The following is a 410043-nucleotide window of genomic DNA, read 5'->3' on the forward strand; positions in this document are numbered from 1 at the left end:
TTCTTTCTTTTTTTCCTCTCTTTTTTAATTGAAATATAATTGACACAACATTACACTAGTTTCAGATGTACAACATAGTGATGCAATATTTGTATATATTGTGAAATGTTCACGGACAATAACAGTTATAATAATAGTTAACATCCACCATACATAGTTACAAAATTATTTTTCTTGTGATGAGAACTTTTAAGATCTACTGTCTTAGCAACTTCCAAATATGCAATACAGTATTATTAACTACAGTCATCATACTGCACATGTAATTTTCTCATTATAAAACTAATAATATAAATTAACTCACACTGCTGTTCTGAAGCTTAAATAAGATAATGTGGAGGCAACCTATAAATTTTCAAGGTCAAAACAAGTGTGAGGTCAGACTTTAATATTTTCACTTAAATTCTACAAATTCATACTCAAATTTGAATATAATACTTACCTGAGTCTGTATCAAAAAATAAAAATAATCCTTTATGCCCATAATATGCAATCAACAGTTTTTAAATTTTTTTTGAATTTTATTTATTTTTTTATACAGCAGGTTCTTATTAGTCATCCATTTTATACACATTAGTGTATACATGTCATTCCCAATCTCCCAATTCATCACACCACCACCACCACCTGCCACTGCTTTCCCCCCCTTGGTGTCCATAGGTTTGTTCTCTACATCTGTGTCTCAATTTCTGCCCTGCAAATGGGTTCATCTGTACCATTTTTCTAGGTTCCACATATATGCGTTAATATGCGATATTTGTTTTTCCCGTTCTGACTTACTTCGCTATGACAGTCTCTGTGACAGATTCATCCACATCTCTACAAATGACCCAATTTTGTTCCTTTTTATGGCTGAGTAATATTCCATTGTATATATGTACCACATCTTCTTTACCCATTCATCTGTCAATGGGCATTTAGGTTGCTTCCATGACCTGGCTATTGTAAATAGTGCATGCAATCAACAGTTTTTGAGCACATGATCAGATTTAGTTTTTCAAATGATCACTTAAACTCCATAACAAAGAACTGATTGGAAGTAACAAGGTGGAGAGAGAGAGAGCAACTGTTGTCCTAAGAGTCAAAACATGACTATGGCTTATTTTGAGAGGCACAGATTCAAGAATTCTCTAGGAAGCAGGATCTATAAGGCTCAGAGATCTATTAGATATGAGGGAAGGGGGACATGAGAAGTCTTTATTACTTGTGCTTTCAAATTTTAAAATTACCCATATTATTTCTTTTTCCTATTTCCTATTAAGTCTTTCAGTGATGTTGGATTTTAACTTTAAGCTTTCCTTTATTTTACTAATTATATTCTTGTTGGATAAATGAAATTATTATAATACTACATATATTGAGTAGAAATTTTCTATAATTTCTCTACACCTTGAATTTTGTATTCTATTGTGCCTAGAATTGCAAATTTCCAAATAATTTCCATATCCATTATTTCCATTTCCTTGTAATTTATTAATAATCACTGCTGAACTATGCATTTATAGTTACAGCTTACCATGTGCTTAAAAGATCTTCCTGCTTGCAATAATGTTTGACGTCCTTCTTAAATGTTTATGTATCATTCCCATAAGTACTTTGAAGAGGTTTTATTATCTCATTATGTGTGTTCATAATATCCTCCTGAATTTTTCCACTATTGAAAAAAAGAAATTTACATGTATCTCAAATAGGAAACGAAGTTTCTATTCGGATGCTGTGAGTGTGCTATCTGTCATTGTTTTTTATTTCTGGCTCTACAATGTATGGGTATCATGACATATTTTGACTAATTATATTTCTGTCCAAGTATTAATACACATAGGAATTTATATTTGCATTTTTAAATCACGTATATCTGGTTCTTCTTCTAGAATTTTGTTTTGTGTTTAATTTTGTAAATGTTATCATTAATAACTTTTTATTTAAATCTCCTTTGTGAGCTCTCTATTTTAGCCTCTTGGGTTTTTTTAAACAAACATTTTAGTTTTGTAAGATATTTCTTTAAACCTCTTACTATATACTTACGTTTGTAACTTCTAAAAAATTATTAAAACTCTTGTTAAAGGAGAAAGGGGAAAAAAGATAACTGATGAAGCATGGACATTCAGGAGACAGGGCTGAGGTAAAATTTCACAAGAGTTAATAGTCACATAAAGTATAAAAATTTTGATTTTCTTATCTACTTCTCTTTCTGCTCCCCACTTTGTTTTTCAAACCTAAAATTCTACTCCTTCCTCATTCTTCAGAGGAACTAACAAAATTTTCAAAGATAACAAGCTTCCCTTTCCTTCTCTTCTTTTTTAACCTACTTGTTAAACTTACAATTTTTTTAAATTTTCACTCATTTTTAAATGTTTACCTAACTATCCTACAAAGACCTGAAATCCAAGATTAAGTCTGTGTAACTGTAAATGTTTTGTTTTCATAAAAACTAAAAACTCCCCCCAGACACAGAAAGACAAATACTGTATGTTCCCACTTATATGTGGAATCATAGAAACAGAGAGTAGAATGGTCGTTGCCACAGGCTGGAGGTGATGGGGGAAATGGGAAGATGTTGGTCAAAAAGATACAAATTTTCAATTATAAGATGAATAAGTTCTGGGGATCCAATGCACAGCATGGTGAGTTTAGTTAATAATACTGTATTGTATACTAGAAATTTGTACATCTCATGTTCTCACCACATACACTCACACAAAAAGGTAACTATGTGAGGTGGCAGATATGTTACTTAACTTGATTGTGGTAATCATTTCACAATGTATACATATATTAAGTCATCACATTGTACACCTTTAAAAAAATCATGTTGTATAATCTAAATATATACAATTTTTGTCAATCGTACCTCAGGAAAGCTGGAAAAAGAATATTAAGAATTTCCCTTTAACTGTGAACACCATTTTAGTTGAGAGCCATATCTGAGGCTGTGCTCCCACTTGCTCATTTTTATTCATTTGCTTTTTAATTTTGGAAATCATGTCATTTTTAAAAAATATTGATATGACCATTACAAGATCTAGAAATATCATCACTTGTTTAAATCATATAATCAGAGGATTAAAATGAGGTTCTCTGAATTAAATTTTTAAAACCTTGACTTTATTCATTTAGGAGCTTTATTTAAATTAGTTTTCTCAGGCTTCTTGTTAGCATTTGCAATAATAATTCTATTTCTCACCTATTCAATTAAAAGAATTGCTCTAGTTATTTTTTCTTATTATTTTCCTATTCTTTTTTCTTTCTTATTGTATTCTCATAAATAGGGAAATAATTTTTTAATGTTGTAATTAAGTTTCATCATCACCTAACTTAAGAACCTTATTTCTTCTTTCATTGTTATAGATGTTTTCTGTTTCTTCCATTCACCTGGTCATGGATTATAATTTACCATTTATTCTTTCTAATGTTTTTGTACTTTCACTCTTCTGTAAAATTTGAGCTTTTGATTCTTCAAAACTTCTTTCCAGAAACAAGTCTGACTTTTCAGTGTCTACTGTGTTTCTCGGATCTGTTGACAGTTATTTGAGGCTTCTCTGACTGAACTACCTGTCTGATTCAATTTCCTTCCTGCCTGCCATAGCAATTATTAATAATCGTCTTTACAGATGTCTTCTTTTCTCTTTTTCTTTTTTGTCAGCTCGATTTTTTTTTGTTTTGGAGGCGGTTGTTTTTGTTTTGGTCTGGGTGGTTTTATTCCTTAAATCTTCCCCTGGTAATTTTCTGTTTGTTTAGTTATCTATTTGGAGAACTCTCACTGTACCCTACTACTGGTTATTTTGTATTCTCTTTCACATCTTGCTTTTGACTCAAAGTGCTGTTTTCTGATACCTTGAACTTCATTACTCAAATGTAAGAGTTACTAATGACATTGATAATACCATCACTGAAAGCTGGCTGGAAGGCTTTGTGGAGAAAGTAGAATTTTGAATAGACAGTAAAAAGTGGTGGAATTCTCTGGCAGTCCAGTGGTTAGGACTCAAGTGCTTTCACTGCTGGGGCCCCGGGTTCAGTCCCTGGTGGGGGAACTAAGATCCTACAAGCCAGACCGCATAGCCAAAAAAAAAAAAAAAAAAAAAAAAAAAATGTGACTTGAATAGAAAAAGAAGGGAAGAGAAAGTATTCCAAAAAGGCGAGGGAGGATATGAGAAGACTCAGGATATGAAGGAGGTATGAGTGGAAATGGGAAAGAACTGCTCAGGAAATAAAGATAATAGTCAACTGAAACCATGTGGTTATATGCAATGAAAAATAAAGTTGGAAAGCTAGGAAGCTAAGCTGCCTGAGGATTCAAATACCAGATGAATAAATGTGAGGGTAAAGAGATCAAAAATGAGAAAATGCAAGACCAGGTAAAAGGCAATTACAATCACGTTGGTGACAGTCAAGGCAGTATGGGGAAGAAACTGGTAAATTTGGTTTTTATCAGTTTAGTTGTAGCTGACAGTAGAAGATTTGAGTAGAAAAGTCCACTAGGCAATTAGATATGTAAATTAGAGTTCAAAAGAGGAGAAATGGCTGGAATTCTATATTTGACAGTCACTTGGTTGGAAGTAACCATTGAAGAGTAAAGGCAATAGAGAACTAAAGGCAATCTTAGGGAATACCCATATTTAGAGGATGAAAGAAAGAAGTGAAAACAGCCAAGGAGACCAAAAAAGATCAAAGTATTATTTGCTGAGATAAATATCTCTGTTAAAGACAAAAAGATTAAAAAAAAAGATATAGAGATTTATTGGGGGGATTTTTATCTCCTCTCTCCATTTCCTGACACACAGCTCAAGATGGTATCATTTATATCATCTCCCAGCAACCATTACCACTATTTAACACCAGTCTTCAATGTTATGGAAAAATACACTGCAGTTTATTTATTTTTATTTTATTTTTATTTATTTATTTTTGGCCGCTCTGTGCAGCATATGAGATCTTAGTTCCCTGACCAGGGATTGAACCCATGCCTCCTGCAGTGGAGGCACGGAGTCTTAACCAGTGGACAACCAGGGAAGTCCCTGCAATTTATTTTTTAATTAACAAAATTTCTCCTACAGAATAAAATTCAAGAATTATGATTACCTTCCAAACAAAGCTGAATGAAATTTCTGCAAGCTTTAGGAGCTTCTTTTGACCACAACTCTATGTCAATATCTCCAGCTGTAGTTTTCAATAAAACCTGTAGAAAGCATACAAAATCACTGTGTTAATTATCATTTTGCTTAATGATGAGTTGATTGGCTGCTTAACAAAGTATTCACTACTGAATTCTCAATTTTAAAATAAAAATTAGAAACTTTGCTTGGTTTTTGTTATACTCAAAAAATTTCAAATATTTAGTACAAGTCACTGTACATTTATACCTTTCAAATACCATTTTCAGAAATAATTTCGGCTTTAAGAAAAAATAACATATATGTTTTTGAATCACAGAAAAAAAACCTCATTCATTTAAAAATCAGTAATATAAACTTGTTTTAATTTAAAAAGTGTTCTACAGCATTTCTTCCAATAAAATTGGTGTAGCAAATTAAGAAATTAAAGAACAATCCCATGAAATGACAGCACTGTAGGACAATTTTAAAATTACCTTTCAACATATAAACACTCTACTTTTTCATTCAAAATCACGCCATTCCTAATTTACAAAGGAACATTCTTAATCTAATTCTGGGTTGTATATTACTAAAATGGTGTGTCTTAAAATTACCGTCTACAGTAAATGGAATCCTTTTTTTTTTTTTTTTTTCCTTTGCTGTACGCGGGCCTCTCACTGCTGTGGCCTCTCCCACCGCGAACCACAGGCTCCGGACGCACAGGCCCAGCGGCCATGGCTCACGGGCCCAGCCGCTCTGTGGCATGTGGGATCCTCCTGGACCGGGGCACGAACCCGCGTCCCCTGCATCGGCAGGCGGACTCCCAACCACTGCGCCACCAGGGAAGCCCTAAATGGAATCCTTTGATAGCCTTCTTTCCATAGCTCATGAAGGCAGTTACTCCTTGGTGCAACCAGCCATCTTGCAACAACCAAAATCCCTACTGAGCCCACAGGAGGAGACAGCTTATAACAGTCTTATTAATAACCACAAATAACCAAAAAGAACAGAAACTTCTAAATTTGAACACTGTGGCACAGGTGGAATCCAACTTCTCTAGTATCACTCCCCCCACACACCCACCCCACAGTGTGCCAAAGTAGATCAGTGTCAATCTGTAATCAATGGTCAATGATATATGACCATCATCATCACTTTTGTTATAATTGCCTTTCAGTTTCTGTTTCAGAAGCTCAAATTGCCATAATTTATGTAACACTGATGAATTTATTGTATCTTTTTGGGTTTTTACTGGCTACATAGTTCTCTTACAATTACGCTCCATGGGGGTGGAAGAGGTGAAAATATCTATACTGTGGTAGCTGTTAAAATGGTTCTTAACCCATAAAGAAATATAAAAGAACTAAAAATGGGCTTCCCTGGTGGCACAGTGGTTGAGAGCCCACCTGCCGATGCAGGGGACGTGGGTTCGTGCCCCGGTCCGGGAAGATCTCACATGCCGCGGAGCGGCTGGGCCTGTGAGCCATGGCCGCTGAGCCTGCGCGTCCAGAGCCTGTGCTCCACAACAGGAGAGGCCACAACAGTGAGAGGCCTGCGTACCGGAAAAAAAAAAAAAAAAAGAACTAAAAATGCAAATGTGCATGATTTTCTCAATCCATTACACTTCCTCTACAAAAAGAAGGGAACATTTGTTGAGTGCCTTCCAGGTGTTAGCTTCTATGCCACTTTACATATCCTATCTCATTTAATCCTCACCTACAAGATAGGTATCATTACTCCTATTATACTTATGAAGAAACAGAGACTCAGATAAAGTAAATTTATCCAGGGTCTCATGGTGAACAATTTAAGCCAAAGGCTGTCTGCTGCAAAGCCCATGCCTTTTCTATCTCACTGTACTGCCTCCACAAAGTTCACCATAAATTCCACACTATACTGGAAAAATAGTCCATCAAGCTCTAGGGCCCTGCCACATGTCGCAAAATAAATCCCCAAGTTACTCTGGTCAAAACTGATTTGAGTAGAGAAAAGTGCCTAAGTCAAAAGCATTCATATAGTGGTTGGACATGAGCAAGGCCTTCTAACTTGGCTTGGCATGAAACAATGCCCAAAAGAGATTCTCCATATTGAATGGTGACACACCAATCCAAGTGGATTCTTATTCTCCTGGAAAATATACATGTGGGATGCAAAATGAGCGGCTGAGTAACTCCCTCTACCTCAGATTGTATTATCTAAAACAACACTATGTAACATGTTTTGATTTTCCATGAGGCCTGATATACATACCAATCTTAGAAGTACAGTATACATAACAAATGTCCTTCCTACCTCATTGGATCCTTGTATACTCGAAATAAAGTTCTATTGTTAAAGAGAACCTAGACAAGTTTCCATATTTCCTATCCCCTGGCAACCACTAATCTACTCTCTGTCTCTATGGATTTGCCTATTGAACATTTCATATTCAGGCATACCTTTGAGATATTGCAGGTTTGGTTCCAGACCATTACAGTGAAATGGATATTGCAATAAAGTGAGTCACATAAAGTTTTTGGTTTCTCAGTGCATATAGAAGTTATGTTTACTCTATATTGTAGTCTATTAAGTATGCAATGGCATTATGTCTAAACAAACAATGTGCAAACCTTAATTTAAAAATACTTTATTACTAAAAACTGCCAATCCTCATGTGAGCCTTTAGCAAGTCATAATCTTTTCCCTGGTGGAGGTTTTAAAATATTGCAAGAATTACCAAAATGTGACACAGAGACACAAAGTGGACAAATGCTATTGGAAAAACGATGCCAAGAGACTTGCTCTTGTATGTATAAGTGAATCACTTTGCTGTATACCTGAAACTAACACAACGTTGTAAATCAACAATACTTCCATTTAAAAAAACAACTGAACAACCAATGGATCATTGAAGAAATCAAAGGAGAAATAAAAAAGTACCTAGGGACAGAAATACCACACACCAAACCTTATGGGATGCAACAAAAGTGGAAGCAACCTAAATATCCATCGACAGAGGAATGGATAAAGAAGATTTGGTACATATATACAATGGAATATTACTCAGCCATAAAAAGGAACGAAATAGTGCTATTTGCAGAGACATGGGTGGACCTAGAGATTGTCATACAGAGTGAAGAAAGTCAGAAAGAGAAAAACAAGTATCGTATAATATTGCTTACATGTAGAATATAGAAAAATGGTAGAGATGAATGTATTTGCAAAGCAGACATAGTGTCACAGATGTAAAGAACAAACTTATGGTCACCAAGGTGGGAAGGAGTGGGTGGGATGAATTGGGAGACTGGGATTGACATATATATGCTACTACATATAAAATAGATAACTAATGAGAACCTACTGTATAGCACAGGGAACTCTACTCCAATGCTCTGTGGTGACCTAAATGGGAAGGAAATCTAAAAAAGAGTGGATATATGTATATGTATATACATAGATATATGTATATATATGGATATATGTGGATATATGTATATGTAAGGAGATTGAATCAGTAATCAAAAACTCCCAACAAACAAAAGTACAGGACTAGATGGCTTCACTGATGAATTCTACCAAACATTCAAGAAAGATTTAATACCTATCCGTCTAAAACTCATTTTACAAAGCCAGCATTATGCTGATAACAAAACCAAAGACACCCCCAAAAATGAAAATTACAGGCCAATATCCCTGACAAACATATATGCAAAAATTCTCAATAAAATATTAGCAAATCAAATGCAACAATACATTAAAAGGATCACACAGGATGATCAAGTGGGATTTATCCCAGGGATGCAACAGTGGCTCAACATCCACAAATCAACCAATGTATTATACCACATTAACAAAATGAAAGATAAAAATCATATGATCATCTCAATAGATGCAGAAAAAGCTTTGGAAAAAATTCAACATCCATTTATGATAAAAATTCTCAACAAAATGGGTATAGAAGGAATGTACTTCAATGTGATTAATATGATATATGACAAACCCACAGCTAGTATCATACTCAATGGTGAAAAGCTAAAAGCTTTTCCTCTAAGATCAGGGACGAGACAAGGGTGACAACTCTACTCACTTTATTCAACACAGTACCAGTAGTCCTAGCCATAGCAATTAGGCAGGACAAAGAAATAAAAGGCATCAAAATTGGAAAGGAAGAAGTAAACTGTCACTATTTGCAGTTGACATGATACTATATAGAAAACCCTAAAGACTCCAGCAAAAAACCATTAGAACTAATAAATGAATGCAGTTAAACTGCAGGACACAAAATTAATATACAAAAATCTATTGCATTTCTATACAGTAATAATAAACTATCAGAACAAGAAATCAAGAAAAGAATCCCATTTACAACTGCACCAAAAAAAAACCCCAAAACAAAAAACCTAGGAATAAATTTAACCAAGGAGGCAAATTATCTTTAAAATATAAGACATAGATGAAAATATAAGACATAGATGAACAAACTGAAAAAGACACAAAATAAGTGGAAAGATATTTTGTGCTCATGGATTGAAAGAATATTGTTAAAATGTCCATACTATTCAAAACAATCGATAGATTCACTGCAATCCCCATCAAAATTCCAATGGCATTTTTCACAGAACCAGAACAAATAATCCTAAACTTTGTATGGAACCACAAAAGACCCCAAATGGTCAAAGTAATCTTGAGAAAGAATAACAAAGCCAGAGGTACCATGCTCCCTGATTTCAAACTATGTTACAAAGCTATAGTAATCAAAACACTATGGTATTGGTATAAAAAGACACATAGATCAATGGAACAGAATAGAAAGCTCAGAAATAAACCCACACATACACAGTTAATTAATTTACAACTAAGAAGGCAAGAATACACAATGGGGATAGGACAGTCTCTTCAATAAACTATGCTGGGAAAGCTGGGCAGATGCAAGTAAAAGAGTGAAACTGGACCACTATCTTACACCATATATAAAAAAAAACTCAAAATGGATTCAAGACTTGAATATAAAACCTGAAACCATAAATATTCTAGAAGAAAATATAGGCAGTAAGCTCCTTGACACTGGTCTTAGCAATATTTTTTTCTGTATCTGATCCAAGGCAAGGGCAACAAAAGAAAAAATAAACAAATGGGACTACATCAAACTAAAAAGCTTCTGCACAGCAAAGGAAACCATCAACGAAATGAAAATACAACCTACTGAATGGAACAAGATATTTGCAAATTATATATCTCATAAAGGGTTAATATCCAAAATATAAAAAGAACTTATACAACTAAGTAACATAAAAACAATTTGATTAAAAAACAGGTATAAGGATCTGAATAGACATTTTCCCAAAGACATACAGATGGGCAATAGGCACATGAAAAGATGCTCAACACCACTAATCATCAGATAAATGCAAATCAAAACCACAATGAGGTATCACCTCACACCCAATAGAATGGCTATTATTAAAAAGATAAGAAATAACAAGTGTTGTCAAAGATGTGGAAAAAAGGGACCCCCTGTGTACTGTTGGTGGGAATATAAATTGGTGCAGCTACTATGGAAAACAGTGTGGAGGTTCCTCAGAAAATTAAAAATGAAGTACTGTACTAACCAGCAATTCCACTTCTGGGTGTTTATCCGAAGAAAATGAAAACACTAACTAGAAAAGATACATGTGCCCCTCTGTTCACTGCAGCATTATTCACAATAGCCAACATATGGAAACAACTTAAGTGTCCATTGATGGATGAATATAAAAAAGATACACACTAGAATACCACTCAGCCATAACAAAGAAAGGAATATTGCCATGTGCCACAACATGGATGGAGCTTGAGAGTATTATGCTAAATAAATCAGACAGAGAAAGACAAATACCGCATGATTTCACTTACACATGGACTCTAAAACACAAAATAAACAAACAAAACAAAACCAAACCTAGACTCTTAGATACAGAGAATAGACTGGTGGTTGCCAGAGGCAGGAAGGAGTGGAGGTAGGTGGGAGGTGAGTGGGTAGAATGGGTGAAGGGGAGCAAGAGGTACAAACTTCCAGTTAAAAAATAAATAAGTCAGGCTTCCCTGGTGGCTCAGTGGTTGAGAGTCCGCCTGCCGATGCAGGGGACACGGGTTCGTGTCCCGGTCTGGGAAGATCCCACATGCCGTGGAGCGGCTAGGCCCATGAGCCATGGCCGCTGAGCCTGCGCGTCCGAAGCCTGTGCTCCACAACAGGAGAGGCCACAACAGTGAGAGGCCCACGTACCGCAAAAAATAAATAAAAATAATAATAAATAAAGAAGTCACGGGAGTAAAATATACAGCATGGAGAATACAGTCAGTAATGTAGTATTAACTTTATATGCTGACAAGTGGTAACTAGACTTATTGTGGTGACCATTTTGCAATGTATTCAAACGTCAAATCATTATATTGTAACACGAAACTAATATAATAGTGTATGTCACATATACTTCAATAAAAAAACAGGGATAATAATATCCTTATAGGTTTGTTGTGAGGACAAAATGAGTTATTATTATACAGACTGCTTAGAACAGTACCTGATAAATAGTAAATGCTCAAAATATGATAGCTATTATTGTTGTAAATATTATTCTTATAAAATTTTTTGACCACAGGAAACTTATTCCCAGTAAAAATAACGCATATACAGTTGGGCCACCTTGTTTACCAGGTTTTCTTAATCTTTTAAGAAGATTAACTACTGAATTAAAAAAGAAGGCACATGGCTCCTCCTTTGGCCATGCATTCCCATTATTAGCCATAACTACTATGTCAAGCATCAGTGGCTCTTTTTCTTAAAGCTTACAAGTAAGACAATACTTTGATAATAAAATGTCTCTTAAGAATAAATATATGGGTTAATATAAAATTTAGATTAAATCATCATAATATGTGGAGATTTCATTTTCAGTAGATAAGAAAAATTCTGTCAAGGGTTACATTTCGGTGCCTCATCCTCAAAGGCCAGAGTTATAACATAACACAGCATATTTACAGACTACTGCCAGGGGTTAACCACCGGTATAATGTGTCAATTACTTCACAAGTTGATAGTATACTCTTTGAAGAGAGAAATTTTGTCCCACATATTTGGAGTATTTCTGAATCCTTTCAGTACCTAATGTAGCATTAGACAGTACAGCCACTAAACAAATATTTCATTAAGGAAACTTTTTATTACACCTGCTTTAAATTCCTTCCAGGCCAAAATTCTTGCCATGCTCTCTATGGTACAAATTTTTGAAGCCTCAATGTCTTCAATCATAATAATGTCTTATTGTGCTGGAAAAAGTCCCAAACTGGTTTTGAAGGAAAACTTGGGCTATGCCTCATATTCTCCCTCAGCCCAATTCTGTTCAGAAGGACAATATTCACCACAGCTTGCATACACTTATTTGCATGATTATTTCACCACGGTATATTTCACTCAACTTACTCTCTGATAATAGGGACAATGCTGGTTTTTCTTTCCATTGTGTCCCTAAAACCTAGCATAGAGCCTGGCTATGCTAGGTGCTCAGTAAATATTTGTTGAATGAAAGATTTCTGTTTAGGCATATATCTTTGTTAAAGCTTCTCATCTTTATGACCATGTTGAATCTTCCTCCAGAGTAAAACAACTAAGTCTGCCCTTGACAGTAGAAGTATAACCTCAAACTCACTGATGCTTAATACTTCTCAGAAGTTAAGATAAACACAGTATTAATTCATCCACCCATTCACTCAGTACATATTTGAACTGCTGCTACCATGTGTCAAGCACCATTCTAGATGTCTGTCTCTGCCCTCATAATGCTCATTCCATGGGCGAGAGTAGTGGAGGAGGATACAACAATAAAAAATAAGTACTGAAAAAGAAAAAAAGTACTGGAGAAAAAACTAAAGAGGTTATGGAGGCCAGGGAATGCTGGAATGTAGGAATATGAATGAGGTCTGCTATATTATGGAGAGTTGATAGGAAAGCCCTCTCTGCTAAAATGCCATTTGAGCAGGCTAGAGTATACTACAGAAAGGAACAACAAGTGTGAACTCCCTGCCTAGCAGGATGGGCAATGTATTCCATCTCTACCAGTGTTTATCAACTGGGGGTGATATCACTCTCAAGAAACATTTGGAAGTAAGAAGAGAGAGATATTCTGGGTTTTCACAATGATGTAGGTTAGGAGTGAGGAGGGGGAAAAGTGCAAACAGCAGAACTGAAAGAACTGCTCTGCCCAAAATACCCACTAAGGGCTTCCCTGGTGGCGCAGTGGTTGGAGTCTGCCTGCCGATGCAGGGGACACGGGTTCGTGCCCCGGTCCGGGAAGATCCCACATGCCGCGGAGCGGCTGGGCCAGTGAGCCATGGCCGCTGAGCCTGCGCGTCAGGAGCCTGTGCTCCGCAACGGGAGAGGCCACAACAGTGAGAGGCTCGCGTACCTAAAAAAAAAAAAACAACCCACTAAAATGTTTGCTGGGGGTATCATTTACAGCATTTTTGCTTTTGTTTTCAAATTGCTCTCACTGTGTTACAAAATGTAAATAAACAAGATTGCAACATAATTGTATCCGATACAAATTCAGTTTATCCTAATTCACCTCTATGCTTTCATTCTCATTTTATTTTCTCCATTACGCTGGTTCATCATATTTTGTGTGTGATATAGACTAGGTCCCAGTTCAAGGATTCAAATGGGGCTTCCCTGGTGGCGCAGTGGTTGAGAGTCCGCCTGCCGATGCAGGGGACACGGGTTCGTGCCCCGGTCCGGGAAGATCCCACATGCCGCGGAGCGGCTGGGCCCGTGAGCCATGGCCGCTGAGCCTGCGCGTCCGGAGCCTGTGCCCCGCAACGGGAGAGGCCACAATAGTGAGAGGCCCGCGTACCGCAAAAAAAAAGAATTCAAGTGATACTTATTCCATTATTGACTCTGCCTCATACTGCATATAAACACTTTGAGTAGGAATTGACATACCTTTACCATCAAAATCAATCAGGAAATTATTCTCTCATTCTAATGTGGGAACATTTTCCATTCCCCACTTTCTCTGACAAAGACCAGCTCAAATGACACTTCATCCATGAGGCCTTTCCCTACTTTCCCAGTTGCTAACTTCTCAGTACTACCAAAGCAATATGCTCCTCTCTCCATTAGAATGCCTACCAAACATATAAGGTTTTTCTTTACCTGCTTGCCTCTCAAACTAAACCATTAGCTCTTCTAGGGCAACAACTAGGTTTTATCCATCCATCTTTATATCCCCAGCACCTGGTGCCTAGTAGGCATTCAATAAAGGATTGTAGAACAAAAGGAGAAAGAGCGATCTCCAAATTAAGCAAAAAAAAAGTCAATTTAAAAAATATACTTGGCTTTTTACCTACAACCCTAGAAAACGCCTGCAGAGCTAGGTTGAAGCCAAGTAGGGCCAGGAGGTTGGTAGATGGAGGAATCTCCACTTGAGGACTTTTTCAATTATGTGCTTTCGATGTATATGGCTTTTGATGCAATCCTGTTCAGAGGCAGGGGTAAAGACAAGACTTCTAATCTCTTCCAACCCTAGGACCCCAGAATTCCTTTAATCAGTGAGATATCGCTTTGGGGAGCCCAGGTACCCTAGATGACGCTCACCTTCCCGTTCGTGGGAGGCTCCTGGATGTAAATGTTGCTCATGCTGGTCAGCGCTCAGGACTCTGCTCCTAAGTGGGGATGAGAACGAACGGTCGATAACTAAAGCTGTCCACCTATCGGTACACGTTTCCTTAAATCGGGAGGTCGTGGAAAGCTCCAAACTGTCAAAATCCCGCAAGGCAGCGACACCAAACGCTCTCTTTCCCTGAAGCTAGCGCCTCACGGATGCTGCCATGTTGCTCCCGGACCCGAGCACCGCTAATCCCGAGAAGGGGGAATTCCAGTAGCCTCCAGGGAATCGAGAAAAAGATTATTAAGCCCCTATAGATTAATTTAATTTGTATTACAACTTTTAAGACAACAATTCGTAAGTCTTGGTGTTGTTTACTTCACTCCACGCGTGTGCAAATCCATTAACCCCTGGAAGCTGGCAGTAATGGTTCGGACCGAGTGATGTCTACAATACAATTCCCCTAGAAACTACAGCACCAGCTACTTGGTTCCGCTATCGCCGGAGACTTTTAGGGCCTTCCCCGACTGTCACCTGGGTGCCGCGGCGCCGGTGGGAGGAAGAAGCCGTCCTAGCTGTGGGTTGTCCTCGCGGCCAGCGGGAAGCGAGCGCCCTCTCGAAAGCCCAGGGGTCCCGCGACCCCTCTTACCAGAGCCATGGCAGTTCCAGGTAAAGACCCAGGGTCTGGGCGAGGGAGGGAGCGGGTAGGGTAGGGTGGAGTGCGCTGGGGTAAGGAGTAGAGCTCAAAGGCGAAGGCGTTAAAATTAGCAGTTTCGCTTGGTTTACGGGAAAAAGTTTACAGTCCAAAAATAAACTCTGAAGGAAAGAGAGAAGGAAAGAAACTATCCCCCCCCACTCCAGTCAAGCTCCCAGGGCACCGGCTGGACCACAGGGAAAGCATATAATGGGTGGAGGAGGGGGAGGGGTGTTGCAGACAGACTAGTAACTGTAGGCCTAGGAGGCGGTTGGCCGAGGAAAACTGACCTTTAGTATGGCTTGAAAATAAAATCTGAGGTGGCAACACCTGCGAACCCAAGTAGCCAGAGGCATTGTTTGTACTGGAAGGGCCGAAATGGGCGTCTGGGGTTCTACTTCTCTCTCTTCCTTGTTGTATGTAGTTGCTGTGTGGCCTTGGACCGGTCGCTTTGCCCTTCTGGGCCTCAGTTTCTGAATCTGTAAAAGAAGGAGATTTTTTGATTTATGCGTATGGTTCCTTCCAGCACTGGTTGCAGGAGATATTTTGAGAAATATACACCACTCCCCCCGGTCCCCCACTCACACAACTTGGAGATTCACAATGCCTATAGTATAAAAAAGATGCTGAGAATTGCTGTGGTTCGGAAGCAACTTTGTTTCCCAGTATTATTTGACCACGTTTGTTCTGTGGCAGCCTTTACTGAACTGTATTTTACAGATAGCTGTTATGGGAAGGTAGTGCTGTTCTACCAACTGCAGTTTTAGGAGGAGTACGGGGGGGCGGGCATTGGAGGAAAGATACACTCATTCATACACATAACTTTTTTTTTTTTTTTTTTTTTTTTTGCGGTTCGCGGGCCTCTCACTGTTGTGGCCTCTCCCATTGCGGAGCACAGGCTCCGGACGCGCAGGCTCAGCGGCCATGGCTCACGGGCCCAGCCGCTCCGCGGCATGTGGGATCCTCCCGGACCGGGGCACAAACCCGTGTCCCCTGCATCGGCAGGCGGACTCTCAACCACTGTGGCACCAGGGAAGCCCATACACATAACTTTTTTTTTTTTTTTTTTTTGCGGTACGCGGGCCTCTCACCGCTGTGGCCTCTCCCGTTGCGGAGCACAGGCTCCGGACGCGCAGGCTCAGCGGCCATGGCTCACGGGCCCAGCCACTCCGCGGCATGTGGGATCCCCCCGGACCGGGGCACGAACCCCTGTCCCCTGCATCGGCAGGCGGACTCTCAACCACTGCGCCACCAGGGAAGCCCATACACATAATTTTTTATTAAAGGAGTACTGCATGCTAGGCTCTGTGCTAGGCACTGGGAATACAGTTGCCTTTCACACAGAACTTACAATTTAGCAGTGAAAAGAAAGTACCAGAAAGTCTGACAAGTGTAAGGCAGGGAAAATACAAACACTTGAGGAGCACATAGTAAGGGCACCTAACAGGAGACTAGAGGGGCCAGAAGGACTTTCTAGAGGATGTGGCATTTAGGATGAGACCTGAAGAATTGTGGGAGGGGGAGTTGTAGCCAGAGGGACTGGATATGTAAAGGAAGAAGAAATGTGTGAGAAGACAAATGAAAGATGTGCACTATGGATGGAACTAAGAACACAAATGGAAGAGAAGTGAGAAATTAACTAGAGCGATAACAGTAACTAATATTTACTAAGCGTTTACTATGTGTCAGATGTGTCAGACACTGTGTCAAGCATTGTATTTTATCTCATTTAACATTCGCACCCACAGTCTGAGTTCGGTGTTACTATTTCCATTCTACAGATGAGGATACTGAGGGACAGAGAAATTAAGTAACTTGACCGAGATAGCTAGGAAGTGACGGGTCACTCTGGCTCCTCTAGACCCCACGTGCTTATCCATTTTGCTGTGTTTTAGTATAACTTACAAGGCAATTTCCAGTTCTTACAGGATGTTTTAAGCCATGACAAGGAGTTTGGATGTTTTCCTAAGGACCACAGTAAGATATTTAAGGATTTTTAAACATATTCACATTATGGAGAGAGCATTCTGGCTGCACAGTAGATTGAAGGAGAGCTAGTTTGGAGACAGAAGCACCAGTTAGGCGTAACTCTGGTAAGCTGTGATGATGCCTCAGGGATGGTCTCATTAGAAAAGGAGAGAAGCAGATAGATTGGAGATATATTTCTGGTGGTAGAATCACTGGGAATCAGCGATATATTCACTGTAGGTGAGTAAGATTGGAAATGAGGTATACCTGGGTTTCACTGTTAGTGGGGCTGGGTGGGGCTATTTACTAATATAGGCAACACCTGAGAAGGAACAGTATTTAGGGGGGATGATGATGATGACTTCAATTGGGGCTTGTGTTGATATGTACTCAAGGAATGGAAATATCTAATAGTAAGAGATAGGAATGGAAATATCTAATAGACACTAAGAGAGAAAATTTGTAGCTTAGGAAGGAAGCCAGAATCAAAGAACAATTTGGTGTCACCCACACATGTAATAGGCCATGGGAATGGAAGCCTTTGCTCAGGTGGAGTGCATAGAGTGTGAAGGGAAGGTCTGTGGCTGGAGTCCGGAGAATATCAACATGTAAGGGGCCAGCAGAGGAAGTCCAGTCTGCACCGTAGATTGCCTAGTCATCCTGATAGGCCAAGTCAGCCCTGATGACTTTGGCCACACACAAATGCATCCAGAGTTGACTTGCTGTCACTGTTGGTTTCATTATTTGAGCAAGCATTTTGAGCATCTACATGGTATAGGTATGTCACAATCTGTGTCCTCATAAAACTTAAGTCTAGTAATGAAAATGTAATGTGCTGCTTAGGAAAGAAGACAAAAGTGATTTTTTTTAAGTCCTTATTGAAATTCCCTTAAACTTAGACTAGTGTTATAGATATGTTAACCTTCTTTCAATTCAATATAATGCTTCAAAGTGTAATAATCTTAAATTGTGCCATTAAGCTAGATGGTAAGACATAGATAAACTATTTAAACCAAAAAAAAATCGAAATAATAGGCATGACAGCACTGTAAAAGTACAATGCAAGTGCCATTAGAAAATATGGAAAATGTTAAGGTAATTTCTTGGATGATTGATCCAGACAGTGTATTATAGGAAAATAGGGCTCCATCAGAAATCTTTGGAGATAATCATCAAGAAGGACAAGAATGCTCTTTTATTTTTAGGTATGATGCTCATATGGATCCAGCATGGCATTTTTTGGGTGGTCCTGCTAGTGATTATTACAAGGTATGACTATAAAGTACTGAAATTGCTTTCCACAAATGATAATCAGACTCATCTATTTTATGGTCACGTACTTTAGCTGTTTTTCCATAGCAGTGTGTGTAACTATTGTGTAGGTAACACAGTGAAATGTGTACTCTGTTACTTAGAGAAATCATAGACTTACAGTTGTTATTAAATGACATTTAAACACACTGAAACTCAGTGAAGTTTACTTTCTTTTAAAACTGCTTTTACCATTCACAGTTGTTGAAATTAGTTCTGACATTCATGTTAATAATTAACCATTCCCAATGAAGAGTTACCTGGCACAAGTGGCAATGTATGTTACTGATGTGGTTGGCAGGAAAATTTTCTGTCTCTCTGTCTGTCCCTCCCTCCCTCCCTCCTTCAGTGAAATCTATATAGCCAAGATAGTGAATTTCCTATAGCCAAATTAACATTACATTCGGCTATCAAAGTGTGTCAAATTCTTAACAGGTTACTATTGCAACTTAGTAATAGAAGGTTTCTAAATTATGCTACATCCAAATTCTTTTCACTCCTAAACTATACTATACACAGTTTCTTTTTTCTCTGGTCTATGCGGCATGTTTCTCCTGAAATACTTTTCCTAAATCATGTACCTGATCCTGTCATTCCTGGGAGACAGGAACTTAATTCTTGACCCATATCTGTGAATTTTTTATTTCTTTTCAAGCACCTTAACCTTTCAGAGGCTCAGTTTCCTTGTCTCTATGGTGAAGGAATTGATGACTAAGCTTTCTTTCGCTTCTAAACTGTTATAATGCCAAAGCTCCCCATCTCTGCAAGAATGAAGTACACACGTCCTAAGCACAGCCGAATCACTCTTGCTGCCCTTTCCTCCCACCACTGCTCTCATGCATTCTGTAGTCTTCTGACCTGGCCAGCTATTCTCAGAACCTCTGTGCTTTTCTACCTACACGCTTTTGTTATCACTGTCCCTGCTCTATTGTCCATGTCTACCTGCGGGAAGCTTTCCTGATCTCTCAGTGGAAAGTTATGCCAGCCTGTTCTTCCTGCTTACTAATGGAGCTATATGTCTTTAAACTGGCACAGTCTAGCATGCCTTACAGCTGTGGATGCGTTAGCCTAGATAACCTAGTATATTGTAAGTTTCCTCTAGTATAGGAACTTTATTCATGTTTATGGTTTCTCTCACATCTATTTCAGAGTTATGTCTGTTATAGGTAAATAATATTTAGAGGGATGATCACTAGAATTGCTGCTGAGCAGAATCAGTTACTAAAGTAAACAGACTAAACTAGACAGCAGTCTTGATTCTGTTTCATTAGATAGTGAATTAAAGTTCTCCATGTCTCTTCTTATCTTAAACTGGTAATATCTATAGCCTTTTTTCTTCACAGATTATTTGTATTTTGTGAGGCAAGCAAGTGAAAGCATTTAATACATTTACTTAAATGTTAGCTCTTTCATGCCAGTAATTTAAAATAAGCAATTCTTTGATTTAGTGTGTGTGGGTGGGGGGGTGGTGGTACGCGGGCCTCTCACCGCTGTGGCTTCTCCCGTTGCGGAGCACAGGCTCCTGACGCGCAGGCTCCGCAGCCATGGCTCACGGACCCAGCCGCTCCGCGGCATGTGGGATCCTCCCGGACCGGGGCACGAACCGGTGTCTCCTGAATCGGCAGACGGACTGTCAACCACTGCGCCACCAGGGAAGCCCTTTGATTTACTTTTATCTCTTCTTTTGAGGGTCAAATAATTATGAAGGCATTTTTAACTGAAGGTGGGGACATCTGCTCTTTTAAAACGTTTACATCAGGGAACTCATTTAACCTATTTTTTTAGTATGCAGATAATTTTTTATTTCTGCTGTTCTTTCTGTTTTGCCTTCAGTACAATCTTTGGGGATTCCAAAGAAAGGATGATATCTATAAATTCTTAATATAAAGCAGTGGAAAAGTTTAAATACATGGCATTTTACTCTGCATTCAACTTTAGCAGAGTACATGTGCTATATACATATTATATAGCACCTCTATGGTATAAAATCTGGCCACGGGCTTCCCTGGTGGCGCAGTGGTTGAGAGTCCGCCTGCCGATGCAGGGAACACGGGTTCGTGCCCCGGTCCGGGAAGATCCCGCATGCTGCGGAGTGGCTGGGCCCGTGAGCCATGACCGCTGAGCCTGCGCGTCCGGAGCCTGTGCTCCGCAATGGGAGAAGCCAGAGCGGTGAGAGGCCCGCGTACCGCAAAAAAAAAAAAAAAAAAAAAAAAAAAAAAATCTGGCCACGATTTGAATTTTAAAAGCAGAAGAAATTGAAGTTATCTTTAAGGGTCACCAAATTATGACTAAAATTATTATTGAGTAACCAAATGTAAAATTTTAAGTTTTACAAAACAAAAGGAATCTAATTTGAATCTAATCAAATTAAAAATGAAAAGAATGGACAGAGGTGATTACAATTGCTAATTACTTACTACAAAGAAAACTTAGTTACTTAAGCTGTTTACTTTTAAATTTAAATGATTACAGAAAATATTTTAATTATAAAGAAAGCTTTTACAGGCTTCCCTAAAATCTAAAATACACAGCACGAGAGAAATATAATATTAAGTTCCAAGCATCACTGTTAAAGTTCCCAGTGACAAAATTGTTGACTCTGGAAACAGGTGATGTGAAATTTCAAGAGAATAGATTGAGGTCAGTATGATGGCTTGCCATACCTTTGGGGGCCACTGAACAGCCTGAGGCTACTGTCAGGAACACTCCATCCCTTTGTCTCACGTTTTCTCATTCCTTTTATTTTGTCCCTGATTTTTCATCTTTTCTAGTGTTTCTCTTTTCGCTTCCTTCTTTGCCTTACTATTACATTTTTTTTCATTTTATGCTAACTACTAAAGTATAATTCATATATGTGAAAATAAAATGCACAGTCACAAATGTACAGCTTGAAGAATCTTATATATAATAAAGATTTTGAGTATTTCCATCATCCCAGAAAGTTCCCTGTGCTTCCATCATTTCCTCCTTCCCAGCAGTCATTATTTTCAGTTCTTTTGTCCTTTTATTCCTTTTCTTTTAGTGCCTATCATGCCTCAGGTGGACCAGTGACACTGCAGACACTAGTTTCATAGCTGGCAATTGGGAGCAATAGAAATTACTGATTCCCAACTGTTGAAGTATTTTCTTAAATTTATAACCTCAAAGCAACAAAGATTTGTTGAGGACCTCCTAGCAACTCTACACCATGCTAGGCACCAACTTGTACACAAAATGTAGCATGGTCCCAAATCTAGAGAAACTGACATTCTCTAGTCCTTTAAGTTACTGGGAGAGGAAGGACCCCTGCCACTCAAGTTCAACAGAATTCTAGATCTGAGTAAGGCTTTGTTAACATATAACAAATACAATAAATAAAGACCTCTACAATTTGTTCCTAAAACTATCAGTTAATAAAATTTTGTTGAAAATCTGCAATGTAGCTTCTCTGAAGAATTTACAAGTGCAATCATTGCCTTTTGTCAAAGAATGCTTGCATGACAGCACCTCTTCTTAGTGTTGGGGCTAAGGGAAGTTTCTGGGTTTGGTTTTTGAGAAGGCATTTCATTCACATTTCACATTTTAGAGATACAGAAGGTCTATAGTGATGTGTCTCTCACCCTTTCTCCCCCTGGACCCAGGACTCCTTTCTTCAGGTAACCAATGTATATATCCTTGCAGAGATTTTTTTCTTTACATATCTCTATCTATTAATATAATCTATGTATAATCTATATTATATGTAAGGGTGTAGGGATATGTATATTATATATATAATCTATATTATATATAATGTGTAGGGCTATATATATATATATATATATATAATTTCTTTTCTTTTATACAAATGGCAACATTCCATAAACACTGTTCTACAGTTTGCTTTTTTTCTCTTTTTATCTTAGAGATCATTGCATATCATTAAATAAAGAACATCCTTATTCTTTTATACCAAAATTGGTGACTAAATTATTTCTACTTTTTTTTACTATTACAAACAATGCTGCAGTGAATAACTTTGCACATAAGCCTGTATGCATTTGTGCAAGTAAATTGAGTGGATTAATTCCCGGATGTGGAAGTGCTGTATCGAAGAAGTATGTGCACTAGTAGTTCTGATAGATTTTGTCAGCTTACTTTCCATGGAGATGGTACTCCTATGAGCAATACGTGTGTGTATGTCCCCCCACAGCCTCTTCAACCTTTTCAATTTTTGCTGTTCTGATAAATGAAAATGGAATCCCAGTTTAGATTTTAATGTACATTTCATTTATTATGAATAAGGCTGAGCATCTTTCTGTATGTTTCAGAGTTGTTTCTATTTACTTTTCTGTGAACTTTCCGTTCAGTTCCTTTGCCCATTTTTTCCCTATTGGTCATTCATCTTTTTCTTAATGCTTTGGTGGGTTTTATAGAGTAGGGATAATTGCCCTTTGTTGGTGCTATGAGTTGCAAATGTTTTTTCCCAAGTTTTCATGTGTCTTTTGAGTTTGCTTTTGGTGGTCTTTGCCATTCAGATTTTGTTATGTAGCCAAATTTGTTTTTTAATGAGTATATGTGTTCTTTATTAGGATGCTTACAAGAATGAGACACATTAACACTGTCCTTCTGATGTGATAGAGAATACATACATCTGACCCACATCATGGCAGGAAATAGGCAGGGGTAAGGGCTCTCAGAGCTGGTACCAAGTGTCCACTGAAGAAATCTCCATTCACCAAAGCAAGGATGTTTCCTTGAATTCCATCATCTGTGCTGTAGCTTCTGGTTCTCCATGACTGTCCCAGAATCTTCCATTCCAGAACCTCTTGCCACACCTTCAAGACCTAGGTCACCTGTCCCATGTCTCACTCACCGAGGCGCCTCTGGAATTTTGCAGCATATCTCTTTGGTATGTTGCTGCCCTGCCACCCTCAGAGGCATAGGTGGGGGTTAGGGAGAAATATATTACCGATATGTAGCCAAATTTATAAGTTTTTATTTGGTGGCTTTTGAATTATAGGTCATGATTATTTAATGGCTTTCGGATTGTAGGAACATTTCAAGGGAGGCAGGGTCTATTATTCTAGCAAACTTTGAAGAGGAGTGGAACAAAGAACAGCATGGGAACCTAAGATGGGGAAATGGATAACTTGTCAGAGTCAGGGCCTCCCTTATGGTCTTGCTATTCAGTTTGACATGGATCTCAAGTATCATTGTATCAGCAGAGTTCTTGTTCCAGACAACAGAAACTGACTAGTTAACTTAAGCAGAAAAAGAAAGATACCAGGAAGCTCACAGACTCTAAGAAAAGGCTGGATAATAGAGGCTCAGAAAATAAACAAGAGCAAGGGAACCCGTAGCCAAGATCCTGCACAGGCCTAGACCTGGTTAGGACTGCTGCTGCCAGTGGCATTACTACCACTAGAAACTGGGTCCTGACAGCAGAATGAACTAACTGTCCCCATTTCATTGTGTCACTTGTCTCAGATTTACTGTGTCTGTTGCATCGGATTCAAAGTTCCAGGTAAAAGTATTTAGTTGGCCAGACGGTTGTGAAAATGATAGACAAATGAAGCTTGAAATCTTAATTTAGCCAAAGGCTGGTGAGGAAATAGCTGATATGAAATTATTTAGAGTTCTTGTTATACTTCCCTTTCATGTAAAAATTATAACCTTGTTAAAGAAGATGAACTGCTCTGAAAAAGTTTCATATTTTGTTCATTCTAAAAATAGGAGATACTTGAATGATAAGTTTTATCCATGGCTTTAGTCAAAGACGAGATAATTTCTAATACATGCTGAGATGAGATCATTTCAAATCTGTCCACTGCAACATATTGAGTTTGTGGTAGGAGAGGTAATGGTGCATTTAGCACAGTTTTGTTCATATTATTCAGTGTCTGTGGTTTCTGTGGGAGCAGACTTAACATTGACCCGGATTCTTTGAGCATCTTTTTTTTTTTTTCCTGCGGTACGCGGTCCTCTCACTGTTGTGACCTCTCCCGTTGTGGAGCACAGGCTCCGGACGCGCAGGCTCAGCGGCCATGGCTCACGGGCCCAGCCACTCTGCAGCATGTGGGATCTTCCCAGACCAGGGCACGAACCCGTGTCCCTTGCATTGGCAGGCGGACTCTCAACCACTGTGCCACCAGGAAAGCTCCTGAGCATCTTTTTCAACGTGCACTTATTTCATAACGAAAGAGCCTGATTTTATTATTAATCCAGTTTTATACCACAGTTCTGCTACAGTGCAGCTTATGTGTTTCTACACTCTGCAATAAAACCCACAAGGTTTATGGGGGAATAAATGAGGTTGGGGCACAACACTCAAAAACTTCATCAGCGATACATAAAAACATCATAGGAACCTATCTACATATGTTAATTGGTTAAAAGATACATAAATACTGTAATAAACAGGACATTATACCTTTTAAAAGACCTGAAGTTTGCTGTGGAAGAGGAGTTCAGAAGAATTGTAGCTTATGAGTTGTTCTGAAGTAGTGGTAGGAAGGTAATAATACAAAATCAGATGGGAAGTTATAACACCAGATGTGGGTGGGTGCTGCTTACAGCACACGTGGTGAACTGAAGTTGCTAGAAATGTTTGAGACGTGTCCATGTGTGTTTTGAGGCTCAGAGCAACTGGATGCAGGTTTCTCTATTCACCTAGTGTATTTCATGGACACTTTACCCTCAAATTGTTCCCTCTTATATCAGATGCATTGGAACAAATTTATGTTTTTTAAAAAAGCATCGTAGCAGAACGGACTGTATTTTTACTAGAACAACTCAACAATGTATATTTTAGGGGGAAATGACTAATATTTGACTTTATACCATTAAAGAAATAGTTTGAAAATGATCTTTCTTTTAAAATTAAATGTATTACATTTGCACTATATGTACTTTATTATTAAGCTGAGATATCTCCATTTGAAGGACTTAGGAGTTAGATGCCCTTAATTAAGAAATAGAGTAATACTGTACTGGCCCTCTGATTGGTTAATGGAAGCCCTTATTGGAGGTTAAAATTGGTTTCAACTACATATACATGCAATGGAATATTATTCTGTCATAAAAAGGAATGCCATTCTGGTGTGTGCTACAGTATGGATGAACCTTGAAAACTTTATGCTAGGTAAAATAAGCCAGGCACAAAAGGATAAATATTGTATGATTCCACTTATATGAGATACCTAGAACAGGCAAATGCATAGAAAGAGAAAACAGAATAGAGATTACCAGGAGCTAGAGGGAAAGGGGAATGGACAGTTATTGTTTAATGGGCACAGTGACTGTTTGGGATGATAGTGATGAAGTTTTGGAAATAATGGATAGTGGTGATGGTTGTATAACATTGTGAATGTACTTAATACCATTGAATTGTGCACTTTGAAATGGTTAAGATGGTAAATTTTTATGTTATATGTATGTTATCACAATAAAAAATCAGTTTTATTTCCTCTGTTATTTGTATCTTCAACGTTACCTGCATGTACCACTATTTATACAGAGATACTGTAAATACTTCTAAACATTGATCACACTGAATATGTGACTAGTTTTTTTTCTCTTGTCAAAATTTGAGTGCTGAGGGCTTCCCTGGTGGCGCAGTGGTTGAGAGTCCGCCTGCTGATGCAGGGGACGTGGGTTCGTGCTCCGGTCCGGGAAGATCCCGCATGCCACGGAGCGGCTGGGCCCGTGAGCCATGGCCGCTGAGCCTGCGCGTCCAGACCCTGTGCTCCGCAATGGGAGAGGCCACAACAGTGAGAGGCCCGCGTACAGAAAAAAAAAAAAAAAAATTTGAGTGCTGAATTGATGTTTCTTACAATACCTAGCAATTAAAGTATGTTTCTGGAATTTCACCAATTCCTTTAAGAAAGTTAGAATTTTTTTTCTTCTAAGAGTAAGCAGAAAAATATGTGTTAACCTGCATGTTTACGTATATATCTAGTCAGTTAATTATTTTACATTTGAGAGACAGGCCAGAGTACCCCAGAATTTCTTCTGCAGTGTTATAGAATTCCTGGAATGTTGAAGCTCTTGACTATAGTACAGCATTTCTGTTGAATTAGAGAAAAATATCTTCTTTAAGTATTTGTCATGGAAATAATTTGAGTAAATTAGCTTTTCCACTGATTCCTAATAATTATAATAATTGAGTAGTATTCTAAGCTAGGTCAGAGATGATTTTTTTTTAAGAAATTAATTCTATAACAAGTGGTTTTCTCAGCTTTTCCATGTGATGAGATGTTTGTTCTTATTACTTATCTATGTGTCTCCTAAAATGTTATCCAACTGTATTTCAGGTTGCAACAAGGACAGTGTCCGAGCAGGCTGTAAAAAATGTGGCTATCGTAAGTACATTAAAAAATTGCATTTTGTGCAGTGAATCATTGCCTCTTTGGGCAATATGATTTAGCATCCTGATTTCAGGACCCTGAGCATAGTCCTTTAGCCCTGTTATTTATCTCAGGTTTGCAGATAATTCAGAAATTCCTCTGTCAGCACCGAATACTCACTTTTCTTCCCTGCTTTGGACCCAGTGACAGGTGGCTATATATCTGGTGACTAGCAAAAATGTCGTGAAATACAAGTGGAGTAGTAGATTTAGGAGTCTGGCGAAAGTATATTCCCAAAAAAAGTACATAGATACTTTTTCTTTTATTCCTTATCCTTGTAGGTACTAGGCAAAGAGGTGAAAGCAGTGAAAACTATTTATGAAAGGTTTTCCTGTTTATTGAGTTAACTCTTTATAAGGGTGAAATTGGTCCCAGAATTTCTGCTCACTGGTGAAACCTTGATTTAAACAATCAACCTCCATTATGATTAGTGAAATGGAGTGGAAAAGTAAACTTCAGCATGAGCAATTATGTAGTTTAAATTTGTACTTATGTAGTATAAACAAGTGTCATTTCCCTAGGTAAGTGTAACAATTCCTAAAGCCTTAATAACAGCTCGAACAGTAGCATTACACTGTTTTCTAAGTTGTTTGGAGAGCATGCAAATGAGCCTGGATTGTTGTTAATACTCCCATTCATAGCAGAGTTATTTTGTAACGAAATAAAGATGTTCTTGTATGGAAAAAAATTATTTTTTCAAATCATGTAATAAGAGAGCACTTGGGGCATGAATCTCCAGTAGAAGGGCTAAGAATAAAAGCATGCTAGGAGAACCAAGTCACATGCCTTCAAGCAAAGGCTGAAAGCTGGCTCAGTTGAAGCTTGCTCAACTAGCAAAAGTGGACATATAAGTATACATATCCTTCATATAAATAAAAACTCCTGAAGAATGTGCTTGCATGCAAGAAATGAGTGCAATGATGTCCTTCCTGTTTTTTAAATTTGCTTATATTTATTTATGCTTTGTTTATGTTCTTTGAATCCTTGCTAACTTCATTTCTTTATTCAAGACTTAAGATTAGGAATACATACATAAGGAGTAAAACCACAAAGAAAGGCAAAGAAGATGTACATAAGTGAGGCTACTGGTTATCTGGGGGAAGTGAGGGACAGCAAATGGTTTGTGGGGGGAGGGCACACAGAAGATTAATTAGGGTTCTGGTAACAATCTGTTACCTAACCTACTTACTTTATTAATTCTCTTTCAACTGTACTTACTTTATTAATTCTCTTTCAACTGTAAATATTCATTGTATATACTCTTCTCTATGTATGATGCACTTAATAAAGATTCTTTGAATTTTTACATTATAAAAAAGACTTAAGAAAGTACTATATATATCGATGCTGTATTCACTTCAAAATCTAGAATGGATTTCCCAGTCTGTCTACTAATATCAGTTCATCTACTTGGACTCCTTTTAACTTAAGACTTGTAGGAAAGCAATTAAAATCACTTTTTTGGAAATAGAATTCTTGTTGATCTAGTTTCCTCATTGCTATTTTATATTAGACAATAATGGAAGCATCTGTAGTAATTATAATTTATTTAGAGAAACCAAGTAAACAAATAGTTTTGACTGTCTGTCCAAGTTTAGTGCCTTCTGCTATATTATTCAAATCTTTCTTTTGATTTTGGTGATTAAATTATAAACAATTTCTAATTTGTCTCCTGTGGAAAAATTTAGTAATATTTCCCTTCTGGGTTAAATTTACATCTTACAGCTCCTAGAGATGAAAGTCTTCTCAGTGTACACCTCTTTCTAATAAAAACTACATTTTAAAAATCATCTGTTATTTGGAGGCCAGAATCTTTGTGTTGCTTGTAGAGGTAAGACAAAGGTCAACAAAACCCTTCAAAATGTTTTTAATGCCTAAGAATTTGAATATTTGTCAGTGAGGTACGAAAGAGTATTTTCTCTCTATTGTTGTGAAAAGAGTGGTTTAGATTGTACACTTCACACGTTCCGGACATGCAGGCTCAGCAGCCATGGCTCATGGGCCTAGCCGCTCCGCGGCATGTGGGATCTTCCCGGACCGGGACACGAACCCATGTCCCTTGCATCGACAGGCGGACTCTCAATCACTGCGCCACCAGGGAAGCCCTAGATTGTACACTTTTTAAAACTTTAATACTTGATTGAAAAATATTTTATTGTCAGTATGTTTCAATAATGGTTATATTGTTTTTTTAAAAGTTTCAAATTAAACATGAATGTGTTGCTAGGTTAACATGGATCTCACTTTTTCATGGCAGAATTTCCTCAGCAAAGTTAGAAGAATGGTCATTTCTATAATGAGTTTTTATTTGAATTTTTTTGAAGTTGGCAACTTCTGAATATTTAAAAGCTACAAGGACGCTAAGCCTTTTTCCATGCAATAAATGTCTCAAATAATTATGACAGTTCTCAGAAAATATGCTAAAATGAGGTTCAATACAGTAGACTCAGTAGTTGATTTGATTACAGCAATAGGAAATAAAAACATTTTATTTATCTTAAAAATGCTAATCTATTGATATAATATACAGTCATGACCTTTTCTTTGCCATGGGTCTGCTAATTAGTGTTACACACAATCTTTTGAGTGCAAATCATATTTGAAATGTATTTTCTACTTTTTGTAGTTTCTTCAAAGATGAGCAAGCAGTTAAGATACTTGTAAAGAAATCTGAGTGCAAAATCCTTCTATCATTAGTTCTCAACAAGAGGTGATACAGGTTCCCTGGAAATCTGTGAAGGTTTTTTTGTTTAGTTGCCCATAACAACTGTCATACCAGAGAAGAGCAGTATGACATTTAGTATGTAGGGTCCAGGAACTATAAACATCCTGCAGTGTCTTGGACAATGAAGAATTGTCTGGCCCAAAATGCCAATGACACCCCCTTTGAGAAAAAAAGATACCTTTTCTCACTGTTTTAGGTTTTTTTCTCCTATCTTTACAGTCTTCTTACCAAGACCTAATTTGAAAACTGCTTTTTAAAAGCAGTTCATCTAAATCAAACCTTTCCAGAAGTACTGCTTTGTTTCATGAAAACAACTACTCTTTTTTTTTCCACATTCATCTTTTTTTACTTACATGATATATAAACAAACTTTGGAACAATGAATAACAGACTCTTGGTGGAGTAAAATATCAACAGATGGAGTAAAATAGATAGGCATGAGCTGAGGAAAAAGCGATCAAGAAGGTACAATGCCAGGAGAAGCAGGACTAGGCAGCATCATATAAGCCAAAGGAGTAAAGGTTTTCAAGGTTGAGGAGAAATGTCAGGTGTAACAGATAAGATTTGTGAGAAATAGATTGAAAAATGTTCACTGGATTTGCCAGGTAGAATGCTTTGCTAACCTTAACAAGATCAGTTTAAGTAGAGTTGTAGGTCATGAAACTAACTTTGTAGATTCAGGCCTGAATGGTGAGGGATAGGGCCTATGTTATTTCCATTTTTCAATAAATTTACATGAGAAAAGTAGGGTACTGTCTTTAGGTCCATATGGGCTGCTATAACAAAATAACACAGGCTGGGTAGCTTATAAACAACAGAAATGTATTGCTCACAGTTCTAGAAGCTGGAAGTCCGAGTTCTGGATGCCAGCATGGTTGGGTGAAAGCCCTTTTCCAAGTCACAGATTTTTGTTGTATCCCCAATTGGCGGAAGGGGCTAGGGATCTCTCTGGAGTCTCTTTTAGAAGGCACTAATCCCATTCATGAGGGTACCACCCTCAGAACCTAATCACCTTCCAAAGGCCCCACCTACTAATACCATCACCTATAGGGGTTAGAATTTCAACATATGAATTTTGGGGGACACAAACATTCATATCATATTGAATAATTCCTAGAAGGGGATATGGGATAAATGGAGGGTTTTATATTTGAAGTATAAGATGTGTGTATAGACCAAGGGTATATTAGAAGAGATGTTGTAGATATTGGAGACAGGAGAAGATTATGGAAGTTTCTCTTAAGAGGTATGACAAGGATACCTCTTAAGTCTGGAGGAAACTAGATGAGAAAAATATGGTTGTTTTCAGGTGCAGAGACAAAGTAGAAGGAGATGCTGCCTTTTTCTTTGTAAATTAAGAGGCAGGATCATCTGTTTTGGGAGGAGGCACTGAGTGGGCCAGGGAATGGTCGAAGAATGATTTAAGTCAGGCATTAGTTTGGAAAAGTCATTAAGGGGAATAGGAGAGGAAGTTGACCAAAGACAAACAAAAAATGAAAAAGTTTGTGTTTGTGCTCATGTCCATGAATGTGTGATTGTGTTCAAGCATTGTTTGGCTGCTCAGGGGTAGGCACGACTCAAAGAAAGGACAGCTTTGACCCAGATTAGTTGTTTTACAGTGATGTACAGTAGAACAGGAATATGAAAGAGTCAATGAGGCTTATAAAAGAGTGTTCAGATGGTCAGGAATGATAGACTAAGAGAAAAATGAAGGGATTAAGTGACTGAAGGTCTTAATGAGATTCAGAAACACATCTGTGCATGGGTGTAAGGGAATAAGGAAGCTAGAAGGATAAAAGATTATAGTCAAAGTACTATAATATTGGAGTTTAAGATTTCAGACATGATACAGTTCCAGGTGATGACAAGGAGCCTTATGTGGCCATGGCATCTAGAATGTCAAGGAGCTGAGAAAAGCCATCCAAAGCCATAGGCTGTCCATCGAGGCTATGGAAGGTCTTAAGGTAAAGAGCTAGAGTGTGAGTCAGGCTCCAACAATTTTGGTGGACGGGGCTGTTACACAGCAGCAGAGGGCTGCAGGGGAGCATAGGGGACTGCTATGTGGAAGCAGTGTTGAGGAGCCTGGAGGATGCTAATAATACAGAGGTAAGCTGCAAAGAAGCAACTGCAGGAAAGAGCCAAGTATCCCTTAAAAAAAGCAGTAGAGGAAGCATTCTGTGAACAGGTAGCACAGTTTGTTCACCAGGGATTGCAGGTTTCAGAAGCTGTCATAAAAAGATGGGGAGAGAAGGGGGTGATGATTAGTTAAGTCAGAGGAACAGAAAGAGCAATGTGTGGATGAGACTTCAGGGAAGTAATATGAATACAGACGCCTGCACTTTTGGGTGGGAACCAAAATGACAGGGATGTGAAGTTTGGGGAATTAACTGGGTTTAAGATTTCAGAAGTTTATAATGTAGCTTTCATCATCTCAAAACTCAGAACCTTAGGTAGAGACAAAGCCTGGTAAAAATTAGTACTTGTTAGCCTAGTCTGTACACTCTGTAGGCCAAAAAAGAAGTGCATGGGCACCCTAATTATAAAACAAGAGGTTTTTTTTAATGCATTGACACATTTTTATCTGCACAGTCTAAATGAAACTGTAGGTTTCATTGTTACTGGACACTTACGAGTTGCCCACATAGCCACTCCTTGAGTGAGAACAAGAGAGAATATGCCTTTGCTTTTATTGGTACAATAAGTGGTAAGAACCTGGTACTGTATATTGAATATCTGCTTGGTGCTAGGGTCTGTACTAAGCAATTGAAGGATATGATTCATTGCATTTCATTCCTAAAACAACCCTGTGAAGTAGGTTTCATAGTCTCCATTTTTATGAACATTCAGAACCATTGGTCTGGCATGTAGGTACAAATCTTAGCTCGCAATTACTAGCTGTGTGACTTTAGGCAAGTTACTTAACCACTCTGTGCTTCAGTTTTGTGTCTGTAAAATGAGATAATTATAGTACTTAGTTCCATAGACTTGTTGTAAAGATTAAATTAGTTAATTCAAGTTTTATATCGATGCTTTGCCAAAAATCATTATTATTGATTATTATTGTTACAAATAATTATTGTGACAAATCAGAAAACAGGCTCAAAAAGATTACTCTGTTATTAAATAGGAAAACAGAAAATTGAAATCTAGTTATTAGTAAGACTTCATACTGTGCCGTGGTGCTTTTTTCCCCATCTAAAAAAATTGTGGTAGGAGATTGCTTCAAGATGGCGGAGCAGAAGGACATGAGCTCTCTCCCTCTTGCAAGAGCACTGGAGTCACAGCTAACTGCTGAACAATCATCTACAGGAAGACACTGGAACTCACCAAACAAGATACCCCACATCCAAAGACAAAGGAGAAGCCACAGTGAGATGGTAGGAGGGGCACAATCACAATAAAATCAAATCCCATAACTGTTGGGTGGGTAACTCACAAACTGGAGAACACTTATACCACAGAAGTCCATGCACTGGACTGAAGGTTCTGAGCCCCATGTCAGGCTTCCCAACCTGGGGGTCTGGCAACGGGAGGAGGAATTCCTAGAGAATCACACTTTGAATGCTAGCGGGATTTGATTGCAGGACTTAGACAGGATTGGGGTAAACAGACTGCACTCTTGAAGGGCACATGCAAAGTAGTGTATGCATAGGGACCCAGGGGAAGGAGCTGTGACCCCATAGGAGACTGAACCAGACCTACCTGCTAGCGTTGGAAGGTCTCATGCAGAAGCGAGGAGTGGCTGTGTCTCATCGTGAGGACAAAGACACTGGCAGCAGAAGTTCTGGGAAGTACTCCTTGGCATTAGCCCTCCCAGAACCTGGCATTAGCCCCAACAAAGAGCCCAGTAGGCTCCAGTGTTCGGTTGCCTCAGGCCAAACGACCAACAGGGAGGGAACCCAGCCCCACCCATCAGCAGACAAGCAGATTACAGTTTTACTGAGCTCTGCCCACCAGAGCAACAGCCAGTTCTACCCACCACCAGTCCCTCCCATCAGGAAACTTGCACAAGCCTCGTAGATAGCCTCATCCACCAGAGGGCAGACAGCAGAAGTAAGAAGAACTACAATCCTGCAGCCTGTGGAACAAAAACCACAGTCACAGAAAGACAAGATGAAAAGGCAGAGGGCTATGTACCAGATGAAGGAACAAGATAAAACCCCAGAAAAACAACTAAATGAAGTGGAGATAGGCAACCTTCCAGAAAAAGAATTCAGAATAATGATAGTGAAGATGATCCAGGACCTCAGAAAAAGAGTGAAGGCAAAGATCGAGAAGAGGCAAGAAATGTATAACAAAGACCTAGAAAATTAAAGAACAAACACCTAGAAGAATTAAAGAACAAACAAACAGAGATGAACAATACAATAACAGAAATTAAAAATAGACTAGGAAATACACTAGAAGGAATCAATAGCAGAGTAACTGAGGCAGAAAAACAGATAAGTGACCTGAAAGACAAAATGGTGGAATTCACTGCCGTGGAACAGAATAAAGAAAAAAGAATGAAAAGAAATGAAGACAACCTAAGAGACCTCGGGAAAACTTTAAACGCAACAACATTTGCATTATAGGGGTCCCAGAAGGAGAAGAGAGAAAGAAAGGACCCGAGAAAATATTTGAAGTGATTATAGGTGAAAACTTCCCTAACATGGGAAAGGAAATAGCCACCCAAGTCCAGGAAGCGCAGAGAGTCCCAGGCTGGATAAACCCAAGGAGAAAGACACTGAGACACATAGTAATCAAATTGACAAAAATTAAAGACAAAGAAAAACTTCTATTTTTTTTCGGTACACGGGCCTCTCACTGTTGTGGCCTCTCCCGTTGCGGAGCACAGTCTCAGCGGCCAAGGCTCACAGGCCCAGCCGCTCAGCAGCCATGGCTCACAGGCCCAGCCGCTCCGCGGCATGTGGGATCTTCCCGGACCAGGCCATGAGCCCGTGTCCCCTGCATCAGCAGGCGGACTCTCAACCACTGGGCCACCAGGGAAGCGCCCAAAGAAAAACTCTTGAAAGCAACAAGGGAAAAACAACAAATAGCATACAAGGGAACTCCCATAAGGTTAACAGCTGATTTCTCAGCAGAAACTCTACAAACTAGAAGGGAGTGGCATGATATATTTAAAGTGATGAAAGGGAGGAAACTACAACCAAGATTACTCTACCCAGCAAGGATCTCATTCAGATTTGACAGAGAAATCAAAAGCTTTACATACAAGCAAAAGCTAAGAGAATTCACCACGACCAAACCAGCTCTACAACAAGTGCTAAAGGAACTTCTCTAAGTGGGAAACACAAGAGAAGAAAACGACCTACAAGAACAAACCCAAAACAATTAAGAAAATGGTAATAGGAGCATACATATTGATAATTACCTTAAATGTGAGTGGATTAAATGCTCCAACCAGAAGACACAGGCTCGCTGAATGGATACAAAAACAAGACCCATATATATGCTGTCTAAAAGAGACCCACTTCAGACCTAGGGACACATCCAGACTGAAAGTGAGGGGATGGAAAAAGATATTCCATGCAAATGGAACTCAAAAGAAAGCTGGAGTAGCAATACTCATATCAGATAAAACAGACTATAAAATAAAGAATGTTACAAGTGACAAGGAAGGACACTACATAATGATCAAAGGATCAATCCAAGAAGAAGATATAACAATTATAAATATATTTCCACCCAACATAGGAGCACCTCAGTACATAATGCAAATGCTAACAGCTATAAAAGAGGAAATCGACAGTAACACAATAATAGTGGGGGACTTTAACACCTTACTTACACCAATGGACAGATCATCCAAAGTGAAAATAAATAAGGAAACACAAGCTTTAAACAACAGAGTAGACCAGATAGATTTAATTGATATTTATAGGACATTCCACCCCAAAACAACAGATTACACTTTCTTCTCAATGCACACAGAACATTCGCCAGGATAGATCACATCTTGGTTCACAAATGAAGCCTCAGTAAATGTCAGAAAATTGAAATCATATCAAGCATCTTCTCTGACCACAACACTATGAAATTAGAAATCAATTAGAGGGGAAGAAACGTAAAAAACACGAACACATGAGGCTAAACAATATGTTACTAAATAACTAGGAGATCACTGAACAAATCAAAGAGGAAATCAAAAAATACATGAAGACAAATGACAATGAATACACAACAATCCAAAACCTATGGAATGCAGAAAAAGCAGTTCTAAGAGGGAAGTTTATAGCTATACAAGCCTACCTCAAGAAACAAGAAAAATCTCAAATAAACAATCGAACCTTACACCTAAAGGGACTAGAGAGAGAAGAACAAACAAAACCCAAAGTTAGGAGAAAGAAAGAAATCATAAAGATCAGAGCAGAAATAATTGAAATAGAAACAAAGAAAACAATAGCAAAGATCAATAAAACTAAAAGCTGGGTCTTTGAGAAGATAAACAAAATTGATAAAGAATTAGCCAGACTCATCAAGAAAAAGAGGGAGAGGACTCAAATCAATAAAATTAGAAATGAAAAAGAAGTTACAACAGACACCACAGAAACACAAAGCATCTAAGAGACTACCACAAGCAACTCTATGCCAATAAAATGGACAACCTGGAAGAAATGGACAAATTCTTAGAAAGGTATAACCTTCCAAGACTGAACCAGGACAAAATAGAAAATATGAACAGACCAATCACAGTAATGAAATTGAAACTGTGATTAAAAATCTTCCAACAAACAAAAGTCCGGGACCAGATGGCTCACAGGTGAATTCTATCAAACATTTAGAGAAGAGCTAACACCCATCCTTCTCAAACTCTTCCAAAAAATTGCAGAGGACGGAATACTCCCAAACTCATTCTATGAGACCACCATTACCCTGATACCAAAACCAGACAAAGATACTACAAAAAAAGAAAATTACAGACCAATATCACTGATGAATATAGATGCAAGAATCCTCAACAAAATACTAGCAAACACAATCCAACAACACATTAAAAGGATCATACACCATGATCAAGTGGGATTTATCCCAGGGATGCAAGGCTTCTTCAGTATACACAAATCAATCAATGTGATACACCATATTAACAAATTGAGGAAGCAAAACCATATGATCATCTCAATAGATGCAGGAAAAGCTTTTGACAAAATTCAACACCCATTTATGATAAAAACTCCCCAGAAAGTGACCATAGAGGGAACCTACCTCAACATAATAAGGGCCATATATGACAAACCCACAGGAAACATTCTTTTCACTGGTGAAAAGCTGAAAGCATTTCCTCTAAAATCAGCAACAAGACAAGGATTCCACTCTCACCACTATTATTCAACATAATTATGGAAGTCTTAGCCACGGCAATCAGAGAAGAAAAGGAAATAGAAGGAATACAAATTGGAAAAGAAGAAGTAAAACTTGTCACTGTTTGCAGATGACATGATACTATACATAGAGAATCCTAAAGATGCCACCAGGAAACTACTAGAGCTAATCGAAGTTGAAGGATACAAAATTAATGCACAGAAATCTGTTGCATTCCTATACACTAATGATGAAAAATCTGAAAGAGAAATTAAGGAAACACTCCCATTTACCACTGCAACAAAAAGAATAAAATACCTGGGAATAAACTGATATAAGGAGACAAAAGACCTGTATGCAGAATACTATAAGACACTGATGAAAGAAATTAAAGATGATAGAAACAGATGGAGAGATATACCATGTTCTTGGATTGGAAGAATCAATATTGTGAAAATGTCTATACTACCCAAAGCAATCTACAGATTCAGTGCAATCCCTATCAAATTACCAATGGCAATTTTTACAGAACTAGAACCAAAAAATCTGAAAATTTGTATGGAGACACAGAAGACCCTGAATAGCCAAAGCAATCTTGAAGAAAAAAAAATAAAATAAAAAGGAACTGGAGGAATCAGACTCCCTGACATCAGACTATACTACAAAGCTACAGTAATCAAGACAGTATGGTACTGGCACAAAACCAGAAATAGAGATCAATGGAACAATATAGAAAGCCCAGAGATAAACCTACACACCTATGGTCAACTAACATATGACAAAGGAGGCAAGGATATACAATGGAGAAAAGACAGTCTCTTCAATAAGTGGTGCTGGGAAAATTGGACAGCTACATGTAAAAGAATGAAATTACAACACTTCCTCACACCATACACAAAAATAAACTCAAAATGGATTAGAGGCCTAAATGTAAAACTGGACACTATAAAACTCTTAGAGAAAAACATAGGAAGAATACTCTTTGACATAAATCACAGCAAGATCTTTTTTGATCCACCTCCTAGAGTAATGGAAATAAAAACAAAAATAAACAAGTGGGACCTAATGAAACTTAAAAGCTTTTGCAAAGCAAAGGAAACTACAAACAAGACGAAAAGACAACCCTCAGAATGGAGAAAATATTTGCAAATGAATCAACGGACAAAGGATTAATCTTCAAAATATATAAACAACTCATGCAGCTCAGTCTTAAAAAAACAAACAACGCAATCCAAAAATGGGCAGAAAACCTAAATAGACATTTCTCCAAAGAAGACGTACAGATGGCCAAGAAGCACATGAAAAGCTGCTCAACATCACTAATTATTAGAGAAATGCAAATCAAAACTACAATGAGGTATCACCTCACACCAGTTAGAATGGGCATCATCAGAAAATCTACAAACAACAAATGCTGGAGAGGGTGTGGAGAAAAGGAAACCCTCCTGCATTGTTGGTGGGAATGTAAATTGATACAGCCACTATAGAGAACAGTATGGATGTGCCTTAAAAAACTAATAATAGAATTACCGCATGACCCAGCAATCCCACTACTGGGCATATACCCAGAGAAAACCATAATTCAAAAAAACGCATGCACCCCAATGGTCACTGCAGCACTATTTACAATAGCCAGGTCATGGCAGCAACCTAAATGCCCATCGACAGACAGATGGGTAAAGAAGATGTGGTACATATATACAATGGAGTACTACTCAGCCATAAAAAGGAACAAAATTGGGTCATTTGTAGAGACGTGGAGGGATCTAGAGACTGTCATACAGAGTGAAGTAAGTCAGAAAGAGAAAAACAAATATTGTATATTAACGCATATATGTGGAACCTAGAAAAATGGTACAGATGAACCAGTTTGCAGGGCAGAAATTGAGACACAGATGTAGAGAACAAACGTATGTACAACAAGGCGGGGAAAGAGGCTGGGGGGGAGGTGGTGGGATGAATTGGGAGGTTGAAATTGACATATATACGCTAATATGTATAAAATGGATAACAAATAAGAACGTGCTGTATAAAAAAATGAAAATTCAAAAAAAAATTGTGGTAAAATACATATAACATTATTTGCCATTTTAACCATTTTTAAGAATACAATTCAGTGACATTAATTACATTCACAATGTTGTACAACCATCGCCCCTATCTATTACAAAACTTTTTCATCACCCCAAATAGAAACTCTATAAACCTTAAGCAGTACCTCCCCACTCCTCCGTTCCGCCACACCCTGGTGACCTCTAATCTACTTTCTATCTCTATGAATTTGGCCATTCTAGATATTTCATGTAAGTCGAATCATATAGTATTTGTCCTTTTGTGTCTGGCTTATTTCCCTTAGCATAATGTTTTTAAAGTTCATTCATGTTGTAGCATGTATCACAACTTTATTCCTCTTTATGGCTGAATGATATTTCATTGTATGGATACACCACATTTTCTTTATCCATTCGTCTATTGATAGATACTTGGGTTATTTTTACCTTTTGGCTATTGTGATTAATGGGCAATGAATTTTGTTGTATAAGTGTCTGAGTCCCCGTTTTTGATTCTTTTGGGTATATACCTAGGAGTGGAATGCTGGTTCATCTGTGTGCAGCTTCTTGAGGAGTTGCCAGGCTGTTTTCCACAGCAGCTCCATCATTTTATATTCCCACCAGAAATGTACAAGAGTTCCAGTTTCTCCACATTCTTGCCAACACTTATTTTCCTTTCTCTTTTCTTTTTTAAAAATTGCAGCCATCTTAATAGATGTGAAGTGATATCTCATGGTTTTCATTTGCATTTCTCTAAAGACTAATGATGTTGGGTGTCTTTTCATGGTCTTACTGGCCATATGTATATCTTCTTTGGAGAAACGTCTATTCAGTTTCTTTGCCCATGTTTTAATTGAGTTGTCTTTTTGTTCTTGAGTTGCGGGAATTATATATATACTAAATAGTTAACCCTATCAGATATATAAATTACAAATATTTTCTTCCATTCTGTAGATTGTCTTTTCACTTCCATAATAATTTCTTTGCACAAATGTTTTAAATTTTGATGAAATCCAACTTATCAGTTTTATCTTTTGTTACTTGCGCTGTTGGTGTTTTATATGTAAGAATCCATTGCTAAATCCAAGTTAAAGAAGATTTACCCCATGCTTTCTTCTAAGAGTCTTATGGTTTTAGCTCTTATATTGTTGTGGTCTTTAATCCATTTTCAGTCAGTTTTTGCATATGATGTGAGGCGAGGAGTTCAACTTCATTTGTTTACATGTGGAAATCCTGTTGTCCCAGGATCTGTTGAAGAGACTGTTCTTTCTCCACTGAATAGACTTGACACTCTTGTCAAAAAGCAATTGGCTATATATGTATGGGTGTATTTCTGGACTCTAAATTCTATTCCATTGGTCTATATGACTATCCTTATGACACTATCACCCTGTTTTGATTACTATAGCTTTGTGGTAAGTTTTGAAATCAGGAAATGTGAGTCTTCCACCTTTATTCTTTTTCAAGATTGTTTTGGCTGTTCAAGGTCCCTTACATTTTTGTATGAATTTAAGGATTGGCTTTTCCATTTCTGAAAAAGCCACGTGACTCTTTACAGTCAGCTACTAAAATGTTATAACTTGAAATGTCTCTATATATCTGTGGTCAAAATTTAAGTTTCTGGTCATCTAAGAATTTTCTGCTGAGGACCTCCCTGGTGGTGCAATGGTTAAGAATCCACCTGCCAATGCAGGGGACATGGGTTTGATCCCTGGTCCAGGAAGATCCCACATGCTATAGAGCAACTAAGCCCATGTGCCACAACTGCTGAGCCTGTGTCCCACAACTACTGAAGCCTGTGCACCTAGAGCCCATGCTCTGCAACAAGAGAAGCCACTGCAATGAGAAGCCCGCATACCACCACAAAGAGTAGCCCCCAGCTCGCCTCAACTCGAGAAAGCCTGCGCACAGCAACAAAGAACCAATGCAGCCAAAAATAATAAATAAATAATCAATAAACGAACAAAGAAGCATGGAGAGGATGTTGGCCCCGGGGGGTGGGGGCGGGGGTGGGAGCTGCTGGCTGGAGAATGTGGCTGAGGCGGGACCTGCTGGAAGTCACTGTGTCCAGGCAGGTCCACAGCCTGTTTTTTTTTTTTTTTTCTTTTTTAAAGAATTTTCTGCTCATTGTCTCCTGAGAGTCTATGCAGAAAAGAGGTCACAAGAACTATATTTGGAATAATTTTCTAAGTTTGTTCACTTATTCCCCAATTTAAAAAGAAAAGGAAAATTTATTTGTAGCTTCACAAGCAACTTGTCTTATCAGTTTAGGGTCAGTTTCATTGAAGTAAGGCTAAAATGAGTGTGAGACAGACTGCTGCCAGTGTGGTTATTAAGTATTTTGTGTATATGAAATATTTATTACAATATAAGGTGTTTGGATGCAAAGCTAGATTAAGTAAAGGAAAAATTGTATCATCAGGAGTTCTGATCAGAAAGGCAAGCTGAAGCAACATAAAAAGTCCTCCTTTCTGCTCCAAAAACAGAGAGGTACTGGAGAAAAATAGAGTAACAACAAAAATAAAAATAACCCAGCTGAAAAAGGGAAATCCCCAGGTGTTGGAAAGGAAAAGGAGCTCAAAGCCAGAGCAGGGAATGATAGCTGAAAACTATGAGGTCCATGGGCCTACTGGGTAGACATTTATGGGATACGGAGTGAAGCTTTAGACCCCTGTGGAATGGCAGCATGGCCAGAGTGGAGGCTCTTGTTTAGAGCCAGATTGCTCAAAAAAACAGTGAAGCAAGAATTATAAAAATTCCATTTACTGTCTAGGGAAAGTGATGAGAAAGTTTACTGTGTTTAAGTTCCTATAAAATAATAATTATAAGAAAAGAAATAATCGAGAATTGGCAACCTGAGCTTATACCTTGTGTAGGTATGAGGAGTGAATTTATACTGCCCCCAGTGAGGCAGGAACTATTTGTCGAAGCTAAGAAATTAACATGAAAAATTGGTCTGGTATCAAATTAAATTAAAAAAGTAAGTCCAGCTACATGTCATTATTAGTGAAACTACTTAGAAAACTAAAAACTGCATAGAAAATTTTAAAATAAAGGGATGGGGAAAAAAGAGCAGATAGATATTAAGTTGAATATTGTTGATAATCAGCTGTTTTACTCATAAAAGTTGCAACTTCATGTGTTTCAACTAATAATAATGGAGAAATTGACAAATCTATAGTGATAAAGGTACTTAAAATTATACTATCAGAAATTATCACCCAAAAATAAGATGGAGATTTGAACAGCAAAATAGACATCAACAAATAGTGATGTATATTATTTTAAAATACATGTCAAGTTTTTCCCTAAATTTACTACATTATAGGCCATAAAAGAAATCTCAGCAAATACTAAAAAACTGATGTCATACAGACTGCACTCTGTGATAACAGTGTAATAAATTTAGAAATCAACAAAAGCATAGTCTGAAAGCTCCATATGTTTGGAAACTGAAAAGAACACTTGTGAATGATTCATTTGAAAGAAATCACAATAGAGAAAACTTGGTTCCAGCAGTATGGCAGACTGGACCCTTCTGTAAACAACTAAGAAACTTGTATAAAATATGCAATACATATTAGATAGATTAGTGTGCTAGAAGAAAATAAAGAATTAAAGAATACTTAGAGGCCAGCAACCAAAGGAAAGCAGAACCTCTAGGAGGTAAGTCTTGGGGGTATTTGCTGAATCCAAGGTTCTTGAACTTCTGTCGTCATGTATTTGGCAGGGTGCAGGGAATAAAGGCAAGGCTCAGGGCCCCACCGAAGATTGGTACCCTACCAGGAGATGCTCTTGTGTAAATCTAGGTCTTCCAAAAGGCTTCACCCTTAATTAAGAGAACTAGAAATAAATCCTAGTACAGAGTTGTAGTGAATCATTAGTGGGTTGTGAAATCAATTATGTGGTTTCTATCAGCATTGAATTTTTTTGAATATCACATGTCGTAATGCTTCATGTAATTTTGTTTTAATTTTTGTGGGTTAGTGTGTATATGTATATGAATGTATATATGAATATACTTGGTTGCATTGTTATTTTTTACTATCGGTCAGCCCTAGTCAAAAGAATTCAGAAGCTACTGCCTTAGAGAAGCTGTGCCATGTGTGCACAGGGAGACGTGTATAGCTACGCATTTCAGCATTATTTATAATAGCAAAATACTAGAAGCAACCTAAGATCCTGTCAGTAGTAGAAAGGATAAATATATTTTTATATAATGGGACATTATTCATCAGATAAAATGAGATAATTATATCTACTTATGTTAACATAGATAAATCACAAAACATAATACTGAATGACAGAAACAAGTTACAGAATGATAGGTAAGTATAATTCAGTTTATGTTAAAAAATAATAAAAATACAATATGCTGTTTTGAAAAGCTAAGACACCAACTTCAGTATACCAGCTTCTGAAGAGAGAATGGAATGGGATTGGGGCAGGGTTCCAAGGGATGGTGCAAGCTCTCCAACTTTGTGTATGTATATGTGCACACACACATGCAGTTTTTCACTTTAAAAAAAATTAAGTGAATAAAACAAAATGTTAGCAAGTGGGTGATAAGCACTTAGGTATTATTAGTGATTTTATCTCCTGTACTTTTCTGGTGTTTGTATTCAATAATATTTGATTTTTTAATTGCATCATGCAATAAGTAGATAACTGTTGTGGGTTTTTTTAAATTAATTTATTTTTGGCTGCATTGGGTCTTCGTTGCTGCCCGCGGGCTTTCTCTAGTTGCAGTGAGCGGGGGCTACTGTTCGTTGCGGTGCACGGGGATGTCATTGCAGTGGCTTCTCTTGTTGCAGAGCACAGGCTCTAAGCATGCAGGCTTCAGTAGTTGTGGCTCGTGGGCTCTATAGTGCAGGCTCAGTAGTTATGGTGCACGGGTTTAGTTGCTCTGTGGCATGTGGGATCTTCCTGGACCAGGGCTCGAACCTGTGTCCCGTGCATTGGCAGGCAGATTCTTAACCACTGTGCCACCAGGGAAGCCCTGTTGTAGTTTTCTTATAGGGAGAATCTTTAAGGACTGAATGGTGTCAGAATTAGAATCTTAGGTGTTCTTTTGAAGAACATGTTCAATTATGTTATTATGGCACCTTTAATTAGGTGAGGGCTGTGTAATTGCATGAGTATAGTAGTCAAGCTGAGAAGCAAAAAGGTATATGGGAAAGGAATAAAACATAAAATCCAACGTTGAGAATATTTTCTTTAGTACATAGTAAGTACATTAATTCAATATCCTGAAATCCATAAGAAGTAACCAAAAAGCATGCTTATTGAATTAGAAGCCCTGTTAAAGAAAAGAAAAAGTTTTCTGAATATTTCATTCAGGTAAAGCAAACTACCACCCACTGAATAAAAGTTAAAACTAAACTGTAACTTGTTGCTTAGTGAACAAACACAGCAAAAAATATAATGTATCTGTAGTTCTGTCATTCATACTTTTTTGTTTGTTTTACTTAGCTGGTCACCTGACTTTTGAATGCCGCAATTTTCTCCGAGTAGACCCCAAAAGGGACATAGTTTTGGATGTCAGCAGCACAAGTAGTGAGGAGAGTGATGAAGAGAATGAAGAACTGAATAAACTGCAAGCATTACAAGAAAAAAGTAAGCAATACTTTTTTCCCCCTCCATCCTTTAAAAATGTTTCTAAATGTTCTGCAGTATTATGTCATGTTTATCTATTGTTCTATTATATTTGTCATTAAGATATCTTTTGCCTCTTATGTAAGAAGTACTGCATAGGTAAGGAAATAGGCTCTGAACATTGTAAGTAATTTGCCCAAAGTCAAACAGTTGGTCAGTGATAGAACCAACAGGCACGTCTATTTCTGATTCCACAACACAGGTTTTATTGTGTTTTGTTTTGTTTTTTGTTTTTCCATCCCACTGGAATGTATCACATGGTACAAAGAGTCTAATTTAAGATTTGATTTCTGTTCCTATTTGGCTACTTTTTAGTATGTGACTTTTAGCAAATCACTTAACTGCTCTGAACTTCAGTTTCCTTGTGGGATAACACAAAGGATTGGATTGTCAAATCACACTCATTCATATCAGAGATCTTAGCAGTGTCAAGCTTTACTGATACCATTGACCCTTGAACAACATGGGTTTGAACTGCATGGGTCCACTTTTACACAGATGTTTTTCAGTAATACATACTGCAGAACTATATAAGCTGTGGTTGGTGGAATCCACAGATGTGGAACCATGGATATGGAGAAACCGCATATATGGAGGGCAACTATAAGTTACACTTGAACTTTGGACAGCACAGAGGGGCAACATCCCTAACCCCTGCGTTGTTCAAGGGTCAACTGTAATTTCAAGTATACAAGTGATTATGAGGCATAGGCAAAGCAGCAAGAGTTTCAGGACTACGGTACAATCTCCCAGGTACCCACTCTGGCCAAGGTTAACATAAACGGTTTCTATATTACTTACACGAAAGAAAGTCATTTTGGTCATGAAGCATCTCAATTTTATGCCCATAGTTACATTTTCCAGGGATTATGGATTTGTGCCCCATAAATCCCTAGATTCCAGGATTATTTGCCATAAACAATCTTAGACATCCTGCTATAAGCAGTTTATAAATAAGGATTCTCTTGCCAACAGCTTGATCATGGACTTCTAGCTGTCAGAACAGTGAGGAAATAAATTTCTGTTATTTAAGCCACACCCCTCCTCCCCCCACAAAAAAGGATTCTCTGGCTAGCAAATAATTTATTTCCAGAAGGTCTGTCATTAGCATGTTGATGAAGAGATTTGACCAAGTTACCTTCTTTCTTTCCTGGGACATTCTCCTTTCCCCTCAAGAAGAGAACAGATTTCAGACCACTGTTTAACCATTTGTTTCCCATCTTGTGTATAAAATAACCTAGCCTTGCAATGGGGTTTTTAGGGATAAAATGTGATGCTGTATGTGAAAATATTTTGTAAACTACAAAATGTTATATGGTAGTTGTCACACAGAAGCAAAATGGAACTTATTTGTATATGGGTTTAGGCATGGCATGAGAGAGATACAAAAAAGGTTAAACTTATTTTAGATCATCAGAGAACAATAAATGCTTAAAAAATTTTAACCTTTCCATATTATATCCAGTGAAGGTAAGTGAAAAAGTCAAATGCCAGGGTACTAGGACAAGCTGGGAAGACAGAAGAGGGATAGTGTTCCAAAGAAAGCGAAGAAGAGTAATAGTAAATATGAGTATATACAACTTAAGGGTAAAGATAGCTGCTTGAATATAAATATTTACTTTTGGGACTTCCCTGGCAGTCCAGTGGTTAAGAATCTGTGCTTCCACTACAGGGGGCACGGGTTCAATCCCTGGTTGGGGAACTAAGATCCCACATGCCGCAGGATCTTTATACATAAGTAAAGATATATATTTACTTCTGCTCCCTACTAAAACAACACTAAAATAGTAGTAGAAGAAATTTTTAAGGACATAAACTCACAAGGGAAAAGAAAATAAGAGTCAAAAAATTTTGCTGAAAAGAAGTTGGGATAGTGATAATGGACTGAACACTTTAAGAGAGCTCAACCCTTTAACAGTGTGGAAAACTGAGAAGTAACCTGATTATACACTGTAAAACCCCTTAAGTCTTGATAATGATTATCCTTTGGTATTTCTGGAAGTGAGAATATTTGTAAGACTAAAAACAGGGATTGGTTAAAAGCCTGAAGTAGTTAGATGTTCTGTTCCCTTTCCCTACTCTGTGAAGCCCTGTTGCCTCGGCAGACTGCCACAGGTCTATTCTCTGGACAGGTAAGACAAATGGTCTTTAAACTGGGACACACCAAACACAAATGAAAATAGTTAAATTAAAGGTTAGATACAGAATGGTGAGAGCCTTCTAGCCATCTTCACTTATTTGGTTCCCAGACATATATCACCCAGGCAGAAGATTTGAAGATACATCTCTGGGAAATCTGACCAGTCTAAGAAGAATGAAATAAGGATACTGACATTAGGGATTCTTCAAAGACAAGGCCTCACCAGATTATCAGTGAAGTCCAGATTTCCAAGCTTTGCTTGCTAAAAGCTTCCAGTCAGCTTTTTAGACAATGAGGAGCACTAAATTTCTGAGGAAAGAGTCTCACATGAAATATACATACCAAAACAGAAAAAATCAACTTGAAAAATATGAGTCTGTACAGGGAGAAAACAGAAATCATTAATATTTAGTTTCATAGAAAGATAAGATACACCACACATGAAACATAAATAAGATACTGCAAAGAAGAACAAAAACAACAAAAGAGCTTTTGAAAATTAAAAAAGAAGCAGACGTGGAAAACTTGATAGAGTTGGAAGATAAAGTTGAAGAAAAATAAGAAGAGAAAAAAGATAGAACAATTGAAGGGTCATTCTAGGAAATACTTCATTCAAATGAGTCCCAGAAAAAGAAAACAGAAAATTTTTTCAAGAACTGAAGAATTAGTTTCCAGATGAAAAGGTTCAACAAGTACCAGGCACAGTGGTACAAGCAGACCCACACAAAGGCACACCATTATGGAACATCGTATCATAGGAAACAAAAAGATATAATCCTGACTTCCAGAGTTGAGGATAAAACAGGACACAGGTGAAGGATCAGGAGTCAGAATAGTTTTGTACTTCTCTAAGGCAATACTGGAAGCTAGTAGAATATGGAAAATGCTTTCAAATTTTTGAAGAAAAATTATATCCAAATTAGAATGATATACCCAACCAAATTATCAACCAAGTGTGAAAGTAGAATAAAGACATTGTCAGACATTCAAAGTCTCAGAAAACAATTTGCCTCTCACTTACCCTTTCTTAGAAAAACCCTGGAATAAGTGTTCTACCGAAGTATGGGAATAGACTGAAAAAAGGAAGACAAGGAATGTAGGAAATAGAAAAGATAAGAAGGGGGCTTCCCTGGTGGTGCAGTGGTTGAGAGTCCGCCTGCCGATGCAGGGGACACGGGTTCGTGCCCCTGTCTGGGAGGATCCCACATGCCACGGAGCGGCTGGGCCCGTGGGCCATGGCCGCTGAGCCTGCGCATCCAGAGCCTGTGCTCCGTGGTGGGAGAAGCCACAGCAGTGAGAGGTCCGCATACCACAAAAAAAAAAAAAAAAAAAAAGAAACGATAAGAAGGGAAATTTGTAGCATGCTAGTAAAGAAAGAGGCCAGAATAGAGAGCAGCCCAGCCACATAGGAACACAACAAAAGATACTAGGACAGAAAACCTAAAACCCTTAATTCCACAAGGACGCTTTCTACCCCATTCATCTATACTGCTCTGTTTTTTTTAAAATAGATGCATAAAACTTTAGAATTAGGAAGAATCTTTAGAATAGTTTAAAAACCAGTTTTGTAGAAAAAGAAAATGAGAACAAGTGACTTTCCAAAGTCACTACCTGGTCACAGTAGAGCCAGCACCATGATCCAGGTTTCTTTCCTACTAGTCCTGTACCATTTTCATTACAATGTGCTGCTCTCCTACCTTAGAGATCATCCAGTCTATTGGTTCTTGACCTTTTTTTCCTTATTACATCAATCTTGAAGGATAAAGTACACTCCCACCATGAATAGTGGTTTATTCTAGAGTGATTTTCAATCAGAAGACCTGGGACAGATCCGCTCTGGGAGAAAGGGGAGGGAGTTAACATATAATAACGCCCAGGACAGGGAATAGTTGGTGAAGCTTCCTTATTAGCATCAGCTTTCCCCTAACCTCACATTGAGAATGGCTTCCTCAATCTAGCTTTTCTCCCTTTTTCTTCCTTAAAAGGTATGCTTGACCGTAGTCACTTAAAGGCTCAGAATTTGTGTTGCATCTCATGACTTCCACCCAGGAAGTGTTCATTCCAGTATGTCATAGAGATTCCAATAATAAAGTATTATAGAAGGGGTCTGTATTTATTTCATGGTCACCTGATGGAATCCCAGTGATCCCCACCAAAATAAACCATAGATTGGTTCCTAAGCACACAGAAGAAGGGGCCTAGAGGTTGTGGTTGTTAGTTCCACTGATAACTTGCTGATATTGCTCAGAATCTCTGAAAGGATGAGGATGAAATACTGACTGATTGAGTGTGAGTTCTTGACCTACATCCTTTAGGTAGTCCTGGAGGCTCCTTGAATCCTTCCTTGGTCCTTAGAGCTAGAGAGCTCTTGTACCAACACTCTTGAATATGGTAAGTTTTTTTTTTTAATGATAGAATAAAAATAGTGAGCCATGAGAAGGCAACTAATTTTTAGTTACTTATCTAATTAGTTGTCCTGCTGTTATGAAATACAGACATGAAAAGGGAAAAGAGAGAAATGTCACCAAAAAATGAATCTTGAAACTTCTTTTTGTAGAAGTTTTGCTTTCTATTTTGTTTCTGTATATATTTGCTTCTATTATATTTCATATTTTTAAATGTTGATTTAATATCATTCATTGAAAACAAAAGACTAAATGACAAATATATCGATTTTGATTAAATTATTAAATCATAATCAATTATTGATGCAAATTAGGAAATGTGAGAGCAGGCCTTGACATGGATGGGAACAAACATTATTGTCTTACTATACTGAGACCTGTGCAGTCTTAGAAAATTATATCACCAAGAAAAAGATCAAATGACGAAAGCAAGGATAATAAGCTCTTACTAACTCACTGTTATGTGTGTGTGTGTATAAACATGCTTACTGTCTAGTGGTACTACAATTTCAAAATTATTAAGGCTTTAGACTGTGCTTTGAACTTCCTGAAGTTTGCTTTTGGAATTGTAAGTGGTAGTAGCAAATATCTCAAGAATAGTTTATGTTACAGTGCAGTGAGTCCCCTACAGACGAACCTTCAAGTTGTGAACTTTCAAAGAGGCGAACGTGCATTTGCCTGTCCAGTCACATAAGTTAGTTCACGTGTCTGGCGTACATTATCACATGCATGCATCCTCTACAGGTGGTTGTGCTTTTGCATACTTTACTGTACAGTACTGTATAGAGTACAGTAGTGTAGTATCTTTATTTCAAGCCTAGGATGTCCGGGAGCAAGTGTAAAAGCAGTGGTGATGCAGCTGGTACTGCTGAAGAACAGAAGAGATTCACGACTCAGGAAATGGCAAAGGGAGTTTCTTTATTTGAGGAGGCACTGTTAGTTTTTGAGGCTCAGGACCCAAACGTAGAACGGTACATGAAGGTTGCAGCAGCCGTTCAGAATGCAATCCAGTGCTACTGTATCATCTATGATGAGGAAAAAAAGAACTACTACCCAGACATCACTGGATCATTTTTTCAAGAGGGTAGATAGAATTGAATCTAGCAAGGAACCAGAACCTGTGCCGTCAACGTCAGGAGTGAGTGAGATTGCAGCTTGCCCTCATCTCCTATTGCTGATGATCCTTCAGCTCTACCACCTCCCACCTCCTCTCCCTCTTCCAGTCAGTAACTCTTCTTGCCTCTTCACTTGATGCCAGCCCCTGTACGCCAGCTGTTGTACTGTACTACTGTACTTTTCAAGGTACTGTACTGTAAGGTTAAAAATGTTTTCTTTATTTTCTGTTTGTTTTTTATGTATTATTTGTGTGAAAAGTATTATAAACCTATTACAATACAGTACTATATAGCCGATTGTGTTAGTTGGGTACCTAGGCTAACTTTGTTGGACTTAACAAACAAATTGGACTTATGAATGTGCTCTCGGAATGGAACTCTTTCATATGTAGGGGACTCACTGTATTTACAAAGAACCAAAGAAATTCAAGAGTATAGATGTTTTTTCCCCTCATTCAATTTACCTAATGTTATTTAATATTAATCAGCAATTTGTCTGTAATTAGAAGGTAGTCCTTTCCTCATATCTCATCCCTTAATATTTAACAGTATTCTTTTAGTTCAGTACAGAAATGTATTTTGACAAACTTGAGGGCTTTTGTGGCTTAGTTTGGTTTTTTGTTTTGTTTGTTTAGGAGAGTTTATGTTAAATACATACATGATTTTATTTAAAGATGGTTTACACTGCAAACTGCATAGGGGAAAATGTCAAAATCAGGTATTTGCATCTTGTCATAAATCTCTCTCCACCCCTTTAGTAACTGCTGGAATCAGATTCAAATGAATGACTTACAAGGGTGGTTTCAAGCTTAATAAAGATAGGACTTAAATGAATCCACAGGATAATTGGAGTAAAGCCAATTTTTGGCTCAAATGTACTTTTTATTATAAGATAACTACAGAAGATATTTGCTAAGCGGTTGATTGGAAAACACAAGAGGGAATGGGAAATTTAGATTAATGGGTGTAGGTTTGGAACTGCCTAGTCAGGCATTTAAAAGCAGTGAGAGTAGCTACAACCTGGTGACAAATATGCAGACAAAGATCTAGCAGCTGAACCTGCTGATACTGCTAGGATGAGTCTGCCATAGTATCCTAAAGCTGTCTCTAAAGACTGGATGATAACCTCTTGACTCCTGTGTGTTACACAAGACACTACCACTCTTGCTTATCATTACAAAACTTAAGGGCTAAAGTACACAAGGACCTTCTTGCCTTCTATTTTGTACTCCAAAGGTTGGTTGTATCATTTTCCAAGAAGTTATTATTTTGCAAAAACTCAAACTCTTTTCCCTACTATGCTTGTGTGTATTTCAACATTCTGTCTCAGAGGAACCTCAGTAAATAGAGGTGAAATTGTTTTAATAATGGTAGTATAGAAACAGTGAACTATCAAAAATAAGCTTTTGTCTTCAGTGCTTGAATTCTCATATCCTCTTATTATCACTACTGCTAGTTCCTAGGGTAAATGACCAGGAAAAAAAATTCCTGAACTCTAGAGCTAATTTCTCTATATAATCTAGTCAGTGGATTCCTTATCCGTCACTCCTAAATGGAAGAGGAAATTATTCCCAGAGCTAGTTTTATTTGTTTAATTTCTCATAACTTTTTTTTTTAACATACTAACAGTAGTTCTTCTAAACTTATGGTACTTATAAAACAACAACAACAAAAATAGCTCTTCAAGAGAAAGTGAAAGTGACTATTTTAAGATCAAATCAAGTAGATTTCAAAACTAAGAATATTACAAGGGATAAAGCAGGGTTTTTTTTTCTTTCATAATGATGAAAGGGTCAGTCAAGAGAACATGGAATACCAACACTAGTATTCTATACCTAGTAACAAAATTTGAAATATATGAAGCAAACTCTGATAGAACTACCAGGGAAAATCCTTGTGGGTAAAAAAATCTACATTTATAGTCAGAGATTTCATTACAATTCAGTAATTGTTGGAACAAGTAGGCAGTAAATCAAAGTATAAAGTATACCTGAATGACACTGTCAACCAACTTGTCCTATTTAACATTTATAGAACACCTCACTCAGCAACAGCAGAATACAGTTTTTTCCCCCTCAGTGCACACAGAACATCTACCAAGATAGACCTTATTCTGTGCTATAAAACAAGTCTCAATAAATTTGAGAATTCAAGTCATGCAAAGTATCTTCTCTAGCCACAAGAAAATTAAATTAGAAATCGATAACAGGTAGCTTCTTGGAAAATTCCCAAGTAATTGTAGCCTAACACACTTCTAAATGTCCCATTGGGTCAAAGAAAAAAAAGAGCCAAAGGAAATTAGAAAGTACTTTTCAACTGTATGAAAATAAAAATACAACATAACATTTATGAGATGTCCCTAAAGCAGCACTTAGAGGCAAATTTATGGCATTCCATGCCTGTATTAGAAGAGAAGAAATATCTCAAATTTATGACTTCAACTTCTACCTTAAACTCGAAAAAGAAGAGCAAATGAAACCTGAAGTAAGCAGAAGAAAGGACATAATAAAGATCAGAGGTGAGGGCTTCCCTGGTGGCACAGTGGTTGAGAGTCTGCCTGCCGATGCAGGGGACATGGGTTCATGCCCTGTTCCGGGAAGATCCCGCATGCCGCAGAGCAGCTGGGCCCGTGAGCCATAGCCATGGCTAAGCCTGCGCATCTGGAGCCTGTGCTCCACAACGGGAGAGGCCACAGCAGTGAGAGGGCTGCATACCACAAAAAAAAAAAAAAAAAAAAAGAAAGAAAAAAGATCAGAGGTGAAATCAGTGAAATGGAAAATAGAGAAACAATAGAGAAAAATAAGTGAAACCAAGAGCTGGTTCTTTGAGAAGATCTATAAAAGTGAAAATTCACTATCCAAACTGATTGGGTTAAAAAATAGTCATAAATTACCAGTATCAGAAATGAATGAAGTAACAACACTACAGATTACACAGATGCTAAAATAGAATATTATGAATAATCTTATGCCAATAAATTGGACAACTTAGATAAACTGGACAAATTACTTGAAAGATACAAACTACCAAAACTCTTTCAAGAAGAAATAGGTAAACTGAGTGGTCTGCATCTATTACAGAAGTTAAATGTTTTAAAACTTTCAGCGAAGAAAATGCCATGGCTGAATGGCTTCTCATGAATTCTGCCAAACATTTAAAGGAGAAGTAATACCACTACTTCTACATAAAATCTTAAAGAGGGGATACTTTCCAACTCAACTTATAAGACCAGCATTACCCTAATAAAAAAAACCAGATAAAGAGGGGCTTCCCTGGTGGCACAGTAGTTAAGAATCCACCTGCCAATGCAGGGGACACGAGTTTGAGCCCTGCCTGGGGAAGATCCCACATGCCACGGAGCAGCTAAGCCCGTGCACCACAACTACTGAGCCCACGTGCCGCAACTACTGAAGCCCACGCACCTAGAGCCCATGCTCTGCAACAAGAGAAGCCACTGCAATGAGAAGCCTGTGCACCACAACGAAGAGTAGCCCCCACTCGCTGCAACCAGAGAAAGCCTACACACAGCAACAAAGAGCCAACTCAGTCAAAAATTTTTGAAAAAATTTTAAATTAAAAAAAAAACAGATAAAGACATTACAAGGAAAGCAGAGACTCTCAAAGAGAATTTTAAGCAATTCTAAGCAATTTAAAAAATGTTAGTAAGTCAAATCCAACAATACATAAAAAGGATAATATATTATGACCAAGTGGAGTTTATTGCAGGAATACAATATTTGTTTTACAATCAAAAGTCATTGTAATTTGCTATTTTTAACAGACCAAAGAAGAAAATCTGTAGTATTTTAAGAAAACCAATATTTTAAGAAAAATTATTTGAGGAAGTCCATCTTCCATTTTTTATAAAAATTTTCAGCACACTAGGAAAAGAAGGAAACTTCATCAGCCTGATAAGGGATGTCCATAAAAAACAGAAAGATTACATTATACTTAATGGTAAAAGACTGAATGTTTCCATAACATAAGGAACAAATCACAGATGTCCATTCCTACCACTTATTTTCAACATTGTAGTGGGGATTCTAGTCATGTAATAAGGCAAGAAAAAGAAATTAAGGTCATCCAGATTAGAAAAGGAAGGGTAAAAACTGTCTTTATTTGCAGATGACTTGGTCATCTATGTAGAAAGCCTAGAAGAAAAGTTCTAGAACTAATAACTACTTTTAGCCAAGTTGTAGGATGCAAGATCAATCAATGGGCAAAAAATCCATGTATTTCTGTATGCTGGCAGTGAACAATGAGAAATTGAAATTTTAAACATACCTATTATAATAGCATTAAAAGTATGAAATACTTAGGGATAAATCTGACAAAAGATGTGCAAGACTGAAACATACAAAACACTGATGAGGGATATTAAAGAAATGAATAAATCATAAGATATACCATATTCATGGACTAGAAGATTCAATCTTTTTAAAAGTTAGTTCTCACTCTTTGACATAAATTGTAGCAGTATCCTTCTGGATCTGCCTCCTAGAGTAATGAAAATGAAAACAAACATAAACAAGTGGGACCTAACTAAACTTAAAAGCTTTTGCACAGCAAAGGAAACCATAAATAAAATGACAATCAACCCACAGAATGGGAGAAAATATTTGCAAACGAAGCGGCTAACAAAGGATTACTCTCCAAAATATACTAACAGCTCATGTAGCTCAATATCAAAAAAAACAACCCAGTCAAAAAATGGTCAGAAGATCTAAATAGACATTTCTCCAAAGAAGTCATATAGGTGGCCAACAGGCACATGAAAATATGCTCAACATCACTAATTTTTAGAGAAATGCAAATCAAAACTACAATGAGGTATCACCTCACACTAGTCAGAATGGCCATCATCAAAAAGTCTACAAACAATAAATGCTGGAGAGGGTGTGGAGAAAAGGGAACGCTCCTACACTGTTGGTGGGAATGTAAATTGGTACAGCCACTATGGAGAATAGTATGGAGGTTCCTTAAAAAACTAAAACTAGAGCTGCCACATGATCCAGCAGTCCCACTCCTGAGCATATATCCAGAAAAAACCATAATTTGAAAAGATACATGCACCCCAGTGTTCACTGCAGCACTATTTACAATAGCCGAGACATGGAAACAGCCTAAATGTCCATTGACAGCAGAATGGATAAAGAAGATGTGGTACATATATACAATGGAGTGTTACTCTGCCATAAAAAAGAATGAAATAATGCCATTTGCAGCAACATGGATGGACCTAGAGATTATCATACTAAGTGAAATAAGTTAGACAAAGACAAATATATATCACTTATATGTGGAATCTAAAAAGATGATACAGGTGAACTTATTTACAAAACAGAAACAGACTCACAGACTTGGAAAGCATACTTATGGTTACCAAAGGGGAAAGGTGGGTGGGAGATAAATTAGGAGTTTGGGACTAACATATACACACGACTATATATTAAAATAAATAATCACAAGGACCTACTGTATAGCACAGGAAACTCTACTCAGTATTCTATAATAACCTATATGGGAAAAGAATCTGAAAAAGAATGGCTATATGTATATGTATAACTGAATCACTTTGCTGTACACCTGAAACTAACGCAACATTGTAAATCAATATAAAATAAAAATTAAATTTAAAAAATAAATTAATTAAAATGTCAGTTCTCTCCAACTTGATTTATAGATTCAAACTAATCACAATCAAATTCAAGCAGGCTGTTTTAGACACTGACAAGTCAATTCTAAAGTTCTTGTGGAAATGTAAAGAACCTAGAATAGCCAAAATACTTTGAAAAAGAACTAAAGTTGGTAAGATTAACACAGCCTACTTTCAAACTTTCTGTAAAGCTACAAGTAATCCCAACAATGTGGTATTGATGTAAAAGTTGATTAGTATAAGTGAATAGCAACATACATATATGGCCAATTCATTTTTTAACTGTTTATTTTGAGATAATTGTAGATTCATATGCAGCTGTAAGAAATAATACAGAGAATTCCTTGTACCCTTTACCCATTTCCCTCATCTTCCAAAATTGTATTACAGTATCACAGCCAGGACATTGACTTTGATACAATCAATGTACACAATATTTCTAACACTACAAGGATCACTCATATTGTCCTTCTATAGCCATACCTTTCCTCTTGTCCTTACTTAATCTCTGGCAACCAAAATTTTGCTATTTCTCTAATACTGTAATTTCAAAAATGTTTTATAAATGAAACCATACTTTTCCAGATTGGATTTTTTTCACTAGCTATAATTCTCTGGAGATTCACTCAGGTTGCTATATTTATAAATAATTTGTTCCTTTTTATTGTTGAATAGTAGTCTATTATATGGATACCACAGTTTAATCATTCACCCATTTAAGGACATCTGAGTTGTTTCCAGTTTGGGCTATTACAAATAAAGCTGCTATCAACAGGATTTGGGTAAACATAAATCTTTATTTCTATGAGATAATTATCCAAGAGTACAATTGCTGGGTTTTATGGTAGTTGCATGTTTAGTTGCTTAATAAACTGCCAAACTGTTTTCCAGAGTGGCTATACTATTTTACATTTCTACCAAAACATGTATGAGTGACCCCATTTCTCTGCATCCTCACCAGCATTTGATTTTGTCACTTTCTAAAAATCTTAGCTTTTTGATGATGTACAATTACATCTCAATGTAGTTTTAATTTATATTTCCCCAATGGCTAATAATGTTAAACATTATTTCATAGTGTTGAATGTTGAGTTCTTTACATATTCTAGATACTAGTCCTTTTTTAGATGCCTGGTTTGCAAATATTTATCCCAATATGTAGCTTTTCTTTTCATCCTCTTAATAGGTGTTTCACAGAACAATAGTTTTTAATTTTGATAAAGTCCAATTTATTAATTTTTCCTCTTATAGATTATGCTTTGGTTTCAAATGTAACTCTTTGCCTGTCTCTTGGTCTCCTTTACTTTTTTCTAAAGTTTTTATAGTTTTATATTTTACATTAGGTCCATCATCCATTTGATTTGATTATTGTATAAAATGTGAAACTTAGAGCACTTAGTATTTTGCTTAAGAATGACCAGTTGTTCCAGCACTGTTTATTGAAAGGCTATCTTTCTTCCATTGAATTGCTTTTGTGCTCTTGCCAAAAATAAGTTGGTCCTATTCGTGTGGGTTTGTTTCTTGGCTGTCTATAATGTTCCATTGATCTATGTATCTATCCCGCCACCCAGTCTTGATTAATGTAGCTATAAGTCTCAAAGTTGGAGGGACTGATTTTTTCTACTTTATTCTTCTTTTTCAAAATTGTTTCAACTATTCTAGTTTCTTTTCCCTTCCATATAAATTTTAGAATAATGTTTATATCTACAAAGAATCTTTCTGGGATTTTGATAGGCATTGCCTTAAACATGTTTATCAATTTGGGGAGAATTGACACCTTTACTGTGTTGAGTATTCCAACCCATGAATGCAATATGTCTCTCTGTTTATTTAAATCTTTGATTTCTTTTCTCAGCATTGTGTAGTTTTAGGATTATACCTATAAATTTTTTTTGAAAACTTATAAATTTTTTTTTATTTCATTGCCTGCATGTTCATTACAAGTATATAGAAATACAAATGACTTTATCTTTTATCTTTGCTAAACTCACTGATTAGTTCTAGGAGTTTTTGGTAGATTCTTTGGAATTTTCTATGTAAACCATCATGTCATCTGCAAACAGGAACAGTTTTATTTCTTCCATTTTGATCTGTAAGCGTTTTGTTTTCCTTTCTTGATTTATTGCTATGGCTAGAACTTATAGCACTATGTTGAAAAAGAGCAGTGAGAAGTGAATTCTTACCTGGATTCCAGTCCTAGGGGACAAAACCATACAGACCTTAATGGTTAGCTGTAAGATTTTTTGGTAGCTGCTCTTTATCAAGTTGAGGAAGTTTCCCTCTATTCCTATTTTTAAAGAGTTTTTATCATGAATGGGTGTCAGATTTTGCCAAATGCATTTTCTGCATCAGTTGATAATGATCCTACGATTTTTCTTGTTTAGCCTCTTAATACAGTGGATTACATTAATTGATTTTTGAATATTCAACCAGCCTTGCATCCCTTGAATAAATCACACTTGGTCACAATGTATAACTTTTTTTATTTTTATTTTTTTTAATTTTTTTATTTTTTGCGGTATGCGGACCTCTCACTGTTGTGGCCTCTCCCGTTGCGGAGCACAGGCTCCAGACGTGCAGGCTCAGCGGCCATGGCTCACGGGCCTAGCCTCTCCGCGGCATGTGGGATCTTCCCGAACCGGGGCACGAACCCACATCCCCTGCATCGGCTGGCGGACTCTCAGCCACTGAGCCACCATGGAAACCCTTTTTTAAAATATTAAATGCTGACTTCTATTTGCTAATATTCTGTTAATGATTATTTGCATCTATGTTCATGAGAGATGTTAGTCTGTGGTTTTCTAATTTTGTACTATTTTAGTCTGATTTTGGTATCAGAGTAACATTAGCATCATAGAATATTGAGAAGAGTTTCCTTCTCTTCTATTTATTGGATAAGATTATATAAAATTTGTCTTAATTCTTCTTTAAATGCTTAGTAGAAATTTTCAGTGTAATCATCTGGGCCTGGAGATTTGCTTTTCAGGAGCCTTTAAATTACAGATTCAATTGTCTTAATAGTTATAAGGTTATTGAAATTATTTACATCATATTAGATGAGTTGTGGCAATTTGTGTTTTTTGAGAAAGGGGTCCATATTGTCTAAGTTGTTAAATTTATGTTTGTAGGGTTGCTCATAGTATTCACTTACCCTTTTGATTTCTGCAGGGTCTGTAGTGATATCCCCATTTTATTGCTGATATTAGTAACTTGTGTCTTCTCTTTTTCCTTTCACAGTCTTATTAAAGATCTGTGGTGTTTTATTGATCCAGTTCTTGTTTAATTTTTTCTTCTGTTTTCAATTTCATTAATTCTTGTCCTTATCTTTTTCCTTATACTTGTTTGGGTTTATTTAGCTCCCCCCACCCAGGTTCTTGAGGTAGAAGTTTATATTACTAATTTAAGACTTTACCTCTTTTTTTTAATTTTTTTATTAGTTTCTGCTTTATAACAAAGTGAATCAGTTATACATTTACATATATCCCTATATCTCTTCCCTCTTTTGTCTCCCTCCCTCCCACCCTCCCTATCTCACCCCTCTAGGTGGTCACAAAACACCGAGCTAACCTCCCTGTGCTATGCGGCTGCTTCCCACTAGCTATCTATTTTACATTTGGTAGTGTATATATGTCCATGCCTCTCTCTCACTTTGTCCCAGCTTACCCTTCCCCCTCCCCATATCCTCAAGTCCATTCTCTAGTAGGTCTGCGTCTTTATTCCCGTCTTGCCCCTATGTTCTTCATGACCATTTTTCTTTTTTTTAGATTCCATATCTATATGTTAGCATACAGTATTTGTTTTTCTCTTTCTGACTTACTTCACTCTGTATGACAGACTCTAGGTCCATCCACCTCACTACAAATAACTCAATTTCGTTTCTTTTTATGGATGAGTAATATTCCATTGTATATATGTGCCACATCTTCTTTATCCATTCATTCGATGATGGACACTTAGGTTGCTTCCATGTCCTGGCTATTGTAAATAGTTCTGCAATGAACATTGTGGTACATGACTCTTTTTGAATTATGGTTTTCTCAGGGTATATGCCCAGTAGTGGGATTGCTGGCTTGTATGGTAGTTCTATTTTTTAGCTTTTTAAGGAACCTCCATACTGTTCTCCATAGTGGCTGTACCAATTCACATTCCTACCAACAGTGCAAGAGGGTTTCCTTTTCTCCACACCCTCTCCAGCATTTATTGTTTGTAGATTTTTTGATGATGGCCATTCTGACTGGTGTGAGATGATATCTCATTGTAGTTTTGATTTGCATTTCTCTAATGATTAATGATGTTGAGCCTTCTTTCATGTGTTTGTTGGCAATCTGTATATCTTCTTTGGAGAAATGTCTATTTAGGTCTTCTGCCCATTTTTGGATTGGGTTGTTTGGTTTTTTGATACTGAGCTGCATGAGCTGCTTGTAAATTTTGGAGATTAATCCTTTGTCAGTTGCTTCATTTGCAAATATTTTCTCCCATTCTGAGGGTTGTCTTTTCATCTTGTTTATGGTTTCCTTTGCTGTCCAAAAGATTTTAAGTTTCATTAGGTCCCATTTGTTTATTTTTGTTTTTATTTCCATTTCTCTAGGAGGTGTGTCAAAAAGGATCTTGCTGTGATTTATGTCATGGAGGATTCTGCCTATGTTTTCCTCTAAGAGTTTAATAGTGTCTGGCCTTACATTTAGGTCTTTAATCCATTTTAAGTTTATTTTTGTGTATGGTGTTAGGGAGTATTCTAACTGCATTCTTTTACATGTAACTCTCCAGTTTTCCCAGCACCACTTACTGAAGAGACTGTCTTTTCTCCACTGTATATTCTTGCCTCCTTTATCAAAGATAAGGTGACCATATGTGCGTGGGTTTAGCTCTGGGCTTTCTATCCTGTTCCATTGATCTATCTTTCTGTTTTTGTGCCAGTACCATACGGTCTTGATTACTGTAGCTTTGTAGTATAGTCTGAAGTCAGGGAGCCTGATTCCTCCAGCTCCGTTTTTCGTTCTCAAGATTGCTTTGGCTATTCAGAGTCTTTTGTGTTTGCATACAAATTGTGAGATTTTTTGTTCTAGTTCTGTGAAAAATGCCAGTGGTAGTTTGATAGGGATTGCATTGATTCTGTAGATTGCTTTGGGTAGTAGAGTCATTTTCACCATGTTGATTCTTCCAATCCAAGAACATGGTATATCTCTCCATCTATTTGTATCATCTTTAATTTCTTTCATCAGTGTCTTATAATTTTCTGTGTACAGGTCTTTTGTCTCTTTAGGTAGGTTTACTCCTAGATATTTTATTCTTTTTGTTGCAGTGGTAAATGGGAGTGTTTTCTTAATTTCACTTTCAGATTTTTCATCATTAGTGTATAGGAGTACAAGAGATTGCTGTGCATTAATTTTGTATCCTGCTACTTTACCAGATTCATTGATTAGCTCTAGTAGTTTTCTGGTAGCACCTTTAGGATTCTCTATGTATAGTATCGTGTCATGTGCAAACAGTGACAGCTTTACTTCTTCTTTTCCGATTTGGATTCCTTTTATTTCTTTGTCTTCCCTGATTGCTGTGGCTAAAACTTCCAAAACTATGTTGAATGATAGTGGTGAGAGTGGGCAACCTTGTCTTGTTCCTGAAATGGTTTCAGTTTTTCACCATTGAGGATGATGTTGGCTGTGGGTTTGTCATATATGGCCTTTATTATGTTGAGGTATGTTCCCTCTATGCCTACTTTCTGGAGAGTTTTTATCATAAATGGGTGTTGAATTTTGTCGAAAGCTTTCTCTGCATCTATTGAGATGATTATATGGTTTTTCTCCTTCAATTTGTTAATATGGTGTATCACATTATTTGCATGTATTGAAGAATCCTTGCACCCCTGGGGTAAACCCCACTTAATCATGGTGTATGATCCTTTTAATGTGCTGTTGGATTCTGTTTCCTAGTATTTTGTCTAGGAGTTTTGCATCTCTGTCCACCAGTGTTATTGGCCTGTAGTTTTCTTTCTTTGTGACATCTTTGGTTTTGTTATCAAGGTGATGGTGGCCTTGTAGCATGAGTTTGGGAGTATTCTTCCCTCTGCTATATTTTTTAAGAGTTTGAGAAGGATGGGTGTTAGCTGTTCTCTAAATGTTTGATAGAATTCGCCTGTGAAGCCATCTGTCTTTTCATTTTTGAAGAATATTTTCACTGGGTAGAGGATTCCAGGATTCCACTTCTTTCTAGCTTCCATCTTTTCTGATAAGAAATCTGCTTTCATTCTAATTGTTTTGCTTCTATAAGTAACATATCATTTTTCTCTGATTGCTTTCAATGTTTTTTCTTTGTCATTAGTTTTCATAAGCTTAATTATGATGTGTCTTGATATGAATTTCTTTGAGTTTATTTTGAATTTGTAGGTTTATGTCTCTTACCAAATTCAGGAAGTTTTCAGCAATTATTTCGTCAAGCACCTTTTTTTAAAGCCTTCTTTATCCTTGCTTTGCAGGATTCTAATGACATAAATATTAGCTCTTTTGCTGTTATCCCACAGGTTTCTGAAACTCTGTTCTTTTTAAGTCTTTCTTCTCTCCATCATTCAGATAGGTTGATTTATATTGTTTTGTCTTCCTGTTCAGTGATTATTTCCTCTGTGTTTCCATTCTGCTCTTGAGCCCTTCCACTGAGTTTTTTATTTTAGTTTATTGTATTTTTAGTTCTAAACTTTCTATTTGTTTCTTCTTGGATTTTTTAAAAATTAATTTATTTGTTTTTATTTTTGGCTGTGTTTGGTCTTTGTTGCTGTGTGCGGGCTCTCTCTAGTTGCGACGAGCAGGGGCTACTCTTTGTTGCAGTGCACAGGCTTCTCATTGTCGTGGCTTCTCTTGTTGTGGAGCATGGGCTCTAGGCGTGTGGGCTTCAGCAGTTGTGACACGTGGGCTCTAGAGCACAGGCTTAGTATTTGTGGCACACGGGATTAGTTGCTTCGCAGCATGTGGGATCTTCCTGGACCAGGGATCGAACCCATGTCCTCTGCATTGTCAGGCGGATTCTTAACCACTGAGCCACCAGGGAAGCCCTCTTTGGATAATTTATTTCTTTGGGTATTTCTATTTTTTCATTTGTTTCAAGCATGTTCATAGTTGACCATTGAAGCATTTTTATGATGGCTGCATTGAAATCTTTTTCAGATAATTCTAATATTTCTGTCATTGTGGTGTTGTCATTTATTGTTTAATTTTGTATTCAATTAGAGGTCTTTCTGGTTCTTGATTTGATGATTTCTTTTCAGTTGAAATTTGGACGTATATAAAACTCTGGCTTTTCTTTAAACCTTTTGTTTTATCTGATTTTCTCTGGTACCACTCCAGAAGGAAAATTGAGGATGCCAACTTGATCCTGCCAGATGAAAATAAAAGTTCAGTTTCACCACTCATCCTCCACCAAAACCTAAGGTGGACATGGCTTCTTGTTACTGCTGGGTGAAGGTCGGAATATCAGCTCCCTGTGTGGTGCCCCCTGACACCATGTTGAGGGTAGTCTTGTTACCACAGGGTGACAGTGAAAGCACTGACTTTCATTAGGTTTCTTCTGACAATACTTAAGCGTGGAGGGGAGGAGTGCCTCGTTATTGCTGGGTGGGGTTGGAAATCCAGGCTCCTTGGTTGGTCTCCACTGACACTGTTAATGGAGGTCTTATTACTGGTCAGTGGGGATGAAAGTTTGGCTCACCACTTAGACTTCTCAGGAAGGGGGATTGAGATATCTCTTCACAGACTCACGGGGGGAAGTCTATGTTCTTCACTCAACCTTTGGTAACATGGGTGGGGGTGGTGCCCCATTTTTTTCTGTGGTGTTTGGCTGGAAATGGCAGTTATTATCTAAAAGTTTCCTGTCACTAGGCTGTCCCTTTCTTGGTCCTTTGGCTAGAGAGAGCAGGCTATTGTTGGGGTATTTTTGTCTGCACCTGTTGATATTGCCAGGTTGCCGGCTTCTTCAGCTGTAAGTCTGGGCTGTATAAAGCAAAAAGAAATTTCAGGGAACTCAGCAGTGTGTCGTTTTCTGTATTTCAAGATCCCTAGCTAGTGTCTGTCTTTCCACCTTTTACAGTCTTCTTATGCTTGTTTTTGTAATGTCTGGGGTTTGTAGTTATATTAATGGGAGGAATAGGAAAAGTACATCTACTTCATCTTCCTAGAAGCAGAAGTTCAACTGGTTTTTGACAGAGGTGAAAAGACAGTTTTGTATAGAAAGAATAGTCTTTTCAGCTAATGGTGTTAGCATAAAAGAATGTCAAAAAAAGTGTTAAGTGAAAGAAATAAGTTGGAAAATATTATATATTATATGCCACAATCCATTTTTCAAATGAAATAAAAACTTGGGACTTACATGTAATTATGTTTGTATAAGTGAATGTTTGTGTGTATTTGGTTATGTATAGAGAAAGCCTAGAAGAATACACACCAAATTGTGTACTTAATAAACAAGATAGAGAATAGTATGTATTCTCTCCTTCCGAGATACCAACGACATAAATATTAAATGTGGTTATTGTCCCATGACCTTAGGATTTCATGATCCTAATTTTGCTTGAAAAAGAAGATTTTTTAAATTATACATGATTGTATTGTTTCATTTCTTAAGGCCTGGAATAGTACCCACCAAACTGTCGATACTGATTTGCTTTAGGAATTAGAAATGAAATATTTGAATTTTTTACTTAATGTACTTAGTAGATTTGAAATCTGTATTAAAAGCATATAGTACTTTTATAATGTTTTTAATGAGTAAAAATAATCAAGAAAGGGGACATTGTTACAAAAGAAGTGCAGTATCCTAACAGTGAAATTCACCAACCAGCAACCAAAATCAAAAAATGTATACATACCATATTAGTATATAAACTGATGGTGACCTGATTCTTTCCCCTCAACACACAGGAATAAATGAAGAAGAGGAGAAGAAAAAAGCAAAAAGCAAAGAGAAAATCAAGTTGAAAAAAAAAAGGAAAAGGTATTTTTTTAACTTTTTTTTTTAAAAAAAAGCAGGACTGTGGATCTAGATGGATTATAAAATTTTATTTTTCATGTTATAGTCCAGTTAATTTAATATTATCTTAATGAAAGTTAGGTGTTCAGTTGTTTCAGTAAAATAACAAAATCCTTCATGTCAGGAATCAAAAATAAAGTCAGCACTCAGCCACCTTAAATTTTCTTTTTTGGAGCAAATCAAGGTATAAATAAATAACAGCCCCACCCGCTTCTTTTATGTATTCTATTTGTATTCTAGAATTTTTAAGTTTTAGAACATCAGTTAAGTTTTTAATTGGATGTATGTCTAAATTCTTCACATATATATTTTGTCCTCATATGTATGAAGTTGGAGCTTAAGTATTTGTATTCTCAAAATATCATTGCCATGGCTAAGAAATTAATTTATTAATAGGATTTATGTACTCATTTGTCATGCTAAATACCTTCAGATCTTTCAGAATTCTCATCAGCCATCTATGAATTTTTACTATCAACTCTTTTAACAACAACTGGTTAAAGAAATTGATCAAAAGACTGAAGAGGCAACTTCTTCCTTGGTTCATGAGTGAGCTTTCATTTACACTAGAATAAACATGTACATATAGACACTTTTAAGGGCATTTAGCAGGTAGTAATATCTAGCTTGGACCTTAGTTCTCTGACAGTAGGTTCTGCACATCAGGTGTTGTCACTTTGTAGTTTTTATAGAGCATGTAATATATACATTCTAACACCCTCAGCTACTTTATAAATTGGAAAAGTTAACTCACTTTCAGGTGTTGGGAGTTAATAATGTTTAAGAACTAACACAGGAAGGTGGAACTCAGTGTATCGTGTAGTCTGATGAGTGTATTGTTTAATCATTTGCATTAGCACAGCATGTGGATCGCTTACAGCAGAAGTGAGATTTTCTGTTTTCTTCCAAATTTTCACGTACTGGTTTTAGAGTAACGTATTATTTACTCAAGCCTCTCTACCTTGGGCCTCACCCACCTCAGACAGGGCCTGAAATTAAAAGAACTTTCCTAAGTACACTTAGCAAAGGTAACGCCACCTGATGTGGTTGCTCTGCCAAAGTGTAACATTCTGCCTTAAAGAGAACCCAGATCCAGAAAGCCAAAGAAAAAAGTGCAGGCAGAGAAGCAGAGCTGGTTAGAATGTAGAGGTCAAGCAGGTCTTTAAACAGGAAAGTAGGCAAGAGTTGAGAAAAAGAGTTGAAGAGAGTGCAAGAGAATACATGAGAAAATAAGCTCAGGAGATGGCCAGAGTCTGAGAAGGTGGACAAGGAAGAGGAAGGAACACAATGTTACAGAAACGGGGGAGGCTGAGAGTCCCTGATCAAGGAAGGCAGTCAAGGAATTTGCACAGTGAGTCACTCTACAGACACAACCTTGTAGTCTCATGTGTTTACTTTGCCTTCTACTGTATGTCTTTTAGGTTTTCTTAGTTTGGGTTTTAACTTCTAATGTTTAGATCGCTCAGCTATCTCTGGGATGCCTTTCAGATTTTAAATTAACTCAGTTTCTGTTTTGTCAACACATATTTGGGGTCTGGATATTGTTGCACATCTTTTTATACATCTCTTAAGAGAGCTGGGGTTTTTTTGTTCGTTTTTTGTTATTTTTCATTAGAGGAAAGAATTCTACAGTTTATTTTCCCAATTTAGTATTCGAATAATATAAGAAAAATAAAGTATAATGATAAGTTATTCTCATTCATTTATACAGAGTATACATTTAAAAGCATTCTTTCTGTAACTAGTGAAAATTATTTCAGAATGCAAGTGTTCATCTGTATCACTCTGCATGTAAAAGAATCAAGTACTTTAACTTGAAAAATAAAATAAAACAAAAGTGCTTTTATTTTGCTAACTTTCAGCTTTCATTCATTTATACAGAGGTACAACTGTAGCCCTTTTTATATAATTGTATCCTTTGTGGCTCTTTTAAGAGAATATGCGAACAAGTTATTATATACACAAGTGAATTGTGTATATAATGAGGGTTGGTAAATGCCATTTTCTTTGCCTTATAAGAAAGATTTTGAAGGGTACACAGGATGAAAAACTGAAAATCACAGAAAAATTATTTCATCCTTACTGAATTTAAAGCTCGTAACTAGAACTGAGCAGAACAGAGACATTTGTTTTGTTAGTTTCTCTGGCTAAGTGGCAAAAACTCTGAATACAGTATTTTAAGAGAATACAAATATATAAAGCACATTTTGTTTGAATTCCTTTATATTTATACTCCCACCTTGTTCCAAGAAGGATTTAAGGCAGTTCAAATTCCATTTAAATGTACCCATCAACCATAAATACAATTATCAGTCAACATGCATTATTACTCATAGGTCTTATTCATCCAGTTCCACTGAAGAGGACACTTCAAAACAAAAGAAACAAAAATATCAGAAGAAAGAAAAGAAAAAAGAGAAAAAGAGTAAGTCAAAAAAGGGGAAGCATCACAAAAAGGACAAAAAGAAGAGAAAAAAGGAAAAGCATTCCTCTGCCCCTAATAGTTCTGAAATCTCCAAAAAGTAACTGAGTCTTTGGCCTGAACCATTAAATTAAAAAATTTGGTTTTGAAAATTATTGGACTTTCCTTGAAATTTGATATATAATTATGCTTTGCAATAAATCAGAGCCTTTTCCATATAGACATTTTTTCATATATGGGACCATTACTGTCTGGCAGTATTTTAATGTACTATGATTATAGAGTATTGAATCAGTCTTATTACTTGATAGCCATGCCCCAAGTATGGATATTTGTGCAACAAAACTCATCGTTTTTGGTATTCCTCTGTGTGTGTGTCTGGCTAGTGTTATTACTTCATAAGTTGATTGTAAATGGCTTTACTACAGTCAACACAGGCAATCTACCTAGCAGTTAATGAGTACTGCTGAATTAAGTGTCCACCTTCCAGTGTTAAAGTGAGGTAGGGGATAATGCTTTACGCTTGACACTGAAAAATTTCATAGCTTTATATCCTATGATAATGTATAAAGAGAGTGAAGTTCTTCACTGTTGTTTTTAAATCTTGGCTTTTTTTGGATGTCACAGGAGATGAAGCTGCTTTATTGGTCTTGACCAGAACGTTTTAAATGAATGGCATCAGCAGGAAGATGATAATGAAAGTATTTATAACAAAATGTCACTGTTTTCTGAGATGCAGAGTTTCTAGTACCTGCCTCTTTAGTTTTAAAACAAAATATTTCTTCCTTGCTTAAAAAGACAAGTCTAGTTCAGCCTACTTGTAGGTCTCATAGAGATGATGCTGTATTGGGCAGGATTTTTAAGATAGACTCCTGGGTTGTTTTACAAATATGCCATATTGGCATGTCTTAAAGAGATACCTCAAACACAGAACTTTTTATTTAGGAGGATAACAGCTAAATCTTCATTAGAACTGATTTTTATTGTATTCGGTATGTAAATTTTATGACGCTTGTTTCTATGAGTAATGTGGAAATTTTTTATAAATGTGAACATATATATATATATTTGTCTGAAATTGTAGTTTTGAAGCAGGTTTCCACTGAATTTATGGTTTCATAAATGACTAGTTTGGGGTGTTTCTCTCTTTGACTTCAATCATAAACCTCAGGAGCAGTGACAAAAATTTAGGATTAAGAATTTTATTCTGTACTTTTTAAAATTTAAGAGTCAGGGAGTTACAACATGAAAGCCTTTATATAACAATGGAAATTTTATATGAGTCAGCATTTTCAAACACATAGTTGTAGATATAAATGTTTCTACATTTTTTTAATTTCACAATGATCAATGTTATTTACTTTGCTGAATACTTGGATATCCCTTATGTCCAATAAGTTAAATATTTATTATTGTAGCAGCATTGAAAGTCAACTAGTTATCATGGTACAGCACCAAAGATTGTAAGTACCTTACTGTGGTGCAGTTATAAATTTTCAAATTGGTAGCCTACAGACATGGCTGCAGGTGAATTCATTATGATGAAATCAGGTAAGTACACATAACCTCACAGGCTGGAAGGGTGTACTGATTCTTCCTTCACCCAGCACTCCTATCTGGCATGACCTCAGTAAGACTGGGAGAGCCTCATAACTCCTCTTAGCATATGCTTACCTTGTGCAGATTCTAGGGAAGCTACATCCACATCCCTTTTCTAACATTACAGCCATGGAAGTGCTCACACTTGTAGCTTTTCCATAACCTAACTTAGTCCTATGGCCTCCTTAAAAAGAAATCCTCTTGTTTAAATAGCTTAGTCAGTTATTTGGAGAGAAACACAGAGCTACTAGGTTTTTAAGGGTTTGTTTTGCCTTTGCTATAGTTTATGTATTTTTGAAAACTATATTTTATGAAAATACAATCCCTTGGTTATCAGTATGAAAAAAATAAGTAAAAAAACTTTAAAAAATGATTAGAAAATGCTACATGCAAACGTATGGTCTCGTCCTATTGAGTGTGTAACGTGGTTAAAAATGATAATTGTAGTGACACAAGAGTTGATCCAGTTATTTGTAAGTTTTACTTCTGTTAATTGTAGAGATAATAAGTTGGCTCATCAGATTTGTTATCTGAATGGTGAGACAATCAGTGGCTCAGGAGAGTTATATAAATTTCAGGCCTCATTAACTAATAGAGTTCGCAAATTAAAAGATTTTAATGTTCAGTAATTTTTTTCCCCAGGAAAAACTCTTGGAATTATTCTTGAGTAAATTTCCCATAGTCTGAGAATAGTTTATGAAAGATCTCATCTGAATAAAATTCGTTTATTTTTACTAAAGTAATTTTCTTCTGAAGTGATCTTGTTATTATTATTGGGTTTGGATGCAAATCTCACTAATATATTGTAGGAGAAAATTAGTGACATTTCCTCTCAGGCAATATGTAGCATAAGGAAAACTGAACTTAGTAGTAAAAATCCAAAAGTCCTAGTTGTCTGCGCTTCCATTGAAGGTACAGGGGTTCAATCCGTGGTCGGGGAACTAAGATCCCGCATGCCACACGGTGGCCAAAAACACAAGTCCTAGTCGTTCTGGCTACCTGTGTGACCTTCAACAAAGTAATTTACCTTCTCTGGGCCTTGGTGTCTTTCATCTATAAAATATTGTACCAAATTATCTCTGAGATCCCTTCTAGTCCTTAATATATATGATTATCAATACTTCAAATAATATTATTTTAGAAATTATTTTCATTTAGAATATAAATTATTATACTCATTTATAAATTGTTACAGATAAGCAGGTAGCATTCTGTAAACTGTAAAAGTTGAATTTATTAATATAACTGTTAAACACATGTTACTTCTTTAAGCAGATAATTGGTATTTGGTTCATATCCTTACCACCCAGTGTATGTTGTTTTCACTAGATGCAGACAGAATTTATGTTTAGATTTGTATCTGTAACCTGATTATCTGAATACTTTGAGACTATTGCTTTTAGGCTGATGGACCCATGCCCCATACAGTTCCATATTTCTTTTCTCCATATCTTCTGTTGGCTAAAACCTCTCAGAGGGATCCCCTGTTCTTCATACTTAGTACATATCTGTTTACATCTTTGGTTCTTTGAGGCTAAAACATCAATGAATAAAACAACTGTGTGTGTCTGTATTTACGACTCATTCTGTCTAAAATTACATAGGTCTAGGTTACCTTCAATTAAACTGGATTGAAGAGTTATCAGTAACAGTCTTGTTAAATGCCATTGAGTTCTCTCTTCAATAAACATTTACTGAGTGCCTAGCATGGCAAACACTATGTTAAATACCAGGGATACGGAGATAAATAAGACACATTTCCTTCCCTGAAAGGAATTCACAATTTAGTTGGTAGGAGAAACAGCAGAACTCATCATTAGGTATTAAGTGCAGTAATTGGGTTTATAGAAACACACAGGAGTACCTAACATAGTCTGGAGAAGTTAGAAGAGGCTACCTAGAAAAAGTAATGCCTGCAGTGCATTTTGATTGAGGGTGAGAGTGGGAGTTGACAGAATGAGTACTGTGAACAAAGCCCACAATAGAAAAAGCTGGGGCGTGTGTGTCAAGAATTATAAGCCCTGTGTGGGGCAGGAGTGGTAAGAATTGAGACCACCATTCTAAGTTCTTAGGTACAAGAGAAGGAGGTTTTATGTTCCATGTTTGGGAGCTTGGACTTTATCTGTAAGCAAGAGACACCATTAGAGAGTTTTAAGGAAAGAAATGACTTTTATTGAGGTTTGGTTTCATCCATTTCATAATCCAATCCCACAGTTTTTAAAGGATGAAATTAGTCTCATTAAAAGCCCGCATAGAAAATAATTTGAATCTTTGATATTCTATTATCTGATCTCTTTGTCTAGGCCCACTTTTCTAAGTTCTGATTCCTAAAAACTACAGTCTTCTAAAAAGCTACTATATTCTTTATCAGACCCATCCCCAGAATTACATGCATATGTACATAATTTGAAATGTGTTTTGCTTTTAATTTTATTTTAGGTTATTTTTGACTGACAGAATATATTGTGTTGTTATGTTAGTATTTTCAGTCGATATAAATCATTTAAAATATATTTTTCAATTCAGACTGTCGTAAATTGGTAAGGCTTCTTTTAATATTTTTAATATTGATTTGACTATTTTAATATTTAAATCAATATTATGAAGTACAACTGCTTCAAAGTCACAGTGACACACACCAGCTGGTCTACTAGATAGACCTGTCGCTCTCCCACAGGTTTCCTGGCTTGGCAGGGAGTGCTCCACAGATTCCAACTGATACTAAGTGCTGAGACTCAATTTTCCTGGGCAGTTGGCATCCAAGAACAGTAGGGTTTCTTATGCCAGCTCAATGATAATTTCACTTGCAAAGCCCAGGATCTTCAGACCTCACTTGTCTCCTCCCAACTCCTCTAAAATTTTGCAGAGCGCCAGAGAATTGGGTTGCCTCTTGTAGAGCACAGCCCGTGATGCATGCAGCCATGCCCAGCCCCAGTTTGCCTGTTCCACAGGTTGGGAAGAGTCTGGGGAACCAGGAGCATTTTGCTGGCCTTGAGTCTCTAAGTTTCCTGCTTCTTGTCTGGCCTCTGCTCGTCCCCTTGAGCAACAAAAGTAGACTTACCAGTGCCTTAACTAACTTTCTCAACCTAGATTTTCACCTGAGGCAACATCTAATTAGTAATATAATTATTAATATCTGTGTATCAAGATAGCCAACTTTCTGGAATTTTTTTTAATCAAAGATGGATAAAAGATCAAGAAGTACCCACACTTTATGTGCTTTCACAAAAATAGATGAAAATTCTTTGCTTTTATGACCACATAAAATGTCATTTTTGTAATGGAAATGTTTCAACTTTCAGACTTCACACACACTGTGAGCCATTTTAATATTTAAACATTGGCAAAACTGTGCTCTTTTTGAATGTGAAAGCCAACACTGGCAGTAGGATGTTTCAATAATGATCTGGAACTATGCTGTCAGTGTAGCCACATGTGGCTATTAAAATTTAGATTAATTAAATGAAAATGTTTCTCTTCAGTTGCACTAGCCACATTTCAAGTGCTGAGTAGCCACATGTCGCTAGTGGCTACCATGCCAGACAGTGCAGATATAGAAAGAACATTTCCATCATCACAGAAACCTCTACTGGGCAGCGCTGGAATCCCCAGTTCTTAGTAGAAATTTTGACAGGCTAATGATCAAAAGTTTCTAACCCTGAGCTTTGCATGCCTGAGAGCCATAAGGCATTCCTTTCTTTTCCCCCAGCAGACCAGAGAAGCTGTATTTGGCACATTTTGAAAGGATAGTCTTCCAACTACAGAAACTTTGTACAACACGGTAGATGTGTTCAACAGAGCCAGCTTAAAATTAATTCATTTTTCCTACTGAATTCCATTATAGGACCAGGTCTGTGTTCTTATAATAGAGATCACGTTTATGAATGAAAATCTTTTAAAACAATTTTAGTTTGCAGAAACTGTAGTTTGTTTGTTAGCTTGTTTTTTTTGCATTACGCAGGCCTTTCACTGTTGTGGCCTCTCCCGTTGTGGAGCACAGGCTCCGGACGCGCAGGCTCAGCGGCCATGGCTCACGGGCCCAGGCGCTTCGCGGCATGTGGGATCTTCCCGGACCGGGGCACAAACCCGTGTTCCCTGTATCGGCAGGCGGACTCTCAACCACTGCGCCACCAGGGAAGCCCCAGAAACTGTAGTTTTATTTCTAGATGTCTAAGTGATACCACTGCAGTAGCCTTAGGTGGGGCCAGAGAGCTAACTTGTTTGTTTTATAACTTTCATTCTAGAAATTCCTTAGGAACTTTATCAGTGAAGGATTTTTATTATAGCTATCCCTTGCAGAAAATATTTATCATGCAGATTATACATAGTGATACATTTTGTTATTGAATGTTAGTTTTTATAAAGGCAATAATACATTGTGTGCTCAGCAAATCCCCTAAAAAAGGCATGGGTTGATTTCTAAGAGACTTAAGAACACGCCACTTCTCGTTCATAAGGCCACTCCCCGAGATTTACCTATCTAGTACCATCTCTTATAAAAATGACTGCCTCGAAGTGTGAGAAACTTGTGAAACGCTGGTAATGTGTCATAAACTTCTCATTGTTCTTCACTGACATAGGTGTGCTTATCTTGTTATTGATAAATTCTATAATTTCTCCTGAAGTATTAACATAATTTCATATAATGTAGAAACATCTTAATTAGCAAATAAAAGTAACCTTATGCACATGGAAATCTATCAGAAACCTTAGTGGGTGTTTAATAAATTAATTGAATGATCAAAACTGCAGCTGTGTCTTGCTTTGTGCGTGGTTTTTGAAAAGTATTATTACGAACTGTATTTGAAGTGAACTCTTTATTTTTGTTGCTCCATCTCTCCAGTGAGCTTTTACAACACAGGATATTTAACAGTAAGCAGTGTTGATTTATGTCATATCCATTGTTTTTTCTTGAATTATATCATCAGCTTCATAGAACGTTTCATTTGTTGAATTTGAACTGGGGGCTTTGGTTTTTCTATTTGAGCTGCCTGCAAATACACAAAACAAAATGAAATAATTATTTGAAATTATGACATCAAATCTTACTTTAAAATTTGTCCTTAAAAAAATTAACTTTTTAGGAATGTTGGAAATATGTCCTAAAGACATTATGGATGAGTGAGAATTGAATCATTTCAAAGTTGTTTTTGAGCATTTTCTCCTGAAAGTCAAATAAAGGAAATACTCGGTAACAGAAGTAAGGATTTCGTTTCCATGCTTACCTTTCTTTCTCCACACTTCCACGGAGGAAACTACGCATTTGATCAGAAGGTAACAATTTCTGGGTTGCTTAATAAAAGTGTGACTGTCGTTATGCATAAAGGGAACAAAACTAAAATCGATCATAATAATTACAACAATCTTAAGGCTTTGCCATTATAATCAGTTGAGATGTAACATTTAAAAAGAGCATGTTTATCCCACAATCCCATTCACTCGTTCTATATAAATGATTCCAAAATGCACAAGGGTAGAGAAATGTGGATATTTGTTCATTAGAAGTTAGACTAACAAGCTCATAGCAAAGAAATGGATTATTAATCAATGAATGATGTTAGAAAAATTAAGTGTGAAAATAATGTCATATATTTTACCAATATATACAAATTTAAATATATTTAAATAATTTTATAATTATGTAAAAGCAGTGCAAGAAATCACAGATGTTACTAATAACCCCCTGTTGCTAAACCCACAGTTCAGCTCACAAGCCACATCTTATTTGACCTATCAACAGCATTTTCTTTCTTGGCTTCCCAGATGCCACCCTTCCTTGACTCGCTCCTGTGTCACCATTGCTCCTTTTCCATCTTTCTTGTTGGTCCCTTTTCCTCTCCCAAGCATCTTAGGCTGAGGAGGGCCTGAGGACTCAGCCATTGGTTCCTGTCACTGTGTCACTGCCTAATTACTCTCATTAGTCCCACAATTTTTAAAACCATCTCTGCTGATGACTCCCAGATATGTATCTCTAACCCACACCTCTCCTGAACTCCAGACTCAACTTCCTAGTTACCATCTCCACTTGGATATCTAGCAGACATCTCCAACTTAGTCCAAAACTGATATTTGGATCATTCCCAGGAAAAAAAAAAAAAAGAGCCCAATCCACTTACAGTCTTCCTCTTCTCAATTGCCGGCAACTTCCATGTGTTCAGTTGCTCAGGACAAAAACCTCCGTCAGCCTTGGTTCCTCTTCTCTCAACCCCACCACCAAATCTGATATCCTGTTGACTACATTTTTTAAAACACATCCAAAATCAGACCACCTTCACTGCTACCACTGTTCTATTTTCAGCACAACACTCAGAGTGATCCTTTGAAACATAAGTCAAAGCGTGTCCTCTGCAAAGAACCCTCCAGCTCACCCAAGTCTTTATAATGGCCTACATGTACACACACACACACACACACACACACACCATTAATCTCCCTGACTTCATCTTTTTCTACTTCATCCTCTCATTCACTCCAACCTCTTTGATCAAACATTTCAGGCATGTTCCAGTCACAGGGCCTTTGCACTGTCTGTTCACTCTGTCTGGCATGCTCTTCCCCCAGATTGTCTGCAGGGTAACTCCCTAATTTCCAGTCCTTGCTCAGAAGTCACCTTTTCAATGGGACCTAAACACTGTATTTAAAATTGCAACCTACATTCCCCCCACCCCATCCCCAATCCCTTTGCTCTCCAGTTTTTCCCATAGCATTTATTTTCTAATATAATTTACCTTTTTATTATGTTTATTATCTATCTCCTCTCACTAAAATGTAAGTACCACATGCCAGAGATCTTTTACTATATTTTTCATTGATGATGCAGAATTGCATTGTACATAGCTAATGTTCAATAAATTTGTTGAGTGAAATGATACGATTGAAAGTGTGACATAGTAAAAACTTTAAAGTTGTAGATTGCAAAAGACAAGATTGAAAGCCAACTGGGAAGAAATGTTTAGAACACATGATTCATGTCTAACATATAACCAGAATTTACATATCAATATGTAAGACATTAACACCTCTTAATCAGTAAAGAGATGGGCAAAAGATCTACTGAATCTCCAATCTTGCTAGTCAGAAAGAAATGTAAATTCAAAAGGTAATTACCATTTTTCATGTCTCAATTAGGAACAGGTAAAATCTTTCTTGGCCAAGAGTAATTTAAGTAATTTATTTTACCGTCACAAAAATTCAGAAGAAAAGAAATAAAGCCATATATCGTACCACTCAAGGCTCCACATTTTAAACAAGATACTTTTAATATTAGCCCAGAGAATAATGCCATGCATGTTTCAGGCCTATGAGCAAGATCTAGGAGCTGTAGTGAGATGTCATCCTTCAAAACTTATCAATAATATTACCCCTTTGAGTGTTGGTCTATGAAATCAACCCATAGTGGGGGATGTCCTGCTTGGCCCTAGAAAGCAGGGCCAGTGGATGGCATAATGGGAGTGTAAACTGGTACATTTATTTTTAAGTCTGGAATGTTCCTACCTTGTGATTTTAGCATGAAGTTCCCAAGGAAACCATTAGAGATGAGCTCTAAAACTTATATATAAAGATATTCACTGATTCTTTTCAATACCAAAAAAATGTAAGTACCCTAAATTTATAATAGGGAAATTGCTAAATTATCATGCATAAGTATGATGCAGCCATTTAATCTGAAAAAGTGATTTCCAAGAAATTTTTAATTACATTGAAAATGCTCGGAATACAATGTTAAGTGAGAAAAGATGCAAAACTATCAGCAATACAATAATAGTTAATACTTTCATAATGTTTCCTCAGAGCATTTACTATCAGCTTCTCTCTGCTTAAAATTCTTTAGGATCAAATCTTAATTTCTTGGTTAGGCTGAGGATCAGCCCTACTTCCCTCTCCCGGCTCAGCTCGCCCAATTCCCTTCCTGGTACTTGGCATTTCAGACATACAGAAATACTGACTGGCAGGCTCCCCAGACTTGCCCTGCTCTCTTTCTCTCTCTCTGCCCCAAGCCTTTGCATACTTCCAGCTGCCTGATATCCCTAACTCTCTAATCTTTGCTTGAAAAACTCTTATCTGTCCTTTAGGTTTTGGAAAATCTGCTCCAAACCTAACTAAGGGGAAGGGGGACTCACTAGCCAAGAGGTTTCACTATTAGAAGTAGCTTTCCTCTACTTTTTTGCCATCTAGTCTCTTCTTATATGACTTTTTCACTTTTTTTCTTTAGATAAGTCTAAGCCTCACCTTTAATTGTGTTCATACTGCCTGGCTTTGCACATTTATAAGTAATTGTATAGACTGCTTTCTAGAGTCACTGAGGACATCCTTCACTATGGGTGGTTTTCATAGATCAACACTCAAAGGAGCAATATTATTGATAAGTTTTGAAGGATGATGTCTCACTACAGCTCCCAGATCTTGCCCATAGGCCTGAAACATGTGTGGTGTTATTCTCTGGGCTAATATTAAAAGTATCATAATTTTAAAATGTAGGGCCTAGAGTGGTACAATATATGGCTTTATTTCATTACTTCTGAACTCTTTTGGTGTTAAATTAATGTTCTACTTCTAAACATCCAATCATAATGTTTTAACTATATAATTTGATTTTTAAATGAAAACAACAAGGGGCTTCCCTGGTGGTGCAGTGGTTGAGAATCTGCCTGCCAATGCAGGGGACACGGGTTCGAGCCCTGGTCTGGGAAGATCCCACATGCCGCAGAGCAACTAGGCCCGTGAGCCACAACTACTGAGCCTGTGCATCTGGAGCCTGTGATCCGCAACAAGAGAGGCCGCAACAGTGAGAGGCCCACGCACCGCGATGAAGAGTGGCCCCCGCTCCCCGCAACTAGAGAAAGCCCACGCACAGAAACGAAGACCCAACGCACCCATAAATAAATAAATAAATAAATAAATAAAATTTTAAAAAAAAATGAAAACAACAAAAAGTTAATTTGCTGTAGGCACATTTTCTAGCCTGGCAAGTAGCTCTTTGCCCAGTCAGCAAGAAAAATTGTTTAAGATAAATGTAGTAGGGAAAGCTAGCATGAAAATTTGATGAACTGATAAATTCTTGACTGTTATTTGCAAAGTAGACTTTAAAAGATATATGGATTCAAATTTAACTACTAAATACTTAAGTAATGGGGTATATATATATATATATATATAGAGAGAGAGAGAGAGAGAGAGAGAGAGGGAGAGGGAGAGGGAGAGAGAGAGAGACACTTGAAACTATTTTCCTTATATAACATTTGTAATATTTGAAAAACAAAATGTTTGTAGGCTTATTTTTATTGGTTCAGTATCGTTTGTACTCTCCGGTATCACAGCAGATAAAGGTAAAAGACCAAGGATTTAAGATGTAAATTAGTTTCATATTATCTGGGCAGAATTTGTATCTTATATAAGCATTTCTTTTCTTTTTTATTGAAGTATGGTTGATTTATATCATATTAGTTTTAGGCATACAACATAGTGATTCAATATTTTTATAGATTATACTCCATTTAAAGTTATAAATATTAGCTATATTCCCTATGCTGTACAATATATCCTTGTAGCTTATTTATTTTATACATAATAGTTTGTGCCTCTTAATCCTCTTCCCCTATCTTGCCCCTCTAGCATTTTTTTAAACATCTAAAATTTTAACCTTTTATTAGAAGTCCTGGAAGTCTGAAGACTGTAACATTTGATTAATTCAAGTCCTTCATGTTTCCTAAGCTTTTTACTTACTTAAATTCATAATATTCTAGTGAGACTTTCAAGGTGGTTTTTCTACCTTGTCACATACAGGGTTTTTTTCTTTTTATGGAAGTTAAACTCAGGAAATTATTTCCTCACTTAGTTTGGGGTTCTCTCTAAGAACCCCTTAGTCTGGGGTTCTCTCTTAAGCCATCTCCATTCTGACAGCTCTGGTTTCCATTATGCATTTTTCTGGAAACAACTGAAAGAGTTTAACCTGTCTACTGCCCTCTGAGATTTAAAGGCTTGCAAAATACATTCCAGTATTCTATCAATAGATTTTCCTTCATCTAGGACTTGTAAAACCCCCCATTCCCCAGCCCTGATTCATTATTTCCTTGACTACTGGATCCTTCCAACCAGTGCAGGTACAAAGATCATTTCTTAGATTGGCTTCTTAATGCAGTTCCCCTAACCAAACTGATTTGCTTCAGGAACAAGAAAAGATTTGATATAAACACCATACTGACACCATTTGAAGCAGGAGCTTTGATTAGCAAGTCAACACCCTGGTGTTCCCTCTCTTCCTGCAGCTTATAAAAGTCCAAACGTGCTTTCGATGTATATCCCTCCGGTAAGTTAGAATAATTGGGCATATTATGGAAAAAACAACTGCTGTAAGTGGGCTGTGCTGTAGTGATATCAGAGTCCAGCTAACTGCATCCCTTTGGAATGATTTTAAAAGAGAGAAGAGGAAAAGTTTCAGCAACCTCATCTTTTCCTAGTTTTCCTTTAATAAATAGAAACTAATTTCTTAACCAACAGAGTAGAGATAAAACCAGCTGCCTCTTCTGTCATGAGGTTAGAACATGGATTAAATTTTAAACAAGAAATCTGTTATACCATTGAGCTCTTAAGGGATTTGTTACATTTAAAGGGTTTTTAAAATTTAATTGCTCCTTTTTACCTGAGTGCAGACTGGAAAGATCCAACATCACTGTGCTTTCCTGGGTTGACATTAGTTGTTCTTTCTGCTGCTAGTGTCCCATTTTTATTCTTTTCTTCAGTCTGGTCATCATATGTAAATCTCAACCTTCCTTTAATCCTATATCTCTCAGCTTGGCATTTAAATTAAAGCTCTGGCCTTTGCCAAAATTTAAATGCAATTCATCAAGCAAATCAAATTCACCATTTAAATCAAATTCATCAAACAAAATCCACCTATCCTCATCACAAACTAGGCCCATATATTTTTTCTATAATAGTTAAATTTTACATTCATTTTCAAAAGCATTCCTCAGGGATCCATTTATCCTATAAGTCTTCTATGAACTCTGCTCTTACCTGCCATTTCAAAATATCAAAAGAATGCTGGGCCCTCTGCAGGTCTCATCTCCTGGCTATGTGGCAGAGCGGTAATTAAGCTTTTCTGCCATTATCTGCCTGTGTCCTTCTAGCTTCTGCATTACCCATCTGCTACCCAACAGCAGCTTCAATGACTAATCAGCTGGCTCACTTTAGTATTTAGTAGAAATCTACACATCCCACTCATCCTGCATTTCTTTCTAGTGGAAACAAGCAATCTTAAATTTGCACCCTAAAAGTGTTCTTTATTTACTAGGGGACATTTTCCCTTTAAATTTAATACGATGCAAAGAACTGGATCTGAGGTAAATGGTGAAGTGAGCAAAACTTGCCTACTGACCTCCTGACCTATTGACTTCTCCCTTCTTCAATGCCCTGCCTTCCCCTTGAGGATACACAGGTATCTCGTGTAAATACAGTTAAAAATTCATTATGAAAGTTAGAATCTTAGACTTGCCCTTTTGCTTTGCCCATCCATCAAGGAATGAAGGCAGTTCTCTCCAGAAATGTTTTTCCTACCCTATTTTTTCCACAATTGGACATTTTTTTTCTTTTCTTCATTGTTAAATTCAACTATAGATGACTGACATAGCTCACAAAGGAATTTAGCTGATATTTTAAATCCTTTAAATGAATTTTCACAATGAGAGACTGGCTTCTATTTTGCTTTTTGGTTCCAGCATCAGCCAGCATTGCCTAACCCTGCTCCCTGAGGAGGACTCACAAATGCTAAAAGTAGCAGGAGCTCTGCTGACCAATTTGGTTTTCTACATTCTAGAAACAAAAAGAGTTGTAGGAAATTCCAGACTCATTATTTTCAGTAGAAAGGCCCCTTTAGGAGACACAAGTGACCTTTTCTGCCATTGAATTCAAATTACCCCATCTTCTACTAAGATCTCAGTGAGTTTTTAAAGCCTCTCTGAAACAAAGAATGGCATTTAAAAATAATATGGCAGCATAATTAATAAATGTTTTGAGTAGAATTTGGTTGAAGCAATGTTAAGGCTACTAAGAAAAATAGCTCCCACAGTTATCTATAAATTTAGTACAAAACCCATCAAAATGCCACTTGATTTTTAAAAATTTGACAATGTGATTCAGAAGTTTATTTAGAATACTGAAACAAGAGTAGCTAAGAAACTTTGAAAAAGCAGCATAATGGGAAGGAAGAGAAAGTCTTCCTTAATTAGATATTAAAATAAATTATATAGCTACAATAATTTTTAAAGTATATTATTGGCTTAAGAATAAACAGACTGATAAATTTAATAGAACAGAAAGTCTAAAAACAGATCCCAGTATATATAAGAATTTAGTTTATGACAAAGGTGACATTTTAAATTGGCAAGAAAAAAAGGATAGATTTCCTGATAAATATTTAGACAATTGGCTCATTATTTGTAAAATAAAAATAAAGACAGATCCCTACCTCACACGTTATACAAAAATTTTAATTCCAGGATTACTAAAGATTTAAATGTTAAAAAACAAATGAATGTATGTATTGTATTAGAAGTAAATATAGGTGAATATCTTTATATCTTAGAGTGAGGTAAGAACTTTCTAAGTATGAAATTAAAGGAAGAAATCACAAAAGGAGAAACTTCTACAGTTGAAAAATTGTCACATAAAATTAAAAAGGAAACAACTATGAAAAATACTTGCAATATATGTGAAAAAGAATTTAGTTACTGTATGGAAAGTTCCTATAAAGCAATGAAAAATGAACACCCCCATAGAAAAATGTGTAAAAGATATGAGCAACAATATACCACAAAGACAATGACAAATAAATATGAAAATGTCCACCCTTGCTCCTAATTAGATAAATTTAAAATAAAACACTGTATTGTTTCCCTCAGTGAAATTAGTAAGATACATATCTTTTGAAATAAAAATACTCATGAAATAGTACTTTTCTGGAGGACAGTTAGCAATTTGTATCCAAAGACTTTTATATGTACCAAATCTTTGGTCAGCAATTCCATTCCTAGGGATTTATGCTAGGAAAATACTTCAATGTTCAATGCTTGTGTGTAATAGAGAAAATGGAAGCTAGTTCAAAGTCAATAATTTAATAAAATATGATATACCCAGACTGGTTTCTAAACACCATTCCAACTAAAAGGGCAACTTCTTGGAGACTTCTTGGAAAAATGGCAGATTTCAGGGCTGGAACAGGAAAAGCACAGGCTGCTCGAGAACATTTTGTGACAGCAAAAAAAAATGCTCAAAAAATGATGGACATATTTCAAAAGGATATAGGACCCAATTTAAAGGGGCTCCCACAGGCCAAATCTGAGATAATTTAAGAATCAGAATAAATGATTATAGTAATAGACTATTTTAGAATAAAGAATCCGAGTCCATACTGATATTAATAAATTAATTAATAGGTAAATAGGGGGAAAGGGAAAGCTCTTCCTTGTAGTAGAATAACAACTAATAAACACAGAAGGAATGATGAGGTTAGAAAATCACCATTTCATAGCTATCATAATAATAATTCTAAAATTATCTTGAAATTTTGAATGAAAACATTCAGTCAAGGACCATCAACGGGGGGCTTCCCTGGTGGCACAGTGGTTGAGAGTCCGCCTGCCGATGCAGGGGACATGGGTTCGTGCCCCGGTCCGGGAGGATCCCACATGCTGCGGAGCGGCTGGACCCGTGAGCCATGGCCACTGAGCCTGCGCGTCCGGAGCCTGTGCTCTGCAACGGGAGAGGCCACAACAGTGAGAGGCCCATGTACCGCAAAAAAAAAAAAAAAAAAAGAACCATCAATGGGTGTGTGAAAGTTGGAGGAGGAACAGGATTTTTTCACACCTCCCAACAAATTACTTAGTAATGGCAAAAGGAAAAATAGTGACTTTGTACATTCAGATATATATATATATATCTGACTCACTTTGCTGTACAGCCAGAAACTAACACAACATTGTAAATCAACTATACTTCAATTGAAAAAAAGAAAGGTAAAAGGATGATTTAAAATAAAAATAAGTTTCAAAAAACAAAAACAAAAGACTAAAGAAATATGATAACTAATTACAAGATGTAACTGGACTAGATCATAGATAAGAAAAAAATAGCTATTTAAGGATACTGGAAAATTTTAATATGAACTGCAGATTAGATAATATTACTATATCACTGTTACATTTCCTGACTTTGAGAAATGTACTGTAATTATGTAGGGAAAAAAAATCCTTGTTCCTAAGAAACACATACTGAAATATTTATGGTTAAAAAGCATGATATCTGCAAATTATTTTCAAATGGTTCAGAATATATACATCAAAAGAAAGTCAATTTTGAAAAAAGTGAGGTAAAATATTAACAATTAGTAAATCTGGGAAAAGGTATACAACCTTTTCTATACTTTTCTTGCAACTTTTCTGGAAGTGTGAACTATGTCAAAATAAAAGAATAAAAATTCATAGCACTCCATCAAGTAATAAAATGTAATCATTAAAAGTGGTGTTTATTTATTGGCAAACGATGATGTCGTTGTTCAGTGAAAAAAGAAAAGCTGTTATAGGATTCATTTTTCCCCCATTTTGTTCTATATACATGTATCTATAGATACATAGAAAAAAATCCATGAAGGATATTCACCGTGGTGTTAATATCTGTTATCTCTGTGTGGTGGGATCATGGATGAAGTTATTTGTTTATTTGTTTTTCTATATTTTCTAATTTTCCTAAAATGAAAGTGAATTAAGGGAAAGGTTTTCTTTCCAGGGGTATAAGGGTGTCTTTTAAGAAGAAATATAGTAGACTATTCTGAACAGTCCAAGTCCCATTTTGCTCACAGGCAGAACAAACAATTGTATACACAATCGTCAAATTTGCTTGCTTTCTCAGTATTCTATATATAATTTATGCTTTTCTTCTAGACAACCTGTGCCTTACTGCTGATTTGCTTGCCCTTTTCCATTTATATTGCCTGCCTTTACAAAAGAGACTACCAAATAATAGATAATTGGAGTTGTCTATTATTGCCATACAACAATATTATTTTATTTGTGTCAAGCAGCTCTACTCTCTGCCCTTCTCATTTTCATCAAAAAACACTGCTTCTAAGAACCCTCTCGATTCTCCACCCCTCTCCACAACCCTAGGGTGTGAATGGATACTCAAAACCGCAGGATGAATATATTTTATCTTCTTGGAGCATCAGTTTTACTCAGAAATGGAAAGGATATAATGTTATTATTAGAGTAAAACAAGTTATTATATTAGCAATCAAATTAAAAATTCCCATAATTTAAAAAATATAATGGGCAACTTCACATGATTTAAAGCTCACAAGCCAGGGCTTTCCATTCTAACCCTTGGAATCCTGGAGGTACACATTCCTTTCTTATCTACCTTTAAGGATTCTCCAGTGGAAAAGTTTGGGAAGCAGGGATCTAAGACATTCATCCCTTTAATTGCTCCCCCATTAACCCTTAATTCTTCCACGTCTTATGAAATGAGCCCTCGCCCCAGGAGTGTCTACTCAGAAAGATGCCCTTCACACAGCCATCTTCTGCTCAGAACTGTTTGTCCAATACAGCACAATTTACAAACCACGGTATTCTTTTAAACATTGGCATTTGATACAGGTGTAACTCAAAACACAAAAGTTAAAAAGAAAGAAAATGATTATGGAACACAATGTAAAGACCAATCAATTGCTTAGCAATAGAACCTCTGTACAAAGTGAGCCCTGGACGTAGCCCAATTAAACTCTACAGGCACTACCAGAGACCTGCTATTTTTCAGGATCAATTCAAAATGTATAAAGTCTTAAATTGTATACATTAAAAATAATGAACCCCAATAGAATAAAGGTACATGAAAGAAAAATCTTGGCAAAATAGTCTAAGATTAGACTATTTTAGACTTAGACTATTGTTAAAAAAACAAAATTCAGCTGAGTGAATTTGAAGACCTAGTTGGCTTTATCCAAGGACTTGTGAATTGGACAGCTTCCCATCTAACAAGAAGAAAGCAGCTCTGAGAAGATGTAGGAAATGAAGAGTCTTATAGGCAGAAGGGGATAGGACAAGGAAGTCATAAACAAAAGAAGGGATTTTTTTCAGGCAGGTCACCTTCCTTTAGGGGAGGGGCAGGGGTCTATCCTGAAGATTACCTTACTAGTGTTGATCAGGAAATTCCAGACGAATAGGTTTAAAATTTCACTCCTGGGAGACGCTGAAACTGCAGTGAGGTAAGGTTTTGGTTTGCTGATGTGGGGCTTAGCACAAAGGGCTCCGTTTGGGGCCTGTTGTTTCTTCTTTAATGCTACTGTCATTTACAGAAACAAAAAAGTCCAGTGCCTTAAGTCAGTTTTAGTATGTGCACAAAAACACGTTTCCCTTTAGGCCATTCAAGTTGCCTATAATGAAAAAAGTCTCAATTCTAAAAACTAATCTAAAATAATGGGAGACTGACTCTTAAGAACAGATAGTTTTCAAAGAAAGGAGTGGTAACTGGTGAAACCAATTTTCCTCCAATGTAATTTTACTTGCTTAATTATTACACAAACATAATATTATGTTCCTAACCTTTAAGGCATTCCTTAAGTGGAATAAAGCCTTGTTTTCTCACTAGCTAGAACATTGACATTTATCCCTAGGTGGAAGAATCACTGAAATGAAGCATGCATATTTAACAATAGGCACAGCAATGGTTTTTAATTATCACTTTGAAGGGTCGCTTTCAAATATGAACCATTTTCTCTTCCTATTCCAGGTGACATTTGGATTACCTATTTTGTTTTCTGCTCTCCACTATGTCTTATTTGGTTAATGTCAACCAAAGGGCCCAAAATCATCTAATTTGAAAGCAGCAGAAGGCAATGATCATATAAAATTCTGCCTTACCAAGAGTAAGCACTCAGGAAAGGTGTATTGAATTAATTTGCTGACTTGATAAACATAGTGTTTTTCAGAGGGCCAGAGTGGGGATATTTCATTGTAAGAAAGTAGCCTCAACTAACTACACAGGAAGTGCATTAATGGATCTCCTTAGCTAAAGAGCCATAAGACTACAAAGACTTGAGTCAACAAGCCAACTAATTCTGTTGCTGGGCTCTCAGATCCAGCTTGAAATAAAATTCTGGAGCAGTCCCTGAGATAGATCAGGAAAAATATCAGGAAAAATAATCAATTTTTATTTAGCACACTGCATTGTATAGAAGAGGCATTCAGTGAATGTTTGATGACTGTAATGGTGACAATAAACATGCTCCTTTGATCACCTACGACAGAGGTGCAGTGCTACTTCATTCAATTCATTCAACAAACATTTGTTGTGTTCTAAGCACTAGAGAAACAGTAGTGAGCAAACAAGAAAAAAATTTCTACTTTCCTGGAACTTACTTTCTAGTTGGAGTAGAGAAAAATTGGACAACAGGTAAGTAAAATATATAGTTGATTAGTGGTAAGTGCTTAGGAGAAAAGTAAAGCAGGAAGAAGGCATGAAATGTTGAAGTTAAAGATGCAGTTTGAGTGACCAGGGAAGAACTCCCTGGGAAGGTGACTTTTAGTAAAGATTTAAAGAAAGTGAAAGTGAGGGAAAAGCATTCCAGACAATGGGCACAGCATGTGCAAAGGCCCTGAGGCAGGAATTTCAAGGAACAGCAAAGAGGCCAAGGTGGCTGGGCATAAGATGCTAGAAATAAAGGTGTAAAGGGCAGACCACAAAAGCCCCCATAGTTCACATTTAGGACTCCATATCTATTGAAAGATGGGAAGCAATTAGGGTTTTGACCAGAGTAGTGACCTGACCTGACTTAGGTTTTACCAGGCTCACTCTGGCTTCTCTGTGGAGAGTAGACAGCAGGGGAGCAAGGGCAGGGCAGGAAGAGGAGCTATTTGTTTTAAAATGCAGAGTCTGGAGTTCGTGGTTTTAACAAACTCCCTAAGTGATTCTTACACACAATAAAATTTAAGAACTGATACTTTAAATTATCTAAGCAATTGAGACAAAAATTGATTTTACTTTTTGATTATTTGATCATCACTAATCCACTGCTTCATTTTGCCTGTGGAGAAACAGAGTCTAAGCCATCAGACTAAATTCAGCTAACAACTGGTCAATTTGGCCATGTAATCTCCAAACAGTACTTCAGAAAAAGAACTCCAAAGGGATCTTGGCTTCTTGCTTTGTGATACAGGGCACCCTCTGAGATCTCTACAGAGAAGAAAACTAGAGCTAAAGTAATCATGCGGTGCTGGTATATTTGAGAAGATCGCAGAGCATGTACTCCATAAACATGTTTCTGGATTCAGCTAAAATGGAGTAAATGGGAAGGAAATTTTCTAAATTTTTTGGAAGAAAGTTTTTCACTTTCTTTTTAAATAGAAGTTAGTGAGCACCTGTGTCTTATTCTAAACATATATATCTGTAATATAGAGATTCTAAATTTTTATTGAAAAATATATTCAAAATATGTATATCTAAATAAAATTCATGATCACTACTTTTAAAATACACTAATAGAAATTTATATTCACAAAAAATTTAACAGTTCTTTCTGTTTCATAATGATAATGAGTAGTATGTGTAGCACATTATAATTAAGATAACAAAGAGACAGTTCTGAAAACCTTACATAAACATTTCTACTTTATAGCTGCACTACACACACAAACACACACATACACATACCTGTATAGCGTAACTAGTTTGTGATCTATTCAAGAACAAAGACTGACTTCTATTTATTTTTTAGTTTCTTTTATAGGACTCTGAATTACTTAATACACCTCCTCTGAATTCTGCACACCATAGGCACACAGGTAATGCCTAACTGACTACTGACTAACCAATCTAGAGCAATGCAACACTGACAATTAATTATTGGATATTTTGTTCCTCTGTCTATTTGACTTCTTTGGCTCCATCAAAAACAAAATTTAAAAATTCCAAGAGGAGGGGCTTCCCTGGTGGCGCAGTGGTTGGGGGTCTGCCTGCCGATGCAGGGGACGCGGGTTCGTGCCCCGGTCCGGGAGGATCCCGCATGCCGCGGAGCGGCTGGGCCCGTGAGCCATGGCCGCTGGGCCTGCGCGTCTGGAGCCTGTGCTCCACAGGGGGAGAGGCCACGGCAGTGGGAGGCCCGCGTACCACAAAAAAAAAAAAAAAAAAAAAAAAAAATTCCAAGAGGATACACCCTTTAAAACTGAGAGACACATAAATAAAGTGGATTGACTGGATCAGTGTACTATTTTTTCATGAGAATATTTACATCCTGCCACTATTTTTCCTTGGGCACAATCCCTCTAAGGTATTTCATCATTAAGACCTAAGTTAACGTGAATTTTTATAAAGACATATAATAAACTGAATTTTTAAAAAGCATTCATTGCTAACAGAATGATCTGTCACCCAGGCACAGGTTATTATTTTGAACAGAGTACAGGTAATTGGTTACAAATAACAGTTACTGATTACCTTCTTTAGTGGAAGTAGCCTCTAGGTGTTGAAGTTTAAGGCCAGTGTCTAATCTTTGAGGCTTTGTATACAGAAATAAGTAGCAAAGAACACAGATGCTGATGACAAAGGCAAGTAAAACAAGGGCAGCAATTCCCAGTCCAATCAGAGCGCCAATGCTGAGGACAACAGAAAAAACACTGTGACTGTCACACAAACTGGTTTGCAAATAAAGGTTTAAATATGGTTAATACTTGCTTCAGTCATTCATACCAAATTATGTTTTATTATAACCAGTATATGATTGAAATCTATGGCTCACCTTTTTCTACCATCAAATTCTTATGATATTTCTCTATACATTTATATGTTAATATTGGTATAGAATACCATGTGAATTCATATTACAGTAAAAGATCACATAATTCTCTAGGGATGGTTCAAAAACATTTCTATCAGATAAACATCTATTATTAATATATTTTAGGAGGAAAGATTAGGTTCACCAATAAAAGATGAATAGAAAGATATCTACCTCTGCAAAAACAGTGAAACAAATGTGTACCAGAAGTGTAGAACTTTTATTTTTGAGACATGTATGGGAGTTATCATGTATTAATATACAAAACCACAACCATTACAAGAGAGGAGAAGAAAGTTTAATTAAAGGAAAGCAATGTTTATGAAATTTATATAAAGTTCATGTTCAATCTGAATTTTTCCTTTCTAAAAGAGCATAACACCAATGGCTTCTAGCATTTAGGAAGAAACCTTTGTACTTTTCTCTAAAAATGCAGTGTAAATATGATATTTGCACTAAATTTGTAACAATTCCTTCTGATACAGTTATCTATAAGTCTAATCACTTGAGAAATAATATAATTTTCACAAACCTGTGAACTTATTTTTAAATGGGAAAAGAAGTTTGGAAAAAAGAAAATTATCTTGCAAGACTAATATGCAAACATATGTACTTTACCTTCATGAGCAATATGTTTGTGAGGGTACGTAAATACATATAATTAGATTTTAAGCTGCTCAAGAGCAGATACTTCTATTGACTTTCCCATAGTCATGTGCACACTTATTAAAAGTGTTTAATAGAGTATTTAGTTTGTAATTAATGTTTCATAAATGGAAATAAATGATAATTGACTGGTGATTGATCCATTAGTAGTCATTGAAAAGTAATCATCATTGAAAAGTAACTATCATTGAAATGATCAGTGAAAAGTAGTGATCTTTTTCTTCATTATTTTCCTGTCTTGCCTTTCAGCTTCTGCTATTTCCCAGAGATTAGGGCGCAAACAAATGTGACATGCCGAAAGTGAGGGAAGGGAGAATTTGACCAGGGGTGCTAGGTGTGTCACTGCTTTGGGATGAAGAACAAAATTAAAAGTGAGGGGCTAAGCTCATCCTACTTATACTTAATTTAAGGAGATAAAGCCCCCTTGCAATTTAGAGATTGCCTCCTGAGCCAGACATGGGGGTAGACTTCAAAAGATTCTTGTGCTTGTTAATTACTATCAGCCCAGTTCCCCTAGCCCTGCACAGAAGTGAAGACTGGGTAATTTTCTGGCTAGAGTCAGTATATAGTTGCATATTTAAATTGGAGTTTGCTCTCACTTGATGCCCTCTCTTCCAAGGGGTAGACTCCCTGGCTCTGGCAACTCCTCTTTCATGCTTGTTTGCACCAAAGCTGACTTTTGTAGATCATATGTGTAGGGAGGGTTAGGACTGCACAGACACATGGGAACATAATCCACTTAATTAATATTATCTGTTTCACAAAGCAGCTAGGAGGCCAGACATCTTGAAAGATTCCTGAAATGAGAGCCCAGTTATTAAAAACATCTTCAAAGTGAAAAAATAATTTAGTCAATTAAAAGTAAAATTGTCAACTTAATTAAATTCAATGTATGTATTACAGACTTTACATGTACAGTTTAAAAACCAGGCCACATGATTGGAAGGAAAAACAAAAACAAAGCATGTCACTTCTTCCTGTTATAAAAGGATGTTCTTCATAATCCTGACAAACTGTTTCAATGTCATAGTTCCACTTTATAGAAATGTTGCTTTATGCATGCAAAACTCTAGATAAAGGTGGAGCTCTGGGAATCTCCTAAAATATTCATTTCAACAAATAACTTATTGAACTCAAGCGTAGCCCTGTGCAACACACATTATTTTCCTAGGTCCTGAAGAAGGTTTCCAAAGGAAACCCTTAGAGGTTAGGGATTTATAAGAGGAGAAGAGATGGGAGTGGGCCAGACACAGAAAAGGGAGAATTATGCTTTCCTCACAGCACCATAGGGCAGTTTGCTTTGCAGTCCCTGAGAGATGGTCTGTAGCTGCTGTCACATTAATGAATTCTCCTACTTAGCAACTTCATTCACCTGGAAGTACCATACCTGTGCCTTTCTGCAGTGGCTGCAGAATCTCAGAACAAATGCTAATGACTTCTGGGATATTTTTCACAGTTGGACTATTTTAAATTAGGGGAGAGAGCAAAGAATATGAGGGAAATTAAGTTCTGAATTTTTACCTTCCTGTTGTGTTCTCAGAGCTCAATAACTAAGGAAGAGCCCCAGGTGGTTTTTTTTTTTTTAACATCTTTATTGGAGTATGATTGATTTACAATGGTGTGCTAGTGTCTGCTTTATAACAAAGTGAATCAGCTATACATATACATATAGAACCCCAGGTTTAACATTGCCAACTGATGCCATCAGTTGAAATGATTTTTATATTTCCCAGGAACTGAGCTGCATTGTCAGTGCTAAATGAAGACCCCAGCAAGCTGTTCATTCCTTTGTGCCCTCATAAACCTTAGGAAGGTTTTCTATCCTCTGCCGCTTGTCACTTTGGAACTATTCAGGGACCTGAGAATCCCAGGCACTTTTCCAATTGAGTTTGACTTAAGAGTTGCCAGTCTCTCATGGAGGTGCTGCCATCATTATTAACACCTCCAAAGACTCAGAGCTAGCTTACTATGTTATTTTCCAAAAGGCCGGATAATATGCCAGCACAATACAAATTGCTTCCCCAAGTAATAAGGATAAATTGTCATCATTTCCTGTTCTGGCATGATACAACTTTGTTAGTTGAACTTGTTGGTAAGTAGGCACTCCTTTTGAGATTTTTTTGAAGCTTGCAGTGTGCAAAAAAAATGACTTTACTGCTCTAAGAAATAACATTTAAAGTCATTTGCTGTAGACTTGGCATGTGTGCTAAAGTCTGGACCATGGTAGGAGATTGGGAGAACTAATACTCTTCTTACTTAGCAGAGTTAGCCTAGACATAAGCTCAATTGTCAGTAACAGTTTGAGGTGGGGTGGCAGTTCTTTCCTGTAACCCTGGCACCCCATTCATTCTCCAGGCAAAATGAAAGAATCAGGTTCTAAGTCTGCAATCCTTTGGAGTGGAGGGGGGTGGGGAAAGCATCTCGTAATGAAAATATCTGTGTAAATACTAATTGGAATACGTTAAATTACCATCATAGGAAAAAGAGGCAAGAAAGACACCACCTTTGAAAGTCTCTTCACTTTCCAGCAATGGCCAAAGAGCTCAGGTGTTGAGAAAGGGTGTGTCCTGCAAAGGTTCAACGGAGTGTGTAATCACAGCAACTGAAACTCTTCCTCTCTGTGGGTCTCCAGTTCTGTTTGGGGGTCAGTGTGAGATCAACTGAGAGGGCAAATTACAAAGCCCTGTTGCCTGTGCACGTCGAAACATGCACACACACACACACACACACCCTTTCTTGATACTTTAAAGGATACAGCCAATTCCTTCTCACCCGCAAAGAGACTTAAAATACTCTGATCTTTGGTTAACGCATTGAGTCTCAAAGGAGCTCCTTTTCCATTCAAACGCACCAAATGCCCAAACAAGTCAAAAAGAGAATTAAAACCTCCTCCTTAAGTTATGTGCTTGTCTTCCTCTGCCCGCAGAGCCGCAGGCCTCGGACTGGTGCCGGCGAGAGAGAGTGAAGAGTAGCCCGCTCCCGCCGGGCGGCCCTGCTTGCGCCCTGGGCGCAGAGCCCGCTCTCCTCCCGCGCGCGCCACGCCCGGGGTCCCCGGCGGATTCACACTTCTAGCGCCACTGCCCGACCCTCGCCGGACGGGGATGGCTGGGTTCTCTGCAGGGCCCTCATCAGCACTCGGAGGCTCCTGTCCCCCCGGAGGGATCCGAGCAGGTCGCGAGGACGCAGGCGACCTCCCTCCTCCCGTCGTGGCACGACTCGTCGCCTCCCCAGCCCCCTGGCCGCCAGCCCCCTGCCTACCTACCTGAGACTCCACATGTAGCTGTGCTTGTAGGGGAAGTAGCTGCCCGGCTCACTGCAGCAGTACTTGAGGTCGGCGAAGCCGCAGCAGTAGATGAGGGTGGCCCCCTCGCCGCGCCGGGGACACTGGAAGGGCTCCACGAAGCTACGGTTGAGGCTGTAGTAGCCGGAGCACAGCCGGCTGGCCTCGCTCATCTCGGGCGGCTGCGGGCAGGGGCACGCTAAGCCCCCGATCTGCCCTGGCTACACACGTCCCGCCCCGCCCGCGGACCCCTCCGGCCGGGCTCGCCTCTTGCGATGCCGGGCTGACTGCCTGGGCGGTCAGCCTGGGCGCGCCTCTTCTGCTCGCTCTCCTCCCCTCGTCCCCATGGTGTCTGGTCGCTTTACACGCGCTTCTCCCTCCCGCTACTGAGTGGTCCTATTACCTGCCGATCTCCGGCCCTGTACCTTTTTCTCCCTCTCCCTTCGTCTGCTTTCTCCACGTTCTCCTGACTTCTCTCCACTTTTCCTCAATTCACGGAGGCGTCTCCACTCCATGCCAGAAAGAGATTCCACCTGAAGGAGAACGGGAGGTGTGGTGTGGGACGCGTTTGCCATCTGAACAGATGCAGCCAAAGTTGAAATTCCCTTTGCCCAGGGACAGGGCAGATGGGTTCAGGCAAACGAGCAGGGCCGGGGAAACAGGGTAGAGGGCAGAGCAAAAGGCACTGAACCACCAGTGAGGGGCTGTTGAGAGGTACCCCTTCTTCTTTGAGAAGTATGTGTAAGACGTTAAAATCTGCCAATTTAAATATCAAAGACAAGAACAAAGTTTTCTCCAAAAACTAGCCATGCATTCTGTATTCAGTTAACCTGAGAAAGGAAGGACAGGTTAGAGATTGAGGTAAAGAAACTGAGGACTTTCTGCAAAGGTAGGTAGAAAGAGGAGGCAAAGGAAGTAGGGAGAGAGAGAACTTCATCCTTTCAAAGCACTGCAGAAATATCTCTCGTTCTCTTTTTGTTTGGTATTCTCACCTTAGTGATTCATTTTGTTGACCAAGTTTTTAAAAATAACAATAGTAATGGATGCTTTTGTAATAAGTCAAACGATACTATGATGTGTAAAGAAGAAAATATTAATAGCCGTAAGATAGGAGAGGAGGTGACTATAACATCCATAAAATTTCTGAGATAGAACTTTATTCCTTCCTCTTCCTTTTCTGCTTCTTTCCTTCAGCTGAGGGTTGATTGGATGCCAGAATCATGAATTTTACCCTACTGGGTGCTGTATATGTTTGTATTTGCATAAATATTCTTGAGCTTTGTTCTGGGATGCAGTTAAGTTACTTAGAGATATTACTGGAAGGGGGAACCCTTCCAGGGCCTGAGAGAGGGCTCTTGTCTAACACTTGGAAATGAATTGTCCGAGGAGACAAACGTACTGGCAAAGCAAAAGACTTTATTGGGAAGGGGCACCTGGGCAGAGAGCAGCGGGATAAGGGAGCTCAGGAGAACTGCTCTGCCACGTGGCTTACAGTCGCAGGGTTTATGGTGGTGGGGTCAGCTTTCTGGGTGTCTCTGGTCAATCATCTTGCTTGTCCCCATATTTGGTCCAATTCAAGACCCTTCCTGATGGTGCACACATCTCTTAGCCAAGATGGATCCCAGCGTGAGGGTTTCTGGGAGGTTGGCAGGACATATTATGGTCTGGCGTCTCCTCCCTCCTCTTGGCCCCTCCCAAATTCTCCCGGTTAGTTTTTGGTGGCAGCACCCTTTTCCTTACCGGGACCTCCTGTTGGGGACAACTCATGAAAGTGGTTATTATGCCTGGCCAAGGCAGGCTGTTTCAGTCAACGGTTCCCTAACAGAAACTGTTGGATTCTTTCAGGTTTGATTTTTTTAAATTTATTTAATTAATTTATTTATTTGGCTGCGTTGGGTCTTTGTTGCTGTGCACAGGCTTTCTCTAGTTGTGGCAAGCGGGGGCTACTCTTCGTTGCGGTGTGCGGGCTTCTCATTGCGGTGGCTTCTCTTGTTGCAGAGCACAGGCTCTAGGCACACGGGCTTCAGTAGTTGTGGCACGTGGGCTCAGTAGTTGTGGCTCGTGGGCTCTAGAGCGCAGGCTCAGTAGTAGTGGTGCACGGGCTTAGTTGCTCTGTGGCATGTGGGATCTTCCCAGACCAGGGCTCGAAACTGTGTCTCCTGCATTGGCAGGCGGATTCTTAACCACTGTGCCACCAGGGAAGTCCCTTCAGGTTTGATTTTAAACTTTGTTAGGCAGGACCAGAGCAGACTTGAAGGCTAAATTGATGATTCTCTTCTTGTTGTAGGAAGATGGGGCGCAAGAGGATGGTCATGTCTTAGGTCTTGGGTGAGTCCATGGGACAGACCGCCAAGTGAAGGTCCTTGGGTTAGCACGGGAAACAATTCAAGAGCGAGCCATAGCAAAGTGAAAGCAGTTTATTTGGAGAGATGTCTGTTTATTTAGACAGAATGTGGTCCCTCTCAAAAGGTGAGAGTGGCCCTGAAATATGGGGTGGTTAGTTTTTATGGGCTGGGTAATTTCATAGGCTAATGAGTGGGAGGATTATTCCAACTATTTTGGGAAAGGGGCAGGGATTTCCAGGAACTGGGCTACCGCCCAGCCCACTTTTTGGCCTTATATGGTCGGCCTTGGAACCATCATGGCCCCTGTGGGTATGTCATTTAGATGCTAATGTATTACAATGAGTGTATAATGAGGCTCAAGGTCTACTGGAAGCCAAATCTTCTGCCATCTTTGGCCTAGTAGGGTCTAACCAGTTTTTATTGTTACCTCAAGGCTATGTCATTCTTTTAAAGGTTGTGCCCTGCCCCCTTCCCTCCTATCTCATTCTGAATACTCTACTGGGTACCTTGTGAATTACAAGGCTTACCATTCTGACTGGTGGAAATAAACTATTCCAGGCCTTGTGAAGGCTCCAAGAAGTGTACCCTCCAATCCTTTTAGGTGGCTCTTTCCCTGGCTTCCAGTAGTTTCTGTACAGGCATGTACTGATCACGACTTAGCTGAAGGCTCAAGGAGGTCCTCCTGTGAGCCAGATCTTGAACTAACTCTCTCTCTCTCTCCCCCTCTTTCTCTCTCCCTCCCATCTCTCCTTCTCTCCCCCCCACCCTCTCTCCAGCTCTCTTCTCTCTAGTACTCTGTCCTGCTATCTCTATCCACCATGCCTTCCCTGGACTCCAGCTCTGTCTTCTCAACTCAGAGAGATCACTGGGCTCCACCTGGGTTCCCTCCTCCCCATGCTACCTTCTGGAAACTCTCTCCAGGCAACAAGCTGGGGCAACCATAAGGCTCACCTTGTCTGTTTGCCCTCTCTCAAGGTTCATTGTCCTGCGCTACCTGATATCCGTGTTCAAAACCCATTGCTTCTATATTTTGTGTGTTTATCTTTTTCAGGCAGGAGGGTAAATCTGGTCCCTGTTAAGCCATTTTAGCTGAACTTGGCCAGGGGATTAGGCCTGATCCAAGCTAGCCAGTTGGGTTCTCACTCCTGGAACTGAGATTCTGCCATGTGGACACTGTGGAATAAGAATGCCACCTGCCACATCACTAAACAAAGGATGCCCGGCCATCAAGCCATCAGCTGCTGCAGTCACGCCCAAGGGTGCACCCTGAGGAGACTCAAGATGGAAAAAAACAGGATACCGGCCCTAGTTAGCTGAGGTGCATATCAAAGAAATGATTTCAATGAGCACAGAACTTTGTATCTTCCCATATATAAAAAAGCACTAAATTCATTAACTTGAGATGTCTGGTTTTCTTTAATTAACAGTAATCTTTTGATGTTCCAATTCCCTGGTTTTTGTTACAAAACTCCTTTATATCCTGTCTCTTCCCTTCCCTCTTCAGAGTAGTGCCTCAGAGCCATCTGAGAGTCTTGTCTCCTACGCTTGACGTCCTCAGAAAATCAACTGAATAAAACATAACTCTCAACTTTTAGCTTGTACATTTTCTTCAGTCGACAACAGGAAGCCACAAGAAGCTAGCGTACAGGAAAGAGAAAAATGAAGCAAAGAGGAGCAGCAAAGAAGGGTGGAAGGAGTGCTGATGGCTTTGCAATACTCATTCAAGTCCTTTCCTGAGACCCATGGCATTCCTACCATTGGGTTTTTTTTTTTTAATTACTTAAAGTCCTATTTTCTGGCTAAAGTGCACTCAAGTTGGATTCTACTACCTGCAACCAAAGGGTTCTAACTCAAACAGCGTGTCTTCAGGCAAAGTTGAGGGAAGAGGAGGGCAGTTGAAAAGGAAAAACTGAAGCTCTTTAAATACTGGAACAGGTTCCCTTGGAAAGGGGAGCAATAGGCAGCACAAGTGGACTTTTCTTCTTGTTGTGCGAGAGGAAAGTAAATTTTGAGAGGAAGAATTTTGAGGAGATCATTGTTTTTCTGAACAATGATCTTGTCTCAATAAAACGTACAGAAATCTTATTGGAGCGTGAAACAACAAGGTGGAATTTGAGTGCTTGAGAGAAGGGGAAAAAAAAGATTGAGAGTAAACACTGGGAAACATCCTGGAGGACAGGCAGAGTGGGACAAAAGGATTGGGTGTGTCGTTGAGGGCCCAGTTAATGGTTAGAAATCATAGCTTGCTGGTAGAACTACCCTGTTGGTTCATGTGATTTTCTCCAACAATGAATGTTCAATAGCCCAGGAACAGGAGTAGAGAAATGGGCAGGAGGATTTGTCAGGATGGTTCTCTAACCCATTAGTGCCTCTGCAATCACAGCAGGGCCTTAGCCTTTTCCAAGCCCCTGAAACATACAGAAACACGCAGAGGAAGGCATGCCCACAGCTGCTAGTCTCTACCAAACTTAGAGCACTTGAGGCCTCTGAAATTCAAGCAAACAAAGGAGCATTTTAATGCCTGAGGCTCAAGAGTAGTGCTAAGACTGTGACTTTCAACAAGACCAGTTCAGAAATGCGTATCCCTTGCTTGACTTGCCTGCTGTGTGGTCCCATGTGAACCGGTCCCCAGCTCTCTGCCTCCAGGCAAGGGGAGCTCTGTCAGGGAGTGGGAATAGGACTGGCCAAAAGGTAGCCATACATTACATCTTTTATTTTCTTATATCTCACTGTTTTTCAACTAAGGTGGTACTCCCCTTTAGAGAATCTTTAGGACATATTCTGGAAATAAGGAGACATTTTTGGTTGTCATGATGACTGTGAACCCTTCTGGCAATGAGGGATGTGGGCCAGTGATGCTAGACATCCTGACAACCTGCAAATGTACAGAGAAATGAAGAACTGGCTGTGACTTTCAAATGTTCCACAGGACATTCATGGAGATGAAAAACCTATTTATAATTATCTGTGCCTAGCACCTGTTCCCGTGTGTCAAATAAATACCACGTATTCCTTGAATTTTCCAGGAATGTAACTACCATGTAAATTGAAGGAAGATTGTTGTTTGTTTCGTTTGGAACTTTACCAAGCGTTTTTCACTCTTTCAGAAAATCACGTACCAACGGTAATGTTGCTCGAAATTTTGTACTTGAGTTGCCAATAACGTGTGCTGTCTGTGTCAGCCCACATGCCCACATTTGTACTGTCACACTTAGAGCCACTGCATGCCCAGTATTGGTATAAACATTACGTCTTTTGGTATAGCTGTGCTTGAGCATTTACAAGTGCAAATATGTATTTTATTGTAAATTACATTCCATTTATTTCTTCTTTACATTATAATAAAGGCATTACATATAATGAGTAAGCCAGTTTGCTAGGGTCGCCATAATTAAGTATCACAGACTGGGAGGTTTAAACAACAGAGAAATAATTTGCTCACAGTTGTGGAGGCTAGAACTCTGAGATCAAGGTGTCTGCAGGGTTGTTTTCTTCTGAGGGCTGTGAGGGATGAACCTGTGACTGTGTCTTCACATTGTCTTCCCTCCGTATGTATCTGGCTCCCTTCCTGAAGAAGCTATGGAGGGTAGAAGCAGTAGTCAAACTTAGAATTCACAATCTGACGTAGAAGAAAGTGTCAGATTTCATCCAAAACCTGAACATACCTGGTGAACATTCTGACCCATGAATAAGCTAAAAGGGCTCGTGGCTGATGGTCCAGTGGACATGGCTGATTTACATCCTTCTCCTTTGGGATGAGCATCACCACGTCAAGATGTTCAAAGAGTTTGTGCCCCTAACATGAAGAATATGACTGAACTAGTGCAGAGTTGGGAGACCCAGCTAATCACTGTGAAGACAAATAGCACTTCATCAGGAAGTCAGGTTTGCTGTCACGATCAAATGATACAAATGTTCCATCAAGAGCATGTCACACCACATAACATGCAGGACCTGAGCTGAGAGAAGATTCTTTCCCAGCATTTAGGGGCCTCCATCTTCCTTTGGTCCCTGGGATGAGGCTGACATGAGACAAGCTTACTGTACCATAACAGAGCCCAGTGACTTGTTTCTGACCCTCCCCCTTCCCTGGAATTCGCAGGATGTGGAGAGAAGGAAAAGAGTCTCTGACTCACTTGAGGAGGTGGTTTGATTAGAGTTACATTTGTCAATATGTTATTTTCTAATTTTTAAGGATTTTCTCTTACTGCAATAACCTAAACTTAATCATGATTAACCTACTTAATAGTCACTGTTTAAACTGCCCTCCCCTGCTCCAAGAAAAAGAAAGAGGTTCTCATTCATTTACCATTTACTATGACTGAGGGACCGCTGCAAAAAGTTATTCCTCCTTCCCCCTTCTCCAGCATTAAAGTGGAACTTGTGATTTATAGTTTTGGGGTCTAAGGTAAGATGAGAGAGGCACTGTCAAGCCTGTTAAGGCTGGTGAGAATGAGTGGTTCAGGGGCAGGTAGGTTCCAGAGAGTGGCAGAAATAGGGTAGCCTCATGCATCTACATCGTTAGTTTTGGTTCATGGAACCTGTATGTAGTTCCCAAGGATAAAATTGATATTCAGTCTACCAAGGCTCTGTTTGATTTGTATGGCTGGAGGAACTAGTCTCAACCAGTATTCACTCAAAGATTCTGCCTCTCTCTCTCTGGTAGATTATGTAAATTTGAGCGTCAAGGACTGGGGATTGGCTCTGCTGGTCTGAAAATTTGGTACCTTGGGGAGGGATGCTCTTACCAGGAGAGATGATCATTTTTCTACACACTGGGACCTGAGACTGCCTCTCGGCCATCTCAGAGCCTTCATGGCTCCTGGGGAACATTCTTTCCTTGTTTTCCTCCTAGAATTAAGCGTTCATGTTCTTAAATTTGGTTGTAATTTCGAGGGCTGCTACCTGTATTCAAATGCCTGTGGGAATCTCACAGGTCAAGCTTAAGCCGTGTCACTGCACCAGTACTGGCTATGGCAACAGCAGTGACAACAACAGCTTTGTGGAGGTGCCATAGGTGTCCTCATTGGAAGCAGAGGGCGACTGTTGCAGCATAGGTGGCCTTAGACGGCTCCATGGCTTTCAGGGGCAGTAAAGATCTCTGAGTTGATAAAGGTTAAAGAGAGCTTATTGGTTTGCAAAAATTAGCTGCCCCTCTGAATGCACCTATAAATAAATGCAGGTAATTTGGAAGATGGAAAGTGACCTGAAGTACTGAAATAGTGGGTGGAGCTGAAGCAAAGAAATACTGTTAATTACTATTTATATGACATCATTTTACTCCCAGAATGGTTCAGTCTGGGGAAATTACAGGCTGAGTAATTTTCAAGCCTGGAACACTTTTAGTGACTACCAAGCTGGAGAGGGAAAAGATAACATTTTTACCATAGTTATACAAGATTTTCTGGTAGGAGAATTATCTAGAAAATTTATCCAGAATCATAAGTTCTATGATTGATTTACTTTATCAGATTTTGAAAATTTGACCACTTCCTCCCATATTTTACCAGAAAAAAAAAATCTAAGAATGCGTAGTTTTTTAATGTAGAAAAACCCAAATGTTTAAGCATGTAATATGTCACTCATGTTAGTTATGTTATGGAAATATTATGTTATATTATTATAACTGATAAGAATTTACAACATTCAGGTAAAGAATCATTTTTTTAAATCAAATGAAATTGGATGCAAACACCAGTCTAACAGGTAGAAAATTTAATCTCAGTTATATTTTGGGAGGCCTTTCCCTCTTCTCTTGGTGGTACAAATGTCCTGGAGAGATTATGCAATTCCAAACAATTTGTGGGCACCAAAAGTGGGCTGGTGGGAACAGTCTGCTCCAGGTGCAGGCCATAAGGGAGTGCATTTTTATGGGTAATTAAAAATAATAATGCTGATTAAAAGGTTTCTCTGCTTTTTATTATCACCATGCAGCAGCGATTTCAAACACTCAGGGATAGATACTCCGTCATGAGAAAAAAATCTTTGTGTGCATGAATTCTAAACAGTTGCTGTGAACATTGTTGAGTTCTAATAATATACATTAAGCTACACATTAGCACCTTTATTACTTATTCTTTAAAATATATTTCATCCTACATGGACTTCAATTAGAAGAAGTTTTAGTAATTCAGTTTTTCCCTGGCCCCTACCCCTATTTCTGCCATGGACCCAGCAGTCATACATGTTTGCTTAGTGAAAAATTCCTAAATGTTAGGAATCACTTGAGTGAATCCCTGTGGTGCTACATATTCCTGCATTTAAACAGTAGATTCAATTCAAAAAAAGCAAAGATAGCACACTGATTATACAGATGAAGTTATAAAACTTCAGATACTCCAATACTATATGGCAACTTGGAATTTTTGTGTTTAAATTTTAAAACAGTGAATCAGAGTGTGTATGGTCAGGCCACTCAAGGTGGCTGTTCTCTTGCTCTCTGTACACTGCCTGCTCGACCAATGCCTGCTTCACCTATACCCTACCCACAAGACTGACCTTCCTACATACTTGCGCAGTGTCTCAGGTGTTGATTATCGTTATCAAAGGGGCAGTGAGGGGCATACCCCTCTGCTGGTTTCCCTGGTAACTGATGAGCCCACCTGACATCAATTCCCCGTATTACTGGCAATCTCCCCTTCCCCCGCTGGGAGTGAAGGCTGCCGCCATGTCCTGCTAGTCATCTGCAGCCATCCGCCCGCACACGGTGGGGTGTCGCTCCAGGACCTTGCTTCAGACGTGGAAGCACCCTCATCCTTAAACCATTGATGTCTCTGTTGCTGACTCCGGGCTCTTTCTTTCGTCTTGAAGCTTGGCAAGTACAGGCCTTGTAGGCTTTCGGGGGACAGCCCAACAAAGCACAAACTGTGATGCGTAATACTTTTGCTTGGTTAGTGCCTTTTAGTTCCTACATGAAATATCCTACTGCCTTTGTATAATAACTCTTAAATTGAAATTTTATATTTTAAACCGTTAACTCTTTTTTTTTTTTTTTTTTTTTTTTTTGTGGTACGCGGGCCTCTCACTGTTGCGGCCTCTCCCGTTGCGGAGCACAGGCTCCGGATGCGCAGGCTCAGCAGCCACGGCTCACGGGCCCAGCCGCTCCGCGGCACATGGGATCCCCCCAGACCGGGGCACGAACCCGTATCCCCTGCATCGGCAGGCGGACTCCCAACCACTGCGCCACCAGGGAGGCCCGTTAACTCTTTTAAAACTAAGGAATTGAGGGCTTCCCTGGTGGCGCAGTGGTTGAGAGTCTGCCTGCCGATGCAGGGGACACGGGTTCGTGCCCCGGTCCGGGAAGATCCCACATGCTGCGGAGCGGCTAGGCCCATGAGCCATGGCCGCTGAGCCTGAGCGTCTGGAGCCTGTGCTCCACAACGGGAGAGGCCACAACAGTGAGAGGCCCGCGTACCGCAAAAACAAACAAACAAACAAAAAACTAAGGAATTGAGTCAAGAGAATAATTATTATGTGATTGATTCTTTAAAAAATTTGCCTAATGGAGGTAAAGATGTTAAAAAAAATGATCAGCTCCTAGTGTCAAGTGTGCTAGCTGTGCTACTGCTCTGGTGTTTCATCCACTATAGATGCCACTGCTCTTGGCAGTAGGGTCTGTTTAGAGGTGACGGGTCTGCCCCACACAGTCACTGGTACTTTCTGTGGCTCCTTGGCATTCATGCTCTGCTTATCAATAAAATAGCCACTTTCTGCCTTGCTGTGGGCAACGTGGGAATCATTGGTGACTGCCATCCCCTCCTTATTTCAGTGTTGGGTCAGGCCATTCCCCTTCCTCTTAAACCTTAGTACCACAACCTTCCTGGATAATTCTGCTTTTTGCTTAGGTTTTTTGAGGGAAAAAAATGATCATAGCACAGTCCTGGGGCAGAGAAAGCTCAACTTTCCTTTTGCTGATTGTGTATCATTAGAAGAAGATGAGTCAGGATAGAAACAGGGAATTTGGAGTAACATATCTCATTCTTTTGTCTTGAGACTGCAGAAACATGAAACACAGTTAATTTTTCTCTTGGGTTATCTTGACACATTGGTCAAGATTACTGTTGAATTGTATTCAAGCAGCAATTCTTGTGAGTACTATCAATATAGAGAATAAAAAAGATTGCATTTGTAGTACTCTTATATCACACAAGCTTAGAGATATTGCATTCCACTTGAGTCGCCGAGTTTGGTAATTACAATTTGGCTTTGTTCTGTGGACTATGGCAGTGTTCATCACTGATTATATCATTGTCCTGTGGTCTTGTCAGTATAGCATGTTTTGTGTTATAATCTGGGTGATGGTGTTTCTTTGAAGATGACAAAATAAGCACATTTTTGTAAGATAGAATTCATTGATTAAGCCATGCAGTATTAACTGAACATCCAATCGTGCATAATGTTATGCAAGGTGCTTAACTCACCATACAGAATGTTGGAGGTTCTGTTTCAGGATGCTGTCTTCTCCTCAACACTGCTGTCTGTTTGCCTTCGGAACACAGTGGCTATTCAAACTAGATGGTTACTTTTTCTCATGTGCGTGTAAAAAACAAGTTACTAATCCTCAGAAGGTATCCATGGAGATTCTCTTAGGTCTGCTGCACTCAGTAAGAGAAGAAAAACTTTCTTTAACGGTAGGACTAGGAGCCCTGGGTGGATGCCCCAAACAGGCCAGGCACATCCTTAGTCTCTGACTCCAGCTGGTGGCAAATTAATCATCACAACCAAATCCCTCTCCCTACTGTCTATAGCACCCATTCATGAGCCACTGTCTGGTTTTCTCTGCAGCCTCTGTGTGATCTCCTGTTCAACACATAATAAGCTCTCATGAAACATTAGTTCCCTTCCTCTGCCTTTCCTTTTCCCCCCTCGTTAAATGAATGGATGAACAATGAATTAATTCTTCTCTGCTGCCAGCCAGTTTTCTGTGGCCACATGGCAGAACATGCCTACACAGAGTCCCTGAATTTTTGTATTTTCTGTTCAGGTATACTGAGAGAACCTTAAAATCAAATTCCTGGGAAGGTACAAGTTCCATCCTTTGTCTAATCTATGTTGTTCAGATAGAGTCATTGAATTACCCTGGTGGCCCCAGGCTGCAGTGACGTGGCTGTGGATAGGGGTAAGGGGTAGGGAACAGTTTCTCCAAAGGAGGTTCTGGGCAGAAATCATGACAGTTTTTACCACTCCTTACATCTCTCTTGTTCATAACCTTGGTCCACTCCCAGGTTTCCCCTGTCCTAGATTTGATATAGCAAGTCCCCCTGTGACCATCCTGGGCCCAGTTAATTGGCCATCTCTCTACTCTACCAATGACACTTGCTGCTCAGGCAGGAGCGTTCCCAACAGTGACTTTTCCACCTCCTTTTCTCCACCAACTAGGCTCACCCACCACAGCTTCTGTAGCAATAACTGAGGTCAGTTTTCTTCTAACCCTTCCACTCCTACTGCAGCTCTGTTAACTCTTTGTATTCCACCAGTGCCCTTCTGATTCCACCTTCTCTTGTAAGAGACTAGTGAAGTTTCCTTTTCCACAGCTGGAGCTCAGAGGCTTGATCCTGGAACTGCTAGTTAAAACCCAAATTCCATTTCTTCACAGAGATAGTTTTTGTCAGAGTTGAAGTACCATACCTCTGGTGCATTTTGTATCGAATAGGCTTTTTACAGGCTGACATGAGAGCCCAACTACGATTTATGACGTCGACTCTGAAATGATTTTTCCTGTAGACTTGATTATTGTCTTAGAAGTAGACTTTTCTGGGGAACGAAACCCATTTGTAAATTAGAAACCCTCTGATACTTCATGTATAGTCTGGACCATGTGCTCTAGCCTATGCCAGAGCACCAGTGTGCATGGACCTCCATGTTCAGAACACAGGGTCAAGAAAAGGACATCAAAGCAAGGCATAAAAGGAGAGTAACATCATACTTTAGGATTTATCAAAGAGGCTTGGACACTGGAATTTGGAGTGCATGTGGAAAGGATTGCAGTTGGAAGGAGAAGTGAGGGCTGGGGTATTAGACCCTTCTAGTCAGGCATGGCAAAAAGTGGGGTGGGACTCAGGACGGGGCTGAGAAACGGTCACTGTCAGTCACAGACCAGGGAGAATCTAGGAAGGACACTCAGAATGGTGAAGCCAGGGCAGGGATGATAGCTGGAAAGTACAGTTGTTATTATCAAGGCATCTGTCCCAGGTTGGGGTTAAGATTGGGGACTCTAAGCAGGATCTCGAGAATGAAACAGGATCTCCAACTGGGGACAATGAGAAGCTTAGTCCTCAGAACTAAAATAAATCAGGAGGGGAAAGGAGAATATACTGGGGAGAAGAGATGCTTACTGAGGCACAAGAGCCCCCTTATCAGAACGTGGCATCAGGGCAGGGAATGGTGATGAGCTGCAAACATGGGCCCCAGAGAGAAGCCCAGATGCTAGTGCTGAATCTCCATATTTTGGGCCCACTCTGCCCCTGCACGTTAAACCGGTCCCCTGAGGAAAAGGAATGACTGGCAGGTCTTCTTTATTCCTAATGCACTGCTAAGACCCAAGTACAAGGCTTCCTGCTTTCCTTTCCATTGCCTAGCAACACGACCTCCTTGATTACCAGAGTTGTCATAGTTTTTCTGTATCTATCTACTCTGTATGTAGGTACATGGGGCCTACAAGGAAGAAGGCAAAGTCCTCGTTGTTCAACCAAGTACAAGTTCACTTGCAAGTATAAGAAAGTTCACTCTCAGTACAAGCTCAGAGTAGGGGGATCAACAAGACTGATTTCATGCTGAACCCAAAAATGGATCAGGAGAGAGAGGGAGATGGGAAGAAGGACATTCTAGGGATTCTGTATATCCCAGAATTATCAGAGACACAGAGACAGACAAAGAGAGTAAAAAATAAAGTGTCACATAAAGTTATTTTAAATATTAGAGAATATGTTTTATTTTTGTTTTTTTAAATGTAGTACTTTTTATTTTATTTTATTTACTTTTGGCTGCATTGGGCCTTTGCTGCTGCGCACGGGCTCTCTATAGTTGCGGCGAGCAGGGGCTTTTCTTTTTGCGGAGCGCGGGCTCTAGGGTGTGCTGGCTTCAGTAGTTGTGGCACATGGGCTCAGTAGTTGTAGCACATGGGCTTAGTTGCTCCGAGGCATGTGGGATCTTCCTGGACCAGGGATCGAACCCATGTCCCCTGCATTGGCAGGTGGATTCTTAACTTCTTAGGGAAGTCCTAGAGGATATGTTTTAAATATATATTAAAACAAAATTTCTTCATCAATCATTGTCTTTCTAGTATAGAAATTATTTAATTCTGTCAAACACAAAGAAAAGCATGTGGCTTGCCATTCAAAAAGCCTAAAACTCCCCAGATAAAAATGGTCATAGATGTTTCTCAATCATTGCGGTCATCAAAGGCCAACATTTAAAACTGTTGGGAAATTCTGTTCTCTGTAAAGGTAGAAGGAAGATGCATCAAGTCATCCATCATATGACATAATGCCTCAGACAGTTTCAGAAAGTCAAGGGTAGACATCTGCAGGTTCTATTCCCACCTGAAAGCATATCAGATGGATAGCCTCTACCTTCAGTGTTCAAGTGGGGGTCTGGAGGCACCGTGCTTAGGAGAAGGGTAGAGTGTTGAAAGAGTCCATGTGTCTGTGCAGTACATATTCATCCACCAAAGGCTGTTGGAAAATACACTTGTATATTTTTCTTCTTTTAAATCAGGGATGCTGAATCTTCTTTTATTATTAGGTATGGCTAACACTCCAACTGGAATCAACATTCTCATGCCAGTAAAAAACATACCTAGTTCTTTTGGTCTTTGTGACTGTTTGAAATATCATTATTTTGTTTGCACAGAGGAAGTTTTACCATTTCACTCGTCACTTATGTATTCAATGAGGTATATCTAAAAAGAGAAATCTTTCTGGTATGGCCAGTGCTGATAAAAGTTGGAGCAGCGAAGAGGGGACAGGAGAGGAGAAGGAGGTTAAGGAAAGCAAAAAAGGTGGAAGGGGTGAGGACCTAGGACTGAGAGACTCAGCAGGAACCTGACTCTCACGTCTCCCAGGCAATCAGGGTCGCAGATATATGTCTGAGAAAATTATTGTTATTACCACCCCTTGAAGCTTTTATTTCCTTCTTGCAGTAGAACTTATTGCCTGGCTTCTTTTTTAAACTTCAAGGCTTATTTTCTCAAATAATTACTAAGATTTTTCCTCCCTGAGGGATCATCTAAGGAAGTAACCAGTTTACTTTAAAATATTAGAAGAGTTGACCAATTTATGTAGCTGTCAGCTCAAAAGTCCTTGCTCTCTTTCTCAAAAACTGTAATTCAGAAAACAAACCAAGCAATGCCAACTAAAATACTGTGTCTGGGTTTTCTCTTTTAAATTATTTTTTATTCTTTACCAAAGTAATATCTATGGATGGTTCAAACCTCAAGTAGTACTAAAAGGCTTATAATGGACAACAGTAGTTCTTTATCTGGTTTTCCTTCTACCAGCCCTTACCTCCTATCCTCACTCAATCCCAATTCCTGGAGGCAGTCACTTACAATTGGCTTAGCTGGTAATTTTGATACTGTTTGATACTTTTCTCCATATTTTAAAATAATATATTAGCTATTTATCAATTTATCCATTTTAGACATTATCTATTGATTTACTTTATGGTGTAGATGATTTAGCATTTTTAAAATACGTTCCTCCCCTCCTCCTTCCCCTTCCAATATAGTTATATCACCGAGTTTAGTCTGCTTTTACACTGTAATAATAATATTATGTATAATTATAATTAATAATAATGACTATAATTATTCACTACTGAGGCAAATCATCTAATATGGTTATGCTTCTTGTACAATGCTTTGTTCTCCTTGAAGCTCCTTTGTCCCTCATTGTATGTGTCTCTTTCGTTTTTCTCCAAGAGTCAGGTGTTTGTGTGTGTATGTGTGTGTGTCTTTCATATTAGAATTACTCATTAAATGTTTGGTGGTCCCAATCCCACCCGTCTAGGTGGGATAGGGAGGATGGGAGGGAGACACAAGAGGGAGGAGATACGGGGATACATGTATATGTACAGCTGATTCACTTTCTTATACAGCAGAAACTAACACACCATTGTAAAGCAATTATACTCCAATAAAGATGTTAAAAAAATGGTGATCTTTGACTCTGTTCATACTGAAATGTGAAGTTACTAAAAATCTGAATTGAAATTCTGGGGGTTGTGTGGGTTTGCCAGATTTGTACTGGGAAAGCATTAAACATCTTTTGTGGAAGTCTTTTTCTTTTCATAGGGTATTCAGTTTTTCCAGAAAAGAATCCATGAATTTCTTGTGTGTGGGGTGGGGTGTGTGTTTGTGTGTGTGTGTGTGTGTGTGTGAGCGTGTGTTTGTGTGCATGCCCACGCGCTATCCTTGTTGCTGGTATTCAGGGCTGTGAACTGGGTGAAGGAGGCTACATATTCCACCATTTAGTGTGCAGATGGTCACTTGCCCTGTTTTTAAGACCCGTGCCCCTCCTCCACTGGGGGGGCTGGTACCTGAGTCCTGTGTCAGCCTATGTCAGCCTGCCCCATACCTCTTCCTTCAGTGAGTGCTGTGTGGTCTTAGATGAGAGTGTTTCCTACACTTCTGGTTGGTAGCCCCCCTGCAGACCCTGGATCATAACTTCCTCAGCTTCTTCTCCAGGCCTCCACGCAATTCCCATTGAAATGACCATGTTTCATGGGGAATCCTACGTAAATAATTCATCATGAATGAAAAACACAATCCAAGGCCATTACAGTATACACTTTAAATTGGTGAAGTGTATAGTATATGAACCATTCTATAGCACAATAAAGCTGTAAAACAATAAATAATCCTTACATCAAAAAATGGTGGAAAACAAGTGAGCATTACTTTTCTAATGAAATAAATTGGGAAGGTCTACATGTGTGTATAAAGTAATTTTAATTTTCATATGGGAGATGAAAAATAAAACAGTAAAAAGGCTACAGAGAACAATCAACTTGGTAGCAATAAATAATGTAAATCAGAAACTGTCAAATTTGAACTTACTTTATAATTGACACATAAACTGTAGGAAAATCTGAGAAATAATATGGACATATATAGAAATGAAAATTATTTTCTGTAAAAATTCTGTTCTCTACGGAAATTACTCTCATAGGAATAATTCCAAAAGAAATTAAGGATCAAAACAAGAACAGCAAAATCACCTCCCAAAATAGAGAAAACTTCTATAATGAATGGTGTTGGTGGCATACATAAACACAATGGAAATAAAAGACACTGCCACATTTAAATTCCTGATTTAATAAACTGTGACTTCAAATAACTATAGAAAATACATTGCAATAAGAAACCATGCTTACAAAAATGTAATATGAAATGCAATCTTGGATGTAGCATAATGAAAATTGCAAGCTAAGAACCATGGTTTGAAAAAAGTCCATCTCTCATGCATACATGATTAAAGTTTAGAAAAGTCTTCTATCTCATCCTACAAATAAAACAAGAAAATCAATAACAAGGTCTTTTTTTTTTCATCCTCAAAAACATAAATTAGGAGAAGAGAAGGATTAAAAAAGATAAATAGCAAAAGGATGCTAAAATGAGAGGAATATATATCTTAAAGGACAAAACCACAGGATTTCACATGTGAAATGATAACCTCCATGAATATATTATATAGTAAGGACTTATTTACTATTGAAGACTAATTGTAGGTAATACTAGAATGGAATAATAATAGAATGATAGAAGTAATACAAATATTAAAATAATAGAAATGGCTAATCTTATGATTTTCAGAATAGGCAGATAGAAACCTCTGACTTTTTTTTTTGGAGTGTAATTGCTTTACAATGGTGTGTTAGTTTCTGCTTTATAACAAAGTGAATCAGTTATACATATGTTCCCATATCTCTTCCCTCTTGCGTCTCCCTCCCTCGCACGCTCCCTATCCCACCCCTCCAGGTGGTCACAAAGCACCAACTTGATCTCCCTGTGCTATGCGGCTGCTTCCCACTAGCTATCTACCTTACATTTGGTAGTGTATGTATGTCCATGCCTCTCTCTCTCGCTTTGTCACAGCTTACCCTTCCCGCTCCCCATATCCTCAAGTCCATTCTCTAGCAGGTCTGTGTCTTTATTCCTGTCTTACTCCTAGGTTCTTCATGACATTTTTTTCCCTTAAATTCCATATATATGTGTTAGCATACGGTATTTGTCTTTCTCTTTCTGACTTACTTCACTCTGTATGACAGACTCTAGGTCTATCCACCTCATTACAAATAGCTCAATTTTGTTTCTTTTTATGGCTCAGTAATATTCCATTGTATATATGTGCCACATCTTCTTTATCCATTCATCCAATGATGGACACTTAGGTTGTTTCCATCTCTGGACTATTGTAAATAGAGCTGCAATGAACATTTTGGTACATGACTCTTTTTTTTTTTTTTTGCTTTATAACAAATTTAATCAGTTATACATATACATATGTTCCCATCTCCCCTCCCTTTTGCGTCTCCCTCCCACCCTCCCTATCCCACCTCTCCAGGCGGTCACAAAGTACCGAGCTGATCTCCCTGTGCTATGCGGCTGCTTCCCACTAGCTATCTACCTTACGTTTGGTAGTGTATATATGTCCATGCCGCTCTTTCACTTTGTCACAGCTTACCCTTCCCCCGCCCCATATCCTCAAGTCCATTCTCTAGTAGGTCTGTGTCTTTATTCCTGTCTTACCACTATGTTCTTCATGACATTTTTTTTTCTTAAATTCCATATATATGTGTCAGCATACAGTATTTGTCTTTCTCTTTCTGACTTACTTCACTCTGTATGACAGACTCTAGGTCCATCCACCTCATTACAAATAGCTCAATTTCATTTCTTTTTATGGCTGAGTAATATTCCATTGTATATATGTGCCACATCTTCTTTACCCATTCATCCGATGATGGACACTTAGGTTGTTTCCATCTCTGGGCTATTGTAAATAGGGCTGCTATGAACATTTTGGTACATGTCTCTTTTTGAATTATGGTTTTCTCAGGGTATATGCCCAGTAGTGGGATTGCTGGGTCATATGTACTTCTATTTGTAGTTTTTTAAGGAACCTCCATACCGTTCTCCATAGTGGCTGTACCAATTCACATTCCCACCAGCAGTGCAAGAGTGTTCCCTTTTTTCCACACCCTCTCCAGCATTTATTGTTTCTAGATTTTTTGATGATGGCCATTCTGACTGGTGTGAGATGATATCTCATTGTAGTTTTGATTTGCATTGCTCTAATGAGTAAAGATGTTGAGCATCCTTTCATGTGTTTGTTGGCAGTCTGTATATCTTCTGTGGAGAAATGTCTATTTAGGTCTTCTGCCCATTTTTGGATTAGGCTGTTTGTTTTTTTGTTATTGAGCTGCATGAGCTGCTTATAGATTTTGGAGATTAATCCTTTGTCAGTTGCTTCATTTGCAAATATTTTCTCCCATTCTGAGGGTTGTCTTTTGGTCTTGTTTATGGTTTCCTTTGCTGTGCAAAAGCTTTTAAGTTTCATTAGGTCCCATGTGTTTATTTTTGTCTTTATTTCCATTTCTCTAGGAGGTGGGTCCAAAAGGATCTTGCTGTGATTTATGTCATAGAGTGTTCTGCCTATGTTTTCCTCTAAGAGTTTGATAGTGTCTGGCCTTACATTTAGGTCTTTAATCCATTTTGAGCTTTTTTTTTGTGTATGGTGTTAGGGAGTGATCTAATCTCATACTTTTACAGGTCCCTATCCAGTTTTCCCAGCACCACTTATTGAAGAGACTGTCCTTTCTCCACTGTACATTCCTGCCTCCTTTATCAAAGATAAGGTGACCATATGTGCGTGGGTTTATCTCTGGGCTTTCTATCCTGTTCCATTGATCTATCTTTCTGTTTTTGTGCCAGTACCATACTGTCTTGATTACTGTAGCTTTGTAGTATAGTCTGAAGTCAGGGGGCCTGATTCCTCCAGCTATGTTTTTCGTTCTCGAGATTGCTTTGGCTATTCGGGGTCTTTTGTGTTTCCATACAAATTGTGAAATTTTTTGCTCTAGTTCTGTGAAAAATGCCAGTGGTAGTTTGATAGGGATTGCATTGAATCTGTAGATTGCTTTGGGTAGTAGAGTCATTTTCACAATGTTGATTCTTCCGATCCAAGAACATGGTACATCTCTCCATCTATTTGTATCATCTTTAATTTCTTTCATCAGTGTATTATAATTTTCTGCATACAGGTCTTTTGTCTCCTTAGGTAGGTTTATTCCTAGATATTTTATTCTTTTTGTTGCAATGGTAAATGGGAGTGTTTCCTTGATTTCACTTTCAGATTTTTCATCATTAGTATATGGGAATGCCAGAGATTTCTGTGCATTAATTTTGTATCCTGCAACTTTACCAAATTCATTGATTAGCTCTAGTAGTTTTCTGGTAGCATCTTTAGGATTCTCTATGTATAGTATCATGTCATCTGCAAACAGTGACAGCTTTACTTCTTCTTTTCCAATTTGGATTCCTTTTATTTCCTTTTCTTCTCTGATTGCTGTGGCTAAAACTTCCAAAACTATGTTGAATAAGAGTGGTGAGAGTGCGCAACCTTGTCTTCTTCCTGATCTTAGTGGAAATGGTTTCAGTTTCTCACCACTGAGGACGATGCTGGCTGTGGGTTTGTCATATATGGCCTTTATTATGTTGAGGAAAGTTCCCTCTATGCCTACTTTCTGCAGGGTTTTTATCATAAATGGGTGTTGAATTTTGTCGAAAGCTTTCTCTGCATCTATTGAGATGATCATATGGTTTTTCTCCTTCCATTTGTTAATATGGTGTATCACGTTGATTGATTTGCATATATTGAAGAATCCTTGCATTCCTGGAATAAACCCCACTTGATCATGGTGTATGATCCTTTTAATGTGCTGTTGGATTCTGTTTGCTAGTATTTTGTTGAGGATTTTTGCATCTATGTTCATCAGTGATATTGGCCTGTAGTTTTCTTTCTTTGTGACATCCTTGCCTGGTTTTGGTATCAAGGTGATGGTGGCCTCGTAGAATGAGTTTGGGAGTGTTCCTTCCTCTGATATATTTTGGAAGAGTTTGAGAAGGATAGGTGTTAGCTCTTCTCTAAATGTTTGATAGAATTCGCCTGTGAAGCCATCTGGTCCTGGGCTTTTGTTTGTTGGAAGATTTTTAATCACAGTTTCAATTTCAGTGCTTGTGATTGGTCTGTTCATATTTTCTATTTCTTCTTGATTCAGTCTTGGCAGGTTGTGCATTTCTAAGAATTTGTCCATTTCTTCCAGGTTGTCCATTTTATTGGCATACAGTTGCTTATAGTAATCTCTCATGATCTTTTGTATTTCTGCAGTGTCAGTTGTTACTTCTCCTTTTTCATTTCTAATTCTATTGATTTGAGTCTTCTCCCTTCTTTTCTTGATGAGTCTGGCTAATGGTTTATCAATTTTGTTTATCTTCTCAAAGAACCAGCTTTTAGTTTTATTGATCTTTGCTATCGTTTCCTTCATTTCTTTTTCATTTATTTCTGATCTGATTTTTATGATTTCTTTCCTTCTGCTAACTTTGGGATGTTTTTGTTCTTCTTTCTCTAATTGCTTTAGGTGCAAGGTTAGGTTGTTTATTCGAGATGTTTCCTGTTTCTTAAGGTGGGATTGTATTGCTATAAACTTCCCTCTTAGAACTGCTTTTGCTGCATCCCATAGGTTTTGGGTCGTCGTGTCTCCATTGTCATTTGTTTCTAGGTATTTTTTAATTTCCTCTTTGATTTCTTCAGTGATCACTTCGTTATTAAGTAGTGTATTGTTTAGCCTCCGTGTGTTTGTATTTTTTACAGATCTTTTCCTGTAATTGATATCTAGTCTCATAGCATTGTGGTCGGAAAAGATACTTGATACAATTTCAATTTTCTTAAATTTACCAAGGCTTGATTTGGGACCCAAGATATGATCTATCCTGGAGAATGTTCCATGAGCACTTGAGAAAAATGTGTATTCTGTTGTTTTTGGATGGGATGTCCTATAAATATCAATTAAGTCCATCTTGTTTAATGTATCATTTAAAGCTTGTGTTTCCTTATTTATTTTCATTTTGGATGATCTGTCCATTGGTGAAAGTGGGGTGTTAAAGTCCCCTACTATGATTGTGTTACTGTCGATTTCTCCTTTTATGGCTGTTAGTATTTGCCTTATGTATTGAGGTGCTCCTATGTTTGGTGCATAAATATTTACAATTGTTATATCTTCTTCTTGGATCGACCCCTTGATCATTATGTAGTGTCCTTCTTTGTCTCTTCTAGTAGTCTTTATTTTAAAGTCTATTTTGTCTGATATGAGAATTGCTAATCCAGCTTTCTTTTGGTTTCCATTTGCATGGAATATCTTTTTCCATCCCCTAACTTTCAATCTGTATGTGTCTCTAGTCTGAAGTGGGTCTCTTGTAGACAGCATATATATGGGTCTTGTTTTTGTATCCATTCAGCCAATCTGTGTCTTTTGGTGGGAGCATTTAGTCCATTTACATTTAAGGTAATTATCGATATGTATGTTCCTATTCCCATTTTCTTAATTGTTTTGGGTTCGTTATTGTAGGTCTTTTCCTTCTGTTGTGTTTCTTGCCTAGAGAAGTTCCTTTAGCATTTGTTGTAAAGCTGGTTTGGTGGTGCTGAACTCTCTCAGCTTTTGCTTGTCTGTAAAGGTTTTAATTTCTCCATCAAATCTGAATGAGATCCTTGCTGGGTAGAGTAGTCTTGGTTGCAGGTTTTTCTCCTTCATCACTTTAATTATGTCCTGCCACTCCCTTCTGGCTTGTAGAGTTTCTGCTGAGAGATCAGCTGTTATCCTGATGGGGATTCCCTTGTGTGTTATTTGTTGTTTTTGCCTTGCTGCTTTTAATATGATTTCTTTGTGTTTAATTTTTGACAGTTTGATTAATATGTGTCTTGGCGTATTTCTCCTTGGATTTATTCTGTATGGGACTCTCTGTGCCTCCTGGACTTGATTAACTATTTCCTTTCCCATATTAGGGAAGTTTTCAACTATAATCTCTTCAAATATTTTCTCAGTCCCTTTCTTTTTCTCTTCTTCTTCTGGAACCCCTATAATTCGAATGTTGGTGCGTTTAATGTTGTCCCAGAGGTCTCTGAGACTGCCCTCTGTTCTTTTCATTCTTTTTTCTTTATTTTGCTCTGCAGCAGTTATTTCCACTATTTTATCTTCCACCTCACTTATCCGTTCTTCTGCCTCAGTTATTCTGCTATTGATCCCATCTAGAGTATTTTTTATTTCATTTATTGTGTTTTTAATCGATGCTTGATTCATCTTTAGTTCTTCTAGGTCCTTGTTAACTGTTTCTTGCATTTTGTCTATTCTATTTCCAAGATTTTGGATCTGGGAAATAGAATCTTGGATCATCTTTACCATCATTATTCTGAATTCTTTTTCAGGTAGACTGCCTATTACCTCTTCATTTGTTAGGTCTGGTGGGTTTTTATCTTGCTCCTTCTCCTGCTGTGTGTTTTTCTGTCTTCTCATTTTGCTTATGTTACTGTTTTTGGGGTCTCCTTTTTGCAGGCTGCAGGTTCGTAGTTCCCGTTGTTTTTGGTGTCTGTCCCCAGTGGCTAAGGTTGGTTTAGTGGGTTGTGTAGGCTTCCTGGTGGAGGGGACTAGTGCTTGTGTTCTGGTGGATGAGGCTGGATCTTGTCTTTCTGGTGGGCAGGTCCACGTCTGGTGGTGTCTTTTGGGGTGTCTGCGGACTTTTTATGATTTTAGGCCACCTCTCTGCTAATGGGTGGCGTTGTGTTCCTGTCTTGCTAGTTGTTTGGCATAGGGTGTCCAGCACTGTAGCTTGCTGGTCGTTGAGTGAAGCTGGGTGCTGGTGTTGAGATGGAGATCTCTGGAAGATTTTCGCCGTTTGATATTATGTGGAGCTGGGAGGTCTCTTGTGGACCAGTGTCCTGAGGTTGGCTCTCCCACCTCCGAGGCACAGTACTGACTCCTGGCTCCTCAATTTGGGATGATTTGTTGTCTATTCATGTATTCCACAGATGCAGGGTACATCAAGTTGATTATGGAGCTTTAATCCGCTGCTTCTGACGCTGCTGGGAGAGGTTTCCCTTTCTCTTCTTTGTTCTCACAGCTCTGGGTCTCAGCTTTGGATTTGGCCCCGCCTCTGCGTGTAGGTAGCCGGAGGGCGTCTGTTCTTCGCTCAGACAGGACAGGGTTAAAGGAGCAGCCTCTTCGGGGACTCTGGCTCACTCAGGCCGGGCGGGAGGGAGGGGCACGGAGTGCGGGGCGAGCCTGCAGCGGCAGAGGTCGGCGTGACGCTGCACCAGCCCGAGGCGTGCCATGCGTTCTCCCAGGGAAGCCGCCCCTGGATCCCGGGACCCCGGCAGTGGCGGGCTGCACAGGCTCCCGGAAGGGCGGTGTGGACAGTGACCTGCGCTCGCACACAGGCTTCTTGGCGGCGGCAGCAGCAGCCCCAGCGTCCCACGCCCGTCACTGGGCTCCGCGCTTTCAGTCATGACTCGCGCCCGTCTGTGGATCCCCTTTAAGCAGCGCTCTTAATCCCCTCTCCTCGCGCACCAGGAAACCAAGAGGGAAGAAAAAGTCTCTTGCCTCTTCGGCAGCTCCAGAGTTTTCCCGGACTCTCTTCCGGCTAGCTGTGGCACATTAGCCCCCTTCAGGCTGAGTTCTCGCCGCCAGCCCCAGTCCTCTCCCTGCGCTCTGACCGAAGCCCGAGCCTCAGCTTCCAGCGCCGCCCGCCCCGGCGGGCGAGCAGACACGCCTCTCGGGCTGGTGAGTGCCGCTCGGCACCGCTCCTCTGTGCGGGAATCTCTCCGCTTTGCCCTACCCAGGTATGTGGGGGGTTTCTTGCCTTTTGGGAGGTCTGGGGTCTTCTGCCAGCGTTCAGTAGGTGTTCTGTAGGAGTTGTTCCACGTGTAGCTGTATTTCTGGTGTATCCGTGGGGAGGAAGGTGATCTCCGCGTCTTACTCTTCCGCCATCTTACCCGGAAGTCTCCATGACTCTTTTCGAATTATGGTTTTCTCAGGGTATATGCCCAGTAGTGGGATTGCTGGGTCATATGTACTTCTATTTGTAGTTTTTTAAGGAACCTCCATACTGTTCTCCATAGTGGCTGTACCAATTCACATTCCCACCAGCAGTACAAGAGTGTTCCCTTTTCTCCACACCCTCTCCAGCATTTATTGTTTCTAGATTTTTGATGATGGCCATTCTGACTGGTGTGAGATGATATCTCATTGCAGTTTTGATTTGCATTTCTCTAATGATTAATGATGTTGAGCATTCTTTCATGTGTTTATTGGCAGTCTGTATATCTTCTGTGGAGAAATGTCTATTTAGGTCTTCTGCCCATTTTTGGATTGGGTTGTTTGTTTTTTGTTATTGAGCTGCATGAGCTGCTTATAAATTTTGGAGATTAATCCTTTGTCTGTTGTTTCATTAGCAAATATTTTCTCCCATGCTGAGAGTTGTCTTTTGGTCTTGTTTATGGTTTCCTTTGCTGTGCAAAAGCTTTGCAGTTTCATTATGTCCCATTTGTTTATTTTTGCTTTTATTTCCATTTCTGTAGGAGGTGGGTCCAAAAGGATCTTGCTGTGATTTATGTCATAGAGTGTTCTACCTATGTTTTCCTCTAAGAGTTTGATAGTGTCTGGCCTTACATTTAGGTCTTTAATCCATTTTGAGCTTTTTTTTGTGTATGGTGTTAGGGAGTGATCTAATCTCATACTTTTACAGGTCCCTATCCAGTTTTCCCAGCACCACTTATTGAAGAGACTGTCCTTTCTCCACTGTACATTCCTGCCTCCTTTATCAAAGATAAGGTGACCATATGTCTGTGGGTTTATCTCTGGGCTTTCTATCCTGTTCCATTGATCTATCTTTCTGTTTTTGTGCCAGTACCATACTGTCTTGATTACTGTAGCTTTGTAGTACAGTATGAAGTCAGAGAGCCTGGTTCCTCCAGCTATGTTTTTCGTTCTCAAGATTGCTTTGGCTATTTGGGGTCTTTTGTGTTTCCATACAGATTGTGAAATTTTTTATTCTAGTTCTGTGAAAAATGCCATTGATAGTTTGTTAGGGATTGCATTGAATCTGTAGATTGCTTTGGGTAGTAGAGTCATTTTCACAATGTTGATTCTTCCAATCAAACAACACGGTATAACTCTCCATCTATTTGTATCATCTTTAATTTCTTTCATCACTATCTTATAATTTTCTACATATAGGTCATTTGTCTCCTTAGGTAGGTTTATTCCTAGATATTTTATTCTTTTTGTTGCAATGGTAAATGGGAGTGTTTTCTTGATTTCACTTTCAGATTTTTCATCATTAGTGTATAGGAATGCGAGAGATTTCTGTGCATTAATTTTATATCCTGCTACTTTACCAAATTCATTGATTAGCTGTAGTAGTTTTCTGGTAGTATCTTTAGGATTCTCTACGTATAATATCATGTCATATGCAAACAGTGACAGCTTTACTTCTTCTTTCCGATTTGAATTCCTTTTATTTCCTTTTCTTCTCTGATTGCTGTGGCTAAAACTTCCAAAACTAGGTTGAATAAAAGTGGTGAGAGTGGACATCCTTGTCTTGTTCCTGATCTTAGTGGAAATGCTTTCAGTTTTTCACCATTGAGGAGGATGTTGACTGTGGATTTGTCATATATGGCCTTTATTATGTTGAGGAAACTTCGCTCTATGCCTTCTTCCTGCAGGGTTATTATCATAAATGGATGTTGAATTTTGTTGAAAGCTTTCTCTGCATCTATTGAGATGATCATATGGTTTTTCTCTTTCAATTTGTTAATATGGTTTATCACATTGATTGATTTGCGTATATTGAAGAATCCTTGCATTCCTGGAATAAACCCCACTTGATCATGGTGTATGATCCTTTTAATGTGCTGTTGTATTCTGTTTGCTAGTATTTTGTTGAGGATTTCTACATCTATGTTCATCAGTGACATTGGCCTCTAGTTTTCTTTCTTTGTGACATCCTTGTCTGGTTTTGGTTTCAAGGTGATGGTGGCCTCATAGAATGAGCTTGGGAGTGCTCCTCTCTCTGCTATATTTTGGAAGAGTTTGAGAAGGATAGGTGTTAGCTCTTCTCTAAATGTTTGACAGAATTCGCCTATGAAGCCATCTGGTCCTGGGCTTTTGTTTGTTGGAAGATTTTTAATCACAGTTTCAATTTCAGTGCTTGTGATTGGTCTGTTCATATTTTCTATTTCTTCCTGATTCAGTCTTGGCAGGTTGTGCATTTCTAAGAATTTGTCCATTTCTTCCAGGTTGTCCATTTTATTGGCATAGAGTTGCTTGTAGTAATCTCTCATGATCTTTTGTATTTCTGCAGTGTCAGTTGTTACTTCTCCTTTTTCATTTCTAATTCTATTTTTTTTTTTTTTTTTTTTTGCGGTATGCGGGCCTCTCACTGTTGTGGCCTCTCCCGTTGCAGAGCACAGGCTCCGGACGCGCAGGCTCAGCGGCCATGGCTCACGGGCCCAGCCGCTCCGCGGCATGTGGGATCCTCCCAGACCGGGGCACGAACCCGCGTCCCCTGCCTCGGCAGGCGGACTCTCAACCACTGCGCCACCAGGGAAGCCCTCTAATTCTATTGATTTGAGTCTTCTTTCTCTTTTTCTTGATGAGTCTGGCTAATGGTTTATCAATTTTGTTTATCTTCTCAAGGAACCAACTTTTAGTTTTATTGATCTTTGCTATTGTTTCTTTCATTTCTTTTTCATTTATTTCTGATCTGATTTTTATGATTTCTTTCCTTCTGCTAAGTTTGGGTTTTTTTGTTCTTCTTTCTCTAATTGCTTTAGGTGCAATGTTAGGTTGTTTATTTGAGATGTTTCCTGTTTCTTAAGGTAGGATTGTATTGCTATAAACTTCCCTCTTAGAACTGTTTTTGCTGCATCACATAGGTTTTGGGTCGTCGTGTCTCCATTGTCATTTGTTTCTAGGTATTTTTTAATTTCCTCTTTGATTTCTTCAGTGATCCCTTCGTTATTAAGTAGTGTATTGTTTAGCCTCCATGTGTTTGTATTTTTTACAGATCTTTTCCTGTAATTGATATCTAGTCTCATAGCGTTGTGGTCAGAAAAGATACTTGATACAATTTCAATTTTCTTAAATTTACCAAGGCTTGATTTGGGACCCAAGATATGATCTATCCTGGAGAGTGTTCCATGAGCAGTTGAGAAAAATGTGTATTCTGTTGTTTTTGGATGGAATGTCCTATAAATATCAATTAAGTCCATCTTGTTGAATATATCATTTAAAGCTTGTGTTTCCTTATTTATTTTCATTTTGGATGATCTGTCCATTGGTGAAAATGGGGTGTTAAAATCCCCAAGTATGAATGTGTTACTGTCAATTTCCCGTTTTATGGCTGTTAGTATTTGCCTTATGTATTGAGGTGCTCCTATGTTGGGTGCATAAATATTTACAATTGTTATATCTTCTTCTTGGATCAATCCCTTGATCATTATGTAGTGTCCTTCTTTTCCTCTTCTAATAATCTTTATTTTAAAGTCTATTTTGTCTGATATGAGATTTGCTACTCCAGCTTTCTTTTGGTTTCCATTTGCATGGAATATCTTTTTCCATCCCTTTACTTTCAATCTGTATGTGTCTCTAGTCTGAAGTGGGTCTCTTGTAGACAGCATATATATGGGTCTTGTTTTTGTATCCATTCAGCCAATCTGTGTCTTTTGGTGGGAGCATTTAGTCCATTTACATTTAAGGTAATTATCGATATGTATGTTCCTATTCCCATTTTCTTAATTGTTTTGGGTTCGTTATTGTAGGTCTTTTCCTTCTCTTGTATTTGTTGCCTATAGAAGTTCCTTTAGCATTTGTTGTAAAGCTGGTTTGGTGGTGCTGAACTCTCTCAGCTTTTGCTTGTCTGTAAAGGTCTTAATTTCTCCATCAAATCTGAATGAGATCCTTGCTGGGTAGAGTAATCTTGGTTGCAGATTTTTCTCCTTCATCACTTTAAATATATCCTGCCAGTCTCTTCTGGCTTGCAGAGTTTCTGCTAAAAGATCAGCGGTTAACCTTATGGGGATTCCCTTTTGTGTTATTTGTTGTTTTTCCCTTGCTGCTTTTAATATTTGTTCTTTGTATTTAATTTTTGACAGTTTGATTAATATGTGTCTTGGCATATTTCTCCTTGGATTTATCCTGTATGGGACTCTCTGTGCTTCCTGGACTTGATTAACTATTTCCTTTCCCATATTAGGGAAGTTTTCAACTATAATCTCTTCAAATATTTTCTCAGTCCCTTTCTTTTTCTCTTCTTCTTCTGGAACCCTATAATTCGAATGGTGGTGTGTTTAATATTGTACCAGAGGTCTCTGAGACTGTCCTCAGTTTTTTTCATTCTTTTTTCTTTATTCTGCTCTGCAGTAGTTATTTCCACTATTTTATCTTCCAGATCATTTATCCATTCTTCTGCCTCAGTTATTCTGCTATTGATCCCATCTAGAGTATTTTTAATTTCATTTATTGTGTTGTTCATTGTTGCTTGTTTCATCTTTAGTTCTTCTAGGTCCTTGTTAAATGTTTCTTGCATTTTGTCTATTCTATTTCCAAGATTTTGGATCATATTTAGTATCATTATTCTGAATTCTTTTTCAGGTAGACTGCCTATTTCCTCTTCATTTGTTAGGTCTGGTAGGTTTTTATCTTGCTCCTTCAACTGCTGTGTGTTTTTCTGTCTTCTCATTTTGCTTAACTTACTGTTTTTGGGGTTTCCTTTTTTCAGGCTTCAGGTTCGTAGTTCCCGTTGTTTTTGGTGTCTGTCCCCAGTGGCTAAGGTTGGTTCAGTGGGTTGTGTAGGCTTCTTGGTGGAAGGGACTAGTGCCTGTGTTCTGGTGGATGAGGCTGGATCTTGTCTTTCTGGTGGGCAGGCCCACGTCTGGTGGTGTGTTTTGGCGTGTCTGTGGACTTATTATGATTTTAGGCAGCCTCTCTGCTAATGGGTGGGGTTGCTGTCTTGCTAGTTGTTTGGCATAGGGTGTCCAGCACTGTAGCTTGCTGGTCGTTGAGTGAAGCTGGGTGCTGGTGTTGGGATGGAGATCTCTGGGAGATTTTCGCTGTTTGATATTATGTGGAGCTGGGAGGTCTCTTGTGGACCAGTGTCCTGAAGTTGGCTCTCCCACCTCAGAGGCACAGCACTGACTCCTGGCTGTAGCACCAAGAGCCTTTCATCCACACGACTCAGAAGAAAAGGGAGAAAAAGTAGAAAGAAATAATTAGTAGAAGTAGAAAGAAAGAATGAATGAAAGAAAGAAAGAAAGGAGGGAGGGAGGGAGGAAGCAAGGAAGGAGGGAAGGAAGGAAAGAAAGAAAGAAGATAAAGTAAAATAAAATAAAGTAAGATAAAATAAAATAAAGTTATTAAAATAAAAAATAATTATCAAGAAAAAAAAAAGGACGGATAGAACCCTAGGACAAATGGTGGAAGCAAAGCTATACAGACAAAATCTCACACAGAAGCATACACATACACACTCACAAAAAGAGGAAAAGGGGAAAAAATCATAAATCTTGCTCTCAAAGTCCACCTCCTCAATTTGGGATGATTCGTTGTCTATTCAGGTATTCCACAGATGCAGGGTACGTCACATTGATTGTGGAGATTTAATCCACTGCTCCTGAGGCTGCTGGGAGAGATTTCCCTTTCTCTTCTTTGTTGGCACAGCTCCCGGGGCTCAGCTTTGGATTTGGCCCCGCCTCTGCGTGTAGGTCGCTGGAGGGCGTCTGTTCTTCGCTTAGACAGGACGGGGTTAAAGGAGCAGCTGATTCGGGTGCTCTGGCTCACTCAGGCCGGGGGGAGGGAGGGGTACGGATGTGGGGCGAGTCTGCGGCGGCAGAGGCCGGCGTGACGTTGCACCAGCTTGAGGCGCGCCGTGCGTTCTCCCGGGGAAGTTGTCCCTGGATCCCGAGACCCTGGCAGTGGCGGGCTGCACAGGCTCCTGGAGGGGAGGTGTGGAGAGTGACCTGTGCTCGCACACAGGCTTCTTGGTGGCTGCAGCTGCGGCCTTAGCCTCTCATGCCCGTCTCTGGGGTCCGCGCTGATAGCCGCGGCTCGCGCCCGTCTCTGGAGCTCCTTTAAGCAGCGCTCTGAATCCCCTCTCCTCGCGCACCAGGAAACAAAGAGGCAAGAAAAAGTCTCTTGCCTCTTTGGCAGGTCCAGACTTTTTCCCGGACTCCCTCCCGGCCAGCCGTGGTGCACTAACCCCTTCAGGCTGTGTTCACGCCGCCAACCCCAGTCCTCTCCCTGTGCTCCGACTGAAGCCTGAGCCTCGGCTCCCAGCCCCGCCCGCCCCGGCGGCGGAGCAGACACACCTCTCGGGCTGGTGAGTGCCGGTCGGCACCGATCCTCTGTGCAGGAATCTCTCCGCTTTGCCCTCCGCACCCCTGTTGCTGCGTTCTCCTCCGCAGCTCCGAAGCTCCCCCCTCTGCCACCCGCAGTCTCCGCCCATGAAGGGGCTTCTAGTGTGTGGAAACCTTTCCTCCTTCACAGCTCCCTCCCACTGGTGCAGGTCCCGTCTCTATTCTTTTGTCGCTGTTTTTTCTTTTTTCTTTTGCCTTTTGCCCCACCCAGTTCCATGGGGAGTTTCTTGCCTTTTGGGAGGTCTGAGGTCTTCTGCCAGCATTCAGTAGGTGTTCTGTAGGAGTTGTTCCACGTGTAGATGTATTTCTGGTGTATCTGTGGGGAGGAAGGTGATCTCCGCGTCTTACTGTTCCGCCATCTTCCCCCTGCTCTCTGACTTTCTTATCTTCACTCTTTAAGAGATAATGTCTCTGCTTCCTTCCACAATACCTTAAGCCTATGCAGGCAGATCAATTTCTCCAACCAAAGTACTCACTACTCTTTTAGTTTTGGGGAAATGATGGAGAGTTTATCAGTTTCTTGTGGCTGCTGTTACAAATTGCCACAAATTGGACATCTTAACACATAAAAATTTATTCTCGCATGGTATGCTAGAAGTCCTAATTCAAGGTGCCGGCAGACCAAATACAAGAACGAGAGATATTCCTGGTGTTCTTTTCACTTACGAATTTATTAGAATTTTAGGAGCTCTGTGCCAGAAACTGGGGGCAGAGACCAAAATATACATTTTCTATTATTTCACATATACCAAAATAAGTTTCAAGTCCAAAGGTGGTCTGAAGAAAGTCTCCCCTCTTCTTCTGTGGTGGTCAGTCTTTTTCCATTAAGGCCTTCAACTGATTGGATGAGGCCCACCCACATTACAGAGGGTAATCTGTTGTACTCAAAGTCTGCTGATTTGAATGTTAATCTCATGTAAAAAATACTTTCATAGGACATCTAGAATAATGTTTGGCCAAACATCCTGGTCCTATGGTCTAGCTAAGATGACACTTAAACCATCTCAGTCATCTTTGCCTCCGAGCTCACCATGTGGCTGAGACTGTCAGAGCTGCATTGCAATCTCCCTAACAATTCTGATTCCTTCCCCTTTCTTGTCACAGTGTCAGGTCAGAGTCGTGGTCCAAAACCTTTTCCTGTCATTCCTTCTTCCTTCTCCTGTGTCTTTCCAAGGTGTTACACTGTACCTCCTCCAACAGTTTACCTGTACCACTAACTAACTCTACCTCTGCCTCAGTGTGCTTTCTCAGGAACCTACACAAGTGGGGAATTTTGGAATAAACATTTGCAGGCCTCTTTTCTAACTCCTTGCTCCCCTTAAGGGCTCCTGCCTGTGGGAGAAAGTTGATAACCTGATTGATCAGCTGTGACATTTACTGGGGCCATTTTGTATTGGTGGTTAAAGTCACTTTATGTCCATGGTTGGTGTTAGGGGTGACACATCTTTGTGTTCTATTTTCTGGATCCATGCCATTGTCAGTGAAGAGGGCCAAGGCCTTTTCTCCAGTGAGACGTTGGGATGAATCCTGGCTGTTCTTTCTGTGCTCTCTTCTCCCCACTGCATCCTAGCTGTAGCCTCATGCCCCAGCCACAATTGAGGTAGCCTGTGGGGCATGGCAGGGAGTGCCTTGAAGTGACTTTTCTTCTCACTGTTGTGGCAATATCTTGACTTTGGTTTTGTGAGGAGAGGAAGGATAAAACAGCAAAGATGACAGAGTTGTGGGAGAAGGAGCGAGAAGCCTCTTTTCGGCCATGTACCTTGCTTCAGCTTTTCTCAGAATGATATGGTGAGTTAAGAAGGACTTACCCAGCTACTTTGCCACCATTTAACTATTCATATAATAAGGATTCTCTCTCAATGAGAATATTTGGTGGAAGATTCTTTTTTTAAATTAATTTAATTTATTTATTTTTGGCTTCATTGGATCTCATTGCTGTGCGCGGGCTTTCTCTAGTTGTGGCGAGCGGCGGCTACTCTTCGTTGCGACGTGCAGGCTCTAGGCAGGTGGGCTCAGTAGTTGTGGTGCACGGGCTTAGTCGCTCTGTGGCATGTGGAATCTTCCTGGACCAGGGCTTGAACATGTGTCCCCTGCATTGGCAGGTGGATTCTTAACCACTGCGTCACCAGGGAAGCCCTTGGTGGAAGATTTTGAACTCCTAACAATACTGAGAAAGTTACTAGATCATTCGTTTAACATCCTTATGCTGAGCACTGCACCTGGGGCTGAAGATACAAAATCAAATAAAATAAAACTTTTGTCCTTAAAAAGCCCTCAGTCTTGTGAGGAGAAAGCCATGTCAGCAAACACAAGCAAAGCTCTAAGAGAGAAGTGTACACAGTCGGGAGTGGGGGGTCACATTTTCTAGCTCTTCCTGGGTGGTAGCACGTGGATGAGTGAGTGTCCAAGAGCACATAGCCCATAAGTTGGACCTAGAAAAAGTAGGAGGAGTCTGAAAGGTAAATGGGGAAAGAATTCCAGGCAAAGGGAACTCTATTTTCCCTGGCAGATATTGGTATGCGCAGGAAGTGGAGAATACCTTTGTAAAGGAGACTGGGTAATAAAGTACCACACAAACCACCTAAGATGGCAGACTTTCTTTCTTTTTCTTTCTTTCTTTCTTTCTTCCTTCCTCCCTCCTTCTTTCCCTCCCTCCCTCCCTCCCACCCTCTCTCTCTCTTTCTTTCTTTTTCTGCTTTCATGGAAGCTAGTTGATGATAGCAATGATATATACAATTTAAGGGTTTATTGTTGCATATTTAACTTATAGAGTTTATTTAGGAATCACATCCTCCATTGCTTTTACTGGTCTTTTGATTGCTGAGGACATTAACTTTTTTTGTTTTTTTAAAGAAAATTAGGTTTCTTACAAGAATGACTTTCACCAAGGCAATTCCAACAAGAAATTGTCAATAGGTAAAGAAATGAGAGTAGCAGGAACCAGGGAGAGAGTTATCAGAGGAGTTTAATTAAATAAACTTCATTCTGTATGCATGATCTCTAGAACAGCAGTGAACACACTAAGACCTCAGGTACATAGTAAAATGTTGTGTTATTTAGAAAAAAAGTCTCATATTAATAGTTCAACTTTTATCGTCTACATGATTCAGGGAACCTGAAGAGTATGTTTCTAAGAAGGAAAAATGATTGCTACCTGGTATGTCACATCAATTTATACTGCCGGTCTCTGAACTTCAGCTCCTTCATTCATTCTTTCATTTATTCATTCAACAAGCCTTTATCAAACACTAACAAAGCGACAGTCACAGCCTGCAACCCAAGATAGAAAGGGGAGAAATAAAGGAATGAATAAGGAACATGAAGAGGGATTAGTCTCCTTGTTATGCAAATGACTGAGCCTGAAGAAACACAGAGATCCATAGAAAATCTGGTCTTTGGCCCAATTGGCACATTCTTTTTTGCATGTTTCTCCTTTACTTTGAGCGTGATCTTTTTTTAGGGCCAATGCTTGAACAGGTGTTTAAAGCTGTAGTTTCTAGTATGAGTTTGTATTGACTGGAGCAACATCCACAGGATCTCTTGCGCAGCCTGTTCCCATATATTTGGAAGCATCTACCCTTGAAAACACTTTTATCTGAAACCATGTATGCCCCCGTTTTTTTAAAAAACAAGTCAACTGTAGTGCAAAGTTTTGCTGGGGCGAAAAAGACAAACTTCATGGAATATTATTCTAGTAACATTGTTAGTACCCAGGGCAATTGGTATTGTGTAGATTTGGCCTTGAAACAATGTTTTCCAAGATAGAAATGCCCTGTGGCTTCTAAAAGCGAAGTGCCCCTAACAACTTCTGATGAAGAGTTTGATTGTTGGACCAGTGATATCTGCGATCCTAAAACAAATTCAGCTGAATAGTAATATCTACAAGTTGGCAAACTGAAAAATTACTCCTCAAGATTTGGAGCCCATGTGTACTGAATTTCAGGAGAATTTAGTGAGCTTTCCATAAACAGAAAAAAAATTTAAACGAAAGTTCATATGCGATAACTTCTAGCTAAACTGTTAGAAATGTATGCAATTTTCTTAATGCTAAAGTGGCATCATAATCACCTGTAGTTATCATCATTGTCTTATCCCTTATGAAGTAGCTACTTTTACCTCATTACATTAATACAAAACAAGATTTACTCCAGGTATGTCCAACTATGGGGTAAAATAATGTCATTCTTAGTAATTTAACTTAGGTACATTGACTTAGATGTTTGTTTGTTTGTTTTTTCCTAGATTCAAGTATCACTTTTAAATAATAGCATTTATCTTAGTAAGTCCAAAAATTACCAACAAGGCTAGCCAATTTAATTATTCATATTTTCATATGATGTATTTGGTATTTGTTACTGCATAACAAATTATCCCCAAACTCAGCAGCTTAAGACAACAAACATTTATTATCAGACAATGGGTCATCATCTGAGGGCAGCTTAGCTGGGTGACTCTGCTTCGGAGTCTCTTGAAAGGCTTCAATCAAAGTCATGGTCAGGACTACAGTCATCTCTAGGTTCTCCTGGGCACATGACTGTTGGCAGGTTTCACTGGCTGGTGCAAGAACACAGTTTCTTCCACATCAGCCTCTCACAACATGGCAACTTGCTTTCCCCAGAATGAAAACTGAGAGAGAAAGTAAGAGAAAAAAAAATATTGGGTCTCTGTCCTTGGAATTCCCTGGGTGATAGGAATGTCTTTTGTTTTAATGAGGTGACTCTTGGTGGGCTAACTGGATAGCTTCAGGATGGAGACTGGCACCAGAAAGGTCAAACTGTGATTAGAAGCTTGGAACTTTCAGCCCCACCCTCCATCTTCTGGGGAGGGAGGAGGGGCTGGAGAGTGAGTTAATATTCAGTCATGCCTATGTAATGAAGCCTCCATGAAAATCCCTAAACTACAGGGTTTGGAGAGTTTCCAGCTTGGTGAAAGCATCCATGTGCTGGGAAGGTGGTGGACTCTAAACTCCATGGGGACAGAAGCTCCTGTACTTGGGACCCTTCTAGATCTCACACTTGCTGTGCACCTTTCATTTGGCAGTTCATCTATATCCTTTGTTATATACTTTATAATAAACCAGTACATCTAAGTGTTTCCTGGGGTTCTGTGAGCCATTCTAGAAAATTATTGAACCCAAGGAGAGGTTGGGGGAACCACAATTTATAGATGATAGTTCAGAGTGCAGGTGACAACCTGGGACTTGTGACTGGCATCTGAAGCGGGGGCATCTGAGCTCTTAACTTGTGGATCTGTGCTAACTCCAGATACATAGTGTCAGAATTTAATTGAATTGTAGGGCACCCAGCAGAGAATTGTTTGATGTGTGGAGAACCCACACATCTGGTGTCAGAAGTATTGTGAGTGTGTGAGTAGAGGAAAACACATGAGTATTTTTCCTAGACAGAGTTATCAGGTCCAGTCCACACTCGAGGAGAGGGAATTACACAGGGTGTAAATACCTGGGGGTAGAGATCACTGGGGGACATTTTAGAGGCTTCCTATCACATATGGTAAAGTTGGTCAGCTTTACTATTCATGTTTTCAAATGGTAGGTTAAGACTCTACCATATCATGATTGTGATAATTATTTTTTAATTTGGGTTTTATGTTCCATGATAAACATTTCTGCCAGAGCTTTTGCCCTGGGGAGATGGGATGTTACCTTTTAGAGAAATGGAATGGTGGATCATACTATTTTTCACAATTTGTCCTCCCTTCCATACTCTTGTCATGCTTCAATGTAGGAGAAATATAAGTTGCCACCTCCCTAACTTTAGGCTTGGTCATGAGACTTGCTCTGGCCAATGGGACATGGGGGGAAGAAACACTGTGCCAGTTCAGAGCAGAAGCTTTAAGAGTCATTGTGTGTTCCCACTCACCCTCTTATACTCCCAGCTGCCAGAAGGAAAACCACAGGATGGGAGATACGGGACACAGACCTCAACTAGAGCCAGGCATAAGCCATCTGAGCCAGTCAACCTACAGACCTGAAAATGAAAAATACATATTTGTCGTGGTAAACCTCGAGAGTTCAGGGATACATTATTGCTGCAGCAAAAGATGATTGATACAAGTGGGGACAGCAGGGAGGGAAAGAGCAAACATCCCAAACAGTGTCTACTTTTGTCAGTATGTATTCTGTTTCCAAATCCCACTGAGACTGACTGAAGCCCAGTCCCCATAGGTAATCACATTGGAGAATGCTATGTTTCAAGAGCATTTGGTCCCCAAGACTGGCTGTATGGTTTTGGAAAAATTCTTAGGACTCTCAGTAAAGTTTTGAGTACAAAAGTATACATATATATATATATATATATATATATATATATATATAATCAGTGATTTCAAGCTGTTGTGTTTAAAACTTGGAAAATGTTCAGTTTCTAAAATTTCAGATATCATATTTCATCTCTGTTAAAAACTTTTTAATTTGGTTTACTTTGTAATTGACATAATTGCTATTGAATCCAAATAGTGAAAGAGGAAACTTCTAAAATGAAATAATAAGTATGCTGACTATTAATAACTCAGCAGGATAGCTGTTTAGACAGTAATATGATTATGCTATATCCCTGAACACTGAGGAAAAAACATGAAAGGGATTTGGGAAACAACATGTTGCCTCTAAGTATCTCTGGGAGCACTGATGTATATCAAGCAATTATACGCCTTATCTGAAAAAGACATTTTGAACAGTATGGGAGACACTCATTGTAGAGGTTAATTAAAAATTATTTTTCTTTGCTTCATTTATTTGTTTTTTAACCCCTTGCCTGCATATTCAAAGAAGCTTTTCTTTCAAGTCTTGCAAAATTATTTAAGACTACCAGGATCAGAAATCATCTTGAATATAACATTTGGGTTATTTGGGTATATCATGTGTGTGTGTGTGTGTGTGTGTGTGTTCTAAACCTGCATATCCCAAGTGATTGCTAGCACTTCTAAAATTCATTTATTGATAGCTCAGCCTTCTGTTCTGTGATCTAATAGTCTAATTGCTATATAATGTGGAATCTAGGGACAGAAAAATATGATATTCAAAGTTACATAGAAAGCAACATTATTTAAATGATAAATTAAACCCTGTGGTTAGCTTGTCAGTGAGTCAATGGAATAGAGATCAATTTTCACACAATTTTCTATGTTGAGATGCTTTGTGAATCACCCCTCCCCCAAGGACGCCAATATTTCCTCTGTAAACTTTAAAAAAAATTTTAGTACAAAGAGAATAATTTGGATCAACTACAATTAATTTAATCTACCATTCCTTTTCCTGCCCCTCCCCTGTCCTTTCCATTCCTTTTCTGTCCCACTGTTATCACCCTAGCTACAGCCTAGTGTCTGGACTACAGCACAGATTCCTAGCCAACCTTCCTATTCCAGGCTTGTTTCCCTTCAGTTCATCCAATCACCTAGTAAGGTGCCCTCCTCACCCCTAGAGCATGAAAAATGAGGGAAGCTTTGCTCATTAAGAAAAGTTATGTGAATGCTGTGTAAGAGCAAAGACAGACAACATGAGTTAAAAACAGGATTGCTCCAAGGCCTGCAGGGAACCTCCCCTCTGAACCACTCAGAATGGATTAACATATCCAGAGTGTCTGGTACCAAACTGTGCAAACTGACCAAGGCTGGTTATCTCTGGAGGCTTCAAAAGGGAGGTTCCAAGAGGCCACTGAAGAAGTGCCCTCCCAAGGCCTATGGTTGGACCAATCCAAAATGATAGTTCTGGGGAGCTCTTAGAAACTATCCCTGTCACACCGATGCCTGGATTCCACTGCAGAAATTCTGATTCAATTCAACTGGGGTGGTGCCCAGCCTTGGTATGTATGTATGTATGTATGTATGTATTTATTTATTTATTTTAAAATTTATTTTTATTTTATTTTTGGCTGCGTTGGGTCTTCGTTGCAGTGCGTGGGCTTCCCCTAGCTGTGGCGAGCAGGGGCTACTCTTTGCTGCAGTGCGCGGACTTCTCATTGCAGTGGCTTCTCTTTTTGCGGAGCACGGGCTCTAGGTGTGCAACCTTCAGTAGTTGTGGCATGCAGGCTTCGGTAGTAGTGGCTCGCGGGCTCTAGGGCGCAGGCTCAGTAGTTATGACGCACGGGCTTAGTTGCTTCACGGCACGTGGGATCTTCCCGGACCAGGGACCAAACCCGTGTCCCCTGCATTGGCAGGTGGATTCTTTTTTTTTTTTTTTTTTTTTTTTTTTTTTTTTTGCGGTACGCGGGCCTCTCACTGTTGTGGCCTCTCCCGTTGCGGAGCACAGGCTCCGGCCGCGCAGGCTCAGCGGCCATGGCCCACGGGCCCAGCCGCTCCGCGGCATATGGGATCCTCCCAGACCAGGGCACGAACCCGTATCCCCTGCATCGGCAGGCGGACTCTCAACCACTGCGCCACCAGGGAGGCCCTGGCAGGTGGATTCTTAACCACTGCGCCACCAGGGAAGCCCAGCCTTGGTATTTTTAAAATAGCTTTATTGAGATATTGTCGATATATATGTACACTTAAGGTGTACAACTTGATGTTTTGATATATGCATACACTGTGAAAAGATCACCACAATCAAGCTAATTAACATATCCACCACCTCTACATAGTTACCGTTGTGTGTGTGTTGGGGGGTAGCCTTGGTATCTTTTAAATGCTCTCCAGGAAATTCTAATCTGGGCTTGAGAACCTCTGGTAAACTCTAAATTCCAACTGTAAGACAGTTTCCTGCCTCAACCAGGGAACAATCCATCTGGTTCCATGTTTACCGAGCAATCCCCTGATTGCCCAGAATTCGGCTAGAGGAAGAGTTGGCACTCATCAAGCAAACTCAACTTCGAGTCCTCGATGGTGGTCTTGCACATTCTAAAAGAGGATCTTGTCATGATTTTCCATTCCATTCATGGAAACAATAACTTAAGTTTATTAACAAGAGAATTTCCAGTTATATTTCTCATAGTAAATACATGAATTGGAATTCCTTTGTTCATTCTCGTCTCCTGTGAATTTATCATGATTTTGTCTTTCACCTCTTGGTGCAAATAAAGTCCTTGCCTGGGACCTTCAAAGTGGAAGTAAGATTTAGCAGGCTTTCCCTACAGGCCCTGCTATACTACTTTTACCTGCTCCTTGTGTCTACATCCTGCAGCCAAATTAAATCTTTCTAAAGTGCAGTTTTGGTCGTGTTATAATTCTGTTTAAAAATCTTCTGGGACTTCCCTACTGCCTTCTGGTTCCAATCTACCTTTCTTCTCCCAGGGCTTTCCAACCATATGCTCCAGGCAAACTGAATCATATAATCTCCATATTTCCCTGTCTCTTAATTTTAAGCTTAAACTGGCCCCTTCACCTGGCACATTCTCACTTCCACCCTCTTACCATTCCTTACCATCTTACCTGGTTAACTCATTTTTAATGGTTAATTTACTTTCCATGTGCTCTCAATCATGCTGCCTTCTCCCCCCACCCTAGCCATAAACAAAATATTCCATTCAGATATGCCTTTATTGATACCATCTCAACTTGTTTTCTCAGTCTAGAACTCTCTTTTTTCCCTTTCCACTAGCTAGCTAGTTCCCACTCATACCTTATTCAAGTTTGAACTTAAATCTTTTCCTTTAGGGAGGCTTTTTCTGACTCCCAAGCCTCAGTGAGATGCCCAGTATATGTTCCCATAATGCTTTCTACTCTTCCGTTGCAACAATCATCACATTGCCATTACTTGCTCAGAGTCTATGATCCCTGCTAGTAGTGAGTTCCATGAACATAAGGACAAGTCTACCTTATTCACTGCGGAACATCAAGCCTCTAGCCCAGTGCAAGGCACATAGTAGATGTTAAATATGTATGTACCAAATGGATGTTGAACGAATTCAATTTTAGTTTAACACATTTTATTAAGTGCCTACCACATGCCAGACAATGTTCTAGGTGCTGGAGGTATGTCAGTGAATAAAGAAGACAAAGATCCCTTCCCCCATGGAGCTCAGATTCTATCAGGGAAAGATAGACAACAGACATGTAAATAAGTAAATTATATAGTAGGTTAAAAAGTGCTAAGTGCTATGAAAAAAATGAAAAAGTAAAGTAAAATGAAATTGGAAAAGTAAAATATGAAAAAAATGGGAGTGCACAATTTGCACTACTAAATAAGGTGGTCAGCATAGGTCCCATTGCAATAGTGACATTTGAGCACAGATTTGAAGGAACTGAGGGAGTTAGTCATGCAGACATCTAGGGAAAAGAGTGTTCCAGGGAAAGGGATGGCCAGTGCAAAGGTCCTGAGAATTCCCTGTGTGTTGGGGAATCATAGGAGGCAGTGTGTCTAGAGCAGAGTGAGCAAGGGTAAGAATAGTAGGAGAGGAGTTAACGTCATGGGGCCCTTTGGGCAATTTGTAAGGACTTTGGCTTTTATGCTGAGTGAAAAGGGAAGCCATTGAAGGGTTTTGAACATGTTCTGACATGATCTGACTTATGTTTTAAAATAATTACTCTGGCAGCTAGGTTAATAACAGATTACAGAGGAGGAGGGCAAAAGCAGAAGTAGAGAGACCAGTTAAAAGGTAAGAGAACCTGGGAATTCCCTGGTGGTCTAGTGGTTAGGACTCAGTGCTTTCACTGCTGAGGGCCCAGGCTCAATCCCTGGTCAGGAAACTAAGATCCCACAAGTCTCGAGGCAAGGCCAAAAAAAAAAAAAAAGTAAAAGAACCTGAGAGAACCAAGTTGCTTGCTTGGACCAGCATGGTAGCAGTGGAGATAGTGAACAAATGATGAAATTTTAGATTTTTTTTAAAAAGGTAGAGCCAACAAGATTTCCTGACAGATTGCATATGGAATGTGTGTGAGAGAGAGGGAGGAATTGCAGATGATTCCAAGGCTTTTAGCCTGGGGAAATGGAAGGATAGAGTAGTCAGAAGGTAAGAAGGGGAAAGTTGTGGGTTAAGTAAGGTTTTGTTTTGTTTTTTTGCTTTTTCAGGGTGAGGATAAATCAGGACTTCAGTTTCAGCATATAAACATGCTGAATATTAGATGTTTATTAGACATTCAAGTGAGGGTGTCACGAATCCAGTTGGATATATGCATCTCAAGTCCAGAAAAGAGCTCTAGGTTGGAGACAAATTTGGGAGTCATCAGCAAGAAGGTGATATTTAATCATATGCCTAGATGAGATCATCAAGGGGGTAAGGGTAGATAGAGAAGAGAAGAGGACAAACAACCAAGTTCTGGGACACTCCAATCGTAAAGAAATCTAAGAGAACATGATGAACTGACAAATTATACAAAGAGAAAAGAGAGAGAAGATAAAATCCAAGAGAATGTGTTGTCCTAGAAACCAAGGGAAGACTATTTCAGGGAGAATGATGAATTGTGACAAATGCTGATTAGTCAGATAAGGACTTAGAACTGCCATTAGATTTAGCAACTGGTCATTGATGACACTTATGAAAACAGTTTTGGAAAAGTGGTATGGGAAAGAGCCTTTTTAGAGTGGATTTAAGAAAAAACGGGAGGAGAGGAATTTGAGGTTGAATGAATGTATGTCCTTTATCACGTTCTACCTTTTTTTTTTTTTTGGCCATGCCATGTGTCTTGTGGGATGTTAGTTCCCCAACCAGGGATCAAACCCAGGCCCCTGGCAGTGAGAGTGCTGAGTCCTAACCACTGGACCACCAGGGAATTCCCATCATGTTCTACCTTTTGTTATCATTATTATGTCTTCATCTTTTCTCTAGTAGATAATAAACTCCTTGAAGACAGGAAGAAGCTGTGTCTCTGACAACTACATAGCTGCTGTGGAATCTGACACAGTGCCAGCATAGAGCAACACCTGATAAACGTTGCTTGGCTGACTGATTGACTGAATGAACATTAAGGGCATTAAGGGTGACATTAAGTTTTTCCTTAACCGTTTGGTGTTCCTCCATTTCCTTTATAATTCTTCCTTCCCTCCCCCCACACCCAGGCAGATGCCCAGTGTCTTCCCCTGCTACCTTCTAACTGCCCCAGCTTTTTCCAACCTCCCTTCACCCCTTACTTGGTTGACAATTTACCCACATTAAACCTATTCCCTCAGGAAGGTCATGGGGGTAGGAACGGGATGGCTAGCCTAATAAGAATACTCCAACTTGGGAATCTACAATTTCATGGGCCTTCTAATGGGTAAAATCCACCAAAGAAAGGTATTCTAATGATGGGTGGTAAAGGTGAGTAGGAGCCGGATCTCAGTACAAGAAAAGCTTGAAACATGAAAGTGGGGTTTTTTTTCTTCATTTAATCTGAATTACACACATCAAGCAGGAATATTAATCAGCTGTTTCTAAGAATAAGAAAACAAGCCAAAGTAAATCAAAACACGACAGACTTGTTCTTAATTGCCTTCTCATGGCGTTAGCTTTTATTTTATTACTTGTAAAATAGTATTACATTTTTTCAAATGAGTCATGGACCTACCTGTCTAATGGTTTAATGTACTTTCTTCAAATTTTTCCCTGGAATGTGTTGATTTTAGGCTGTCATATAGTCTTTAGTTAATTTTGGAGTATAGAATTTGCATTGCTGGATTTCAGTCATTCATTTATTTAAGGGAAACATACATGTTAGACACTGTGGTATTAGCAACAAAACCAACAACAATAAAAAATACATTTAAAGCAAAGGCCAGATAACATCCATTTAAGAATTAGCAGCTGCTGTTGCCCATTAAGGTAGATAGGCTAAAACTAACCAGAAGTTTCCTGTTGTTCCTTTTCTAAGCTCTCCTTTGCAATTATGAAATACCATTCAACTGTGTCCTCAAACATTTATACAAATATATTTTGGATAATTGAATCCTCAATAGATAGGCGCTATATGCTATTGCAAATGAAAACATTAAAGTACAAAGAAGGAAACTTAGTTCAAGTTATTTGACAACCAACTTGCAAAAAGAGCTCAAGCAACAGAATTATCCAAGCGTGGAGTCTGAAAGCAGTTTGATAAATACCTTCTACCAAGTTGAAGGTAAGAACTGTATAAATTCAATAAAGCAAATTATTTCCACAGGGAAAAAGCACACAGGAAGCGTCCTGAGAATATTTCTGTCATCTGGGTATCTTATTTTTCCAGACAATTAGCAAAAAATCACCACATGATTTTTCCTTGGTTTACAAGGACTGCCTGGCAGCCAAGATCAGCATCTGGGGTGAACGACATGTTTCAGTAAAGTGAAAGGAGCAGAATGTAATACGAAAATAATATGATCATCAAAGAACATAAGTGTACATATTATAAATTCATTAATATTTGAATCAAAGGAAAACAGGAAAAATGAAGAAGTAAATAATAGGTACTGAATTTATTCAGTAAATAAAAGGATTATCAGCACAGCAAAGTTTAATAGTCACTGTTCAGCTTATCCCTGAAACTCCATGTGGTCCAGGCAAGGCTGCACCAGCTGTTGAATTCAAGCTTGCTCTTGTATTATTCAGGCAGTTTTGCAATAAAATATGGATTTAAAATGAGCTAGCCTTTTCCATTTCCCTTTGCAGCCCTTCCCCCAACAATCAAGCTATGAGAAAAACAAAATAAAACCAAACAGTATCTCAATAAGAACATTTTATGAGTTTCCCCTCTGTCATTATTCTCTTTTGGCTGAGCAATCTTTTTTTGACAACAGAGTATTTATCTTCTTTGCAATGCCTGGATTCATGGTCTTATGCCATCCACTGTGGTAATAATTTAGCTGGATAAAAGGCATAAAGTCCATTTTGAAAGTCAATTTGTAATTTTTGCATTTTAAACTATTTTTCCTCATCCCCAAAATCCATTTCAAATGAATGAAAAGATTGACCAATAAAATACTAAAGTTTAGAAATCAGAATAAAATATAATTTGATAGCTATGAACATTGTGAAGAGATATTTTTAAAATTATAAGCTTAGAAACAATAGATAAAATAATACAGAAAATATTGACAGATTTGCATGTATACAAATAGTAACACTTGCACATAAAAAAACAAAGAGTTAAACAGTCTCTATTTCATAGCTCATGGAGGAAAACCCCATCTCTGTGCGATCATCAGATTTTCTATTGTTGCTCTTACTGTACTATAAAGACCTTTTATAATATACTTTTAAAAATCCTCATTGTCAGTCAAAGTAAATGGATAAATCATAATAAATCATAAACCAAAATAAATCATAGAAGACTAAATAAAAGAGAAAAGAACATGAAGCCTTAAAAAGGTAAATGAAAAAATGCCATGAATAGCCAAATTTTCATGAAAAGAAGTCCATGGACTCAATAAAAATACTGGAAAAGATTTCAACTTCATTAGTGAACAAAGAAATGCAAATCAATCAAAAAATGTACTTTTTCCCTACTGAATTAGAAAATATATAATTATTATTATACATATTGTATAATTATTATACATATTGCTGGATACAAAACAGTGGGCACTATGGTACATTCTAGTGGTTGTACAAATTACTTCAATATTTTTGTAGCCTATATTGGGTCCAAATGTTGGATCCACTATAGATCAAGAATGATAAATTGTCTAAGAGTCTGCTTTCTGCCAAGATGGCAGACTAGCTTGGTTTGCAGGCTCCTACCCTCAAAGCAACTCTGGAGTAACTGTAGAAGTTAGAGGGAGGTACGGATTCCAGGAACCAATACCACCAATAATAATAATCAGTGAAGAATCCACTGAGGATCCCTATCTCAACCAATTATAATAATGAGAGTTGCAAAATGTTGATTTCCTCCATCTATCATTTCATCTACATTTATTAACTGCATTCTTTTATAAAGAAGAGCTTTCCTTCTTTCTTTTAAGTGTAACTATGGACTTTTGGATGTTACAATCATTGTCATCATTATTCTTTTTAATGCTCAAATTGTTCCAAATTTAACCAGTGAAAGTCTCTGTAAGTCAGCACCTATGTCCCTTTGACATGATCCAATTAATTTTTGAGGACTTCTTTGGTCTGTGAGACAAGATGTCCCAGGTTCACCTTGAACTTTCCCTACCCTTGACCTGGAATCAGGAATTTTCCAAGATGTGCTATTCCTTTTAGTGGGGAATGGTATTTAGAAACTCATCTGGGCATAGCTAAGTCTTTAATTATGAAATTTCAGGCATTGCTATCAGTTTTTTGCAAAGGGATTTTTGGAGTAGTCATGCCCTTCTGAAGTTCCAATCACACGGTGTATAGCACTGCATATAACATTGTTCCTCAAAGGCATGAGGGGTTCTGTGAGCCAGACACCTTCCTGGAGCTTCAGGGAGATAGGTGAAACTGAGAAGGGGTGATTAGAGCAGAATCTACCATCTTAGTTTCAACCTCAGCACTCTAAAACAAAAATGACTTTAGGAAAAAATTATGGGATTTATTACCCCCAACTTTTATACCTCATCTGGATCATTGAATAGACACAGTCCAAAGCTAAAACTTCTTCCAGATGTCTTCTTTATTTCTTAACTTAGTCCACCTACAGGATTGGCTCTATTCTAAGGCAAATTACAAAACAGGCTTATTTGTTTAAGGGCCTTATTAGTCTCCAGGCCTCAGACTATACCAGAATAAACTCTTCCCTGGTCTTAACAGGAGAATGTAAAATACCCAGTTATTGATTGTGAACATGTGTGGTTTGTGTAAACTCTATGTACCCAAAATATCAATGTATGTATCATACCCAATTTAATTTTCCACCTTAAGCTTTCTTGCTCCAGCCATGCTGTATGAACAGTAGGTGACAGGACTCCTCTGATCCTTTCCACAGTTGACTGGTCTAGAGATATTCACTTCGTCCAGTCAGATTCCTTCTCTTAAGGATCTGACCTAAGAGACCTAAAGGGAGGTTTCAGTCATCAGTGGTCTAATGTGGAGTTGGGCCAATAGCCACGTATAAGGTGAGGAAGTAAAGACAGACGACTGAGAGCCCATGACAAATGGACTAATCTGGAGAAAGAATCAGGGGTGAAAGAGTCCACACCACTGCTAAGAAATAGAGCACTTCTGACATTCCAGTTCTCTGTGTCATTCCTTGTCCTTGGAGTCTGTGTAGTTTCTGTATCCTTGAAATTAACTTCTCTCTTTAGTAGAATTAGTTTGATTGTTCTTTGCAATTGACAATCTTGGCTCTGATACTATACAAGAGGGGACCCCAACCCCCGGGCCATGGACCGCTACTGGTCTGAGGCCTGTTAAGACCTGGGCCAAACAGCAGGAGGTGAGTGGTGGGCAAGCGAGCAAACCTTCATCTGCCGCTCCCCATCGCTCTCATTACCGCCTGAACCATCTCTCAGCCGCCCGGGCGGAAAAACTGTCTTCCACGAAACTCGTCCCCGGTGCCAATAAGGTTGGGGACTGCTGTTATACAATATAATGGTGTACATCTTTTTTTGTTATAGGGAACCATTGTGTTTGGGGTTATTTTATTTGCAATTATCAAATGAATAGGACATTGCCAAATATTTGCATAGGAAAAAACTGTGGTATAAAATATTAAATGAACATAACATCTACTTCTTTTGTAAGAGCTATCGATTTTTTGTGAATCTGTGCCTCTATAGCTAAGATTTGGATCAATCTACAAGCAAGCCAACCAATCAGAAGCCAGTGATGTCTTGATCCTGTGTAAGCCTCATACTTGTGTCTAGTTATATTATTTATCAGGATTTGGTGGTTCAACTTTGGTAGCAACTGTTGTGGAACCAAGCAATACTCATAAGTCAAGAACAGTAAATGTTTATGGCTAGTGAGTCATATTGAAATAAAAATATGAAATAAGATAAAAATATGGAGAGGGTAGACATTTTGAATTAAGTTAGGGAAGGAAAAAAATGGAAAAGAAAGTGACTAGCAGAATGCAGTTTGGTGTATGTTTGATCTTCTCCTCGGTCTGGCTAGCTCCTGAGCTGCCTCTGTCAGCTCCAGACCTGGATGCTGGGATGGTAAGTTCCACTGTGAGATGCTGGACATCTTAGCAGATGCTACTGTTGCCCTTGCCCCCAGCGTCTTCACCATGCTGGTGCACCCATTCCACGGCTGCTTTACCTGATGGTTGGTAACAGCTCACAGGTGCACCCTTCTCCTGAGAACTGCCTTCTGCCAACAAGAGCCACCTGACCTAGAAATGCTTGGGAGGTTATACCCTCCCCTCAAGTGTGGCCCACAGTCAATATCTGACTGGTATGCAGGTACAACAGCCTAGGACCGCTCGTCTCCTATTAAGATAACTTGCTCCAGAGTTCCCTGTGGGATCAGGCTACAGCTAGATTTTGACTGAATCCACATCTTTGCCTGGCTTTTCCCCTGGCCCCCAGCCTGCTATCCTCACTCCTCTACAGGTTTCCCCTGAGGGCATTCTCTCAATGAAACACTTGAACAATAATCTCCATCTCAGTTCTATTCCTAGTAGATCAAATTTAAGACATCATCTAACATTTAACCTGACTAAGCAAAGATATTCTTCAACTTTGCTACTGTCTGTAGATTTGCTAGCACATCAATGAAGGAGTAAGTAGCTAGGCTGATCATTTCATATTCAATTACAGTTTTCCTCTGTGTGGATATTCCTCTCCATCTCATCATCTATGTTTACCGTTCAGCACCAGAGTTGTCTTCAGAATTATCTTCATGTCTTTGTTTAGGAAAATGCCTTAATGAGCTGTTTAAGGGTGGAAAGAGAGACCCTGAGGGCATATATTTAGAGAGGAGGATGAAACAAAAAGACAGACAAATTGATCTGTGTAAGAGTGAACTAAGGGACTTCCCTGGTGGTCCAGTGGTAAAGAATCTGCCTTCCAGTGCAGGGGATGCGGGTTTGGTCCCTGGTCAGGGAACTAAGATCCCACATGTCGCAGGACAACTAAGTCCACGTGCCACTACTACTGAGCTCGTGTGCCACAATGAGAGGGTCTGCATGCCACAAACTACAGAGCCCATGCACCCTGGAGCCCCCGCGCCACAACTAAAGAGAAGCCCAAGTGCCACAATGAAGAGCCTGCTGCAACGAAAGATCCTGTATGCCTCAACGGAGACCCCGCATGCCACAAATAAGACCTGACGCAGCCAAAAAAAAAAAAAAAAAGAGTGAACAAAGATTTTATACTGGGGTGAATCTAGAAGGATAGAGGATTTGGGTAGAAGGAAAGAGAAATTTGGCAGTAAGACCGGAGAAGGAAGAAAATTCCCAATAGTAGTGTAGCCAAAAGATATTTAAGGCCAAGAGCATCTAATATTCAATAATAAATTGTGTTGTTATGAAGTAAACTCCCCATAACTCTAAATATTCAGCATAAATTTAATTTGCCAGAACAACATTGTGGACTGGTAATGCGGGAAATAAAAAGAAGTCAGGGCAGTAAATATGCCAGTCCCAGAGTCACCCCTTTGCTGACATCTACAGTGGGTAGCAGCATCCTTTCAAGGGGCAATAGGCCAGGTGTCCTGGCAGCAACAAGCAGTAAGGTGAATCATGGCCCACGGGACACCAGCCAAGGCAGAGAGAAGCAGCTGCGGCATGAAATTGACTCAGGGCAGGTAGGAGACAAAGCCTCCTTTCCCCCAAATAAACTAGAATAAAATGACTTAGAAGCAGGGAGCAAAGGTCTGGAATCTGGATTACATACACACACACCCCAATGGGTACCTATTATTGTGAACTCACAGTCTTTAATGAAATTCTGGCAAAGTAGAACACAAAGCATTTAAATTTGTAACATGGTTACATAACCTTTATTTGACTTTCTTTCTTTCTCTCTCTCTCTTTTTTTTCCCAACATAGGAAAAATCAGAGCCTATTAGTGCTGTCCTTGGGAAGATTGAGTGCTTTTAGAAAATGTACCCTGGAATAAACCAAAGACAAGCACAATCTGGTAACTAAAAATGGTTTCCTAAGAGGAAAGGCATGTACCTTTCCTTTCCCCTTCCCCAGTTGTACTGATTTTTTCACGTCCCATCTCAAATACCCATCTTCCTGACCTATTCCCAATCAGCAACGATTTCTTCCTCCTTTGAGCATTCTGGAACTTACAATTTCAAGAGTTCCTAAGTTAATATTAAAATTTACTATGTTATATCCAATCAGGACTCATTTGGGGAAATATGAATTAAGACAGAGACATTTAACTGGCAGCATTTCAGAAGTTCTATTGGCCATGTGGAATTCCTCACATAAAGTAAGTCAATCCATGTGCCAGGCTAAGCCTATTTCAGAGAAAGTGTTTCATAATGACTTTATAAGCTCCAAAAATATAACAACATCAGCCAATACTTGTATAACATGTGCCATGTGCAAGTTCTTTGCTCATGTTAATTCATTTAATTTTGGTTATGATCCTATGAGAAGTACTGCTCTTATCCTTATTTTACAGATACCTGAAGAATGGAGATGCTAAATAACTTATCTAGGGAAGTAGCAGAACCAAGATTGAACCCAAGCAGCCTGTCCTTAACTGGTAAGCCATACTGCCTGATGTATAATTTTTAAAATCCTGGTTTACAAATCCCATTCTTCTCCCCACACAACACCATAACCACTCATATGACAGAGCTGATGAGGGTACACAAAAGGGAACAAGATCAGGAAAACGTATATTCTTTCCCTCTGTCCTGGGAAATCTTGAACTCTCTAAATCCTGGAGCTCTTGATGTTTTCTGATTTTTAACAAAAAAATTATGCATTCATAAATACTAAAGGATCTAGGCCTTTGCTATATACATTGTTGCCCCGCATCAACCTTCAAAGGTCTTAAATGTATATCAGATAGGTGCTGGAATGAGTCCCAGGTCCAGAAACATGTTTATTAAAGTAATTATTCTGACCTAGTTATGACAAAGGACAAGGCAGATATATGCCCATTTGGTCACTCTCCCTTGAAGAGCTCCTTTAGCGACAGATGGGGGAAAGAGCAAATTTTAAATCTGTCTGCCCTGAGTTTACCAATTATTCTATTTTAGTATTTTATATCCACCTGTGATGAATAAAATGTATGTTGTATGTTGAACATATAATTGTATGACTTCTCTTTTCCCTTACTGGATTGAACAACTAAAGGGCAAGTTTCCATCTCTGTATCTCCCACATTGTCTTGCCCAGTGCCTTGTACCCTAAAGATTTATTGAAATTAGACTAAGTATGTTAGGTACATGTTGTATCTATCAAGATTTGAGCAGGAAATATGAGGAATCAAAAAGAAGAAGAGGGGCTTCCCTGGTGGCGCAGTGGTTGAGAATCTGCCTGCTAATGCAGGGGACATGGGTTCGAGCCCTGGTCTGGGAGGATCCCACATGCCGCGGAGCAACTAAGCCCGTGAGCCACAACTACTGAGCCTGCGCATCTGGAGCCTGTGCTCCTCAACAAGAGAGGCCGCAATAGTGAGAGGCCGGTGCACTGCAATGAAGAGTGGCCCCCACTTGCCACAACTAGAGAAAGCCCTCACACAGAAATGAAGACCCAACACAGCCCAAAATAAATAAATTAAAAAATATATATATATTAAAAAAAAAAAAAAGAAGAAGAAGAATCGGGCTTCCCTGGTGGCGCAGTGGTTGAGAGTCCGCCTGCCGATGCAGGGAACACGGGTTCGTGCCCCGGTCCGGGAAGATCCCGCATGCCGCGGAGCGGCTGGGCCCGTGAGCCATGGTCGCTGAGCCTGAGTGTCCGGAGCCTGTGCTCCGCAACGGGAGAGGCCACAACACTGAGAGGCCCGCGTACCACACACACACAAAATCAATTAAAGTATTACAAAGCTTCTAATAAAAAAAAAAGTCCCTGTTCCCTGACCTATTACAGCTTCATTTTTCTCTCCACAGAGGTATTATTTTCAAATCTTTTAGCTGTTTCTTCTGGTATTTCTCTCTATATTTCTAAATATATAATGGTAACATTTTGACTTATATATACATCAAAAATATTCATAGTAGTTATATAGGTAAAATCATGCTTACAAAATCTTTAATATTTGCTTAATTTTTTGTCTTTATTTCATTTGCTTTTTAAAAAATTATTTTTTAAAATTATTTTTTTAAACTTTTAATTTTATATTGGGGTATAGCCGATTAACAATGTTGTGTTAGTTTCTATTTCATTTGCTTTTTAACTCCAATTTTTTCACACCTCTGGATGAGGTTCCCAAATGAAAATTTAATACCTTAAAGATTAACCAGTTGTAAGAGGACATAAAGAATGTATCTTACTGCCCACAAGTGTTTAATAGACGTATTCTTGAGACATGCATAAACTACATTACCAAGTTGATTTTAAGTTCATTTAAGGAAACTTTAAGACACTTACTACAGTCTTCCCTCGGTATCTGAGGGAGATAGTTTCCAGGTCCCCCATGGATACCAAAATCTGTGGATGCTCAAATCCCTTACATTAAATGGCACAGCACAGTTGGCCCTCAATATCTGTGGGGTCTGCATCTGCAGATTCAAGGGGGCAGACTGTGTATGAGCCCTTTGTCAAAAATTACTTTGTTTTCAGATCTCTGTTCAATAGTACATATGCCTTATTCATTCTACCCCAATATCATATTCACTGTAAAAATACCTTCATATTTAATTTATGGCTTATTGTGACATGAAGATAATTTCTTTATTTTCTTTTCTTGCATTTTGTTAAGGTTTTTCCCTCTTAAGTGAATTACTCAGTCTCTGCTTCTATTATCTCATTTGGATCCTAAATTTATCTCCCCCCTCCCGAAACAGCCATATACACTAGGTCTGTATTCTTTGTTCAACAAATTTGTAAGAAGAATTTTATGTTCCAACGTTGATTTTCCAAAGAACCAATTCAGTTCCATTTCTGAATACCATCCTTCCCCATCATTACAAAATTTTTTCTGAAAGCATTCTTTCTACTAAGTGATTTGGTATGGTGTCTATTTTGAGCATATGAGCAAGCACAATTATTTCTAAATCCGATCACAGTGTTTAAGTTACAATAGAAAATTCCATTCAGTACCATAAGCCTATATTAGAGTATATGTTGATGTCCTCATCGCAGAACGAGGTGCTGAAATATCAGACACAGCACCTCAGCTCAACGCCTCAGTTCAAGGAATGTATGGTGTTCGGAGTGACACATACATGAAATAAGTAAAATATGAAATGAATGGACTTTGAGAGCCAAAATGAGTGATGCAGTCAAGCATCCAAAAAATGAAGAGATCAATGTGGATTGAGATAGTTGATACAAAGTTTCATGTGGTTTTTGAGATCAGAGAGCCTTGGGAAAAATAGAGGTTGAGCAGGAAGTAGGCAGGGAGGGACAGTTCATGACAGAAGTGACATGTGATATCTGGGAGACATAGATAGCACCTACTTGCCTGCATCGTGTTGGGGTAGGGAGAGCTAGAATCAAAACGATCAGGCAGGGAGAGCTTACCTTCCACGTTGAGGAATATGACATTGGATGATTTTAATTGTAAGGATGTCTTACTACAGATGTTCCAGGGACAAAAAAAGTCTCAACTTATGCAAAATAGACCTTGGAAAAAATGTAGCATACCATGCACCAACAAAGTTTATAGTGATGAGAAAGAATTCTGTGTGGAGTGGAGCTACACATTGGTTTGAAGTAGGAATGATTATCTCAAAGTGAGCACAAGGCTTGCAAGCCCCAGCTGAGAGCTGAAAATCTGTGGATTTTCACAGTGTCAGTGCAGGTTGTTTCAGGGTTATTTTTATCATTCAACCTCCCCTTCATCTTCCCCACCCCACTTTCTTCCTTTTCTCTTTTGCTTTCTGATCATGCCTGGAAGGGTTCTAGAAGTGCTATCATTGTATTTGGAGAGCCACTCACACCAGATTTGTGACTAGTTATGCATGCTTCATTAGATATCATGTTTATACCAAAATGGTCAAGCTGCAGGTGCTGATATGAAAGCAATATAAATGTATCTTAAAATGTTTCCAACTAGTGCAAAATTTGAGGTAAGACAATGTAGAGTCAAAATAAGCATCATGAGAATGGGGATTTTCTGTTTTTTTAATCAGTAGGCTGAAACAGATCAATTCACTGAACAGCAATTTATCAAAAGATCAGTTTTCTAAAAAACCAATTTGCTGAGCACCAGTTTGCCAAACTGTGATTAATGGACTAGTAATTAGCTGATTGAGTAATTCATCAAAAGACCCATTTGCTGAATTAGCAATACACTAAAAACTTCCTTCTATTAACTATTACAGCAGAATGGCATATTTACTCATTCCACCCACAAAAGTGCAAAAAATATGTGGCTATTTTACTTTTCACCAAAATTCAATCTCCCTTGTGAACACCCTCTCCCCCCGCCACCTTTTTACCCTACTGAGCAGTATAGGCCAGGGAATCACAAATTAAGGATTTATCATTATATTCTGATTTCGTTTCCTTTTAGTTTTTGCCTTTGCAGTAAATGTTTATTCTTTCACAATTCTTCACCCTCCTCCTTCTCCCTGACAGAGATGGCTTCTGGGGTCATGGCCTTTCTGTGTTCTTGTGGCAATAGCAGGGGGAGGGGAGAGGGCTCTGATCTGTGAGTGGCTCCTTGTCTTTCTGTGGAAAGAATGTTCCTTGTCCATCTTGTCCCTGCTCTCTCTGCTGGCTCCCATTGCTGACGTTTCTGGAGAACTTGTGGTCTGCTTTCTCTTGGAGTAGTTTAGCTGGTCAGCTGTTATTGATGCTGCATGGTTTGCCTAAGACCTGGCCGTGAACTCCCATTTGGTTCTTGACCTGGGTCATGGTCCTGGAGACATGGTTCTCAGTCGGATGACCTGGAGAAGTTGACCAGCCAGCAACATCAACTCCTCTGTGCTCTACCACAAGCCACAGGGGAGCAGCTAGCAAATTTTCATGCCACCAGGAGCTGAGAAAGTTTAGGCAGCCCCTAAACGCCATGTCATCCCATAATCCTTCCCATTTTACTCTAAAGCAGCTGCTTTGAGTTGCTTAGAGGGACGTGCACATAGTTTGGCCCCCTGCATTCTGCCGTGCAGGGGTCCTTAGATACCTCTGTGAAGTCTGAAGCTTCCTTCCCGGCCTATCTTCTGTAATATCAGCCTAGAAGTCAGTCAGCAAACATCTCAAGTCTTGCTTTTTCTACTTCTGCTCTCTTCCCTGAAAGAGGCCAGATTACTACTTCTTCCTGGCATGTTGGAACTTCCCTTTCCTCATACCCTTCCTCCTGAGAGGGCTTTCTCCCTCTCCTCCTCTTTTTTTAGGAGTTATAATGACAGAATGGCTCCCTGCCTGACAGCATAACTTACTGGGGAGAAGAGAGGAAAAAAATATGTTTTCAGCTGCTATTTTTAAAATTTCATTTTCATTACATTTCTTCCCTAATCTTCCTCTTCACCACAGTTGGAGCTGGGGCCACCTGCCTGCCGCGGGGAGCAAACAGGAATTACAGTTAGACTTCAGGAGGTTGCATGGGGGGTGGGTGGCCAACATGGGGTCAAGTCAGCAGAGAGGAACGTGGCCCGAGCCAGGCTGAGGAGGAACCCACACAAATTCATCAGCCATGGACTTCGTGGGTCCATGCCACCAGCGCAATGGGAAGGAGCACATTGCTGAGAAAGTCCCAGGTCCCCACAAGGACTTAAGTCCAAATGCCATCTTGGTGATGAGCCTGGGGAGGGACATCTGAGAAACAGAATTTCCCTAAAAGGGCTATTGATACCGAAAAGAAATTGTTGAGGTTGAAGAGATTAAGATATCTCAGGGTGGGTGAAAATTAGAAAAATAAAAAAGCTACATTTACTTTTCATATTAGAATTTTTGTTTGAGTAAATGGGTGGAGCTACTTGAAAAGTTTATAGCAATTCACTTTTCACAGAAGCTACCTAATGTTCAGTGTCCTTTTTGGAATAACATTTTCTTGGATATTTTTACTATTGGGTATTGCACAGGTCACAAATATGAAGGTTTTTTTTTTGGTTTTTTTTTTAATGATAGGGTTGGTTTCTTTTTTTTTTTTTTTCCTCTGAGCAATTTTGTTTAATATTACAGAGAAATTTCTGTATGGTAAGCAAGACAGGAATTTCCAACAATGAAACAAGGTCTCTAGAACTTGCCAGTAAAACAAAGGAAGCATTTCCAGTGATAAGATGTAGGAACCCATGGATAAAATCTAACAGAGCACAGGCTGGAAAATGGGATAAGGAAATTTTATAATCCACCATCACTGTGAGTTTGCTCTGGGATGGTGCAAGCATGGCCTGTGAAAGGGGCTTAGAGGTATGATAGCTCCTGTCTGAAGAATGGGTCCTTTGGGCATGGGACTCATGTTACCTAAGTGCCCCAAAGCCAACTGTTTCTTCAACTTCTTGCCCACATAATCATGACTAGAGGTTTCAAGGAGAAGACAAGAGCAAGGACTATTTAGTTTTGACTTTTGAACAGATGTAACACCAGCTCTTCATCCTCAGCTAAAGACAGGCCTGTATCCAAAGATTCTGAGGTTTCCCACTTGGTCTTCTTTCTGTCATGACTTGTGGGTCCCACGTCTTCCACTTCACTGTTGTTCCTTTTCCTCATTGCCTGCTTCTTCTTGGTATTGCTGGTGGTCCAGTGGTTAAGACTTCACCTTCCAATGCAGGGGTTGTGGATTCAATCCCTGGTCATGGAGCTAAGATCCCACATGTCTCTCAGCCAAGAAACCTAATTTTATATTCCATATCTTCATTATCTGATTCTTCAGAGCTTCTGTACTTATCTGGATCTGGAAGTGTGCTTGGATCAAATCCATCATTATCATCATTACTCCAATCCAGAAAGGCTTCATCTTCATCTTTAGCCTTTGCTTGTTTCTTACTGGCTTCTCTTCTGGCTTCCCTTTCTTTCAGTCTTTTCTCCCGATGCTTTGCCTTAATTTTCTTCCTATATTCTTCTTTGTCAAATTTGTCCTCTTCTTAAAGCCTTTCCTTTGCTTTATCTAAGTTGATACCACCAGCATCGTCCTCTTCCTCAGTATCCTTGGGGACAGACTTCTGCACTTGTGGCCACTGCTGAACCAACTCTCCTTCATCAGTAAATGTTATTTTCTTATTTACTTTAAAATTTCTCTTCATTACTTTTTTTGCTTCTGCAACCTTGGTCACTTTTTTCTCCACACTGGATTTAGAAGGTTCTTTCTTCTGCTAGTGTTGGAGGGTCTCCTGCAGAGGTAGGGGGTGGCTGTGGCTCACCGTGGGGACAAGGACACTGGCAGCAGAAGTTCTGGGAAGTACTCCTTGGCGTGAGCCCTCCCAGAGTCCGCCATTAGCCCCACCAAAGAGCCCCAGGGTTGGTTTCTTTGGTTCAAAGTATTTTCCACCAGTCTCCTGGCTTTCCAAATCTGCTTAATTGAGTTTCTTTCTGGAGTAGGACAGAAAGAGGCAGTGGTGTAGTGGTGTACAGGGAATTGTGTCTGGGGATGTTTTCCCACATTTATGTGTGCCCTCTGCCTCCTATATGAGCATGTTAACACACATATGCACGCACACACTCGTCCTCATACACGCACACACGCGCACTCACGCACAAACGCACACGCGTGTACACGCGCGCACACACATACACACACACCCTTTCTATTTCAACTCCTGATAAACTTGACTTTGCTTTTATTTTCCCAGGGGTGTGTTAATCTTCACATATCCAAGATAAAGGGTAAGGAAAGACTGATCAGTTGTGTATCACACATTCAACACTGCTGGATTGTTGAAGTATCTGAAAGGGGAAAGAACTTGGTTATGCCTTTTACAATGTGTGAGAGTAGAGCCAAGGAGAGGAAGGTCCTTTTCTTCCACTCACAGTATTTTTCAGTGCCTGTGCTTTGCTGCCTCCTCTCAAAAAGCAGCCACTGAATAGAATATTAAAACTTCAAGGAAGTCTGAACCAAGCTGAGACTAGGAGTGACCAGAGTGGAAAATGATGCCAAATGGGCTGAGCCATTGAGTCTAGAATCAACAAGAGTGACTCCAAAGATTACGTCTTATCTAGGAAACAGCAAAAAAAATTTTTTTCCCAAACAAAGCACAACACTGAATTACAATTTCACAATTTTTTATTAAATGGTACTAAGTGCAAGGCAATGTTCTGGGCATCACTTAGCAGAACTTACAGAATTGTTGGGCAACCATCAGGTAACCAATGGACAAGGTGATTCAGGGCATTGGTCCCCAACGGTCCTGGTTTCTTGGGACTGAGGGGATTCCCAGGACGTGGGACTTTCAGTGCTAAAACTGATGAAGCCCCAGGCAAACCAGGATGAGTTGGTCACCCTACTTATCAAGACAACTTTAGCTCCAGATTAACTTCTATGATTTTAATCCCAAACTTCTGCTGGATCATAATAACCTGTAATGTTTAAAGTAGATTATGAACCTGTAGATGTTTGCTTTTTGTTAAGCAGAGGTGTGGGAAAGAATTCTGGTCTTTGGAAAACTGGTTCCGGTGCTTTACCTGCTGAGTGATCTTAAATTAGTCATAATTAATCTCTGAATCTCATGGTATAAAATGAAAATAACCATCATACAGGTTGTGGTGAGGATTAAGAGAAATAACGCATGTGATAGTGTTTTGCATATTTTAAAGTACTATGAAGATGTGGGATATTATTTATTTGGAGACAGATTCCTGTAGCAAAATAGAATAACAGAAAACAAAAATGCTGTTTTTTCCTAGTCTCTCGTGATAAAGTTTTCCCCTAACCTGTTTATAATTTAACAGAGTTAAAAATATTTGAACATACAGTGGCACACAAAGTATTATTGTACTGCCATCTTTGGGACATATTTTGAACCACACTTTGTGTAGTTCAAGTAAATTTTTTTTCAAAAGCAATGTAGTTATGTTTTAAAATATCAGCAACAGTGAGTATGGTCACTGGTATAGAACCTGAAGGCTTTTTAGCTGCTAGATCAATTATAAGGAATTGAGTCAAAAATGATTAGCACCTGTCACAGAGCTATGACTTTGGATGAGGCTGGTCTCCTGAAATGATTAGCTGGTAAAGCTGGAAGGGACATTAGAAGTCAGCTTTTGCAGATGCCTTCCTGTTTGCTGCCCCCGAACTCAACTTGGGAATTTAGCAACAGGAAGATTTCAGCTCTGGGAGATGCCCTGGAAGAGAGGATAAGCAATCTCTGGCACAAAGAAAAGAGGACATTGACATCCAGGTTCTACATGTATCATTTGTGTATCTATATGTGAACGAATGAATGAACGAATGAAACTTTTGTGTCAGTGCTGATTCCTTTCTGACCCTGGCTTTGTCTAAATTGAGGATGGAAATCAGAAAATCAGCTTTAGAGACTGCTGGCCTGAGGGGAACTTTCTGGGGCGTGATGAGAATGGTTTTATATCTTCATCTACTGTTGATCACATTTTGGTGTATATAAACATGCAGAGTTATCAAGCAGTACACATAAGCTTTGTACTTTTTAAATTTAATTTTATTTTTTTTTGCGGTACACGGGCCTCTCACTATTGTGGCCTCTCCCGTTGCGGAACACAGGCTCTGGACGCGCAGGCTCAGTGGCCATGGCTCACGGGCCCAGCCGCTCCGTGGCATGTGGGATCTTCCTGGACCGGGGCACGAACCCATGTCCCCTGCATCGGCAGGCGGACTCTCAACCACTGTGCCACCAGGGAAGCCCTGTACATTTTTTATTTCATGTAAATCGTGGCTCAATAAGATACTGTTAAAAATCTCCTTTCCCCTCCCTCAACCTTTCCACCAATTAGAATTCCATTCCGATTTGTTAGCACCTCTTTGATAACATTCTGGTGGGGTGGTGGAGTCAGCCTGGAGTATCTTAGTTTTAGGGAGCAGGAGGGGGTAGGAAATTTCTAAAGACAGCTCTTCTCCACTTTGTAACTCTACTCAGGAGTCAAGGGGTCTCAACTGCTTCAAATATCACAAAAGGAACATCTCCACCTACTCCTTGCCTGTCCCGGATGGTACAGGCTGGAGAAGAAACACAGCTGTGTTAATTTAGTCTCACATTACATTTATTGCCACAAGTCTCAAGTGAGCCCTCTGAAAATCCTTGCGATCCTATTATATTACGTGAGTAAATTTGCTTTCCTACTTCCTAAAATTATTCATACCTTAACCCTCTCTTTCTCTTCAAACAAACCACAGTCTCTCAGCTCAGACCTGGTTTCATATTTCATTGAGAAAGTAGAAGCAATCAGGGAAGAAATGCCGCGTCTTCCCATCACCAAGTCGATCAAACTACCTGGATTTGTATTCCATCTGTCTTTGCTCCTGTGTCAAGGCATCAGTGGTTATCAATGGGGGCTATAGGTAGAATTTTTAAAATGTGGATGTCCAGATCTCACTCCTAGAGATTCTGAACTAATTAATCTGGTATGGGACATCTATATATTTTTTTAAATTCTCAAGGAATTCTAATATATAGATGGAATTTAGAACCAAGAATTTAGAATGTCTGAGCTCCTATAATATCTGAGCTCCTATAACTCCTCTGCTTACACAGTGGCTCCTCCTCTCTCCTCTCCTCAAAATCTTGTTCTTTCACTGATCTCCCCTTTTTCCTACATGATCTATTTTTCTCTCTGCTAGAAAAATCCCATCAGCATATTAACAGGCCCTAACATCTTCTGTCTTAAAAACAGCTCCTCCTCGACTCCACATTTCCCTCTAGCTGCTCCCTTTACAGCAAACCTCCTTCACAAAGTCATTTCTATTAGTGCTCTCTGTTCTATAACCTTCAATTTTCCCATTAACCTACTTTTGTTTCTATCATTCAGTGTTGAAAACAACAACATCCTACGTGTTGGCAAGTTCAATGATTTAATTTTCAGCTTTGTCTTATTTCACTTTTCAGCCACATTTAACGCAATAGATTTTTCTCAAACACCCTTTCACCAGGGATGGAGCTGTCAGTCTCACATGGGTCCTGCACACCCATTACAATCCTCTTCCTTCTTCCTTGCTGGTGCTTCTTCGCAGACTTCTTTGCTAGTTCCTCCTCTTTTCCATAAGCTTTAAACTCCAGCTGATCCTCCTGGCTCAGTCCGTGTTGTTAATCTTCTCCAGACACACTGTTTCCCAGGGTAACCTCATCCACTTCCATACGTGCATGGTCACACATTTGTGTCTTGAACTCTCATCTCTTTTCTAAGAGCCAGGCTCATACTCAGTTGCCTCCTCAACATTTCAATTTGGGTATCAAATGAACACACAAATTCTTATTTCTCCACAGCAATCCCAATGTGTAAAAACCCGGTCTTCTAGTAAATGGCATCTGAGTTACTGACATCAGAATTTTTAGCAGCAGCCTCTTCCTTTCCCCCCCACTCCATTTCCAATTAATAAGTAAATTCAGATACTTTCTGAGTATTGTCACTTCTCTCCATTTCCTATGATCACTAACCTGATCCATGCCACTATGATCTCTTCCCTCAGCTATTTTATTTTGTTTATTTTATTTTTGGCTGCATTGGGTCTTCGTTGCTGCAAGCAAGCTGTCTCTAGTTGCGGAGAGCAGGGCCTACTCTTCATTGCGGTGCATGGGCTTCTCATTGTGGTGGCTTCTCTTGCTCCAGAACATGGGCTCTAGGGCGTGTGGGCTTCAGTAGTTGTGTGCGTGGGCTCTAGAGCGTAGGCTCAGTAGTTGTGGCTCACAGGCTTAGTTGATCTGAGGCATGTGGGATCCTTCTGGACCATAGCTCAAACCCATCACCCCTGCATTGGCAGGCAGATTCTTAACCACTGTGCCACCAGGGAAGCCCCCCTCAGCTATTTTAATACTCTCATAACTTGTCTCTGCTACCACTCTTGCTTTACAGTCTATTCTCACACAGCAGCCAATCGATCTTTAAAATGTAAATCAGATCATGTTACTCCCAAACTCAGCCATTCCCCTGTCACTACCCCCAAGAGCTGCCCATAACCCTGGGAATCAAATCCACACTCCTTAACACAACCTACAAACTTCCCATTTCCTACCGTTCCTACCATTTTCCTTTTCATTCACTCTGCTGCAGCCACATGGATTTGTATCTGTCCCTCAAAAGGCCAACCTTGTTTCTGCCTGAGTCATTACTCTTGTTTGTCCCTTTGCCTGGCAAGTTCTTCCTCAAGATCCTTTTATGTCTGGCTCTTTTCACATTGTCCTGAAATCTGCCTCAAAGTCATCTCCTGGATAAAGCCCTCCTTAGTCACCCACCTGAGGATAGAGGGAGAGGATTTATTTATGTTGTTCTCTGCTGTATTCTCTAAGGCCCGGCACAAAGGAGGCTCTCTGGGAATATTTGTTGAAGAAATGAATGTTTGGTGCTGCCTTTAGCATGAAAGCCTCAGTGTGTCTGTATCAACTATAGGATACAAGACACAAGGTAACTACCTCTGTAGGAAACAGATGGTTGATTTGAAGAGAGATTAACAAAAGGATTTATAAAGTGTGGACAAGGTGTAGGGAAAACACAAGCGATACTGTGGTACCCCAGGGCTACTGGCAGTGAGATGGCGTTACCACCCCTATGGAGCAGGACGTAGAGAGAACTGTGTGGTCAACGTCATCTGTTAGGAGTTGAGACGTTCAGTCAAGGGATGTAGCCAGCCCACTGTGCCTCTGCACAGACAGGGTCAGGGTGATATATACCCTGACTTCATTCTCTTTTCCCTCCTTCCTCACTCCTGCCAGGGATCCCCTTTGACAGAACACATTTTGAAGCCAAAGACCAAGGGAGCCCATTGATGGAATTCACATGGGTCATCCTCTGGGGGCACAGGGCGGGTTGGACAAGAATTGAGATAGATGGAGTTACAAAGTAGCTCTTTTCCCGAATTAAGGACATTGACTCTAATCATTTAAATGCTTGCTTATTGTTAACAACACATTATTCTTCTCATGGCTGCCCCTTGAATGGTGAGCTGCTTGAAAGCCTGCACTGCTCAGTCAGGGATGGTCTGCACAAAGGATGTGGGGAAGTTATCAAGATACCCTTTAGAATGGCAGTGCTTTTGCCAACTGCTTGGCAAAGTTCTATCAGTGGCCTGCTACATTTGAATAGAATTTTACAATTTACAGATAGTTTTGGAGACCAGCAGGACAAATATTATTGTCTTGACATGACTGATAAAGAAATTATGGACAGAGGCCAGTGACTTGGTGCTACACAGCAGGTGGAGCTGGGGTTGAAACCCAGAACTTTTTTTTTTTTTTTTTTTTTTTTTTTGCGGTTCGCGGGCCTCTCACTGTTGTGGCCTCTCCCGTTGCAGAGCACAGGCTCTGGACGCACAGGCTCAGCGGCCATGGCTTATGGGCCCAGCCGCTCCGCGGCATGCGGGATCTTCCCGGACCGGGGCATGCACCCCTGTCCCCTGCATCGGCAGGCAGACTCTCAACCACTGTGCCACCAGGGAAGCCCCCAGAACTTTTTTTAAATTTTAATTTTATATTGGATATAGTTGATTAACAATATTGTGTTAGTTTCAGGTGTACAGCAAAGTGATTCAGTTATACATTTACATGTATCTATTCTTTTTCAAATTCTTTTCCCATTTAGGTTACCACAGAACACTGAGCAGAGTTCCCTATGCTATACAGTAGGTCCTTGTTGGTTATCTATTTTAAATATAGCAGTGTGTACATGCCAATCCCAAACTCCCAATCGATCCCTCCCCTCCCACCCCCTAACCATAAGTTTGTTCTCTAAATCTGTGAGTCTGTTTCTGTTTTGTAAATAAGTTCATTTGTATCATTTTTTAAAATTCTGCTTATAAGCGATGTCATATGTTATTTGTCTTTCTCTGTCTGACTTATTTAGTATGATAATCTCCAGGTCCATCCATGTTGCTGCAAATGGCATTATTTCATTCTTTTTTATGGCTGAGTAACATACCATTGCATAAATATACCACATTTTTATCCATTTATCTGTCAGTGGTCACTTAGGTTGGTTCCATATGTTGGCTATTGTAAATAGTGCTGCTATGAACATTGGGGTGCATGTGTCTTTTCAAATTATGGTTTTCTCCAGATATATCCCCAAGAGTGGTAATGCTGGATCATATGGTAACTCTAGTTTTTTAAGGAACCTCCATACTGTTCTCCATGGAGGCTGCACTAATTTACATTTCCACCAACAGTGTAGGAGGGTTCCCTTTTCTCCACTCCCTCTCCAAAATTTATTATTTGTAGGCGTTTTGATGATGGCCATTATGATTGGTGTGAGGTGATACCTCACTCTAGTTTTGATTTGCATTTCTGTAATAATTAGCGATATTGAGCATCTTTTCATGTGCCTGTTGGCCACCTGTATGTCTTCTTTGGAGAAATGTCTATTTAGGTCTTCTGCCCATTTTTTGATTGATTGTTTATTTGATATTGAGCTGTATGAGCTGTTTGTATATTTTGGAAATTAATCCCTTGTTGGCTGCATCATTTGCAAATATTTTCTCCCATTCCATAGGTTGTTTTTTTGTTGTTGTTATTATGTGTGGCTTCCTTTGTTGTGCAAAAAGTTTTGAGTTTAATTAGGTCCCATTTGTTTATTTTTGCTTTTATTTCCACTACTCTAGGAGATGGATCCAAAAAAATATCACTGTGATTTATGTCAAAGAGTGTTCTGCCTATGTTTTCCTCTAAGAGTTTAATAGTATCCGGTCTTACATTTAGGTCTTTAACCCATTTTGAGTTTATTTTTATGTATGGTGTTAGAGAATGTTCTAATTTATTTTTTTTAAACTTTTGACCTGTAGCTCAGTGCTCTCTATCATAACATGCTGCTTCTCTTAGGGGGTCATTTTTGTGTGTTATGACAAGTTGTCTTCAATATTCTGTTCTGTAAAGTAATTTAGGGCATGGTTGCCTAGTAAACCATTATCACTTTTTAGATAGTACAAGGAAATGACAAGGAAAATTCCCCTAAGAACTTGGGAATGAAGTTGCCCTCTAAGAATTAAACTGACATTAGCTCATTATAAATTACAGCACAAAAATGCAATGTCACCTTAAAGAGGCAGAATTATTCCCAGGTCTGCCAGTCTCAATTATGATTCAATTGAAGGTATTACCACTTATGAAGGAGAAGTTATAAGTCAGAGTTGAGGTTGATCATCCTTCTATGATTAAGAAAATGCGAGTCACAGAAGTGAAAAACCAAGTGGTGGCAGAGCCCAGCCATGCCTGTCCTGGGGAAAGGATGTCTAATTCTGAACCTAGTCCTGGTGGCAGAAATAGTCCTTTTTCTGGAGATGGGTAGATCAGGTATTCAAGTTACAACTAACATTCCTTATTCTGACTCTGTGCTCACAGCACAACTATCTGATTATAATTTGGTTTCCCATGAAGTATGATTACAGGAAGAGAACATCTTGACCAGAAAACCTACGTTATCTATTAGCATTAGCAGTTGCATTTCTCATTACAAATAAATCAACTGGCTTTCTGGTTTATGTATCAATTCTTGTGAACTTAATGTGATTCTTAATGTGTTAATATGATTCTCTTAAAACTTTGCTGACAATCAGTTTTCAAATTTGCAAGACTGAGAGCTAGAACCCCAGATTGAGGTAAATTCAGCAAAGAAATGAGTGACACTTTAGCAGATTTTCTAAAGTTATATATAGTAGGTATAATATAATACAGTAAAATACACTGGTTTTTTTGGTGAGTATTTCTGAATTTCAACAAAACATACATATTCAGGTAATCACCACAACCAAGATGTAGAACATTTCACTTACCCGCAAAGTCTCCTAATGCTCTTGCATAAATCAATTGCCTCCTTTTTCCGCCAGCACCCAGAGACTACTGATCCCTTTTTTGTCCCTATACTTTTGCCTTCTCCAGAATGTCATAGGAATAGAAGCATTGAGTATCCATGTGAATCTTCTTTCACTTAGCATAATGCATTTGAGATTTATCCATATTGTTGTACGTACCATTTATTTTTACTTTTCTTTTTTTTTGAGATGTAACTGACATATAACATTGTATTAGTAGTAGGTGTACAATGGACATTTAATTGTTTCCAGTTTTTGGCTTTATAGATCAGAGCCATTATAAGCATTCACATACATAAGTTTTTGAGTGAACATGTTTTCACTTGGGTAAATACTTCAGAATAGGGTTAATGGGATGGTAAGTGTATGATTTAACTTCATAAGAAAGTGTCATACTATTCTCCAAAGTGGAGGTACCATTTTACATTCCCATCAGCAATGCATAGAGTTCCAGATGCTCCACATCCTTGGAAGCACTTTGTATTGACATGACGGTTTTTCTCTACTACCCCGCCCCCCATCTAATAGGTATATAGTGTGATCACATTGTGGTTTTATTTTGCATTTTCTCAATGACTGAGCATTACTTTTAGTATGTTTATTAGCCATCTATATATCTTCTTGGATGAAATGTTTCATCAGTCTTTTGCTTATTTTTTTAAAATGGGTTTTTTGGTTTTCTTTTTTTTTAATTGAATTTCAAGAATTTCATATACTGATGGCGACAGCTTAAAGAACTTAGAATAACACACAGTTAAATCTCTTGGTCAATTTCAACCTCACTATTGATGGGAAAATGGTAATTGCCAATTAGAGAGTAAAATTCTCTGAGGAAAGCCCAAGGTGGAGAAATGATTGTTCTGTTGATTGAAAAGATATGCATTTGTTTGACATCAGATCTTGAAACACTAATATTAACAAGCTATTCATTCAAAATAGTTATTCAGGGATGGCTATGTGCCAGACACTCTCCTGTCACATAGTGATCAAAACCAGACAATAAACCCTGCCCTCATGGAGCTTACATTTTAGTCAAGGGAGATATGAGTAAACATAAGTAAGTGTTAGAAGTTGATAAGCTCTCTGGAGGATAATAAATCAAGGAAGGAAGCTGGGCAGTTCCGGGCGCCCTATTTTAAATAGGATGATCATGGAAGAGCCCAGTGAAAGGCAACCATAGAAGATGCTGTGGTTACCTTGCCCCGATCTCCTTTCCTGGGCCATGCACTTTCCTCCAGTGGCTGCTGATGGTCCATAGAGAGCTGCCCTCAGCTGATGAGCCACCTTTCCCCAGGGGTTACTCTGCACAGTCCCCTTGCCAGGTGGCCCACACCAGTGGCTGATGACGACTAGGATAAGAAGTTGAACTCCTTGCCATTAGGCAATGCAGTTCAAGCTCCAGACCCTCTCTCCCACCCCTAACAGCCTAGATTTTACCTGAGACAACATTCTTACTCAACTCTTTCCTCTTTTCTATCCTGCTTCCTTCTCTCCCTCCCAGGTTTTTCCCAAAGAGCATTTCTTCAAATGCTTTAGGAGTCCAGTGGTCGAGGGGGATGCTGGGATATCCCATCCCCCCACCGATAATCACCTGTGCACATATCCTTATTTTAGGATCTATTTCTATGAAACCTACCCTAAGACACTGGGTACTAGAAGTGGTCCTAGGAAGCTGACTCTAAGGATGGGATTACTACCAGACAGAGGGCCATAATGTTCCTAGCCCTGATGGTAGGTGGAACAGCTGTGCCCTGGGATGTTGTAGAAATACAATTGCTAAGACCTTCACCTCTTGTGAATTTGGACAGGATATAGGTAGGAGGGTTTACACTGGCTCATGTGATATCCCTGGCATGGGAGAAATAGGAACTAGGAGGACTGTAGAAAAGGTACAAGAAGTCTGAAGAGGACCAAGATTCTAGAGATGCTGTGGGTGCCCAGTGAGGGTTACTACTTTTATCTTCCCTACAGCAAATTAACTATCCTTCAGGGTCCCCAGTAGAGATTTTTCTTGGGGCAGGTGGAGAGGAAATCCCTAAAAGCCCAGGCTGAGTTTAATCAACCATTAAGTGCATTTTCACTATTATAAATTAAGCCATATTGTTATGGGTTTTTATCTAACAATGAGAACATAGACAATAAACTCTATTATTCACTATATAATGTTATTACTTAGCAGCTGTGAACCTGGGGTATAGTCCAATTCCATGTCCTCAGATGACCTTTTAGAATCAGCCTTCTCTACCTCTAGTAGACCTCCCTCATCTATAGCACTATATATTCTCATTTTATAATATTTACTTTAATCATTGAGTGGTTGGGTACCTGGGGTTTAGCATAAATCCATGTCCTCAGGTGGTTTTATGAAACTTCTCTATCCCTAGAAGGCCTCACCACATTGATCTGAACATTCTTTCTAGAGAACATCATATTTGTCCACTAAGTTGATGCCATCATGTTACCTGGACTTAGTGAGCACAAAGTGCTGAGTACTCTGAATGCCTTGGTAAGTAAAACACACACACTCCAGAGGATGGGAGATAAGCCTTCAAAGATTAAGAGGCCTGCACATCAGTGACTTTTTAGGAGTCCAGTGGTCTGGGGGATGCTGGCATATCCCAACCCAAGTGACAACAAGTTATTGTCTCTTGCATCTCCTACCACTGAGAAAGAAATGTGAGACTTGGTTGGCCTTGTCAAACTTTGGAGGCGGCATATTTCATGCTTGGTGGTAGACCCCTGACCCATTTATTGGGGTATGTTAGGAGTTCTAGTTTTAAGTGGGTTCCAGAGCAGGGAGGGGCCCTGCAGCGGGTTTTAAGCGAGTTCAGCACAAGCAGCCCTGCCACTTAGGCCATATCATCTGGCAGAGGCGATGGTGCTACAAATATCTGAGTATAAAACGGTGGTAGGGAGACTCTGGCATACTCCAATAAGAGAGTAATGGCATGGACGCTTAGGGTTCTAGAGCAAGGCCATGCTATCTGCAGCAGAGAAAGATACACTATTCAAAAAGCAGCTCCTGGAAGAAATGGAGGCTGTGAATGGGTCCAACAGCACTGGTTTTGTGGTAGACAGAATAACAGCTCCCCAGAGATGTTCACTTCCTAATCCCTGGAACCTATAGATATGTTACTTTTCTTGGCAAAAGGCAATTTGCAGATCTGATTATGTTAAAAGGATCTTAGATGGAAAAATTATCCTGGGTTATTTGGGTGAGCCTAATGTAACAACAAGGTTCCCCATAAGAGGGAGCCAGAAGAATAAGAGTCGAGGGAGGATATGTGATGATGATGTCTCTGTCAGAGACAGAGACAGAGAGAACTGCAGACGTTACACTGTCGGCTTGAACATGGAAAAAGGGGCCACAAGCAAGGAATGCCCGAGGCCTCTAGAAGCTTGAAAAGGAAAGGAAATAGATTCTCCCTTAGAGCCTCCGGAAGGAACGCAGGCCTGCTGACCCCTTGATTTTAGACCAGTGAAATTGATTTTGGACCTCCAGAATTGTAAGTGATAAATTTGTGTTGTTACCACTAAGTTTGTGGTAATTTGTTACAGCAGTAAGAAACTAATACTGGCTTTTCTCACCAACACTAGTTTACTTACAGCCATTGTTGAATGTCCTGTTGGCAACAGAGACTAACCCTGTGTCCTTGATACAATAGCATTTCTTGGGGAGAACAACCTGCCACTTGGTGACAAGTTGACTAGATCAACCTGACCGGGACTAACCTGGTTTCTGGATGTGGGTTTGTTGCCATCACCATCTACAGGGCTGCAACCAGCACCAGTACCCATGGACTCACAGAGTGTCTGATCCACCCCTATGGGATCCTGTATAACATTGCCTCAGACCAAATGCCCCATTTAATAGCAAAGGAGTGCATCAGTGACACGACCAGGATCCACTATTCCAGCACATACTCCACCAATCAGGAGCTGCCATCCCAACAGAGTGGCGGCACGGCCTCTTCAAGGAGAGGACTCCTTGCAGCAGTGGGTGCACCATACTCAGGATGCACTATATTCCTTAACTCAAGGGTCACTGTTTGGTTCTGAGTCACTAATACATAGAATATATGGGTCCAAAAATCAAGGGGTGAAAGTAGGAGTGGCCCCAGTGATCTACTGAGGAATTTGTGCTTCCTATCTGGAGGGTCTAGAATCTGTGTGTCTAGAGGGTCACAGAGCAGAGTCCCACTAAACTTTAAGCTACCACTGCTACCTGGTCACTTTAGGTTCCTCATGCCAGAAAACTATAAGACAAACAAAAGAGTTACTACACTGACAGAGGTTATTGGCCCTGATCATCATGAGGAAGGAGGGCTGCTGCAACATAATGAGGACACAGAGGAATATGTTTGGCACTTAGGTGACTGGGTACCTCTTGGTATGCTTATGGGTTTTTCAGGTTTCACTGTAAATAGGCAAATACAGCAACCATACTCTACTGAAAGGCATGGTAAGCAGGGTCTCAGACCACTAGAAGCGAGGGTCTGGGTCGTAATACCAGGCAACTCGGCAGTGCCAGAGTAGGATGAAGGGAATCTAGAATGGGTAGTAGAGAAGAGAGAGGATGAGTATCGACTCTATATAATCTTGGGACCAACTGCATAGCAGGGGCTGTGCTTTGTCTCTCTTTTTGTATATTGGAGTTGCGATAACAGAGTCCAGAAGAAACTATGCCTGGATGGAGTAGATCAATGTGAGAATCAAGTGGATCTGAGCAGTGCTGGGGGTGAACTGTAGTAGATGCTGTGGTGCTGCCCATGTTTGTTTTACTCAACCATAGCATCCATCGCTCAGCTACTGTGAATGTTGGCTGCTAATGGCAGCAGGCCGTTTTACACCTAGATTTGTTCATTCAGTGCTGCAACAGTTTTATTCTTTCATCTAGTTGTATGTAGCTGTAATGGAGTTCATTTATTTCTATTGCTGTATAGTATTATACAATTTACTTTTTCATTCTTTTGTTGATGGATTCTTTTGCTGAATTGTTTATGGGTTTTGCCTATTACAGGTAATGCCACTAAGGATATTCTTTTAACTGTCTTTGAATACACACACATATATTTCTAAGTCTCCACCTAGGAGTGAAACTATTGGATCACAGGGTATATGTATGTTCTATGATAGCAGGTAATGTTAAACGGTTTTCTGTACATGCTTTGTGTTCTGTTAGGAGCTATTTCACAACTCTGTGGGTATGAAGATATTCTCCTATATTACCTTCTGGAAGCTTTATTGTATTACCTTTTACTTTTAGATCAACAATCAACTTGGAACGAGGCAAGGGTGAAGTTTAATTCTTTTTTGCAAATGGAAATCAATTGACCATTTGATTTAGAATCACTTTTTATTTCAAAGATTTCCCTTTGTCTGCTGTTCTGCAACACAGTGTCATGCAGTGTTTGATTCATTTGATTTTTCTCATAAAAGAGCTTTGATTCTAAGCAAGTAATTGGACGGTCATTTGGTTGAACGTTTTGTGATATTGATAGATTGTTTCCATTTTACTCTCAGAAAACTGAGGCTTACAGAAGTTGACTAATTTAGTGAATAAGTTCTTCTATGCAAAGATTCACATTATAAATGCCTTAAATGAGATAGAAGTTATTAACTAATTAGCTAAGCAGATATAGCAGTATGAGATAGGTAATCTCTGCTAAGGCTCTTCTGTCATCTTTGCGTGGTGTCTGACTCTGGGTCCAAGACAGTTGTTTCAGCTTCCACCCTCATGTTCTCCTCGCAGAGTAGTGGGAAGGGAGGAAGAACATGGAAATGCATGCCCCTTATTTTAGGGATGTTACCTGGAAATTGTGCAATTTCACTCATAAGCTATTGGCCAAAATTCAGTTATATTGCCACACCCACAACCAAGGGAGCCTGGGAAATGGAGTATTTACTTTAGGTGGGGCCAGTGTCTCTCTGAAATTTTGGATCTCTGTTACTAAAAGTAAAAAGGAGAGAACAGATTTTGGAACTGCTAGCCATGGCTGTGTACTTTGTTGCAGCCCATCTGAGATTCAGACAAAAGTCTGCGTAACCCCAGACTATACCGTGCAATCCTTGACAACTAGCTGGACTCAATAGCTTGCATTTTGAAAAACTTCTTGGGATATATTCCTGTCAGAATTTAATTCCTAGATGTCTCTCCAGATGTGTGTACCATCTCCTTTTATTAGAAAATAAAATTATTTAACTCAATTTTTTTTATGTCGTAACTATCAGGAAAACTGAGTGCAATTTAGAGACATATTGCTATTGTTAGTGAAAATTTCCAAAGCCTGTTTTAATCCTTCCTCCACTGACTTCACTTTCACTTAATTCTTTCTTCTCTCCCTCTATCCCTCCCTTCTTCCTTCCTTTCTTCTTCTCTCTTTCCTCTCCCCAGCCCCACCTTTGTCTGTCTGTTTTGCATCTTCTCTCTTCAAAAGTTACGGTGCCCTGGTGTTTCCTCTCCATATCTCCACTGCCGTCATTTTGATGGCAACAAATATGTCAAGGGGGTGGGGTGAGGGGGTAGGTAGGATCTGGGCAAATGGTGAATCACAATGTCTCTTTCACTTTTTCATTTTTTTTTAAACTTTTATTATTAGTTTTTATTACACAAGTAATACATATTCATTGTAGAAAAATTAGAAAACACAGAGAAGCAAAAAGAAAAAATAATCACCCATAATCCCACTACCCATAAATAACTACTATTAACATTTTAGTGTATGTCCTTCTAGCTTTCTTATGCATATATATACATACATAGATATATTTATATATATTTTTCTTTTTTACAAATATTGTGTCATACTATACATACTGTTTTATAACATGTTTTTCATTTAATATATATTGTGAACATTATTATTTATTCCCTGAAAAAAATTATACAGGTACTACATGCTCATTGTGGAAAAACCAGAAATTACAGATATGCTAAAAATATATATATATAATTGCTCCAAATCTCACCTCCCAGAGATAAATGCTGTTAACATTTTAGCAAATATCTTTTCAGACTCTTTAATGCACACACATATATGTATATTTTAAATATGGGATGATACTGTAGATATTCTTCTGTAGCTTTTTTCATTTACCAATATAGTTCATTTCAATAAATATACATATGTTGCTTATTCTTAATTGGTGCACACCACTGAAAGGATATACCATATTTAACCAACCATATACTGTGGGCTTATTTACATTTTTTCCTCATTCTTCCAAATAAGCATTCTTTCTTCCATATTTTTTTTGAATAATGAATGAATATATCTTAGCTCATTTTTTCTGATCCTTTTAAGGAGAATTTCCCTACAGTGGAATTACTTGGTAGAGGTGAAAACTATATTGCCAAATTATTTTCCAGAAAGTGGAATCAATTTACATACTTGTTGGCTCTGTAAGAGGATGTTCACTTCCAGGCTTCCTTGCTGTCCCTGGAAACATTCATTCTTTATACTCTTGCCTTTCTGATACATGGAAAAGAGTATATCATAATAATTTGCATTTTTGATTACTAGTATGTTCAAATATTTTCATATTATTAGTGCATTATTCTAATTTATGGTACATCGCCAGTTTGTGTGCTTGGCTCAATTTTCTACTGGAAAGTTTGATTCTTTTTGAGTCATAAAATGTTATTTATTCATGCATTCATTAACCACTCATTTCATAAATATGTTTTCAGTATTTGCTTTCGTGTTTAGCATTGTGCTGAGGATATAAGAATAAGCAAAATAGACCTGGTTGCTGCCTTCTGGAACTTCCAGTTTAGTGGAGATAGACAATTCAACAAGCGATAATGAAAAAAGTGTAATAAGGAAAAGGAAAGAATAAAATGGGAACACTTGGCTGGGGAATGAGCTGTAGATCATGGAAACTTCCCAAAGGTAGTGGAATTTAAGCTCTTGATATATATTATTAGACATCTGTACTCTTTGTTGCATATATTTATAATTTGGCTTTCTCTTAATCTGGTTTGTTTGTTTTTTTGTTTGTTTTACTCTATAGGAGTTTTGCATTTTTAATTGGTCAAATCCACCCATCTTTTCCTTTGGGGTTTCTTCCTTTGCTATCATGCTTAGAAAGGCTTTTTCCCCCCCCACACACACTAAAATTACATATATATTCATCAACACTGCTGGTTTATTTATGTGCTTTAATATTTAATTTAAATACTTCACTTAGAATTTATTTTGATGACAGTTATGAGGCATAGATCTAATATATCCCTCAACAGATGGCTAACCATTTATTCCAATATAACTTAATAATCCAACATTTTCTCACAGATTTGAAACGTCATCTTTTTAATGTTCTCAATTCTTCTATGTTCTTGGGTTTATTTCTGGACTTTATATTTAACATTAGTGGTTTATCCTGGACCGTTTTTCATCCTTTCTATAGTAACCTGAAAGTTGAGCATTTTGCATCTGGTGATGTTCTAGAACACAAAGAAATGGTAGACATTGCTCAGGTATGTGTGTGGGTAGGTGGGAAGTTGTTGTGGATGGATATCTTTAATTCTTTCGAGTTTGAGACTTCCAGAGTCTGAAATTCCACATGGGATCATTGTTAATCTGGCCCATTTGTTGGCTGTCTGAAATCAGTTAGATGTTTTTATGCTCTGTATAATTTTAGCTTCCAGTAGATGGCAGTACTGCCAAACAGTAAGTATCCAAACTTGCAGGAGCACCGAGGAACAAAATGATCTGGCAGGATTTTAGAATTCCCCCAAGAGCTTTCATTAGAGGAGGCATCAGGGCTGTGCTACTTTTAAAGTCATCTTTGTACCCTGAACAATGGCACAATCAGAAGTGTGCGCTGAATCTGTTCCTAGACGTGTGCAAAACATTAGTGGACGGATTTTCTTAAAGTGGCACCTTGGCCTGTGGGCATTTCTTCATATACCTTATCCAAAAGTGCCTTTGGCCCCAGCCAATGACTGATTTAAAGCCTGGAAATGTGGTTTTTAAACAATGTGATTGTGGTGGGATTCAGGTGAATTTTATTTTCTTTATACTTAGTGGTATTTTTCAGATTTTCCACAAAGAACATGTATTGTCTCTGTAATCTGAAAAAAAAAAAAAAAAGATCAACACAGGATATGAAAAATATGGTGGTAAAATGGGTGATTGTGTGCCAGAAAAAACTTGACATTCTTTTTTGTTTCAAGAATATGCATACATGCAACAAAATGAGTTCAGTGGGCTCTCTTTATCCCTAGAGATCAGCTCAGTGTTATTGCTAATCTGAAAGAAAATTACCAGCAGGAAGCTGAGACAGTTATCTCATGGAACTACACCTGAGAAAGTCCTTTGGTAGGTGACAGGGGAGTAGGGTCAGCTCCTAACAAGATGCATTGGCATACCTAGTGGGAGATGGTGAATTACCCATTGCAGCTCGGAGCCAGGGTAGGTTATTGGGACTTAGAGCGCTAAATTTAATTTTAGGACCTGCTATAGTGAAAGAAGATCTATAAATCTTGGAGTGTGTCCACGGGAGCTACAAAATTGATCCAAGGCCGGGAAACAGGCACTATGAAGAAAAGATAAGGTGGCTGAATTTATTTAGATATGGAAAACCTAACTAGGGAATTAGACAAATCCCCATCTCCATGAATAGCTACTATAGCCCTCCCCAGACATGGAGGTGAGACCTGAATTTATTAACAGTCTTCAGTTGTACAAAGGACAATTGCACGGAAGGTGTTACTTTCACACTGAGGCTAAGGCAAGAGTGAGCACAAATTAACCAAGCAGAAGTGATTTAGGTCTGGCATTTAGAAGAAGGTGCTGAACACCAAGGCTGGGCTTATCTGTTAATAACTCTGCATGTATTTTTTTTAGTAGGAACTAGATTGAAGCTAAGGGTTCGGTATAGTGGAAGGTGGGAGAGGGCGGAGATGGGAGCTGAGAGCGTGCCAGATTGGGCTCCTTCATAATTTCTAAAACAATGGACCTGAAGTGAATTAAACTTCAGGGGATAAAAATGAACTGCATTCAGGAAAGGATATTAAACTTGAATCAAACCTGATTTATGAAAATCAGGGTTTGAGGACCAGGTAAATTTGGGAGTGGTTACCTGCTTTGCAAAGAAGCAGTCACCCTAGGAGTTTTTAAATAGAATATTCCCACAGTGTATTACAAGTATTTGATTTAGAAAATTGTGATTTTTCTCGTATAACTTTCAAGGGTACGTCTTGCTATGAAGCTAGTCATACCTATGGCCATGCATCAATTGCCAACTCACTGGAATACATCTCTGGACTCCAAGAATAAGGCCAAAACCCAGCTGGTGTGATCTAAATAGAGGTATGCATTGCCTTTTGAGATCTCTTCCAACTCTTTAATCCTTTCACTTTCAATCAAAAAAACTAGAAGACAAGTTCAAGGATAATTTCCACAACATCAGATATTAGGTTGAACTATATGAAGCTGCCATTTTTTAGGTCAAAAACAGTCAAATATCAGCAATTTTATATAATTCAACCTAATACGATAATTATTCCAGTAGTTTGTCTGTACCTCTCTTGCTCTTCACTAAAACTAAAAGTTTGAGTATATTTACTTTTCAGGTCAAAATACTGGTGGACTTATAAATGCCTGTGCACATAAATACTGAGAAATTATAGGGTTGGGATTAAAGTTGCATCTTGGATAAACCATGTATAGCTCATCCTTTTATTGTGCTGGACTCTGGTGCCTCTTGTCTGACTTTAGGAATTTCAGACTATGGAAAACAAGAAAAGAAGTCCAAAGGCTTGATCTTTCAACCCATGGGAAATTCTGTCTGGGAAATGGGCCAAAGGAAGAACAAGGGAAAATATAGCAAAATCTGTATCATGTTACGAGTTTAGAGGAGGAAGAGCACAGCAGAGCTGTGAGCAGAAAAACAAAGCGTGTGGCTTCCTCCTTTCTAAAATAGAGTATTGCTTAACGTGTCCTGCTTTTAAGATTCTAAGCATAAGACAAGACACCAAGTACACGTTGGAAAAGTCCTATCTGCATAGTCATCTAAAATGAGACAAACTTAGCTTAACTAAAAAGATTTTATTAACAATGTAAAATGTTAAGTATTTTTACGATCTGAGCTAATTCCAGCATGCCCTATAAGATTTAACACTATGCTGATGTGCAGACATCATGCTTCAGATTTCAATTAGAACAAAATATGATAATACTCAATTTTACATTTGAGGGTAATTGTATATGTTACTACACCATTTCCTAACTGGATTACTTCATTCTCCAAGAAGCTGAAAAAGACACCATTGGATTAAAAGGAAATTAGTTGCCCATACGCATTGTATGAAGTTATTAGGATTATTGTGTATTTACAAAATTTAAATACTTTTCATATATGGTTCTTGTTGCATTATAAATTAAGATATTTTTATGTTGAAGCTCTTAGATTCTGACAGAATGGAAGACTAAACGTAAATGAGTGCAGAGAAAGCAATAGGTTGAGGTGGTATATGTTTGATTATAATATTATTCCTAATACTGGTTGGATTTTGAACAGTTTTGCAGTTTTAAATAGATTTCTATGTTTAAAGACTCTCATATGTGATCATTTGTTAACATGAGATCAGCAAGAGCTATAGATATATTATTATACATGAAATAATTTTTCTCTTGTAATACTTAAAAAAACTTTTAAATAATTTAAAACTCATAATTCTTGCATCTGTCATGGTGTGGTTTGGAGCAGACATGCACAATGTTAGCATTAAAAATCCTTTTAAAAACAGCCTGCTTTTCGAATCTGTCTTTTTTTTCTTGACAGAAGCTGCTTTCAAATGTAAAATCATTTCAAAGGGCAGTGGGAGGTGGATAAAAGTAATAAAGAAGCATAGAAAACATAGTCAAAAACCAATAACTGTGGTTCAGCTGTCTGGAGGTCCTCGGGTTCAGTGATATTTTCAGGTCTTCCTAGTGGTGGTTTCCAGGAGGGATCACCTAGCTTGAGACGAGACAGCACAGCCCAAAGAACCTTCTCTTCCGTCTTCTAACCAGGGGGTAGGGAGTTAGATTTAGAAGGCTGCTGTCATCTGTGATGGGATAGAATGTACATATGAGTGAAGTACAGACAAAACAACTTGTTTTTTATGAATTGGCCTTAAAAATCCACCATCCTTCGAATCCAACTTTCTCAGCCTCGGCACCATTGACATTCTGGACCAGATCATTCTTTATTGTTGGGGGCTATCCTGAGCATTGTAGGATGTTTAGCAGCATCCCTGGCCTCTACTCACTAGATGCCAGTAGCACTCCCCTGCCAGTTGTGACAACCGAAAATGTCCCCAGATATGGCCAAATGTCCCTGGGGTGGTGGTGAGGGTGAAGCAAAGAGCCCACAGTTGAGAACCACCGCTTAGAGTTAAATCTAAACTGCTTAGAGGCAGTTTTTCACTTGGGAGATGTATACTTCTTAGAAAAAGCCCATGCTTTGGAGTAAAGCTGGCTTCTTTCTTATACTTTACCACTTACTAGTCCTGTGACTTTGAAAGTGTCACTTAAGTTCGTTAGGCTTCATTTTCCCCATATGTAAAATAAGGCTCAGTAATACTTACCCTAGGTGAGAATAAATGAAATAACCTATTAAAAACATTTAGCTTTGGGCTTCCCTGGTGGCGCAGTGGTTGAGAGTCAGCCTGCCGATGCAGGGGACACGGGTTCGTGCCCTGGTCCGGGAAGATCCCATATGCCACGGAGTGGCTGGGCCCGTGAGCCATGGCCGCTGAGCCTGCGCGTCCGGAGCCTGTGCTCCGCAATGGGAGAGGCCACAACAGTGAGAGGCCCGCGTACCGCAAAACAAAACAAAACAAACAAAAAAACATTTAGCTTTGGTGGGAACATTGGTGCCTAGCATGGAGGAAACGCTCAGTAAATATAGCTATTATTAACTATTTTCCTTTACATAGGACCTTGTCTTACCTCCATTCACCTACTTTATGCCTCGGGAAGAAGCTTCAACTATTTCTTGTTGAGTGTTTCCCTAGTACTTTCTTTTTTTTTCTTTGTTTTTCTTTTTTTTTGCAGTACGCGGGCCTCTCACTGTTGTGGCCTCTCCCGTTGCGGAGCACAGGCTCCAGACGCGCAGGCTCAGCGGCCATGGCTCACGGGCCTAGCCATTCCGCGGCATGTGGGATCTTCCCGGACCGGGGCATGAACCCGTGTCCCCTGCATCAGCAGGCGGACTTTCAACCACTGCGCGACCAGGGAAGCCCTCCCTAGCACTTTCTATAGATACCTGCACACAAGGGCATTCAGAGAAGATTGTCAGCTGTTGAATTCACAAGTTGTGGTTTGAAAATTTTAATATGATGACAAGTAGAGAAAGAAATAAACCAGTAAACCAAATACAGTTTCATGAGCTGGGTTTTTGGGAAATAGTGCAGTTCAACAGAGAGTGTGGGTAGAAACAGCCTGTTGGAGTGGAACTGGCCAATGTGGGTTGCAGAGGCTGGAGAAGGACCACAGGGAAATAATCTGGAAATTGCTAGCTTGGGCAGCGCTAAGATATGGTCAGAATGGAACTAGGGGCTACAAAATGGCTGGTTGGCTGGCAACTCTTATATACCTAAGCTTTGCGGGGACTAGTTGCACTGCCCTCCCAGAGCAGAGCTAAAATATTCCCTCCTTTACCCATCCTAACGTTGAAGATGCAGGACCTTGAAAAAGAGCCCAGAATCAGGAGTTAGATGAAGTGATTGATATAGTGAAGAATTGTGCCCCACTTCAATAAAATTGGCTTGTAGATGAGGGTTGTTTTTCTTGATTACTGAGAGCCTAGACGCTCAGGAAACTATCAGGGACAAATGAGTCCTGGCTTTCAGGTCCTCTTACATAAATTGTCATCCAAGTGCCCTGGCTTCCCCTCCCCAGCCCCCAAGGCTCCCATGTGTCATATTTATTTGTAAATTAGCATCACCCACCGAGTTGACAGTGTTCCTTGGAATGCTGCACTATGTTACACACGTAGATGAAACTAGAGTAGCAAGTCAGAGCCAGGGAAGAAAACAGGTGCCCCAGTTGGGCACATCAGATTAATCAAACACAGCCTCCTCCCCCAGGCTCCCCAGATTAAAATCCTCTCTTAATACTTACACTCTGCTAATGTGGAGAAAAACAGGACTCTGTCTTTTTCATAGTGAGAAATAATTCACTATAATCTGGATGTCAACATTTTGAGGCAAAAAAATAGGACATCTCTCTTTTACAGTTAAACTTGCCCCAAATAGTTAAGATGCTGAAAGCAATGTCAAATCCTATATATAAGCCTGATTTCTCAGAAGAATCTCTGAGATGAATCATAATATATTTGGAGCAGATAGAAACGATAACCATACTGTCTCATCATTTTTAGGACTCTTACTTCTTTAACCACCAAATGATCAGTGAACTTAACCTAATTGGATATGGCCAAGATACAGCAGACCCTGAAGGGTAAATAATTTTATTTTTTGGTATTTCTTTGAATACTGACTACGCTTCCCAAAACTCAAGTTCAACTGGAAGTTAATGCTTCCTTGGAACAGAACTACCAAAACTATGAAGATACTAATAGGAAAGAAAAATCTTATTTCTACTTCTATGAGACTTGGAGATCTATTTCCTGAATTCCCATTTATTTCCTGAATTCCCTATATGCTTGCCTTTCTTCAGTCATTTAAGAGATTTGGGAGTGACCTCACTGGTATTTATATATTACACTATAAAATGCAATTCTGATGTGTATCATTCCCACTACATGAGGAAATGTCTACATACGTTGGTATGTTGTATTTACAAAGAAAGTGTGCATGTGTGTGCTGTGGTGGTATATTTGCTCCCATTCTCTCTTTTTTAGGTATTAAAAGCGCACAGGTATTATGAGATTTGTATCAAGACTGACCCTTGTATCTGTGCATTCATTACAGTGAATCAAAAAACCTTTGTGCTATTGAAGTTCTCCTCATTCAGCCTTCTTTTCATATATATATATATATATATATATGTAAAACATTCACTTGTGAGTGCTATATACACACATGCACACACACATATGTATATAGCATTCATAAGTGAATAGGAAGTGTTAGGATTGATGAGAAAGTGCTCAGATGTTAAGCAAAGGACAGACTGCCTACTAAGGACGACTGCTGATTTGGGGCATCTTAGTTGAGCATTTGTGACACCTTTGCCTAGCCTGGAGCTTGTCTGATCATCACCTAGGGCTGAGGTGACACAAAAGCTCAAAAATTCTTGGTAGAAATTCAGAGCAGCTTTCTACACTCTAGGAAGCTGACACCTGCAGTAAATGCTGAAATTCACTGAGCAGTAAGTCTGCCTGGAATGGTTTGAAATCAAGTCAAAGCCAAGGAAAGATGTCTTCCCACATACTGAAATCCTGTCTCTGAAGAGAGGGGCTGTCAACAGAATGTGAGCAAAATGGGATGTTTCCCCACTCATTGTAAACTTTCTGTGCTAATCCATCTGAACTTGCTGGGAAATCTTTGATTTTTATTGGAAATGTTTGAGACTTTTATGGTATCTTTGCTCCAAAGTGCATACCCTCAGAGAACTGTAACTTAGGAGAGTTTTAAATGTGAAAATAAAAAGTGAGAAAGGGAAGAGGAGGCAGGAAAGGATAGCAGAAAGTGAAAGAAGAGGAGAGTAGGGTATTCGGTCATCAGTAAATTCAAACCCCAGTCATTTAATGTTTAATTCTTGGATGTTTAATGTTTAATCCCTACTAAAGCCAGGGATGCTGGAGTCCCCCAAGGTACAGTAATACCATTTCTCTATTGCTCAAATTTCTTTTGCCAATAAAAGAGTTTTATATAAATGATATGTTAAGAAACAGGACATGAAACTGAGAAGTTTTCAAATAATAAACTGAGTGTTTGAGTTTAAAGCTATGTTCTCTAAGTCAAGAGAAGTGCATATAAAGGAACTGCAGTTGCACATTTCTAATCTGTTAAAAAAGGAGAACTTCAGCTAATCCCAGGGTTCCCAAACATAAGCTGCATCAGCTTCATCTGAGGGCTTATTAAAGCACAGATTGCTGGCCCTACCTCCAGAGTTTCTGAATCAGTAGGTCTGGGGTGGGCCAGGCAATCTGCATTTCTTACAAGTTCCTGGACCTGCTGATATGGCTGGTCCTGAGACCACACTTTGAGAACCACTGAATTAATCAAAGATCTACGAAGTGTAGGGCTCTATGTCGGGTGCTGGGGGTAATACCAGATGGGTCCTAAAAGAAAGGTGAACCTTGGCCTCAGGGATCTTTGTCTGAGTAACTAGGAGGCTTCATTAGAAATGCCATCACAGAGATACAAATACAATGCTTTGAAAATTCCCAGAGTGGGAAATTACTCCCATCTGTAAAGAAGACATTTGTGGAAAATTCCTGGGGCCTCGGTGTTCATGCTGGGCTACAAGGTATGGGGAGAACTTGGACATTTGGTGAAGTAGGGGGGCAGGCATTCGGGATGGAGAAAACAGTGTCAAAGGAGGAGGTCAGGGCAGGTCAAAGACAGCGAGGTCAAAGGCAGCCTGAATTTGGGTCCAAGTAAATTGTCCAGTCTGGCTGGAATGAAAGGCATATGAAGGAGGGGATGGTCTAAAACAGAACTACTTAGAATTCCCTAAATAAGGCCATTCTTTCCCTTGCCTCCCTGACTTTACACACACCATCTCTTTTTCAGAAAAGTCTTTTCTTTTTTTGTTGTTTTTTTTTTTGCTGTGCGTGGGCCTCTCACTGTTGTGGTCTCTCCCATTGCGGAGCACAGGCTCCGGACGCGCAGGCTCAGTGGCCATGGCTCACGGGCCCAGCCGCTCCGCGGCATGTGGGATCTTTCTGGACCGGGGCACGAACCTGTGTCCACTGCATCGGCAGGCGCACTCTCAACCACTGCGCCACCAGGGAAGCCCCAGAAAAGTCTTTTCTGACTGCTCCGTGCTTCTACCTTCCTTCATGCTTCCGTACAATTGCTATAGCCCTTGGTACGTTGTCTGCTTCCAACCCTGTTTAGCCACCATTCTATGAGCAACTCTTTATGAAAGACTTAATAAATTTACCCTTGCTGCCCAGGTCTTCAGCTCCCACTTACTTCTCAACCCTCCTTAATTAGGCTTCCGGGCCCCCAATTCCAAGTAAGCTACTTTGGCCAACCTCACCAGTGACTCCCTTGTTGCGAAATCCTATGGACACTTTCGGTTCTTACCTAGCTGAACTGCCCCACACTATTAGCCATTCCTTCCTTGCAGCTTTCTTATTATACTATGTTGAGTTTCTTCTCAGTTTTTTTTGTAAACTGCTCTTCTTTCCCCTCAAACCTTACATTTTGGTATTTCAGGGCTCTTCTCTATGTACTCTCCAGGGGTGGTCTCAACCATTTTTAGGGCTTTGATTACCGCTACACTGCTGACGTTTACATCTGTATTTCCTGTCCTTCTAGCTCGCATGTCTCACCTCAGCATAAGACATGTACATCCATCATAACCACTGAGCATCGCTCTTGGAGTCCCCCCACATCCAGAACTTCAACTGTCCTGTCCTCTACCTCTACTGGTACCGCTCTGTTCTAATTTAGTGATTGACACCATCATTCACTCTGCTTTCCAAGTCTGAACCCAGGTTTCATCCTCGATTCTGCCTTGGCCTTATGTACATCAGCCAATTGGTCATATCCTCTTCTCCAAGCCCTGGTCTTTAGGTCAGATTGTAAGCATTTCTCACCTGTCTTATTGTACTTGCCTACTAACTGAATCCCTCCAGTGACCTCAGGATAAAGTCTAAACATCTTAACATGAATTAGAGGGGCCTCCCCCAACCTCTCTAGTCTCTCTCTCTCTCTCTTTTTTTTTAAAATATATACTGCAATTTTATTTCAATCGAACAAACGAAGTTAGCATGTAGGAAATTTAAATGAACAGTATGGTAAAAATAGCAGAGAACCAAAAACTCTAATAAGGAAGTACACCTAAAGCATGAGAATTCAACATTCATTAGTGTTTCATCTTCAGTTTTGATTGACACTTGATGCTTGCAAAATTTTGAAACAAACTTTGAGATCATGATGACTATTCTGAAGAGATTTCAGCACCAGCACTAAGATTTGTACATTCAGTTGGTTTGCAATTGACTTGTTAGCCATTTACATCGTGTATAGTACAGATTTGCCACAGGTCAGATCACAGTGTTGAAGGGAAGAAGTACCTTCCTGTAATTAGAAAGGATCCCCTAAACTGCACTCAGCTTAAGACATCCAATGTACAAGAGCATGAAAACCATCATAATATTGTGCCTCCAAGGAACATAGTTTTGATAAGGAAAATAACCTAAGCTTCTGTTTCCCATTTTAATTACTGAAATCTCTAACAATGACAAAACTGTCACATAGGACAGTAAATGTATACAGTAATTCAATTAAACTTCTTGGAAAGAACACATTTAGCAATCTGGGATAATGCAGAATGACAGGAAATAAAACATGATTCAACACTAGTTCTTTTTGTCATTTTACACAGACATCATGTTAATATTAGACCAAGGCACAAAACATTTAGTGCATAAACCAGTTTCTTTTTAAAGATGTAGCATTTTTACTGTAGTCTTTTATCTTACTTTGGACCACTTGTACCCAGTACTCTATCCTACTATAGACTGTTTAACTTAATCAACAAAATCAAAAGTGATTTCTGAGCAGATTTATGGGGGACATAAACATTTGTATCATCAAAGTGTTTGCATAACCAAAAGTACAATAATAAAGATGAAAATGCCACCTATTTCTTTTAGAAAGTAGTACTTCATAAGCTTGCTGCATCTTTAATGTCTTCACTATTGGATGACAATGAATAGTTGATAGAAAAAAAGAACTGTATACTTGAATTATGATAGCTCATCCATCACAGATCTAAAAATGAAGTTTCTACAGAAATAGAACTATTTTAACCAGGGATAAAAATTCCCTCATTCAAACCTCTTTGAAGTGGTAATGGCTGCAAACTTGCAGCACTTAGAAAACTATGCTATCAACAAAGTTCTGTCTTTAAGAACTTAGATTAAGAAATCTAGATAGCAGATGAAAGTGGATTATTTCTTCAAAATTTTAGTAAAACTACTGATAATCAAAAGTTTCAAAGCAAATATGGCACATAACAACTCAAGCATAAATCAAGATGGAGAGCCTGGAGAATTTTGATTTCCTAAAATTTCAAAAAATTCTATCATTGCAACATACAGGATTTCTTCCCTATTTTAATCTTAGAAGTTTCAAAGAAAAGGGAGTGGATAACATACACACACGTGAGTGCCCACACAAACATGCACGCACGCATGCACACACACAGTGGTAAGTAGAGTATCTAGTTCCTTCTTCCTACCACCTAAATCTCACTTTATTTATTAAAAGAAAATTATGCAGGACCCCCCTCACTGTTTTCCCTTTATCTAATGATTTCTGTGACCTTAATTGCTGCCATCATTGTTACTTTTCTAGTATTTCAACATAAGATTCAAAAGCAGCTTTGTAGTCAGGAACGTGTACCTGAACACCTGTATAACTGCAGGGCTCCAAGGTAATAACAACTGCCAGATTCAGGGATGGAACTTTTGAGTTCCACAGTAAGATGTAATTCATGTGAAGCTCAGAATCATGTTTCAGACCATTGAACTTACTCAAGTTAAAATACAAATAGCTGAAGACATGATGTAAAAGATTAAGTACTTGATGCTGTTAACATACTTACCAATTAAAGTCACAAAATATTCCTCATTATTATTCATGCAGATAACTGAGAACGAAGATAGTGCAGAAATTAACTTTGAATAAAAAATTATTCCTTCTCTTCCTTCCACCCCCCTATATTCTACAAAATGTTTTCCCTGGGACTAGGCCTTGAAAAGGCCACTACATATTAGTTTGACATGCATTACTGTCTGCAATTTAAAAAAGCTAATGTGGTGGTGGTTTTTAAATTTTATAATTTATAATTACATTATAAATATGTCCACATGCATAAACCTAAAAAAGGTTGAAAACCTACAGTGAATCTACAATATATTGTTTTACATTTGACCACTGGTTTGTGTTATCTAGGAGTCACAGATTTGGTAAAGCACTGTAACAATGTAGGAAGGCATCTAAATCTTTAAATTATGGACAAATTTTATGTTTGAATCTACAAAATTGCATGAAGGCTAAACTCGAGAGACTTCCTATCATTCTAAAATTCCTCACTCTGAACAAATCATTTTTAGGACACTTTCTTATAAATATCACCCTTTGAAAGCACATACCTTTCCATTTGTTCCACATTTTATGATCTTAGCCTACATAGGGCTGAACTCAATTATTCATGGAATATCAAATATGATAGGAAGACAAACCTGAGAGAAACATTTACAATACAATAGCAGAACTTGCTAAATTCCTCATCACCATTCTCTGAAGAAAACTTCTCAAGCCTTTCTCCTCTTTATTTTGGCAATGGATTGTAGAAAATGTGCAATTTTCTCTTGACAAGAAAATATTTCAATGCACGGTGACCTTGCCTGATGGATTCAGTATTTTCTGCATAACTGATACAGGAACTCCTATACGACTCTCTTCCATCCTGTTGTAAAGGTCAGAAAAAAGCAGCAAACTGGGAGGGAAAGAGCTTATCACCAGGGTAGTAATGTCTGAAGTCTCTCAAAGTATGTTGGTTTTTCCCTCCTGTGTCTCCATTTTCTTCTTACAGCTCACAAAATGTAAGGGTTTTGTTGTTGTTACCACAGTTGTTCTTTGTAGGTATTTTTTTTTCCTTTCTCCAGATTAAAGTCCTATCTCTCCTTAGTTTGATTCTCTATGCAGTATTTGACTTGCTCAGTTCCTGTCTGATTGCATCAATGAGCTCTTCTTTTAGCTTAGTTAATTCTTTTCTCATTTCATCTAAAATGTCCTGCTTCAGCCTGTCATAGTCCAGTCCCTCCACCTGGACTCCGTTGGCACTGGGCTGTGACGAGGGCGCAGATTTTGGTCTGTGTAATGAATCGTAGGACCTGTTGTCAAAAACAATCTGATTTTTCCTTGGAGAATCCCGTCTGGAAATAACAGGTGACTTGCTGCCATTCATTGTATTTGTTCTTTCCCAAGGTTTTCTTGTCGGTTCAGGTGTACTTGTTGAAGAGGCCTTAGAAGGTACAGGCTCTGAATCTTCATGTTTGTCCTCTTTTTGTTCTGTTTCTATTGTTGATCCCTTTTCAGCAATTCTTCTCCTCCTGGCCAGCAGGGCACTCATTTCTTCCATTAAACCACTACCCTCTAACGGAAGGGATCCATTTCCACGACCCATATCTGTTTTAGAGGAGGCCGAATTCACACCAATGGTATTCCCTCTGCTTGGGAAAGAGGCATCTTCCATCCGTGACACTTTCCTAAGTTTTGCTCCAGCAACCGCAGCTGCAAGTCCAGTTAAAGGGCGATTGTCTTCGGACGTGGATCCCGAAAAAAATCCAGATGCAGGGAGGGGAGCAGCAGGAGGTGGGGGGGGGAGGAGGGGTACGTGATTAGGAAAAGGCGGTGGAGGAGGCGGAGGGGGGGCCCTGAGGACGGAAGTGGAGGGGGTGGAGGGGGCCCTGAGGGAGGAGGGAGCGCGGCTGATGCCTGGGCAGGACCTGGTGGGTCCTGGTGGGAGTGGAGCAGGGGGTGGAGGTGCAGGTGGCCCCAAGACAATGCCCTGTTGGGCTGGAGATTCCGCGGCTGAGAGGCTGCCTGCGAGCCTGGCTCAGAATCAGAGGAATCGTCTCCACAGAGGCAGGGGCAGAGGCATTTGCCATTCTTCCCTCTCGCTCGCATGCCAGCTGCTCCCTTTCTAGCTGCTCTTGCCGCTCTCTCTCTGGCCTTTCCCAGTCCAGTCTCTCAAGCCTTTCCCTTTCTAACCTCTCCCTCTCCAATCTCTTCCTTTGCATTCTTTCTCTCTCCAGCCTTTCCTGCTCCAGCGCCTTTTGTCATTGCTGTTCTTGTAGTTGCCTTCTTTGAATTTCCATTTCTTCTTGTGATGGGCCATTCTGAACTTCAGCAGGTAGTTGTGAATTTTGTCTAGGCAGTGTTGGCCTTGTTTCCTGTGAACTCAGCACTTCTAAGGCATGCATCATGGCACTTGCAAAGACATTGGCATCTTCTTTGCTGCGAAAGTTGAGACCATACACCTGTCTAGCATCCCACCATTGGTGGAAGGTCTGTGTAGCTTGATTGTACTTCAACCCTTTAGGAATGGCACAATATATCACTACCTGCTGGTCCTGAATCTTCCTGCCCACCACTCTGAATGTGTTGTTGCCTGTATGATATATGTGAACTCTGATGAACCTGGTTGAACCACCAGCTGGCACCCACTTTTTATTGGCATCATCATAAACCATCACAGCAGCTCTTGCCTGACAGATACTCTGTTCACTTATTATTTTAAATGTATCCTGCCACTCCCTTCTGGTCTGTAGAATTTCTGATGAAAAATCAGCTGATAACCTTATGGGAGTTCCCTTGTATGTTATTTGTCACTTTTCTCTTGCTGCTTTTAATATTTTCTCTTTACTTTAAATTTTTGTCATTGTGATTACAATGTGTCATGGTATATTCCTCTGTGGGTTTATCCTGTATGGAACTCTCCATGCTTCCTGGACTTGGATGATTGTTTCCTTTCCCAGGTTAAGGAAGTTTCCAGCTATTATCTCTTCAAATATGTTCTCAGGCCCTTTCTCTCTCTCTTCTCCTTCTGGGACCCCTATAATGCGAATGTTAGTGCGCTTAATGTTGCTCCAGAGGTCTCTCACACTGTCCTCATTTCTTTTCATTCTTTTTTCTTTTTTCTGCTCCACAGTAGTGATTTCCCCTACTCTGTCTTCCAGCTCACTGATTTCTTCCAGTGTGTTTTTCACTTCAATTATTGTATTGTTCAACTCTGTTTGGTTGTTCTTTATATTTTCTAACTCTTTGTTAAAAAAATCCTTCTATCTTATCCATTTTTCTCCTGAGTTCTTGAATCACCTTTACAATCGTTACTCTGAACTCTTTCTCGGGTAGATTGCTTATCTCCACATTACTTAGTTCTTCTGGAGTTTTATCTTGTTCCTTCATCTGAAACACATTCCTCTGCCACCTCATTTTGGGTTAATTACATTTCTCAACTTTGGAGAAGTAGCCTTCTGTAGGAGACGTCCTGTGGGTTCCAGCAGTACACTCACCCAAGGGCCAGGGGCCAGCAGTCCCAGGGTAGTGTCTGGCCTGTGTTTGCAGACTACAGTCTACTGGATTGCAGTTTTCTTCCTTCTGATTTCTGCTCCCTGGTGGGTGAGGCTGGTCTAGAAACTTGTGTAGGCTTCCTGGCAGGAAGGGCTGATGCCTGCCCACTGGTGGGTGGAGCTGGGTCCTGGCCCTCTGGTGGGCAGGCTGTGTGATCAAGAAGTCTTTAGGCAACCTGACTGCTAATGCATGGGGCTGTGGGGCTGTATTCCCACCCATTAGTTGTTTGGCCTAAGGCCTCCGGCACTGAAGGCTACAGGCTGTTGGGTGGGGCCGGGTCTTGGTGCTAAAGACCCAAGCAAGATGTCGGCCTCAAGGAGAGTTCATGCAGATGAATAATCCCCAATATATCTGCCACCAGCTTTTATGGCCCCAGCATGAGCCACAGCCAACCCCCCCTGCCTCCCCAGGAGACCCTCCAAGACCAGCAGGTAGGTCTGGCCCAGGCTCCTCTGGGGTTACTGCTTTTGCCCTTGGTCTCGGCGCATGTGAGATTTTGTGCAATCCCTTTAAGAGTTAAGTCTCTGTTTCCCCCAATCCTGTGGAGCTCCTGCAAATAAGCCCTGCTGGCCTTCAAATCCAAATGCTCTGGGGGGCACCTCTTCCCAATGCCAGACCCCTGGGCTGGGAAGCCTGATGTGGGCCTCAGAACTCTCACTCCTGTGGGAGAGCCTCTGCAAGGTCACCCAAGATGGGGTGGGGGGGGAGGAGGTTAAGGATTTGGTTATATTTCAAGTGCACCCCTCCTACCCTCTCGTTGTGCTTTCTTCTTTACGCCTTTAGATGTAGAAGATCTTTTTCTGTAGGTTCCAGTCTTTTCTATCGATGGTTGTTCAGATGTTAGTTGTGATTTTGGTGTGTTCATGAGAGGAGGTAAGCTCAAGGTCCTTCCACTCCACCATCTTGAAAGACTCCCTCTAGTCTCTCTCTTAAGCCTCTTTTCTTTTTGAAAATTTATTTATTTTATTTTGGCTGCGTTGGGTCTTCATTGCTGTGCGTGGGCTTTCTCTAGTTGCGGTGAGTGGGGGCTACTCTTTGTTGCAGTGCATGGGCTTCTCACTGCAGTGGCTTCTCTTGTTGCGGAGCACGGGTTATAGGTGTGTGGACTTCAGTAGTTGTGGCACACAGGATCAGTAGTTGTGGCTTGGGGGTTTTAGAGCACAGGCTTAGTAATTGTGGTGCACGAACTTAGTTGCTCCACGGCACGTGGGATCTTCCCGGACCAGGACTCAAAACCATGTCCCTTGCATTGGCAGGCAGATTCTTAACCACTGTGCCACCAGGGAAGCCCTTAAGCCTCTTTTCTAACCATTTTCTCAAATAATGAAGTGCTTATAGTTCATCAAAATGCCCTGCTCTCTCATCTCCTCAGACACCTTAACACATTTAGAATCTTCTGCCTAGACTGTCTTCTTTCCATCTTTTTCTTTAACTAATTTCAATTTATCCTAAAAAATCTCAGCTCAGATACTTTCCAAAAAGCAATTCTCAATTACTCCTGTCTTCTCCTTCCCCATTTACAACTAAAATCTGACTAGGTGAGAATCCAATATGCCCTTGTAGCAACCTGTTTCTAACTATTAATATGCCCTTATAGCAACCTGTATCTAACTAATAGTTGTGTTTTAAGCGCTATTTTTTGTCTTTCCAATAGTATGTGTGTGTGTGTATCTCTGTGTGTGTGTGTATCTCTGTGTGTGTGTATCTCTGTGTGTGTATCTGTGTGTGTGTGTGTTAGTTGTTTCCAGAGTTCACATGTCATACCCTGAAGTCTCCATCACAATCTCTGCAAGGGGAGGCTTATGTCATTTGAAAAAGCTTCCCAGGTGATTCTCATCCCATTCTGTCCTGTTGAGATTGAAAGCCTCTAGGGGGAGTCATCCCCAGCACCTGACACAGAATCTGGCATATTGTGACTATCACATGTTGGATGATGGTGGGGACAAGGAATGATGAGGTGAGAAGCCTGTTTTTCCTTCAATGAACAATGTGTAGACACATAAAATTTGTGAGTAGTGGCTCAACATAATTAAAGTAATGTATTTAGAAACTGATGTGTGATCAGTGATGAGTGGATTAGATTGGAGGAGAGGGGGAGGGATAGCATATGTCACGCTGAATCCTGGGCAAAATGTTGTAGAGATTGCAAAGGATCTGGGGTAACCAGTAAAACTGCCTAGAGTGGAATTCCCTGGTGGCACAGTGGTTAAGAATCTGCCTGCCAATGCAGGGGACATGGGTTCAAACCCTGGTCTGGGAAGATCCCACATGCCGCAGAGCAACTAAGCCTGTGCGCCACAACTACTGAGCCTGTGCTCTAGAGCCCACGAGCCACAACTACTGAGCCTGCGTGTTGCAACTACTGAAGCCCGTGAGCCTAGAGCCCGTGCTCCACAACAAGAGAAGCCACCACAATGAGAAGCCCACGCACTGCAACGAAGAGTAGCCCCTGCTTGCCACAACTGGAGAAAGCCCACGTGCAACAACAAAGACGCAACGGAGCCAAAAATAAATAAATTAATTAAAAAACAAAACAAAAAACTGCCCAGAGTGACATTCAGACACCAACTTGAGGCACAGAAAGTCTTTAGACGAGGTGCTGGGGAAGGACCTAAAAAGTCATCTTCAGGCTAGCAGGTGGCATAACTGCTCAGTGTTCTTCAGCCAGATGCCAGAGAACTCTTCTGCCTGCCATGGCTATGTTGGTTCTAGTTATGCACGTCCAGACTGGAGTGGATCAGGGGTGTAGAGAATGGGGGAACTGTTCCTAGGCCCAGTTTAGTCTGGAGTAGGACTGTCTGCAGGAGGGGGCCCATTTTAGAACAGCTTCAATTCCTGACTGATCCACTTCAGACAGACTCTTAATTCATGGTACCACCAACCGAATTCTAGGCAAGAGTAAATGTATGGACACACCACACAGCATTCATGAAGTCAGAATTTTGGAAAAAGTGAAACTGTCTTTCAGGCTTAAATTATTTCTGCAGTGTTTTGTTTGATTACAGCCTGCATTTAGAAGATGCTTGTCCTTCACTTTCCCATCTCCTTTTAGCCTTTGTCAGTAACTTTGTGGGCTCTACACAGGTGGTTCCATTTGTAATCCATCACAGGTGGTTCCATTTGTAATCCATTTGACACAGCAAGACTCTTATAATTAATGAAGCTCCCTACAGCACTGCCAGTGACCTGGAATGTAGGACAGGAGAGGTGCTGAAGCAGAGGAAAGGACAGAGGGCTGAGAGCCAGGAGACCTGAACGTTGCCGGGAGGCTGCTGGGAGCTGCAGCCGAGCAAGGGAGTTTTCTTCTGTGCACCTCTGTTTCCAGCCTTAAACTGGAAGCATGGAAGCAAAGGTCCCGTCTCAAATAAAGGCATAATCACTAACCATTACAATTCCTGATCTTAGCCACCTCCCTTTATTTGTCACTGAAATCAATTTAAAGCATATTGTTGTTGAGTCAAGTTTTGATTGTGGTGGGAAGGCGGGAAGATAGGATTCAATCTTGAAATGCTAAAATCAACATGGAAGAGTTTCTGAGTTGAGGGACAGGATGGAGTCTGGAGAACAAGGGATTCAGAGCATTTCCAGGGTGGGTTCCCCACCCGCACGCACCCCATACGTGCCTGGCAGGATTTCCACATGATCAGGGTTTGAGTAGGAAAAAGGGGGACCAGGAGCAGTATCTTTTCCCTTTTTCTCTCTGCTTCAAACTCACGTGTAAATGGAATGAAAAGAGAAAGGAAAGAAACAGCCAGAAGGAAAACAGATGGCTCTCTATAATGCTTTTCATCCAGTTAGAATTATATTTTGACAATAAGGTGCTACAGAAAAAAACTGGAACACATTTTCCCACATTTCACCCCACACCATTTTCTGCATACATTAGACCTGTGTAATAAATCAATCGCCTGAAAAGAATTCCAGGAAGGTCATGGGGCAGCCCCTATGCTCTATCTTGGTATACGCAGACAGAGGGATCTGGCTGATCTGCTTATTAAAATAGTGCCGCATGCATCTGCTAAGAAATGTTCCCATGGTGACTCCAACAGACCTGCTCTCCTTCCTTCAGGCCTTCTCAGACATCCCAGTGGAGACTCGCATTCCCCTTCCCCACCGCTCTGCTCCCAGTGATGTCATGCTGTGAGTACCCACTAAACATGCCCAGAACAGAGATGTATCTTCACATGCTAAGGGCTCCCATTTCTCCCCCAAATGAAGAAATCTTAATTTTCCACAAGACTTCACTTGAATTTTAAATATTATTTTAAAATCATACAGCATTACTCCCTCCTGAAGAAGTCCTTCTATCTCCTAGCTTTTTCCTTTTCTTGGCCCAAATGGATTTAGGATTCAAATCCTAGGCATCACTTGTTTCGATTTTTCCCTTTTCACTTGTGTTTTTACTCATAGTATCAATCATTCATTACTATTATTATATCTTTAAAATGTACTTAAAATTCTAATTATTTTTTCCATTTATAAAAGTAATACAAAGTTATACAAAATATTTCTACTATAATTTTGGATTTTTCTGGCCACACCACTTGACATGTGGGATCTTAGATCCCTGACCAGGGATTGAACCCATACCCCCTGCAGTGGAAGTGCAGAGTCTTAACCACAGGACTGCCAGGGAAGTCCCAGTATTTCTATTATACTTTTTATGATTATAAAAATGTCCTAAGTAAAGAAAATAAAATTTCTAGTTTTCCAATAATGCCTGATTCAAAAACTGTTGGATGAACTTTCACTAAATATAAAGGGAATGTTTCAGATATTTAATTTAAAATATAGGCTATGGCATCCATGAAACTCAGCCTGGGGGGCCCTGGGTTGTCATCCTCCTAAGCAACTGGATGTGAAGTAAAAGAAGAACAACCACATCCTGTTCGTGGGGGGGACTTGCCCTACATAATAAGAAGGTGAGGATAGCTTCAGACATGAGCCCCAAATCCAAAGTCTCAGGGATCAGTATTCTGGAGAGCTGGTTCAGGATCAACCTTTCATGGATGCTACACATAGTCTGCTTCAGAGTGAAATGTAGCAGGTATTGTTCAATTTGATGATGATTTGGAGTTTTCCTGAACTAGGTTGGTGGGCCAGCTGGTAAATATCAATAATAACAATAACAATAATAACAATAATAATGCATCTGTTGAGCGCTTGCTCTCTGTAAGGTTGGTAGTGGGCATTGGCATGCGTTTAATCATTTAATCCTTACAACAATCCTCTGAAGTAGGTGGTCTAATTTCTTTTTCAGGGATAAGGAAATGTACATTTCCAGAAGTTAAACTACTTGTTCCAGGAAAATGGCAGAGCAAGCATCGGAACCCTTAGCCTTGCTTTAACCTAGCCTTAACCATGCTTATTTCTAGCAGCAAACTTGCAGGCTGTGTCCAGAGGGCTCTCATCACTACAACACTCTGTAGTAAAACGCTGTTTTCTTAAAACCCTACAGGGCCTCCCAAACACTGTACCCACGGCTCAAGCCAGGAAACCTCGGTCAGCAAGCCCTTCGGGGGTGCTTGCATTTACCTGATACACCACATTGCCGGTCTCTTCTTTTCTTTTCTTTTCTTTTTTTTTAACTTTTCTTATTATTAAATTTAATTTTATTTTTTAATTGAATTTTATTTCTTTTATACAGCAGGTTCTTATTAGTTATCCACTTTATACCTATTATTGTATATATGTCAATCGCCCGCCTCTTATTTTCTGTTACCTGCCTCCGTCCCTTGCAGCTCAGGTCACGCTACACTGTCTGGTGTTCTCGCCTCCACCTCTCCACCTTCTGCCACGCTGCTCCTTGAGCCAAGCGGAGCTCCCGCTCTGCTGCCAAATCTTCTCCCTCCTCACCCAGAGGCAAGCAACACCCTGCCCTCCCTCCCGCCTGGGCTTTGCTCGGTGGAAACGAGGTGTATCTTTCTTACTTCTAAAAAGCCTTTCTCCACCCTCTATGGACCATCCTCTGAAGCTGATGCTTCCCTTAAGGCTGCTCTGGCCATATGTGCTTAGTGAAAGTGATTATTATTAGTCCTTTGTACATATCTTCAGACTCTGGGGCTGCAAAGTTGGGTGCAGGTTGAACAAACATTTAATGTTTATGCTGGGTGTTATTCTACTATGTTCTGTGCATTTCTCTAGGTACTGAAGATAAAACAGTTAACAAACACATACAGAGGCCCTTCCCTCACAGAACTTACATTCTAGTGAATATCCCCTTTCCTTTTCTGTATTTCTGCTTTCTTTTCTGGTGTATACTCCCATAGGATAGTTCTGGAGACAGGCTATCTGGGATCACATCCCAGCCTTTCTACTTACAGTCTGTGTGACCTTGCCAAGTTAGTTAGCCTCTCTGTGCCTCAGTTTCCTGTAAATTGGGAAACATGAATAGCATTTCCCTCAAAGCTGTTATTAGAATTAAATAAGTTAATGTAGTTAATACATCTAAGGTATTTAGGATAGTGACTGTGATAGTGTAATTTGTATATATTTGCTCTCTGACCTCATTCTTGGCACAGAGCTACCAAAACTCTGGGAACTTCCTTAGAGAGCAACAAAGATGTCTTTTGTTATGTTAATGATGCGAATTTTGGAAAACACCTGAGGATGGGGGCTGGTTGCTAGGAGAACCAACTACTCGATTGGAGGGTTAGCAATTTCAATCCCACCCCCTGACTTCCAGGGAGGGAAGAGGGGCTGGAGGTTGAATCAGTTGCCAATGGCCAGTGATTTAATCAGTCATGCCGATGTAAGAAGCCACTATAAAAACTCAAAAGGACAGGGTTTGGAGAGCTTCTGAGACTGGGGAGAGTGGTGCTCCTGGAGAGGGCGTGGACTTTCTGTGCCCTTTCCCCATACCTTGCCCTATGCATCTCTTCTCTCTGGCTGTTCCTGAGTTGTATCCTGTAATAATAAGCCGGTGATCTGGTAAGTAAAATGTTTCTCTGAGTTCTGTGAGCTGCTCTAGTGAACTAACTGAACCTAAGAAGGAGTTCATTGGACCCTCGATCTATAGCTGGATGTCAGAAGCTCAGGTGACAACCTGGACTTGGGATTGGTGTCTAAAGTTGGGGGTGAGGGCGGGCAGTCTTTTAGGACAACTGAACCCTTAACTCAGGGAATCCGACGCTGTCCCCAGTTAGTGTCAGAATTCAGTTGAACTGCAGGACACCCAGCTGGTGTCCGATAATTGCTTGGTGGTTTGGAAAAACCCCCATACGTTGGAATTGGATGCAAAATCACAGTAGCAGTATATGTTAAGTATTACTATTACTTTGTTTAGATAACAACACAACACGAAGATGGCAGGGATCTTCCTTTGGAAGTGTTCTTCAGTCTCTTCCACTTGGCTATAAACTTCTTAAAGACAAGGGCCAAATCTTCAGTCCTTTTTTGTTTGCCACACATGGTGTAGTGCTTTTCACAGCGTATACAATGAATAAATGCTCTTGACTGATAGGGCCAGTGGAGGAGGTGTCTGTTGTGTTATCAGAGTGTTTCTCAGCTCCCCCTCAGAGCAAAACTGCGTTCACCTGATAAACTATTCTCATTCTCTTGTCTTCTCGAGGAAAGACAGCTGTAGGCTCAATGCCTTCTATTGCTTGTTTAAAAAGAAAACAACCTGCTTTAATTTCTGAAGAAACAAGGCCCAAGGTTATCATGTTAAAAAAACCTCTGCCTCAAAGAGAAATGACAAGACTCACCTTGATTTTTCAACGGTAAAGGCATAGTTTCCCTGAGTTTGCTTAAAAGGTTTTTCATTTCTCGCATGTCTCTGTAAAATTGATAAAAAGAAAAAATATCAGCTGTAAATTTTTGAAATGTAATCTCAAACCGTCTGTTCTGTGTGACAACTGAAGGACAAAGTCTGTGCCTAATTGTACCAGCTCGAGCTTCCAGTAGGCAAATATTGCATTTATTTTGCTTTTATAAGAAAAAAGAAAATCTGAGTTCGGTTGGCTCTGGAAGGAATAAGAACTACTCTGACAAACGTTTCCACAGGGCATTCTGCTATAGGAGCCCTCATATCTGCCTTCAGTTGGACCTGGCTGAGATCAGAGAAGAGCCTCTGGTAATGAGGACAGTACTTCACGTTTCCAAGGGCAGGTGAAGGGCACACAACTCGAACAACAGGGGAACCCTGAGCAAAGCTGAGGCTGGGTGATGATGTTCTCATCTGGTCCAAGGGCTGTCCTGCCTGTGTGGTTTCACTCCCTGTTGTCTCTCATTATCGTGATTGGAATTCAGAGTAACACAGGTGTTAAGCATTCACAAGGCTCAACACATTAAATTGACTTGGAATGTTTTTAATGTGCAGCCCAGTCTGAGACCCACAGATTTCTTAGGGCAAAGTGATAGGGAGAAGCAAGGAAGCCCCCTCCCAGACCAGGTCTACGGTACCTACTTCTCCCAGTCACTCCCACCTCCTTTGACCAGAATCTGAACTTTTAAGCTGAACTGAAATACCTCCAACGCTGAGGGCTAGACTCTCCTATTATTATTATCAGCCATTGCTTGCTCTCTAACAAGCTTACAAGACTTGGGCAGAGATTCTGTGCAAGGTTTCTGAAAAGGAAAATGGCTTTGCTGAAGGATTACACACTGACCATGGCACTCTGGCAGATATTTCTTCCTGGGAATAGAGCAAAGCACTTTCTACTTTATAAATTAAGAGAAATCACTCATCATTTATCTATAGCTCTATCAAACTGTGCCAAACAACTTTATTGTTTGAATTGTTGGATTTCCAAGCTTAGACAAAATCCCAGTTTTATTAATAGCACGTAATTACCACATGCTTCAATTTTCTATAAACACAGAAATTTGGTAATTAGCTTTAGAATTATATTACAATCTGAAAGTAGAACTACAATGGCTCTAAATGGCACTGTGTGATACATTTCTAAAAATAAAAAAATAGTGTTCATTATCTTGTCAACGACTCAACCCCCCACACACAGAGTCCTCGATGGAACTGCCTAGTATTCATTCAGCTGCTTCGTGCTGGCTCTGGGGACATCAGTAGCAAAGGACAAGATATCAGTGTGAAGGCCAATAAACAAGGGGTTTGTCCCTCTGCCTCACAGAATGGAATTTTTAGCATCTAGATGCGTTTATGATTATATTATTGCTATTGCTTCCTTTTCCCAAATGAAATAGAATCACTGTAGAATCTCTTCTTCCCAAGAAACTCCCTCTCTAACCATGAGCTACTGCTTGTTAAGACAAATGCATTAACTCACTTTGACCACTAAGGGGCCATCATCTACATCCTGGGAGAGTAAGAGAAGACAGCCCTTTGGAAAGCTGTCTGTGAACTGGACAGAACACTCAGCCCCTGACTGGCAACTGAATAGGCCATTCCATACACCCGAAATCCGAGAATCTACTGGAGGCATCTTTGCACAATTTTGAATTCTTCCCCCTTAAACAAATGGAAATTTTGGGACCCATCCTGGTGGGTGTGATGGGTATATAGATCCACCTTCCTCCCTTCCCAAGGAAGCACTCCATTTTCATCGCCATGGAGATGCAAGGCTGACGGAGTGGGAAAAGCAGAGGCCTGGGAGCCCACATCTCCTGGAGGTTCTGCTGTCATTCCGCAGATGGATTTGGACCCCTTACCGTCTCTCGGCTCAGTTTACTGAGAGCTCTGTTTCTGAATCTGAAAGAGAAAATCTCGACTCTCTCTAGCCCCTGAGTGTTAACTAGAGGAGGACTGGCAGTCTATTTAGGGTAACTTCCCACTTACCTTTCAGAGTTCTCAATGTCTGTGGAAACCTGCCAGGAATGTTGCTGAATATCTACAGGGGAAGATGAGGAGTCCTCTAGAGCAGGTGTTTCAGCACACTCCTCAATTTTGCAATCCAAACTCTTGGTTCCCCCTCCAGGCTCCTTTCCTAAGGGGGTTGGTGTTGGTAAAGAGAAGGGCATAAGAAATCATAAATGCAAATTCTATACCCAAGATATCACTGCAAACGTTGGCTATGCTTTGAGTCAAATGCTCCATTAACCCTAGAAACTTCTTTGAATACTAAAATAATGTGTGTGTGTGTGTGTGTATGTGTATAGCATATTTTCACAACATTCTGGGAAAGGTATCTGAGGTCAATGCAACCTGAAGATCAAGATTAAAGTAAGGGCCCTGCCTTTGATGGAGTATTGGTGCTTTGTAACCCATTCTTCTTGAGTTAGATCGGATTACCTAGGGAGAGGAGATTCAGCCTGTGAAACTGTGCTGCTTTTTTGGTCCTCAGATGCAGGGGCAGGTAAAAGGGCCAGGAGCAGGTGACACCCAGCAGGAGGGATGGCAGCTCCTGCCGTTCTCTCTGATTATGACACTAGCCCTCTGGGCCTGTGAGAAGCAGCAGAGATGATGGACCTGGCTTCCATTTCCTTGGCTCTCCAACCTCCTTCAGTGTATCATTCTATGAGGAAAGAGCCCAGTCTCAAGATCCAGCCTCACTCTTCTGAGACCACAAAGTGCAATCAACTAAAGCACCATGTCCTGGGTAGCCGTCCACAGTAGTGAACTGCCAGTGCACTAAGACTTGTTTTTACCGGGACTGATCTCAAGGGAATAAATCAATACTTTCTGGAAACAAATCTCCGAATTGGTTAGGCCATAAATTCATATGAAATTAAATGGGAGTTATAGTCTGTGGACCCGATATCCTCTGTTAATGTCTTTTATTCTGCCTTGAACTTCTGGGTATCTGCAAGGGTGTATCTTGCTATCATGGAATGGCATACGAGGCCCAAGAACTGGGTTTTAATTTTTTATTTGTGTGTGTGTGTGTTTTTCTGCTGCACTGCATGGCTTGCGAGATCTCAGTTCCCTGACCAGAGATTGAACCTGGGGCCCCAGCAGTGAGAGCGCTGAGCTCTAACCATTGGACTACCAGGGAATTCTCAAGAACTGGGTTTTATTTATTTATTTATATATATTTTTAATATATCTTTATTGTAGTATAATTGCTTTACAATGTTGCGTTAGTTTCTGCTGTACAACAAAGTGAATCAGCTATATGTATACATATATCCCCATATCCCCTCTCTCTTGAGGCTCCCTCCCACCCTCCCTATCTCACCCTTCTAGGTCATCTCAAAGTATGAACTGATTTCCTTGTGCTATGCAACAGCTTCCCACTAGCCATTTTATATTTGGTAGTGTATATATGTCAATGCTACTCTCTTACTTCATCCCAGCTTCCCCTCCCCACTCTGTGTCCTCATGTTTGTTTTCTACATCTGCATCTTTATTCCTGCCCTTCCACTAGGTTCATCAGTACTGTTGTTTTCGATTCTGTATATGTACATTAGCATATGGTATTTGTTTTTCTCTTTCTGACTTCACTCTGTATGACAGACTCTAGGTCCATCCACCTCATTACAAATAACTCAGTTTCGAAGAACTGGGTTTTAAACCTGGCTTTTTCAGTTGTTCATTAACTCACTCATTCATTCACTCACAATATTTCCTGAGTGTCAGCTAACTATCGGGTACTGGGCTTGGTACTAGAGAGACAGAGGTGAAAGAAGGGATAGTCTTTGTCTCATGGAGCTTAGACAATTGAGAGATAGACAATTAAAAAAATATACAAATAATTACAAAGCTGTTGTATAACATTATGTAGTCTGGTATAAATGGCAGCTATATTGTTGCTTTCACTCTTTCAACCAGTTTTATTTGTATTATGTAGCTACATCTCCAGACTGGTTGTTAAGAAATCGTTACAGCCCGTATCATTGAACATTCATGAGATGGCAGCTCCACCTGGTTACCTCGTAGCTCAATTTCCCTAATCATGATATGATTGTTTTTGCATGTTTAAAAAAATAAAACAAAAACACTTATGAAAAGGAAGGCTGTTTATGATAAAATCTAGTGGGAAGCTTTTCCCTTGGATTCCTGATCTGAAGGCAACTAGCAAAAATCTCATCCCTGTCATTTCTAACCCATGTAGTAGCAACACAAGGAGAAAGAGACAAGCAATTAACTGGTAATTAACTATACAGCATTCATCAGCCTATAGTAGAAATGGACCTCTGAATATTCAGCCAAAGCACAAACACAAGCTTACTGATGAAAACGTTTGATCCTTTTGTGTATACTTTATGCACATTGATCCTGGGTGATGGAATTGTTTTTCCAATTTTATGGTATTGCTGTTGGGTAGAAATTAATTAAGTACATAGCATATTACCATTAAGTACATAGCATATTACCATTTCCCAGTTGGAGGGCATTGGCCTCTTAAAAGCACTTGCATTGAATCTCCTGGTAGAGTGCACACATGCAGTCCATTTGGCACCTACCTCTGAGCAGTCAGCCTTAGGATGTGAGCCTGAGCAAGAGCAGCTAGGACTTGAGAGAGGGACAAAAGGGTGGGTGTCCCCCAAAACAGCCCTCTGCTTTTCAAAGCTCTAAAGGAGAGGGCCACCTGAAAGCACACATGGCTCCTGTTCTGCTCTTTTGGGTTTGAAATGCCATGGAGAATGGAGTATGGTTTGGAAAGCAAATGGTGGATGAAGAAGATTCACACAAAGAAATTCTCTGCTTTATGGGCTCTGCTTGGCGTGGGGCCACTGTAGCCCCTACCCTGTGGTCAGGACTGTAGAGCCCAAAACTTTCATTCATGGGAACAGGGAGGACTCAAGGTAGCGTGATGTTCCTTCTTGGAGTTCTCTATCTCCTTCATATGTACGCCTCTTGTACACGAACACATATGTAAAGTTCAATCCACAACCACTTTGTATACACTTACTGCCTGTACTAATTCTACTTGCATAAGACAAAACATTCTAAAAAAAAAGTAACATAATTATTCATGTATTCCTGAAACATGCCTATGAGCTTGCAATGCCAAGTACACCCTCCTTTCCCTCATTTTCAGAGACTAGATATAACTCTGCTAATGCAGATGCACAAGAATGAAAAACTTGGATGCTGGACTTGCAGTTTGGTGCTTTCTGTCAGCTTACAAAATCTCTGCAGAATTTTGATTATATTATAGCTTCTCTGGCTGGCACATCTTGAAAGACAGGAGATTGATAGGAATTGTAGGGGTTTTCAATTCCAGAACATATTTGGGGAGATCATAATTGCTCTCATTTACTGATAGCACTGACTTTACGCTGGGCATCCTTTCCCAGTACAGTCCCTGTTTATTGCCTTCATGGAACACTTATCCCTAATAGAAAATTATCTTATGTATTTGCTAACTGGTTTATTATTTGCTCACCCCACCCCCACTCTCATCTTCCATCTCCTAAACAGGATATGTAAAGTCTGTAAGGCCAGGAGCCTTATCTGCTTTCTTCAGTTCTGTAAGTCCAGTACCAAGGACGAAGGCTTACACATCAGATGATTTCAACAGATATACAGCATCAAAAAAAGTAATTATACTATATATGTTATACAGCTTTCTTTGCCACGTTACTATGGTTAGAGATACTTTCATGTTAATGCATTCTGATTTATTTTATGCTTTGAAATGGATGCACAGTATCCCCTAGTAAGGAATTTACATTGTAATTCTTCCCTTTCTCCAGAGTGCCAGTATTTGCATGGGACAGATCCTTTAAAGCAGAAAACTTGGACAAAGTATATGTATTCACATTTTTTACCTTAATATATATTGCCAAATTGGCCTCTGAAAAGGCTATGCTAATTTACATTTTCCTTCTACCAACTGTAAATGAGAGAATCTATTTCCCTACACCTTTACCAGAACTTCATATTATCAATATGTAATTTTTGCTTATTTGATGAGGGAAAACAGAATCTCTTATTGAAGTTTATTTTCACCTCTTTTATTACTACTGAGATTAAATTTATTTTTCATAAGTGAATTGGCTGCCTGTATTTCTTCTTTTCATTTTCTATTCATATCATTTGCCCATTTAAAAAATAGGGCAGTCTTCAGGACCAGATGGCTTCACAGGCGAATTCTATCAAACATTTAGAGAAGAGCTAACACCTATCCTTCTTGAACTCTTCCAAAATACAGCAGAGGGAGGAACACGCCCAAACTCATTCTACGAGGCCACCATCACCCTGATACCAAAACCAGACAAAGATGTCACAAAGAAAGAAAACTACAGACCAATATCGCTGATGAACATAGATGCAAAAATCCTCAACAAAATACTAGCAAACAGAATCCAACAGCACATTAAAAGGATCATACACCATGATCAAGTGGGGTTTACTCCAGGAATGCAAGGATTCTTCAATATACACAAATCAATCAATGTGATACACCATATTAAAAAACTGAAGAATAAAAACCATATGATTGGGGCTTCCCTGATGACGCAGTGGTTGGGAGTCCGCCTGCCGATGCAGGGGACACGGGTTCGTGCCCCGGTCCGGGAGGATCCCGCATGCTGTGGAGTGGCTGGGCCCGTGAGCCATGGCCACTAAGCCTGTGCGTCTGGAGGCTGTGCTCCACAACGGGAGAGGCCACAACAGTGAGAGGCCCACGTACCGCAAAAAAAAAAAAAAAAAGAAAAAAAAACAAACAAAAACCATATGATCATCTCAATAGATGCAGAAAAAGATTTTGACAAAATTCAACACCAATTTATGATAAAAAATCCTGAAGAAAGTAGGCATAGAGGGAACTTTCCTCAACATAATAAAGGCCACATATGACAAACCCACAGCCAACATCGTCCTCAATGGTGAAAAACTGAAAGCATTTCCACTAAGATCAGGAACAAGACAAGGTTGTCCACTCTCACCACTATTATTCAACATAGTTTTGGAAGTTTTAGCCACACCAATCAGGGAAGAAAAAGAAATAAAAGGAATCCAAATCAGGAAAGAAGAAGTAAAGCTGTCACTGTTTGCAGATGACATGATACTATACATAGAGAATCCTAAAGATGCTACCAGAAGACTACTAGAGCTAATCAATGAATTTGGTAAAGTAGCAGGATACAAAATGAATGCACAGAAATCTGTTGGATTCCTATACAATAATGATGAAAAATCTGAAAGTGAAATTAAGAAAACACTCTCATTTACCATTGCAGCAAAAAGAATAAAATATCTAGGAACAAACCTACCTAAGGAGACAAAAGACCTGTATGCAGAAAATTATAAGACAGTGATGAAAGAAATTAAAGATGATACCAACAGATGGAGAGATATACCATGTTCTTGGATTGGAAGAATCAACATTGTGAAAATGACTCTACTACCCAAAGCAATCTACAGATTCAATGCAGTCCCTACAGATTCAATGCAATCCCTAGCAAACTACCACTGGCATTTTTCACAGAACTAGAACAAAAAATTTCACAATTTGTATGGAAATGCAGAAGACCCTGAATAGACAAAGCAATCTTTTTTTTTTTTTTTTTTTGGCAGTATGTGGGCCTCTCACTCTTCTGGCCTCTCCCATTGCAGAGCACAGGCTCCAGACGTGCAGGCTCAGTGGCCATGGCTCACGGGCCTAGCTGCTCCGCGGCATGTGGGATCTTCCCAGACCGGAGCATGAACCCATGTCCCCTGCATCGGCAGGTGGACTCCCAACCACTGTGCCATCAGGGAAGCCCCAAAGCAATCTTGAGAAGGAAAAACAGAGCTGGAGGAATCAGGCTCCCTGACTTCAGAGCATACTACAAAGCTACAGTAATCAAGACAGTATGGTACTGGCACAAAAACAGAAATATAGATCAATGGAACAGGATAGAAAGCCCAGAGATAAACCCATGCACATATGGTCAACTTATCTTTGATAAAGGAGGCAAGAATATACAGTGGAGAAAAGACAGCCTCTTCAATAAGTGGTGCTGGGAAAACTGGACAGGTACATGTAAAAGAATGAAATTAGAACACTCCCTAACACCATACACAAAAATAAACTCAAAATGGATTAAAGACCTAAATGTAAGGCCAGACACTATAAAACTGTTAGAGGAAAACATAGGCAGAACATTCTATGACATAAATCACAGCAAGATCCTTTTCGACCCACCTCCTAGAGAAATAGAAATAAAAACAAAAATAAACAAATGGGACCTAATGAAACTTAAAATCTTTTGCACAGCAAAGGAAACCATAAACAAGATGAAAAGACAACCCTCAGAATGGGAGAAAATATTTGCAAATGAAGCAACTGACAAGAATTAATCTCCAAAATTTACAAGCAGCTCATGAAGCTTAATATCAAAAAAAACACAACTCAATCCAAAAATGGGCAGAAGGCCTAAATAGACATTTCTCCAAAGAAGACATACAGATGGCCAACAAACACATGAAAGAATGCTCAACATCATTAATCATTAGAGAAATGCAAATCAAAACTACAATGAGATATCATCTCACACCAGTCAGAATGGCCATCATCAAAAAATCTACAAACAGTAAATGCTGGAGAGGGTGTGGAGAAAAAGGAACCCTCTTGCACTATTGGTGGGAATGTAAATTGATACAGCCACTATGGAGAACAGTATGGAGGTTCCTTAAAAAATTAAAAATAGAACTACCATACGACCCAGTGATCCACTACTGGGCATATACCCTGAGAAAACCATAATTCAAAAAGAGTCATGTACCAAAATATTCATTGCAGCTCTATTTACAATAGCCAGGACGTGGAAGCAACCTAAATGTCCATGAACAGATGAATGGATAAAGAAGATGTCACCCATATATACAATGGAATATTACTCTGGCATAAAAAGAAACGAAATTGAGTTATTGAGTAGTGAGATGGATGGACCTAGAGTCTGTCATACAGACTGAAGTAACTCACAAAGAGAAAAACAAATACCATATGCTAACACACATATATATGGAATCTAAGAAAAAAAAATGTCATGAGGAACCTAGGGGCAAGACGGGAATAAAGACACAGACCTACTAGAGAATGGACTTGAGGATACGGGGAGGGGGAAGGGTAAGAAGTGACAAAGTGGGAGAGTGGAATGGACATATATACACTACCAAACTTAAATAGATAGCTAGTGGGAAGCAGCCGCATACAGGGAGATCAGCTTGGTGCTTTGTCACCACCTAGAGGGGTGGGATAGGGAGGGTGGGAGGGAGGGAGATGCAAGAGGGAAGAGATATGGGAACATATGTATATGTATAACAGATTCATTTTGTTATAAAGCAGAAACTAACACACCATTGTAAAGCAATTATACTCCAAAAAAGATGTTAAAAAATACATAGGGCTGTCTTGTTGATTTATAAGAATTCTCCCTATGTAATAGATACTGATAATTTCTACTGCAGGTGAAGCTATAAATTACTACCATCTGAGATTTAGAACTTTATTGAAGGATGACTCATTGATTACTTTTTCAGTACTGTCTAGGTTTAATGGTTTATTAAAAGATTTTACTCTTCTTGAGTTAAATTTGATAACTCATTTGTCCTAGAAAATTATTCACTAAATACATTTTTAATAGTATGGTTTTCTGTTGTAACTGTTTCATATCTCTAATGCTGTGTATTTATGGCTTACAATTTCTTTGTATACCACTGTTTCTTGGATTCCATATCTTCCTCTTTCTTGGATTCATTTTAATTTTGCTGGAACATATCTTTGACTAATTATTTCAGAGGAGATCTCTGAATACAAAATTTCTTAGTCTTTATATTACTGAAAATACTTTTTCTTCTCTATGTCTCTCTTGCTGTATGCACACTTAAATTCTAGTTGGCTGGATATAAAAATCTATGTTCTAACTAAGTTTCTCTCACAACTTGGATGATATTGTTCCCTTTCTTCTATCTATACCCAAGGATGCTATGTATGTAGCCTGTTTATGGCCCTCTGAAAATTTTTTATCTTTAAACATTTGAGTTATGAAATGGTTCCTAAATATGTCTAGCTATGGGTGCTTTATATGTTACTCCTTTTTTTGGCATTTGATTGGCATTTGCAATCTACTTTCACCAATTTTTTATTTTGAAAATTTTCAAACCTATAACAAACTTGCAAGAATAATACAATGAACATCCAAATATTCTAGTTTAACCAATTATTAATATTTAGCCATATTTTTCTTTTATCTCTCTCAATCTCTCTGTGTGTGTATATATATATATATATATATAGGTTTCATGTATGTGGATTATGTGTATAACGTATATATGTATAATATATATAATTTTTTGTTGAACCATTTAAGAGTTGCAGAATTAATGTTACTTTATCCCAAATACTTCAACATATAACTCCTAAAGAACAAAAATGTTTTCTTACATAACCTTAAAACAATTAGCACATGAAAAACTTTATTTAATTTTGATTTAAATGATTCAATTCAATTTGATACAATGCTATTATTTTATATATATATATATATTCTATATTCAAGTTTCCCCATTTGTTCCAATAATGTCCTTTATAGCTTTTTTTTTTACATTGAAGGATCCAGATAAAGATTATGTACCACATCTAATTGTCCTGTTTCTTTATTCTCTTTTAATCTAGAATAGCATCCTTGTCTTTTTCATTTTTCATGACATTGATATTTTTGAATAAAGAGTCTGGGCCAGTTGTTTTAAAGAATGTCTTTAAATTTGGATTTGTCTGATTGTTTCCACAAGTCTAGGTTCAGAGTAAACATTTTTGGCAAGAATATTATAGAAGTGATATTGTGTCCTTTTTAGTGCATTGCATTAGAAAGTGTATGTGTTTGTCCTATTATTAATGATGTTAGTTAAGTATTGATTACTTGGTTAAGGTGATTTCTTCCAACTTTTACCATGGTAGAGGACTCTTTTTCCCTTTGTAAATATTGAGTAATCTATGGAGTGATTTATTAAAATATTATAGCCTTTTCAATATAAATATTTCTTTAGGTTTGCAAAAAGTTTTTCTATTTTTCTTAATTATCTATTTCTCTCTGTTTATTCTTTCAGAATCCTATTTCATGTTAGAGTCTCTGGATCTTAATTAGCCCTATATTCTATATTCACTGTGGGGGGCTGAGTTCTGGGAGAATACCTAGACTTGACCTTTCAGGTCCCTATTTTAGGCTCTCAGTATTTCCATTATAATAATTGTTAAGAACTGTGCAGGGTCTGAGATTTCCCTCTACCTGTGAATTAACTTCTCACCATCTCATGGATCCTGGAAAGAGACACGAGACTCCGGGTTAGAGACAAAGAAAATTTAGTACTCACAAAATAGTAGTAGAGTATCAGCATTTGTGTTAATTTCTTGAGTTTTAATTCCCACAGGGAGACACAAGAAGAGCCAGATCAGTATACCTCCACACACACACAGGAGACAGGAACCTTGAGATTAAGGATCCGAAGTCTTCTATAAGCATGTCTGCCCTTTGCGCCAGAGGGAAACATTTTCATTTTACTGAATCGTAAGCATGCCTTGCTCTGGAGGGGAGGCACTGTCTCTATTTTTCAAGAACATTTACTAAATAAACATCCTTGAAAAGATAGTGTAAAACAAAAGGCAGTCAGTGCCTCACTTTGCAAGAAAACTGTTCCCTGAAATGCAAGAGCCTGAAGGAGAATTGTCTCCCAACACTAATTAACCCATCTATTAAAATTTTATTTGATGGATAACACTTTCATTTCCAACAAATCTGGTTGCTTCCTTTCTGTTAGTTACTGCTTTTGAGATATGACAGACCTAAAATAAATCTGTTGATTACATTTATATTTTAAATTCTTCATCTGTTTCTACTTTAAAATTTGTTCATCAAGTATTAGTTGTTTGTGTGTTGCCATTTGGTACCTCCCTTTCAGGGTGCTGATTTTTCTTAAAAATCTGCTCATCCCTGGATGTCTGTTCAGCTTTGTCTTTGAGGATCTCTCTTTGCCCATCATTCCCATGAGTATCCTCCTGGGGATTGGAAAAGGGGCAGGATATGTGGCTGGACAATGTGTGTCTAAAGCTTGTCTTCAGGGTGCTTCTCATCTCTGTTGATAAGTTTACCTGGGCACACAGCCTATTTTTTGGGTCCTGTGTTTGCTTTGAGTTTCCTGTTTACAACTCCTACTCCAAAGAGATATGTGGAACAATTTAGCCTGGGAAAAAACACTGGAGTCATGTGCTCACTTTCTTCTTCCTCTGCAGCAGTCCTTATGGAGGATTCGAGTTACTTCACCCTCTGTTCTGCTTTGCTGCCTGGTCCTGACACTCACAGCAGGTGTCCTCCTGGGGTAAGCAATGATGGTCTTGGTTACTCAGTATGGGGCAGCCCAGCTTTTCCTGAATGCAATTTCAAACATTTATTTCCCCGACAACAGCTCCAGAATTCCTTCCTGTGATTTGTATTTGTTGAGTCATACTTTGAAGTATCTCTCAAATTGATTTTATTTTTGTAGTATTTTTCTCCTGCATGAATTTCTTTTGTTTCTTGGGTTTCTTATTGGTTGTGGCTTCATTTCTTCATTTATATCCACCAATCCAATCCCTGTTGCTTTCTAGCTTTGAGAAATTCCTCAATTTCTGGTTTGTTGAAATCATACTTCCTTGTTTTTCAGGGCCATGGGAGACTGTTTTGTGTCTGCCGACCTCTATTTTTTTTTTCTCTTACAATTAGTAGGACCCATTTGACAGAGTTATGGCAAATGGATTCTGAGTAAGAGTGATGTATGCCTCTTCCAGATTGGCTTCTAAAAATCCTCCCATGGGGACGTCCATGCTTTCTTTTCTCCCCTGACAATTGGATGGATGTGGGGAATGGAAAGAATAAAAGGGCCCACCCCACCCTAGTCATTGGACTATGACAGTGGTGAATAATGAACTCTCATTGTTCTAATCCATTGAGATTTGATGATGTTTCATGCAGCTGTTACCCTACCCTGACAAATATAAGAACGAATATGGATTTATTCTTTTCATTATATCTTTTGCTGTTATTTTGATGGGTTTTTAGTAGGAGGGGAAATATACGTATGAGTTCAGTCCAACATCTCTGGACAAGCTTCTTTTTCTCCAATTATACTCCCTCTCATTTAACAACAGATGCAGAATGAAAGCAAATTCCTTTGCTTATTCAATAATTATTAATTGAAACTTTATCTGCTCCAAGCACTGTACTAAATGCTGGAGATACAATGGTGAACACACTCAAGGTGATCAACTCTGGAGAGGACAACAGACAACAAATCAGGTGTCTACCCCTCAATGTAACACGTGCCTGGGGGACACATTGCATGGGCATAGGCCCTGCCTTGGAGAGCCAGGAAAAGCTTTCTGCAGGAAAGTCCCATCTAAGTTACAAACCAAAGAAAGCATAGGGTAGACCAGGTGAAAGGGATCGTTGTGGAGTGGGGCAGGGTGGACAATATGCTTCAGGCAGAGGGAGCAACTGGAAAGAACTTCCAAGTTCAAGTTCCTCGTAGTAGTTCAAGATGCCGTGTGTGTGGCTGGCAGGGTATGGGGGGCAGTTGAGATGGGGTTGCTGGTGAGAGATGAGGCTGGAGAGGCTAGTAGGGCTGGTCCATAGATGTTCTTCTGAGCCACATTAAAAAGTTGGCAGGGGAACACCTCACAAACCTGAATGTTGGCCTATCTGAGTTCTGCATCCCCAGCTTCCCCCCTTTGACCAGTTATCCTTAGAAGGAGCACCTGTTTCTAACATCAGGTGGGCTCTCTGCTCTGCTCTCAGGAAAGGGTCAAGCTGCTTCTAGATGGTAACTTCAAGTCAAAGTTTTACTTTGCCCAAGAGTGACTATGCATTTAAAATAATTTTTTATTATGAAATGAAAAAACCTGTCCCCTGAAACAGCAATTTCAGGCCTCAGTGAGCAAGTATTTTCTCGGGGAGGGGATGGAGGGAGAGGGGAGAAGGGGAGCCTTTAGAGCGCCTTAAAATGTCACTAAGCTGGCTTCACCACTGTTGAGAACCAGGATGTCAAAAAGTTGGCCACTTTCCTCAGGGCCTTGCAAAGCTTTTAGCCTTCAGCTCCTTTGGGATTTCCATGTATTTTTAGCCTGTTTATGGATAATATAATAGGCATGTTTGAGGAAAAGTTAAGGGAAACCACACATGAAGCACATCCCAGTTTGGAAGGCTAGTTATTCTTATATTTGTGAGAAATGGTCAGTTGTTTAGGAGGAACAAAAACACACGTGATTGTGGGGCAGCCTCAAGAGTCCCACAGAGCTCTTCCACCTCAGAAGTCCTAGGCACTGACCCCGGAAGACTGGGCTGGGGTCCTTTATTGAGAGTGGAGGCCCCTTTATCACATTCCACTCTGGAGACCTCTTTCCTCCTCTTGATCTCATTTCTCCCATCCTCTTTCTTTTCTATTCATATTTTCCTCTCTCCATTTCCCCTTCTCCTCTCCACTCCTCGCTTGCCTGCCTGTCTTCAGCCTATAGTGACAGTAGGAAGCATTGCCATAGTGTCTCCTTGGAGGCCCTGAGTTTGGACTCCGATGTCCAGCAGAGTCAATTTTATCCATTTGTGTAAATTTCCCTAGGAATCAAAACAAAACAAACTAATCTTCTCTGAGCTAATATTCTATCACTGCCCTATCATTTCCTTGATGGCAGGGGCAAATTTCCTATGTCCTTTGTGCTCTTGACACATTATCTGCTATGATACTATACACAGAGAAGGCTCTCGGGACAGTTTTCATACTGACTGTGAACAACTAAATGAACACAGTTTACAGGAGATGTGTGGAAGCTTATCCACATGGTTACTCTCACTCTCATGTATTTTCATAACGGGTAGGAGATTTATAACTCCATCCAGTGTGAAAAGGACTGGGGAAATGTAAGCTGTTTGTTAAGTAATCCACTTTTACTCTTGCATTTCCAAAAAGCATGTAATTTAAATAGAAATAAGTTATATTAGTTCAGTTAGTTGTTTGCCTGTATTAAAAAATAGTTTCAAAGGCTTTTCTACACTGTGGTAAGAAGATATTCATAGTGCCATAAACACATAGTGGAAAATAATACTTATGCCATAAACAGAAATCCATTCTTGCCCATATGCTGGGAAATAAACATTTTCCGATACAGAGCTATTTCCCTCCCCCGCCCTGTGTCCTTCTCTGTGCTCATTATGACACTGTAGTCCTATCATTGACCCCAGAATAGTAGTCATCTTGGTGGTTCCATTAGCTGAGTAAGGAAGCAGAATCACAGGGCACAGAAGAGCAGACAATGGAAACACATTTGAGGGAGGTCCCTATGAGGCTTTTACTTCTCCATTTCCAACCCCTAAGGTAGAGTAGAACAATGTGCAGACGGTATTGACTGTATAGTTAATTAATTTCAACTTTCCTTTAATGGGTATCATGGCTAAATCATGCTCCCTTTGGATCACAGCAAAATGTCTTATAAATCACTAAATGATCTACAGAGTTAACTTTCCCTCTCATCTTTAAAGTAACTCTCTGAACTTATTTTGGTAAGAAATTAAATATACAATAAATTTTAGCCACTAAACATGGTATTTTGGAATATGTGCACCAATCATTGTCAGATGTGTGGACAAAATTCAGCCCATGGTGCTAGTATCTTTCATTTCCCAATTTGATATATTCTCTTGCCTTTCTCCAATGTAGCTTAGTGGGAAATGGTCTGGTGTAGTGGAACAATCATGAACTGTGCAGTAGGATTAATGTGCTCTGTGACCTTGGACAACAAGTTACCTCTTTGAGCCTCAGCTTCTCCATCAGTAAAATGGGAAAAATGATACTTGAGGATGAAATAAGATGACATGTATAAAGCACCTGGCAAGTAGAAAGTATACAATAAGTGGAAGCTATTATCGTTGCTGTTATCCTAGTCCTCAGCTGACATCTACTTTGACAAAAGGTGATGAATATTGTGTCCTGTTCACTGTTTGGTATTGATATATGAGGACACGGAGACAGAGTAATAGATGGTGTTAGATTGCCCTTACATTCCAGAAGTTGGTTATATTTGGGTTCTTCAGATAGTACAAGTTGTTCTGGTCTTGGGTCCTTTGCATTAGATACCAATGTTGATGAAGTTGTGCCCTTCTTGTCATTAAATCTTAGATTAAGTTCTACCTCCTTGGAGAGCTTTGACCATCCCTTCTAAAGTAGCCACCCAGTCATGGTCACTTTCTATTACATTACCTATTCTAATTATTGACATTATAATTTTAGTGTTTGGGATTTTTAGAAATTTTCCCCCCTATTTCTCTGCACGAGGCTATATACTCCATAAGAACAGGGATCTCTTCAGCCCTGATCGTTTCAGTCTCCCAGTACCTTACACAGGTGCTCAACAAATATTTGTTCAAAGAACAAATGCATATTTCCACTCATAATTTGAATCATAATCTATTTTAAGATTTATTCTGCTTCATTTCTTCAAACCTAATGTTCTATTTTAGTATCAATTGCCTCATTACATTGGAAAATAAGGCTTTACTTGTGGTTTTATTCTATTTCTGTCTTTGCGTTGCTTGTTTCTTTTATTGGTGGGTCATTTTCTTTACATTTCTTAATAGGAGGCTGAATACCCTGGAGTCTTTACTGCTCATATTCTATTCTTTGTCTTGTTTATCCTGTATTTTGCTGGATGGATGGCGGTTCATTAATTTCTTATGAGAGCATCTTGAGCTCTCAACTCCCACTAGATTTTGACATTTCTCTCTTCTTTCCCCTTTTGTGACTACATTTCCTCCACATTTTTCTCTCTTTATATATCCTGGTGGCACATTGCAGGGCAAGAACCCATCTTATCTTAGGGGTAGGAATGGAGAATGGTATACCTCAAAGGACCTGGGGACAATCTGGCTGTAAGTGATGGCAGAAGAGTGGAGCAGAGTCAGAGAAGACCCTTGAAAGAGCAAGGAGAGATGAAAATAAAGATGAAGGATCAAGTTCACATGTGAAGGGGGGCTGCACTGGAGTGTTCTCTCTTCTCTGCTCCTTTCAGAATGGGAAGGTTGTCAAAACTGACTGACTTGGGGGGAGAACGTGAGAGAGGAAAGCTGTGGTCAAAAGGGCAGGATCATCCAATTCTCTTAGAAATCTGGCTTCACTTTCTTCCAATAGAGTGAATGAAACCCGCGGTCACATTTTATCTGGTGTCAGGAAACAGGAATTAATGGTCAGTATGATACATGGATTCTGTTGTGGGGAAAGACTTCCTACCTAATTAAGTGTGAAGAAGTGAGAGAAACTATTTTTCACTATAAACATAGAAATTAGAATTTGTCAAGTAATGGCCCAATCTAAAACTTAAAGTGTTAAAATATGAGATTACACAATGCCTGAAATTATTCCCATCTGTCATCTTCTCCACAGTTTTTCAGAACCACACTTTGCATGGTATAATCCAATAGCCTTTATTAAATGTGGGTTTTTACCTCATATTACCATAATTTACTTTAATTTTGTTGGCCATGAAATAAGATGATCATCTTAGCACTGTTTGTCTTCATTTTTTTGGCAATAGCATGATCTTATAAAGTATAAAAGATTTCCAAGTAGATTGTACCAATCAGACTTATGAGACAGCAAAAATTCAGAAACATGGTGCATGCAAAAAGCATGAAGGTCCACTGAAGATGTTGTTAAGGACAAAGGATACTTATAATTTGCTTAATTGGGAGAGAAGGACAATCTTCATTATTAAATTCAAGCTTTCTGCAGAAAATGAAATTTAAAATGATTTGAAGCTTATTTTCCGCAGAAACAAACCATACTCCTCGCCCCTGTGGTAACCTTGTGTGACCTTTTTCTTCAAAGAGTAAACACATGCCTACTCAATACAATAGTAAAACTAAATGTGATATTCAATACTTTCTGGACTTATGGTGGCAGTCAGGGAGGTAATAAGAAATAAAAATAAATTAAGGGGCTTCCCGGGTGGCACAGTGGTTAAGAATCTGCCTGCCAATGCAGGGGACACAGGTTCAAGCCCTGGTTTGGGAAGATCCCACATGCCACGGAGCAAGTAAGCCCATGTGCCACAACTACTGAGCCTGCGCTCTAGAGCCCGCAAGCCACAACTGCTGAGCCCGCGAGCTACAACTACTGAAGCCCGTGCACCTAGAGCCCGTGCTCTGCAACAAGAGAAGCCATTGCAATAAGAAGCCCGTGCACCGTAATGAAGAGCAGTGCCCACTCACTGCATCTAGAGAAAGCTCATATGCAGCAACTAAGACCCAAAGCAGCCAAAAATAAATAAATTAAATAAATAAATTTAAAAAGTAAAAGTACAGAGAATTGAGAAACAGTTTGGCTTCAGAATCTAATCACAGCAAAAAATTGACCAGAGACTCCCATATAGAGCCCAAATAATGACTTAATTACAATCCCTTTTTTTCCTTGATAGAAGACAAAGAGTAAAGAAGAATTGGCCAAGCTGTAATAAGAAATTAGGAGGGAGAAAAAATTAGCTAACCTAAAAGTTATCAAAATACCAATTTTTACCATAGCATTAAAAGAAACATACCAGAAAGAGATTCTAAGCAGAAAGAAATTTCGAGTGTTATAGTCTAGAATGGGAATCACCATTCCCCTAAGACTCTGAGGACTATACTCATCCCTCAGTATCTGTATGTGTGTGGGGCGGAATGGGGGGTTGGTTCTAGGACTTGCCATGGACACTAAAATCCATGGATGCTCAAGTCCCATAGTTGGCCATCTGTATCCGTGGTTCCATATCTGTGGATTCAAACAGCCATAGATTGTAAACATAATACGTGATCTGCAGTTGGTTGAATCTGTGAGGGCCAACTCTATTTGATTTCTTGAAGGGACTGAGTGAGCTCATCTAGATAGGACCCCTCCTAGCCCAAGGCTACACTACAGATACCACTGTTTGGATAAAGAGTATATTATCTGGCATCTTAATTCTTGGTAGACAGACTTCTGTCTAGTGGTGATAAAGAATAAAGCATACAACAAAGTTGAAGTATGTACTTAGGTGAGTAAGAATAGCCAGGTAAGGGCTTGAAAATTTCCATTTTATACATATGATGGGGTGATTTCCTTTTGTTTCAAAGGTAGCAAAACAGTTATCCATCTTCACTGTGTTTTAGAATCACCTGGAGTGCCCCCAGATTCTGATTCAGTGGGTCCTGGACAGGATTCATGAGTCTCCATGTTTATCCAGCACCCTGGATAATTTTTTTTTTTTTTTTCGGTACGCGGGCCTCTCACTGTTGTGGCCTCTCCTGTTGCGGAGCACAGTCTCCGGACGCGCAGGCTCAGCGGCCATGGCTCACCGGCCTAGCCGCTCCGCGGCATGTGGGATCCTCCCGGACTGGGGCACGAACCTGTGTCCCCTGAATCGGCAGGCGGACTCTCAACCACTGCGCCACCGGGGAAGCCCCACCCTGGATAATTTTGAAGCACATTTTCTAAAGATTTACACTTTAAGCAGTAATGATGTTAGAAGAATCAAATAAAAATCCATCTGGAGACAATCCTATAATGGGGAGAAATCAAAGATTCCATCAGGTATATTCTTTTTAGAGTCATACTTAGAGGGTTAGGTGCTAGAGCAGGGAGCAGGGGTTTATTATTTTTAAAGGAAGAGGCATGGAAGGACAGGGATCAGATACGGACAGTGAAGATAGGAGGCAGTGCAGACCACATGAGCTGATCAGTTAAGAGATGATGTGTTTTTTATTTGTGTGGTCAAGACCAAATACGATAAGGAAGAACCTGGATGAGGGAATCCCTTTTACTTTTAAGCAGAGAGCTAGCAGAGAAGGGTCTTCCTTTCAAAAGTCATTTGTGAAAAGACAGAAAGAGGAGTGGATGGCAGGGAGACCAGGTTAAAAACCAAGGAGTTAGAGTGAGACAGGGAGTGGGGGTCACATGGTGTTACGGACAATCATCAAGGGAGATTTCAGGGGCAACACGGGCATGAAATACTGCAAGCACAGCCAATGCAGGCCTGGGGGAAAAAATGACCCATACCCAGTCTAGTCAACCATGATTAGAAAGAATGCAAATACTACTCTGTGTGTGTGTTCATGTGTGAATGCACACGTGTGTGTGGGGGGGTGATGGTGGTGGTGTATGAGAACAGAGAGGACAAACAAAGACATTGGGCCAATGACAACTGTTTGGGTCATCAGTGTGTCTGAGTATTCAATTTTCTGATCAGGACTCCTGAGTGTCAAGGGGATAATCTCTCCAAACATGAAGTAAAAGTGGAAACCCATGAAAATTCAGCCTTTAGAAGGAAAAAGAAAAAGATAATATTCATGTATCGAGAAAATAATCTCTCTTTGGAGCAGCGTAGCATACTCTTACTTTTAGTTCTGACTTGTGCATACATGTGTATGCAAGATTTGATTTTTACAGGTACTTTATCACGTCATCTAGTTCCTCTCAAATTGCATGCTCATTTGATTTCATATCTCTTCTTCAGCTGCTTCTTCACCTCAAAGATCTTTCTTTTTCCTTCCCTATCTGAACCCTATCCTCACAACCTAGCTCAAGTCCCACCCTTTCTAAAAGATTTTCCCTGATTATTACAGTTTACTGACCTTTTCTATCTCTGAATTTAAATCATAGACAAAGATTACCTTCTGTGCATCCCTCTATTTCTTGACCTCAAGCACAAAATGTTTGCATTCAGGAGGCTCCCAAAAATTATTGTTCAGTGAATTAACAAAGAAGATATAGATTGAATCCTCCAGTGACAGAAACTTTTGGCTTCCTCCCCAACATCCATTCCATTCCACCCTGTCCCTTTATGCAGTAGCCACTGGTTGGGTGGGGTTGACTCCTCTCCTAGCTCCAGGAATGGGCCTTGATTGCCTAAACCAATCAGTTTAATTCCATCCCCTTGGCTACCGTGATTGGTTCAAGTGTAGACATGTGGTCTGACCTGGTCCAGTTAGAACGAAGCTCAGAACGTTTGCTAGTCTATAATGGGAGAAATTCTCTCTGTATGCATATGTGATGACTGAAACTGTTGGAATCAGTTTGCAAATGTGGGGGAAGGGCAGCTTGAGGGTAAAGTCACCCCCCCCGCCCTCCCCCCACCAGAAGGCAGAACATCACTCAGAATGGGAATCAGAAGTCTGATCAAGCCATGCTGAAGCCACTGCTGCCTCTAGAGGTTTCATTCATTTAAGCCAATATATTCTCTTTATAGCTTAAACCAGGGAATGAGATTTTGTTTGTTGAGTTCCCCCTATTTTAAAATCTTTGGGACACAACTTGTAATTTGTCGTCTTGCAACCAAATACATTTAGGGAAATAGCAGCAATCTTGGATAGCATTTTCTACCCTAGGAAGATCATTATATATTTTTGCTGCCCATGCTGATTCTAGCCAAAGTCATGTTCACAAGTGGTAAAATAATAAATTTGAGAATTGTTTCTACCACAATTTCTATTCAAGATGGTCAGTGTTCTTATGTACTTTGATAGTACTGATATAGGCTTCTTTTATTCATTTATATCAAACATTTCCTGAACATTTATGTCCATTCCAATTGTGTGTAGATAGACAAATGGTACATATAGGCCTTTGCAAAAGATGAGGTTTTGTTTAACATTTCTCAGTGTTTATGGCAATATATTAAATGAAGATACCTTTTCGATGAAATTGAAGAGACCCCAGCAGACATATGGATTTTAGCATCTCTGTTGTGTACATTTCTAAACAGCATTGCAGCTGAATGTAGAGCCGACAGATTTCTGGATGGATCTCACCACCTTCTGGGCTGCAACAGAATGAAAGAAAAAAGCTGTGAACATTCTCAAGATTTCACTCATCAGCCATTTGTCTCAGTTCTGAGAGGGGGAAATGCCCACTAAAGATTTCTAAAGCCTTGGGTCTAAAATATAGGACTTCTTGCTTTCAAACCAATAACCAAGGTCACAGTTCTTACATAAGTGTCTTTCTGAATAACAGCTCTTAATATTTTTCCCCTTCAGCAGCAGATTTCTGCTAGGAGCTTAAAATCATAAATGTTTTAAGTAATTGAAAATATCAGACATTTTCAATTTAACTGTTGGAACAAACTTCCAAAATATATTTAAACCATAAGACTATCCTAGCTTGCAAGAAGAGATTAAAAACTCTTATTTTTAGAGAAACTAACGAAGAGTTATTCAGTTACCAGTTAGAAGATAGCTCTTTAATATTAAGGCCCTAGCATAATATGGTTAGAGAGCCAAGATACAAATTATTCTTATCAGTCTTTTGTCTCAGTCTAAAGGACATCCTTTATTGTTTGCTATGGTTAATTTTTCAAAGGCTAAGTGTTTTTAGTGAAAAAATGAAAAATTTATGAAAAAAGAAAAGTAATAAAATTCTAATAATTTTGCTTAACAATCTAAGCCTAAATAAATACGGAATTTATGCTCTAAAATTTATTATAAAGTACTTGAGCCTTTCTCTATTAACTGTGGTAAAGCAAACAAATGTGAATATGATAAAACATGGAGTGATCACTTTTTAAGAGAGAAATTAGTTGTTGACAGAACACTTTCTTTTATATGCAGGTAAAATAGCATGTATTGAATAAAGCAAACTAAACAAAAGGAATACAATTTAGAGATAGATTAGAAATGAAAGAAGTCTAAAAGGGAACTCTGTCAAATGTCCTAATGTGTTATCTTTATTTTTATCTCCATTCATTTAAAATGCAATGAAATCTGACTAAACAATGCAGCATTTGGATTTGATTCCTTTGTAAAGTGGTCAGTGGCAAAATGTCAGGTGATATTATCAGAAAAAAAAATGGTGGCTTCATTTTTATTTAAGTTCTGGAATCACACTATAAAGAATTTGTATTTACATAGCACTTTACAATGATAATAAGTTTACATTTTGAATAGTTATTTAGTAGATGAGCCAGCATTATTCAATAATATGGCTTATATAACACAGGAAAATGCAGAATTCTTTGCCTGAGTATGAATGATGCCTGCAAAGTTATTCTATGCCTTTCCTGTGTCAGAACAAAGGACCTCAAAAGAGCTTATATGCAAAATTTGGCTTTATCTGAAAAATAAGAGCCTACATTACTTTCTCATCTGTGTCTCATGGGTCCAGCCCTAGGCCAACACTGGAATCAAGTATATCTTTGGCGAAAGTCCCAAATTTTCCTGCAGAGCTTCTTCCCCCAGGTGCTTTTCACCCTCAAGCTATCCTCCTGCTCGCTGGAGTTCTCCCCCATCCCTCTGCCACACACACATCTCATTATTTCATATCATCTTCAGCCTTTCAAAATGTCTCTGCGTCTGTCCCCTCCCCTCTTCTCATGGCCCTGCTAGACTGTGAAGAAATAATGGGCATCAGTGGTTCACATAATAAAAAGTGATCCTGGTATATTACCTGCTAATACATTGATTTTGATAGAAAAATCTGAAGGTAATGTCTTATCCCAAAGACAGGCTAGGGGGAAAATATATTAAAGCAGGCAGGTCTTTTCTGTGCTGCGTCATCATCTCCATCATAGCTGCTTATTTTCACCTACGCATAACATTGGCCCTAGTGGCTCATATGCAGATTAAAAAAAAAACTATAAAGAGTCTGTGGTATGTATGTACATTTGGTGAATGGGGCAATTAGCCAGTACAGTATCATTCCAAACCATGGAGTATTGTGGCTTAGTTCCAAAAATATGCAAACTTCATATATATGACATTTTATGTAATTTAAACAAATGATTACTGTATTAACAAATCTTTAGAGCCAATATATTATTTTACAGCTGGACTGTGAGAGACAAAGCAATGTATTAAGTGCTTTTGAAAAAAGGCATGTCAGAACAGAGATTAAAATGCCTAACTCCTATCATTTCCTTGGGTGCCAGCTTCTTAATGCCTCTGTAACCAATGGAGGTTCTCTAAACTATGGAACCATTTTGCTCTTCTTACATGTTATGCGAGGAAACTGAATGGATGCCGCCAAATCAGCCTAACAGATATTAATTGATGCTAAAGTTGCGTTATAAATTTTCTGGTTAAAAAATTCTTACATATGCTCATATATTATCCTTTAACATCTTGGAAAATTGAAGTATAGAGAAAGAAAGAAACTAGTCAAAGAGCAATGGGCAAGTTATCTTTTGTGTTAGTGTTTCCCAATGCCTTGACTAGGCTACAATAGCCTCAGGTCTTGTACAATTTATTTCTCCCACTTTAAGAGCTCTAAGCTGTATTACTACTACTGACTACTAAAAGTTCATTAAAAGAAAAATTGCTGAATGCGTTATAATACGTCTAATATGATAAGTGGGCTGAAATACATTTTTGAGAAGAATTAAGAGCATTTAGGTTATTTTTGTAACAAGTGAGCAAGAGTCAGGGCCTGGAGAATGGAGGACAAGTCAAGAAAACAGCAACATGGAAACTTGAAACTTCCTAGGGATAAGACATAAGGCCTAGGGGAGATTTCACATTGAAACAAAATTAGGCCTACATACTTACTCCAGGAACTGAAGCAACTTAACTTAGAGGTAACTTTACCATGTGTGACTGATGCTTAGTCTAAAATGATTTACTCTTATTAATCCAGTTGAGGTCTATGAGAGTCATCCTGAGGTGATGCTCATTTAATTCAGTGAAAGAAATTTCATAAGTTAGTGGCTTAGGTGTGATTATTTATTTATTTTTCTGTTAAGCAGAAGTCAGGAGCTAACCTGATCATTTTGATTTGAAAGCCTAAGTATTAATAGAAAAACACCCTAAAAATTAACTTCGACAATATTTCAGTGATTTAGAGCTCAAGTTGAATCCAGAAACTTTTAAAATAACTGCCAAGTTATGAATCTTTCAATCAACTCTTTAAGGATGAGAAACAGGATTTAATGTCTTAATATTAGGACTTAAGAGACCTGCACTGGTGTAGTAATAGGGGGACATGAACACAGACATTGCTTAAGTCACCCCTTGATAATGGAAATGCTCTCTAATGTGAATATTCTTACTTTGTAATTCAAAAGTAATATGATGAACACCCACCAGAAAGACTAAAATTAAAAAGACTGACAATGCCAAATGATGATGATATGGAACAACATCTCGTACATTGTTGGTAGGAGTTAAAATGGTACAACGCCTTTGAAAAAAGTTCTGGAAGTTTCTTATAAAACTAAACATATACCTCCCTATGACCTGGCAATTCCACTTACAGGTATTTACCCAAGAGAAATGAAAATCTATTCATAAAAATATCTTTTTAAGAGTGTTCATAGTAGTTTTATTTAGAATAACTAAAAACTAGAAATAGCCTGAGTGTCTGTCAAGAGGGAAGTGGATAAAGAAACTAGAATATCATACATCAACTATACTTCAATTAAAAAAAAAAGAAACTAGAATATTCCTACAATAGGATAATACTCAATAATTAAAAGGAGTAAACTTCTTATGCACAGAACAATACTGATAAATCTCAGTATTACTTAAGTGTAAAGAAAGAAAGAGAAAATTGTAGTCAGAGAGATTTTCAGTATATTACAAAACACTTATTCCTTAATTTTGTATTAAGATGTTTTAAAGCATGTTCACACGGAAGTTGTTGTTAAGATGACTTTAAATTAAGTTATAAGCATTTTTCTTTTACATATTGTATTTCCTCTCCTTTATCCTTTTCAACCCTTTCAATTGAGGCATAATAAATAAATGAAATTAAAAAAAAAAGAACCATAGGCAAATATTGAACTCCACTTAAAGATAAGAATGCCGAACTGTTTAGGTGTAAAGTGTCCTGATGTCTGCAACTTCAGAAAAATAATACAGATTGCGGAGGGGTAGAGGGATGAACATACAGATAGATGTGTGGTAAAGCAAGTATAACTTGGCATAAATTGAACAAAACAACTGGGAAACTTTATGACTAGTAAGGTCAAGTTCAGGGGTTAGCCTACTGGGGATTTTGGTTATGAAATGCCTTGGCCCTGCATCTGTCTGCTCTTTTGCCAAGCTTGCCAGACTTGGTGTTTTGTGCAGCTGCTAATAGCTTCTTAAAAACCAGCAAAATGTTTGTTATTTTGAAAGTCTGTCCCTAATGCAGTGGTTTATATATTTAGATGAAGGCAGAAAGACATAATAAAAGGAAAATGGGTTCCGGAGTCAGAAAACTTAGCTCTAAATATAGACTTTGCTGTGTAGAATTGTGATTGGAGGAAAACCACGTTAAGTTCTCCAAGACTCAGTTTCCTCAGCTGTGAAATAGGCATAACAACTATTCACGACCAAAGTATCTCAAGGTTGGTGCAAGGATCAAATGAGATCATGTATGGGAAAACAAGTAAAAACTGTGAAGGATTGTTAGAAGTTGGCTGCAATCCATCTAAATACATCAAAGTTGTGTATAATCTTATACACAAGCCTTATGGTTGTGTATAATCTTTAGTATTAACACTTCTCTGCCATTCTAAAACATTATTTGTTTACAGCTACCATATATGGAGCTGAAGGAGACTTTGGTTAAATAAACATACCCTTAGGCTGAGAAAGAAAGGTGTGACCCCATTGACAACCACTCAGCATTTCACAGACTTTGGTGATGACAGATAAACACTTGGGGGTTGTCAGCTAGCAGAGATGGAAACCAGAACTCCTGTTGCAGAAAATATATCCAAGTCGTTCTTCTCAGAGCCACCTCTGTTGTTGGCTGTTAAGCCAAATAGCAAGGAAAGACTCAGGGAACCAAATGGGATGAGGGAAAGGGATGATATTCTTTGCTTTATTTTTCAGAGCAAATAGCTAGGGAGGATAGTGATCTCCAGGATCTCTCTTCAAATACCCCCAGTGGTTTCCTCTCAGATAGATTCCACTTATACAAGGATATATCCTAATTCTGTGCCAAATTCAGTGAAGGCTTCAGAGCCCAGCCTTCATACGGTTTCATGAAAGAGATTTCTCAAGGAGGCTCCATGAGTTTACATAATCAGTGAATAGTCAGAGGGCAGAGAGGGCACAAGTGTGTGTGTCTGTGTGCATGTGCGTGTGTGAGACCCAGTTATTAGTTTAGGTTTCAAATTCTTAAATGTAATTACAGGGTCTATGCAAGTTCATAAACACAGAACAGATGGCAGGTACCTACTAAATGACTATATTCTTTCATAACAAAATAAGCCCTGCAATAGATAGAGGAGCCCAGTTAAGCAGAAGAACAGAAACAAGAAATTTTTCAAGGTATCTTTATATAACAATAGTTGACTCTCTCTTTTGTCTCCAATTTTCTCATAATCTTCCTTTTAGTGAATTTTTATGAAACTTGTGTTTTAAGTGGCAACCTCCTGTATTTTCTTCATAGAGAGTCATAGCAAGTTTGGTTCCCCCAGGAGCCTTTGCAGAAGTAATTGCAGTAATCCCCTCACTTCACTGCATGTCAGTTTCATGGGAACATATGGCTTGGAGACTTTCCTGGCTACTGAACACGAGTCTGGATCAAACTCTGCCCTGGTGCTATTCGGGTTCAGTCAGAAATGAAACTTGACTTTTAACAGCAGAGTAAAACCTGTAGTGCAACAGAATTGTCTTTTGGTAGCAACTTTGGATACCTTTTGCAAAGCAACAGGCCTCAGAGGGACCGCACCTTTTATGATTTAGGGCTGTATTCTGGTCTTCATCTCCCTGTTGTTTTGGTTTGCCCTCTGGCAGGACCTTTGACATTTCCCCATGACCCAGTTGAGAGGTTGATAAATAATGGGTAGCATTACCAAGCACCTTGTTCATTTTTTTTCCTATTTAAAGAGTAAAACCTATATTTTAACATATTTAAACACTTTCAAAAAATCAATAGCCATCAGTTTCCTGACACTGTGATACTTACAATGAAATAAGACTAAAAATATTACTATTGAATTGTAAATCATCTTTTATTCATCTTAAATATTACTGTTTAAGGCATTACTGAGGAGAGCTGGGAGTAGGTGGTGACCTTTGTGATGCTGAAGGGCCTTTTTGGGCATATCCCAGGGCATCTGAGGTTGAAGGAGTTAATGGGCTGAACATCATAACTTTTTTTTCTTGATACCTGAAACTCATGCTTATTGATCAGGAGAAAACTAACATTTACAAGGTACTATTCCTTCCATTTCCAGAATAAAATATCTTATTCTGTCTTGGCTTCTTCGCCCAACCTTCCATCCTTTTTGGCTTGAGAGTATTTTGGCCTTTCCATTTTTCCCTCTGATTTTCTCAATGTTTTTCTCTTTATGGTCTCTAGTTGGGACTTATGTGGGGTCTGCAAACAGCTCTTTAAGCCTTGGCTCTCCAGGTCTTGTGATTCTTACAGCTAGCAGATGGAAGCCTGTGGCTGGTGGAGTCTGAGTCATAGATTCTTAAATCTTTGCTGAGATGACAATCAGCACCCTGGTGGTTACATGGCGACAACCAGCCCTATCCCACTGACTGTAGCTAGGATCAGCTTATTTTTAAATATACATGTATATACATATTTACATTTATATTTAAATTAAAGAAGTATATATATGTTTCCACACTTTAATTGGAAAATATTTTTGGCCTCAAAAATCAAGATTTTCAACCTCTAATGCTTATTGTTTTCACCTGGTAGCAATGATCTTCAAAGATCAGTTACCATTCAGTGATCATGTGTTACACTGGAAGGAATTCAGCTCATTAATTTTCATTATATTCAAAGTCTGGGTCATTAATTGCAGCAACTGGTTAATTCCTGATTTTATCCACTGGAATTTTAGGGTTCAACATATTAAACTGTTGGTTTATATAAATGGCATTTAGCTCCTCATTCTTTTTTTTTGTGGTACACGGGCCTCTCACTGTTGTGGCCTCTCCCGTTGCGGGGCACAGGCTCCGGATGCGCAGGCTCAGCGGCCATGGCTCACGGGCCCAGCCGCTCCACGGCATGTGGGATCTTCCCGGACCGGGGCACGAACCCGTGTCCCCTGCATCGGCAGGTGGAGTCTCAACCACTGCGCCACCAGGGAAGCCCTAGCTCCTCATTCTTAATTATGTCATTAAGCTAGGTGATGCTATATTTTTCTTTAGCTAAAGCTACAGGCTTCATTAATATTGCCAGAACAATGACATGACTTTAAAACAACCTGAGGTAACTGGGCTGACCAAATTTAACTCATTCAATTAATCCAAAAGAGAGTTTTTGATTAAAAGAGAAAGAAATTTCCTCATCTCATTTAACTGGACGGCACAAAATGTTGATCAATACTTTAATATCTAATGATGACAATTCAGTATAGTTACATATACTAATAGGTATAGTTATAGAGTAACTAATTGTCAAATCCATTGTGGTTGTGGCTTCCTCTTATATGTGAGAGACTGTTTATCTAGAGTGATGGCCTGAGGGGTGACAAAACGTCATGAGAGTCCAAAATATAGCTCACACAGACCTGAAATTCTTTCTTTTGTTTTTTTTTTAGCCTCACAAAGCGATTAAACCAGGAAGGTTCTTTGGGGAGCGTTTAGGAAAAGGGTAGAAAGATGGCATCTGCTTATCATATAAATAATAATGGCAAATACATATAGCTCCTCCTATGAGCCAGAGCTTCAGTGCTGCCAGTTTAGCTCTCTGCCTCATTTTTCAGTTTACTTGAAGGATCTTGAGAAGAGTTAGAACTTTTTTAACATTTTGCAGTCTACTTTTCCAACTTCAGACTCCTGCCCAATGCTAGAAGTTCTTCAAATATTATACCTAATGGGATTCTCTCGTGTTATTCTGTCTTTCTATTGGCATGCAATGATAATTTGTATTTTTTGCATAACTCTCAAAAGATGACACTTCATGCCAATATGTGAATGTGCGTTTCTAAGACAGATGTAACAGCTATTTTCTACAAAAAGGAAAAAGCTTTATGCAAACAGAAGAGACCAGTATCTGTACACATGGAAAATATCATATACTACCATGAGTTTTTTTCACTGGACTATAAATTCCTTGAGGCCAGAAAGTTTATCTTATTTATCTCCATAACCTCCAACACTTAACGATTGTCTGGTACATAGTACGTTCTCAATTAAACAGTTCCCCAAGGCAGCCTTAAAAAGTAGCGCCTACATGATATGAAGAAGCTGAGGTTGGAATTACAGTGCTTGGTTCTGCCATCACCAGCTCCATTTCACAATTAGAGATTGGTTTCTTAAGAATTTCCTTTCTTGCAGCCTTTTTTTTTTCTTTAAGCTGTTTTATAAAAATAATACATATTAACAGACATTTTATGTAGATAAGTAAAAAAAAGGAAAGGATGACTTATACTAATACCAGAGGTATCCATTATTAATGTTTTGGTATATTTCCTTCCAGATTAATATCCCCAAGAACAGGAAGTTTTATCCATTACTTCTGTTCCCCAAGCACCTAGCAGAGTGCATGGTTCACTGAAGGCTCTCAATCCATGTTTCTTTAAATGAATCAAACTGAACGCTCAAGGCTGACCATGTATGAATCCAAGTGTTACATGTAGTGTTCCCAAAGGGGCGAGGCTAGTACCTTCAGAGTGGTCAAGTCAGTGAAGGAAGCAACGGTAATCTGACTACCTGAGGGGGACAGCCCGTTTTACAGCAGTAGCTCACGTTTTCTCAAAGAAAGAAAAAATATTAACATAAAGGCCGCCTTCCAACCTCCATATAAAGCATAAGTGGTCCTGCATCAAACAGTTCTGGGTTTAGATCTTGATTTCATTACTTATAACTGTGTGATCTCGGGCAACTTTCTGAACCTCTCAGTGCCTCAAAAACTGAATTAGGATAGTCATACCTGATTCATAGCATTATTGAAAAGATTTAAGTGAAATAATAGATGGGAATTTTATGGTCATAACAAGTACAAATGGATGGTAGAAGTATTCCAGGGAGGCAATTCTGCCTGTAATGCCTAGACATCTTTACAACTTTGTTACAGGCTTTTTTTTCCTATTTAATTATTAATTCAAATAATATTTATTGATTTCCTGCTATTAACAAAGGGAAAATCTGGAAAAATAAAAAAGGAAAGCGTCACTTTTTCTGGAGTCCTTTTTTAAGAGTTCATGGAAACTCCCATTCTTATCCTATGGTGTTTTTATTTGATGATAACATATTGTAGTCTCCCCTAAGACATTAGTTTTTCTGAACAGTGACAGAAAACTTGCAGTCCTTTGTTTCTTCCTTGATGTGGTATCATTTTACTGCCGTCGGGTTTTCACCTTAATGGCTCCGTCATGGAGATCTGCATATAACTTTTTTTTCTTTCTTAATGGTAAAGTATAATGTGCCATTAGGTGAAACAGAATGAAAGGACTCTGCACCCCTGCCAGTAGTTAGCTCAAGAACAGAAATAGCTCTTCCAAGCAGACAGACATATGGGCAGGAGAGAGTGATTAGCAAATCTTTAGGTCAGTCTCTCCAACAGAGGCATTACTTCTGATTTTCAAAATAGTATGAGTTATGTAAGATCATTAGCCTTTAGCTAGGAAAAAACAAAAAGGGTCGTGGGCTTCACTGTCACAGGACTTGAGGGTAGGAACTCGCTTTATTATTTCTTGGCATTTGATTCAGCATTAGCAAAGTGCAATAAAAAGAACATTTCATGGGAGTTTACTAGGTGCCAGATACCATGCCAAGCACTTACATCTCATTTAATTCTCCCAATGAATCTGTGAAGTAGTTACTGTCCTTATCCTTAACTTACCGATCGAAGGAAATGAAGTTTAAGAGAGGTTAAGGAACTTGCTCAAGGTCAAACTAATTGTAAACACAGTGATAAGACTCAAACCTAAATTTATGCTTTTATTTTATTTTATTTTTTTTTTTGCGGTTCGCAGGCCTCTGACTGTTGTGGCCTCTCCCGTTGCGGAGCACAGGCTCCAGATGCGCAGGCTCAGTGGCCATGGCTCATGGGCCTAGACTCTCCGCGGCATGTGGGAGCTTCCCAGACCGGGGCACGAACCCGTGTCCCCTGCATCGGCAGGTGGACTCTCAACCACTGCGCCATCAGGGAAGCCCTAAATTTATGCTTTTAAGTGCTCCATAATATTACCAGAACCGAGTGCTCAGGAACCGAACTGTATTTATATCTTTGTCACTCATCTCATGCATAGTTATTGAGAGCATACTTTATGCAAAATATTGTGCTAGGAATGAAATAACTTTTTTTCTACTTTTTCTTTGTTGAGGCCCCTTAATTATTGTAGCTTAAGTTGGCCCTACTCCTAGTTCTTCAGTTTTTCCATTTATAATAAGTGCACAGTGATATTTTCTGCCTGGCTCAGGGAAATGCATAACACTAAGGGAGCATAAGTGTATAACACAGGATGCACGCCAGGCTAGTGCAAGCTGGTGTATGTAGGGGGAGCGGGGAAGACTGCCAGTGAGGACAGTGTGTCCCCTAAGCCCCCAGGGGTCCCTCCATCTAAGCAGAGCAATGAGAGTGGGGAAAGGGTGTGTTAAATATTGGGTATGGAGTTCTCTTTCTGGCTTTTTGTGCCCTTTTCTGATGCACAAACATGAATGGATTGAGTGGGGAGTGGGGAGGTGCCCTTGATGCTGTTCATGGGCCGTCACTATTCTCTCTTTTGCCTACCGAGAGGGAGAAGTCTCCAGCATGCAATTCAGAGTGCTCTTTTTACCACTTTATTATAAATGTGAGAGTTCTCTGCACAAGAGGAGGAATAAACACTATAGGTTATTTGCAAAGCATTTTAGAAGTGAGCAGTGAGATAAATATATTAATGCAAATATATGACATTGTTGGTGGCTAATGGCTCAGCTGACTTAGACCGTAAGAGTTTTAAAATGTTATACTTAGACAAGTAGTCTTCATACTTTGTGTATCATGCATCCCTATCCATAAAAAAATTAAGTATGCACTCCTACTATACATGTATTTGTTGATAAATCATACATATATAATGATATTAACATATTGGGCATATTAAAATGTAAAAAAATAGGAATTAGAAAAAGAGACCATAAAATATAAAGTTATAATATTTTCTTTCAATCATCTTGTACACCGTTTGAAGCCCACAGGCTAAGATCAGAGGTTCTCAAACTTTAATGTGCATTAGAATCACTTGAAAGGCTTGTTAAACCATAGTATGCTGGGCTCCATCCCTAGAGTCTGGGCTGTGGCCTGATCATTTGATTTCTAATAAGTTCCCAGCTGATCTAGGAAACACCCTCTGAGATACAACAGGTTAGCCTAATACAGCCTTACCCCTTAGGGAAGGTATGCAGCATCCAAAGGAAAGAAGCAATAATGGTGGCCAGTAGAAAGGCTGATATTTAAAGCAGACGACCCTATGGAGAACCCCCAAATCATAACACACAGCCACAGAGATGATTTCATTAAGCAAAAGAGTCGCTGCATGGAATCCAAGTATGTTCCACGCACAAAGAGAGAAAAATGTTTTCAGATAACATTCCAGATACACATTAAGGAAATCTTAGTAAGTAGATCCAAACCCACACCTTAGCTCAAACTTAAGCAGATGGAAGACCATGGGAGGTTCCAGGACCGCAGTGATACAACATCCCACATGGCAGGCACCCCTGAGAAGCCAAGCATGGCTTGGCAGATTCTTCTGAGAGGCCTCCTGGAGGGTGAGCATTCAAGTTGCAAATCCTATTTAGTTTGCTCTCCAGGTTTTACTGGGCAAGGCTTTATCCTAATTTTAAAAATGGCTTGTTTTAAAAGTTTTGCTTCATTTTGGCCTTCTTTCATTTCTTGTCTTTGAACTCACATTGCAACACTCTTAATACAAACTGACATCTTATTGCAAACCAAAGGAAATGCAGTGACACCGACTTTACAAATCAGTATATGAGTTAATGAAGAGCCCCCAGATGCTGAGATGACTGGAAAGTGACACTGTTCGGGCAAGGGCAAGGATGATAACCTCTACCTCCTGCTCTGAACAAATCCCTTACAGGGGTGCTCATTTGGAAGCCAGTGGGAAAGGCAGGGAATGCACAAAAGTATGTTCCAGCTCACACTACTAATATTCCAGAGACTCATAACAGAAACCAAACGTGCCTACAGCTGATGAAAACTGCTTGAAGGTCGTGAGGCTGCAGCATGGACGGGGCCTGTAGTCTCAGTGCAAAGTAAAGACAGCTCCTCTCTGGCTTTGTGAAAGGTAAAAATCCTGCTTGTGTTCTCTGGACCTGCTGCAAAGAGCACTTGCACAAGGGTGGGAAACATCCTTCAGCAGAGTGTAACAGGGAAACTGGAAAAGTTGATCCAGGCAGGAAATGGAAGAATAATAGAAGCCTGGCTGACATGAAGACAGAGGGAAAGGACCAGTGGGGACAGTTCTGTGTGGGGACTTAACTACATTTCATGGTGGAAGGTTATGCATGCTGGCTGCTAAAGCTTCAGTGAAACATGGAATAGAGCCCATTCTTTCCCAGGGGTTTGGGTGGACAGGAATTAATTTCTATTTAATTTTTACACTACATTTCTCTTTATCTTGTTTTTATTTTTTATAAACAGTGCGGCTACTCTTTGTGAAGAATGTCATTCCTTTTCCAAGTTGATTACTTTGACTAGTGTGTGCTTAAGTTACATTTCCCAACATGAATATGTGAAGTCTCTGAATGATATACACACATTCATTTCCCTCGACTGTAAATTATGAAAGGCAATTTCTGTTGCAATTTAAACATGTCGTGTAATTAAAGATACAAATCTTGATTGTTTATCTTTTTTCACCATTCTATCCTTGCTTTTACATACACACACACACACACAGAAGCACACACGGATTTTTTTATGTCAAGCATGCAGTGTTCTACCAGAAAGGAACAATGTCAAAAATAATAGCAAGGATAAAGAAAAATAATCACCCAGTCTACATGGAGCCAAGAGAAAGACTTAGAAAACAGAGTCAGAAGTTGTAAGGCTATTTCCCCAAGCATCAAGCAATATTATATTTGTTTGCTCTCTGAAAATGAGAAAATAGTATTATGACGAAGTTAAAATCATTTTTAGATGAAAAACAAATTATGCCCAAATCCCACACCTTAATGTATCTAAGTTAACTTTCGTGACAAATTTTCTAAACTTTGACTATCTGGGTATTTGCTTTTACTCAGTTAAAATAATTGTAGGCCAATTTTATATTTCTTTTAACTTATCACCCTATTGTAAACATTTTCCCATTTTAAATAATTTCAACATGGTAATGAGGGTTAAAAAAAAACAAATGTCAGGGCTTCCCTGGTGGCTCAGTGGTTGAGAGTCCGCCTGCTGATTCAGGGGACTCGGGTTCGTGCCCCGGTCTGGGAAGATCCCACATGCCGCGGAGCGGCTGGGCCCGTGAGCCATGGCCGCTGAGCCTGCGCGTCCGGAGCCTGTGCTCCGCAACGGGAGAGGCCACAACAGTGAGAGGCCCGCATACCGCCAAAAAAACCCAAAAAACAAAAAAAAACCCCAAATGTCTGTCCTCCAGAGCAGCATTGTTCAGCAGACCTCCCTGAAATGATGGAAATAGTCTTCTGCGCTGAGCAGTGTGGTAGCCACTCGCTTCATGTGGCTGCTGAGCCCCTTAAATAGGCTAATGTGACTCAGGAACTGAATTTTTAGCTTTTAAAAAATTTTATTGATGTATAATTGATTTACAATGTTGTGTTAGTTTCTGCTGTACAGCAAAGTGATTCAGTTATACATATATATACATTCTTTTTCATATTCTTTTCCATTATGGTTTATCACAGGATATTGAATACAGTTCCCTGTGCTACACAGTAGGACCTTGTTGTTTATCCATCCTATATATAATAGTTTACAGCTGTTATTCCCAAACTCCCAGTCCTTCCTGAATTTTTAATTTTATGTAAATCTAAATTTCAATGCCTCCAGCATTATATAAGTATACCAATTTCACTGCAGAACTACCAAACCTGGATGTAATTATTTTTTGACATTTTGCTAATTTACACTGTGTAAGATTCTATATATTATTTTACCATGTGCTTTATCACCTACTAGCAGAGTTGAATCTTTTCCTTCATGTCTGCTTATTCCAATTGTGTGTTTATGCCCTTTGTCTATTTTAGGCTGAAGTCTTTGCTATAAATCCCATGCAATGTATTTCTTTATTTCTGGCAATAGTCCCTACTAATTTTATATACTCCTTTTTTTTTTTCTAATTTGTATCCCCTAGAATTTCAGTACAATTTTTTCCATTGTATTTTTTTAATAAGCATTAAAATATTTCTGCATTTTTACTTACAGTTTCTTGTTCAAGGGTTTAAAACAATTTTAGTAAGATTAACAGTTTCGCCTGTATAAAAACTAAACTAGTATTAAAACAAGAGAAAGGGCTTCCCTGGTGGCGCAGTGGTTGAGAGTCCGCCTGCCGATGCAGGGGACACGGGTTCGTGCCCCGGTCCGGGAAGATCCCACATGCCATGGAGCGGCTGGGCCCGTGAGCCATGGCCGCTGAGCCTGCGCGTCCGGAGCCTGTGCTCCACAATGGGAGAGGCCACAACAGTGAGAGGCCCGCGTACCGCAAAAAAAAAATAAAACAAAAAACAAGAGAAAGATGCAACCAGTGATTGCACTGAGTAAAATGGACAAAGATGTTTTTATAATATATGAAGCTCATTCAGTTCATAAGAAAACAGTCCACTGAGAGGTGTAGCAAGGTTTTTTGCTCATTTTTGTGTGTCTGTGTGCCTATTATCTGCTACACATTTTATTCCATTGGCATCTGGCCTCAATTTTTGTTGTGGAGAAACTTGCTTTCAGTTTAATTGTAGTTCCTCTGTAGGTAATGCCTTTTCTCGCTGGCTGCTCTTAAGGTCTTCCTTTTTCCTTGGGTCCTGTTGTATCATTCCATTCTATTTTCTCTTTCTGATACTCTTATTAGAAATATGTTGGGCTGTCTCATTTTAGTCTTCATGTCTTCTTAACCCCTCTTTTATATTTTCTGTACTTTTCTCTGTTGCATTCTCAGCATTTTCCTTAGATCCATCTTCCAGTTAACTCTTTTTAGCTGTTTATCATCTATCCATTAGATTTTCATTTTAAGGATCATATTTTTCATGTCTGGAGTGAGTTCTTCTCCAAATATAGTTGGTCTTTCTACATACCCTCTTTTGTCCCATGTTTTTAATTCTTCTTTTGTGCCTTTATTATGATTTAAGACATGCATACTCTAAGTCATTATCAGGTAATGCTATTAACTAAAGTTCTTGGAGAGTTAAAATCCTACTGTTTATTTTGCATGTTATTCTTACCTTTGCTGGGTTCTTTGTGTTTTACAATTTAAGCTTGTTCTCATTTTCAGCAGGACTTTATCTGTAGATTCCTGAGAAGTATTGCTTTTACACTACAATAGCAGAGTAAATCCTGGTTATAATTTCTTAGAAGGCCAAGTCAAGTAAACATCGTGGTTACTTGTGCTGGTGGTACATTATGCATGGACAACCTTTTCCACGGAAGGAAGGAAGGAAGGAAGGAAAGAAGGGAGGAAGGGGAGGAAGGAAGGGAGGAAGGGGAGGAAGGAAGGAAGAAAGGAAGGTCTACACATTCAAGTAATACTAGGTCATCTGTAAGATTAACTGTGAAACTCCAAAAAGAGAAGATAAAAAGGATAAAAAACAAAAACACCAGAGATTCATTAATGTAAGAACTAGCATTAAAGTGTTATGTTTGCAGGTTTGAATTTGACATTGATTCTTCCATGGAAGCCATCATTAGGAGAGGAAAAAAAGTGAATCCTGATCATTTATTTTTCTTTGAACAATACGAGACTTGAAACAAAAATACCCTGATTTAAGATTATCTGAGCATTTACCACTATACCATGACCATCTTACTTCAAAACAGAATCAAAAGCCTCCAAATAGGTAAAACCATCAACAGACACCTTAGAAAGAAAAAAGCAACATTTAAAAGTCCATAAAAATCTTCAATTTAAATTCAGACCCAGGTGTAAGAATTTGTTGTAGACCGCAAAGAAGAAATTCTGATTCCTGATTATGTTGAATCAGATCACATAATTGCTTCATGTGGAGAAGAAATTAAAAATGAAGATGTGTTAGGCATATTAGGACAGTTATATTGTAAAACTTTTGTTTTACAAAAGCAAAGAAAATTCTGCTTTGTTGAGAAATTAGTGCAAAGGCAAAAAAAAAAAAAAAAAAAAAAAAGGGTGGGGGAGTAGAAAGGAAAAGAAAAAGAAAAAGGAAAAACCCCTGGAATGCAGTAATATACATTCTACTTGAAAGCCCAAATAATCAAAAATATGTCAGAAGTAGCTAATATAGGCTGAAAACTGAATGAATTTTGGAAGTCTATTCAGAAAATATTGCTTAGGAAAAATAATCAGAATTCATAGAAGAAAAAGGAGTTAAAAATAAAAAAGATAATTTTCCTAATATGTATATTTTAAAATATCATTTGGGGAACTGTTATTCAGGGGATACACTTTTTACATTAGACCACATTATCAACATTTTGTGATCATCAAAAGCATAGTTTATTGAGTGTGGAGGTAATTTGCTTTAAGATATACCTTAAAAATAAGGAAAATGAATTTTGTAGATAAGAGATGAAGAGATGCATTGATTTTTCAAAAATATTTGACAAAGGTGCATATCCAGATTCTGATTAAGGAGAAAAGGTCAAGTTTGTAAGATATCAGACATGGAGATGGTACGCTAACCTGATACTGTTTGTGTACACTGGTAAACTTAATATGAGGATGTCAGGTTAACAAATACATTTTAAAAAGAAACTATTTGTGAACCAGATGATATTTAATTGGAAGACTTGAAAAATTGTCCTAAAATTTAAAAAGTGAAGGATTTTAGATTAACTACAAAGAATAGTATGCTAATATGTAATGGACTAATTAATTCAATATTAATTGCTTAATATATAACAAAAGAAAAGAAAGATGCAATGTTTCACAAAAAATTGCAGCAAAACACACTGTATGATGCTGATTTAAAAAAGATCAGAAGCTGCATGGAAAAAAATCCCTTTGGTCTTATTAGCCAAGTGCTGATCTGAAATACTTTTTCTGATACTTGATGTCTGAAAATGAATTGAAGCACACTCTATTGTTCTGATATAGGCTGACTCCCATAAATATCCTTAAGTCAAAGTATGTTTCTGTAGAGAGTAATCTTTGTCTATTTTAGTATTGTGTTGGCAAAAGGGGTCACATTCTAGAACGATGGTAACAAATAAATGGAAATCCCGATACAGAGACAAGGTGCTAATAACTGGGGTTTCAATAAAATAAAATATCATTTCAGTGAGCATTTGCTTTGAGAAATTGCTGATATGATTTTATTCTGGTTTAATTGCTTTAAAAAATACTATTTTGATAGGTTTAGGCTGCTTCATGTTTAATATATTTAAAAGTGTGTTTGTTTTACAAAATGAGGAATGTTCTATTTATGGTCTGAATGTTTACTCTCAAAATTCATATGTTGAAGCCCTAACCCACAAGGTTTTGGTATTTGGAGATGAGGCCTTTGGAAGATAATTAGGGTTAGCTGAGGTCATGAGGGTGGGACCCTGGTCTGATGAGATTAGTGCCCTTATCAGTAAAGTCACTAGAGAGTTTGTTCTGTCTCTCTGCCATGTAAGGACACAGGGAGAAGGGAGCCATATGCAAGCCAGGAAGAGGGTTCTCACCAGAACCCAACCATGCCAGCACCCTGATTTTGGACTTCCAGCCTCCAGAACTGTGAGAAATAAATTTCTGTTGTTTCAGCATTCTGCCTATGGTAGTTGTTGGGTGGCAGCCTGAGCAGGCTAAGACATTCTACTAAAAAGGGGGGGCTATATTCTTCAGAAATGGAAATGTTATAAAAGATCCAAAATAGTTTATAGAAATATCCCAGATTAATGGAAGCTAAAGAGACATGGCAACTAAATGCAATACCTGACCTAGAGTGGAGCTTGCACTGGAAGAGAAAATGCTGTAAAAGACAGTATTAAGTCAACTGACTGAAATGGACTATGGATGATAGATTAGATGATTCTTGTTTCACTGTACATTTATGAAGTTGGTAACTATACTGTGGTTATGTGGAGTAACCTTATTCTTAGGAAATATACACTGAAATATTTAGGCATAAAGGGCCATGATGTGTGCAACTTACCCTCAAATGGTTCAGAAAATAATCATATATATAATGACATGTACATATATAATGATAAAGCAAATAGGGTAAAATATTTACGAGTGAATAAAATATTTACAATGGGTATGCAGGTATTCTTTGCACTATATTTTTGCAACTTTTTTTTTATAAGTCTGAAATTATTTCTAAACAACAAAAATTATCTCATTTTGAAATTCATGCAGAATGGAATATTTAGGTTCTTTTCAAGGTGATGTTCAGTAAACGGTATAGTCATACTGGTTTCATGAGTCAATCCCTGAAAATAACAAACTAGTCACAATCGGCTTTGTTAGCAAGATGCATTTCTTAGATAACTGCTTAAAAAAACAACTCCTGAGGATCCCAGAAAAGTCAGGAGCCCTAATCCCCCAGTCCCCACCCCTCTCCTCTGACACAAGGAAAGAAGGCAGTTCATGCCTATGACCTTCTCTTTGTTTAATTATAAAAGTATGAGATCAGACTTATTTCAAATGCTTTCATAGGGTTTTGTGGAGATGATGTGTGAGAAAGTACTTCACACTTACCAATACAGAGTTAGATCAGACAGAAATACGGCAGGAACTACAATCAAGTAGGGTTTGGACACTTTTCTGTGTAGCAAAAGGAAGTAGAAAACACTTTTCTCAAAAGACTGGCAAAGCTACCCAATAGGTCACTCTTTTAAGGGTAACACTTTTTCCTTAATAAGAAATTAACACATACTCCTCCTAGAATCTTTGAAAATTAACTTTAAGGAAGACAAAAACGTCACCCATGATTCCACATAGTAATTTACTGTATTTTTCATATGTTTTCCTTAGTGAATATATAAATATAAAAGTCATAAGTTTAGAATGAATGGGATCATATCATAACTAGTATTTTGTAAGCTGCTTTAAGAATAATGTTACATTGTGAACAGTTTTCCATGTTAATATACTCACAGAATTCCTTTTTAAGGAAAACATCCACAAATCTTTGAAAAAATGCATGACTGTTTCCTTGGGATAAGTCACTACAATTGGAATTTCTGAATGAAAGGTGGGAATATTTTTTACAGCTTTATTGAGGCATAATTGACCAAAATTATATATATGTAAGGTGTACAATGTGATGTTTTGATATATGTATACATTTATGAAATGGTTACCACAATCAACCTAATTAATATATCCATCATCTCACATTGTTACCATTTGTGTGCCTGTGTGGTGGGAATATTTAAGATCTACTCTCAGCAAATTTCAAGGTCACAAATACAGTATTGTTAACTGTAGTCGTCATGCTGTACAATGGATTTTCAGAATTTATTCATCCTGCATAAATTAAACTCTGTAGCCATTGGCCAACATCTTCCCATTTCCCTCACTCCACGGCTGCTGGCAACTACCATCCTACTCTTTCCTTTTATAAGTTCAATTTGTTTAGATTCCACGAGATAAACGAGATCATGCAGTATTTGTCTTTCTGTGTCTGGCTGATTCTACTTAACGTAATGTCCTCTAGGTTCATCAGTGTTGTGGTAAATGACAGAATTTCCTTCTTTTTTAATGCTGAATGATATTCCATTATATATATGTATATATGGCATATGTGTGATAAATAAAATTTTTTAAGATTATTTATTTTATTTATTTTTGGCTGCGTTGTCTTAGTTGCAGCACGGGGATCTTCATTGAGGTGTGCGGGATTTTTCGTTGCGGCCTGCAGGTTCTTCATTGTGGCGCTTGGGCTTCTTCCTAATTGTGGTGTGCAGATTTTCTCTTCTCTAATTGTGGCATGCAGGTTCCAGAGCGTGTGGGCTCTGTGGGCTCTGTAGTTTGTAGCACACAGGCTCTTTAGTTGAAGTGCATGAGCTTAGTAGTTGTGGGGTGCGGGCTTAGTTGCCCCGCAGCATGTGGGATCTTAGTTCCCTGACCAGGGATCAAACCTGAGTGCCTTGCGTTGTAAGGCTGATTCTTTACCACTGGACCACAAGGGAAGTCCCTAAATAAATATCATATGTCACATTTTCTTTATTTGTTCATCCATCCATGGACAATTAGGTTATTTCCATGTCATGGCTATTATAAATAATGCTGCAGTGAACATGGATGGCAGATATTTCTTTGATATACTGGATCTCATTTCTCTTAGATATATATATACCCAGAAGTGGGATTGCTGGATCATATGGTAGTTCTTTGTTTAATTTTTTGAGGAACCTCCATACTGTTTTCCATAATTGCTGTACCAATTTACTTTCTCACTAATAGTGTTCAAGTGTTCCCATTTTCCCCATCTTCATCAATAGTTGGTATATTTTGTCATTTAATAATAGTCATAGTAACAGATGTAAGCTGATATCTCATTGTGGTTTTGATTTGCATTTCCCTATGACAAGTAATGCTGAAACATTTCTCAAAAGGAGACATACAAATGGCCAAGAGGCACTATATGAAAGGTAGGAATATTTTCAATGTTTTTATATTGCTAAATAGACATCCATCAAGATTAAACTAATTTATGCTCCCTACCAGCCATTTATGATAATATTTAGATTTCATCAATTTTTTCAATATTTGGTGATCTAATTTGCATTTCTTTGATTACCAAGAAACTTAGAAATGTTTCCACAAATTTTCTGATCATTTTACTTCTTCTTTCATGATTTGGGATTTCATGTCCTTTGCCCATTTTATTCACAAAGTGTTCATCTTTTTTACTGATTTCTAAAAGCCATAAAGGTAAGTTATAAACTTATTTCAAAAACATTTGTTGAAACTATTTTTCTTAGTATGTTTATCCTTTAATTGCTAAATAAACAAATAGCTAAAAAAGTTGATTCATAAAGAAATTAACTTTATAATTAATACAGAAAGCATTCTTAATACTATCTAATATGCTTCCAAATTTTATCAATGGTCCCTAAATAACTTAAAAAAATTTTTTAAACCAGGAATCAATAAAGGCTAATCACACAAGGTTAAATCTCTTTCATCTCTTTTTAATCTACAACAGTCCCTTGTCTTCTTTTTTTGAATTTTATTTAATTTATTATTAGACATCAATTTTATACACATCAGTGTATACATGTCAATCCCAATCCTCCAATTCATCAAACCCCCACTCCCACCCTGCCCCTGCGTTCCCCCCTTGATGTCCATACGTTTGTTCTCTACATCTGTGTCTCTATTTCTGCCCTGCAAACCGGTTCATCTGTACCATTTTTCTAGGTTCCACATATATGTGTTAATATACGATATTTGTTTTTCTCTTTCTGACTTACTTCATTCTGTATGACAGTCTCTAGATCCATCCACATCTCAACAAATGACCCAATATCCTTCCTTTTTATGGTTGCGTAATATTCCATTGTATATATGTACCACATCTTTTTTTTTTTTTTTTTTTTTTTGCGGTAGGTGGGCCTCTCACTGCCGCGGCCCCTCCCATTGTGGAGCACAGGCGCTGGACGTGCAGGCTCAGCGGCAATGGCTCACGCGCCCAGCCACTCTGTGGCATGTGGGATCTTCCCGGAATGGGGCACGAGCCCGTGTCCCCTGCATCGGCAGGCAGACTCTCAACCACTGTGCCAGCAGGGAAGCCCACCGCATCTTCTTTATCCATTCATCTATCGATGGGCATTAAGTTTGCTTCCATGACCTGGTTATTGTAATCAGTGCTGCAAAGAATATTGAGGTGCATGTATCTTTTTGAATTACAGTTTTCTCTGGGTATATGCCCAGTAGTGGAATTGCTGGATCATATGGTAATTCTACTTTTAGTTTTTTAAGGAACCTCCATATTGTTCTCCATACTGGCTGTATCAACTTACATTCTCACCAACAGTGCAAGAGGGTTCCCTTTTCTCCACACCCTCTCCAGCATTTGTTGTTTGTAGATTTTCTGATGATGCCCACTCTAACTGGCGTGAGGTGATACCTCATTGTAGTTTTGATTTGCATTTCTCTAATAATTAGTGATGTTGAGCAGCTTTTCATGTACTTCTTGGCCATCTGCATGTCTTCTTTGGAGAAATGTCTGTTTAGGTATTCTGCCCATTTTTGGATTGGGTTGTTTGTTTTTTAATATTGAGCTGCATGAGCTATTTAATATTTTGGAGACTAATCCTTTGTCTGTTGATTCATTTGCAAATATTCTCTCCCATTCTGAGGGTTGTCTTTTCATCTTGTTTATGGTTTCCTTTGCTATACAAAAGCTTTGAAGTTTCATTAGGACCCATTAGTTTATTTTTGTTTTTATTTCCATTACTCTAGGAGGTGGATCAAAAAAGATCTTGCTGTGATTTATGTCAAAGAGAGTTCTTACTATGTTTTCCTCTAAGAGTTTTATAGTATCCAGACTTACATTTAGGTCTCTAATCCATTTTGAGTTTATTTTTGTGTATGGTGTTAGGGATTGTTCTAATTTCATTCTTTTACATGTAGCTGTCCAGTTTTCTCAGCACACTTATTGAAAAGACTGTCTGTTCTCCATTGTATATCCTTGCCTCCTTTGTCATAGATTAGTTGACCATAGGTGCGTGGGTTTATCTCTGGGCTTTCTATCCTGTTCTATTGATCTATATTTCTGTTTTTGTGCCAGTACCTTAGTGTCTTCATTACTGTAGCTTTGTAGTATAGTCTGAGTCAGGGAGTCTGATTCCTCCAGCTCCGTTTTTTTCCCCTCAAGACTGCTTTGGCTATTCGGGGTCTTTACTATCTCCATACAAATTTTAAGGTTTTTTTGTTCTAGTTCCGCAAAAAATACCATTGGTAATTTGATAGGGATTGCATTGAATCTGTAGATTGCTTTGGGTAGTATAGCCATTTTCACAATATTGATTCTTCCAATCCAAGAACATGGTATATCTCTCCATCTGTTGGTATCATCTTTATTTTCTTCCAGCAGTGTATTATAGTTTTCTGCATAGAGGTCTTTTGTCTCCCTTGGTAAGTTTATTCCTAGATATTTTAATCTTTTTGTTGCAGTGGTAAATGGGAGTGTTTCCTTAATTTCTCTTTCAGATTTTTCATCATTAGTGTATAGGAATGCAAGAGATTTCTGTGCATTAATTTTGTATCCTGCAACTTTGCCAAATTCATTGATTACCTCTGGTAGCTTTCTGGTGGCATTTCTAGGATTGTCTATGTATAGTATCATGTCATCTGCAAACAGTGACAGTTTTACTTCTTCTTTTCCAATTTGTATTCCTTTTATTTCTTTTTCTTCTCTGATTGCTGTGGCTAAGACTTCCAAAACGATGTTGAACAATAGAGACGAGAGTGCACATCCTTGTCTTGTTCCTGATCTTAGAGGAAATGCTTTCAGTTTTTCACCACTGAGAATGATGTTTGCTGTGGGTTTGTCATATATGGCCTTTATTATGTTGAGGTAGGTTCCCTCTATGCCCACTTTCTGGAGAGTTTTTATCATAAATGGTGTTGAATTTTGTCAGAAGCTTTTACTGCATCTATTTAGATGACCATATGGTTTTTGTTCTTAAATTTGTTAATATGGTGTATCACATTGATTGATTTGCATATATTGAAGAATAATTGCATCCCTGGGATAAATCCCACGTGATCATGGTGTATGATCCTTTTAATGTGCTGTTGGATTATGTTTGCTAGTATTTTGTTGAGGATGTTTGCATCTCTATTTATCAGTGATATTGGTCTGTAATTTTCTATTTTTGTAGTATCTTTGTCTCATTTGGGTATCAGGGTGATGGTGGCCTCATAGAATGAGTTTCGGAGTGTTCCTTCCTCTGCAATATTTTGGAAGAGTTTGAAAAGGATAGGTGTTACCTCTTCTTGAAATATTTGATAGAATTCACCTGTGAAGCCTTCTGGTCCTGGACTTTTGTTTGTTGGAAGATTTTTAATCAGTTGCAATTTCATTACTTGTGATTGGTCTGTTCATATTTTCTATTTCTTCCTGGTTCAGTCTTGGAAGGTTATACCTTTCTAAGAACCTGTCCATTTCTTCAAGGTTGTCCATTTTATTGGCATACAGTTTCTTGTAGTAGTCTCTTAGGATGCTTTGTATTTCTGCGGTGTCTGTTGTAACTTCTCCTTTTTCATTTCTAATTTTATTGATTTGAGTCCTCTCCCTCTTTTTCTTTTCTTTTTTTTTTTCTTTTTGCTTTATAACAAATTTAATCAGTTATACATATACATATGTTCCCATATCCCCTCCCTTTTGCGTCTCCCTCCCACCCTCCCTATCCCACCCCTCCAGGCGGTCACAAAGCACCGAGCTGATCTCCCTGTGCTATGCGGCTGCTTCCCACTAGCTATCTACCTTACGTTTGGTAGTGTATATATGTCCATGCCGCTCTTTCACTTTGTCACAACTTACCCTTCCCCCTCCCCATATCCTCAAGTCCATTCTCTAGTAGGTCTGTGTCTTTATTCCTGTCTTACCACTATGTTCTTCATGACATTTTTTTTCTTAAATTCCATATATATGTGTCAGCATACAGTATTTGTCTTTCTCTTTCTGACTTACTTCACTCTGTATGACAGACTCTAGGTCCATCCACCTCATTACAAATAACTCAATTTCATTTCTTTTTATGGCTGAGTAATATTCCATTGTATATATGTGCCACATCTTCTTTACCCATTCATCCGATGATGGACACTTAGGTTGTTTCCATCTCTGGGCTATTGTAAATAGGGCTGCTATGAACATTTTGGTACATGTCTCTTTTTGAATTATGGTTTTCTCAGGGTATATGCCCAGTAGTGGGATTGCTGGGTCATATGTACTTCTATTTGTAGTTTTTTAAGGAACCTCCATACCGTTCTCCATAGTGGCTGTACCAATTCACATTCCCACCAGCAGTGCAAGAGTGTTCCCTTTTTTCCACACCCTCTCCAGCATTTAGTGTTTCTAGATTTTTTGATGATGGCCATTCTGACTGGTGTGAGATGATATCTCATTGTAGTTTTGATTTGCATTTCTCTAATGAGTAAAGATGTTGAGCATCCTTTCATGTGTTTGTTGGCAGTCTGTATATCTTCTGTGGAGAAATGTCTATTTAGGTCTTCTGCCCATTTTTGGATTGGGCTGTTTGTTTTTTTGTTATTGAGCTGCATGAGCTGCTTATAGATTTTGGAGATTAATCCTTTGTCAGTTGCTTCATTTGCAAATGTTTTCTCCCATTCTGAGGGTTGTCTTTTGGTCTTGTTTATGGTTTCCTTTGCTGTGCAAAAGCTTTTAAGTTTCATTAGGTCCCATGTGTTTAGTTTTGTCTTTATTTCCATTTCTCTAGGAGGTGGGTCAAAAAGGATCTTGCTGTGATTTATGTCATAGAGTGTTCTGCCTATGTTTTCCTCTAAGAGTTTGATAGTGTCTGGCCTTACATTTAGGTCTTTAATCCATTTTGAGCTTATTTTTGTGTATGGTGTTAGGGAGTGATCTAATCTCATACTTTTACAGGTCCCTATCCAGTTTTCCCAGCACCACTTATTGAAGAGACTGTCCTTTCTCCACTGTACATTCCTGCCTCCTTTATCAAAGATAAGGTGACCATGTGTGCGTGGGTTTATCTTTGGGCTTTCTATCCTGTTCCATTGATCTATCTTTCTGTTTTTGTGCCAGTACCATACTGTCTTGATGACTGTAGCTTTGTAGTATAGTCTGAAGTCAGGGAGCCTGATTCCTCCAGCTCCATTTTTCGTTCTCAAGATTGCTTTGGCTATTCGGGGTCTTTTGTGTTTCCATACAAATTGTGAAATTTTTTGCTCTAGTTCTGTGAAAAATGCCAGTGGTATTTGGATAGGGATTGCATTGAATCTGTAGATTGCTTTGGGTAGTAGAGTCATTTTCACAATGTTGATTCTTCCGATCCAAGAACATGGTACATCTCTCCATCTATTTGTATCATCTTTAATTTCCTTCATCAGTGTCTTATAATTTTCTGCATACAGGTCTTTTGTCTCCTTAGGTAGGTTTATTCCTAGATATTTTATTCTTTTTGTTGCAATGGTAAATGGGAGTGTTTCCTTGATTTCACTTTCAGATTTTTCATCATTAGTATATAGGAATGCCAGAGATTTCTGTGCATTAATTTTGTATCCTGCAACTTTACCAAATTCATTGATTAGCTCTAGTAGTTTTCTGGTAGCATCTTTAGGATTCTCTATGTATAGTATCATGTCATCTGCAAACAGTGACAACTTTACTTCTTCTTTTCCAATTTGGATTCCTTTTATTTCCTTTTCTTCTCTGATTGCTGTGGCTAAAACTTCCAAAACTATGTTGAATAAGAGTGGTGAGAGTGGGCAACCTTGTCTTGTTCCTGATCTTAGTGGAAATGGTTTCAGTTTTTCACCAGTGAGGACGATGCTGGCTGTGGGTTTGTCATATATGGCCTTTATTATGTTGAGGAAAGTTCCCTCTATGCCTACTTTCTGCAGGGTTTTTATCATAAATGGGTGTTGAATTTTGTCAAAAGCTTTCTCTGCATCTATTGAGATGATCATATGGTTTTTCTCCTTCCATTTGTTAATATGGTGTATCACGTTGATTGATTTGCCTATATTGAAGAATCCTTGCATTCCTGGAATAAAGCCCACTTGATCATGGTGTATGATCCTTTTAATGTGCTGTTGGATTCTGTTTGCTAGTATTTTGTTGAGGATTTTTGCATCTATGTTCATCAGTGATATTGGCCTGTAGTTTTCTTTCTTTGTGACATCCTTGCCTGGTTTTGGTATCAAGGTGATGGTGGCCTTGTAGAATGAGTTTGGGAGTGTTCCTCCCTCTGCTATATTTTGGAAGAGTTTGAGAAGGATAGGTGTTAGCTCTTCTCTAAATGCTTGATAGAATTCGCCTGTGAAGCCATCTGTTCCTGGGCTTTTGTTTGTTGGAAGATTCTTTATCACAGTTTCAATTTCAGTGCTTGTGATTGGTCTGTTCATATTTTCTATTTCTTCCTGATTCAGTCTTGGCAGGTTGTGCATTTCTAAGAATTTGTCCATTTCTTCCAGGTTGTCCATTTTATTGGCATAGAGTTGCTTATAGTAATCTCTCATGATCTTTTGTATTTCTGCAGTGTCAGTTGTTACTTCTCCTTTTTCATTTCTAATTCTATTGATTTGAGTCTTCTCCCTTTTTTTCTTGATGAGTCTGGCTAATGGTTTATCAATTTTGTTTATCTTCTCAAAGAACCAGCTTTTAGTTTTATTGATCTTTGCTATCGTTTCCTTCATTTCTTTTTCATTTATTTCTGATCTGATTTTTATGATTTCTTTCCTTCTGCTAACTTTGGGATGTTTTTGTTCTTCTTTCTCTAATTGCTTTAGGTGCAAGGTTAGGTTGTTTATTCGAGATGTTTCCTGTTTCTTAAGGTGGGATTGTATTGCTATAAACTTCCCTCTTAGAACTGCTTTTGCTGCATCCCATAGGTTTTGGGTCGTCGTGTCTCCATTGTCATTTGTTTCTAGGTATTTTTTAATTTCCTCTTTGATTTCTTCAGTGATCACTTCGTTATTAAGTAGTGTATTGTTTAGCCTCCATGTGTTTGTATTTTTTACAGATCTTTTCCTGTAATTGATATCTAGTCTCATAGCATTGTGGTCGGAAAAGATACTTGATACAATTTCAATTTTCTTAAATTTACCAAGGGTTGATTTGTGACCCAAGATATGATCTATCCTGGAGAATGTTCCATGAGCACTTGAGAAAAATGTGTATTCTGTTGTTTTTGGATGGAATGTCCTATAAATATCAATTAAGTCCATCTTGTTTAATGTATCATTTAAAGCTTGTGTTTCCTTATTTATTTTCATTTTGGATGATCTGTCCATTGGTGAAAGTGGGGTGTTAAAGTCCCCTACTATGATTGTGTTACTGTCGATTTCTCCTTTTATGGCTGTTAGTATTTGCCTTATGTATTCAGGTGCTCCTATGTTTGGTGCATAAATATTTACAATTGTTATATCTTCTTCTTGGATCGACCCCTTGATCATTATGTAGTGTCCTTCTTTGTCTCTTCTAGTCGTCTTTATTTTAAAGTCTATTTTGTCTGATATGAGAATTGCTACTCCAGCTTTCTTTTGGTTTCCATTTGCATGGAATATCTTTTTCCATCCCCTTACTTTCAGTCTGTATGTGTCTCTAGGTCTGAAGTGGGTCTGTTGTAGACAGCATATATATGGGTCTTGTTTTTGTATCCATTCAGCCAATCTATGTCTTTTGGTGGGAGCATTTAATCCATTTACATTTAAGGTAATTATCAATATGTATGTTCCTATTCCCATTTTCTTAATTGTTTTGGGTTTGTTATTGTAGGTCTTTTCCTTCTGTTGTGTTTCGTGCCTAGAGAAGCTCCTTTAGCATTTGTTGTAAAGCTGGTTTGGTGGTGCTGAACTCTCTCAGCTTTTGCTTGTCTGTAAACGTTTTAATTTCTCCATCAAATCTGAATGAGATCCTTGCTGGGTAGAGTAGTCTTGGTTGCAGGTTTTTCTCCTTCATCACTTTAATTATGTCCTGCCACTCCCTTCTGGCTTGTAGAGTTTCTGCTGAGAGATCAGCTGTTATCCTGATGGGGATTCCCTTGTGTGTTACTTGTTGTTTTTGCCTTGCTGCTTTTAATATGATTTCTTTGTGTTTAATTTTTGATAGTTTGATTAATATGTGTCTTGGCGTATTTCTCCTTGGATTTATTCTGTATGGGACTCTCTGTGCCTCCTGGACTTGATTAACTATTTCCTTTCCCATATTAGGGAAGTTTTCAACTATAATCTCTTCAAATATTTTCTCAGTCCCTTTCTTTTTCTCTTCTTCTTCTGGAACCCCTATAATTCGAATGTTGGTGCGTTTATTGTTGTCCCAGAGGTCTCTGAGACTGTCCTCTGTTCTTTTCATTCTTTTTTCTTTATTTTGCTCTGCAGCAGTTATTTCCACTATTTTATCTTCCACCTCACTTATCCGTTCTTCTGCCTCAGTTATTCTGCTATTGATCCCATCTAGAGTATTTTTTATTTCATTTATTGTGTTTTTAATCGATGCTTGATTCATCTTTAGTTCTTCTAGGTCCTTGTTAACTGTTTCTTGCATTTTGTCTATTCTATTTCCAAGATTTTGGATCTGGGAAATAGAATCTTGGATCATCTTTACCATCATTATTCTGAATTCTTTTTCAGGTAGACTGCCTATTACCTCTTCATTTGTTAGGTCTGGTGGGTTTTTATCTTGCTCCTTCTCCTGCTGTGTGTTTTTCTGTCTCCTCATTTTGCTTATGTTACTGTGTTTGGGGTCTCCTTTTTGCAGGCTGCAGGTTCGTAGTTCCCGTTGTTTTTGGTGTCTGTCCCCAGTGGCTAAGGTTGGTTTAGTGGGTTGTGTAGGCTTCCTGGTGGAGGGGACTAGTGCCTGTGTTCTGGTGGATGAGGCTGGATCTTGTCTTTCTGGTGGGCAGGTCCACGTCTGGTGGTGTGTTTTGGGTTGTCTGCGGACTTTTTATGATTTTAGGCCACCTCTCTGCTAATGGGTGGCGTTGTGTTCCTGTCTTGCTAGTTGTTTGGCATAGGGTGTCCAGCACTGTAGCTTGCTGGTCGTTGAGTGAAGCTGGGTGCTGGTGTTGAGATGGAGATCTCTGGAAGATTTTCGCCGTTTGATATTATGTGGAGCTGGGAGGTCTCTTGTGGACCAGTGTCCTGAGGTTGGCTCTCCCACCTCAGAGGCACAGCACTGACTCCTGGCTCCTCAATTTGGGATGATTTGTTGTCTATTCATGTATTCCACAGATGCAGGGTACATCAAGTTGATTATGGAGCTTTAATCCGCTGCTTCTGACGCTGCTGGGAGAGGTTTCCCTTTCTCTTCTTTGTTCTCACAGCTCCTGGGTCTCAGCTTTGGATTTGGCCCCGCGTCTGCGTGTACTGTTCTTCGCTCAGACGGGACAGGGTTAAAGGAGCAGCCTCTTCGGGGACTCTGGCTCACTCAGGCCGGGCGGGAGGGAGGGGCACGGAGTGCGGGGCGAGCCTGCAGCGGTAGAGGTCGGCGTGACGCTGCACCAGCCCGAGGCGCGCCATGCGTTCTCCCAGGGAAGCCACCCCTGGATCCCGGGACCCCGGCAGTGGAGGGCTGCACAGGCTCCCGGAAGGGCGGTGTGGACAGTGACCTGCGCTCGCACACAGGCTTCTTGGCGGCGGCAGCAGCAGCCCCAGTGTCCCACGCCCGTCACTGGGCTCCGCGCTTTCAGTCGTGACTCGCGCCCGTCTGTGGATCCCCTTTAAGCAGCGCTCTTAATCCCCTCTCCTCGCGCACCAGGAAACCAAGAGGGAAGAAAAAGTCTCTTGCCTCTTCGGCAGCTCCAGAGTTTTCCCGGACTCCCTTCCGGCTAGCTGTGGCACATTAGCCCCCTTCAGGCTGAGTTCTCGCCGCCAGCCCCAGTCCTCTCCCTGCGCTCTGACCGAAGCCCGAGCCTCAGCTTCCAGCGCCGCCCGCCCCGGCGGGCGAGCAGACAAGCCTCTCGGGCTGGTGAGTGCCGCTCGGCACCGATCCTCTGTGCGGGAATCTCTCCGCTTTGCCCTACCCAGGTATGTGGGGGGTTTCTTGCCTTTTGGGAGGTCTGGGGTCTTCTGCCAGCGTTCAGTAGGTGTTCTGTAGGAGTTGTTCCACGTGTAGCTGTCCTCTCCCTGTTTTTCTTGATGAGGCTGGCTAATGCTTTATCAATTTTGTTTATCTTCTCAAAGTACCAGCTTTTAGTTTTATTGATCTTTGCTACTGTTTTCTTTGTTTCTATTTCATTTATTTCTGCTCTGATCTTTATGATTTCTTTCCTTCTGCTAACTTTGGGTTTTGTTTGTTTGTCTTTCTCTAGGTCCTTTAGGTGTAGGGTTAGATTGTTTATTTGAGATTTTTCTTGTTACTTCAGGAAGTCTTGTATAGCTATAAACTTCCCCCTTAGAACTGCTTTTTCTGCATCCCATAAGTTTTGGATCTTCGCGTTTTCATTGTCATTTGTCTCTAGGTATTTTTTGATTTCCTCTTTGATTTCTTCAGTGATCTCTTGGTTATTTAGTAACCTGTTGTTTAGCCTCCATGTGTTAGTGTTTTTTATGTTTTTTTCCCTGTAATTCATTTCTAATCTCATAGCGTTGTGATCAGAAAAGATTGTTGATATGATTTCAATTTTCTCAAATTTACTGAGGCTTGATTTGTGACCCAAGATGTGATCTGTCCTGGAGAATGTTCCGTGCACACTTGAGAAGAAAGTGGAATCTGCTGTTTTGGATGGAATGTCCTATAAATATCAATTAAATCTATCTGGTCTATTGTGTCATTTAAAGCTTCTGTTTCCTTATTTATTTTCATTTTGGATGATCTGTCCATTGGTGTAAGTGAGGTGTTAAAGTCCCCCACTATTATTGTGTTACTGTCGATTTCCTCTTTTATAGTTGTTAGCAGTTGCCTTATGTATTGAGGTGCTCCTATGTTGGGTGCATATATATTTATAATTTTTATTTTTTCTTCTTGGATTGATCCCCTGATCATTATATAGTGTCCTTCCTTGTCTGTTGTAAGATTCTTTATTTTAAAGTATATTTTATCTGATATGAGTATTGCTACTCCAGCTTTCATTTGATTTCCATTTGCATGGAGTATCCTTTTCCATCCCCTCACGTTCAATCTGGATGTGTCCCTAGGTATGTAGTGGGTCTCTTGTAGACAGCATATATATGGGTCTTGTTTTTGTATCCATTCAGCAAGCCCGTGTCTTTTGGTTGGAGCATTTAATCCATTCATGTTTAAGGTAATTATCAATATGTTTGTTCCTATGACCATTTTCTTAATTGTTTTGGGTTTGTTTTTGTAGGTCCTTTTCTTCTCTTGTGTTTCCCACTTAGAGAAGTTCCTTGAGCATTTGTTGTAGAGTTGGTTTCGTGGTGCTGAATTCTCTTAGCTTTTGCTTGTCTTTAAATCTGTTGATTTCTCCATCGGATCTGATTGAGATCCTTGTTGGTTAGAGTAATCTTGGTTGTAGGTTCTTCCCTTTCATCACATTAAGTATATCATGCCATTCCCTTCTGGCTTGTAGAGTTTCTGCTGAGAAATAAGCTGTTAACCTTATGGGAGTTCCCTTGTATGTTATTTGTCAATTTTCCCTTGCTGCTTTCAATATTTCTTCTTTGTCTTTAACTTTTGCCGGTTTGATTACTATGTGTCTCGATGTGCTTCTCCTTGGGTTTATCCTGTATGGGACTCTTTCTGCTTCCCGGACTTGGGTGGCTAGTTCCTTTTCCATGTTAGGGAAGTTTTCAATTATAATCTCTTCAAATATTTTCTCTGGTCCTTTCTTTCTCTCTTCTCCTTCTGGGACCCCTATAACGTGAATGTTGTTGCATTTAATGTTGTCCCAGAGGTCTCTTATGCTGTCTTCATTTCTTTTCATTCTTTTTTCTTTATTCTATTCCATAGCAGTGAATTCCACCATTCTGTCTTCCAGGTCACTTATCCATTCTTCTGCCTCAGTTATTCTGCTATTGATTCCTTCTAGTGTAGTTTTCATTTTAGTTATTGTATTGTTCATCTCTGTTTGCTTGTTCTTTAATTCTTCCAGGTCTTTGTGAAATATTTCTTGCATCCTCTTGATCTTTGGCTCCATTCTTTTTCTGAGGTCCTGGATCATCTTCATTATCATTATTCTGAATTCTTTTTCTGGAAGGTTGCCTATCTCCACTTCATTTAGTTGTTTTTCTGAGGTTTTATCTCATTCCTTCATCTGGTAGATAGACTTCTGCCTTTTCATCTTGTCTATCTTTCTATGAATGTGGTTTTTCTTCCCCAGGCTGCAGGATTGTAGTTCTCTTTTATTCTGCTGTCTGCCCTCTGGTGGATGAGGCTATCTAAGAGGCTTGTGCAAGTTTCTTGATGGGAGGGACTGGTGGTGGGTAGAGCTGACTGTTGCTCTGGTTGGCAGAGCTCAGTAAAACTTTAATCCGTTTGACTGCTGATGGTTGTGGCTGGGTACCCTCCCTGATGGTTGTTTGGCCTGAGGCAACCGAACACTGGAGCCTACCTGGGCTCTTTGGTGGGGCTAATGGCAGACTCTGGGAGGGCTCACACCAAGGAGTACTTCCCAGAACTTCTGCTGCCAGTGTCCTTGTCCCCACAGTGAGCCACAGCCACACCCACCTCTGCAGGAGACCCTCCAACACTAGCAACACTAGGTAGGTCTGGTTCTGTCTCCCCTGGGGTCACTTCTTCCCATGGGTCCTGACGTGCACACTACTTTGTGTGTGCCCTCTAAGTGTGGAGTCTCTGTTTCCCCAAGTCCTGTCGAAGTCCTGCAATCAAATCCCAGTAGCCTTCAAAGTGTGATTCTCTAGGAATTCCTCCTCCCAGTGCCAGACTTCCAGGTTGGGAAGCCTGATGTGGGGCTCAGAACCTTCTCTCCTGTGGGTGGACTTTTGTGGTATAAGTGTTGTCCAGTCTGTGATTCACCCACCCAGCAGTTATGGTATTTGAATTTACTGTGATTGCGCCCCTCCTACCCTCATTGTGGCTTCTCCTTTGTCTTTGGATATGGGGTATCTTTTTGGTGAGTTCCAGTGTCTTCCTGTCGATGATTGTCCAGCAGCTAGTTGTGATTCTGGTGTTCTCGCAGGAGGGAGTGAGAGCACATCCTTCTACTCCACCATGTTGGTTCTGATTTTTCAGTCCCTTGTCTTTTTCCCCCTGTGACATTGACTTTTTTTTAAGAGACTATGTCAGTTGTCCAGTAAAATGTTTCACATTCTGAATTTGTTTTTATGTGGCATTATTTTACTCAAATACACAAATTTAAAACTTTTAAATAGTTAAACATGTCAAACATTTTATTACTTATGGTCCTGGCTTTGGTGTCATTTTTATTTTATTTTATTTTATTTTATTTTTTATTTGTATTTTATTTTTTTTTAAATCTTCATCAGCTTTAAAGGTGTTTTTTTTTTACTTGAGAATTGTATTTTTTTAAATTAGTTTCTGCTTTATAACAACGTGAATCGGTTATACATATACATCTGTTCCCATATCCCTTCCCTCTTGCGTCTCCCTCCCTCCCACCCTCCCTATCCCACCCCTCCATTTGGTGTCATTTTTAGAAAGGCCTTTCCCATTACAATTATATAAATGTGTATCTCTATTATTTTCCAGTACTTCTATCACTTCAGGTTTTACACTTAAATCTGTAACCCATCTTATTTTGGTAAAATTGTGAAGAGATTTTTTAATAGATTTACCATGACACTTGTGAGAATTAAGTAAATTATTAGGACATGACATTGACAACCAATTTTGTGTGTAATAGTAACATGAATAAACTTATTTAATGCAACAATAAATCATACAGGTAATGTTGAGTGTCATATATTTATTTTCTTTGTCAGGTTTCAGATATTGCATCAAACAGAAGCTGCATCAAACTGAGGGAAAGATTGTGCTTCAGATTACAAAATAATCAGTATTTAATTTTGTGTCCACAGTTTATTCTATTTCATTATTTTCCCCCAGAAGACTCACTAGTATTCTTCAAAATAGTGGAGTCTATAATTCTGATCATAGTGAGTGATGATTTCAAGTACAGTTCATTTAAATGAAAATGAGAAGAGGAATCAGAGCCATTATCTCCAAACTCACTACTTACACAGAATGTAAATTGGAATTACATATCAATGAAGAATTTCTATCATCATATAAACCATTCCATTCTTACTAGTACATTGGATGCTAATATTTCCAACATCTTCATAATTAGGACTGAGATTCTTTCTGACAGGATTTTCCTGATCATTATGCTATAATTTAGCTAACTTTAAAGGAGAATTAAATTACCTCTTTCTTATGAAGCATCCTGACTTATGTTTACATGTTTTTAATATTAGATTTGGTTTACTGAAGGGCAGTAGCCAATGATGGGAAATATTTAAGGTAAAATGTAATGTTGTAATTTTTATAAGTACCAGATGAGAAGCTGTGGTTTCTAATCTCAGAAAACCTGACTTTGAAAATATCTTCTCACCAGAAAAGTAAAATTAAAAAGACAGACAGTACCAAGCTTTGGTGAGAGGAATTTCTATATTTTGGGAGTATAATTGGTACTTCAAAAACACATGGCTTTATTTATTCAAGCTAAATATACGCCTATCCTATAATCCAGCATTTACCCCTAGGCATTTCCCCAAGAGAATGGAAAATGTATGTCTACCAAAACATAATATACGAGAGTGTTCATAGCAGCTTTATTCATAACAGCCCCAAACTGGAAACAAATCAAAGTCATTCAACAGGAAAATGGATAAATTATAGTACATTCATACAATGAAATATTTTACAGCAATTAAAAAATTACTGCTGCATGAAACACATGGATGCACATCACAGATATGCTGTATGATTTCATTTACATGAACTTGAAGAACTGGCAAAACTAATCTATGGTGATAGAAAGCAGAATAGTGGTTATTTACCTCTTGGGGATGAGGATGACTGAGAAGAGTCATGAGGGAACCTTTTAGGGAGCTGGGAATGTTCTACATCTTGATCTCGGTGGTGTTTATTCACATGTAGGAATTAAATAAGCTGTATACTTAAGACTAGTGCATTAACTCACTATTCTGCCTTATATGAGAAAAAATTCTGTTGTTGATGGTTTTAACTGTATGAAGGTTAGAATAAATATATTCAAGTTTCTTCCAGCTTAGAAGAAATCCTTAATCCTGTGTCCCCTCCTAGTACCTTCCTATCTCTGTCCTTTCCTTTACAGTCAAAGTTCTTTCAAAGATGTCTATATTCACTTTTTTATTTCTAATCTCCCGACCACTTGCTTCAACCACTGTACTCTTATCTCTCCTGAAACCCTTTCCAAGTCCCTGTTATACTTGCTATCAAATCTAATGGACAACTTTTTGTTATTTTATAACCTGTCTGGAGCATTCCACACTCTTGACTTGTTCCTCCTCCTTGAAATTCTTTCTTGTTTCTGTTACGCTGCCTTACTTGTTTTTATTCCTACCTCTGAGGGTGCTGCTTCTTAGTCTCCTGTGCTGACTCTCTTATCTGTCTGTCCTTAATTTTGGTGTTCCTCAAGTTTCTGCCCTGCCCCACCTTACCCATTCCCATGTATTTTTGACAGATTCGCGGGAGGGTGTGAGCTCCACATCCTTCTACACCTTGATCTGCTCCCCGCCCCCGCAGAGTAAACTTCCTAAAATACAAACTTGATCATACTATTCCTTTGCTTAAAACTCTTCAGTGGCTCCCCATTGCCCTTAGGATAAAACCCAACTGCTTAATATGGCTTACAACATGGCTCTTGATTACCTCTCCTGCCTAATCGCTCTCTTCTGCTCATTGACTACTACATTACAGCCTTATATTAAAACTACTTGTAGTTCTAAGATGTGCCATCATTTCTGGCATCTCAGGACCTTTGCACATGCTCGTCCACTGGCTGTCACACTTTTCTCAACTCCTTTATCCTCTCCAACTCCTATACATTCTTAAAGTCTCAGATGTCAACATCATTTTCTTTGGGAAATTCTCCCTAAAATCACTAACCTGCATTAAGTGCCATCCTTGTGAGATACTTATCCCTCAGATGACATGTGTCATGCTGTATTATCATTGCTTGTTTGCTCCTCTCCATCTCCCACTTCAGTGTAAGCTTGATGGGTGCAGGGGCTGTAACTTGTTCACTTTCATGCCCCAGTGCCTGATACAGTGCCTGACACATTGGCTTAGTATTTGTTAAGTGAAGAATAAGCCAACCATTTATAAAGTACTATATTTTAAACATCATTAGTGTATTTATATGCATAATTGTGCTACTAACAGGAAGTAGTGAATCAGAGGTGTCTAAAGCATCATCTTTTTGGCATTTCTGGAAAGGGAACTCGATTCAATTTTTTTTTTTTTAAATACTCAAAGTCCACTGGTAGTAGAGAGATACCAAAGACTTTATTTTGGCCACAGAAACTAAAACTCGGAACTTAAAGTTTGTGATTGAAGACCATGGTTTAGAGGCCTCTGCCCTTCCCCCTTCTCTGTTCTTTATAGGAAGGATAGAGTGGGTACCCTTTCCTCTGCCCTCCACACTCTCCACGTTTGTCTGAGCACCGATCCCCTGGGAACAACTCCTCTCCCTGCTCCACTCATGCAGCTCCTATATATCTGTCATTTTCTTTCATGACCCTGCTTCCCTAGACACAGTAATTGATAGAGGTGGCCAGCAGACTTAAGCTGTTTCATCACAGTACCCATCCCTTGCCCCCAACTGATTAGCCTAGAGGTGGGAGTGAATCTGTTCCATCTCCAGGATTTTTTTTTTTTCACTTTCTCTCCAGGTGGAGGGAGCTAGTCTTGAGTGAGGGGATGAACTGTCACAGAAATGACAAACAGAGACTCCTCATGGTGTTTAAGTTCTGGATTCAGTTATTATGCAAGTTATTACTGAAAGGACAGGGACATCTTTAAACATCTTTATTGGAGTATTATTGCTTTACAATGGTGTGTTAGTTTCTGCTGTATAACAAAGTGAATCAGCTATATGTACACATATATCCCCATATCCCCTCCCTCTTGCATCTCCCTCCCGCCCTCGCTATCCCACCCCTCTAGGTGGTCACAAAGCACCGAGCTGATCTCCCTGTGCTATGTGGCTGCTACCCACTAGCTATCTATTTTATATTTGGTAGTGTATATATGTCAATGCTACTCTCTCACTTGGCCCCAGCTTACCCTTCCCCCTCCCTGTGTCCTGAAGTCCATTATCTACTTCTGCATCTTTATTCCTGTCCTGCCCCTAGGTTCTGCAGAACAATTTTTTTTTAGATTCCATATATATGTGTTAACATAAGGTATTTGTTTCTCTCTTTCTGAGTTACTTCAGTCTGTATGAAGTGAGTCCATCCACCTCACTACAAATAACTCAATTTCATTACTTTTTATGTCTGAGTAATATTTCATTGTATATATGTGCCACATCTTCTTTATCCACTCATCTGTCGATGGACACTTAGGTTACTTCCATGTCCTGGCTATTGTAAATAGAGTTGCAATGAACATTGTGGTACATGACTCTTTTTGAATTATGGTTTTCTCAGGGTATATGCCCAGTAGTGGGATTGCTGGGTCGTATGGTAGTTCTATTTTAGTTTTTTAAGGAACCTCCTTACTGTTCTCCATAGTGGCTGGATCAATTTACATTCCCACCAACAGTGCAAGAGGGTTCCCTTTTCTCCACACCTTCTCCAGCATTTATTTGTACATTTTTTGATGATGGCCATTCTGGCTGGTATGAGGTGATACCTCATTGTAGTTTTGATTTGCATTTCTCTAATGATTAGTGATTTTGAGCATCCTTTCATGTGTTTGTTGGCAATCTGTATATCTTCTTTGGAGAAATGTCTATTTAGGTCTTCTGCCCATTTCTGGATTGGGTTTTTTTTTTTTTTTAATATTGAGCTACATGAGCTGCTTGTAAAGTTTGGAGATTAATCCTTTGTCTGTTGCTTCATTTGCAAATATTTTCTCCCATTCTGAGGGTTGTCTTTTCATATTGTTTCCTTTGCTGTGCAAAAGCTTTGAAGTTTCATTAGGTCCCATTTGTTTATTTTTGTTTTTATTTCCATTTCTCTAGGAGGTGGGTCAAAAGGATTTTGTTGTGATTTATGTCATAGAGTGTTCTGCCTATGTTTTCCTCTAACAGTTTTATAGTGTCTGGCCTTACATTTAGGTCTTTAATCCATTTTGAGTTTATTTTTGTGTATGGTGTTAGGGATTGTTCTAAGTTCATTCTTTTACATGTAGCTGTCCAGTTTTCCCAGCACCACTTATTGAAGAGACTGTCTTTTCTCCATTGTATATTCTTGCCTCCTTTATCCTAAGTTAGTTCAGTGTTGGTTTCTGTCCCTCATAATTGAAAGAATTTTTTCTAATTTACAGTGAAATGTTCCTGTCTTTGCTGATACTACTACAAGAAAGCTCCCCAAACATCTCATAATCTGGCCAAGTAATCAATACACAAACTATGGATAATATGGTCCTATTCTACCAGCAGATGTCTTTCCTAGCATAAACCTTGTGTGTGTATCCACAGAGTGATTCCTCCTCCATTTTACTTGTTCAGAGGGTGACTCTTTGTGAAAAATTCTTGTCATTACCCTATTTCTGGCTCTAAAATGTTGATTATTTTCAATGTGTTTTTCTGATGTATGTTAACTCTCCTCAGTTTTCTAATACTTTTATACTGATGTTTCTTGTGTAAAGTAAAAAGGACTTTGCTTAGATTTATAAAGGTTTTTGTGTATTTGGCCACACTTAAGTAGACTTTCTATGTTTAAGACACGTTCTGTTGAAAGAGCTATATATTTTCCTGCATATATCATATGTATTCAAAGCATTTTCCATTTAACTATTATGAAATTCCAATGTAGTACCACTTATAAAATGGGGATATGCCTCCTGTTATGGATCAGAATTAGGACATTACTTCCACATGGAAGGAAACGTCTGGAATGAGTTAAAGGGGTTTTCCCCCAACACTGACTTTAGAGACATATGCGACCAAAAAGGAATGATGCATGTACAAGAGACAAGTATCATATGCTTAGTAACTTTGTATTTATTTATTTTTTGTTCTTTTTTAAAATATATATTGGAGTATAGTTGATTAACAATGTTGTTCTAGTTTCAGGTGTACAGCAAAGTGATTCAGTTATACATATACATATATCTGTTCTTTTTCAAATTTTTTCCTATTTAAGTTATCACAGGGTATTGAGCAAGAGTTCCCTGTGCTATACAGTAGGTCCCTGTTGGTTACCTGTTTTAAATATAGCAGTGTGTACATGTCAATCCCAAACTCCCAGTTTGTCCCTTCCCCCCACACCCCCCCCGGTAACCATAAGTTCATTCTCTAAGTCTGTGAGTCTGTTTCTGTTTTGTAAATTAGTTCACTTGTATCATTTTATTTTTTAGATTCTGCATATAAGCAGTATCATTTGATATTTGTCTTTCTCTGTCTGACTTGCTTCACTTAGTATGATAATCTCCAGGTCCATCCATGTTGCTGCATATGGCATTATTTCATTCTTTTTAATGGCTAAGTAATATTCCATTGTATATATTATATGTACCACATCTTCTTTATACATTCATCTGAGGATGGACATTTAGGTTACTTCCATGTCTTGGCTACTGTAAACAGCACTGCAGTGAACACTGGGGTGCTTGTATCCTTTCAAAGCATTTTTTTCTCCAGATATATGTCCAGGAGTGGGATTGCTAGATCATATGGTAGCTCTATTTTTATTTTCTTAAAGAACCTCCAACAGGGTAGGAGGGTTCCCTTTTCTCCACACCCTCTGCAGAATTTATTGTTTGTAGACTTTTTGATGATGGCTATTCTGACTGGTGTGAGGTGATATCTCATTGTATTATAGTTTTGATTTGCATTATTCATTCATTTTTGTGATGAAAATGTGGTGCCATAAAATGCTGATGAATTCTAGGCACAGAATTCAGATTATTCAATTCATGGTACTGGAAGGGACGTGGAAATTGGATACAAAAGAAATTGTGCATGTTACCTTTTATTGGTAAATCAAGTGATACATGGGAAATAAAGAGTTAACAGCAGGCCTGGGACTGCCGCCCTCCTTACTAGGGGAAAAGGATTGACCACAGCCAGAGCTACTTATAAACATGCTGATGGTACTTATTAGTGGAAAGATACCCGAGAGTCCTTATCTGAAATACTAATGCTTTTTGGCAGCACAGACCTCGTCTGTCTAGAATGTGTATTATAAATAAGCCAGCAGTTTATGGCTTGATGTGGCAAGGCTGGCTGGAGATTGAGAGGGAGTCATGTAAGCATTTTCTGTCCAACTAAAGGAGTATAAAACTGGGAACCCCAAAATCAAAATGATGGGTTTTGTTTTGTGTGTGTGAGAACAACATGTTCACATAAATTGTTCAGAACTCAGTTGTCAATCTGAAACCAAAACATACCCTAATGCAGGAAAAAGGGACAGTTTTGGGAAGCTGTGTCTGATGGACTCAGGATTCTCCAGAAAGGAATAGGTATCATCTGTGATGGGTCCTTGTCAGTATCCTTTGTGTCACTTGTAAAGCTTGGTGTTGGGTAAGATGTATGATACTCAGGAGTCTACTCTGATCTTTCAACTCTTTGGCTAATATATCATGTATACAAAAGAGATGAAGCTGATGAATGTGACGTAACAGAACAGAGAAAGAGTATAGATGATTTATAAAAATAGTGCTGTGAAAATTGGTTAATATTTAGAAATAAATGGATTCCTACTCTGGATTATATACTAGAACAAAAAATAAAAAAGGAAAAATCATTAAAAAATAGAATTAAATAGAAAATGTATGAAAATATTTCTGATTTTGACTTAGGGAAGCTCTTTCTAAGCCAGAAAAACACAAAAGATGAATTAGCAGAGAAAAGACTGATAGACAAAGAATACACTGAGGAAATGTATTTGCACTGCATTTAACACAGGTAGATTTAGTATATTAAGAGTTGAAAAGCACTGAAAAAAAATTAATACCACTGTAGGAAAAGGGCAAAAGTGATGAACAAGTAATGGTCAAATGCAAAAATATAAATTATCACTGAACATAAGTACAACTACATTACTTATCAAGAAAGCTCAAAATAAATTTTAAAAAATAGATATTATTTTCTACTACATTGGCCATGCTTAAGAGTAATGTTAACATCCTTATGGTTGGAACTGAATGTGGCAGCCACAGGAGAGAGAACATGCTGTGAGGAGTGCAGCGAGCTCAGGGCCTCTGGCTGCTGTACCTCTGGGATCCACCCAGGTGTGCATGCCACCGCCACATTCTGCAGAGCTCCTAGCAAGTGAGCTCCTAGCAAGTGACTGAGCACAGTGGGCCACGAGAACTGGGCCATGCCTGCCCAATGAAAGACTCCTCTAAAAGGTCATCTTTGCTCAAGGGCTGCTCGTTGGCCTGGCTGAGAATTTTTCAGTGCTGCACTGCAGTTTGAGGCTCTGCTTACCCATTCCTCCTTTCCTCCCACTCTTCTTTCACAGGTATCAATCCTGCTGAAAGCTTTCCCTTTGTACTGCTGCTCCTGCTCCCCTTAATCTTTCACAAATGTTTCCCCCAATAAATATCTTGCATTTCTAACTTCATCCTGAAGAAAATCAATTAGTACAATCTTTCTGGAGGTCATTATAGTAATACTCTTTGACCCACATTTCACTTCTAGACATCGACTCTAAGGAAATTAACAGATATATTTATTTAAATTTTATGCAGGATTATCTGACAGTATTATTTATAATTGAAAAAAGTGAAAAGAAACTAATAAAGGATTGGAGAAATTATAATATCCTCTAAAATAAAACAGTATATATGGTCTTAATTTTAAAGATATGGGATGTTAGTTATTATATATATTAATGTAAAAAAGTTTACAAGGGGTACAATTTTATTAAGATATATATGTAGACAAAAGAACAAAGTATATATTCAAGGATGTAATTTTAATTTTCTTCTTTGTGCTTTTCCCTATAATTTCTAAATTCTGCAATGAACACATTACCTTTTGGTAAAAATACATGTTATTTAAATTATACCTGTATAGGCATTTAAAAAACAGGCAAAATACCAAAATATAATTAGCAGTTATTCTTTGAGTGATGACATTATGAGTAATATTATTTCTTCTTTACTTTCCTGAATTTTTAAAATTTTCAAACATTAAAAATAATTTTCATTAAAATTAGATTTACTGATTTTTTAAACAATGCAAATTAACTTAAAATGGTGCTTGAACAATTGGACATCTGTATTAAAAAATATAAACTCAGCCTATGCATCATACTTTATACAAAACTTAGCTGAACATAGATCATAGACCCAAATATAGAACATAAAAGTATAAAAGTTTTAAAGGAAAACATAGGAGAAAGTCCTTGATATTTTACATGAGACAAAGAGGTCTTAAACAAGACACCAAAAATATGATTCATAAATGAAAAATTGATAAATTGAAGTTCATCAAAAAATTTTTTTAAAATTGTTCTGTGAAAGACACTGTTAAGAAATTGAAGAGAGGGCAGACAGCAGAAGCAAGAAGAACTACAATCCTGCAGCCTGTGGAACAAAAACCACATTCACAGTAAGACAGACAAGATGAAAAGGCAGAGGGCTATGTACCAGATGAAGGAACAAGATAAAACCCAAGAAAAATAACTAAATGAAGTGGAGATAGGCAACCTTCCAGAAAAAGAATTCAGAATAATGATAGTGAAGATGATCCAGGACCTCAGAAAAAGAATGGAGGCAAAGATCGAGAAGATGCAAGAAATGTTTCACAAAGACCTGGAAGAATTAAAGAACAAACAAACAGAGATGAACAATACAATAACTGAAATGGAAACTACACTAGAAGGAATCAATAGCAGACTAACTGAGGCAGAAGAACAGATAAGTGACCTGGAAGACAGAATGGTGGAATTCACTGCTGTGCAACAGAATAAAGAAAAATGAATGAAAAGAAATGAAGACAGCCTAAGAGACCTCAGGGACAACATTAAATGCAACAATATTTGCATTATAGGGGGTCCCAGAAGGAGAAGAGAGAAAGAAAGGACCAGAGAAAATATTTGAAGAGTTTATAGTCAAAAATTTCCCTAACATGGGAAAGGAAATAGCCACCCAAGTCCGGGAAGTGCAGAGAGTCCCATACAGGATAAACCCAAGGAGAAACATGCTGAGGCACATAGCAATCAAATTGTAAAAAATTAAATAAAAAGAAAAATTATTGAAAGCAGCAAGGGAAAAATGACAAATAACACACAAGGGAACTCCCATAAGGTTAACAGCTGATCTCTCAGGAGAAACTCTACAAGCCAGAAAGGAGTGGCATGATATACTTAAAGTGATGAAAGGGAAGAGCCTACAACCAAGATTACTCTACACTGCAAGGATCTCATTCAGATTCAACAGAGAAATCAAAAGCTTTACAGACAAGCAAAAGCTAAGAGAATTCAGCACCACCAAACCAGCTCTACAACAAATGCTCAAGGAACTTCTCTAAGTGGGAAACACAAGAGAAGAAAAGGACCTACAAAAACAAACCCAAAACAATTAAGAAAATGGTCATAGGAACAAACATATTGATAATTACCTTAAATGTGAATGGATTAAATGCTCCAGCCAAAAGGCACATGCTCACTGAATGGATACAAAAACAAGACCCATATATATGCTGTCTACAAGAGACCCACTTCAGACCTAGGGACACATTCAGACTGAAAGTGAGGGGATTGAAAAAGATATCCCATGCAAATGGAAATCAAAAGAAAGCTGAATAGCAATATTCATATCAGATAAAATAGACTTTAAAATAAAGAATATTACAAGAGACAAGGAAAGACACTACATAATGATCAGGGAATCAAACCAAGGAGAAAACATAACAATTATAAATATATATGCACCCAACATAGGAGCACCTCAATACATAAGGCAACTGCTAACAACTATAAAAGAGGAAATCGACAGTAACACAATAATAGTGGGGGACTTTAACACCTCACTTACACCAATGGACAGATCATCCAAAATGAAAATAAATAAGGAAACAGAAGCTTTAAATGACACAATAGACCAGATAGATTTAATTGATATTTATAGGACATTCCATCCAAAACAGCAGATTCCACTTTCTTCTCAAGTGTGCACGGAACATTCTCCAGGATAGATCACATCTTGGGTCAGAAATCAAGCCTCAGTAAATTTCAGAAAATTGAAATCATATCAAGCATCTTTTCTGACCACAGTACTATGAGGTTACAAATCAATTACAGGGAAAAAATCATAAAAAACACAAACACCTGAAGGCTAAACAATAGGTTACTAAATAACCAAGAGATCACTGAAGAAATCAAAGAGGAAATCAAAAAATACCTAGAGACAAATGACAATGAAAGCGTGATGATCCAAAACCTATGGGATGCAGAAAAAGCAGTTCTAAGAGTGAAGTTTACAGCTATACCAGCCTACCTCAAGTAACAAGAAAAACCTCAAATAAACAATCTAACCCTACACCTAAAGGACCTAGAGAAAGAAGAACCAACAAAACCCAAAGTTAGCAGAAGGAAAGAAATCATAAAGATCAGAGCAGAAATAAATGAAATAGAAACAAAGAAAACAGTAGCAAAGATCAATAAAACTAAAAGCTGGTACTTTGAGAAGATAAACAAAATTGATAAAGCATTAGCCAGCCTCATCAAGAAAAAGAGGGAGAGGACTCAAATCAATAAAATTAGAAATGAAAAAGGAGAAGTTACAACACCGCAGAAATACAAAGCATCCTAAGAGACTACTACAAGAAACTGTATGCCAATAAAATGGACAACCTTGAAGAAATGGACAAGTTCTTAGAAAGGTATAACCTTCCAAGACTGAACCAGGACGAAATAGAAAATATGAACAGACCAATCACAAGTAATGAAATTGAAACTGTGGTTTAAAATCTTCCAGCAAACAAAAGTCCAGGACCAGAAGCCTTCACCGGTGAATTATATCAAACATTTCGAGAAGAGCTAACACCTTTCCTTCTCAAACTCTTCCAAAATACTGCAGAGGAAGGATCACTCCTAAACTCATTCTATGAGGCCACCATCACCCTGATACCCAAACCAGACAAAGATACTACAAAAATAGAAAATTACAGACCAATATCACTGATGACTAGAAATGAAAACATCCTCAACAAAATACTAGCAAACATCATCCAACAGCACATTAAAAGGATCATACACCACGATCAAGTGGGATTTATCCCAGGGATGAAAGGATTCTCCAATATATGCAAATCAATGTGATACACCATATTAACAAATTGAAGAATAAAAACCATATGATCATCTCAATAGATGCAGAAAAAGCTTTTGACAAAATTCAACACTCAGTTATGATAAAAACTCTCCAGAAAGTGGGCATAGAGGGAACCTACCTCAACATATTAAAGGCCATATATGAAAAACCCACAGCAAACATCATTCTCAATGGTGAAAAACTGAAAGCATTTCCTCTAAGATCAGGAACAAGACAAGGATGTCCATTCTCGCCAGTATTATTCAACATAGTTTTGGAAGTCCTAGCCACGGCAATCAGAGAAGAAAAAGAAATAAAAGGAATACAAATGGAAAAGAAGAAGTAAAGGTGACACTGTTTGCAGATGACATGATACTATACATAGACAATCCTAAAAATGCCACCAGAAAACTACTAGAGGTAATCAATGAATTTAGTAAAGTTGAAGAATACAAAATTAATGCACAGAAATCTCTTGTATTCCTATATACTATATGATGAAAAATCTGAAAGAGAAATTAAGGAAACACTTCCATTTACCACTGCAACAAAAAGAATAAAATACCTAGGAATAGACCGACATAGGGAGACAAAAGACCTCTATGCAGAAAACTGTAAGACGCTGATGAAAGAAATTAAAGATGATACCAACAGATGGAGAGATATACCATGTTCTTGGATTGGAAGAATCAATATTGTGAAAATGACTCTACTACTCAAAACAATCTACACATTCAATGCAATCCCTATCAAATTACCAATGGCATTTTTTGCAGAACTAGAGCAAAAAATCTTAAAATTTGTACGGAGACACAAAAGTCCCCGAATAGCTAAAGCAGTCATGAGGGAAAAAATCGGAGCTGGAGGAATCAGACCCCGTGACTTCTGACTATACTATAAAGCTACAGTAATCAAGACAATATGTTACTGGCACATAAACTGAAACATAGATCAGTGGAACAAGATAGAAAGCCCAGAGATAAACCCATGCACCTATGGTCAACTAATCTATGACAAAGGAGGCAAAGATATACAAAGGAGGGGCTTCCCTCGTGGTGCAGTGGTTGGGAGTCTACCTGCCATTGCAGGGGACACGGGTTCGTGCCCCGGTCCGGGAAGATTCTACATGCCACGGAGCAGCTGGGCCCGTGAGCCATGGCCGCTGAGCCTGCGCGTCCGGAGCCTGTGCTCCGCAACGGGAGAGGCCACAACAGTGAGAGGCCTGTGTACCGAAAAAAAAAAAAAGAAAAAAAAGGATATACAATGGAGAAAACACAGTCTCTTCAATAAGTGGTGCTGGGAAAACTGGACAGCTACATGTAAAAGAATGAAATTAGAACACTCCCTAACACCATACACAAAAATAAACTCAAAATGGATTAGAGACCTAAATGTAAGACCAGACACTATAAAACTCTTAGAGGATAACATACGAAGAACACTCTTTGACATCAATCACAGCAAGATTTTTTTGATCCACCTCCTAGAGTAATGGAAATTAAAACAAAAATAAACAAATGGGACCTAACGAAACTTTAAAGCTTTTGCACAGCAAAGGAAGCCATAAACAAGACGAAAAGACAGCCCTCAGAATGGGAGAAAATATTTGCAAATGAATCAACGGACAAAGGATTAATCTCCAAAATATATAAACAACTCATGTAGCTCAATATTAAAAAAACAAATAACCCAATCCAAAAATTGGCAGAAGATCTAAATAGACATTTCTCCAAAGAAGACATACAGATGGCCAAGAAGCACATGAGAAGCTGCTCAACATCGCTAATTATTAGAGAAATGCAAATCAAAACTACAATGAGGTATTATCTCACACCGGTTAGAATGGGCATCATCAGAAAGTCTACAAACAACAAATGCTGGAGAGGGTGTCGAGAAAAGGGAACACTCTTGCACTGTTGGTGGGAATGTAAATTGATACAGCCACTATGGAGAACAGTATGGATGTACCTTAAAAAATAAAAATAGAATTACCATATGACCCAGCAATCCCACTACTGGGCATATACCCAGAGAAAACCATAATTCCAAAAGACACATGCACCCCAATGTTCACTGCAGCACTATTTACAATAACGAGGTCATGGAAGCAACCTAAATGCCCATCAACAGATGAATGGATAAAGAAGATGTGGTACATATATCGAATGGAATATTACTCAGCCATAAAAAGGAACGAAATTGGGTTATTTGTAGAGACGTCGATAGGTCTAGAGACTGTTATACAGAGTGAAGTAAGTCAGAAAGATGAAAACAAATATCGTATATTAACACATATATGTGGAAGCTAGGGAATGGTACAGATGAACCAGTTTGCAGGGCAGAAATAGCTACACAGATGTAGAGAACAAATGTATGGACATGAAGGGGGGAAAGTGGCAGGGGGTGGTGGTGGTGGTGTGATGAATTGGGTGATTGGGATTGATATGTATAAAATTGATGACTAATAAGAACCTGCTGTATAAAAAAAATAAAATAAAATTCAAAAATTAAACTAACTAACTAAATAAATAATTGAATAAATAAAAGAAAGTGAAAATACAAACCTCAGACTGGAAAATATATTTGCAAATTACATATTTGACAAAGGAGGCTCATTCAGAAAATACAAAGTGCTCTCAAAACTCAACAGTTAGAAAACAACCCAATAAAAAATAAGCAAAACACTTAACCAGACACTTCACAGAAGATGATATGTGGATGGCAAATAAGGACATAAAAAATGCTCAGGGCTTCCCTGGTGGCACAGTGGTTAAGAATCCGCCTGCCAATGCTGAGGACACGTGTTCAAGCCCTGGTCCCAGAAGATCCCACATGCCACAGAGAAACTAAGCCCATGCACCACAACTACTGTGCCTGCACTCTAGAGCCCGTGCGCCTAGAGCCCGTGCTCTGCAACAAAGAGAAGCCACTGCAGTGAGAAGCCCGAGCACAGCAACAAAGTGTAGACCCTGCTTGCCGCACTAGAGAAAGCCTGCACGCAGCAACAAAGACCCAACACAGCCAAAGATAAATTAATTAATTAATTAATTAATGGGAAAAAGAAGATGCTCAACCTCATTGGTGATTAGGGAAATTCGAATTAAAACGAACTACCTCTATATGCATTTAGAATGCCTAAAATGAACAAAAGCTAACAATACTAAGTGCTGGCAAGGATGCAGGGACACTTTAATTCTTATACATGCTGACTGGAGTGCAAAATGTTACAATCACTTGGGAAAACAGTTTGGCAGCTTCTTATAAAGTTAAATACATAGTACATAGTTGCCATGTGACCCAGACATTCTACTCCTCGGTATTTACCCAGAATAAATGAAAATTATGTTCGCCCAAGAACCTGTATGTCAATGCTTGCAGTAGGTTTATTCATAATCACCCAAACTGGAAATAACCCAGATATCCTTCATTTGGTGGATGGGTAAACAAATGGTGGTGTATCTGTATGATGGAACGCTACTGAGCAATAAAAAGGGATGGCCATTCAAAAACATGGAGGAAACTCAAGTAGAATCAAGTAGAACCTCAAGGGAGTGAAAGAAGTGAAAGAAGACACAGTTAAAAGGCCACATGCTCTATGATTCCATTTACATGACATTTGACAAAGACAAAATTAGAGTAAGAAAGAACAGATCAATGTTTGCCAGGGGCTGGGGATTTCCGGAGGGACTGACTATGAAAGGCAGCATGAGAGAATGTTTTGGGGTAATTGAACTCTTCTGTATCTTGGTGGTGGTGGTGCTTAAATAACTGTATGCATTTGTCAAAACTTATAGAAATGTGCAACAAAAAAGTAAATTTTACTCTATACAAGTTAAATACATTTTTAAAAGATAAAAATAAAGTAGGGGCACTAAAATGGAAACGCTTGGAAAAAGTTAATTGTTGAAGCTGAAAAAATTGTCTTCTATCAAAACAGATCTAACATTAATTAAATTAGCTATATGTATGGTTTAGGTTAAGTGGATAAAATAATGCATATTTATTAGGTTTATCAACTTTAAAAATTCACACACCCACAAGAAAACATGTTAAAGCAGAGGGAAAGAGGAGCTTTATAATTAATTGGTTGAGACAATTACATCAAAGGCTGTGATCTTTCTCCTCTTCCTTTCCTCTCTCTCCTACTCTTCCCATGTGGCTGCCTTAAGGCATTTAACGCTGCGTGAAGTTTTCCTGTGGGTCTTCATGTACTTTGAAGAGTATATCAGAAAGCTTAAAATAGTAGTTTGACAGACCAGGCAGAGACAGTCTTCATATGATCATCTCTTTTATGGATTCTTGATAAAAGTCAAGAGTTTAACACTAAAACATTTCTCTGAAGGAATATCCAGCATAATCTAGATCAAAATGGTCTGTGATGTAGCTTCCTGGGGATCTGACTTGATCCAGGGATAGAACTGAGAGAAACTCATGGCTAACCTATTTCTAAGATATCTCTCTTGAATATAAATGATTTAGCCAAGATTCTAGTGAGAAGTAAAGCTCAGAGACTCCAAAATGAGCAATCCTATCAGGTACAGTAGAACTCTCTTATCCAGTGTCACTGAGACTGGTAATTGTGTGGTTAGTAAGTCAGCTCTAACTCTATATCTTAAACTGTTATTTTAAGCTGAGACGTAATTTTACAATCATCCACCAGTTTTCTGATGAAAGGCTAAGGTCTTCCTTTTGAATGTGGATTCATTGATTGGGATTCTCCATCTGACAACAAAACCCCACACCCATAACAATTATCTCCAATTTCCAGTTTCAATTTCTTTAAAGTGCAGCAAGAACTTAAAGACAATTGTGATGCACACCAAGTGCAGAATCCTCCTAAAATTTTATGATTATTGTTCATAGTGTTTTATAGTTATCTTGTCCATACCTAATTTGATAGTAATTTTCTCTTACCAGCTCACATTTATGGTCACTTTCTAAGGTGTTCAACTACTTAGTTTGTATGTTAACGGCTCTCTTTTTGCCCCTCCTATCTCATCAGTTTACCTAATCAAAATTACAGGGTAAAAATAAACATATTTGGAAACCAACATAACTGACTCTTGATAAGCATACAACTCAACTGGGGTGGGGTGGGAATGTGCAGAAGTCCATGGCACGTATTAGATGCTTGCTAATTTGGGCATTTGGAGGTTCTATAGAGGAAATGGAGAGCATCCCTTAATCCAGTGGCTCAAGTAAGTGAAGGTCAGTTAAAAGGATACCTATGGAGAACAGCATGGAGGTTCCTTAAAAAACTAAAAATAGAACTACCATATGACGCAGCAATCCCACTACTGGGCATATACCCTGAGAAAACCATAATTCAAAGAGTCATGTACCACAATGTTCATCGCAGCACTATTTACAATAGCCAGGACATGGGTGCAACCTAAGTGTCCATCAACAGATGAATGGATAAAGATGTGCCACATATATACAATGGAATATTACTCAGCCATAAAAAGAAACGAAATTGAGTTGTTTGTAGTGAGGTGGATGGACCTAGAGTCTGTCATACAGACTGAAGTAACTCAGAAAGAGAAAAACAAATACCTTATGCTAACACATATATATGGAATCTAAAAAAAGAAAAAAAAAAGGTTCTGAAGAACCTAGGGGCAGGACAGGAATAAAGACGCAGACATAGAGAATGGACTTGAGGATATGGGGAGGGGCAAGGGTAAGCTGGGACGAAGTGAGAGAGTGGCATGGACATATATGCACTACCAAATGTAAAATAGATAGCTAGTGGGAAGCAGCCACATAGCACAGGCAGATCAGCTCAGTGCTTTGTGACCACCTAGAGAGGGGATAGGGAGGGTGGGAGGGAGACGCAAGAGGGAGGGGATATGGGGATATATGTGTACATATAGCTGATTCACTTTGTTATACAGCAGCACCTAACACAACAATGTAAAGCAATTATACCTCAATAAAGATGTTAAAAAAAAAAGGAAGGATACCTATAGTAGCTGAAATGTAGATATTCTGTGCTGTTGGTTGACAGATGACATGACATGTATGCTTTATACACATTTTGTTTTGAAAAGTAAAGTGTGTGATATGTATTCCTTGCCTTGATGAGAAATCAACCCCTCAAACAAAGATAAATTGCAGGAATAAGTGCAAACAGGATTAAGATTTTCATACTACTACTACTACACATATTTGGATTTTTTAAAATTGTGAGCATACATGGCAAGGAACACCAGAAGGAACATAATCATCGTGGTTAACATAATTTCTTTTTCTTCATGCTGTCCTCTCCCAGGATATCTGATACTTAAAACGTCCCTCTCAGAATTTTCTTATTTCTCCACTTCCTCACCATGATCATCACTTCCTGCTCCCACTTGAGGTTTGCCCACAGAAATCAGAAATATCTTGCTTTTACTGCTAAGACTACAGGCTTCTGTCTTTAAATGTGATCCTGTTCCAAGATTATGATGCACTTTTTGGCAGTTCCTTGATATTTAATGAGGATATTACCTATCTGAAGAGACTTCTGGACTCCAGTTCTGAAAGCTCTGCTATACAGGGCAAGGCTATTTTGACTTTGAGAGTTACAAATTATCCTTTTCTGTAAAATAGAGAAAAGGATAAATTGGTAATTCCATAGTATTTTTTTTCAATCATGACTGCACCCCAGAGGCTTGTCTATATGGACACTCTAGACAACTAAGTCTCTGAATCTTTTTTGTGTTTTACATTTTGATTCCCAAGACTCTCTTCCAAAAGACTAGACTTTTGTGCTTCCCTGGTGGCACAGTAGTTAAGAATCCACCTGCCGATGCAGGAGACATGGGTTCCAGCCCTGGTCCAGGAAGATCCCACATGCCGTGGAGCAACTAAGCCCATGCGTCACAACTACTGAGCCTGTGCGCCATGACTACTGAAACCCACACGTCTAGAGCCTGTGCTCCACGACAAGAGAAGCCACTGCAATGAGAAGCCCGTGCAATGCAATGAAGACTCTCCCCTGCTGGACGCAAGTAGAGAAAGCTCGCACGCAGCAATGAAGACCCAACACAGCCAAAAATAAAATAAATTCAAAAGACTAGATTTTCGCCTTTTTAAAAACTGATATTAAATTGTTCCACTGACAGTAACTAGTTAAGCACATTCAATTGCTTCTTGAGGCCATCACCTAAAAGGTGTTGGCAGGACAATTTAATCTCCATAACGGAAGACGTGCATCTTCCTATCTGCTAGAGAAGGAGGGTGAAAAATCTAGTTCAACCAAAATTTTAAATGGAAATGAATAGGAATTTGAGGAAGGTTTACTTTATGCTATTTAATATCTAAGCTATGCTAGAGAGCCTTTTTGTTATTTAATAATCAACTTTTACTTATAGCTCTTTTTGTGTGTGTGTGTGTGTGTGTGGTACGCGGGCCTCTCACTGCCGTGGCCTCTCCCGTTGCGGAGCACAGGCTCCGGACGCGCAGGCACAGCGGCCACGGCTCACGGGCCCAGCCACTCCGCGGCATGTGGGATCCTCCCGGACCGGGGCACAAACCCGCGTCCCCTGCATCGGCAGGCGGACCCTCAACCACTGCGCCACCAGGGAAGCCCTACTTATAGCTTTTAAGCTGACCATATATTTTGCTTTTTGATTATGATGGTTAGCTGGAGAGGTGAGCCTGGTAGGAAGCAACTTTCCAGAAGTTATTCATGCTTGGGGTGAGAGCAGAAGCAATCCTATCCCAAGCATTCATTCAAGTTTCTTGCAGCCATTATGCCAACCAGGGGATGCCTTGAATATATGACATTCAAACTGGGATCAGGCATCTGATGTATTCACCTGCCTTGACAAGAGAGATGTATACACTGTAATGGGTTTCTTCAGTGATCTAGATCAGGACACAGATAAATACATGCTTCTAAGGCACAGCAAAACTTCTTGGTATGTATGTCAATAGCCACCGTCTCCACTCCCTCACCTCCCATTGTCTCTTCAACCCTCTGGTCTGGACTTCTGTCCCCATCACTCTGCTGGCTGCTCACATCAAGGTCACCAAGAACCTCTCTCTCACAAACTGCGCTGGTCCCTCTGTCCTCTTACTTGACATTTCAGCAGCATTTGACATGACAGTCACACCTTCCATCTTGAGACACTTTCTCTCTTGACTCCCAGGGCCCTCCAACCTGAAATTCCTGGCTCCTCCTACGTCTTCTTGACTAAATCTCTCCTTTCTTCCTAAACTGGCTGAGCCCTGAGCTCTATCCTGTTGTCTATCTACATTATCTCCCTAAGTCAACTCATCCAGTCCCAAAGTTTTAAATACCACCCCCATGCCAATGACTTCCAAATTTAAATGTATAGTCCCGACCTTTCCTCTGAGCTCCAGACTTGTCCTAATGGACATTAGCTTCTAATGGATATTAATGGATGCCTAAAGGAATCTCACAGTTATTATGTTCAAACAGAGCTTTTGATTTTTGCTCTCTCATCTCCCGAAATGCGCCTCACCTAGACCTCCCTGTTTCATGACAAGGCGCTACCATCCAGTCAGCTGCTCAGGCCAAAAATGAAGGACTCATTTTTGATTCTTCCCTTCCACTCATCCCCTTCCCCCACCTCACCCCCTCCAGCTTTCGGTCCATCTGGAAGTCCTTCTGGCCTCACCTCTAAAATAAGCCACTCCCACCCGCAGAACTGATTCCTCTCTTGTCTTCTACAGTCTTCTCCCGTATATTTAAAAAACATAAATCTCATCCTCCTATGGCTTTTCACTGCATTTTGAATCACATCCACCCTGTGAACTCACAAGGCCCTGCTGGGCTAACTTCTAACTCCCTCCTTGACCTTGTCTTGCCCTACTCTCCCAACCTCTCACCACTCCCCAGTCTGTCAGGTCTGGAGCTCGCCAAGCTTGTTCCTACCTCAGGGTCTTGGCACTTGCTTCTCCTTCTGCCTGGAATGCTCTGCTCCAGATCTTTGTAGAGCTAGTTCCTCTTACCATTCAGGTCTCATCTCAAATGTCACCCCTTCAGAGAGGACTTCCATGTCCACCCAAACCAGCTGCCTTTCCCTTGCCCTGGATGTGACACACTTGTCATGTTGTCCTTTTATATTATACTCTTTGTACACATACCACTTTTGTAATTATCTTGTTTGTTTTCTTATTTATCATGTCTCCTCTAGCAGGTATAAATTCCATGAGGGTGTATCACATCTGCTTTATTTCCTGGGATATCCCCAGTGCCTGGTACATAGTAGATGCTCAATAAATCTTTGTTGAAAGAGTACCTGTAGTTCAGAAATAAGCATGAGAAAAAGATTGGAGTAACCTCCGACTTTTACTTGGGACACAGTTTTACTGCATTGTGTTGAATTACAAAGAGGCATAAAGTTTTGAATGGGTGTGAAATTGTTCTTAAAATTCAGGTTTCTGGAAGGTATATAAGTTCATTTATGAAAGAAAAAATATCAGGTGATGATCTCCATATTTGATTCCTTACCCTGCCACTTTCAAGGGCAGTGGTTCTCAACTTTGGTTGCCTCCTGGAATCACCTGGCTGGCTTGTGTCTCACTAGTAGAGATGCTGCTATAACTGATGTGGGTTGCAGCCTGAGCATCAGTAGTTATTAAAAGTTTTTCAGGTGATTCTAATATGCAGCCAAAGTTGAGAATCTTTGTTCTAGGGGATATTTTTTGACCTCATGAAATATGGTTTCCAAAGCCCATGAAATATGGAAAATAGAGCCATTTGTCTTAGAACCTAGTATTTGAGGATTCCACAGCTTCTTATTCATTAATACAACCAGGGTTGGAAAGGCCTACTATATCCTGGCTGAGTTTCAGTATCACCAACCACATCAGTCTCTCTAAAGCTGGGAAGGCAACAAAAAGGCTGATGACATTTCAGAAGCAATAAGAGAATTGAATGCAGGTAAGAGATGATGTTCCACTCAAGAGGCAAGAAAGTAAGGGGCTACGTGTGCGATTCAGTGTAGAAATTGGAATGATTCTCTCCTGGACCATATCAATAGACGGAAGAGTTCTCAGGGGTAACATCCAGGGGATGCTTGGGCAGGAGGAGAGATTAACTGGTAACAGCAGCCTCATGTTAGTGGTGTCTTGGGAAATGAAGACACAGAGCAGTAGTCTCGATTTCAATCAGTATGTGTATAGGATGAAGCTGTGAGGAAAGAGATTCAGAGACACAAGAACCAAGAGCAATCCTGGAGTGGGGTAGTCTGGTAACATTAGTGATTCAGGCTGCAGCATGGGCTAACTCAGCAGCACACATAGGACAAGCCCCCTGTTGGCCAAATGTACCAGAGCAGAATGTCTTGGAAAGGGAGTCGGGGAAGCACCAGACTCCCCAAAGAAGGTCAGATGTGGACTAAAGGTAAGGGTAGTCCCCCAGGGACTGAAAAACAGAGAAACATAGTTTCATTATTTATAGAGGTATTTGAGCCACTGATGCTTTTACTTTCTCTGTGAAGAAGGAGACTAGATCATCATTCTTCTTACTCATTGTTTTTAAATGGAAATGGCCTTCCAAATACTTAGAAAAGCAAACATAGACGCTCTAACAATTCAACTTCCTGAAACAAAAGGTTATTATTTTGACACTTGAAAAGGTATTTACACAATTTCTCCTAAAAGTAAATGCTCTTTATAAAGCCCATTCTGCCTCTCTCTGCTTTACAGATAAAACCCCTTTTTTCTAGGAAGCTCTTTCTGTTTTGGTTTATGAAAACAGACATGGAGCTGATACAACCCAGGTTCAGCTTCAGGAAAAAAGGATATTACAACAAACTGTGGTGGTGCTTGCACTGTTTAGAAAAAGATTTAAACAATGATAACATTAAGTCATTGTACAGCTCTTCCCATTTACGGTTCCAGCTCCATTTTTATCATCTAAATTAGTCTGACTTTCAGTATAAACTTGTCTTTGGTGAGCTCCCACCTTTGAATTTTTCTGAAAGGCAGTAAGCATGTCAAAAAGATTTATGGAACAAAATCTTTCAAGACCTAAGATTCTCTCTAAAAACAGCACTTACCAGTAAGGAATTTTTACACTTTAGCTGTGCATGTATGCACATAGCAGAAAAGGGGGAAAATCCTAGCAAGTAGGAAACTAGAAGATAGAACAGGAGGTGAATTTCCAAGATGATGAACATTTTTAACACTGTTTAAACATGTTAGTCTCTCTACCACTCCAGTGTTATCACTACGGGGTTGTCTAAATTACCTACGTCCACTATGTGGTTTTAAAAATGAGATTATCTCTAATTCTTACATCGAAGCATACTTAAGCTCAGAGGACTCAAATTCATACATGCAAGGACAAGCCCACCACACACATGAACAAACAAGATATTGTTTGTAAGGGTCTATGAATCTTTAACTTTGAAATTCCAGAACGAGGTACTGGAAGCCTCAGTGCCTAGCACAAAGAGAAGTGCATAATGACTATAGAAAGAATAAATGAACAAACAGGGAGGGCGTTTCCAGAGTCTGGCTTGGAGCAGCCATGACCCAGTTACGTGGGGTGACTCTTCATGCACTGGAGCTGGATTAAAACCCTGAGGAGAGTGTGACCCTCACACACCTCCGAACTTGGGAGATGGCAGATAACAAACTCCTCAAGTGCGGAGTTTTATTTTCTTCTTGTTATGCAAATTGCTGTCTCCAATGACTTTGAGGCATGAACCACAGACTTTCAAATTAAATGAATGAATATAGATATTTTTCTTTTTGTAATAGCTTGTAATTTTCCTTAGAAACCTCTCTTGTGAGGTTTTTTTCCTAACACTGCAGGAAAATAGAAAAATGCAGGTATATCTTTTAAACCATTGTTTTGCAGAAGACATTTGTCCTTTCTTTGGCCGTCCAACATTCGACCCTTCTTCCTGTTGGGACATTCCCCATTATCAGTTGTACTGAGGGGTCACAGTGTCCTGCTTCCCATTATGGAAGCTGAAAGGAGGTCAGCCATTCTCTCCTTACTCCCTGCAGCCAGGATGTTGCACATGACCTGGGCAATCTTACCAGGTCTCTGAAGCTGCATGTGTGACCCAAGAGGAAAGGGTGGTTAGGACTCAGCTGGGGCAGCAAAGTCTATCAGTGGCACTGGCCAGGGCAACATCCTGGCCAGCCTGTTTCTGCTATGTGGCCTGTACAGTCTCCTTGGTTCATGTCCATTTTTCAAGCCCTCCCTCACACTCCCCCACTGGATTGTATGATCCCCACATAACCTTCCAAAATATCCTCCTATTTGCTTAAGATATCTAGAGCAAGCTGCTCTTACTTGCAGCGAAAACCCAAATTGATATTACAATTACTGATCAATAACAAAACAGTTCCTGGCAGTTATTTAAAAATGGAGGGGAAAGCAAAAAATTATAAATTATCAAATAAATTTGAACCACATTCAGACATTATTTATGTTCTTCCAGTGGTGGCACAGGGGAAAATCTAGTGGCCTTTGAATCAAGAGGTCATGAGTTCAAGTACTGACCTTACCATTTATTGACTATGTGACCTTGGGCAAGACACTTAATCTCTATGAGCCTCCATTTCCTCAATTATAGCACAAGAGTAAAGATATCACACAGGTATGTTCTAAAGACAATAGGAAATTATTTTTTATCATTAAAGCCGTTTTAAATCTTAAAGCTATTTTATCACTCCAGGCCAACCAGTCTCTTCTATAGAATCTCATTTTGTCCATAGTCCACATCTGTTATGTATTTCCTAGTTTCTTCTTTGGGTATAGCCTGAAAGGTGAAATACTTATGGCTTCAATTTCTTGTTTAAAAAAGTACCTTATATTATTACTTCCAATGTAAGCAATAAAGCTTAAACTCTGTTGAAAATATGAGTAGATGACTTCCTTCCTTCTCAATTCAACAGCTGAGTTTATATTTGACCCAACTCATGTCACTCCGCTACAGACAGACAGACAGAGCAGAGCTCAAATCATAGCTTGTTTACCTATTGATCACCAGATCCTTCAAAGCTACCATTTAAACTTTGGCTTCTACCTAAAATTTGTGGTTGAAACATGTTTTCCCAGTTTATTGATGTCATTTAGTATAGAATTAAAGGCCTGCCCATGGAGGCTCTTAAGTGGTACATAATGGAAGTTTTCTGGTCATGTGATGCAGGCACAGCTAAAGGAAGACTGTGAAAACTGAGGCAGAGAAAGGGAGGTGGCATGGTGCTGGCCCAGCAAGGATTACAGTCTGAAGTCTGGTCATTGATCTTAGATGATGTAACATAAATTGTTTACGGGCAGTTGATATAACTCTTCCAGCAGAGGGCAGGAAAAAGAGGGGGAAGGAAAGAGCGTCTCATGTGGGGCTGCCCTCCATTGCCACAGCCTGGGAACATCCCCTTGAGGAAAAAGGAAGGGAGACGCCTGGGAGCCATGTTTGCTTGGTGGATCCTTTGTCTGTGCCAGTGTTTCTCAAACTTGTCTATGCGTCTGAATCACCTGGGGATATTTAATAAATTCTGGAGCCCAGGCCATGCTCCCTACCCTTAAATCAGAACCTCTGAGGGTGGGACCCAAGCCCTAATATTTTTTGAACCTTCCCAGGTGATTCTAGTGGGTAACACAAATTTAGGAACCTCTGGTCTGTGTTGTTCTCAGATCCTGTTTATGTTAATAAAGCTTGTGGATTGCAGCCATCAATGTCAGAGTTTCTTTTTCCCCATTCCCTTCTTAGTCCTCTTGAACTTCGAGTCTGACAACAAAAAGCCAAGATACACTCATTATATTATATGCATATATTGTGTTGTTTTGTAAACATTTCTAAAGGCCTAACCACTTTTATAAAAGAAAAAGACTTGCCTTAAACCCAAAGTCATTTTCTAGTGTAACTGCCTTTATCAGTGGCTCATTATTTCTCTAAGGCATTTTTTCTGAAACAAAATATTCTATCTTGGTGTCAAACCACAGAAGGATTATTCTTGAGCACTTGAAATAATACTCTTTTTTTTAGCACTGAAATGGTAGGAAAAATACATTTTTCTAATCAAAATATAATCTTCCAAACTATTTTTATCATTTCCCTCCCAAATTGTTAAAGCTATACGCTTGTACAATTCTCTTTTTCTGGATTACAACGAAAGTCATACCGAAAGGTGTTTTTGGTTAAGGAATACTGGAAAAAGGAGTAATAATAATAATAATAGCTGGCACTTATGAGGTGTTCAATGTTTTGCTTAAGTGCTTTACCTACGTCACATCATTTAATTTTCACAGGAACCCAGTGAGGTTGATGCTATTATTACTGTTACTTTTTCAGGCGTGGAACCTGAGGCTTGCAGGGGATGAGGATGCTGTGAGGTCACACTCTTGGTAAGTAGCTAAGTTATTCCCTTCACAGAGACATGCGTGAATGAATGGAAGTTTAGTGAGCAATTGTGTACAGAAAGGTGTGCTAAGTCCTTGCTCTGATGTCTCTCATTTTATCTTCATAACCACCGAAACACAGGCAAAAAATATGACAGGATGCTCTAGGGAAGAAGAACAGATCAAAAGCTTCCTGGCTTTCTGTCCTCCCGACTTTCTCGATCCTGCTTCCTCTCTAATTATTCTCTCCAGTGAAATGGGGGCAGCCCCGCCAGGACCCAGAACAAATACTGCAGGAGAAATTCTTTCTCCCATTTTTTTTTTTCTCTAGATCAGTAGTTCCAAATCAGGAAAATGAATGCGTCTAAAGCTAGCACAGTTTTGAAGGTAATGTAGAGGACAAGCAAAGCATCAGGTTTTTGCCTATATCTGCCCAATAAATAGAAGGGCTAGAATTCCACATAGACAAATATAATTATTGTTGAGATTTTCTACAGCTGTGTTCAAAACGGATATTCAAGGCTTGACATGTGAGTCGATTTTCCCCCTTAATGTTTAATATGGAATATTTAGAAAACACAGGTATATAAAAAAGAAAATGAAAATCATTTATCCAGAAAGGAAAAACTGTAAAGGTTTTGGTGCATATCTTTACAATTATATCTAGCTGTATAATTTTCTTTTTTCAAAAATGGGGTCATACTGTAAAATTGTTTTATAATCTGCTTTTTCCACTTACTGTCATTTTCAGCGTTTGCACAGTATTCCAGCACCTGGGTGTACTGTTTTTCATTTAATTAATCCTCTATTGGATATTTAGATCATTCCTCATTTTTGACCATGACAAGTGATTCTGTAATGTATAGACACACGTTTTTGCAGCTTGAAGGAAACTTAGAAATGATATGAAAACTACAGCTCAGAGTAGGGAAGGGATTGATCAAAATTACTCAGTTGAAAGCTTGGCTGAAATTCTAAACTGACTACCAGTCTGGGCCTCATGCCTCTACACCAGTGGTTCTCAACCTTGCAGACGTTTTTAAAAATATTCTGTCCAGGGCTTCCCTGGTGGCGCAGTGGTTGAGAGTCCGCCTGCTGATGCAGGGGACATGGGTTCGTGCCCCGGTCCAGGAAGATCCCACGTGCCGCGGAGCGGCTGGGCCCGTGAGCCATGGCCGCTGGGCCTGCGCGTCCGGAGCCTGTGCCCCGCAACGGGAGAGGCCACAACAGTGAGAGGCCCGCGTACCGCAAAAAAAAAAATAATAATAATAAATAAATAAATAAATAAAAATATTCTGTCCAGACCTCACGCTGAGACATTCTGATGTAATTGATCTGGGGTGTGGAATCCAGGTATCAGTATCTTCAAAAACTCCTCCAGGAAGTCTAATGTGCAGCATAGTTAGAACCACTGCTTGACACCGTGGGGCTTCTGGAATCAAGAGTACACAGAGAGGTGTTCTGGGATCCTCTCGGCATTCACTTCCGCAGGTTAAAGGGGGAACGTGAAACATCCTACAATTAATTTTTCTTTCTTGAGCGAATAGCACTCGAGTATGTTACTCTGGTGACTTCTTAGTCAATTTTCATGGGGCATTTGGTCCTGAAAGCTGAAAGACAGGTGCATATTCTTGTAACTGCTCAGATTTTAGACAGCTTTGAATGTTTGCTTTAGAGCAGGTACAGGGGGAGGGCTGGAGGGCAAATGAGGAGCTGCAGCCTGAGGGAAATATGAGTGTCTTCACGTACTCACAGTTACAAAGCCCTTTCGAATTAGCCCTGAGATCTCAGAGGCTCTGATTCTCCCAGCTGTTTGGCTGCATCCAGCCTCCCGAGGCAACTCCAGGAACCCCAGGGTTGTGTTTCTGGAAAATACTAGTAGGTGTCTAAACAGTCACATTAGTTGCTCACTGGCATAGTAAGCTGACCTGAGACTTTGTTGCCCCAGGTCCCAACTATCCCACAAAGGTGCCAATCGAACTAAAACTGGCCGTCACTGCCATGGCCTCTTTCTGGCTGCAGTGGAGTTGGAAATTGATTGTATCCTGAGGCTGGGGAAAGTGAAGTTCACCCATCATTCCAGCAGGTCAGAGATTGAAAGTCAGAAAAAGACTGTTTGCTATGTCTTCTATTTATTTGGAGAAATATCTGGAAGCAAAGTTAGTTGGGCTGCAAAACTCTAGCATTTAATGATTTAGCTTTCAGTTCAAAGCCACAGGTTCTATCCCAGGGCCTGGGTTGGAAAGAGTTTAGGGACCATGCTATATCAAGAATACTACTCTCTTAGAAATGACAGAAAAGTGCCAGATTCTTCCTTCCTTATCATGGATTTGTTCCTGGGGACTCCCTGCTGTCCTGGCTATGATCTGGATTCTTCAGATCTGTATAATACATCAGAACACCAGCTGAAGGGAAATAAGGAAATATTTACAAATGGAGGTGATGTATGTCCATTTATAAGAGAGAGAAGAATCTCCATGGTCTCAGCTCTGGTTCTCCAGAAATTCCTTAGAGACAAATAATAGGATGATTGGAGAGTGGTACCTGGGGGGAGGTGGACAGGATCATGGACTGGAAGGCAGGACACCTGGCTTCTCATTCCAGCTCTGTCACTTGCATGCTATCTGGCCAAAGACAAGTCACTTCACCTCTCAGAGCTTCAGTTTCCTCATACATAAAATAGGGGTAATAATTCCAGCTCAGAGAAGTATAAAAAGGATTAAATGACTTAATATTTGTGAAAGCATTTTGCATCCTCTAAAGCAGTGGATATCCATCATGACAGGGGTTCTGTTTATTTAGTAAAGGGTAAGTGCACCTCTCAGGGGCCTCTAAGGCTCCAAGAAATCAAGAAATGTTAGAATATTAGACAGCACCCACTTTAGCTCTAAAGGTGTAAGCCCAAGGAACCCCTGCAATGATAGGCAGGGGAACAGTCTTCATAAGACCACCTGGGATGGATTATGAGCCCCAGTGATTTTTCTTCCAACTGCTTGAGGGAGGGAGGCGTGGGGCAGGGGGAAGGGCAAGAGAAGAACAGATGATCCACTGGGCTACATTAAATCTTGTGTCTGGAAGGGACACTGAGTTAAAGGAAATGTTTGATGTAGGTTCCACACTCGTAAGCAGAGAAAACTGATCAGAGAATGAATACTCTTTGCTGGGAATTCAGAAATAGATATCTAGAAATGGCCTTAACTCTTTTGTACAAATTGACGTTTGTCACTATTTCGTATACCACATTCTCTTTCAGTTAAATCCTACTAGATACTAAATCATACAAGTAATACAAAATCAGGTTAAGAAAGTATTTTCCCCCCTTAGGATCTCATTTAGATAAAGTAAAATATGTATGTCCTATATTTAATTTTCATGTAGAACTCAGACTCTGTTATATGTCTGACAGGCTATTTGTCTTGATGTTGATCCTAATAAGATCAATGAATCCTGTGTGATATGAAAGAGTAATGTGTACAATGATAATTTAAATAATTGTCTAAGCAAAAGAGAGGATATTTCAAGCAAGTTGACTTCAGGACACATGTACAAATATTGTAATTTCTTTCCTTAGGTTCAATTCCAAAGATGTTTAACATGTTCCTAAGGCTAATTAAATATGTTTAACCTTCATTAACTAACAATTCAAGGCCAAAATATATATCTCTGTTTTTTTCTATATTTGGTAGGGGTTTTTTTTTTTTTTTGCAGGGGGGTTTGTTTTTGTTTATTGAGGTGACAGGTATTGATAAGTTTTAATACTCCACAATGTGCTATTCGGAAAGCAACCAAGAAATTAAGAAGGGGATACAGTTACAAACATAAACAGAAAATGATAAGACATCCTAGCATCTCTCTAATTGTTCACATCCACTGATCTGCAAATATTCTGAGCAAGCAAGCGCGTGCTAATTAACAGAGGTAGACACTAATGGCTGAGGGCCACTTTCAGTCGGCAGACTTTTTCTGTTGGCCAACTTTAAAAAATCATATTTCACACACAAACATGAATTCATGGATTCTCTTAAGAAAAAAAAAGCCACAAGTATGGCACATTTGGCCCATCTTTCCACATGGGAATCAGTAATCAGTGGAGCTTGTATGGCAGCCTGCTTCAGACCCACAGGCATGGGCTCCCCAGACCACCAGCACCCCACCTGACCTGCTTCAATTTTTCACATCGTCTCTCTGGTCCCTGATGGATCTGGGTTTGGAGACCTTGAATCGCACATTGCCTCCAATCCTACAACTGCATTTTCCCTTTTCTTTTCCCTTTAGCTTCATTCCTTTATCCCCTGGCAGTGCCAACTCCTTAATCAGCATAGTTCCCAAAGAACTAATTACTTCCTCCTTCCCTATTTTTTTTCCTCTTTTCCAGCTGAATCATTCCCCTTTCCTGCCTCTTCCCCCCTCACATCCCACAGCATTTCTTTCTCAGAAGTTGGAGATTGTCTTTATAAAGGTGAACCATGAAGCAAGACTTTCCCCAAACGAACTGTCATGACATGTCTTTTGGAAAGATTACACCTAAATAGATATTTTAACTTGCTTCACATTTTCACATCAAATCTACCATGGTGCCTGTACAGTAACCTAATACAAAAATTTCGAGAATAATTTCAAGCTACTCTGAGTCTGAACAGACTTGGTAGCTTAAAACATATTTCCTCCTCAGAAAACAAAAGATTGAAGGCATGAATATAAAAATAGTTGATAGGGCTTGTTTCCTGGAGGGAACATTTGCTGAGTGATTTTGCATTATGGTACATGCTGTGGCCTAAAATAATCTGAGCAGTTTCCTCATTATTCACTGATGGTACAGTACGCAAACAGAGGCAGCCATTTGAGCTCAAACTTCAGATAGTAAGAGAACATGGTGTACGGCAAAAAATGTTCATGGAAGTCACCCAGCTTGGAAGATACAGTTGTCTCCTTTAAACACTGTTGTACTCTCAGGTGGGGGCCAACTGAGTCCTGATTCCTGACTATGTGCTGACGGGCAGGAACCATGTCAAGTCTCCCCTCTCACAGTGCACAGGGAGAAGTCTTCTCAAATGTCCACAGGTGATCTCCTCACAGCCACTCTCAGCATTATGAATTCTGGGGCTTTCAGCCATCTGCTATGGTCAAGGCAACTGACCCAGTGTAATGATTAATTTTATGTGTCAACTTGACTGGACCACAGGATACCCAGATATGTGTTTAAACACTGTTTCTGGGTGTGTTTGTGAGGGCATTTCTGGAAGAGATTAGCATTTCAATTGGTGGGCCGAGTAAAGCAGGTGGTCCTCTCCAGTGTGGGTGGGCACCATTCAATCCCTTGAGGGCTCAAATAGAACACAACGGTGCAAGAAGGTTGAATTCTCTCTCTCTCTCTGCCTGATTGTTGAGCTAGGACATCAGTCCCCTCCTGCTCTCAGACTGGGACTCACACGGTTGGCTCCCCTGGTTCTCAGGTCTTAGGACTCTGAGTGAATTACATCACTAGCTTTCCTGGGTCTCCAGCTTGCAGATGGCAAATCGTGGGACTGCCCCGCCTCCATACGTAATTGTGTGAGCCAATTCCTCATTTTATATTACAGCCCCCAGCCCCTGCTCACACACTCCCAATTGTTGCTGTTTCTCTGGAGAATCCAAATACGCCCAGTTTGGGAAAGATTTTCCACTCACCTCTCAGTAGTGTTTCTCTCTTCCACGGCGAGGACAGCTGTGCTCATCCAAACTATATATCCCCAAATCACAACCACAGACAGATTCTGATCATTTGCATTTGCCTCATATAGCTCATTTGGGAGTGAAAACTCTGCTGTGGTCCTCAGAGAGAAGGTCTTTCTACATCTGCCACTATTTTTGAGCAGGACACAGATGCGGATTATCACAAAACCAAAACAAATAAATTTTTATAAAAGTTAATAAAGTGCTAGTAAGAACAAGAACAAGACTCTTCAGGTGATTTATCCTTGCTCACTTTCCCAATACTCATTTCTTACCACATCTGCTTCTTCTTACAGCAGAACAGGACAGACAGGAGTGGATTTTTTTTTTTTCAAATAATTCCCCTTTAAACAGAAATAATGACACAAACCCCCCAAATGTTTGAAGTGTATAATTCAAGAAGCATGAATTATACATGATTATACACCAGAGGTAATTTTAGGAATTACTTTCTATTTTCTACCTAAATTTTTCCTACATCAGAAATATTTTGGTGAGGGTGAGGGGGAATGGTTTATTCTCTAATTCTAAGACAAATAGCAATTTTCATATTAATGGACTAATAGGAATATGATATTGAAGATAAAAAATCAAAAATTATCTGTATACTGATAATGAACATCTGAGAGGGAAAAAACCATCAGCTTCGCATAATTCCTCAGCTCAGGGAGTGGATGGCAAGAATGGAAATAAGAATTCCAAGCCAAATTTGAATGCTTCAAAATTAGACCCACTAAGGGAATAAAAGGGCCTAAAACTCAGAGCCTGAAGCTCTAACAAGCCATCATTCTGGCTGAAAACTAGAAATCCCACAAAGAGGGCAATTTAGATAATTACTATGTATTATGGTTTTAAACTCCATTTGTGGGAAAGCAGGACCTCTTGTGGGTTTATTGACAAGATTTGGGTATTTAAAGAAGTGATGTTTTGAGACTGGTCTGGTAATCTCTTCCCATTCTTGTCACCGATGAGTCCTTCCCATCTTTTCACCCAGCCTCAATGTTACTTTCTTGAGTGTTCCCATCACCCAGTGGGAAGCTCTCTCTCCTTTGAGCCCCTCTAGCCCTGGATACCACTCCTCACCCTCACCTCCATTTCTCTTTTCACCCCTGTACTCACTGATGTCTTGGAGTGGAGCTGGGTGGTCAGTGTCACTGTGGTAATGGAGTGTCCCCCTCCTCCTCAAATGTCTTCTGCTGGGAAGAAGCAGGTCGTTTCTTGAAACCCAGAATTCAGCCTACCTTGACCCGGGTCCAACATTTCTGGGACTTATGTAGGCAAACAAACAAGAAAGAAGGTGCTCAAGGATGGAGCAATTTGAGATAGACACAGTATTGAGAGAGGAAGTCTGAAAAATTCAGGGCACAGAGAGAAGTGCTGAGGCCCCGAGAATGCAGAGCCGAGATCCATTCACATTCCACTGGCAGCTTCAGCAAGGCCATAATTTTGTTATTTTTTTCCTGCCTGCCTGTTTTCCTCTCCTTACTAGCTGAGGAAACCTTAAAAACCCTCAAGTCAGCTGTGTGCCTGATGAAGAGGTCCTTGTGCTGAAGTGAGTCCAGGGAAAGAGAGAGACTCTGAGTGGAAATAATACTTTGTGACAGTGGAAGGGAAGGAAAGCAAGTCGGCCAATCCTGGGGCCTCTCCAAGAAAGGAAGGGGCCGTCTGGGGAAACAAAACAGCCCAGTGTAGTGTCAAGAATAAAGACTCTGGCAACAGAGAGACCAGTGTTCAAACCCCAGCCCTACCCAATATCTTGACCAAATACCTCAACTTTCTGAACTAAATGTATTAAAAAATGGAAATTTAAAAAATATTTAGCAGTATGGGTGCTTTGGAAAGCTTCCAGGTGAGGCAAGCTTCATCTAGAATCAAGAGTCAGCCCTGGTGTTTTATTGGCGCTGGATGGAGCCGCTATCTTGGAACCACAAGGGACAAGCCACTAGGACCACAAGAATCACTAGGACCACTGTCCTGACATGCTCCAACTTGTGAAATAATCCCAGCTCCCACCTACCTACAGAGCGGCCTCTGATTAGGCCACTATGGGCTAGTTTCTGTTACTTGTAGGTAAATGCATTTCTTAGCCAACATATCTCACTTTAAAACATTATCTAACTGGGCTCTAAGTAAATATTATTTCAGATGAATTCATTTAATCATGAAGGAATGTATACAAAGGGTATAGCACACAGTTGGTTCTCAGCACATTTTTTTTTTTTTTTTTTTTTTTTTTTTTTTTGCGGTAGGCGGGCCTCTCACTGTTGTGGCCTCTCCCCTTGCGGAGCACAGGCTCCGGAGCACAGGCTCAGTGGCCATGGCTCACGGGCCCAGCCGCTCCACGGCATGTGGGATCTTCCCAGACCGGGGCACGAACCCGTGTCCCCTGCATCGGCAGGCGGACTCTCAACCACTGCGCCACCAGGGAAGCCCAGTTCTCAGCACATTTAAACTCCTATTTCTGCTTTCCCTTGGCTCAAGACAGACAAATAGCATCCCTTAAAGTTTGCTCATGGCAGGAAGCCCAAGGCTACACAAATAAAAGCGAAAGTACACTGCTCGTTGCTCTCAAAGCTCAGTCCAAGTGGCCTCCTGTCCTTTATGAAGTTGTCTTTCCTGGCTACACCCACCCAGGCAGAGCTGATTGCCGCCTCCTTTATGCCTCTCCTATATCATCCACTTATTTCTATTGTAGCAGTGATCGCACTGTTTTGCAATGATTTGTTTACATGTCTCTCTTACACAGATGCTGGGTGATGAGCTCCTCAAAGGGCAGGAGCTATGTTGTATTTATCTTTAAACTTCCAAAGCCTAGCACAGTGGCTGGCCCATAGTAGGTGTTCAATGTTTAATGAAGAAATGGATGGACCAATAAACCAAGAAGGAAATGGGCAGGAAGGAGAGGTAGATGCTAGGGCATGTCCTCCCACTACTTTCTCCCTGTCTAGCACCCCTTTGCTCACTTCTCACATCCAAGCTCCCTACCCTTCCTGTCTTCCCAGTCTTGCTAAAGTTCCCCTATCCTAGGCCTCAGGAAGCATCACTTTGGCTTACAGATTGGGAAATTTTTGTCCTCACTAGACAGCTAGTATGAAGAGAGATATATGTAAATCAGATCATGAAACTTGTAGCCAAGAAAGCCACAAGACACGGTCCTGGTCAACAAGATGTTCATGGAAGTTGCCGTGTGAGGCTTCTGAGAAAGCTCTTTTAAAAGGGACACAACTGTCTTATGTTTTTGCCTTCTGTCCTTCCTACTTGCTGGGAGTATGGACAGAATTTCTGGAGGTGAAGCAGAAATCTTGGGACCTAGAGGAAAAGGCCTGATTATAGAAATCTCAGGCCTGATATCTTTAAACCATGAAGCAATGTGTGCTATCCCCTATCCCTGGGTTTATAATTATGTGAGAAAATAAACCTTTATGTATGGATGTCACTAAAATCTGGTCTATGTTACTTGCAGCTGAAGACAATTCCAAACTGAAAATCTAGTCTCCTTTCTTTTCTTCAGACCTGCCAAGGTCACTTCATTTTAGGACCTTTACACTTGCTATTCCTCCTGCCTGAAATGTTTTTCTCTTAGATGATCACATGACTGTCCCTTCTCAAAGTCAGCTATCAAGTTAGAATGTCACCTCAGATGTCACCACATTGCATCCATCATTCTTTAATAATACTATCTAATTTTATTTTCTTCATTGCTTTTATCACTCTCTGAAATGCTCTATCCTTTGCATATTTCTTTTTGTCTTTGTCCATTCAGGCTGCTATAACAAAATACCACAGACTGGGTGGCTTAAAAACAACAGAAATTTATTCCTCACAGTTTTGGAGGCTAGGAAGTCTGAGATCAAGGCACAAGCTTGGTCATGTTTGGTGAGAGCCTTCTCCCTGGTTCATAGCCAGTGTCCTCTTTCTGTGTCCACACATGGTGGAAGGGGTGAGGGATATTTCTGGAGCCTTTTTTTTATTAGTGCACTAATCCCATTCATGAGGCTCCACCCTCATGACTTCAGTACCTCCCAAAGGCCCACCTACCAGTATCATCACATTGGGCATTAGGATTTCAACATCCACATTTTGTGGGGACACAAATCTTCAGACCATAGCACTTCTTGATTATCTTCACCATAAATGCAGGGCCCTTCTCTATTTCAGAACTGCTATGTCTCCAGCACCTAGAAAAGCATGTGGCATATGGTGGGTGCTCTATGAATAGGTTCCCAGAAAGGAAGATGACTTCCAGAGTTGGAAATGAATATATTTCCCCATCGAATATACTGTCATATGTGTTGAATAGGTTTATAATTTAGGAAATTATGGATTAAATACCATTTATGCCCTGACTATTGGATATAACATTATTTACATGAGATAATGAATTTCAAGTTCAATTTCTTTTAATAAACTCATAATCTTGATCACGGATCATCTTATCCCCATATCCAGAAAACCCTGCCTCCCTCTCTTTTATTCCTGTTATAGCTCATCAGATCTTAACTACTTGATGGATTTTTTTTCTTTGATTTAAAATAAAGTTTAAATTTATTTTTTAAAAGAAGAGTCCCACTTAGTCTCTGGTAGATTTTTAAAAATTGATTTCTTGAGTGCCACTACTTATCCTCCTTAGAGGCCCTATCTTATTTCACATCCTGCTTTGTGAAAATTATACTCAAGCCCTTTCAAAGGCACCTTGCCTGACTTCCTGTCCTCCAAAGTGGTTCCTGAACCTCTAATCTTTTCCATAGGTCCATTTAAAAACAGCAAAATTTTCTTAATCCCTTTGGGACTCTTCCATCTGCTCTGAATTTCTGTGCTAGGATCATGGCAGGCAATGAGACTGCAAGTAAGACCTTGACATTTAGGAGAGTAAATTATTTCTTTTAATAGCTAGATTGTGCTTTTTCATATAAAAACCATAGACGTAGACTCATAGACTAGGGCCATCCTATTATACACCCTTAAGGAATAAAAAGCAGACTAGTTTGAGTAAGTAAAGTGTTTACAAGTTAAATGGTAAAAGTTAAGTCCAGGAATACAGGTTGGGGACAGAGATCGTTAGTCATTTCCCAATATCTGCTCTCTCTCTTTTCCTTAGTAATAAAGTCCTCCTTTTGTTTAAGGTGGCAGCGATAAAAGAATACATTTCCTAGTCTCCCTTGTAGTTAGATGTGACTATACGATGCAGTTCTAGAAGAAGTTTTGTTTGGGTCTGCTTAAAAAGAGCAGACCCAGCTGGGAAGTGTGGCTTTCCCACTTCATCCTTTCTTCCCGTCTGGAACTGGGACTCATGGCTGTAGCTCCTATAATAATCTCACATCATAAAGTCAGACTGAGGATGGAAGACATAAACAAAGAGTGGGTGACAGAAATGCTGATTTCCTGGAGCCAGCACACCGGTTCCGAATTGGCCATTCTAGGGCTTCTTTTCTGTGAGAGAATAAACACTTGGTGTCTTTGAATTTTTTGTTCAGTGTAGGCAAATGTAATCCATTTTTATACAAATGCTCACTTGGGGAGTTTTAAAAAATATCCCAATGCCCAGGCTGCCTCCCAGATCATTTAAATCAGAAACTCTAGGGATAGAATTCAAACGTCGACAATTTTTAAAGTTTTCTGGGTGATTGCAGTGTGCAGCCCAGGTTGAGAATCACTGCTTCAGGCTGACAGGCCTCATATTTAGCAAGTTCAAAATCTCCTGGAGGGTCTTCCCTGGTGGCGTAGTGGTTGAGAGTCCGCCTGTCGATGCAGGGGACACGGGTTCGTGCCCCGGTCCGGGAGGGTCCCACATGCCGTGGAGCGGCTGGGCCCGTGAGCCATGGCCGCTGGGCCTGTGCGTCCGGAGCCTGTGCTCCACAACGGTGGAGGCCACAACAGTGAGAGGCCCGCATACCACAAAAAAAAAAAAAAAAAAAAAAAAAAAGAATCTCCAGAGGGATGGGGTGGTGCTTGTTAAAAAAATTGGATATTCAGGGCTCATTCCACAGAATTTTGGTTCTTTCTGTCCGAGGGCACCCCAGGTGATTCTGAGACAGGAAATGCAGGGAACACATGTGAAGAAACACTGCTTTAGGCAATGGGGCATCTTTGGAAATTTTAAAGCAAAGAAGTGACAAGATCAGAGGAGAGTGTTAGGGGGATTAGTCTGGATCTAGTGAATAAGTTGAAAAGAAGAGGTGAGAGACCGATGGTAAGGAGAACAACTGGGAGGTACTACACTAGTTGATGGCCTGAGGGGACATGATTCTGAACTAAGTGGGTGGCCACAGAAATGGGGGAAAAAGGGGAAGATACAATAGACGTTGAAAAAGATAAAATACTAGAGGACTTACTAACTGACAGAATAAGACTGAGGGGGGCTTTAAGATACTTATTTTTAGTGACTGAATAATACACTAGGGGTTTGATGACTTCTGGGTTAGTATGTACTTCCCCCTTTTGCTCGAACTCAGTTAAATTGCTGTAGATTATTAGTTTACTGTTTATCTACACCTGCAAATGTAATTTTTGTTAACCTGATTGTATCTAGAGTTTTCCATTAGATTGGAAACATTATTTGCTAAATCAACACTTCTATTTAAAGGCTTAGACACATTATCCTAGCAAGAGTCTATTTCACAAATTTTAGTATTTGTTTATAAATATATCTAAATATGTGTATATGAACAAGCAATATACATATGTGTAAATATGTGTATAGACAAGCAATTAAAGGTTTTTCATTAGATTTTTACTTTTTAAAAAACGTCATGTCTTCTAGAGCAGAGGAAATAAATGAACTGATTACTGGTTTAGTTACTGCTCTGGAGCTTGCTTTATGTAGATATCTTTTTGGATGAGACACATCTAAACTTTCAAGGGCTAAAAGTTTAAAGAATGGTTTTTAAAAAATGACCTCAATAGAAAACGGTTATTTAACTATTCACTATAAAGCCACCAAGCAGATGTTAGGGTGATATTTTATCAAATAACCTCAAACATGATTACCTTCTGAGTAATTCTAAAATACACACTGCCCACTAATTTCTTATAATAAGGAACATGTATGCCTCAGAAAACAATCTTAAGTGTGCTCTTCAAGTCCTCTCATTTAAAAACCAACATTGGTTTTATAGTTACAAACCAGAAAGAAATAACAGTCAAATGTAATAGAAATATAAAATGTAAGCTAATGTATTTGCTCCTTTTTTACTAAAGTGTGTGTCTGTGTCAAGACACAGTTTCTTTTTTTCCTCTTATTGAACTACAGTTGATTTTTTCAACATTTTCTATTTTATTGTTTTTTTAAAAGTATTTATGTATTTATTTATTTATTGGCTGTGTTGGGTCTTCTTTGGTGCATGTAGGCTTTCTCTAGTTGCGGCGAATGGGGGCTACTCTTCGTTCCGGTGCGCAGGCTTCTCACTGCGGTGGCTTCTCTTATTGCGGAGCACAGGCTCTAGGTGCATGGGCTCAGTAGCTGTGGTGCACGGGCTTAGATGCTCCGTGGCATGTGGGATCTTCCTGGACCAGGGCTTGAACCCATGTCCCCTGCATTGGCAGGCAGATTCTTAACCACTGCACCACCAGGGAAGTATAGTTGATTTTTAAATTGAAGTATATAACACAGTGTCTTTTAAGAATAGATTTAAAAATACCAAGTAAACTTAATGAACAAACAAGATGCACATTTCCTCACGAGCTTGGCACTTGGTGCAAACATGAATGAAACACAGCCTTGCTCTCTTATACTTCACGGTATAAATGATAAAGTAATGATGAGTTTCCTAGAGTTTGTTTTAGGTTTAATTTTCCCTCTAATTGGAACATCTATTAGAAAGTTCTAACAAGGTGAAAGTCATTAGATCTGTTCAAAACAAAAAAAGGTTAAACTTCAACTGGCAGTGGGAGACCATGTATCTAGATTCCCTATCACGTTTAGTTTGGTTGATAAGAATAGCACATTTCTTTAATTTGGTGTGAGGCAGTCCTTTGTCACTTGCTCCTGAGTATGCTACGGCCCTGAAGCAACAGAATCAGCACCACTGAGGGACCACCACCTAATCACATCTAGCCATGCAGACCAGAGAAAGTGAATGTCCTACGTGTGGACTGTAGGTGCATCTACACCTCCTCCTAACATTCTCTTTGGCAGTTGGATTTTGCTCCACCTTCAGACACCAGTAATTAAACTGGTTATAGCAAAGTGCTAACCATATTGGGGATTCTTTGAGAACACATCCATTTCATACAGAAAACATTCTATTGCATTGTCACAAACCCCACCCCTAATATGAGCTACAGTCTTGCAAATGATAAAACACCGGGTGCTGGGAAGTCTTTGTGCAAAAGTGTTGAGAAAGTATGTAGATAGTGTTGGGCAAAACACCATCCCCAGTGGGCAAAACAAACAACCCAAAGTGTGTATTCTACTGCAGATGGGTGAAGGGAATTTGCTATGGGTGGAACTTTCTTTTCCCCACCCCCCAAATTCATATGTTGAAGCTCTGACACCCAGCATCTCAGAATATGACCTTATTTGGAAATAGGTTGGTGCAGATATAATTAGTTAAGTTAGCATGAGGTCATACTGGTACAGTAGAGTGGGCCCCTAATTCAGTAAGACTGGTGTCCTTATAAAAAGGGAAAATTTGGACACACACACTCACACAGAAGAACATGTGAAGATGGAGGCAGAGATACTTCAGCAAGCCAAGAAACACCAAGATTGCTAGCAAACCACTAGAAGCTAGAGACAGGAACAGATTCTTCCTCCCAGCCCTCAGAAGGAATCAACCCTGCCTTACCTTGATCTTGGACTTCTAGCCTCGAGAACTGTGAGACGAGAACTTTCTGCTGTTTAAGCTACTCAGTTTGTGGTACTCTGTTACTATAGCCCCAGAAAACTGACACAGAATTGTTCTCCCATCATTATCTCAGATAGATAGCATATTCTTTTGGTGCAGATATAACTCACCTTTCACTATTTGACCAGTGAGAGTTAAAATTTAAAAACCCAAACACCTGTAATAGGAAGGAAACATAAAGGACAGTGTAGCTGGCTTGGCATGCTTGCCAACCAGGCTTATTTTACTATACCTCAGGCCTCCTCCATCATGTGGATTAAAGAAAGCTGAGTGAGCTGCCTCCATGGTCAACAAATACTCCTTCCGTTTTCTACCACCCCACGTAATTGCTGCAGTCTCAGCCAAAGTGCTGAGAGGAAGCATCACTGACTAAGCTGCAGCTCTGTGTTCTCTCTCTCCCATTTCAACATCCTAGCAAACACAACAGGGAATGGACAAAAAGGGGGACTGGAAAATACAGAGCAGAAAAGTCAAATAAATATCAAACAAAACTAAAATAGACCAAAAAAAATAGAAGAGAAAACACAAGGAGAGATGCAAGGAGAAAGGAGAAAAACACAGGCATGGCTGGCCAGGAAAATAATTGCTGAAAGGAAAAACCTAAAATCTGTGGGTATGGATCCCTAGGATAATCACTATATTGTTCCCGGAAGCCATTAGGAGATTAAGATTCTCCTTGTGATATAGTATGTTCACATCCTGACAAATTATTTCTGGACTTCAATCATCAAACTTCCTGCATGTGCTGATTTTTTCATAGCTCAGTTCTGTAAACAAAATCTATGTGATTCTACACGAATTAACATAGAACACTAGAATGATGAAGCCGGAGAACTCAGAAATCATTCAATTCAATTATTGAGGTGTACAGAGAATTTAATAGTCTTGTCCAATGGCATAAGCTTGTCCACATAGCTTATACCAGAGCTAGGCCAAAAGGTTTTGTAAATATTATGATTTATGAAGAATCTAGGTTGATTTATACCAAGAAAGTATTTCTAAACTTAACTACTTTTGAACTTTCACATCTCCATATTGCTTTTAAGATTTTAAAGAAGAGGCCTTTTGGGAGCCATCTGGGAAGTTTCAACCGAGAAAATTCCTCAGAACATAATGTAAGAAACCAAAGTAAACAAAAATGTATTTCAGCTAAAATATTTATTTGAAAACTATTTGAGGGGCAGATTTTTTTTAATATAAATGTATCTTGACCACCTGAATTTTAAATGTCTTATTAGTAATTACAGTAACACTAATCTGAACTTAATAATAGCATCTGCTGTATGCTAGGCAGTCTTCTAAGTGCTTCCTGTAGGTTACTTTACTCAATCCTCAGAATACTGTATGATTTGGTCCCATTATTTATTAGCCCTATTTTGCTGATTAAGAAATTGAGGCAGAGAGAGACAGCATCTTTGCCCAAGGTCACACTATTTATGAGTGGTAAGGCTGAGACTTGAACACTGGCAGTCTAGCGCCAAAGTCTATATACTTAACCACTGTGCCGCACAGCCATTTACTGCCCTATGAAGCAATTTGCAATATCAGTACACATGTATCCCTAGTCAGTGGTAAAAACAGGATTTTATCCAGGTCTAATCTGATTTAGAGTCAATGCTCTTTCCCACGACAGTTATATTGCCTCTCACATTAGCATACTCAAACCTCACTTTCACTCTAATCAGCAGCCACTAACAGAAGGTCATGGTGTGAATATCCAGTGCAACGAAAGTACCACATCAGCAAAGGAAAAGGACTCCTAATAACCAGTCCACCACCATAGCATAAACTGCTGGGGTTTTCTGGAGGATATTGGTTCTTCTGGGTCCTCCTAGCTTGTATGCTGTACTCTTCTCTCTTCACTCTCAGGAGATGGTGTGGTTGATAGAACAGGCACTAGACCAGAGAGCATGAAACCTGGGTTCCAGTCTTAGAGCAGCCTGGGACTGGCAGAGTACCCCTGTCAGGGTAGGCATCACCCACCTGGCTCCCTAAATCCTCTCAACTAGTTTACAGATAAGGGAATTGAGATTTAGAGAGTAAGTAATTCCATCAAGGTCAGCAAAGATGGTATTCAGCCCTGGTTTGCCTGACTGTAAAATCCTCATGTATACTCGACCAAGCTGTCACTTTAAATCCTCTAAATCTCAGATTCCTCAAACATAAAACAAGGACATTTTGCTAAATCAGTACTCTCTGTATCATGGAGCTCTAGGGATTCTTCAAAGGTGTCTCAGAAGTCATTTTTGGAGGGAAGTCCAAGGAGACAGGGTCCAGACAACTTCCTACCCCTGATGTGTGTGCGTGTGCACACACATAAGTGCATGTGTGTGCACACACACATACACAGAAACATCAAGCAGTGCCCCTCTTAGCTTTAATGCCTAGGAGAGGATCAGCATGGTGAAGGTACAATAACTGTGGTAAATCAAGCCATTCAGAGGAGGCTTTGGATTCAGCTGGCTGGCTCTGCCCAGAAAACATCCAATGCCTTTGAAAGAAAAGGCTGTACCTGAACTTCTGTTGATCTAAACACAATCTGAGAAAGTGTTTTGGTTGTATCTGTGAAGATGGCCTTCTTACCCAGGGTCAGCTAGTGAGAAACACAGTCCGAGTTTTCTTCTCTTGTGGTCACCATTCCTTGAGGGTTTCAACTGGTCAGGGATGAAAGGGATGTAGCATTTGTGGCTTAATTCTTTTTTTTTTTTTTTTTTTTTTTACTTTTAACCCAAACTGTATTTTATTACATTTAGACATCATCCACTGTAAGAAACACCACTGTTTTATGTACCATTAGGAAAGAAAAGATGCTGCCACTCAATATGACGCATTGTAAAATGAACTGTAAATTCAGAGATATTAAAATGTTAAAGACCTTAGGAATGATGAAATTGTGGGTCTCAATAGAGAGGTCTCACAATGCCATGGGCTACCTGTGTGGTTTAATCCTAACTCTGTTTTTTCTCTTCCTCTCTCTTTATCTTGCCTCATTTTCTTTTTACCCTGTCCACTTTCAACCCTGCCTTCTTCCTCTGGCCCCAGAGCCAGGTGGTAGAGAAGAAAGGAGTGGTCTGTGTTGGTAAGAAATGAGAGAAGTCATTTACTCCTTCAACTCCTGCCTTTCCCCCCACCTGTATTCCTACAAAGAACAACGCATTGGTGCTTCGATGATCACTATCAGGCAGGCATCTTGATGAATGCACGGAGAGCCAAGATTTACTTTATCTCATCCCTGTAGCTCGTATCCCTTTCACTAAAAGCTACATATGTAGAAAAGAATAAAGCCAATGAAAGTCAAGTGTTCATCATACCTTTTTGATGGTGATCATACCTTTTTAAAAACATTTATTGAGGTATCCTTTACATACCATAAAATTCACTCATTTTAAGTGTGCAATTCATTGATTTTCAGAAAACATACAGCTGTACAAGCATCACCACAATTCAAATTTGAATCATTTCCATCACCCCAAAAAGATACCTCAAGCTCATTTGCACTCACACCCTGTTCCCACCCCAAGCCCTAGGCAACCACTAATCTTTCTGTTTCTTATAGATTTGCTTTCTCTGAGCATTTCATATAAATGGAATCATATAATACTTGGTATTTTGTGACTGGCTTCTTTCATTTTGTGTACTCTTTTGGAGGTTCATCTATACATTAGCACGTCTCAGTACTTTGTTTTTTTACGTGACACCTTTTTGAATGGCAACATTTTATGGAGGAAAGTTCACAGATTTCAGAAGCATGCAAACCTGGGGCCAAATCAGAGTTGTACCACTTCTTAGTTGTGTGTCTTTGGGCAATTTCCTTAACCTCTCTAAGACCCATTTGTAGAATAAGGATACTAATCCCTCCCTCAGAGGATTATTCTATCAACTAAATGGATTTTGCCAGCAAACAATGGGCAGTCAAGAAATCTAGTCTTTCTGTCTACATTCCCCAGGAATCATTGTTTTCTTACCCCTGCATCAAATTGTAAAGTGAATCCTACAGCCTCCCTACCAGCCTTCACATGAAGCTTGAAATGAGAGCCCACATAACTAGCAATATCAGGAATGAAATTCCGCCAAGGGGAATCACATCCTTCATTAATGGAGCCCAGATGGTGAGGAGCTAAAGGGATTTCCTTCAATATGGCTGTCATGTTTTAGAAAGAAGGTTGAACTGTATTTCATTGTTATTTTAAGGAGGAAAATGTTTCGAATTCTACTCTAGAACATTCTACAGAGTTAGCCTTACTTTTGCAAGGCTCTAAGAACAACCTATTTTCCCACCAATTCTTATAAAACTGCCCCCAATAATATCAACCCTCAGATAACATGTAAGTAAGTAGTAAAGGGCTATAACCCCCTGAATTCATAAAATTCACCTCAAATCCTCAAAACTCAACTTTTAGCCAACAGTTTCAGACTCTTTCTTTCCTAAACCTTTAGAAGAACCTGAATTTCATGTGTGTAGCCGAATAGACTAAATTGAACTCCTTGTTCATTTCTCCAGTCCATCTTCTCTGATTAGAACATATCAATTTGAGTTCCAAGTTAAAGGAACTCTGGATATAACCACACCATACACTCTTAGACACAGAGTTTACGTAGATGCAGTTCCTTAGCCCTGAGCCCTCATTTTCCTTCTGAATCATTGTTTCTCCACAGTTTTCAGTCCACCATGATTCCCTTTTGTGTTTCTGATTGTTTTTCTCTCTTCTTCTCTGAGATTTATCACAGCTGCATTTTTTCCCCAAATTCCTTAAACACTTAATTCCTTTCCACCTCCTAGATTCACTCCCAGATTTACCTCCTGTTAAGTATAATATAACAGTTAAAACAGAAAAGGATAATACTTTTCAGTATTTCTACTAAATTAAATAGGTTTGCAACATATTTTATGTATCTCTCACTTCAAGGAGTTTAGCACAGTGAATCATTTTTCATATGTAAAATGCCTGTTGTCAAATGTAGACTAGTTATTAAGAGAGGCGACATATGGCTTTCTAATCTTTATATACTAATAATTGTCACTATACATATTAATGGCATTAAAGATAACAAAGAGTGATTCTTTCAAAAAAGTAAATTAGATATAATTCCTACAAGTGATCAATCTGCAACATTATCAGGAGAGTCTGACTAACTAGAACTTCTACTGTGATAAAACCATACTCACGAAGACAAATAGTTAAAAGCTATATCCAGACCGAATCAAACACTTAAATCAATGTATCTGCATAAGGAGTCCTGCGTTTCCTTGCTCTCTGTACTTATCTGAAAATAGAAACTGTTAACAAAATCCAGGACTAACTTTTCTCCCACTATTGAGAGATCAGGAAGGAGTGAGTGCAGTCTCAGGAGAGAAGTTTTCACTCACTGTCTTATCACCTAAAATCAGCGTGAGAATCCATAAACGTGATAAAAAGAAATAAAAATAATTGGGGGTGGCACAAAAAGCTTAAATTTAGTTAGATTTGTGAATTTCCCCAATCTTTAAAAAGCTTTCCTCATGTTAAAACTTCCCTTTCATACACTACAGTGAAGAGAGTAATTTATATCCAAGACTTTATTTTAGGGAATTTATTTTAAATGATATCATAGGAATTTATCTCATAGTATAAATAGTTTAGTAAATCTGGGATTTAGCAAAGATTTTTCCCCTACTGCACAGGGCTTTTGTGCAGTAGATGTGTAGCAACAGATGACAAAATAATCTTGAGGCATAATGATTTAACTTCAGTTTGGTGCCCAAACATTCTGCAAAAACATCTTAAGCCCCAAATTCCAACATGTGGCCAGCATACTGAAAGTTAATTTTTAAAAAATCACTTAATAACCCAAATATTCAATACATATATAAGAATCACACAACTTTTGGATTATAATTTTGTCTACAGTGTGTTCATAGCTCTCTAGAAAATCCTGATCTCGGGGTGATTGGTTAAAACCTCTCATTTGCAGGGAACATCTCTCAGGCCTTGGTCACCATAAATATCTGCTAGCATGCACACATCATGTATATGAATTACCAAATAATGCCAAGAGTCTCCTACCCCGAGATGGCAGCAAGTTTTTGGTGTGCCTGGCGGGCCATTTCACAGCCTTTGGTTCTTGTCTTGTGCATTTCCACCCTGAGTGAGGGGCAACTGACAGAGACGTCCCCGATAGAAATGACCAGTTCTCGGTACAGGGCCACTTGCGTGTTGAACTCTTGGACAAGCTGGAAAAGAGAGCGAGTTTCTTTCATAAGACACTGATCAGGAAGTTTCCTATTTTGCGTACCTAAACAGAGGCTTTCGCTGACCCCTGAGCCACCTCCCCAAATCTCCTGCTAAAGAGCCTACAGATTGTTTAAAGATTGGGGCACAAAGATGTAAGTTCTCTTCATCCAAAGCAAGTGTTTATTTTTCATCGGTAAGTCTCGTCATGGAAGCTCTGTTTCCAGACCTACTTGCCACCACCCGTTCAGACTCAGTTTCTGAAGAGCCAGAGCATATTTGGAGAGCTACCATGCCACTCCCAGGTAACTAGAGAGTGATGCTGGGCACTCTCGCATAGAAGTCTCCCCTCTACCACAGCTGGGATGTGGATTTGAACTGGTCTGGGGATAAAGGCCAAAGGTGGGTTATATTAGGCAAACCATTCACCTCCTGCCGGACCACTGAACCGCTCCGGCTGGGCTCCGAGCTTGACGGGAAGACCTGCTACAGCCTCTGAGCTGGAACCTTCGTCCCCTCCGCAGAGCCCCGTGCACTCTATTTGGGTTTGTTTGCTACTGTCTCCCCACAGAGCAGCACTCTTACCTACTCAGCCCCTCCCTCCCTGGTGAGCCAGCCAGTTCACCGTGTCTTTCCTATCTGCCGTTCTCCGAGGGGGTAGAGGCGCGACCTACAGCCGCTGACCCCAAGACCCTTTCCGCGGCACTTCCTAGCGGGGCCATTACGACCCGGGTGTCACCCCGAATCTGGGGGACTGCAGATTTAAAAATAGTTCATGTACACGTGACCGGCATGGAGGAGCTGAGGGTGGCGGAGTTCCTGGCACTCAGGCAAAAGATTAACGCACACGATTCCCCCACCTCTCCAAAAAAAAAAAAAAAAAAGGAGGCGCATTTTCCACCTACCATCTTGCAATCGTCCAGGGCTCGTTGAGTTTTGTGGGCGCTCTCGGAGCCGCTGCCCCTGCGCTCCCAATCCCGGCTTTGCAGCGGGGGCTTGCTGATCTGAAAGATTGAGGAGCGGGTGGACCGGCTGGGGCGCTTTTTGCGCCCATTCGGTGCAGAACTCATGCATACACATCCACCAAGCCGAAGCCGCTGGTGCAGTGCGCCCCGGCGCGGGCGGCCAGGTAGTTGCCCTGCGCGCCGCCGCCAAGCAGCCGGAGCCGGGACCCGAGGCGCGGCGCTCACAGGCTTGGGACTGGCTGCGCGGGTGGGTAACCTTCAGCTTGAAGGAGAGCCGGGGAAGCGCTGGCTGTGCCGTGCAGCATCGCTTCCACTAGCAGCGAGGAAGGAGCTCGGTCAAGTTCTGCTCAGCAGCACTGCCGGCCCTGTCCCGGGAGCTGGACGCTGGCGCGGGCTCGCACTGCCTTCCTCTCGGCATGGATCGCAAGGCTGGGCGAGAAGGAACACGCCGCTCGGCGGTTCCTAGTTTCCATTCAGATGGGTGAGCAGCTTTCAAAGCCTGCGCTGCCAGGTGGAGAGGAGGGCGGGCAGGGGGAAGATTGTCGCTCTAGCTTCGGGTGTCTTCCCGCAGCGGCGCTCCGTTCGTCTATCTCCTCCCTCCCCCGTCACCAGGCCTGGAAGGGCTGGCAGTCCCCGAAGCAGGCAATTGGCTCTAATCCGTTGTCTTGATTCCTCGTCTCCACGGGGCTCATCTGTTCGAGGATCCCTAATGAATCCGTGGCGGGACTGGCAGACGCAGGGAATCGGTCCGGCTGACGTTGTTCGCGGCCCCGCACATTGATAGGACAGGAATACTAATGTGATCCGTCCAAACCCCTTCCCCCTCCAGGGTTTATGCACTTATCCAATCAAATCCCCGGGAACATCAATTGCAATATTACTTCATCTGCTCTATTATTAGAAACGAAAAGTGTCATCAGAGTGGAGCACATTGCCACATGCTGGGACATAAACACGGATTTCAGATCAACCAGTGTGGGCTTGAGGCCCTCACCTTCCAAAACATTCCGGGGCCACAGATTAGTAAAGCCCAAAGAGGAGGGAGTGAGGTTTGTGCCTCAGAAGGAAGATCTCTTGATAACAGTTTTTAAAAATAGCTTTGTTTCCGGGAGTTTTGTTGTTGTGGTGGTGTTTTTGTTTTTGTCTATGTTCACCATGTGCCGGGAGAGAAACCTGCAGCAGTGGGGGCAGAATGCAAGAGGTCTTCAGTCAAACTGGTCCTCAACCCATCCCATCCCATCTTAACGAGTCAAGCTCCTGGTCTTCCATTCCAGAATCTCAGGACCCAGCTCTGAGAGCTTCCCAATAGAGATTTGAACAAATAAGAGCCAACAGGGCTCCCTGGACACTCAAAATGACTCAACTGTCCTTTACGGGGCATCAGTGACCCAGAAGCCAATGGAGGTGGCCCAGGATAGTGGGGAAGATGACTGTGTGAAAGGGGGCCCTGGGGGGTGAGTTCCTTGGCCATTTAAGTTCACCCTTACCACTGGCATCCTAAGATTCTTCTGGAAGGAAGAGAGGTAGCATGGGCATTCAACTCCAATGCTCTGAGAATGCTTGTTCCCATGAATGGTTTGTTTGGAGGGGACAGATAAAGAAGTCTGCCACAGGGGAACTCCTTATGTGTTGCAGAGCCTAATGAAGAACAAAAAGGAGGTTCCTGGTCAATCTCTTAAGGGATTATAGAGAGTATACAGAGGGGGAGAGCCAGAAATAGCCAGAAAGGCTAACACCTTAAGGAGACGTTTCTAGAATTTTTTTACAGGGCACGTGAACATAATGGGGTAGTATAATAAGAAAGATATTTGGTCTTTGTGCTCAGTTCCTGGCACAGAGCTCCTAAAACCCTTGTAATTTCCCTAGTGATAAGGGTGATAGGAGCCCCTTGTCACCAGAAAGACCAAGCCTTGATTAGGCATTTGGAACTATCAGCCCGCCCCTCCCCCCCACAACTTCCTCAGAAGGGAGAGGCTGGAGACTGATTTAATCATGAATAGCCAATAGTGTGACCAATCATGCCTACATAATGAAACCTCCATAATGAAACCTCCATAATGAAACCTCCATAATGAAACCTCCATAAAAACCCCTAAACAATGGGGTTCAGGGAGCTTCTGGGTTGGTGAAGACAGGTTTGCTGGGAGGTTGGCATATACTCAGAGAGGGGGCATGGCATCTCCCCCTCCCCCCTCCCATACCCTACGCATCTCTTTCTGAGTCGTATTCTTTATAATAAGCTGGTAAGTAAAGTGCTTTCCCAAGTGCTGTGAGTCATGCTACCAAATTATCGAATCTGAGAGGCATTTGTGGGAACCCCCGAATTTGTAGACAAGTTGGACAGAAGTATAGGTAATCCGGGGACTTTATACTTGTGACTGGTCTCTGCAGTGAGGGCAGATTTGTGGGTCTGAGTCCTTAAACATGTGGGGCCTGACGCTAACTCCAGGTATTGAGTTGTAGGACACCCAGTTGGTGTTGGAGAAATAGTGTTGAAAAAGATACCATGTATTTGGTTGGGGAGGAAAAAACCCTAACCAGGGGATATCCGAATGGATATTCAGCTGCATTTTTATAGTGCTTCACAAAAGACTGAGTCAGTTTTCCCTAAGGATGAGTGGGGGAGAGAAGCATCAGCTCCCACCCCAGACCTTGGTGTGCTATTATCCTCCAGGTGCTTAGATGGTAGGGAGACCAGGATGAAGGGCTCTTCTGTTGGCTGAGTCTCCCCAAATGTAGGAAGATGAGGAGGTTAACTCTTAGCCAACTCTGATGGTTCATTTTTCCCTCAGTCTCAAATTTCTCTCTACCTCATGTGTGTAGGGAGGAGAGGTCGAAGAACACATCAGGTGGTTTGGTGAAATTTTCTGGGATTTGGTGAGTGGTTGGGATGCTGAGGAAAGGTATAGGGAGGCGAAGGAAGGATGGATAATACTCATTTGTAAATTAAGTCCTGTGATATAGACCCTTGGGTTACCACTAACTACCTCTCTCTCCACTACCAAACTTAAAGAAAAGTCTGCTCTAACCCAAGGTTCGTGGTGCTTTGGAAAATTAAAGGAAAAGGGACTGCATTTTACACGTGTGTGGACCTAGGATAGAGAAAACAGGACACTGGAGGTGAGTCCTCTGGAAATCTTTTGCCACCACTCTGCTGTTTCATCCCCTGTCCCTGCAGGGAAGTACTGCCACCAGATTTGAGCGTCTCCAAGCTCCTTAGTAGTGGGTTTCTACTTCAGCTACAGCCATCTGGTTTCTACTCCCCGCTTCTTCTGCCTAGAGACCATTTCAACAAATTAAAAGAAAAAAAGGCAACACAATTGCACTGCTCTGTTTCTATGCCATATTTCTTGCAGTAGGTGGAGGGGGGGAGGGAATAAATGGGTCAGAATCAAGGGCACATCTGAAGGACCACAGATTTGGAAACATGCTGGGGGATTAAGCAGAAATTGTCATTTGTAGGTGCCCCTTGGTCTTCCCTGATACACAGCCCAAGCCATTTTCCTGAGAGGGAAGAAAAATAGCATCAATCCCAGAGCTGTCTCTCTGAGGGACAAATGCTGTAATCAGAATAGCAGCAGGCAGACTTAGTTCCCTCACCTTCCCCCTCATTCAAAACAGCATGAATTTACATTCCTGGGGCTGACTGCCAAATAGAAGGGTAAAGTGCAGTTGGAAACCCCAATAACAAGGGTACATTTTCTGGTTATCTAGACCCAATTTTGGCACAATTCTGATAATGGGTCCTCTATAGGTATACAGCTTTGACTCAACTCACATCCTAGATTCACTGCAATATAAGATCCACCTTACATTTCATGTTCTCTATGGTAATTTTAGAGAAGTTGTTTTGATTTAGAATTGAGAATTTTAAAAAATGAGTATTAGTTAAGAGTGAATATAAACAACTGGTAAGTTTCTTCAAATTGGTGCTATCAGGAACCACAGTGCAACCCAGAGATGCACATCTCAAACTGGGCTGTGCAAAAATGGAAAAGGACCTTATCTGTGTGGGTCTGTGACAGAGGCGAAGAAAAATACATTAAGATGCTGAATCCTGAGAAGTTGGAAAGATCTGAAAGGAATAATCGTTATTTCCTATTAGTATGCAAAGAGATTAAGTGGGCTTCCCTGGTGGCGCAGTGGTTGAGAGTCCGCCTGCAGATGCAGGGGACACAGTTTCGTGCCCCGGTCCGGGAAGATCCCACATGCCGCGGAGCGGCGGGGCCCGTGAGCCATGGCCGCTGAGCCTGCGCGTCCGGAGCCTGTGCTCTGCAACGGAAGAGGCAACAACAGTGAGAGGCCCGCGTACCTCAAAAAAAAAAAAGAAAAAAAAAAAAAGATTAAGTTATTGCAAAGAATTTAGTGAATAAACTATTTAGTAAATGGTTTATTTCCACTAAAACCAGAAAGAAGTACAATATATTGGAATATTTATTAATTTCAAAAATAATTTTGAGCATTTTTATTAGATGCAGTTCCAGGTTTTATTGGTCCTAAAACATATAACTGGGGGCCCTTCTTTAAGAAAAAGAATCCAAAAAATTAAATACAGAATTATCTAATATGGTCTTGGGAGGAGCCTATGCAATGAGGTTCCCTGAAGTTGGGTTTTGTTACCTTCATGGTAAATTGCCACATTTGTTATTTATTATATGCACAGTGGGCATCTGGTGTTTTGCCTCCTTTGATTTTATTCTCCTTTTTGTGATAATAGCACCTTAAATTTCCTTTGAGAAAACCAGTCTTCTTTCCCTTTTTGTCATATGGCTCATGGGTGGGCATATGAATCAGACCTGGCCAATAAGAGTACTATCTTCTAGTAGCCACAATGATTGGTTTATTAGTGGGTACGAAATCTAAACTGAAGTAATGAACTTTAGGCCTTGGGACTTTTTCTAGAACTATTATGTTGAAACATTTGAAATTGCTTTTACTCAACCATTTTAGACCTACATAAATGACAGTTTTATATATTTCAACCTAATATTGAGAGTTTCTTTTCCTTGGGTTGCTAGGGGATAAGATGAAAGTCTGCAGTTTCTGGTGCCACTCACGATCAACAAACTGCCTGAGAGCCAACCCAGAGAAAATCAGAATGGAGAGATGGAGAAAGATTGATTTTTGGGGGAAGGGGGAGGATAATTGGCATACAACATTATAGTAGTTTCAGGTGTACAACATACCGATTTGATATTTGTATGTATTGCAAAATGATCACCAAAATAATCTACAGATCTTCCTCAACTTACAACAATGGGGTTACTTCCCAATAAACCCATTATAAGTTGAAAATATGTGAAAATGCATTTAATACACTCAAGCTACTGAACATCATAGCTTAGCCTAGCCTACATTAAACATGCTCAAAACACTTACATTAGCCTACAGTTGGGCAAAATCATCTAACACAAAGCCTATTTTATAATAAACTGTTGAATATCTCATATAATTTATCACATACTGTACTGAAAGTAAAAAACAGAATGGTTGTATGGGTACAGGATGGTTGTAAGTATATTGTTTGTTCACCCTTGTGGTAGTCTTCCTTACTGGGAGCTACTGGTGCCCAGCATCACAAGAGAGTATCATGCTGCATATCTGCTAGCCTGGAAAGAGTCAAAAAAATTGTATGTCAAACCATTGTAAGTTGGGGACCATCTGTAGTTAACATCTGTCAACATACATAGTTACATATTATTTTTTCTTGTGATGAGAAATTTTAAGATTTATTCTCCTAATGACTTTCAAATATGCAATATAATATTATTAACTTTAGTCACCATGCTATACATTACACTCCCTTGACTTATTTATTTTATAACTGGAAGTTTGTACCTTTTGATTCCTTTTACCCATTTTGCCCACCCCCTCAATCCCCCCCCCCGCTTCTGGCAACCACTTCTCTTTCTGTATGCTTGGTTTTTTCTTTTCTTTTCTTTTTTAGATTCCACATATAAGTGAGATTATATGGCATTTGTCTTTTTCTGACTTATTTCACTCGGCATAATGCCCTTAAGGTCCATCCATGTTGTTGCAAATGGCAAGATTTCATCCTTTTTTATGGCTGAATAGTATTCCTTTGTATATATATATACCACAATTTCTTTGACCATTCATCTATTGATGAACACACATTGTTTCCATGTCTCAACTATTCTAAATAATTCTTCTATGTACATAAGGTTGCATATATCTTTTCTAGTTAGTGTTTTTGTTTTCTTCAGATAAATACCCAAAAAGTGGAATTGCTGGATCATATGGTAGTTCTATTTTTAATTTTTTGAGGAACCTCCGTACTGTTTTCCATAGTGGCTGCACCAATTTACCTTCCCACCAAGAGTCCACAAATGTTCCATTTTCTCCACATCCTTACCAGCACTTGTAATTTCTTGTCTTTTACATAGCAGCCATTCTGACAGGGGTGAGGTTATATCCCATTGTGGTTAAATTTGCATTTCCCTGATAATTAGTGATGCTGAGCACCTTTTCGTGTACTATTGGCCATCTGTATGTCTTCACTGGAAAAATGTCTATTCAGGTCTCCTGCCCACTTTTAATTGGATTTAAGAAAATAATTAATTTACTTTTTGCTATTAAGTTGTATGAGTTCTTTATATATTTTGGATATTAACCTCTTATCAGATATATAATTTACAAATATTTTCTCCCATTCAGTAGGTTGCCTTTTCATTTCGTTGATGGTTTCCATTGCCATGCAGAAGATTTTTCAGTCTGATATCATCTCACTTATTTATTTATTTATTTTTGCCTTTGGTTTGGTGTCAAATCTAAAAAATCTTTGCCAAGACAGATAACAAGGAACTTGCTGCCTATGTTTTCTTCTAGGAATTTTATGCTTTCAGGTCTTATGTTCAAATCTTTGATCAATATTGAGTTAATTTTTGGGTATGGTGTAAGATAGTGGTCCAGTTTCATTCTTTTGCATGTTTCTGTCCAGTTTTCTCAACAACATTTAATGAAGAGAGACTGTCCAGGTCCCACTGTGTATTCTTGGCTGCTTTGTTGTAAATTAATTTACTGTATATGTGTGGGTTTATTTCTGGGCTCTCCATTCTGTTCCGTTGATCTATGCATCTGTTTTTAATGCCAATAACATACTGTTTTGATTATTATAGCTTTGTAATATAGTTTGAAACCAGGGAGCATGATGCCTCCAGCTTTGTTTCTTTCTCAAGGTTGCTTTGGCTATTCAAGGTCTTTTATGGTTTCATACAAATTTTAGGATTATTTGTTCTATTTCTGTGAAAAATGCCATTGGAATATCAACAGGGATTGCATTGAATCTGTAGATTGCTTTGGGTAGTATGGACACTTCAATGATATAAATTCTTCCAATCCATGAACAAAAATTATCTTTCCATTTATTTGTGTCTTCTTCAATTTCTTTCATCAGTGTTTTATAGTTTTCAGTGTATACGTCTTTCATGTCCTTGGTTAAATTTATTGCTAGGTTTTTTATTTTTATTTTTGTTTTGATGCAGTTGTAGAAAGATTGATTTTTAATGATATTATTTGAGCACAGGGATCCAGTTTTGCCTTAAACCAAAGTATTCCTACAATTTAAGTTAGGTGAACCAAATCCCTTTTAAATTAACTCAGTTTGATTTGAGTTACTACCATTTGCAACCAAAAGAGTCCTCATTAATATTATACATAAAGAATAATTAAGCACAAGTATAAAATACATCAGATCAATTCATCACTTAGTACTTAGTCAGTGTTCACTATGAATAAGGCACTGGGGCAAAGACCAGAGAAAATGCAATAAAAATAAAGATATGATTCCTTCTACAGTACTTACACTGGGAGGTGAACACACACACACACACACACACACACACACACGTGAAATCAAGAAGAACAATAAAATATATATTAATGTTATTTTCTGATGTGTATAAATACTTTAAGAATTTAGAGATGGGATCAACCTCTCTGTAGGCTGAAGTTATTAGAACAGACTACATGATAGAGATGCAAGCTGAGGTAGGAATATGTAGAATCTGGATAGATGAAGGAGTAGGGAGAGCTCTTCAGGGGTTGGCTAATAGCAAAGGCACAAGAGTGGAGTGGAGTGCACAAAGAGCCTGACCTGAATTGGAGAGAAGGAAGAGAGGCTAGTGTGAGCATGCTCTGTGTAAGGTCACAGAAGTAGGATAAATGACTCAGTTCCTTTGGTTTAGGAAAAGAAGGAGGACGGTAGGTGAGAAGCAGAGAAAACTTAAGTTTTCTTCGGATGACAATAATGTACATGATTTGAGGCCACATTGGGAAACAGATATACCAAAGGACTAACCTGGTGTCTACCACTGACTTTTTATAATTTTTTTTTTTTTTTTTTTTTTTGCGGTACGCGGGCCTCTCACTGTTGTGGCCTCTCCCGTTGCAGAGCACAGGCTCCGGACGCGCAGGCTCAGCGGCCATGGCTCACGGGCCCAGCCGCTCTGCGGCATGTGGGATCTTCCCGGACCGGGGCACGAACCCATGTCCCCTGCATTGGCAGGCAGACTCTCAACCACTGCACCACCAGGGAAGCCCTTCTTATACTTTTAAAGGACTGGACTTGGGGGTTGAACTCCAGTGTTCTGAGGAATTGATGATGCAAATTATGGGCAGAGTGGGAGTCAGTGTTATCTAAACATAAAATGGTTCATATTACTTAGATCTTTTAGAGCAAAGCAGAGGAGTTTGATCCTGATACTGGGTTGGGTAAGACCTTGGGCAAAAGAGGACCACTGCCATTCCGTGATTATATGAATTAAAATGAGACAAGTGATGCTTTAAGAAAATTAATCTGGCAGTGATAGGTAGGATGCATTGGAATGAAGAGGTAGTGAAGACATTTATTAGGATATTATCATAATCCAAGAGGACAAGGAGCCTGAGTGTGCCAGTAAGAATCAGGGAGAAATTTCAGACTATTTTAAGGTAACAGCATTACCTCAAGAAAGGACTGACTAGAAGATAATAGAAACCATCCAATGTAAAAAGCAACAGCTATTTCAATATCCCATGGAAATAGCAAAACCCACTGGCAATTATCTCTGAAATTTGCATCTAACTTTGACTCTATAGAGCTATTCCTGTCTTGTATGTACACAGGACATGTACCCATTGCCCAAACTCCAGCCTGCTTTGTCCATGGATTCTACTGTGACCTCTTTCCCATTGACTAGGCCTCTTTCCAGCCAACCATGGCTCTAGCCTATGTCTTATCTGCACCTTCCCAAAGCTAAACACTAATCAGCTATTGCTTTGTTGGCCCTATTTCCTTTTGCTGGCCCCACCAACCTTGCCTGCAGTGGCCACTCCTTCCAACACAACTTGGTTCTTTTGAGGACACTTCTGGGCCAGCCAAGTATGCTGAAAAACGCACTGGGGAAACACTGCAGTGGACAGGCTATGTCTGCAGAACCAGTTCCTTAACTGTGCTCTGACACAGCTCATTTCTGGCCATTCTATTTGCTACTTTGTTTCATTCTCTGGTTCCTCTTTACTCTCTCATTCTCTCTCTTTCATTCTCTCTCTCCCTCTCTCCTTGTCTCTCTAATAATCACACAACTGACATAAGCGTGACTTTTCCTTGTTCTAAAAAAATACATATTCAGATAAGGATAAAGTCCTCTTTGTTCACCATCCCAGCCTCAGTCCTCTCCTGCCTCCCCAGAAATAATCCTTCTAATCATTTTGCTGTGCAGCTCTTCTGTTACACAACTGTATACTTACATGTCCTTGAAAAAAACATGGATTTCATTGTTGTTTATATATGTGTATGTTTTTATAGAAATTATATATTATATGTATCATTCGACAACATGCCTTTCTTTTTTCTATTTTACTGTGTCTTTGCAGAGGCTTCTGTATTAGTGCACATCTACTTCAATCTTGTACTTCTGTGTGGTATTCTGAATAACAGATACATCACAGTTTACTAAACCATTCTCTAGTTGGGACATTTAGATTATTTCTAATATTTTAATATTATCAACAACGCTGCAGTAAAATTCTTAAGCATGCCCTCTTCTTCATATGCCTTCATATGTGGGTATGTATTTCATTAGTGTATATGAAGAAGTGAAATTGCTGGGTCATAGAGTATACGCATTTACATTTGTAAGAGATACTCTGAAATTTCTTTCCAAGGTGGCTATAACAAATTACATGCATGCTGGCTATTTTTTGAGAGTACCTGTTTCCCCATATACTGGTCAGTTTGATATCATTAAACTTTTCAATTTGTGCCAATTTGACTCTTCATATTGATGCTATATTCTTACCTCTCAGCCTTCCAGTTTCTCTTAGGATTTCACTGATTTAGTCCTTCTTAGCAAAGAATCTCTGTAGACTGATACTCTATAGCCTGGTAATGATCCCCTCCACACACTCGTGGTACTATCCTCCCACCCATCATGGTCCCAGAACGCCTGCTCACATAAGTAGTCTTGAGTGGGTGCAGCCCATCTCTGAAAGACTGGGCTTCCAAATTGCTTACTCTTAGGGCAAAGAGGCAGGGCAGGGGTGAGAGAAAGGAGAAAAAGATGAATTCACACTTCCTAGTCTAAGAAATTGGAAAATGGAGCTTTCCTTGATAGAATTGGTCAGTTGAAGATATTAGGGCTGGGGATGAAAATTTAGAAGTTAGAAGCAAAAGGGGGTCAGGGAAGCCTTGAGAATGGATGTGTCTCTAGGAAGGAGTAAGTGTAGAAAGGGAAAAAGGCAAAGGGGTTATTAAGTCCCGAGACATGTCAGCAGATAAGAGGTGTGATACAGGAAAGAGTCAACAGAGGGATGGAGAAGGGATGGCCAGGAAAACAGAGGAAGGAACCAGTGAATGAGGTGCCACACAGCAAAGGGCAGAGTCACTTTCAGGGAGTGAGCTGCCTTTTGTTCCAGAGATATCAAATAGAAAAGGGATTTAGTAAAATACCTTTGGGCAAGAAGAGGTCAGTGTGTGAATCTAATGAATGGAAGGAGCAAAACCCAAATTGTAAGTGAGCAATGAGGGTAAGAAGTGGAAGAAGCAGGTGGGGGCCATAAGCATGAGAGGAAAGACAGAAATAGGACATTGTTACAGAATGGCAGGTTCTGATAAGTGCACATTTACCTTTTTTTAAAAATCTTTATTGGAGTATAATTGCTTTACAATGGTGTGTTAGATTCTGCTTTATAACAAAGTGAATCGGCTATATATATACATATATCCCCATATCTCCTCCCTCTTGCGTATCCCTCGCTTCTAGGTGGTCACAAAGCACCAAGCTGATCTCTCTGTGCTATGTGGCTGCTTCCCACTAGCTATCTATTTTACATTTGGTAGTGTATATATGTCCATGCCATTCTCTCACTTCGTCCCAGCTTACCCTTCCCCCTCCCCTTGTCCTTAAGTCCATTCTCTACGTCTGCGTTTTTATTCTTGTCCTGCCCCTAGGTTTTTCAGAACCATTTTTTTTAAAGATTCTATATATATATATGTTAGTATATGGTATTTGTTTTTCTCTTTCTGACTTACTTCACTCCACTCTGTATGACAGACACTAGGCCCATCCACCTCACTACAAATAACTCAATTTCATTTATTTTTATGGCTGAGTGATATTCCATTCTCTATATGCGCCATATCTTCTTTATCCATTCATCTGTCAGTGCACACTTAAGTTGCTTCCATGTCCTGGCTATTGTAAATAGAGCTGCAATGAACATTGTGGCATATGACTCTTTTTGAATTATGTTTTTCTCAGGGTATATGCCCAGTAGTGGGATGGCTGGGCCGTATGGTAGTTCTATTTTTAGTTTTTTAATGAACCTTTGTACTGTTCTCCATAGTGGTATATCAATTTACATTCCCATCAACAGTGTAGGGAGGTTCCTTTCTCTCCACACCTTCTCCAGCATTTATTGTTTGTAAATTTTTTGATGATGGCCATTTTGACTGGTGTGAGGTGATACCTCATTGTAGTTTTGATTTGCATTTCTCTAATGATTAGTGATGTTGAGCATCCTTTCATGTGTTTGTTGGCCATCTGTATATCTTCTTTGGAGAAATGTCTATTTAGGCCTTCTGCCCATTTTTGGATTGGGTTGTTTGTTTTTTTGATATGGAGCTGTATGAGCTGCTTGTAAATTTTGTCTGTTTTGTCTGTTGCTTCATTTGCAAATATTTTCTCCCATTCTGAGGGCTGTTTTTTCATCTTGTTGATGGTTTCCTTTGCTGTGCAAAAGCTTTTAAGTTTCATTAGGTCCCATTTGTTTATTTTTGTTTTTATTTCCATTTCTCTAGGAGGTGGGTCAAAAAGAATTTTGCTGTGATTTATGTCATAGAGTGTTCTGCCTGTGTTTTCCTGTAAGAGTTTTATAGTGTCTGACTTTACATTTAGGTCTTTAATCCATTTTGAGTTTATTTTTGTGTATGGTGTTAGGAAGTGTTCTAATTTCATTCTTTTACATGTACCTGTCCAGTTTTCCCAGCACCACTTATTGAAGAGGCTGTCTTTTCTCCATTGTATATTCTTGCCTCCTTTATCAAAAATAAGGTGACCATATGTGTGTGGGTTTATCTCTGGGCTTTCTATCCTGTTCCATTGATCTATATTTCTGTTTTTGTGCCAGTACCATATTGTCTTGATTACTGTAGTTTTGTAGTATAGTCTGAAGCCTTGGAGCCTGATTCCTCCAGCTCTGTTTTTCTTTCTCAAGATTGCTTTGGCTATTAGGGGTCTTTTGTGTTTCCATACAAATTGTGAAATTTTTTGTTCTAGTTCTGTGAAAAATGCAATTGGTAATTTGATAGGGATTGCGTTGAATCTGCAGCTTCCTTTGGGTAGTAGAGTCATTTTCACAATGTTGATTCTTCCAATCCAGGAACATGGTATATCTCTCCATCTATTTGTATCATCTTTAATTTCTTTCATCAGTGTCTTGTAGTTTTCTGTATACAGGTCTTTTTTCTCCTTAGGTAGGTTTATTGCTGGGTATTTTATTCTTTTTGTTGCAGTGGTAAATGGGAGTGTTTCCTTAATTTCTCTTTCAGATTTTTCATCATTAGTGTATAGGAATGCATGAGATTTCTGTGCATTAATTTTGTATCCTGCTACTTTACCAGATTCATTGATTAGCTCTACTAGTTTTCTGGTAGCATCTTTAGGATTCTCTACGTATGGTATCATGTCATCTGCAAACCGTGACAGCTTTACTTCTTTTCTGATTTGGATTCCTTTCATTTCTTTTTCTTCACTGATTGCTGTGGCTAAAACTTCCAAAACTATGGTGAATAATAGTGGTGAGAGTGGACAACCTTGTCTTGTTCCTGGTCTTAGAGGAAATGGCTTGAGTTTTTCACCATTGAGAACGATATTGGCTGTGGGTTTGTCATATATGGCCTTCATTATGTTGGGGTAAGTTCCCTCTATGCCTACTTTCTGGAGGGTTTTTATCATAAATGGGTGTTGAATTTTGTCAAAAATTCAGCTTTTCCTGCATCTATTATGACGATCATGTGGTTTTTCTCCTTCAATTTGTTAATATGGTTTAGCACATTGATTGCTTTGTGTATACTGAAGAATCCTTGCATTCCTGGGATAAACCCCACTTGATCATGGTGTATGATCCTGTTTTTTTTTTTTTTTTGATTTGTCAACAATCAACCTTTCTCTCCATTTTATTATTATTTAATTCTATAGAAAAAACAAGTTTTATTACATTCCTTTTTTTAAATAGGGGGAAAACTGTACAAATAAGCATGATCCAACCTCTGTTAGAGCTGGTTAATACTGATCTTATTGCCTTGAAGTCTCTCTAGTAGTGTCAAATAAATTATGTTTAAGGTCCATCTGAAGGAAAAAAGCACTGGAGGGGCAAAAAAAGGACTCGGGTAAAAAGTTTCAGAGGATTGTAGGGAGATGGAACTTGCTGCTTAAAAAAGTTACATTGAGCTCTGGAGCATCTCCATTTCTTAACACACCTTTCAAAGCATTTATTGGGATAGTTTTACCCATGTTTAAAGTCTCATATTATGTGCAGTTTGGGGGCTTTTATAAATTCAGAAATAAAGTAATATAAAGAGTAGAATATTGAAGGCTAAAACCTATGTGTAATAGGAGAAAATGCACAGCAAGAAGCAGAGGAAAAGCATGTATCCTGGAATAAATCATACACTGAACAGTCTAGAAGCAAAGAGAAAAAGTAAACAACATACATATACACAAAAGCCTAAGAAGCAGCTATTTTCCTCATGTCTTTAGGTGAGTACCTCTACCCAGTAGATAACAGTTATGAAAACGACTCATTTTTTTTTTAAGTAACAAACTATTTCCCATCATGCTCCATTTTCTAGAATCTTTCCTTTTTGATTGCTTGATGTAAACAAAAAGCAAAGCACATAAACATGCAAGCGTGCACATGTGTGCACACATACACGTGCACACACACCCCCTCCTAAAATGTGAAAAACGTAGATATGTAACGCTGGTATTAGAAATCACTTCAATTTTATACTTAGGAACTTATAGACCCTTGATTTGTCCCCCAGAAATATTTTTCCTTGTCCGTATTCTTTAAATGCCCAACCACCGAAAGAAAAAAGGAAAAAAATAAAAGGTTTTAAATGCACATGTTTTAAGTCAGTGTCTTGTTAACAAAAAAGGTATCATTTTCTCCACTTTGGCCATTGTTAAAGATGCAGGCATAGATCCGTGAATGTTAAGACTAGCATATATTAAAAACAAATGCAACATTAACAGAGCATATATCTTTCAAAAAAGGATAAAACACTAACAGATACAAGTCAATGCACATATTTTAACTAGTGCAATTTTATCTACAATGGAGTAAACGTTATTTTGTGTGCCAGACATTGCAGTACTGTTCATTTACCCTTTATCATGCAAACATGCCAATTTTATCATTAAAAAAACCTTTATGGGGTCACATTCACATTGCCCTCCCACCCAAATTAAGGGGGAAAAAGTCAATAAAAGAGCTCCTCAAGATTTCATAACTATGAACATAAAGTTCCTAGATAATAGTGTATAGGCTGAATTTTCAGATTTGTATAAAAAATTATAATTTAGGTAGATGTTTTCCTCATGGATTACAACACAATGTGAAGTTACACGACTCTGAAATTTGTGCCAACTGTACAAAAACAAAAGAAAGACACCATGAAAAAATTATGTCCTTCATGGCCTGAGAGCCTACACAGTTTTGAGTAATTTAAAAGGGTAATTATGAGAGCCTGACATTTTTCTGTATCTCACCTCTTCTGCTTCTCTTCTTTGTAAATCAAAGTCAGTAACAGGTTAGTAGCAAAAGTCTCATCTATCTCCCCCTTCTTCCTTCCTAACTAATCCTACTCAGTTTTCTCTCATCTTCCTGAGCATTTTCCATGAACAGCATTGCAAGTTGGTTTAAAAAAAAAATAGAAAAAGAAAACAGAACGAAAAAAAGGAAAGAAGAAAAAGAAAGCTTTACAAGGGTTTTGTTGGTTAATTATTTACTGGTGGAATCACTCCACCAGGAGTTTGATTTCATTGGCTAGCAGTTGGTTCATGTTGAATAGGCCCCCTGGGAGCTTGGTGAGCAGCTCTCGCTCCATGGTTTCAGGGTCGCTGTCAACAGAGCTGGAACATACGCTCATGTTATCAACAGCAGTGTTGGCTGAGGGACCCAGCTCCGGCTCACTAGTCTCACTGGCCGTGGACACCACAGAGAGCAGGGACATAATGCCAGGTGAGCCGGCTAGAGGGCAGAAGGGAGGCGACATATTCAGCTATGATACCAGCTACATCTAAGTTATAAGCCTTATCAAAGGCTATGAAACCTACATTTGCATTGGCCTTGCAGACACAGAAGGAGCCGTAGTCTTTCATCAACAGGTCAATGCCACACACATCCATTCCCAGGATATCAGACACCTGGATAGCTAGCTGTTTCCCTTGTTTACTCAATGAGCACATCATCCCGACACCACCTAGTGAGCAGTTGCTTTGCATCCTCCCATCTGTTGAACAGCGCTATCATGGTGTCAACCACACGGCCTCCCATGACAATGACATATACATCACTTCCATGAGACTCTTTAACATATCTCTGAAACAGGGATGGAACTTCATGGCAAATAAGATGGCTTAGATCAGCCAAATCATGCTTATCGCGAGCCAAGAAAACTGCTTTGCCTCTATGACACCGTGTATTCTTCACTAATATTGGGATCTCCAGTACGTCTGCTTCATCAATCATTTTAGCAAAATTTTCATGACCACCATAAGAGAAAGTATCTGGCAGAGGAACACCATGACCTGCCAACTCTTGAAATGTCTAGAACTTATTAACACAGTTTAGGATGTCTTGAGGTCAGTTCATCAGCCTGCATCCCATCTTCTCTAGATGGTGCAAAACAGTGATGTCACTATCACTTTGTACCCAACGGGTTGGTATTCTCACTACCACCACTGGAGGGTAGGCAGTAATTAGTTTTCCATTGATATGAAGACCCAGGTTTCCTTGATGGATTGTTAGCACCACCTCATCCATCACCACAGCCCTAAAGTCCAGTTCCTCCTTACAATATTTGGTCTTTAATGCTCGTAAGATCTCTTTTTGGGGATAGTCTTCCCTGATTTGATGATCTGTCAAAAACCACAACTTGGTGGCCACAGAGCTACATATCTTGATCGGCCTGTCCTTCCTTTTCTGGGGTTACTTCCTCCTGAATATACACTCTTTCTAGGATTGTAGGAGCTCCCACAGAGTCTGAAATCAGTAGTGCAGGCTGACAAGAAAGACAGGTCAGAAGACTAGGGCAGAAGCTTCAGTCCTCTGCTGAAAAATCTCCTTGTATGATTCTTTTAATGTGCTGTTGGATTCTGTTTGCTAGTATTTTGTTGAGGATTTTTGCATCTATGTTCATCAGTGATATTGGCCTGTAGTTTTCTTTCTTTGTGACATCTTTGTCTGGTTTTGGTATCAAGGTGATGGTGGCCTCATAGAATCAGTTTGGGAGTGTTCCTCCCTCTGCTATATTTTGGAAAAGTTTGAGAAGGATAGGTGCTAGCTCTTCTCTAAATGATAGAGTTTGCCTGTGAAGCCACCTGGTCCCGGGCTTTTGGTTGTTGGAAGATTTCTAATCACAGTCTCAGTTTCATTGCTTGTGATTGGTATGTTTATATTTTCTAGTTCTTCCTGGTTCAGTCTTGGAAGGTTGTGTTTTCTAAGAATTTGTGCATTTCTTCCAGGTTGTCCATTTTATTGGCATATAGTTGCTTGTAGCAATCTCTCATGATCCTTTGTATTTCTGCAGTGTCAGTTGTTACTTCTCCTTTTTCATTTCTAATTCTATTGATTTGTCTTCTCCCTTTTTTTCTTTATGAGTCTGGCTAATGGTTTATTAATTTTGTTTATCTTCTCAAACAACCAACTTTTAGTTTTATTGATCTTTGCTATTCTTTCCTTCATTTCTTTTCCACTTATTTCTGATCTGATCTTTATTATTTCTTTCCTTCTGCTAACTTTAGGGTTTTTTGTTGTTGTTGTTCTTCTTTCTCTAATTGCTTTAAGTGTAATGTTAGGTTATTTATTTGAGATGTTTCTTGTTTCTTGAGGTAGGATTGTATTGCTATAAACTTCCCTCTTAGAACTGCTTTTGCTGCATCCCATAGGTTTTGGGTCATGGTATTTACATTGTCATTAGTTTCTAAGTATTTTTTGATTTCTTCAGTGATCTCTTGGTTATTTGGTAGTGTATTGTTTAGCCTCCATGTGTTGTTATTCTTTACAGATATTTTCCTGTAATTGTTACCTAGTATCATAGCATTGTGGTCGGAAGAGATACTTGATAGGATTTCAATTTCCTTAAATTTACCCAGGCTTGATTTGTGACCCATGATATGATCTAGCCTGGAGAATGTTCCATGAACACTTGACAAGAAAGTGTATTCTGTTGTTTTTGGAAGGAATGTCCTATAAATATCAATTAAGTCCATCTTGCTTAATGTATCATTTAAAGCTTGCATTTCCTTAATTATTTTCATTTTGTATGATCTGTCCATTGGTGAAAGTAGGGTGTTAAAGTCCCTTAAAATGATTGTGTTACTGTCGATTTCCCCTTTTATGTCTGTTAGCACTTGCCTTATGTATAGAGGTGCTCCTATGTTGGGTGCATAAATATTTACAATTGTTATATCTTCTTCTTGGATTGATCCCTTGATCATTACATAGTGTCCTTCTTTGTCTCTTGTAACAGTCTTTATTTTAAAGTCTATTTTTTCTGATAGAGAATTGCTATTCCAGCTTTCTTTTGATTTCCATTTGCATGGGATACCTTTTTCCATCCCCTCACTTTCACTCTGTATGTGTCCCTAGGTCTGAAGTGGGTCTCTTGTAGACAGCATATATATGGGTCTTGTTTTTGTGTCCATTCAGCTAGTCTGTCTTTTGGTTGGAGCATTTAATCCATTTACATTTAAGGTAGTTATCGATATGTATGTTCCTATTCCTATTACCATTTTCTTAATTGTTTTGGGTTTGTTATTGTAGGTCTTTTCCTTCTCTTGTGTTTCCTGCCTAGAGAAGTTCCTTTAGCATTGGTTGTAAAGCTGGTTTGGTGGTGCTGAATTCTCTTACCTTTTGCTTGTCTGTAAAGGTTTTAATATCTCCATCGAAACTGAATGAGATCCTTGCTGGGTAGAATAATCTTGGTTGTAGGTTTTTCCCTTTCATCACTTTCAATATGTCCTGCCACTCCCTTCTGGCTTGCAGAGTTTCTGCTGAAAGATCAGCTGTTAACCTTATGGGGATTCCCTTGTATGTTATTTGTTGTTTTTCCTTTGCTGATTTTAAAATTTATTCTTTGTATTTAATTTTTGGTAGTTTGACTAATATGTGTCTTGGCATGTTTCTCCTTGGATTTATCCTGTATGGGACTCTCTGCACTTTCTGGACTTGACTATTTCCTTTCCCACCTTAGAGAAGTTTTCAACTATAATTTCTTCAAATATTTTTTCAGTCCCTTTTTCTTTTCTTCTTCTGGGACCCCTATAATTCGAATGTTGGTGCCTTTAATGTTGTCCCCAAGGTCTCTAAAACTGTCCTCAATTCTTTTAATTCTTTTTTCTTCATTCTGCACTGCAGTAGTTATTTCCACTATTTTATCTTCCAGGTCACTTATCCATTCTTCTGCCTCAGTTATTCTGCTATTGATTCCTTCTAGAGACTTTTTAATTTCATTTATTATGTTGTTCATCATTGTTTGTTTCCTCTTTAGTTCTTCTAGGTCCTTGTTAAACGTTTCTTGTATTTTCTCTGTTCTATTTCCAAGATTTTGGGTCATCTTTACTATCATTACTCTGAATTCTTTTTCAGGTAGACTGCCGATTTCCTCTTCATTTTTTTGGTCTGGTGGGTTTTTACCTTGCTCTTTCATCTGCTGTGTGTTTCTCTGTCTTCTCATTTTCCTTCACTTACTGTGTTTGGGGTCTCCTTTTTGCAGGCTGCAGGTTCGTAGTTCCCATTGTTTTCGGTGTCTCCCCCCCAGTGGCTAAGGTTGGTTCAGTGGGTTGTGTAGGCTTCCTGGTGGAGGGGACTAGTGCCTGTGTTCTGGTGGATGAGGCTGGATCTTGTCTTTCTGGGGGACAGGACTATGTCTGGTGGTGTGTTTTGGGGTGTCTGTGACCTTATTATGATTTTAGGCAGCCTCTCTGCTAATGTGTGGCGTTGTGTTCCTGTCTTGCTAGTTGTTTGGCCTTGGGTGTCCAGCACTGTAGCTTGTTGGTTGTTGAGTGGAGCTGGGTCTTAGTGTTCAGATGGAGATCTCTGGGAGAGCTTTTGCTGTTTGATATTATGTGGAGCCAGCAAGTCTCTGGTGGGCCAATATCCTGAACTCAGCTCTCCCACCTCAGAGGCACAGGCCTGACACCCGGCCAGAGCACTAAGACCCTGTCAGCCACACAGCTCAGAAGAAAAGGGAGAAAAGAAAGAAAGAAAGAAAAATAAAATAAAATAAAGTTATTAAAATAAAAAAATGAAAAATTAATAAAAATTGAAAAATTAAAAAGTAATAAAAAGAAAAGGAAGGAAGAAAGAAATAAACAAGAGAGCAACCAAAGAAAAAAAAAATCCACCAATGTAACAAGTGCTAAAAACTACACTAAAAAAAAAAAACAACCCCAAACGGACTGACAGAACCCTATGACAAATGGTAAAAGCAAAGCTATACATACAAAATCACACAAAGAAGCATACACATACACACTCACAAAAAGAGAAAAAGGAAAATATATATATATTTATCTATATATTAAAAAAAAGGAGGAAGAGAACAACCCAATCAATAAACAAATCTACCAATGATAATAAACTCTAAATACTAAACTAAGATAAACATAAAACCAGAAACAAATTAGATGCAGAAAGCAAACCCCAAGTCTACCGTTGCTCCCAAAGTCCACCGCCTCAATTTTAGGATGATTCGTTGTCTATTCAGGTATTCCACAGATGCAGGGTACATCAAGGTGATTGTGGAGATTTAATCCACTGCTCCTGAGGCTGCTGGGAGAAATTTCCCTTTCTCCTTGTTTGCACAACTCCCGGGGTTCAGCTTTGGATTTGGCCCCGCCTCTGCGTGTAGGTCTCCTGAGGGCGTCTGTTCTTCACTCAGACAGGATGGGGTTAAAGGAGCTGCTGATTCGGGTGCTCTGGCTCACTCAGGCCGGGGGGAGGGAGGGGTACGGAATGCGGAATGCGGGGCGAGCCTGCGGCGGCAGAGGCCAGCGTGACGTTGCCACCAGCCTGAGGCGCACTGTGTGTGCTGCCGGGGAGGTTGTCCCTGGATCACAGGACCCTGGCAGTGGCAGGCTGCACAGGCTTCCGGGAGGGGAGGTGTGGATAGTGACCTGTGCTTGCACACAGGCTTCTTGGTGGCAGCAGCAGCAGTCTTAGCGTCTCATGCCCGTCTCTGGGGTCCGTGCTGATAGCCGTGGCTTGCGCCCGTCTCTGGAGCTCCTTTAAGCAGCGCTCTTAATCCCCTCTCCCCGCGCACCAGGAAACAAAGAGGCAAGAAAAAGTCTCTTGTTTCTTTGGCAGCTCCAGACTTTTTCCTGGACTCCCTCCCGGTTAGCTGTGGCACACTAACCCCTTCAGGCTGTGTTCACGCAGCCAACCCCAGTCCTCTCCCTGGGATCCAACCGAAGCCCAAGCCTCAGCTCCCAGTCCCCTCCCATCCTGGCGGGTGAGCAGACAAGCCTCTCGGGCTGGTGAGTGCTGGTCGGCACCGATCCTCTGTGCAGGAATCTCTCCACTTTGCCCTCCGCACCCCTGTTGCTGCGCTCTCCTCCGCGGCTCCGAAGCTCCCCCCTCCGCCACCCGCAGTCTCCGCCCGTGAAGGGGCTTCTAGTGTGTGAAAACCTTTCCTCCTTCACAGCTCCCTCCCACTGGTGCAGGTCCCGTCTCTATTCTTTTGTCTGTTTTTTTTTTTGCCCTACCCAGATACGTGGGGAGTTTCTTGCCTTTTGGGAGGTCTGAGGTCTTCTGCCAGCGTTCAGTAGGTGTTCTGTAGGAGTTGTTCCACATGTAGATGTATATCTGATGTATTTGTGGGGAGGAAGGTGATCTCTGCGTCTTACTCCTCAATCTTGAAGGTCTCTCCCGTTTACCTTTTAAAGGATGCGTTTAAAAAAAAAAGGAAGAACCAGTCGATAAGCAAAGATAGAAGTTTTTTTAAATAAAATGATATAATTATAGAAAAAGGCGTCAGAGGAGAGGAAAATGTAGTCCACCATGCAAATGAATGGAAACCTACTGATTTTTTTTGCAAATGGGAAGAGTCTGGACAATCTTTCCAAGAGTCCTTAATAGGAACTCCAGTGTTACTGATCTCAGTTTAAAACTGAAAATAAAATCCATGTTGCTGATCTCAGTTTAAAACTGAAAATAAAATCCATGTTTAATGTATCTAGGTCCTTAGAATAGGTTAATAAAATAATCTTTTGAATAAATAAAGGGTTACAAAATAACATTAGCTGGTTTTGTGGATTGAGGCATTTGAACTCTGGAGTTTTCAATCTAATTCCTGAAATTCTGATGCATCAGAAGGTAGTAAGTGACATTCAGAGTCTCCCTCTAGGGAGGTCAGCTCAGAACCTGGCTTGTATTTTTTCTCAAAGGTTGGTTCTGGAAGAAGATTCTACAATTTCTTTCAATTACCTGTTCTAGCAACCAACAAACTTTGCAGTCAGGACACTGTTTTTCTGCATATTCTAATTTCTTCCTGGAGCAATTTAATTCCATTTCCTTAGTGCATATGGGAAATACATAGCATTTGGTGCCAGACTTGAAGTAAGATGGATGAGTTAAAATAAAAACCGGCTTTTCAAAATGGTGGTGTAGCTAAGTCTTTTAAACTCGGACAGAAATGGAGAGAGAATTAAGTCAGGAGAGTGTGTTTTAACTCCAAGGCATAGAAGATCTAGGGTTTTTCCTCCTTGAGGGAATTGGGGAATAAGAAGGTGCCTCCAGGTGAGTGTGACACAGAGGTTTCAACCTCAGACTAGATAGATCCCAGCCTCTTTTGTCTGGCTTGTTCTGCCCTCTCTCTATTTCTGTGGTAGTTGGAAGGACGTATCTGATGTCTCTGTTCTGATCGTCTGGCAGGAGGAGAGAGTGTCTGACTCCCAGTTTGGCAGCAAATGCTTCTGCAGTACCTCTGGCTTGTTCAAACTGACAGTGCAGAGTCTATCACCAGCTCTACTGATTTGCTGCCTGATCATGTGTACAGTGAGGCCACTGTTCTCTTTACTGTCACCCTTACATCCTTAAAGAGTCATATCAAGTCACCTGTCAGGTTTCTTCTTTCCAGGCAAAAATACTTTAGTTCCTGCAATCTTCCCTCAAAGATGTACACAAACATTTTTTAACTTTCAAAATAATTGAAACTAACTTCTATAACAAGGCTCTAACAATAACTTGATTAAAGTAGAAGCCACTTTCTTATTCCTTCATATTATATCTAACTAATACATTGAGGATCTAACTACTACTTTTAAAATTAAATGGCTGCTTTAATAATCTATGTTGACTTTGTGATCCAAATGACAGGAAATCACCTTATATGACACTATTAGTAAGAGAAAGTATGTAACAATAGACTTTTAGACCAGGCCTAAAAGAAGACATAAAATAGATAAGATAGAAATAAAAGTTGTTAACCAGAAATTTCAAAAAGAAAGGCCTTTGTTTTATTGCTTGACTATTTTTTGTGCATTAAAAGGAGCTAATGACTCCCTCCTTTTTATAAATCACATCTTTCTTGTTACTCTATAGTTATAATTGCAATAAAAATTACTAAAATGTTCTTAGGTAGATAGACTGGGAAGGACTCCACATCTGGAGGAAATGTCTGATTCTGGCACAGTCAAGGATATAGTGAGGAAGAAGAAACTAATATTGAATGATTGATAGATGACCCTTCATTACAAGACTAAAAGACAACAGAGCATTTCAGTTTTATACAATAACTCAGAGCATCATAAACAAAACTTTATTGAAGGTCTGGTGGTTTTAGACTCTCAGAGCCATCCAAACATATATCTAAGAGAGCAAGTGCTAAGAGATCAAGTTTGCTAAAGCAAAGATATATCTAAGAGAGCAAAACTCATGCCTGTCTGTGAGGGATTCTGGGAAGTTGATAGTATTGGCTGATAGAGAAGAGGAAGAAGAAAGTCCAGACAGGATTGGAAACAGGAGAACTGATCCTTCATGGAGAACTCTCTATTACATTTTGTCCAAAGAGATGGGAGAAAGTTAGTGTGATTAATATTAGCGCAAGTATTCATGGAGGTCCAACTTAGTGGAGGTGTTTGGGTGGTTCAAAAACATGCCTGATGTACTTACTACATACTAGCTGCTGGGGATGCAAAGACAAATAAGGCAAATCCCTGCCAAAGAGAAACTTACAATAACAGAAATAGAAATGATAAGTAATATGCAGGGTGGCAGAACCATCTGTGAATTAAGTCTGTTGGTAGTGAATCTCCCAGCAAAGAGGGAACATGGGAGCAGGCTGATAAAAATTCAAAAAATTGAGGGGAGTCACAGAAAAGTGGGCTGAAATACAGAGCTGGACTCCATTCTCCAGAAGGAACTGGAGTGCTGAAGAAAAATTTGAAGCAGAAGGTCAGTGATATGGATGATGCCAACACTCTTGGGAACAGAGAAAGGCTGTCATTCATTGACCACATTGGTATATACACTCATCCACACCAGTCTGAATGAAATATATTGCCTGCCATATCAGTAAACAAAGGATGTTGCAGCCATCAAGCCATCACATTATAGCTGCCCCTATGGTGCACCCTGAAGAAACTCAGGATGAGAAATCACAGGCCCCAGATAGCTGAGGTGTATATCAAAGGAATGATTTCAGTGAGCCCAGAATCTTGCATCTTCTATACATAGAAAAATGATAAATTCCTTAACTTGAGATATCTTGTTTTCTTTAATTAACAGTAATGTTTAGATGTTCCAACTACCTGGTCTTTGTTGCAAAAACTCCTATATATCTTGGCTGCCCCCCACCCCACCCCCATTCTTCTTTGCAGCAGTCTCTCAGAGTTATTTGTGATGCTGTGTCCTGGGCTTAACTCCTCAGTTTTGTCTGCCAAATAAAACATAACTCTCAACTTTTAGGTTGTGTTTTTTTTTTTCCAGTTGACACCAGGTATCTGGTCTTTGCCAAAAAGACATATTTTAGAACTGGAGATTTCTGCTGCACTACCTGCCTTAGAGAGGAATGTCTCAGGAGCTGGGAATAGAGCTGATCTTGTTTGAGGTACACACAGTGACTAATGTGATTACAGCTGGGGAAGGGGGCTCACATTTTATTACTAAAAGAATAGTGGGACAGATTGCCCATAGAGGAGAGAGCCAACACATTGCTGAATTTGTAAAGAAAGGTTTCAGGAAGAAATGAAATTAAGGTGGGTCTTGAAGAAAAGGGAAGGCGCCTTAGATAGGGAGAATAAACAGGGAAAGGCAGGGGAATCAGTATGAACAAAACACAAGAGGGGGTTTGAATGCACATAGTATGTATGGGGAATGATAAGTACATCAGTTCGGCTGGATCAGAGGGTTTGTATAAGCAAATAATAATCAAGTAGAGTGGAAAAGTGAGTTGGCGCCAGATTGTAATAGCCTTGAAATACCAGTCTAAATATTTTGGACTGTATCCTAGCAGAGAAAATTGATTTTTTCATTTTGGAGTGGAAGTCTAGCAATATTTTGAGAAGGTTATAATCTTGTATCAGTGTATGGAGTGGATAAGGTAGAGGTCAGAATGAGAAGATATTGCCATTAAGATACTAGAGCCTGGAATTCAGTAGTAGTGGTGGGAACGGAAAGAAGGAGTTGTGAAAGGCATTACAAAGGAAGACTTGATAAGAGGTATTAAGAATTCCTCCAGAGTTTTATATTTAGGAGGCTGAATATTGATGAGACCATTGCCTGAAATATCAAAATCCAGAGGAGAAGCTGGTTTGGTGGGAAAATAATTAGCTTAGATTTAGTTGTGTTAAATTGAGGTGATAATAATACAAGTAATTATAAATGCCAGGTCTGAAATTCAGTAAAGAAATTAGGTTCAAGATGTATGTCTGAGAATCCTCCTGGTCGAAGTGAAAGTTTAAGCCCTGAGAATAAATGATTCTCTATGAGAATATGTAGAACAGTGATTCTCCACCCAGACCATGTATTATAATCACTGTTGCAGTGGAGCTGTTGTTTCTGCCTGCCCCCTCTTCTGCTAAAAGAAGACCTCTGTTCATTGTAGGAGCTGCCTCTCTTCCTCTCCCTGTGATTCTGGTGGTGGGCTGGGGGGAGGCTACAATTAGGGGGTCCCACTTCTCCATCATAAAGGAGGGCCTGCAACCCAGTATGGACAATCAGAGCATCCATCTCCTAGATGTAGTGACTGGTCCAAATGTAGCGACATGACTCAGTATCTTTTTAGTATTTAGCCTGTAGACCAAGGTAATGAGGGCCAGAGTCTTTTCTCTGTAATCACTAACTATGAATGATGGGAACCAAAATTTTCCTATATTCCTCTTTTCCACCACATAAAGAAATCCTGCCTGACAATGCAGCCACTTCATAGGGAAACAGAGACAGGGTCCTAATGATACCATTTGAATCCCTAGAACCAGATGTTCCTGAATGTAGTCCTACCACATGTCTGCTAACATGGCCACTTCATTTATATGCTATCATACCACAGTGGGGGGAGGGGGGCACTGACAAAGGCTGCCTAATATTAATTGGCTAAGTCACCTTGTTTATTTGGGTGTTTTGATCTTTGTAATGAGACAATAGTTCTGTATCTTGATTATAGTGGTAGTTACACAAAACTTCTCATGTGATAAAATGACAGATCTATACGCACTCATTGTACCAATGTCAGTTTCCTGGTTTTGATATTGTACTATGGTTATTTAAGATGTAAATGAACTGGGAGAGTCTGGGTGAGGCTAATCTTTTCAACTTCCTGTAAATCCATAATTATTTCAAAATAAAAAATCTTTAAACATTGCTGTTTATGAGACATTTAAATATAAAGATACAGAAAGTGAAAAGTTTGAAAAGTTAAAGGATGAGAAAATATATTCCATGCAAATAATAACAAAAATTAAGTTAATAGATATGTTACTATCAGAAAAACTAAACTTTAAAATTAGAGGCATTAATGTGAGATAATGAGGGTCACTCCATGGTGGCAAAACTGTAATTTATTAGAAAACTATCTGATAACATAACCTCAAAATATATAAAGCAAAAATTGACTTAAAAGGAGAAATAGACAAACCCACAATCATAATGGGAGATTTTAACATGCTTTTCTCAGTAATTAATAGATCAAACTGATAAAAAATTCAGTAGTAATATAGACCCTTAGGACAATAAATTAATATATGCCCAGAATTGTACAACTACAAAATGTATACATTTAGGAAAATCAACTCCCTACTGGGTCATAAAGCAAATTTCAACAATTTTCAAAGACTGAAAGCATTCAGACTTTATTCTTTGACTACAATGCAGTTAGGTTTGAAATCACAAACAGATAATTAGAAAATTCCATATGTTTGAAAATCGATAAAAACATATTTCTAATAGCTAATGTGTCAAATAATTCATAATGGAAATTTAAAATAATATTCACATTGGATGATGAAAGCGCTATATATCAAAACTTGTTTGATTCACCTAAAGTAGTATCTAGAGGTTGATTTAGGTCTTAATTGTTTATATAAGAACAGAAGAAGGACTAAACTAATGAGCTAAGTATTCAAGTCAAGATGTTAGAAAAAGAATAGGAGAGAAGAAAACCTCAAAGAAAATATCAAGAAGAAAATAATAAAGATAAGAATAGTAATTAATGAAATGGTAAACAAACTGACAATAGTAAGTATCAACAGGATAAAATTTGGTTTTTTGAAAGATCAATACATTTCACAAACCTCTGGCAAACTTGAATAAAAGAGAAGGCATATATAAATAATATCAGTGATTTCAAATAGAGGTTAGTACTGCAGATGTTTCAGACATAAAGAATGTCTTCTTTATGTAATCACATTAGTCACTGTGTGTACCTCAAACAAGCTCAGCTCCACTCCCAGCTCCTGAGACATTCCTCTCTAAGGCAGGTAGTACAGCAGAAATCTCCAGTTCTAAATAAGAGGCTATTAGGAACAACTTTATGCCAACATACTCCAAAATTAGATGACATAGAAAAATTCTTAGAAAAACTTATGTTAAGAAATTAAGATAAAATTCTCTTCACAAAGGAAAAAATACAAGCCCCAGATGGCTTTACAGGCAAGTTTTATCAAACATTTAAGCAAAAAAATAATCCCAGTCTTAAGGAAATCATTCTGGAATATAGCTAAGGAGGGAACATTACTGACAATTTATGATACTATCATAATTTTGACAAGGATAGTATGAGAAAGGAAAATTATAGGTCAATCTCACTCATTAATATATATGGAAAACCTTAAACAAAACAGTAGCTATCAAAATCTATGTATGAAAATGTTAGTATATTATTGCCAAGTTGGGTTTATTCCTTCCACGAAAGGCTGATTTAATATAAGAAAACCAATATATGTAATTTTTCATATAATTAGCTTAAAGTAGAAAAATTATATCATGATTTTAGCTGATAAAACTATTTCATAAAATTTGACAGTCATTCAACATAACAGTCCACAAACATTCTAAGAAATAGAAGGAAAATTACTGAAACCCTGAAAACATTCCCTTTAAGATTAGAAAAGCTACAAGGTACCTGCCATCACTATTTGCATTCAACACTGAATTAGAGACCCCAGCCAGCATGGTAATGTAAGAAAAAATCAAAGATATAAGGGTTGGAAAGGAATTCTTCTGTCTGTGAAGAAAACCTAAAATAATCTACAAATAAATTATTGTAATTAAAAGAAGTAAAATATACTCATAGTTAAAAAACTAGATGACATAAAAGAAAAAAAAACTTATCTATAATCTTAACACTCAGAAAAGATCAAATGTGGGTTTCCCTGGTGGCTCAGTGGTTGGGAGTCCACCTGCCGATGCAGGGGGCATGGGTTCGTGCCCCGGTCTGGGAAGATCCCACATGCCATGGAGCAGCTGGGCCTGTGAGCCATGGCCGCTGAGCCTGCGTGTCCGGAGACTGTGCTCCGCAACGGGAGAGGCCACAACAGTGAGAGGCCCTCGTACCACAAAAAAAAAAAAAAAAAAAGATCAAATGTAACATGTTGATATAATTTTCTGTAATTTTTTCTCCATGTATTTATTTTTATTTTTATTTTTTTACATACCTAACATTGTATCATACATATGCAGTTTTGTAGGCTTGCTTTACATTCTAACCTTGCTTTTTTAAAAAAGTTATTTAAAAAATGAGTTTGTTGAAAATATTCTCTTGTTATGGATGATAATAATGTTTAGGGAGTTTCCAAATGTTTCTATTATAAATAGCCTTGTTGTAAAGAGCTTTGTCTTCATGTCACAGTATGTCCTTGTGATACATTCTTAAATGAGGCCTACCTTAAAGACCATAATGTCCTAAAGACATTGGTCCATTATGGTCTTCTAAGACCATAACTATCCTAAAGACTCTTAATAAATATTACCAAATTGCTCTCCAAACTGTGTCACATTAATTAAGCTGCAACCACCAGATAATATATTTTCAACTTATGAAACCCAACAATAATTTAATATTATCATTTGAATTGAATTTGAATATCATTTATCTTTGCTATTTTGACAATAGGAATTTTTTAAAGTAAACTATTTTTTAGAGTGGTTTTAGATTCAGAGCAAAATTGAGAGAAAGGTCATAGCTTCCCCCACTATCAATAACCTCCACCAGAGTGGTGCATTTGTTTCACTTATGAGCATAGACAGTAGGAATTTACATCCTATTTTATTTGGTATTTCCTTGGTTACTAGTAAGGTTGAATATCTTTCATGTTTCTGACCCACTTATACTTTTCCATATATTTTCTCTCTCCTTTTGCCATTTATCTATGGTAGTTCAAGTATCTTTATGATTTAAAAAATTGGTTAAATTCTGATTATAGTGAGAATATTATCATTTCTCTACTTTTGTTATAAGTTGTTTTCCAGTTTGATTTTTTGCTTTCTACTCAGAAATAGTAGTTTTATATTTTTCATAAGATGTATAGCAAAAAATTGATTACTATTATATTTTAACCTGCATTCCCATGTTTTTAGTGAGAATTATTATTTTGTTTCAGAGGAATTGAGAAACATTAGAATATCATATATACACATTACCCAAAAAACAGAACATAGAAGAAAGGAAAGAAGATAGTTTTAGAGCTGGGAAAGCCACAGTGGTTCAGGAGTCCCAAGTAAAAATCTAGTTGATGACAGATTTATTTATTCATTCATTCATTTTTAAAGATATCAGAAAGCGCCCACCATATGTCTAGCCTTGTGCATATGGTAGACACTCTGAAGAAGAGTGATTATATGGACAGGAAAACTATTCCAGATGCTCCTATCTAATCTTTTCAAGATCATGACAATGAAAGAGAGAGAGGGAGCAAAGAGATTAAGTTCTACAGTCTCAGGATGATGAGAGTCTAAAAAGGGTAGAGAGAAAGAAAAAGTGAAGGCTGGCTGAGCCAGCACAGCTCTTTTTAATACTTCAGTCACATAGTAATATGAGAGATGACAAAAGTGTCCACATCTCTGTTAAACCTTTTAACCATGTACAGTGATCACTACCAACTGAAAGTGGCCAATTAAAAGTCCCAATGCCTAGTCAGTGGTAACAGTCATTTTTCTGAGGGTGGCATGAGTGTGTTTGTGTGTGTGTGTGTATTTTAGGGGGAGGAACGGAAAAGAACATTCAATTTCTTCTCTCTAAAAGCTAACATTCCTCTGTTTTCTTTTTAAACTATTTTTTTTCCTGTTAGCTAATGGGCTTAAAATTTGCCCACTGGTTTATCAAAGGTATGATTTTATTTCCTTTGGGGAAAAAGAGATGAAAGGAATATCAGAGAATTCCTGTCCATAACTTTATTTGGTTGCTTCTTCAGTTTTTGCCACTTCCTCAGTTTTTGTTCCTTCTTATTAGGGTTGTTCTCTGAAACTTCTAAAATGATCAAATCTAATACCATAACTAATCATTTTGAGCCTTCCTTAAACACTAGGCTAAGAATTTACTTCCAATTCTATTTCCTATCTCAATGTATGGTCAGTAACATTGTCCAAATGATCTCATAGAATATTATCAGTTAGCAATATAGTACAAATAATATGAAATTAGCAATATAAATTTCTTGAAATTTAAATTTTAAAAATATTAGCTCTCCTATTATCAGATTCCTCTGGGGAAACTTAACCCCCCCACACACACACCCACACCCACATAGTAAAATGCCCCTTCTGGTTTTTATTCTGCCACTGAAATTTTAGTAGCTTCTTTAGTATTCCCTAATCCAACCTCAAATCTCACACCTGGGTATACAGATTGAAAAACTCATTGCATTCTAGGCAAAAATAAATGAAAAGGGACCTACACTAACACACACGCTTGCAGTATTTTCAAATGTTAGGATGAAAATAATATTACAAGCACAGAGGTAGGAAAATGGGTTAATTACAAAATGACAAAAATCAGGCTGATTTGGATTTCTTTTGCAATATTAAGTATAAGAGGACAATGAGTAAAGTCTATAGCAATAATGAGAAAAGATTGTATTTTTGGAATTTTATACCCAACTATTTTTATATGTGAGGGTAAAGGAAAAGCATTTTCTTATATGTAATGACATATATTTTTCTTGATAAAATCACTGATAGATGAAGCAAAATTTAGAGCTCAAGAATGGGGAAATAAAAAAACAAAGCTAAATATGATTAATTGTGGTTGATCTGGATATATAACTAATCTTGAAAGAGGCAATATGTGATGTAAATACAACACAATAGCAATAATCTAGACTTTTCACCTCAGAATTTGTTAACCAGAGCTGAGAACATGAATGTAAAAAGAATGGGGCTGAGCATGAAACCAGCCCAAAGAAAGCTAGATGTAAGCAATTGTGATACATTTTGTTATTAACTTGAGAAAGAAGTTTTATGGTGTAAATATAATAACACAATAATAACCTACACCTCAAATCTCAGATATTGTTATGAAAAACTGAAAACTAGGTGGGGGAGGAGGACGTGGAGTTAAAATGTGTTATAACAACAATGGCCTACCGAGAGAGAAGAGGAGTATTTAATTAATGACATTGTTTAGAACTGCTAGTGCATGGTAATAATAAAAAGCAGACCAACTTTAAGTTGATTTTATTCTTGTTTTTAAATTCTGTTGACGACAAAGAAAATTTTCCTCTATTCTTCTAGGTTCTTCTGGCTGGTCTAAGAATTAATGAGATAGATTAACAGGAGAAAAATCAAATTTAATTTTGTGTGTACGGGAACCCCATATACATGAGAGGTTCAGAGATAGAAAGGTAAAGTGACGTATGTATGCCATCCTTAGCTAAGGAATGGGGTAGGGTCCTGGTGCTCTCAAGGGCAGGAGGTTCATTCACAGGAAGATAAAAAGAAGAGCAGATACTGGGTAATTAGATGTTTGTCCTGCCATATAGATGGGGCCACTAAGATAAAACTGATCTCTGGTAATAACTTTTTTTCTGGGAACAATCCCCAATTTGAATTCTTCTAGGTAGTTAAGAAAGGAGCAGTAGTTTCTCTGTAGCTCACAGTAATCCTCATACCAAAGTAGCACGTTTTAGGGATGCCTATTCTGAACTTTTACAGTTCTCTAAACCATTTAAATTTCCTAAGCCCATTCACACTGCTGCCACCGACCACCCTCTCCTTCTATGCCAATGGTCCTAAACAGGGAGAATTTAAATATATTGCTTAATATCAACTTTAACAGAAAGCAATATAAGTTTAAAAATGCCTTTAAAGGTGACCACTAATAGAATTTAAAAGAAGTTCCAACACATTGGAAAATTTAAAGTACAGAGGAAGCGGGGAAACTTCTAGTAAATGGCTGTGGAGTGACATGATTATGTGAACCACACAACAGATAATAATCACAATAACTGGATAAAATATTTTTAAATGCAATGAATTAAAGGTACTGGAAAGCAAAGGAAATAGAAGCCAGAAGAAAATTTTCTCTTGAAAAAAACTGCAGCTAGAAGGGGTGATTGCAAGGTTATACTTGACCTGAGAAGAGCTTGGTCTGAAGGTTATTCCTAATCCCCAAGGCTACAGAGCTGGGAAAACATAGATGTAAATCAGCCTTACTAGCTAAGGTGCCAGATTAGACTTCAGAGTTGAAAAAGCAGCTGGAAATATAAGGAGAAATTCTGAGTGGGACAATAATAAAGAGTAAGACCCCGAATCTAAATTCCTGGGTGACAGATAAACCCATGTATGGAGTAGCCTCCAGGGGACATAGCAAAAAATACAGAGACTTGAAAAATAGAGCTTCACAGAGTAAGAGCTGTGAATTGCTTTTTTTTTTTTTTTTTTTAACCAAATGCATTTCCCAATTGTGTGCAGTTTGAGCAAGATAAAGTTGAAAATTTAGGGCTTGAAGCGTTAAAGAACAGAGCCTGAGAATTGTATATTATCTTGAGATGGGGGAAGTGGGCTCCCTAGAAGCAAGAATACTTTAGAGTGAGTCTTCAAATATGAGTATAATGTCTGTCCAAATCCTTGGATGACTGAAATTATACAGGCACAAGGTGTGCCCCAAGCTAATATAGGAGTAACCATATACCGTAAGATTAGAACAGATATATCAGCAGTTACAGGACTCAGAGCATACTAAATTTTCAATTTGAATTTAGGCAAGTGAATTACCTAGAGAGAATTAGGCAAGAGAATAAAAAGACAACAATCTGCAGATGAACACAACAGAATTCTAAACCACTACACCATATTATTATATAGTGTCTAGTTTCCAACCAAATATGACTAGACATTCAAAGAAACAGGAAAGTGTGACCCATACTCAGGAAAAGTGGAAGTCAATAGAAAATGACTCCAAGTGGGTCCAGATGTTGACCTAGCAGACCAAGACTTCAAAGCAACTACTATAAATATATTCATAGAATTAATGGAAAATATGTTCAGTGAACTAAAAATAAATGTTCTTCTTGGTCAAAATTTTTTGGCAGTTTTGGTCCTTTCCTGTTCCCTGTAAATTTTAGAATTCGTTTGTCAATTTCTGCAAAAGACGCTGCAGGGGTTTTGATAGGGATTATACAGAAACTATAGATCAGTTTGATATGCTAACAATATTGAGTCTTCAAATCTATGAACATGGGATGTCTCTTTCCATTCACACTTGGTTCTCTGTATCCTTGAGTTCTACACCCATGAATTCAACCAACTGGGGTTTGAAAATACATGAAAAAAATGTCAGAAATTTCCAAATATTAAAACTTGAATTTGCTGTGCACTGGCAACTCTTTACATAGCCTTTACATTGTGTTTACAGCTATTTACATAGCCCTTACATTGTATTAGGTAATATAAATAATCTGGAGATGATTTAAAGAATATGGGATGTGTGTAGGTTATATGCAAATACTGCACCATTTTATGTAAGATATTTGAGTATCCTCAATTTTGGTATCTGAAACTGGGCTCTGGAAATAATCTCCTGAAAATACTGGAAGACAGCTATATTTAGATCTTCTCTAATTTTTATCAAAAATGTTTTGTAATTTTTAGTGTACAACTCTCCCACTGCTTTTGTTAAATTTATTCCTAAGTATTTTGTTCTTTTTGTTGCTATTATGAATGAAATTCATTTCATTTTCAGATTGATTATTGGTAGTATATAAGATTGATTTTTGTAAATTGATCTTATAACCTATGATTTTGCAGAATTTCTTTCTTAGTTCAAATAATTTTTTTGTATGTGGATTCCTTAGACTTTTCTACAAACAGGATCATATCACATATGCAGGTAAAGAGAGTTTTACTTCTTTCCTTACAATCTGGATGTCTTTTCTTTTCTTTTTTGATTGTACTGGCTGGAACATCCAGTTGGATGCTGGATAGAAATTGTGAGAGTAGATATCCTTGCCTTGTTCCTAATCTTACAGGGAAAGCATTCAGACTCTTACCATGAAGTACAATATTAATTGTAAGCTTTACAGAGATTCCCTTTATCAAGTTGAGGAAGTTTGTTTCTATTTCTCATTTGTTGAGAATGGGCACTGGATTTTGTCAAATGCTTTTTCTATGTCTATTGGGATGATCATGTGGATTTTGTCTTTTATTTTCAAAATCTGCTGTATTACATTCATTATTTTCTCCTTTGCACTCTTTCTTCTCTTGTTCAGTGTCTCCTTTTATTTTTCTTAGTGTTTTCCAGGACCTCCAATAATCTGTTAATCAGTGGTGGTGATAAGGGTCAGTTTTATCTTATTTATGATATTACAGGAAACACATTTAAAGTTGGTTTACTATGTAAATTTTTGCTGTTGGTTCACCAAGCAGAGATAGGTCCCTTTATTCCTTAGACTTTTATGAACTTTTAATAATAAATACTACTTAACTTTATCAAATACTTTTGCATCATTTGCCATAATCATTTTGTAACAGGGAAGAGCCAAATCTGACTACATGTTGGATCTTTCTTTTACTTTAACCTTTGCTTTCCGCTGCTTTTGTTCACTAAAAGGATACTGTCTATACAGAATGGCCTGCCTCAGGGAACCCTGCCCCTCTGCCTGAATGTTAAATCCAAAGTGCCTTTGTTCAGGGAAGCATCCTGACCCTGTCCACCGGTGGATGGCTGCAAGAAAGAAGAAATTGACCACCCTCCCCCCCACCCAATGCTGGCCATTCCAGGGGATATTAGCAAAACTTTAGGGCCTTTTTACTTTACTTCCCCATCTTCTCCCCCTCTTTGTTCTATAAAAGAAACCGACATCCAAACCCCGAAAAGATGTTTTTTCAGAGACACTAGTCTGCCATCTTCTCGGTCTGCCGGCTTTCCAAATCAAGTCGTATTCCCTGCCTCAACACCTCATCTCCGATTTATTGGCCTGTTGTGCAGCAAGCCAAGTGAGCTTGGACTAGGTAACAATTTCAGTTTTATATTTCAATATTTGAATATGGTGAATTACACTGATAGATTTTGCTGATGCTAAACCATTACATTCTTGGGATAAAAATCCAAGTGATGTAATTTTGAAATGTATTATTGGAGTTAGTTATTTTTTAAAGTAATTTTATACCCACATTCATAAGTAATATAAGTAGTATATACTTTTTTTCTTTTTCTACTGGTATCTGGTTTTGGAATCATGATTACACTAGCCTCAGGCAATAAACTGAGCAGCTTTGTAATCTGTTAAATATTCTTGGCCCTTAGCTTTTTGGAAGGAGGTATCTTTGGCCACCATTTCAATTTCTCTAATGTTCACTTACTTGTTCAAGTTTTGTTTTTATTTTATCAAATTTGTCGCTTTGTATTCTTCTAGATATATCCATTTAATCCAGGTTCAATCGAGCAAATGACCAACTGGCAACATTCCAAGAAGTTGCAGTCCTGGGGGAGGGGTACTTTATTGATTAACTGGGATTCTGTCATTCATAATAGCTGCTGTAAAATATAATTCAGTGTAAGCATTAATTTCTCCCTTACTCCACCCTCACAGAGAATGTCAGATTTCATACCACAGTAGAATACAACATTTCAGTGTTGTAATTAGATATGATAGAAAACTACAACTGAAGAATCATGTGATAAATCAGAAATTGTAGTGCCTAGATTCTAAGTAAATGTGAAGGAAGGAAAGGCACATCAAGATTAAGGTAGAGGCAGAAAAATGTCTCTGGGATTGTGGCAAAGACTGGAAAGAATGGGACCAGGGTGAAGTGAAGGCATTGGGGTAGTTTCCCTGAGGGCAAGGGCTGTGTAGCCCCAGCTCCACTCACAGGTGCCTGGAATAAGGGTGTTTAATGATACTGTTAATGGGTAAATTGAAGGCTGGGGGAGAAAGAGAGAGAGAGTGCTTTTTCACTAGCACTAGTTGTGTGATCTTGGACAAGGGCTTACACTTTGTGTGACTATTTCATCGTTTGTAAAAAGAGAATTGTTTTTTTCCTCATCAGGATTGAAAGGGCTAATTTATGCAAAGCATCGATCCCTGTGCCTAATTTGTTTAAGCATTTCATAATTGCCAGTTAAAAGAAATTTCCCTTTTCTGTATTATAAAATTGCCAGGAATTTTTGCTAGTAGTCAGGAAACTTTTTTTTTTTTTCAGCATATCTTCCTTCTTTGCCAAGACTGTTACAAACCAGTAACCCCGGGGTGATCAAAAAGGGCCTGTTCTTGAGAAGAAAATCCTGTTCTTTAAATTCTGTGGCTTCTGTATGGAAACATCCATTTGTTGTGGTACTGGCCATCTTGGGTGCCTCTACCTACCCCTTTGTAGGAGAAAGCTAATCTGCTTACATATTTTCAGTGAAGACAGTTGTGTACTTGGAATTGTATGTTGAGGATCAGGTAGGAACTTATGTCTTTCATTGTTTTTAAGAACTACAGTGAATGTAAACTACTCAGAGCAGGGATTTTGTTTCAGCAATCATTTTATTCTTAGCACCTGTAATAGTACCTGGTAGGAAGTGATACTGAATAAATACTTTCTATGATTCTCAGCCATTGCTTTATTTTAAAATTTATTTTATTTCCCTAGACTTTCCTTGTTTTTGATGACCTTGACAGTTTCAGGTGTACTCATCAAGTATTCTGTAAAAGGTCCTTGGGATTTATCTGATTTTTTTCATGATTAGACAGGGGTTATGAGTTTTTGGAAAGAAGACCGTAGAGGTACAGTATCATTTTCATCATACCATATCATGGGTGCATATTACCATCATGACTTATCACTGTTGATGTTGACTTTTGTTAAGTTTCTCCACTGTAAAGTTACTCCACACCCCATACCCCAATCTGTACTCTTTGGAAAGTAGTCACTATTTGCAGCCCACACTTAAGGAGTGGGGGAGGGTTTTACTCCACTTCGAGGATGAAGTGTATACATAAATTATTTGAAATACTTCTGCATGGGAGATTTGGGTCTTCTTCTGTATTTATTCAAACAATTAGTATTATATTAGTTTCTTATAACTGCTCTAACAAAGTACCACAAACTGGGTGACTTAAAATCATAGAAATGTAGTCGATCACAGTTCTGGAGACTAGAAATCTGAAATCAAGGTGTTGGTGGGGTTGGTTCCTTCCGTGGGCTCTGAGGAAGAATCTGTTCCATGTTGCTCTTTCAACTTCTCATGTTGGCTGGAAATCCCTGATGTCCTTTGGTTTGTACACGTATCATTCCAATCTCTGGCTCTGTCTTCACATGGCATTGTCACCTTTGTCTCTATGCCCGTTTCCCTTGCCTTTGGGGGACACCAGTCATTGAATCAGGGCCTACTCTAATGACCTCATCTTAATTACTTACATCTGCAAAGACCCTATTGAAACTGTGGGTTAAATCCATTTCACCTGCCTTCACTCATCAAGGTTGTTTTAAGACTTACATGCTCCCCAAGCTGCACGTAGCCTAAACAATAATATGTTTGCTTGAATTATTTTCCAGGAACTTGGAGTCAACTGTGCCTAGTTCAGCTAGGCTGAGAGTCACCTGTGTCTAGTTCAAGCTGAGCTGGTTGAGACTGGATAGGACCACCGACCCTTCAACTGGGCATGCGTGAGTGTCCTGCTCGTGATGCAGTTTTACATCAGAGGGCTGAAAACTCCACCCTCAGCACATTCAGAGACTCATAGCCTAGTCACACTTGTGCAGGATGATTACCGCAGCTTTTTCCAATTACCTTTCCTCACGCCTCCCATGCTCCCCACGCCTCAGACCTCCCTGCTGCTTTATTCGTTATCCTATAAATATCTCCCAAGCTCCTTACTTTCAGGAGACAGATTTGGGATTTGTTCTCCGTCTCTCAGCTCAGCTGCCTTGCAAATAAACCCTCTCTTCACTGTGAACCTTCATGTCTCAGTGTCTTGGCTTGCCGTGCATCTGGAAAAATGAACCTGGTTTGGCAACACTGTTTCCAGGTAAGGTCACCCTCGCAGATCTGAGTGAAGTGAGGTAGGTAGTCTAAGATATGTGGCTGTACATGAGAAAAATGTTCCAGGCAGAGGAAATTACAAGAGCAAAGGTTCTGAGGAAAGAATGTACTTAGAGGGTTCCATGAACATTAGGAGATGACTGCGACTGCAGCAGAGTAAGCAATGGGAAGATAAGTAGGATATAAGATCAGAGAGGTAGTAGAGATCAGATTATACAAAGCTGTGTAGGCCATGTTGACAATTTTGGCTTTTCTTGGGAGTGAGCTGGGAAGCCACTGGAAAGTTTAAGCAGAGAAATGATATGATCTGACTTCAGCTTTGATTTTTAAGTTTTAATTTTTTATTGACTTATAATTGACGTACAGTATGAGTTTCAGGTATAATGCATAATGATTTGATGTTTGCATGCATTATGAAATGATCATCATGATGTCTAGTCCTCTGCCCCAGTTATTACAATATTTCCTTATGCTGTATATTACATCCCCATTACATTACATTACTTACTGTAAAACTGGAAGTTTCACCTCTTAATCACCTTCACCTGTTTGGCCCCTCCCCCACTGGCAACCACCTGTTTGTTTTCTGTATGTCTGATCCTGTTTTTATTTTGGTTTATTTTGCTTTTATGATTTTGCATATAAATGAGATCATATGGTGTTTTTTTTCTCTGACTTATTTCACTTAGCATAACACTTTCTGCTCCATCCATGTTGTCAAGAATGGCAAGATTTCATTCTTTTCTTTTTTATACTTTATTGTACATCTTTATCTATTTGTCTATTGATAGACACTTAGGTTGCTTCTATATCTTGGCTATTGTAAATAAGCTGCAGTGAACCTCAGAGTGCAGATATCTTTTTGAATTAGTGTTTTTATTTTCTTCAGGTAAATACCCAGGAGTAGAATTGCTGGATTGTATGGCAGTTCTATTTTTAATTTTTTGAGGAACCTCCATGCTATTTTCTATAGTGGCTGCACCAATTTACAAACCTACCAAAAGTGCATGAGGGTTCCCTTTTCTTCACAGCCTCACCAACACTTGTTATTTGTTGTCTTGTCAATGATAGCCATTCTGACAAGTGTGAGGTGATAGCTCATTGTGGTTTTGATTTGCATTTCCCTAATGATTAGTGATGTTGAGCATCTTTTCACATGTCTGTTGGCCATCTGTATGTCTTCTTTGAAAAAATGTCTATTCAAGCCCTCTGCCCACTTTTAAGATAAGGTTTTTTTTTTTTAAGTTGTATGAATTCTTTGTATATTTTGGATATTAACCCCTTATCTTATATACAGTTTGCAAATAACTTCTCCTATTCACTAGGCTGATTTTTGTTTTGGTGATAGTTTCCTTCATTGTGCAAAAGATTTTCAGTTTATTGTGGTCCATTTGCTTATTTTTGTTTCCCTTGCTTGAGGAGACAAATCCAAAAAACATTGCTAAAACCAATTTCGAAGAGCCTACTGCTTATGTTGTCTTCTGGGAGTTTTATGGTTTCAGGTGTTACATCTACATATTTAATCCATTTTGACTTTATTTTTGTGTATGATGTGAGAAAGTAGTCCAGTATGATTCTATCACATGTAGCTGTCAAGTTTCCCCAACACCATTTATTGAAGAATCTGTCTTTTCCAATTGCCCATATAAGTGTTGGTTCATTTCTGGGCTCACTTTTCTGTTGTATTGACTTATGTGTCTGTTTTTGTGCCAGTACTGTACTGTTTTGATTGTTGTAGCTTTGTAGTAGAGTATGACATCAGAGAGTGTGATGCCTCCAACTTTGATGTTCTTTCTCAGGATAGTTTTGGCTATTCAGAATCTTTTGTGTTTCCATACAAATTTTAGGATTATTTGTTCTAGTTCTATGGAAAATACTATGGGTATTTTGATAGTGATTGCATTGAGTCTGTAGATGGCTCTGGGTAGAATAGTCATTTTAACAATATAATATTTTCCAGTCCATGAGGACAGTTTATCTATCCATTTGTTTGTGATGTCTTCAATTTCATTCATCAACGTCTTATAGTTTATTTCTAGATATTAAATTCTCTTTGGTGCAATTGTAAATGGGATTGTTTTCTTAATTTCTCTTTCTAATAGCTCATCTTTAGTGTACAGAAATGCAAGAGATTTCTGAATAGTAATCTAGTATCCTGCGACCTTGGTGAATTCATTTATTAATTCTAATACTTTTGGGGTGAAGACTTTAGGGTTTTCTAAATAAAGTATGTCATCTGTAAATAGTGCAATTTTACCTCTTCCCTTCCAATTTGGATACCTTTTTATTTCTTGTCTGCTGTGGCTAAGTCTTCCAGTACAATGTTAAACATAAGTAGCAAGAGTGGGCATTGTTGTCTTGTTTCTGAATTTAGTGGGAAAGGCTTTCAGCTTTTCAACATTTAATATGATGTTGGCTGTGGGTTTGTCATAAATGGCCTTTATTATGTTGAGATATGTTCCCTCTGTACCTACTTGATGGAAAGTTTTTATCAAAATGGATGCTGAATTTTGTCAAAAGCTTTTTCTGTATCTGAGATGATCATATGATTTGTATTCTTCAATTTATTACTGTGTATCACACTGATAGATTTGCAGATATTGAATCATATTTGCATTCCTGGGATAAATCTCACTTAATCATGGTGTATGAATTTTTAATGTATTGTTGAATTTGGTTTGCTAATATTCTCTGAAGAATTTTTGCATCTGTGTTCATCAGTGATATTGGCCTGTATTTTATTTTTTTGTGATGAATGACTTGGTCTGGTTTTGGTATTAGGGTGATGCTTGCCTTGTAAAATGAATTCAGAAGTATTCCTTTCTCTTCAGTTTTTTGGAATAGTTTGAGAAGGTAGGTGGTAACTCTTCTTTAAATGTTCCATAGAATTCAACTGTAGAGCCATCTGGTCCTGGACTTTTGTTGTTAGTTTTTTATGACTGATTCAATGTTATTATTGGTAATCAGTTTACTCATATTTTCTATTTCTTCCTGATTCAATCTTGGGAGCTTTTACATTTCTAGGAATTTGTCCATTTCTTCTAGAATGTTCATTTTATTGGGGAATAATTGTTTGTAGTCATCTCTTCTGATCCTTTGTATTTCTATAGTGTTGGTTGTAACATCTCTTCTTTCATTTCTGATTCTATTTATTTGGACTCTCTCTTTTTTTCTTGATGAGCCTGGATAAAAGTTTATCAATTTTATCTCTTCAAAGAACCAGCTCTTAGTTTCATTTATTTATTTGTTTTTAGTCTCTATATCATCTATGTCCACACTAATCTGTATTATTTCTTTCCTTCTACCAACTTTGGGTTTTTTTGTTCTTCTTTTTCTTGCTCCTTTAGTCATAAGGTTAAATTGTTTGGTTGAGATTTTTCTTGTTTCCTGAGGTAGGCTTGTATTGCTATAAACTTTCCTTTTAGAACTTCCTTTCTGCCACAAACCATATACTTTGGATTGTCCTGTTCCCATTTGCATTTGTCTCCAGGCATTTTAAAATTTCCTCTTTGATTTCTTCAGTGACTCATTGGTTGTTTAGTAGCATTTTGTTTAGCATCCACATGTTTGTGTTTTTTGCAGGTTTTTCCCTTGTAGTTGATTTCTAGTCTCATAGCATTGTGGTTGGAAAAGATGCTTGATGTGATTTCAGTCTTCTTGAATTCATTGAGACTTGTTTTATAGCCTAGCATGTGATCTAGTCTGGAGGATGTTCCATGTGCACTTGAAAAGAATGTGTATTCTACTGCTTTTGGATGGAATATTCTACATATATCAAGTTCACTTGGTCCAATATGTCGTTTAAAGCTGTGTTTCCTTATTGATTTCCTGTCTAGATTGTCTTTTGATATAATTGGGTTTTAAAGTTCCCTACTATTATGTTAATATCAATGTCTTTCCTTGTGTTTGGTAATATTTGCTTTATGTATTTAGGTGCTCCTATATTGTGTGTATATATACTTAGTTATATCTTCTTGTTGAATTTATCCCTTTATCATTATGTAATGTCCTTGTCTCTTGTTACAGTCTTTGATTTAAATTATATTTTGTCTGATCTGAGTACTGCTACCCCAGGTTCTTTTCATTTCTATTTGCATGGAATAGGTTTTTCTATCCCCTCACTTTCCATCTATGAGTGTCTTTAGATCTGAAGTAAGTCTCTTGTAGGCAGCATATATATGGTTATGGTTGTTTTTGTTGTTGTTCTAATTCCATTCAGCCAGGACTTCCCTGGTGGTCCAGTGGTTAAGACTCTGTGCTCCCAATGCAGCAGGCCTGGGTTCAATCCCTGGTTAGGGAACTAGATCTCGCATGCCACAACAAAAAGAGCCTGAATGCCACAACTAAAAGAGCTTGCATGCTGCAACTAAAGGTCCCACAGTGGCAACAAAGATCCTGTGTGCTGCAATGAAGATCCTGCATGCTGCAACTAAGACCCAGCGCAGCCAAATAAATAAATAAATATTTAAAAATAAATAAATAAATCCATTCAGCCACTCTATGACTTTTGATTGAGGAATGTAGTCCATTTATAGTTAAAGTGATTATTGATATGTTCTTACTACCATTTTGTTCATTGTTTTCTGATTGCTTTTGTAGTTCTTTTTTTTTTCTTCTTTTTCTCTCTTTCCATGTGATATGATGGCTATTTTTAGTATTATGTTTGGATTCCTTTTCTGTTTTGGATTCCTTTTCCTTTTTGTGTTTATCTAGTATAGACTTGGTTTTTGGTTACCATGAGGTTTATATATAACAACATATCTGATTATTTTAAGTTGATGAATTCTAATAACCCTGCATTTTTATTCCTCCCCCACCATGTGTAATTTTTAAAAATTAATTAATTAATTAATTTGGCTGTGTTGGATCTTTGTTGCTGCGTGTGGGCTTTTCTCTAGTTGCGGCGAGCAGGGGCTACTCTTCGTTGTGGTGCACGGACTTCTCATTGCGGTGGCTTCTCTTGTTGCAGAGCAGAGGCTCTAGATGCGTGAGCTTCAGTAGTTGTGGCATATGGGCTCAGCGGTTGTTGCTTGCGGGCTCTAGAGCACAGGCTCAGTGGTTGTGGCACACAGGCTTAGTTGCTCCACGACATGTGGGATCTTCCTGGACGAGGGCTCGAGCCCGTGTCCCCCACATTGGCAGGCAGATTGTTAACCACTGTGCTACCAGGGAAGTCCCTTGTGTAATGTTTTTGACAACATATTTCACATCTCTTTGTTTTGTGTATCCCTTAACTACATATCATGGATATAGATGATTTTACTTTTTTTTTTTTTTTTTTTTTTTTTGCGGTACGTGGGCCTCTCACTGTTGTGGCCTCTCCCGTTGCGGAGCACAGGCTCCAGATGCGCAGGCCCAGCATCCATGGCTCACAGGTCCAGCCACTCCGCGGCATGTGGGATCTTCCTGGACCGGGGCACGAACCCGCATCCCCTGCATTGGCAGGCAGATTCTTAAAAACTGCGCCACCAGGGAAGCCCCGATTTTACTTTTTAATTTTTACCAGATTTATAAGTGATTAATATACTACCTATTGTATATTTGCCTTTACCAGTGAGATTTTTTCTTTTATAATTTTTTCTTTTATAATTTTCATATTTCTACTTGTGAACTCCCCCCCCCCCAACCACTTAGAGAAATTCCTTTAATATTTATTTTAAAGCTGGTTTTGTTGTGCTGAATTCTTTTTGCTTTTGCTTGTCTGTAAAACTCTCTTTCCTTCAAATCTGAATGATAATTTTGCTGGGTAAAGTATTCTTAGTTGTAGGATTTTTCATTTCCTCACTTTGAATATATTGTGCTACTCCTTTCTGGCCTGCAAACTTTCTGCTGAAAAGTCAGCTGAGAGTCTTATGGGAGTTCCCTTGGACATAACTAGTTGTATTTCTCTTGCTGCTTTTAAAACCCTGCATTTATGTTTAATTTTTGCTATTTTAATTATAATGTGTCTTGGACTTCTTTGGGTTCATATTGTTTGGCACTCCGTTTTTCCTGGTTCTGGATGTCTTTTTCCCATGTAAGGGAAGTTTTCAGCCATTACTTCTTCAACTAATTTCTCTGCCCCTTTTCCTTCTCTTTCTGGGACCCCTATAATGTGAATGTTAGTATGCTTGATACTGTCTCAGAGGTCTCTTAAACTATCCTCATTTAGCAATTTTTTTCCTTTTTTTCTGTTCATCTTGGATGATTTTCACTATTCTGTCTTCCATTTGCTAATCCATTCCTCTGTATCATGTAATCTGCTGTTGATTCCTTCTAGTATATTTTTTTACTTCAGTTATTGTATTCTTCAGCTCTATTAGGTTCTTTATTTATGATTTCTCTCTTTGTTAAAATTCTCAGTATGTTCATCTATTCATCTCCTTGGTTCATTGAGCATCTTTATGATTATTACCTTGAACTCTTTGTTGGGTGGATTACTTATCTCTACTTTAATTCTTTTTCTGAGGTTTTTGTCTTGTTCCTTTGTTTGGAAGATATTCCTCTGTCTCTTCATTTTGCCTAGTTCTATGTGTTTATTTCTATGTATTAGGTAGGTCATTTATGTTTCCAGATCTTGGAGAAGTGGCCTTATGTAAGAGAAGCCCTATGAGACACACTCTCTTCTGTTATAGTATATAGCTCATACCAGACCTATATGCTCCAGGAGTACTCACTATGTGGGCTGCATGGGCCCTTCTGTTGTGGCAGGGCCAACTACTGTGGACACCCTGGTAGGTAATGTTGGCCCCTGCCCAGTTGGCTGCCAGTCCCTGCCTTTTGTGGTCACTACTGGCCTGTTGGTCAGCAGGGCCAGGTCCTGGGCTGGATGGCTGTGTGGCCTGGAGGGTCCTGGGGTTGGTGCTGGCCTGCTGGTGGGTTGGTAAGCCCCCAGCACTAATAGACTAGAGGGAGGGCTCCAAAATGGTGCTTGTCAGCACCAGTATCCTTAGGGTAGAATGAGCTCCCCCAAAGGCTGCTGTCTGCATTTGTCTCCAATGGGAGTCCCAGTTGCCTCCTACCTCTCCAGGAGGCTCTCCACGATCAGTGAGTAGGTTTGACCTACGGTCAGTTCAAGTTACTGCCTGCGTGCTGGGCCTCAGAGCATGTGAGATTTTGTGCATGCCCATTAAGAGTGCAATCTCTGTTTCCTACAGCCCTCCAGCTCTCCCATAGACAAGTCCCACTGGTCTTCAAACCCAGAAGTTGTGAGGGCTTGTCTTTCCCATGCAGAACCCCTGGTTTGGGCAGCCCATGTGAGGCTCCAGACCCTTGCTCCTTGGGGAGAACCTCTGCAGTTGTGATTATCTTCCCATTTGTGGGTCACCTTCCTGGGGGTGTGGGTGTTAACTATACCATGTTTCTGCCCCACCTACCTATCTTGTTGTGGCTCCTTCTTTATATCTTTAGTTGTGGAAATTTTTTAATGCTAGTCTTTTGATTGTTCTCATAGATGTTTGCTCTGTAAGTAGATGTAATTTTGGTATGCTGATGGAAGGAAGTGAGCTCAGAGTCTCTGTACTCCACCATTTTGGCCACCAGTCTGGCTTAGATTTTAAAAGGATCACTCTGACTGCTATATTGAGGATAGATCTTAGAAAGTAGGAGTGGTGCTGGGGATATAACTGTGAACAAAAGTAGCCATTCTAATGATCTGAGCCCTTGAGGAACATATAGAGTAGCATTAGGTAAGCAAAAGAGAAAAAAAAATCTCATAAATAAAAGTAAAATTATCATGTGATAAATGCAGTGAGAATGCCTAACAGGGAACCACTGTAGTGAGTAGGAGAGAGTTCTGCAAATGGTGTTCTGGGGAGTGTTTGAGCTGAGAGTTGAAAAATGAGCAGCAGCTAGTTGAAGGGTGAGAAGGAGCTAGGCAAAAGGTGCTCCATGTAGATTATGTGCTTATTTACTTTTGAGGTTTAAACTATTACCTGGATTGTCAATCTAAAGTGGCAGTTCTTAAAGCACAGTTTGTGCATTTTTGGAGGGCTCTATGAGATCTTTTGGGAGATCTTCAAAGCCAAAACTATTTTCATTAAATCTTAATATGTGTTATTTGCCTTCTTCACTCTAATTTTCTCCAAGTGTATAGTGTGATGAGTTCACTGATATGGTTTCAGATACCACGTTGCAACTGATTGTTAAGAAACTATCCCTGGTTGAGTTCTGGTGTGGTATCAAAGAAAAATATCTACAATTATCTGAAAAATTTATTGAAATACTTCTTCAGTTACCTGACTGTGTGAGGCCAGATTTTCTTCACATACTTCAACCAAAGTGATTTATTCCAATACACTGAATGCAGTAGCAGACATGAGACTCCAGCTTAACAGGGACAGACGGTAAAGAGATTTGCAGAAATCCATTCTTCTTGCTGACTTTTTTTTGTTTTTGAAAATATATTCTTTATAAAAATATATGCAATGTGTTTATTGTTATTTAAATGAACTAGTACGTACATATATTAATTTCTCAGTTTTAATTTTTAATGTGGTAAGTATAGATAGAACCCATACAAACAAAAGCTTTTGGGGGTCCTCAATAATTTTGAGTCTTGATACTAAAAAGTTTGAGACCCTCTGATCTAGATTATAAATTGTCAGCAGCAATGGCAGGGTCCATTTCTATTCATCTTTGTGTCCCGAGGATCTAGCAGTGTGTAGCAAGTTATAAATTCTTTTGAAATTAATTACTTCATATATTCTACTCCTATACCTATAACCTAGCCTTAACCTCTTCTTCAGACCTGTATTTTGATCTGCCTGTTAAACCATTCCACTTTAATGCCTCTTTGAATAGTACCTTTTATATGTAAAATTGAACTCATCACTGGAGTATCTCATCCTTGTAACTTTTCTCTTTCATTTAAAATATTGATTTTTATCCGAAATAATTTTCATGGCTTTTCCAAAGAGTAAAACTGTAGTTATGGCCTACCTTTATAGATTTTTCTTTTTCCACCTTCTTTTATAACAGTGGTTCTCAAATATTTTGTGCATCCAAATCACATGGAGCTTTGTTAAAACACAGATTTCTATGTTTCTGATTCTGTAGGCCTGAGATGGGACCTGAGAATTTGAATCTCTAACAAGTGATGCTGTTGCTCCTGGTCTGAGGACACTCTTTAGGAACTATTGATGTATACCATTTTAGCTGGAATACTCACCAATCATCACATATGCCTTGTGTTTCCTTACTCTATATTTTGCTCATATACTCACTCTGTGCTTATGTAATTCCTCTCTGTTCAAGACTCAGTTTAAATCTTTTGGCTTTTACTTTCTGTTTTAGATGTACCTCTTCTGAGAGTCCTCTGAACTCTGGTACTACTCAGGTTTTGTATTCACATTTTCTTTTATTGCCTTGCATAGTGCATATATATTATTTTCAATTGTCTTTTCCTTTTTTAAAACAGTGAGGTATTAATTATAGAAGTACACAAACTTTAAGCATGGAGCTCAATGATTTTTTATGTAATCACCACCTAAATATAAAATATATCAGAAATATTCTATATGACTCCCTCATATCCTTCAGTCATATACCAGTATTCTTTCCATTTATCATTGTGGATCTTACAGTATGTACTCTTTTCTGTTTGGCCTCTTCTGTTAAATATTGTTTGTTTGAGATTCCTCCATATTGTTGCATGTTTTGGTAATTTGTTCTTTTTTATTGCTGAGTTGTATTCTAATGTGTGACTATACCATAATTAATTTATCTGTTCTACTTTTGAATGACAGTTGGATTGTTTCCAGTATTTGCTGTTATGAAATTACTGTCACCAACATTCTTGTATCATTTTTTCTAGTGGACAGAAGTACTCATTTCTGTTGGGTGTATGCCCAGGAGTGGAATTTCTGTGTCACATGTAGGCATATGTATATCTTTACTAGCTTTACTAGATGCTGCCAAACATTTTCCCAGAATAGTTTTACCAGCTATGTTTCCATCGGTAATATATGAGAGTTTTAATTGCTCCACATTCTGGCCATTTAGTATTGTCTATTTAATTTTACCATTGTGGATTTAATTTGCATTTCCCATTGAATAATGATATTGAGCATTTTTTTATGTTTATTGGGCAGTTTCTTTTGTTTTTTAGTTAATATTTTTTGTTTTTTACTTGTTACCCATTAAAAAATACTGTTGTTTATCTTTTTTCTCATTGATTTACAAGAGTAATTCTTAATGTTTTGGATATAATTCCATCCTTGAACATAGGCTTTGCAGATATATTATCTAGTCAGTGCTGCCTTTTCACTCTTTTAATGTACTTTGATCAAAAGAAGTTCTTAATTTAAATGAAGTCCAATTTATCAAGTTTTTTTATGGTTAGTGCTTTTTCTGGTCTGCATAAGAAGTTTTTGCTCCAAGCTTATGAAGATACTTTCCTATGGTCTCTTCTAGAAGATTTATTGTTTTGGTTTGTACAGTACATCTGTAATCCACCTTGAATTAACTTTTGTATATGGTTGAGGGGTCACCTTTTCTCCTCATATCATTCTTATATATTTATAACTATATTCATATTTATAAATGTTTATTTAGTTGCTCCAGCACTTTTGTTTAAAAGGGTGTCATTTTCCACACTGAATTGCAATTTAGTGTCTTGGTAATAAATCAAGTGACTCTGTGTGTGTGTGTGTGTGTGTGTGTGTGTGCCTATTTTTGTATTCTATTCTCTTCCTTCAATCTAAGGCAATACAATACTGTCTTATTACTAGGGCTTTATAGAAGTGTTCATGCCCAGTAGTATAAGTCCTCCAGTTTTCCTGTTCTTTTGTATTTCCTTGGCCAATTTAGGAGTTTTGTGTTTCCATGTAAATTTTATATAGAAATTTTATGAATAGTTCCTACCCCAAAGTGTTTCTACCCCCAAACCCTTCTATTCCTAGTTTGCTGATATAGTTTTTTAGTCATGAATGAATATTGAAATTTATTACATGTTTACATATTTTTTTCCTGCACCTTTTTAGATAAGTGTAGGAAGTCTTGGGTTTTATCCTTTATTTTGTTAATGCGGTGCCGTCATCTTGATTTATTCTCAAATGTTAAGCCATTCTTTCATTCCTGGTGTAAACCCTACTTTATTATGATATCCTATTCTTATTTATAATCAATTTGCATTAAATCTGCTAATATTTTGTCTAAGGTTCTTGTGCATATGTTCATGAGGGATATTACCCTGTAACTTTTTTTGGTAACGTTTTTCAGGTTTTGGTATGATGATAATGCTGATCTTATGAAATGATTTGGAAAGTGTTACTCTTTTTCTCTGAAAGAGTTTGTGTAAGAGTAGTAGTGTTTTCCTTAAAAATGTTTGGAAGAATTTACCAGTGGAAATCTGGGACTAGACTTTTTATTACTATAGTTGTTGAGGAGTTTTAAATTATCATTTCAGTTTCTTCAATAGGTATAGGAATATTCAGATTTTATATCTTTTTGTGTCATTTTTGGTAAGTTGTAGTTTTCAAGTTTCTTTTTATCTAAATTTTCAAATTTATCGATAGAAATGATTATATTTTATCTTTTTAAAATCTGTAGGATCTGTAGGGAATGCTCTCTTTTTAAATTTCCATTATTCATAATTTGTGAGGTTTTTTCCCATTTTTTTCTCAGTCTTCCTAGGGTTTTTATTAATTTAAATAAATAAATTAATTAAATTTAATTTTTATATAATTTAAATTATATTTTCTTTTTATTTTGTTTATTTTGCTCTTATTTTTTTTCTTGCAGCTTACTTTGCCATTTGTTTTCTAGCTCTTCTTGAGGTGGAAACCTTATGTATTTTTCAATATTTCTATTTTATTCATCTCCAGCTATAAATAACCATCTAAGCACTGCTTTAGCTACATTTTTCAAGCTCTAACATATTGGTTTTGCATTACTATTTACTTAAATTCCATTGTGTTTTTTTCTTTGACCCATAACTCAATTAGATTTGTGTTGCATAATTTCTAAACATTTAGAGCTTTTCTAGTTACCTTTTTATTATTGAGTGCTTTGTAAATTTCATTATGGTCAGAGAGCATACTCTGTATGTTACAGTATTGTGAAATTTTTAATACTTGTTTTATGATCCAGCATATAGTCTGTTTTGTTAAATGATTCATTATCCCTCAAATGGACATATATTATCATTGGGTATAGTGTTCTATATGTCAGTTTTGTCTAGTTGGTTAACCATGTTCTTCAGATGTTTTATATCTTCACTGATTTTTGTTTATTTGTTTGCTTATTCTATCAGATATTCAGAGAGGTTTTAAAAAATTTTTTTAAAATGTAGATGTAATTGACATATTAGTTTGAGATGTACAATATAATGATTTGATATTTAAATATGTTGCAAAATAATCACCAAAAAACTCTAGCTAAAATCTATCCCCATACATAGTTAACGCATTTTTTTCTTGTGATGAAAACTTAAGATATACTCTCTTAGCAACTTTTTTTTTTTTTTTTTTTTTTTTGTGGTACGCGGGCCTCTCACCGCTGTGGCCTCTCCCGTTGCGGAGCACAGGCTCCGGACGCGCAGGCTCAGCAGCCATGGCTCACGGGCCCAGCCGCTCCGCGGCATATGGGATCCTCCCAGACCGGGGCACGAACCCGTATCCCCTGCATCGGCAGGCGGACTCTCAACCACTGCGCCACCAGGGAGGCCCTCTCTTAGCAACTTTTAAGTATACAATACAGTATTATTAACTATTGTCCCCATGCTGTATATTACATCCCCATCACTTACTTTATAGCTGGGAATTTGTACTTTTTAACCCTTTTCATCCATGTAGCCCACTCCCCATCCCTCACCTTTGGCAACCAGCAATTTGTTCTGTGTATCCATCAACTTGTGTTTGTTTGTTTTTAGGATCCGCACATAAGTGAGATCATATGGTATTTGTCTTTCTCTGTCTGACTTATTTCACTTAGCATAATGTTCCCAAGTTTCCATCCATGTTGTGGCAAATGGCAGGATTTCTTCCTTTTTATGACTGAATTATATATAAATCTCACATCAAATTTTCTTCATCCATTCATTCATTGATGGAAACTTAGGTTGCTTCCTTATCTTGGTCATTGTAAGTAATGCTGAAGTGAACATGGAGGGTGCATATATCTTTTCTAATCAGTGTTTTTATTTTCTTTGGATAAATATCCAGAAGTGGAATTGCAGGATCATATGGCAGTTGTATTTTTAGTTTTTGAGGAATCTTCATGCTGTTCTCCACAGTGGCTACACCAGTCTGCATTCCACCAACAGTGCCTGATGTTTCCCTTTTCTCATGTCCTTGCCAACACTTGTTAATTGTCTTTTTGATAATAGCCATTCTAACAAGTGTGAGATGATATCTCACTGTGGTTTTGATTTGCATTTCCTTGATTAGTGGTGTTGAGCATCTTTCTTCACATACCTGTTTGTCATATGTATGCCTTCTTTGGAAAAATGTCTATTCAGATCCTCTGCCCATTTTTAATTGGATTGTTGTTGTTGTTGTTGCTATTGAGTTGGATGGTTCTTCATACATTTTGGATATTAACTCCTTATCAGGTACATGACTTGCAAATATTTTCTTTCATTGAGTAGGTTGCCTTTTCAACCATGTTGATGGTTTCCTTTGCTGTGCAGAAGCTTTTAAGTTTGATGTCATTCCACTTATTTATTTTTGCATTTATTGCCTTTGATTTTGGTATCAAATCAAAAAAAATCATTGCCAAGATTGATATCAAGGAGCTTGCTGCTTATTTTTTTTCTCTAGGAGTTTTATGGTTTCAGGTCTTATGTTAAAATCTTTGATCAGTTTTGAGTTAATTTTTGAGTATGGTGTAAGATAGCAGTCCAGTTTCCTTCTTTTGCACGTGGCAATCCAGTTTTCCCAACACCATTTATTGAAGAGACTGTCCTTTCCCCATTGTATATTCTTGGCTGCTTTGTTATAAATGTATTGACCAGATATATGTGTGGGTTTATTTCTGGGCTCCTTATTTGGTTCCGTTGAACTATGTATCTGTCTGTTTTTTTTATTTGAGTATAGTTGATTTACAATGTTGTGTTAGTTTCTGCTGTACAGCAAAGTGAATCAGTTATACACATACATATATCTGTCTTTTTTAGATTCTTTTCCCATATAAGTCATTACAGAGTACTGAGTAGAGCTCCCTGTGCTATACAGCAAGTCCTAATTAGTTATCTATTTTATATATCGTAGTGTGTATATGTCAGTCCCAATCTCCCAACTTATCCCTTCCCCCCCTTTCCCCCCTGGTAACCATAAGTTTGTTTTCTACATCTGTGACTCTATTTCTTTTTTGTAAATAAGTTCATTTGTACCCTTTTTTTAGATTCCACATATAAGCAATATCATATGATATTTGTCTTTCTCTGACTTATTTCACTCAGTATGACAATCTCTAGGTCCATCTGCATGTATCTTTTTGAATTATGGCTTTCTCTGGATATGTATGTATCTGTTTTTATGCCAATGCTACAGATGTGATTACTATAGCTTTGTAATGTAGTTTGAAATCGGGGATTGTGAAGTCTCTAGCTTTGGTTTTCTTTCTCAAGATTGCTTTGGCTTTTTGGAATACTTTATGGTTCCATACAAATTTTAAAACTTTTTTTTTCTTTTTTTAAAATTTATTTATTTAATTTATTTTTTTGGCTGTGTTGGGTCTTTTTTGGTGCACACGGGCTTTCTCTAGTTGTGGAGAGTGGGAGCTACTCTTTGTTGTGGTGCGCAGGCTTCTCATTGCAGTGGCTTCTCTTGTTGCGGAGCATGGGCTCTAGGCACGCAGGCTTCAGTAGTTGAAACACGCGGGCTCCATAGTTGTGGCTCATGGGCTCTAGAGCACGGGCTCAATAGTTGTGGTGCATGGGCTTAGTTGCTCCACGGCATGTAGGGTCTTACCGGACCAGGGCTCAAACCTGTGTCCCCTGCATTGGCAGGCAGATTCTCAACCACTGTGCCACCAGGGTAGCCCTGGAACTTTTTCTATTTCTGTGAAAATGCCATTGGGCTTTTGATAGGAATTTTATTGATCTGTAGATTGCTTTGGGTAGTATGGGCATTATAAAAATATTAATTCTTCCATTCTGTAAGCATGGAAAATCTTTCCATTTATTTGTGTCTTCTTCAATTTCTTTCATCAGTCTCTTACATTTTTCAGTACACATACAGGTCTTTCATCCTGAGAGAGATCTTTTTAATTTGACAACTATGATCACGGGTTTCTTTATTTTACCTCTGTCAGATTTTTTTAATATATAATTCTTGAAGCAGTGTACAGACAAATGTAGATCTTTTATCGTTTTGTTGAATCGATATGTTCTTTAATCATTAAAAATATACTTCTTTTATCTGTAGTAATAATTCTAGTCATACTTCTTACCTTTAAGTCTACCATTTTCTTACATTAATATAGACACATGAGCTTTCTTTTGGTTAGTGTTTGTATAGTATATCCTTTACCATTCCTTTCAACTTTTGGTATCCTTGTTTTTAAAATGTACTTCTTGTAAGCAGACTATAGTAGAGTTTTTGTTTTGTTTTAATTCACCTTGCAGATCTCTCTTATTTAAAAGGCATGTTTAGTCCATTTACATGTAATGTTTGTATTCTTTATTTATTATAGTCTAACTCAAATTAATATTTCTATTACTTTATGAACAGTATATAAGAACCTTACAGTATTTCAAGTATCCCCTCCTGTTCTTTGTGTTATTATTGTCATATTTTATCTGTATATATGTTATAGATTGTGCATGACATTATCCGCATTTTTCTTTTAAACAGTCAATTAAAAATTATTACCCACATATTTACTTTTTCCAGTGCCCTTCTCTTCTACCTGTAGTTGAATACATCCATCTGAAATAATTGTTTCAGCCTGAGTATTTTCTGTAATAATTCTTGGAATACAGGATTAATGGTAATGGATTTTCTCAGTTTTTGTCTATAAATGTTCTCATTTTACTTTGAATACTTCTTTGTTGATTATAAAACTCTAGGTTGGCAGGATTTATTTTCTTTCAGCACTTAAAAAATAACATTCTAATGTTTTCTGGCTTCCAGAGCTTATGTTGCAGTGTTAGCCATCACCACTACCACCATCACCATTTCTGCCTCACTTAAAATTTTTAGCAGGTTGGCTATAATGTGCCAAGGTGTATTATCCTTTGTATTTATTCTTCATGTGGTTCACTGAGGTTTTGCATATGTGGGTGGATACCCTTAATGAGATTTGGGAAATTATTGGTCATAGCTTTTCAAATATTGTTTCTGATCCATTCTCTTCCTCTTTCCCTTCTGGGATTCCAATTACTTATATGTTAGACTTTTCCTTATTGTTTTTGTTTGTTTAATTTTATTTTTATTTTATATTGGAGTATAATTGATTTATAATGTGTTAATTTCAGGTGTACATCTAAGTGATTCAGTTATACATATATCCATTCTTTTTCATATTCTTTTCCCATGTGGGTTATTAGAGTGTATTGAGTAGAGTTTCCTGTGTTATACAGTAGGTCCTTGTTGATTATCTATTTTATATATAGTGTCCATGACTCTCTCTCGCTTTGTCACAGCTTACCCTTCCCCATCCCCATATCCTCAAGTCCATTCTCTAGTAGGTCTGTGTCTTTATTCCTGTTTTATCCCTAGGTTCTTCATGACATATTTTTTTCTTCTTAAATTCCATGTATATGTGTTAGCATATGGTATTTGTCTTTCTCTTTCTGACTTCACTCTGTATGACAGACTCTAGGTCTATCCACCTCATTACAAATAGCTCAATTTTGTTTCTTTTTATGGCTGAGTAATATTCCATTGTATATATGTGCCACATCTTCTTTATCCATTCATCCGATGATGGACACTTAGATTGTTTCCATCTCCGGGTTATTGTAAATAGTGCTGCTATAAACATTGGGGTGCATGTATCTTTTTGAATTATTGTTTTCTCTGGATATATGCCCAGGAGTGGAACTGCTAGGTCATATGGTAGTTCTATTTTTAGTTTTTTAAAGAACCTCCATACTGTTCTCCACAGTGGTTGTACCAATTTACATTCCCACCAACAGTGCAGGAGGGTTCCCTTTTCTCCACACCCTCTGCAGCATTTATTGTTTGTAGACTTTTTGATGGTGGCCATTCTGACGGATGTGAAGTGATACCTCATTGTAGTTCTGATTCAAGTTTCTCTAATAATTAACCACATTGAACATTTTCTTATGTGCTTTTTGACCACCTGTATGTCTTCTTTGGAGAAACATCTATTTAGATATTCTGCCCATTTTTTGATTGTGTTGTTTCTTTGAATAGAGCTGCATGAGCTGTTTATATATTTTGGAGATTAACCCCTTGTTGGTGGCTTTGTTTGCAAATATTTTCTCCCATTCTGTGGGTTGTCTTTTTGTTTATCATTTCCATTGTTGTGCAAAACCTTGTAAGTTAGGTTAGGCCCCATTTGTTTATTTTTAGTTTTATTTTCATTACTCTAGGAGGTGGATCCAAAAAGATATTAATGTGATTTATGTCAAAAAGTGTTCTATGTTTTCCCATAACAGTTTTATAGTACCTGACCTTACATTTAGATCTTTAATGATTTTTGAGTTTATTTTTATATATAGTATTAGAGAATGTTTTAATTTCATTCTTTTACATGTAGCTGTCTAGTTTTCCCAGCAAAATTTATTGAAGAGACTGTCTTTTCTACATTGTATGTTTTTGCCTTCTTTGTTATAGATTAATTGACCATAGGTGCATAGGTTTATTTCTGGGCTTTCTATCTTGTTCCATTGATTTATATTTCTGTTTTTGTGCCAGTACCATACTGTTTTTATTACTGTAGCTTTGTCGTATAGGTTGGAGTCAGGGAGTCTGATTCCTTCAGCTCCATTTTTTCTTTCTCAAGATTGCTTTTACTATTTCAGGTCTTTTGTGTTTCCATATAAATTTTAAGATTTTTTTGTTCTACTTCTGTGAAAAATGCTCTTGGTAATTTGGTAGAGATTGCACTGAATATGTAGATTGCCTTGGGTAGTATGGTCATTTTAACAATATTAATTCTTCCAATGCAAGAACATGGTATATCTTTCCATCTGTTTGTTTCATCTTTGAGTTCTTTCATCAACATATTCTAGTTTTCAGAGTACATGTCTTTTGCCTCCTTAGATACGTTTATTCCTAGGTATTTTATTCTTTTTGATGTGATGGTAAATGGGATTGTTTCCTTGATTTATTTTTCTGATCTTTCGTTCTTAGTGTATAGAAATGCAACAGATTTCTTGTATTAATTTTGTATCCTGCAACTTTACCAAGTTCATTGATGAGCTCTAGTAGTTTTCTGGTAGCATCTTCAGGATTTTCTATGTATAGAATCATGTCATCTGCAAACAATGACAGTTTTACTTCTTCTTTTCCAGTTTGGATTCCTTTTATTTCTTTTTCTTCTCTGATTGCCATAGCTAGGACTTTCAAAACTATATTGAATTATAGTGGCGAGAGTGGACATCCTTGTCTTGCCTGGTCTTAGAAGAAATGTTTTCAGTTTTTCACTATTGAGAATGATGTTTGCTGTGAGTTTGTCATATATGGCTTTTATTATGTTGAGGTAGGTTACCTCTATGCCCACTTTCTGGAGAGTTTGTTTTATCATAAATTGGTGTTGAATTTTGTCAAAAGCATTTTCTGCATCTGTTGAGATGATCATATGGTTTTTATTCTTCAATTTGTTAATATGGCACATCACACTGATTGATTTGCAGATATTGAAAAATCCTTGTATCCCTGGGATATTTCCCACTTGATCATGGTATATAATCCTTTTAATGTGTTGTTGGATTCAGTTTGCTAGTATTTTGTTGAGGATTTTTGCATCTATGTTCATCAGCGGTAAATGGCCTGTGATTTTCTTTTTTTGTGGTGTCTTTTTCCGGTTTTCCTCTCAGGGTGGGCTCATAGAATGAGTTTGGGAGTGTTCCTTCCTCTGCAATTTTTCAGAAGAGTTTCAGAAGGGTAGGTGTTTTCTCTTCTCTAAATGTTTGATAGAATTCACCTGTAAAACCATCTGATCCTGGACGTTTTTTTGTTGGAAGTTTTTAAATCACAGTTTCAATTTCAGTACTTTTGATTGGTTTGTTCATATTTTGTATTTCTTCCTGGTTCAGTCTTGGAAAGTTGTACCTTTCTAAAAAAAATTGTGCATTTTTTCTAGGTTTTCAATTTTATTGGCATATATTTGCTTGCAGTAGTCTCTTATGATCTTTTGTATTTCTGTGGTGTCAGTTGTTAATTTTTCCTTTTTCATTTCTAATTTTATTGATTTGAGCCCTCTCTCTTTTTTCTTGATGAATCTGGCTAAAGGTTTATCATTTCAGAGAACCAGCATTTAGTTTCATGATCGTCCCTTAAAAAAATGTTTTTCCCACATGTCTTTTACACACTGCCTTGTTTTCCCCCCATTTTTTCCCTCTGTGCTTCAGTTTGACTATTTCTATGGATTTTTCCTCAAGTTTTCTTACATTGTATTTTGAAGTTCTATAATTTCCATTTGCTTTTCTGTTGAAATTTCCATCTCTTCATTCTGTTATTTTTGCTTCTAATTTCTCTAACATTTTAATTTAAATTATTTTAAAGTCCTTTTTAAAAAACTCCAATATCTGGCTCATCTGTGGAAATATTTTTTAAACTTGACTATTTGATATAATTTTGCCCCTTTTAACATGTCTAATAATTTTGTTGCATGCCAGACATTATATATAAAGGAACTTTAGAAACTCTAGATGATGCTTTCTTTTTCCAAATGGATTCCCTTTTCCTTGTCATATAGATGAGATGGAATTTCAATTCATTTAATTCTTCTACTTCCTTAATTCTCTGACGTCTTAATTTTTTTTTTCTTTGCTGTAGTGGGAATGTGGTCTGACATAACTTACTGCACTCTACTGAGAACCAAAGTCTCATTTAGGCCTCACCTGGATTTTTTTAAGCTTAAGCCTAAGTAGCTGTCCTTATACTTTTTATGGCACAGTGACTGGTATCACTAAATATATGGTGACTAAGATTTTGATTTGGGAATTATATAAAAATACAGATGGCAGTTGAGAACATGTGAGTTGATTAGTTTTGTAACAGAGGAATGTTAATTCAGGATATATTTATTGGATACATAATGAGTGTCAGTCATTCTACAAAGCACTGGGAAGTAAAGGTGACTAAGACAAAAATATCTGTACTCAAAAGCTTAGTGGTCTTAAGGGATGGGGGAAAGACAAGCACATAGATTAGAAGCTATAATACAGTTATTGCAAGGGTGTCAGGAGATCTTCCCAGAGCTAGCAGCCCTTAAACTGATTTGTAGGGAACAAGTAAGAGTTTCCTGGATTGTGTTGGGTAAGAGTATCCTAGTTTTGAAGGAACAACACTTATGAAATCGTGGTTTGAGAGCCTTTCTTCAAGGTCCTTGTGACTAGAATTCATTTTGGAGGAGGAGATAAGGTAGAAAGACATGTAGGAACCAAGTAGATCTTACCTTTTAATGATGAATGAGTGTGTGTGCACATGTGTGTGTGTGTGTGTGCCTCAAGTGTCTGGCATTGTGTACAAAGTTGTGTTTAGGTATGTATGATTTTCTCAGAAAGAACCAGAAAATTTATTTGCTACTTAAAGAGGTCTTTGACCTCCAAAAAATGTTAACAGCTAGTTTATGTGTAATTTTATAGCCATTGAAAAATTTAATGCTTGAAAGATACATATTTTTAGAAAGTATACTCAAGTAGCAGCAAGGAGGATTGAGTGGGAAGAGGATAAACTGGAAGTAGGTAGACCACTTATGAGGTTATTGCAAGAGGTCATATCAAAGATGGGGGCCTGAGTCAGATTAGAGAAAATGGGGAGAATTTCATGACTTTGAAAGTGATTTTAAGACATAGAATTGACTTGATTTGGTGGCAAATTTGATGTGGGGTGTGGGCAAGAAGTTAGTGCTATTTTCCAGAGTAATTTAACTGGAATTATTAGGGTGGATTCCAGATTGCACTGTATATATTTGAAGGTAGACTACCTAAAAAAACTTTTTTGTAAAGTTAATGAGAGAGTACAGCAGTTGGGGCAGGGGTATGGGTGGGTAGGTAGTTAATTTGGATATTAGAATGCTTTAAATATGTTTGTATACCAAGGTCAAGGAGACAATAGAAAGAGGAATGATGGAATGAGGGAATGTTAATTGATGGAACAAGATCTCAGAGGTGACAGAAGGAAATGGGACCAAAGTCATGGTTGAAGAAATTAACAACAGATAGATGGGTGATAGATACTGAAGGAAGAAGAGGATCTACTATCTATCCCTCTATCTACTATCTATCCATCTATCTACTGTTAATGATGACAAGAAATGTAAGACAAGGAGTGGATATAAAACTGGGAAATTCTACTTAATTTTCAACTTTTTATACAGAGAAGATAATCTGATAATGAAAAAGATAGAGATCATGGGGTTTAGAGAAAATAATAAATTTATTCATTTTTAAAACATTTATCAACAGGCAGACACTGTATTAAAAGCTGAAATACAAAAATGAGTAAGAAAGTTGCTTCAAGGGGTTCATAGTAGGTGATGAGGGAGAAGTTACTTAATCCTAATAGATAATTATAGTAAATATGGAAAGTGCTAAAATAGAGATATACCTTTCATATTATGCAAGCGTGGGGGAGGGACAGCCAAACTAGCCCAGAGTGGTGGTGGAGTTACTGCGATGGAAGAAGTGACACTTTAGCTAAGTCTTAATAGAAGAGTAGGAATTAGGGAAGAAAATGGCATTCTCAGTCAATGGCCCTTGTAAGAGTTGGAAAGATGAAACAACATAATTTTGAGAGGAATTCCAAGCCATGAAATGAAAGGAGGGGTTAGAGAAGTAAGTGCATAGGGAGATAGTGTCAGTTGAACTGAACAGAGATTTTAGTTGATGTGGCTGTTTTATGATCTGGAGAAAATTTCTTATCTCCTCAAGAACTAGTAAGAGTTCATGGACCAACTTTGGTCCATGGCCCATTCTTTGAATAGCACTGATCTGGGGAGTATGTTGCATTAAGGAAGGCTAAGAGGAGAGATACTGGAATGTCTTCACACATGTACTCAGAGAGATGAAAAATTCTCGGGAAAGAGAAGTTTAATGTTAGAGCAAAGTCCAGAGGAGGCTGGTGAGGAATAGGACTGGGGGGCAGGTTGTGGGATTCAAGAACATTTGGAATTGCTACTGTGGCAAGTAAGAATGTAAGGGATCTAGAGTGCTAGGAGCAGTGGTGTCATGTTTAAATTGGCTCAAGAATGGTGGTCTGAGGATGAGTGTGGTAGAGACACAAGTAGGCCAAGAGTATGAGCAAAAAGGTTATTGATAAAAAAGTATTGAAGAAATGGGTTCTGGTAACTGGGATGGAAGTGAAATTAAGGAGGCAACTGAAAATTGTGAGAAATGTGAGAAACAAGGGACTGGAAGTATTAGTGATATCTAAGAGCTTATGTAGAAGTAGGGGAAGGATAAAGTTGAGACTAATGGAGGTTTTGGTCACAGTGAGAAATTAGAATTAAAGATGAACTTCAGAAGTGGAATGATTCTAGGTGATGGCAAATGTGGTCACAACAGTGAGTTGCTGAAGGGGACTAGAGACAGTCACCTAAGTTCGGGAGCCAATGAAAACTTCTACATGGGTGTTAAAGTCACCAAGATGATGGTAGAATATGGAGTAAAAGGAAAGATGTAGGTCAGATGAACAGGGGAAGTAAATGGTGGTTTTCACTGGGAAAGTGGCTAATCAGAATCATCTGGGGAGATTTTTAAACTATACAAATTTGATCCCAAAGCTAAGGCTGTTACTGGATTTAATAGAACCCAGGGGCATGGAGAGTGGTGGATTCAGGTAAGTCTGAATCTTAAAAAGGAAGAGAGCTTTTTCTCCAGTCTGAAATTGGTATTGAGGAATGCCCATCTCTCTTCTCCTGACACCCATCACTCCCTGTTCTGTTCATTATAGGGGATCAGAGAATGGTTAGTGGGCACTAGAGAGGGCTAGTCAAGTAAATGCTTTCCTCAGAAGTTCAGATTTTAATGAAAAGCAAGGGGAAGAAATAGGATGGAGTGTCCAGTAATGAGGTTGAGGAGATTTGTTTACAATTGGAACATTAGATTATAAGGCTGCAGAGGCATTATTTTACATCAAACTTGATGTAATAAATTTAAAGGACCTACTAAAACATTGGGCAAATTGCCTTTCATCTTGCTCCCAGTGGACATAATTTATATTTAAGAACTTGTAGCCTAGTTTGAGTTTTTCTATGTTTTAAAGTGCTTTCTTTTAAGGGATTACAAATTATAATTTGAGAATATCATCTGTGGCAAACATTTCATATTTTAGTGTTGAATATGATTGATTTAAGAAATTGTTTTTTTAGCTTATCCTTTCAGAATGCAAATATGCTAAAAGGTGAAGTATGTTGGCTAGGGGTAATGATCTTATTTAAAACTTTTATGTATGTTCTAACACTTTCATTTTTGTTCTAAAATTAAGAAAAAAACCTTCATGCTGCTAAAATATTTTCTTTGTTTTTGATAAAGGCATAAAATTACAGCACATAGTTATTTTTTTAGATTGCAACAGCTGTGAAAAAGTTCAGTGTCCTGAATCCACTTTTGATGTTTAGTGGTGACTGCTTAAATCCTTGAGTTTTAAGTACAGTTATGAAAGGAAAACATATGATTCCTATTTTAAATGAATTGGGAGTACATTTTGGGGTATTTGTGAGCTATACTTTTTACTCTTATTTGAAATTCATAAATTAATATATATATTACTTTTAGATTATTTGATGTGAGAGGAGTTGAATAATCTGTTTATCAGCCTAGAGGTAGGCACCAAAACAGAGCATTTGGGTGCTGATTAACAGGATTGTTCAGCGAATCTGAAAATTTGTAATCAAACCTAGGTTTGATTTTATGTGGCAAGATTTTATTTGTGCCTATACAAAAGTGAGAAGTATTATCAGAGTAGTTAAGATTACAGGCTTTGGTGTTAGCTGGATCTGGATCTGAATCCTGGTTTCACCATTCTCTATTTAAGTAATCTTGGGAAAAAATGACTAATTTGTCAAAGACTCAGTTTTATCAGATGTAAAATAAGTAGAATATGGTACCTCCTTCACAGGGTATTTGTATGAATTAAACAATGCAATAGATATAAAGTGAAAGGTAAAATAGTAAGCACTCAGTTTCTTTTTAACTGTTTTTATTGGTGAACAAATAAAAGGTAAGAAAAAAAGGATATTTGAATTCTTGGTGAAGTGTGTGGGATTTTGATGAGAAGATAATGGTCTGGGCATTATTTCTCTATACTGAAGAGATTATTAGGGAATTTAGATGGAGAGTGACATTAGTAGGGATCAATTTGTTTCCATCCATCCATCCCATTTTAGGGATTTATAATGGTTAATAGTGGTTATAGGTGGATGGTACAGGGAGTTTTTATTTATTTATTTTTCTGTGAGCTTTTCTAAATTTTATACAATAAACCAATGGGCTTATTGATTTCCATTGTATAATGATTTGTTGCTATTATTTCATCATGGTATAGTTTCACTTAAAAAAGCCTCACAATACATTGTGAACATTTCCTCATGTTATGAAATCAGCTTTTTTTATTGTAAAATATACATAAGATAAAATTTATCATTTTAACTATTTTTAAGTTTCAGTACATTAAATATATTCACATTGTAGTACACGAAGTAATCTTTTATAACGTTACTTTTAATGGTTTCATGGTATTCCTTTCAATGGGTGATGCTTTATTTAATCTATTAGATATTTAAGCTTCTGCTTTTTTGTTATTACAATAAAACTGGACATTAAAAGAGGTTTGAAGAGGCTGATCTGGGGAATCAAAAGGATGTTAAATATTTTAGATATTTGGGGATTTCTATTGTAAGAGCAGGTAAGATGGCAAGGGCAAATAGTTATAGAAGGAAGTGATGACATATCATCCTATCATTTGTTCCATCCTTCCCAGCTCCAAGTGGACTATTTTTCTTTGGGTGACAGAGAAGATACTGAATGAATAAAAAGAGGCAGAAATCAATCCTGGAATTTAATTGGCCTTTTTTCACTTTAAACTACTTGCTGTTTGTTATGTCTGTCACAGACTAAGGGATATTTCTAAACTCATTACCATGTGGATTTAAAAGCTGGAATTTAGAAATGTTCCACATTTAAATTTAGCATATATTTAGTTACTAATTTTAGTCCAAACATTGAATTGGACCATATGTACTGACTTTGTTCTACTTACCTATATTGTAAAAGAAGGGAACTGTCAGTGTTGAAAACTCAGTGTACTAGCAGCATAGTCTGAGCTCTGCAGTGTTTGACTCTTCTTTCTGAGGAATGTGTCGATTTGCTGTGATGTTATTTTCAGTTTGTTTGACATTGTTTATACCATAAATCTATATTTGATTGATTTCAATTTTCTTATAGGCCTTTTTGGGGTGGGTTCTATTATAAGAAGTTAAGAACAGATAGTAAATCCCTGTTGGTTATATTCAGCTTATCAATTTTGTTATATAAGATTTTTGTTTTGACATTTCAAATTATTTTTAGTGAATTTAATGCAATTGGATGAGTATAGAAATGTACCAAGAAAAAGCTCAGAATTCTATCATTTTTAAGTTAATACTTTATGATATTTCTTTGCAGTTTATGTACATTTTTCATGTAGTTGAGAATATATTGTAATTGTATAATTTCATGTAACTTTTTCTTAAACATTATATCAAGCATTTCTCCATGCATATCAGTTCCATCCTGGCAGAAAATAGATGACACACCCACATGGGTAATCTGAAGAGAGTTTAATAAAAGGACTGTTTAAAAAGATGTGGGAAGAGGGAAGGAAACTGTAAGGAAGGGCTAATATAGTATTGAGCATTTAAAATGTGGCTAGTCCAAATTCAGGTGTGCTGTAAGTTTAATATACATACTGGAATTCTAAAACTTATATGAAAATAGAATGTAAAATACTTTTATTAATCATTTTTATATTGATTATGTGTTGAAATGATGTTTTGGATATATTGTGTTAAATAAGATGTATTAAATTAATTATATCTGTTTCTTTTAAAACTGTGTATAGTAGAAAAATGATAATGCAATCAATGTATATAATTTTATTTCTATTAGAAAATACTAGTATGGAGTATAGTATAAAGAGGTATCTCTAAGCCTGAAAAGGCCACAGAGGATTCTGTGGAAAGATCAGCTGATAGAAATCTTACCCTTCAGTAGAGGTTTGCAACCAATTTACAATGACCCAGAAAGAACCAAGTCGGAAGGAAGCGAGTAGGCATGAGAGCCAGTGGGTGCAGTCCATAGAGGTTGGCCTACCTGAACCCACAGTAGGCTAGAGAAAGAGAGTGAATCTGGAGGAGTCAATTGAAGATATCCAGTGTACCACCTCATCAAACCACTTTGCAAATACAGTTTTGCAAAAGATTTCACTTCGTGTATTATATTGTACTGTGAGTGCTGGGATAAGTTATACTGTAATCTGATTATGAGAATTATTTAGGATAGATAGTTTCATTCAAAATATATTGAAAGATAAACTGAGTTTTCAGTTTGAACAGCCATCAAGCTGTTCACTGATAAGAGTTTTCTAAAGTGTACTCCAGATTTTTAAAATTGATAGAATTTTGACATTGCCTATTTTATTCCTATCCCTAAAAGAACATTTTCTTTAAGAGTAATTTTTTTTCTATATATAAACGGATAGGGAGGCACACAACCTCGATTTTGTTGGGTTGTATTTCTTTAATTTGTTTCTGTTTATTCCTTTAATTCTGGGATTCATTGATAGCTTATTCATTTTAATGGAACTTGATCCTAAGATGATGAATATTACACTTTGAAATGGCACAGCATTTAAAAATGTAATTTTATTTATTAAAAGCACACATAAAACACTTGGTAAAATTTTGATAAATAGAAGACTTAAAAGGCCTTCTGAGACCTTTTATTTCACTTATCTAAACAAGAATTGAATGTCTATTTGATACGGTATAAACTACATTATGATTCTGACCTCAAGAATACACTAGCATAATCAAAATCCTTTAACTTTGTTCTCAAGTGGTTTGAGCTATGCCCCTACAATATATTGTTTGCTTTGTATTTTTATCATAGACATTAAAATATAAACATCTGTTCAGTTCTAAAATCTAACGCACATTCAAAATTAGTGGATCAACATTACTTTTGTAGTAAATATTTCAGAATTAAAAGTTTCAGTGGATGATTATTCTGATCATTGATATGTGTATAGAGACAAGACTCAGCTATAGGTCCTTTTAGGTTTGGTAATAGTTCCGAAAATGATCTGAGACTAAATAGTCATAATCCAGGTTCTCTGAAACAAACTGTTCCCTTGGAAATCTCAGTGTTTTCATAAGATATTACTACTTTTATTAACTTTTAATGTAATTACCTTTTTCATGTAGGTAATATACTCATATATTCAGTAACCAAAAATCTGAATTATAGAGTAAAATATCTCCTATACTTGGCCCCTTCTGCACAGTTCTGACTCTCCTCAGGTAAACTTTCTTCTTAGTTTCTTAGTTTCTTCCCATAATTTCTTTATATATAAACCAATATGAATATAAATGCTTATTTTGTCACAAAGGGAACATGTTATACATACTGTTGCCATTTTTTCTTGCATACTCGCCATCTGTTTCCTACATTTTTAATATGCCTGCTTTGTGGACTTCCTTACTTCCTTTTATTTATTTTTTTTTAATTCTTGGAGGAACATTTTGTCAAAAATTTAATCTCTGCTGTGGGCTGATTCTCCCGACTATCAATCTTTGGTAAATGTCACTGCTCTTCCTTTTACCACTGTTGTGCCAGGTAGGATTCTGTGCAAGCTGATGATGGGAAATTGTAGTTGGGGTTGTTCCCATGCCCTGTGGGTTCCCAGGGAGCTGAATTTCTCATTCTCTGTTTGGGGAAGTAAAATCATTTACCTTAGCAAGTATCGATGGGTGAAATGACACGGTGTGTTCTATCTGCTTCTGTGTCAGCCTTTCCCAAAGAGTTGGTCATTGGTCTCTGCCTTTTTTAGTCCAGCTGGATATGGTTCTGGCTTTTAATGAAAGTGACAAGGCATTAAGGGATGAGCTGCCCAGGTACATTCAAAGTGATCACTGAGTCTGGTGAACCAGTCAACAGTGAACCAACCATCTTTTAAAAATATATAGCGAAATTCATTGATAAGTTCTAGTACTTTTCTGGTGGCATCTTTAGGATTTTCTATGTATAGTATGTCATCTGCACAAGGTGACAGTTTTACTTCTTCCTTCCAATTTGGATTCCTTTGATTCCTTTTTCTAATTTGATTGCTGTGGCTAGGACTTCCAAAACTATGTTGAAGAAAAGTGGGGAGAGTGGGCATACTTGTTTTGTTCCTGATCTTAGAGGAAATGCTTTCAGCTTTTCACCATTGAGTATGATGTTGGCTGAGTTTGTCATATCTGGCCTTTATTATGTTGAGGTATGTTCCCTCTGTGCCCACTTTCTGGAGAATTTTTATCATAAGTGGATGTTGAATTTTATCAAAAGCTTTTTCTGCATCTATTTATATTATCATATGGTTCTTATTCTTCAATTTGTTAATATGGTGTATCACATTGATTAATTTGCATATATTGAAGAATCCTTGCATCCCTGGGATAAATCCCACTTGATCATGGTGTATGATCCTTTTAATGTATTGTTGGATTCAGTCTGCTAGCATTTTGTTGAGGATTTTTGCATCCATGTTCATCAGCAATATTGGCCTAGATACAAAATTAATATACAGAAATCTGTTGCATTTCTATACACTAACAACCTACTATCAGAAATAAAAAGTAAGGAAATGATCTCATTTACCATCACATCAAAAAGAATACAATACCTAGGAATAAACCTACCTAAGGAGGAAAAAGACATGTACTCTGAAAAGTATAAGATGTTGATGAAAGAACTAGAAGATGAAACAAACAGATGGAAAGATATACTGTTCTTAGATTGGAAGGATCAATGTTGTTAAAATGACCATACTACTCAGGGCAATCTATAGATTCAATGCAATCCCTATCAAATTATGAATGGTATTTTTCAAAGAACTAGAACCAAAAATTTTTAATGTGTATGGAAGCACAAAAGACCCCAACTAGCCATAATACTCTTGAGAAAGAAGAATGGAGCTGGAGGCATCAGGCTCCCTGACTTTAGACTATACTACAAAGCTACAGTAATCAAAACAGTATGGTAGTGGCACAAAAAACAGACACATAGATCAATGGAAGAGGATAGAAAGCCAAGAAGTAAACCTACACTTGTATGGTCAATTAATCTACAGCAAAGGAGGCAAAAATATACAGTGGAGAAAAGACAGTCTCTTGAATAAGTGATGCTTGGAAAATTGCACAGCTACATGTAAAAGAATGAAATTAGAACATTCTCTAATCCCATACACAAAAATAAACTCAAAATGGATTAAAGACCTAAATGTAAGTCTGGACACTATAAAGCTCTTAGAGGAAAACATAGGCAGAGCACTCTTTGACATAAATTGCATCAAGCTCTTTTATGATCCACCTCCTAGAGTAATGAAAATAAAAACAAAAATAAACAATAGGATCTAATTAAACTTAAAAGTTTTTGCACAGCAAAGGAAAGCATAAACGAAGCAAAAAGACAACCCTCAGAATGAGAGAAAATATTTTCAAATGAAGCAACTGACAAGGGATTAATCTCTAAAATATACAAACACCTCATGCAGCTCAATATCAAAAAACAAATAACCCAATCAAAAAATGGACAGAAGATCTAAATAAACATTTCTCCAAAGAAGACATACAGATAGTGAAAAAGCACATGAAAAGATGCTCAACAGCACTAATATTAGAGAAATGCAAATCAAAACCACCATGAGGTATAACCTTACACTGGTCAGAATGGCCCTTATCAAAAAAATCTACAAACAATAAATACTAGAGAGGGTGTGGCAAAAAGGGAACCCTCCTACACTGTTGGTGGGAATGTGAGTTGGTACAGCCACAATGGAGAACAGTATGGAGGTTCCTTAAAAAACTAAAAATAGAACTACCGTATGACCCAGTAATCCCATTCTTGGGCATATACTGGGAAAAAAACGTAATTTGAAAAGTTACATGCACCCCAATGTTCATTGCAGCACTATTTACAATAGCCAGGACATGGAAGCAACCTAAGTGACCACCAACAGAGGAATGGATAAAGAAGATGTGGTACATATATAGAATGGAATATTACTAAGCCATAAAAAAGAACAAAATAATGTCACCTGCAGCATCATGGATGGACCTAGAGAGTGTCATAGTGAGTGAAGTCAGACAGAGAAAGACAAATCTATGATATCTCTTGTAGGTGGAATCTAAAAAAAAGGGTAAAAATGAATTTATTTACAAAACAGAAGTAGAGTCACAGATGTAGAAAACAAACTTATGGTTACCAGGGGATAATGGGAGGAGGATAAATTGGGAGATTGGGATTGACATATACACACTACTATATATAAAGCAGTTAACTAATAAGAACCTGCTGTATAGCAGAGGGAACTCTACTCAATACCGTGTAATGGCCTATATGGGAAAAAAATCTAAAACAAAAAAAAGTGGATATATATGTATGTATAACTGACTCACTTTGCTGTACACCTGAAATTAACACAGCATTGTAAATCAACTATACTCCAAATTTTTTTTTTTTTAAATGGATCAAAGACCTAAATATAAGACTGGGTACTATAAAACTCCTAGAGGAAAACATAGGCAGAACACACTTTGACATAAATCCCAGCCAAATTTCTTTGGCTCCGTCTCCTAGAGTAATGGTAACAAAAGCAAAAAAAAAAAGGGACTTAATTAAACTTAAAAGCTTTTCCACAGCAAAGGAAACCATAAACAAAATGAAAAGACAGCCTCCGGACTGGGAGAAAATATTTGCAAATGATGTGACAAACAAGAGCTTAATTTCCAAAATATACAAACATATCATGTAGCTCAATATCAAAAAAACAAACAACTTGGTCAGAAAATGGGCAAAAGACCTAAATAGACATTTCTCCAAAGAAGACATCCAGATGGCCAACAGGCACAGCATTACTAATTGTTAGAGAAATGCAAATCAAAACTACCATGAGGTTCCACCTCACACTGGTCAAAATGACCATCACCAAAAAGTCTACAAATAATGAATGCTGGAAGGGGTGTGGAGGAAAGGGAGCCCTCCTGCACTGTTGGTGGGAATGTAAATTGGTACAGCCACTATGGAGAACAGTATGGAGGTTCCTTAAAAAAACTTAAAATAGAGTTACCATATGATCAAGCAATCCCACTCCTGGGCATATATCCATAAAAGATGAAAACAGAGAAAGACAAATATCATATGATATCACTTATGTGGAATCTAAAAAATGATACAAATGAAACTTATTTACAAAACAGAAATAGATTCACAACATAGAAAACAAAATTATGGTTACCAAAGGGGAAGAGGGGGAAGTGATAAATTAGGAGTTTGGGATTAACAGATACACACTACTATATACAAAATAAACCAGGTCCTATTGCATAGCATAAGCACAGGGAATTGTATTCAGTATCTTGTAATATCCTATAATGGAAAAGAATCTTAAAAAGAACCTTATAAATGTTTAACTGAATCACTTTGCTGTATACCGGAAACAATTTTTTTTTTTTTTTTTTTTACGGTATGCAGGTCTCTCACTGCTGTGGCCTCTCCCGTTGCGGAGCACAGGCTCTGGACGCGCAGACTCAGCGCCCATGGCTCAAGGACCCAGCTGCTCCGCAGCATGTGGGATCTTCCTGGACTGGGGCATGAACCCGTGTCCCCTGCATCGGCAGGCGGACTCTCAACCACTGCGTCACCAGGGAAGCCCCGGAAACATTTTAAATCAAGTATACTTCAATAAAAGAATTATGCAAAAATATATAGCTATAAGTCACACTCTTAAATTCCAATATAGCATTAATATCTGAATTCAAATTTGAGATAGTTAACTTCATATCTAAACTATAGTCTTTAGCTACTTTAAGAAAAAATCTGATATACAAATAAAACATAAATCATGTTACAAAGCATTTTCTTAGTAGCATGAGGATCTTGCAAGAGGATTGTATTTAAAGGAACTGGCACATTTTGGGAGTAGGGTAAATTTTAGTATTGAAAGAATTTATAATTTAACTTATATAGAGTCACTTAAACATTAGTAGAATTTTTATTTCTTTTTCCTTTTGTGCAAGGAATAGAATTAATATTTCCCAAAATATTTTTTAAACGTTTAAAAGGTATTATTACCAGAAGATATTCTGCATAAAAAATTTCCATTTTCAAATGATTTTGCAAAACACTGTTAATATATCCCTCGTTTGGAGATTTGAACTCTATATTATAGTATATTAAAGATAAGAGAAGTTGATGAGTAAGAAAAGCACTTTGACTTAACCCACTGTTTTCTAAACTTGATTGAAAAATTATGTAGGATCTATCAATATCGTGAAGAACTAAGATTTTACCGAATACAGTTTAGTAAATACTGGCCCAGAAGATAGTCAGATGTCCTTTTATTCTACTTCTACCTACCTGGAAATTTTCTTTATTCAACTGTGGATACCTTCCTTGCTATATGGATCCTGAGTTATAAGATCAAGGGAAAACTAACCTTTAAACTTGGTATGCTCTTTCAAGGTCATCAGTGACTCTGTGATACTAAAGCCAGTGGTCAGTTTTCAGTCAGCCCCATTTGACAGAGATGATCACTCCTTTCTCCATAAAACCCTTTCTTCACTTAGTTTTCAGAATACCACATTCTCCTGGTTTACTTCCAATCACACTGGCTGGAATTGAAACATGGAATATTCTTTATCTCTTTTGCTGGTCACTCCTCATCTCTCCAACCTCTTCTTGTTGGACCATTCTAAGAATCAGTTCTTGTTCTTCTTCTCTATATTTGTTCCCTTAGTGATCTCATCCAAATTTCTGGCTTCAAATCCTGTTTGAATTTGTTTGCTGACTCAAAAATCATATATTCAACCTAGACTCTTCCCCCCAAATCCAGACCTGATTAAGTGCTTAATTGACATTTGGTCTTCAATATTAAACAAGTCCAAAATTAATTCCTGATTCCCCAACAAAACATTCCTTCCTGCACTTGTACCCTTCTTAGTTAATACAGTTTGATCTTCATCCTTTCAGTTGCTCAGGTCAAAAACTTTAGGAGTCATTATTGACTTCTTTCTCTTACACCTTCAAGTCAGTCTGCCAGCAGATCCATATTGGCTGTGCCCTCCAAAATATCCAGAACCTGTCTGCTCTCTGTCACCTCCCCTCCACCACCTGGCTCCAAGCACCTTCATGTCTTTTCTGGATAATTACGATACCCTCTTAAATGGTTTCCCTCCTTCTGCTCTTGCCCTCCTAAAGTCCATTCCCACCAGGGAAATCTTTGAAAATGTCAGACAATATCATTTTTCTATCCAATACATACAGTGTTTCCTTAACTTATTTAAAGTCAAAGTCTTCTGTGGCCAACCAGACCCTATCTGATCTAGCTCCCCATTACATCTTTGGTTTCATCTACTATTGCCTTGTCACTCACTCTGTTATAGCTATTCAATAGACTTTTTTCTATTCCTTAATAACACCAGGTATATTCTCCACTTGAGGTCTCTGCTTTTGATATTTCCTCTGCCTGGGAAGTTCTTCTCTCAGATACTCATATGGATGGCTCTCATTGCTTAAATGTCACCTCAGAGTGGCCTCCTTTGAGGATTCTCTTAAATTATACCCTCTACCTTGGCATTCTATCTGCCTTTCTTGTTTTACTATTTTTCATAGCACTTATTAGCTTATAATAGAGGATATATTTTATCTAATTTATTTATTGTCTGTCTCCTCTCATTCCATCAGGGTAGGGATTTTTGTCTGAGTTGTACCTGCTATACATCTATTACGAGTTTCTCAACAATATTTATTAAACATATGAATGAAGGTATTCATTTTCATGGTCTTCATTGTTTTTAAGGTCATCAGATTCCCCTAAGTTGTTAAATAAGGCATGCAGTGTTAATATTGCAGTTTCAATAATTATGCTATCGTAATAGAGGGGGAAATGGCATGTCATTGTTTTCTAAGTTGATTACTCAAATTTATGATCAATGCGACTGTGTTGTTTATGGCAAATTACCAGACTCTCATGTATCCTTATTGTCATAACTTTTTTTGTTTTTATTAATTTTAAAAAATTTTATTTAGTTATTTACTTATTCATTTATTTTTGGCTGCGTTGGGTCTTTGTTGCTGCACGCGGCCTTTCTCTAGTTGTGGTGAGCAGGGGCCACTCTTCGTACCAATGGCATGCATTGGTACTTCACTCCTTTTTATTGATGATGAATACTCCATTGTGTGTGTGTGTGTGTGTGTGTGTATGCACACATTTATCCATCAGTTGATGAATATTTGATTATTTCTTCTTTTTGTTGTTTTTAAGTAATGTAAATCATGCATATACAAGTTTTTGTGTGCACCTATGTTTTAATTTTTGGGGAGTATATATCTCTTGGGTATATATTGCTCTTGGGAGTAAATATTCTTTTTCTGAGGGCTGGTATTTGCTTTTTTCTCACAAAGGTGGAATGAGGCGCCTACAATCATAAGACAACATAGGCAGTATAGCATGGCTGCTTTTCTGTAAAATTAATAGATGAAAGACTGAAGTTTTGGAAGTGGCTTTTCCTCCAGAATTTTACCATTTTTTTAAACTACTGTGGGTTTTTTTCCACTCATCAGCACCATTTCAGAACATCATCTAGATACTATAATAAGATTGAAAGTACTGGGTCTTTCATGGGTGGATCAGTTCTCATCAGGTATCTCCATATTTTGAATAATACCATTTTCATAGATTGAATTAGTGTGGTAACATGGGGGAGTTGAAAAATGGTAAAAAATATTCTTAGTCACTAACAATACCTTGGAGTAAATTCTAGAACTGTGTTGTAAATTAGTAGCTTTGATATCCATTGGTAAGCCCATAATTCTGAAAAGATCATTTAGTGATTATAAAAAGATAACAAAATCAGTGACCATATCACTTATTAGGTTATCACTTAATATTTTATTTATCAAACATTTGAATGCCTGCTGGGTATTAGACCCCATGATTGGAATTAAAAAATGAATAGGGCATGGTTTATCCCATGAGGAGCTGACAGCATAGTAGACCATATGTATATATACGTGTATATATATGTATATATATAAATCTGGTAGGAGTTATAATGTGATTCATAAAAAATGGAATAGCAGGAGTATGTAGTGCATGTGAGAATATGGCATGAGTTTGAAAAGCCAAGATAGGGCCAACTTGGGAATATGTCTCCTAAATATTTGAGACCTTTACTGTGGGTTAAGGGGAATTGTCATTTGATTTTAAGCAGTGATCTGACTTATATTTTAGAAAAACAACGGGTGACAGTGACAGGGTAGAGAATAACCTGTAGAAGGGCTGTGCAGGATGTATGTAAGAGATGTTTCTAAGGTATAATGAGCACCAGGTGCAATTTGATTAGATTTGTATGTAGAGGTGTGGTCAGAAATTGGAATAGATTTAGATGCAGAGATATTGTTAGATATTCTAAATTGCTTTGAGACAAGAAATACAGCTATTTTGGGGCCAAGTAAATCAGTCTCCTAGTTATGGGTTCAGTTGTTCAGCAGAATTTGTTAATAATCTTGAACTTATTTTACACTCTTCTCTCTTAACATTCATTGCATTTCCTGGACCTGATAAGTCTGCTCTTTCTTTGCCCATTTATTTATTTCCTCAAAAACTCATTTCCTTACCTCCAATTTTATTTATAAGTAGACTAAAAATTATTATCTGATGACTGCATTTGCACATACCCAGGCAAGTCTGTGTCATGCCAGTTGCAAGAAGGAGAGTTGAGTTGAAGACAAACATCTTTATGTCTGGGTAAATCATATTGCCTGTAATCGAGACAAAAAACACTGGAAGAACAGAGTTAAGAGGAAAAAAATAAGGCAATTGTGTATCTCTTGAATGCTATATGGTGAAATGTTCTAAACTTTAAGGATTTTATAGGATTCTATAGTCTAGCACAGGGAAAATAGTCAACCTGTTTTAAGCTTGCAGGGACTTGATTTAGTGGTACTTGCCAGACTAGAAGTTGTAAAACATCAAGAAAACAGATATGTTTTTCATCAGAATTATAAAGCTGTTGAGGTGATAGTCTGTGTTGAGTTGTTCTTAAAACATAAGTTAGGTCATATCACTTCTCTGCCCCAAACTCGCCAGTGTTTTCCCACCTCATTCAGAGTAAAAGTAGATCTTTACACACAAGGCCCTACATGCTCTGTTCCCTGTTACTTTTCTGATTTCATCTTTTCCTACTCTTCTTCTGATTCTTTTGCTCCAGTCACACTGACCTCTTTGTCAGCGTGATGCCTTGAAAAAGGAATTCCTTTTGCCTCAGGACATTTGCACTTGCTGTATTTCTGCTTAGAAGGCTCTTCTCCAGATATCCACATGGCTTGTTCTCTCACTTTATACAGGTGTTTACTCAAAAGTTACCTATTCAGCGATGCCTTATCTGGTCACCCTTCACCAAATGCAACTGTAACATTTCATACCCCCTTCCTCCTCCTTTGCATTTATCACTATCCAACATAAAATTTTATGTATTTATTTCATTACTTATCTTCTCCATTATTGTGGAAACTCTGTGAGGGCAAAGATTTTTATTTCTTTTGTGTTCCCAGTTCCTAGAATAATACCTGTTATGCATTCGGTACTCTAAAATTTTTGTGGAAGGAAAGAAGGCAGGGAAGAATGAAAGACAGAAGGAGGAAGGGAGGGAAGAAAAGAGAAAAAAAAGCATAAATTCTTTTGTAATGTCATTAAACTTACGGATAAAATTTTTATCAGCTGTAGACATCTCTGCTTTTAATGGTCCATTTCCTTTAAAATGTCAAAGTCCAAAACCTAGGAAGTAACACATGACCTAAATAAACTGAATTTGCTCATACATTTTTTTTCCCTGATTTTTCAACTGTATTTGGACTAGAGGTAAGGCACTGTTTTAGGTTGAATTGCCACCTCGTTCATATGTTAAAATCTTAATGCCCAGTAACTCAGAATGTGAGTTTGTTTAGAAATAGGGTTGTTGCTGAGATACTGGGGTAGGGTGGGCCAGTCACCCAATATGACTAGTGTCCTTATAAAAAGGGGAAATTGGAACACAGACATGTATGTGAGGAGAACATTGTGTGAAGATGGTGGCAGAGATCTACATGCCGAGGAATGCCATGCCAGTGTTTGCCAGAAAACCACCAGAAGCTAGGAGAGAGGCATGGAACAGATTCTCTATCACTGCCCCAGAAGGAATCAACACTGACAACCTTGGCCTTCCAGCCTCCAGAACTGAGACAATAAATTACAGACATACCTTGGAAATATGGTGGGTTCAGTTCCAGACCACCATAATAAAGCAAATATCACAACTAAGCTAATAACATAAATTTTTTGGCTTCCCAGTGCATTTAAACATTATGTTTATATTATACTGTAGTCTATTAAGTATGCAGAATTATCTTAAAAAACAATGTACATACCTTAATTAAAAAATGCTTTACTGCTAAAAAGTGCTAACCAACATCTGAGCCTTCACTGAGTTGTATATTAGTAACATCAAAGATCACTGATCACAGATTACTATAACGAATATAATAATGATGAAAAATTTTGAAATGTTGCAAGAATTACCAAAATGTAACACAGAGACAAGTGAGCAAATGCGGGAAAAATGATGCCAATAGACTTGCTGGACACACGGTTGCCACAAGCCTTCAGTGTGTAAAAAACACAATAAAGTAAGGCACAGTAAAACGAGGTATGCCTGTACTATTGCTTAAGCCACTCAGTTTGTGGTATTTTGTTATGGCAGCCTGAGCAAACTAATATAGGCACTCTCAGGTTCCCTCATTGAGAATAATATATAAAGAACAATAAGTTATGAATTTGATTTAACCATGCATTTCATATGGTAGTTTTTTAAAGTTATATCTGTGAAAATGTTTTTTAAAAATACAGGAAAGGGGCTTCCCTGGTGGCGCAGTGGTTGAGAGTCCGCCTGCCGATGCAGGGGACATGGGTTCGTGCCCCGGTCCGGGAGGATCCCACATGCCACAGAGCGGCTGGGCCCATAAGCCATGGCCACTGGGCCTGCGCGTCCGGAGCCTGTGCTCCGCAACGGGAGAGGCCACAGCAGTGAGAGGCCCACATACCGCAAAAAAAAAAAAAAAAAAAAAAAAAAAAAAAAAAAAAAAAAAACAGGAAAAGTATTAAAGGATAAAATAAGAATCTCCATATGTAACATCTCAAATGAAAACTGATTTTTTTTTCAGATTTTCTCTTTTTAAACATTTTACTTACAGGTAATTATAGATTCACAGGAAATTGTAAAAATAGTACAGAGAGGTCCTTTATACCTTTTCCTCAGTTTGCCCCAAGGTTACATCTTAAATAATTATAGTACATGATGAAAACCGGAAAATTGATATCGGTATAATGTATATGTAAAGTTTTGTACCCTTTCACCATATGTGTAAATTGGTGTAACCACCACCATATTCCTGATCCAGAACTAGTCCATTACACAAAGATCTGCTCCTTGTTGCCTACCCTTTATAGTCACACCCATCCCTTTCCCCCTCACCACACCTAAACCCTGGCAACTGTTGCTCTGTTCTCCATCTCTGTAATTTTTTCATTTTGAGGATATTCTAAAAATGGAATCATAAATAATGTGACTTTTTGAGATTGGCTTTTTTCACTCAGCATAATGCCCTTCAGATCTATCCAAGTTGTAACATACGTCAGTAGTTTGTTTCTTTTCATTACTGAGTAGTAGTCCATGGTATGATTGTCCTACAGTTTCTTTAATCATTTACCAATGGAGGGTATTTTGATTATTTCCAGGTTTGGGCTATTACAAATAAACCTGCTGTACTTATGTACAGGTATTTGTGTGAATGTAAATTTTCAGTCCTCTGCTTTAAATGCTGAGGATTGCAATTGGTGGAACATATGATAAATGTATGTTTTCTTTTTAATAAACTGTCAAACTATTTTCTAAGTGGCTGTACAATTCCCACCAAAAGTGAATGAGAGATCACAGTTTCTCTGCATGCTTACCAACATTTGGTATTACCACTATTTTTAATTTTATTTGTTCTAATAGGTGTACAGTGACATTGTGGTTTTGATTTAATTGCTTTAATGTATAGTGATGTTGAAAATCTTTTTAAGTGCTCATCTACTACCTGTATATCTTCTTTTCTGTTTTCTTTATGCATTCATCCATCACCAGATACTTAGGTTTTTTCTGTACCTTGGCTATTGTGAATAAGTCTGCAGTGAACATGGGAGTACATATGGCTCTTCGAGATAATGCTTTCAGTTCCTTTGGATATATGCCCAGAAGTGGGATTGCTAGATGATATGGTAGTACTACTTTTCATATTTTGAGGAATCTCCAGACTTTTCCATAATTGCTGTACCAGTTTACATTCCCACCAACAATGTATGAGGGTTTCCTTTTCTCTACATCCTTGCCAACACTTGTTATCTCTTGTCTTTTTGATGATAGCCATTCTAACAGGTGAAGTGGTAACTCATTGTGGTTTTGATTTGTGTTTTCCTGATGACTAATGATGTTGAGAATAATTTCATGTACCTGTTGGCCATTTGCATGTCTTCTTTGGAAAAATGTCTATTCAGGTCCTTTGCCCATTTTTTTTTTTTTTTTTTTGTGGTTCGCGGCCCTCTCACTGTTGTGGCCTCTCCCGTTGCAGAGCACAGGCTCCAGATGCGCAGGTTCAGCAGCCATGGCTCACGGGCCCAGCCGCTCCACGGCATGTGGGATCTTCCTAGAATGGGGCACGAACCCGTGTCCCCTGCATCGGCAGGCGGACTCTCAACCACTGTGCCACCAGGGAAGCCCCCTTTGCCCATTTTTAATTGGATTATTTGTGTTTTTGCTATTGTGAGTTCCTTATATCAATATATTTTAGATATTAATCCCTTAGGATATAGATGAGTTGCAAGTATTTTCTCCCAATTCGTAGGTTGCGTTTTCATTTTGATGATTATTTCCTTGGCTGTGCAGAAGTTTTTTAGTTTGATGTAGTTCCACTTGTTTATTTTTCTTTTGTTGCCTGAGCTTTTTGTGTCATACTCAGAAAATCATTGCCAAGACCAATGTCAAGGAGAATTTTTACTGTATTTTCCTCAAGGAGTTTTATGGCTTTATTTCTTACATTTAAGTATTTAATGCATTTTAGTTAATTTTTGTGAGTGGTATAAGATAAGGATTCAGTTTCATTTTTCTGTATATGGATAGTTTTCACTGACTATCAGTGTCATTATTAAAGATACTGTCCTTTCCCCATTGCATGTTCTTGGTGCACTTGTCAAAAATTAGTCAACTGTATATACCTAGGTCTATTTCTGGGTTCTTGAGTCTGTTAAGTTGGTCTATGTATCTATTTTTTTGCCAGTACCATACTATTTTGACTATGATAGCTTTATAATATAAATATTATAAAACATTTAGATAGTTTGAAATCAGGAAGTGTGATGCCTCCATTTTTTTCTTCTTTCCCAAAATTGCTTTGGATATTTGGGGTCTTCTTTGGTTCCATATGAATTTTAGGATTGTTCTCTAATTTGTGAAAAAATTCCATTGGGAATCTTGATAGGAATTGCAATGAATCTGTAGATGGCTTTGAGTAGTATGGGAATTTTAACAATCCTTTTAATCCAAACACAGGTTATCTTTCCATTTATTTGTGTATTCTTTAGTTTCTTTCATCATTGTATTAGTTTTCAGTATAGAGATCTTAACCTTCTTAGTTAAATTTATTCCTAAGTATTTTACTGTTTTTGATGGTATTGTAAATGGGATTTAAAAATTTTTTTTCAGATAATTTCTTGTTAGTGTATAGAAACTATTGATTTTGTATGTTGATTTTGTATCCTGCAGCTTTACTGAATTCATTGATTAGATCTAACAGGTTTTTTTGGTGGAGTCTTTAGGATTTTCTATTGATACATATAAGATAATGTCATCTGCAAATACAGATAACTGTACTTCTTACTTTCCAATTCTGATGCCTTTTATTTCTTTCTCTTGCTTGATTGCTCTGACTAGGGCTTCCAGTACTATGTTGAATGGGAGTGGTGACGGTGGGCACCTTTGTCTTGTTCAATCTTAGAAGAAAAGCTTTCAACCTTTCATCATTGAGTGTGATGTTATTTGTGGGCTTGTCATATATGGCTCTTATTACATTGTGGTATGTTCCCCCATAGCTAATTTGTTGAGATTTAAAAAATCATGAATGGATGTTGAATTTTATCAAATGATCATATGATTTTTATCTTTTATTTTATTGATGTAATGTATCCCATTTATTTATTTGTATATGCTAAACAATCCTTTTATCCCAGGGATAAATCCCACTTGATCACGGTGTATGATCCTTTTAATATACTGCTGAATTCAGTTTGCTAGTATTTTGTTGATTATTTTTGCATCTATATTCATCAGGGATATTGGCTTTTAGTTTTCTTTTCTTGTAGTGTCCTTATCTGACTTTGCTACCTTGTAATTGACTCATAAAAGGAGTTTTGTGGTGGTCCCTACCGTTTGATTTTTTTGGAAGAGTTTGAGAGGATTGGCATTAATTGTTCTTTAAACATTTGGGAAAATTCACCAGTGAAGCTGTCTGGTCCTGGACTTTTCTTTCTTGGGAGGTTTTTGATTACTGATTCATTCTTCTTGTTGGTCTTTTCAGATTTTTTCTTCCTTATTCAGTCTTGGTAGGTTTTATGTTTCTAGGAATTTAATCATTTCTTTTAGGTTATCATGTTTGTTGACATATAGTTGTTCATAGTGATTTGTTATGACTCTTTGTATTTCTGTGGTATTAGTTGTAATGTCTCTTCTTTCAAATATAATTTTATTGATTAGGGTCCTCCTCTCTCTTTTCCTTGGTGAATCTAGCTAAAGCTTTGTAAGTTTTGTTCATCTTTTCAAAGACCAATTCTTAGTTTTGTTAATCTTTTCTATTGTTTTCCTGTTTTCTATTTCATTTATTTTTTGCCTTAATGTTTATTATTTCCTTCCTTCAGTTGACTTTGTGCTTAGTATGCCCCTTTTTTTCTAGTTCCTTGAGGTTTAAAGTTAGGTTGTTTATTAGAGATCTTTATTGTAATGTCTGAACCTCCCTCTTAGAACTGTTTTTGCTGTATTCCATAAGTTTCAATATGTTGTGTTTCCATTTTCATTTGTCTCAAGATATTTCTAGGAACTTTTCCATTTCTTCTAGGTTGTCCATTTTATTAGCTTATAATTTTTTTTTGTGGTTGTCTTTTACAATCCTTTGTATTCCCATGATGTCAGTTGTAATTTCTCCTTTTTCATTTCTGATTTTATTTATTTGGACCTCGCTTTCTCTCTTGATGAAGCTGGCCTAAACATTTATCAATTTTATTTCTCTTTTCGAAGAACCAGTTCTTAGTTTCGTTGATATTCTCCTGGTAGGCATGGCTAGCCCCTGGTCCAGTTGGTTGCTGGTCCCTACCTGGTTTGGAGGCTGCCAGCTACTGGTTGGCAGGGCTGGTAAGTAGTGCTGGATCCTGGTGAGGCTGAGTGAGAAGTCTTAGGTACCTTGGAGCTGGTGTTGGCCTGCTGGTGTTTTGTCTGAGTCCTGACAAGGCAGGCTGTTGGACTGTAGTGTTCCTGGGGCTGGTGTCTGTCTGCTAGTGGGCAAGTTGGGGACCAGGGAGTTCTAGCAATAATGCTGCCTCTCTGGTGTGCAATACCAGGTTTTGGTATCTCTGGCTAAAAAGCCTTGGGGGTCCTGAAGCTGGTGTTGGCCCACTGGTGGGAGTCACTGGCTCTTGACACAGCTGGCAGTGGGGTCTGGGGTGTTCTGAAGATTGTGCCAGCCCTCTGGTGGGTGGAGCTGGACTCCAGTGTCTCTTGTTGCAGGATCCTGGGGGTCTTAGGGTTGTTGTTTGAGCCTGCTGATGGTCAGGGCTTGGGGCTTACGGGGTCCTGGGGCTGGTGTCTGCACACTGGTCAGTGGAGCTGAGTCCCAGGGTCTTTGGCTGCAGCACTCTGGGGGCACTGGAGTAGTGCCTGTACACTGGTATGTGTGGTCAGGTCCTGTGCCTTCTGGTGGATAAGGCTGTGTGTCAGGGCAGCTATAAGCTCTGCTCAGGAGGACTTAAGGCAGCGTGCCTGCTGACAGGTGCAGTTTTGTCCCCACCTAGCTAGTTGCTTGGCCTGATGTCCCAGTACGGTGCCAAAAGGCTGGTGGGTGGGGCCCGGTCCTGGTGCTAATAAGCTAGAGGGAGAATTCCAAAGTGGCACTTGCCAGCACCAGTGTCCACATGGTAGAATGAGCTAGCCAAAATCGGTGCCGCTACTGTCTATGTCCCCAGAGTGAGCTCAAGTTGCTTCCTGCCTCTCTGGGAGACTCTCCAAGATCAGCGGGTGGGTCTGAACCCAGGCTCCTTTCAAATTACTGCTTCTTCCCCATGTCTGGAGCATGTGAGATTTTGTGTGTGCCATGTAAGAGTGGAGCTCTATTTCCCACAGCCCTCTACATCTCCTGAGAGTAAGCTCTGTTGCCCTTCAAAGCCAAACATTCTGGCAGCTCATTTTCCCAGTGCAGGAGCCCAGTGTGAGGCTCAGACTCATTGCTCCTTGGTGAGAACCTCTCTAATAGTAATGATCCTCCAGTTTGTGGGTCACCCCCCAGGGGGTATGGATCTTGACTATACCATGGTTTCACCTCTCCTACCCATCTTAATATGATTTTATCTTTGTAGCTTTCATTGCAGAAGACCTTTTCTGGTAGGTTCTGGTCTTTCTCATCCGTGGTTGCTTTGTAAATAGTTGTAATTTTGGTATGCCTGTGACAGGAGGTGAACTCAGAATCTTCCTACTCCACTATTTTGACCAAGTTCCCACTTTTATTTCTGATTATAACAATTTGAGTCTTTCTTTTTTCTTAGTCCATCTAGCTGAAAGCTTGTTAACTTTTTCAAAGAACCAACTTTCAGATTCATTAATTTTCTTTATTGTTTTCCTAATCTCTATTTTGTTTATCCCGGTTATGCTCCTTCAGCTATCTTTGGGTTTTGTTTGTTTTTTTTCTATTTCCTTAAGTTTTTTTTTTTTTTTTTTTGGTTGCTTTGGGTCTTCATTGTTGTGCACAGGCTTTCTCTAGTTGCAGAGAATGGGGGCTTCTCTTGTGGAGCACGGGCTCTAGGCACACGGGCTTCAGTAGTTGCAGCACACAGGCTCAGCAGTTGTGGTGCGCAGGCTCAGTAGTTATGGTGCATGGGCTTAGTTGCTCCATGGCATGTGGGATCTTCCCAGACCAGAGATCGAACTACTGTCCCCTGCATTGGCAGGTGGATTCTTAACCACTGTGCCACCAGGGAAGTCCCTAGTTCCTTAAGTTGTAAAGCTAGATTGTTCTTTTGAGGTCATTCTTGTTTTTTAATGTAAGCATCTATAGCTATAAATTTCCCCTTACCACTGCTTTCACTGTGTCCCAGGTTTTTGGTATGTTTTGGTATGTTGCATTTTCATTTTCATTCATTTAATTATTTTCTAATTTTCCTTGTGATTTCTTCTTTGATTCACTGATCATTCAAAAGTGTATTATTTAATTTCCCCCAATTTTTAAAAATTTTTCAGTTTTATTACTGTTATTGACTTTCTAAGCTCATTACATTGTGGTTGGTGAAGATACTTTGTATGATATCTTGTGGTTGGTGAAGATAATCTGTATGATATCTATCGTTTTAAATCTACTGAGACTTGGGCTTCCCTGGTGGTGCAGTGGTTGAGAGTCTGCCTGCCGATGCAGGGGACACAGGTTCTTGCCCCGGTTCGGGAAGATCCTGCATGCTGTGGAGCGGCTAGGCCCGTGAGCCATGGCTGCTGAGCCTGTGCATCCGGAGCCCCTGCTCCACAACAGGAGAGGCCACAACAGTGAAAGGCCCACGTACCGCAAAAAAGAAAAAAAAAATCTACTGAGACTTAATTTGTCACCCAACACAGTCTATCCTGGAAAATTTCCCATAAGCACTTCAGAAAAATATGTCTGCTGCTCTTATTGGGGAGAGGGTCCTGTTTATGTCTATTAGATCTAGTTGGTTTACTGTGTTGTTTAATTAACTTCTGTCTTATTTAACTTCTGTCTGGTTGTTCTATCCATTATTGAGTGTGGGGTATTGAAGTACCCACCTACTTTTGTAGAACAATTTCTTCCTTCAATTCTGTCAGCTTTTGCTTATATATTTTGCTTATATATTTTGGGGTGCATAAATGTTTATAATTGTTATATATTCTTGATGTATTGAATTTTTTATTAATATATAATGTCTTATTTGTCTCTTGTGAACTTTTTTGATTTAAAGTCTACTTTGACTGATGTTAGTATAGCCACTCTGCTCACTTTTGGTTACTATTTGCATGGGATATCTTTTGCTGTATTTTCACTTTCAATCTGTTTGTATCTAAAATGAGTATCTTGTAGGCATCATATAGTTAGGTCATGTGTTTTTATCCATTCTGCCAATCTCTGTGTTTTGATTGTCAAGTTTAATCCATTGCTTTTAAATGAATTACTGATGAGGGACTTCTGTCATCATTCTGCTCTTTGTTTTCTATATGCCTAATAGTTCTTTTGTCTCTCATTTCGTGCATTACTCTTTTCTTTAGTGCTTAGTTGATTTTTTTGGTAGGACACGTTTAAATTCCTTTCTCATTTTCTCTTGTGTACATTCTATAGCTATTTTTTTTGTATGTGTGGTTACCATGGGGATTACATTTAACATCCTAAATTTATAACACTCTAATTTGAATTTACACCAGCTTAACTTCAATAACATACAAACCTCTGCTCTTTTACAGGTCCATCTCCACCCTTTTTTGTATAGATGACACAAAATTACATCTCTATACGATGTGTGCCCCCCAAATATAAACTAATAAATATTATTATTTTTTTAATCTTTTTTTTAACATCTTCATTGGAGTATAATTGCTTTACAATGGTGTGTTAGTTTCTGCTTTATAACAAAGTGAATCAGTTATACATATACATATATCCCCATATCTCCTCCCTCTTGTGTCTCCCTCCCACCCTCCCTATCCCACCCCTCTAGGTGGTCACAGAGCACCAAGCTGATCTCCCTGTGCTGTGCGGCTGCTTCCCACTAGCTATCTATTTTACATTTGGTAGTGTATATATGTCCATGCCACTCTCTTCGTCCCAGCTTACCCTTCCCACTCCCCGTGTCCTCAAGTCCGTTCTCTATGACTGTGTCTTTATTCCTGTTCTGTCCCTAGGTTCTTCAGAACCACTTTTAAAAAAATAATTATTTTAAATGCTTAGTCTCTGAAATTATGTAGACACATGGAATTACAAACTACAGTTGCAATATTACTAACTTCTAGACTAATAATTTAAAAAATATATATTAGTCCTTTAAAGCATGTATAAAACAAAAAGTGGAGTTACAAACCATTGTTATAATAATACTAGCTTTTATGATTGCCCATATCTTTACTAAGATGTTTATTTCTTCATACAGATTTGAGTTACCATTTAGTGTTCTTTCATTTCACCCTGTAGGACAACCTTGAGCATTTCTTGCAAGGCAGGCAGATCTAGTGGTAAAGAACTCTCTCAGCTTTTGTTTATCTAGGAATATCATAATTTCAAAGGAAAAGGAAATTATTGATGGAAAAGAGTCTTAAAAAATCGATTTTCACAATCTCTGTCTTTTCATTTACTTTTTGAGTATTTGTGTGTAATGTAGCTACTTATATGTTTGGGCTATGCCTAAAATTTTAGTATCTTAGTATTTATGTTTGGTCTACTTTTTTTCCTTTATTTTTCTTTTTCTGCCTTGTTTTGGAATAGTTGAATATTTTTTTAGTGTTCTATTTTAATGTATAGTGTTTTTATTGTATCTCTTTATAATTTTTTAGTAGTTGCTCTAGGGCTTACTATATGCATATTAAACTTTTCACAGCCTACTTAGAATCAGTATTTTGTCACTTAAAGAGAAAAGTAAAGAACTTACAACCATGTATTACTATGTACTTTCTCTTCTTTATATTATTGTCTTATAAATTACATCTAGTTAAATTGTAAATCCCATCACACATTGTTATATTTTTTGCTTTCAACTGTTGAACATATTTTAAAGAACCAAGAAGAAAAGAATAGTCTCCCTATTTACTGAGATATTTTTTATTTTTATTACTTTTTCTTAATTTTTGATATTCCAAATTTATTTTCTGATACATTTATTTCCCTTTTGTCTGAAGGAGTTCCTTCAACATTTCTTTGAAAGCATATCTTCATTCCTGAAAGTTTTGCTGGATATAGAATTCTTAGTTGACAGTTCCTTTCTTTCATCTCTTTAAATATGTTGTTCCACTCTCTTGGAATCCAGTGTTTCTGATGAAAAATTTGAGTTTTTCAAATTATTTTTCCTTTATATATAAAGCATTGTTAATATATCTGGTTGTTTTTCTTTGTATTTCATTTTTAGCAGTTGAATTATCATATGTCTGTGCATAATTTCTTTGGATTTCTCCTGTTGGGCTTTTCTGAGCTTTTTGAATCTGTATTAATGTATTTCATGAAGTTTGGGTAGTTTTCACTCATTATTTCTTTAAATACTTTTTTTAGCACCACACTTTCTCCTTTCTTTCTTAGACACAGATGACACAAATGTTAACTCTTCTGTTATAGTTGCATAAGTCTCTTAAGGTTTTGTTCATTAAAAAAAATCTTTTTTCTCTTTGTTTTTCAGCTTGAATAATTTCTATTGATACATTTTCTAGTCCACTTATTCATTTTTCTGTTATGTTTGTTCTGTTATTGAGGTTACCCAGTTATTTAAAAATTCTGTTTGTTTTCAGTTCAAAACATTTCACTTGTTTCTTTTTTATATTGTCTGTTTAAGTGATGAAATTTTCTATTTTTCCATTGGTTCAAGAATGCTTTTGATTGATTCATGGAGTATTTTTATAATAGCTACTTTAGAATCTCTGATAATTCCAACATCTTTGTCATCTCAGCATTAACATCCTTTATCTTTTCCCCTGCACTTTGAGATTTTGCAAGTTATTTGTGTGATGAGTAAATTTGGATTATATTCTGGACATTTTGAATATTATAAGACTATGATATCATTTCAATTCTATGGATAATGTTAATAGTTTTGTTTCAGCAGGGAGCCAACCTGGTTAGGTTCAGGGAACTGGTTCCAACTCACTGCTGTAGACTGTGGTTCCAATGTCAGTTGCATTTTTACAGTCTTTGTAGCACTATGTTGTTTTCCTGTGTGTGTGCCATCCAGTGGTCAGACTTGACCAGAGCTGTGGTGTAGAGGTTCAGTTTTTTAGGTTTTAATTGAAGTATAGTTGATGTATAATATTATATAAGTTGTGGGTATACAATACAGTGATTCACAATTTTTAAAGGTTATACTTCATTTATAGTTACTACAGAATATTGGCTATATTCCTTGTGTTGCACAACATATCCTTATAGCTTATTTTATACATAATAGTTTGTATCTCTTAATCCCCTACCCTTATATTGCCCCCTTCAGTCTCCCCACTTGTAACCACTAGTTTGTTCTCTGTATCTATTTATTTTTTTTTTGTTGTATTCACGAGTTTGTTGTATTTTTTCAGATTCCACATAAGTGACATTATACAGTATTTGTTTTTCTCCGTCTGACTTATTTCACTTAGCATAATACCCTCCAAGTCAATCCATATTGTTGCAAATGGTAAAATTTAATTCTCTTTATGGCTTAGGAGTATTCCATTGTGTATATCTATATTACATGTTCTTTATCCATTCATCTGTTGATGGACAATTAGGTTGCTTCCATATCTTGGCAATTATAAATAATGCTGTTATGAACATTGGGGTGCAATGTTCATATATGTTCATTTCAAATTAGTGTTTTGTTTTTTTCAGATAAATACTGAGGAGTGGAATTGCTGGGTCATATGGTAGTTCTATTTTTAGTTTTTTGGGAAACCTCCATACCGTTTTTCACAGTGGCTGCACAAATTTACATTCCCATACTTTTAGGGTGTACAAGAGTTCCCTTTTCTCCACATCCTCAGCAATATTTATTTGTGTTCTTTTTTATAATGGCCATTCTGACAATGAGGTGATATCTCATTGTGGTTTTGATTTGCATATCCCTGATGATTAGCAATGTTGACTATCTTTTCACGTACCTGTTGGCCACCAGCATGTCCTCTTTAGAAAACTGTCTATTCAGGTCTTCTGCCCGTTTTTAAATCGGGTTGTTTTTTTTTTTTGATATTAAATTGCATGAGCTAAATATATATATACTATATTAACCTCTTATTGGTCATATCATTTGCAAATATTTTTTCCCATTCAGTAGGTTTTCTTTTCATTTTGTCAGTGGTTTTCTTTGCTATGCAGAAGCGTTTAAGTTTAATTAGGTCCCATTTGTTTATTTTTGCTTTTAATTCCTTTGCTTTAGGAGACACATCCAAAAAAATATTGCTATGATTTATGTCAAAGTGTGTTCTCCCTATGTTTTCCTCTAAGAATTTTATGGTTTCTGGTCTTATGTTTAGGTCTTTAATCCATTTTTAGTTTATTTTTGTATATGGTGTTAGGGAATGTTCTAATTTCATTCTATTACATGTAGCTGTCCAGTTTTCCAAGCACCCCTTATAGAAGAGACTGTCTTCTCTACATTGTATATTCTTGCCTCCTTTATTGTAGATTAATTGACCATACATGCATGGGTTTATTTCTGGGCTCTCTATTCTGTTCCATTGTGGTATGTGTCTGTTTTTGTGCCAGTGACATACTGTTTTGATTACTGTAGCTTTGTAATATAGTCCGAAGTCAAGGAGTCTGATTCCTTCAGGTTGGTTCTTCTTTCTCAAGATTGTTTTGGCTATTTGAGATCTTTTGTGCTTCCATAGAAATTTAAAAGTTTTTTGTTCCAGTTCTGTGAAAAATGTCACTGGTATCAATATTTTGATAGGGATTGCATTGAATCTGTAGATTGCAGATCCTTGGGTAGTATGGTCATTTTAACAATATTGATTCTTTTAATACAGGAACATGGTATATATTTTCATCTGTTTGTGTCATCTTCAATTTCTTTCATCAGCATCTTATAATTTTCAGAGTATATGTCTTTTACCAACCTAGGTAGATTTATTCTTAGGTTTTTTTTTTTTTGATGTGGTAGTAAATGGGATTTTTGCCTTAATTTTTCTGTCTGATAATTTGTTGTTAGTGTATAGAAATGCAACAGATTTTGGCATATTAATCTTGTATCCTGCAACTTTACTGAATTTACTGATGAGGTCTAGTAGTCTTCTGGTGGCATCTTTAGGGCTCGCTATGTGTAATATCATGTCATCTGCAAAGTGACAGTTTTACTTCTTTCTTTTCAATTTGGATTCCTTTTTTTTTTTTTTTCTTGTCTGATTGCTGTGGCTAGGACTTCCAATACTATGTTGAATAGAAGTGTCAAGAGTGGGCATCCTCATCGTGTTCCTGATCTTAGAGGAAATGCTTTCAGTTTTTCACCATTGAGCATGATGTTAGCTGTGGGTTTGTCATATATGACCTTTATTATGTTGACGTATGTTCCCTCTATGCCCACTTTCTGGACAGTTTTTATCATAAAGAGGTGTTGAATTTTGACAAAAGCTCTTCCTGCATCTATTGAGTTAATCATATAGATTTTATTCTTCAGTTTGTTACTGTGGTGTATCACATCGATTTGTGGATATTGAAAAATTCTTGTATCCCTAGGATAAATCCCACTTGATCATGGTGTATGATCTTTTTATGTATTGTTGGATTCAGTTTGCTAATATTTTGTTGAGGATTTTTGCATCTATGTTCATCAGTTATATTGGCCTATAATTTTTTGTGTGTGTGCCTCTTGTCTTTGGTTTTGTTATCAGGGTGATGCTGACCTCATAGAAAGAGTTTGGATGCAGGTCAGAGGTGAGCTTAGGAGTTCCTAAATGACTTTATGAGTTTGCTTTCCTGAGCTTTTACAGTCCAAAATACCCTCAAACTTTGCAGTTTCTTGGTGTTCCTCTTAATAGTTGTCTACTCAGAAAACTAGGACTTTAGTTACCATACACTGCTGTGTACTTCTGCAAGTACCTCTGCATCTAAGGCCAAGAGACAGTTGGTAGGGGGACTGATGGAGGATAAAAGCAATGGGTGTTTGCCCCACATTGTTATAATCACAGGTCCTCTAAACAGAGGAGAAGCTTCCCCTCTCTCAGTTTTGTTTTTTGCATGCTCCCATTGCCTCTGCCTGTTGCCACTACCACAGGATTACTTGGAGGCTGGGTGTGGGGGAACAAAGCAGTCTTTCTGAGCATTAGTAGTGCCCTTTCCATTCCTTGAGGAAAGCTAGAGAGCTTCTCCTGGAGCTCTTTCTGCCTGCACCCTGCTGTCTACTTTAAGCATATTGAGTTTAGGTGACAGTTACTTGAGGAAAAAAATAGTAAACCAGCGTGACAGTATTTCAAATGCTGTTCTTTCCCAGAATCCACCTGGTACAGTTAACTTTTCAGAGTTTTCAAATATCTGTTCTATCCAATCTGTCTGGGTTTTATTGTTTTTTTGTTGTATTCAATGGGATAGATTGACTGGGGTGTACTTATATTTAATCCAGAACTGGAACCTTCTCCCTTAGATTGCAGGGATGTATTAGTTGGTATGCCATTGGTACTTTGAGGATAATGATTGTGTGAGCATCTTTGGTCAATCTGAGTTATTTTATGCTATTATGGTCTTTTTTTCCTTTTCTTTCTTCCTTTCCTTCCCTTCTTTCTTCTTCTTTCACTTCCTCCTCTTCTTCCTTACTTGAGTCACTGGTTGCTTTTGGTCTCTCCTTACATAAACTGTAAGAGGGAAAATAGAAATATATGCATAGTTTTGCTTCTTTCTTCCACTCCATTGCAGAACTCCTGTTTTATTTTTATTGCTGGCATCTTTCCATTGGCTGAGCCTGCTCCTTGCCACCTCTGTCACCATTGCTGATTGCCATGTCATCACTGCCAGCAGATTTGCTCACGGTCAATCCTATTTGCTTCTCATTTTTTTCCTCTTCTTTGTATCTTTTAATATGTCTTTTCTAATACTTATCTGCTTTTATGTAAATTACTACATGCATACCAGTTTTTATTTTCTATTAGTATACCAATTACAGTGAAAATCAAGTGTAATTTTTTTCTCATTGTCTGTGTTGATTTTTCACTTTGATCAGACCTGTTTGTGTGTGTGTGTGTTTGTGGTATGGTGGGAAATGAGGGCTATGTTAGTGATCTGGAAACATGTTGGAAGCCTGAGGTTTTGTATAATTTTATTTTTGTTGTTTATTAAGATTAAAATAAGCAGCGCTATTTTATCTTTCTTAATGTTAGCTAGCAACTTTACCTTAATCTTGATGCTGGATTTAGCACTTTTCACTGCATCAGAGCTTAGAAGGAGAATTTTATTAGTTAGAAGGCCTGGATCTAATCATGGTTCTAGTATTAGTTAGACAAAATTGAGCATTAATTTTACTACCTATTCATTATATTTTATTTATGAATGAAGTAATAATGATTGACCAGTACCAGCTGCAAATCTGGGTACAAACAGGCCAGTTCCTTTTACTCTGAAGCCACAATGGGAAGGGCAGGTGCAACAGGAGAGGAAATTAGAGAGCAACCAGTGGAACCAAGTTGAGTCCTCCAGAAGGTCATGCAAGACTGAGGTTAGGAATTTAGAAGGTGGACTCTGCAAGGGAGTAAAACTCATTCTGTTTTTTCTTTCCCCATCTCTTCAGTTTTACCTTAAATTTACCAAAATACTTATCTATAATCAGAAGTGATTATTGGAGAAAAATGAAAGACTGGGCTTTAACTTTGCTTCCTCCAGGCCTGGATTTGGTACCACTCCTCTGTGCTCTCATAGCTCCATGGGCTCATGTTTGTCTTAATTCTGATCACTCTGTGTGTTCATTTCCTCCTTATTTAATGGTTCTCCAGCTAGATAACAATATTCTTGATGGCAGGGTTTTAATTTTTTCACTGGATATTTCTAGTACAAACAGAGTTCCTGACATATGGAGGGTACTCAGTGATTGTTTTATTAATCATGTGTTAGAGGGATATTGAAAAAATAGTAACCAACAGCAATAAATTCATTGTAAGCAAAGGAAAACTCATGAGAAAAGGTTTATGTCTTCTAATTGTGAGAGATTGAATAAGACAGAAAATACGTGTTAAGAATAAAGTTGAAAGCTGTAGCTTACCTCTACTTATTATACTGTGATTACAATTTAGTTTTGTATGACATTCAATTTAGTAATCTTGCTTGCAACCCGTTCTTTCCTCTGCCCAGGGTGTCTTTATATGTATGATATATCTTACAATTTGAGCTTCTTATACCTTGGTTACCTTAGAATGATCTTCTTACACCTTGATTTCAGTACTCTGGAGAAGTTCTGCCTGCCTCTATAATAAGGTGCTCCCCTGGAAACCTCCAAAGTGAAATTCACATTTGCTATATAGCACGTATTTTAAGTCAGATCATCCCAATTAGTGGTCTATGTATTTGATAAAAATATTTCTAGCCATTTGTTCATGTTGATAGCTAACCAGAAGCTAGATATTACTTACCTTAAATAGGGATTACATAGATAGCCAAAATTTTTAACAGAAAAAATTTAACAAAATGTATACACACACACAGACACACACATATCCTTAAACACACATATATAAATAGTCTACACTACCACTGTATTCTTTTAGAAACTGAATATGGAAACAGAGATAATAGAAGTCTCAGAGTAGTTTGAAGTTGTAGGAGAAACAGAAATTCTTGAAGTTCTCTTTGGGTAGAGGAAAAAGGGATAAAACTTTTTTTAAACTTTCTTGGATACATAGATCATTTAGTAAGTTATTCTCAGCTGTGGAAAACCCTCAACATGTACACAAAGCTCGCTTGGAAAAAGTTATGACTAAGTTTTCCTGTACTTTAAGTTCCCATAAGCATTAAGCATTCATGGTTTCAGAAGATTTTAAGTGAACTAAAAACCAGGTAATCATTTTCTAATTAATGGGGAGAGTGGTAGCTTAGGCAGTCAGAGCAGTTAACTAAGAGATAGTGAAAAGATTTTTGATGGAGTGGCTCATTTTTAAAATGATACTACAATTATTATATTTTAATGTGAAGTGGGAAGATAGAAACAAATAGCACATCAAGAAAACAAAGAGTAATTCATTTAATTCTTACATTGTCCTCACTGTAAAGAGCTTTGTCTCCTGAAAAAGGAAGTCAGAATAATTTATCTAATTGTCTGTCTGTCTGTCCATGTGGTCTATCTACCCATCTGGTCTGTGTATGTGGTATATCTATAAAGGCACGATCTAGAAGGGAAGGAAACAAAAGGTAAGGATTGAAATCTCTCTAAGTAGATATGCAAAAACATATGGAATGTTTAATGGTGAATGGAAATCAGGGACATTACTTCAGAGAGAACCAAGAAGAATTTTGATTTTTGGAAGTAGATATAATAAAATGAAAATAAAAACAATAAGTGAGGAAGTGAAGAAGGAAAGGGTGGGATTTCTTTTTCTTTTTTTCTTTTCTCACATGCCAGTGTGAGATGTACTGGTACTGGAGATTTTGTATACTGGTGACAACCAAGTACTAGAGCACATTTATTGGTTTTATGTTACTAAAAATAATTGAAACACCAATATAAATCACCTATTCTAAACTCAGGTCTTGGGAGTTGGGATGAACTAAAACCGGAAATATGCTTTGAAATGAGGTTAGATATGAGCAGAGGTCTTTCATTTTGGGCTCTTGTTGAAAATACAGGAGAACCCAGGATACTAGTCTTGCTTATGCAGAGGAGGTGCCATTATAGCACTTTGGCTTTACGATGGTGCTAGAGATATATCAGAAGGGAAAAGATGAGAATCTGAATGTGTGTGAACACAACACTTTCTGAAGCAGACTTTAGTGTCGGGCATTGCCAGAGTTGGTGAAGAAAATGGAATACACTCGTTTTTTGTCCATCACCTGTTTTCCTTATTCTTCGCACTTCCCATTAGAAATGTCGAAGTAGAAGCTGTGAGTTTTACAGTTGGCCTAATCAGGACTTTATTTCTATCACTGCTTATTGCGGGGCGACCAGACATCTACTTTGTGGCTCTCAGTTGAGTGAGAGGGGAAGCTGTGTATTCTCTGGGGTTTGGGCCTTGTACTAATATTGACCAAACTTCTCAGTCTCTCTCTCTCTTTTTAAATTTTATTGGAGTACAGTTGATTTACAATGTTGTGTTAGTTTCAGGTGTACAGCAAAGTGATTCAGCTATACATATACATATATTTATTCTTTTTCAGATTCTTTACCCATAGAGGTTTTTACAGAATACTGAGTAGAGTTCCCTGTGACATACAGTAGGTCCTTGTTGGTTATCTATTTTACATATAGTAGTGTGTGTATGTTAATCTCAAGCTCCTAATTTATCCCTCCTTCCTGTGTTTCCCCTTTGTAAGCATAAGTTTGTTTTTGAAATCTGTGAGTCTGTTTCTGTTTTGTAAATAAGTTCATTTGTATAATTTTTAAAAATTAGATTCCACATAGGAGTGATATCATATGATATTTGTCTTTCTCTTCTGACTTTCTTCACTTAGTATGATAATCACTAGGTCCATCCAGGTTGCTGCAAATGACATTACTTTGTTCCTTTTTATGGCTGAGTAATATTCCATCATATATAGGTACCACAATCTTTATTCATTCCTCTGTTGATGGACATTTAGGTTGCTTCCATGTCTTGACTATTGTAAATAGTGCTGCAATGAACACTGGGGTGCATGTATCTTTTCAAATTATGGTTTTCTCCGGATATATGCCCAGTAGCGGGATTGCTGGATCATATGGTAGTTCTATTTTTAGTTTTTTAGCTCAGTCTCTCATTGTACTAATCTGCTTTTTAAAAATACTGGTAACTAATAATAATAGTTACAGTTTATTGAGTTTTATGCCAAGATTGTGAGAAGTGTTTTTGCAGACATTACATACTTTATTTCAGTTGGTCCTTCTAATAATCATATAAGGTAGGTGACATTATCTTCATTCCACAGATGAAAAACCTGAAAGTTGGGGAACTTGTCTAAGACCACACTGTTAGTAAGTGGCAGTGGGGATTTCTACTCAAGCCTGTCTCCATAGCCAGTGTACTTAAGCACTGTTCTACACTGCTCAACAGGAAAAGGTAGGAGTCTGTGCAAACATTTTTATGTTTATTAATTTGGGGGCTTATGAGCATTCAGGATCTGTCTTTTGACAGTTAAAGATTTGTTACAATAAGAGTTTATTTTTTAATCCTTGAATTATTTCCAACATCAGATCCTCATTTTCTTAAAACATTATGATCTATCTTCTCATTCTCATTTTCAGCATCTTTTTTCACATACTCTTGGCATTCCTGCCTTTCTTATGATATATTCTATGCCTAGAATCCTTTCATGGTGAGGTCTTACTTTCTTAAAGAGTTTTAAAAATCCAATTTCTTCCTTCAAAAATTTTTTTCTGAAAAAAAAAGGAAAAGCAATTTCTCCTGTCTCACAACATTCTAAAAATACAATTTAATTTTGCACCTGTTTCTGTAATGATATTTTATTAACAGTTTCATGGAGATGCAAAGGTTTTAATTTTTGCTTTTTTTCAGTGTTTGTACTTTTTTCCATCTTTCCTCATTTGTAAAGGGGAGAAAGCAGAATTTCAGGGCTCTTAAAATATTCATACTGCTTTTTCTAATGCCATTTGTAAATGTACACTTGCTAAATATTTTTAAGGATCTTAGTGATGTTAATCATAAAGAGCTAGATACTCAATATTTTAGATTGTGTATTCTTCAAGAAGTTAAGCCAAATGATAAATTCCCAAATAAAAGATGTGTATGTATGTTTGTATAGCATAGACTTTATCCTCACGTGTGACTTATGGTTAGTAGTGATAAATGCTTGTATGCCTTTTGAAGAAATCTGTGAGCCTCACGTGCAGCCCAAGGGCAAGAGCACTGAATGGGGGGATGGGAGGAGGGAGGATGTTAGGCAGACCCTTGGCTTCCAGCACCCTCCAGCCCTGCCCTTAGACCCTGCTCTCCTTGCTGTGGTGCTCTGTGCTCTGCGGCCAAGTCCTCCTTTCCATAGCCACATGGGCTGGGCATGTCTTAGGCCCTAAATAGGAGATTTTAAAATGTTATTTATTTTTCTTTTTTCCCCCACACAGTTTGCCTGATGATTCAATGAGAAGCATTTCTACCTTTTTAGTTTAGCGTAATAAAATGTGCTTACTTAAAATTTAATACTTTATCTTACCTATTATTAAGGTATATTTTGTAGAATTATCCAAGAATATCTTTTTAAATTTCAGATTTACTCAAGTTACTGGAATAGAGTTTGGATTTGATCCAGATACACAGCCAGGACATCAAATCATAAAAGATACTGTAAAACGTTCAAGGACAATACTTACAGAGAAAAAAAAAGTTTATCTTCTTGCTGTTAAGGAGTACATTCCAAATGTGAGATTATGTACCTGCCCACACTCACATATACAATTTTCTTTTGATTTCAGACCCTTGGTGGTTTAAATTTTTCCATTGTATATTTATAATTCATGAATTAGATTTATTTTATTTTTTTGTGTGCAGGTATAGTTTCATTGTTAATATATTTCATATTAACAGATTTTATAATATAGAATATCTGAAATTCATGCTTGTTAACACTGTTCTGTCAATGATTGGCAAACATAGCCAGAGATGGCTAAACAACTACAAAAAAAATTCCATGATGTACTGCTGAACTTTACATTTAGTGATAAACACTTTTTTTTTTGCGGTACACGGGCCTCTCACTCTTGTGGCCTCTCCCGTTGCGGAGCACAGGCTCCGGATGAGCAGGCTCCAGATGCGCAGGCTCAGCGGCCATGGCTCACGGGCCCAGCCGCTCCGCGGCATGTGGGATTCTCCCAAACCGTAGCACAAACCCGCGTCCCCTGCATCGGCAGGCGGACTCTCAACCACTGCGCCACCAGGGAAGCCCTTAAATAATTTTTTGATAAATTCTAGACATTGGATAAATTTCTTATGCTTGGGGAAATATAATAAAAGATGACTGAGCACTATTTGCCAAGACATAAGACTAGGCTTGCGGGAAATATAAATAATTATAAGAAAGGTATAAGCAAAAATTCAAAGATAGAAAGCACGAAGTAAGTTCTAAAGAAGTATATATTGTTCAAATTCTTCTACTTCACAATCTTTTTTTTTAATAGTTACATTACTTTTATTGTCATAAACTGATGTTTAATCTTATCTTTCTTCACATTGCTTAACTTTTCTTTAACATCTTTATTGAAGTATAATTGCTTTACAATGTTGTGTTAGTTTCTGCTTATAAGAAAGTGAATCAGCTATATGTATACCTATATCCCCAACTTCACAATCTTATTTCAACTACCTTTTCAGGTTTACTTTTCTCTCTTATTTCTATTTTATGTGAACCACGCTAATTAGTCAAATTGGCTTAATAAGTGTCCTGTAAAACATCTCATCCTTTCCTACTTGAAAAGCATTGTACCTTGGCATATAGAGCTCATTTTATTTTGGTTTAGAAGTTTTATCCATTTAAAAAAAAGTCACTTAGCAATAATTCAAACAAAGATTGGACCAAATTTGGGATTATCATGTGTTTTAACCAATCTTACTGTATGTATAGCCTTTGAAGAAGAATCAGATAAACCATCAGCAGTAATTGCAGTACCTGGCATAGTAGTATGACTTTGCCATATTTCTCAGGACATGAAAGAACATTTGTAACAACTTAGAACTGCAAGAACACAAGGCTTAAGAAGTTTTCTCACCATTAGAGATAATGCATGTGAAAAATTCTGATTCTGATGGTAACACTGTATAGGTAATGTGCTTTATTCAGAGTCCAAATGAATCTGACAAATTCACATACAATTTTAGCATTATTAATTTTTATATTTATTTTTGCTGTGTTGGGTCTTCGTTTCTGTGCGAGGGCTTTCTCTAGTTGCGGCAAGTGGGGGCCACTCTTCATCGTGGTGCACGGGCCTCTCACTATCGCGGCCTCTCTTGTTGCGGAGCACAGGCTCCAGACGCGCAGGCTCAGTAGTTGTGGCTCACGGGCCCAGTTGCTCCGCGGCATGTGGGATCCTCCCAGACCAGGGCTCGAACCCGTGTCCCCTGCATTGGCAGGCAGATTCTCAACCATTGCGCCACCAGGGAAGCCCCAATTTTAGCATTATTAAGCATTGTAACATAATTTTGATTGTTTTGTGTTGTTCTAGATTTTTAATTCTAGGGATATTGCTCTAAAAGTTCTTTTCATTTGACTCTTCTGAAGCATGTACCCTTCTGACTCTTCAGTGTGTTATGCAGAAAATAATACAAGTATGTTTGTGAACATGTTGTTTGTGATTTAAGTATATACATATTTTTTCCTTCCATTGTTGCTTTAAAACCACTTAATTTTCACTCTCTGCTATGACTCTGACTCGATTCAGAATAAGAAAAAATAGATAAATGTATATAACACTGATCATTACTGTTTATTGTTCTGGCAATTTTGATGATGAAGTTGTAAGGTATAGCAATGGGATATTAAATATTATCTTTATAGAAGTCCTGAGTTTTTCATGTTAATGAAATAGACCATGTAGACTTTGTATGACATTTGCTTACCTGTTACAATTTCAATTAAGTTTTTTTTCACTAGAAAGAAATGAGATGGCATATTGCAGAATTTATCAATAGACTATGATAAGCATTTATTCTGAAATAGTTTAAAATCAGATTGGGCCAAATTTATAATGGGTTTATAATTGGTTAGTTGATAAAATAATTATCTGCCTAAACATACCTCACCTTTGATAGTTTTAAGTTTATAATTTTTGAAAATAAAATGCACCTTCTGCCTTTTCTCAGCCACAGGATGTACATATCATAACTAGAGCAAAGAGACATTCTTTCCTAGGGAGGTCATGTGTGCCTTTCCCTAATTTGTAGAAGGAAAAAGACACACCCAATTAACATGTAGGTTAGAAGTAGTGAACTGTGTACAATAACATAGTTAATATAAGTGGAAAGAAGAACTTAGGTGGTGTAATTTTCTCTTAATTTCCCTCTAATTTTAGCTGTTAGTCATAGGAAAAGCGGACATACTGATAGACACATATACTGATTATCTCTGAGTCCATAATAGGAAGCAGACAGGAGAAGAAAATTTTGCTTGTAACAGATGTAGCTTTCATTTGAATAATGAGATACCAAGTAGATTTCTGAAATTTTTTAAATTAGAAGGAATGTATGTAGATTCCTAGGAAACAAGAAATTTATTCTGAAATCCTCAGGATATGTAATTGACATTTAGTGAAGTTCAGATCATGGTCAAAACTTGAATTGAGCATCATTTGTAGAGCAAATGAATATTTATTGAGCATGTACTATTTTTGTTTGTTGAATGCATGAATGAATGAGGAGACCTTTTAAACTATGTGTTACTGTTGCATTTTACTGTGTGAAGATGTACTATTTTATATGAAAGTCTTAGTAGAGGGAAATGCAGTCCAGGAGGTTAAAACCAAAGGGAGCTAATTCACAGAGAAAAGCTGAAATAAAAACGCCAGAAAGGATAAAGAGAAAAGATAGTATGTAATGAAAAGTGGAATATTACTTGGGTACACTCTAACTTACTATTTTCTTTAATAATTTATTGATATTAACTCTGAACAAATACATTATATGTTATAGACAAAATTTTACTTGGGAAAGATGGCACATGTAAAATGGTTTTCCAAATTGAGTTAATAAAATAGTAATTTCACAGTTAAAGTTATTTGCCTAGAAAGGTAGCAGGTATAATGCTTTAAAAAGTATCTGTTATTTTTGGGCCTCTCACTGTTGTGGCCTCTCCTGTTGCGGAGCACAGGCTCCGGAGGCGCAGGCTCAGCGGCCATGGCTCACGGGCCCAGCTGCTCCGTGGCCTGTGGGATCTTCCCAGACTGGGGCACGAACTCGTGTCCCCTGCATCGGCAGGCGGACTCTCAACCATGCGCCACCAGGGAAGCCTAAGTATCTGTTATTTTAAAAGCATATTAATTTAGACAGAACTGAGTAAGAATTTATAACTTTCTTTGGAAACCCTGTATAATGCAGATATATAGTATAAAATTATGAGAGTTAGAAATATTTAAGAGAACATTTTAAGTAAGCAGCTCATGCCATTTATATATTGACATGTTTATAAATCTTTAGTCTTTAAAGCAGAATGCTACTCTAGGTGAGGTCTCTTATAGTTTTCTCTTAATTATCTTGATGAGGTTGATATTAATTTCTACTTTTTATAGCCTTGCAATTTACCACTCTACTTACTTGAAGTTTTCTGTGTTTCACTTTTTTTTCCCCCAGCAACCTACTTATGCATCACTTTCTATTAGCCCTCAATTCAGCATCCAAATTCATTTTATTTTCCTAACATATGTCCATTGGGGATAGGCTTCCTATTGGGAGCAGGGGTGCGCTGGTGAAAGCATCTATTTTTGGTTATTATTTTTTAATTAGATTGTCAGTTTTGTGTTGAAGTGAAGAGAGTTCTGTATTAATTCATTCAGATGTATTGAAAAAGATTTAATGACCCAAAAGGTACAAGTAGTTAGAAATAGGAAGTGATATAGATGATTAAGTTTTCAAACTTTACCACATAATAGATTTAACCTAGAGAACTTTTAAGGATCCCTATTCTTATACCAACTAAATTAGAGTATTTAGGGTAGGACGTAGGTATCAGTATTTTTAAGAATTCCCCAAGTGATTCCATTATGCAGCCAAATTTGAATACCAGTGACATATATCTGTGGTTGGATTTTTAAAAATATGTGACAAATACTCTATGAGGCCCACAAAGCCTCAAATATTTACTATACAGCCTTTTGCAGAAAAAGTCTGTTGACCCATGATATAGATTACTCTGTTTCATCAGACTAGAAGCATTGGTATCACATGAAGCCTTGTTAGAAATGCAGAATTCCAGGCCCTATCCCAGACCTGCATTTTAACAGGATCTCTAGGTGGTTCACATGGACATTAAAGTGTGAGAAGCACTGATACATATCATGTTGAGGATATTATTTATTAAGTATTAAGCTCCTTGATACTTTTCTAACAGAGGTAATCAAGACTGACTACACAGTTTATACATTTTTCAGTTTTTTTTTTTTTTGGCGATACGCAGGCCTCTCACTGCTGCGGCCTCTCCCATTGTGGAACATAGGCTCTGGACGTGCAGGCCCAGCAGCCATGGCCCACGGGCCCAGCCGCTCTGCAGCGTGTGGGATCTTCCAGGACCGGGGCACGAACCCATGTCCCCTGCATTGGCAGGTGGACTCCCAACCACTGCGCCACCAGGGAAGCCCCATTTTTCAGTTTTATAATCCTTTTACCAAGGGTTATTTTTATATTTCTTAACCCCCACAGAGATTTCCTAGAGTGATAGATTAATAATTGTTCTATTAGAATCAGATTCCCCTTTCCTTGAATCTGGACTGGGCTTAGTGACATTCTTGATCAACAGAAAGCAGCAGAAATATCATTCCAGGACTGCTGAGGCTGGTGATGAACACCCTCTCTGGGAGTCCTGAGCTACCATGGATGGCTGACCACCCTGAGACTGCCTTGTTAGGCCACATGTGGGTGGTCCATTTGACCATTTCAGCTGAGCCTAAGTTTTAAACCATCTCTCCTAGGACACAAGCCATATGAGTGGAGCTGCCTTGGACCCTCCAGGCCAGTCTACTGCCTGCTGAATATCACCAGGTGACCTCTGTTGATGCCACGTGGAACAGAAGAAACATCCAGCTGAGTGCTGTCTGAATCCCTGATGCAAAAAAATGTGAGATATAATAAAATGATTGTTTTCTCAAACCATTAAATTTAGGGTAGTTTGTTATTCAGCAATAGATAACCAGACCACCTACATAGAACATTTTAAAACTTTTATGGTACTGGAGATGAATTGTTAAAAGTTATACTATAAACTTTTAATTTGAGTTTATCCTTATTTTAAGATTGATCATTTTGTATAAATAATCCAGAGATAAAATATATAGAGAGGGCAGTTAATTGAGCATACCATGTGATGGCTTTGTGGTATGTCAACTTGGCTAGGCTAAACTACATTCCCCAGAATTCCCTTTCCAAGATGTTTCTGGATAAGTAGGCTACAAGAGTTATCCTTTCACAAGAGTTGGAGGAGGGAAGGAAAGCATAAGCTAGTGTGTACCATATACACACCTTCTCTTAATTATTTAATAAAACACTAATGTAGCTTCCTCCATGAAGAGATTTTTTTCAGACATATTTAAAGTCCCTAATCAGTCATTGGGAAAATTATCCTGGGTGGGCCTGACAATCAGTTGAAAGGTCTTAAAAGAGGGTGGAGACATTCCCTGGAGAATGAAAGTCTACTTGTGGACAATAGCTTCCACCACTGTCTTTTGGATCCCAGCCTTTTTGTGTTCTTCCATTTCTACCTGTCTGCCCTACAGACTCTGGATTTGCTTAATCAGCTCCCCAAACTGTGTAATCCATTTCAGTTCCTTGTTGTTTTTTTTTTTTTTTTTGCGGTATGTGGGCCTCTCACCGCTGTGGCTTCTCCCGTTGCGGAGCACAGGCTCCAGACGTGCAGGCTCAGCGGCCATGGCCCATGGGCCCAGCCGCTCTGCGGCACACGGGATCCTCCCAGACCGGGGCATGAACCCGTGTCCCCTGCATCGGCAGGTGGACTCTCAACCACTGCGCCACCAGGGAAGCCCCTAATCTGATAAGTTTTAAAGGCACTAACGAGCCTGTTTCCAGTGGTGAAAGGACACTGCTAGTTCACGGCATGACGTGGCAAAAGGGTTGCACAAATTATCACCTTTGGATACCTGCAATTGAGTACCTATAGAAGGTGAGGCTCAGGGTGCTTAAGTATGAGCTCCTCTAGAACATTTCTGTCAAAATAAGGGGTATAGTGGAGTTGGTTGGTTACTCCTAATTGCCCAGGAGAAAGTGGCCAATGAAAAAGATGAACCCAGAGATTTAAATTCCTTGCTCAAGCTCTGCATCAATGACCTGAAAGCTTCTATATCTGCCCTCAAAGAAACCATGTTCTGTAGCTGTACAGCTGTAGCTGTAGGGTTTCTGAAAACCAAAGTAAGAGTTTCCTCCTGCAAGTGACTAAATTACAATTCAAATTGAATTCCCAATGACCTCTGTTAAAGTTTGGTCCCTAATTGGGAAGGAATGGGTTCCTACAAATAGGAGGGGAATATATGGGTAGATTATGATAAAGATGGGGAATCTGAACCTCCTAAATAAAACTGAACCATCTTTGCCAGTAGAAGCATCCCTTCCACTTCTGCCTGAGGAAGTGTGGTGATTCATTTTGTGTGTCAACTTGACTGGGCCATAGGCTTTCCAGATAGTTGATCAAACATTACTCTGTTTCTGTGAGGGTGTTTTTTTGGATGAGGTTAACATTTTAAATTGGTAGATTGAGTAAAGCAGACTGCCCTCCATAATGTAGGTGGGCCTCATCCAGTCAGGTGACAGCCTGAATAAAAGACTGACCATTCCCCGAGTATTCTCCTGTCTGACAGCCTCCAAACTGGGATATTACCTCTTCGTGGTTCTATAGCATCGTTCTGGCCTTCAGACTCATACTGGGATATTGGCTGTTTCTCGTTCTACAGCAGCTTCTGGAATTTGGACTTGAGCTGGGAGGAACAATGGCTCTGCAGACTTAGGATTTTCCAGCCTCCAATATCAGATGAGCCAGTTCCTTATAATAAAGTTTTAAATAGATATCCTATTGGTTCTGTTTCTCAAGAGTACTTTGCCTAATATAGGAAGATGGCTCCTCTTTACCTGAAGAAGCTGGAATGGGTCTCTACTGAGTTACTTGCCTGCAAGGCACTCCTGACCCTCCTCAGGACCTACTTCCCAACATTCCTTTTTGTTTCTAGATCTATAACTAGACAAGTTGCAGAAGTTCTCAAAAGATGAGGTACTAGTTGTGATTCATGAAGAGGTGTGATACACACCAAAAACAACTGAATGATTTTTCATTTCATATAGACAGAAATCTAGAGGGTGTGTGTAAGAATGGATATTAAGGCTGTGTGATCAAGGTGGGAGGATCATAAAGTTGAATCATGCTGTATTTATTGATACAGGCTCACTAACCAGAGGTTCTGGATTCACTGTTTCAGCTGAAGCAGTTAGGAAGGACTGTAACAAGTTGGTTGGTTGGTCAATTGGCTGGACCCAAAAGGTGGCCTACATTAAATGAAGTTGAAATGCCATGTTATATTGTAGACGAAGGTATCTGAAGGGTTAAGGAGATTGCAATGTTAGAGTATATCTATCCTGTAAGACCTGCTCTCCAACCCTGGAAAGACACAACTTTCGCAACAGCTGTGTAAATTTGTGGGGGAGCCCCAGCATCCTTGAAAAGTTCTCTTCTCTTTAGGTCAAAAATTACAGAGGAAGCTCTGACACTGAACTAGGAGTGCTAAATGCAGTGGAGATAATGGGATCCTGAGATGTCAGGGGCTAAATGGTGGCACTTAATTGCTAAAAACAAGGTGTGCATGGTTACCATTATAAACAATGGAGTCAAATTGGTAATCAGACTAGTCTGACTTGCAGAGACTTATGGAGTTGGCTGGTTATCAAGAGGTCCCTAGAATAGGAAAAGATGGCCAGCCTTTTAAATTCTTACATGATCTGTATAAGCAGAGTATTTCTAGCCTACTGAACAGATGTCTGAATTGAATTAAGAAAACAGAGTCAATTTCTTCTATAAATTCTAGATTTGAGCCAGTTAACAGACTCAGACCCTCAGACACAGTTACACTGCCAAAAACATATACTGGTAATCGTTCTATGTCTTCCCCAAAGGGACCTTTACCAGAAAAGTAATTCTGAGTAATGTACTTAAGCCTAGCCAAGTTGACACCCCACAAAGCCATCACAGTCCCTTGTCAAGTTGGAACTCATATATATCTTAAACCATCTCCTTAAACATACTGCCTAACATGACACAGTTATCCTACATACAACTGAGGATACAAAGTCCTTGGGTGATGTTTCTCTTCTCCTTTGTAATTTAAGTACTAAGATTAATGATCACAATACATCTTGTGATATTGATATAAAGGTAGCTATTTTTAAGATGCTTTAGATGATAAGAGGATAAAACAGGAAGAAAAAATATTTGGTTAATGCTTATACAAACATACTCATATCACAGTCCGTTAATCACTATAGACATGTATCTCACAGGAAAAATAAATGACCTAGTACATTGCTTGAAATTCTGCCCATGGGGAGGATTTCCCTTCACCATCATCCTTCAGGGATGTCCAAAGGAAGGCTATAGAGTATCAGAAGTCCACTTTTGAGTGGTAGCTGCAAATCACACAGAGCTCTTTGTAAATCAGGCTTAACAGTTCTGTTCCTTGGTCAGCTGGTCTTAGGTGTGAAGACATAGGTATGGGCTGAGAGAGTGAAGGTGATGTAGCAAAACAGAGTCCGTGGACATTTGGGCTACTTCCTCAAGCAACTTACTTGCGCCTTCAGGGCCTCCTCAAGCCTAATCTCATAAACACCACTTCCATTTGATATCGGAGTCCTGCTGTGCACACCCAACATTATGGCTTGGTGGATCAGACAGCACCAAGTTCATGATGGGTAAATCAGGTATCATGGTAACTTAGTGGGTCCTGGCCAAATGTTCAGTCTCTACTAGGCCTCATAGCAGGCAGGCTGCTTCTCAAAAGAATAGTTATCCACAGAGGATGGTGTGGCTTTGCTCTAAAATCGTAAGGGTCTCTAGGAGATGGGTCAAAAAGGATCTTGCTGTGATTTATGTCATAGAGTGTTCTGCCTATGTTTTCCTCTAAGAGTTTTATAGTGTCTGGCCTTACATTTAGGTCTTTAATCCATTTTGAGGGTCTGTGCTGTGATTTACCTATTAAGGCTTGCTAAAGGCTTCAAACAGCAATCCCATCTACCTCTGACCATTCAGGGACCATTGGATGCACAGGATCATATGGCCCAAGTGACCCAGCAGTTTGCATGGCAGAGTGGACCTGTTGAAGGGCCTTGTCTTGTTCTGGTCCCACTCAATACAGGCAGCTTTTTGAGTCATTTGGTAAATGGGTCAGAGTAGCACACCCAAACAAGGCATATGTTACCTCCAAAATTCAAAGAGGAACTGCGAACATCATTCTTCTCTTTTAGTGGTAGGAGGGTCAGATACAACACCTTATCTACCTTGGAAGGGATATCTTGACATGGTACAGATCAATGGATTCCTAGAAACTTCACTGAGAAGGGATACCTCTGAATTTTTGTAAGAGAAGTCCCTAAATTAGGAATTGGACTTCTTAAGAAGGTGTCGTGGAAAGGATATAGCTTCAAGAACTAGGCGTATTCGGGTTTGACTCCTGGCTGTATCACTTGGTAGCTGTGTGACTTGAGAATGCTCCTCCAGACTAGAATTTCTTTTTCTTTTCCTTTTCCTTTCCTCTTTCCCTTTTTCCCTTCCCTTCCTTTCCTTCCTTTTCTTGCTTTTCTTTTTTTAGGTAAGAAATGGATTTATTTAGAGAGAAACACACTCCACAGACAGAGTGTGTGCCATCTCAGAAGGCGAGAGGCCTTGGGAGAAACATACTCTACAGACAGAGGGTGGTCCATCTCAGAAGGTGAGAGCTCCCAGACTACGATTTCTTTTTTAAAGGGTATTCTATTTATTTAAGGGTATTATATTTATTTGTATTTAGTTTGTAGATACAGATCTATAAACTGATATGTGTTACTGACCTAATAAATATATTTTGGGAATCATCTTTGTTTCTCTGAGAAATTGTATTAATAATGCTATTTACTTCATGTATAATTATAATCAATTTTTAAGTAATTTAGGAATGAATGAAGGCATATTTGCTAGAGCTTATAAGCCAGGAGTTGCTTGGGAAATAGCTGCAATTTATTTTACAGTTCTTAAAATATGGCTCGCCCATATGTTTTGTTCATTTTTCCTGACATGCATTTTAAGAAGGCAATATTTTCCCTTATACTATATCATCTTTACTTTGAGTAATAAATTAGTGATTATAAATATCCATTTTTATTTCTGTAAGGTAATACTGAGCTTTGCCGACAATGCTGCTTCACCAAGATAACAGTTATGTCATTAGACTGCAAGCATAATATATATATTTTTTATTATAATGAGCAAAAATTGATCTCTGTGTTTCTAAAATGTATTAGTTTTCTGCTTTCTGGATTTGATGATGTCTAATGTACACTATTTTCTTTCACAGATATAATTTTAAACACAATAAGGGCAATGTTAGAATAAAAAGCTGTATCATTCTTCAATATTTATTAGAACATCACATACTGTCAATTAAATGTTTTTATTCAAATATAGTCAGTAATTATGACAAATTTGGACCTTTCATAGACTGAACTGTTCAAGCCTGATCAATCTCAATTTGTTTGGATGGTGGTAGTATTTTTAGTGCCATGAGAGGTTTACCTACCTTATGTTAAAATATGCTTATTGCATTATCAGATATATGACATCACAGCACAGGAATGTTGAATTAGTAGTTCATAATAAAGACGCAGACATAGAGAATGGACTTGAGGACACAGGGAACGTAAGCTGGGATGAAGTGAGAGAGTGGCATGGACATATATACACTACCAAATGTAAAATAGATAGCTAATGGGAAGCAGCCCCATAGCACAGGGAGATCAGCTCGGTGATTTGTGACCACCTAGAGGGGTGGGATAGGGAGGGTGGGAGGGAGATGCAAGAGGGAGGAGATATGGGGATATATGTATACATATAGCTGATTGATTCACTTTTGTTATACAGCAGCAACTAACACAACATTGTAAAGCAATTATACTCCAAAAAAGATTTTAAAAAAAACCCCAAAAAACAAAATAAAAAACTTTTTGTTCTAGGTTACACAAAGACCACCTAAGTGACTGAAATAAATAAGCTTACTTCTCTGTGCTGTAGTTTTCTCACTTTTAACATTGGAATACCTACCCAAATTCTTTCTTGTACTGGGATCATTCAGATCTCCTTTTTTAAAAAAAAAATTAATAAGGGAAAACTAATTCCAGGGATTACTGTAATAATAAATAAAAATAAATATCAGGTTTTCTTTCTATAAACCCATAAGCCTATTTCTAACAATTCTTTATTCCAGACATTAAATTAGTTAACAACAATGAAAAAATTTAAAAGCCACTCTTTATTGCACATTTACAATATATTTGACAATGTCCAAGTTAAAAGAATCACTAAATTAACTACATTTTGGACATGCATTGTTCTTTTAGGCTACTGTCTGTCAGTCAGTAAATTTTTAATTTCCTCAGGTGAATAATCCTGTAATTGGAAAAGTGTTAATATATTTTTCTAAGTCTCTACTGGTGGGAATTAATCTCAGCTTTGTTTTTTTTTTGCTTTTTTTGTGTTTAATATTCTGTTCTTGTAATAGTTTAAAATGTTGCACTAACGCTATTATTAGGTCTCTAAAAAAAAGGAGAGTCAGCTGTCTTGGTAACAGAAAGGGACATAAGGACATACGTAGAGACTGGAAACCAAAACTGAATATACCCTGCTAGATTAGTTCCCAGAGGATATGGTTTATCTTTAATGTATATAACTTGCCTGAGGATAAGTGATGATTGACTAAATATATTATCATTAATGATAATATCTACTCAGATTATCATTTAATTTTACATTTTTACTATTTTTAAGTGGAGGGAAAACCTCAGTCTTTAAAATCAAGATAAATGTAAAAGTGACATTGTAAAATTAGAGCCACAAATCGCAAACCAAGAAGAACTATGAAATTAACAGTGCATTGTTTCTAAGTGCTAGATAGATTAGCTCTTGAATAAAGTTGAGTTTGTTACATGTAAAACATTCATAAATAAGTCCATTCTCAGATTTTCTATAAACACCAACAATTTATATAATGCAACATTATAAAAACTTCAAAGCACATTTAAAAAACTGTTTAATTCTTATCTACATCATTTGTAATTGTTCAACCATAGTAAGGTATGAAAATTCCTAAAATGGAAAGAAAAAATAGCAAAGAAAGCAGAAAACAATGAATCCAATGACCCAGTTCACTGAATAAATATAGATGATCACCATATCCATGTCAAACCACCATCCACGGCTATCATCCTCGAAGTGCAGATAATCCATCCTATGTGCACCATGTGGAAACTGCCTTCTTGTAACTGGAGCTGCACGTCTGTGGAAACCTAGAAGATATATGAACATATTATTTAAAGCTAATTAAATTCAGTTTAAGTGCTCAGAAAGGAAGCTGCATTATGAACAGAAGTATCACAACCAGAGCATATCTTGATTTCATTGAGTGGTATATTGTATTCCTGACATTTTTTTTTAATGATAAGCAACTATCAGAAGTCTTTTATTTTTTCTTTCAGTTAAGGGTTTTAAGGGGGGACAGTAAAATTAGCAAAGAACATGGAATATGGAGTCAGGAAACTATCCTTTTTTAAAAATTGAAGTATAGTTGATTTACAATATTAGTTTCAAGTATATAACATTTTTATAGATTATACTCCATTTAAAGTTATTATAAAATATTGGCTATATTTCCTGTGCTATACAATATATCCTTGTAGCTTATTTTAATACATAGTAGTTTGTACCTCTTAATCCCCTACCTCTTCTTACCCCTCCTCCCTTGCCTCTCCCCACTGGGAACCTCTAGTTTGTTCTCTATATCTGTGAGTTTGTTTCTGTTATGATGTATTCATTCACTTGATTTTTTAGATTCCACATATAAATGATAATATACAGTATTTGTATTTCTCTGACTCATTTCACTAAGCATAATATCCTCCAGGTCCATCCATGTTGCTGCAAGTGGCAAAATTTCATGCTTTTATTTATGGCTGAGTAATATTGCATTGTGTGTGTGTGTGTGTGTGTGTGTGTGTGTGTGTGTGTGTATGTATCACATCTTTATCCATTCATCTGTTGATGGACGCTTACATTGATTCCATATCCTGGCTATTGTAAACAATGTTGCTATGAACCTTGGGGTGCATATATCTTTTTGAATTACTGTTTTTGTTTTCTTTGGATATATACTCAGGAAGGGAATTGCTGGACCATATGGTAGTTCTATTTTTAGTTTTTTGAGGAACCTTCATACTGTTTTCCTTTGTGGCTGCACCGATTTACGTTGCTACCAACAATGTACTAGGGTACCCTTTTCTCCAAATTTGTTATTTGTGGTGTTTTTGATGGTAGCCATTCTACAGGTGTAAGGTGATACTCATTTGCATTTCTCTGATGATTAGTGATGTTGGGCATCTTTTCTTGTTCCTGTTGTTCATCTATAGGTATTCTTTGGAAAAATGTCTGTTCAGGTCGTTTGCCCATTTTTTAATTTTTTTTTTTTTTTGGCGGTACGCGGGCCTCTCACCGTTGTGGCCTCTCCCGTTGCGGAGCACAGGCTCCGTATGCACAGGCTCAGCAGCCATGGCTCACGGGCCCAGCCGCTCCACGGCATGGGGGATCTTCCCAGACCGGGCACGAACTTGCGTCCCCTGCATCAGCAGGTGGACTCTCAACCACTGCGCCACCAGGGAAGCCCTTAATTGGGTTTTATTATTTTTTTGATATTGAGTTGTATAAGTTCTTTACGTATTTTGGATATGAACTCCTTATTGGTCATATCACTTGCAAATATTTTAGGAGACTATTTTTGATCTGTCATTTACTTGGGACAAGGTAATTTATCTCCTTGGGTCTCAGATTTCTCATCTATATCATCTGATGACTTAGTTCAAAAATTTGTGAGGTTCATTTTTTGATATTGAGCCACATGAGCTGTTGGTAAGTTTTGGAGATTAATCCCTTGTCAGTTGCATGATTTGCAAATATTTTCTCTCATTCTGTGGGTTGTCTTTTCATTTTGTTTATGGTTTCCTTTGATAGGCAAAAGCTTTTGAGTTTAATTAGGTCCCATTTATTTATTTTTGTTGATTTTCATTACTCTAGGAGATGGATAGAAAAAGACATTGCTGCGGTTTATGTCAGAGTGTTCTGCCTATGTTTTCCTCTAAGAGTTTCATAGTATCTGGTCTTACATTTAGGTCTTAAACTCAAAATGGATTAATTTTGCGTATGGTGTTAAAGAATGTTCTAATTTCATTTTTTTTACATGTAGCTGTCCAGTTTTCCCAGCACCATTTATTGAAGAGACTGTCTTTTCTCCATTGTATGGTCTTGCTTCCTTTGTCGTAGATTAATTGACCATAGGTGTGTGGGTTTATTTTTGGCATTTCTATCCTGTTCCATTGATCTATATTTCTATTTTTGTGCCAGTACCATACTATTTTTTCGTTTTGTTTTTAAAATTTATTTATTTTTTATTTTTATTATTTTTGGCTGCATTGGGTCTTCGTTGCTGTGCACGGTCTTTCTCTGGTTGCGGTGAGTGGGTGCTACTCTTCATTGCGGTGTGCGGGCTTCTCATTGTAGTGCCTTCTCTTGTTGTGGAGCATGGGCTCTAGGCATGTGGGCTTCAGTAGTTGTGGCACGCGGGCTCAGTAGTTGTGGCATGCGAGCTCTAGAGCACAGGCTCAGTAGTTGTGGCGCATGGGCTTAGTTGCTCCGTGGCATGTAGGATCTTCCTGGGCCAGGGCTCGAACCCATGTCCCCTGCATTGACAGGTGGATTCTTAACCACTGCACCATGAGGGAATCCCCTACTATACTGTTTTGCTGACTGTAACTTTGTAGTGTAGTCTGAAGTCAGAGAGCCTGATTCCTCCAGCTCCATTTTTCTTTCTCAAGATTGCTTTGGCTATTCGAGGTCTTTTGTGTTTCCATACAAATTTTAAGAATAACCTAATCAAAAAGTGGGCAGAAGACCTAAATAGACATTTCTCCAAAGAAGACATACAGATGGCCAAGAGGCGCATGACCAAGATGTACAAGATGTTCAACATCGCTAATTAGTAGAGAAATTCAAGTCAAAACTACAGTGAGATATCACCTCGTACCAGTCAGAATGGCCATCATCAAAAAGTCTACAAACAATAAATGTTGGAGAGGGTGTGGAGAAAAGGGAACCCTATACACTGTTGGTGGGAATGAATTGGTAGAGACACTGTGGAGAACAGTATGGAGGTTCCTTAGGAAACTAAAAAATAGAGCTACCATATGATCCTGCAATCCCACTCCTGGGCATATATCTGGAGAAAAACATGGTTCAAAAGGATACATTCACCTCAATGTTCATTGCAGCACTAATTACCATAGCCAAGGCATGGAATAAACCTAAATGTCCATTTACAGATGATTGGATAAAGAACATGTGGTACATATATACAATGGAATATTACTCAGGCATTAAAGAAAATGAAATATTGCCATTTGCAGCCACATGGGCTGACTTGGAGATTATCATGCTAAGTGAAGTAAGTCAGACAGAGAAAGATAAATATCATATGATATTGTTTACATGCTGAATCTAAAAAAATGATACAAATGAACTTATTTACAAAACAGAAACAAAGTCACAGACTTAGAGAAGGAACTTATGGTTACCATGGGGGAAGGTAGTGGGGGAGGGATAGATTCGGAGTTTGGGACTGACATGTACACACTGCTATATTTAAAATAGATAACCAACAAGGACCTGCTGTATAGCACAGGCAACTCTGCTCAATATCTGTAATAACCTAAATGGGAAAAGAATCAGAAAAAGAATACATACATGTATATGTATAACTGAATCACTTTACTGTACACCTGAAAGTAACACAACATTGTTAATCAACTCTACTCCAATATAAAATTTAAAAATAGCAAATGAAAAATAACTGTGAGGTTCAAATGTAAATTATTTTCCCATGAGAGCATTTTCTAAATTAAAACTTCATGTTTTATTTTTACAACTACTCTCACAATTAATGTTTGTTACTTCTGATCACCAACTTAACCTTCTATCTTATACCTTGAGAATTTCACCAAGTCATTTGTGCAAAATTCTATAGGAAAAATGTCTTATGTTTTAGCATTGAATAAACTGGACAGACAAAATGATACTCCTTTGAAGAAATTGAGCTTTAATTCTTATAAGTTTCCAAGCATGGACCTACTTAAGGAGATTATATAAAAAGTAAATATTGAAAGTAAGCAATAGTCCATTTATGACTAAATGAATATGACATTTCTGAGAAATATTACATCTCATTGTGAAATGCTGTTCTTTTTATTTTGTGATACTTATATGCTAATTATTTACAGTTTGAGTATACTTAATGGCAACCTGTTTTTGTTGGCTGACCAACACTGAATTTTGTTTTTAGAGACCTTCAAAATTATATATTTTTTAAGATGAATAACGTGATTATTAACCTTTGCTTTGTAGTTATCTACTGCCTACTAATGTATTTCTGTGCTTATTAGTGTTGGTGAGTGGGGACAATACAATAAATTGAGCAGAAAAGATATATTCTAGTACTTGCTAGTAACTCTGGTGGTAAAGGTTCTGTGAGGCTCAAGCTTTAAGCAGATTCTGGTTCATCTATTTTAATAACTTGTTATGTAACAATAAAAAATATAATGTTAAATATTATGCTCTAGATCAGGCTGCTTATTTTGACAGAAAGCCTGCATTCACCTCAGTATTAGTATGGTTAAAGTCAAATTTCTTTTATCAGGAATAATCCTAAATTATTGTTTACATGTTTTATTTTCTATTTTAAAATAGAAAATATATATCTTTAAGGTGTAAAGCAGGATGATTTGATATATAATATATAGTGAAATGATTACTATAGTCAAGCTAATTAATATATCCATCTCCTCACATAATTATCTTTTTTGTTGTTGTGAGAGTACCTGCTGTCTAGTTTATTAGCAAATGTCCAGTGTCTTTTATCAGATTTATGGTTCATATATATTTTCTCAAAATCCATAGGTTGCCTTTTGATTTTATTTGTTTCCTTTGCCATACCGAAGCTTTTTAGTTTGATGTAGTCCACTTGTTTATTTTTGCTTTTATTGCCTGAGCTTTTGTGGTCATATCCAAAACAAAACAAAACACCCAAACAAATTGCCAAGGCCATTGTCGAGGAGCTTATCCTGTATGTTTTCTTGTAAACTTTTATGGTTTCAAATCTTACATTTAACTCTTTAATCTATTTTGAGTAGATTTTCGTGTATGGTGTAACATAGAGGTCCAGTTTCACTCTTTTGCATACGGCAATCCAGTTTTCCCAATACCATTTATTGAAGAGAGTATCCTTTCCCCATTGTGTATTCCTGGCACCCTTATTGAAAAGTAGTTGATTGTGTATGTGTGGGTTTATTTCTGGGCTTTCCATGGTGTTCCATTGGTTTATGAGTCTGTTTTTATGCCAATACCACACCATTCTGATTACTATAGCTTTGCAATATAATTTGAAATCAGGAAGTGATACCTTCCACTCTGTTCTTTCTCAAGGTTGCTCTATTTGGAATCTTCTGTGGTTCCAAACCAATTTTAGAATTGTTTTTTCTGTTTCTGTGAAAACTGCTGTTGGTATTTTAATAGGAATTGTGTTGAATCTTTATTTTGCTTTGAGTAGTACAGACATCTTAACAATATTCTCTTTTAAATTTTATTTTTTTATTGAACTATAGTTGCCATACAGTTACATAATTATAAAAGTTACAGGTGTACAATATAGTGATTTACAGTTTTTAAAGGTTATACTCTATGTATAGTTATTAAAAGATATTGGCCATATTCTCCATGTTGTACAATATATCCTTGTACCTTATTTTATACCTAATAGTTTGTACCTCCTACTTCCCTACCCCTATATTAATTCTTTTAATCAATGAACATGGAATAACTTTTCATTTAGTTGTGTCATCTTCAATTTCTTTCATGGATATTTTATAGTTTTGTGTTTATTTGTAGATTACATTTACTTATGTAGATTAAAAACATGAAATTAAGAAGGATGAGATAAATGTTAAGTGATATTTTAGAATAAATTTTATAGACATATTTCAAATAGGTTTTTAATAATTTCTAATGTTTTTGGCTGACTTTCTATCATATTTTATTTTTTTAAATAATTTTTATAGCTTACAAAAAGCTTATACTAGAATGATGTGTCAGCTCTTCTATTTTTTTGTTTGCCTTATCAGTATTATCATCAATCTGATTTCTTTATAGGATTCTGTTTAAGTTTCTTGTGCACCTTGTGCTGGTAGTTTAGCTAAAACTAGATAATATCTAAAGTCCATTTAACTGGTCATATTAAACTTCAAGATATTGCAACACCTGCAAAACTAACAAACTAATGAAGTCAGCTATTCATATTGTCAAACTTACAGTTTTCCTCAGCTAACATTACATACCATCATAACATGTAAGTAAGGATGCCAGTGTCAGTCCTCACTAAGTATTAGTAATGTTTAACTTTTCTTCTGTTTCAATAATCATAACAGAAATTTTAATGTTATTTTCCCACATTCCAAGGGATTGTCTCGCACCAGCCTGTAGGCATTCTATTCTGGAGAGCATATTTAGGGGATTTCAATCCTAACAGCTATTTAAGACTATCTAACTACTGTTCTCTAAACTGTACTCAGTATCTTAAAAGGAAAGGGGACTTTTTGTTTGTGTAGGAGAGAGGGGAAGTGGGAAGAGTTTTTCTCACATTCAAAAATTATTCTAATACATAAACACAAATGTTCCCAAAGTAGTTTATATACCTTTTCAAAAACCTTTCACAAATATAGGCTGGAAAACAGGTAACATTGTTACTGGAAATTATTACCATTACTACTGTATTTTAAAATATGTGATTTTTCTGTCCAAAAGGAATATTTAGAGGCCTTAGATTCTTCAGATTCAAAACTTTCAGTTGTTTGGGTCAAAGAATAACTGTATTAATTGCATAGTTGTAGAAAACAGTAGAACTGAGAGTAGACAAGGCACAAAAGATGTAGAATTATGAGTATGCTGGTTTCCCCAGGACAGTCTCAGTTACTCTTATGTCTTGGTGTAATTACTAATAGTGCCCCTTTCACTCTAGAAGTGTCCTCATTAATGGTAATTTCCTTTATTGGTGGAATGAGGGAAAAAGAAGGCAGTGCAGGAAGACACCAAACTACAAAATTTCTAGCTCTGAACATCAGAAGGTGATGCTGACCCAGACGGCTTATGTAATGGTGTTTTTATAGGTAAGGTGGATAATGATCATTACTTGG

The 410043-nt window shown here is 38.5% G+C and overlaps 4 protein-coding genes and 2 pseudogenes across 10 annotated transcripts in view; 1 reads left to right on the top strand and 5 right to left on the bottom strand.

Annotated features, from left to right (window-relative positions):
• The first annotated feature begins 15225 nt into the window (after nucleotides 1-15225).
• On the top strand, nucleotides 15226-142510 carry SREK1IP1 (SREK1 interacting protein 1). 4 transcript variants are annotated; one of them, XM_079703965.1, is made up of 6 exons: nucleotides 15226-15379; nucleotides 26957-27004; nucleotides 44603-44746; nucleotides 65005-65077; nucleotides 67450-67538; nucleotides 142476-142510. In XM_079703965.1, exons 1-6 carry the CDS (start codon nucleotides 15367-15369, stop codon nucleotides 142493-142495), a joined length of 387 nt encoding a protein of 128 aa, XP_079560091.1. In that variant the 5' UTR covers nucleotides 15226-15366; the 3' UTR covers nucleotides 142496-142510. The 4 variants fall into 4 exon arrangements, with proteins under 4 accessions (XP_079560091.1, XP_079560088.1, XP_079560090.1 ...); XM_079703962.1 differs by lacking the exon at nucleotides 142476-142510 and adding an exon at nucleotides 73096-73568; XM_079703964.1 differs by lacking the exon at nucleotides 142476-142510 and adding an exon at nucleotides 68163-68437.
• On the bottom strand, nucleotides 74022-93075 carry SHISAL2B (shisa like 2B; the record flags this gene model as incomplete). The annotated part of the gene is made up of 3 exons (XM_079702617.1): nucleotides 74022-74125; nucleotides 88617-88774; nucleotides 92885-93075. The coding sequence occupies 3 exons, from the start codon at nucleotides 93073-93075 to the stop codon at nucleotides 74022-74024; spliced, it is 453 nt and encodes a 150-aa protein (XP_079558743.1).
• A 27874-nt stretch (nucleotides 142511-170384) lies between the features above and the next one.
• Nucleotides 170385-293711, bottom strand: RGS7BP (regulator of G protein signaling 7 binding protein; the record flags this gene model as incomplete). 2 transcript variants are annotated; one of them, XM_079702081.1, is made up of 6 exons in its annotated part: nucleotides 170385-170476; nucleotides 189409-189479; nucleotides 191457-191604; nucleotides 211208-211338; nucleotides 292477-292643; nucleotides 293547-293711. In XM_079702081.1, the coding sequence occupies 6 exons, from the start codon at nucleotides 293709-293711 to the stop codon at nucleotides 170385-170387; spliced, it is 774 nt and encodes a 257-aa protein (XP_079558207.1). The 2 variants fall into 2 exon arrangements, with proteins under 2 accessions (XP_079558207.1, XP_079558208.1); XM_079702082.1 differs by lacking the exons at nucleotides 170385-170476; nucleotides 292477-292643; nucleotides 293547-293711 and having other exon boundaries at nucleotides 189405-189477; nucleotides 211208-211271.
• LOC307052210 (protein enabled homolog) lies at nucleotides 179144-181564 on the bottom strand (annotated as a pseudogene). The gene is made up of 2 exons: nucleotides 181448-181564; nucleotides 179144-180894 (listed from the first exon to the last, which is right to left on the bottom strand). The product of its transcript is annotated as a protein enabled homolog (transcript).
• Nucleotides 293712-309129: 15418 nt separating the features above from the next.
• LOC307051293 (beta-citrylglutamate synthase B-like) lies at nucleotides 309130-315905 on the bottom strand (annotated as a pseudogene). Its single transcript has 2 exons — nucleotides 315822-315905; nucleotides 309130-310395 (listed from the first exon to the last, which is right to left on the bottom strand). The product of its transcript is annotated as a beta-citrylglutamate synthase B-like (transcript).
• Nucleotides 315906-402847: 86942 nt separating this feature from the next.
• RNF180 (ring finger protein 180) overlaps nucleotides 402848-410043 on the bottom strand; it is a gene marked incomplete at both ends in the record, with an annotated part of 236673 nt that continues 229477 nt past the window's right edge. The window contains one exon of the mRNA XM_079702308.1: nucleotides 402848-403047. Coding sequence (XP_079558434.1) covers nucleotides 402848-403047 — 200 coding nt within the window. The remainder of the gene's footprint in view (nucleotides 403048-410043) is intronic.

Source organism: Hyperoodon ampullatus (genome assembly GCF_949752795.1).
Source record: "Hyperoodon ampullatus genome assembly, chromosome: 4".
Lineage (NCBI taxonomy): Eukaryota > Metazoa > Chordata > Mammalia > Artiodactyla > Ziphiidae > Hyperoodon > Hyperoodon ampullatus.

Coding starts and splice junctions, on each gene's coding strand:
- SREK1IP1 (XM_079703962.1), top strand. Junction 27,005..44,602: donor CTGTAAAAAATGTGGCTATC/GTAAGTACATTA, acceptor TGTTTTACTTAG/CTGGTCACCTGACTTTTGAA. Junction 67,539..73,095: donor AAAGAAAAAAGAGAAAAAGA/GTAAGTCAAAAA, acceptor TGCATTACGCAG/GCCTTTCACTGTTGTGGCCT.